The following is a 576,716-nucleotide window of genomic DNA, read 5'->3' on the forward strand; positions in this document are numbered from 1 at the left end:
TCAAAACCAGTGTACTTGCTGCTTCTCTTTGTCCAAGTTGCTCAGATGGCCTCCAGCTCCTCTTTGCAAATTGCAAATGGGTGTCAGTCTTCTCTCAGCTTGCGTTTTATTGGTGGGGAAATAGGTGTGTTCATGTAAGCTCAGAACAAACCCTTTAAGCCTATCTCCTAATGATCCGGGTTTGCACTTGAATGGCTTTTATTAAATTCAAGACATGAATGATCAAAGGTGTGGAAGAATACAAGTGTGGGTTTGCCTGGCGGACTGCTGAGCAGGATTTCTGAATAAAACTTTAGTGACTTAGGAGCCCAAGATCACCTTTGAAGATCTGAGCCCTTGGAAACAACTGTATGGAATGCACTGAAAACAGTGGCACAGCACTGAATGAATTGCCCTGTGTCTTTCTACCCTTCTGCTAATGGTCGTGCTGAGATGTTACGCTATGAGAGGACTGAAACAGGAGGATGGGCTGGTTTGTCCTCTCTCGTAGCCCTGGTCTGGCAGCCCTTGAAGGTATAAAGTGTCACTTGCTGGCTGTGGCATTTCTGAGCTTACTGAGGTGTTGCTACAACCTTAAAATCCCCTTGTTTACCTGCAAGTGTCCTTGGTGTCATCAGTTGCTGTCTAGTGCCCTTATGTGCTCATGAGCCCACAGCGATGGAGTTAAGTTGCTTTCTGCCTCCATCTGTCTTTTCACATGGCTGAGGCTGCGGCTGCATATGCATGGGAGCGTGTGTGAGGCTTAGAAAGCAATCTGAAAGAAAGCCAGTCACTTGGTGTTTGCAAAGCAACAGGAACGTGCCATAAACATGTACCATTCCAAAGTTTGAATAAGATAGAGCAAGACACTAGGTCAAGCAGGAGACATGTGCAGCAGAAGGGGAAGTGAGAAAGAAATCTATAAATATTCAATGAAGGAAGTGGGAAAACACATTCTGATTACAACTCTGGCTCTAATGTATGCAAATGTAATAGTTTCCTCCCCTACTAAGGAATCATGTATTACATACATTACATGATGTACTACTGTGTAGCAACATAGTTTATGACTCCTAGGAGAAGAAAATCATAATTCACAGCCATTAACAAAAATAATAGTGCTTTCACCCAGAGGAGCTTTCCTTGGAAAGCCTGTACAGATTCTATCTAACCTAATTTAAGCAATGTCATGAGTTGGAACAGATCACTATCAAGTCTGTCATGCTTGTCATAACATGGCACTTGAATAGAAGACATCCCTTCCCAGGAGAAATTCCTGTGAAGGAACTGTATTATTTAATGGAGTTTAAGATTCCTTTTCAGTTTCAGGCTTGTTTATTTGAAAATTGTTCCAGTAAAAAGCAACCGTTAGCCAGGTTTCATTTAAAGAGAAATGAGTTTCCATGTATGTGATTATAGGCTGCTATTCCTCAAAGTTATAATTAACCGGGGGCTGCAAAGGGGAAGTTGCTGCAAAGGAGCGGAGCACGTATCACGTGCTTTGCATCTGGCGTATATTTTCTCGGGGACAAGGTTTTCTGGAGCCTGTGAATGGATACCAGCATTTACGCAGAGATGTTCCCCCATGACAGCCGCCTGGCGCTGTCACACCTTCCCTCATCCCTCCTCCATTTTGTGCAAGCAGCTAATTAACTCCCAGCTTTTAGTGCATAACGAGGCAGAAAGCCTAAGAAGGAAATGAGAGACTATGGTCTCAACCCCCAAAAAATACATGGTGTCAAACAGCATCTTAATGAGCATGTTCGTTTAAACCCTTGGATGGTCACAGGCTCAGGCCTGTGACTGCTCGTTTAATTTCCAATTTAAAGCAGCAACAATGACTGTTACGAGATGTAGAAGTTCACATTAGTTACCGTTGCAGGAGCCCGAGTGCTGCTCCCATTGCCAGGCATTTCCATACGCCATTTGTTGATTTATTTCTGGAGCGCCTCGCGCGGTGACAAGGGAGGCAGATTGCGGGCGCTCTGTGCGGCACCGTGCTCGCTTCATTAGGAGCACGTGTGGGCTGTCCTCATTTATTGCGGGTGCTCAGGAACCTCCTGTTTGTGGAAACTTTGGCAGCTTGTCACAGCATGTCAAGATCTGCTCATCTCCCTGGATAGCGGAGTTTATGCATAATGCAATAAATAGAGATGGGGAGAATTGCGTTACTTACATTTAGCTGATTTCAGACTATGTGGAAGAGGAGTTAAACTAATGCCTTTCTGTCAACTTCTCAAAACATTTGATCATCTTTTTGTGTTTACTTTCTTCACTCCCCTCATTTTTATTTGTTTACTTGTACAAGATCTTTTGGTTTTACACCTCTCTGTTAAAAATGAGTCGATACGTTTTTCTTTTCAGATCCTTTAGGAGATGTTAGGGAATACTTGAAAAAGAAATATAATGGGAGCGACAGTGAGAAAGGTGTTTAAGGAAGTGGAAGTGGGGGGCGGGGGGGAAATCTTCCTTTCTTCTCCCTTGTCCCCCTGCCTGTTTGCAAACTTCTGTGACCAGACCACACAGTGGCCTTTGGAAACTTTGGTGTCTAACTCTGAAAACGTGTTCAAAGCAAAGCCCACCCTGTCCTGTGGCAATGTGTAGGGCTGATCAAACCTCACTGAAGTCAATGGGAAGAATTTCAGTAAAGGCAGTGGGCTTTGGCTCAGATGCTAAAAGCATTATCATCACTCTCTGGCTGATCCTCTTGATACCAGTTCTCTCATCAAACCCTCTGACAGAAAAAGAGAGAAAATCCAGTCCCTGCTGGTTAAAACAGCAGCTAAACACAGATTTTTGACATATCTAAACCACTGCTATGGAGAAATCACAGCTTTCCAGTGCAGAGGTACATGAACACAACTGCTCAAAACTCCCCCGATCTTCAAAGCATCCTGTGCACCCTGAGTTTCCCAATATGCAGCTTTTTCATGACCAGGAACGGTGGTAAAAGCTGAAGGGGGTTGCCTTGCATCTTGCCTGGCCCATGGCAGGGTGCCAGGGAGCACCACTGTGGGCACGGGGCTCTCCCTCAGGGACCGTGATGGGAGCATGGGGACACGCCGGGGCTGGGAAGAGGACTCTGGTGGGGGGAGGCTGAAAGATGGGGCAGCAGAGAGAGGTACTGGGGTATCAGCTTGAGTCTTACGATGGGAGAGGGGAAGACTGAGAGCTGGCAAGCCATACCACAGGAGGGACAGGGAAACTGAGTTCATAGCCTGAAAGGAAAAGATATTTAGTGAATATTCAAGACAAAAAACTGCCCTGAATAATCAGAGTTGGTCTTATTTCTACTCCTGGCATCTTGATACTAAAGGAAAATGTAGCAGAGAGAACATGAATCTTGACTCTTGTTCCTATTTTTACTGCAGACTCTCAGTTCACAGATCCAGTCGCTGGTAATGAAGAGCCAACAGTCAGGTGGTAGATGCAAGGGCATAAACCCGAGCTACAAATTTTAAGCAGCTTCTAACTTAAACAAGAAGACAGAGCTAAACAAATCCCTCTTGATTCAATCAAATACCTCCTTCCAGCCAGCAAGAGTAACAGGCTTTGGGTGTTAGATGGCTGGCCTGAGTGGATTAATAACTTGCTTTATATTATCAGCCGAGTTTCATCTAGAAATAAATCCTGTCTGATCTCTGTGAACATGACACAAGACTACTCCAGCAAGTGCGGAGGTTGAGATTTTTGCATTGCAACTGGGCGGTGAGCAGGGCTGTGGAGGCAGGCTGGGAGAGGGGCTGTGGCAGGGGAGCTCTGTGCTGGGTCAGGGTTTTGGGGATAGGGAGAGGGCTGCAAAGGTGCTCTCTGCTCCGGACCTGAGCTGCAGAAGCAAAGCTGCAGAAACCAAGCACATGATATACTCCTGGGACAAATTGCCCTGCGGCCACTGACAGAGACTTAATTGTAGCCCAAACTGAGCTTGGTACATCCAAGGTAAATTTACCATGGAGAGGAGTAAATCACCCACAGTTGTCTCATCATGTGTGCCCAGATCGCCTTATCCTGAATTAATGGACTTCACGTGCTTGCAGACCTGGTTGGTGAAGCCTAGAGGTATGGGGGGTAGTCCTCTGCTCGGCTTGTTTGGTTTTCGGCTCTGGATGGGCAGCAGCATGGTGAGGGGGTGTAGGAAGCTGGGGTGAGACAGGATGGTGGAAAGAAGTGTGGGAGAGAACTTCATCTCAGAAGGAAGCAGTTGCGTCCCGCTCCTCTCTCAGGCTCATGCCACAAGGCTCAATTTCCATGATTCCTCCCATGGGAAATTCTGCATGGTGTTTTAATTAGCAATAGAAAGACATTTAAAGAAGCTTGAGGCTTCTTACTCCTTACCCATGCTTTACTCATGCACTACATGCACCTCACTTAGCCTTTCATTCTTGGTCTACATTTGCAGTTTCTGTTGTGTTTTTTTTCCCCTCCTGCTTTGAAACAAAGAAATGTAGAGCAAAATTGTAAGTGATTTGGTTAAAGAAATGCACTTGGGTTTTCAGCTAATTTTTGTATTAACTTTTCTCTACGTTTGCACACCAGTGGCACCTAGTTCTAGGTGTTAAGCCTCGTGTGATTCCCAGGCAGAGCTCATTTAGAGCCTGCAGCGGCAGCAGGCTGAGTCCATGCTGATGCTGTGGCTCTTCGGGAGATTCTGGAGGGGAAGTTCAGCCGTCACTGAGGATCAGCAGCAGGACTTGATGTGCCGAGCCTGTACTGAACCCGTAAGAAAAGGTTTGCTTCCAGGTACTGGCAGGACCACTGAGGTGAGTGACAGCCCTTAGCCTGCAAAACAGCTTTTTATTTATTTTTTTATCCCCCAAATCAATATGAGACAAAAATATAGAAAAATACCTTCCTTTTTCCTGCATCAAAAAAATACGGATTTTTCCTCACCAAAGCACTTTCCCCTCTCACAGCAGCAAGTTGCTCTCTGATTTGGAAGTGCTTTCGCAGCCACCGGTTAAGTTAAAATGTCAGAGGCTTTTGATCTGATCTGTGTCCTCAGAAGGATACCTGTGTTTACTTTTAACCTGTCTCTTGCCTCATTTCCCTTTGTCTTCTTGGAGCTGCTCTGTCGAACCCTCCAGCGGAAACGGGTTGAAAACTCTGTCTTTTGGTGTCTTATCCGATCTTGCTTGATGGTGTTTTTGACTGTCAGGACTGTTGCTGCTGTTATCTCCGAACCCACCCGCTCAAAGCTATCAGTGATGCTGGAGATGCACTGACCGGGCGTCTCCCCTCGGCCTGTTGCAGTAGGAGCTGAGAAAAGACAGGAGGAGGAACATTGCTCAACATAAAGTGGAAGAGGAGGTGACTATGGTAATGGGAGACTGTGAAAAGGGATCTGGAAAGGGAGAAGATGGACGAGATAAAAATGGGAATGAAAAATAAACGGGTGACCTAGCCTAGCTTCAGTGGCACTGGCAGCGGTGAGGATGTGGGTGGACCTGTGCAGGTCACTATAAGCATCCAACTGGCCTTGGTCAGGGTGTGCTTCTGCACCAAGGAAAAACCAGAATTTTGGGAAAATTAGTGCAATGGTACAAGCAAATAAAGCTCAGTAAGCTTTTCCCATAATTATGATCCTTAGGTTGGCAAAACCTCAAGCTTTCCTTGATGTGTCCAGCAAACCTGATCAGGATTACATAGCAGGATTTACTTTTTTTTCTTTTTTCTTTTTTTCTTTCCAGCTGGAAAAATATCATTTTCTCTCTGTCCAAATAGAACGGGTGATTTTCTTGTCAGTCTTTAAATTGGCCTCCTTGGGAACATGCTCTGAGACGGTGATGTCTACATTACAGAATAAAGACAACTCTCGCCTTGCCAAAAAGCAGAAGAAAAGAAAAATGGTGGTTAATGGAATAAAAACTCAGTTCAAAAGACATTATGACCAAATCCTACAGACAGAGAGCTTTCAGACTGTGTCTTTCCTTAGGGTCTCAGCTATGAGTTCTTCAGGGACTCTCAAGCCAAATTAAACCTCTAGGGAGATTTATACATATTTATCTGTGTGTGTGTGTGTGTATATGTGTGTGTCTATACATATATATATGTGTATATATATATATAAAACACATGAGGCTGTAAAAAATCCATAAGAATATCTCTACTGACTTCAAAGGCATTTAAATCCATGCTAGTAATGCAACTATATATTTGTAGCTGATTTGAGGATTTAGGGAATCTCTCTCTGAACAATTTATGAAGGCTGTTTGAGATTATAGCATTACTCCAGGTAGCTCTATTAAATTACAAACCCTGCTCTGATTGCAGTCCTAGTCTGCCTGTGCTGCAGTCTTTTTATTTCTGTCTTGGACTGAAAGTCCCAGACATAGTGATGCAGGATTAATAATGGATCACACTGCTCCTGGAGCAGGACTTGTTTACTGCCCAGAGGAACCAGGGGGTTGGGAAGTGACGGGTCATTTTGAGGAGAGGGAGTTAAAAGGTCATGTAGTGTGGCTTGTCACTTGCCCAAGGGAGCTGGAAGGTAATCCAGAGTCTTGAGGACCATTTCTAACAGTAGAGAAGTGATGAGTCAGTACCGTGGTGGAGGTGGAAGAGCCAGGAGAGTCAATAGCGATATATTTTTAATGGTTCAACATATGGAAAGTATTTGCATTGCTTCCTGCTAACACATAGGTTTTGAAGCATTCACAGGTAAATTAACACGTGCAATGCTAGTTAGGCAAAAGGTGAGGATGATTTCTGGAAAAAATGTGTTTTCTGTTAGTAATCTGCTTACCGAAAAGGACAAGCAGAAATACTAGCTGTTCTCCTTGTTTGGAAGATCTCTGTGATTTCGATTAAGTCAGATGACAAACGAATCTCCCACAGTCAGAGTTTATTGTTATAAATACACCTGAGATTAAAGTACTGTAAGAAAACAGCCAAATGAACAACAGATGCATTTTCAGTATTTGCAGTTCAATGAATAGAGGTGTAGGAACATTTTATGAATAATAGGAAATGGAGCACTATTTGGGCTCTTATCTTGTATTATTCAGGCCAATGTGACTTTTGTCACTGTTGTCCCTGGGCAGGGGCAGCTACACTCTATTCAAGACATCTAAGACCTGTGCCTTCTGACTGTGCCTTATTGGAAATGAAATGCAGCCTATGAAGCTGAAGCATCCCATATGCATCTGACCCTCATCAAACTAGCTGAAATACATAATAAATTTTCAAGCTGGGGAGAAGGTAATGAAAAAAGATGCATTAACTCATATTTTGAGTCTACTCTAAATTATATTGTACAAGGGATAAAGAATAAAGGAGATTAGTGGAACTACTGTACTTGACAGTACGTGTGGGCAGATCTGTGGATGAAGTGCCTATTCCTGAGACGTGTATATTTAATAATCACTTTTCTGAGTACAGGATGGACATTATTAGTGGGTAGGAAAGTGTATGATGATGCAATGGAAAGAGAGAGAGGATGAATTGTATATAGTGCCTTATAACGCAGTTGAACTCCTTGGCTGTATGACAGTGGTTATAAGAGTAGCAATGAGGCCCTTCCCAGAGAAGAAGAAAGGCTCTGAGTCTCACAGACAGCATCTTTGGAGCAGTTGGTGTCGGGCACTGATGTAACCTTGAGGATCAGAGCCAGGACAGGTAACAGAAGCAAAGACTGACTCTGGCCAAAAAGAAGCTTGAGGGCAAAGGGTGCATTTGTAGTATCAATAGCTCTAACTTCATGGTACAACACTGGTACAATGTTTTGACATTCAAGGAACATTGAAGTGTGATGATGCAGAAACGAGGAATTTGAATGGAATGGTCACAGCTAGTAGGTATCTTTTAAAAAAATGTTTTTGCTCACTTATTTTCGCAAGTTCAATTAAAGCTTAGAGCTATTTATCTGTGTTACAGCATGGTGGAGATAACAGGTAGTTGAACAGTGTTTGAAAACTTGGAGCCAGTTCTGTGCTGACACAAGCCCATGATAGGTAGTGGCATCTCATACAGTCCCATTGCTAGGCTGGGGCAGATAGCTGGTGCTCCAGCAGCAGCACAGAAATGGACCCTCACTGTGTTTGCATAAGACTGAAGTTGCATGCATGTTCCTCATGCAAACCATCATTTTTTCCACTGGTGAACATATTCATAAGAGCTCTCCAATATTAACGGTTTTGCCTGAGCATCTGCAAAATGAGCTCCCCAGGATGAAAACCTTGTAAGTCAACACAGGGAATCACTAGACTCACAGGGCTGCAGAGTACAGTCTGTGTCGTCATTGCTCTGGTACGCTGTTTGGCAGGAAGAAGGTTTCGTTGTCTGTCTTTCTGAGCTTAGTTTTAAACAGATTTTATAAAATAGAGCAGGCTCCTGAGCCTTTTGTAATCTCACCGTATTAGATATTGAAGTACTGCTGAATCCTGTTATGCAATTGCAGGCAAAACAAAACAAACTCCTAAAACCAAAAGAAAAATAAATCCTTTCAGGGATTTCACTTGCTTCTTCTGCTTATAGTGAGCGGTACTGTGAGACAGGGCTGCTTTTCTCCTGGAGAGTCTTGTCCCTGAATGGCTAATGTATGTGCTAATCATAGCCATATAGGCTACACGTTGCACCCAAATCACTAGATTGGGTCTTGTTTTCTGTGGGGGATTTTTCCATTCTACTGAGCTCTTAATTTTTTTTTCTGTTAGCTGATTTATGCCTTTCAACCTGAGCTATATCAAAGCCAGCATTTAGCACTGTATATTTACTTTGGTTTGCATGCAATTTGCAAATGATATACTGTACTTTTATATAGTTAATTTGTTCATTCCAGTGTATAATGCATCCATGAACTTTCTGAATTTTGAGCTGAAAATATGATAAGTGGTTTATATTATGCAGTGAAGGAGTCGTTATAGGAAAACACTTCCATATCATCAATTACGTACTAGCTTAATACCAAATGATATTAATACATGAATCAGTGAAGGAAGTTGTATAATAGGCTTCTCATAAGAACATGAAGCTGATGTTTATTAAAGATGTAAGTTCCATGTTAAGAAGGAATACTTTGTTCTATTCATTTATTTGATAAGCAGCTCAGCTGCCCTGAATGGAACAATTTCATTGTATATTCACAAGGAACTCTCACATGTGTTTCTCATATTTCTCACAGAGTTCAGAAATCTGATAAGCAATATAGATATCATAAAACCCAACTACTGGTTTACGGTCCACAGTATTGCTTCCTTTGGGCAAAGAGAAACTTGGCAGCTTTGGAAATGACTCCTCAGACTGCTGCACACTTGTGTGTAAGCTCGGCTGCCCCAGGGGTGCAGGCTGGTAGAGCTGGGTGGGATTCCGCCCTGGTAGAGCTGGGTGGGATGCTGGGTGGGATCCAGGGTGGTATCCCACCACTCAGCCTGAGCCTCTTGTGCTTCTGCACAGTGTGGTCCAAGTAGCCTCAGCATTATTTTTGCCAGGTTGCTCTTCAGCTTATTTCACCTGGATCCCAAATTGTAAATGTTCCACCTCCCCTCCACCTCCAAAATGTATTTCGGAGCAGGCTGCAGACCCAAAGCTGCTAGGGATAAAATCAGCAGAGGGACTATCTGGAGGCAAAAGTGTCCTTGAAGGTGTGTGACATGTCTGACTTGGGTGTTCAGGGTCAGCTGCAATGTTTTGTGTTGAGATGGATGTATCTATTAGCATAGAATAGAATAGAATAGGAGTAGTTCAGTTGAAAGGCACCTACAATGATCATCTAGTCCAACTGCAGAAAAACCCAATATAAAAAACGAGACCTGGAGAGCAGGGGATGAGCCTTGCCCTGGGAAAACCACCTGACTGATCATGGTGTCTCCCCTGCCAGGTAAGTATTGTAGAATATTGGATAGAAGCATAGGTCAAAACAGTTTTTAAGATTGAAGGAAAATGGGGGCTTAATTCTATATATTTATACTAAGAAGTTAACACCTCTGTTACACCAAAGCACAGGCTTTCCTTTAAAAACACTTGATGGGTAGGCATTAGAGTCTGAGCTTCTCTAAGAATGATCAGTAGTCAAGAGCTAACTCTGCCAGTAGTGCCCGTAGTTCCCATTCATCTCAGTTTTACTAATATTAGGAACCAGAATTAACATGCCTTGAGATGAATGGGAGCCATTGCGTACTGCATTTGTTCTCATTTGATTCAAATCCAGTAGTTTTTTGAGTACTACATTTGATGAGAGAGTGTTTATTATTGTTTTTAACAAATATTTAGATGCTCTGGCACAACCTCCTTGTCCTGGGTCCCTCTCTGCAGCTGACAACCGTCTTTGTTTCCATCATCATTGCAAGGTGCTACAGGCACCTGAATACCAAGAAGAACCATGGATATTTTGGAAGGAAACCCTACGCTGCTGGAGGAGCTAAGAAAATAAATCCTGTAAGGGAACAGCGTGAAATACTGCACAGCCAGCCATAGCAAGAAAGCAAAGCTTTGGAAAACACAACACTGGAAAAATTAGAGGGAGCTTCAGGTAAACAGCATGTTGCAAAGATTTTGTAGCACAGGTTCAATCGAGAAGAGTCATTTACTGAACAGCAGTGGAATAATATAAAGAAAAACTTGTACAATACCTAAAACTGGGTAAGAGAAAAGATTGAAGACTGCATGATGACAGAAAGACAGGAAGAAGTGTGTCTGTGTGTGAGAAAAAGAAGAATGGCAATCAATATTAAGGACTGCACCCAGTTTGTTGAGAAAAGTATTGGGATATACAGGAAAACATAAGCAGGGTGATGGAAGCATGGAAGAGCTGATGAAAGAGCCCATGGAAGTCAGTGGGAATCTCTCATCTCCCGTGCCAGGTGTTTGGTAAGAGGGACCCTTCAGAGAGCTCCCAGGCTAGCAGTCTGGCAGTTTGCTTAATATGGCACAGAAATTAAATGATAATTTCATTAAAAAAAACCCATCCCTGCTCCTCCCAGGAACCTTAGATGTAGTCGCTGTGGGGCAGTTGAAATCGAAGTCACTCTGAAGCTGTTTCGCAGAGGTACAAAACAAGAAAGGTGGTTGCATAATTATGCATTTCCTTCCCCTGCCTTGCCAGCTTCCGGCCTCCAAAATTGAGGGCAACTGCAGGGGTGGAGTGGGCATAACAGCTCAGGAGAATATGTCCTGCTCCTCCACTGACGGCCCAGAGGATATCAGTTGGCAGCTGGGGACACTAGAGTATGTCCAGCACGAGCGCTGAGCTGCCCAACCCCATTTCCCAGCTGTGCTAAAGCTGGAGGCAGGGACTGGTCCCAACAGTGTCACCAGAGCAAAAGTTACCAAAAATACCATCCTCCTCACGCAGTCCTTGAAGCAGGCATGAGGAGTGGCTGAGTTGGTAGGAAATCTCAGTACTTTGTGCAAGTTTATGTCCAATTTCTTGTCCCTAGCATGCCACAGTGTGATGGATAAGCATCCAAACCACAGAAAAACCTGAAACAAGGGAGCACTCCTATCTCTAATGAAGATGCATCGTCACTGGGCTTGGTTCAAAGACCATTAAAGTTTCCAAGTGTTTCCGATGGGAACTAGAACAACCCTTTTCCTGAAGAAATAGAGGCATATATTAAACGTTAATTGGGAACAGTCTCCACAAGGATTTTTCCCTCTGAGGAGAAGGAGCTTTTTGCAGATATAATTGTTTTGGAGGGAGTAATTATTCCATGGATGCTTCCTGAGGTGAATGATGGCTCTTTTTATTTTTTTTTTCCTGAAAGTGGAAGAGCTGTAACAGTCTTATCAAGGACAGGTGGCATTACCTGGCAAGCAGGGGCCAGGCTGCTATTTCAACATATATACACAGCAGTAGGAAGAATTTTTGTATAGTTTGGCTGAATATTTCTCTATTATTCTTTACCCTGCAGCACAACACAGTTTGCAGCAATTGATTGACTTAGCTGGACAGTGAGATAAAAAACTACAAATAAGACCAGTTGGAAGCTGTTCTTCCGCTGTGATTAGATGTAAACCAGCCACAGCTAGAGCCATGTTTTGCCTGGGGTCAGATCAACAGACCAGAGATTCTGGGGTTTTTACATGTTAATTTTAATGAATTTCAGGAGGGCTTGAAATCATCACCCTGAAAAACCCTCAAGTGATGGAGTGTGAGTGTCAGTGTGAGCATCAGTGAGAGCTACAGAATAATCACTTCTTCCTCCCGATTGGGAAGACATTGCAGCGAGATGATATGCAGGAGGGAGAGGCTGACTAAGATAGGAAAGAAAAAGGGACATAAATCTGGGACGGGACAGAAAGAATGAGGCGAAACATAGCAGGGAGGAAGATCGATCCCTTGAAAGAGAGCTATCATCTGCAAATTGCTCAGTGGCCAGGTCCTGCTTGCTGTTTCAAGCAGCATATGTGAAATCCTAAAGGTCCCTCCCCCTCTCTTGCTGGGGAAAGCTGCCATTGAGAGATTGCCTGAATAAGGAATGAGTCAAGGCTGATCATTCGTTAGCATAATCCAGCCCTCCTGGAAGAGTTACTGCCAGATGCAGCAGAGGCGAAAGACACTTGAAACGAGATAGCTTAAAACCATTTTGTAACTAATTTGCAGCAAAGTTTTCTTTCATCATTTCCCTCTTTTTCCGCCCCTGCCTCCCTATTTGTCTTATCAAATCTTGGCAGAGATATTTGCATTGAATAGGGAGCTGCTGTTGAGAAACTGTGGTTTCAGCCCTGTAATAAAACAGTCTTACCACAATGAATTTTAAAGGCTATTTTGGCTGCCTCGAGAAATGTTGATTTATGACTTGAATGTGTCACGGTTTTTGCAATTAGCAGGACACCGTCTAGAAATTTTAGAGCATCTTGAGCAGAAATAGACAATTGACTTTTTTTCAAGTTATTTTCCTAAAACATTTCCTTTCATTCAACCAGCAAGTTAGATACTCTCCATTAATAAAGCAGCTTCTGCATTCAGATTAGGAAAATTTTGCTAGATTTTTCTTCAGACTTGATAGTATTATCAAGTATTGCTCCCTGCAAAAAGTTAAACTCATGGGCAGGTTGGCTGATTTGTTTGTACCATCTGCACTACCCCCTTGGGCAAATCCATAAGCCTCATCCTGAGACCTAGGGAAATTCAGTTGCGTTACTTGCTAATATAGCGATTACAAGAATAGCGGTGTCAAATGTTACGTTACTGTAGATGTGAGTAGCTATCTATATCACATAGCATTATTAGATACAGTGGCAGACAATGAGATTGGCTTGAATGCCACACAATTCATTAAGCAAAATAGTTTTCATCTCAAGACATTCAGACCTGTCACATTTATTTTAATGAAACCCTGAAATTTTTTAATAAAAATGCTTAGCAAAAATAGAATTTCAATAATGAATCTGATAACATATTCAAGCAGATATCAATTAAAATTTTCATTATAAGGGAGAGTTTTTCTTGAATTTTTCACAAGATGTTCAATTTTTAATCAGTTATTACCAGAAAAAAAAAGGTTTTTTTTGAAAATAACTTTGAAAAGTTTAGACAACAGCTGCATATAAAACCTGAATCATGATAAAGCAAACATGCTTATGAGATCTTTATGATCTAAAGGACATCCACAAGGTTACACGTCTTTGTGCTAGCATTCTTCACAGAGTGTAAAGAACATTTTTATCTCTATTTTTATTTTCTTGAAGGGTAAAGAGTTGATGGTTTAGTATAAAAAGCTAATTTAATGTTTTGATGCCTGTTTCATCTTTAGGTACATGTGGTTTCCAGAGAACTATTTCTTGAAAGAGAAAACCCATATCCAAACCCAGGTGATTTCTTTAGGGGATGGAGAACTCCAGGTGAAACAGCTGGTTTTGTGGCAGATCAGCCTCAAGTCTGGAGGACTTGCTAGGTGAGTCATGGGGAAATACAATGTAGGTGTTAGAGACCCCCAATAAAACCGAGATAATTTCCCACAAAACACTGCAGTCTGTGTATGGTGAAAGCCACATGTCCTCTGTGCAACACAGAGAAATATAACCTGGCTAGGCATGCTGGCCTTTGCAGGAGACACGAAACTTCACCTCCCGTGAGGCAGCGAGGATAGCTGTTGCACCAACCTACAGTATTTTGTTCCTGAAAAGAGGTTGAAATTTTATGTTCAAAAATTCAGTTTTTCAAGATGTCTTCCATCCCATTGTGGGATGGGAAAGAGTTTCCCTCTTGCTATTTTCCCAAGGACAATAGGCTTGCTATTTTCCCAAGGACAGAAATTCTGAATTAATATAATTGCATCTTATTGAATGTCATAAAAAGAGAAAATCAAGGTTACAACAACCACTTGATACATTGTGATCACATTTACTGCAAATCCATCAGAATCATCCAGTTTTGAATAAGGCTCTGCTCTTGTTACAGGCAAGTTTTCCTGAATTTGCTATTAAAACCCTTCCATTAATGCTTGGTGCTTGCATTACTAAGAGATACCACTGGACAAGGAGAAAGGCGTAGAGTGAAAGACTAAGCAATGAAGAGGATGTTTGCCTCAGATGTGACATTTGGAAAATGGTGAGCGTGGAGGAAGCAGGTCAGCTGTGCGAGGCTATCATGAGCACTAAGTCATTTGCTTGTGCTCCATCCTAGCGTCAGTTATTGCAGATACGTAAAAAAGAATATGCTTCCTGGCCCCTTAAAGTTATGGAACGGAAATATTGCCCATTTTGGTGTTTGAAATAAACACATTATCCTTTGCTTTCCTATATGGAGTCATGGCTATTTATAATAGGAATCATTCATAGTTATTACAATAACATTTCTCCTTGCCACATCCTGATTGGCTAAGGTACATTTTGGTTTACTGTTAATGCACATTGCCTCAGTGAATAACTTCATAAGGTAGGAATAAATGAAAGCCCAGCGTTAAACTAGTAACCGCATTCAAAAGCATTTGGTTTATCAGACTCCTGCTGTGTCTGTTATGTGCAGATTTTGATGTAGGCAAGTGTAGTAATGTAAAATGTGGAACATGCAAGCCTTAATGATGGCTCTGGCTCAGAATTCACTGTATTTACAGCAGCAAAAAATCCCATTTTAAAAGCAAAATATGACCTCAGGAAATGTAAGGTTTATATTCCTGCCAATTCCTATTGCACTTTCCCAGGGAGGTGTTAAACCCATTATCAGTCATCATGGACAAAATCAGCACTTCCACCTTTCAATGCCGTTTGATTGAACGTACGTAGTGAATGACAGGCTTGAAGTAAAAAATGAGTACTTTGCACTTCTGTCCACATGTACATGGAGCCCATTGGGATGAAAGGCTCAGCCTAAGCCCCACATATTATTAATCATGCAGGATTGCTCCATAAAGCTGATTTTCCTTTGCTTCTTTGAAAGCCTCCTGTAATTGCGGCTTCTACTCTTTTCTTCCTAAGTCTACAGTGCATATAGAGAAAGACAAATTACGAAGTTGAAAAATGATGACTTTCTAAATTTTCCGACAATTTTGTGACAGAAATAAAGCAAGAAAATGTCATAATCATTTCGGTTAAATCAGCTAGATATGGAACGGTGTCTTTCAGCATTTCTTGTATACACAGATTTTATTATTTGGCCATTTTATAATTGCATTGGTTGAAAAACTTGGTACAGGGTGCATCATCTTTCTGTTGTTTTCATAGAAATAGGACATCATACAGCAGGCTATGGTCTACTCACCTCTTCCAGAGAGACTCCATTGCTATGTTTTTTTTCTAAACCCTCTGCTGCCTGAGGCATGTGCATCTTTGAGATGGGTAAATAAGTTTTGGGACTAAAGAAGTCGGACAATAGCTGGCACAACAGTCTGGCAGGGACACAATGCTGTGAAGCTCACGTGTGGGATTTGCAGCAGACTTCAACGAGACTGAGCAATGAGTGTCAATGTTAAAGTGCTTTTTTGACAGAAATCAAAGCCTGGTGGAAGTGTTGGTGGATAACACCACTCCGTCGTTCTTTGAGGTAGGCAAGAAACATCCTGTTACCACCTGACACGTAGATACATCGAAGTGCACTTACACTTGTACTTTAAAGACTCTGTGAGCCAGAGTGGTACAAAGAAGTCCTAGCATCAGAGAATTAAGCCCTGAGGCACAAAGGCCAGATCTGTACTTGAAAAGGCTCCTTTGTGTTGCTGTGCTGGCAAACCCTCCTAGAAGCATACGTCATGCCACACAGAGTAGGAAGAGAGTTTTTATATACGTATATCCAGCTTTGGATGCCAGGACTTGTGTGGATAATACAGAGGGTTCACAAAAGATGTTAGGGTCAATAAGTAACCTTGCTGCACAGGCAAAAATGTCTGCGTGGCTTAGCAGAGGCAATTATGAGCAAAGTGAGCTCCTGCCAGCCTTGGCAGCCGGGCTGAGACCTCGCTGCTGTTTGCGGAGATGCACCAAAGGACCCTCTCAACAGCAACCCGTGGTACATCATCTGCTCTGATGAGGCGCTTGTTCTTATTCCTACACTGCTTTTTATATTCTCCCCAGGGCTGTGAATCTTCTGGGCCCTTTCTTGGATTGAAAAGTTTCCTGTTTCTTTCTCCTCTTTTTTCTTCATGTCTCTATTCCAAATGACTGTGCTTCAATCCTTTCCTACTAGGTAAGATTCAAAGTCGTTCTGCTGACTAAGAACCAGCAATCTTATTGGGCATTTGTCTGCGTAACCACGTGGTCGTGCCTCCTTTTTCTCCTTACGCAGCTGGAGTGCCAGACAGTCCTTCAGAGCCGAAGATGTCTCAAAGGATAGGTTTCTTGAGGAAAAGGAGGTGACTAAGGATATTTCCTTTTGAGTATCTGTGCAAGTTCCTGTCTGCTTTTCAGAAGCACAATTCAGCAGAAACAAAGGAGGAACCAAACTGGTGACAAACAAGTCAGAGTGTAAGGCTGCTCATTTTATGCAGAGCGCAGAACTCGGGTTTGTGCCTGCAGAGTCACCATATTTTAAAAATGGTAATTTCTGAGACCAGTCTAAAAGGCTAATTGTTGCTGTTACTGATCTGCTTTAAAAGCCATGATTAAAACCAAAAAGAACAGTCACAATTCCTGCCAGCTGCGGGAAGCTTTGAGGCTGCCTTGTCCCAATTACAGGGTTTTTTGTAGTGAGCACACTGTATTAGCATAGCTGCAGCTCCCTTCTAACAACAAGTAATCATGAGAAACATTTAATGGCAGGCTTTGGACCATGTCTTTCTTTCTTTTTCTGTGTAGTGTTAGGAGTGAGGGTTTCTGGTGCCCCTAAAACATTTTTTTTCCCGAGTTTAATAACAAGTTTGGAAAAGGAGAGTCAAGGTTCAAGTTTATGTATTCACTATATTTATTTCTTTTTCCAAAAAGAACTAGCTGTCCCAAGGTTTAGGTGGCAGGTTCCATTCATGCATCTCAAGTGGCATCATGCTCTGCTTTTACAGGGAGGGCAGAGGGAGCAGAGAGGATAACTTGCCTCAGAAGTGCTCAGAAAAACCCTCCAGGTCTCCACTCTCCTGAGGCCCCACCCAGAGACTTTAAGAGGGGGGAAACAACTGTGAGCAAATGTGGTTAATAACATCCAGAGTTGACTAAATCACAGCCAAAGGAAGATTGGACTAGACCAGACTGTCTGCTCCCTGTCTGGCATTTGTCTCCAACAGCCAATGACTCAAGAAACTGCCTTCAAAAACCAGCCAACCAATCCCCACAGTAGCCCCAGCTCTCCATTAGAAAGCTGTTCACTAACAACACTGTTGTCATGGGCAAAGGAGTCTTCTAGGAACAACATGTGGCAGTAACACTGTCTAGTTCAGTCATACTCTTCCTGGGATTTGATTCAAAGCCCACTGAGGTCAATCAGAACCTCCCACTGACTTTATAATGGCTTAAGCTCTGTTTAGCTGGAGCTACTAATCCAATTTCCACAGCCAGAGCTACTGTTTGTGAAGTCCCAGTGCTGATACATAAAATCTAGCTTGCTGCCAGCAGTAGCATCATTATGGTTCCTGCTGGTCTCAGCTCTTTCTGAGGCAACTATGTTCATATACCTGCAGCCACAGAAACTTGGACAGAAGTCTTGCAAGGTAAGCTAATTTGGGCCTTGTCCATTATGAATGGAAGACCTCCGAGAACAGCCTGGGATATGGGTAAAATCGACCATAATAATTCAATAAAGTGGCACTCTTCTGCTTGGTGCTGGTCCAATGGCTCAGGGCAGGTTCCTCTGCTTTGAGAGATGGCATCTCTAGGAAGATATATGAAAATAAGTCAGTAGAGACCATTGGACACCTTTTCCAAAACAAGGGCCATTACTAACCAGGTTTGTTATCAGTTTCCTCAGTTCTTTGAACAGAGAGAACCGAAAGGTTTTAGTAGTTGATGGTGTGATACTTAACAGCCTAATGGGGATATTGTACCAACCCATGGGCAGATGCAGCCTTTTCCCCAGAGACCTTACAAGACTACACTTACCTGTGCTGGAGGCCAAGAGTGTATGACATGTTGATGAGTTTCTCAAATTAATTCCTGGTTTAGACATAGTTTGATCTTCTGGTCTGACTGAAAGCACTTGAAATTTCCTCTCCCTTCTTTTGACTACGATTATCCTCAGGAGCCACCCAGCTGGATGCACAACTCTGTGGCTCAATAGCTAGTGTTTTCTCACTTAAAATTCCCTTCCTGCAAGCATTTAAGGTGAGCTTGATCCTTTCAGTGTTTATGGAGAGTGAAAACACATGGGGACTCAGCAGAACTGAAAAGAATTTTAGTAGAGACCCAGGCTACTATTGAAGAATTGTTTGATTCAGCTACGATGTCCAGCTAGATGTGAGATGGAGTACACTAGTGTTTATTTCTTGCTTTCCAGACCAGCTGTGCAGAACCACAGTGATGGGGTTTCCCGTATGTAACACTTAGCATACTTTAGGGATCCTTGGAAATGAAAAGGTCTTTATGACTGGAAATCAGTATCATTCACAAAAAAAGGATATCACTTCCATAGCAAAATGGCCACTGAGCTGTGTGGTGTCCTTTAAGTTACTGTTGAAATTATTTGTGTTTCAAGATTTCCTAAGTTTCTTTTATTTTCCAAGAAACTGGAGATGAAACAGCTGCTATAAATCCTGTAAATCCAAAAGTGCCAGGTGTATAACAGCAAGTAGTTTATCAACTTCTGTTTATCTGGAATTTCTTAAAACTTGTCAGATACAATGATGATCAGCACTGCCTTCCTACCAAACAGGTCAATAGAGGCTTCAGTCTCTGATTCAGATGCCAGATGAGTCGTCCATGAAACATCCATTAGGACACAGAGCTCAGGTGTGAAAAAAGACAACAAACAATTACTGAGACTTTCTGGAGTAAAAGTAATTTAAGCCATGATCACCTGCTTGCTCAGAAATAACTGATAAAATAGGTGATATGATTTCTTGTGATAGCCTGCCTGTTTTGTGTCAGGAAGATGCAGCCTTGCAATGTCTGATTACATGTTTTTAACCCTGTAGCATTGCGCTAACAGAGAACTGTTTTAGAGAGAGTGTTGTGCCATCTGTTTTCAGGGTAGGAGTGAAATGATGACCCCTGAACGGTTCTGGGAAGAAGGCCATGCATGGAACGGAAAGGAAATTTTTCTCTGGAGGAAATCTGCATCTGGTGCTACTGGGCCATGCAGAAGGTAATGGGTGCTCCTCAAGACTAGTTGTACTATGTGCTGCGGACCCAGGAGGTTCAGAGTAGCAGTGGGACACGTAGTCTGAAACCATGTTTGTCTATTGAGTCATCTATTATGTTGTTAAAATATGATAATTAGAATCCATGCATTACCAAGGAAAAAAGACAATAATTAAAGCCCAGACACAAAGGGGAGTTAATTCTCCAAAACCATTTTGTGCAGAGGTGTTTGAGGATCTCAGCAAAGTAACTCTTTCTCCTTCCTTATGAAAACCCCTGCCCTACAATGCATCTTTCAAAGTCTCTGGAAGATAATCTAATTATAGTTAACACTATTATGTTCTTTGGTGCTTTGAATAGAGCTGTGGGTAATATTATGATTACTTCAGAGCAAATAGCTATGTGGTTCAATCTGACATTTCATATTGATAAAAACACAAACATTTTATTAAAAACAATGGATAAGGGAAATGATTCATTTTCTAGGTAATGTAACAAAAGAGGGAAAAACATCATTGTTTTCTCAACAACAGGAGAAATATGCTTTGCCAGCTCTGTTCTATAAACACATTTAATTAAAACATTGTATTCCTCTTCTCATGCACTCTAGGAGAAAGTAGGTGAAACCTAACTTTCTCTTTCCTGAAATCTTCCCATATACCTTCCAAAGTAAATGAGTATCTTAAGAGTAAGACATTCTGATCACTTGAAGGTTTATAACTACACCTGAAAAAGAAAGTTTAAATATGAAAGAATAGTATAAAGTCTGAAAATGTGCATTTAAATCTTCTAGTTCAATCTCAAACAGACAGACCTCTTTTTTTTTTTTTTTTGTTTAATAAAGCCCCAGCTGGAAACCAATGAAGTTGGAAATGTATTGACTTTGTTTCATTTCTGGTATAATTAGTCACGTATTGTTGAATACTGACGTTAGATGGCACAATACCCACCATCAGCCTCTCTACAGAAATGAAAATGCAATTGAAATTTGCTGCTGTCTCTGAAGCTGGTGTTGTTGAATCTGTTTTATTTTCACAGGAATCCTGTTGCTCAATGTTCTTAGACCAGGGAGGTTAAGTAACTTGATGTAAGTGTAACTTGATGTTAAGTGTAACGTTCACATAGGCATGGCTGCACAGACAGTTTTTCTGGTACTTTGAGTCACAAACCAACATCTTTTGGTAGTTATGATATGAGATATGTGTCAGGGAACTGGGCTAAGGATGCTTGAAGGGCTGGCGGTATGGGAGGCTCTTAGCAATCCCCTTTCTTCCCTGTGGGACAGCGTGGAGATGGTATCAAGGTGGAGGGGAAAACCCATCGAGGGCATCCTCTGCAGCCCTTGCTGGTCCACAGCTCTGCGGGAACCACAGCCACAACACAGCAGCCTCATGCATGGTTCATGAACTGCTCATCGTGGATGTGCTCTTCCTGGGCCACCTCTGCTACCGCAGCCCCTTTTTTAATTGCAATCCTGCCCACCCTCCCCGGCCAACCGATTCCACTTGCAGCAGGAGGATCTGCAAAGGGGCTTCTTGGAGGTGTTTGCACAGAGCCCCGGGCTCACGCACTGTGAAATGTGTAACAGAGTAAAACCAGACTTTGCTGAAACTGCGTTTGAGTGGAAGCAAGCATGTCTGCTACTTGACTACATGACTGACACATTATATCTCCCCCTGAGAAAGCAAATATTTTTTCTGTCAAAATGTCTGTAAAACAATCCATTCTCACTCTTTCCTTGGTGTAAAAGCAAAAGCTTCTATGATTTTAATCAGTGCTGGATTTTGTGCTCCCGTTAGTATTAGAAATCCAAGAACATACAACGCTGTACTCTAGAGACAACTGAAGCTATTCTTTTTTAAGGTCACAGCAAATGTAATAATGCCAGCAGCTCATAGCGCTCTTCATTAGGCTGTGTAACTTTCCAACGCATCAATCACTCAGTGGAGGGTGTTTACTTACTTTCTTTAACAGGGTGACTGGTTTTTTTATTAGTAACCTAGTTTAAATTCTCCTTTATGGGACAGACGTGGCTGACCCCGTTGCTGTTGAGAATTTGGTGATGCAGAGCACAGAGGCAGCGGTGGGATTTCACTACCCTGAGGAGGTAAAGCCAGCCAGGTACACAGAGCACCATGCATCTCCCTCCCTTTCACGTGGCACTTTCACCACCCTTGGCACTGGAGTGGATGATAATTGAATAGGTGGAATCTGCACTTGAAAATGATTTCTCCTCTTTTTGTGCAGGTCAGTCCTATACTGAGCCTTAGCTGCACCCCAGGAGCCCCTGAAACTTTGGAAAGAAGCTTTTGGTCTGTTGTAAACCCTGCTACGGTATTGAGGTTAACTAGATACCTGACACTGTAACACTGAAGTAGATAAAGCAGGCTGGATTCTGTTAGTGACCCTAAATTGCTACTCACTTGGTACTTACAAGCAAAAAATCTTTGGAACTGAAAATGCCAGCTGCATCTGCCGTTGGTTCTGAAGGACGTAGCTCAGGCCCCAGGTTTAGCTCCCCATGGCTGTCACGCTCAGTGGACAGAGGCTCAGGCTCTCACCATGGGCTGGGTAAAACTTCTGGGAGGAGTTAGCAGAAAGTCAGTCAAACAGATGAGCAGCAGCCCACTGGCTGTGGGTGAGGATGAGCGTTGGGTATTGTTGCTCCAGGCTCTGTCTCCTTCTGAGTTGTTCTGAGTTTGGTTGCCTTCTCTGGCCCCAAATAGCCATTCCTGTGGGAGCTCTTCTTCCCATCTCCTGGCCTAGAGCAGAGGATGCTCTCGCAGCCGTGCTCCAGCTGGGCCTTCCCAGCACAGACACTCAGCCCACCTTCCAGGTGCCTTTGCATGCAGCAGTTTACATTAGGCACTTTGGTGTTGTTTAATCAGAAATTTGGGCTCGGGGGCTTGTTTTGGGTTTCTTTGCCCTTGTTTTCTTAGTATTAGTAGCTAGCTCCTGGGAGCTCGCTGCAGACAGCCGCACTGACAGCTCTGGGCTTTGGTGTGGTGCTGGTGCTCGCCGAGGCTCCCTGCTCACTCTTTCCTTAATTGAAGGTTAGGGTGAGGATAAGGCTTGGCTCACACCCCTTGTGAGACCTCATGTGCAGAGAGCTATGCATGATAAGAAGGCAAAAAGAGCAGACCCCTGCCTGAGGTTTGACTTTTTTTCCCCAACCCCTCCTTGGGAAGCGAGGAAGATATAAAGGTGCTCTACGAGCAGCGGGAGGGGAGAACTAGCTGCTTCCCAGTGTAGGGATTATATATTAATACATCAGGCTTCAACAGCTTCTGGTTACACAAAAACACATACACACAGAGCAACAGAGGGGCTGGGAAAAACACCGGGTCTCAACACCTCTGTGATCCTCTGGCAGCACACACACACGTCCCCGCTTGCACGTACAGGGCACTCAGAGAAGCAGCCGCGGGGCCAGGGAGAAAGAAGAAAGGAAACCGAAACTCTTAGCTGCATGTCGTGGCAGCAAGAGCCACCATGTCGCTGCAAGCCGAGGAGCATCCCTTCCCGCTGCAAAGCATGGTGTCATATATGTGGAGGACAGGTAGGAGCAATGCAAGTGGAAGCGGCTGGAGAAACGTGGTGGGAAGTGGTCCATGGCAGACCTGCCCTACCAGTTTGTGTGGTTAAGTAGTCAAAGCACTGCGGTTGTGCTGGACAGTCTCCCTGAGAAACAGCACTAAGCCAGGAAGCTTTCTAACCTGCTCTGTAACCATTCACAAGCTGTTCTCATCTGCTATCAAATGTGTGAAGTCTCAGTAGATGTGTTAAACTGAATTAGTGTCCAGTGTGAATGCACTCAGGATACAGGTTGTCTTAATTTGGTTTGGTTTGGTCACATCGGAAGTGAGATAAGTTATTGCAGGCTAATGGATAGCTGGCAATTATATGAATGCTCTCAAGCAGAGGCAAAGAAGATGTCATATGATTTTAACCTTCACTGGCCAGGTTAAGTTTATTTACAGGCTAAGAGCATGCACACAAATGCTTACACTATTGGGCCAATTTTAGTGCTTGCTAAGTGTGCTCACACAGAGATTTTAACGCAGCTTCACTAGCCTATTTCTCCTAACTGTTATTATTTTGGGAGAGTTTCTGGTAGCGCATGTGGCATGTGGCTCTCGCACAGCGGCCACACCACCCCCAGCCTCCTGCTGGCCACAGCCTCTGCGAGCCACAGCCCAGTCTGTACCCTGTGCTCTGGGGATCCACCCCCAGCTTCTCCGCTATCTGAGAGGGAGCACTGAAAGGCAGATGGGACGTGTTTACATACTAATCAGAGGGAAAGAGGAGACCAAAATGACAGTTAATGTTAAAAAGAAGTTAAGTGATGTGCTGGAGGAAATCTCTGGCAAAGGTTGGAAATACTTAGCCCTGTTCCTGGCTTACAAGACCATCTCTTCACTTTCAGAGGTGCCTTGTGATGCTCACACATCTGCCCAGACAAGTTTGTGTGGGAAAGCTCACCCTGCCTGTCTGTCCACTCTTTCATTGCTTGCTACTCCAGATTAGTGCCGCTTCTCAGCTGTGGCACAAAATTGTTGAAATCTTTGAACACCCAAGCATCAGACCTTGGCCACCAATACTCCCAAAGTTTATGGGTGAGTAAACTAGCTGGGGGGCATGTTTATCCTGTGCTGAATGTATCAGAGATGAAGCATATGGGGAGAGAGCAGGAATTTCTTGCAGCAGGTAGCTTGCCTTGCTGTGAAAGCTCTGGATAGACCCTGCTGCCAAGAATGCAGGAGTGACTGACTGAAAGTTTGGTGCTCTTTGGTGGTGCTGGTGTTTTTTTAAGTTGTCATTTCCCTGTTATGGGATTTGTTTTACTCACCCTGGTGTCAGTTCTCCAGTCTTTCAGTTCTACAAATGCTGATGAAGCTGACAGGCTTTCCAGTTTAATGAGGAAAACAGCTGCAATACTGTTTCCTCCTCCCCTTTCAATTTTACTAATACGAAAGGTACTGAAAAATGCAGAGGGAGGGAGCAGAAGCTGGGGCTGAGGCTGCAAGGGGCTGAGAGGCATCGGTGGACTGGAGATACTGGTACAGAAAGGATCAGCTATGGCAGTCTGGCAGGTGCTGGGCTCCTACAAGTGAGCACATTCCTCCAGAAATCAGTGTAGGAAAAAAATGTACATGTTTTATTTCAGCAAAAGTGGGCTCAGAATGTACCGAGTTGTCTGACCCTGGTGGAGAACAAAGTGAAGGAGAGGGGTAAGACAGGTGGATGATGAAATGGTTGTCGTGCTTCAAAGTGCATGGCCTTCCGCTTCTGAATGGCACACGGTCATGCTCGGTGCCAGCAGGCTCTTCACCCTGGCCCGGCTCGCAGGAGAACAGCACGTGCTTCTTGGGGAACGAACTGATGGGAAAGGTTTTTTCAGGAGCATAGGCTGGGTCTCTTCCTGGGACAGCAGAAGATGCTCATTTGTGCAGGCTGATAACAAAAGAAGACCATGTTGTGTAAGATCCACTCTGCAGAGCTCTGCTTAATGCAGTAGCACTTGTGGATATGCGGCCGGGATGGCGGACTGCTCAGGTATCGCATCTATTGTCTTACAAGTGTGGCGGGCATCCATACAGCAGCTGGGCAAGCAAAGAGAAGAGCAATATTCGGAATGCCTTCTGCTGAGTGGATGCAGGGCTATAATACAGCACAAGCACTCCATCTACCTGAAGTGTAGACCCACTGCTGCCAATAGATTAGCCTTAATGCCCTTGGAAGTTTTAATTCAGATAAGCAACAATGTTTCTGGCTGTATATGTGAAGCATCTCTTTGTGGTGGAAATTTTCTTTTTTGGGAGATTATGTCTGTGGATGCCAGAAGGTACTTGGCAATAAGTGCCTTCTGCATTTGGCTCCCTGCACAGTCTCCATAATCCACTCACTGCCTGAAGATGGTCTTTAGCTGCAAAATTCAGATCCCCATCTTAAAATACTTTGCTGTCCTGGCGCTCCCAGTTCCAGAAGTTTAGGTTTATCTGCTCAGTATTTCTCCACCTTGGGAATTTGGTTTGGGACTAGCTGTTAATAAATTAAATAGTTTAGTACTTTTTTTTTTTTTTTTGTAATGCTTTTGCAGCAAAGGCCCATCAGGGAATATGGAGATAATCAGCTTGAAGAAAATCCCGAGAAACCTGTCTGCACCTCTCCAAATAGGTCACCCGCTAGGCAGCATCCCTGAAAATGGTATGGGGTGCCTCTGAGATAGCCTCCAGATTATTTATGGTGTTATAATTCAATTAAGTGGTGGCAGGGGATCAGTGAGGGTGGCTGTGAGATCCTCATGTGCTAGATATTTTTGGAACCTACAGAGGAAGAAATGAGAGTATTTAGGATTGAGTAATTACAAGGGTTAGGATTTAACAGGGAATTTATACTGCAATCTGTGGGTATTAGTCTAGCTGAGTAACTTCATATGGAGGCATAGTAATGGAAGCACTCATCAAACAGGTAGCTAGGACGCTGCCTATAAATAATCAGTAAATGATGTATGGGAAAAGAGAGCAGATATGCTTGGACAATGTTTTATGACCATCCCTAAATTATGGAGATAGATACTCTAAAATCTGAGTCTGCCTTATAGGCAGCAGCCTTTTAGGCCAGTAAAGCACAAAAAGGTTATGGGTTAAAACCAGATGGATTCCTTTCTGCAACAGACTGAGAGCAGGTTTTCCTTGAGTCATTTAAAGGAAATGGGGGAAAAATGTGTAGCTGAGAGAATAACGTGTGCTTTAATGTAAGGGACTGAAATGCTAGCAAAGCACTTTCCTAGGGAAAGAGCATTAACTCTCGGGATCAGAACTGTCCTGCTGGAGGTGCAGATGAAACATGACTGAGCTGAAAAAATGAGCAGTATGTTGCTTTGGTTCAGCCACAACAGCAAAATAGTGAAACACCTGTAATATTAGTCCTCTTACACGCTGGCCAGGTTTAAGACACCTCTTTCAGAGGCATTACTCATCTTTCAAACTTTCATCTCAGTGCAAGCCACCTTAGAGTAAGAATAAACTCCTCGTTTGCTTGAACTGTGAGGTTTCACTAGTCAGGGCTTTCTAACTGGTTTGTGAGACCTCTGCCTGCATTTCCTCATAAGAAATCAAAAAACTACAACTCATTAAAATGTTACTGTCTTATCCTCACCTCTACTGGTTTCAAGTGAATAGAAATCGTTTCCATCTGTTAATCCGCTTGGTGAGGAGAGAGGGATAGCATGGATGGCACTTCTGTGTTTGGCTGCAATGGGATTTCTGTATGTGGCTGCGGAGGACACTATTACTGACCTTATCAAATGCTCTAGAACTGAATCACGACTTGTCAAACTCTCAAGTCATTTGGTCAGTCCCACAAAAAAGTGGTTGTGTGTTTTTAATCTGAATTATGTGCATACAGTTGAGCAGAGCCCTCTTGCTGGTGCTGTCCGGGAAGCCCTGCTATGTGCTCAGCAGCCGAGGGCGTGCTGCTCCTTTGAGAATTCGGTGGTGCGTCCTTTTGCCTTCCCTGCAGAATGTACTAGCAACATCTGTTTCCTATTTGAGTTCAAGAGTATTACTTTGATAAATGGTCAAATGCAATCCTGGAGGTGGAGGTCTTACTGTCCTACCAGGACTCTGCTGTCGTGGTATCTGTTATTATCTGTGTGAGAAATCCCCATTTCTAAGACCTACCAGCCATCAGTAGTGAACAGCAAATCTAATTTATCTCTTGGAAAGCTGTGAGCAGACATGCTTTGGAATGGAAAAGAGTATTTAGTGGTTGAGGTCCTGCACTGAGATGCACTTAATCTGGATTCAGTTCCTGCCTCTATCACAGGTGTCCTGCAGCCGGGCCAGGATTCAGAACCAGGGTGCAACCCCCAAGGATGGGACTGCAGAAGTATTTAGGACACTTCACTCCACTGCAGTGCTCATTTAGGTACCATATAGCTGTAACGCCCACTGTTTTCCATGTCAGGTTGCAGAAAAGGGGATGGGAGACCACCTGCTCACTCTCCTGCTGGGACACTGGGGACTTAAGACAGAAAATCAATGGGGTCAGGAAAAGGGAATAGGCAAGATGGAGCCTGACTCTTCAACCTAGGGAGGAAGGGAACAGGAAGGCTCTTTTCTCAGCTCCTGGGAAATTTATGTTTTTCCTGAAAATACATAGGGAAATTTCAAGACTTCCTCTAAAGGCACTTCAGCTTACAAAGTCAGCATCTTGTGTAGTTATGCTTATTCTCCTGCATTCCTCATTGCACCACAGCTCAGCTTCAGCAGGAAGATGGAGGCCAACAGCAACACCTCAGGAAACCGGCCATATGTTCAACCTGTCGCGGTGGGGCAGCCTCAGGACATGCTTCCTGGGGAGACCTAACCGTGTCAGAGCTACAGCACAAGGCAGGACCATCTCTTGTTCCTCAGACTGGGCAGGTAAGCGCCGGCAGCTCACCTCAGGCCACCGCGCTCCTGAGATGTGCTGAGTCTCGGGCACTTCTGAAATGTGGTGGTGCCAACGGGACGCTCAGGTTGAACATCAGCTTGTGTTGCATCTAGACATGTCTCAGAGTGGGAAGGGCCCCAAAATCTATGACTTGGACTCTGAAAATAACCCTTAATTTTAATGGAAGCAGTCATATCATCCAACAGTCATTCCTGGAAACCACAAACCTGACAGACAATGACAGAACTGAAGGCAATTTATGAAGAGACCTTCTGAGATACTGAGGATCCCTAAAATGGAAAGTTGTGCTGTATTAGTGGTATAATAAAGCAGCTTTATCAGAAGCTATCTATGAACTAGTCGTTCTCTGGACAATCAAATCATCCCACCGTCTACCCACACTGCTTTTGTCAGGCTGGAATACTTCAGTGCACAAGTAAATAAATATAATGAAAAAATAACCCTGACGTGCTCATTTGTCTATCCTGTCACCGGTGATCTATATTTTTGAGGATATCCTGAGATGAATGGCTGCAAGAAGACCCTGATCGTGTTATGAAAAGCACAGGCTGTCCTTTTAAGCAAGATGATAGATTTATCTGAAGGCCAAGTATCCCTCAAGTACTAATTCCTATCTGTTTTTAGGAACAATAAGAGCTGTTTCTGGCTTCTTCATAGTGTCTCTATGATAAAGAAAATATATCCAGAGTTAAGGCTATCCAGCGCCATTATGCATATACAGAGATGTGCATATACACATACCTGCACGTTCCAGTCCCTGGTGCACTGCCCCAGCATAGGCAGCTATATAGGTAGCCAGTAAACAGCTGTAGGTTGCCTACAAACAGCCATAGGTAGCCTGCTGACAGACAAAGGTTGCCTGCAGACCAGCACATTAGATCTGTCCTGCTTTTGAGAGCCTTATCTACTCACCATGTGTTGCAGCAGCTCCAAATCTGCTCTAAACTCGGGCAAAGCAAAATAAGTCTCAAGCCCAGGCAGGCAACACCTATTTTTTTAAAGTCCTGCGCTAAAAAGGCAGTGGGCCCAGATGAGAACTGTGAAGCTGAAAATCTGACTTTGTATTATGAGCAAAAAGGAAAAAACAAATGTATATCTGGAGCCAAATCTCCAAAGGTCTACCAGTGTATCTGAATTTCTCCAGTGGTGATAACTTCTGTATCAACAGAAGAAACTAGAAGAAGAACAGCAATATCCTGGTATAAACCGGGAAATTTTGGTTGCTTAATACTTACTGTGGCAGGGGCATATAGCTCTGCCATGCTTCAAACATTCACCAAGAGAAGTCACTCCTGTTCCTCATTTCCTCCCTCTGACTGTCTCTGGTCACTATTAATCATTAGACAATTACATTCTTTAAGATAAATCACCACAAGTTTCTCTTCTGTAAACAGACAAACAGCTTTTCTTTGTAAAGATTGATCTAGTTGCCGTGCAATTTCCTGTTTAATTAAACAGGATCAGTCTGACAAATGCAGGTTTTTAAGCACTTTGTTTCTAGCTTTATTTCCTTGTCCTAGGAATATACAAAGGATGGACTTATTTTTCATGGCATTGAGAGGGTAGCTAGGTTAATACCAGTCACTTTGCCCTTGGGCATTGATTAATATCTTCTATGTCACCCAATCTCATATAAAGGAACTGCCAGAGTGATTCTGCACCATCCTTTGTAGCCCTCAGCTGGTACAAAATGAGTGTCAGACCTTCCTGAGCCAGAAGATGTGTTTTGTCCAGATATGGGGCATCTTTGCTCTCCTTTCTCCTCAGCTGCGTTGAGCCCTGCTCAAGGGGATGGAAACTTTGTTGATCCACATCACAGATCTGCCTGTTGGGTAGGTAAAAAAGAGGCTCCAGGGCTGCATTTTCTTCAGGGAGGTAAAGGGTCTCCTGAGATGGGGTAGGAGCTGAGAAATCTGTGGGCACAAAGCTAAGGATTATCTTTAGATGAGTTTTGGGCTGGTGGCTTAAAACAAATATGTCCCCAGACACAGCAGCAAATCGAAGTTCTGGGCTGGGAGCCCTCAGCTTGGAGAGAAGATGACTGAGGGGGACATGGCCATGGGTTACCAAATCATGAGAGTGGGAGATGCAGCCAATGTGGAGCTTTTCATCATGTCGTCCAAAATTTGGGCTAGGGGCACGCGGTGAATGAGCAGAAGACTGATTTTTAAAGGAAATTTCTTTGCACAGTGGGTAGTGAGGTGCTGGCACATGCTGCTGTGGGAGCTGTGGAGATGGATGGCACCGGCAGGTCCAGAAAGGGATCAGGCAAATTGACAAGCCACATGTGGATAATGGGGACAGCGGGGGGGAAGAGACTGGGGCAGTCGGATGGACGATGCAGCAGAACTGCTGGGTGTTATCACCTGGGGGAACTGCACGGGGGGTGGAGGAGGAGCAGGAGCACCGGGCAGACAGCCGTGGGAGAGCCTGTGCCGTAATGGCAGTGCTGCTCTCCTGGTGCCCACTGCTGTGCTAAAAAGGAGGTGTGCCCTTCTACATCGATTATTGTCTTATCTCAAAACAGTCATCAAGATGAAGTTATATGGCTTGGGAAAACAGTAGACTGTCACATTTTTATTGGCTTTCAGATAAATGTTTCCTGACACTGGAGCCATCTGCAGATTCAGTCCTGCCACTCGTTTTATTCATGCCTCTCTTTAAAAGATTTCTTGAAAGGAGAAATCCAAAGGATCATTTATCCCCTTTCAACTTCTTACTTTGCATCCACCTGGGAATATCACTGATCACCCAATAAACAATTAGCACTCAACCTTCCCATATACTTAGTACCATTATTACACCAACAAGACAAAGGTGTCATGTTCCTGCTGCTTGTTCCTGAAATGGTAACAAGAGCAGGGATTTTTCTGGAAGACATTTTCTTAAATTTTCCCTTTGGGGTTTTAAAATGATACTACTTAGCTGTTATGATCTGAGATAACCCTACCTTGTGTTGAAAGCTGCTTGTCTTTTGTTATTAGCTTTATTGCAGAGTAAACAGTTTGAAATGCCCTACCGGTTCATATTAATCCCATTTGACATTTGGGCTGTGGTTGTAAGGTATGCCAGAGTAATTCCTGATGTACATGGAATAAAGGGTGGTTTGGGGGTTTGGCAGAAAATGGTGGTAAAACTTCTTGCAGAGGTGTCGGCTGTGCTCTCCCAGATGCCTTTTGCCCTTTGTGATGCAAAGGCAAAAGCCAAAATGTGCATGAATGTTCTGCAAATACATGGTCTCATGTGTGATGGGAAAAACAGCAGTAGGATGGGTATCGGTGCTGACTGGCACATCTATGGCATCACTACCTTCCAGGTGCAGCTCTGGTCTGCAAAACATTATAGTCCCATGAGCTTGTAGTGCCCTCTCCTCGCTTCCTGCAAGGACCTCATGTCTACCAACGTAGGAGTACTCCCTAATCTGTGTCAGACAAATTGTGCCAGAGGAACGCCAGCACATCAGGGAGGCAGATTGTCTTTGGCAGGGAGGTGATGATAACCTCCAGGTATGGTAACATCGTTGCCTGGCACAGTGGGATATGGAGGATGTCTGACCACAGAGTAACACTGACAAAACTGACTCTTATCTTCCCAAGGGTTCAATCTCTCTGCATGAAAGCAAAGGTGAAGAGGTGACGCAGTAGGAGCTATCAGGCTGTGCAGGAATTTAGCAGGCTGTGGAGAGCTGGCCTTCAATGCTACGGCAGCTGGAGCTGAAAGGGAGCGTCACCCGTCTCTTTGAGGCTTTCCTTGCTGCTTACTCTGCTGAAACATCTTCTCCCTCAGGCTAAGTGGTTCATGGCTCTCGGCTCATTGCTGTTACAAGACATTTATGTTTCACAGCAGATGGCCTACTGCACAACTTGTTCTTTTTTTTAACTAAGGTAGATCAGCAGGCAGTGGTTTAGTCTCGGGCAGCTCCGGGTTGAGATTTCAGTATTATCCCATATTTCTTTAAAGCAAATGAAAGAAAAAAAAGGAGTTGGGAGAGAAATATTTTCATACTTACAAGTTTTGTCAGTTTTATAGTATATTTGGCACATATTTTGTGAAGGCCAAAATATGATCTCACAGGCACCTTTAGAAAACCATTGAAATACAAAATAATGAGTGAACACTACAATGCTTTGTGACTGAATGCATGAAAATGCACTGACTTTAAACTAAGCTGCATGGCATTTGACCTTGGCACAAATGATGGCGTTTCTCCACCTCCTTTCTGACCTGTGCCTTTTCAGACGATTTGTAGATTTAATTTACAATGCATTTCCATATACAGAGGAAAAGTGCTACAACTTTATCTGTCCGTGGAGTGCCAGTAGCCTCAGCTTACCAGATGTTCCTTACTCATTTAAACAGTGCATTGAGCTTTGCTTAGGATGATAATTTTGAAGTGCAAAGAGTATAGGGACACATAATGAGGAGTTAGAGGTACTGGCTGTAAGGGTAAAATGTTTCAAGGAAAAGATCTATTGCCATGTGTCCAGCTGCATTACCATAACTGTGGGTATTAATTGTTGTGCAAACACCTACAGGTCACTCTGAGCATAAATTATGTTTTGATTTCTTTTCTTAAGGCCAGAAACCTGATCAATAACCTTCATTTAAAAATAGGACCTCACTGCAGGCAAAGTCTTTATTTTGACTCAAAGCCTTGTGATTAGCAGATTGGTTTTGCTGCAGCAGTGATTGTAACTAGCTCTGTAGCGACAAGAAGGTTTGTCACCCATTGCACCAACCCATACCAGGGCTGGTGGGAGTCACTGCCCCGACCACCGGCATTACCTCTGAGCACAACGCTGCCAGACTTATTGTTGGGGAACAAAATTTTGCTTGCTGCAGATGAGGGAGGGTGTGAAGGACAGTTTTTGCAGACATGCCTTCCTACCCCTAGGAGCAGGAACAACTGACCTGGTTCTCCAGGGACTGACTCCTTTTTGTAACATTCTGGTTTTCACTCTCTTTGTGTCCAGCCCTTGCTCCCTGCAGCAAGCCCAGCCCAGGCCAGGCATCACCCTTGAAGCAGCTAAATGCAGCACTATCTCCAGGAGTTCTGTAAGGGGCTCTGGTGAGTTCTGTGCAGTGGAGCAGGGATTTAGGGAGTTGTACTATCTACAGGTTGAGAAGCAATCACTGATAAGGACTCACTCACCCCCTTTCCTCATCAGAGAGGCTGGAGGTGCCCACAGCCCCTTGCAGTGTGAAGGAGGAGGGAGTTACCTTGCAGAGACCTCACCTTAGAGGGTTTCACCATGAGCTTCCACTCCAAGTCCAAGAAATAAAATGGAGAGTTTTACCTCTAGGACAATAGCTCATGGTGTGACAGGACCCTCCAAGGGACATGGAGAGGTTGAGAGACACCAGCGATGGCTGCTGAAAGGTGACATTAACAAGCTGAATGATGCTTGTGTCACTCCAAGGTGCGTGCCATGCGCTGAGCAGACACCACCATGCTTTACCTTGCTTCAAAACAGACTGTATGGGCACAGCCTAGAGTCGGGCGATGAATGGAAGGAAAGTTTTCAAAGGTAAGAACATTGACAACTCCTGGCCAGCCTTCTTGAAAAAGAACAAGCTCAGTGAAAAAAAAAAGAAATTTCATTTTCACCCAGTTCACAGATGAAAAAATCAGCTTTTTCACCAGCTGAAAGGCAAACCCAGAGTACGTGTTTCCTAAAGAAGTTGAAATCTAAGAATCCACATAGTTACATAAGTATTTTCCCCTTAAGGAGTGTTGGATATCTTTATTGGGATTCAAGTTTCCTAAAGTTTAAAATACATTCGCCTCCCCTCCAACAACTTGCTGAAATAGTAAAAAATTCTCAATCTTATTCAAGGTCGCAGTAAATTATTTTTGCTATGTATTTACAGCAAGGTCAATTTTTTCTCCCTGAATTTTCTTGCATATAATTCATTTGAATGGGGTGGCTTCTATGTCATCTTTAATCATCTAAATGCATCTTATGTCCAAATTATAAATCCTATAAAAGAGTGACCTATAATGAATTCTTAACCACAACTTTATGGCAGAACAAATACACTTCTCTAATATGCAAACTGTTAAATGTTTTCTTATCATACTAAAAGTGTGAATTAAATTATAAAATGATGAAAAACTAGCAGTTTGCAGTAATTCCAAATGTGGCAGATCTTCAGTAGTGCATAAAATTATTCAGTGAACTGTGGAAAACATCAGAGCAATTCTAGCCTTAAAGCTTTTCTTCCAACAACCAAAAAGTGCCAAAAACAAGCAAGCATAGCTAAGCATTTCATCTTGGAAGCAGCTTATTGAATTAATAAGACAAGTCAATTAATGTAATGCTCTGTTGCTTCAGGATAAAACATGAAAAGGAAAAATATGGAGCTGTTTACTGTAGTGAGATCAAGCAACCATGAAGTCTGTAAAGCTAAAGTTGCTCATTTCTCTAAATCCTAAGGAAATGATTAGCATAGCCATTGTATATACTCTTTATATGTAAGTCATCTGTGAGATGTGGATCTTCTCCTGTCCAGACACTGGTTTTAATATCAATTTGCTCCTGTTTTGAGTCCGTTTTGCCTCTGTACTGCATAAACTTGGAACTGAATAGCCGATATCATTCACATTGGTAGATGTTGGGCTATGTTTGGTGGGCTCACCTGTGTCTCAGGGCATCTTAGTGCTAACTGGTGAGGAAAGGTACCACTGAGGTGCACAGGGTACTTTACATGGGTACTGTTTTACACTTAGTTTAGCCTGTGCATTGTAGAGCAGTGAAGAAAATCAAGAGCTGCAGGTAGAAACTGTCTGTATTTCAGCAGAGCAGCCTGTGCTTAAATCATGGCAAAGTTCCAATAAATTGAAAGTTAAGGTTGGTAATCTTTGCTTTCAGGTCCGTTCTTCAGTTTTCATTTGACTTAATGCTAGGCTTGTATGTGCTCAGAAATCCTGATTCCAGGTGTCTGTGAAAAAGTGTCTGAGAAGGATGGATTCAATTAGTGATGAACAACTGGTTCTCCTATGTAACAGACCATATCTTCCCAGAATTCCTCATTATGCAAACTTTGGGTTTGATTCGAGAAAATAATAATAATCCTGATCAAGAACTTTACCTGTTGTGAACTTCCATTCTTCAATTCTTCTACCCAGACCACTGCCTTTGATTGCAGGAGACTAATTAGATCAGTTTAAATAGGGCTGCTGTGGGTTAATGAGGACTACAGAAAGCAACTGGCTGTTGGTAGAGGTAAGTGCCTCAATTATTCAGGCATAAGATGACTTTCATGTCTCACAGCAGTTTGTGGAGACCAACTGTCTCATAGCTATTCCGGTCAAATTCTGTTGGGAGAGTAAGGGCAGCAGTTGAAAGGGAAAGTGGAGACAGCAACACACTGACCAGGCTTACACTCACTTCATGTGGTGTGGTTGGCCTTTGGGGCTCCTTTGCAAGTGGTGAGGCTTCAAATGGTATAGCTACAGGAGGTGCTTCAAGGTGGAGTTACTGTAGTTTCCAGGTAGATGTGTGGGGTATATTAAGGGAGGAGCGCATGGACTAGAAATCAATGACAACTATGTGCTAAACCATTTTTAAAGTTTTTGGCTGTTCTTCCTTATTTTGCCCCCAGATCTTGGACAGCACTGACTATAAGGAATCCTATCATCCTTATTTTCCTTCGCAGCTTTATTCCATGGTGGAGAAAGGGATGTATTGTGATCCCATCATAAGTATTTTTTTGTAGGTTGCTGCTAGATGCACAGTTGAGATGTTATTGCTGAGAAAAGCCACTGTGGCACATTTGAGAGCTTTTCAGGGCTGTCTTTAACTCCAAGGTCTCCTAGATCATATGTAACAAACAGTCCCAAAAGCCACAATACGAGTAATTATTGGGGGAAAAAAGAGACAATTTTAACTCAGCAGCGGGGCTGCAAAGCAAAATTATGAACCAGCAAATACTGTGGGTCAAATTCACTTATGAGGGAAACTGACGTACTTTGGCAGAAAACAGGCGTTGGACCTTACTATTCAGTCCACTGGGGTGAATTCAGTAACTTCAGTCTGGAGAATCTTTCTAGGCAGCAGGTAAATCTATGTGTGTAGGTAACTCTTTCCTATTTTGCTCCTGTCCCTATCTTTCTTCTAACCCTGCTGGGCATTGGTGAAATTTTGCTGTACCCTCTGTTGAGGTCAGTGACTAAAGGATAAAGACTAGCATTAAGTATTAAATCATCTAACATGTATTTTAATTTGTAAAATATGTGAATGCCTGGACTATCAATTCAGAGTTGGCTGTTTCAATTTCTATTGCCCAGGGATGGTGTTGACTGTAACAAGACACTGCTGGAAAGAGCATTGCAAGGTGGAAGTTGCAGGTTATATGGACACAACATCTACAGGGAAAAATGGTAGGATTGGCCCCACCATTTTGAAATCTCCATTCAATTCTGCTCAAATTAGAGAATTAGAAACGGGTTACAGGAGCTAGAGCTGTAAACAAATCAAAGTTGTCTGACATTAAAAAGAAAAAAGATGGGATATATAAAAGGTGTTTCAGTTATGCGGGTAGGTTGGAATACTGTTTATAATCCCATGGTGAAACAAGTGATGAGATTAGCTTTGCTGAGTAAAAGACAAATGGGCTCTTATCATCTGTCTTGTTTTGTATGTCAAGTAAAAGAATAGGCTTTTGTGTAAAGCAGAATATAATTTTCTCTGCCTAGGACAAATGCAGGGTGGAGACGGGCTGAAAAGGAGATAGGCTATAATAATATTTAGAAATCAGGTGCTGAGAGAGTAGAAAAGCTAACAGAGAACATGATACGCTTATAATAATCACATCTCAGCACAGCTGGACAGAAAAGGCCACTTTAAGCTTGTAACACTTTTAGGGCTTTGGGTAGCAGAATTCTGCCCTGCCCTTGCCTTTCTGAGTCTTCCCTTTCTCCTATGGCAGCTCAGTTGAAAGCAGTGCAAGGACATACCAGCTAGGGCTACTGTGATTTTCCACCTTTTTTTCCCATCCTAGTCACTGTTTGTGCTGTCCTGAACCCATCAGTTCTTGGAAGTCAAGGTCAGAACAAAATGAAGCCAAACGAATGAAGCATTCATTGAAGCTGCCTCTTGAAGGTACACATCCAGACTGTGATACTTCTTTGTTGTGCTAGCAGTTGCTACTTAGCTTATATGTCTTTTGAGAGTCTGGTGGCTAAACAGAATGGGGGAAAATAGCCAAGCTGCTTAAGGAAAAGCATCGTAGCCTGATCGTTTCTCTTGAGCAGCTTTGAACATACATGCCACAAAACTCTGCTAAAAGAGCAGGTAATTATAATGAGGTTGATGCCTTCCTCACTAGGAAAGCTTTATTTGGACTGTCTTACTGTGTTGCAAAGTCATAAGTACCATTATCATACATACCCATCAGTCAAATTCAGGCTAGACTTAGATCAGTGAAAGTGGGCGGAGATACAAATCTGCTTACAGTGGATTCAGTGCAGCCCTTTTTGTAGTAGGCAATCGTGCTAAATGCTAAACTTGCCATTGGTAGAATTAAAGAAAAGTTGGAGAGGGTCTGGAGGTAGCACCAACAGGCAGCAATGCCTTTGTGATAGCTCTCCTTCCCTGCTTACGTTCATTACTAAGACTTAAATGGGTCTCAAGGTGACCCATCAGTTACTATTCTAGAAGCAAAGCTAGTGGAAGATTTGACTAAGAACTTGAATTCAAGAGCCAAGTGCATTTTGTCTTTTAGGATTTTTAGCTGATCTTCAGCATTAATTCAGTATTGAGGTTCTTCATGTGCAGAATGCTTTGAATATTGACATTTTGTTTCAAAGGTACTTTAGGGAAGATTTTTTTGAAGCAGAGGAAGGACACAGAAACCATTGTCTTCAGCCTGTAACATTTCCTAACTGTTTCTCTGCTTTACACCAGTGTCTGTGAGATACCAGTAGGGCTTTAGGTACTTGGTGCCAGATTTGTAAAAACTATGGGCTACTTTACATGAGATACCATGTAGGCTCTACGAGTCTAGATAGTAGAGTCTTTCAGAAAGAAAATGTAACTGAAAGAGCACCAGAAAAAAAAAGCCCAGGAAAAAACCTAACATGTCTGTGCTTCGATCCCATATTGTGCATTTAACAGGAACTTGGCCTGTTCTTCACTCTCTATTTCAAGTCCAAGAAAAGTCTGATCAAATCAATAGTGATAAATTTTCCTCTTGCAGAGGTGTAAACTAATGGCAAGCCCTCAATAGTCAGTGTGCCAAGTTCTCGGTTCTGGTCAAGGTATACGAGAATGTAGGAGAAGCAACAAACAGGGCAGGTTCAGTGAAGGTGAGAGCTGACAATTAACTCTGCTGCAAATCATGTACCAGTAGCATCTGCTTTGTACACTGGGGCACACCTGAGAAGGACCCTGCGGCCCTGAGCTGGGGATTGCTGGTGTGGGCAGTGCAAGTACGGGGAGCTGCTGGCACAGCAGCTGCAGCGAGGTTGGGATCTTGCCTTCCAAAGTAGACAGGAAGAAGGAAAAGAAAGAAGATCACATAAATCACTGCTGTTGGGGAGAACAGCTCCCCGAATTGGGTCTTGACAGCACAGCTGCTTTTCTTTAGTCTGTGGGGCAGTAGTGGTGATAAAAGACTAATAGAGATGGATGAAAATAATTAAGTGGTGTGAAAGAGAGGGGATAAGATGAAATGAAAATGAAATGAAATAGGAAATGAAGAGGAATGGCAGGTGGGAGGAAGCAATTGCATATTCCTCTGAGCAATATTTTAGGTTATGGGTAGTTTGCTTCAAATCTAGGTGGGCCTCTAGCCCTCGTTTCTAAATGAATCAAGGACAGCCATCTGACAAAGAAAGCTGATGAGAAATAATGGGGAGCGAGTCAGTAACCTGATGCTCAAACATGTATATTTTTTCTGGTCATACAAAGTTGACCATATTGTCGCATGGTGGGAGAAAAAAAAATAAAATAAAATCCGACAGTGAGCATTGGATGAAAAGATATCATACAGGCCTCTATGTGGGAAAGACCTCTGTACATTTCTTAGCTGCACTCAGGAATTAGAGCTACTTGTCAAGCAACAGCAAAAGGTTTTATCAAAGCTCTACCAAGTGTCCTCACAGATGAATATTTGTCAAAAATAAAGTGATTTTTTTTTCCCCCATGACTTATTTACCCTGTGTAGTATGCTCTCTCCTTGCAGTGGTGCTCCTGTTTTTCAGTTGAGAACAAGTTATTTGTGCTTCTTGTTGGCTGGTTCAGGCACTTTCTGTTGTAAGAGAATGTGTGCTTTCTCTGCTCAAAGTCAACTTTTACATGAAAATCATTCCATCAGATGGGCATCTCTGAGAAATCATGACCTCCAAAAGAAGAACTGTTGGCTACACCAGCTTCTCAGCCCATCAGGGTTAAGCACAGCTGTTTCTGTACCTTTTTCCATCTCTACTCTGATCTGGAAGGCTCAAAGCAACTTCTACTAAGGAGCCATGAAACCAAACTAGGGCAGGACTGTGTCACTGTGTCCCTGTGGGAGCAGAAGATGTTGGAGCAGGTCTAGTGGTGGTCTTCGATGCATCAGTGGTTTGAATATCCCAGCTGAAGGGAGGTGAACAAGCTCTGAGCAGTTGGTGCTTGCAGACGATTGTCCACACTTGACTGCAGGCACCCTAATTCTGTGCTCTGTGACCCGAGCTAAAAACCAGGGTCTGCTGTCAGTGAAATTTCACTGATGTGAACCGCAGATGAACCATCTGCAATGATGACCTAAAATCCAGGAGTCTTCAGTTCTAATGCTGGCTCTGCTGCAGTTTTTTAGCATAACTTTGGGCAGGTCTCAAGTCTTATGAGTCTCAGTTTCCTACCTGCAAAGCAGAGGATTCAGTTTCTTTTCCTCAGAGCGGCATAGTTTTATAAAGTATAAATATTTGTGAAGTTAAGTGTTTTGACTGTGTGAGCATTTCAGAGAAGAAACCATAAATATGTGTCAGGCCTATGATCTGAATTCAAACTGGTGAACTAGAAAAAGTGTTGACAGCCTTAAACCAACTGCCCTGTACACACATCTCCTTCTGTCTACCTGAAAGATTATTTGTGGAATGTGTTTCTATTTTTCTCTGACAAAAAATAGAATACCAAGCAAAGAAGCATGACCCATTTTTTTTGTCAGGCAAGCTCTAAACCCTGCTTACTGGGATGTGACTAAGGTATTGATAAAAGAGAAGCTCATTTTAGGCCACAATATTCATCCTGCCACTGAAGAAGAAACAGACTGCCACCTTCAGATGAAATGGATGTGCTTTCCAAGCCACGGTATGTTTATCTCCTCCGCAGCTTCTCTATGATCTGTAATTATATTTGGACAATACGGTGAAACAGAAAAGTGGCAAATGAGGAGAGTTAGAAACATAACTAATCATTTTATAATAGGAAAATATACAAGCAATACACCACTGAAAGTATCTACAAACTCTGTTAATGGTCAATCAATAGGTCTGATAAGAGCATCATCATAAACCATATCACCTTCAGTAATTTTTCATGTTCCTTTCTCTCTGTAATGCCAGGTTTGGGTGCACGTCATGCTGTTCATAATTGTTGGCTATACGAGTGGACTTTCTCCATGGGTCTTTTTCTTCAAATATAGTATGTTGCATATTCAAAGCAATATCAAGTCATACCACACTGAGCTCTTTATTACCAGAGATTTTTGGACAGAAGCACATAATCTAGATTTTTCTGAATCAATAGGCAGATGGTAGCTACTTTTTTTTTTTTTTCTTTTTTTTTTTCCAACTTGTACATTTTAGATTTACATAACTTGGTTTCACACATCTGAAGAAGAAACACTGACATAAATCTAAGTTTATCTTCGATGCATTTACAAATATTTTTCTTCTTTCCCTGACATGTCTCTGTCTAGACTTCTGCCAGAAAGCGGGAACTTGAACTTTCTCTTCTGTTGATGTAAATACCTTTTAACATTGTGCAGAGAATGGCATGACTCTCACTTTCTCAAGAGGATGTGGGACCCATTCACTCCACCACTGAAACGCATTGGGTTTCCATCGGCCAAGGTAAGCAGCTCTGACATCTTCCCGCTACACACTGTGTTACTGTGCATATCACTGAAATACATGATCATTGTGACTCCAGGCTGGTTGAATTTTTTTTATTATTGTTTTCAATTTGGTTCATTGAAACAATGGTTAGCTGCACCCGGCTCTTAATTTGACTTCACGTTTTATTAGTCATTATTTTTGCAAAGGCCTTAATTCCCCTCTAAAACATTTTAATTAAAACAGCAATTTCTCAGTGCTGCACTTCGTGAGCAGATTTTGCAGCAACTTCAAAGAGACGCAGATGTTTACTGAATTTGGTGTGGTGATATTTGAGGCTGCCTACTGGCAAAGAAAAGTTCATAAACATCTCTAAGAAACTTTGCTGTGGTAATGACAACATTTCCTTCTTATATTTTAGCAAGTCTAATATTTCCCAATCTCAACAGGCATAACTCATAGACACAGGCATAAGCATTGTTATCTACTCACAGTCTGAGCCATGTCAGATACACTGCTATGGGGTAAATACCTCTCAATGGTGATACCTCAGGCTTTGGCAAAGGGTACAAGAGGCCATGGGTTAATTTGCTGTGTGTGGGTCATCTTACAGATATCAGTAGACTGGGAATAAGGAAAACAAAGTTCAATTTCTGCTCGATTTTCCATAGCTCTCCAATGTGATTTTGAGTGGCCATTTAGCTTTGTGTGCCTCAGTTCTTACTGGTAAGGGGATGATAACATATCCTGGCTTTTAATCAACTTATCTCCTGGTGGCAGGGTCTGTCTCCTAGTGCATCAAAGTCTTCCTAGCTCTAGAGGGTCCTGGGGTTTTTAAAGTGCTGTTCTAGTAAAATTAAGAAATGCTACTAGTAAAATTAAGAAATGCTAAGGATTTATTTTGGAGGAGTTTCTCCTTACTTGTGGCAGGTGAGCCTGGAGCTGATCTGATTATCTAATTTTGGGACCACACCTATCTGTGGGTAACTAGGCAGGCAGTGGTCCTCTCTGAATTGAGATGGTGGGACTAGGGACACATGGCCATGGCAGATCATATCTAAAACACAGACTAGGGTCCAGTGTGTTCTGTGGTTTAGGCAGGTGGCTGTGGCCAGAAAATACATGGCCTGTCTAGCTGGGCCACCAGTGTGGCTGGTCTCCATGTGCTAGGACCTACAACTGGCGGTGAGGCTCATGCTCCTATTTAGTCTTTCTGTGCGCAGAAGAAAACCAAGTTTCTTCCCTGGACACTTTTCACTCTCATATCTTTTTGAAGGGGAAATAATGGAAGTTCTTGGAAACAGCATATCCATGTCCACTGTGAGCATCAGGCAAGGACCAGCACGGAAAGCCTGCATGGAGTATGGCGTGACATGTCATGTAGCTGCTTTAATATACGGTGTAATTACAGTGACAAGTTTCTGCCTCTTGAAGCATCAGGGATTGAAGTGGTTGCCCTGAAGGAGAAAGACAGTTAGTAGGAGAATTTTGACCAACTCCAGGTTGGGAAGTGCAGCACTTCCTTTGCATTCGATTAAAAGTGATCAGCATGGCCAAAGGGGTCTTGTGAGAGACAGGTAAGAAGGCTGAAAGGAAATTGGAAATATTAAAGAAATGAAGCTGGACTGGATAGAACAAGTTTTACAATCCCCTATTCCTCTTTGATTTGGTAGCATTAGGCATACTGAAGGGTAGATTGCACAGACTTATGCGTGACACCAAGATACTTTTCCACACGAATAAACCCCCTGAATTTAATTGGACTGCTCACAAAAGTGCCTGGGAATATGAACGAAGCTTGCACATTCCAGCCCTCAGATTTGATCTTTCTTCAGCAACGCGAGGGCCAGGCTGCATGGTGAACGGCAACAGCTTAGCTAGAAATGTGAATTCAAACCGCTCGCAGTGAGTAGATCAATGTCTCTGTGGACGCATCCTTGCTGAACAGCATCTCATCTCAGCTGAATTCACCTTAGCAAGAAACAGATTAAAATTAAACTGAAAGAAACTATTCCTGAAATGAAAGCAGGGCTCAGACACAGTTTGCTTACCACAAACTGTTGTGCGTTTGCTGTGCCATGGAATTGCCCACATGTATGCTTTTAGCTGGTGGCAAATGCTCTCAATGAGAATTAGCCTGGCCTGCAATGAGGGAAGCTTAAATTTAGGTTGTTCTCCCGCGTGTGCTGTGGGATAAGAGCACACAGCCAGGCAGTCCCTTGCATGTGGGTGTGCCTGAGCATTCAAGGTGTCCACAGAGGCATTCGCTTAAGCTGAAATGCTTTTTCACCAATTGCAAATGGGCTCGTAAAAAACCAAACTGTACGTAAAAGCCCTCTTGCATGTTGGTCTGGAAAGAAATAGCTTTGTTGTTGTTTCAAAGAATTAGTGAGCCAACAACACAAAGCTTTGGAGTTGGTTACTGGGTTTTTACTGTAGTCTCTACGAGCTATACAAAGTCTGAAGACATTGTACGTACAGTACATCTTTAATAAGAAGGGAGCTCACAGTCTACCAAACTCTGCCAAATAAACTTTTAATACATACTGTACTTCACTCAGTAGTTGTCCATCTCTTCTTCATGGAATATCTAACAGCTCTAAAAATATTTTCTTGGAAGAGGATAGAATTATCAGTGTTATATATCAATCAAGTATGGTTAATGAAGCAAAGCCAGCATGCTAGTATTGCACAAGGGGAAAAGCCTCCAGAACACAAAGTGGAACAACAAATGCCCTCAAAATTCTGCTGAAGGGAGCAGGAAGCTCTGGATGCCGCATCGGTAGGATTCGTGTAGCTCTTAGGCGTCCTTGTACCACAGCAGGTTTGCTTTGCCTCTTCACTGCCACATTTCTCTCTGAAACAGGTAGGGATCTTCCAGATCATTACAAAAAAGAAAAAAAAATTACAGCAGCTGCAGCAAAGTGTGGTACTATTCAATTTCTTGAAGAGTGAGGCTTTTATTTCAAAATATCTTATATTAATATATATATATTTCTATATATGTACTTTAACTGGTATAAAGTAAATTGTAGATCCAAACTTATACTGTTGTTTGTACTTCGCAATCTTGGAAACTTTACCAAAGGAACCATTTTTCTTCATTTTTATTTTCAGCTGTCAAAAATCAGGGGCATTATTTCCACTGAATACTTTCTTTCACACAGTAAAGCCACTGTTGTTATCTGGTAAACAGTCAAAGTGCAAATAAGAAATCCATTTGGCTTGTAAATGCTGAGATGGTTTTAAACTTTCAAGACTTTGTCCTCATAAATCAGCGGGGCTTTCACTGTCTCCATGCAGACGGTGCTCTGTTAGGTCCTCGGGTGGATCTGCAGTAAGAAAGTGCAAAAGAGTCAGTTATGTAAAATATGTTACGAGAGGAAAGAAAGACCCAGGCTTCGTGGCACCTTGCCCTGCTCGTGATATAGCTGAGTTTAAATTGCAATATTTTGGGGGGCTCTTTTCTCTCAGGGCTGCAGAGATTTATGGATGTGCTAGAGGCAGACCCTGAGCGAGCTCCTGCCTATGCCTTGGGAGCTCCTAGATGTGCATCGACCACCTGGGCTGGTGGTGCAGGAGATGCCAGGACAGCTTTGGGCATGGGGCCGTGCTCACCCCATCCTTCCACCCCCGCTCTTCTCAGAGTGATGCTAGTAGCTTCTGCTAGACAAGGACATGCAGATGGATCCATCTTTCAGGTTCATTTGGACCCCCCACCAACCCACTTACCCAAAGAAGGGCAGGATAGGAGTGAGTGGCTATATAATAGACTGGAAAGCCTGACCGACTTCATCTACTCACCTCGGGTGAGATAACACAGCCTGCAACAGACGGTAAAACCATCGCTCTTTATGACTAACACCACAATTGATCTGAGTGAGCACACTAATGGCTTGAAGAGGAAACACCACCGCCCAGAGGTTTTTTTAGGAAGCTGAAATAAGAACGACTGACCAGAAGCAAAAATAGCTCTCCCGAGGAGAGACTTTGTTTCTTTCCTGCACTGATACACACAGATGAATGGCACAAGGGGTCCGACCCTTTGCTAGACGACTAGGTCAGCAATGAAACTCAAATTGACTTGAGTACAAGCACGCTCGGGCATTAAATCAGGGCTACAAATTATTAGCTAAGCACTAGGTGATATGAAATGCAGCACTAAGTCTTATAGCAGAGATATTTACAATTTTGTGCTCTACTGCTTTGAACTGACCTCTTAATTACAGAGACTGTTATCACAAAAATAGAGGGGTTTCTTTACTGCTCTAAACAAAAACTTAATCTGGAAATCATCTGACATATTAACCTAGTTGGACAGCTTAAAAAAAAGAAAAGAAAACTCTGGGTTCATTGACCATTTTCTTCCTTCCCCCAGTTCCCATTTTCTGCTCTCCTGATTTGCCACTGACAAGTGACCCTGCTGGGTTTTCTCTCTCGGGGATGAATACCTCCCTTTCTCGTTTGTACACTGCCTGAAGAATTTGTGTGGTTGGTGTAGGAGCAGGGAATGACAAGGGACCATGGTGCCAAGCGGCTGTGGGCACCTCAGGTGCTATTTGCTGCAGCATGAGATGAGCAGTGGCTGCTAAGAAATGTGATGCTCAGATCCCTCAGGGCACCATTTATGGTCTGCATTTCTCTGATGGCAAAATGTACGGTAAACCAAGTGTTAGTCTGGAAACTGGTGGGCTGTAAGGGAGGGCGCAGGCTGTGAAGCTGGAGAGATGCTCCAAGCTGAGCTGCTCTGCCAGTCCCCAGGTGCTAAATGCTTTAATTTCCTTCCTCCACAGTATCAGCAGAAAAACAGCTTGTTGAAGTATTTAGAGGGCTAGTACATGAATGCCAGGTGTTATTAGTGTGAATTACATAAAAAGGGCATTTTCCAGTGCAGTGTGCGCATGAGCCTGGGCAGAAAGCCCTGGGGAGGAGCACTGTGCTCCTCAAGGGCCCTGCAAAGCGGTGCACAGAAAATTGTGTGTAGACGCCAACCAGATGTCAAGAGCTCAGATGAGAGGCCACAAAACATGGGATGCATGAAGAGTTTTCACGTTTTTCAGCAGCTCTGGTTCTCATGGACATTTATGTGCCCTTGTGGGCACCATCTCCCAGCATCCAGACTGAGACTGTGCTCTTGCATTTCCCCTGGTGCCAGTTGCTCTGCTGAAATGTAATGATGTGATCTCCAGCCCGGTCCTAGTACAGCTCCAAAAGCCCCACCTTTTTAAGGAAAGCATTGAAACGTATGTTCTTAAAAAAAAAAAGGAGTGAATAGGGATTTAAAAAAGCATTGAAACTGCTCCAAAAATTGAATTACAAAATGATTTCTTTCCAGTGTTTGTCACCTGCTCTGACCATCAATAGAAAACAAATCGATTTACAGAGGCTGTGAGCTTTATATCTTTGGCTTTAACAAGTTAATTAGTGAGCTATGCTAAAGGACTAAACACAGGAATAAATGCATTAAAGGAAGGAATGGAGGATGTGCTGGCAAAGCCTTCACTGGATCTGTTGTCCACCTTCTTCTGATGCTAATCAGTATTAATCATTTCTGAGAACCAACCACGAAGTAATACACTACACTGTAAAATTACATATATTGTGTATATACATGTATTCATATATATACATACATACACACGTGCTTATATGTGATTTACTGTGGGCCTTGAAGAACATACTAATAGGTATTTTAATCCCGCGAGTCATAAATGTGAATGTTTTCCTTGTCAGGACAGCAGCTGCCTAACGTAAATGTATTTAGCGTAAGGAAAAGCCTTCATTAAAACAGTTTACAGTTTACAGTCTATAGCGACTTGCTCTAGCTTTTTGGCTAATCACCACAGATATATCTAGGATGTTGACTGATTTGTCTTGTTTCTTCTGCTTTCTCAACTTCCCTAACTACATAAATTAGACACACATGGCCCAATCTTGCAGCCTGGATTGGGGTCAGTACAGATTATAGTGTAATCTCTTTCTCTGATGCCATTTGAAATGACAAAACAAAGAAAAAAATGCCTGTTTCAGAATCTGATTGCTTCTCTTATTTTATATTTATGTTGCTAGACTTGACACTGCAGTACCGATTCAAGCAAAGTTTCGGGGATTATGAAGTAGAATTTTTGCTTAGAAAATGCAAGAGACAGTTGCTAAGCACATCATGTCATGTTGCCTTTGTCAATTGGGTTCTGTAATGATATTTTAAAGCAACAAAGCAAAATTCTACTGGAAGCAGCACCATAAGGTACTCCCCTCACAAGCTAATTAAAATAACTCCTGTGGGTAAATGAAGAAATATTTTTTCAGTTATGAGCACTCACTCTGTAAGTATTTAATTTAAATTAAATACAATAACGCATACTGAATAGATTGGACCATACATCTGCATATTAATGAAACTGCTAAATTTCTAGCAATCATTTCTAGATGCAGTCTATCACCTAAAACTAGTTTGTATGATGAGGGTTGGGGAAGTTAAGAGCAGGACAATTTCACAGAAAAAAGCAAATGCAATTCCTAAATTATATAATTTGCAGACAGAGTGCAGAAGTACTGAATTATTGTAATTTAGCGAGAGTATAACATACTTCTTCATGTTGCTTATTACTTCTTTAATATAACTTTCTTCCATTTTAATTCCCCAATTCAGTGAGAAAAATGTTGCCTCACCGAAAAGGATATTTAATTGCACTGCAAGGCACATACATTAGGACACAATCTTCCAGTGGTGTTTCAGTGTGGAGAGATCAGTTGTGGGCACAGAGCGTTTGCAGCAACAATGATGCTGCAGGAAGAAATTGAAGCAAAGAATCACAGTTCTCTCCATGCTTTCTCCTTTGCCTGGGGGATGACAAAGAGATAATAATCCTGTTTTCAGGGACCACTTACTCCCTTCTGCAAAGAAAAACTCTGAAATTAGTACCCTCGTAATTTAATGTGGTGGTGAGATTAGCCATGCCGGAAGCACCGTTCAAGAAACTAGGGTTGCAATACAAATCGTTCCTCCTGGGGTAAATCACATGCAGGGAAAGAAAAGAATTCGTATGTCATGGGGATCAGTTGGGGTAAAATCTCCTTCTTCAACAAAAGGCCTAGAAGACATGAAAAATGACTAGAGTTAGGACTGTAGAAAAAGGAAGAAGTCAGGAAATCATGACACTAAGCTTCATATTCCTGTGAATTAGTAGCTGGGTATGAGTGTAGAACTTCTTAATAAACAGGGAAAAATTTCTTAAAAATTTGCTTTTTTTCATTTAGCAGTTTTCAAAAGTTATTTTCCACTTCACTGAAAAACAACATTTATTCATTTAAAAAAATATTTTGAGTTGACAACCATATAATTTTCTTGGAAAAATACTCAATAGTGGTATGAAAATAATTTAATTAAAATTGTTGAATACAGGTATAGGTGGCAGTTTTAAGAAAATGGTTGTGAAATAATTGCCAGTGCAAAAGAAAAGCTAGAATCTGTTTTTGAAAAACACTTTTTTTTTCAAAAGGTAATCTCATAGTGGGAGAAGTTTAGCCAGCTTGTTTACGTTCTCTCTCTTTGCAGCTGTATCTCTGCATTTTCCAAGCAATGCATGGTGAAAGTTGTTACCTGTTGGCCTACGTTACCTGAATCTCCAGCATCTCAAGAGTATGTCACTAACAGGTGCATGGGGCTAGACCTGCCCTGAAGTAAGACCTGAGATGCAGATAGTGAGTTGAGTCTTCAGCACTGTTTCATGCTACAAAGCAGCTGTACAGCTGCTAATACAGATGTGGCCTGGAACAGCCAAGGAATGGATGTAGGATCCAGCAGATCCCTTTGATCTAATATTCTTCCCTTTAGCCACCAGAAAGGGACTCAGTGATGTGCACTAGGTTTTTTTTCTGAGGTGCCAACGTCTGTAAGAAAGTGACCTGGCGATTCAGCAGCTCCAACCTGCTGGTTATTAAGCCTGGACCCAGCTGAGCAGCCTGAATCCATCTGAATTTTCACTAAATTATGGCCAGAAGTGTTGGGTGGCTGGGGAGGTATGCAGTGATCTTTAAGACTTTTACAGCAGACATGATGATGGAAAAGATATGGGTGAGCAATCATTAGTGACTCCCTTTCCTATTAAGACCTCCTGGGTATAGACAGAAAGACAACTTACTCTGGTGGTCTTGATTTTATTGCCAGTCGCACACATCCATCCAGAATTATCAGGCAACGTCTTACATTCCTCTCCTTCTAGGCAGGGCTCCATCTCACACCACCATTTCCCAATCACTATTGAAGCTAAAAGAGAAAAGATAATGTTCACAACTATGTTATAATGAAAAATCTAATTAAATAATGTCTCAAGGGTCTAACTGCATTTAAGAGGCAGAGTGTCCCTTCTAAACCCTTCAATTGAAATTTAGTTGCAAGGATTTCACATTTAATTACTCGTTTTGCATCCTATATTCTCTAAGACAGTACACTGCTTGCCATAGCTTCCTTATACATGAGATCTGGTCTACTCTCATGCTGTGATGGTGGGGAATGCTGTGATGGCAGCAGCAGTGCTTCAGACCAAAGGACCATCCACCCTAACAGCCCGTCTTCACGAGTGGTCAATCTGATCTTTATGGACATATATAAGAACAAGGCAAGTCAAAACAGATTTTCCTCTGAATATTCTCCAGGTCTTCAGGACTTGTGGCTCAGGGTACTCCAGAATAAACAGTGTCTGCTTTGCTTTCAATACCTACAGCTGGCTTTTTCTTCCACAAATCTGTGTGGAATTTTTTGAACCCATGTAGACTTTTAGCCTTCACAGTATCCCATGGCAGGGACCATCACAACTAAAAATAGAAGGTAAGATAATACTGAACAGCAGCAGAAGTTCAGTTTGTTGAAACATGATTATGAATTTTATAGAAACCATATTATCTCTAGCAGTAACTTTTAATTCCCAAATATTTAACGTTGTAAATAATGACAGTGTTTGGATCTTGTAGTTTGAATTTAATTGGCACATATGTTTGCAACCTTGAGTGTACCTTAATGAAGTTTCTTGCCTGGGAATTGGTATCTGTCTATAAACTTAACTGTATCTTAATGACATTTTTTGTCTGGGGACTTTGATAAACTTTAGCTAACCTTGCAAACTGTGACTAGTTGGCGCATGAGTGGCTCTGTCTGTGGTTTGTTTTCCCTGGCAAGAATTAATTTCATGGTTGCCCTCATGAAGCCTAACTGTTAAAGCTTCTCACACACTCACTCAAATAGAGATGCTTAACCCATTCATATCACCCCACATAGCTGCTTCAAACCCATAAAATACCTTTGAAGCAGCAGACTACCCTGTATCACACCATTCAGTTCTAGAAAATGCCCTGTTGTGCATGCATTGATTTAAGGACATTTCAGAGTTTATAATTAAAGTCTTGATTTAATTTTTATCTAGTTGTAATCTGTTTACGCTCACAAAATCCTAAGGAAACACCCAAAGACATATCTGCAGCTGCTGCTAATGTCCATCCCCTTAATTCACAGCTACACAGATGAAGCAACAACTCCCTTTTTCTCTAATCTCTAATATATGACCAACCCACACTGAAGAATAAATGCACCAAACCCACAGATACTCCTAGACTAAAAAGTGTGTATCACTACTCCATTTCATCATGCAAGAGGAAGCTCTGCATGGCACAGAGACCAGGATACTGTGGAAGAGAGAGACTCAGCAAGGGACAAAAGAAGGACTCTGGCATTTTCAGTAACACTTGAACTGCATTCTTGGTTTTGGGTTAGGAGAGGTGGGCACTAGGTGACCACAGCTTCAAATTACGTATCATCAGCATTATCTACAGAGCGTTATACCCATCACACTATCTTACCAGACCTGCTGTTGTCCCACTTAAGCAGCTGACTTTATTGCTCCAATCCTAATTTACCAGGAATGGTTCCCCTTTTGATCTAGCTCTGAAAGGAAAACTACCTTTTCATAAGACCGTTCCAATTTAGCATTTTGTTTTCCGGTGCGGTCCATGAAGAATGAACCACTGCCAAGACAGTCAACCCTCAGCCACTTTGAACTCTTCTGGCAGCCTCATGTAATTACCTCTTCTCCTTAATGCTCCCTGACTTTCTGATCCAGCTTCTGTTGTTGCAGACTAACAAACAACACACACACACACACACACACAGATGCAAGCATGAAGGTGTGTAATACTATAAATGTATATTTACAAAGGGGAGACTTAAGTACATGTGCTTACACCCAAACTGAGCCAAATACCATATTCTTTAGGTAAGAAAGTAACAGAGAGAAATCATTTAGATTGGTTAAATGAACACAAAGGTATGTCATGTGCCCAGAAAGGAAGCTGGTTTTTTATGTAAACTGGTAGTAAACTCCGGGAAATAAAAATGGTTAATATAGAGTGGGAAAGCCTGTAAAGAAGGTCAAGTATACATTCATTAAATTTCATTTTAATTTCCTTTAAAGTGCAATTAAGACTTCCCTTGGAAAGGTGAGATCTTTGTTCCTCAGATAAGCTGGACAAACCAGCCCCTGCCACTTGTTGAGGTGCATGGTTGATCTGAGTGGCACATGGTCAAGATATTTGGTGGGCCATGCTGGAGTGCGTCCAAGTATAGCCCACTTTAGTGCAAAATAAACCAGAATGAGAAGCAATATTTCTGGGCCAGCTAATTAACTCTAATGGGAAGCTACCACAATTCAGGAGTCCAGGTTAGTATCTCTAAAACAGGCCTTCACTTTGTACGTAATTATACCAGCAGAGTTGCTGAATAACTGTCCCAACAGGGATCTGGTTTTCACCTGCTGAGTTTACTTGAAACACAGGGAGAAACACCTTGGGTTTCAAAGCTCCTTTGGTCTGGAAGAAGAGTTGAATAAGTTGGAGCAAGTGAGCTAAGCTTAGAATAGTTTTGAGTAGAATAGAATAGAATAGTTCAGTTGGAAGGGTCCTACAATGATCATCTAGCTCTCTATGTTGTCTTGCCTATTTCTTCTCACAGCTTATACGTCATTTTTATCATGTAATATATCATTTCTCCATATGTACAACACACACACACACAAAAACCCCAAACCCTTTACACCTGTGCTTGCAAGGAAGATTAATGAAGCTATTCACACACCATTTTCAGAAGGGTATCATTAATGCTGCTAACAGTGGAGAAAAGAGATATCTGCCCTTGCTATGCATGAAAAGGCACATGAGGGCTGAATCTGCGCTCTAATAATAGATTGTGCAGTGGGCAAACTGAAAAACCATATCCTGCTAAATAGTGGCCTTCACAGCAATCATCAGAGCAGAGCATCCTCAGAATACGTGAGAAGAATCCTGTGATATGGAATCAAAAGCGATGACTGTAATTATTTACTAGTAGCAGTGCTGTAGCATTAAATAACCATGGAGAAGGAGCCTATGGTGCTAGGTACTAAAACCCACAAAGCTGAACGCCCTGGCCTAGGGAGTTTACAATGTAAAACTGAGATATGAGATGAATACAGACTGAGAGGCAGCATGGAGAAGCAATGATGTTGTTCATAGCAGTTAAAATGCTCTAACTGCTTATTGATGCTGTTAAATACAGCCCAAGTATTTGGATATTGACCTTGAAAAATAATCAAATGCAAAGTCAGTGCTGAACCTTAATGTCAACTGATTCATGTAATAGTGTGCACAATTTAGTGTGTGTGTGTATATATATATACACACACACATATATATATATGTATATATATATATATATAAATTTGTGATCACAGTGAAGTTACAATCACAAGGTAGCCCACCCAAGGGTCCAGCAGTCCCTACCCAGTATAGCTGGGCTGGAGGCAAGGCTCCTTTTATAAAGGGGGAAACTAAGGCCATGTGCAGATGAAAAGCTCCTATTTGTCTCTAATATGTAAGTGGGCAAAATCCTTTGTAAGTCTGAAGCACTACAAAGCTCATTGTGGTCTAGTCCTCAGCACCGTGCTGTGGCAGGGGCGTCCAGAGCCGACTGAAAATTATTTCCTTTGAGTCTTGAGTTTAGAGGTTTTATCTTCTAAGAGCCTTTTAAACTTTAGGACCAGTTGTCCTTCTTGGGCACTGCTGATCCTTTGAGGTCTACTTGATTTTAAAGTTTTGCACCTCCAGCTCTGTTCAAAGAGGCAGGATAAAAACTTTAAAATTAGTCAGTGTGCTGTGTTTGAGATGATTAGGTATACCTGCATGGGGAGGGGGGGAAAAGCTTCCCTGGGGAATGCAATGCAGCTTGTCTATGTTTAGGTTATGTCACTCTGAGATGTGCTGAAGCGATCATGTGAGAGAGCGAATTGTTAAAGCTAAGGTGCTTTCCCTCGGGGCGGTTTGCATTCGAGATCTCCCAGATCCTGAGGAACCTGAGCTTCTCGGTGACCTGAACTGCTAATTCTGGATGAGAATTACAGACTCCCATTAGTCACCAGGCATCACAGTCACAGGCTGTGATGTGCTCACATCATGCTGAATTAGATGCCTGTAACATTTTGGCGTGGTTTTCATCGTGTTCTTCTCACTGTCTGGGGAATACATGAAGCATGGAGATTTTCATGCAAGGCTGATTTGACTGAGACAGATACCCTCAGCCATGGGAAAAGAAAAAGGATATGATATAAAAGAGCCTTGACTACTCCTGCTTTGTTTGTGTTTTGTTTGGTTTTTTGTGTTCCCCAGCTCCTGCTAGTGTAAATAAAGGATTGCTTATATCTGAGTTCTTTTCAAGAAAATGCCTCTTTTATAAGAATATTAAATTCTAAACGTATAAGTAATGGAGCTGCTGAGAAAAGCAACTTTCTTCAGAAAATTCTCGAGATTTTTTTCTAGTCCAGTTCACACTGTTTTTTTTTAATCTTTGTTTGCAAAGCTATAGAAAATTTTTGATCAAAATATTTAACTTTTGATGTATTTAGTCTGCATGGATTAACAGTCAAAAAAGCATTTGGTTGAAATGGCATTTGCTGATCATGTGTACCAAACAGAGAAATAAACTACAGATAAGAGATCCGGGAATCAGACTGAATATAGGGAAAGAGCAAGAGAATAGCTTATATTTGCTAGTGTTTACACAATTCTATTGCATTTTAAAATGCCCATAATGCCCGAAGTTTTAGGTGGCTGCAAGGGAACTTCCAGCTTAGATTGAATTCAGCGGGCTTCAGCCTGCAAAGTTCATAAGAACCTTTGTAGGTTGCATAAGGGTAGTGACTGCTTTTTGACTTGTTCTTGTGCATCATCTGGAGCACAAAGTTTTGATGCATGAAGAGAGCTGGCTGTGGATGTTTTCGCCTTGAATTTCAGTAACAAATTGTTCTATTACGTGACAGTAAAAATGCACTGAACACCTTCAGATATCTACACCTAAACTGAGATCAAATCAACATGGAAATGCTAACCAATCCATCATCTTCCTCTTGTATCAAGCAACATTTGGAAAAAAAATACACAATCCATTTGATTAAAACTTCCTTACTTGTTGAAACTCCTGAATTTGTTATGTTTCATGTTTTTCAGTCTTCAAGTTCTTGCATTAAACTGAAGCTACTTGGTTGTTCAAAGCAGCGACTAAGTGCCCTCTTACAGGTGATTAGCAGGGCATGGGCAGAGGGTGGTCTGGGAGAAAATGTGCACACATGGCCCAGAGACGCGCAGGGACTTGCTCGTGTCATGTTTGCTACTCCGGTGTGTATTAAAAATGCAAAGACTTTTTTTGCAGATGGAATTCTCCTTTAACTTTTCTGCATTTGTATTTAGGAGATTGTTTTAACAACGTGACAAACTATATATGACAATAAGTATAAAGGCATTATATTTAACAATGTAACAATATGACAATACTCACAGAGTAATATATAACTTTAATTCATGTTTATGGAAGACCCTGAAACATGAAACAGAGCAAAGTATCGCCATGCATTTTTCAACAGTTTAGAGGGAACATGCTATGTATTAAAATGTTCCAAGATTGCTTCTGCATTTGCCATTATAAAGCCACAGCAGCTCTCTCTTTTTTGCCTGTGATAAAGTGTACACATTTTGTTTATATAGAAATAGAATACAAAGGAATAGAGATATTAGATTGCACTTCCTCCTGATCATAGGTATCATGTTACTCCGAGGAATAAGAAACAGAGTTCATTTTCAAAACCAGTATGACACTCATTGCAGGATGGGAAATTTTTTACTGTAAGTATAAAGCATTCCATTTTAATCTAGTTTCCACCAGAGAAGATTGATATAAATAAAATTTAAATAGAGAACACATTTCACAGATGCCAGCAGTGAAAAAGACTTTGTCAGCTTAATGAAAAGATATCAATTTTCTCCACTTTATTCAATAAATTGTGAGTCATTTTCTAAATGGATTAGATTAAAGGAAAGTTCAAACTCCCCATGAGAGACTCTTGCACTGGTGGAGACTTCTGGCAATGGCAATAGCACAGAGGTAGGTAAAATGTTTCAGGTTGTTTTGTTTTGTTTTTTTTAAAAAAAAAACTGCTATAAACTAGAATAGGAGAATCTGTAACCCTGTGCTCACCTATTCCTTATAAAACAAAATCTTGGAGAATTGAATGAGACATGTAGTTTCTCTTACTTTATTGGGATGTCATGGGGTGCGGAATGAATTACGGGGGTGGGAACACACTTTCTAGGAAGATGAGAAAAACAGAGTGAAAGAAAGTCATATGAATGGTTATGTATTTCATAAACAGACTGAGATACCATTTACTTCAGGAGTTGTAAAGCAGTAGTCCGATAAGTTAAAGAATACAAATCTGAAACAAAAGATTTTAGGTTGAATAATGCTGTCTAAGAGAAATACAGGATGTTTCCTACAGGGAGTCCATCAAACCATCTGCTTTAATTCAATCTTACTCAATTTTAGAAGTACCAATCTAATGCTCACGCAGTGTAATACTTTGCAGACTTTGATAACAGACCTCTCATAACTCTGGGAAAACTGACATTTCTCCAGTTTAAAATACAAGCACAGTGCAATCACTTTGGCAAGTGATGTCTCATATCTCCTAATTGCCTCAGATCCAGTCTTGCTGAGTTAATTTAATATTTTTCAATTGTAGTAAACATTAAAAAGAGATCATCATATTAAGTTTTTTTCTTTTAGAACTTTCTCATCTTTGCAATATTCTCCAGGTTTTTGAACAATGTTTTATTAATTCACTGGCAGAAACTTTAGAGAGAATTGAAGTTTGTTGTTTTTTTTTTTTCCATCCAGAATTCTTGATTTTTCATTGCAATATATTCAGCAGCCAGAGTAGGATATTTTTAAGAGTGTAATATGTGCCTGAACAACCCTGTGGGATGCACTAAAATATACCCATAAAATATGAAAGGGCAGATTAGACGCAAAGAATCCATGAACAATTTCTGTTTAAGATCTGTGTAAACCAGCACAAACGGTGCTAATTCGACAGCATGAGAAGACTCACAAGTGAAAAACCACTTACGTTGCCATTTTCTAGCAGTTGGCATACTGTTAGGTAAATTGGAAAAAATGACATAAGCATGTTGTATACTTCCCTCCTAACAATATGACTAATAGAGATGGTGTTGGCTAATGGCCTGAGAATCAGAAATTCCCAAGGCTTGTTTAATCCCAGCTCTGCTTCTGACTTCCTCTATTACTATAGGTAAATCACCTTCTTGCTATACCAATTTTCCATTTTGATTTTATTAACTTAAGAGGATGAGTTATTTTTGCCTTGTTTCCTTGTATGTTCCCCTCTGTCTTTACTGACCTGTTAAGCTTCAACACTGTAGTGCAGCATTTTGGGACTGACCTTTTTTCTGCATTTGTACAACTAGAAGAATGGTGTCTTGGACTGAGTCTGGGCTTCCTAGGTACTATGATAATAAATAATAACATTAAAATTATATGAAGTCTGTGTGCTGCCAGAAGGTTTTTAAGCACATGCCTGACTTTCAACTGAATAGAGATGGTCTGTTAAAGAGCAGATTTCATACAAAATAGCTTAGATCTTGAAAAGGAATTTCTAGCCCTCAATGCTGTTCAGCCTGGGAGGGTCCAATGCTGCAGCTTTCTCATTTTTCCATGTCCCTCTCTTTGCACCTTTGGAAACAAATGTTGCTTAGACATATGGCTGAGGGACATCCATAACTGAAGTAGGACCACGATTTCTCATGGGTGGCACCTTCATGGTGAGTGAACGTGCATCTTGACTTCCCTGAGTGCATTAAAAATGACAGTACTCAAGTCCTCTGAGTACTTATAAAGCGTGTACAGCTGTTCAGAGGTAAAAAACTGTTTTCTTAGCTAGGTACACAGATGAAAACATCCAGATTTTTAGGGAGCGCTGTAGGATTTGCATAATTATCTTCTGAGTCAGGTAGATCTCGGAGATATCAGCAGCACTGAGTACAGGCCAATGAAAAGCAATCAAAATTTTTCTTGGGCCCTCTAGTTGAACTTGTGAGATCTTTTCAAAGTCTCAGGTTTTAAGGTAATAAAAAAATTAAGACACCAGAAGCTGTCAGGCTTGGAGGCCAATGGGTTGTAGCACTCCTTCCCAGAGATTTCAGAATGTCCCAGGTCAGTCGAATTGTGCTTAGCAGCTTGCTCTCAGCCCCCATATGGTTCTCATTTGCTAATACTGTACTCAAAAGGCATCATTGGCTTTTTAAATTTTTCCACATTCCACTGAGCTCAGCCATGTCCAATGCTTGACTTTTTTTCTCTGACAGTTATGGATCATAGTTGATATTATAACTGAACCTTCACTGCATTATTTATCTGGAAACTTGATTTCTACAATGAAAGGCAGAGCAAGCCTTGACAAAACAGGTTTTTGCAGATATCTGTGGCAGAGAGAAAGGCCATGAAATGATCAAATAAACCATGTATGATAAACTTGTCTCCCCAAAAGTGCATAGTGTATTCTACGACCTTCCAGAGTGCTGGATTTATATTTATATATATATAAGTGCAGAGCCTTATATTTTTTCTTGGAAATTCTTGAATTCCTGCACAGCAACGTGCATCTAAGGCAAGTGCTGAGCCACCCACCTTTATTTATAATTTTATGTGTGTGAGTTTATTGGTGTTTGACATAACCTCATTGCAAAGACAGTGGGTCATTTGAGAGCAACCTGCTGACACTAATGAGTGCTAATGAGACTAATGAAAACATGAAATGTTCACATGCAGGGAGCTGAAATGAATGCAGGTGACTGAGGATCCCCTCCCAACCTGTATGGGGAAAACTGATCTTTTGTAGGTAAGGGAAACCCATTGCTGCTATTTATTACTGAAGTTTGGAACTGAATCCATCCCTTGCTGCAGAACAAAGCTGAGAACAGGCTGCTAAAATATTTGTGCAGTGTAGCAGTGTTATTTACACCCTATATGAACTGCTTCTAGATAGCCTAGTGAAAGCTTAACCTTATTGTTATATATTTAATGAAATGCCAACGAACTGCAGCATAATTATACATTTTTGGAAAGACAATAGGAAGCTGCTTATAAATATTCACACACATGTTTCAGACCAGGGTTGAGGACTGGTGTGCCATCAAAGAAGAAAAATGTTTCCATGCAATGTTAATTTTTCATTAATAATAATTCATTAATAAAGTAAATGAATGAGTGGAAATGTAGAGAGAGAAGAGCCAGGCTGTGAGATGAGGATAAGGGAGGTACACAGAGGTTTGTGGGTGGCCTTTCAATGCTATGCCTCTGGTGGCTGCAGGGACGCTAAGTCATATATATATATATGATATATGATATATATCATATATATATGATTATGACATATATATGATATATGACATATATATATATATATATGATATATGAGAGATATATATATGATATACACAATGAGCTGCTGTGGTCCTGATGCTGCTGTGGAGATGTTTGCTCACACAACCAGCATTGCTGGGAAATGACTGTGTTGAACTGAAGATATAAGTGCTATGACTTTGTCCCTCATGATGGTGGAAGTGAGCACCCAAGAGGAACAATTATTGGTTTCTAATGCAAAAACAGGCAAAGAGCTGTGTTTAGGGTCTGATCCAACAGTTACAGGAAAAAAATCCTCCTTAGTTTTTGCACGCTTTGGATCAAATCTGGTGTCTGTAAAAGTTGCCGTTTGCTCAAAGGTGAATCCCCTGTGCTGCATGGGGCCAGGCTTAGCGAGGTGGAAGGGAAAAGCTGCAATATGGGCTCCGAAGGGTGAAAGTCTATTATGAAATTTTGACTGAATGAGGTGCCAGAAACATAGCTTAGCAGCAAAGCACTCTATGAAAGAACACTGAGAATGAATAAATTATATAACTGTAATGCATTTATAAGGCATAACAAAGCATGCATAATATATTGGATAGTTATCAGTTATGAAATTAAATTCTGGTGTACTGCTTGGGATATAAATTGTGTAGTATTTGTGTCTTGTTATTTCCAGTCCACAGAGAAGATTCCTGTAAATAAATAAGGAATATTCTTCCCTTGAATCTGCAGAAATTAGTAACACGTAATGTAATTATGTGTTATTAGTCAATGAAAAACACCTTTTTTCAGCCTTCTGTATGTTTTTCCAGGGGAAATTTTTTTTTTTTTTTAATGTAAGCTATTATATTGTCACTGTTTTTGTCTGTGAAAAATACTATGTTCTCTGTGCTTTAAAGACCTACGGCTGAATCTCTAAGCTTAGAAAATGCTGAAATATGTGGCTGGGGTTCCAGGTGTCTCTCTGTAATAGTGAGGACTCTCAGGTGGGTACATGCTGCTGAAGAAAGCATGTGAGGATGGGAGAAGTGGCAAAAGAACTGAAAGCCCAATGATCAGAGATCGGTGTGAGCAGTAAAAGGGTGATGTTTCTCCTAAAATCTGGGTATCAAGGAATTTTTGGAAAAAAGAGACTGCTAAGAGGTGTGAGGTACATGAAGCCATCTGCTATCCTTAAAAAGGATGGAAAGAGGATAATAATCAGAGCTGGAAAATTCCTGAATCAAAACACTCCTTAATTTTGAGCTTGTTATAAGAATCTAATGTCCTAAAAGGGTCTGAATATCACCGCTAGTCTGAGACTCTTGCTGGGTCGAGTGGTAATAGCAGATTCAGCAATACATTGGCATGTGTGATTAAATACAGGTTTCAGCCATCACTTTAGTGACTCAGGTTTGCAATTTTATAGGAGAACCCTTGCTTGAGGTATCATCCTTTTGGACAGGTTGACCCCACCATGGGAGGATGGGGTTGGGTGCAAGCAGCTGTTTGCTGGCATCGTCACGGTGGCAGGATGTGGCTCTGGAGGGACCTTCTTGTTCTCCCCAGTCCCACCCATGCAAGCACCTGCTGGTGTGGTCATATTTACGTCCAAAACACCCACCATCACATGTCTTTGTCCTGTCTAGTAGCAGCAAAGCTGCCTAACCGGTCCATAGCTGGTGATTAAAACACTTTTTTCAAGTAGTTGAAGTTCATCTGTGCTTGACTTAATGTCTCATAATCCATTCTTGGTACAGTCTCTTTCCCCCGAGATGTTCTGCCTCTTGTGTCCTGCACCCTAATAAAATATGTGCAAATCTATTATCCAATGGACACATATGCAGAAGAACAACAGCCTTCATTAGTTGCCTGTTGGCATGTGGCTGGTTGATTTTCAGAGTAAAGTGATGTGGGTCAAAGCCCTGATGAGTGTAACCCATGGATGACCCAGGTTGCTCTGGGAAAGGATGGGAGCAGCCCTTTGCTATTGTCTGTAGCTACCAGCTATTTTCAGACCATATCAACTACAGAAATACGTTTATGGCAGACTGGTTTATAGCTGGTGGAGTGTTATTTAACCCCCCACCAACCAACCAACTCACACTGCAAACTAGGGTCAGGTGCCCTGTGCTCTCATTGTAGGGATGATTCAATTTGAAATGATAAGCTAAGGGAGGTTTTATTGTCCTAATGATGGTACTACGAACTTGCATGTGGTGTGCCACTTTATGCACAGTGTTACCAAAAGGCAGAGCTTGCAAATTTCTTTAGGAGGTAGTTCAGTTAACTTGCAATTATCTCTGCTGTGAAAAGACGATATGGTCCAAATTCTCTTCCATGAATTGGGGATTGCTGAGGTATAAATAATACACCTATAGAGCACTTAAATCTCCACAGTCCAGCTCTCAAAATTTATCTCAGAAGGGCACAGTTTAAAATCTGTGTGGAGGAAGCTGTTTTCAAAGGTTAAGTTAAATGAGCCAACTGCCACTCCACAAGGTAATTACTAATTTATTAAAAGTGTTGTATTCATTCAAATCTCTTTGTTCTGTGATGTAAGACAAGTCTAATTTTGTTTTAGATTAAAGGAACGTTTGGTTTTTGTAAACAAATCCCTAGCTAGTATTACAAATTACATCACGCATAATCTTGACATGATAGATTTGGAGATATTTCAGTGCAACAATGCCAGTGCAATCGGAACAAGAACTGCGAGCCTGAACAAAAATTGATGAATGGAGCACACAATACTTTGTATCTCATATCATAGCTTAATTACTGCTTCAATATGCATGGAATAAGAGAAGTAACTCAATTATAAAAGCTTATCAGCAAGACTTAAAAACAGTGAAATTCATGAGTGGATATTAAACTGACCTTAACTGACAAGCTTTTCTTTGAAATTATGTTTTCCTTCAGTGCTCATAATGCTTATTTACTCTGAAACATTTTACAGAGCTTATTTACAGAAACATTTACAGATTCTGTTAATGGGCACTTGAATTTTCATAGCTGTGTTAGTATTGGCACAGTTCATGTTTTTTTTGCCTCCATTCATTTTAACTCTGAGTTGTATTATTTTAAAAGATGAAAATTCACTACCATTTATAGTGGGTTTTTTCCCTCTTTTTTACCTTGAAAGAGTCCCTAGATTGCACTTCTAGGTAAGTCTTTACTACAAATAATTTATGTGATGACCTTACTCTGTTGTCCTTAGAGTAAATAATCCTGAATTTATACAAGAATCATTATTTCCCATGTAATGCACAAGATATGCTCTTGAAAAAATAACCAGATAGAAGGAACTGTGAGTCTTAGACTCCAGATACTCCAGGAATCTTGTGCACACTCCAGTCAGATGATTCTTAGCTATGAAGCCATAAGCTCCATTCTCATCACTACAAATAGGAGTTTAACATTTTATTTTTCACAAACATCTGTCCTTGTTCTACTTGAGCTCATTAATGCTCATACAAAATGAATGTAAAAGGAGCCTGAGCATGCCCAGTGCAAGTTCTTTTACAAATCTGAGCATGAATTAGCGTAAAATGTTTTGCAGAATACGTTCAGCTCTGCCAGTTGCAAAATGTATGCAAGCAGAAGCCCTCCAAAGATTAATAGCTAAACAAAGATACTGAGAATTGCTACAGTTACTAGCAAACTGAACAGGAAGTTGTTTTAGATAAAATTTTATAGTACTCCTTTTTCATCTTTTTAAAGCGCTTTAAAGCAGCACAAGGTTGAAATAGCTGGATTTTCTTTCTAAATAGTCACCTCCACAAATACTTGAAAGTTAAAAGTAGATCAAATAGGAAAGATAATTGGCTAGTGAATCCCCTAATTCTGGGCGTTACTTTGCAGTCCTCAGGCTAGTAAGATTTCCGATTTTCTGCTTTAGCAGTGATCACTGATGGAAAAGAAGACGGATGAAAAAGAGAAGCAGGTGAGTGGACAAGTGTTGGGAAAACTGTAAAGGCTGGATACATGGAGCTAATCTGAACTGTCATTCCGCACAGAGGTGAGTCCATCTTTACGAGTGCTTCGATTTTATCAACCATCACGAGTTCACAGTCTGAGGCTTTACAGCAGGAGCACCTCCTGGTCTATCTTGCACAACCACAAACTGACTTTACCAAGTTCTCAAGAATCCACGTGTCCACCTCCAGAAGCTCCTTAAACACAGGACAGTTAAGAAAAAAGCACATGGTGAAGGGGATCATCATTGGACATCTCTTTCTATTTAATCAGTTTAATTATCCATTGCCCAAATTCTGCAGAAGCACTTCTGTCCTTATTGGCACCTACCGTTTATAATGTGCAGTGTCCTTGACAGCCAGACATGACCATGTGCACAGAGACTGGGACTCAAAAGATGGGAATGTCTACAAAGAGAGTCTTCACCTTACCAACCAACGTTGCAAAACTAAGAAATCCGAAGTTGAAGCTTCCTCCTATCTGGAAAAGAATTTCCAGAAAAGTTTATCCAGGGAAGTTTTTGCTATCCTGCTGCTGCCATTTTTTTATTTAATTTTATTTTTTGCCTGTCCTCACGTATAAGAAATCCCCTTGCACTATTCAGGTTGATCTGCCATACAGTTGAAGGATTGATATTCTTTCCAGTACCACTTACAGTATCTGACTTCTCATTCAATCAATCGATCTGTGTGAGTGATTTCTTGTTTCACTTGCTCCAGGCTTCTCGTCAGTATCTCTCTCTCCCCTTCTGCTCATTAATTCATTCTCCATACCTGTGATCTCAAAGTCAAGGCTGGAAACTGATGGCCTCTCCCATAAGACATTGAGCATGGGTAATTAGATGGTCACATACTTGATTGTGTGTCACATTTAGTACAAACACTTTAAGACAGAAATGTTGTTATTTCACTTTAAACTTTAGGTGCTGATTTTTTTTTTTTTTGCTGCTACCTAGGTATAATGCTCTTACCCTGGACCTTGTGATGACAGGCAGCAGAAATGGCTTTGTTACAGAAGGCAGTCTTCAGAGTTTTCTAATTTAACTGTCAGTGAAGGTAGAATATGATAATTTATTATGAGCACCTTTTGCATGGGCTTCCTCAAATGTTTATAAACTCATTTAAATAATTAATACAGGACTTTTAATAAACTGTTTATATTCACAAAAAGAATGTAATTTGCAGGAAGGACTGTTCAGGTGCTAGATAGACCACAGATAGATAGATAGATAGACACACATGAATTAAAAATAATGGCTTGTATCTAAAGTTTATATGACCTTTTTACAAGTTGTCTAAGGTTGCTTTCTTGGGGTAAAAAAGTGTTTCTATTGGGCTGGTTAAGCTATGCACTGCACGGACTATTTTAGGAAGGAAAAAAGAACGACCTTCTGTTAGCTTGGGGCTTGTCAAGACCAAGGTTTATCCAAAGAAACAAAATACATTATCTTAATTAAGTATGTCAACATAAGCCTCCTTTTTTCTTTCCTTCCCCCCCCTTTTTTTTTTTTTGGGCAATTGTGGCTGCATACTATTCTCAGGAAAGCGAAAACAGTTTTTCATTCATTGGGACAATTTACATTTATCACTGCAGCAGGTCATTATTTAATCAAGCATAAGCTATCTAAACGAGCCTGCGACCATCCTAATATGGTTAATAACAATAAAATGTATTAACAAAAGCAATTACTTCACAGGAATCCCACCAGCTAGGGCTTTCCCAGGCTGCCTGGGCAGCAGCGATTTCCTCCCTCTGCCTGTGAAGCCAAGTTGAGCACATGGCTCTCGTAGGACACTTGCAAGGATGTCAGATTCAGGCTACTGCGGGTGAAAGGGGAGCAGCGCTCTCTGTCTCAGTGTTCTCCCATGTATCCCTTTCTATCAGGTTGTGGGGTATTGAGCTTGTGCTGAGGCGAAGAGCCTGCCTCCCCGAGCTGAGCACGTACCCTGGCATAGCAGGGCTGTACAGGCTGCAGGGCAAAGCGTCTCTGCTAGTGCTGGGCAGGCTCTCGCTCTTGTCCTCAGAAACCAGCCTGGACCTGATACTTGACTTCTGCCCTACATCCATATAGCACTGAAAAAACTATTGTTTCCTGCCCTTCTCTAGTTAATAAGCAATTGCTATTGCTGGTTCAAGGCAAGTCTGTCAATATGTGTGTGGGAAAGGTTACCTTTTGCCCCGGTATCATTTATCCTCTTCAAGGTTAACTTCAACCTTTCCATGAACCACCTAAGTGCAAGCAGGTGCACACAGCTCGTTCTGAAGCAGAAGCTGTTGCAGGTCCATGAGCTCCTGCATGAGTACTGGGTCTCCCTTATTCTGAGTGCCGTCCCTTTGAGACGCCAACTAATTTCACTGCTCCGGGCACTGTGAACTCAAAGTCATATCACGGAGCCAAACTTTTCACACAGAAATAGCAGGTGGAGAGGAGGCTTTTTTTTTTTCTCTTTTTTTTCTTACCTCATCTATATAAACACAAAAACTCCCCTCCACCACATTTAGAAAGGCAATCACAGATATTTCACATATCAAACAGATCCACGCTTATCTTGTAACTTCTGGTGTCTTAAAACTCAGGGGTACTATGTTCTGCAAACAGCTCCTCTTTGCTGTGCCAGTGTGAACCACTAGCAATCTCCAGCTCCAGCCCTGGAGAGAGCTTTAGCAACTAAACCAAGGTGGATAGCAGGGAAGGAGAGGAAAGTATGCAAATTTCACCAGGCACACTATAATTACTAATTCATAGCAGAACAGATCACAGTATTTCACGCTTATCCCATATAATTCAGTCACAGCAGTATTCATTTTACTATTAATTTTAATAGAATAATTACCTTTATAAAGAAGAAAGAAACTACCGTTAGAGGGTCAGATCCTCAGGTGGGGAAGATATGGTGATTTAAGCTAGTTTGATGAATTTTGTAATCTTCCTTTTCCTTCCTTTGAAAAGGAAGTCAGTAATTGACTAGTTGCCAGACTTACAGAGATAATCTATGCTAAATGAAGCAAAATAAGAAGAAATGGTAAAGCAAAGAAATGCAAACACTTAAAAGTAAAATTTACATATCTGCATTTGAATGTTTATGTACATGTGTGCCTGGCAGACACGTGCGCACACATACACACAAGTGTCTAAACAGCCAGTTCCCAGTTCATTCCCAATGCTGTCTGGCAGGAGAAACAGTTCCCATAGTGACACACATTGCTGAATTTATAATGTTATGTGTCCAGAATCAGCTCTGCAAAATGGCAAGGAGTTTGGGATTCCAGTAACATCCTTTTTGAGTATTAGCAGAGAGAAGGGTTTAGATTATGAGCTGTAAAAATGACCTACAAAATAAGGAACAGACAGCTATATTATTATCTCAAGAGCCCAGAGAGATATGCAAACCACTTAAAAATTTTGCTCTTGGTCACCAGAAACTTTTCATACAGATACTTTATAACCTGCAGCTGTCATAGTTCATATATTCTGAGAATAAGTTTAGACCTTACCCCCTGCCATTTGCTGCCCTCACATCCATTCTGCCTTTTTTCCTGTTTTCCCTGACATTTTCCTTTCCTCGTACTTTCCTTCATTTTCCTGTCCAGGCTCAGAGGAGCAGCTCCAGCAGATCTGCCTTTTGCACAAGCTGGTGTGGCAGAGGCAAGATAACAGGAGGCAGAGCTGCTGGGCAGCTTCTGCATCTGCCTCTTGTCTTTAACCAGCTTCAGCTGCTGTAATTTAGATACTTCAAGGAGCTGCATTATATTAAAATGAATTGCTTTGAGAATTACTACTGAGATTAATTGAATTTATGGCCCCATCCAGGAGTATATGCCCTCTTGTTGTGATTAAGATAATCCATTGCTTAAAACAGAAGCTAAAATACATGTCAATTTTGTCAGTCAGCAGTGCTGTCATTGAAGTTTTTTACCTCCATAAAAAATAAAAGGATTTCAAGATAATTGTTACCTTTCTCTCTGCTAAGGTTTCATATTCAACTATTTTATTTCAGGGTTCTGTTTAAATTGAAACTACTACAGCATTATATGCAAAGAGAAATCAATCTCAGAGGGGGAAAAAAGAAGAACCAAATATAGATTAAAAAGCTGCCTCTCCAAAGATTTTGAAATATGAGAAGCCTGGCTCTGCATGTAAGATTAATGACAGCTACCTGTGTGATGAATAGTTCAGCTCAAATCAGGGGAAAGTTTTACCCTAAGTATCTGCTGTTCCGAATGTTGAAACCCTAATATCAGCCAGCCATACAGCAGGGGCACACGGCTTCCTTATTCTCCCGGACTGCACAATGAAGTGAACAACAAAGAGAAATAATACATATGCTTATAATCAACCCACATCACTTTATAACAAAAAGGTAATTTCTCTCCCTGGATATCTTTTTTTCATTATTTTTATACGTAGTAATATATCGGCTTTGTTCGCTTCTTATTAAGAAATGTAGATATGGCACTGGTGACAGAGACTTGTCTCACATAGAGGCTTATGAATAGAGCTATTCTCGTACTTTAAATTGTAAGTATTTTTTTGAAGAATGGACAAAATGAATATTCAGTCACTGTGCATTCAGGGGCTCAATTCGTGGCCAGGGAGCATTCAAGACTTCAATTCTCTGTTGGGAGCTCATGGGGAGCCCTTCCCGCTCTGCCTCGCAAGGAGCACCAGTCCTGGCCAGGGAAATGCAGAATGTCTTCTGCAAAGAAGTGTCTTTAGTGGCTGATGTGCTTCAAGATTTTGTATTTTAATATGAATGAATTATTCAAACTGTGTCAGCATTTGTTCATTAAAAAGCAGGTAGAAATAGGCAAACTAGGACAGCTTTTCACCTGCAAAAGCTTTTGTAGTAACGAGGAGGCTCATGCTGCAGCGAAGTCGGTGCATCATCGTGCCGTAGAAGTTTCTTGTGTCTTTTTAACACCGCCACTGCAAGGATCTCAAAGCAGTTTCCAAGCTTTTCCTTAACGCAATAAAGCTCTGCCAAGGTGGAATGGAAAGTATTGGATCCCTGGATCACTATGGATTGTACAAGCTGCCTCAAAGGACGTGGGCAGAAATGGTAAAAATACCCACTCTCCTTCAGTGGAAATACTGGGTTATATTTGTGTCCTCTTTGCTGGAGAGAGAGGTTAGTGGCAAGTTCCCTTCCACTTTAGGTGGGCAGTGGAATAAAGAGGCACTCATGAATTCTTTAGGAATGGACATAACATTTTATATAGCTATAAAAATAAGTTTTTTGTAATACTAAAAAAACCTGAACCAAGAGAGAGCTCTCAATGTACACATGTAAATTTATTATTACTCTTTGGAAGGAAACTCTTCAAAAGCTAACGAGTTATGTAAACTTACTTTTTTAAGTCATTGTATTTGCTATTACTTTCAAATGGAATGAGTCTGAGAACATGAATTGTACTCTTGTTAATGCTTTTTGGTTTAGATTGTAATTTTTAATTTAGAAAACCACTGAGGACAAGTAATTTAGGTGCCCAAATGTGGAATTTAGATGACTCACTGGAAACCCTCAGTCTTTGAAAGTGAAGTCCTGCTGAAAGAGATGGGCAATAGGGACACACCTTTGCAACATCATCTCCCCCTGCAGAGATGCCTGGTTATATCACAGTGAAGCTAAATCCCGGCAGCATTTCGGTGAGACCTTGCTAAACTCTGATGAAACGAAGGGGAGTCAGATCAGCTCCACAAAGACAATATAACTACCTATTTACTATCTCTAAGGATATTAACCTGTGACCAATCTCTCAGCATAGCACACTGCATTACATTTTTGTTCTGCAAAGGTAGAGTAACAAGTGGGACCATCAGAAACGGCCACAGACGCATCTCCTGTCATTTTTAAGAATACTTAAAGAATACTTTAAGAATACTAGATTTGTAATAAGTCAGCCATACTGTATGCAAAAGAGGGTCTAAATGTACTGGAATAAGATTGAAGACTTGACATGTAAATTGCAAGGCTGAAATTTTGATGCATTTTTACATGCCTGCTGTTATGGCTATGTGGACAGATGAAGGACAGGAATGAGGAATTGAAGTATTCACCTTCTGATGATGGCTTGCAAAGGCAAAAAGAGAAATTGTTATTTATAGGGATGTTGAGCATATCTTTATAAAATGTGCTTGCTTATCATTCAAGACAAAGATCTGGAAATCTCCTGATTTTGCTGAAAATGTTGGAAGGTGTGTGCACATAGGTGGAGGGGTTTCACATTCATATTGTATTTCCAGTGATGCAGTATAAAGAACTTTCCACTTGCAGCATGTTATACAGTTTTCCTGCAGCCATAATCTGTTAGTTCTGCTGGCCATGAAATTAATGGCAAAGTTTTCCTCAGAAGCTGAAGCTTCCCTTCAGCTTCCCTCCAGCTGAAGCAGGCCATCTTCGATCTGCCAGTAACAATGTTTTGAGAAACTCCACCAAGCTGCCACTGAAACTCTTCAGACTGAATGACAAGACAGAGCTGAAAAACAAGTTATCTATAGAGTCAACATATTCAATTTGAAAAGTTATGCGAAGAATAGATTATCTTTACCTGAAACTCCAGAACTGTCTTGCAAAGCCCCCAAAGAGCTGGGTTTTTGGGGGTGCGTGTGTGAGTGTGGTCTTTCTTTTGTTTCTTTCGGATTTTTGGTGGGGGGTTGCTGTTGTTGTCGTGTGGTGATTTTTTTGGGTCACAACTAGGGTTACGGTCTGGTATAATTTCTTATATACTAGCATACACAAAATAAACCTGCTTTCCAGTATGTCTTGTCTGACCATTTCTCTGGAAAGCGAGTTGTAAGCAGTAGATAACTTTCTAGGGATAGAAATGGTGCAAATACACTTCTGGATTTAGGGATCACAAGAAAAACCTCACAGCTCCATTCCTGATCCTTCTACAAACACAGCAGAGAATAGACAGAACAGCAACAATTGCAGTCCCCCGCCTAACAACAATATGAATCATATATTACTGTAGATGGACTTCTGCCAAGGCTCTAAGCAATGAAACATAAAGTACTTTAAGAAAAACAAAACCTCACTGCCCCGATTCAGCTAGAAGGTGATGACTGCAAATATGCTTTACAATGTGCATGACAAATAAGGGTAGAATTGAACATTAAATCCACCAGCTTTTCATAACGCAGGACTTCTTCCTAACCAGAAATGCAAGCTGTTATCTCACTAATTTTGATTCTGTCTCCTTCTATCTTCTTCGTTTTAGTGGTGACTAGATCTGATTGAGAATTAGCTTGCTCCATTTAATCCTAATTCATGTGTGTCTCTGAGACTTCCTACCTTGTCTGCCTTTCCTGGTGTGTATAACTATAATGCAATAATCTATAGCTTTTATGATGACAGTAAGCCAGAGAAGGAGCTTCAACTGTGCCAAACTGTACTTGTCATCAACCTTAACGTAAATGTTGTCTTATTATCCACATCTCATTCCAAAACAGTTGGAGATCGTTGCAAATGTCTGTCTCATGCAGAAGTTTGGACTGGACCTAGGCTGCTGCATGGCATAGGTAGCTACTTCCCTTTCAAGAGTCTCAGAAGAAGGCCAGGGGAGTTTCAAGGGAGGATCAGGCACAGCATCAAAATACCATCTCAGCTGCCTCTCTTTGCTGCTCTTCCAGGGAACCGTGTCAGATGTTTAAAGCGTCTCCTCCAGAGGCTTCTTACAAGGCAACTCAAGGGTGAAACTTTACCCCAATTGCTCGCTTAGTGAGGTGTGTATTTGTACCTCTCTTCGTCAGCAGGGCTGAATCGTTCCTGGAGAGCTTTTCATGGCAGGGGGTAGCAGTGAAAGACTACCATGTGAGCTTTCATTTGTACCAGTCGATCACGAAAGAAGAAACGCAGATATGTGTTAGTCTAGAAACACTACACAAGGGATTATAATAGACAGATTAATCTGGCGCCTTGGAGACAGCATAATTCATTTGGATGAAAAGGGGATTCTCCTCAGTGACACAGAGAAAAATCTCCTTTTATCCTCTTCTTGGCAGAAGCGTGAAGCACAAGGAGAAGCTCTTTCCCATGGGAAATGGGGAATGCTATTACAATTGCTGACGCCACCCTGGCCAGAGATACTCAATTAGCCCTACGTCCAATTCCCTTCTTGGCCACAGGCTTCTGTGGGCGCCTAGGCTTTGTGATTCAGTTCCCTACATATACCATAGGCACAACACCAGCTCTTGTCTGTCTGCTCATAATATGAGGACCAGTGATGCTGTGGGCACTGGTGGAATGACCAAAACAGGAGAATCTGAGCCTCTCCTGGGAGCTGGGACTGAAAATTTTGCACAATTTGTGCTAGTCTATAACACAGACCAACAAGTCTTCCCTCTGTAAAGGTTATGTCCAGGCCAATGATGGTCACAGGATGTCACTGTATGTGGTACAGCTTCAGCACTGTTAAACTCTGCCCTCCAGCCTTTGCTTGGAAAATATATTATTGTAAGCACAGTTAATTCCTTGTAACTGTCAAGAGCTTTATTTTTTCTTCTCCCCTGTGCTGAATTCCCTGTTAACCAAAATAATGTGACAAGGAATAATTGTCTGTCGTGGTTTAGCCCCAGCCAGCAACTAAGCACCACGCAGCCGCTCGCTCACTCCCCCCTGGTGGGATGGGGGAGAGAATCGGAAGAGCAAAAGTAAGAAAACTCGAGGGTTGAGATAAAGACAGTTTAATAGGGAAAGCAAAAGCCGCGCACGCAAGCAAAGCAAAGCAAGGAATTCATTCACTACTTCCCATGGGCAGGCAGGTGTTCAGCCATCTCCAGGAAAGCAGGGCTCCATCACGCGTAATGGTTACTTGGGAAGACAAACGCCATCACTCCAAATGTCCCCCCTTCCTTCTTCTTCCCCAGCTTTATATACTGAGCATGATGTCATGTGGTATGGAATAGCCCTTTGGTCAGTTTGGATCAACTATCCTGGCTGTGTCCCCTCCCAGCTTCTTCTGCACCTGGCAGAGCATGGGAAGCTGAAAAGTCCTTGGCTAGTGCAGCAACAACTAAAACATCTCTGTATTATCAACACTGTTTTCAGCACAAATCCAAAACATAGCCCCATACCAGCCACTATAAAGAAAATTAACTCAATCTCAGCTGAAACCAGGACATTGTCAAAGAGGTAATTCATACTCAGCTCTTTTGATGATTTGGCAGTTTTTTAATTTTCATAGACAGCAAACAATGTTTTTTCAAATATACTGGACTTGAATAGAATCAAATGTGCTTACAGTAAAATACCTGTTATCCATGTTTCATAATGGAGAGAATTGTGAACAGATGTAGGTCAAGATTTCAGAGCAAGGTTTGCTGGATGTGTTGTCTCTATTTTGAGGTGGGTAACTTGCCACTGCCTCAAGATATTTCGTTTTCAGACTGAGTATAGGTCAGCTCTTAGAAAATGAGGCTTCTATGAAGGTCTGTCCATTTGCTGCATCATTATGCACTACTTCATAAAATCTCAAGTAGACTCTTCTCTACTCTAACTGCTATTTCTGCTGTAAAGATGTGCAAAAGGGGCTATACTCATTTCTCATCAAGAACCTGAATCAACACTCCTGGAAAACTCCCATTAGCTTGAATGTGAATTGCCTTATGCCAATATAAAGTTATAAATATGGAATAGCACCACTGGCACAGAACTGACACTATTGTAAAATATGAGGTATGATTACCTTGGCCTGTTTTATTCTGCGTGCTGTTTCAGTAATACAGCTTCCAAGGCCCACCAAAGTTTGCAATAATCCCCTAATTTGCATCAGATGTCTATCCTCCATTCAATGGCTTTTTAATGTCCCTGTGATTCTACAGGGCAGTGATACTGGGCATACAGCTTTGGCAGGAGGCCACCTGAAACATGGTGTTTCCTTTGCAGCATTTTATTAGCAAAAGACTAGGTAATGGAAAGAGTGTTCAAAGAGGTGTAAAAATAATAATAGCTCTGAGATATTGATTTGTAAGGAACTGGTTTTAGATTACAGCAGGATAAGCAACACTTAAATTGAACAGCAAGTAAAAAAAAAAGTATCTAAAATATTACTATAGAGGGAAATGTGAGACACAAGGAGTAACAAACTGAACAGTAGGCTGGAGAACAGAACAAGGTGTATCATCAGCGCAGGGAGTCCTAGAAGAGAGTACAACACATCAGCTTGACACTAGGCCTTGGTGAAGGCGATTGATTACGTTAGTGTTTTGCAGACAGGGAAAATAAGAGATATGAGCAACTTGCCCAAACAAGCTAGTAGAAGAACCAAGAAGAAAAGTCAAGACTACAGCTATGATCTTCATTTCCACTGGCTGTAACATTGCATTTCCTTGGAAAAGACACTAAAAGATCTGGCCTGAGAATATCCCCTGAAGACACTCTGTGTGCACATGGCTAGAGACAGGAATACAGGCTGGAGAGATCCTGGAGGGAAACAGCGTTGCTGCAACACCAGTGTAAATGCAAAGACCAAAGGTGCAGCTAAACCAAAACAGATTGCGTCACTAAATCACATTTCTTTCTGGAAGGGATGAAGATTAATCAAGGCAGAACTAAAAGTGAGTCTTTGATAAAATGCTTAAGTGGCCACACTTGAACTGCAAATTGTTTGCATCAACTAGAGGATGAAACAGTAGTTTTCCATTATACTGCAGGAAACAGTGGCTTGCTAAATAACTCTTAACTTTCCTCTGGCACCTATTGATTATATCCAATAGAAATTAAGATTAGGAGGCAATTAAGTTCAAAATTTAATGGTGTTCTGCTCCTGTTAATTTACTGCCTGACCTGATCAATACGTTACACTGGATAACAATCTATTCCAGCAATGCTTGGTTTCTCCATTTTCCCTTCCACTAAAATTATAATAATGACAAACAACTAAATTTTAAGCAAAAAATAAAAATTAAAAAAATATATAAAATAATTAAAAATTGGATTATTCACTGCAGTGGTGAAAACAGCTTAAAACTAAATTGAATTTTACAACACAGAGCTTGGACTTTGTTAAAATATTAGATAAGCTACAACCTCAGCCTTGCAGAACCCTCTGGAAATTGAAATCTCAAGCAAGTTTTAAACATCTCACATACACAGCAGTGTGAAAAAAACCACCCTTAATCTAGAGGGCAAAATTGAAGTGTGAAACTAAAGATCAATGGTAGCGAAAGAAACAATATTGTGCTGTATTTGTTCTTTTTTGTACATAATAGTTAAGGTCTTCAGGTGAATAAACACAGTATAGACTTTATGTATAACAAGCTCTATCAAAACCTAGAAGAAGTTCTGAGTTGATTTGTGTTAGGGTGGAGGGTTTTTTGGACCTCTCTCAAACCTTGTAGGCACTTTTTCAAAAAACTAAGCCAATTTCCTAAAGAAAACAGGGATGGGTGGCATTTGTCACCTCCTTTTGTTCTCAAAGGTGGCACAGGAGGAGGTGCATAGAGGTAGGGCGAGGGGCAGGTAAGCCTCCATCTCCCATCGACCTGCCTCGCAGTGGCTGCCAGTTCCCACAGTGCCACACAACATTGGGTGGCCTTGGGGACCACCGGGATGCTCCTTCAGTTCTGTCCTGCAGACATAATCCTTGAAGTGGACAATCCAGGTTGAAATAGCGACCAGCAGTCCAGCATGTGCCAAACAACAGAGCATTTATCCAGAGAGGTATCTCCTTCCAGGAGCAGAATCGTCAAGTGACTCTCTCCCCGTGTGTGTCTATGTGCACACATGCACGCCTATGTAACTGGCTGAATTTCATCACTTTTTTGCCAAAATTCAACATGACAGCATAAAGTCAAAACAAAATGTGATGAGGTTTTCTGAAAATATCCTCTTCACTGATCAGCTGTATCCCTACCAGCATTCACTCTGTAGCCAGCACACCATTAATCAGTATGAAACATTTTCATTTATTTTGACACCAAAAAGAAATTGGAAGGAAGAGTATTTTTGGATGGCAATGGAAAGCAGGCTGTAGGAATATCTCTCCTTTTACTTTAGGGTTTCCCCAGACTGAGTGGAGAACAGGACCCTGTGGGTCTGCCCCCTCTCTGCCCCCCATGCTATATTTTTATCTCGTCCTTCACAGATACAGTAACAGTGATCCAAACAGTGTACGGTTTTAATCTATTTAGTTACTGCACACTTTTTCAGGTTTCTAAGAAAGAAAAAAATTCCAAATGTTTGAGGTTATTTACTGTGTCCAGTATTACCTAACACAGCAAGTCTGCTCCCACTCTGCAATGTAACCTCTCTTCACTCCTATGCTGCCCTCAGCCCAATTTTTCTTTTTTTCACTACACAAAGCCTGTGCTCTTGCCCTCGCTGGATGCCTACCTTGTTTTGCAGCACAAACTAGTAGACTGTGGTTCCTTGTTAGACTGCAGAGTGCCAAGTATAGCCCCCTTGGTCTCTGCAAAGCTCCTGGCAAAAAACTCTCAACATCTATGGTGTTGTTTTCTTAGTGAAAAAACAAACAAAACCAATACTATATTAATTCCAGGCACCTGTCATTTTTAGCTGAAAAATGTGGCGGGAAGCAGCAGCATCTACATTCTTTGACATATCGTAGTATGCCATCACATGAGTGAATATAAGGGTAGACATAACCAAAATATGTTGTACAAGCAGGACACTACACTAACATAGCTGATTTATATTCTACAGAAAGCTACATTTAGCAAGATGTAATATTTCAGAAAAAGCTAGCAGAACAAGCACACGATCCATATCCTGAGCACAGGGATACTGCAGTAAGCCTGCCCATAATTCTGCTCAAAACCTGTGGACTCAGCAGGGCCAGGAAGGGCTCTGGCTGGTCCTTTTGCTGCTTCTGAGATCTGCCAGCAGCGCTAATGTTCCTGGCCACACGTTTCCTCCAGGTCCATGACTACTGGACAGTCATATTTAAGAAGGGAAAATAAAAATTAAGAACACCAGAATAAAAATGCAGCAAAATTCAGCAAAATGCAATTAGTACTTCCCGAAATGGCATAGGTATCCACCAACAAAATAGAGCTGGCACTCACACTGGTGGCAAAGATGCCGTGTAACAGGTCATTAACATCTAGGTGGTCCTTACAGGATTTCTACTAATGATGAACTATTGAAATCAAAAGAGCGCATATATCCCCTTTCATTTTTAGTAGTGCTCAGTAATAGAGATCAGTATGTTATATTTACTTCTTATCTCATACTATGTAAAGCAGAGCCTAGCAAATGCTTCACAGTTAGCAAGTTATTTGATTTAGGAATGTATTTTGTGTCCATGACCAATCTGCTCACTGAGTGTGTTGATTACACTTTGGTTATTTTAGAACTATTTAGTGAAAAAATTTAAAAAGGGGACAGTTTGCTCTCCAGCTACTGTGGTAACATTTCAGGCATGCAATACTGAGAGTTTATTAGCTGGGTTGAAATCCTTCAGTCTAAACCACAGCCCATTTATTCCTGTAACACTACTTCCTCACAGGTCATCATTTGTATGGATTAGACCTGAGACCTGGAGGTTGTTTAAAAACATGAATTTCTATTGCTATTTCTATTGGTTTAATAGTAATCCAATAATAAATGATTCTAGTCCCCTTTTTCTTTTCAAATGCCAGACTATTTTTCTTTACAAATAGACAGGAAAAGGAAAAAAACCCTAATTAAAGAAGGTTAAATCAGCAGGGCAGAAGTTCCTTACAGGGTTTAATATATAAAAGCATTCACAAGCAGGTTTTTTCTATACCAAATAACAGTTAGGCTGTAATATTTTTGGCATTTCTGCCCCAGAATTCCATATTGCATCATATTCAGAGTGAGGGTAGCCTTTTCACACCACCTCTACTAACCTTTATGGGACTGGCTTCATCACCTTTGAAGACCAGGGGGGAAAAAAACCCCCAAAACAAATCGTATTCAGTTCAGGCTGCTCCTGGTACAAGTGGCAGAGCAAGCTCAGGATTTGCCTTCTGAGTCCCCAGGGTCTGCCCAGCCAAAACAGCCTGAAGGTGCAAATTGCCCACAGCTGCTCCCCATCAGCAGCCTCTAAGGACATGGTCCCATCAAACCCGAGCTGGAGGCTCTCGTGCAGGACTCATGCCTAATCAGAGCTACTGATTTTGGAAACTAGTGCACAGCAGTGGGAGGCTGCCAACACTAACTTCCTAAAGGTTAATAATTACAACTACATTTTGGCTGATATTTTCAAAGCTGCCTAGAGGGAACGGATGCCCAGTCCCCATTAATTTTAATAGGAACTGGGCAGGCACAGTCCTTATGAGGATCTGACTATTTCAGCCTATTACTGTGGGTGACATAAGGTTTGATGTTGCAGGAGGCTGATTACCTGCTGGGAACACTGAAGCTAATGCAGCTCCTATATTTTGGCTTGAAAATTGAATATACAAAATGCATGAAGAGTGTGGTTATGCTTACCATAAATAATGAGTTTAAAATGAAAGTGGTTCACATGGAAAGGGTCTAGCCCAAAGCTTGTTACAAATGAGTGTTCCTGATTATTTCAGAAATATACTGATTCAACACAGTGCACACTTGCGGGAGTTTTCACTAAAGGCCTTTGCATAAGGGTTGCTACATTTGGAGCGTAAGCTTCTAACCTAGTTTGCCAATTTATTCCTTTTATTAGGAAATTGTATCAGCTTTCAAAAGGTTTTCAGTGCCAGTAAACAGTAACACACAGATCTGGGTGGTATGTAATTACATTTGAATTTTAGGAATTTCAAAACCTCCCCCATTCATTTTATTTACCAAACCTGAGTACACACAATACATTTAGACCATGTCCACTGTAATCACAGGTCATTTCTGTTCATAGTTTCCATCCTGCTGCATTTTAATGAGCAAACTCAGCTGGGAAATCTTTAAACTCGAACTGATACGTTTTGCTAGAATCCCCACTTGTGGGCACCAGGGGTCATTTGAAGAATACAAGCCAGATAGCAAGGCTATAATTTACTTAATTTGTGTTTGCAAATGCTGCTTTTTTTACAATGACCACAGAGAACTTACAAGCACTGTTTCAGAGGAGTAGTAGAAATGGATTCTGCAATACTCCCTCATTATTGCTCATCCAGAGAAGTCCAGCACAGCAATCTCCAACAAATAGAATAGATTAAAAAAAATCTAAGTCAATAGTTACAATGGAGAATTAATTGGTTCCACTGCTAAAACTGATTTTTCAGCATGTTATTGCAAATAAATAGATAAAAAAAAGATATCAATGTTGGTCAACCAAACAATAAAACATTACTGTATCAAATAAAGTCAAACTGTAACTAAAGACTTCAAAATGGGATGAAACTTTTCCATATATCTGCTTGTCAATTTTTCCCTCCTTCTTTTATTAATAAATTCACAACATTAGCAAAACATTTTTGTTTTCAAAAATTGCATTTCAAAACCCATCACACCCCCTCCCCCCACCCCGAACTTTACCCTTTAGGCGGTATGAAATGCAGCTGCCTGAAAACTAATGTGATTTGTTTGTTATAAGATTTTTTTTTTTGCCAGATTGAATCAATTCTTGCTGTATTAAAGACAAAGCATGTATGGTGTTGTTGATGTCTCTAACACATGAATTAATTCTTATGAGTCTGCTCTACAGCTCTTTTTCTTGACTTATGTCAGTCTGCAGTATCTCCATTGTTCACCAGTATGCTGCAGTGTTATTTTATCAAAGAACACTAATTTTTTTGCCTTTTGTGGGTATGGCAAAAGACACTGGAAGTCTGCAAAACTAGCTGGCATCCCTACTGGGAAGCTGTTGCCAACCTCTAAGAGTTAGCACTGTTCTTCTAATTTCCAACTTACATTTAATGGCGGGGAGTTTATATCTATTAAATCCTCCACTGTTTTCTTAGCCTTTCTCTATTCCTGGTGCTCACACACTGATCTGACACCAGATTCATACTCCTTCATCCTTTGCTTTGCTGCCGTACAACTTATTTGCTTCAATAGAGGCTGCCTGTTCTCCTGAGCAGCCACGGCCTTTCTCCACGTCTGGGCCCCCAAGTTAATTCACCTCCTTTTTTGAAGCTGAGTGTCCAGAACTGCACATCCATCCCAGGAAAGGACCCATCACTGTGCTACAGAGAAGCATTATGCTTTTCCAGCTCTGCCACAAATTCCTTGCCTGATTCCCTGTCTGGCATTCAGATGAACCAAATTCATTGCAATACACAGACAAACGAGAAATTAATAGCACCAGTGCAATAATGAGGCTGGGCCTTTGCTACTGAGCTGAATCCCAGAGGAAACACAACCTATCAAAAACTGTACAGATTTTCTCCTTTACTGCTTTGTTCCTGTGCTCCATGGTTCAAAGCAGTGGTCACCCTCCTTTCCCCCACCCTGCTCAGAGCAACAGGTAGGTATCTGCACCCCTGGGTAACCATCTCACTGATGTGATACAAGTGCTCATTACACTAATGGGCCTTGGTTTTTTATTTAACAGGGACTACAGGTGCTCTTGTTTTAAAATGTATTCATCCAGTTAGCTATTTTCAAGAGGAGGAAAAGAAATTTCCAAAGGAAATAGAGTTCATTTGGTATTTGCATAACTATATTACATATGACTGCATTTTATGGTATTTCTTGGAGGGGTCTGAAGAAAAAGTAGAGGGCATTTTGTAATAATAAATCCAGTACAGAGATATGTTTTCTACTCTCATTTAAATTAATGGGAGATTTGCCATTGTCCTCAGTTAGGACAGTGTCATTTACTTTTCAATTTTGTTCCTGAGTGATGGTTTGCGCTGATGTTTCACCTTGCTGGTTGTGAGTTCTGGGCACATTAGGAAGATAAAAAAAAAAATGTACTGTCCATGCACATGCATCTTGAAAACTCTGTTGTATGCTTGCTGCCTAGGAATTGTAATCAAAAGGAAATTATTACACAAGACCACATATTAAAAGCAATCCATCTGCCTGGAATAGGTCTATGTACTAATGACACAGGGCAGAATGCTTAAATTGTAGAGCACAGCTCCTTTCCACACCGCTGTCTTTTACATGATAGTTTCAAAAGGGAGAGGCAGCACTTTTTGAATATTATTGAATTTTGCTACACTACATCAGCACTTGTGCTTACTTAACTGTGAGTAGTTATTGTAGTAAACTGAATGGTCTATGGAAACACTTAACTCCCAAAGAGGAATAATGCTTTCTTTGAGATACTGGATTAGTAAACTGCTTTCTGATGCCTACGTATAGAGAGACCTGTTCCATAATCTGTACATGCTGAATGGTACACTTCCTCGGCACAAAGTCTAAGATTTGAAATAAATCCCTCGCTTGCGATGTACTTACTTGATTCCTAAACGTAAGGCAATTCTGCCATGTTAATGCATGAAAATCACCCAAACCAGCCTACAGGCTGACAAACTGCTGAGGGGTTTGGGTCCTACAGGTAGCTGGCTGTATTCTGAGAAGAGGAACTGGAAATGTGTCTGTGATCAATTTTATGGATAATCAATTCTCTGAAATCAATTAAACACTTGTTGACTTGTCTGCCTCTAGTTGCAGTTGCCAGATTAATTCATGTAGTTCAACACAATAGACAATCCCAGTGCTAAAGGAGTGACTCTTATTTGAATTCACTGCATCAATAAAAGGATTAACGATGTGTATTCTTCTTACAAGATTTGGTTGTTGTCTCTTTAAAATTTCAATGTGTAATAACTTCAGGTTCTTGCCTCTTCATTTAAAGAGAGGACACTATGTAGCAGCATTTTGCATTTTTACTTAATCATCCACTTCTTTTGTGTTCAAATCCTAATCCTACAAACCACATTCAAGCCTTGTGAACTAGCTCCATGTTTATAGATAGAAGGTAGCTTTGAAAGAAAAGAAAAAAAGACTTAATGTTTTGCAATACTTTGATCACGTATTTTGTATATTATATTAGAGACACCTGTAGACAAGCAGCATTTCACAGCCCTGGTGCACTGAAAATACAGTATCCAATGCAGAAAAGATGTATGACATGAGTTTATGCAGAATTAGCCATTTAGTAATATGGTCTTTCCTGGCAGAGATAGATTATCATCTGAATTACTGCAAAGATTTGGTGTAAGGGGATAAAGCACAGATGCTAACCCGACCTTAATGTTTCTCTAAGCTCCTCTTGGCCACCGATTAGCTGAACACTGGTCCCATATATTCCCTAAAGACCGCGAGCAAGGATTAATAGCCAGTTGCCATTCTGTTCATTTTCCTAAACTCAACAAACCATGTCCTCATTTGGCACAAACTAGCAGGTCTCTCTGGATTTCAAGAGCCAGTTTACACCAGCTGAAAACCTGTCTCTGGGTGTCGAACCGCTTTCTGAATGCATGTTGAATGTTGTACTTGGACTGCACACGTGTGCTTTGTCACACAAGGCACGGATAAACCCAGTGTTTGTTTAAAGGCATGGTGTAAAGGTTTAAACCTTTTACTCCTGAGACACCACACATCCTGTATCAGCTGGCAATGTCACTCCACACAGATTTAGTAAATGGTAGCAACGCTCTTTCTCTCTCTGCCTTGCTGCTGCCACACAGGGCAGCTACAAACTGGACTCCATATCTTGTGGTAGCTGTGACGGATACGAATACATCAAGGGCCGTACACACAAGCCCCTCCTAGATATCCAGATCTTACTCTTCTGAGACACTTCTGTGTTGCACCCCAAGCAAAGCTTTTTGGCTCTGACACACCGCTGCTCACCCCAGCCTTGTGATCTCTTCTTGGACAGGCTTTTTCCATCTAGATACTGATATTTGGAAATCTCTCCCACTGCATTGCTGGATGCCCGCTTGTTGTGAGAGGAGCCTCCCTTAGCATCGTTGAAGCTTTTTTCCCCCTACATCTGCCAACTACAGATTTGCAGATAGGTCGCAGGGGGCTGCTGCCCCTCTTCTGGGCTAATCCAGGCTCACCGAGGCACATCTGCATATGCAAAACCTGCGAAAAATTCTGCTCTTGGTTGTTCTCCATGCTTGGCCAGGCAGCATGCCTGATCATTATGCTACCTGAACTCATGGGTCTCACCTGCATGGTCCTGCCTGTGGCTTCACCCCTGTGAGGGAATTTTCTCTAATTTAGGCTCTCTTTTCCCACCCAGCTTGTGCTTCTTTTTCCCGGCGGTGCCTGGTGCACCGGCATGGCCGGCTGTCCTCTGTGCCTGCACTCCCTGCCTCCAAACCCCCTTACCAGGCTCTTTCCAGTGCTGTGATTAACACTTAATGCTACCTATAAGAGGAGAAAATTCCTACTGTTTTTCCATTTAGCCTCTAGCGGGCTTATTGCAAGTATTTTAGAGAAAGGTTACTTTCCTCTGTATGGAGGTGAAGTAATTATATGTTTCTGTGTGTCTTCACACTGCTACACGGCTGTGCCGTTCTCTAATTTCACCATAAGGCTGCTGCTTGTGCACCTTGGTTGGCTGCGAGGGCTCTGCTCCCTCTGTGTCAGCACTGAAACCTGTCAGCTGGAGCCTGGAAAAATGACCACCCCTCACGCAGATGGAGATAGTGTCATGACTTATGGCTTTTTTCCCCTCTTAAGTAGAAAAAGAAAATGTTTTTTTCTGTGGAAATTGTAATTTAAGTGAGCTCTTTGCACTTCATCAGGGGTGGATTAGTCAGCTGTTCTACGGGCTTGATATTAAAAAGGGTGGTTGCTTTGCTATGCAGGAAACCGCAATGTCAACTGGAAAAGAAAGAAATATAAGACATAGGTAGGGAGATAAATTATAGCTGAGATGAAGACGTACTCACATAAACCCACAGTCAGACGATCTCATTAGCTGTACCATCTTCACACCAGAAAGACATCATCATCTGTCTCCGTCTCCCTAATGCCTGGTGGATGTTTGCATGCAGCACAAACAACGCAGACCTCGCTGAGAGATGGGGAAGCGCCTAACTTGGCAGTCCTCGCTGACTTTGGCTCAGGCTGGCTACAAATTTGACCCTAGAATATCCTCCCCCTGTTGTACCTTAATCACTGGAAACACATACGTATGCATCTGAACAGCATTTTGATGTACTGCCTATAGCAGGATTACTCTACAGCATGTGCACCGATATATATATACACACACACACACAGGTATATGTATATGTTTGTACATGTACTTGTTCAGGGAGAAGCAGGGCCTCTCTGCTCTCCCCAGGTTGCTCATTGATGATCTGGGTTCAGGAGCTGGTACTGTGCTCTGACACAAAAGCTCACCCACCATCAGCAGGGTCAGACACATACCTCCCCTCTGCTCCGTTCAGCCTCTGCCTTGCAGATGAGAAGGCAAACAGGTAATGAGAGCTGCTGTGCCTTGGTAAATGAACTAATTACTCTGTGTCGTCACTGCCAGTTGTGCTTTTGCTCCCCCTGAAGTCAGCACCTTTCAGGATCTGGCTGCAATTTCAGGGTGGCTGCAAGGGCGTTTCAAGAAGATGTGTTTCTGGACAAAAGCAAAGTCTTAAAATACTTCAGTACGCAGTTGGGCTTCTCTCTCTTTCTCTCTCTCCTTTTTTAATAGTGCACATGATACGCTGTGAATTTTCTTTGAGCTTACTAAATGGGTGTTAGTGGGGAACAGATACAGTTTTTTCCTCCTTACAAATGAAGCAATCTGAATTCACCAAATCAAAAAAATACGAGTCTCCTGCTCAGTTCCAGTGGTGCTGCAGAAGGACAGGGCTATAGATTTTCCCAGGAGTGTGGAATAATTCACCAAGCTTGCTCGTTATTCATACAGACAGGGCATTAATAATATGGGACCCTGAGATCTCTTCTTATCTAGGCCGAAGCACAGCTAGAGGGATGAGAAGCTGACTCCTTGGATTTCAAAAAACATTTTTCCCCCTTTCTTCAAGAAATAAGAATTGATTGAAAGTATTTTCAGAGAGTGGGTAAAAAAAAAGGCTTTCTGGTGATACCACCTAAAGTACACATTAGATAAATAGAAAACTATTGGCTTTGTGAATGTGAACCGTTTTCAGTTGATGCAAATGCTGATAGATACAGGATTATAACTAACAAAGCATTTACTAAGGACCTGCCCCCAAGTCAATAGGAGTCTTTCATTTGACTCTACAGGGCTCGAATCCTGGGCTCACTCTGGGGAGAGCCAGGAAGTTTCTGTATTTCCCGTGCCCGTCTCTTAGCTGGTGCGAGCTGGGGGAGCACGGGTGCTGTGGCAGGATGCACGGGCTGCGCGCCAGCTCAGGGACCCACGAGGGGATATGCTACACCTCTGTACCGCAGGAACACAGCGCTCTTGAATTATGAATGCTCACTCTACAGTAGGCATCTTATCCATAATTTAAAAAATAAAATAAATTAGCTCATACCAACAGCGTGGCTGTACTTACTATCTGCCCAAGGAGTGACATAGAAGGTATGACCTTTTCGTTGCAGGTCCTGGGTGAGAGAAAGGGGGGCAAACACCAGCAAAGGGAACAAGTGCTGATGAATGCTGTCCTCTCTCTGCTCCCACTATTGCACATGGCAAAATAAGGACCTGCAGTACCAGACATCTACTAGCGTGACTGGAGAGTTGTGCGGTGCTGGCCCAGAGAGGCGTTAAAAGTCACAGTGCTCTCCATGGTTATTAAGACTTGTGTTTAGTTTGTTAATGCTGTCCTGACGAAGTCTGATGTAAATTCACAGGGCCGCATGGTGGCTAGTGATGGATAATCCTTAAACTAATAGAAATCTGAAGTATGTACATGCACATTAATATTTCATATATTATGGAATGATTTGAAACTTGATGTGATCCAAAGCCAGCCTGGGAGAAAGGGAAATACTGGATTAATTTTATTTTATTGTTCTGTATCAGTGAGTGATTTCCTTTTCCCCTGATGCATGACCGGTATAAAATAGGACAACAGCAGGCCATGGAGAGTTAAAACACTAGTCCTGCTGCCTCAGAGCTAATGCTTCAAATCCTGTGTTGCAGACAACATGGAATTGGATCATCTCAGATCTCTGCAGAGACCTTTCTTACAGGAATAATTTAAAGGGAGAGCTACTGCACAGCATTTTAGTAGCACCTTCCTTTTTCCTCATTGGTTTTGACCAGTGTTAAAATCACCTCATTTCCTAAAAGCACTGGCAACATGCACAACCTGCATGAAATTCCCTTTGTGACTGATTTCAAAAGCCAGTGCAGGTGCTTTTCTGTTATTCCATACTCTGTGGTCCAAAAAATTTCACAGATAATTGTGCAAGAAATATTGAGGTTGCCTCTGAAAGAGTTTAAAAAAGGGGAAGAAGATTGAAGAGAAGGGAACAAAAAATTCAAGCATTAAAAAAAATGTATGTCTGAGAGCATCATTAACCGTAACACAGTAAACTTCAGTATAGATGAACAAATTATGTATTATTCAAAGTCCTCGAAGAACACATGGACATAACCACCTACTGAGTGTACAGAATGGTTCAATACCACTGTAAATGATATGGTACAAAGCACATTATTCACAGTATAAAAGTGACAGTACTGAAATTATAAATCTCTTGTATTCCTATTACTTTTTTATAGCAATTATATGAAGTATTAGAGCTGAGATAATGTTACCAGAGCTTTTCTGTTAATATTTACCCAGTAACCCCATAGGCTCACTTGGCCTCTGTTCCCACCTCTTTCATTGGCTATTTGTGACCAGTCCTGTTTACTGATATCCTGGGAGGAACATGAGCAGCCGCAGCAAAATACAGTAGAAAGCAAAAGTGTGTATCCTTACAGGGAATGGGAAACTTCCAAATAGGAGAATTTTCACATGCTTTCAACTAGAGTGTAGAAAAGATGGTGACTCCCATGTCCAATCAAACTTTTATGTTGTGTATACTGAGTACTAAAATGAACTGCTTAAAAAACCCCAAAAGAACAAACAAACAAACAAACTAAAAGTGGCCACAAGACTGTTTTGCTAATGGAAGCAGCCAAAGAAAACTGCAAGTCATGTGTAGATGAGCCACAAAGAACAACAACAAGAAAAGACACAAGTGTATTAATTAATTCACTGCTGCCACTTGCTCATTGTTGCTCTCTAGCTCACACAGCCAACTTTATTCATGCCACAGAAGAAAATTCAGAAAGGTGACATCAATTTTGCATGAAGATTAGGTCAATGAAGAATGAGAGGTGGATTTTACAGTCCTGACCCCAGTATGACAGTGTTGGTTTAACCTTTACATCTGATACTGTCACAACAAAGTTATTTTGATGTTATGAAACCTCACATGATGCCAAGATCTGGTAGAACCACCAAATCTGGAGCAGTCTGCAGCCATTTATTTGAAGAAAGTGACTTGGGTTGTAAGAAAGCAAAAGCAAAATAAAAATGGCTTTTGTGGAGGCATTATGAATGCAAATCCCTTAATAATATTTAAATATTTTGAGAGTATGCTGAGTATGTCTAGAAAAGGTTCAAACAGAAATTTTAAAGGTATTTTAAAGTCACATTTTTTCATCAGGGTTTCACTCTGCTCAGTGTGTTCCATACTGAGAAGGAAGATGGGGCAGGAAAAGAAAGCTCTGATGAAGTAATGAACAAGATTAAGAATACCTCCACATTATACATGAACAACAGAAGAAATATTGGTCTCACTTAATGTGAAAGATGTACTGGGAATGGTGATAAATTCTTAATCTATTTTAAAAAAAGAGAAATATATGAGTTTTTTTTCTTTTTCATTTTAGTGAAATAACAGAATAGTGTTATTAATAGTGTAGAATAACAGAAAATTAACTTAAGAAAAAACAAATAACATTTTTGAGCCACTGACTGATCTTTATTCACAGATTTTCTAAAGGATTTGGGCTTGACACCTGAAAGGACAATCATCATGTTCCCATGGACCCTACCAGGAAGATGCATGAGGACTTGCTATAAAGAAGCAGAGGACATTACTGGGAACATCTCTCTTTGATAACCACAGTACCAAAAGAAGAAATTAGTTAACAAAGATGAAGGAATAAAACCTCAGCCCACAGGAGAAATTGTACTAGCCATACAACAGCTAGCAAGGGGACAGATCCCAGCTGTTTTTGCTGACACCTGAGTGCCCTCATAAGCCCACAGAGCCTATTGCAGGAGGAGGAAAATTCATCTGCTTCTGAAATGAGGAAGATGAGGTGTTTGTAAGCATAGTAGAGAGGGAAGGTGCAAATTCAAAAGCATGGCTAAGAAACCCTTGCAGGAATAACCTGCGTGTCACACAAAAAATGCCTGCAGTAACAGGAAAATGAGAGGGAGCGGGTCCATCAAAGTGTGAAGCTGGAGGGGTCTGCATGCTAGTCTGAGCTGCAAGCTCAAACCCCGTGCTGGCCCTGGCTGTCTCTGAAGTGTGTGGGCAGGATGGTAGATCAGGAGCTTGCTCTGGTACCTTCAGACATCTGATGCACACACTGTGTCCAACAGCGTTGCTACAGAGTAGGTTAGAAACACTCTAAGCTGCACAGGTCCCCTGTGCTCTGGAGGCAGAGGCTGGGGACTCCCTGGATGTGCTCAACACTTTCCCCCCAAAAAAAGAACCCTCTCAAGTTTCTGTAACACAAATGAAGAAATCTATTTGGGACTTGCTCTGGAGGAGGTATTTGGGCAAATGGAGAAAATAATAACAGCCATGACAGAGAGCTGAACAGACTGATGCCCATGGTATGTGCTACGGCCAAGTGACACACAAGATAAATTGTAGGGAGGGAAGAGAGCATTCAAAACCATCCTTCAAAACAAAAAAAAGACCTTGAAGTAGTGAAGGAAATCATGAAAGTAAATGTGCAACAGAACAGGCAAAGGAACAGAAACTGGCATCCCTGTTTCATGACAAGATTTGGCTTTTATTTTGCTCTAACTGTTGCTACTACATAATTCATTGGTGATTGAGGCAAGTTTTAGGACAGTGTCTACTGAATGAGCAGCAAGGAATAATTTATAACTTCTGAGGCTGCCACAGCCTGGCCTCACTATACTTTTTTAAGATGAGGGCCCAAAGAAAAAGTTTGCTGGACTTGGCAGGAAGTGATGCTTGGGAATACACGGCAACTTCCCGCCCTTCATAGTACAACTAACACATACCCTGCCTGAATTCAGCTCATTCAGGAGGAGGACTGCATACATGAGTCCTATGTACTATGAGGGTGTGCTACCCATGATGAGATCACATAACAAGAGGACAAAAGGTCCATTTCTCACCCCTGATACTCATTCAAAAGGTTAAGCTGACTCCTGTGTATAATTGTATTCTCTCTTAAACAGAAAAGAAAGCTAGCTCTCCACACAGTCCTACCCACGCAGCCCATTTGTGTCCCAGAGCAATGGCTGGTAGGAGTGGAAGGCAGTGCAATCTCTCCTCTGTAACATGAACTCAACTGTCAAAGCATCAGCCTTGATAAGGTATTTTCCAATGAAATTGGACTGAGAAATACCAAAAGCTTGATTCTGATCCCATTAAGTCACATTTTGGCCAATGATATAAACAGGGCAAGACTGAGGTTCAGCTTGTTTTATACACACTACTAAATAGCCATCAGGTGGAGATGGCTCAAGGCAATAATCAACCACAGATGGGAGTCAAACTGGTAACATGGGATCTCCCAGTCTTTGTCATCTCAAAGGTGATCAGTCTGTTTGGGCGTGAGTACACTGCTGTACCTGAACATCCATGGATTTTTAATTAATGCAAGCTTTCTTAGTGACAGGTTATGGCTTGAAATCGTATACAGTGTAAAACCTGGTGTGAGATTAAACGGTCTTAATCCTTTCAATATCAAAGGTAAAGAAGGTAAAAAGTTGCAGATAACCTTTTGAAATGTCGTCATGTACAAAAGAAACAACAAATCCCAAATATTTGTGTGAGTTAAAGTACTGACGTCAATGGGACTCCCATGGGAAGTTTTGGGAGTTTGCCTTAGCAAGGACAGAACCACTAGATAGGTCAAAGTTTTGACTTAAAACAGGTCAGTATGTCAAAAGTCACAAAGCAAAGTCTGAGATAAAACAAAGGCCAAAGAAAATGCCCCTTCTATTAATTTTTATGAGCAGCATATTGGGCTTTTGAACCATTCGCCAGCCATCTACAAAAGAAGCTATGGGCTGACTACAACTACTAAACTTGAAAGGGGAAGACATTCCTTTGTAGTTCACATTTGCTGGCTTTGAAATCACTGTGAGTCTTACCAGTGACTTCAATGGGAATAGCTTTGCACTTTTATATTACCCATTGTTTTATCCTTACTCCTTTCAAAAGTCCAGACAATAGCATTTCTTTTTATTGTAATCCTGACAGAGCAATTAGGCTCCAGTCCACACCTGCACCCGACTTTTTTTCTTAACACAGCATTCTTTGAGCTCCTCTTCTCTGAACAGTATTATGAGATCTGAATTAATGGTGTCTCTCTGCTCTACCCAGTGCCTCTGTTTTTCATGACCTGCTGAAGAACATGAAATTCTTCAAGGCTTGTACAGCTGATCTTTGGTTAAGACCAGCTGTAGGTTTCACCTACGTTTTTGTGAGTGTGCTTAACAGAAAAAGAAAAGCTTCTTTTTATCAGGGTAATTAAGCAATAAAAGAATGACAGAATGTGGATTAAAGCATAATCATTCACAGGTGCATTCATAGTGTGTTTTTAGTCATGAGTTCAGAAGCTGAATCACACTCCCAGTGTAACAAGCTATGAATTACTGCCTCATAATTTAAAAATTTGAAAATGTTTTTGAAATAATAAAACATTTTCTTTCTATCTTTAATATATAAACTGGATACGTACACACCACAAATACTCACTGACAAAACATGAGGTTCTCATCCCTCCAAGGCACCCCCAATCTCTCATCTTTTCAGTGTTGAATGTGCAAGCCTCAGAGCTTTGTCTACACAGTCCACTATGCCCACCAATACTGCTGTCTAACTTTGGGCTACAGCTGGAACAGTGCCCGCTCCCTTGCTAGTGCCTTTGCAGCATGTGATTGAGGAATGGTACACAGAAGAAACCATTTTTCCCAGTGTTTGCTTGTACAGCTCCCCGCTCTCACTCACTTGGGGGGAAGTTGAATGCCAAACGACAGACCCAAAGAGGAAACTTTGGGTGCTTCCAAAACCTGCAGCTATGCTGCCACCCGCAGACATCCAGCCATGGGAAGGATGAGGAGAGCCCCGGGGGGCAGTGCTCACCTCAACTCTAGCCAAAACGACCCCTGGCTCTTTGAAGCGCCTTGGGGCTATGGGGTGGTATAAACAATGGCACCAGATGTTTACCATAAAGAGTAGCAGGAACTTTTATGAGATATTCTGTTCCACAAAGCTGCTGCACAGAGGGATTCTGCAACACGGAGTGGCTTGTTTGGGAAGGGTAACTAATGGGATTAGTACCACTTACTCCCTGTCTTCTTATGCGATTTATATTTTGCTAAGCACTTCCAAGCCGCTGCTCTCTACCCGATTGCTGCATGGTTTCACCTTGCAGTGGTGGCAGGGGAGCCCCAGAGAGGAATATACCCTATGGAGCTAGACCTGATATGAAACCCAGACACAAATAACACGGTGTTTTTCCTTCAGCAAAAAAATCCCCATGACAAGAAACAGGACCAGTGATTTCAAAAGACAAAGATTTTTTCCTAGCTTTCTGTAATGTTTGTTACAGGGCAAGACCACAGGATTCATTTATTTATCTTTTTTTGCCACTGACTTTTCAAATGGCTAATTAAATCAAAATGAATGGCTGTTGTCCTTTGAAATATTTATGAATCAAAACTAGTGTGGCACCACGGGGGCCCTGTGAAGTGACGCAAGGGATCATTTTGTCCAGTTATTTATTAAGGGCTTGATCCTGCCACAGAATCTGTTATACTTATCTAAGTGCCTATACTGAATGCTATACTCTCATTTTTGTGAGTAAATCTTAACGCAACCCATGTGCACAGAACCATGCACTAAAGTAGCAGGCAAGGTGGTGTAAATGTATGCTTATGCTTATAGATTTTTCTGTTTTGTTAAATAGAGAACACAACAAAGTTCTATGCATAATCTATAGACTTAAAGCTATTTACTGGATGGTACACAAACAGAGACATATAGACAGGAGGAGCTACTTGCCATCAACACAGGAAGGTCTGTTTCTTGTAGTCCCAGCCACTTTCCCAGGTAGACAGGAGCATTTTACTGTTTGTGATCTTTCCTCAATTCGATTCTTATTACAGCATCTGTGTGCTGCTATAACTTCACATGTTCCTCCTTCTGGCAAAAAAGAAAAAAGAAAAAAAGAAAAAAAGAAAAAGAGAATATTGACACTCTGATTAGGAAGAGCAGCAGTGGCTAATCAAAGCACCCAGGCGTGCTCCTGTCTGTGCCTCTGCACGGCTTCTATACAGGTGGGATTACAACCATTTCTCCCATTATGTGTGCTCCTGAATAAACCAGGTGCTGATATACTTCAGTTTTAATAGGAAATGCAGATAAACGTCCCTCTACAGTAGATATAGCTTGCCTGTCTTATATTAGAAGCTTCTCTGACATCATCAGCATTTTTGGCCTAAAAATGACTGTGTCAAGGTCTGGGCCTGAAGGTAACATACTACGTAGGTAACATACTATGGTAAATATGCAACAACTGTTGGCTGATTTTATGCTTGTAATATTGGAGGCCTCTTCCCCTAAATATTCTCTCGTACAAGGACAGGGGCTAAGGGAATCCATCTAGAAAAAAGCTTTTCTCCAAATATTTGATTCTATACCAGTACTCAGCCCTTAGGGAATGACAATCAACCTCTGCAAATTACAGGATGGTCCAACCACACTTCCCTTTGCTACCCCATTCACTAAATTGCCAGTTTTAAGGGCAGGAAACATTCCCATTGTGTGCAAGATCACCAGGCTTAATTTGTCTTCTCCCTAATTGTTCTTTATGAACATTTGCAATAGTTTGATTAGGTGGAGAACACAAAGGAGTGACAGACAGATAGACGGTAGCTTAAGGTTTATGAATACTTGGTGTTTGTGGCATATGCTACGCACAGAAATGAAGTGTCAAGAGTATTATTCCCATTCACCTTAGCAGTGCAGTGCAATGAGATGAGACACCACAGTGGGCTAATGCACTGCCCAAGTAATTTCTTGATTCCTCACTTCAGATTGTTTTTAGCTCATAATCACCAAGTATTTAATAGTGCCAGTCTGTTCCCCACAGGTATTTGGCTACTTCATGAAATTGCAGCATAAATTTGGCAGGATTTGTTTAAACTTAGCACAAAACATCGTGCAGAGCCTACTAAAGAGCAGGACGTGTAAGAAGGTTTGCTAGAAAAGCATTATTACTTTATGCCACTATGAAATGCTAACTGTACATTGCTTTTACTATGACATAAAAAGCATTATTCCTATCTTTGGCTTTCACTCTTCTTTTTGAAACAACTTCAGGAGCTTTTGAACACTATGGTAACCCTGCAGCCAGGTAGAAGAATAAGCAGTGTGGAGATGCTAATCCACATCTGGCTGTGAACAAGGGGGTTTTGGAAGAGGTCTGGGAGTCCAGTGGCATCTCCCTGTGCAGGAGCGAGTCCTGTTACCTGGTGATTCTACAAATGTGGTATTTCTGTAGTGAAGTGCTGGGGTGGATGGGCAGGGAGGAGTCTCCCTTGACTATATGCTGTTAAGGTCATATGGTGGTGTGCCATAAGGTGTACCTGCAGTATTAAGTGGTACAACAACTACCAATGAACAGGGACTCCACAAAGTGTGGAAAAGTTTTATAATATGAAATTTTCAAACCACTGACCTTCTACGGTCAGTCAGTGGATGAAAGCCTGTGAACATCCATTAAGGTAAATGAGCTCAGGTTGCCTGGTCATGGAGTTAAGCATTGATGAGTTCGCAAGCATGAGACAAGACTAACTCTGCAGTAAATATTTAACTCATCTGGAGAGAAATGATGCTTCATGTATTAGGTATTAGGTGCATTTGGCCTGCTGACACAAGCTTTTTGAAAGCCAATAGGTGCCACAGAAGAGAGATCCCAACAATTCAGAAAGCCATCATCTGACAAACGGTCTTTTAAGTGTCTCTTAGGAGTAAGAGGAATTGTGACAATCAACTCAGCTCCAAATGCTTGTATTTTTCTATGAAGTAATTCTTCAGATAAACTCCCTGTTCCCCCATCCAAATCATATTGAAAGCAATGAAAAGATTCTCATTGGTTTAATTCATCTTATGGTCATGCCCTAAGAGAAGAGAGATTTGTGATTTTATTGATTGCAACCTCAACAATAAAGATAATGTACACAGTAATAAGCATTTCTAATTTTAGACTACATAGACTGTGTGGTAAATATCTGTGAATAAGCTAAATGTTTAATTTTCTCTATTAATTTGCTGTATGAGTACTAATAACCACATGAGCTAGTCTTGCTTATTTGGTTATCTATTCAAAATAATAGGCTGTGGTGGATGAGCTTTATAACACCTTTAATTGTTATGTGGAAGCTCAAGTTGCTACAGCAATAAAGAATTTAACTCAAAGTGTATAGTTGTTTAGGAGTGGCAAAACATAATGAAACTATAAAAGCAATGAAAAAACACTTTTTTTACCACCAGACAGTTAAGTACATTAATTGGAACTTTTATCTGCATGGACTATAACTGTAATGCAAATAATAATAATAACAGTAATAAAAAGACCCTTCCCAGTGCTTTAGAAGAAAAAATCCATCTCACATGGAGAAAGTTATGCATGTTACACAGCTGGTTTTCCTGGAAAACTTGTCATGTGGAATCAGATTTTTCCATTAAAGAATGTTTACCTATGAATGACTGCTGGAGAGCATTGCATGCAATGTGTTTTGCTGGTATATATTTTAGCAACCATGCACATACATGTTAGACTTTTTAAAAGCCATATACGAAATGGGAATAGACAGAAGTACCCAGACAAATACAAATGGACACAGTGAGACTAGGAAAACACCTCATTGAAAAAGCACACTCTTGATTACGTTAGCCACAGAAATATATATACCACAAATGTACAGGGGGGGAGGTTCAACTTAAATCTCTATTTCAGCTGTACAAATGAGGAAACAAGTTAGAGCGGGGAGAGGAACATGAATCAGCCTCCAGTTTCCACTGAAAAAAATGTAACATGTTCAGATGTATATGTGAAGTACCTTTTTATGCTGTGATTTTTATTTTTTATTTCCAACTTTTCTTTTTTTTTGGGGGGGGGAGGGAGAGCGCCAAGAAATGCTGTAATACCAATATCTGAGGACTTCTGCTCCTGAGCCAATGATTTTTTTCTCAGTGGTTCTTGTAGATTATGGGAAGACCTGGCGAGATGTTACAGGGCTGGGAGTCCTGAGAAAATGTGAATTATTGACCTGATAGGCTGTGAGTGCAGCAAAAGTTTAAATCCTTGTCACAAAGAACAGCAATGTCTTTTTTTAGAAGTTTATGGTCTATTGACCTAAGGTAGCTTCTGGCTTTGTTTCCACAATAACAGCCTCATACAACTCTTTCAAGTCAATAGGGGATTTGCCATTGATCTTAAAAGGAGAGGAAAGGGCCCTAAAAACCTCTAAGTAAGTGTCTTCTGAATGTTTTTTTGACAGCTACATTTCATGAAGTGGCTGTGTTATCCCCCTAGCAAGAAAAATAGCTTATGTTTTTTTAATTCCCTCCTGCTCCAAGAAAATCAGAAAAAGATTAGAAATGGAATAGGAACTTGCAAATCAGGAATAACTTTGCTCTTTCTTCAAGAAGCTTTGGAGGTAAATGAAAATGTCCTAACATGACTTACATCCTCTTCACACCAAACATTAGCAGGACTTGATAGTAAGGACAGCTGACCCTTTCTGAGCTCTCAGTTCACAGGCTGCCCTCAACTTTGCATGAAAGAAATGTGATGCCTACCAGAGCAAGGGAGACAGAATTGGCTGCTGGGAAGGATTCTGGGCTGTTGAAGATGGCAACTATCTGTGGCATTACAACTCTGCTCATATTTCCTAGCCTTTCAGAAGTCTTTGTTCTGCGTAGGCTTAAAATATGAAACTGTAGAAACTATACATCATTCTTACTGTAAAACAGGGACAACTGTTTGTTACTCCTGCAAATGGTTTAATTCTAATTGGAGGACACTAAACTCCTGAAATCATGTTCATTTCTGTCTCTGTTCTAAAACCACCTTGAGTTTACACACCACAGAGCGAAATATTTTATCATAAGTATGAGCCTACTGTGGGTGGCTGTGATTTAAAATATCTAATCATCTATAGGGTCTGAGCGCATGCCTGGCAGAAGCCAAAAAGCCATCTTCTAGTCATCTCTGCTTTTTATATCTCTAGCTGAGAGGTAATAATAAAAGCATATTTTGCACTTCAAAATTATAACTCGCCTCTGTATTCTAGCCAAGCCTGAACTTATCAGTAAACAAACATAAAAAAGGCAAACAGCAGTACTGATTTGTGTTATACATCGTGGAAGTCATTAACTATGACTCAGGTAGCAAAACTTATACGTTCTCTTTTTGACAGTGATGACAATTTAATAGTATTTGACTCTGCTGAGTTACATGGAGCATCCTGCAGCAATGAGAGAGGTTGTTTATCAAAATGATAAACATGTTTTCATTTCCTCCTTGGCTGCATGTATGTGATCAGAAGTCTAAGGCCATCAAGAATTCACTTATTCTGGCCACCAGGCAGACATTAAGCTATTCAGGACCATCTGTGCTTGAAATGAGTTCCATTTAATGGACCTTCCTAGGGCAGGTCAGTCATAATGAATGCATGTGTGCATGAATGCATGAGCAAAGCACCGCTTAGGTGAGACTTCTCGGGTTGTTTGGCAGAGGCACAGACGGTTGATAGATAAGATATGCCTTTCTTTTGGGGGTCATACGCCCAGTGATTTTAGAATTCAGATCCTCTGTTACATTTGCTTCTATCTCATCCTCAATGCACCACGCAACCTAATCCAGTTGAAGGTTGTTGTAAGAACTTGTTCATGTTACTTGCAAAAAAATAGCGATACCCAAACAACTTATAGACTTTGCTGGTCAAATTCTGCCCTCTGTTACACCATAAGCAATCCACCATGGGAATACGAGCAAAGGAAATCACATGGATCAATTTTATCAACATTTCCAGAGAGTTCATTAGGACTATTACTGGTTTTGATAGCTCTATCTATTTCTACACCTTCAGCTAGACAGTCTATGTTCCAGTGTTATCATCCTGTTTGGGATCATATACCCATATGTTCTGATAAATGCTTAAGTATATGCAGATGTTGCTAGACCTAGGAGACCAGAGAAAATTTTAAACAGAATTAAATTCTTTAGACTTCAAGCAAATGTTTAACAACATGACAGTAAAAATTCTTCAGATACTTGAAGACTTTCTGAAAAAGTGCTTACAGAAACTAATGGGTAAAAATATTTTCAACCTTGCCACCTCATGTCTTTATACAAACATCCTAGAGAAAGAAAAGGCAACCCTGTGATAGCCATTTTTACATTTGCTAAAAAGAATTCAGATTTGGGGACTGCAGTTTGAAGACTTTGCAGTTTGAATAAGCTTTGGAAACTTCCCAGGTGTAATTAATACATTCATAAGCTTTAATCAAAATGTTTATGCCAGCTAATGTGCCAGAACTACAAACTACACTGCGCTCAGGGGAAAATACTATACTTTACTTTACTTTAAGAAATAATAAGCCACTACTATGTTACTTACAAAATAACATTTTTGCTTCTGACGGGAATATGTAACAGATGGAAAAACAAAGTCCCATGCTACTCCACGAGCCACTTCGTAAGTGAACAAATAAAAGACTCCTCATAGCCACAATGCAATTACACTCCAATTTTTGTTTTACATATAATCCACTGACACTCTGTATCTTCTCCAGAAGGAAAAGGATCAAGCTTACAGGATACATTTCTGCATGCAGAGGATTGACATTTATGCGCAAGGAGAGTGACAATGGCTGCAGAGCAATCAGACAGGGCTTAGGGTTTTACTCATTTTTATAAGGTCAAGGCTAACTGCACCTCAGCTGCCAGAGTGCCATCAGTTCCAATGAAGTTACAAAACAGTTGAATTTGGCCCATGAACTTTAAGTAGCACGAAGATACCATAAAAAAATGGACCCAAGTATAAAAAGTTAGCATTAAGCCATACTTAATTCTTTCCCATTACGATAACTCATACAAATAGATTCATGGGCTACTCATTATATATGGAGTTACAGTAACCGTGGGGATTTGTAACACAGCGCACATGCTCCGCAAGCCTCCTGGTTATATACTGGATTTTTTTTGCCCAGTGGATCAGAATAGACTGCAGTGGTCTCTTCCCTAAATTTATATTTACATTTTCATTAATATTTAGTATTTTCATTGTTCATTATGTGGGATATATATTATTTTCAGTTTGGGATGGCTCTATGCAACTGCAGCAACATAAGTGATTCCCACTGTGGGTCATTAAGTTTTAGGTTGAGATATCTCAAATGTTGTTGCTATGAAAGGGTTCTGGAGACACAGGATACCTCCTCTAAAGAAAATGCTATTTGTTTACAAAAGACCAGAACAAGTAGTTCCATGAGGAGTGTGGCTGGTGAAATGTGGTTTCCCATGGATTTGCCCCTTGTGGTTAATTTCAAACTCCTATTGAGCTTCTTGCAGTGTCCAGGTCACTTAAAAGAGTACTCACTGAGGTCACAGCTCAGCCAGGAGCCCATGGGCCTCTTTCCTGGTGGGTGGTGCAATGTTCCCATTCAGTTCAGGCCCCGATTTCTGTATCACTCATACAATGACCCTATTGCTAGTAAGACCAGAAATGTATTGTCTTGGTTCGTGTTGACCCATTGCGCACGTGGTCAGAGTCTGGAGGAGAACTGCTGGACAAAGCAGGTCAGCTACAGATGGAAATTAATTTCATACTAAGCCAAAGTTTTGATAGATTCTGGAGTCAGAATTCAAAAGCTAAGAGGGGCAATGTGCATTCAGCACAGACATCTCTGGTTATTTACGGTGCTATAAGCTAATTTTCTAAGAGTAGTTTCAACAGAAAAGGCCATTTCCATGAAATCAAACTTTTCCACAAAAAAAACATAACAAAAGAATTTCTAGAGGAAAATAATATCTTTAAAATATTTTGTTCAGCAGAATGTTAATATTTCATCTGAATACTAACTCTTTTTTTCATTTGTATTTTATTTCCCATTCAGTATAATAGGGGAAGCAGGGATATACAAAGCTCTAATTAGCACATGGATTTATAGTCTTTTACAATTTTCTACTAATGCTCTCTGCCATCAACCACAGGAGGCTTTTTATCTGAGAGATTTACAGATTCTTATACTTACACCCAGAATAGACTCTGATCCTCAAGAACTGGTTTATTCCCAGAAATTAAAAATAAGTATTTTTTGTAAAGGAGAAACGGTACGGATTCTACTCTTGAATTCACAAAGAAAACCCAGAGCACACCAGTATGTGAGATGTGGGTGGATCTAGGGCAGGCTTATGGATTTCCATATCAAACCAATATACACACTAGAGAATAGGTCTTTCTACTAAAGAGCCTTGCAAATTGATCTCCTGAGAAATTTGCACAGGACCTTATTCTTATGCATATTTTTTTTTTTTTAAATCTCTTAAAGATGAATCAAAGGAAAAATGATATCCAGAAAAACAAGACAGTCTTCTAGCAGCTACTGCCTCTGGCACATTGCATCTCAAATGGCAATGCAATAACCAGCATCAACTGAAGAATTCAAGAGGACAACAGGGCAAGAGTGGCTGGAGAGGAATGCTGATGAGGAATTTTCTTCTAGCTGTTATTGAAGCAGAGTTATGGATAGTTTTAATTATGATTTTGCATGCACGTGTACAGCATACATATACACAAAAATGACAGAGTTTATGAGAAAATCCCACCTATTGTGTGTGCATGCTGTCCCTGATAGACAGCAGAGTGAAAGCAATCAGGCAGAGCCGCCTGCAGACGACCATACACATACCCCATACGTTTGATTGCTTTTTTGTCACAGGGAGTATTGAAAGTGAATCGTAATTGGTACTGTTAGCATTCTTGTATTGGTGAACTACAAAAAGCAGATACGTAACTCACGAGGCAGCCAAGAATCCAATGTTCTCTTAGTGGGAATCTTCAGTCTTTTAATGAGATTTTTTTACTTCAAAGGGAAATTCAACTTCAGCAACTTTGAGAAATGGAGGCTAGAAATTAGAAGTTTTGGTGGGATTTACAGCTCTGGAATGCCATTAAGAGATGTATGTGAAGAGGCAGGACTGAAAATTCAGAAAGAGAAGAATGTTATTTTTGAGAAATAACAAGTTCCATATCAAAAAGTAATAGGCATTATGACTCTCAATTTCATTGACTTTCAGTGAGATGTGACACTCCTAAATGTCTATATCACTTGTAAATGGGATTTCTTGGTCTAAATGATGTAGGCCTAGTAAGGCTGAGCATGAAATCTGGAAGTATCTTTAAAAAAATCTTGCCCTTAGTCACTTGGGTGGTTTGGAAAATTTAATATTTGATTTGTCAGAGAGGATAAAAAAAGCCTGTTTGGGCAAAACAGATGTAATATGCCTGCATTGAAGCAGTGCTCCTCCTATAACTTAAACTGCAGGCAGAGGTATAAAACTAGAGATTAAAAAGACTTACTATGCTATTCTGATCCTTGCTTTGCAGCTGCACAATTCTTCCCCAGAACAAATTTTCTAGGTAACAAAGCTGTGGAGAAATGAACATTTCTGCTGCTGAACAGAAATTAACATTTCCAATATTGGCATCTCCAGTTCCTTGCCAGAGCACAGTGAAAATCCAAAGTGGAATTAGGCCTGAAAATATCCTAACAAGAACATTTGGGTGAACCACAGAATACTGTTCTTGGGCCCTCAAAATGTTGTTCGTCTAACTGCTGCCAGCAAAAGACATCCAAAGAATGGATGTTAAGTTAAATGAGTCTTAGAAAAGGCACACAATGAAAGAAAGATAGTATAACTGTCTTTTCAAATGGAATAATTAGGCTGATAAGAAATATGTGATTTAGGCACAGCTGCTGATGAGAAATGAATATAGAAGTGTGCATGACATGTAGTTACTAAGAAAGGATTTAGAAATTATTCTATGTCAACCATCCGAACACTGTTTGGTCCTGCCAGAGTCTCACTCTTGCCCAACAGGCTTTCCCCAAGCACCTTGATGCTTCCCGATCTCTAAAACTGCCTAATCCTTTTATTAAATGCTTTTATCTTTAGCCTACTCTCCAAATCGAGTAACTATACCACTTTTCCCATCAACCTCAAGAGAGACCCAAAATTGCTTATTACACTGATAACATATCCTTTATTGTTTCATATGATACACGAAAATCTCACACTTTTAGGATTTCTATTAAATATTCATAAATAAATCTACTGATTACGAAGAAGATCAGCAATAACCAACTTTAAAATCCAGGCTTCAGTCAAGACGAAATGATGGAAAAGCAGAATGATGTTGTTCTATACAGTTTGTCTTTTGATACGATTGCAGCAGATAAATTCATCCCCAGATAATTTTATCCACTAAGGTGATTAGCCTATGGAGAGTCTATGATGTGTTTACTGAGCAGAGTAACATAGTTTATGGTAATGCTCTTGTCATGCCTTATAAATGTGTGAGGTGGTTTTTATGAAGTAGTTAGATAAGGGGTGGTGAAAGTAATGTGATCCATAAAGAATGTACAGTGATGAAGAGCTAGGATTGCAGAGATACTATAGACAGGCTGATATAGAGAATTATACTCAGTGCAGAAGCCACATTAATCTTCCAAAGAATGGCAATAAATAAAATAACAAGGAGGAACGGGACTAAAAGAATTTGGCCAATGTATAAAACTGAGATGTTAGGGTGGAATCAAAGTGAAGAGGTTTTGAATGGGATCTCTTACAGATGAGTTGTCTTGCTATAGTGGCAGTAACATTTTTGTCAATGGGGTTGACCACGTGTTACAAAATCCACAAAAAGGAAAACAAAGGACCATAAGTTACAGCATATGTAATGAAAATGTCACTGTACAGGTGCTGTGTGCCACGAGCAGCAGTAGTAAATTCTATACTCTGCTGCAGCTAAGCAACGTCAAGCAATCATTTCTCAGTCATTTTTCAGTGGACAAGTGTGCACATTATCCCACCTCATATATTCCTAGTCATTCACACCATGACCACCAGCAGCTGGTCCTACATTTGAGTAGAAAATGATACCTTTGCCAGGAACTGACTGTACAATGGTACAGAAGGACAGAGGATGGAACCGAAGGAACAGAAGCTATCAGTTGTTTTTGCATGGAAATTGTTTTACGCTGCATACATTATCCATAGCAGAAGAATCTGGTAGTCTCCAGTCTAAGGAATTTATAGCACACTCATTACTGAACTTTATTTAGTTTCAGGCATAGTCAAACACTTCAGTAAATGTTACAGACTGGATACGTGAACAGCAATATTTTAATTTTCAGACTATTATACTGTGGTTATAAATTAACAAGTTAAAAAAATTCTCTCTCAAAATAACCTATTTCATCCAGACCTAAGCATGATTAAGCTGTTTTACTACTGGTCAGGACCAAACTATGTCTGAGAAAGAGGGAGGGAAGCAGAGGATGACATGGGATTCAGACCCTACTGTTCTCAAAATTTAACTCTTCATTGTGGCCACTTCTATGGGGAGCCTTAGTGGAAGGGTGGTTGCCTCCTCCTCACCAAAATTTTAAGGGAGAGGACAATGGCAATATTTTATTTAATGATAACTTTTGGTTCTTCTTATTTTCTTCTTTTTGTTTTGGTTCGGTGATGGTTTGATGGTTTCATCTCAAACAAATCAAGTCTGGCTGATTTTCTCTTTTTCCAAACTACTTTAAACATTGCCAAGACCTCCTTTCCCCTACATTTTTCCACAGTCAGTATCCTGAGCTGCCTTTTTTGCATGAGTCTCCATGTTTTGATGTCTCTCTCCTCCCTGTTTCTGTTGATGAGCAATATTTTATTTCCTGTCACCTTGATTTGCTCTGTCTTTCCGCTCCAGCTCTCAGCATACAATTCTCACCATGATTTATTCTGGTTCCCCTCTCTCTCTCTCTTTTTACCTTTTTTGTAACTGCATTGAACGTTTCTCTCTTTGACAATTTCTTTCTCGTCTCTCTTGAAGCTCCTGGTGAACAACACAATGCAGTACTACCTCCTAATAATTGATCATCTGGCTCCTGTTCAGATTTGTACTGCTTCTTTGAATACATGTGCAATTCAGTTCACTCTGTTCCCTTATAATATGAATAAAAAGGGCTGCATACTTGAGTGGAAATACATGAAGTCTAGTGAGCAAATAATTTCCAACTTTGAAGCAACGTGTGATACATTACAGCATTGGCTTGAAAGTCATATTAATTTATTTTTTATTAGTTAAACAGTAGCAGTGTGCTGGGAGCTCTGTAGTTAGCAGAATCAAAGAGGCCAGGCAGAAAATGCATTTATTTTTCTCTCTCCTGTTTACGCTTGGTAAGGATCAGTATTCATCTAAATACTATCTCTGAGAATTTGGAACAGGCTTTTTTTAATTAAAGTTGCTTTTTAAACAATTTTTTTAAATTGACACTTCATTGACAAACATCAATAAATTTCAATTCAAGCTAAAATCCCTATGTCTCAGGGGGGATTATAATTCATGTAACTCAACTACTTTCAGCTAATTATTTCCAGTTTCTTTCCCATATAGTACTACAGCCAATAAACGTTATGACATACTCATATCCTCATCAAAAAGGGGAAAGTATCCTGAAAGCTGAAGTTCAGACAGAGAAGGAAATTGGAAATTACTTGAACTATGTACTTATGATCACGAAGCAGCCATTTTACATTGAAAAAAAATAATTCAACTTTCAGTCTGAAATAAACTAAACAATATATTTCAAGGCAATAATGCAAAAAAACAAACAACGAACAAACAAACAAACAAACAAAAAGCACGTGTCCTTATGCATGTACTGTGACTTCCTAAGGAAAAGCAGCTAGTCTGATGCACTGCAGATGCTGTGCCAATTGCTGCACTGCATGCAAATAGTTCTCCTTCCGTCGATTATTCTTAGACTTGTCCTGATGCACATCCAGCTTTGTCCGCTTTTGAGCTAGTTGGAAAAACGTCATTTAATTGAACCCCAAATATTTTGGTTCAGATAGCTCAGGTTTAACTGCCATCCCATGGGGTTCATGTGCATCCAGGGTGTGCAGGTCCAGGTGAGCCCCACCGGAGAAAGTACCCTAATGCTCTGAACCCTCAGTTCAGCTACCTGAATTTCCAATCTTGAAAATTTTGGATCATTTTGGATAAAATCTGGGCTCTCATTACAAATAAAAAAATGAGAAATGCCTGCAAACTAGAAATAGGGCATCTCTGCCAACTCTTTCTAACAGAGTGTTGGAAATTAGCAGAAGAGGTCATCTTGCCCGGTCCTTTCCCAGTATCAAAATGTTTCCCTCTGCACACTCATGAGCATCTTGCTCAATTTATTTTCACATTATTTAAGCAATTGGGCTTCTGCTGGTGCAACAGGGGATCCTTTGAAGATACCATTCTAGCATTTAATGTGATCTACCATTGGGCTGAACGGCAAAAAAATGTTCCGTGTTTTCTTTTGCTCAGTTTTCCTCATTAACCTTAATTGTAATGCTATGACCAACTGAACACAACTATTCCCTACTCTATGTTTACAGATGTCAGATACATTTTAGACGGTCATCACATCCCCCATCATCATTATCACCATTTAGCCAAGCTGTGCATTTGCTGCTTCTCTTCATCTTTCTTCATAAGCCTGCCTCCATCACCTTAATTATGTCTATAGCTCTTCTCTGCATCATTGACATCACTGGTACTGATGTTTTTAAGATTCCACTATATAACAATAACATTATTATTAACAGTGATAAAAATTCTGTGCTCTTAAGTTGATGAGTATTATTATCTCAATTTGAGAGAGGAAATCTGCCCTATTTTCCCAACCCAGCATTTATCTCTGGTCTGCTCTTCAGTACTGTTAACTAAAACATAGACAACAAACATGAGTTAATCAAGTTTAAAAAATATTTGAGCATCAGTGTATAAACTACTAGATACACAGGTATTTATCTATTAACGCTTAGGCATGTAGGCACTATGGAGATAGGCAAGGAATGAAAAACAAGGGATAGACAGAAACAGAGACAGATGCTATGTAATAGAAAATCTAGCCAACAGTCTGAGAGTGGAAGAGGAATACCATATCTAATTGAAATGGCGCTCTGTGCTTTCCAGCAGTGTTCTCAACAAGGAAAGAGGCTATTACCTCCTGCTCTTTGAGAAAAATGCCATCACTTTCCTATTTTTTTCATCCCCACTGTAGCAGCTAGCAATTTTCCAGCATTAATACTTGAATACTTCTTTTCCCCAGATATATTAGTTCACATTTTTCTAGTTCCACTCACATTATTTCCTGGGCCTTCAAATTTTTCTGATCCTTTTTATTATGAGTCTTGGACTTCAGTGACATCTGTCATAACACATATTTTAATATCACTGGTAAATGGGCAGAGGCCCTGTTTCCTATGAGCCACAACCTGGATAGAGCTGTCCCCTAATATTTATTTTGAAACTTGAAAGATGAAAGTAATTTTTTGCTTGGCAGAAAACTAAACTAGCACTTGCAATACCTCTATGGCCCAAAATGGAGTAAGGGGAACAGAGTTTTAAGCCCAGCTTACTAAGATATCCAGCACTGCAAAGAAGTGGGTTTCCCTCTTTTTCCAAAGGGAGTCTTCTCCTTACTGCTATCAAATGGCACACTAACAAAGAGGGAATTTAAGCCTGCAGCCAGGGAAACTACTGACTTTCCACTGAACAAACAAAAATGTAATATCAGAAATACCTTTAAGGCAGGCTTGGTTGACAAACAGGTGTTCTCTCTGTAAGACAGTTTTCTTATTGATCTGTGCTAACATCTTGCAGAAGTGAGCAATCTCATTGCCATGTCAAAGGCTAACCATCTGTGAACAAGTAATGCAGCCAGAAAATCCATGTTGCTACAATAATAGCTTTAGGACGTGGGTCTTATTTCAATCACCTCAAAAAGAAATCCACAGAAAACATCTAAAAAATTCTTTTTCTGATAAATCAGTTCATCTAGAAAAATACTTTTGCTTACACAAATTTCATCTAAATAAATTATAATAATTTACACACTCTATCAGGCAGGTAAGTTACTGAAATAATTGGAAAGTACATTTATTTCATTTCCTCCTTTGATACTGCAATCAGCTTCTCACAGTCTCATGCATCATAGCCCTTCTCTTATTTAGAAAGCATAATTCTCTCTGTGGGACAAATCACCTCTTCAGTATCTGAATATATATGTTAATACTTTCAGGATCAGATACTTATTTTCACATCAGTAAACAATATTCAGCCATACTGAAGCCAGAATTTTAGACTTAAAGACCATTCTGAGGGATTGATATGCAAGCACAGGATCATACTGAGAGGCAGACTAGTGAATTAATGGTGCTGGAACAGAAATCTAATGGCAGGACTTTCTCAGACCAGGAGATGGTCTTGTGAGAAATTTTCTAGCTCAGTGAGATAGCACTAGGTCCTAAATAATTGTCATGTCAGAAGATGCTGAGGCTGCTGGGCACAAGTTTTGAGTGAGGGATTTAATAATCCGACTGCTCCCTTAAAAACATGAACCAGGATCTTCCTTATATCAAGGTAATGAATTATTATTATTGTTATTATTATTAATTATTATCTGCCTGAAGTTACTGGACATTGTCCAGTCTATATCCAGTGTTATGTGTATAGTTTTATCATTGAAAAATCTAAGGTTCTGGCTAGATCTGGAAGGCTTAAACTTCGTCCTCCTGGTCACTGGTTATGCTTGGGGAACAGCCTCACAGAGTACCACCAGTATGGCATCCACAAACAACTGCGGTTCCCATCCTCCTGATGATGACCTGCAAGGAGCAAAGAAGAGCTCATGGTCTCTTCCACCCAGGCAAGACTGGTGAGAGCACTTGAGCGCAGATGTTTCACTGGCACAGTTGAATACTAAGGTGTTTGGCATAACTAGCAACTAATGAAGTGCAAATTTCTGTACCTTTCCATTTACATCTAAGATAATGTTGTCAGTGCAAGAGTGCATGGAGCTGAAAGCACATGGGCTTGTAACATGTGAGCTCCTGGTCCTGAGCTGCAGCAGAGACAGAGTCAGGGAGGGAATCCTTAACCCAAGACTTTTCAGCTCAGTGCACAGCACAAGAGAAAGCTGGGCTGGGAAGAGGCACTATGGGACACAGCTGCTCCAAATTTCCCATTCTCCTTCCCTGCTTTGTTCATTCGTGTTTTCATTGCAGCAATCAAAAGCCTATCATCCCTAGCCAATGTAGGCAAGCTATCTGTGAGGTCTATTCAATTTGTACATAAATATTCCACTGCTTGCTGCTTTCCAAACAGATCAAATCTCCTGGGCATTTGTGGTCTCCTCCCCACTATCACTATTTTGTTGGCTTGTTTCAGCTGAAAATTTGCATGATCTTGAATCATTGATTCCAATTCTTTTTAAACTAGGTTGGATAAAGAAAGTATTGTAAAGACTCACAATAGAAAAAACTACTGCAGAGAGCTACAACAGAAAATAGAAAATACAGCACTGTCAGTAATTCAGCAAACTCGTGGTTCTCTTCTTGAGCTCTTTCAACCCAAAACCTCAAAAACAACCAATTGGCACTTCTTGATGTATATTTGCATACTTGTTTACTTTTCAAAGTAATTAGCTTTTAAAGTATTACCAGGGAGCTGAACAAATGTACCGTATAGTTCCAAAAACAATACAAGAGAAACTGTTTGCATTTGAATGAATTTACTTTGCTGGTACCATGCATGTATCAGCCGAGTGAACACTTAATGTTGAACATTAATTATACAAACAAAAGAAATGGCACAAAGCTGTTGTCTCTGTTAGTTTTCTTCCAAGATTAATCCTTGTTTATGTTAGAGGTTTTGTGTCTTAAATAAATTACTAACTGTGCCTGCTTCAAAAGGGATGATATTTAAGATGATTGAAAATATGCACTGATCAATGTCCTAGACAAATAAGCTCTTAGCTGTTGATGCTCATTCACTGACCCTCACTCAGTAAGAAATTCTTTTTATCATGCTGTGAATTTCATCAGACAGTCATCAGCATGATGGACTGAAGATAGCTCTGCTCCCTTCTGGCCAGTTATCTAACATATGGGCTTTCCAGTCAACTGCTCTTGGTTTTATGCCTTTGTTTCTGATCCTCAAGAGAGAGAGAGAGACAGTAAGCACTTGGGCATCAGAACAAAGCAAAAAAGAAAACTGTAAAACTGCACTGAAACTTCTTGAAGAAATACAGGTTTAGCTAAAGTGAATGTTTAAGCTAAACTCCCCAGATACTTTTGGCTGCTGATTTAAAAAAAAAAAAGGAAGGAGAGGGAAAAGTCACTTTGGCAAAAGATGGTGGCATCATCTTTGCAAAGATGCAAGATTGCAAATGTCAGTGGCAAGTAATTAAATCAAATCTCCTGTTTTGGCCAAATTCCCTTGGGTAGGAATGAAACAGTGTCCTAAGAACTTCAATCCCTTCACAAAGTAGCAGATGCCATCTCATCAAGATTGTTTTCTGAGAAGTATCATTCACTGCTCTTTGTATCAGTCCCATAAGATAGCAAGGTGTAGTTACTGGCTGCCACCCTGCAGATTTTTGAAAGCCCTCCATAGAATTAGGCTTCAATAACCTTGTCATCAAGCCATGATGTCCATCATAGCCTCACTCATTGCTTCCTGATAGCAGGTGGCTTTGGTGTGTGTGCGCAACAGGAAACACAAACTTCGAAGAGCTTAATCAGTTTTTAAAATTCATTGCCAGATGATTTAGGAACATTCACAGTCATGAAAGAGTCAATCTCTCTATCCAGTTTCCCACCATAAAGCCAAACCAGATACCACTCACACTCTTCTGTATGCTATAAGAACTGAAAGGAAGAAAACCAAAATACAAGTAGCCTATTTCCACTAGGCAAAGAAGATAACAGTGTTAAAGTTCCTCATGGAACATTATGAAATGTTCCCTCATGAAAAATGCTCAAATACTATGATGGTGAATGCCAATATAAGCCATTAGAAAAGGGACAGGATTCTGACTTGGATAATTGCATTGCACTTATATTCATGCTGCAGATGAATATACTCTTCTCTTCGCTCCTGGAACTGCATGCATGTTGGCTGTGTGTCATCATGACCCACCCCAGAGAAGATTGCACTGTAGCATGATTCTCAATAGCGTTATGTATTTCTTACTCCTTTGCATGAGGTAGAACACCTTTTATGAAGCTTACCTGGCAAACGGACCTAACACATCCTGGTGTGATTTCTCTTAAATTAATACAGTTACATAAAGAAAATGCTTTCTTTCTTATTTGTGGAGATCTGAGATTTTTAGTATGGAAGACACTACTAGAGAAGTGTAAAAATGAGGGCTTACAATTAATTCAAAATTCACAAAGAAAAAATATAAGCTGGAAGAAACTACATATATATCTTCAAGGGAAGGTTCATAATTCTGCTTTTAAAAAACTTTTGAACATACTTTTAGTCTCTCAGAAACAGTAAATGACAGTTACAAGGGCAGCTGCTACATATGACAGTCCTCTGAACAGCTGATCTGACATATAACAGCAATTCTGCAGCTCTCAGCCTGCATACAATGTTAGCAATTAATTCCTATGAACAAGACAGTTCTCCACTGACCCTGCTAGCCAAAAGAATAACTAAATCAAGTTATTCCACAGTAGCTGCTGATTTTGGGTGTCTCATGGAGATGTGCTAAGAGACCTGAGTGCTACAAAAGGTTAAAGATAAATATCCTGAAAAACAGGCACCTTTCAGAAACTTCAATTTTGGCCCCAAAACAAAGTCCTCAAAAATCACTTGCTATTCTGGAAGGTGTTTGCCTTAGAACTAACTTTATTCTTAATGAAGCCAATAAACATGTGTTAACAAAATTCAGTAAAACAGCAATATAAGGTGAATAGAAGAGGACAAAAAAAGTCAACTGGAACTCATTGATGCAACCCCCAAAGCCCCATATGAGGAGATTAGGTTTGCCAAACAGTAAAAAGTAAATATTAAACTGGCGGTGACTAATATCAGTTAAGAACAAAATTTGAATGTTTCTAACCAAATAGGAGTGACTTTCTGGAAAAGACTATTATTAGGAGTGCTGAACAAGAGGTGTGGTTTGAAATTATGTGTAAACAGGGTACTGATAATTGTCAGGGAAATACGAATTTTCACTGTGTCTTCCAGTACCAAATCCAGGAGTTATGACAAATATGCAGTTGAAGGTTCAAACAAATAAGGGAGACTTTCTCACACAAGGCACATGAACTGAGAGTTTTCAATGAGCTCACAAAATGGTTAGACAAGCAAATGGGAGAAAACTCTTTTAAGTGTTACTAAACACAATCCCTGAATCACAGACTACTGAAAACTGGGAAGGTCTAGGGGGAAATTCTCCCCATTTGTTTGTTACTCCTGTACTCTGCCTTAGCATGTGCCGCAACTGCTACTGGAGACAAAATACTGGATTTCTGGCCTGACCCAGTATGGTGGTTTTAAATTCCCAGAGATGGTCCCTATGTCCCAGAGGTCATTCTTCTAGTTATCTGAAAATAGCAACCAACTGCAAAGTATCACAAAGTTATTTAGGACATATATTCCTAAAATAAGTCATATATTGGGAATTTCATATTCCTTTGCAGGTCTTGCATTTCCATTTTTTCTGTTCTTATCCAGAGCAGATCTCCTTCATGCTTCCATCTCCTGTATTCTCTTTGTACTCAAACAACATCAGTTTTGACGTGCTCTCTCAAAAGAAGACTTGTGCTATGAAATGCCATCAGAAGTACACACTCAAAGTTTTGTTTATTTCATTCATCATCTGACAGCCTGTCCTGCAGACCCTTGTCCAGAGTCACTGCTACAGGACAGAACAAGGAAGGAAATGTCAAAGTTGTCATGCATATTCCCGAATTCTTTGACTTCTGCTGCTAACCACACCTTCTCCAAAACTTCTTTGTGGTTATGCTTCAAGCTAAGGATGAATCTCCCATGCATCTGAGAAATCCTCAGAGCATCCCAGGTTCACTGCTAAACGGCCCTTAAACATGTACAAACCGGGAACATAAATACTGCCAAACTAGATCAGAACAATCATCCATCATCTGTTCTGCCCTCATTCTGACAGAAGAGACACAAAGGGTTTCAAAGGAACATTAAAGAAGCCCGTAAATGGGACAATTACTATATAGCCTGCTTATACACTTATATCCTGGGGCATAAGAGCTCCTATTCCTTCGGAAACATTTTTAATCCTACGCAAAGTCATGATGTTCAAATGATCCAGCAAAATATCCATATTATTTTATGTCCCTGGTACTACTGGTACGCTGTGCATTTCACATATGTTACACACTGTATTAATTAATATTCCAAACCTGGTTTCCTATATTAGTTTCATAAATTTCTTGAGTGTCTGCACCCATTTATTAAGAGCTGCAAATAATAACTGCTATTCTGCAGTTCCATTTCATGCCTCTTCATGAGTTTTTCTCTACTGTATGTGGTCACTGACATGTCAATTTTTGCTTATATAAAGCTATTTCCTTGTCTCTCAAGCCTGTTATGTGGCTCCTCTTTTAGTTTTCACTGGTGCTTTGGATTTGATGATAGAAGTGGGGATGCCAATCCATCAGTAGACACATCTTAAATTCTCATAATGACGCTCAAGAATTCAGTATTTGATCCAATATTTCCCACCCCATTTTTATCCTAGTTTGCTGGAGCAAGCATTTCAGTAGTCACTAGGAGCAAGCATTTCAGTAGTCACTAGTTTGGGTACACCTATTTCACTTTGATGCTATTTTTTCCAATAACCAATGCTTTCATAATAAATCATCCTTTGCTGTTTCACCAGATAGGTGATTTTTCCCTCACCACTACAAAAGCAGTAGGTGGCCCCAGGTGACTCACCCCTGGGACTACTCTAGCTCTGCTTTCTAATAATTCTTGTCCTCTTTCTCTATTTTATTCCTATCCTCTTAGGCTTGAACTCCTGTTACACTATTCTGCAGTCTCTGCTAGCCCCTACAAAAAATTCACCACATATTCCCCTGGGTGCTCTTGTCTCTCTGCAGTTTACATCTTGACAACATCACCTTCCCTGGTTCTTCACTTACATGATCCTTCACAGATCCATTATTCATTTTCAGAGCACAATGTTGCTAACCACATCACACGTTGGATCATGTTAACGATAGTGCAGAGTGAGCAGATGTTCTGCTCAGGAGATGAATCAGGTCTTTGAATCAAGTAGTTAGGATTTAATTAGAGCCCAGGACTGTGAGGGACATCCACAAGGACTACCTTTAGCCCATAGATGATCATTTAAGTGGCACTTTAAATGCCCATCTCCCTCCATTGAATATAAAAGCAGAGTAATGCCCCAAGGCTAAAATTAGCCTTTGTGATTTTCCTTCTGTGAACACATTTTTTGTTTTATTTTTCCTGCTTTTATCAACACTGAAAATCACCTGCCCCTATACTATCCATTCATCTAGTTTTCTTAGTCCCTGTGAAACTTTGTCATGTTCTCCATCACTCAAGACTGTCAACTGTATCAGTCTAAGTCAAGTCTTTCCATGTTCTTCATAAAAAATTTTTTTACGCCATACTTTTCCAAACTTGCCAGATCATTGCTCAAACCTTTAGTAAATCTAATTTATAGTAAATACATCTCTTAGCACTAATTAATTAACATTAAAAATAAGAGCTAACTGTAACAAATATTTCTGTGTACCTCTGGAAATACTTGAAAGTAGTGTTAGCACATTAAGGGCATTACTGAAGATAATTCCATCATTTGCACATACATTCCCCCGTGTACACACACTGTTACATGAGCATTATTTAATTTTACTTTGTCTTGGCTACCCAAAGATAAGGAGGTCTTAATTTTAAGACTGGTCTGTAGGCAGTGTGAAAGAATTTCATATCACAGCAGGGACCACATACGACACACACTTTTTAGCAGTGGTTGTGCATGTCAGCCTGTAAAAACTCTGGATGTGCATACACGGGGTGGGCAATTGTGCACATCAGCATCCATCAAGGTCTGCAACCGTGAGTGCTGAGCATGCCTGACTACAGTCTGTGTGCAGATATAAAGAGTTTTCCATGTGATACTCACAAGGCCCATTTTGGAAAATCAGTGTTCATTAGGGATGAACAGTACATTTTTCTATATTTTTTCAGAGCATTAAAATATGTTCTGTAATGTATTTTTAGCTCAGTTCATTAAATACACACACAAACGTGCTCACATAATTCCACTAGGCTACTCTTGCAGTTTTGTTAAGCAATATTAAACACTGTGTACTGCATATTTTGTGTTTTACTATTACTGCCACGAGCGTCACAAACTTAATTGCCAGAGTGACAATATTTCAGACAGAGTTGTGAATTAAGGCCGTTGTTGGAAGGGTATGTATTATATCCGAAGTGGTGGAGGGCAGATATTTGATATCAGGGGGTTGTGTGGAAGTGTTAGAATTTTATTCATGGAAAGCCAATTCTGCTGAATACCATCTATGCCTACAAGGTATCGTATGTCACTAAGGAATATGTCAAGGTCTTTCTACCACACTGCTCGATTCTTGGTGCCAATCATCAAAGAGCAATTGGAGAAAAGGCAAAAGGCTATCACCCTTGTATATGGTTTTTAAAACATACTTTAGACTGTGGATAAGAGATGTTGATTCCCTTTCCCAAATACGGTAACAGGTTAATGCCCTTATGCTTTTCACAAACTAGCTCCTGTCCACTTTGATTTTTCCTTTGATTGCAGCAGGTCACACGCACATCAGTTTAACTGAACAGCAACACCAATAAATATCTGTAGCACTCAACTCAGCTTCAACTTCTCAGTCTCAAGGTAGGTGTTGCATAGTTCATTCCTATACCTACTATTATCAAAATAATTATTGGGTGTCTAAACATAATTCACAGGTAAAACAGAAGGGAAAAGCTGTCTCTTTGATAATATGGTAGAATCAATAGCAATAATTAACTAATCAGATAGTAATAACATACAGAAGAAGTGGAATGGAGAAAAAAAAATAGACATTTCTGTCTCTGGCTCAGCTCTCACTCACTTTGAATTTCTCCAGCTATTCCGAGCATATGTAGCAAAATCCACTAAAGTACCTTTCTAAGATGCTTCTCAGGAATTAATGCAGCTGAAAAGAAACCTAACTCATCAAGACAGCTCATAGTGGTAAAGTTGACAGGAGATTTGGTCCCTGTATGCCACACAAAATCTCAATCCTGGTCCCACTGAAGAAATTGGCAAATGTGGACAGGACTTCACTCTATCTGCTTAATTATTTAAACTGAAAACTGCCTTATTTATGGAATGTGGACTGCAGGAAATTCATCTGCCTTCGTTTTATCTGTGCAGCCTTTTTCCAGCCTCTGGTGAAGGATTCCAACCTCTAAATGCAAGAAGGTAAGTGGAATTTGAAAGTTCATTTTGTGGAATTGTTCCTTTCTCCCCTGTTCTGGGCTGTAAATGATTCAATTACTAGGATATAATCAAAAAGTCTCTGAAGTTTATCCACCAGACTCCCAGGAATCCAGATCTTTCCTAAGTTAATTTTGTCATACAGAAGGATCTTTCCATATGGGTTAACCTCCAAGATTGGATAGGTTTATTTTTTTCATTTTCCAGCAAAATAGTTCAAGGAAGAGAAAGGAAGGATGAAATAAAATGTTTAAAGGAACATGCCACACCAGATCAATGTGTCTGGCTGTTGAAGCTGAAGGGATCCAGCCAAAAATCCTACTCTAATAAAGGCAGTGTTGCATCCCTTCACTACTCTAAAGCAACCCTCCAAAATGAAGTGAATCAGTGCTTCCTGAAAACTTCAGTAAACCCACAGTATTCTTATGACCTTTGCAGAAGCTTCCCTTTTAACATCAAGTGTTAACTGCAATATAAAATATCAGTTGAATTATGCCCTGATAGTTTTTGCTTGAGTAAAATAGACAATGAGGCTTTACTCTTCGTTACATTAATATTTAATCTGGAGTAAATTTGGTGCCTTCTCTAACTATAAGGAAGGGTAAAATGAATAAATCAATGCTATATTGCCCTTAAGGTATGCCTCCTCCCACAACGTGTGGATTCCTTTTATGTGATGGATTTCTACTCTCCATCAGTAAAATGTTACACAGGAACAACAGAAACAGCACCATGGTTGATTTACGAACCCCTAACAATTTGCTTTCAGAAGTATGAAGTGTTGTCCAAACCTATGGAAATGGTTACAGAAGTAGATACATTATTGTTTTCATTGAAGTATGATAAAACTTTTCTCTCCCTCTTTTATTATATTGACAACATACTAATGTGTAGTACAGTAGTTTCTTCTTCAGCATAAACCAGTAAGATTTCCACATAAATCAGTCTTTTAAACATCTTTGTGTCTTAGTATGATGCCAAACTGTGAATTTAAATGGTTGTATATGTCATATTTATTTGTACAGAATGTATTTCAAGTGACTAACTAGAACAATATTAGTAATACAAATATAGCAAATTCTCAAGCTGCTGAGTAAGCCATTGTATCACAGGGCAAATTTACCAAGTGACTAACAAAGCAAATTTTGCCCTGTTTCTTCCATCTGCAGACCCTTTTGTCTCTCAATACTTATTAGGTGACAATGCAAGTTGGCACCTTGTTATTGAAGGAAGTTTTGAATTACCCATGACAATAATACCTCTGAGATCCAATAACTAATGAGTTGTGTCACTTACAGCTGGAACAAAGTAAAAATCAGGAGTTAACCAGGCAGCAATCAGCTCAGTCCCTGATGAGGTACACGTTCTCAGAAAAGGCATTTTAGGTGTTCAGGTGGCCGCTTAATATACTTTGATGTTTGCTTTCCAGTCCTCCAGCTTTACTATGGAACAGCTTAAACATTACAGATAATTATGTACAAAACATGGTCAAAAAGTGTCCTAATTGTGTCCATACAGCATCCAAACTCCTTCACAACTTCCTTCAACAGCCCTTACGAAACTGCTTGAAAGTATGGGTGAAAATAATGAACACTATTCTTATGTAGTAACATTTGCTTTTTCGACTCTGATGAAAATATTGCAGAAAAGTGAAATACATCCAAACAGAAGATGGTTTTCCTAAGAAAATTCATAGGCATCAGGTATAAAATGTTGAAACCACTTGGTCCTGCATGATGTATTTACATATTTAGACAAAATCATACAACCATAATTCCCAAAGCTTTTTGAGTAACACATCATGAACAACCAGGAAACTTTCTCATTAGACCCCTAACATCTAAATTTCATTAGAAATAATGTTCTAGAAAAATAATCTAGTTTTGACATTGTAGAATCATACTCATCCCTACATGAAGAGCTCTATCACATCTCTAATGGCTACAAGCAGTGATCGCTGCTAGGGAAGAGTGCGTATTTTAGCAGTGCGTATCCCACACTAACCCAGCACTAGCTGCTTTATGAACAACTGTACTACCTCTTCCTAGTGATCTACCGTGGCCATCATAGTGCCAAGTAACTCCCTACTATATGCTTAAATTTATTGTATTTTCTTAAAGGAGTGGTTGTTTGGCTGGCTGGACACAGTTTTCTACCTAGATGAGTTAACAAAGTAACAGTGCACCGATTTCTTTGAGCAAGGTTATTGCCACAGCAAGAATGACTGGCAGTTACTTGGCAGCTTGTTTTCTTTTTGAAAGAAAATAGAGTTTCAGAAAGAACTTGATTCTTGGATTCCTGCACTTAGCATGTACGGCTGAGACTTTCCCTTTTTTACTACGGGAGTTGGGCAGTAATGCAAAATGTTAAAAAAGTGAATGTTTTTTCAGTTGGTTTCACTACTTTCCAGCTCAAGCAAATGGCTATTAAAGCTCATTTAGAACATTTCCAAAAATAGTCTTCATTATAATAAAGTAATAATTATACCTTACTAAGAGAAACAAGAACCTTGATAATGGCTTCTATAGGGCTCGCCCCATTTATTATTTTAAGTCCAGATAAAGAGCCCTGTCTCATTAAAGGTGACTAATGCCCTGCATCACCCGAAAGGTTTCCTACAAACTTCAAATCTCCCTGCAGGACCTCCTCCTGCCTGGGCTGGGATCCTCTTTAGCTCTTAGTGTTTCCTAGCATGGGCGAGCTGCTTCTCTAGCCCCATAAACTCCCCTATGAGTAGCTTCTGAAAAGGTCCAGCGGGGCAAGAAATGTTGCCTTTTCCCCCAAATATAAAGATGTTTAATGGCAACATGCACACAATTAATACAATCCCATCCCCAGGAACTTCATGAGATTATTCTGTAATTTCACTAATTAGATAGTTTAGATTCATCAATATAATTTGCATGTTGTCAGTCACTGTAGACCCTATTCACCAAATAAAACCAGAATGAGCCCTTTTTTTTGTGGGGTTTTCTTTGCAGATGGAGCACAATGTTTAGTCATCATTCTTCCCATCACAGGTGGCAATCCCATTTTCTTAGTGACTATGCCTCTTATTATTTATCTGCTGCTTTCTCACTGTTCCTTTAATTCTTTTTTAATCTTTGCACTGTCCTACAATTGTTCCTGAATACTGATGTCTCCTAGAGTCTTTGTGCCTTGAAAAGCCAGATAATGCAGCAAGTAGCTGCTATAAATGCAAAATAAAATACTTAACCATAACCATTTGAGAAATACCAGCTCTGCTAAAGCCGAGGAAACCCGTTTCAAGTCACCAAATAGCAATTATTATTACAACTTTCATGCAACAGTGGGCTGCATTATGTTTGTTCAAAAGACCAAGCAATAGAAGATAATAAAAGGGTAATCAATTAATGCTAAATGATATTATTTATTTTCACCTATAAAATCAGAGACTGAGTGTAACTTCACTCTTACAATCTTTGAAAAAAGCAAATAAGGGAGAATGAGAGAAATATTATGTATTGACTTTGAAGCAGGGCATATTCTGTACTTAAGTGGAGATTATAATGCCATTTAAGGATGTATTTGCATATACTCAGAGTGAATATCTCTAAAATCTGTGTACATGTGTATAAACACATACTCATCTTTAAACATAGATACGCATAAAGGTTCAGCTAGCTTAGAATTTAAAATTCAATTGTATTTTCCTCAGGAGTCCCTGACTATCTTGAAAGATATGTGCAGTTAGCAGATAGCTTGAGGTACATTCGAACAACTGCTCTGCCTTTACCTACTGTTATCAGAAAACAAGAGGAAACTGAATGATGTCTTCTACTCTTCATCTAAAAACACCACAGGCACTAGTAACTGTTTTAAACCATCTTTGCTTGAATAAATTTCTTAAAGTCATCTGGCATATTCTGACATTTACTAGCTGTTTGCAAGTTAGGTAAAAAGTTGAATATACAGATCATTTTCTACAATAAAATATCACATTTTGTTGATAATCCTTGTTCACCCAATAAATACGAATTTCACATACATCCAGATAGTAGAAATGATGATCTATTATGTTAATTAACTTTATCAGAGTTAATAACTCATTGGGTTATTATTCTCTTCTCTACTGTTTGAAAATACCAAAATCAGAATCCTGAAATGGATCCATAACTAATGTGGATGATCACAGCTATTATTCCTTGCTATGTCTACTTGATATAGCTTTGATGATTTAAAATCTGGTCCACAAAGCTAACATTGCCATGAACTAGATGCAGCATCTCTTGCAAAATGATTCCCTTTTCTAACACAATTTGGTGTTTCTTCTTTATTAGTGTCTTTTAGGTCTTTGTTTTAGCATGTCAATATATATAAAACTTATGCAGTTTATTTGGTTCTCATGTATTATCTACATGACATTATCAACATTGTCAAGCATCTGCTGCCTGGCAGTAGCATTCTGTGCATTAGACCATGCAAAGCTTTTGACTGCAAGGGGATCTTTGAGCTCAGGTGTAAACATTTGTATTGTAACCATTCAAACCACTGTGAACTGAATCCCTCTTTCTGCGTCATAACAGAGAAGGGAGCATATTTTTTCTTTGTGCAACTGTTTAGCATCTAGCCTGAATTCTTCACATTTTCCTGGTTTGGACTGCTATGGAAAATTCAGACTAAGCATACGTTAATGCTCTCATTCTTTCGCACAGGTTGCGATTTCCCTTTTCTCGGTCTGTTGTGCAGTCCTGAGACATGTTTCCTTATTCTTGGTCTTCAATTCCCTTGTTTCTTTGTTTGATCAAAGCCCAGCTGTGTAATCTACAAATTAGTTGTGACAATTATAGGCAACAAAGAATGTTTTTCAAAGATATTTTTGATGCAGAAAGCAACAAGTTTTAGTGATGCAAAGACTTTGTCTACTTCAATGTTTCAGTCTAATCTTTGATCTGGCTGCTCCATGTATATACCATTATACAATTATCACCCACGTGTCCCTGAATTCTCATGTATTTATTCTAGACCTCACTCTTTCACTCATGCAAACACTTATTTGCACAAGTTCTTTCTGTAGATGCAGTAAGTGCTTTGTGCAACTGCGGTAAGCAATCTTCCCTACCATCTCATTTCATGTTTAGAAATGATCGATAGTAGAGAAATTGTATCCATCTCCTGCTGCATGTCTGTGGCTAATGCGCAGACACACACACCTCATAGCCTTACAGACCTCATTATATATAATTACAAAGCATATTCCCTTGTATTACAATAAATATAGAAAGCAATCCATATTCATGTTGTTATGATATCAGGCAGTATGGATAAAATCCTGCAGCCTCACTGAGGTGGTAAAGTCAATTGGATTTCTACACAGAACCGAAAAAAAGACATCAGGATTTTGTCTGATATCATTAAGAGGACCTTTCTGTATTACAAGTAAGGTGCACTATATCACCCACTGTTTTCTATTACAGAATATTTTACAGTTTGTCATATTACACTGCACGCTGTTTAGAAGTTCTTATTTAGCAGTTCTTACCACTTTCAGATGGAAGCAATTGGACTCAGATCACATGAAAATCTTTGAGGTGTTATTAAGGAGATAAAGAATTTGAGGGGTTATTGGAAAAAATGAATTTGATGTCTTTGCTTACCACACAGTCAAATGCTTACTTTCATTCCTGTTTCCAGAGGCAGAGCTCCAAAAATGTATGAACTACTTAGGAGTAAGCTATTACTTATCACAGTGTTTGCATATATTAGAACAGTAAAAATCAGAGTAGTGCCAAAGAAAGTCCTTGCACAGCCACGTGGAGAGATACACAGATGCATATACATAGAGGCATATTACAACTTAAACTCTTCAGTTAGCTGGAAAATTCATCCTTCAGTCCTAAACCGCCCCTGAAATTTGGATACATCAGATTTCAGATGAATATTTTATATTACATCTTAACGGCTCTTCACTACAAGAAGTAAAATAATTGTTATTAAATTCTCAGCAGATTACAAGGCATCTCCAGAACACAGTGCAAAGGAGAGATTGGGCCTTTGTGGTGCACAACTTACTGAGCACTGGGGAAGTGGATTTTGCTTTTTGAAGGATATTTGCCTCCAGCATAATACCAATAATGGAAATAATATCAGATCATATAAAGCTGAAGCTTTTATTCTCTACAGAACTAAGGAATGATGAGAGAAGTAGTCTGGGAATTTTACCCTTTAGATTAAATATTTGAATCATGAATGTCTGAGACAATCAGTTTCAGTTCTGAAATTACCTTGCTATCTCAAGCATAGGAAGAATAAAAGACACTTTCTGTATTACAATTAAGACATGGAAAATCTTATTTTCAACAAGATTTTATGCGTAACACAAGAGAAGAAATTTTTTTAAACAGTGCTTAGCCTTGACGTTAGCTTTTCCAGCACTAGCTAAACTTTAGCCTGTGTGTTCAAGGAACTATCTGCCCCTCGTCACTGCAGCCAGTTCAATAGAGAACCACACCGTTACGTTGGAAAGCCATTCGGCAGACCTGCTCCTGCCTGCGCTGGATCGCTGTTCACAGCACACCGCCAGCCTTCGCGATGCGGTTTCAGTTCATCAGCACAAATATTGCTCCTTTAAACTGACACCACACCTGCTCACTGTGGCAACCACCCCTATTTCCAGGATGAACCACCGCAGCAGACACGTAGCAGGGGGGCAGTTACAACCTTTGGGGTACATTACAGAGACGACACTCCCACCAAATATACACATAGCGCTATAGTGTAATATGGTACAATAATATGCTTGAGAAATGTATGTTACCTATTTATTTATGGACAAAATAGCTTACAAGCTTTCAAGCTTTTCAGGTACCTGAACCTGTACTGAAATTTTCCTGAGGTATTAGACTCATTGAAAATGAAAGTTTTATCAGCAGTTTCTACAGACATAGGTTCAGGGCCTAAATTTTCTCTTGTATTTTTTTTCTAAGGTTCTCCATGCACAACTGATAAATTTTGCAATGTAGCTGATAATTTGAAAAAATGCAATGTATCTATCATCCCTTCTGCATCAGAACTAAATAAAGCTCCTTTGCATTCTTTTCTGTAGCATGGTACTGGCCACAGGATGGTCACATTTGAGTTTCTGCTCTGTTTGGTTACAGAAAAAGCTCCTCACCTAACACCATTCAAACCCCAGCCTGGTACCTAATGAATTGCAGCTGTCGCCCTACCAGGGATGGGCTGGGAAGGACCCCACCTCGGGTCCAAAGGTTTCCTCACCCTCTTGGAAAGCATCAGGTTGGCCACCAGCATCCTGGGCAGCTCTTGGAGCCAGCAGGCACACAGGATGTCCGGCCATCAGTGGCAGCTGGGGAACCATGGTGGGGCTTTCAGAAGTGTTTAGCAGCTCTCAAGTCACAGGATTAGCAATAAGCAGAGCACCCTTGATAAGGAACACTTTTTTTTTTACCATATTGGGAGCTCAATATAATTAGAGAGTAATTTCTTTCTCTGCATTTTACTGCAGTGTTTCAGGCTAGAGGACAGACGAGCTGCAGATGTCCTAAACAGTTTACCAAAGGTTTGTTCCCAGAAAATTATACAAATAGGCACAGACCACATACATTTTTTCTTCATCCCAGCAGTGTTACTTCTGTAAGTTAGAATTTTCTCCACCTTGTAAATTTGATCTATAAAGCTTTTATGAAGTTTCTGGAGAGTTTCCATTGTCTAAAACAAATGGATTATAGATGTAGAGATGATCACGACAGAGGGATTACAAATGTTTGCAGAACTAATACTATTTATTCTCAGGGACATTTTACCAAGTAGAGGAAGTAGTGTGAGACTAGTGTGTGTGTGCACACGTGTATTCAGAGGAGTACATCATTTGTATTTTCTTCACTATAAAGAACACATTAGATGCTAGTTCTAAAGAAGTGACATAACCTCTATGTATGTAAAGAACTTTTTTATAGAAAGATTGGCATTTTGAGTAAAAATGGAAAAGGACAGAAGGGATTTGCCAGATTGAGAAGGGAGAACTCAGTTCATTTCTCCAGTTCATTGACTTATGCCCCAGTAAATACACTTATTCAATAGAGTTTACAAGGCCCAGCACTGAAACAGCTGGATGAAATCCTGTGACCTATAATACACAAGAGAATGGAATACTTAATTCTAGTGACACTTTCTGACCTTAAAAATCTTTGAGTCAATGGAATAACTCTGTAAAAAAAGAAGTTTCACACATCTTTGAAATGCTGAGTTGATGAACCTTGAAAGGATTAATTCCATATATTCCCTTTTTTATCTTATTTCCTTTTTCCCATTGTTCAGATGTTAAAGATGTTCATATACATAAGGAGATAGTCTAGAATTTGATGTAATTATATCTCTGCCTAATTCACTGGGGTTAATACAATGAAAAACTTCAAAATATCATAAATTATGCTCATTAAAATGATAAAGCAGAGGCCATTTATTATGAAAAAGGGAAAAGTGTATGACATTTTTGGCATTAATTGGGAAAAAGTTCTTTTCCGTAGTTACACCTGAGTTATATGTATTAAATGTTGGTTTTGGCACATATTGGTGCCGAAGGGAGAGAGTTTCACAGCTCCGCTCCAAGTACAAGGGACTGAGTTTCTCTTGGACTAAAATAGGCCAAAAAAGACACTCCAGTGGCTTTCAGAGCTACAAGGGGATGACACGGGCTTGTGAGGTGGAAGGCACACTATACATGGAGTTACCCAAGCTGCTTTCTGCAGGTTCACCAGTGAAAATCCATGACTATGAAGAAACTACAGAAAAATGAACAAGAACATTATTCGTATAAATTATTCTTCTTCAAAGGAACCATTTGTCTCACACGAGAGGCATGGGTGGGCTCGATGATGAAAGAGAAAAGGTTGCAAAAACAGGAAGAACAGAGAATTACAGTCAAAGCAGCAACAAAATATGTATCGCTTGGGGACAACTGGGCTATTTTATGCGGAGGCTGGAGCTTTCTCCACAGGCTGTGCAAGGGGAAAGAAATTCCACTCATACAATTAAGCAAATCCAAGAAAGAGAACCTTAAATCTAATGGAACCTGAACAAAGACTAATATGGCTTGACAGAAAACTTCTAAGTGATTAGAGGACTAACCAAGTGCTCTTTAGAGGCATAATGATCTTTGGTAGGAAGGCCAAAGACCTTCAGGCAGCACTTCTTTTCTACTGCTAGTCGATTGGAACTATGTAAACAGAGTAAAATGTAAACTTGATTTATATATAGACCTCAAGTCCTGAATAAATAAATAAACTGGACCAACCATAGTACGGCTAGTGGAAATAAAATAAGCTTTCTGGCTCTAAGTTGACTTTTTTTTTTTTTTAAGAGAAAGCAAGCTGCAGGAAACAATGGTTAAATTATTTTCCAGAACTGGGGTACAGTATAAGTTGGATTTTGTGTAATTATTTGTGTACCAAGGGAGTAGCTGCAAAATTTTATCCAGATCTGTACTGTTAGGTGCTACCAGGACTTCTAAGAGATCTCTGATTTGGAGTTCTGCCTTTTTGCTAATAACAGCTAATTACCAAGAACTATACTGTGTTTACTGCCAGCAAGCAATGCATACATACAGGTTCAAAAATTTCATATGAGGAGTAACATAGTTTCTAGAACAGGACAAGTACTGGTGGAGTGCAGGGGAAATATCCCCCCAGAATATTTCAGCTTTTTCCTTATTCCTTCTGAGTTTGCTTTCTATATACATTTATTACTTATGGATTTACTTGCACAACTTTGAGCTGAAAGCTCTTGGTACCTTACAGAACTATCCCCTATTATCCTGTGTTTGCCTGATTCTTTTAGTGGTGCTGTATGACAGAGGCAACTGTTAACACAAAGTCTGCTTTTCTGGACCACCTTCCTCCTATTTACTCCCATGAATGTGCTACTGTAGAGGCAGTTAAAAGAAAAGGGAGACAGGAGTAGCAGTGCTTTTGCTTTTCTTAACATTTAATTATATTTCTAAATTGGATGAAAAGCAGGGAAATGGTTAATGATTTTTTTTTCCCCCCAAATATTTTCCTTCCAGTTTTAGGACCAGATCTTCTCAAAAGGCATGCCACAGGCAAAAAAAAAAAAGGTTGAATGCTTTGCCTAAGTACAAACTGTGCAGATAACTTACAGAGGACTGCAAATTAATCAAAATTGGAGATTTGTAAGGTTGTTGAAAGGTTTGGGTATCTGAATTAGCCTCACTGGGGGCAATTCTTGCTTATGCAGGACTAAACATCAATTAGTTCCATGACAGTGGGAAGTGCTGCATTTAGCAGGCAAATGGAGTAGAGTATATATGCATAATATATGAAGACAGTGGAAATTCCACATTTCATTTTGCATGTGAACAGTTTAACTGAAATCTTCAGTACAAAAGCAAAAAAAAAAAAAAAAAAAAAAAATCATGAGCAATGCCTGTTAGATCTGATCTCCCACCTACCAGATGAAGGGAGATACTGTGGGGAAATGCTATGTAAAATAGCCCCGTAACAGGTCCTTGACAAGCCCATGAAAGCCATCAGCTCTCCACGCATAGGACCTCCACAGCTGTGCTGAAGAGATCCACTTCTCTGTGAAAAGCTATCAAGTTTTGGAAGCAAAGATCAAACAGCCCAAAGACAAGCTTCATAAAATCATGTCAACCATGTTAGCAGCCCTTGATTTATTTAAATGGGGAAAGCTCTGTAAAATTAAGGTATACTGTATGTTAACACATGACGACACTCGGATCTGATATATGTGTGATAGCTGTTTGAATAGCTATCTTTTTGTCTGGATAGGGATAATTGTAGCTTAATGTTGAGCCAATTATTCACAAAGACACCAGGGGACTCACATTAACAACTAGTTAGCTTCCAAGTTTTTAAGTGAAAGCAAAAGATGCATTTCAACTGTTTGTCTACAAATATTCAGCAATTATACAGATATGAAGACATTCAATAACACTCAGTAGTCATGGCAACCTGCTTTCCCTTTATTTGAAATTGAAATTTAAAGAGCTATTTGACTGGTTTAAAGTATGCTATTTTTTATTCTTTATTGATTTAGGAACAAGATTTTAAACTTTTGTCCTATGTTGTGAACATGTCATTATGAATATTATATCCCAGCTGTACTGTTGCCTACTTTTCTATTTTTAATTCTTTTTCTATTTATACAAGTCATTTACATTTTTGCTCACTGTCTCAGTTTTACTTCAGATCTAATGGAAATGTACTAATGAACTTGGCCCTTCCACCTGTCAACCCTTAGCTTTCCCTCCACGTACCCACATGTTCTTTCTCTCCTTTTTCTTCATCCACGTACAATGAATTGCATTAAACTTTTAGATGTAAAGAACATAGCAAGTGACAGCTCTGTGCTGTTCATTTGAAATTATGTTCTTGTTTTCAGCTATAACAAAATGCAGCTAATTTCAAGCTGCTTTATATTGTTTTTTATTTCAAAGTCACAGACACAATGTGGACACAGCTTCTCAGTGCAGATAATGCCTCCTTGCATCAGGGGATGTCAGCCTCCAAGGCAGCAGTAAATAGGTACCACATCAGCCAGACCAGGAAGGTGGTAAGGTACCAGCTACCATGATCTTACATGCTAGCTCACTATAGAAACTGTTTTAACCATACAGGTTGACACACCAAACTCTGGTAAAAATCTGCACTAACCCACAATGCAGGTGCTTGATTTTAAACTTTCATGTACGCATTTTATACCCTAACATTTCCTCCACATACTTGGGAATAGGAACCCAACCTTTGGGGACAGAGGGATATGCACACACGAATCTGACAGCAGTCTTTAATGATATAACAACTGGGTCTTGCAAAAAACACAGCATACTTTAAGTTTGGCTGGAACAAACAGTGGTTCAGAATTATTCTGAACCCTGAGAATCCTTGGTCAATATAATATTGGTATTTCCAGGCTTGAAACCACTCATCTCGGATAAACCTGGTCATACCTATTTTGCTTTCTTTTTATAAAGCAAACAACTGCCTAGATAAAATCTGAGGGTTTTCTTCTGTCTTGCTCTGAAGGATCGGTGGAGGGCCGCAGCTGCTGAAGAGGGGCTGCTGTGGACTAATGAAGGAGGTGGCACGGAGAACACACATTCCCAGACTCTGCCTATTGTGCTTTCCTTACTTACCAGGTTTGGGGCTGGGAATGATTTTTTTTCTCTGTGTCAGATCTGCAGGGCTTGCAGGATGGTTGTGCCTTTCTCTTTAGGAGAAGTGAGGTTTTCTTGCTGGGGTCATCCAGGTACCTCCCACTTCAGAAGGTGCCTGGACTCCTACCTCTCTCCTGTCCTCTGCCCACCATGCACCGTTAGTGTCCTGAATGCTTTGCAGTCTCAGTGCGGGATACTTGGACAAAACTAAAAGCACGGCCTTTAAGAGCAAAGTGGAGGAAATAGTCATATTTTGTACCTTATATTCCCTGAAACTACCAAGCTACAAAGGTGGATATAGGCCAATAGTGACTTTTCTGCATACAAGAAGAATTGAAACAACTGTGAAGAAGTAGTTGCATAAACTTGCAAGGCAATAAGCCAGATAGCTTTGCTAAGATCATTTCCAGGCAATGTTCCATTCCCAGTGGAGGTTTCTATTGATCAGTAGTTATTTTTGCTTGCAATAAGCCATAGACCTGAAAACCCCCCACCTCTCTTTAACAGAGCATCATCATAAAGTGCATCAAAACTAGAGAGGACCTTTTGATTACAGTGCACATCCACTTGTTATTTTATTTCCCCTGTCTGCCTTCTGTTTGTTTTTTACTATTTTCTTTTTCCATTGCTTAGAATCAATAACAGCTCTGCCACAGTTCCAACACTTGATTTTTGGTATTTATAGCAGTTAGAAGATGCAGGAGTTGCCGCAGGTTAGAGAGCATCAGTCCCGCACCATCCTGCTGAAGTCAGTGGTACTCTGTGCAGAATGGGACCTCTGCCCGTGGATACGACTGTGGATGAGGGTTTAGACAACTGGGTTTTCAGCTGACTTTGTGCTGCAATAACACTTTGAATGACTGTCTTCTGACATGCTTGGAGCAGCCTGGGAGTCTGCATACTGTTAGCAAAGGCAAAGGCAGAGTTTATTTTGTAGGAAACGCCACACCTAACTAATGTTTGTATCTACAGGCCCTTTTTTGCTGTTGTGTTCTGTTACAAGAATGATATTGTCTATGTGAAACAAATATGTATTTGGCTTTAACCACCGCTAAATGTAGATCTTTATGAATGCAGGTTACTATAGTTACACTGGCATTGTGGGTAATTCTTTCATTATAACTGCTGCATGTTTGTATATAAACAGCTGAGCTGCATTTTTTTTACTTTAATCTAAGAAGCCACAGGAAATGCTTTGATTTAAAATTTGCTGATCAAGCCTGCAACATTAAAAATGTGAGATCGGGGTGAAATCAGCATAATTCACTGCATTATTATTTTAAAACTTAAGGAAAAATGTGCTTCAGAAAGCTGAAAAAAGGTTAGAATGATATACATGAGTGGGTCCACAATCCATTATGATTAAACATGTGCTTAACCATTTCACAGATTCAGATTTTAATGCCAAGTGATAGGCTGCTGTTAAGCAGACCATGAATATAAAGGCTTGCTGTATGCTAGTGCTTCTGTGATATATCCAAATCTATTAAAAAGGAAGTCTTCCTGCTCAAATCCCACTGTTCAGGGTTTTTTTTTTTTATTTGGTTTTGTTTTGGTTTTTAAATGGTGTGACCAATCACCTCAATAAAATGTTTCCTATTTTAATACGCTTAAAAAAGAGTCAATAGCAAATTAGTATTTTAATATTAATTTCAAAGAGAAATGGAAGACCCCACATAATTCTTCAACTACATCTTTTGGTAAAAGTCTCTGATTCACTATGAAAATTTACTACCAGAAGTCACCATGATTTCTTAATGAAGTAATCCAAGGATTTGATAAGAAGAAAAGCCCAAGACAACATCTTGCATTTCTTGCAAATGTCTTAGGAGCATCTCTGCTTTATCTGACCTGCAGCCATAACCACAAAGTAGGGGTTGAACAGCTTTGAGCTTCCAGGAAACATTGCACAGAAGATGAGTGAGACAACTTGAAAAAGAAGAAGATGAAGAGCAGCGTTGTCTCCAGCTGGTGTCTTGTGCAACAAGACACACAGGGGAAGAGCGAGGAGGCTGAGAGGAAACCACAGCCTGGAAAGAGGATGGCTCCAAGATCAGCTGGAGGAAAAGGGTGGGATTACTGAGCACCTTCAGGTGCTTCTCTCTCAAGGACTCCCAACAAATTAGAATGAAACAACAACAGAAATACCAGAGTCATTTGCTACGGCCACTTCTCCCTGTGCATTTTCAGCCAACAGAGAGAGAAAGGAAATAAAGTTTCTCATGAAGGCAGACCAAGACCAGTCTATCACCCGCACATCCATCTCAAAATAACATGACCCTGATTACATAGTCTTCCCCTTCAAAAATCAGCATGAAGTGCAGTAGACAGCATGAAAGTTGAAAACAGCTTTCTCTTGGGAACAAGCTGAATGTTTCAGGAACCAGACATAACTGCTTAAGACCAGTCCAGCCCACTTGCACATGTGGTTTACAAAACCCTAGTATTAAAAGCAAGGTAGCATAATTAGGGTTGTAATATCTCTTGTAGCATTGACTATAAATGAACATATTGACTCCAAACCAAAGTGAAGTTCACTAAACAGGGGGACACGTCTCATTGTTCTTAAGCTCTTCCTTTTGGGTTAATTAAGAATTAAAGCACTGCAGTTTTGTACCTGAGATTCCAGCACCTCAGTAATTGATATTAAGGAATAGAGTTAAATGGATAATAATTGCAATCTGAAGGTCCATCCCCATGCAATTCAGAACAGCTCCTACCTACCTGCTCTAGGATTGCAGCAAAAGGAGCAGCTCTGCTAGTGTCAAGATCCAGAAATAGTTTAAGATACTTTTTGAACTGCAATAATCAATAGAAGAGGAGAAACCATGCTCTTTATGATCGATGCTCACTTTCTCTGAATACATATGAACTAGTTTACACTCTCAAGTCTTCTTCAGGATTTCTGTCTAAGTCAACCTGCCAACCACTCAGGACCTGAACAGAAACCCATGTTGCTTCTAATGAGCCACCGAACTCATTGACAGCAAATATGCAAAGACTTAAAAGGGCATATTCAAAACAAAGGACACGGGATAAAGAGTAGAGAAGAATTTTAGAGGGTTTCACCCCTATCTTCCAGCAATAGCTGTTCCTACTCATTTTGTTCCTTGCATCTTTCACATTGTAATTCACATCTCAAAATCTCCTTTATTTTTCGTTTAATTTAGCTCTTTTACTCTCAGTTCTGTCTTTGGCATTTAATGCCTCTGACTTTATTCATGCCAGGTAGGATTGCTTATTTAAAATAACACATTTTTAATACATGCATTAGTGCTGTTTTAGGAACAGAATATTCTCTACTTGGTCAGATTAGTGTATCTCTCATTTAATTACAACTCGAAAGGTTAGAAAGTTTTATCATGCACACATATTCTCTGGGAATTATCTGACTCTAAAATATAATTAATCATCCTCTGTCATGCTTTTATTATACCCACTGCTCTCTGGAGTCATTCCTTTATTTCTTCTTCATTCATATTCCTCTGACCTTCCTCTTCACTCTGTTACCACAGACCTCAGGTGAATTTTAGCCGACTGCTCAGAAATGAGTGGATATTGTTAAACCCATTTGTCAACCACATTATCAACTCACAAACATGAGATCTCTGCATATGTTTAGCATTTTCCATATGTAGCAGTCCAAGTATTAACATGGATGGCATCTGTCAATGTTGACTAAAATTAAATTTTGGAACTACTGTAAATAATAAAGCAGTCATATAAAGATTATTTCTCTGGAGCATAAGCTACCAGTAAACATGATTTGCATATTGTGCTTACAGCTGTTTCAACATGAACTGTTTGCTGTGTTTCATTAAAATGATTTGATTTGTCAGATTCCAGGATAGTTGCAAGTCTACGCGAGCCTGGATGAATGTGGTGACAATTCAAGTTTTCAGAACTATTCACATGTGTACTGGATTAGTGAGCTAAATTGAATAACAAAGCTTAAAAAGAGATCATTAATCACATGTTTCTGACGAGAGAAATGAAAGAGGGAGTACCTCTGAGAGACGTTCCTAAGAAACAAAGAGTACAAATAGCAAAGCAATGTCCCCTGTGAAAAGAAATCCTCTTTTATAGACCTACATCTCACTTCCATTCAACACATTGCAATCTTTTCTATTGACTTAGTGGAAGTTAAACTGGGACTTCGGCATGAAACTTAAATGATATTTCCATATAATACTCTTGATGTAGATAAACTTTCATACATCTAGGAAATGTTTTACTCTAAGTTATAGTAAATCCACACAAATAATTTTTTTTTCTCATGAACATTTTCTCTATCTATTTACTTCTCCCATAACATCACAACAGTCTAGATTTTCTCTCCTGTCTTTTCCTCCCTATACATGTAATCACGGCAGAGCAGCAAAGAGCAGGCAGAAATTTGATTTCAGCCATGGACCTGTCTCTTCCCAAGCAGAAAAATGGTAAGATGGTGCAAAGACTGAATTAAAAGGAATCCCGTGCAGTGAAGGCATCTGAATGCACAGATAAGACTCACCGAAGAGCCACAGCACCTGTCTGTATGATTAGGGTTGTATTTTAGAGTTCAGCTATGCCAGAGAAGGGCAAACAGAGAGAGCATCATTGACATCGCTTAGCGTTTTGGAGCTAATTCATCTTTATGCCAGACCCTCTGGGAGTGAGCCTGAGCCTGGTGGGGCTGGCTGTGACCTTGATGCTGGACCCCAGGTGACTTCAGCTTCCCTGCATCACATCCCCCAGTACACTCAGTCCCAGGTTGTATGGGAAATTTAAAAGGCAAATATTGTGAGTAACTAGGACAACAGCAGCTGCCCTCTTTTTGGTTATCTAGCCTTCCTTTCCACCACCTTGCTACCCCTTCTTGCTTTCAGCCATCATATGAAGAGGACCTTAAGAGGGGTCCTAGATGTGCACTGTTGTTTTCTTCATTTGCAGAGCGTGCAAGTTACAGAGAGCAGAACAGAGGACAGGCACTGCCTGCCTTCTCACTCTATTGCAGACAAAGCAATAGATGCGACACCCACTTGAACAGCTGCGTCTTGAGCAAAAACATTCCATTTTTGTCTTCTCTGCCTCTGCATCTCATTGCTCTTCACAGTCCTGAAGTATTTTTCAACATTATTGAAGAAGATGAGGATACCAGAGTGAGAGATAAGGATACCATAGTGTGGCACTAAACTTTTATAGCATTTGGACATCATTGAAAGTGTCAGTGCAGCTTTTAGAGGTGTATTTTCCAGCCAGGAGCCAACTTACCTAGAAAAGAAATGGATGTGATTGCAGGAGTTCTGCAGTAATCCTGGTTAACCAGTGCTAACCTGTGAACTTTGGTGGTTAGCAAATGCACGTCCCTTGACTCCTAAGTCTGCAGTCCAAAGGCAATGAAGATGTTTCCACTGCTCACAGAATATTACAGGAATTTAAATCCTACATTTGCCATAATAATCAAAGCTTTAACAAAAATACACGTGGAATAACTGTTCATTGAGTGCATGTCCAAGGAAAGTGCTCTGCAAAGTATTTTGCAGCAACAGAGTCTGTCTCAGAAAGAACATACAAGCAAAAGATTTCAGCAGAAGAAATTCTCTTGCTAGTCACAGACAGATAGGTTTGCTTCCAGGAAAGCCTGTCCACTCTTGAAAAGTCTGCTAAGGAAATGTAATGCTTCAAGAGTGATGGAACAAGGAGAAGGAGAGAGAAAAAATAGCTGCTTCTGTTTCCCAGCCAATTCCAACATTGAGAAGGAAATTGGTTTAGGTCAAAATATATATGCTTTTTCAACAACAACAAGACCTCCGCATATAGCATAGGCACAATCTGAAATGCTTCATTTAACCTGAAATAAAGTATTTTATTATGTTTTTGGTTTATTTAACTCCTGAACAAAAGATTGTTTCCTTTTTTAGTATGTAGATCTTTTTTTAAAACTAAAAATGCTGATTCGAAGCAAAAAGCTAAGAAGTTAGATCATTAAAGCGCTGAAATGAAACATTTTGGCATTTCCCATGAAATGGTTTTGAATTCTCTCTTGTTCCTATATTTTTCATGGGGAGCTATTTATAGGATTTGACCCAAATTCTTTTCTCCCCAGCTAGCTCCTATTTTTCAACTAATTTATTAGTTGTCCAGTAAAGTAGTGCCCAGATCTATAGGTAGCATCAGTTTAGTTATCTAAAGAAAGCAGTAAAAAAAAAAAAAAAGGACTCAACACCTCAGACAGGGATAGCAATGGGAAGAGAAGCCTTTCCTTACTGTAATTCTATTTTTCAAAAGATTTCCTAAGAAAGGACCTTCTCAATAGACCAACTGTGTTCAAAATGCAGCTTCTCATATTTGACGACATATTCCTTACTCCATATCAGCCTGCAGGGACAGTTTTTATGCCTCATGCATACGCTGAAGCCCAACTCTTTGTTATGAAATCACATTAGCACTCCTGCTCTGCCATCCTCTAGGCCCTGATGATGGGGTTTGGAGCTGTGCACCCTCCTTTGCAATGCACACAACAATTCCCATGAATTTCCGTGCATTTAAACAACAACTTGTTCACTGGGTGAAGACTTGGGTGGAAACGACCGTATTTCTATGGCCAACGAAACAGGGTTTTGGGGTATGACAACCACCAAGTTTTCTCCTAGCAAATATGTTAATTGAACCAGATATTCCAGGTGCAATCTGGATTTTGCTCAGGAGCTATGTTACAAGCTGCAGAGTAGCTACCAAGGTATGCTTGCTCAGGTTTTTTACTGTTTTCTATCCCTACCATTTTTCCATACTTGTGTTATGGTTTTCAATTTGAAGCAATGTATTGGAGCCAAATTCTTGCCCAGATGCTGACACCAAATAGCACTCTAGAAGTCGCCACAAAGACTACTTGTCGGTAATTGCTAAACTGGCAGAAACAGGTTCTTTTATTTTAGTGAGCAGAAAGGTTTTGATATAGTTCAAATTATAGAACCACATTTTCTTCTAGAAGGAGAAAGACAGACCTTATTGAAGTCAAAATCAAAACTCCCATTTACTTAAAAGGGCCAGAAAGTTAAAAATCTAAAACTTTTGTAGCTTAAAAAGGAGAATCATAAGAGAGACAGCTATCCCGTTCATTTACTGGATCTGTCGGAAGAGTCTGGTCTGAGTAGCTGTTTTTAACCTCCAATTTTTTTGAGAAGATTGAAGAAAAGAAATGACCTGCAAAGAGGAAAAGCAAACGGATTATTTTTTTAATTCTGCAGGGAAAAAAGAAATAGTGATCTTAGTTTTAGGTGCAAGTTATGAAAAATCATTGTAATTTGTACTAACTCAGTCCTTACTCTTTCATTAGCAAAGACTGCTGTCTGCACCAGATGATTACTAATGATGGCTTTGTGATGGCTGCAGCACACCCAAACCCACCAAACGTCACACTGAGACTGTTTTTAGAATCACACGACGCAGCTATTATCTTGTACCACAACTGCAGATCTGACTAAATAATGCAAGCTGCCTCCAGAACAAAGAGGTTTTGAAAGCATTTGTTTATATATTGAAGTCAATGTTATCCAAAATAACAAAAATTACAAAAAAGAGAGAAGGATGAGCACTTGCAAATTCATTAACAGATATTTACACTGTCAGTCAAGTCGATTGCAGTGAGTAGGGAGAATAAAGAACTGTATATTACCCTACTGCAGGACAATATGCATAGGACCTTGATAGAGCATTAAATGCTGCAGACGGACAGCAACAAATATTACGTATCTAAAACTCCATCACAAGTCAGCCTGCTAACAGCACATGAGCAGGCTTGCAATGCATCACACACACTCTTATCTGCTAAATTGCTTTGCGGTAACCTTACCTCATGTCCTTGACCATACTTTTTTAAAAGTATTTGTCTCTTGCTTTCCAAAGAACTGACAGTCCTTCTTTGGGGCTTCTGAATATCAGAAGGATGGGGATTTTTAAAGTTTATTAACTATTCTTGCTTTTTTTCTTTGTAGATGCAGTCCATGCCTCCTTCTTACTACTGATACACAACTAAAGAGCTAAACCAACTTTGGAATATGGTATTCATTTATCACATGAACAGCTACAGCTTTAATTAGCCAACGGGTAGTTGGCAAATGAAAGAATTACCTATGGCAGTGCATGAAATGGGACAGTTTCAAAGGATGCTGTAAGAAAGTATCCTTTGAAAAAGAAAAAAACAGTTTTTCAAAAAGGAAGGATTTAAAAAACATTAGAAAACCTCAGTGCAAAGCAGTCTTTTGTATGTAGGTATTTTACAATAGCTATAGGACAGATGTTCATTTTTTTTAATACACACTGAATGTTCCTGCATGAAATAAATAGGACATCCCAGTGGGTTAACTAGGGCACCTAAGACTGCATCATCCCACCTCCTGGGTTTGATTCCTCCTGTACACCACTTCATGGTGGATGCTATTCACTGCCCCCTTGAATGCTCTTGTTTCAACTGGAAGGAAAATGGGCAGGTAACTACGGCCCCACCACACGCCAGAGTCAGCTTACTGAGCCCAGTCTGGAGCAGGTGGGGGAAAACACACCTCTCCTACCGTTGTGGAGTCCCCTACAGTCCCAGCTGGTGCTGGTGGTGAGCAACCCATGTTGGAGTCCCAGCTGCTCAGCAAATGGGGAAAAGGGCTCACACCGGCCAACTCAAGCTGGGGGAAATATGCTTTCCTAAATCTTCCTTAAGGAACATCTTTAAGACAGGCTTGGAAATCCCTGGAGAAAATCCACTATCCAAACGCATAATATGACTATGGTCAGTCTTTCTCAGTCCTTTCTCTCCTTTCTATTGCAAGTCTCTCTCCTAGTCTCTCTACAGTTTTCTGGGATGGAAGTAATCGACTGTGGTATTTGTCTCCACTTAGGCATTTTTTCCCCTTTCTCTTTGCATCTTCTACCCCCTCCTGCCTTTTCTATTTATACAGCAAACTTTTTGCAGCAGAGACTTTCTCCTGTACTGTCTGTACTGTGTCTCAAACCACAGTGTCCCATCAATGCTCGGTCTGCTGGCCCAACAATAATAGACTTGATAATTATTATTGGTCCATGCTATTAAAGTTACATCAGTGACATGAATGTGCAAAAACACCAAGCTACTGGGAAGAATATATGTAAATATCTTAGCAGATGTCATGTATGTGCGAGATGAGGTAAGGAGTTAAACAAGCACAAATCTGTTCACAAAATGATGAAAATGCTCAGAAAGGATGGAATTAGTTGGCACAGCACAAAATGGAGGTATCATGGTGCTAGATACTTACTTCACCTATCCCTGTTTTACATCAGGGGTCATACTCCATTACCTTTTGCTCCAAGCTCCAAGTCAAATTTGATTAGGGACTAATCTGATTCCACATAATGAGAATACTATTTAGGACGCATGCTTTAAATGTGGCTTTTAGTCCACAGTTTGTTAGGTTAATGAATGTAACAATTGAGATGATTTGTACGTTCCATGGATGATTTGGCATGGAAGGCATTTGTAAAATGTGCAAAACTGGCTAAAAATGGCATTTCAAGCAAAACAAGCAAATAATTATGGCTGATGCTACAACTTGCGTTTGTCCTTCACCGATACATAGGTAGTTAATATTTTTCAAGTGTTTTTAAAAGTACAGTTAGAAAGCATGAAATGAGGAAAAATTTCTTAGACACATAAAATGCAAGAAGAATATTTTAATTTTCTGAGCAGATCTAGTAAAGGACTTTGGTGCTACAACTCCTACACTTACACAGTGCCTCCAAACGAGTATGAAACATCCCATGCTTGGAGCGCAGAGCATCTGGAATCAACACTCTTGTCTAGCTAGCCATCAGCAGATGTGGGTCAGATGCGGGATTTACCTGCCCTTCAAATGCCCTACTCCCAGCTCACTTCTGTGGGAAGGTTTCAAGCAGGACCCTCTATGAACACATGTATCCACAGCCTTTCTTTCAAAACATGGGCTCTGGTCAGTCTTTTAGCTTTTAAAATGTAGTTAATGGTGCTGGAGCTTTGTTTTTATTGCACAGAGGTTTTGTAGCTAAAGTATTCGACCAGCAAAGCAGAGGCACGGGTGTCCTCATCACCCACCTCTGCAGAGCACCCTGGTCATTAAATGATAGGCAGAGCAATCCCATGCTGCTGGGTAGTGGAGATAACAAGAAAGCTGAGAACTACCTCTGGAAAGGTGGAAGCCCTGGATTCCAGAAGTACTGGCACATTTTATCCAGTCACTTGAGGCGTGCTGTTAAATCAAAGCATTTAGGTATCCCCAAGAAGTGGGTAGCTGGATGAGCTTTCAGAGTTGCAATTTCAGACACAGGAACCTGAATTTTGCCCCAGCCTTACAGTGATGCTCAAATCCTGTATTGGATTTGTCTTGCTCATTCCTACTCCAGGACCTGAGAGCCAATTGCTTGTCAGAAGCACTGAAACAGAGTGGTGGGAGGGCAAAGAAACTCTAATAGCACTACAAATCAATAACGACTTTTCTTATTTTACAAGTTTGTTGCAGCACAAAGCTCTGCAATCAGATGCTGCACATATCATTGTTCTTTTTTAAAATTTGGAGGCATGGAGACTCTATTTGTGAACAGAGCACTGGGAAATTTTGTGCCAAGCCAGCTAGTCTAGGGGAAGAAAAGTTGTATTTCCCAGGGCACCACCAGGCTCTTATTGAAAGCAACAGCAACAAGGCCATCTGAACAATGTCTTTACAAAAAAAAGGAAAAAAAAAAATCATCTACCATGGTTACACTGCATCTCAGGGCTCACTCTGCTGTGTTTCCTTAGAGCTCTGCTGCAAAGATCATCTTGCTGCCAGCATGTCACAAATTCCTGTGCTCCCCATGGTAGCTTTAGGGAACGTGAAGTTCACTTTCCCTCTCCTCACCGAGTTGAAACCAAAACCTACAGGGAGAAGTGGTGGTGCCTCCAGACAGAAAGAATGACAAGTTCAAAAAAACCTGGAGGAGTAACCTCTTGGTGAAGAGATGCCAGCTGATGCCTGGAAGGAGCTGCAAAAGGTGATGAGACACTCCTTCTCTCCGGTTCTCACTCTTAAACATTCATGACATGGCATATACCACCTGTGGCAACCTGCCTTCATTGAAACCCATTTGCCCTTACAGTAGTTAAAATATCATTTACAATTACACAAGATGTCAGGTCAGCCCTCTGTGATTTTTTGTGCTGCCGTGAGTGCAAGTTGGCCCTACTCTGCAAGGTGAAGAGGAGCTGACCCCCTGGCCACCCCTCCTGGGTGCACCATGGACTTGTTGGGGCCATGTAGAAATACAGATATATGACTTCAAAGCACTTTCAGTTCTGTCACACAAAACCCACAAAAGCTCAAAATTATACTGTTCTGAACCATTGTTGTGTCATCCTATTTAAGTCAGAAGTATTATCTCTCAATTTGCTCTCCTGCTGAACAATATTTCTCTGTTAAGTGCACAGGGTATATCACAGGATTCGCCTTAGGGCAGAGACTGTAGTGACTACATTTCCTAGCTAATGAGTATCTGAGAAAAGGTTGTACAAGGAAGAGAAAAAGAAGTAGCAGCGATACTTTTAGTTAAATATCAGTCATTTGATCAATCTTATTCCAGCTTGATGTGAACATAAAAACGTTAAGGTCCACGCTGTAACTTACTGACCTATGAGTAGCAGACATGATCTGGGGTGGATCATCCCTCCCCCACTGACAATCCAGGATCTGTGACTTCTGAACAACCAGCTTAAGCACCTGACACCCTGATAGACATTTTATAAAAAGTACATTTATTATGGGGCACATCCTAACTGACACAAATTTACTCAGGTGATTTTTGCCAGCTGAGGATCTTGCCTTGGAACGATGACAGCAGGCCAGGCTGGAGGAACATAATGAGAAATAAACAGTTGGTGTAAGTTCTGCTGTTGTCTTGAAGTGCCTCAATTGAGTTTAATGGTGATTGTTTACAGCACAGAGTGCAATACCAGTCATAAAGTGGGAGAGCAAGCAAGCAGATGACAGGGAGAGAAAGGGATATGCATTTCCCTTTCCTAGAGTATGTTACAGAAATTACAGCATTAATTCTCCAAACTTCTTTCCTTTGAGATATCTCCTTATATAGATCTGATGATACTAGGATGCTATGTAGTCCAGCATTTATAGAAATAAGCTGGCAGGACTATACTAATATTAGCATTTAGGAGAATTTATCTGGCTGAGTTAGCTTTGGACACATGTGCATTCTGTTGAAAAAGCACACGAGGGGATCTTCAACAAGAAATAATCATTGCAATGAGCACAGCACTGAATGCAAGCCCTGTTGATTGCTGGATGCTGACCAATGCATTAGAGATCCCAACAACTATGTGCTTTGTGTGGGTATTTAAACATATCTATTGCTTATATCTTCTTCACGGTTTGCTTAACACTGACCTTCCGATTTCAGCTCCTCATAATAACCAGAAGTAATTTGCCAAAGGTAACAATGGTAACAAGTAACAACTGTACTTAGGCTTAGCTCCCATATTGCCACAATAATACAACTGTATTAGGATCTGATGGCAGGGAAGATTTCAAGTCCCAGCACAGTGAGATAAATGTTACTAAATGTTAGACTACTGTGAAAGATTCAACAAAACATAATTACCATGATTATAGGCTATAAAAAGTAACATTACAAAAGAGCTCGCTTAATACAAAGGAGTAGAGAAACAAAAAATAGATTTCTGTCTAGAGGTCCCTTTTACGTGATTACAGCACATTTCAGCAGTTGATACAAAAAGCCAGGCTGTTGTATCCAGAAAAGCAGAGAGAATTGGCATTTTCATTAAACCAGTGGTATCTCCCCAATTCCTGCCCTCCATCTGGTTCTACTGGTTTTCTTTGGGTGAGAGTTATTTTGATGGGCCATGACCAACTTGTCACCTCACAAAGGCATTAAGATTACATATGTTTCACATGAGGACTTTCACATGACCCACAGTGGCATATAGAAGGAAAGGGACTTTGAAAGGGTCCAAAGCAAACACAGAAGTAGTGGAAAAAACACATGAATATGAAATGTCCCAAAACCCAGCCTCATTAGTGGTCTCCCACCTCCTCTGGCTGCAGTCTAAGGAAAGACTTCAATCATGACACGATCACAAAGTGCTGAAGAACACAAAGCCAGAAGTTGCTCAGAAACCCACAGCATATTCATTAATAGCCCTGGGAGAGATGTGCATTTCCCCAGCAGCTTTTCAGGCAGATGCATGTATTGATCTCTGCAAGCTGCCTCCTTCAGAGAGACTGCACAGCAGTTCTGGTTTCATCTTCTGCATGTCGTCTTTTCTGGAAATAACTACACTCCTAAGAGCAGGACATCCTGGTTTTACCCTCTTCCACCTTCAGACCCCTCCAGAATTCACTTTTTGTGTCTATGCTGAGAATTGAGTTACAGCAGCTTCCATATCACCTTCCCACTCTTCTTTCCAAACTGGCAAGCCACGAGAACCTCTTTTTTTCCTAAATTATAGCCACCAACAGGAAAAGCAGAGAGATGGCAATGGTTGTTGGGCAGGGGGCCAGTTTTGGTGGGGTTTGGAGTAGCTGAGCTCAGCAGTGCCGTCACCCACTCCTTGGCGTGGGAAGCAAACTGCTAACGAGCCAGTATAATCTTGCTGGGGTTATAGACTAGAAATGGGGTGTCGTACTGCAGGCAGGACTTTGTTCCCTCTGCTGTTTTTCAGGTGATAGGCCTGCCCGCATCGTGGCTCTGCAACCTTTGTTTTAGGCCTAATTATTTATTATTTTGCAACTCAGCCACAAGCACTGGGACATGTCACAGTGGGAATCTTTTACTTGTACAGAAGCATTTGAATAGAACTTTTACTTGAACAGAAGCATTGAAGCTTTGCTTAGGATCACTTTACATGATTTGCCGATCACTTAACATGACTAATGATCAAATCAGAGTAAAAGTTTCCTGGTGAAAGTGATAAAAATCAATGAAAGAAGCCTTTACAGTCATTCCAATTATTTTCCAAATTCAGTTCATAGGTGACAAATTAATGCTTAAGCATATTGGGGGAGTATGTGCCCTTTATTTAAACAGCAATATAGATATCAATTAAAGGACAAATTAGTTATACCTTTTGACTTAAGTGCAAAGAAGAGAATTGCTACAGTATTAAAGAATTTTTAAGTAGTGGGTAGTCTGGTAATTAGGGAGCTGTCAGAGCTTGTTATGTTATCTTGCAGCAGTTGGTGTTCAAAATACTTCTTGCCACTCATGATCTGAGTGGGATGTTGTTAATAATGCAGCTACAGTCTACAAGAGTTCAAAGGGTAGAATTTAATTACGATACTGTAAATTCTTAATTTTCAATTACTATGACACTAGGGAAGTGCCCTTGAGAAAGGGCAGATAAAAGACATCTTGGCATTTACAAATGTATGAATAAATAGGAAGGCAAAGAGAAATAATATTTGCAGGATTGTTACATTTGCAAGTTCTGCAGTTGCTTTTTTAATTTATTTTTGCTGTACTAGATTGCAAAACAGTTTTCCCACGTCAACAGTTACAATGCATCATTTGCAGATATTATCTCACTCCGGGTAGCAGTTTCAAGGCCATCAAAAATAATACTTTGATCTGTAGTGTGTTGTAGGCCCACGCACAGCTGATGGTCACCAGAGTTATGTACAGAAAATAACTACCTATTCTAGGAAAAACCCTTATTTGGAATCAAGTGCCCAGCTACCTTGCTAAGTCTCCTCTATTGCTGAATTCACAAGACCACCTAGGCCAGTGATGTGCAAATATTTGTGCGTAGCCTTTCTCTGCCCTCCTGTTTCATCACTGGTCACCACTGACCTCGCCACCAAACTCCGCAGTATAGAAATGATCTGGCTTCACCACCAGCCAAATCCCACCTGGAGGCTGTGGACCACACTGGAAATGATGGATTAAAGTATCCCGCTTCCTTGCTGAAGCTCCATTACTAACTGCAGTTGACTGAATATACCGAACCCCAGCACATGAGAAGACTTCTGTATGAAAGAGCATATATTCATTAGATGGGGTACAAGGGATTATCCTGAAGTTAGCATTAATAAGGAAAGCAGAAAAGTAGAGGAAGAAAGATTGCCTAGGTAAAATAATTAAGTTAAAAAGAGCAAGTAACTTTTGCCCGGTGGGCAGTACTTCAGTCCTGTTTAGGAGGGAGAGCACTGAACATTGGCCCCATGCAGCCTCTCTCCCATCATCCTCGTGCTACCCTTAACGGCACAGCCTGTTATATATCACCTACAAGTACACCAAAGGCGTTTTGTCAGCCTGGTTTTCTCTCTGCCATTTTCAGAAGTGCCAACAGAAATATTCACTCCAGGGCAGCGCAGCTCAATACAGAAACTTACATATAAAACACTCTCTTGTGCCTGCGGTGAGGTGAGAAGCAACGCTGCTTGCCCTCATCCGCATGCAGAGCCGCCTGCGGCGAAGGGCTTGCTCACCACCTTTGCCTGGAGCGGGAAGGTTTTCAGCTTCTCTTGTCCTAGGAGTTATCAGAGACAGTTCTGAGACAATCCTTAGCAGAAGGATAACAAGCAAATCCCCCACATAAAAGGGAAACAGGAAACACTCCATGACCCTGGGACATTTCTTTTATCATTGAGAAGCACCAGTGACTTGCATTTTAGACTTACAGTCACGTTACTGTGGCTTAACAAGTTACACCAGGCTAGCAGTTACACTAACCATCTAGCTGCATGCTCTTTGCCTGCAGCGAGTGCAAGCTAATGCAGCTTCTTACACCTTCATGAAACAGTTTTTAGGAGAAGTTGTGTTACCTTGTGTTCACCACAAAGACTGTAGACAGTTACAGGGGTTCAGCTGGCCAGCTGTGTTGTTACTACAGCTTACTAAGTTATGGGGGAGCCTTCAGCAGATGCATCAGCCACTGGATTTCTTTTTCAGTGGGAAAACCACGCATCGCCCGCAGAACCTGACCTTCCAGATCTGCTGCAGGTCTGCACTCCCGATATTCGTGCAGTTCTGAATACCAGAGCTACTAGTTTCACAGCTCCCAGTAAAACTGAGCAAGAACAAACTTACAGAAAACTCCGTGTTCCTCTCTGAAACTGCAGGTGATTTTATTTTATGATGGTCTTTATGCCAAGTTTCACAAACAACCACTATCTGGGGGACTGCAGCAGAAATCATATTTGTAGGTGTTTCCTACCAAACCTACAAAATAAAAGTGAATGCTCCAAGGCCAAATATCTAAAGAAATCTTTTATTCAAGCTGAATAAATAGCTATAATTGAATCCCATTAAATAGACTGTCATTGGTGGGGGAAGGGATAAATAGCCGTAATCGAAAGTTTACGTAGCATGAGACTCTGCAGCGGGAAACTGTGCTATTAAAGTATTTTTTCTGGTGTATTTTTAAAACATTTATAATTTATATAAAAACAGCAGGCGGTACCTTTAAAGTTATTTAGCATGAAAGTCCAATAAAAAGCTCCTTAGGTTTTAACAGCATGATACAATAGCTCTCACAGTATGTATAGTTTGCCAACTCTTATATTCAGTAGTGTAGGGAACAAAAGCACAATACTTAGTGCTCTCTGTCAAATCAAGAAAAAGTCATTTCACCACTTACAGTGATTTACATGCATGGCAAGTCAGTCCAAAATGCAGGTGCCTTATCCAAGAAGGGAGAGGAAGCACAAAAGGTCAGAAGCGCCATCACAAGCACTAAATACAAAGCGGTTTCATTAGGTTTTCACAGATACGAGATGCTGAAGGAAATCCCCACTGAAGCATGTCCTTCAAATAACACATATGTAGCACTATCCTAATGGAGATCATGTCAGCTTGTTAATAAGGCAATCAGCATGTGAGACACCAACATGAAGTAGGAAAACAACCTGTTTTGAAGCTGTAAGTGCACAGAAGTAATTTATTTGGGGTCTTTATTTTCCAATTCTGAGCTCTGACTAGTCCCTTGCTTTGTTTTTTTGCAGAATAAAAAATAAAACTAAGACAAAACCTCTAGCCTCAGGTCCCACTGTACAATCTCTCACTACAAGTCAGTGGGAGTCTATAGATACGGCCGAGGGCAGATTTCGTCTCTGTGCCTGTGATTAGCAATTTGAGGAGGTAAGAGCAGCAAAGAAAAGAAAAATAGATACAAAACTTATTTTATGTAGGACAGCTGCTTTTTCATACTCTGGGCCACTCAGTACCATGACTCTAACTTTGACATGGACCAGCTTTGAAAAGGCATGCAGCAAAAAGAAATCACGATTACATTGGCATCCATGGTGCAGGCAAATCTACTTTTCATTATTTGTTCTATTATCAGTCAAGACTCGTGGCAACAGGACCAACAAAATCTAAGCCATTTTCCCCCTACTACAGCTTCTAACAGCTGCATGTGGTGCAAGTCCTGCATCTCCCAGCACTCAGGGAGGGGACGTACTGTAACTTTTTGCAAGGACAAACCTGCAGACCAGTTGAAAACAGGGGGAAGAATGGCATCATACCAATGGGAAGGGTATGTAGGCTGTACGAACCAAGGCCCCGGCAGTGCCATGCATGCACAAACCTGTTTCACAACCAGTCTGTCAGGCAGTGACATCACAACACTATTTTCATTGGTTTGATTTGTCCAGTGCACAGAAACCAATTATACTGGATAAGGTGGGAGGGGGGTATTTTTTTTCTAAACTCTGATAGTGAGTCTAGAAAAAATTGACTCCCATGAACATAATTTAAAAGTGTTTCAAGGTGGTCTTTCAATAACCTGAAGTGTCAATAGGTCATTTAGTAGACCTCCACACTAATCCACCGATAAGCATCATGCATAGGCTGAGGAGAAACCTAACAGTTGTCAAAAAACTGAGGCACTACCATTAATTAATTCAGCTCAGTTAATGGTCAGGGCTTGAGAAAGGGCATAACGGTAGCTTCATCTTGATAGGGAATTAACCACCACTATTTATACTCATCGTCAAAGAAAAAATAAACCCCAAAGAATAAACTTTTAAGCAGCAAGAACACAACTCTGCTCTGTGATCCTGGGGGAAACAAAGGTTGACTAATCGCATCTGCTCCCAGATGTCCGTTGGCCCACAATACAATGAAGCAACTTCAGTCATCTTCAAACATCAAACTCCTGCCTCGGTGCCTGTATCACAGGCTGAGGAATGCCATAAAACCATCTGTTTGCAAGGCCCTACCACTAGGCAGATCCATTGAGACTGAAACTGCTCAAAGCAAATTTAACTGGTCCATGGTCTGTGTCTCAGGATCTCCATGGTCTATCTCAGGATCTTCCTGCTGAAGGACAGCAATCTGGAGAGGAGGGTTCACAGCTCACCCATGTGAATAATCCTCCAAGTGCAAGTAAGCAAAGCACAGAGTGTAAAAGTAATCTGGTGTCAGACAAAAGGTAGTTTGCCAGGACTGCATTTCTGATGCTTGTGCACTTGTGCTGACTCAAACAATATGAAAAAGGCAAGTAATAACTTTATAAGTGAATGTGTTCAAAGAACAAATAGGTTTTTCTAATTTTCAATCCCAATATTGCACCCCTACTTCACTTTAGAGGTAATACCAGAGGAGCTAAGTGCATTATACTGTAAATACACCAAAATGGAAATGTTTCTCTGTAATGGACTAGCTCATCACCTAGGCCAACTTCTCCATTGATCTACATTCCACGTAGCCTCAGGAATACTATAAGGGCTGTAAATCAGTGAAGAATAGCATCCTTTGAGTCTAAATCTCCGCAGCCATTCAGAAGTCATGTTAACATGTTGCTACGGCTGTAATGTACATGAAGCAACTGTCAGTCGGAGCTGTTACAATCAATGGTATTGAAAGAGAGAGCTGCGGTTAGCTACCATATCAATCATGTTAGAGAGTGATAAACAATTACAACTATCAGCCCAGTATCATTGTACAGGACACTAAACAAAAGATTCCCACATCTTTAAGGTTGCATTTTTTATAGTTGATTATATCTTTGTTCAAATTATCAAGTTTTATAAAATCTGTTTTTCAATTCTCCCTAAATGAAAAAAGCACCAGGATCTGGAGGACAAACATCCTTTAAACCAAGAAGGTGAAGCTGCCCTCAGAGAAGTAGCTATAAAAAAATGCCTTGCCAAGTTACAAATTTTCTTCTTCTCAGTAACTGTCATCATCTTTGAGCTGGACACCGAGCTGGTTTTTTTCTTTAACCAATAGCACCGAAGGCTTGGCATTCCTGCGAGCTCACGCCTGGGGCAAGAAACACAGCTTCAGGGACTCAGGAAACTACAGCCTGAGTTAATTTGACAAAGCCAGGACTGGAGATGAAATCAACTCACTTCCATGAATGTGCTCGATATGCAGCACTGCCAGAATAAAGCACACGTTTAAAGTTTTTCTAAGTGGAACAAATACAATTTCAAGTACCTATAGGAAACAGAGCCATTAAAAACATGTGCTTCATTTTCTCACAGACACACTTTCCACTTTAATTTACACCCTTGAACATTTAGGAATTTCCACTTCTTACCAAAAGGCACATGAAATCCACTTCAGTATAGAGATGGAAAAATCAATGTTGATTTGTGCCATTGTAGGCTATACTGATATATATGAAGAGAAGAAGAGAAGAGAGTTTTGTCCTGCTGTTTCCTTTAAGCTGCATGCTATTCCTGCATTTCACATTATAAATGATAGCTCTGCAAATTTGGCTTGCCCAGTCCTGATATAATAGTCCACCGGTATCTTAACTGGTTAACAGGACTGTTGTACAGGACCTGCTCTTTCTGACTCCCTGTGCTGACGTTCAGCTGTGTACGCTGGATGTACCTTCCAGACACTCCAGTTGTGAGATACATTTTCCATTACATCTTTTAAGCCAGAACAATTGGACAAAAATAGCTTTCTCCAGTTGATGTAAATCAGCCAAATCATCTTCTCTCTCGCCTTTTTTTTTTCTTTAATGTAAAATTATCAGCTACGGAAGCAAACCAAGCAAGGAGACTGGTAGAAGCACTCAAGGTGATAAATGTAGAAATAAAAATGGGTGCCACTGCCCCTGAAAACAGTTCTCTCACTATCAGCAGCCATTTATGGGTGTGCTCAAATCCTGTCCCTGGTTTAGTTTCATTCGCAAGGCTATGCTGTAAAACTAAATTCACAGGATCTCTTCCCTTTTTGAGCCGAGCACAGGTCAGCTGGGACCCTGACCGTTTTAACACTTTGCTTCATGAATAAAGTCAACTACCAGCACACCAGGAATTTGCCTTCTGACCAAATCTCCCACCAGACCAAGAGCAAAATAAAGAAATCTCTGACCTGCAATGGCTGACTGTTACTTTAGTGATCTTTGTAGGGTCTCCTGTGCAAAAGCATTTTCATAAGAAGTTTTAAAGCAGATACTTCTCCATCAGTAATTCCTCACATATGATTTGTTGGAGCTACTGCTGCCAGGGTAGGGCTGTGGGGGGAAGATTGGGGCTTTTCAAAATGTAAGATCCCTTTCTGCCGTAGTAATAATGGCACTGCTGACTGAATAAAGAAATAGGAATTAGGCCACTTAGACTCCCACATTCAAAACTAGCCATGTAGCGTGCATATTTGCCCATCAGGGGGTAAGCACTGTGTGGGAGCCTTGCGCACAAATCTTATTAAATAACCTGTGGGATGCGTGCCAAAAGCCCATGTACCTCTTTAAATAAACTAGCATGAACATTTATTTACCATTTTCATTTTCTGTGTCAATCAGCTTGGGGGGAGGAAAAAAAAAACCAAACAAACAAACAACAAAAAGGTAAATTCTTGGTCTTCACAATGCCTCAGTAGAGGAACTCTGAACTACTAGATTGTTGTCTCCAGCATCTTTCTATGCAGTTTTTGATAAGATTTGCTAGCCAATCTATTTACACAGTGTTAAGGGTCTATCCGCATATGAATCAAATGCGAAGGTTGACAAAAAAAGAAAAAAAGTCCAAAATCCCTCTACACTGCAGCGTAGAAACCAACAAACAGAAGAAGGCACTAACCCAAACAAAAACAACTCCCGAAACATTTTGGAAGGCAGACTGATTTTCATAAACTCATTAAAACAATTCCCAATTAGGCATAAAATAGAAGATTCAAGATTCATATTATAAAGAGACAAAGAGAGTCTCGATCCTAACGGCTGATTGATGTTGTGATTTGCAGAGCTTTAAAAATAAACTCCACACCACCCTCCCTCCCTCGCCCCCATTTTAAAATATTGCTTTCCAAAGCAATCAAGAATACCTCCTGGAAGAGCCAAATCAAACTATATCTTGTCCTTGAGGATATTAGCTGAGAAATGATTTTTTGCAAGCTACACTGTAAGGCATACATTGATGTGATGACAGCTTTTGAAGCTTTAGATAGAGACGAACTTTGGCCTTTTTTTCATAACGCCAGCATGCCTGTCTCTGTGAAAGCCCTCAGAGTCACAATTTTTTTGCCAAACACAGAGAAATAAATCTATGAATAATTCTTTGCCATTTCATTTCACTATTCCCATTTCTCATGCAAGTTTATGGGCCTGCTTCTGAATTTTTCCTGCCATGCTATAAGCTAGCACACGATTTTAAAGAAAGAGATAAAAGTAATTAGGCTTATTGGGTTTTTCAAGTTGCTGGATTTTTCATTTTTTAAAGAGAAATTAAAATCTTCTATTTCTTTTCTTATGTTTTCTTATCTTAGGACAATTGCCAGCATTTTCCTCATGCTTCAGTGTGGGCACATGGACCGATTCAAAACTGCATGCAGAAATGAAAAAACTGAGAATGTATTGTCTAATAAAAATCTTATTTTAACTTACAAGATAGCAAGGGGTGAGATACTTAGGAAAAGAAAATAGAAATCATTTAAGGGTTGAACAGAGAAACCTCATGTCCTCTAGCCACTTGTAAGAACAAAGTCTGCTGTGAGCAATGACGCTTGCTGCTTCCATAGAGTTTATGTCCTGGAAGTGAGAACTTCTCCATAGCTCCCTTATGGCTCCCAGCAGCTTCCATTAGCTGGGGTTTTAGTATCTAATGAAATCTAACAAGATCTTAAAAATAATAATTTGCTACTGGGAAATCAATTTGATGCCAGAAAGAAAGACAAGATAAAATAACTCATAAATACGTAGATAATTCCCAAGGAATAGAAAACTTCAGTGCCCAGCCCTTCCATCAGAGCCTGCTGAAGTCAACTAGAAGACTTCACTTTGGCTGAGGTCTATAACTTAGCATGTGGTGAAGGCTCAAAGACAATGGTGAAGGTGGCTAAAAAACCTGCTTTTTCTCCAATTCTCCATCACCTCTGGAGTCAGGTACCAAAATCAAAGAGATCTATGCTAAGAAACTAAAAATGCAGCTCACAGGAAGGTGTTTCCTCAATCTTGCACCTCTCAGGCAGATTCCACAGGACCTTACTGGTGAAATCCAGAAGAATATATCTGGAATCCATATGGCATTGAGCAGTTTAAGTAAAAGAATATCTATGGCACAATTTCTCTTAAATACATCTCACATCTGTCACATGTGCACTGCAATCAATACTTTTATGACTGTAGCTGCAAGTTGCTGAAGAAACACAGTAGCTATCTTTAAAACTGATATCAGCTAGATATAATGGGATATCGGAATTAACGTTAGCTCAGTCAAGCATGACAGCTTGGCATAATGACTAAGTGTCAGCTACTTTGAAAGTTTACATCTCTTTTAATTACCACAATTACCCAACTGACTGGTTTTCTGCTCATATGCCTCCTGGAGGCTACGAACGAGCAACAAACTGTAAGACATACATACGTCAGCAAAGTTTTCCACTGAATTGTAAGGATCAGATTTTGATCCTTACCAAACTGCTGTGCCCTGCTAAGCAGCACATTGCAGAAAACCTTACCACTGCTTGGGATGGGGAGAGAGATCCTATTTTTGTTCTCGTATATAACGGATTTTCTAGGCAGCGGTAGCTGTGGAAACTTGGTAGATCAAGGAATTTTCTTACTGCAAGGCCTCTTCTGTATCCCACCAAGTTCAGGGTGGTTGAAAGCCTGCTTGTTTTATTTCTAATTAAGGCTTCCCTCTTTTGTCTACAGGCTAATAGAGCTCTTCAAACCAAATCCTGTGGGTTACATACTACGCACAAGAACTATCTTTTACCCTGTGTGCACGGGCAGGCTGGAAATACAAACCTAACTTTTAATGAGTTCTGTTTTCAGCTAAAACACCTTTCACTTTGTCACCTCAAAACTACCAAAAGCAGAAATTCTATGGGAGGGAGTACTGGGTAAGCATGCACCTGCACAAAACCCATTTAATTGGTCAATCCTATACCAGACCTGTATAAGACAAATGGGGACCACTGGGACTCACTGAGTGCTGTTTCCAGGGAGGACTATGGGAAACCTCTGACTGGTGAGCACTGAATTAGACCTTTTCTGAGAGATAACAATTTGCAGTAGGATTCAGTCAGGGAGGGACATCTCTTCACCACCTCTCCTGCTCATAAATGTACTTTTGCTTTCCTAGCCTTCACCCCCCACTTCTGTGGATTGTGTCCCAAGTGTACTCCCCCTTAATACATTTTTGAAGGAAGTATTGCAAGAGCTAGGAGAAGATGTTTTCATAATGAGAGTAATTATCATTGCATTTTAATGTGCTGCAATACAGAGCCATGGTTCAGTAGCTTTACTTTAGATCAAGTGTTAAAACAGAGAGCTTTAGATCTATCATGAAATACATCTGTAACTAACCTTTGGTGCTGCATGCCAGGATTTTCTCATACTAAACACTAATGAGGTGTGCTCTGGCCTGCTTGCCACAAGTGGATGAGGCTCTTCTAATGAGTCTATAGCTACAAAAAAAAGGAAATAACTATCAAGTCACTTTGGTCTCTTTTTATGTACAGTGCCATCTAATGACTCTAATTGTGACAGAACATTGCCTTCTAGAGATTGATATCACTACATTAAAAAAAATCAAATCAGAGTGCAGCAAAGGACAGGAGAGCTCAGAGAAAAAAAATAAGATTAGCCATAGATATGGCCAACTATCAGAACCATAATAGTGTTATAATTCTCATTACTTTCAATATATCTGACATAGTATCCACGGACAGAAAGTAGCAGTAAAATACCACATGCAGGTTCATTATTTTCCTTGGCATACACCACTTGTATAGTTTTGTGAGAAGGGAAGGCAACAGGAAGAGGATGTTTAGGGGATGGTGAAGGAGCGCTCACTCTTTTTTTTTTCAGTGAGAAAAATCCTCATTTTGGACATGCACAAGAAGCCTCTCACAGGAGAGGCTTCACAGAGAAGTCACTGGTAGCAACCTTCAGGTATTACTGGCATCTGTTCTAAAGCCTCTGAGCTTAGCCAAGCCCTGAAAATCCTTCTCCAGCCTGTCAAGGCCCAGAAAAGGCAGCTGAGCCTTGTTAGCAAATTGGCCAGGCAGAATAGGTAAACTTCATAGGTAAATCCCAAAAAGCCAATTGAGAGGACTTACAAGGAGAGTCTGGCTGGTCAGTAATAGAAAAGAGATTGGCAGCCTTGGCTTGGGAGGTAGGAGCCAAGGTAGGAGGGATAATTACCAAGGTTGTGCAAGTACACGATGGTCTTTGGGTCTCAGTTAAGAGCAGACAGGCAAGCAAGACATGACACAGCAGGAGGCTCAGGATGGTAATGCTGTTAATCGGAGACTGCAAATAAACCCAAGCCTGAGCAGAGCTCTCCTCTGCATCACCCGGGTCCTGTGTGAAGCGTGTTGCTCCTGCTGTGCTGGCTTGACCCCTCCAACAATCCTGCTATTAGACAGTGGAAACATTAGACATGTCACTTGCCTCCTGCCCAGGTCTGTGCTTTTGCTGAGAAGCAGCTTTTGTGCATAAATAAATAAGTGTGGGGAATCTGGGATAGAAGTCTCCACGAGTGAGATGAAACTTTAAAGCTAAGCCTGTGAAAAATCCAAACTGGAAGCAGTTTAACTACTGGCATCAGAGTTGGTGGGGGCAGCTAACGGAGCAAGGGAGAAAAAAGAGCACAATGCATAAATTGTGAGGCCTGGGGTCAGTAGGAGGAGAATGGATAAGAAATCTCCTTTATTCCCACTCTCACCTATTGTGATTTCCTCTGCAGAAAGTAAGAGCTTTCCAAGTGAAGAAACCATCAATGCAAGCCGAATTTTATGTTGGCTACAAAACGACTCTCGTATTAACCCTTCCTCCAAGAATCACCGTCAGGTTCTTCCTGCACAATGCAACATCTCTCCCAAACCAGAAAGCTTCTTCCTTTATGAAAATTGCACTGTTGTTCAGTGGCATTTTCCGAGGCACAAGCCTGGCAGCTTCCATCATTTCCCGCAGGAGCCCCAATCTCACCCCAATCAATCACTTTCCTAAGAAAACCTTCCTATTTCTCCATGTCTCAAGGCAGCTAGAGCTGACTGCAGTGAAGAAGGCATGGGTACAACAAACCTGTAAAGAAAGGGGCTATACAACTCAGAAATGTTAAGTATTATTAAGGTATTAGAGAGCTAACACTGTAGCTGTTCTTGCTGTTAAACGCTTTAGTAATACACTAATCTCACCATCCACATAATTCCTAGTATCTCCCCAGAGAAACTGAGATTACTGCATTGGCCGTATAAAGGAAAGTGTTGCTTTTTCATTGTGATTCTACCCACAACTTCTAGCACTGCCTTATTAAAATAACTTGCCCCTGACTTTCACAGTATTCTGAAGGTGACAACATTTTTAGACATGACATCCTTCTCCAACAGAGAGTGCAGTTACAGGAGCCTTCTAATGGCTTTTGCAAAGCAATAACTCTGCAACTTAAAAAAACCCAACAACAACAAATATTAAAAAGCTGCTTTTATTAAGATCCTCTTTTTCATTAATGTTTGTATTTTAGACCTCAATATCATCTTGTGGATATTTATGGTAGAGAACTGGGTACTATGGCACTGAAAGCATCTTCTCCTGGTGATTTATTTTACTGTAAAAACCCTTCATTTACTTCATTGAAGAATGAAAAAAAAAAAAAAGAGAAAAAGAACATTTTGATGTATGCTTTTTTTCCAAGCGCAGGTGTAAGGTGTTTCTGGCAAGGATAATCTGTCAGTATTTAGAAACAGAATAAACTCCATCAGAAACCTAGATGTTTCTGCTTCAATGTGTTGGGGAATTCTACCAAGAGACACTTGGGAGCCCTATGCAAAAGAAGACTTCTGGAGATCAGAAAGAGATGTTTGTTTGGAAGTTTCACTGCCAGCAAAGCTGCTCTTTGTGAAAACTGTGCAGGGACACTCTCCAGCAGACCCACCACCGCTGACAAAGTTCCCCAGTGGCCTCTCTGCACCTTCCTCAAGCGTTCCTGCTATGATTTTATTTTGTTAAACTAGATCAAAGTTTTGAATCTCCTCACAAGTCATAGAAACATAAACACATTCACAACAAAAGCACTCACCAGCTATCTCGGAAATGGTAGTTATCAAGCTCAAGGAGTTATTTTTCCTTACATCCATAAAACTTTCTTCTTAAGTAGCCTGGGAGTATAATTTACAAAAAAAATCTGATTCGATTCCCTTTAACTTCAGGTTTGTCCTTGACTCTTCCAGCAAGAAGGTTTTCTTTTAGTAATTTTACAATTTCAAATCACCAGCACTGCTTTCAGAGCTGCTCAAGTACAAACCCTCTTTTGGCAAGAATCCTTCGCAGGTGAGTTTAAATGTCTTAAATGTCAGCAAACGAGCCACAAAAGGGCATCCTACCAGCCACTTGATTTAACTCAAGCAAGGACAACATATTCTCTCTTTTTTTTTTTTTTTTTAAAAGTTATATGGTATTTGCAGATATCAACTGTGTTTAGAACTGCTCCGTGGATAATTTTTTTATGAGCATTTGTTCAGTAAATTCATCTTCCCCCAATCCCAAGATTAGTATCTGTCTCCCCAACACTGCAGCTCAAATATTTTTTTTGGCAAAAATAGTTACAGCTGAACTTATGCTTTTGACAGAAATATACCAAGAATATCAACACATCAAAGATCTCCATTTGAATTCAGTGAAGCTAACACTTTTTTCTCTGCTTTTTATGAAAGAATTCCTTTAGAGACATATCCTAAGGAAACTTTTGCAGTATTGTGACTAGATTTTCATACCAGTTGTAATTACTTCATTGTAAGCATGGAAGTCTGGGGAGAGCGGTATTCACTCATCTCACATAAAGGCTGTTGGGGACTAACAGACATTGCCAAGAGAAGACAGATACAATGGGGAAGTAGGATTATACTAAACGAGCCACAATTTCTTCCCACTCATCCCAACCACTAACAGAGCACATCCAGACAGGATATGGCCCCGGCTGGGGAAACACTCAGCTGTCACAATGTGTATAATGGGTAGAAATCTCAATTTTCTCAGTTCCCAGCTAGCTGAGAGTCTCCGAGGGTGCAGAACAACTGGGGGCTACTTGGAGCTGCCCCTTCAGACACTCTAATTGAAATAAAGGCTGGAGTAGATGGGGTTTGTGAGTCTGAGACCCACAATCGGCTCCCTGGTACCCCTCCTGTGCACTGAGAAAATCTTGAATCTGGGCCAATATACACTGCACTTAGAAGGGTGCTTGAAGTAGCTTAATTAGGGAGATGCACTACAAAAGCTGCTCTCATACAAAATAATCATTTACTAGCATAAAGTATAGAAACAATTCAATTGGTTTCTACATTTCCATGTCCAATGCACTCTGTAGAGCTAAGGAGCACCCTTATAGCTTTTTAAGAAAGAATAACAGCAATGGAAATTATTAAAAAAGAGCCTGAGACACCAAAAATCCAGCAATTAAAAGCATCTAATACCATATTCATGCTTTCATGTATCAGATGCTCCCAAACTGTTCTTGCCACATGCCTGCATTCATTACAATGTGTAAAACTGTGGGTGATAGTCATGGTCTTAAGTGAAATTATCCCACATCAGAAATCAGTCTCTGCACTTCTACTTCAATCTTGTCACACTGCTTGGCTCCAAAGTTGGCCACTTCCCTTAATATAATCCTTACCTTTAATGCTTCCCTCCTTTCCCCTTCCCTCCACTTAAACAAGTGCTTTGTACTGCAGACTGTTGTGGCAAAGGATTTTAGGAAGGGGAAAACCTCACTGCAGTAATCTCTCCTCATATCCAAGAGCCAATTTAGAAACTCAAGGTGTCAAAAATCTCCCAAGCAGCATTTTCTTCCCACATGTTCTAAATGTTCCCTCCCCAAAGGTGACCCTTCTGAGATGCCACATCCCTGGCATGAGCACACCACTACCAAACCCAGCTGCTCAGGATTGACACTTTAATTAGCGGGAGGTGATGGAAGAGTGCAGAGCGGTGAAGGCAGTGAGCAGGGCTGATTGCACAGGGGGGTACAACACCAAAGTCTGTGTTCAGGAGTGACCCAGGACCTTTCTCATTTTGACTGATGCAAACAGAAAGCACCAGGATTCCCCTCAGATGCTCTGGGAATGCCAACTGGCAGAAAGTAGAGCCCATTTAAGCTCATTACTGAAAGAGTAGGACAAGTAAATGAGTCACGGCAATGGAAATTTCAGCAAACGATGGTTGTCCTTTCACCACATTAAAACCTGGTATTTCTTCTGGGAAAAATCAAAACAATTTCACTTCCTCTAATATTAATAAAAATCATGACAAACACCAGCACAGGCTTATAGAAATGTGACTAAGTTTTAGATATATGTCTTTTTTTGAAAGCTATTCAAACATGCTAAATAACCTTTAATCAATGGAGTGTTTTGCACTTGATTTTTTTTTTTTTTTTTTGTGAATTGTTTAAAGATGAGAGGCTTTTAAAGCAGCTTTTAGGTTCATTCCGGTCCTATGATACCTCTTGAAAGTTCAGAGAAATGGCTATGCATTCGAGTGCTGTATTATTGAGAAATGTACGTCAGCTGGAAAATCAAAATGTTATCATATAGACATACAGACATTACCTGGAAATGAAGATCAAGTAAAAATTTTCAACAAGTACAATAAATATTAGGGGAGGATATTATTGTAAATGAACTGGCGAGTTAAATAACATTGTCACAGTGGAGAAAAAGCTAGTTATTACTATTCCAAGGAAGAATAGGTGGAATTTCAAGGCAGGGGGTGGGCTGAGATCTGTCCCATTGAATTCAATTGCAGACTTCAAGAGGAGCAAACTCAAACCAACAAAACGATTGCTTTGAAAAGCAGTGGGTTACCTGCCTTGAGAGTTAAAAGATCAGAAGCTCCAAGAGATCACTCTTCTGTAGAAATCCTTGAAAGTACAACTGCAGGATTGTGCTTTCCCCTGCACACATAAGGAATCAGCACCACTAAAAACAAGAGACAGTTTCTGTGCCAAAATTAAGTCAAGCGAGATTTACCAATGTGCAAATGTCTGCTCCAGGAGGAAAGATAGGCTGTGCAGTTTTAGAGACCACTTCAAAATTATGACCCTTTGTAGAGAATACATAGTTTAAGCACTTTGCTCAGGCGCCCAAATGACTCATGAGCTTCCTCCCCTCATGGTGAAAAGAAATTGGGACCTCCTGAAGCTGGTTCTGCTCATCAGAGATCAGCTCAACTCAGGCTCCTAACTCAGGGCATTCAAACTGCGTACCTAAGGTTTGCATTGAAGTTTCTCATCCATAGAGTATTTCACTGCACTAAGAAGGTGTGCTGACCTCTATTAAGAAAACAGGAGTTTTCATCAAGGGCAGGTAGTGCCCAAGCAAGTATTTTGATACACTTGAGCTGCAGAAAAAGAATGAGCTAAGAACCTAATAGGCATCATATAATTATACAGGTCAGAACAAGAGACTCTGTTGTCTATCAGGTTGACTAATTGTTCCTCTGTATATGACAAATTTCTACTCAGATGAAAAAGTAAAGTTTTTCAATAGAACTGTAGTAAGCCATTAAACCGTGTAGTATGTGAAGGTTTGCAATGTACCTAACACACAATATGAAGGGTATTTCAGATCTCACTTCATGTCACATCAAGTCATTATATTTTTTTTTATTGATGCATTACATTCCTGGGGTTGGGATGGCAGAATTTGTGGGGAGTTTCACTCTATGTATACAGCAGACCATAAACATTTCATAAATGATTGCAATCAAATCCAAATAAATATATTCAATAGACCAATCTTCTCAAGATTGATTCTGAAGAAGCTCTATAAAATGATACGTGCTTGTACATATAAAATAAAGTAAAAAAAGGACTTTTTTCCTTCATGTTTTAAATTACTGAATTCTCCAGACTGGTTCCTTTGATTTTAATCTAAGAGGCTGAATTTGCAGATTGCCTAAAGACAAATGAATATTCGTCATCTCTCCCACTAACATTTTTCTAATATATTGCTTCTCCTCTTGGCAAAGCTGCTAAGATTTGCGTATAGTTTTTATCTCCTGTTGTAAAACCAAATTTGTTTTGAATGACAAATAATTCATTACAGAATTCATTTTTTACCTTTCCATGCCCGAGCCATCTTTTCAATGGTTTCAGGGCATTGTTCTAGCCAAAGTATCAAATCCACTCTTCTATTTATTCCACCATGCAGTTTTGTGTTTTGCTCTGGCAAGCTTCCAGCTGAATTAATTTGACATTCACTGATCAATCAAACTGTCTCATTACTACCTTCTGCCCGCCTTGTCATCATGGTCCACTGTTGACAAGAGTAAGAAATGAACATCCGCAAGGTCACCTTCAGAAAATCTTTTATTTAATTGTAGTAGACCTACTGCTAAGCCCCGGGGTTATCTGCAATTTTCCTGTATGTCTCTCCCTTTCTTTTTACATGCATAGTGAATTATTTTACGTAGGCTCATGCAGTTCACAGATGGAGTGACTCCAGCAGAGTTATTTAAGCAGTGGCCTTAGTAATTACACTGAGTGTTCGTATAAGGAGGATTGTTTTATTTCAAAAACCACATGAATGACAGGCCAAGTGAATAATTCAGAGAAAAGTATTCAGAAAGACCTACTGAGGAAAACTGACAAAACCCTCAGTGTGGTATTATTTATATTCATTACGCAAGTGTTCACAAGAAAGCCATTTTCCTTGTTATATAGTAAATTATTCTAATTAATTACTATTTATGAGTGCCAATTGATATGGTGAAACTTGCCAAAAAGACAGTAGCATTCCTCACCAGAACTGGTATTCTGTCAGAGGATTTCCAATTTCTGTTTACATTAGTCTGAAGTAAATTGACACCTGTAGCACTTGTTATGAAATTCTTACAACATTAAAACCTATGTGTCCTATGCAGAAGTTAGAGCATTTAGAAGGAGTTATCTGTTCTTTTGAATCTTTCTGAGTTGGTTTAAATTTTCCATAGGAAGGACATAAGTCCTTTTTAGACATTCTACGATATTTCATCATGGAGACATTCTGGTTCACATTTTACGTGAATGATTAGTGTATTAGTACACATTACTGGAAAGGGAACTGAAGTCCTTTATATTCTTCTGAGACAACTATAGCACAGCTTTGGTTATCTTTGGTTACACATATTCATGGATTAGGAACATCCGAACATTTATTGCCACCTAGGATCACGTATGGCCCTTATACACCATCAGGCTTCCAAGGCAGCACAATTAAACCAGAATATGGATCTGATATTTCAGACTGGTTTTGTCTGAAAAATATATCATATTCCTCAGGCTTACTGTAAGATTTGGGCTGCTGTGGTGGAAAAGCAAGTATGAACTGATAGATAGGACCCGTTTATTTCAATACATTGCCTCTTATGTTGAATAGTTTATCTTATTTTTCTCCCGTTTCTTGGAATTTTTTAATGAGAAACATCTAACAAATAATTCAAGCAGTAATTTCTATGTTGCATAGAATGTCTTTTCCATTAATAAAACTTTTGTCTGTGCTAGGTATACATGTTGATTGGAGCTCTGCATGTGTACACATAGCAGCGAACGCTCCTCGATGTTGCAGATGTGCAGATTATTAATCAATAATGACATGATCACAGCGCAACATGGAAACTCCATCACTGCCACAAACTTGGTAAAGATACTTTTGCAAGAGAGAAACTGTACAAGCAATGGGGTGGATGTTTCAACAAGTCAAAGTCATAAGATACCTTGGGACCAATTTACTAGGTACTTAGAAACTAAAGGGTATCATTATCTTTAAGAGGAAAGCTCACTTTGCAATAAAACACAAGCCATCAAACTGGAGATGGGAGAGTTAAAGGAGTTATTAAAAGGATGGGAAGTAGTTTGGCAGCAAGCCTGTTGGTGTACTTCCTGAATGCAAAGGGGAATTAAGGTATTGCCACCCCAGTCCCAGAGATGAAGGTGCTGACTTACAAAGAATTTGTAGAAACATACGGTTAGGTCTACACAAGGTGTATCTGAAGCAGAATTAATAATCTGCAAAACTATGAGACCAACAAAGACAAAGCTGAAATAACAGGAAAAATAAGGTAGATACAAGGTAATTTTGTTAAGATTTATAACACTGATAACCACTATTAATTAAGTCCTGAATAAATGCATTGGGGTAGACATCTCTTGTTGCATGCAGGTGGGAAAAAATATTTTTTCATTGACTTTCAGTCCGATGCATGTTGCAACACATATTGCAACTGTGCTCCTGGATCTAAAAAAGGGCTAAAAAAAGGTATTCTGAGTAAAAAATATATTTTATCTAACTTGAAATGAGCAATTTTATATGTTTAATTGTCCACCTGATCATGCAATCAAATGCAACCTGTCCTCCCTGCCCTATGTTTGCAAATTTATAACAATTTCATAGGAGCTGGCCCAAAATAAGCTGCTGAACTCATCATACTGCAGTGGGTCCATAGGATAAATCTATCAAAGACAACATTAATGTCACAGCCTAAGCAAGGGCCACCCGTTAAGTCCTTTCCACCACACTCACTCCTACACCATACCATAGTCCACCACTGTCTAACTACAGTGTGCCACCGCCAGACAACAGGGCCAATTCTGGGAAACAGAACTAACATAGTGAGGAAGAAAAACAAACCTCTGGACCCCATTTTTAATAATATTTAATGCCATTTTTAATCACAATTTACGGTTCATCCAAATTTGGAGGCTTGCAGCTTTTCTGCACACAGATTCCTCTTGGACAACTGACCAGGTTGTTGCCAGAACAGAAGAAGCTTGTGAGGACATCAGTCCCACAGGACATGGAAATAAACTTATGAATCACTTGCTAAAAATGAAAGAAAAAGGGTCATAGAATACTTAAAATAGGCTTTACATGAAAGAAAAGATGGCTTGAGCATCTTAGCGAAGTGTTGCATTATTTTCATGATACCATTCTGAAAACCATAGAATCAGAATGGTTTGGGTTGGAAGGGAGCTTAAAGATCATCTAGTTCCAACCCCCCCTGCCATGGGCAGGGACACCTTCCACTAGACCAGGTTGCTCAAAGCCCCATCCAACCTGGTCTTTAACACTTCCAGGGATGGGGCATCCACCACTACTCTGGGCAACCTGTTCCAGTGCCTCACCACCCTCATCGTGAAGAAGTTCTTCCTTATATCTAATCTAAATCTACCCTCTTTCAGTTTAAAGCCATTACCCCTTGTCCTATCACTACATGCATTTGTAAAAAGTCCCTCTCCAGCTTTCCTGTAGGCCCCCCCTTCAGGTACTGGGAGGCTGCTATAAGGTCTCCCCGGAGCCTTCTCTTCTCCAGGCTGAACAACCCCAGCTCTCTCAGACTGTTTTCGTAGGAGATGTGCTCCAGCCCTCTGATCACTTTCGTGGTCCTCCTCTGGACTCTCTCCAACAGGTCCATGTCGTTATGTTGGGGGGCCCACAGCTGAATGCAGTAGTCCAGATATGCTGCAGCTTTAAGTAGTGACTCTCATTTCATTTTTAAACTGCTATTAGTTTAGATGGGCTTGGTTTTCATATCATAATTTTGAGCATGGGATAGACATTTATGTAGGCATGACAGAGAAGGGAGAGACAGATATTACTTCAAAATATGATCCAGACCTTGCTCTGACTCAACGTACAACTCTGTAGAAAACTGCCAAAGACTTCTAACTTTGATACTCTGGAAAGACATCCTATCTCCAAATAAGAAGTCATGGTGTTTATGTAGCTCGTGAGAAATTACTGATTTGTTCCAGGGAATCTTTAATCAATGGTGCAAAGTGCTGTTAACAAAGTGCACCACCGTGCACTTCCATGCGACATTACAATTTGGAGCCCCACCTTCCACATTTTATGTTGTGTATTCTCAGAGCTGCAGCCACTCCAGTTAGGTGTTGCTGAGAGGTCTGCCAAAGGCATTTCAAAGGCCTGTTTGCCCTCAGCGAGGAAAAGTCTCTCCAGCCCTGGATTATAGGTCACAAGCCTGTGGCTCTCAGCCCTGCACCCTGAGCACTAAGCTCAAACTCATTAATTCAAGCGGAATTGCAAGAGTACAATCATGTTTCCACTGGGTGCCAAGAGAGGTATTTGTTGACATCAAGAGAATGCTTGAATTTTGTTTCCTACAGTTAAAGCAATAATAAATTGAGAATCCTTTTATTTTCCTTCTTATTTACAGTACAGAGTTGCAAGACAGATGGTAAGAACCCATATAGCATAAAGAAAAGGGTAGCTTTAATTGGCTTTTCTGTTAAAAGGACTTCTGTTTGATAAAGGCTTGTATTTTCCCCTGCTAAAGGAAATTAGGTCTTTGATGGAGGTTTAGGATTGTGACTGAAGAAAGTATGTATTTCATCCTTGGGATGGATGGTTTATTTACTGCTGGTTGTGTAGCATTAGTTTATCAATTACCTCTCAAAATGTGATTTACCTATTGTCGTGGTTTAACCTGGCAGGCAGCTATACACCACACCGCCGTTTGCTCACTCCCCCTGCAGTGGGATGGGGAATAGAATTGGAAAAAAGGTAAAACTTGTTGGTTGAGATAAAAACAATTTAATAGGACAGAAAAGGAAGGGAAAATAATAATAATAATGATAAAAGAATATACAAAACAAGTGATGCACAATGCAATTGCTCACCACCCACTGACCGATGCCCAGCCAGTCCCCAGGCAGCGGCCCCGCCCTCGCGGCCAACCTCCCCAGTTTTTGTTCAGCATGACGCCATATGGTATGGAATAGCCCTTTGGTCAGCTGGGGTCAGCTGTCCTGGCTGTGCCCCCCCCCAGCTTCTTGTGCACCTCCAGCCTCCTCACTGGCAGGGCAGTATGAGAAGCTGAAAAGTCCTTGACTTAGTGTAAGCACTGCTCAGCAACAACTAAAACATCAGGGTGTTATCAACATTATCCTCATACTAAATCCAAAACACAGTACTATACCAGTTTCTATGAAGAAAATGAACTCTATCCCAGCTGAAACCAGGACACCTATCTGGAGAAAAAAGCATTGTTTTTATTGTCTCTAATGATTAGTTTTCCCAGTTCTTGTTATTCCCAGCTGCAATAAAATAGTTGTAGTGATAGAAGTTTCAATGTGTTCTGCAAAAGTTTTACTGCCGTCAGCGTAGAGTGAGCACACATCTTCTCTCCATCCTTCATTTTGTGTGATATTTCTTTTAGATTGCACTTGTATTCATAATGATAAGAGAAGAAATGTTGGGGGGTTTATTTTTTCCAACAGATTAATCTATGCATCTTTAAAAATATATATATTTATATTAAGAAGGAAACAAGTAAGAAACTGCCAAGACCACTGAATTTGTCTTTCTGAAACTGAAGACAATCTTTCATCCAAGGCCCAGGTAGGAAAAATCTACAAAGCACCCATGAGACATACAATAGTTTGCAAAACAGATCCCAAACTGTTTCTATCACTGAAATCTTTAAGGATTCAGAAATCTCACAACAGCAACTGATCTTGCACAAATCTCACATATTACCTGAAATCTTTCCATCATGTGATTCTAGGAGGATCAAATCTGATCCTGATTCACCATATTTCCTTCCATTCGCTCACCAAAGCCCTAAACTCAACATGCTACAGTTTTAACATCAACTCAATGTCCACACTTATTGAAGGACACATTTTCTCACCTACCTATATTAAATGAAAATGTATTTTAGGGAATTTTCTCCATTCCCCTTGACTGGTGACAACCTCATCCCCAAGAAGGCAAAGGCTGACTCTCAACCTTTCCGTTGTGTTGACAGCAGGTTGCATTTTTATTTTGTTTGCCTGAGGAGCTTCAGGGAAACAGCTGGGATGTGACTCTTCTGAATGAGCTCAAGAATATTAGGATTTGACACACTGACGCCACAAGAGCAACCGCTTATTGTAAAGGGAAGAGTGAGCAAGATCTTGTTCTTATCAGTGCTTGTGACAAAGCCAAATGGAGCCAAATTTTGCACTGAATGGTTTCAGGATGGAAGGAGTAAGGTTTTGCCTTTCCCTAGTTCACCTGTTCTATCTTTTTTTTGGTATTGTGGGAAATAACATCTTGACATAAAGTCAAGTGTCACTAAGATTTCTGAAAGTGTGACCATTTCAGTAACTTTTGAAGTGTAGTGCTTTCTATCTGGAAATGATTTCTTACCGTCTTCCCTATTTTCTCCTTCTTTTGCTGCATAGCATTCAAGTGTTGGTAAATTAAGTCCTTGATACGGCAAAGGTTGTAAGCATGTGATTATCATTAAAATGGCCTGTCAGCAGTCTCAAAGTGGATTTCATCATGGGACTATTGAGGTGCTTAATGTTCAGCATGAATTAAGTGCTCTGCCAGTTAGAAGGTCTGTTTGCCATGTTGTGCCTATATTACCGCTGTAAGTTAAATTACCACAGTCTATAAAACACCTTGTAGTCCATTTCTTCTGGATGAAAGGAGCTATGTAGAATAAATTGCAGTTTCTGAAACACAAACACCCACCTGAAATGATTATGGAAAAAAAATACAGGAAAATGGTTGTAGATATATTTCTGTTCCACTTCGGTATCACAAAATTCAATGTATTCTCTTTGTACCAGATAATTCCATCTTCCTAATTTTCAAGTTTCACAATCACCAATTACAAGCAAAATGTCAAAATAACAGGAAGGCACAGCATCAGGGGTATCATTTGTCTATCAATAAGCTATATCTATTCATAACTAAATCTAAAATACAGTTCAGATATTTTATGTCAGAAATCAAGGTAAGAAATCTTTCAAATAAGCATATTCCTACTCGACAAGAAACCTGCTTCAGACTAATTTTAGAACGTTAGCTGTACATTAGAATAAAGATACGGAGCAAATAAGTGTATGCTAATATGGTCTTCAATACTACATTTCAAGGGGCATAAAAGCACGTCAACTTGTCCATCTTTTTTGGCTGGCCTACAAGGTAATAGCATTAGCAAGTGGCATAAAATCATTTTGTTTTGAGCAGTAACCTGACCCCTTGTTTTCAATGGGTCAACCTGACCCCTTGAGAACTCAAAGGGACAGTGGGAAAAGATGGGACCCTAGAGACAGAGAGATCACACATTTTTTCTATCAATCAAATACTCTTTGTGCTCAGGTGGACTGAACTCAAGAATGTGGCTCGAATTAGAATTGCTGTCATAAATTTGTCTTCAGTGTTTGATATACCAACTACACTTTCATGCAAGAGTTAAGAATTTTTCACTGATGTGGTGAACGTGATACCTTGTTCTTTGGATCATCCAAAATCCCTTAGAACTAAGCAGAAAAATTTCACTCTGACCTTGCAGGGTGGTTACTGATGTGATCTAAGGTATTCTGAGGTGGCACTGACTACCACATACATCCCATAATGTATTGTAACCTTGCTAAGAAATAAATGCAGGTGGAGTCATACATGTATATTAAGAACCCAGGCAGTCCGGACTAACATGCCAGTTAGTAACACCGATAGAGTTCTTTGAAGAAGTAAAGGCTAAGGCACTTAGTGGCTATGTTTACTCTATTTGGCATCTGAAAATATTTTAAGATTAGTGTTTGATTGATGCCATACTGTAATCAATTAAACTGACATCATCAGGTTTACGAGAAAATTCAGAGATAGTTTTACTTGGCAATTTAGGAAAAATTATGTTGAAATGATTTGTTCTCTATAATTCAGGACAACAAAGAGAATTGGCTGGAAATACAGTTTTCTTCAAATATACTTAAAAGGAAGCGCCCAAATAATTGCAAAAGCCATCTGTGACACAAAGCTTGCAGGGATACTGACAGGACCCACAGTGCTGAGCTTTCCACCGGACAGCAGCTGAACTTAACAGGATGATGAACAGGCCAAAGGGACTCTTCCCTTGGTGTCAGTGGTCCTTCCCTTGGGTGGTCCCCGGGCAGGCACCCAAACATGTACCCCCATGCCTGGGACGACAACTCGCATCTCAAAGCTCAATCCACAATTAGATAGTCCAAATGCAAAATCAACACTTAAAATGTGGCTTCAGATGGGGTGAGAAATTGAGGGTTATGGGCAAGGGGAAGAAGATATTTATGGCTGATATTTGAAAATAGATGGAGAGTTATTGCAGTAGAGATACGTACACCGGTTCTTCCAGATGGCTGAGGCTGCAAAGAGGAGGAAATTCAAACACCAGCAGCTGTGGTTTTGTATGGGAATTGAGATGCAGTTTCTGGTAAAATAAAGGGATGAGTCCATGACAGCGGTATGCAAACCTTAATCTGCTGGAAAGTTTCATAGACGACTACTTGATATTCAGTCTTTTGGGATGTAATGTCTGATCCATTTCCCTGAGCATTAAACTGAATAGAGATAAAATGAGATATTTGTGCAGTGACGTGCCTGATGATGGGTAGGTGGGAATTTGTCATTAATTTCTCCTTTTGATTACCTATAATCAAGAAAGTATATATATATATGTAATATGTAGATAGATACATAAAAATCTCTGCGCCTGGTCCGTGGGAGCATTGCAAACTTGTAAATATCATTTAGTGATATTTAACAAACCAGCCAGAGTTTGACAAAAATAAACAGCACCAGTGTGAAAGAAAGCAAGCATTTTCATTAAACATCTTCTGAAATCAGTTATATTTAACTTCCTTAAAATGGCAAAAACTCCAGTACCTTGGCATACAAACTGTGGTGTTTTGCTTGGCACACTGTATAGGTTGCAAAGAAAACTTTCGTTCTTCATTTTAGAATTAGAAATGATTTAGTATGAACTGATTTTTTAAAATATGTGTAACATATACATGCAAATATATATTTGTGAATATATAAATATATATTTAAAAGCTTCAAAATACACATATACACATTTCAAATGTGCACATATATTGATAAACTCCACTTTCAAGCCTGTTCCCTAGCTACTACAGAAAATAAATCCTGCAGCATTTTCAAAGCTGGGCCTTTCATCACAGGCTTTTTCCCTTGGAGTCTTGTAAAAAGTCAGAAAAGAAATTTCAAAGCAGTGGGACTAGGTTTCAGTCTTCAGCTGGGAAAAAGCAGCATAGCTCTGTATTCACTACAACATGTAAAGTCACAAACAGTTTGGTCAATGTATTTAAAGCCTTAAAAAACCAGCTTCACCACACACCAATTCACACAAGCTGAAATTCAAAGCTCACTGAAGTTGAAGACTACATGGTTATTGACCTGAACAGGGCTTTGGTATGACTCAGTATAATTTTTACTGCCTTAGTGCTGCTGATTTAGCTAGTGGCAAAGAACCTATATAACACATATGCTGTAGTATTAATTCTGAACATCCTGATAACGTTAACTGAATCATACAAGTATATTATAAATGCTGAGTCAAGGCAAGCCTCCTCAGCAAACTTCCTGAGAATATGAAGTAAAACAGAGACAAAAGCTATAACCACCTTAATGAAGACTAAGTCAGACAGTAAGAAGGTGCCCAAACTAAGTGCGTGCCCAAACTAAGAAGTGCCCAAACTAAGAAGCCAGCCTCTGTTGGCATGCATTTCGCAAGCGTCCCGCTCAGATACACACGGCAATAACCAGCCACATGAAGAAATTGCTTCTCTATTCCCTGTGCTATACCCACTATCAGTCTAGAGATTTAGGAAATTAGATTAAATTCCTTAGTTAGAAAACTCCCATTCCGTGCAGAAACTGGGCTGGAAGGCAGGTTAAACTTTCCTTAAGCTGTTTTTTCTCTAGAAGTGGTACATTATTGTCATTATGCTAATGAAGTCCACCTAGGCTGTGTGAATGGTCTCCTACTTTTTTCATAAAACACATATAACAAAAAAGTAAATTTCATCAGTGATTGATTGACAGCTGTCAAGTAACACACAGGGCAATTCAACTACCAGGAATTGCTGCTGTTTATCTGGGCACCATAAAAACCTATTGCAAAAGCTGATGTTTGTGAAAGACTCTTCTGAAGCAGGAGCTTAGCAAACAATTATTTTTGTCATTTCTGTTGCTTTCCCCTAATTTCCACATACAAGTTAAAGTTAGCAAGGCAGTGCTGTTCTGATCTGAAATTTATGTAAAGAAAATCTAATACCAGTGTAGAGTATTGGCTGATTTTCTTGAGCCAAACCTTCATGCTAAGCAATCATTACCAGAGTTTTACGCACAAATGCTAACTATGCTATGCAATATTCTCATGACTCTTTCTTGAAATATTTAATAAGTTTGGAAACAGCTCTATAAATATCTGGCAAGAATCAGCATTTCACTAGCAAATCACTTCACAGTAGTGAATAATTTGCCATAAATAAAGCATCACATTTTTCCTCTTTGTGAATTATCCACAAGCAGAATATCATTTAAGCAAGTATATTTGTTGTGCACAGTTATTTAACATATAATTTCTGTAAATAATTAGCGTTCTTTAGTTTATTCGTAAGTGATCAGCTACAAGTTTACAATATCAGAAGTTGACGTGGTTAGCATGGTTAGCACAGGCTCAGCAGGGGCTAGATAATCTTCATGTCAGGGTTATGTTAATTCTACTTGTTCTCTTTTGCAAATTCAGTATTTTTCTTTACCCAGAATCCTAACATAGTCCAACACACTTTGCCATTTCCAGAAATGCTCTGTCTCTTTCCGGGGACTAGAAAGGGTTACAGCATTTGGTCACAGTCCTCATCTGTGATCTTGGGCAAGTCAATCAGGAAATCACTTGCATATTTAGGTTCCTAAATACATTTAAAGACTTGAGCCTTAGGGCAAATCTATATTATAGATAATATCCAATGCATTGATCCCCGAGCTGAGGCCAACCAGCAGAATTAACTCTGCTCACAGTGCCTGCTGACATGGCCATGCTGCTCCTGGGACTGATCCAGCTCACCATGCTGGACCGGGGAACACAGAAAGCTCCCCTGCTCCCTGATGGTCCCCAAAAGGCAGAGAGGGGACAGGGTTTCCTCCTGCACAAGGCAGCTAGGAGGCTGGAGCATAGCAGTGGAGTGCTCAGACTCCAGTCTAATGGAAATCAAAGCATCACAAATTCCACTACTTTCTATTATTTATTAAATCGTTCTATTAAGTTGTTATAGTTTCTGTTATTAATTTAATTGACTATAAGAGATGCACATGTATAAATCTGTGAAGCAGATTTTTTTTAAAAAAAGCAATATTTCAATACAAAAGAGACTGTTTATGTAAAAAACCCCTTAATTATCACTTTAAAACATTCCTCTAAATTTTTTCTTAAATGGATCAGGATCTCAGCTAACCAAAACAAATACAACACTACCATGGTCAGTGCAGGAATGCTGATTTACTCCAGTTTGGCTTCTTCCTAATGATTTGGAGCTTTCGAACATGACACTCCCACACTCTCTACTTGTCAAAAGCTCTGGTCCAGAAGACATTTTGAGGACAGAAAACAGAGAGAGGACTCCCAGCTGTACTGGGGATCTGCCGAAACCAGTAGTAGCGTTGTGCAGCTGGGAAGACCACGCTTAAAAGATTTAGCATTTGTTAGTTGCATTTCAGACTTTCTAAGAAATGAATAGTCTAAAGTTATTTTAAGCAGAGGTGTTCTAATGATGCCACATAAAGTTGGTACCATAGTCTCAGACATAAAATTTTAAATGAACTAGAAGAAAAACATGTCATTACTTATTTTTTCACCCTCAAAATAACAAGATTGGTTGTTACTTCAGCTTTTCACAAGACCTGTCTTTTCTGCTATATCATAAGAGAGCAGCTAACTAAAAGATCATTTTTGCATTTCCTACTTAACAAAAGCTTCCACTGCAATTTAGCCATAGGAAGTCATCCAAACTCCCTCAGTTCTCTGTTCTTGAGAAAGATGCCAAGGTCATTAGGGTGCCAAAAGACACATTTACAAAATGCCTACAGAGGTTGTGCTCCTAGGGAATTGGATGCCTGGCTTAATTACTGGTCTTGAAAATTGCTATCTCTATCTTAAGATGCTTTTATAACCTTGAAAATTTGGCCTTAAAGTATTCCTGAAAATGAGATTTAGAGACATAATATACTGCTGGCATTTTATCTAGGATCTCAATACCAAAGAATGGGCACCTATTATTGAATAATTAAGGAAAAAACATGAATTATTCAGGAGAGCTATGTTTCCCTTCCCAAAGGAAGTTGTTATATCCCAAATCTGAGCCTGCAGACAAACAAGCTTGTGTCCTGCTGGGTTACAGCCACCCCAAGCTGTATGAGAGCAATCGCTGCAACTGCTCCACTTCCCTCTTGGCATCCATCGACATGTTTGCAGAGGCTGCTGCTCCCAGGAGGGCAGCTCAGGGACTTGTAAGCAAGAGAAGGGGCTTCTGTCCAGTTAAACCCCCACTCCTGAAGTGCCCACTGGATGAACCTTTTTCTCCTCACTGTCCAGAGAGCCTAGACGGACTTAAATCCTTTACCCAGGGTTAGGTCCGCCCTGTAACAACCCAGCCTCTGATGGACAGTCTACCACCAAACCCTGCATGAGATAGTATCTAACATCAGTTCCAGCTGCAGCAGTTCTGCCTTGATGTGTGTTTAGTTTCTAAAAAATCAATTCAGCTGATCGGCAGATAAGCTTGAGCACGGACATTAGCCTCCCTGAGGTGACAGGACCCACACAAACTCCTGCATGACAGGCGCTGTAGGACAGTCCAAAATCATGCCCCGCTGCTGCTCACATCGCCCTCACCTGAGCCACGCCAGGTCTTGTTTTAACAGCAATAGCAAGCACCTTCCCCACTCCCTTCCTCTGGCAAAGGCAAACAAGAAGGTCCTAGAGCAAGCCTCAAAATAGAAGCTCTTTTCTCTCCTCACCTACAGGCTTGATGACTTGTGCTGATATCTAATTAATTAATTAAGGTTAGTTGAGGTCGGGGCCTAGAATATGAGCAATTAAACTGTTTGCTCCCCTGCTAAAACAAACCACGTGCATGAGGCGAGCTGCCAAGTTCGGTATTTGTGAAATTTCACTCAGGAAAGAAGTTGCCATGTGCCTACCCCTTGCGGGTGTGCTGCTGAAAGCTGGCTCCGGCTGCAGGGCTGCACCGTGGGTCAGAGACGGCACGGAAGAGGAAGAAAGAAGTCTTGCTAACTTTTGTTTTAAGGATGACTTTTCCTGTCCTTATCGTGAACTTGAATATCTGGTATTTTAATTTTAAAGCCCAGCTCTTGAAATCGAGTGATTAGATACAATATCTTGCCTTTGACAAGAGAGCCTTTGTGGGTTCAAAGATGAGCTTGAAAATGAAAGCTGATTAAAGCCTGAAGGGTCAAAGCCAAGGATGGAAATAAAAGTTACCTGACACAGACTTCTTTTTAAAGATCACACGCATTTAATCCAGCTGCATGGTTCTTGACTTACATAATTTAGCGGTGCAGAAGCAGAACATGTAGTTCATGGAGGGACAAAGGTGACCTGGGCTGGGCAAGGCGGGGGGAGCAGGGACTCGGCATGAGGGACTCGGTGATGGCAGTGCTTGCTGAGGCAAGCTGCCCCTCCCAGCCCCCCAGACATTAATCACTACCTGGCCAGTTATAAATATATAAAGAGAAGATCACTTCTGCTGTAAATAGCATAGGGCTACCAACTGTGAGGATTGTACTCATCACTTTAAAAATTAATAGCATTTTATTGTGAGCATTTTTTTGCAAAACCTCTTCATACTCTTCAGGCAAATGAAGATGAGCTGGAGAACATCCTAACTACTGCCATAAACAGAAGATGAGCATGTAGCTTACAGACATCATATGGTCACAGCTTGACAAAACCGTCGGCACTTGGATCTGAATGGATCGTGCTTATTATTGCCTGGATTTTCTGTCATTCCCAGGAATCTCTGTATTTTGCACTTGTTGTTAATTCATCCAAACTCCTTGTGAAGTGATCTGGAAAGTTTTTAGAATTCAAAAAGGAAAATATCTCAGAAAGGTCTGCCTATCCCCACCTCTCAAAGTACTGGAGAATTGCTAAGGGCAATCCTGTAAGTGGCTAGAAAGGTTGCACTCACAGGATTTCATTCCTATTACTGCATTTTAGACATTCTAAGATATAATAGATTAGAGCTCATTTAAATAATTATAGTTGATATGAAATTAAAATAGCCTTGACAGTACATCCCCAGACACACAATTTTAAATAAACTTTTTCAAATAAAAACCCAGAGCTATTGGCTCTAAAAGATTTATGTGACCCACTAACCTCTGCAGTGTCATGCATTTTAACCAATTAACTCAATGTCAGTCAGCCTGCTGGATGGCTAGCTTATTTACCAATAAATGCTCTTTATTGAACAGAAAAAACACACCCAAACCCAAACAAACAGCAGAAAAAAAACCTGCAGGATTTTTCTAAATAAAGCAATTATTTAGGAATTGGTTTTGACCAGTTTACAACAAGAATATGCAGAGCCTCAGTGAACGTGGAGCACAGAGATCCACCATGGGGGCCTACCTCCTGGGCAAAACTAAGACTTGGAAAAACACTTGCAGAAACTGAGAGTTGCTGCCTCCTATTTTAAGGACCTGCCCCAGCTCTGACCTGGAACCACCCTGCTACGACAGCAGTCCCATCTTCCTTACTCCAGACCAACAGTCTGCGTTGCGGGGAACGGAGGCAGAAAGAGCCTACTGAAGACACGAGGCTCTTCTTCGTACCCTGTGAGGGCAGTGTTAGAGGGAGAAGGAAGGAAGTGTGTTTTTTTTTTCTTGCTTCATTTAACAAATAATGAAAGGAATCTGGTCATTAGGATGCATTTTTGAAGCAAAATCTGCTTTCACATGGATTTCAGCTCTTGTATCCCTGAAGACCATATCTAAGGTTAACACACTTTCTCCTGCAATGCAATATTTCCTCAGGCCCATTTCCTTCTTAATTTGACTCCCATTCCCCAGCTATTGATATACTAGGTATAACGTGGAGACATAACAAGGTCATGGACAGGTCTCTACATAAATACTGTTGGCAAACTGCCTCCATTGCTCGCTCAGAGAGTTCACGATGGATATGCGGTAAGCTGCGACTGTAAAAATCCTGATCATCCTTCCTCTAGGCGGGGTGATGATAACAACTTGATGATAACAAGTCAAGACAAAGAAGCCTGTTTAGAAAAGCCATTAAATAAAGTCATATATACAGTTGCATTTTGTGTTCAAGCCCACCCAAATTTTTACCCCTTGAGTACTGCATGATCTGTATGTCCAGAGATAAATGTAGGGGAGAGCTTGAATGCTTTTTACCCTATGTGCCTCTTAGGTCTAGCATAGCAGGAACTAATGTCCCTAATTCCTTCTTTACTTGTCCTCTATACACAAGAAGAGAGGCCTTAATGCAGGAAAACACTTGAGAGGCTGTTTGATTTACTTAGGTACATGCCTGTAATCCTGAGTGAATTGCTGAGCAGAGCTAGACTTAAGAATATATTTAAGTATGGGACCAGAATGCGTAAGAATGCAGCTGTAGCAAAACGTGGTGAAAACATGGTTAAATCTATATGGCAGATACATGTTAGCAAAACAGTAAACCAGGATGGTGAAGCTGTCATCTATACAGATGGTTTTCCTCAGCCAGGAATTTGCTTTATTCTGACACATAAAAAATTAAAACACCTTGCTAAAGAATCCTCTGGTTTACAAGACAAGCTATTCTGGAGAAGAATATAAATGTGTTGGCTGCTTCATTGGCAGTCTGTGCTTCAGATTTTTTTTTTTTTTAAGATATAATGTCTGAAGCCATATTTCCCTAGTGATAAAAATCCCGTTAGTAATCCTGACAAAATCCTAAAGGGCTAAAAAGCAATGAAGAGGATTTCTAATGGTAAGTTCTAAATCCTTTTAGAGAATATCTTGGTTTAAAATAATTCAGGGGAAAAAAAAAAAGAATCTGAGGAATGAGGTAGTTCTTAAAAATCCTTTGGCAAGATCAAGGACACTTAGGAGGGCTGTCACTTCCTAAGGCAAGGAGGTGACACTGAGCAGCAGCTTTTGCTGGTCACTAGGCCAGTGAGACACCCGATACCTGAGGCCAGGATAAGAGAAGGAGAAATCATTTGTTCAGTGCTGTCTGTAATCCCATCTTCCAGAAAACATATTGAGTTCTCCCCATTAGGTCAATAAGAAGATAAGTCAAGATCATGAGAAAAAGTGATGTGTGCAGCTGCAGTAAATGGGGTCTTCAGAGCAAACAGCGATGTTGAAATGGAAGCAAATAGCAGAGTGCAGTGCATTTGGCTGATCTCTCCTGTTACACGGGCAAGGCTTCCTTAAACCAATTTTTCTTGTACCACGGATGACTTCCATTTACTGCCCTACACAATGTTCAAGACCTGATTTTCAGGCTTTTTTTTCAGAGGGATATTTGTGCCACATGAATATCTGATTTATAATTTTAATGATTGTTTTAGAAAACTTGTAATTTTGATCCATAATTTGGAGGTGAATGAATGCACATCTTCACACCCAACTGTAGCATTCATATAGTGGAACTCACACTTGGGGAATACGATAGTTTCCGCTGAAAAACAGAAGGCACGTATGTTAAAAAAACCCCTGAAATAAAACTGAAATAACTTCAGTAAGCCTCAGTCACTGCAAATACATAGTTCATTCTACAAACTAAACGGACCAACAGCATGTCTAATATTATTCCTCTGCTAGATTTATAATGGACCTGAATTTGGTGTGGAAACTACTCATTGAATGAAATGGGGGTGGGGAGAAATTAATTGAGGTCTTTGCACCTTGTGTCACCAAAGGCAGAACAAGAGCCATGATTAATAATTCATTACATTCAATTATTAATTTATCAAAGAGGCTACATTCTTTAGTCATCTGGGTTTTAACAGGGATGAAATCAATTGGATTCCACAGGAATCGATAAACCCACTACATTTAAATAAATAATTATACACCTTCTGGAGATTTTTAAGGCTGTTTATAGCCTTCTAGAACAGAATTGCAACACTTGTTAAATTCTGCAGGTTGCAAAGAAATGATTACCATTATTTATCATCGGCAACGGTACTGCTTTTTACACGGTGAGTAATTAGGAAAGAGAGCCCACTGCTGAAACATGTACATGACAAGAGGCTGGGAGAGGCGGGGAAGTCTCTCAGGGACAGGCTTAGAAAAACGATCTTGATAAATTGAAGAAACGGACTGAAATCGAGAAAATTAAATTCACTGAAGACAAGTGCAAAGTACTATGGTGTGGAAGGCAAATCAGATGTGTCAACGCAGACTGGGACACAGCCAGCTTTGGAGGTACAGTGCAATGCAAACTGAAAATGAGGGGAGACCGGGGCAGGTTTTGTGGACATCTGCATGAGGGCAGGACCTGCGCAGATGTTGCTGACCAGCGTGGGCAGAGCAGCACCGGCTGCTCTGCGGAGTGAGGTCTGAAGGATGCTCCCCTGGGCAGCCTGCACGGCAGGGCAGCCCCTGCCCTCCTTCTCATGCTGCCTTCTGCTCTCATTTAAATGTAGAAGTTTTCCTTGTGTGCTGATAGCCCAAGCCCCAATTGGATTTAGCCTGAAATATTTTATTCAGCAGATTTGATTTTAACCTCTCAGCGAGAAGTTTTGGGATAGCTCCAACCTCTGTGTGTGAATAACTTAATCCCTGAAAAATATTTACCTAACCCTAAATCTAATCTTAACCTGAAACACTCACTGTGCAAGCTGTAGAGCCCTTTCAAGGTGGAAAGCCACAGGCAAGAGGTGTTACAGGCAGCAGTACAAAGCTATACCAGTTGCATGGGAAAGCAGTGAGTAAGAGGAGACCTCTGAGTAACCTTGCTATGGGATTCAGCCTGGGAGAAATTAAATCAAATGTGCAAGGGGCTACTGCAGGACTTCCATGGGCCACCTGGCCAGCATCTAAACAGCATGGTCACGCTCTACTCTGCAGCATCACAGATGGAGAAAGATATGTAAAGAACAGACTTTCATCTAAAAGTAAAGTTCCATTTATCCTCTTTATAGCTGCAGCAACTCCTTAACAGGACATTCCTCATACAGCAATATATGGCACAATGTTTTTTTTTAGAAATGGTTCTCAGTCACACTTTTGCTAATTCAAAATGAGAATGTAATGGTATGGGAAATTCATACTGTTTCTCTGCTGTGTCACATAAAACTTGTTCCATATTCATGTAATAGCTTATTGCTAATACAATAAAATAATATGGACACTGAAGAGCCATTTGTTTCAGAAGTGCTGAGAACATTAAACCTTACAATAACTATACTGACTACTAAAACATACAGCAACACTTATAAAAATCTTGTATGGGGCATTGCAATCAGTTGCTGAATAGGTTGCATATTAAAAAAAAATGTCTGGCAAAATAGAAGTGCTTTATGATGAAGTGGAAAGGCTTCCTAGCTGCTTATGAAGAACATGAACTGCAGAAAACTAATTAATCAAGTAAGTCACCTACTTAAAAAGTGATTCAGGAATCATGTATCTCAGAAGACATCTTAAGCAGGTAAAATCATTTATGTGTGTCAGCCTTTTCCACCTCATCAGGGGAAGCTGGTCCTGCCACAAGCCCTACCCAGGAGCAGTCCCTCTGCCCAGAAGAAAATGATGATTTCAAAGGACTGTGAAGAACAGCTCATGAGGCATCTCTGTCACTTTACTTGGCTTTGGATTAGGCCAGGCTTTGGATCTTGACCATGTATGATCCAGACACAGCCTTTCTCTTAACTTTTAGTTTACTATTATCTACAGATAAAGTTAAGGAGTCACTAATACATGAGGATAACTTCAGAGTCATTGATTTGAACACATAGCAGAGAGGAAAAATTGGCAAAACTGGAATCAATTTGATTCTGGACATCAAAACCTGGTTAATGCAGAATTGACAACAGTCTCCATGTGTCTGAAAGAGCTATCAAGCTGAGGCTACAAGGCTATTGAGATCATACTTATAACACAGTGGGAACAGATACATATTTATAACAGACACATATTTATAACCCAGACAGACCTAGTACACTCATGCAACTATTGCATGTAATAAAAAAAAAAGGGATTGTTCCAACCTGTACTTGAAATCTGACCTTAAATGATACAGCTTATTAGTCAGCCAGAATTTTACTAGAGTATCTGTCTGTAAAGCATAGCTTCCTGTAGCATATGAAAATACTACACAGACAACAAGAAAATCACAGGAGTTTGTATTGGAAGATGTGGGAGACTTGTGGTTGCTAGTTAATAAAGACTCAGGGGAAAATCATTCATAAATACACAGCTTATTTCAAAGCATCACAAAATGAAGAGTCTGAGACATTTTAGCAAACCTCCAAACTATGTTTTAAACTCTCAAGTTATGAAACAAATTGTTCCACATTGAGTCACTACTGAGAGGAAAGTACCTTTAATGCTAGCAGAAAGAGAAGCGTATTGCAGAAATTCCTCACATCTGCAAAGTACCTTACTTAAATGATAATTATCTCCTATAAAGTGCTTTTACTCTTAGTCACTATTTGCTTTTTCTGTTCTGAGTCATATTAAGCTTAGTGTCTCAGCTGCAGAGAATGTCATTATACCATTTGTTAAAGCATCTTTAATAGGCCAATTTCAGCATCCATCTACTGTATCTTACTAAATGGTTTTTATTTGCTAAATGATAGAGTTTAGATGAAACACACTTCAACAAGAAATGTGGTTGTACTACTACAGATGTCACACTAGCAGCCAGAAGATTTTCTCTGAGATCACTGTGCCTACCAGAGAAGTGACGGTCTGCAATCGTGTGAGCTCAATTTTGAATCCTTACACAGATAAAACTTCCACTAAATTGCTTGGAACTAGAACTGAAATTTGCCATTAAAACCCAGTTTGGTGGTTTATTCAGAAGAAATAAAAGTATTTCTTTGATGTTTTAATTTGTAAACTCTAATCTACACACATAGATTAAAAGGTCAAATAAATACTTCAAGGACTTTATTGGCTATTCAGTTTCAGCCATGGTGTTTGCAGTAATACTTTGTATGGGAATGAGACATTCAAATAAAACAAATTTACCTTGAATTGTAAATAAAACAAAGAGTACAGCAAGTCTTGCTCACGCTGTTACCTGCTCTAATTCTCAATAGGTCTCTCCATTTACTTTTCTGTAATCAAGCCATCTATATTTCCAAAATTACATACTTTAAGTGTCCTTGTAGAAAAAATAGTCAAGTCCAGCTCATACTAAAACATTTTTAGTTATGTATATCGGTAGCTAAGCAGTGCAATAGCATAGGTAAAAGCCCAAGCTTCAGCCTTGGTTTTTTAACAGTATTTCTTGAAACTTGTGTCCTGGTTTAGCCTGGACTAGACACGTCTGCTACAGGCAGGCTCCAACGCTACATGAACCAATCTTTATTTTACACTTTGTTGCTTTTGTAGTGTTTTTGGTTCCTACATCTATCTTCCTTTCCCTTCCTAAATACCTGATACTTTCACACAACTAAATCCAGGAATTCAAGGCCCTTTCAGTCTCCATTAGGTGAAGGACAGAGAAATATCACTTCAGCTGACACCACTCAAGTGATGATATCAGTTACATTAATGCCTAGAAAGGGTATCTATCTCCACTGAGAGCTACCAACAAGCAAACATGCCTTGAATTCAACAGTAAATTTCAGGCACTAACTATAGATAATTTGGCCAACCTGGCTACTTACAATTTAGTTCCCTAATTTGTCAGTATCCATCCCCTTCTATCCAAATAAACATCTCTCTCTCCACCTGCAGGAGTCTTTGCACAGGGTCAAAGCAGGAAAGATACTGGTGCATGAGCTGCTGACTGCTCTTTCCTTGCTTCTTTGAATTTGTGTGACCTTTAGACATCCCAGGCAGAGTCCTATGACCTGATCATCTCTACACATCACAGAAGTTTCCAACAATCAATATGTAAATACAGAGTAGAGTTTGGGGTAAAAAAAATCCATAGATTTTTCCTGAAAATTGGAGAAAAACCTACAAAGCAATCTACATTTGCATGCCCTACCACATTCTTGAATGCCGTGTTTGCTCAAGGTGAAAAACCTCAACAGCAGAAGACACCATTTGCAGACGAAGTCAAGAAAGACATACTGCTGCCTCTGCTTCTTGTGGCTAGCACCTGAGAAGATCTGATAAGCAGAAGTTGAGATTAAACACCCACAGTGTCCCTTGCTCAGCTCGAACCTTTCCATCCCTCTGAGGGGGAAGCGAGATATCCCCAAAGGTATCTTTAAAGAAGACTGAGGTGCAATCGATGAAAGAAGCAGCTGGAGGGGCAGAGACACAATGAAACCCTGTAGCAGAGGAGAAGTCCATTAGCTCTGTGGCCGTTAACGGAGATGGAAATTCTGTAGGTTTGCAGCTAATGCGAAAGGAAAGGTGGCTGCTCTCTGATAATCACCTGCCCTGGATTTATCACTGGAAAGCCAGCTCAGGTGAATGCCGTGCAAGGTTACAGCACCTTGAATTTTATGCAAGTCTGTACAACCGTCTTTCAGGGTGAGGTCAGCAGCAGCTAACGATGGCAGTCCTGGAGAGAAACAGCCAAAGCAGCAGGTGATCTGGAAAGCAGATACCTGCAATTAACTTCCCAGTGGACTTTGGGTTTGTGATGGTTGGTTTTTTTTTCCTCGTTAATTAATTCCCTCAGGTAGTTAAAAGGAATATGAGCTGTGTGCCCTGTTTTAAGAAGTCAGGAAAAGTTTCTTTCCCGCCCCCCCCCCCCCCAAGGTTTCAGTGCATCACAGCATGTTTCATAGTTGTTGGCCAAGGACTGACAGTTGCTTTTATGAAGCACACTGATTTACTGACTTCTGATGGTGAACTAAATTATTAGCCCTAGCTATATCTTTGTACTGTTTTCTTCTGTATGCATTTTCTCTTTAATTAAAGTTGTTGGAGGTCATTGTGCATTGTTGAAATCTCTGCAGGGAAAACAATCTTCCTCTGTTTTGGTGCAGTTTGGGTCTATGACTCCTTTCTTATTCTCAGTGAATTAATGTTTTCTTAAAGGACAGAACTATGAAATGGGAGTTAAGTTGCAAATGAGTGCAGTTTTTGTCAGGTATCTTTGCAAATATAACGTACCCTCTTTATCGTTCAACCCAGCCAAGCACTTAAGCACATGCTTATCTTTAATAGCTCCATCGAAATCAATGCAACAACTCACATGACAGCAAGATACCAATCAGGGGTTTACTCCAATGGATACTTTATGCCTTATGATTAAAAATAATTCCTACTTGGGAGCTGGGAAAGCATTTGTTCAAGCCTGCTGTTTACTGGTTTCTTCCATGAATGTCCTCTTGATTAGAACAGCATAAGCACCACAATCTCCATATGAAATATTTGGAAGATACATATTTTCTATGTATCCAAGCAGTGCTTTTCTTTTAAATTGGATGTGAATGCCAAGGCAACTTTATGCTCCTTTTATACTCAAATGCTCTGCTGCCACATGTCTATAATGTTCTCTGGCAGGTCTCACAAGTGCCAGCAGTATAAAGTACACCTGCTGTGGCTGTCTCGGTGTTTTCTTTTCAGTTTTTGTTGTGGTTGGAACACATTTTTCTGATTATTGCCTAGCATCCTTCAATGAATTCCATCCTACTGAACTGATCTGCTGGATTTTTAACTGCATCCAGCTCTTTTGCTAACAGCGTAATCTCAGCAACAGTTATTGTTCTCTTTACTTAGCTCCTGACTCCATCTCTTTATCACATGCTCTCCATCCATTGTTAACGCCTGTTTTTCAGGTAATAAACTGCAAAAAAATAATGCAGCTGGATTTTTGGCTTAGATACAAAGGAAAAGGCCTCTAATCAGAATCAAACAAAGACTATGCTCAAGACTGCCTGTTTTCCACAACAATCTCTGCTGGCTCCATTATCATGAGCAGGAGGGCAGAGAGACCTGGGGCTCTGCCCTTCCCTGGCACACTTGGGAACAAACCCACCAGGTTTAACTGAAGCACCAGGTAAGCTCAGACTGTGCCGGTCCTTCAGCAGAGGTCCTCAGGGCTGAACTGCATGATAGATGAGTCTGAAGTGACTAATTTTAACTACATGTTTTTATAATTCCAGCTAGTTTTCCATAATATTGTTATGACAAATTTGTCACTGGATTTCCCAGAGAAGTTTAAGCCATCTCCAGGCTGCAAAACTGAAGAATAGCTCATATTTAGAAAATTACAATAAGAAAATCCACATATAAGGACTGACTCCATAATAAGACTTTTTCATGTGTCCTGGTTTCAGCTGGGATAGAGTTAATTTTCTCCCTAGTTGCTAGTATAGTGCTGTGTTTTGGATTTAGCTTGAGAATAATGTGATAACACACTGATGTTTTAGTTGTTGCTGAGCAGTGCTTACACCAGTCAAGGACTTTTCAGCTTCCCATGCTCTGCCAGGCGCACAAGAAGCTGGGAGGGGGCACAGCCAGGACAGCTGACCCCAGCTGGCCCAAGGGCTATTCCATACCATATGGCGTCATGCTCAGTATAGAAATGGGGGGAGTTGGCTGGGGGGCAGCGATCGCCGCTCGGGAACAGGCTGGGCACCGGTCATTGGGTGGTGAGCAATTGCATTGCGCATCACTTGTTTTGTACATTCTTTTATCATTATTATTTTTATTATTTTCTCTTCCTCTGCTGTCCTATTAAACTGCCTTTATCTCAACTCACAGGTTTTACTCCGCCCCCCCCCCGATTATCTCCCCCATCCCACCAGGGGTGGGGGGGAGGGTGAGCGAGTGGCTGTGTGGTGTTTAGTTGCTGTCTGGAGTTAAACCATGACATGTTATGTTGCTGCTCCAGAGTGAGATAATCTGCCAAAACTCCTCCAATAATCAAAAAAGAGGTTTGCCGTCTGTGAGAGAAGATGCAAATCCTGATTCTATTCTTTGGCAGTGCTGAGAGCAAGAGCCCAGCTTGCATTTGGTGTGAATTCAGTTAGTCTTTTATGACATTGTAATATGCAACTCAAAAGAACTCATCAACTTGATCTAATCTAAGCTTCTCTACAGAAAACTCAAATAAGCTTGAATTCTTGGATTAGTCAATGTTTGCAGCCACTTGAATTACATTTCATATATACATAAAGTGAGCATATGAATCTCAGCAGTTAAGTACTCTGCTGTCAATTTCCATTTTTTTCCTTAAGAAAAGAGTAAAACATATTTAAACTCATCACTCTGAGAAGTAGTATCTGGCTGTGATCAGATACAATCAACTGAAAGAAAAGAAATAGCCATATTTGCATCCATAATCTTTTTTATCTTGACACTGAAGGCTAATTGTCATATCGGTAAATGCAGAGTGAAATATAGTATATGTGCCTGAAGGTACCATATTTGCAAAATTGCTTAACAGCAGCTACTACTTGCTGTTTTGACAAAGATATACTCTTGCTGTCTGATAGCACATTTCTGTAGGAGATAATTTTGAGTAGTCCCTGTCAAATAAAGTTAGATTTAATGCAGCCACAATGCTAGTAATAAAGAGAAAGCATTGACATTTTCTTCTTTATAATTAGATGTTGCCACTGATATCCAGAGTGAAGACACTGTTGTCCTGAATTGTGATTGTTGCTGGAATACTCATTGCGTTTCCTGAAATCTGTATTGTCCCTGCGGGTACAGAGCACACACACACGAGTGTTGTACTTCTGATTGAACTGTCATAAATCTATCAGAATGTGATAGAACTCCACCAGATGAACCCTACCTGAGCATACAGCAAATATATCCCTCACTGCCACTGGTTATTTGTATTATATTTCACATTTTAGGGACAATAGTAATGTGTTATGCTCTAGGAAAGTGTTTTTCAACAGCTTAAAAATTAATAGGGGCTGAGATTTGCTTTCATACACCACACATGCCTGGGGGTTTTTTGTTGATTTTTTTTCTTCTTCTTCATGTAATCATTTATCTGAACCAAGTTATCAGCTGATGCAATGAAAAATAGACACGTCATTACAAGAGTGTTGTGACAGCCTAATCAGGACCAGGGTCCCGCTGTGTTATGGGCTGTAAGAACATAGCAGAAGGAAGGCTTGCTACCCTGCAATGCTCACTGCTGGATTTAATTCAGAGCAGACCCTGGAAAGACGAAAAGTAGACACAGTTTACATTTAGTGATAGCAGAAATCTTCATTGCCCACCATCCCTAAACATCTGACCCATATCAAACACTCCAAATACTGAAGAGATCTGCCCTCACTGTAGCCCAAGCCTCCAGGAGATATGGGCACTATGGACTACTTGGTCATTGCTGTGTCCAGAGAGTCTCCCCAGTGGTCATTTAGCCCCAGGGGCTCTTCTTATAAAATGAAAATAAGAAATAAAGATAGATACACGAGTCTCTTCTTGAGTGAAACTGCTGGAGCCTTTCCTGAGGCAGATACGTCCTACAGGTCGGTTGCTTGAACCAATTTGTAGTGTTACATTCAGCTTACACGTATCCTGTGTAAATACAGCGAACGAGACAGATGGAAACAAAGGCAGACAGAAACAGAGAATATAAAATGCAGCTATAAATATTATAAATCCTGCAGCAACCAGGCAGCCTCATTTTATCCCAAAAGCTAGAGAGATGGAACTGATTAGTTCTCGCTGTGGAAAGGATATTGATGTTTAATACACTTTTGAGGCTGTTGAACTCAGTTATTGGATTCAAAGCAGGATATCTGACGGTACAGACAGCAGCATATAACTAGGTTTCCTTTCCTAACAACTGAAAGTCCACAAGAAAATTACCAGTTTCAGCTTAGAAATGAAGGTGCTCTTTTGCTGACTGAAAATCATTTATTTATGAAACAATTTGAAATTAGCTGCCATTTGCAATGCCAGGAAAAATCAGCACATTTTTAAAGCAAAATTAAAGTTATCTCTCTCTGCAGTGATGTTTAGAGTGGCCTTACTATTTGTCATCCTTTAGGTTGAATTTGTTTTGTTTTTGCAAATGATGACACATACTGGTAAGCAAGATTTAGCCAGAACAGATAATGTTAGGAGTAAAGATGGTTGGGTTTTCCCCTGAAAAAAATATCTTTGAAGGTGAAAAGAAAAAAATAATGAAAAATGAATGACCCAAGAAATGAAAAATTGAAAAGTGAATAGTTTACACACAGAAAATTGCCGTTCTGGGGTGAAGTCCATAAAGACTTTTGGGAAAAAGAGATGTTTATTTTTCAAAGTTGAAGTACTCATTTAATATTTTCAAAATGAAACTTTTTTAATTTTTTTTTGTTTCAAATTAAAATCTAGTTTAGTCGTTCTAAAATATGCCAGAATATTAAAAAAAAAAATAAAGCAGCTTAAAATTGTTAGAAATATAAAGCATTGTTTTTATTCAAACAAAATGTGTTAGGTAACCTAAATTCACACTTAATTTTTTTTACTAAGAAAAATATTTTGCTCCAGAATGACTAAACTAAATTAAAAAAACCCCAACCAAAACCCAAACAAAATACCACACCCAAAACAAAGGAGTTCAGCTAGCAAACAGACCTATCAATTATTTACACAGCTCTGTGAAGAGCTGTTTGCAAGCTCTCTAGTACAACTTTTATTCATAGAATATCGTTTCTAGCAACCAGACATTGTACCTGGCTCACATTTTAAATAAGAAGATAAAGTGATTATATAAACAACAACCGCTAAAGAACAGGCAAAATGTATTTGATGCAGAACATGAAACTTTGGGAAAGAGAAAGACACAGACACACACCCACCCACCCAGTAGTTACCATGTACCTAAAATATGTTACTGTTTCAGTATATTTTGATCCTGTAATGCCCTGCTAACTTCACTAGTATCTTACATGCATTTGTTGCTAAAAGCTAGTGTATAAGCAGACTTTTTGACATATGAAACAGTAGTACAATCATTTTCTGCTTATGGCCTCCAATCCTCCAAAGGGAAACTGAAAATAATATAGCCTAATTACAGCTCTGAATAAAACAGTTTTATTACCAAATGAACTACTTTAATTATTTGTTTGCTCTCAAATGATATGTGGAAATTAATACATGGCAAATTAACACCATAAAATTTGGGAGGGAAGGAGTTTTTTTCAGTTTGACTTGCCCTACCTGCAGCAAAGGAATACAATTTCTCTTATAGCATCACAGGCAACGAAGAACAATAGATTATAGTAACGATAGAAGTTATATAGCACTGGGCTTGCCTTACAGCATAATTCAATCAATCAGAAGTCTTCATACTCACAAATGTGTTTAAAATACTTCTCAAAACTGAAATTTGACAGGATTAGTATGCACCAAGCTTTATACCTCTCTGGAGACAATGCAGAGAACCATAACAAGTCATGAAGTGCTACAGTGCATGATAATGCATGGCTTCTAGTTCATTACATCCTTACATTATGACATTGCTCTTTAGTACTGGGGCATAATTAGGCACTTGAGGTGCTATATTACCACATAATGAAGTCCAATTAAGATTCATTGACCTCTGACCTCCTTCACATATTTGATGGACAGTGAACGTCTCGGGGAAAAAGTTAAAAGGTGAACTTGAATGAGCTCAGTTCAATGGATGACATTTTGAGGAATTAAAGATACCTTAGATGATAATTTACATCTGATGCATCAAGGCATGTTGACATATTGATTGATAAATGGAAACATTATATGCAACAGTCATGCTGGCTGAACATTTAGAGTGATTTATGCTGAAACATTTGCTTTTTATATGTGTACCATTATTTTATGTTAACGATAAAATGCTGTAAATGTTACCTTAGTAATAAAATATGCACTAGATATGTGCTTTATTGGCTTTATCTGTGTATGAATAAGTACCACCACATCCATGCAAAAATGATATGGAAATAATATACCTAGACTGGGCACAGTGACAACCTGTAACTATCTTAAGGTAAAATTAATGTTGAAATCCAAGTATGGAAGTCTGTACAAACCAAGATTCATGTAGGGAGGTACATCTTACCACTATGCTTATGGAGAAATGTGTCAAAAAAAAAAACCAACATGTCAGGGTTATTAGGAAAGCAGGAGAGAGGACTATGCAGAAGGGACAACACTCAACTGATATATGCCAATGCTTAGATATAGTTTAGACTTTTGATGTTCCTTTGAGATTAATAAAACTATTGCTCTATATTATATGCACCTACACATGCAGAATTACTCCACTGCAATATGAGACACAGTGGCACAGCAATTACAGAAATGTTAGATAACTCCTAAGTATAATGATGCATTTACAGAAAACTCCAGAGCAGAGGTAATTTTCCTTTGTGATTATACACTTTTTTCTCGATAAGTTACATACTTTTTTCTTTTTTTTTTCCCCCTAGCGATGAACATTTTATTGCCTCCTGGTGATCAATCCATTTTCAGACATGGCTGGTCTTCCTTCAGAAAAGACCACTCTGAAAAAGAGGCCAGCATGGGGTCCCCCACACTGTGGAGCTGCAAGCCATATGCTCCAAGCAAGCTTTCCTGGAAGACCAAGTATCTTGCTCTGCAACCGTTACCCTACGCATGTCTTGCATATGCACAGATGCACCTGAGAAATGTCACTACTAATGTGTACGTACAACAAAGATGCTCTGTGCATGTGCAGTAGATCTAGTACTTTCATACGCGGATGACTTTCCAGACATGCAAAGTAAATCCAAATATTCCATGAAGTCCAGGACTTGCTTTATGGGTTAGCAATAAATATACAATGCATACACCATATTGTCAACATTTTTGTCATGTCAACATTTATGACAATGACATTGTCATTGTCAACATTTAAAGGGTTAGTTTGACTTACTGCATACCTGCCGTGACACGTGCCCATAAGACACACAGGAATTCTGGATATAAAGACTACTAAGTAGCTGTAAAAACATTTCATATACATATCAAAATTTACTTAGAAAAATTTATAGGACTGAAAAGGAAAACAAGTAGAGAAAACTTCAGACATGTGGTACCTTGAAGTTTGACTTATAATGTATATATGAGATGGGGCAGATAGATAGTAGCATTTGGAAATTCATGATATCAGCAGTTCCGAGTTAGCAGCAAGGTGCTGCGACTTCTTGCAAGAACTCTTGCATTGAGTGACTTTACCTCACACAGATTAGCTGGCTTAGCCATAGTCCAATGCTAATAACTTTTTCTGAACTAAGTAAGGAATCAGGATTCATGGAATAAAGAAAAGCAGCGCAGGAGTGGAATTGTTGTACAATTACTGCAGCATATTAGGCTCTTAATATACTGAGTGCAAAGCTTCAGCTCTAATACAGGCTGTCAATAGAGAGTATATTATCACAGCATCAAACATCTGGGAAGATACTGTGTTGTCCTGAAATTCAGCTGACTTTCTCTGGGATAATAAAGCCCTGACACTGTAGGGAACCCCTATTTTGTTGACAAAAATAATCACATTTGAGGGGACAGAAGAGGCACAGATCCTCATCCAGTGCAAAGCAGAGCAGCGCTTTCATGTCAGTGGGTTTCCTAAGGCTCCGGCCACCCCCTCAATGCAACCTTCACCATTACTTCCCTGTGCAAATTACAGTTACAGAAGGCAGCGGAAACAGCATGTACCTTTTATAATCAAAGATCTCAATAGTTACAGAACATTGTGTAAAAGCCATTTCTTCAGTTCAACAAGGACTAAGTGGCAACAAGGGAGAGGATGAAGCAGGGACAACGGCAATTAAAAGCAAAAGGGATTAAAAATATTCCCAAATGCCTCAAAAGTAGCAGGAAGAGAATACCACTTAATTCTTAGCTAGTATTAGCCTCTACATGGAAACTGAGTCTAGACATATAAATGGTAGTATCCAGTATTTCTTTGTTATTTGCAGCATACAGTGGTGATGTAAATTCGTGGAGGGAGGGGAATCACACACCACTTAGCAGATAACAATTACCCCGCATACACATAGGCACATGCATATTTATCTCAGACACACACAAACAACCCTGCTGGCACATATAATGTACTCCACAAACCCAATTTGTTTTCATTTCATTATTTTTGAATACATAGGGAGAGTTCTGGGAATGCATGGTGTTGCTATGCCGAATTCTACAGAAATACAAGTTCTTTTGGTAGTAACAGGAGCCTTTATACCATGTTCATTCTAATTTTCTACTATAACACTGCCAAACACCATTTAGCTTTGATCAGAAAGTTGAAGCTTTTGTAGGCAAGGCCCCAGAATCACTTCTTTTTTTTCTTTACTCCTGTGAGCAGCCGCATAAATCCCAGATGTTCTCTATTCTGCATGAAGTAAATATTGAAATTGTGCTAGGAGATATTCAAATAGAGCTGACAGAGATGTGAGCCTGAGATCCAAACTACTAAACTTGAAACAGTTCTATCAGCAATTGCCCACTCTGACAGTGCTGCATATCCGCTGTCTGCAATCAGTATAGAGTGCTATATATCTTCCTAATCACCTTTCTTTCCAGTGACAAATATGAGCAAGTTAAAGCTAAGGTCAAATGAAAGTACTAAATACCTTCAATACATCAGGAAAGTTACCCTCACTCAAAATATGAAGCTCAATATCTGGCAAGCTTGACTGATGCAAAGCATTTTGGGTAGGAGGTCTGTCAAAATAGCAGCATGCAAATAACCAGATGCAAAATGCCTTGAGGTTTGTTGAAAGCTGGAGAAGACGCTTCACTCCACTGAAGCATCATCTGTGAGTGCAGCTATCAACACATCAGACTCAGCCATGGTGCAAGAGGCATTTGTTGCCATTACCATATATAATTGGCCTTTTAAAAGGAAACAGAGGTGCAGATCCATGGGCACATGTAAAAGCTTTTACACAAGTACCGTTGGCTAGTGCACCCTTGATGGAGGCCAGCCCAGAGGAACCCTTCTTCCAGCTAAGCCCAGCAGAGTGGAACTCTCACGGCTGGGCCACCGCAGGCTTGGCCTCTGCAAAGATGGCATGAAGGGCAACATCCTACCTTGGGGCAGCTGCCAGGACTCTTATACTTTCCGGACTGAGACACCTGCAGATGTTCCCCACCTTCATCTGCTCATCCACACCCCTGCCTCACTTGGGTGCCAAGGGATGTCCCTAATTCCTGAAGAAAGCTGTGAAAGGCAGTTGTAAGACACACCTCAGTCTTTTGGTCGTGGTTCACAATGGAGCACAAGGGAATTAAACACTCACATGCTGATGACCTGAAGTTACGTGACTAACTCTTTTCTTTCTTTTGGAAAGAACAAGGTTCTGGAAACTTTCCTCAGCAAAATAAGAAGAAGAAAGAAAGAAAAAAACCCACCACCTAAAAAGCCCCCAGCTTAATTCCCTGTCTGAGCATCTCAACCAGATGACAGCATCACTTTAACTTGGAGCGAACGGGCTGGATATAGAAAATACAACTTTTGCCACGTACAGCAAGCACGAACAGGCACAGAGGTATCTGAATGAAAGTTCAAACCTGAACTTTGTGCTAGGCCGTGTGAGTAGTCAGTAATTATTTATAGCTACAGGCTAGTGCCTTCTGAGCATAGGAGAAGCACTAAGCAAGCTACCTTTCACCATGAAAGAGGCTCTGGGAATATTTCAGGAAGTTATGGGAAGAATATCTGTTGAGGGGTCAGGCCTCAGGGCAGGAGGATGCCCAGTACAGTATGAATGATATTATTTTATTCTGCAACCCCAGAATGTTCTATTTCGTCTGTCACAGGCTGTCAGTCTGTTCTTTAAGTACAGCCTGTATCTAAGTGCATTTGTATTATTATACAAAGGAGAAATGGCTTTTCCTTCCCCCACATGAACCCCCTAAACTTACTGAATCCACAACATGCATTCGAAATTTTCACAAATACAAGGAAACTTTATCCAAAAGCAAGGGAAGAACAGCCCAAAACCCAGCAAAGTATTACAAACACTGGAAGCACATTCTTGTTCCGAGCAGCTCCCGAGAGCACCTGGGTTGGGGTCTTTCCCATGTACTCTACCACTCCTGTCCCCATCCTTCTCTTGCTCTGTTGCCCCTTCAAGGGGTTTTCAAAGCAGTTGCAGATTTTTAGCTCCCCATGACAGGCGGACTAAGCTCTTGTTCCTGCAAACCCCCATGTCAGTCTGAACTGGCACCTTGACTGATATATTTGTGGCTCCAGTTTATATCAGTAGCACTCTTTTCCATAGAACTTCCTCCAAAGATGTTAGTCAAGAACAGGAGTTATTCCCCTTCTAATCCTATTCCCCTCACCTGAGAATAAAATAAGGGATTTAGTCTTAAAATTTCCAAATTGTTCATTTGCTAAATCACCAAACACAAATCTTCCCATGGGAGTGTGTGTGCAGCGTAGGGTCAACTAATAGAAACTCCACCTGCTCCGAGTGCCACCTTGTTCAACACATGGGTATTCACTGGGATATTCTTGACTGCACAGAAAATTGGTTTGCTTCCCCACTACATGAAGCTCAGTGTATGAATGTGGTACCTGTGTCTGAGGGCTGTGCCGCTGGTGCGGTGCTGGGCTGCTCCAGCCTTCCAGCAGGTCGCTTGCCACGGTCCAAGCGGCCATGCAGCCCTGGCACATCCCATGCATGGCCACCTCATGGAATTGCCCCTCTCCCACACGTGCATCCACAAAGATGCAACTCTATGGAGGAGATCAGATCAAAATTGTTTAAGCCAAGAGTTATATTTCCATTATATTTCCAGCTTAGACCTGTTTCTAAATGCTTTCTAGAAAAGTGCTGGTAACATATTTGTCTGGTTTTCTGCCACTGAGAATCAGGCAGTTGTAACACACTGCTGGGACTGCCAGGAAAGCTGGGCTCCAATCCTCAATGTTACACCGCGACATACCGTGGGCACTTGCCACAGCACTCGGCATGCTGAAAGACACATCTGAATGAACAAATGCAAGGGGTTAGAAAGCAGCTCTGCCCCTGGGCTGCTCGGGGACCTGGTTTCCCAGTCTCACGTGCATTGCTCTGTCTGACTGTAAGTAGGACTCTCCCCACGTCTCTGCTGGGCAGCCCCATCAGCACGCTGCAGTGCAGACAGCGAGGAGGAAGCCACGTTCCCACACGCAGGCACAGGCTTTGTCAATGAATTATCCCTTTCCCCAGATGCAAAGAAGGCCAAAAGTACCCTGTTGTGTTACAGGGTAATATAAATGTTGTTTTTGGACTTTGGTGCTTCAGTGCTCGTTTTCCAATTACATAAGGCTCAATTGTTCATATGAGAATTCCTTGTTGACTAATTGGCAAAAACATATACACAGCTAAGTAGTACAGTGTCCTACTTTGATGAAATGTGCTACCATTCCATCCTAATTAGAAATACTCATTTGCTCTTTTAATTGCATACCTTTGCATATTTACAGCAATTAATACATTGTAAAAGTGGAACATACTAAGTCGGTCTAATATTTGCATTTCTGCTGGTTAAGTCCGTTAAGGCATCACTTCCACATTAGGCTTTAATTATGTGAGGAATGCAAAACACCTGATGCCACACTGGAACCCAGAATAATTTTCTTTGGACTCCTCTATCTGGTCACTGACCAAAGCAGTGTTTTCCCCATAAAAATTGGCTAAAGTTCTACTTCCCAAGGAATTAATGCTATAATTGCATGCATTTTTCTAACTGGGTATTATGCCCTTGAAATACTGATACAATCTTAATTACAGAAGTATGAACAATACCATTATCATGAACTGCTTTCTATTTTATGCCAATTATGCAAGTAATAAACCACATTCAGTAAAAATAACACCTGTTAGCAGTGCTCAAGTCTCTTCTATATTTTTAGCAAGTTTGGGAGCTGCTTATTTTTGCTGCCTGAAAATATCCTGCTACAATAAATATTCTAACAGTAAAACGGATAAATGGTTTATTTCTGAAACTTGCATATTAAACAGGCTGAATTCTCAGTTGATTCTGATCTGAACTGCTTTTTTGGTTTCATTGAGACTATACCAGTTTACATCATCTGGGATCTGGCTCACCTTATAATGTTATAGGAACTGGTCATGTTTGGTCTGGAAATTCAGGAGGGTTCTTTCTCCCTTAAGAATTTATTAGCCACCAAATGGAGGTAATTCATAGATTTTAAAGTGTTCAGTGTACACACACACGTATATGTAGATGTAAAACATACACTCTATTTTAAACTGTGATTTGTGTAGCGAACTAGATAGGAGAAGGGTGGTTTCACATTCAACAAGCTCAACACAAAAAATAATTATTTTATAAATATATATACCTTCATACACACTGCTTTCCAAAATCTTACTAAATCCACTCATGACACTCTCATGAGATGGCAACATCAAGATTACTCACAGTCCTCATTTCAGAAAACAAAAAGGCAGCTGACATCCCTGCCTGAAACATCTGGCTTTACACCTTACTCTGGATTAGGGTTTTATCTGGTGGCACTTTACGTGGCTGCACCAGTGCCAGTAGAGCTCACCTGCCTGAGCTGAGTTGAAAGCCTTTTCCTTGCTACAGTCTTTATTCTTTCTGGATTCAGAAAGACCAGAGCTGCATGGCAAGAGTGAGCTGAGGCGCACAGGCAGGGCTGTGCTGGCTGGACATGGCTGAGGGATGATGGCTCCGTCCCCTGGCAGCGTGCAGAGTCAACCTTTCCAACATTTCATAACACACGTGTTGCTGGCTGTTAGGTCAGTGACTTCAGAGGTTGCATTTAAGTCCATTTTCTATTTATTTAACAGTAGAAAGCCAAGTCCGAGTTTCCTATGTCTTAAACCAAAATCACTGTCATTCTCTAAAAGCTATTTCTTTCCCACTTCTCTATGTTTCACAGAGCCATAAACATTTTAGCCATAGTAACATCTTTAGTACTTTGGTAGAGAGCAGGATTTGATTAGCAAACTCTTCAGCTTTTGTATTTTGCAGATAACATTCAAAGTATCAGGCCTAGAGGAGGCAGAAGCGAATCTTGCAGCATTCCTTCCACCCGGAGAGTGTCAACCCCAACTCTGTCTTTTCAGATGCCTTTATGGCACCATATTTAAGTATGCAGTTTTATTTGCATGCATACATTCATTCAAAACTAAGCCTGACATTTGTAAAAAAACATACAGCTGGTGAACGAAAGAGCTGTCTTATTCTTCATAAGTAGAAATTCCAGATTTTAATGTCACAAGATAAAAAAAAAAAACCTGTTGGTTTTGTGTTTTGTTTTTTGGTTTTTTACTGTAGGGAGAATTTTTGAAAGGGGATTTACAACAACTAAACAAGCAAATTGTGTTTGCACTGCAACTTTGTTCCTTACCAATTTCAGATGTTTTCAGAGAGAAAAGGGAGGAGAAGGCTACATGAAGATAAAAGGGAAATTTACCCCAATGGCGAGCTTTCAAAAGCTGAGAGTACAAAGAAAACTTGATCAAAAATTTGTTACCAGAAACTGGAATGACTGCGTGTGTCTGGGGCGGGGGAGAAATGCAATACTCACAAGTGAAGAAATTTCAAGTACAATAGAAAATGGTGCTGGATGTCCACTGGGAGGTGAAATGACTTCCTCTGAGCTCCTGGGAAATTACTGTATGGATATCTGAATGATGGGTCATATCTTCTGTTGAAACCACACAGACATTTACTGAGTTGCATTCAGATATGGTAGGGTTTAGTTTGTAAATAAACATCAGCAAATTAAATGACAGACTTGCTGCTAGAGACCTGATCTTAAACCAGAGACAAACTCCACCAACATGACTATGCAGGTATCTGCATTTTTTTGATGTGAAATAGTTTGGAAGTGTAAGGCCCATTCAAAAGCAAAATGTAATTTAAAATTATGCCCTACAGGGAAGAATGTATTAAGCATTTGATTCTCTTGCTGTCTCATAAATTAGTAAATGTTTTTTAAAAATTAGTATTTTTATTCTCCAGTAGTGACACAAAATGGATTTATGCTGTCAGATCCCAGCATTTTTTAGTGAGCTCATTAAGATCAGAAGTGCATAGCCAGAAGGGCAGGGCCAGGAATGGTCTTAGAGGATACTGAGGGACAGCCTGGCACAAGCTTGACTGTTTTATGTGGTTCACAAGAAACCAAGTAAGTCGGTTCCTGAGAGTCTGCACTCCCAGCCATACACATGCAGTAGGCAAATGGATCCTTAGATAATCTATACCTGCACAGAATTGGAGAGGTGATGTGCGTGATACAGAAGGAAAGCATGCAGGATAGGGTAAGTTTGTTCATTTAAATAAATTTTCCCCCTTCCCCAGGAAAATGTTTAATTTTCCTCTGAAAGTTCTCTGATCTTCTGCAAAGCTCCCAGAGGTGACATCAAACAGACCTTGTGAGCATTTTTGTAGGCAGATGCTCTCTGCAGAGCACGTCAAAGTGCCTGGAAAGAAAGATAGCAGAAGTGTGCAAATGGTGGTGGTACATCTCCTGCAGATGGGATATCTCTCCTTTCATGGGAGATGTAAGAACTCAATCACAATGAAGATAGTTAAGAAAACATAGTTAGAAAATTCCCCTCTTTAGGGTTATGCAGTAACAATGCATAACAATACAGTTATGGACACAATTTTGCAAATTTGGTGGAAATAGCTCTTTCATAATGTGTGATTTCCTACTGATAAAGCATTCCTAACATAACTGGAAAATCCTCTTACACATCGAACAACAAGGCTATGACTGACTGCACAGAAATGAGTTATAATGGGATTTGGCACCTCTGAGCTGGGAGGACACAGGGAGGCCAGCAATTGTTTGCGTTTCTGGAGGGGTTATCCAACTTCAGAAGTGTTCAGCAGCATGTTGCAATCAACAGCGGGAAAGTACAGCTATCTCCACTCTGAAGAAGTTTAATCTATGGCTACAATCCAAAAAGACCAAGTGTCCTCTGAATTCAAAGGCAGCCAATCTTCATAGACTTGAGAAGAGATTATCTAGAGATTATGTTGGTAATTAACTGAGGAAATGGAAAGTTGGTCTAAACCCTGTGGATCTGTCTCAAAGTGACATTGCTCTTTTCTTTCCATAAAGGATGTGCATTGGAGGCTGTGGATACACTCTGAAGAGGAGCACGGTGCAACGTGGGTAAAGCAGCCAGGGGAGTTTAAATACAGGTGTCTTTCTTAGCAAACTATCTTTGCATTGTACTGCACAAATGGGTGGTTGACAATAGATAATTTCTTTTGTGAAATTAAAATTAAAACTAGCAATTACCCACCAATACCTAACAATCATCATATAAATGTTAACACGTGTTACTGTCATTAGTAGCATTTATTCTAACTAGTCTTTATTATACCACCAGTTTGCTGCAATTACTCCCAATTAGACAGAGACTGTGAGCACCAGCTTTTATACCCAATACAGCCCCTGTCACATCGCAGATTTGCTGAAGGACCCCTCTGCTGCAACCCTGTTAAATAGATAAGACTTCATTTTATATTACTCCAGAGACGTCCTCCAGACAAACACTTCATTCTTACAACATTATATTTTTTCCTCTTATTTGCATGGCAGTGCTTCACAGTTCCCCTAAATCTTCAATTACTTAGTAACTATTTTTCTTTCTCATCTGATAGCAGCATGGAGTGTAATAAAAGAGCGCTGCATAGTTACAGACATGCAGCAGCCCTGCTATTTAGCATTTAGATGGTGCAACTGAAAGAGGGCCGATGTCCCAGATAGGTGTAGGGGAGGTGGACATGAGCAGTGACAGTTGGCTGGACAGAATGCCCCCCCTCATTTCTTTCACTGTGGTCCTTGCCAAAAACATTATGCCATTTCAGGCAGACAGAGGAAACGTGCCTGCTTTCCACAGGTCTGCTCTAATCACTGCATCCCACTCTACGGACATTTCTTAGGCTTCAAGTCATCACTGTTTTGCAGAGTGAAGAACAGCTTGAGACAGCTACAACAGGGCAACAGAACCCCATGCACCAGGCAAATCTCCCATTGCAGACTGAGTGTGTAAAATAGACGTGAACATTGACATCCTACAATTCATCTTCACATAAACCCAAACGATTACCAAATCCCCAGTTCCCCCACTACAAGCTTAGCCTCTTAACCCAGGATATTCATGGATGTCTGGGAAGTTTTGGAGTCAGTGCTCCATTTTAAATGATCCGTTCACTCTTTCTCACATGAATTATTGTTATTTGCATTAGCGAATGCACTCTATGCCAAATTTTCCACAAGCCTCTTCAAATTAGCCATCTGCAGCCGTGTGAAGCTTTACATGCACACAAAGTATACCAAAGGATACCCAAAGTACTATCAAATCACATAGGTACTTGTCCATCTCTTAACATATTGCATACACGCATTGGCCATTTCAGGTAGAAGCAGTGTGATTATGAACACTGGACTAACATCTGAGCAACCCACATGCACGATCATGCATTCCTGGACATCGTTCTCCATTCGTCAGACACAAGGAGGTGACAGCCACATAACAAGAGAAAGCTCCTAACTTGAAGCATCCTTCTTTAACAAAAGGGTGGTGTTTTTTCCATTATTTGCTCCTTAACAACAAAACATTTAAGGTCTTTACTGCCTACTGCAGAGCATTAATTTTTAATGGGAGAAGCTACACACTGCTTGATTTCTTCAGCTCATGAAGCAGCCAACCAATCGTGCATCACCTATAACTCCAGAACAGCAGTTTCAGTAAGGAGCCTTTACAGCTCAGAGCATCCTCGAGGGCTAAAGATGTCAAGCAGTTTAAATGCCAATGAAATCGAGAAGACACCAGGCTCAGATGTGTTAGGTAAAAAGGACAGGAAAATGGAGACCTCTACTGAGAACAAAAAACTTGGCTCTGCATTGAGAAATAAGGACCCATTTAAGACAACTGTAAAGCACTCACCTGGTGAAATGGAGAGAGGAATAAGCAGCACCAACGACAAAGTATATAGCAAATTTTATGATGAAAAATGAGTGGAAAAATGTGCTGGAGGGCACATGAGAGAGTCCATCTCTCCCTCTGCCCTAAGGCAGAATTAACTGTACCTGAGATGTTACTGACACATGCCTAGCCTAGCCTGTCCAGTTTGAGGTCTGATGATGGAGACCCCACAATAACCCTAAGCAATTTGTTCCAAGACTTAACAATTAGAAAGTTTTTTCCAGTAATTCTCCAGAGCACTCAAACTCAGTGCAACTGTGCCGATTGCCCATGTTAGAAAACTCCCAGACATTCATGTAATACAGGACTTCCCACCCCTCAAAGCTAAAGCTCACTTGCTAAAATTGTTAGTTCATAGTGCTTTCAGGACTGCCTGTGCTTGGGCATCCTCCCTATCTATAAAGGCCCTTCCTTCTATGGGGCATGGGCCCTTCTAAGAAAGAGCATGGGGCTCCAGCCCCTGGACGAAGTACAGTGCAGAGGTATCTGCATCTCAGCAGCTCTCTCTGAAACTAGACAACAACCCTCAAAATGTACAAGATCACATTAAAGAGATCAAGATTTCAGTGGATAATCCAAGCTATATTGCTGCAAAGGATATTTTTTTTTTTAGCAGTAATTTTTAGCAGTTTTTTCAACTTTCCAATGTGCTGTGCCGTAGGATTGAAAGTTAATATCCATTTAAGCCGTTGCCAGAATAGGGATATTTCTGCTTTTGTATCTTTAAAAATATCTGCTGGAATGAAACCATGGATGCCAAGTTTCAAGGTTGAGTGAATTTTTATAGCAAAATTATAAATCCCTGAAAATGGAGGATAAAATGGAGAGTGTTTAATAAGCCTTAACCGAAACACTGCTATCACATGCCCCTTTAATAATTTTCATAGAAATGTATCTTCCCTAAGATTATCCTATCTGTGACTACAGCATTCAGCACTGGCATCGTCCTGCTGGTGGTCAGTATTTAAAGGCAGAGTATTTGAAATACACTGGAGAGTGCATAAGACCTAGCAATAGCACAGTGGCTCTCCTGCAGGCAGAAATATGATAAAACACAAGCAGGGCTAGCAAATTTTCCCCTAGCCCACTTCCACGCCACTGTGGTTGCTGCGAATTTAGCACTGCCTTGGGGGACAAATCTTTTTCTGTCATTAACTGGCTGTTGGATGCTCTAGACAAGCATGCATGGACTGGGCTCCCGCAGCCTCGGTGCTCCGGCACAGTCGCGAGGAGCACTGCTGATGGTGCCCCTGCCCAGTGAGCATCTCTCTGGTCCTACCACAGAAACCTCAGGGTCTAAGCAAGTTGATGTTACAGTGAGAGAAGAGGGTACTAACACTGGTATTAAACAGGTAAGCTTTGAGTAGCACCCTGGGAGGAGAAGGGGAGTTTATCCTTGTCATGTGCAGTTTAATCTCTTTTAAATGACACTCTTGCCTAGAGGAAGTGGTTAATGCCAACTGGGATGTGCCAATCCGAAATCATGAAAGATCTGTTTTGTAATTTCACATGCTGACTTCAGAAGTATTTCTGGTTGGCTTCAGTCCACTTTCTCCCCAGAATTTACAGTGATGTAAGTTCATTTTGTGACAACACCATCATGCTGGTGCACTCGTGTGCATTCCTGCACTTCAAAGGTAAGCAGCAACAAAATGTGTCTTGATGATCAGAAGTAATGAAAAAGAACAGCAGAGTGGGTACAAATATAGGCTGTAGCCCAAGTCAGCCCTTTGGGGAAGCCATAATTTGGTAGCTAAACAATGTCAGCAATACATTTGCTCCTAAACTGGCACGTGGCTCTTTGCTGCTACTCCACCTACAGTTATTTCAAATGCTGTTCATTCTTCAAGATGCCTAGGAATACCATCAGATGCTACTCAACAACTATTGAACAGAGGTATTAGTCTGCTACCCCTATAATGTACTAAAAAACCTTCCCTGCAGAGGGATCTTTCTTTCCTTTTTTTTTTTTTTTTTGGCACTTCAGCTCATTTTTTCTACGCTAGGTCAAACTATACTTTGTTCCACTGTTTTGGTTTAGCTGAGCATGTGTAAGTACACCCTTTCATAACATTTACTCACACCAGTTTTTCTGCATTCCCTCTTTGCTCAAGCCATCTTCAGATCAGTCTTTCCCAATTCTACAGAGAGGATATGCTTATTTGAGAAAAAATCTCTACATTTTTTGGTCTGTCCCCATATTTAGCTTTGGGCCATGAGCAAATGAAAGTGTATACTGACAGCAGTGTAACATGCAAGATAGAACAACTTCAGCCAAGACTCCTTAATGGAAATGGCAACTGCTATTGATTTCCTAAACACAGAGGTTGTGCCCTTCACCTCTATGACAAATCAGTTAGTAAAGACTTGGGACTCAAGGGAAACCCCTCGGTATGTAAACATGAACTTGTGGTTTACTATTAACACAATATACTCTACAACTTCTTCTACAGTGAAGTCTGGGAAAATACAGGACGAGTCTGCAGGTGGCAAAGAGAGATATTCACAGTAAAAAATAAATCACTAATATAAATGGCATTGAATTCAACAGGCAAAAGAAAGAGCAGGCACATAAGAATACCAACAAACTGTGGCTGGCCTTTGAATTACCATTAAATTTATAATCAAAATGAAAAAAAATCCCCAAACAGATTACTACTTAGTTGTACGATAAGATATACAGTGATAAAGAAAAACAACTGTTATTTATCTTCTGATAACAGTAAATTGCACTTAATGCAATTAAAATTAGTGTAAGAACTCAGTTTGACAAGGACAAATGTCTTTATCATTAATGGCTGTCATGATAGAATAGACAAATAATATTTTTCCAAACAATAACATGAGGTTAAAAACCTCCTCACTATTTGGTAATACATTTTATGTTTTGAATATGAGGAATATCCCATTTAGTAGCAGAGCAACTTGCCCCTGAAGCATAGTTCCTTCATAACCAATGTTTTTACAGGCATTACCAAGGATGGAACACAGACATCACAGGAGATGTTTGCGGCCCCTCTTCTCTCACTACTAACAGTAAAAGCAACATAAATAAAACCACTCACTGGCCTGGTTGTACCAGCAGAAAGCTCAGACAGACAGCTTAGATGAATAACACTGAGAATAGAATAACTTATTTCGTCCTTGAAACAAAAGCAACTTCCTTACACCCCTTAAGTTAATAACGCTTTATTTTGTCCCCAGCTGTTAAGTTTATAGAAATTAAAAGTCATGACTATTTGTCTTTTGCCAGCATGAATTTAAAAGTGCCTTTAAAAAATCTCATTATCATTGTGGTTTTTTTTTCAAGCAGATTCAATACAAAACAGATTACATCCTGCCTGCACTAGTAAAGTGCACATAAATTTTTCACAAACCAATTTATCTTAAAAATTTGTCTTTCCTCATTTTGATTCTGGACACAGTGCACAGCAGAAAGGCACTTCAAGTATTTTTTAGATAACACAATTCTAGAGATGGTGATGCATTAGTGTTTCTGGGGTCTTTCTGTTTTATAACATTATTTCCAGACCATCAGAAGGCACCTTTTATGAAGTGGAATGATCTCATATGAAACAATTATATTACCATGAAATTGTAGTCTAATGTTCAACCTGAATTTTGAGATTAGAACTACAGGATTCATTCACAGGTAACAGAAGAAGAGGGTAAAAATAATTTCCTTGGTTAAGGAAAGTTGGAAACATCTGACAAATCATCTACAAGGGGGTTGCACGGATCCCTTGCACAATCATTTGGGATATCAGAAGTCCTGCAACAACACAGCTGTGGGACCACCACCAGTTCCCCACGCCGACACCACCGATAGCCAACAGTACCATTACTCCATCAATGATCAGATCATTTCAGAGGTGCAAGCCATAACTTTTGAGACAGGAGAAGATGAGGGTGACCATAATTCTCACCAAGAGTCTTTAAAAGTGATGGGAAGAGACACTAGATTTCTAGCTCTGTGGGCAACTGTTTCTCTGGAGAACAGGCCTTCCTCTGCAGAGACATTACTCAACAATGCTTGGGGACGGTCAGGAGATACTGGTTGAACAAACACTTCCAGTGAAAAACTACATTATACTTGGAGCTGGCAGAGATATTTATAGTCAGTTTTGTTTGAATGGCTGTAATAGCTGAGGTACTACCTTTATTCTACTAGACGGCTCCTAAAAAATCAAGGCAAGGACACTTGTGGAGCACAAAAACTTCCACTGCCACTTTTTGTGCAGCATTTCTCTCTCTCTGGCATTGATGACAGCCTTTTCACAAGTACCACAGCTGCTTTACAGAGAAAACAAGACGTGAGTATCTGTCATGACATGAGTGCACAAAAGAATGAAAGGTATCTTATACGAGTCTGAGTCACTTACTGTTAAGACATATCAAAATCATGAATCTCTCCTATTCTTTCATTTGCTTTCATTCCTGCCTAAGGAAGGGTTTTGAGTACACTTTCATTTTAGCTAAAAAAGTGTTCACTAGTAATATATTTACAAGAAATAGTACTGTTGTCCCCTTCAAGCGAGACAGGCGCTGACAGTCTAGGAACAGTTAGTGAATAACTGTGCCCAGTAAAGGAGAAAGAAGACATTTCTTGGATATTTGGGTGGATTCTAAATGTGTCATCTTATTCCTGCATGTTTGCTAGTCTTGGAGCAGAAGTGCTCAGAAACAAGAGTATGTCATTATCTTTTTCAAGAATCTCAGAAATAGATTGGGTCAAGAAACAACCCTAATCAGAAGGCAATGTGCAGAGGAAACAGTTCTTCACCCACAGCAGGCTCCTGCTGCAGTACTACAACCATGGCATTTCTGCTCATGCTTGAACATTCACTCCTATACTAGGAAAAAGAATTTGGAAACCTGGGGTTAACAGAATAACCCACGACACATTCAGAACAAAGCTGTTGACCAGAATTTTCTGTTTTGGCCAGGGTGCTTAGTTGGCCAGAAAGTAGAGATTCCTTTTACTTTAAAAAATAAAAAAATTTAAAAATCACCCTAAACTATAAAGAAACATAATTCCCTGTGCTCCCCAGCAAGAGTTTCCAGAAAAAGATAAAAACTCCATCTAAGCATGGCTGAAATTGCTGCCCTGGGGAAAACTTCTTGCACATTCCCTTCCCTCCAGCAGACAGGCAGTGACAGTAATATTATGGTTCTTCAGGAGAGCCTTCACAGGGATACACCAGAGAAAACTTCCAATTTTCTTTTCCACATTAATTTGCATTAAGCTGACATTGTTCATGATGGGCATTTTCAGATTTGGGAAGAAAGATATTTTCCTTTGGAAAGTCATTTGCCAGAAAATTCCTACTACCTAAACTATTTCAGATTTCTCCTTTATCTTTAGGATAAAGTTGCCTTTTGAAATGCAGGAGTGAGAAGACACTTATGACATCGCTGCAGATGCATAGTCTTTACTATGATTACATTCCTATGCATTATAATACATACTTCAGAAAACAAACAATTGGAAAGAGTGGATGTAAAATTTCAACTTCAGGATGTTAAACCTTTCTTTATCACTGAAGGGCTGATGGGACACTGGTTAGAAGGAATCAAAAGGCAACCAATTCCTTATACCTTCTTCTCAAACTGGATGCAATTAGCAATGTTTTGGCGAGCATCGATTCTTCTTCATTGCTGCACGCTAGACCAGGAGCGCGCATCCCACGATGAGCCCCGGGAGGCCACCTGACTCAGAGATGCATCTCTGAATCACAATCACCTACTCCCCGTGGGAGGGAAAGGGTAGCAATTTACCGCTGGCCTATAACAGGACTAAATTATTACCTCCCCGCACACAGGTGCTGGCTCAGCTATTTTGACCCAGTGAGTGGGAGGGCTGAGCCAAGGTGTTACCCAGGCCTTGGAGCTACCCACCATCTTTAAGCAAGTTGCAGAATGAAGGATGGTTTATATACTCTCTTCCTACCTTCTCTAGACAGATGAAGCCACAAACCAATTAAACTACAAACTATCCCAAGCTTATTTTCAAATTACATCTGTGTTTAATACACAGCCATTGTGTGCTTCATACTGCGAGTTCTGTTCTGAGAGCCTTTCAGAAATCATCAACAGATAGCAGGAAGCTGAAAGTTAGCAAAAGGTGTGTCTTGAGGCATCCTGAAATTGCCAATATTGTTAAAAAAGAGAAAATTATTCTATTTTTGTACCCCTTGGCCTTCTACTGATGCCAAAAATAATCATAGTTCTGTCCTTATTCAAGACAAACCAAGTTTAGGGTAACTATCCTTGATACGTATTGCAGGAAACCAAACACTGAATTACCCGTATTGTATATCGAGCAATTCTATGGCCTGGATAAGCCTACATCACTGAAGTGTTTGAGTGCAGTTCAGCAATAAAAGACCTGAGATATAAGAGTAAACGTTCAATGCAGCAAGAACCAATTATACACACAAGCATTAAGGTTATAAACTAAAGTTCATTAGTTCAGTGTGCTCAGGAACCAACAGCAAAAAGCAAATGACAATGCTATGTGGCAATGGCAATCATGAGCATAAACAGAAGTGTTTTAAATGGTAGCAAACTCCAGAAATAGGTACCTTTTTCTGAGACAAGGAAACTCAATTTCCACTTGGCACAAAAGAATCAATTACGTACAGCACTTACTGGTCAACTGAGAGTTGGATGCACCTCTCCTCCCTTCTAACACTTCAGACTGTATACAAATCAATGGTCAAAGTAAACACAATCATACAAGTTTGTGAGTTTGTCATAAAGCCATTAATTTCTGAAGTTTGTTGCTGTGCGTGGAACTTTCTCATAAAAAGAGAGATAGGTGCTGTCATAACTAGTATCCATTGCTTGACAGAGGGGAAAGGAGAGGAAAATCAATAGGTTTGCACTCAAATCTAATTGAGCCACTCCCCAACACTGCATGACTTGCAGCAAGACAAGGAACCATTTAATGACTGATATACTTTACCTCTTATCTAGGTACCTATGTGGCTTGGAAGAACATCTCATTTGGAGTCAACTTCAACTGATGTGTATAGGCAGAGATAAGGGCTAAATCTTGTTCCCTCACACAGTGAAGTGGATAAGATGTTAGTAGTGTGAAGAACTCCACAGGCCAGTGAAAGCCAAGCTTTGGAGGAGATTTCATCTGAGTCTAAGAAAGAAAATGACCCTAACTGGAACTGGCTTAAGTGCAAGGCCTGGTAGATGAATGAACTTGTGGGATTTGGGCACCTCATTATCCTTACAAATTCTGGTATTACGCAGAACAAGGACTTTAAAAGGATGCAACTGACAACATTAATTTAATTGAACTATGCTTCATCTATTCTATACTTCATTGGAAAGAACAGCTTGAATAAAGTGATTTGAAGATGTAGCCCACTGTTAACGTTTTTCTGCATTTTAGTTGTTCTTTAATACCTCATTTCAATACAGTCAGCAGAACAGGATCATAAAACAGCCAAGTTGCCATATTAGCTCAGATTTCTGAACAGTATCCCACTAGTGAATAATACCATTCCTAATTTGATGTACAATAAACTCCCATCCACCTTTCCTCATTTCCCAGTCCTCTCCCCAACAATGGCAGTTCCTTTTTCTTTGTTCTCTACTTTCTCCTTCAGTTGTCTGCAATGTTCTTAATGAGCATAACAAAGAAACAGAAGAAACATGCAATTAACTTTTTCATCTGTTTTTAGACTCTAGCATAAGAACACAAGTACTTTGATTGTTCCCATGCAAATGTTCCTACTGTTGGACACTCCAACACTTGCACAGATGTCAGGACAGACTTAATCGGATTATTCATTCCAGCAACGCCTATGTTTTTTGGAAGTTACTTACAACATTAATCCTTAATTCTTTCTTATTGAAGGCATCTGTCCTGATATCTGCCTCTTCCATCTGAGGAACCTGTGTCCCCTTATGCAAGTCTTGCTATCCAGATTCCAATTCATCTTCTTGCTTGACATTTTCCTAGCTGGAAACTGTATCTGTAAAGCACCTCCAGAAATGGAGGTGTGATGCTTGGTAGTACTTAATATCCTAGATAGGCTGAAGAATATTTAGCTTGCTCTTACAATAACCATCACTGTGCAGTTAAATGGTGCCAAGCCACAAAGTACATCATCTGAGCAATGGGATTAGCCCATTTTGTGACAAATATTGCAACTGCAAAAGCATCTATCACAGAATCTCATGATAAGGCCAGAAAACATTTCTTAGCGTAATGTCATCATATTCACTCAGATCACAGAAACTTCTGAAATACTGAATTAACACCCCTCCCCCCCAACCTGCAACAAAAATTTTACACATCCTTGAAAATGCCAAGATGTATGGAAAGGATCCACTCTATTTTTGTCCCAGGACCTACATTATAGGGCAGAGGACCAACTTTATGCAAGGCAGAAAGTGTATTCTGATAGCTGAAAGTGTATTCTGGGAAAACTTCCCTGACAAAAAAATATTTCACTGGAAATGAAATATACAACAAGTTAATGTTGTTTCCGGGAAAGATCCTCAACCAACCATCAGGTTCTTCAAGGAAAAGAGGCTTTTTCTCAAGAAATACAATACCTTTGATTCAGGGATGGGAACTACATCATTTGTAACTTATGGTAAGCAACTCTACATCTTTCTCAGACTCAATAATTTTATTCTGTTTAGCTACTATGCTATCTAACTTTCGTGGTGTGGCTTCTTTCATATGTGTAACAGTGTGATTGACTGGGGACAACCCTTTGAGGTAGCGTAGAGGGAAAAAGGAAAACTGAAACTCTGTTGAAGGAGAAAGTAACGATGGGAAGAAGGTACCTGACTGTTGTACTTCATCAGAGACAAGAGGTAGCTAATACAGAGAGCAGGAACAGGCAGAGACCAACACTGAGAGGAGATCAGAGTGTGTCTCCTGTGCTGATAGAAAGGTTTGAGTTTCCCCTAAGCAGCTTGCAGATAATGGGCTCATCACTCTTCTCCGTGCGCTCCCATACAGACAGCAGCCATGGAGCAATGTTCCCAGGGACACAGAGAGTAAGTGAAGCCCTCTGTGTCACCTTCTTTTCCATCTTTATCCTGCACAGCAAAGTTATGATGATTACCTACGGAGCCAGAGTTTACTCCAGACCTGCTGAAGCCATAGGCTTCTGCCATAACACCATTTTTTTCCCCATAATAATAGGCAAAATGAGACATGCTGAAAGAAGGGGAAAAAAGAAATCCGGGGTATGACCTGTATGATCTGATTCTCAGTGCTCTACCTGTACATTCTGCAAAATGCACTGAACCAAGGACTGGTTATATGGCTAATAAAACTACTTGTTTTTCATTTTAATCCAAATGATAGGAGTATCTAGAAGCAGAAGAGGAGGATCAGGCTGTGCATATTAAACATATATTTGTGCAAAATACAATGTCTATTTTAAAAGTGCGTTCCCAAATCTGAAGATAACTTCTCCAAGACATTGAACTGGAAGATGAAAGGTAAAGCTACTGTACTTGGGCAGAGCTGAACAACATCCATCACCACTCAAGCATGGAAATACACAGTAAGGGCTTCAGCAGCTTACATCCATGGAATTAGTTATCTAATGATGCATCTTTGCCACAATAACTGTTGCAAAAATCAATCCTACAGCTTTCCTCCAGTCTTGGGCTTTACATGGAAAAGCAATTATTTAAATTAATTATTTAGCAAGTACTTTCAGGATGTTAAAACAGCTAGCTATGCTATCTGTTTATTTCACAATCATTTAATTTTTTTTAATATCAGCATCTCAGAGACACAGATATGTGACTAAAAACAAACAGTTGTAAGAAATGTCAATATAAATAGTAGACAATGAAATACAGCTTTTCAGTTCATTAATATCTGTATCTTAGGTGACTGCAGGTGCACCTTAATGAATTACATGACTAGTAAAACACAATTAAATGCAGCTGCATATGTTTACAAAAGTGCAGAACCAAATTACAGGTATCAGTAGCACCCATAATTCATCCATAATTGACAATTTTCATATTACTGGAATAAGGAATCAAGTCATGCAGATGATTACTGCATTTGCCTTTGAGCACTAGAGACCTAGGTTCATTTCCTATGCAGCACCACAAATGAAACAAATTACATGCTTTCAGGTTAAGACAGACCTGAAAGCAAAAGCACCCCTGAATGACAGCCAAAAAACCAATCATTCAGGTTCTATTTAACTGTCAATAAAAGTTCATGAATGGCTGATAGTTGACATAACTTAAACATATTGTTAATAAAGTATTCTTTACAGAAGAATCATCAAGTCTCTGCTGCAGAACTGGGTTCTGACCCAAGTTATCCAGTGGGTGGATTTTCTGGCTTCAAGGAAATGACAAGGACATAACAGAGAGCAGAATTTGTGCCAAAGATTTTGGTTTTCTTCTGTCTCCCCTTTTTCATGCAGCATAGTGATGACCTCTTTTTTGGCAGGACCTTTTCTATTACAGTAACTCCTGTCTACATTTAATTTTAATTTGACACACAGACCTCATTAGGACCTCACACAGCATGCATAATTCAGACCTTGACTGGAGAAGCTCCTGAGAAGCCTGCTCTACCTGCCCTGCTGTGAGCAGGAGTTTAGATTAGATGATGCCCAGACGCATCATCTAGACTGGATGATGCCTTCCAATTGGCAAGAGCCCATGGTTCGACTCCCTGTTTCTCTAATTGTTTGTAACACCTCCTATAGCAATATATTACTGGGGCTATATGTTGTCCAGTCAACAGCACGCTGGATACAGGAATCAGGGACAGCTAGATTCCAGTATTGATCACTTTAGCTGTATGAAGAGTTACTGGGGAGAAAATATCTCTGTGTGCATGCTGGCAGTTGAGTATTCAGTATGGAACGGTGTTCAGTTTTGGAGACAAACTCAGACAAACCTCCTGCAACCCCCCACAGCCTGTACCCCACCATGCTGCCCAACTCTAATGGCCAGAGAACCAGACAAACACAGACATCAGGAAACCTCTGCTAAGGCAGGATTTTGGATGACAGCATCAAGAAAGTGCTCAGGAGGTCAAGGTCTTCATAGAAAGACTCCCCAAAAACATGGACCAGGAAGCCTGACTTGACTTTGTCACATGGTTGTGTGTTTCTAGAGCTCCAAGGTATTGCAAAGACACCACAAAGCTCCCTCACTTCACATGGGGGGCAGCAGGGCAGAGAGCTAGCAAGCAACAAGTTAATTATATTGAACACTGCAACCCCCCCACCCCCAATAAACAAGAAAACCTGTTAAATTAATAAATCTGCTGTGTCTCAGGTTAGCTTAATCCCACCATGCATATACATATGACAAACCCTCCTAACAAATGTCTGATAAAGAAAAAAGGCTAGTTAAAGGGACACCACTGATCCTGAAGTAAAACCAATCACAGTTTCTTCTCTGTTTTAATACACATCCATTGTAGGCAATACTTTTGATATGTAAAAAAATAATTAGATGCAGCAGTCTTTGTTGCTGGTTTAATTTTGCTTTAAAATGGATGATAGCCAGTTCGCTTTTTTAAAAGCAAAAGATACTTTCTGGAAATCAAAAAGGGAAAAGAATTAATTTCAAATATTTCTTGATGGGGCACTGGCTGATCTTAACTTTTTATTATACTAAGCAGTTTTATTCAAATGCTCCAAAGTATTTCAGCACCAAGTCCCAACAAATTTTGGCGAGAAGCAGGTGCCTGAAATAGACTAGAGGTTGGTGACAGGATCTGAGGCTTCCAGGTCTGTCTTCTTCCAGTGTTATTCAGAGGCGGTTTTCAGGGTGTTGAGTCAAGGGCAAGGTTATTTCCTACTCCACGCAGTGATGACTGCATTCCCCGAAACAGTAACAGAGGAGTGCTTTAGGTAGGGATTGTGGTGCACCGGTAGAGCCCATGGAGGAGCAGTGTGATGCCTGCGTAACTTCACACACAGACCCTTCTCCTTAGGTGTAGTGTTGGGCCATGCTCAATAGTAAACCTGCTGCCTGCCTACATGCCTGGGCCAGCTCTGCAGGGGTCTAGCTGAGCATGACCCATGCTTTGCGTGCCCTCTGTGTTACCATCCCTAAAAGACAGGCTCAGCAACCTCTTCTTATGCCCTCTACCCTTCAGTAATGTCTTGGGACTTTTTGAAGAAGGAAGAAGAAAACTTGAGTGGAGATTTTGCTCAGAGGCAGTATAGCAACCACAGATGTCATACATGCAGTAACCACTGCAATCAATACAGCTATTCTGAGTGCATTACTCTAAGTCTTCATAAAGCTAGGGTCCAAATGCTCAGAGGGATGAAAGAAGGGAGGAAGGATAAAGGAAAGAATAAAAAGGAGACAAATTAAGAAAAGAGGCAGTAACACCTGAGATGCCAATAAGCTACCACATGTAAGCTATGTCTTCCAACTAGGGACTTAACTGACCACCGATTTATCCTTCAGGAAATACTCGACTTCACAAAAAAGAGCTGTTCTTTTTATGACTCTTTCAGTATTTATCTTACCAACTGGAAAATTTTAGCTGGCTGCACGGTGTGCAGGAACAGTACCCAGAAAACCACTACTATGATTTCCCTCTGCAAAATTATTGTGAGTGAGATGTAGCAAGCTTAAATTTCCAAAGACAAAGACAAAAAACAATTTCCTGAGATCATCTGTTTGAAAGTCTCTGCTGGATTTAAAGTATAAGTTATCAGTAGGATTTTATTTTAAAAGAACGGAAGGACAATTTTGCAAATTTATACTGACAAGTAGGTGTTTGTTATCGCTTAGATTTTTGTAAAATGCCATAGTTTTATTTTTGGTTGTTTTATGGGTTCTATTGCTGAAAGAAGTTATGGCCACTTCTCTACATAACCAAATGGATGATCTCTTCTGTTTTGTAGGTGGGGAACTTGAGATGATGAAATGTCAACTCCCATAAAGGTGCTCAACTCCTTTAGCTCTGTTGTTACTTGTTAGAATTTGAGATGAGGAATGAATGGAAAACACTAGGAGCTGAGGAACCTGTAATTCTCAGCACAAGATACTCGGAGAGCTTTCATACTGTTAAATCCTATTGTGCTCATTTGGTATCTGAGTATGCCCCACTGATTCTGAATGTAGAACAAGGATATCACAATGTTCTTAGCAGCAAAAATTGTTTCTCAGCCTAAAACAACATTTCTTTTGTGTTTATGGAGATATGAAAAGAATATTTTTCCAGTCTAATACATCTCCAAATACCTTTGACTGGACAGTCACAGATGTGAAGACTGAAAGTTTCCATTCTTGGCTCAGCAAAGCTTTCTGCAATGTTTTTTTGCCAAAACACCTATTTGTACCACATCTCACTGCACAGAAAAGCTGTGTGATACTACATGCCATCAACATCCCTTTCTTGCATGCTCATGGCTGAAAAACCGTCCCTGGTGTGGCCAGCCTTCCCTGTGTGGTATAATGGTTTCAGCCCTGGCAGTGCTCAAATGGTGTTCATGGTCACTTCCTAACAACAATGTTCATCAAAACTTGTCATCCTCTGGGAAATCCCGGAACACTAGTCAAGAACATTTTGAAGATTAGTAGAAGGAAAAAATTACAACTGTGCAGGAAGAAGCCCACTATGACCCAAAATGTCACCATCCACCATCTTTAAGACAATGTAACCTTGAGGAGGCATTGTCCTTTCTGCACATTCCTCCAGAGGAGATATGGGCCACATGAGAGCCTGGCACGTACCACCTACACAGACTTCCTCTGAAGTTAGATTTAGTGTCCCCCTTGACCTCCGCAGATTGGTTAGGTTTGCTAATGACTGACAGTGAGCAAGAAGAGTCCAGATCTATCCTCTGTGGGGACACAGAGGAAGAGCTTTGTGTGGACATTGCCCCAGAAGATCCACGCCAGCATTTCAAGATTCAGTGAAGACATGATTGAAAGATATTGTGAGCCTCTATCCACACAATCCTCCCACTCCTCTGCCCCCCGAAGAAAGACAGAATCGTAATACATCCCAGCCTTAGCAGGAGCTACTTATATCCTGTAGTAGGAGGCTTTACCAGCTTCGCTTAGTTTCTAAGTGATATAACACAAATCTGTCACCACAGATGGTCTAGCTGATAGCATCTGTGGCTGAAGTGCCAAGAAAGGAAGCCATACTTCTTACCAGTGTGTATAAAAAGAAAACTCTCCTGCAGTAATATTTCACCACTGACAGCATAGCATCTTGGTTAAAAAAAGAAACACTCATGTATCCTAATATTCTGCCTTCCTAAATAATAAAATCAATCTCTATGTTAGCAGCCTGTCTAGTCAATATTTCCCCTATAAAGCTAACTTATATTCCAATTCTATGTCCAGGATAATGTTTAATGGGAGGATAATCAACACATTACGGAGTCCTGATTTTCTATATGTTACAAAGATTCCTCTGTCTTCATTAACTAAAAAGGAGGCAGCTTGCAAGACTATTTTTCAACTCTGACTTCACAGCATACACTATTCCTTTTGCTATTATTTTGTAAAGGTTTAACTTGCACGCACAGATACATGTGGAATTCACCTCATGGATTTCTCCTCCATATCTATAATCACAGCCATGTAATTTAGCCCACATCCATGACTACATTGCCTGCCTGCTAATATATTTCTCTGAGATTTATTTCAATGTACCAACATAATGGTATACCTTCCTCAGCATGCTCAAATGGACATTTTTAGGAAGGAAGGAAGTCCCTAAAGTTATCAAAACATTGTTTTTTCATTTTCACTAAATGTGGAATGCCTTTTCACCAATTAATTTTATCCAAGCCACAGGAGTGCCTGGGCATTGCCCTTGGTCAGTAAAAGCTTTTCTGGAAGTACAAATGTCTCTGTAAAAGTCCATTATCTCACATCCCTTCAAAGATATAAGCAAAGGCTCTTTCCCTCAGAAAAGAGTGCACAAGCGTAAATTCAGCGTGACCTGAAACTCCAGCCCAGGAAGTAAAATTTCTTTACTAGATATTACATATACATTTATATCTCAAAAGCGTGAGTCTGCAAGATAAATGTTATGACTCCTTTCACATTCTAATAGACACTTGAAAATCAGGATCAGTTTTAACTGTTTAATAAATTACAGAATTTCACTTATGTGCTACCTAAATCTGGGCATAGGATACAAATATAACAAAACATATGTAGACAGCAGACTTTGCAGTTACATTGTGATGGAGATTAAACAAACATACCTTGAGAAACACATTAAGCTGTAATCTACTCATATACCTTCCATAGCCAGAAATGTAATTTGACAGGAGCATGTGTTAGGTTTACCACATTTAACAGGCATTTTTAAGTTTAGAGGATATTAACACATTCAAAGCACTGTTTTCACTTTTTTTTTTTAAAGACTCAAAATTGTAAGCTCAACTCCTGATAAATTAGTTTTTCCCATCTAGTCTGATGCCCTGGTGTCATTAATTTGTAATAAGAGCTGCGATGCTCTGATCTGAGGAGAGACCTAATACCTGGTTAGCTAGATGTTAATTGTGACAGCAAGATGACATGGTATGGTACAAAAAAGGTTTTAGCCACCTTGTTTATGATATCTCTTGCTAGCTGAACAACTGACAGAGATGCACTTGCCGTATCTTAAAAAATACCACATTTCAAGTAGCTGTGTGTTTCAAATATGAACAGCTTTAAGAGGAAAGAAAGGAAAACTAACCTACAGAAACCTATAGAACAGGTGGTGTATTTTATTATCTGAGAGCAAGATAGATATGACAACCTTTCCTCCTTTGGGCTCCAACCGTGGAAATTATGCCCTGTTCTTCTCCCTTGTGCCCTGGCTCTTCATTTGACACACAGTCATTTCTTCATCATTTGGATAGCCACATCCTGGGGTCAGCTGAAATCAGGAAGTATAATTCCCGTAATACAGTGAGGCACAAGGTCTAGTTCGGGTGGAAAAGGTTTTGACTAGAAGGATTTATGTCAGTAAAGTTGCCGGAAGGTCTCTAAGGATATTCTTTCATAAGCAATAATGACACAAAATGACTAAGAATGCTAAAGTTGCAAAGTCCTTAGAAAGCAGGATCCAGTGTGCTGTGAGGTCTAATCCTACAACATCAATCCTGTGCATGAGTTGTACATAGCTCCGTGCCCCCTGCTCCTCAGGACCCTGCCCAAACCAGTATGTAGTTCAGCCAGTGATGCAAACTGTGCAACATTTATTCTTCAACATTCAGTGTGCAGTTCCTCTGCTTCACTCTTTGCTCAAAATCCAAATCCAGCAATAAATGAAATAATAAACTTGCTGAATTCCCCACCAAAGAATACTTCATTCACTATCCTACTTACACAAGCAAAGAGATGGGTGTCCTGAGGAAAATACAAGCACTGAGGGAGCCCTGCCTCAGGGAGAGAAGCAAGCTCAGAATACTCATGGAGAAGATGTCACTTTGTCTAAAATCTGCATGGGATGGACAAATGGGATAAATGGATGTCATAAGACCTAGCTGTAATAAAAAACAGCATCATCAATCATTTTATTGCTGCTGCAAAAAGGTTTTTCTCTTTGGCATGCAGGGAAACTGATCCTGGCTGAAATGCATTGCCTGTGGAAATTCTGCACTCTCAGCAGCGGCGTTGCATGGACGGCAGTGAGGATCCCACCTGCTCTCTCAGCTTTCTCTGGTGGTCCACAGGACACCAGTAAGCATTTCATTTTCACCAGTAAGGACCACATTAAGCCACAAAATGTAGAGGTTAGGTTTGTTGTTTTGTTTTAGTTTTGGTTTTTCTTTTTTTTTTTTTTTTAATTATTATCAAATGTTTAGTAATAAGGCTAACACTGGGGAGAATCCTCTGTAATTTTCGGTTTGTTGGCCAAAAGACTGGTACAACCAGTGATGAATGGTACCAAATCACACCCGTTTTTATCCATTAAGTGTGTATACGAATTCACTAATCGGAGAGTACTTGGAGAATTTGCTACTTCTCAATTAAATAGAATGGTCCAAATTTCTGTGATAAATATAAACTATTGTTTATTTTTTCTTCTAATTGTAGAGTGATATGTATCATTTTCAGCAGGAAGCCAGGGCTATTTGTTTTTCAAAGATAGGTCTTTGGAATAATTGCTCTGGTGTTAGACTAAGTGACAAAACAGGTAGTGCAGAACCGAGGGTAACAAAAAATTTTGTCTCTCAGCTTTTTAGAGTCAAATTATTCTCCCAACTGACTGACAGTATACCATTTAATCACTATTACAGCCAAGACATATTAAAAAAAAATCCTAGATTTTTCACGGCTAGATATGTTTATTTCATTTTCTAATTGCTGGCTTAATTTTTTAATGCCAACAAAAGACAATCTAATTGGTGTTGTAACAGTTCAAGACAAATATATATAATGAGAACTTAATAGATGCATCCTGTTTAAGATTCAGTTAGAGTTTCTTCCATCTGATGGCACCGTATCAAACATGACAGCTGCTCTTCAGTGCCTGACGTCCAGCCCACCTGAGGTACCGCTGCTACATCTAGTGAGTTTGTGTGTTCTTTTGGTGATAGTCAGAACTGGCAGACAGTTAAAATCTCCACTGTAATGTTAATTATTAAGCTGTTTCCCAAGATGTCAGAGCTAAGATGGCATTTGCAAAATGGCTGTCAACATTTTGACTGAAAAATACTAGTTTAGCTATATTAACCACTCTCTCTACTTCAATTGTCAGGAAACAGGAAAAGGCAATGCTTTATAGTGTACCAGAAAACTTATGGGTGCTGCCTGATGAGCCCTCTTTTTGATGCTGAGAGTTGCAAAGAAAAGAAGAAAACTGAGCAGCACCTGCTGACATGCATGAGTGTTGTGGCTCAGGGTACAGTGATAAATCAGGTTAAATGAGAAAGCTGGTTTATTATGTTCTCAACCTCCAGCAAACTCTTCCCACCTTCTGCCACGGTTTGTTGCCATCTTAGTTCTGCAGATAAAACTCTTTATTGGGTCATAATATAGACTAGATCCCTAAAAGCGATGTGCATCACAGGGAGGACGAGAGCAGCATATAGCAGAGGGGTGAGCAGCTACAGAAGAAAAAACTCAGGGTCAGTGTCAGTCATCCTGGATTTGCTAAAAAACAGCTAAAAATCATCAGTATTTGATGATCTTCACAAGAAAGAGCAATGATTTTAAAATTAGACATAACCTGCAAAAACTTTCAGAGGCAACCTTAAAAATGACAAAATAGCTCTCACATGGGATGTAGTCCTGCTGAAACCAATCAGATAACATCTTTTGTTTGCCACATTACATGGGTTTTCAGGTGAAAGAAATGTAACATGGCCTTATATATCAGTTTTAAAAAGCCATGTTGAAAACCTGCCAGCAAAACTGTCAGTCAGCAGTGTTTCAAAAATTGTGTCACCGGAACAGGTAAACTTATCTGCGAGAGTTTCCATGTTCATGTGTTCAGCAGAAAGGGGAGGACCCCCTTTTACCCTATTAGCCTTTAAAATGTGGCACAGCATAAGGAATTGAACACAAATACCATGTCCAGCATACAACAATAACCCCACATTTGGAAAAGAATCAAGGAAAAAGACCTTTCAAAAGGATGTATTATTTCAGAAGATAGTGACCTTCAACAATAGAAAACTATAAAGAGAAGACAATTTCTTATGAAACCCTTATTCTTGGAGTTTTGTTAGAAAGCACAGTTGCCACACTAAAATGAAAATACAAAATTAAGTCTAAAATAATTGGATGTTTTTCCTGACTATTGTATTGCTGACAACAGATGTGCTTTCTGGTCTCTGGCAAAAAATTACTCCTTTTTTTAGGAGTAGAACTGCATGTGGAGGCATCACCAATGATCCGTGAGATGAGTCCAATATGAAAGAGAATATCCAGCCACAGAATATTTTGCTCGCTTTACTTTTTAGTAAGAGGGTGCAAAACAAAACAAGCAGCTAACAGACCCTGACCTTCAGCTGAGCCATCTGACAAGAATGCAATTGTGAGGACAGGAGAAGTAGGACAATTAATTGCCAGATTGAAAGCAGACTGTGGCTGAAAAAAAGAGGGAAGAAGAAAGTTTGTGTTAAGGAACTGTCGGGGTGGACGTGGGATGATTGATCAAGTCAGCGTCATAATGTCTCAGAGGCTCAGGAAGGGGACGTGGAAAGACAAGGTAGTGCATTTATTTTTAACTGTATATGCTTTTTTCCTTTTTCCCCTCCTAGGATAGAGAAAAGGTGGGGATGTGAGTGGAAGAAAGGATGTCTTTGGCCAAATCCTGTATGCTTCTGCTTGTGTCTGATTCTTTCCTGTCTCTTTCTAGGGTGAAAAAATATTAAAACATACATCCTAATAATCCTTTTTTAAAAATAGGTGAAGATACAAGACTTATTTGAAGCAGTTGCCATGGAGAAGCTGTTCAACTGAAGAATAATTACTAGGGCAAAATCACATACAATATGGGGATTGATCCTTCAGCTTTTACCCATACAAAACTCCCACTGAAGTCAACTTGTTATCACACATTTTTAGCAAGCCGGGAAAAGAAAAAGAACTCATATTTCACTCCTACTAAAAGAAAAAAAAATTATTTGCGTAACACAGCAGAGAGGATAGGCTTTTTCAGCAAAAGTCTTTTTTCTAAAGAAGACTCTGCAAGCCACCTTGTAGCACAGGTGGGATGTTTTCACTCTTAGGATCAAAGAAGCTAATTAATGAGCAGTAATTTTTAAGTGCATAGTATGCTCTTTCCCATACTATCAGAAATATTGCAGAATGTGTACTTAAAACAAAACGAGGCCCTCTTTATTTAATGAAAAATAATAATTGCAAATCCAAAGAGAAACATTTTTAGGCAGGTTCCAGCTGGCTATTGATGCTGACTTGCGGAAAGAAGCAACATTTCTTTGTCCTGAACACACATAACTCCAAAATTAGAGTTTTGTCTCTTCAAATAATAGTGGTTACACAAAGACTCCTAATATTTTTAACTGCACCTTGCACAGAAACTCCAGCAAATTAATTCCCCCCTCACCTGCATTGCCTCCTCTACTCTTTAACTTACCCAGCCTCAAAGCAAAGCTCTGAGTCTGGGAGTATTCTCCTCCCAGCCCTGAAGGCAATGCTCACTGAGCATGCTGCTTTTACATTTCTCAAAAGACTCCCATGCCTCAGTTGTTCAATAATACATTATAATATCATCTTGCGGAAAGCACATGTCGCTCCATCCCTTTTCAGAATCTGTGGTACCAAAAGACACACATCCCTGCTAGATAGCTCCTTTCTATTATTCTGCAGAATAGTGGGATAACAGCTACCACACAGCTGGCTGAAGCATAGCCCATGGACAAAATAATCCCACTGGGCCGTGCAACACAGCTTTCCCAATTTTACCCTGGTGCTGGGACATAAATCTGCGTGGCTGTGGGTATGGCAGATGACGGGATGCCCCATTGTGGACAGCTTGCTGGGATGTGGCACAGCCTGAGCTCCAGCACTCTGGTAAGGGTGAACATACCTGCCAAAGTTGCTCCCTTTTACCCAAAGCATGTCACAGTGGAAGCACAATAAACAAGAAGAAAGTAACGCTCATCCTGGAAAACATGGGGTATTTATGCTGGTAGAATTAGAGCTGTATAATTACACCAGTGAATTTCCCCATGTGGAAAAGCCCTTAAGCCCCTTGACTCCAGTTGCTGCCAAATATCCACAAACTCTCAATGGCCTGTTCCCAAAGCAGCAATTACCATTTATGAAATGTCTCTGGAAAACAAGGACAATACTTAGACAGATGATCATCTTAAAACCATTCAAATGGATCTTTCTGCTGTGTTTTCTTATATTAAACAAACTATGCAAGGACTGGATTGTGGTGTACACCCTATGATCATAACACACCCGATGGGCCTATTTCTCTTCTCCAATATCCATTTCAGAAGAACAATAAAGTCATTACAAATTGGGATCAGGCTTAAATGACCCGTGGTCCTCATCCTGCAATCTAAACCTAAAAGGAGTGTGGGGTATATGGGTTCCCAGAAGTGGTATGAAATCCAACATTACCAACTATAGGGCTGTTAGGAAGTCAGGCCTGACCCAGCAGCCACGTCACCCAGGACTCTCAGCGTCTTTCCTGTGTGGTATATGGCAGATGCTTTCCCACAGTCTTAAGCAATTTAATGTTACGGGTATTGTACTGAGGGAAACCTTAAATAAACAAACAAACCCCACAACCCAGTAATAAGAACAAGATTATTTTTTCTTGAATTACCCCAATTAAAGCACCAGTTATTACCTCGTACAGCAGTAAAGAGAGAGGACAATTAGAAAATTTAATTAATTAAGCTGAAGGCAATGATACTTATTTTAAAACTCTCAGTGCCGTTAGATTAGTAGGCCAGCTCAGTGAAGCAGTAAATACTTAGTACTGAAGGACGCATCAAGCCCATTCATCGGACTCTGCAGGTGGATGGCTGGCTGGGGTAATCCATCCCTCTGGAAACGAGCAGATGTCCTATAGGTGTCTTCTATATTCTCCTCACAACCAGAGTTATAGACAAAATAACAGTTGCCCTCTGCGTCAAACTGAGTGATGTGAGAAATAACCGTCATTGGCTTGAGCTAGGCAAGGCAAAGCTGAGAGTGGGGGTACAAATGTATATTTTATCATTACAAATGAAGACATTGCATTCCATCAACAGCAATAAAAATCAGGTAAATCAGACTGATTTATATGACTGTAGAGTGTTAAAGGCCTGGCTGCTGTCAGAGATGAGCCCTCAGCAGTAGCCAGAAACTCAGTAAGACACTATTAGAGCTGCAGTGGGCCGCTGAGGTTAAAGAAAATCAGCAGTAGGATGGTATCTAAGCTGAAAACGAATAGATAATAAGAGATTTAAAAAAATGAACTACAGTCCTAGTGAGCTACGCTTAAAATAAAGGAAATCAAACCACAGTGAGGAGGAACTAACAGCATTATTGACTACTATTTTTATAAAATGTTGTAATGATTACACAGATACCAAGGAAGCCATCCCAGCTCGAGCACCCAAATCAAGGTGGAAAAGACGGGGCAGGAGAGGTGCTGAGGAGGGAGACTTGGTTAACATCCATGAGGCAGCTGCTCTGCTGATTCCACGCTTTTGCTAAGAGAAGGAAATCGTGAGGAAACCAACCAGAAAACCCATCACGATATTTACAAATTTTGTCCACTAAGAGGGGGAAGGTCCAGATGGTGCAAACTCCATTTAGAGATAGAAGAGAAAAAGTGTGGCGCAACCAAGGCAGATGGCTGAGTTGGAAGGGAAATGCCTCTATCAGCTGAAAACAAAACGGTGGAAGAAGCAGCAGATAACGGAGGGGCTGTGAACTGAAGCACATCCCTTGGAGCCTGTCCACATGCTCCCACATCTGGTTACCCAAGAACCACCAGGGATCAGCTAGCAAAACACCTTGAGTGGCTTTTTCAGCATTAAAAAAAGGTTATTTTCTGTGCTGCTTCCACCATGGTAGAGTGTAAGAGCAGTTTCAATGTAAACTGAAATAAGCTGCTATGAACAGAAATGGCTGCGCATCCATTTCATCTAGTTTGGGTAAAGTGATGTAAACTCCTTTGTCAGCCACTGCCCTGGAAAGAAACCAGAGTGCCAGGAAAAGGAGGAGAGGAGGAGGGTGAGGAAAGGAGAATGGTTATCACTGGGAGAGCAACCATCAGGGGGAAGAGCGAGCCAGAGTAGGTGAAACACAAGGGTTTGCCTTTAAGAGGACGGTAAGGGATGGGAACACAGGAAAGGAAAGGGACAAGGTGATAAGTGAGAGAGAAACAGCAGCCAGATATCTAGAAGAGAAAGAGAAAAAATTTTTAATGAGTAAGAGAAATAAAAGAGGCAAAGGATGGATGAGAAGAAAGGCAAAAAGGGAAGGACCAAGCCTGGAGCAGCACTCAGTGTCCTACTGGGGAGTGACTTTGGAGGTATCACCAGAGGAAAGATGGCGATTAGATTCACATGGCATTTTTGCATGGCAGGTGTTCAGCAATGGCAGGGATGGGCTTAAAAGGTGCAGAGGATAGGTGAAGCTCTCACAGGGGTTCTATACAGATCGGGGGTAAAAAAGCCCGATGCAGGAAATAGGCAGGGAGCAGCAGCCTACGACTAACTTTTTTGAACTGGCAGTAGTAAATACTCTTGTTGGCATAACTGAGAGTGCCAGAGACATGACATTACAATGCTAGCAAGATGGCATTTAGGAAAGCACTTTTCTATTTATAACATAGCTTTTCAATGAACAAACACAATGAAAATAAAATGCGTACATGCATTTTGTGTAGTGGAATAAGATTATTGAGAAATACGCATGGAAGTGAACTGGTAAGTTACACACAATTGAAGATTTCCTGATTTTCGTTCTCCCATGATTTTCTGCTGACAAGTCTGTAAAACCAATAGACAAACAAACTTGAAATACTGCCAACAAATTCCCAGAAGCCCAAACAGCACATTTCTCAGAGCTGATATCTAGCTAATAGAGACAGAGAGAAAAGCAATTAAATAAAAAAATAAAAGTAAACTCATTCCTCAAATGACTAATTTCTCACTTAAAAGGAGTATCTTTCCTCTGCCTCCACTGCCCTTGAATAGCTCCTTCACACCAACATCACTTCAGGTCACTAAAGAATAACAGGCCCTAGTTCTTTTCAAGATCAGTTCTTGCCCGTTATCCCACGTGGAGAGCTTGGTGTCACCTTTTGCTGTACAAAGCTGACTCCTCCTCCAGCCTGAGCTTTTGATTTATTCCCCCTCCCGAGGGACTATTCTTGACATCTTTTATCAAGGATTTCTTCTGTCAAAGAGCACTTGATGCTCCTGCATATCAGCTATTCCATTAGAGCACAGAGCCATCTCAGGTTAATTTGCAGAAGGCCACCTGGTTTTTTGGGAAACCCAAGGTACCCAAGGCTTGGCAGAGGGCTAGCTTCCCACTTCAGCATTATCTGTGCTGAAAACATTACTGCTGTACTTGCTGTGTCTAATGCACACGGCAGCATTTGGTTTTGTGCTTATGCCTCCCCAAGGAACTTTAATGCTCAGAGATAATTAACCTATGGACCTTTTGACATTATTTGCAGCAGAAATATGTTTTATATGTCCACATAGGCCCTCCAAGCATAATAGTTGAGAGATGGCCCATTCTTGTAGCTGATGGACATATGAAAATAACTTTCCATGACTGCTTCCACATAATAGCCCTTTTCGCTTGCAGTGAAGAGCTGAGTCTCCCACATTAGCGTTTAAGGTCTTTGTTTCAGACCCTATTTGGAAACATGGGTCAAAGTCCCACTGTTATCGGATAAAGGAAAGTTACATTGCTCCAGCACACAGTGGTCATTTTCTTTGGAAATCTGGAAATAGAGGGAGCTGGGTACCAAGAATCCTATATGAATGCCTGTTCCTGCAAGGATAAAAAAAATCATGGGAACAGACACTTAAGTATTCCCATTTAGATGAGACATTTCCATCATTACTAGAGAAGTCTTACATTCTGATTATAGGGCAGAGAGGGGAAAAGGTTGTAAAATGCTGATTTTACTGTTCTGCCAGATAACACAATAGTAAAAATAACAATTCAGATGTCAACCTTTGCTCTTTCTCTTTTTATTTCAGGACAATGAATTATTAAGAACTGGCACAAGCAATTTAGTGAATTAAGAGAATTAGGATCCTAATGACTGCAACTGAACTACTTAACAGCCCCTAAAAATCAATGAAAGCATGGGAACAAACTGAAAGAGAAACTGAATTATGTGCTTCAAAACTCTTCTCCCCTCTTTCCTTCTAAATTGGGTTTAAAAGCTTGCTTTGTTAATTACTTGTATACCCATGCTTTTGAAAATCAAATTGGACCATGCCCTTGGCTTTCTGCCAAGCATGGAATTTTGGGTGTTAGGGTTTTTTTAATAGCCAATATAACAAATTGTGCAACAGTTTTGGGGGGTTTAGTTGTTGTTTTGGGGTGGGTTTTTTTAGCTTTTCGGCACTGAATAACTGTCCGTCAGTTATCTTCCTGTTTAGGTATCGGAATGGCATAATGGGGGCTACTTGCAGGGGGGTGCAGGAATGGGGACTACAACCAAGGACATGTAGCACTGCACAGGCATGTATCAATCTCCCTATTTTTTAGATTGCATTAGGATCTGCCAATTGCAGCAGACAGTGCCTTTTTTCAAAGGGTTTATCAAATAGTTAAACATTAATATTGTCAATATATATTTCACCAAGACAATTACAATTATCCGTTTTTCTGAAACTCCCTTCTCCACCCCACCCCCACAGTATTTAAATACTTTACGCAAGGAGTTGTGAAGTTAGAGACTTAATCCTGAATAGTCTTTCAAAACACAGTATTATAGCCCACAGCACTGTGAATAGAATTAAGCATATATATAAAGTCAATTTAATACTTGGTCTCCATGTCAATCTAGTGCTGCAAAAATGCATGAATATGAGTATCATGGGTAACAGGAGATTTTTTTATATATCCTTTTTTGCTTAAAAAAGAATATCTTGGAACTCACATGTATGTAAATTTATTTCAGTAATATTTTGTCCTCAATTTATCAAGATTTTATTGAATCAAGTTGCACTGGATATTAAGGAGAATTCTTGAGTTTTCACTAGATACAGCAAGGTCCAGCTTCAGCTACGGGATCCATGAAAAAAGTGCCCAAGGCCACTTGGAGCTATGTGCAAACCCATCCTGTTAATGTGACAGATTGAGCTAACGGAAGATACAAATCCACATTACATTCTTCTAGTTCAGAAAAATAAAACCAGATTAATTACTTAATAAATAAGTAATGATTACATGAAATGCAAATGAAACTAGAGAAAGGCTTCCCAGAGCCCCATTAGCCTGCAGGTCTCTGATTTCTGTCCTGTGGAATTTTGAGGAGTGGGACCAGAGTGACAACCATCTCCTGGACCCCAAATCCCTAAGGAGACAAGGTTTGCAGTGCCAGGCACAAGAATGCAGCATGCTGCATGTAGACACATTTTAAATGTCTCTAAAGAACAAATGTGTGAGAAAACCCACGGACTGATGCGACTAGAGGACTGTAAGAAAGTGGTCTCAGAGGTGGATTCTGGTCCTCATCTCACATAGTAGTGCTTTTGAAATAATTTGGGACTTACTCAAGGCAGAGATGTGATAATACTCATTTTTTTTCAGGAAGGAGAGGGGGATGGTAAGAAGGTTCCATAACTTCCCAAAGGACCAAACACGATTCGAAGACAGGAGTTTCTAGCACTTGCTTCCCTGGGTTTTGATGCCAAAAGGCAAGCAGTTGTTTGGCTTTTGTGTGCCTACGCATGCCTCCCAAAATTAAAGAGAAAGCAGCATAAAACTTTCAGCCTGAGAAAGTGGACTCCCTGGCATCTTAAGGAGAAAACGCTTCCTGCATTTTCAAAAGAAAAAGAAAAGAAGATGAAACAAACTTTCAGAGATCTAAAGGCTACCATATAGTAGTGAAGTATCAGGAAGGCTGAAGTCGTATGTTCCAAAGACCGAAGCAGTAAGTGCTGCTTAAATCATACAACCAGACTCTTGCAGCTATCAAAAGATGCTTATTAAATTAAATAAACAAAAGCTGATTAATAAGACACTTGGTGTTAAATAGTTAGCTTCCTGCTTGTTCTGCAACGTTCATTCTACAACAATAAATGAAAAATCATCATGCCTAAGCATGTCTAAATCTGGGCTATAAGGATTCTTAATATATTCCTGCAGTGAGACAGACTGAACAAAGAATTACTGACATGAAAGAATGATACAGCATATACTAATGGAAAATTTGTCGCAATTAACATGAGGTCTATTCAACTCTCAGTGAGGAAATAATGAAATTTGTTAGAAGTTTTCCTTTGTGGCCAAGACAAAATGGGATTCAAGGGTCCTACTGTCTAAAGGAGAGTTTCATGGTGGTTATAAGACTGAAGAAACCCAAGGCTACAAGTGTCTACACACACAAAGGTTGCTCCCTGTCCCCCTCAATGGTGCAGATGAAGACTCTCGTCTCAGCCTGGTCCTACCTAGTCAGGTCTGCACCTGGTGTAAATGTCCTGGACAGAAAGATCTGGTCAGAGAAATACCATCCAGGACAGAAAGCTGCAACAATCCCTTTAGCTTCCACTGTAACTAAATCAGGTTAGTTTTCTGTTTTCTATACCAATATCCCCAGAACAGTTCAAAGTCCTTCTTGGACAGCCTGAATCCCAATCAACCACCCACATTAGGGTGTGAAGCCATGGCATCCAGTGCCCACCAAACCAATTAGACTAGAAGTGAAATATCTGTATCACATGGTACCATAACTAGTTTCTCCAAGTAACCAAGATAAGCAATAGAGTGTTTCTCTGACATGGCCATGATGCTTTGGAGAGCCCACCCATAGGCACTAGCATGCACAGCTCTGCTCTCTCCTGACACAACTGAGCTTCATTCTCCCTGCAGCGCACGCCAGCGCATGGTGTGCGTAGTTTGAAACCCAGGTTTCTTCATTGTGTGGAAAAAAGATGCTGCAAGGAAGATTAGGCTTACGTTTGTGGGATGCTGAGCTTTCCCAGGTTGAAACAGGAATTACAGACCCTTCCAGATCTCCTTTTCAAGAACATTTGCTTGAGACAAACTCAGAGAAATCTGCATATTGCATAAACCAACCAAACAAAAACACCCAGCCACACTGCGGCTCACACATCCCTTCCCAAGGAGCAGGTGAGAAGAAAAATACATACCAGATATTAACCATGTTGCATAATACACACTGAAATGTGTTCATGTGCAGTTGTGAATGTGTGGCTACAATCCTGAGATCAGGTCTTTGCTTGTTGCACAGTCAAATGAAGTTTCCAAGACCTTTCGCTCAAAAATTTGTTTTAGGACCTGTCCTCACAGGAAGACTACTGAGAAGCAAATTATAAATGTAGTCTGCCCTAGCTACTCTAAAACAACTCTGTGAGGACATCCAGGGCACAGAAAGCATAGGGCAGAATATTTAACTCGCTTATATTGTAAAAACAAAGACAGAAAATCAACTGGTATGAGGGTTCCCAGAGAGAACAGCAGCAACGGGTAGAAAGAGCACTGAGATTTTGCAAAGCAAAACACTTCTGTTAATGTTAAATAATGAGGTTGTGGTAGACAAATAACTAAGTTATTAGAATGAAAGGTTATTTAAATAGCCAGGTAGTTGTTTGTTGATGATTTCTGAATAAAGGAAAAAGTACAAGGCAGAGGCCAAGTGGTTTTTTTTTCCTTTCAAAAGCAGTGCTCTGCAATTCAAATTTATCCTTGTAATGACCAAAGAAAAAGGGGAGGTTCTAAATGTTGGTTTTGTATAAGCCATTCTTCAGCTGGTTAATAAGAGGGGAAAGAAAACCAACAGCACAATGTGATTTCTAAGAAAGAGTAACAATTACCCATGAGTTATCTGACAAACTTTATATGTTGATTACACCTAGTGGGTGGAAAGATTGCTTTGCCTGCACTCTGACACAGTACAGGATGGAAGGTGGCATCTCCTAAAAGCTTGCACCTTGGCACTAAAGAAAAGCTAACCCAAAACATTATATAGTTAAAACCACTAAGTAGAGGAGCTACACAGGAATAAGTCACAAACACAAGATCCTGTTTTCCCCAGTGGGATGGTGCCGAGACCTCCTCACTGTACTAACGGGGGAGGTAATGAGCATATGCAGAGGTGAAATGTGCATCACAGCCTATATGTTAAAAATTTGGGTCTGATGAAAGGGGAGAAGAATTGAGGGCCAGTCAGTTATCCATTCTTCATATGCAGCGAACAGAGGAAACTCGAGGGACGTCTGGTCTTAGGATAAATATGGCAAAATACTTCTGTCCTGAGATGGAAGCTGTCTGTATAAAATACCAATAGCAGCACAAACAGGACTGAGCCCTGTGTGAGATGCGACATGTAGCCTATATACTCTATACGCTATGCTTCAGCTGTGAATCCAGCAGTCAGGAAATATGTCTACTTGATTATGACTGCATGCCCTGGAGTATGTTATTGCTCATATAAAATTGCTTTTTCATTTTTTCCCATAAATATAACACCAAAAGAGGTATCCTTCCATCATTAAAAGTAGTTCACATCCAATTAAAAATTTGTCCTCCAAGGGAGTTTCAAATCAGGGCTTGGACTTGATTTGATATCCCAGGCACTATATCAAGAGGCTGAAGAACAACTCGTTCTCATTCTGCGTGAGTCACATCCTCTCAGCATCCATGCATTCAGGCATTCCTCTAAAGAGGAAAAAACCCTATGCTAATTTCCAGGCATATGATTCTCCTCAGGGTTTTTTTGCTCTGTTTAAGATTAAGCTTTTAGAGTTATAATGGATATTGCATCATCAGGCTAGCTTTAATATGTAAAAGAAAGGGTAATTATATGCTGTTTGGTAGTGGTAGCAAAAATACAAAAATCAAAGCTGTTTTCTTTATCTTATTTTTCTTTGAATCCTCATGGCTCAGGGAAAGCACAGAGTTGACAGCCTTGGGCTATGAAGAAATGCAGGGTGAAATTGGCCCCCATGCAGACTACAGGCAATAGGCTTGTGCACAACTTTGTCAGGATTGATACACTACTGCAAGTTTAATTTTCGTCTCCTAGAAGCAGACAGGGGATGCAGAGACAACACAGCCCAGCTTTCCCTGACAGGGAGACCAGTTCAGCCCATCCAGCACTGCTTTCCTTGGAAGTGCCTGTAAAATGCAGAGCAGTGGTGGCTGACGGAACAGTTTGCAAATGCCACTTGCCCTGGGGCAGGGTGTGAAGCAGAGGGCTGTGCCCTGGCCACCACTCTCCAGTGTCTGGGAAGCAAATATGGACAACACAAGGCCTGGGGTCTGCTCAGCAAGAAGGCATCTCGTGCATCTTCAGAGCCTGGTTCTGGTTGAGCCACCATGAAGGTCTGAACTGGAAGAGCTCTTGCAACCAAGAGGCTTTGTCACACAGTCTGGAAAGGCAAAGGATTTGATTTTTAAGGGTTTGTGCCAACTGATTAAAAGCTAATGCCCATTATTTTTCATATTTTCCTGTGTTCCAAAGAAATTTCAAGACTCTGCCAGCGTCCTGGGGGTTTTATTTAGAGTGCTAAGGAATCAAACTGGGCAGACCGTAGGAGTTCAGCATTGTGGGGAAAACTCCTCTCATCTCAATGCCAGTGTTTTCTAAACCAGAGCCAAAGGCAGAGCACTTAGCTGTGCATCCACCAAGTATCACAGTTTCCCGGAATTGCAATTTTTATCCTCTAGTTAATCACTAACAAAATAGATTCAGACGTCTCTATTTCTGATGTAGTGGTTGTAACAATGTAAATCATCCTGGCTGGACTTTGGGATTGCATCTCCATCCAGCACTGTGTCCAGCCATACAGACTTCACCTCTTCAAAGTATTCTCTGTACTTCCTAAATATCCATATAAATGTACCATACAGTTTCTATAGTACACAAACTGGGATCTACTTTTAAGAAATAGCTAGATGAAGAAAATAACATGGATCCATCACACACCAAAATATATGCATATACTTAGTAGCTTCAGCATTTTTTCCTATCTTTGATATGATGGATAAAGGAATAGATGTAGGAAGAACAAAGTGAACAATCCAAAAAGTAAATCTTTCTTAGATAAGGACCACAAACACATTGGTTTGGCAGAGGTCTCTCTAAATTTAGTTTGGGTTTGTTTTGTGTATTGATTTTGTAATTCCCCTACAATTCCTTATCCTAAGGTAGACAGCAAAAGTTACTTTTTAAGAGAGATTTACATGAATTAACAGAGTTGCTGGGGAAACAGAGGTATCATGCAGCTCGACAGCAAGCACTTGCGAGCAAAGACAGGCTAACATAGATCAGCAGCTTTCGCTGTGCCATAAAATAAAGAGCACAGACAAACTTCCTCAGAGCTGAACTAAACTACCCCCACAAAAAAAATGACTCCAACCTCCCAGGGGAACAAAACATAACGGCACCAAACATCTTAAGTGCCTATTCGTGTAAAAGGATGACATAGCAGCGCTGTGTAAATCCTGCTCACTTGCTTGCTTCTCATTTACCAGGTGATTTACTGTAGCAAATTGCAGTGTGACTACCTGATCTCTCTGCAACGATGGGTGTTTAATACCCCTATGCCAGGACAGGGTCAGCTTTATCACTCACGTCGGGCACCCAGGCTAATTCAGGTACATCCCACATCCTCCCTGAGGCACTCATTTGCCTCCTTCCACCATGCGAATGCTTTCTGCAGGGCAAACTAATTATTCTGCTGTGTATCTGCCTCTCCCTAGCCCTCTAAAACACCCAGAAATGCAAAGAGAGGACAAATAAACTCATTTCAAAGCTCTGACAAATGAAAGTTACTTTTGTTTTGGGCTTCCACATCACTAGTCAGTGATTCCCAGGTATGAACAGTCTCAGAAACCTCCCAAATTCAAACCCCACAAACTCAACTTCTGACCTGAAAGGCATCCCGAGTGCTTGACTTCCCTCATAGCACCAGTATTAAATTGATTGCCCTTCCTAAAATCCCTGTAATCCTGCCTGCTCCAGGCATGCTTATTTGGAGTCATTAGACTGCAAGAAGCATTCCTGGCCCATTCCTGATGGATGTACAGGAAAGGGCATGTCTGACTTCAGGCTGCACAAACTTATTTTGTGACCATCTTCAGCAGAGGTGATCCAGAATACATCCCAGGAATAGAACTGCTGAAGAAAGTGTCACTTTTCCACAGAAATTTTTCCAAAAACTACTCCTTTTATTAACACAAAACTTCCAGAAGCTTGTAACCCCAAATGCCTGCTGCTAAAGTTTTTTAAACTAAATATTCTGAAATGCTACAAGCATCAGATTTTACTGCTTTTTAGATAACAGATTATTTAAGAAGCTGTTTTGTTAATGTATATACACCTAGTGAGAAGGCATTTGTGTGGTTTTGGCTCTGTGTAGGCAGAAAAGGTAGACCTTAACTTATGCTGCCAGTTACTAGGAAAAAGAATTTAGCTAAACTCATTATTTGACTAACTAGAAGCAAATTAGCAGGAGGTTAAGATGCCAGCTTTTGATATTGTCTTCTAGCAAGAAAAGAACTCAGAAAAGGCAGGTTTCCCAACCAAAAACTTCAAACATTGATTTCAGAAGTCGACACATTTCTAAACAGCACTGTCAGGAGGAGGTTTTTTAATGTAAGTGCACATAATTTGTATTGTTCTCAGAAAACCAAGTGATTAATTGCACAGGAGTGAAATTCATTCAGCTTTAACGTGCCTGGCTCTTACGGAGAGCCCTGTTCTCACAAGGTGCCTTTCCGCTCCCGGGGCAGAGCACAGCTTTCACCCCAGCAGCACAGTAACACAGGTCAGCAACAAAAATGCATAACCAGGAGCAGGGGGGGCAGCGCTGACATTTATGCTATGCCTTCCCCACTCAGATAGACTAAAGCCAGCAAATGCACAGCTACCAGGATTGCATCTTTCCTGGGGCCTGCGATGTACCTTCAGCGACATGGGTAGCGTTTCTTTGCACTGATATTTTAGTCTGTCCCTAAGGAGAGATACTCCTGGGAAAGGGAGTGCATGTGGCTTATGCGTGCTCTCTTTGCTTTGCGTATCAGGGAGGAAAGAGTGAAAAAACAGGTCTTGACTGGGGAGCAGAGCAGTGGCAAGGCTGAGAAGGGATCTAGAAGCTGTCCTACAGTCCCTTTAGAAAGGCTCTATTTTCAAAAAAAGCTTAATTTCACCTGTCATGCACAAAGCATCTTCATTTTGGAAAGAATCCTCCCCCCATCCCAGGTCTCTGCCTGCCCTCGCTACAGGCTCCGTGCCTCCATGAAGGTACTTGCCCTCAATGGCTCTTTGAAGCAAGACTGGCACTGAGGGCTACAAACGCCACGGTGAGGGAATGGAAAAGACCAGCTAGAGGTGAGCACACAGAGAGGGAACTTCTTCATGAAAAGACAACAGAAGCATCATTTATGAAAGATGACTGGTTATCCAGCAATAATGAAATGGGTTAATTCTACAACCATTCTCTCTATTTGGAGTGGAGTTAGGACACAAATACTATGCTCATTTTCAACTAAAAAGTTCTGCAAGAAAGGAAAAAAAAAAAAGCAGTCCTTTGCACAACAGGAAATTTTCACTCCCATTGCATAACCTATGAAGTGAATTGGGATTTATCAGGCACCAGAGAGAAAACCACTGCAATGCAGCGCATCACTGGCTGAGGAGCAGTGCCCATGCCAGTGCAGCCTCCATGCTTGTCATCTCTGTGGTGCAGAAAACCACCAACAGCCACCAAGATGAACCACCAAATTTACTCTCCAATTCCTGATGTGTTGGTTAAGTCAAATCTGATTGCTATGCAGCCAAAGGCTTTTTAACCAGTGATTTCTACTTGGCCACCCTCTTTGTAGAAATACATTGCATGGCCTGGCTAGTAAGCTCTTAACCCCCCCCCCCCAAAACAAAAACAAAAAACCCCTCCAAAACTACACCCACCCCAAAACAATAGCTATCAGATTTTTCTGGGAGGTGACTTGCACTGCCAAGCATGAATGCATTTGAAGTTTAATTTCAAGCTGAAGCAGAAATCAAGAGACAGCCCTAACTATTTTGCTTTTCAGTACACAGCACTAATTTTATTTACATTGTTCCCAGGTATTTCCCTCCACCCCCTCTCAGACAAAAAAGAAAAAAAAAAAATTCTTCTGAATTATATTCTGAAGGGACAGATGGTCTCACCCCTGAGTTACAACAGGGGAAATATTTGAAGGTGTTCATGCTATGGCTTTCCTTTTCAGGAGACAGGGTTTTTCTTTTTGTTTCTCCTTTTCAGTATTAGTACCGGCCTTCCTTGAAGCTCTGCTTCTTTCTTTGACTAGCTAGTAGGGATATTCCAGGTGTAATACTTTACAGCAATTTAATTTAATTTCAGTTCTTACGTCCCTGCCTCTAGGGTGCTGTGTCTTCTTTTCACTTGTCTATATGTTGGTTTGATTTATTTTGCTTTTCTTTCTGCTATGATTTTTTTAGCCCTTTCTCAGCCACATCCTATCTCCCTTTACCAGTCTTGCCATACCCTATGCCCACCTAAGGGCATACCTGTCTGGGCAGTGTAGATGGACCTGAGCTCTCCCACTGTGGTCCAGCTCTCACCTGGAAGCCATATGGCCAGAGGTAATAGCAGCTACTATAGGAATTATTAAACCAAAGGCAATTGAGTCTTAAACACTGAACTGGCGTGTATCTTTGCAGATAGACATATGGACAGGATATAGGCAGAGTTTCTTGTTCCCACAGTATGAGAGCACCTCAAAACATTTCAGGCTTTTACCTTTACAGCATCTCACAACAGTAAGAGATGGAGGAAGTCCCACTGACAAAGGAGAAACTCAAGAGGAGATACACTGAGTGATCCCATGCCCCTGTTGTTGAGAAATCTGGGGGGAGGACTAAAACAGTCGAAACAGATGAGACCTGTATATCTGCAACTTACTCATCACTAGGCCGGACATGATCTCTGCACTGGCCAGAATACATGACAGGAAATAGCCAAAATCTTGAATCTGACCAGTGCTCAGCAAAATATGCGCGAATGGAATCTATCCAACCGAAGTAAAGTTTACATAGTAGTACGATAAATGCACGCTTACTAGCACATTTTAATTTTTGCCACTAGTCATGTTAATTCATCACTTATTTTTCTTGCCACCAAACATTTTCAACGTGCAGAATAACCCAATATCTTGAAATGAATGTAGAGTGAAACAAATCCTACAAGAGCAATATACTTTATATTCAACACACTAGTGCCAATTACAGTGAGTTCATCTGATGTTTGTTCAAAAATTTCCAAAGTGTTTAGTTTTGACAAGAGACATTTCAAAGAGAAGTTGTGTTTTATTAAGCTGTATCCTTTAAGCACAGGAATCACTGCAACTTAAAAGAAACATCATTTTCACTACAAGCACTGGACTGTATATTGCATTTAACTCTGAATCCAAAGAGAGAAGAAACTATGTAAGGACACATCACTTACTAGCTTTCAAGTAACTTTTTCCACCTTGCATTATTTCTGTTTTAACATGACTGGAGAAACGCTGCTGTTACCTAAATCCACATCCTACACTCTGACACAACCTGTGAATTAATGCCTTCAGTTTACCTTCAATTAGCACATACCTTCATTAACCCAACAATCTTCAAAGGTCTTCTGAACGGCAGCTCTCTTCTATTGCAATGATACTTGTCCAGATTCCTATACAAGTTTGTACGATGGATTGGTATTCTCAGCTGGGGCTTTTGGTCCCAATTATTTAAGAATAGCAATACACGCCACATGTATATACAGTGCTCACAATTAAAAATTTAGTATTACCTCCAACAGTTAGAGTTATTTGAGATACCATTTGTTTGTGCATATGCCTGAATTAGCAAATAACTGTGGTGAGAATGCAGCATCTGTAAACAAATTCTGAAATGTTAATGGTGACCACTGTATCTGTGCAATATTATGTTGTGGTATAAATATTTAATTGGCACTTGTTGGGGAAGTCTCCACTGCAGACAGTAAACTCCCAAGGAACTTACAAAGGTCATCCTAAAGAAAGGTCTGCAAACTCCTTAGAGTACCTTAATCCATACTACTACAAGCAATATACTTGAACATGAAAAAAATTTTAGAGTGTTTAAAGTTAACTGTGGTAATTTTCTCTTTTGCTTCAACTAAATACCTGGCCTAATTTACTACCAGGGTATATTGACACCCATCCGAAAGACTCCAGAAAATGATTTTGCACTAAATTTTCCATACACCAGTGGTTTATTTTAGGATGGGTAACATACGACTCTTTGGGGCCTGATGTAATGACTTCTCATTCTGGGAAAGAGGGAGCCCGTTTCCATCTGCTAATCCAGCAGGGCCACTGGAGGCTGCACCTCAGCCCTCCAATAGATCCAAGAGTGAATCCAGAAGCAACCGGTCTCACACCTCTGGTCAGACCGATTCCACCTGCTGTTCCACACTGACAGAGATGCCAGAGAGCTTTTCCAGGGTAGCTTGATTTAAATACAGCAACTCAGGTAAAAGAGGCTGAGACTTTCCAGCATTATTCCACAACAAAGAAGTTTGTGAACAGACTGTAGAGAAGGTAACCAAAGATGTGCATTGTAATACCAGGCACTAGCTGGTTTTGCAAATTAGGCAGGAGTATTACTTTGTATACACAACTAATACCCATAGAAATATCTCTGCATCAGATAAAGAGGTAGGTCTACCTATTAAATTTACATATACATAGATTTTGGTTTATATCCATACCCAGGTATCATATTATGAATGTTACTATAATTGAAGCAAAGATTAGAATCACCAAGTAATATAAATGAAAATAAATCTTTAAGCAAACGCTTAGGAGAGCTCTAGAAATCTTCACGGCTTCATTCTGACTAATGACTTTGAAGTCAGACAACTGTGGTTCTGTATCTAACAGGCACGAAGGGGGTAGTTGCTAGATTTCTGGCACGTGAAAGTACAAAGGCACTAAACAAACACAATTTGAAAGCATATAAAAACTTTCATGAGATTTTTAAATCCCAATAGTAGACATTAAAAGCTGATGTTATGAACCATTTATCATTATTAAAGGTCTCTTCATCCCTGAATGAGCAAGTGGCACTGACAGCTGTACATATCTATCAAACGACAACAAGCCTGTCGATCTTGCAAGGCTCCAAAGAAAAAAAACACCTCAGGATTGGCAGGAAATAATTCACAGTATTAAAAAACAAACCAACTAAAAAACCCCAAAGAAACAAAAACCAAACAAACATAAAAAAGAACAACCCTTCCAAAGAGAAAACATAACTCAGAAATTTAACTCAAAACGCTACCACAAAACCAGATTATTTTAGGCAGGGCTTGGAAAGGCTTAGGAAAGAGCCACAACTCAAGGGCCAGCTTTGCAACAGTAAAACATTTACTAATAGGGAGGCACATTCAGGGAGATTTTTGGTAGCATCTTTCTGCATCTTTAGGTGCCTACATATATGTCTGTAGCTGTGGCCCTGTTTCCAATTTGCACCGAAGATCAAGACCTTAAGCAGGTGGTGTAGGACAGCTGCAGGGCTGAGATTATCATCTCAGTGTCATGATTTTTAGCCCCTCTCCATGGGTCTCTACCCCTAAAATTAACCCTAATATACTTATGTCACCTTTAGAGCCAGTCCTGTAAAGCACTGAATATAACATGTGAGATGCTCAGCATTTTCAGCTCCCAGGGGAAAATGAAGGTAATCACCCCTTCATAAAAAATATCTTGCACCTTGCAGAGTGTGGTACTTCATCAGTTAACTGATAACCCCATTGTGAGAGACTCAGCTAAAAGCCGGCAAGATGGTCCTTTCGACCTGCTCTTCCCTGTGGAGTAGATCTAAGAATATATAATACGCCAGCCAAGATGCGTTTTTACTGTTCTCACAAAACATGTTGCCAAGCATTCATCTCTCTCCTGATACAACAAATCCAGACAAAAGCACAATCCCTCTGGAAATGGAGAGAATTGGGAATTTCCTTCAGCCCCAAACTAAAGGATTGGCCTCTTTGAACAAAATGGGGTTGTTTTCAGGGGTTCGTTTTGCGTCTTGTGATTCAGACTTCATGTAATTCCGATTCAAACCTTGTAGCACGACAGGTATCCAATAGTAACTAAGCAGCGCCATTTGCACAACACATAAATATTTCATACGGTACTTAAAGCCACAAGTGCCAAACTGGAAAATGTGTGCAAGCATCGCAGAATCCCACCTCTAAGAGAGTAAATGGAGCCTTGGGATTTAGGGGGTATCTCATCAAGGAGACCATTCTCATTCTGCAGGCTGCAAGTAAAATTCATGACAACCCTCCAAGTGTTCAATCATATTAAGTTTTAACCTCTGTGTTTCTGAGAGTGTAAAGCTGTTGTTTCCATGCCATTTAAGAAGCTCTAAAAGGCAGCAGAGGTGTCTGCTCTACCAACATGCCTCCATTGCACACTCTTCTCATTTTGGGGGTGATAGAGTTTCTGGATTAACTGCTCCTTTTTTTTTTTTTTTAACTGACCTGGGAGATGGAAATAATATAGGAATATCAGTCACACACTTGAAGATTTCTGGGGACCTGAAGTGAAAGCTGCCACTGTCACCATCAGCTCTCCAAAGAGCAACCTAATAGCATCACTTTGGTCATTCTTACAGCTCCAAAGGACAAAATTAAGGTCAATGGTTCAAAAAAACCTAATGGGAAACGTGGCAATCAGGCTGAAAGATCAATAAAAATTGAGTTGAAAAGACTGGCTTGGATACAAAGCAAATGTTGGTGAATATCATCCATTATTTGTTTATGAATAGGTTTAATGCATTATGCATGCATTTGCCATGATAGTATTACACCCTAAAAAGCTGCATACCTTGCAGAAAGCTTAGACATAGGATACGAAGAGGAACTGAAAGCTAAGCAGAAGATTAATCTTTTATATTGGATAATCTGAGATTAAGTGGCTCTGGAAACAAGATAAGCACATTGCAAACTAATCTCAAAAGTATTTGTCCATATCATTGAAATTTCATTCAGTTCTTCAAAAGCAGCAACTGGGCTTCTGGTGATGACCAGAGCTGAGTCTGTGTGGTCGTTAGCAAGGGAGTAAATGAGAAGAGTTGGAAAACTGGGGTAGGATTTTTTTTCCCTCCACATTATCATGACAATGGTACTGTCCCAGGACTGAGAAAACAGGCAAAGCACCCTCTCTCTCAGCTCAAATTCATATGCCCATCTCCCTTCCCAGCATATGTGGAAAAGGCAGGAAAATAAGGAAAGACTGAGGACTTTTTTTAGATGACATATTAGCATAGGAATTGCCCTGTGGGTCAGTGCTCCCTCTCCCACAGCAGCAATAAGGTGCTGTTTGGGGGAGCACGTGAGCCTCCACCACTTGGTGCCATCCCATCCCCTCATCCTACCCAGCACCTCCAGCCCTGCACTGGGGACATTTAAGGGGTCAAGCGTCCTTTTAAAATCAGTTTTCTGCTCGTTCACTGGGTGCCCATCACTCTAATTTTTAAGGACATGGTGAACAGTGCCACATTGGCTGTTTCTCCTACCCTTGTGATTTGGTAAGGCATGTCCATGCCCCCCTCAATCTTCTTCCCTCCAAACTGAGGGGCCCCAGCACGGACCGTCAATTTGGTGCTGTGTCTGGAGGCACACTACTTATGAAAATAGATTTGTCATCTTCAACCGATTATTGTCAATCTCAAAAATATGCACATTAATAATTCATCTAATCTATTTAGGTTGACATCTACCACCCACTTCTCTAGTATATAAAGACTTGATTGTGTCTTGGATTTCGGATCATCATGAAAGGGCTTTAGGAAAGAATAGCTCTTCCTTCCCTCTCTCCCACAATAGAGGCTGATTGAGAAAGAGCTAGCAAGAATAAAAAATGTGTTTATCACCAATCTTCTGGAGTTTCTGGGAAAGAGCTGGGTGTCATGAAGGGCCTTTTTCCCCTTATGATATATTGTTTGTTTGTGGGGCCCCGGATCCATGTGCTCGTCTTTGTAAAAAATTGAAATTTTTCTACAAATTCTGTTGACTTCAGTACAAACTTCAACAAAGATATTGTGGAGTCTAATGTGTTCTAATTAGGTTATTTTTTAAAATTAAACTTAGGGATATTTTTCAAAGGTGAGTATTAAAATAATTTGATATATTTTACAATGTACATGGTTCTTATTCTCACATTTTCCAACATGATAGTAGTAACATCCTACACTACCTTACTATTGACATGCCTTAACGTATGATTCTTGTACAAGTGTCAAACTTACCCTTCATTGCATCTCAAAGTAGACACTTTCTCTAGATAAAGGGTACTGTGATTTCATCAATGCAAGGCAATAATGATTTTCAAAACAACATGAAAAAAGATACAACATGAAAGGTGAGTTGAAATATTGAACCACTACTCACTCATAGAAATATATTGCAAAATTAATAAATAGAACACAAAAAAATGTGAAAACAAAAGCAATTTCAAATCAAAAATGAAAATCCCACACTTTAACCAGCCCAAGTCCTGACATCCTGCTGGAAGAGAGTGGCTGCAGATGTTCACACACCATCCATGGAGGGGAAGAGGCAAGACCCAGCTGGGACACTGTGCGAGCCTGAGCCACAGCACCTCCCAGCCCAGGGCATCCTACTCGGCTGCTCCTTCCCAGGACGTGTCTTAAAGCACAATGAAGTTCTCAGTGCTAAAACACCGACCAGTGTAAGCCTTGCCTCCTCTCGGCTGCTCACAACAGTCAGCGCAACCGATCGTAGCTACCCAAGATAAAATAAAAGGCAAACTAAGAATGCAGCATATTCCAAAGGTACTGGCAGTTCTGAAAAGACTCCTGCAGCAGTAAAGGAAATTTTGCCCATTGCTTCTTCTGCTATAATAATGTACCACTTGCAAGCATTGCTGAGAGGATTGCAGGAGGTCATCAGACTGGAACTTGTTACAAATGCTGCAAATGGAACAACACCAAACACGTTGTAACAGTGAAAAAAAAGTGAGCAAGAACGTTTCACTTGGTGATGAGGTAAAACCAGCCATTTATCTAGTGCTTGCAATGCGACCTGCACTTTGCTTGCAGGAACGAAAGGGATCCTGAACTGGAAGATAAAACTGAATGCTCATTTTGGCTCTCTCCCCTCTCGCTAGGTACTGTGGAAAACAGAGGAAAACTGCAAGGAGGGAGAATAAATTTTAAAAGATGTTACCTGCTCTGTAGGAAATGTAATATCAATAATTATTGAGCTACTGATAAACAGAAGTCACCCCAATGATGAAAAATTAGATGAAGCTTTGCATGTTGCACACATTTTGTCAAATGAGAGTACTCAGTCTGACGATACTAAGGGAATAAAGAGAGAGCCAGGATAAATGCGCTTCCTGCCCGTGTGCCTCGGATCCGCGCTGCTGCTAAGGGGTAGAAGGCAGAAGCACTCCATATGCTCTGGAGAAGACACAGACGATGTCTGCTCCTTCCCTCCCGGCAAGGAGCAGGGAAACAGTGATAAAGTCATCTAGCAGGCCCTGGCAGGGCACTCAGCAACAAAATGCATCCAGGAAATAGCACTGGGGCTGATTGTACATTCATAGGGTTCAGGCCCTGTCTGGGACAATTTAATTCCACACCTCCTAGTCTAATCAGGATTTGCGGCTTAATATAATTTTCAAATCTTTTGCTGGCCTATAAACATCACATTGTTTAAAAACATTAAAATATGATTACTGCCAGAGAACAAATGTCTTTTCTTGAGGATTATGCAATACTAAAATGCCAAAAAAATCCCAAGCACCCCCCCCCCCAAAAAAAAAAACCAACAAACCCACCCTTTAGCAAAAGGACACTCAGAAAAGGAAATTAGTCCAGTCCTGCCAGAAGCAGGACATGAACTGGACTCCCCTGTTACCATAAGGACGACCTTCTGATTAGAAGGTTACCTAATGCATTTAGTATATTCCCTGAGATATTAAGGCATACTTAAAATTCCTGTTTGGAGCCCATAATACTACAGCATTGTTCTTTCTTCCACACAGCCCTGAATTGCATTGTAAATTATGGTCATCCCTTCTTTCTGCTACCAAAATTAATTATCTGATAAATAGAGTTAATACACATGGCTGCTCTGCAACAATCTGTTTGATGGAATTTGTGTTTGGGGCACCGCAGACAGCCTTGCCAAGACACAGATGCTATAAACATTTTGATTATACGACTGGATGACTCACTGTGAAGCAATCCCTTTGCGTTCATTACAAGCTGAAGGGCTCCCCGACGCTCATGCTGGGTCTATGGACGGACAGCCTCACATCTCCAAACCAAGAAGCAAACTGACAGTTCAGCTCTAAATGTAAATACCAGCTCCAATGGCCAAAACATTGCCTTCCAACATCAATATAGCTAAACATGTCAGAAAGAAATGTACGTGTGCATCAGTGTACAGCCACTTTCGCTTGGTAGTGTCCTGGCATGCAGGCAGTTGCTTCCATGAGCTCCAGATGCTTTGGATGGGAGAAGACAGAAAGAAGAGTTAGCCTAACATCAAACTGAAAAAGGGATGTTTTTTTCCCCACTAAATTAGTATGTGAGGAAAAAGCAACATCAATCAACGAGTGGCAGTAGCCCAAAATAAAGTGTCTGAACTATCATGAGTTTCTTCAGCATCTCAAATTATGCCAACTAATTAATGCCGAAAACAGCCTTTAGTGTACTCTTCCCGTTTCAAAAGGGAAACGAGAAGCAAAAAGGTAAAATGAGTAACAGAGTTCAATGCTAGAGACAGACCAAATTCAAGTAGTAAGGCCTCTATTCTCAGCAAGAAAAGACTACCCCATGATGAATTCACTGCTAACTCAACACAGACGACACTTTTTTCTCTCCCTCAGTTTAACCTTTGCTGTGACTGCGACGGTCTGTGTAAACAGAGATATCCAGAACAAAGCACGAGTTTGAGTGGAGAAAACAAAACAACCTTGCAATTGCCAGTTCATGCAGCCAGACCCAAAATGATAAAACCACAGCTTGTTCCTTCACCACAGCCAGAGAACTGAGCTGTGCCTTGTCTCACAAAAATATCCCAACCCAAATTTTTACCCATTTAAATGCCTTCTCCCACTCTACTCTCCCTGAGCAATCACCCCCACCCATTACAATCTGAAGTCACTCTTTGGGAAGCTGAAAATGCAAATGCAGCCCCAAAGTGGCAAACTCAAGCTGAAGAATAAGTAAAAATGCCATCCAAGCACTAACCGCACTGCACGCTCTGAAGTCCAGGCACATAACAGCATCGCCTGACGACGACTGACACTTGACAGCCGGACAGATCCCTTATCTGCGAGGAGGAAATGAACAGTGCCCTCAATAACTTGAGGTGTCTCTTTCAGTAGATGACAGTGACAATTTAGCAGTTTGTTATGGCAAATCTAGCAGCATTTAATTGCATTTAGACAGCCAAATTGGAAGAGCAGTTCCTTCCTTACTGCACTGACCAGCGTTTCTTAAACAGCACAGTTAGTAACTCACTGTTTATTTGCAAATGGGTTTTGCCTCAAAAAACTGGAAAGAAGTAAAGCCTTTTCTGAAGCAGTTAGGGCTGTGGTTTTATCTGCAGATCTAATGGAGCTAGGATATAACAAAATACAGAGACAAGAGATTGCTGTTCATTATGTAAAAGAAATAAAATCGTGTCAAGATGCTCGATCCCCAAATTCTGGAATAAAAAAGCTGAGCAACCTATATGAATCAGAGATTGATTCAAAATAAGCATATAAGCCAAGAGTTATTTATTCATGATTCATTTCAGTCAGTAGGCCAAGTTACAGTCACTCTTCAGAAGTTCAAATTAAAGAAGCTGAAGGATACAAGTTGACAGAGGTCTACATTTGGAGGATGTAGGACCACTGGAGACATGAAATCGCTCTTACTGCAAAACAGTCAGGAGCCTGACTGACAGTTCTGTCATCCCCAGATCCATGGGTGATGTGTGATATCTCCTGCATCTCAAACTTTTGACCTTTTGTCATAGATCAAAGACATTCAAGATGTTTTGTTATGGGTTCAAAGACAACTACTTTATAAAAATGAGCCACTGGCTTTCAGTGTCACTCCATTGCATGAATCAGGTTGCTTCAATTACACAATGCAACACAAGCCTGGATAAATGTGGATTTATCCAAAATGCAGCATCCGAATAGGAACTGCTGGGGAACAGTTAGGGGCCTTTGGAACATTATGGGCCTTTGGAACATCAGCAACATCGACAGGCTCCTGTGTCCAAGGGCAGCCTGGAGCTCAGGATGGCCCATCCCAGCTGTATCCTGCCGCAGGTGCCACTCCTTCTTGGGAAACACTAAACCATCATTTAAGTCTGCAAATCATGACGGTTCAGAGGCTGTTACAAATTCAAGATCCCAAGATGACCTTGGGATTTCAAAGAAACAGAAATTCAGCAGGATTCTCCTGCAGAAACAGTAGCAAATCTGTAGTTTTAGAGTAGACTCAAAGATTCTCTAAACTCAAGAGTCAGTTTCTTTATTAGTTGAAGAACAGATACAACATGGTACTATATATTGAATTAAAAACAAGTGCTGTACTAGAAACCTTCTACTGTTGCCTATGAAGGGGGGGGGGAATTATGCACATCAGGCTTTTGGGAGCACTGAAAGGCCACCTACAGTTGAAGTGATTGACATGAAATTTTGTGTTATTACTTTTCTCCTCCAGCTGTATGGTAGAGGGCAAATGCCATGACGCCACCTGCATAATGCAGACACAGGTAGCATGTCACAATGAATAAAAAGCCTTAAAGGAAGCCTTTTTTCAGGGTCAAATGTGTTTGAGTATCTAATGTAGAACAGAATAATGTAAACAGGCATGAACTGCTAGATTTCTGAAGGGCTTTTCATTCAATTCTCTTAGCATTGTGGGCATCAATGCCAGAACATTAAAAAAAACCCCAGAACAAAGGAAAAATAGTTAAACAAGAAAGACAGCTTCAAAGGGATGATGTGCTTCAGATTCAGTTATAAAATACATCACTGTTGGCAGATCAATATTACGAATTTCTATCTGCACTCCCATCTGTGGACAAAGGAAACTCTTCTAACAGTTACCCTTACACAAAATTCAAAGATACGACTCTGGTAACACTCAGATCATTACAATATTAAAGCAATAATGGTTCATTACACAACGGGTTACACCCAGTACTCACTAAGGCCTCCCCCAAGAAGGCAATGGGAGAATGACTGCACAAGGATTCTCAGCATTTCAGTACTTATTTGGTAGTCAAGATGATATGCTACGTAATGCCACCATTCAGATACAAACCGAGTCATTCCCCTTTGTCCAAAACCCCCCATATTCTTGCACTGTGTTTTTCATTTGGTGGGGGAGAAAACAGACTCCCCAGCCTGAACAGTCACGATTCCTCATGATCATAGTTCTGCAAAATTCACTCTTACTTTGAAGAAGTTTGGGCATTTTGAACTTTTAAGACAGATATTCAAAACTGGTAACATATAGACCCAAATATATTTACCGCTCTGGGTTGAATTAAAAATGTTATGGGTAATTTATAATTAGATAAGCATTCAAGTTATTATAGCCATAAAGCTCAAACCTTAGACATTGACCTTATACATTGGAGAAGAGCTGTCTGACAATCTATGAAGCAGATTTTTCAGATTCATGTTTCTGCATTGCGCCTGTGTCTTGAGACTAGTGCCAAGCAGCCATGTGCAACAAAATCGAGTTCTGAGCTCTTTCCAAGAAAAGCACACACAACTAGAGTACAAAAGCAAATACAAAATGTCGGAGTTCAACTGGTGCTCCAGAAATACCAGGCCTTTGTCCCTGAACAACGTATCTGCTGCATCCCCCTTCTTTTTGGAAGCTCATAGGGAAATACCATATGTCAAGCAGGATTTATTACAGACTCTATATATATGATTAAGTTCCTTCTCAGCTTCAGGCGAGGCAAAATTAATTTGACTTTAAAACAAAGCAAATGTTAGTCTAATATGTGCATGTTTTCTGCTCTATCCTTAGAGAACAGATCTTGTATCTTGCAAGCAGTTGAGATTCCTTCTGAAACCAATAAGCATTTTGACTGATTAATCACTAAGGATTTATTGCTTAGTGAACAAATGATGATATATTATCTAAAAGAAATGGAGCAAGTGGTATCTGTAGAGATGTGCCTGATGACCAAACAATGAAGATGAGACTTACATTCCTGCCAAAGGATTCCTATTGCTTTAAGTGGTATTATTTGCATAGGAATACAAGCAGAAGAAAATAATCTGTTTTCATTTGTTTATTTTTAAATTTTGTTTTTTTAAGGGTAATCAAACTTACTGTTTCAGCCCAAGGAGACACATCTGTATTCAAATTTTGGGTAAGCAGTGCTCAGAAATAAAAATGCTTGAAAAAACACGGCAAGGATGGCTAGTACTTAATCACTTTGAACTCAAGGAACTAGCTCACTGGATTTTTGTGCTGCATTGATCATGTAACCCTAATTACAACCTTGATTTAAAACTTCAGTTTCTTGGTTATATGAGTTAGCAGTTAATTATTATTTAAGTCTTAATTATCCTTAGCCTATACACATTTACTGAAATCTTCAGGCTCTTTTCCTTTTCCTGCGGATGTACAGAAAGTATTTTTTCTGAAGAGTAAGCTCTCTGTTTTAGCCATACTTTGCCACTCCTTTAAGATGAGAAGCTCTAAGTGGGTGCTCAGACCTCCATATCCTGCAAAGAGGGGACCCATCTCCCCAGGAAAGGCGAGGATAAGGAGCTGGGTCCCGCTGAGGGTGCTGGAACACTGGCCCCACTGCGGCAGCAATAAGCGCAAGGACGTTTTGCAGCATTAAAAAGGGGAAAACATGAAACGCAGAGCGAATGCAACAACAGCAGCTAAGGACCCAAGATGGTATCTCTGCGTGCCACTATGCTGTGCTCTGTGCTGATATTGGCCTGCTTGGAGCCAACCTGCAGATACGCTCATAATGCTGCATTACACAGAGTGCATATTACCCTTTGGTACTATCACATTACAAATAAACAAGAACAGAAGAACAGCACATGGGTTTTGCACTTGTTTCTTGTTTCAGCCTGTTCGAAGCTGACTGTTTGAAGTCCAGTGGGGTATTACAGAAGAATCCCCCAAACCCTAATTAGCCCAGCTGATCATGTCAGGACGTGTACTCATTTATTTTTAAGTAGACCTGAGAAAAATTTGAAACACCTGCAGTCATCTTTATTATGGTAATTTTTCTAATAACAAATAATTTTAATGACAAAAATTATATAATAGTCTTAACTGTAACAGAACATTTTTCAGGTATAAAACTATAAGGGAATGAAATGTTCTCTACAGCATTAATGGGCTTGCTTGGACAAGTTATGTTTCAATGAAATATTAATTCTTGATCATTTGTCATGTGTTAATTAGCAGAATAAGCTGTAGGAAGTCTAGATTACCATGCAAATGTTAATTAGGTCATAATTTATGTTAAGCATTTCTAAGTATAGGAGCACCAGAATCTCATTTAGCAGCAGCTGAACTTTAGAAAAAATTTGCATTTGCAACAGCTATTTTTCTATTTAAATTTGATAGTTACTATATTTTAATAAATACCAAACAATCTGTATTTAATTGTCCGAAGTCTCTTCTCCCCTTTCTACTGACTCACACCTCAGCTAAAGGTTTGTCTCTGGCCAGGTACGAGGAGAAGTTGGGAGCAGATGGTGAGGTCGCTTTCCAATGCAACAACTCACAGGTGCCATAGGAGGCCTGGGGAAGAGCTGACGGCTTTAATTTATATCGGAGCCAAAATACACAGCCCTGCAAAGGCAGGGATGCTGGCTCATTGGCATGGTGTTGGAGCTCACCCCACATACAGTCAACAGCAGCAGCAACACTCCTAGAGTCACCTCTTGTTTTTAAAAGAAGTGACTCACTATGGTACTTTCCGGGTGAGAGGGAGAAGGTAGCTGAGAAACAGGTGAATCCTTTTCAGCGTTTGTCCCACTGCTCCCCTCAGGAATGGGGACATGAGAAAAAAAATTGCAGGACGCTGGTTTCCAAATCTGTGAGGCAAGAGCATCCTCCAACCTCAAGCTCCTCCTCAGAGGGCTTCACATTTTTTGCTGTTTACAGGCACAGTTCCTGGCAGTGTTTTTTTGTCAACTGATGAAGAAGCAGGACCTGCATCTAGCCCAAGGCACACGTGGCAATACAGGCATCATTCAGGCCTGTTGCTTACTGGCCCGTTACCTGAAAATACCCATATACTGCAGCCAGTTTGAGGCAGCGGAGAAGCTGGCTCTGCTTTGGTATTTTATGTGGAACAACTACTGAAATAAACAGCTGCAGTGACACACTGTAGTGGGATGAAGATAAATTTATTTTGCTATTTCCACACTCCCACAACTTTTACACCTCCCCACACAAATCTGCCCAAGCTGCTTCCACTTTGTTGGTATTATCAAAAGAAGAAAAATAGCATTGGGGCTCTGGAGGGAATACCGGCACTAACTCCCCCTGCTTCACTTTGAAGGCCAACATTAATTGTTATTTTCATTTGTTGAACTGCATTTCCATTGATTTTTTTTCAGTTGTTTTTGTTTTTTAAAAAGAGGTGGAAAAAAAAAATCATTAAATTATACAAGAGTTAGCAGAACAGATGCAATTCCACTTCAAGTCATAATGGTCAGCTGTACCTTCTCTGAAATGTTTGTAAAGTAAACAATGTCAGGTTGGAAAAAAAAATGATAGTTCAGCTATAATGTCAGACAATTTGGGACCTAGAAAAATAACAGCTTAGAAAAAAATTAGTAGAGAAGGAATATAGTTAAATCATACTAAAAAAAGAGTAAAACTTAAGATCCCTACCCTAAAAAAGGCAAAGTAGGAAAAACAGGAGAGAGAGAGACACACCAGCAAAAGGACCAAAGGGAATCAAGGGCACTAAACAGATTTAAACACTTAATTTCCAGCAGGAACAAATAAAGGGGAGGGACACAGGAAAGCATAAAAAATAGCAGATAATATGGAAAGACCAAGCAGTTATTTACCATTCTTCATAATGCAAAACTGGTGAAAAGCATTAAAAGACTTCACATACCAAATTGATTTAGATGGGTAATTTTTAAAGTGGTATAATTACTATGTGGCACACTTACTAGTATTTTACTCCAGTAAATCTATGTACTTTTATGCACAGTAATTACTTAGTTCTAGGTCACTACACAAGCTTGAGCTATGCTACCAAGAGGTGTAGGAAAGCTAGAGGGGAAAGCAGGACCCCATATTCCAGTGCTGCAAAGGAAATAATGTGTTATGTGGCCTCTGAATCCAACACCAGGTCACTGACCCATAGCACTGGCTGGCAGCAAGGTCTGAAACCGAGAACCTGCCTGCTCTACACCAGACCTAAGTCACTTTGTCTGTTTAGTAAGCAGTCCTCCGTGAGTAAGGGATGCTTTGTGAGCATGCTCTATGTATAAACTAGTAGCTGAGCTACTGAAGTAGTGAGCACCCATGGACATTTAAAAGTGTTAGCTTCTCCTTTTCGGAGAGTTGTGTTTAATAAGTATTACTGATGGCATTATGTGTACTATTGACTGGAGCAATTTAAACCCCTCAGCTCTGAGGGAATTCCCTGTTCCACATTTATTTCCTTAAAAACAGAACACAGTTATTAATAACTATTATTTCAGTGGAGATGAGCACAGTATCTTGCCCTCTGTTTGGAATATCATGTTTAAATCACTGTGTATAATATGACAGCGTTGATCTCAACTCCTCAAGCCAAAATAGCTTTCTTTCACACTGCCTATACATTTTTCAAGGCAGAGATGCAATCGATACAAGCAAAGGAGTCTGAGGAACCCAAGAGGAACAAGAATAGTTTTTGTAGAATTGATGTCACCATGCATCCATTAGCCCCACTCAGTAATTAGGAAATTAAAAGTGTCTGATTGCTCCCCTCTACTGAAGGTCACCCTTGAGGCCCTAATGTTGGGTTTAGATGCTAATTAAGTGTTTGCTGACTGCTGCCACAGCACGGGCTACAAACACCAGCAGAAATCCTGTTTTAAGTCTCTGACTTATTATAAACAAATGCATGCACTTCTCTATAGGGGATATTTTCAAGAGTACCTAAGCCTCAGGTTTATCACCACAGTTTGTAAGGCAATAGCCTGGCTATACACATATACTTCACTTTAATAACATCTTCCTTCTTTCAGAGCAGCACAGTTTGGTTCAGATTAATAAACCAGGGGCACTCCATATTATGCATGCTCACATGCATAAGTGATTCAATCAATATTAAATTTTAGCTACAGCTTTTAATAATTTTTGTTGATAACTTAGTTTATTAACAAAATCTGAGAAACACATAGCACGAACACACGTGTGTAATTAAGATAACCTTTGATAAACGTTAAAATATTGACTTTTGGTCTTGTAAGCACCTAAACTGATGTAATAGCTTAAAACTAGTCTACACTGAACACCCAAGCGCAGCAGGTAGATTTGCAATCAACACATGCGTGATGCTGGAGCGACACAGAAACGAGCCCAGCTAGGGAAGCAGAGTACCAAATGAACACAGCAATCAGGTTGAGCTAATATGTCCTGATGCAGCTATGTTGGCTCTGGAGCTAGTACAGGCTCTGACTAGGACATCTCTCTTTTCCTTTGCATTGTGTGGATATGCCTAGAATATTCTTTTTATGAGAGGGGGATATTCAGAGGACTAAGACCCATTGAAATGAAATCCTTACACAACTGGATCTTTTAAACTAGATGTCTGAAATCTCATGGCTGAAAATCACAGTAAGTACAAACCTGCATGTGGGTACCTAAACCAGTATGTCTGTTCCAGGAGGTGCCTTTGTAGATCAGACATAGTCACCTGAGTTTAAGAATAATTTATCTGTTATCCTAAGTACAGATCTTTGAAGACAAATTATCTAAAGAAAGTCTTTCTTTCTGCAGTTATACAGAATTTTTTATAGAATATCAGACCAATTGCTACATCTGATCCAGTATCCCAACAGCAGCTAACACTAAAGTGGCTTGGTACTTGGTACATAAAGTACTTTGTGAATGAACAACATGAAAACCTGCACAATGTGAGATACACATGAAAGCATGTGCAACATAATAAACAGGAAATAAATCTGCTGGGAATAGACCAAAAAGGCTATTAAAAAAATCAAAACAAGTAGTTTACAATTCATGTAATAGCGACAGGGATAGGAGGACAGAGGGAAGACGAGGTGCAGGCTAAGGACAGTCTTTGCCTCATCATTTCAGATAGACACTAGCACAGTGTAACAAAACTTATGAAGAACAGACAAATGAAGGTGGAAATAATCAGGGCATGAGGCAAAGAACCTTAACAAGACTTCTGGCTGAACTTATAAACTTGAACAATTGCTTCTTAGATTGCTCATGCAGCATGATTCAGAGGTGGCCAGGATGACACAAGCTGAGGAGCTGAAGATGACACTCGTATTACAGGCAGGATGGAATTATTCACAGTGGACAATACTGAAAACTGAGATTTGACACCATGATGAGTCCTGTTTTAGCCATGATAAGAGAAGAATTTTGTTCTAGCTATATTGCGTCAGACTTGAAAGCCAGATGTCATGGACATCAGGGAGACAGGCACAGATTTTAGTCCAGGCATGACTAGGATTTGCACTAGACACATGAAGTTAAGAGGTGAATAGCAAGCTTATACTGTTAAAATGGGGGTTATAAGCTAAAAAACAGTACCTGAATGTATCTACAGTTGTTTTTATTAATCATCTCTTTAATCTGTTTTTGAATCCCAGCACATTGTTGATTTGTGATTAGAATAATACACTGCAAAATGGTTCTGTAGCTTTGACCTCCTCTTATCTAAGATTGCAGCATCCTTCTTCCCTTTTGACTACCCAAACACTTCTTTGTCACCTGCAGACCTAGTTACGTACCGCTCACTCTTGTGGACCTGAACAAGAGTTGTCGTGACAAATTTTCTACCTCAGTGGAAGAGATTAATTTTGCACTGGTTAAGATCAAGTGTCTTGATTAACCATTTACTCCTCTCTCTGATGGATCACTTAGCTTATCTGAAAGCCCTCACATGACTCATCCATGAATCGCATTTGGTAAGAGGGTCTAGAAGTGCTTTTATATATAACCCTAGAACAGAGTTATCTACTGCCCCACGTCTTTTGGGCAACGCTTGTAAAATGCCATTGAATCAGTGTGGTCTAACTTGGTGCCTACATTCTGCTGATGGAGTAACACTATGATGAAAACTCAACTGAGCGCCAACTGCCTGTTTTGGAAAGATTTCCTCCTTCTCTACGAGAGTAGCAACTTCTTCCATCACCTTTTTCTTGCCAGTTTTGGAGTCTGAGTTCCAATGTTTGCACCACCTCATCATTCAATGAGCTTTCGGAAACACTGCCACCCTCATGGTTTAGCTTGTTCTCCCGCACACTTCCCTGCAGCCGATCTCAGCTGATTGAATCTGCCTTGTTCTGTGCGGCCACGCCACGAGAGCCTGGGCTGATCTGACATCACTGCCAGATGCAAAGAGCACCGCTAGCATATCCATCCCGATGTCTGGTGTGTGTTGTATTTTCATACTGAAGGTAAAAGCTCTGAGCCCTACAACTTAAATAAACAGAAAAAACTCCAAGAAACACTAATAATTCTATGCTAAAAAAAAAAAGACAGAAAAAAATTATGCAAAGGATGGTCAAACCCACTCATGTTAGTGTCAAAATCTCAAGAAATTTAAAGGTGACAATATTTCACTTCAGAAATTTCAAGTAAACTGATTTACCCAAGTAATTGGATTTTTTTAATTTGAATTTTCCATAAGTGTTTTCAGGTACACATTTTTCCTCAAATGGAAGTCTCACAAGAACAAACATAGTCACAAGCAAGTCTGAATTGATTTAAAAAGATGTAGTTTCATTAGCAGGTGATTTACTACAGCAGAATGCCTGTTAGATCCAGCAGTAAAAGCAAATTAATTGAACCAAAAATACTTTAGGAAGAAGCAATCTGAGTTATCAGGTGTTAGTAATAAAAAAAGATTAATATAGTGATATTCATGACCTCTATCCATAAATAACCATCAAGAAAACTTTTCTCTCTTCAGGAAATTAACAATTCATGGGAGTCTCGGAAACTGTAATTAGTATTAATTTAGCTGATTGTACACTTAGATAAGATGTACATAAAATGCTTTCAGACTTTAGGGGAAACAGACAGCTACATACACCAATTACCAAATTTTTAAAAGACCTGGAGATAAGAAATTAATTAGAGGAACCCAGGCAATAAAGGGATTCCAGCTAAAGAAGTTGGTGGCTCTGCAGACAGGAGGCAAGCATCATTTGAAAGAGGATGTGGGATGGCAGGAGAGGAGCAGACACTCTCCTCTGCAGCACTCCGCTTGCCAGCTCCACGAGCAGCAGGGATCAGCTCAGCTTAATTGAATTAAGCACAGCGACTATAGCTAATTAGGACTTCTTTTTGAGGAAATCTTTTTGTAATCTGATGGCACATATTCTGTACAGCGGAAACCTTTTGAGGAGGAGAGCCACTTGGCAGTAATTTTGATGGGAAAGAGTTGCTCAGGAGCAAGGCAGTTTTTGGTCAAAGGCACAGACAGACGAGAGCAGCCTTGTCAGGGCACTTTCCTGGACCATGAGTAGCAAACTAGAACTCTTAACCCTCATAATTCAGGCCAGGACATAATTGTGCATTTCCCATACTCAACTTCACTGCACCACCACCACCCCGCCTAGAGGCCCTTCAACAATAGATGGATCTTTATTTTGTTCCATTCTCCATCAAAACCTCTGAAAGACTTGTTTCATCTTGCTTTGAAGTAGGTATTTTAATGAACTGTTTACCAGCCAAGTCTAATTGTGAAGCGTAACTATTGCAACTTGAAAAATCACTCAGAACTGCTATATAGATGGGAAATGACTGCAAGCCAACAGTTGCAAGGGTGAGCAAATGAAAAAGTTCTTTTAAAAAGGGCTCCTGATGTCAGTGAATATGTAATTCATCTTTCTTTATAATGCGTATCCTTGTTCATGATGAAATTGCTTAGCATTTACCAGTCAAAACCAGTTTTGCTTTCTATTCAAATGGCCAAAGAGCTGTCTGGGCTGCAATTATGAACCAGTGTCATAATGACACAAAAATGTAATGCTACAGTTGTAACAAAAGCAAATCTAAGGGATTGTAGGGTTTTAATATTTCAATAAGGTTAAAGCAGGAGTGTTAAATTATTAAAGTTCTGGAATAAGATATAAGCACTAGAGCAATATTGCATCCATACTCATGTATCTTTTCATGTGTAGAGGTGATATCTATGTGATAAATTGCAGGAGTGTGAGGTAAATTAATTTACTATGCACTTTGATCACAATACCCTCTCTCCTGGCCTACTAATCCATTTCCCAGCAGACTTGCTCTAGCATCCCAAGTCACGGAACACTTTCATTGCTGCCATTAAGAACAATGTTTCATAGTCTACCTCTTTTTCTCCTCATAGGCGTGGAGGTTTCCTTCCTTGAAAAAATAATAAATATAAATTAAGTTACAGAAAAGCATACTGATGAAACCTTTATATCCTCCACTCCTCCATGTTATATAACTATATAAGAGACTTAAAAAGAGAAAACATCTTCAAACACTGACGGCTGGGTGAGATGCTGTGATGTCTGCGTGTTTCTGGTGGCAGGGGAAAAATGAATAAAGAGCAGATGTATAGCTCTCCAACTACGATGATTTAATATTGCCAATAAAGAAATAATACAAATCTATATATAATTTCTGGAAAAGCACTAATAGTTAAACCTAATCTACAAATGTGCTCACAGTTTGACATTTTAAGGCTATAGACTATTATGCGATAAAAATGCTAATTAATATATCTATCACTGCCAGAAGAAGTGTGATGAAACCAAAACGTTTGGCAAGCTTATTGTAAAGAAAACCTGTTACTACCTCGAATCCCCACTCACTGCTAACTACCAGATCTTTATGCCTCATCTCAAAAGGCAGCTGCAGTGCAGGGCAGCCATGGGAGCTGCCGGAGCGGGGAGGCACTGGTCCCTCCCCAGGGAGGTCACAAGCATCCCCTCGCTGCTGGGCTCCCAGCGTAACACACCGGTGCTGCCAGGCCGGAGGCTCCCGGAGGGGAGGATATTTACCCCTCTGCCCGCCAGGCTGGCGGGCGGCTGTAAATCCAAATTATGATCTATCACAAAGCTGAACAAACTGTAAACTCTTGGGTGTTATTTACCAGAAGATCACCAAGTGGATTGATTTTATGGATTTGAAGCTTCCGAATCTTACCACACATATACAGACGGGCATAGTGCCTGAAACCCCCATGAAAGAAGTCCGTGTGAATGTGGGGAATGTACAGCGGGAAGTGAGCTGGCTTACAGTAAAGGTATGGATGGATATACATACAAGCACTACCTTCCACCAATTTACCATGGCTTTGTTTACAGCATGAGTTCCACTTCCCTGAATATTAAATATTGACAGAAACCATCATGGCAAACTTAATGATGCTTCGGGCATTTTCTGCACTTGAGTTGATATATATACTTTAGAACTTGTTACAGGAATCATAATTCAAAATGTAGTAAGAAAAATTTTTCTAGAGAAGAAGAAAGGCAAGATAATTGATATTGTTTCCAGGTTTCATACATTTATCCTTTATGATTTTAAGCACTTCATTTAGAAAACACAATCCTTGTAAGCACTGAGGTCTGCCTAACTGTGGCTATCAGAGCATAGAAGGTAAAAGTTAAAAAAAATATTTAAAAATATTAGAAGGGGGTATCATCTTTTTGGGGGGTGGAGGTAGGCAGATAAAACAAATAATGAAAAAGCAGGGAATTCGTTAAGTATTTCCAATCCATGGAGTGATATTTCTGAAGGTTTTCACTGACAGGAAGAAAAACACGCAAATCACAAGTGCATATAAACTAAAGAGAATGACAGAAGCCCTGTGTCTGCGATGGCAGCTTTTCTTCCCCCAGGTCAGCTGGGGCTTTGCCTCGCGGTGGCAGGAGACGTGTCCAACGGCCGCTCTACCAGGACCACAGCTCGCCAGCACCACTTCAAGCCTGACAGTGCTGCGCCCTGAGGAGAGGCAAAGCTAGACTGGCCTGGGGGTGCATGGACAAGAAACATGGAAAATTAGTGTGTGCTGAGCTTCCTGCATCACAGCGACATTGCTGCTGCTGCTGCTGCCCTGGCCAGGGCAGCTATCGACACATCTTGCTTCTGCCGCTGCAAACAGATGTCTTTACTGCTGTTAGGGGAGCTGTGGAAATTCTCTCTGTGGGGAAGAAAAAAAAAGCCTGAAGAAGCCAGCAACATTAATTTCCCCTGGGCTATGCAACACAGGGATTTTTTGCTGCCCCTTACAATGCTATTCCTGCTGCTACTTTGGCCCGTGACAAGCCATGGTCCTGGGGGAAGCGTCTCATTCCAGACTGGCACTTGCACAATGAGAAAAGATGCTCTCAGCAATAGCAAAACTCAAAACATTTCAGTCTTCATCAAGACCCAGCAGAAATACAGCCAAACCCCAAACCCTTGGGATTCCCCTTGAATAACTGACTGCAAGACCTGGTCAGCTGATGGGAAACATTTAGCACTTAGATATCCATGAGAGTGACTGAGACCTTGCTGCTTTGAACCATCCCCACTATGGACTATTTTGAGAAGATAAGAAATACGGGAAGAGCAAAGGACAATGTTCTGTGAAGAAAGTGAGTGCAGAATCCAGCTCTGTGCACTAAAAATGGTCTCTGCATAGCGGTATAGAGGCTTGTATGCAAATATGCCTGCACCACTGAGAACAAAAAGGTTGGACATGTCTGGCCATATGCGTATCCACACATTCTCATTTTGGGAGATGACACATTGCCACCTTCCTCCATCCTCCTCAAGGAGTAATGAAAGGAAATATATATAGGAAATATATTATATATATAGGAAATATATTATATACATATATATAGTAATGAAAGGAAAATAATAGCAGCCATAAGTAAGGAGGCTTTGCAGCAGAACAAAATTAAGCCTCCTTTTCTTGTAGCGTCTTTCCAAAACTTCCCATTACAGAAGAAGGAGATGCTTCAGGCAAAAGAGGGTGTCCAAAACTGGGTGAATTATTTACTGAGAAATAGTTATATTACAGATGTCAAAATATTCAGAGCGCCAGAGCAAGATGGAAAATCTTCATCCTTTTCCTGTTACAAGAGGTGGATTTTTGATCTTTTGACATTTAGATGACATGGTAAAAGCAATGAGAAAAAGAGATGGGCAGACAGTGATATAATCCAGCATAAAAACTTGTGGGTTTGTGTTAAAAATAAATAAAAAATTAGCACCTTTGCTTCATGGCTTAGTGTCCTGAAAGTGTTAAGCAGCTTTTTTATGGGATGGCACCATTATCTTCTGCAGATACAATTCACAGGATGTTTCTCAAAACTACATCACAAATAAAGTATTTGTTAATTCAAAGGATCTGGTAGCTGCCTCCATAATTTATGGGTACCATCCTATGTAAGTCATTGAAAAAAAAAATGACAGATCTCAGGGGCTGGTTGTTTTTTAATCTCAGTTTGCCATGATTCAAAAAGAAAGATGTGCAAATACAAGGAAAGTCATCCATAATGGTAAGAAAAGATTCTTAGACATTCTTAGTTGTTTTCTAAGAAACATAAATAATCAGCTCTTTGTCAGCTATGAAATGAATCTACATTTTCTATTCCACATGAAGGGCCGTCAAAGCCCATCCCAAGTGTTTTATACCCCATTCTATTTCTACTGGCAGAAAGCTGGGGCTCTGCAAGATTCGACAGCTACAGATCGTCCACTGAGCTGGGTAACAACTTGAAAAGATATCAAGCAGAACTAGGCTGGTACTTTTATAAAAATCACAAGGCTTTGGAAAGAGGTTTGTGCTTTGTGCCACTGAAACACAATCCTTGGTCTTTACGCTGTGCTGCTGCCAGACCATGCCATCAGCTCCCTGTGTGCTGAATGAGTGGCTCGCTGGTTGAATCAGACCTTCCCCCCAGGAAAGGGAAAATTCAGACAAACCCAACAGCCCAGTGAAAGACTGAGATTCAAGTCCTTCAACTGAATCAGCTTCCAGGGAAATGCCCAAACTACCACACTACTGACCATATTGTTGATAAGATCTCAACCTCTCTTTCATTCTGTTTTACCAAAATTTGGATCCTGCTAAAACTGGTATGTTCCTACCAGAAGATTTTTTTTTTTTTTTGACAAGTCTATAAATTTCACTAAAGGTCTCCTCTGGCACATAATCCCTAACTCATTTACTGTAAGTACTCTTACTTCAAATCCAATATGGCCACTTACAAATCCCACCACAATCCCCTCCCACCCTCCTAAGAACTTGTCATGAAAAAGGCACAAGCAGATACAGTTTAAATAACTGGATTCAATGATTGATATTAGAGTGCACAGACAGAGCTTCACTGCTGATAGACGATCACATTTTCTCCAGAAGAGAACAGTGGTGCTTTGCAAAGCAGAGCTGAGTTTACATAAAAATGACAAAAGCAGATGCTATCACTTCAATAAAGAAACATATTTCTAATACTAAACCTCAGTTAAAAAAACCCCAAAAAACAGAAGCATCTCTCAAAATAAAGTGATATTCCAGTCTGTGTTTCTTCAAGGACAGAAAAATAACTGCTACAGATGTATATTCAAGGAGAAGTATTGGTCTCTGACATGGATAACTGTCACCTTGACGAGTGAAATTGGCTCATTAAATTAGCACAGATATTGAGATGACTGAGAAGTCAGCAAAACACCTCAATAGCACCACAGACAAACATCAGTTTGTCAAAGCTTTGCTTTCCCTCCCTGTGGACTCCTGCTCCTTTCCGAATGGATGAACGGAGGCCATGAGTAGTGCTCGGCTGGGGTGCAGCCTCGGCCTCCTCCAAAATGCAAGCAAAGAGAGAGAGAGAGGCCATAGTTCAAGCCTCATGTTCATATACAGCAGGAGAACGGCAGAAAATCTACGCCTACTGCACCACAATGAGAGTTAGCAGGCAGTAGTTCCGCTTTCTTCTTCTGAAAGAAAGAAAAGCAAAACCGTCCAAAGTATGCCCTTCCCAGAGGTTAAACTTTGCAACAACTTTTTTTTAAAACACCCTTCCTTTGTTTGTTAAAACCTCCTTTTTACATGCATTTAATTCTCAATGCCTAGCGTCTGCCACCACCATCCGAGAGCCCCCACCAGCTCAGAGCAGAGCTGTGTGCTCAGTTTTAGTGGCAGTGAGTTTAGCACTGCCTCTTCCATCTCTTCACTCTTTGGCAGGGGTAGGACCTGTCTCAAAGCCCATTCAACCTTACATAAAACACTACATTAGCCATGGAGACTGTGAGCAATGGACTGGCTTTTTTTCCCCCCCTCATAGCAAGTGAGAGAGAAAAATCCTGATGTCCCATCTCTGCTCTCCTGATTACCTAATTATTCATTCAAAATGGAAAACTCAAGCAGTATGGGAAGTTACTCTCCCTACCAGCAGTATCTTAATACCAGAGCTCTACTTTTGGGAGAAAGATGAAGGGTCAACCCCTACAGCAGAACATAGCTTCTGATTAGAGATACTCTGATTTAAATCTATTTAAGGAAAGAAGCAGTATCTTCTCTAGATTTTTTTTTATTAATCTGGCCTTTTCCTTGTTTTTCTTTCAGTGTTTAGAAATATGACAAATTGTTTCAGGTTTTGTCTTCTTTTTTCTTTTCCAGTTAGTAAGAAAAATTATCAAATTGTTCTAAACTAATTTCAAAATGTAAATACTGCACCAAACCAATGCTTGGTATCTTGCTTTGGCTGTCAAATAAAAAAAAAAAATCAATTATTTACACTGCTCTAGTCACACAACAGAAGAAACACTGCTTTGCAAAATGTAGTGTTACCCTGTATTCCTTCAGCCTACAAAAATAAACAAACAATTGTCACAATAAAAAAGAAAGTTTGCTACAATTCCTCAAGCACATAAAAGTTTATAACCACAAGAAGTTAAAATGAGCAATTTTTACATTAATTCAGCAATACAGATGGAATTGAATCCTAGTTTGAGTCTCAAAGCCTAACAAGAGCCTCTAGATACCCTCTGCAAGCCAGGCAGTGGACATCAGCTGAAGCTCAGTCGCCTTTTCATTGCATGAGAGGAAAAGGATCCTGTGGAAGAGGATCCCTTGCCAGGATGCCCCAGTACAACCAGGTGGCCCCAATATGAACTGGGACACAGGATTCCTGCTGTGCCTCTCTGACAGCATGAAGTCCTACCAGGAAACATAACAATACTGGTAAATAGCTGTATAACCTCTGAGCTTCTGTGTTGCCAAAACAGAGGCAAATAATGGAGAAGACCTTTCACCAGCTTGGAGGTTTTCTAGGTAACAGCAAGTGAGAAGCTAAACTTCTGCAGTTGGCTTGAAACTCAATGGCAGCAGCCAAAACAGGGCCACTAGCAGGGAAGGACATGCAGGACCCTAATAGCATCCTAGCCCTACCAGGTACCCTCCACCTTCGGCTGGGCCAAACAAGATATCATTCATAGGTGATTTTCCATCTAGGAGCTCCCAGAGCACAGTCCTCTTGTGGGACTGGTATTCTAGGTCTTTCCCCAGAACAATCCGTGTCTTTAGAACCAATCAAGATATTAAGTTTTTTCAAATTGTAGCAAATTGAATAGTTTGATTTTTTTATTAAAAAATATATTTAAAAATTTAATTTTTATAATTAATAATATTTTATATATATTTGTATTTTTATATTTTATATATTTAATTTATATAAAATAATATAAAAATAAATATTTTTTAAAAACTATTTTAAAAAAATGACAAGATTTATCTTGCCACAAGTTTTTATGCTGCTGTAGCTGGCCTGCAAGTGTATTGAGATAACAGCGTGCAGTTAACAAGATTTGCAAATCAGACACATTACAGAAAATACACTCTTTGAGTTATGCAGAATCAGTGTTACGCTGCCAGTGAAAGATTGGAAGCACTGCACAAACTCTGGTGGGAAGCGTAGCCTTCAAGTGAGAAACACACTTAAAGCGGAAGCCTTTTTGTCCAAAGACAAGCCCAACCTTCTCATCTCTTAAAGGAAGCAATTAAGTAAAAAGTGGGAAGTTCCACATTTGAAGCAAATGCCGCACTGCCTGTCTGCGTGCACTGAGCCTGTGGTTCCATTGAGAGCATGGACACAGGGGAAAAATTCACTACAATGGTACAACTTGTTTGTCAATTGAGTAACAGTAAGTGAACGTGAAGGCTCTTTACTCCTCACAGCTGGGGCAGTCTGATAGATTATAGCTTAAACACCATGAAAGTTTAAGCCAGCGTGAAGTTGGTTTACAGTAAAGCACTTGATTTCACGAAAAGAGGGAGCTAAGAGCCTCCATGATCCATCACCCGGCTCACAGCAACGCTTGTACTTGCGCACCAAGCCGTGCCAAGGACAGAGCACTAGGGACGGGATGCCTGCTCTGGGTACCAGCTGGGAGGACAGTGTCTGGCAGCCACCAGCCTCACTTAAAGAGGCTACGTGAGGAACAGAATAATGAAACCTCACTTATTTGCATCTCAGCTGCCCTAAATATGCTCATGATGGAGATCTCTCAGATTATCTATTCCACTGCTGGATGCTGTGTACAGACTGCACAGGGGGATCGACTGTCCCTTGGTTGGGCATAAAGGGAAAGAAAAGAACGAAACAGAAAGGCAGGCGTTGGTTGGGTGTCCTGTAAAACTATGCTGTCTTTATATCAAATATTGAGTTCTGAGATTGGTATGTGCTATCAGAATGTGGAATAATCCATCCTGACAAAGGCATATTTGAATTTTATTCATATCTTTGCTTGGTTCCTGTGTGAAATCTGGACTTTAAAGCACTTCTTTAAAAGCAGACAGGACACAGCTTACAGTAGGACCTCTGAAATTTTAGGTACTAATTCATACAATGCACATGTATTATACTGAGGAAATTATTTTGCTACAGTTACATTTAAAAGCAGGTTTGCCTTTAAAACCCTGTATGGATTTCCCCTAACAGACTTTGATTCCTAGATTCTGTCAGGACTAAGGGATAATCTCTTCTCACCTGTTAAAGAGCACAGCCCCTCAGATGGAGGGAGCAGCATACTAAAGACATACAATCCTCATCAGAAGGACTTCAGTATAGATGTGATACTGCTTTGTAGTTTGTTTCCATCTCTAAACACTATAGATTACACCTTTTCCTTTGATAGACTAGAAAACAAACAAACAAGAACATAAGCAGATAATTCAGTTTACATAAGAACAGGGTTTAGGGGGGACTTGCATAGCCTGAACCTCAGAGGAGTATGACTGGTACGAAAGAACCACTCCATACCACACTGCTCGTAGAAGGTACAAAACACTGTGCAGCAACAGGCAGCTCAAAGCCAATTCAAATACAATCTAAAAAGTCAAAGAACTGTTTTACTAGGGGAAACCACCAAATGATTCACACTGAAAGCAGAAATGCCTTTCCCTTTAATTTGCACCTATTTTTATCACCAGCATTTGTTCATTTTCAGAACTGGTCCTGCTCAGTCAGGAGTTTGCTTTCCAGAGCCTGCATCACCCGGTCTCACCAACATGTTTATGTCTGTGGCAACATCATGACCTCAACCAGGTGTCTTGACTACACCACAGCATCAAAACAGGGAGAAACTTTGGGGGTATAAAGGTTGAACGTCTGGTTCCAGTACAAATACACAAAATCAAAGCATAAGGGCAGAGGGGGGAAACAAAAAAAAGCCCCTAGAAATCACTATGATAGTATATTGCCTTGCATACAGTCTGCTGCAGAAACAGGCACAAAGTACCTGTAAAAATTTTCCCATTGGAAAATTTTGATCAACAGAAATAATTTTTCCTATGGGTGAAAAAGGTTATAATTTATATTTTCGCCAGTTTTTGTTAGAAAACACTTAAAGTATGGCATCAATATCAGAAAGTGGAAAATGTATTTTAGCATTTCAAATCTTTTGATCAAATAGCTCCATTTTGATTCTTTCCAAATAGCAATGTTTGAAACTATTGATTTCATAAAAATGTGGGTGGTGTTCTAATTGGGATGAAATCAAGTGGCATTTTTTTGCTCAAACACTACATCAAGGCGCATTGACTTTAACAGGAGGAGGTTCAGACAGCCTTTTCTAAAAGTGAGAGCCATAAGGGCTTACATAAAGAAAGATTTAAAAGAAAATAAGGGAAATAGATTTAAAGGAAGGGAGACAGATTTAGAAATAGAAGGGGGGGGGGGGGGGAAATGGAGTGAAAACCTAGAGAAGACAGCAGGTAATCTGGCTACATTGTGGTCCTTTCACTAAACTACAGCCTCTGTGTCTGGCACTCTCCTAAGGGTGGTTTGGGAGGGATGGAAATACAATGTGCAAATGTGCACAGGATGCTCGTCGTCCACAGCCTGCTCCCAGTCAGGGCATCTCAAAATTCCCTTCCCACAGCTGTGTCTCAGGTCTTCCTCACACCATCCTTCAAGTGGGGAACTCAGCAGAGCCCACACTTATCTTTTAGGACTCTTTTGAGTCCAACCAGGCTCATAAAGAAACTGGAGTAACAATCACAAGCATAAGATAAATATCTAATAACTGCTGTCAACTCATTCAATTCAGTGCATTATCAACAGTAGGAGATCAGCATTAAACAATTACCAATTCTGTCCTCAGGGGAAAAGGGAAATGGAAAACATTTTGAACCAAGACACTGAGGAAGATATATTCCACCTCAACATGATTCACTTAAGTATCCTGCCCAGCAGCCCTTCTGACTCCCAGTGTGCTGTGACAAACTAGGGTATGCACACTGGAGTATCACTAATGGTCTTCTCTAGTCTTGCCTACCTGAGTCCCATCCCTCTCCTCCACTGTGGGTGCAGATGGGTTTTAATAGGCAGAGGGAAGGTCATGCCATTGAGTAGCTCTGGGAAAGCCGGGAGCTCCCATGGACACTTCTCCACTTAGCGGGGGTGTTGTGGTTTAACTCCAGCCAGCAACTCAGCACCACACAGCTGCTTGTTCCTTCCCCCCACCCAGTGGGATGGGGGAGAAAATTGGAATAGTAAAAGTGAGAACACTTATGGGTTGAGATAAGAGCAGTTTAATAATTAAAATAAAATAATAATAAATTGTAATGAAAATGAAAATAACAAAAAGGGAGAGAAATAAAATTCAGGAAAAACAACCTGCTCACCACCTGCTGACCAATGCCCAGCCTGTCCCCGAGCAGCGATCGCTGCCCCCCGGCCAACTCCCCCCGTTTCTATACTGAGCATGACGCCATATGGTATGGAATAGCCCTTGGGCCAGCTGGGGTCAGCTGTCCTGGCTGTGCCCCCTCCCAGCTTCTTGTGCGCCTGGCAGAGCGTGGGAAGCTGAAAAGTCCTTGACTGGTGTAAGCACTGCTCAGCAACAACTAAAACATCAGTGTGTTACCACATTATTCTCAAGCTAAATTCAAAACACAGCACTGTACCAGCTGCTAGGGAGAAAATTAACTCTATCCCAGCTGAAACCAGGACAAGAGGTCATTGTGCATCACCCTAATGTCTTAAGATTTCAGTAAGAGAAAAAATGGCAAGGGAGGGGACAGAAGAGTGTTGCCTTGCTCTTAGGCATTGAATAATCTCCTTTAGGGACTGCTATCACTGGTGTTTTGGCCTCGTTAATTTTCTCTTCCAAAGTTAGCATTCAGACACTCACTGGCTTTTGCCTATTGCTGTCATCAAGGCATTTGCATGCACTAATCCATGACAAATGGTTTCATTTGATGCACATCCGATTTCCTTGCCTGCCAACTAGAAAGATAATAGAAATACCAAGAGAAACTAAATTAGAACTAAAGGAGTCATCTATTTGTTGGAGAAACTCAAAACAAGGTTAAGATAAACACCACCCAGGCAGCTGATTAATGGAGAAAGCACTGAGGTTTGAGCCATGGAAAGACAGTTTCTAATTACCTGGGGGGAGGGGGGAAGCTGCATTTTAAAGCCTCACAGAAATATGGTATTACTACAGAAATAATTATACTACAGATGTGGGAGCTGGCTTAGACACAATCATTCTCTGTCAGATCCTGCCCTGGAACACTGAAATCAATTACAAACTCAAAAACCTCTGTTATCCTCAACTCATCTCTTGAGTTTTTGTTTTAATGCACAATAGTGACTTCTGGCTGACTGACCACCTAAATTTGAAAGCATCCCATGCAAGTAACCAAGGAAAGGAACTTCATGAGTTAATGATATTCACAGCAAACAGTGTTAGTGTAGCCCGGATAGCTTACGGATTTAAGCAAGGTTTTTTGATAAGGGAAATACCTTTTATTAAAACAGCAGACAAGGCTGATTTTGGGGAAAAAGGCAACTTCTGGAAACACTAGACCTCCTTTAAGTTCAGTGGTGGTGCTGCAAATTAAAAGAAGAGCTAGTACCAGCTAGGACGACACACAAGACCTCCCTCATGCTTGCATTGATATTGGATTTGAAGTCTGTGAGGTCTTGATTTCTTTTGGGAAAGAGGCAGCCGCTGGCATATCTGAATATACACTTCCAGGCAGGATTTATTCATTTATCAGGATGATGACTTGTTTTAGGTAGCTGCTGGGATAACAGAAACCTTATGCATGTAATTTTTTTTTCCCCCCCAAATGAGGAATATCAAGGCTGAAACAAGGAACGCACAAAGATCTCGAACTACTTTTTTTTTTTTAATTAGTTTAAACTTAGTAAACTGATTCCTCAAAAAAAAAAATTAAGTCCTCAAAATTCTGCACTGAGTTCTCATTCTACATTAAAACATGAAATAGGCTGGTGTTCAAAAGCATCTGAACTGTAAAATTATCTGATTTTGAAACGTGTGATAGAAAATATAGAAATTACTATATCTTAGAAATACAATATAAATATATATTGTATTAATATAATTATTGTAGAAAATATTTATCTAGTCATATTTTAGTGTATTTTACCATACCTTCCTTATCCAAAGCACCTTTACCCAAATCTGAAATGAAGCTAAGTTTTTCTCTGAAATGCATTTTTGAAAATGCATTGTTCTGAACACTACCTTATTGTTAGTTTCAATGTTACTTGATCTCATTTCTGCTTGGTTTTAGGATTTAAATTCAGAATGATTCAGAATGTGAACGTTTACTTCTTAATAGGTCTGTATAGGCAAATATATATAATACAGATACTTTTCCATCCTTGAATCTATTCAAAGCCACAACTGTGTTATTGATGATTCCTGGGCAGCATGCAGTGACAAAGGTAGAATCAGACTCGTTTAAGTTTGAAAAGACCTTTAAGATCCTCAAGTCCAACCATTAACCTAGCACTGCCAAATCCACCACTAAACCATGTCCCAAAGCACCACACCTACACGTCTTTTAAATACCTCCAGGGATGGGGACTCAAGCACTTCCCTGGGCAGCCTCTTCCCGTGCTTGACAACCCTTTCAGTGAAGACATTTTTCCTAATATCCCATCTAAACCTCCCCTGGCACAACTTGAGGCCATTTCCTCTTGTCCTATCACTGGTTACTTGGGAGAAGAGACCGACACCCACCTCTCTACACCCTCCTTTCAGGTAGTTGTAGAGAGCGATGAGGTCTCCCCTCAGCCTCCTTTTCTCCAGGCTACACAACCCCAGTTCCCTCAGCCGCTCCCCATCAGCCTTGTGCTCCAGACCCTTCACCAGCTCCGTTGCCCTTCTCTGGACATGCTCCAGCACCTCAATGTCTCTCTTCTGGTGAGGGGCCCAAAGCTGAACACAGTATTCGAGGTGCGGCCTCACCAGTGCCAAGTACAGGGGCACGATCACTTCCCTAGTCCTGCTGGCCACACTATTCCTGATACGAGCCAGGATGCCATTGGCTTTCTTGGCCACCTGGGCACACTATAGGCACCTGGGCACACTTCAGCAGCTATTGACCAACACTCCCAGGTCCTTTTCCACCGGGCAGCTTTCCAGCCACTCTTCCCCAAGCCTGTAGCGTTGCATGGGGTTGTTGTGACCCAAGTGCAGGACCCGACACTTGGCCTTGTTGAACCTCATACACTTGGCCTCGGCCCATCGATCCAGCCTGTCCAGGTCCCTCTGCAGAGCCTTCCTACCCTCAAGCAGATCAACATTCCCGCACAACTTGGTGTCCTCTGCAAACTTACTGAGGGTGCACTCGATCCCCTCGTCCAGAACATTGGTAAAGATATTAAACAGGACTGGCCCTAACACAGAGCCCTGGGGAACACCACTTGTGACTGGCTGCCAACTGGATTTAACTCCATTCACCACCACTCTTTGGGCCCGGCCATCCAGCCAGTTTTTTACCCAGCAAAGCGTATACCCGTCCAAGCCATGAGCAGCCAGTTTCTCCAGGAGAATGCTGTGGGAAACCATGTCAAAGGCTTTACTAAAGTCTAGGTAGACAACATCCACAGCCTTTGCCTCATCCACTAAGTGGGTCACCTTGTCACAGAAGGAGATCAGGTTGGTCAAGCAGGACCTGCCTTTCCTGAACCCACACTGACTGGGCCTGATCACCTGGTTGTCCTGTACGTGCCGTGTGATGGCACTCAAGATAATCTGCTCCATAACCTTCCCTGGCACCGAGGTCAGGCTGAAAGGCCTTCATTTATTCATGTTCTTTTAAAAAATAAGCATATAAATCAATGAAACATTTTCCAAATAAACTATCCTTGCTTGCTCCCAACCACTTAATTAAACACAATTAACTAGTTTGTTTTGGCAACCAATTAATGTCTTGATCAAATATAAATAGACTCTGCAAGAAAAGATTATAATTAATAAATCCTTAACAATACAGTAAAATTACACCAAAGCTTTGCTTGCCAGAAATATTTAACAGCATTTTTGAAGAGCATTAATGAGGACAATAAAAAAGATAATAAAGTTTTATCAGAGTGTGTGCAGTTAAGATCCTGAGGCTCTTGCCTGCACTCAGGCTGATCTATAGAGCCTGTTGGCTGCTGACATTATTTACAACATAGGAAATTACAGTACCAAGTTCTCTACTTTCCAATAAACTGACATGTACGTTATAGGAGTTTTCCTATCAAGTTTTCTGTCAATATAACTTTTACTTGCACATAAGTTAACTACAGAAGTGATTTTTGCTCATTGTTTTTAGTAGATTCATAATGAAGTCTCTTGATTCAGATTTGTCATCTACAGAAAACAAAACTAATCCAATAGGAACTTTGGATCATGCACGAGGATGGATTAAATGCATATTTTGATCTGAACCAGCAGCTCTCCTAATAATCAAGAGACAAGGATCACCATTTAAGCTGCTTTTTAACTGCCTATTCATTTAGTGAGAAGGTGCATGATATACAAATAAAACTTCACAGCTCATAGAAGAAATATTTATGCACAATTTTAGAAAGCACCCAGCACATGTGACTGTCAGTAGGAGCTGCTAGCGTAGAGCAGACTACTCCCAGATTACTTGTAGCTCAAAGACAAGGCCCCACAATGAGAGCACCCTGGTAGAAGGAAATTCGGCCATCTCAGATAACAGATTGTCCAGGTGTTCCACTTCACTTAGTGATTCTCAAGGAATCACTTTCACATCATCCAAAAACTAGTAAGGTCCTCCATTCCTGCCACAAATTCAGTTCCCAAGCAAAGCTGTTCTCTCACCAAAGTGAAATAAGGATTACAATGGAATACTACGACATAATTATTGATTATCATATGATAGCAACAGTGATCCTGCACCTGCTGTCACTGAAGTGACCTCTCCAGAAGGGCAGGACTGGTTTCTTCACCCACTGCGAAGTAAAAGGGGAAAACTGTTGTTCTGAAAGGAATACAGAAGGCAAGAGAGATGTCAGATAAAATCTTCTAAATAAGGCACAGAAATATGAGTCACAGATACATACATGGGGCTTTGTAACCTGATTCAGCTTAATTTACACCCCCAATTCCCCATTGTGCATCATTGACTGAGTCTCATAAATTTAGAGTCCAACTGTGCTGCAGTCCTCGTGGTCCCTGCCTAGAGCACAATGAAAAGAAATCTCCAGCACCGCTCCCATGCAAAAAAATAAGTTTAGCTAGAGAGAACTGCTCTGTACAGAGCATCTGGAAACAGCAAAAATGCTGAATCCCATCAGGCAAATAAATCTTGCTCACAGCAAAGGTTGATTTCACAGGAGATTGGAAAAGAAAACATTCAAAAGGAAATACAAAGATTATACGCAGGATAGGATAAAACAATATGAAACTTAATGGGAGAAAATACATCTATCTTATGAGGAAATGCACTTGGATATTGCCTTTTAAAATATAAATGAGCCTTGGACTAAAGTAGGCTAATCATTAAAGGCAGGTTTCTGATGTTATCAGCAGAAATACTTCAGCGCAGAGCAACATAGTTTGCCTTTGGGGTTTATATTTGTAGGTGCCAAATTTTCCTTGGGACTTAACCACCATCGTATGAATTCTCACAGTCTTTAGTACCATGACAGCAAGCTACAAATAGTGCAGTGCACCAAAAGGTCCCTTCGTGACTCACCAAGGCCCCAAGGCTGCACTTGGAGATGGAGGCTCAGTGCACAGCTGTGGGAAGATGCCTGCCGGAGCCGTTGCAGCAAGACACGCTTTGTGGTCCCTGTTTCCCCTGCCACGCAAAGAGGGACGTGCTTTGCTCCTGCCTGTGTGGCTGCCCACAGAGGGGCCTGAAGGGCAGCTGAAGTGGCATGGGCTGGGGACAGGAGCACGGCTGGGAGAAAGGACAGAGCAGGGGGGACCAAACCAGAGCACAGCCACTGCCACTACAATGCACACATGCAAGAGGCGTGTCCTTTCTCTTGAAATACCACTGTTAGCACCTTGCCATTGCTCTTTTGCACAAGGTGTGTGGCGGGGGTGATTGCAGGGAACACAGCCATGCTTCCAGTAGCTCCTGTAGAGTTGTGCCGGGCACAGTGGTCTGCCCAGTGCCCTGCTGCGCACCTTGGCCATGCTGTTGTTCACAGTCCATCGAGCTGCAACACCTGCTCCCCCTCAGGTTGCTTCATCTCCCTGGATCAGAAGTAACAAGGCGTCATGTTCAGCAGCGTGACTGGTGACAGTTTTCCTCCACCTGCAACCAAGCTGTGAGCCTCACAGCTATGCGCCCTTCTCTGGTGAAGAAGGTGTCCTCTTGTCTTTGACCTTCCATTGAGTACTGGTTGCTCCTTGGCAATGCCTACCTACACTTTCCCCTTTACCTGAGAGACAGGAACCCAGTAAAGTAACAGCTTACAGACCCCAGAGAAAAAAAAACATAACTAACTCTCTGGCTGCAAACACACTATATAGCCATGTTGTTTCTCATTTGGAGGTTCAATTTTTCAAAAAAAAAAAAATCACAGGGTGCAATACTTCTGATAAAGTCTGCTGCTGTAAACAAGTGCATCACACAAGCACAGTAGGCAATTCATCACTATCATGCTGCTAGTAATCCCACCTCATGCTTAATTGTTGATTTCATTACATTGGTTCTCTGCCTACACAAAATACATACAAATACATTTGTCTGCATACATCCAAATATATTTTGTATTTGACCAGGAACAGAGTAAGTACTTCCAACCTGGATTTCTTTACTTGAAAGTGGATAGTTTCACAATTTCAAGAACAGGCTGTGAAGACCAGAGGTATATAACAGAAAGGTATCATGAGAGAGATGATTTCCAGTGAGTGACTGGAATAGCTCATTGTGAGCAGGTTTTTCTGATCATGAACAAACTGGGATATAAATGGTGCCTCCTGTGCATTTAGTGGTGTAAATGAGATCTGAATCAGGCCTTAGAGCTTATAAATTTGTTCATTTTAATTAACACAGCAAGAAACACCAGTTGTCAGCTTTCACATCCATGACGTGATCTACTGGATACCGGCTAAGTTGTTGCATGGCAATTTGGACATTGTGTACTGAAGGCAACAGTTTGCATTCACACAGTATGATTAATGGAATACAATTCTTGCTAATCACAGAAACTGTATATATTTAATACATTCACTACCTAGTCCTACGCTTGCTTCTATCAATATCAAGAGCAAAAAATCCTGGTGAATTCACCTTCCAAATCTCAGTTGCTCTGCAAAGTAGAGACACGTATTTTATTTACACTTACCTGAGGAATTAGATTCAGACCAACATTCTTCCCAGTCTGTTTTGAACTGAATAGCCACATATATGGGGCAGATGAAAACAGCAGACCTTTTGAAATGTGAAAATATGCGGTTTCCCCCAAGGCTATAAAAATCAGTGGGAAGACCAAGATCAGAACTAAGAAATTTTTTGCTCACAGCCACAGACTCAAGTTTCTGCAAAATGCTGTCTATGGAGAAACATGCTCAGAGCATCCTTAGGCTGATATTGCTTGTTAGTTTGTACGGAATTGCTTTCAGACTGATTTTCCTCCTCGTAATATGAGGTATAGAGAATCACTTCTTGAGATGATTTTTAATGGGCACATCATTAACTACTGTCACAATAAAAGGTACTTTATGTTTAGTAGACATACAATTCCAGCCTAGATTCAGTCCATGATTTCTTTCTCTGAACAGGCCTATTTTTAATTAACATATTTGCAAATGTCGGCATTGCTACAGTAGGTACATGTTTCTGCTTGTGTCTGCCTCACACCTTTACACTGTATGCAAGACTAACCTAGCATCCTCAGTGTGTACTTAACTATTTTGCATGAACTTACAGGTGAATCCAATATGCTCTCCTGTATTTTTAAGCAACACGTGGTCAGTGTTGTCCGCTGCAATTCAGTATTAGCTGATGGTCCTCACCAGGAGCAAAACATCCCTCATTTATGGAACAAAGACAGAAAATTTATCAAGAATTGCATGATTGAGGGGGGAGTGGGTATTTTTTAATCTTTTAAACTTGAACCCTTTGCTTTGTTAATATCTTGCTGTCTTGCCAAATGCCAGCGTCTACTTCCTACCTTTGGGTGGGGTCAGTCCTGTCAATCAGATGATCAACGGACTATCACAGGCACGCAGCTAACTCTGCAAATCACAACCTGTCCACTCTAATCCTCAGGCCAATTCAATATCTCTACCACCGTGTGTATCTCGGAGCCTAAAACAGCCAAGGTGAAATTCTTCTCATTACGGCTGTTTCTTATTTCACACAGAAATGACATGCTTGAAAAAAAATGGGGATTGGTTTCCACATAAAGTTATTTCCTGTGAATGTTTTCACATGTCCTTTGCCTAACATAACTTGCATGAAAATGAAATACAGTCATAAAAAACCTGCAGAAAGCCTTGTGTATTACCCAAGGGGAATTATACTGCAACACTGTTCAGCTAGCTTACTCCAAAGGTCTCCTCGGATCCCAGCAAAAAAATCCTGAAAACCTACCCTGCCCACCTCACCTATCAGAGTCAAAAGGAACAGCCACCAATACTTAAGGGTACTTAACAGTGGCATTCAAACTTTTCATTGTGTTAATGAGACAAGAAAGAATTCACGAACAGGTACAAGTAATACAACATCATCCATCTTACATTCAAGCAATATTTACTATACCCTTACTATCTGTGCCCACCTGCCAACATTTCACAGAAAATAAAGCTACAGTCAGTTACAAATACTGTCACATAAAGCAGTTTACCACATTTGTTTTCAGGTTCGTACATTCCGCTAAGTTGTCTAACTGAGTAACAACGTAATGAATTATAAAACTGAAAAATTATACTACACTGAAAGGAAACTTTACACTTTTGTGATTGCACAGTGTGTAGAAATCTATTTCAACCCATTCAGACACTTGCTTAAGAAAGTTTCAGAAAAAAGAACAAGCTCAGAAATCTCTGATGATAAACTAATCTTTTCATATATTGCCCTTGATTTCCAGGGTTTCAAAACTGGATTAACCGCAGTAGTACCGATGGGTATATTCACTGTGCTAATCTACTGAGTTCAGTTCAAGTTTATTATGCTAAATACACTCCATGAGGATTTTATCTTTTACCTGCACCTTCCTGTGCTCAGTGAGACTCTTCTATTCTTCAAGTACAAGAAGCATAAGACAGGGTGGAACCTGCCTTTTTGTACCAAAGTAGCCCCACGATGGAGCCGAACAGCTCAAATTCTCTTATTTTAGAGCATCTCATTATCTATGGGAGATCACAAACTGAAAAAAAGGTATGCTGAGCATGCTATTGATTACAGCTATATTTGCCATGATTCAATAAGTTGAAATTTCATATACCAAATATTAAATTACTGAAATTATGCACTGGCTCATCTGCATCCATTTTTTATTCACTTTTATTTGGCTGAACATTTTAATCTTACTTACACAGTGACTAACTAAAAGTAAATGACGCATTCCTAATATTATAAATATGAAAAATAGGGTGTACCCAGGGACTGCAGTTGAATACATTAAAATCAGTCAGTTTGCTAGTTAACATATTTCCATCCCTTTTATGTACAACCTTTCACATTCAGTTGGCAGACTGCAAATTCATGGCCTTATAAAAAACACTGTCTTGATTTTCTGTTGTGACAGCAGAAATTGTCCAAAATCTCTAACAGTTTCCCTAAAGGACGCTCACTAGCTCATGCTTCCCAGGTGCAGCACAATCTGAATCCGAGGTGAACATCATGTCAAATTCCACTCATCTGTCAATGTAGTGGATTATTTCTTGAGAGACTGAAATTGGCTGCCTGGGATCAGAACACCATCAATCTTATTCATGTAGGGTGCGGAGAAGCTGCCTGAGAAAGGCTCGCAGGAGGGAAAGCTTGGCTGTTTCTAAGTAGGTGATGAGGCAGCTGTAAAACCTTCACTCTGTCTGTATCACATCTCTGAGTGAAAGATTTTGTCATTTTTCACATTTCCCCAACATCTTGGTATGCATTCAGTGTCTTGCTGTTCTTGCTTCATAAAAAAGGTGATTTTTCAAGCTTAGGCAAATGTTGCAGAGCTCTGAATCTGTCCAGCTCTCATTTTTTCTCATAATGTCACTTGTTTCAACTGATTTTACAAAAATGAGATTACATTTTCCTTTTACCTTTCTGTTTAGCTGCGCTGTTTTTCCCTATTTCCTTCACTGGGGGACAGACTCAAATAACCAGCAGCATTGCTTACAATTGCATTGTAATAAATATTTTGTTCATTTCTCTGCGAGTCCCAAATAAGAACCTCACCTCTCAAACTTCAAATGCTCTCAAACTTCCAGTGCCAGCTAGTAAACATAATACCATTAGTTAATCTGATGCTCTAACACAGCTACCAAGAGCTGGTCTATCAAAGATTCAGGTCTATTCCTTCATACTATGCATATTTTATTACAAGAAAGCAAGAAAATGCCAATACCTATGACTTTTGGACAAGGCAAGTAGCTGGGAAAACTTTGAGTCATTAAGGTTGCTAAAGACCTGTGGTTCAAGACTGTTTATCTTTGAAGGTATGCCATTAGATTAAAAAACATTAAAGTATTAGTTGCCACATTATTAAATGATTCATCACCGAGTTAACATTTTCCATCTTTCATTTCTAAAGCTCTTAAAACCTCTCCCACCTTTCTTTGGATCCAAATTTGTGAAGCAACATTCTTGGACGATCTAATTTTAACCAGATGATAATACTGTGCTAGAATATGCCAACTTCTCGATTTTTAACCTGGCACATATTCTTCAAAGCACAATTAACAGTTGAAAAAGTTACATGATCCATTTCTATTAATAAAAACACAATAAAACTACTAATGTGCAGTCTCTGTGGGTCACAACAGTCAAAGTAAGCTGCATTCTCCACTGCTAACCCATGGGATTTATTCTGACTTTACAGGCATTTAACTCCATTGAAAGACAGTCCTGAATTCTCCTCTGGGCTACACTTTTGCAAGCCCATCAATTTTCAGAGGTAAACTCAAGCACCTTATCATAACAGTTTCCCTCACTTATGCTAAGGCAAACAGCCAACCTCCAGTAAGCACCAGTGACTAGGAGTGAAATTCAGTGCCAGTATTTTAAGTAACAAACCCATGTCCAGTTTGGGTCAGATACTGCAAAGTTATCCAAACTTGTGCTGTTGCAATGTCTTTCAGAGTTAAACACCCACTCCAGAACATCACAAAATGAGGAGAAGGGGAGATAGAAATAAGGACAGAGAAAGAGACAGAGAAACTAAATGGTTATCCAAAATGGGATTCCTGTGTTGGGAAGTTGTTAGAAGACTACGTTGAAGGATGAATATTCTAACATCAGATTGGCAAAGCACAACACATTAGACCGACCCCAAAAAGATGCTGTGCAGTATAAAGGCAAGCAACTCATAAAAGTTAAATGATAAAATGGATTTTATGATTATTCAATCATTTATCAAGACAGACATGAGCACGGGCAGAAAGCCTGCAATCTTATGGCATCCCACAGCTGATCTCAGTCCTACCTGGTCTGTGCAGGTGATGCTGCTGGAAAGTGTGATGGAGGGACCCCTGACAGAGCAGCATTGCACAGGCACTTATCCACAAATACAGGACCCAGGACATTGCAGAGACCACTGCCATTCTCTAAACAAAATATTAGACAGACGTTATTATCCATTGCCTTACAGTACACAGAATAGTCAGCTTCCATTAGAACAGTATTTTTTATTTTTTTTTACACTCCTTTTGCTAAATGTTTTTTGTCTCTGGGTTGTTATTCCCCCCTGCAGGATGCAATTGTCATACCACAAAGGTCACGTCCAAAAAGGACAGTTGAGGTAACAAGATGTCAACACAGGAGTCTGGATAACTTTAATAATTCAGTGGTAAAAATGAAACTGTAATGATCTGAGGACTAAAAAAACCAAAACCAATGTAAATAGAAGGCTGGAAAATATTCCCACACTGGTCCATAGCTGAATTTACAAGGCAGTTAAAAAAAAAAAAAATCACGCGGCCAGCTAAAAAACCCACAATGTCCAGACAGTATCAAAACTACTTTAAACACATTACAGATAGGCATACAACATCATCAGATATCTGAGATGCATTTCAAAAATACTCCAGCCCCAAGACTGGAAGGCTAGTGCTGACCCAGAAGGTAACAGTTTATTGTTTTTGACTTTTGTGAGCGTTAATTTTTAATCACTATGCTGTCTGATAAACAAAGTAATTGTTTCTCAGAATTATGTTCTAATCCCCAGATGAAATCAGCTTCCTTTTGTTTGACCTGAGCATGTAAAGGGACTGGAGTATGGCCAGACTGAATTTCATCTGTACGCTATAGAAGATTTGATCTTTTCACAAAGCAGATTGTGTCAAAATTTTAAAGAGATTCCTGTTGCGAAGGGAAAGAGCCATTTCTTTGTCTCTCAGTGCTGGCATACTTGGCCATCCAATATAGACAACTGTGATTTTTCGTACTTGTATTCATTATTGTACTAACTGGCTAAATTTCCCTCTGACTTTTTAACTTCAACAGCTCTTTCTCAATGCCTGCAAGGATCAGGAGGTTTGCAAGGCTCAGCTACGCTACACATCGTCCAGCTCCCTTAACAACACCTTCTGCTGCATTTCATATTGCCAAATTAATCAAACTTCAGGCACTCTCCTTATTCAGCCAATGACGTGATGCCGTTTTCTATCTAATAATCCAATCAGCTGAACATCATTTTCACAGAGCAAGAAAGACTTTGAAAGATTAAATCTCTCACATAGAAAAATCATGTCGTTAAAGAAAAATTAAAAAATAAAAAGTCTGTATGTGATATATCAGGGGGATTACTGCAGTAGGAAAATTAACAATATTAAAATAGTGAAATACAGTGGTAATAAAATATATGCATATAAAATATTTTTTGCCCCTGATTTTAAAGAAGCTTCTTTGGGAAGCTTTTAAAGTCTAATTGGCTGAAAAGAACCACATAAACTGACAAGTATAATTAATAGAAAATGCCAAAACATTATTTTGATCAGCATGAGGCTCTTCCTTTCTCTGTACTGAGTGTCTGATGCACTGCTTAGCATATAATTAATTTCATTTCCAACTGTTTACTTTGCAGTATACAGTGTACTTTTTCTCCTCTCTTTTTAGACCTGTTTATCTTGCAAAACAGATTCAATCCCCTCAGATCAGGGAGCTCCCAGTAGGCTTCCCATGTCTTCAGGAATTAATGCCTTCTTGTCATATTTGGTGCTCCCATGCTTTTTATACAAGTTAAGAGGCAAAGGTGACTCTCACATAGGGATATTTCAGGTATTCGGGTTATTTAAAACTGAACTTTAAAAATCCTAGCCAAACAGTGAAGCAAAGCCGAACTTCTACAGCCTGCTAAACACTCCTGTGTCTTTCCTCGGGCATCATATTCTTAACCACATGGACAGCAGACTGAGTTAACCCACTCAGGCTTTATTATTAGCTCTCTGCTTTTTTTTTCTTTTTTAATAAAACCTTTCTCAGACTACACTATTTCAAACTACCTTTGCTCAAAACCCAGCATTTCTTACAAACATTTCTTCATGCACTTGTTTGTCAGCAAACTGCTGTCACATACACACTTTTACACACAGATCACCTTATCATTAGTAAGAAACAAAGCAGGGAGTATTCCTCCACTTATTATCTGATGAGTTCCAGATCTGCTTTCTGAATCTTAAATCCTAAAGAAGCTCCTTACCTGAGTAATCCAACCAAGAGCAGAGCACTCTATTAGTGTTCATTGGAAAGATCTAACACTTTTTTAAATCCATCTGTATCACAATAAGGGATTTTTAATAGCTTCCCAATAATCTTCTTTATCAGGATTAAAAGAAAAAAAAAAATCTCTTTCGTTACAAATCCTGTTCCCAGAGTAAAGAAGACATCTGAGCTCTCAGACTCTGCCGTCAGAAAAGTGGCCAAGGTTTGAGGGGTGGAAACCTTCTCATTTTCACCTTTAAATCATCTCCTAGCATCACCTTCTGCTTGATGAGACCTTTGAAGTGATCTTGAGATAATTTGCAGCTTCCAGGATACTTAAGGATGAGGAGCAGTTTATGTTTAACGACAGAGCAGCCTCACACCAGCGCAGGCAGTGCAGAGTAAGGCAGCTGTACGTACACTGCTATACGATGCTGTAAGTACCGTAGCCTATTTCAATACATCCCTGCTCGGCAAAGTATCACATGCCTTAAAGCGACACAGCCCTCGGTTGCAAGCCCCAGCCAGGCACTCCGCTAGTCGCCGGGGCTTAGCAACTGGAGCTGCATTTAAATACCAGCACTCAGACTTTGCACAGAGCAGAAAAGCAGCTGGTTTCTTCTGCGAGGAGCAGGTATGAATGGGCCGAGGAGGGTGGAAGAGCGCTGGTGGAAAGGCAAAGCCGTTGGAGAGGCGAAGGACTAAATACCCAATGAGCAATCTGGAAAATGCGTTAATTCTGCCGGCAGAGGCTTTATTCCCCGGGCGTTGTTCTTGCACTTATTCGCAAGAGGCAAGTGAGACTTAAGGGAGTCTCTTCCATTTCACAGGAGAGGGGCACAGGGAGGGGTGGTGCAGGGAAAGTGTAACAAAAACCACGGGAGAGCCAGGGGAGGGCAGGAGACACTCCTACACGCTCCCATGGGCTTTCCAACACCTTGCCACAACTCTGAGTGAAATCTTTCCTTCCAACTCCATTTCCGACGCATCTCAGCAGACAATGGGGAAAGAGCTCTGATTTATTCCTCCTAAATGCTCAGATACATCAGATTATTTATTACAGTTATTTATTTATTGTCCACATCTTAAGTGGCCATTTACAGGAATGGAGTGGTTTTCTTTCCCTCTTGTACCATATGTAATTATTTTTTAAAGAGCCATTGTATAGACTTAATACATACCATTCACTTAGCATTACAGCTCTCATGTCTGCCTATAAAAGAAAGAAGGCTTAGAGACAGAACAGAAACTTCCATTTTAAGAGCCCAGGGTGCATGCTATAACACAATGTGGGATTTATTTTTTTTTTCCCTTGATAGCCTGTGGTAGAAGAGTGTACTATCTATCTTCACTGCTTACCATCTCCAGACACCAAACAATAGTAAATAATAACAGTAATAAGTACCCTTACTCTCAAGCACCTCCTTCTCAGCACCCAAGGACATATATCTCAGTGGAGACTCTCATTGAGAGGTGCAACAAGCTTACTTGACAGACCATACACTCCTTTGGAGCCACTGTATTTTATTGGGTAATACATATTAAGAGATTGGCCCTGCAGACCAACAGGAGACCACTGGTCTCTGCCACAGTGCTCAGAGCAGCCTTTATTACAGCATTGAAACAATAAAGCAGTCGAGGGGGTGTGACGAAGTGACACAGGAGAGCACGGGCCAGTTGACCCTCCCTGCTCCATGGGCCACCACTGCAGCATAGCTCCCATCAGGTCCCTGAGCAGTGCTGGGGAGGAGAGGGTAGCTCAGGACAAGTCTTGTGGTGACCAGAGATGCTTTCAAGAGGTCAACATTTTTTTTTCAGGTGCTTTGTATGAAAACACATGGCACAAGCACAGTTGGGGATATAATGTTCTGTTTAATAAAGGTTTTCTTGTTTTCCCCAATAATTACCTTAGGCACTGGAAGAAGGCCAAGAATTGGGGCAGTTGCTGCTACTTTCTGGCCTCAGAAGGGTCTAGAAGTGTCCAAGAAAGCTGATGAGAGGCAACCAAGGCACACCAAGTACCATTAAGTACTGACGAGCAAGGAACCAGGACCTGGGATCAGGTGCAGCCCATAGCAGAAGGTGGTGGGTGGCAGGCTGCTGTGGTTTGCTGCCAAAGCCACAGGGATGCTCAAGACCTTCCCTCTTTCCATGGGAACATGGGGAGCTTTCTGCAGCACCTGAGAGGGGCAGGTGACTGGACTTTATTTTAAAATAACACCTGTTTAACAAGAAATGTTCCCTCTAGGGCTCATGAGGAAACTACAAGGGAAAGGGTATGGAGTGGGGAGGTATGAAGCAAGAGGAGGGAGAGGGGCCTCAAGAAGCAAATAACATCTAGGAAACTGAAAGGCCTTGTGGACAGCAAGAGAAATCAGACAAATTGTGACCACACACCTTGGCAGAGTAGGCAGATACAGATTTATGCAAGATACAGATTTATGTAAGGTACAGCAGAACTGTCACTCTGCCAAGCTCTGCTAACTCCCAGCTCCATGAGGCTAATGCCACCGTAACCCCTGACAGATGCTGCTATTGCTCAGGACAAGCTCTGCAGAAACATGGGACATGTTGCTTCTGCGGGGTAGGGGGGAGATCAGAGGGACAGAAGAGAATATTAAACAGACTGCACTTGCAGTCTCTTCCCTTCCCTGGCTCCCAGCATCAGACAGGAACAGAGGAGTCCTTGGCAAATCTTGCAGAAGCATCCTCACACCTGCTTTGATGTCTGCTGCCAATTTTAACTTCCAGTGGACCAACAAGACATGAAATAGCTCCTCTTACCCTGCTTTGAGCTAGGCACAGTGTCATCTTCATCTGATGCTTTGGTTAGCCTCCTCACTTCAGGAGTCACTGGCTTTGACAGGAAGGGGATGATGCTTTACATGTGCCCATGGGCCCGTGTGTTGAATGTGTGGCTACTAAAACTGACACACTGGAAGGAAAATAGGAAGGAAAAATAAGACACTACTGAACAGTCTCACATTTCAAAGTCCTTTGTCATCAAAAGGGAAGGCTGAAAGAGTAGTTTGTCTCTAGAAAGACGGTAGATGGGGCAAAAGGTTGTCAACCATCCTGTGCAATGACAGCTCTCTCCAGCACTGCAGCAGGATGGATCCAGGCCCTGCAGAGGGGCAGAAAGCCTTTCGGTTACATGGTCTATGCCTGGCTGCTGGGACGTGAAGCGTCAAAAGGAAGTCATTCTACCTCCACTCTGATACCTGATGGCAAACGGGCCAGAGACCAGGACCTGAGCTATCCTAGTCAGAGAGCATGGAAAACTGCCTATCCACAGCTCTGATTAAAAGACTCCATGGGGTTGCTGGTAGGGTTGCCAAAAGCAGACCATTACACTGGCATGATATTTCCAAGGTGAAGGTAGGTTGCAAGGGGTCAGCAGGCATCAAACTGCCTTTGAGACAGGCTGCCTCGCACACGAGGACTGTATTGACAAGGAGAATAGCCTTTTCCTCCTGGTTCCACCATTCATCTAGAGATGCCAAGTGAATGACAAAAATAGGCAAATAAAAATAAATGCTCTTCACTGCCTGAACCTCTATTTATCACAATTTTCTGTGCACACAGAAAAGGAAAGCATATGCAACTCAGGCAGACTCATGCAGACAGCAGATTGGTACTTGCACCCAAATAAGGGCCTCTGGCCTCTACTTTCTGCATGCTGCCTCCTCTGCCTCTCTCTCCACCTCCCCCACACATTCATCTTCCCCATGAAGAGATTTAACACGACAGATCCTAGGCATGTATTTTAAAGGGTCTGAAGAAGGCTCGCCACCTTTGAAATGCAAATCTCATTAGTTCTAGTGCTCCTCGGACAATGAAGCTTTGCTTTTCACAGATTGTGTTCTCCATCCCTCCCAGCTGCTTCCACCCACCATACAAAGCTCCTTCCTATAAACCCAAACTCAGTCTTGGTTGCTGCCTGGGCAACAGGCAGTGCACATTGCAGCTCCTCAGTACCTACGTATTCCTACCCCAGGTGATCCAAGTGCAGTCTCACAGCAAGTTTTACCTTACCTCCACTGAAAGCCGAATTACTGACTATCTTGTCTTATGACCACAACATTTATGGAAGCTTTTTTTTAAAATTTGACAGAGCAGAAGTTTTGCTTGGCCCCCTAGCCTCCCCATGCAGCTTGTCTTCACTGAAAACCAGCCCACATGGAAAACCAGCAGCTGTGTGCATGAAGATTGATTTGCCTACATGTAATAGCCTGAACAGCAACCACAAAGCCCAGAGTAAAACCAGTCAAGCAGCAACTCTCATCCAGGTTCCAACCCTCCTTGTGTATTTCTGGCTCTTGGTTTCTTTCCCCAGTGGAACAGGGAGCACAAACAATAAAGCAGGACTCTTTTGGGACAGGGAGAGCACAAAATCTGATCTTCCTAGAAGTCAGCTGTGGACACAGCTTTGCCCAGACAAATGCTGCCATGTTCAATATATACGAGTGTAGCAATGTTCAACATTTTACATGCATGTCCCCTGTGTTCAGCCAGATGCTCACAGTGGTGCTCTGCTTCCTTTCTAGCACTTTCGATGTATTCCCAGGAAAGCCTTCCCTGCCCTCAGACTTCCGTTTCTCAGTCCCTACCACTTTTCCTCCTCTCTTGAAGGAGGTCTGGTCCAACCTCAGTGACTAGGCTGCACTTATTTCCTTTCCTTCCTGCATCTTCTGCAACAGTGTTAAACCCTTTAGTCTGTATTGTCAGGCTGTCTTCTCCTTTAGCTTTTCCAATGGCAAAAAAAGATGCACTGATTTTCCTAGAGGTAACCATAATGACCATGCAAAGCTCAGCCAGAAAGCTACACAATTTTTCATGAAGGAAAAACAAAGATTTGGCAATTTGTCTGGCTGCAGCCACAGTCTCTGCTGGCTAAACACAAAGACTATACACATGAAAAGCCTGAAGAAGCAGAGCTGAACAACAAAAACATGTGCAGCCCATTTCCCATGGGAGTCCAGGGGCTGGTTCAGACAGTTATTGTCCTACCTCAAGTACAGGGGGCCAGGAAATTTGCTCTGTTCCCAGCATGGGTGCAGCTACGTAGGTATAGGGGATTGGCCAAGGACACAGCAACACCAGGGAACAGCACAACACACTCAATGGAGAAGTTCTGCTTGGCACCCAGAAACCTGGTGGCTCCTTCCTGCCCTCTTATCTCATGCCACATTGCTGCAGCACCTCTCTCCTCGCTGCCTCGGCCACACCAACCTTGCTTGGCAGAAGCAGCAGTTCTGTCAGCCATCCCTCCCCATCCCCAAATGTACAGGGAAGATCCAACCAGCAAGATGTCATAGACAAAGCCATTAGAAAAACAAAACAAAACACAAGAGCACCATAAGTAGCTTGTACTGGAAAACAATGAGGAATTAAATAACAAGTCTGAATATTGACAAAAGCAGGGAGAAGTGAGAGCAGACCACAAAAGGAAAGGTTTTCACAGTTATTTTTCCCAGCCTGCCTTAAAGGTGCTGCTATGCCTTGTTAAAGGGATGTCTAGTCTTCACAATTACTGTGTTTGGGAGGCAAAGATTCTGCTTCTTACAGTTTTTCCATGCCTAAGAGAGGAGAGAAAGAAAAAAAAGAACACATCTATATTTGTCAAGGAAGTTTATATCAAAAAGTTTGTGTCCTAGTTATTTTTAAAGTATGTAGGACAACGTACAAAAAACCTCAGTCCTTATCTATAACTTGCCATTAGCCAACAAGATCAGTACTTGCTAAGGATTAACAAGATGAATTATCTGTGCAGTATATTATCATCATGCAACAAAATTTCAATAGCACTCAATATATTCAAAATATAACCATAAAAACATGACTGTGATCGGGATATCATGGCAGCTAAACACAAGCTTCATATAATGGAGAGGAGTTGTTTATTTAGTTTCAGTTCAGAGATACCAAAAAGCAAAGAAATCTAAGTTAAAACAGCCCTAGAGTGATGCCGGTCACGGTGTTCTTGTCAAGTAGTGATACTGTTATCCTTTATCAGCTATACATTAGCTGGAGAGATCATCCAGATCTGAAAATCCAGAATCTCTTCTTCTCATTGATTCTCAACTTCAGCATAGCACAAACTCAAGAGCCTTCAGCCCAGATGTTCTTACAGTAGCCTAGTTGAACCCATTACATGAAATACTATTGAAATATTCCTAGTTTCACAACGAACTATTATTATTGTCAGTCTGCAGTTGCCTTTCCAGACCAGCTAAACACACATTACATGCGAGACCCATCTACAGCAGACAAATCATGGGCCAGAGTGCATGAACTGAAAATTAGTATATCTATAGTAAGAGATGACATTTAGTATTTGATTTATCAGTTTCAGTATGTCAAATATCAGTTTCCAAGCACAGGTTTAGTATTTACTTTTGCTGCTGAAAAGTCAATTTTTACATTAAGGTACAAGTGTTTTCAATACTCACAACATAAATAAAATAAATCCAACAGAAGCGAAGGAACTGAGACACTCTGGAAGGCAAATTCACTATGGTGAGTTCAGACATGGTCACTAGGCTGTCTTCACTCCCTCTAGGCTTGCTATGTTCTTACTTTTCAGTTAAACTTAACAAACAATAGGTCACCATTATCTCCAGGTAATGACAAAAAGGAGGCTTTAACAGCAGCTAAGATGAGACTCTTCTGTCAAAGTTCACATATTTCAGACATCAGCATAGAAATGGGGCTATCTAGGAAACAAATTTCTCCCTATAGCATTGCAGCAAGTCACCTCCAGCTCAATACCCCATCTCCTTCCCAGCTGTGCTGTGGCAGACTGTCCCCTAGCCCAGCCACTCAGCCTCCCACCTTCTCCTGGCAGAGGAAAACTAGTAGGAAAAGCAGCCAGGAGCCATAGCAGAAAGGTTCCCACACAGACCAAAGCTCAAAAATACATCAACCCTCTCCTGGCCACCCCAACCCCTCACATCAGTGTGAGGAGAAAGAGCTTCCCCAGCACACCATGAAAGCCCAAAGCACAAACACAACCAGGAACCCACACCACCAGCCCCAAAAGTCTAACTCCCAAGCACCAACCTTAAAAAAACAGGTCTGAGTTCACAGGTAGGTTCAGCTCTTGTTTCTGTCTCTCTCTAACTCAAAAACTTCTTTCTATAAATTTTTGGCAGCTTCCCCCACTCCTAGAACAGACACCACCATAACCCCACCCCACTCTTCTCACCTCCTTCCACAGACTACAGGAATGGGAACTTTTATAAGCTCAAACCACCTGAGCCTTTAAAGGGTCCACAACCTGGCACAGGGATGAGCTGGTTTGAAGGCTCAAAAAACTTTCAGGCACAAAATATTTTTTTGGTTAGAGTAAATCCCAGTGATAAGGCACAGGCTGATTTAGGAAACGTGCCAGGATGGTTGTGCTGTGTGCTAGGGAACACTGTACGGAGCTCTGCTATGAGCTTAATGCCTCTCCTGGCTGTGAAATGTCTCCAGGCACCCAGGTATGCCTGGGTGCTCCAGTACACATCAAATGCACATCCTGGCACAACCCAGCATCTGTGTTCAGAAACATCTTATTTTGGAAAGAAAGCTTTGGCTAGCACCTCTGCAAAAGGAAAATGCAAGGAGCCAATTCAGCTCTGCAGTGTTGCACTTCTGGTCTTCATAACTCCAGGTGCTACCCTGAAAATAGCACTTTAAAGCCTACTAATTCTGCATCAGCCCCAGCTGCAGAGGAAATCTCAGGTCTTATATTACACTAGGGTATTGACCAAATAGGTTATTTGCAAACCTGTGTATTTGCTTCCACTTTATCACAAAGAAAGCCAGTGGTGGAAAAACATTAGCAAATTGAGAGGTTTCTTTGCTATTTGCCTCCTGCAGTGTGAATTCTTAGAATGGATTCTCTATGTGTTCTTAGATTATATTTCAGTTTATTACTTCTAAAATGCCCTGGATTCTGCAGGGGCACAGTGCGGCTTCCACACACCTATTTTAGCATGCTTGGAGATCCTCAGATTAGAGGTGCTACATAAGGGAATTTTGATTATGGATGAAATACACTAGTGTGCAATACTATAGCCTAGAGTTTGTAGGAAAATCCTTGAAAAGATAAAGCAGGTAGACAGGGACAATTTCTAACTTCAGTTATGTTCATGAAAAAAATACCCAACCAACCAAAAAAATTAGAAAGCAGCACAAAAGACTCCCTTAAAGAGGTGGAAATGAGGGATTGGGGAAAGTTCTCCCACTGGAACAAAAAAAAGTGAGAATCAGCATGAATATGTGATATACAGCAGCCAGTACTTCCCTGATGTCATCACTTTAACAAACACAATACCTTAAGATGTAATTCCTTGTCACAGCTATGGGCTTTGTCCTTATTTAAGAAAAGCACTCCAAACACTCTCTTCCACACCTCATCTACTTGTCTGCAGGGCTGGGCAGAGAGATGCTGCCAGAGACCCGTGTGCTGTACAACTGCTGGAAATGGTTAGTTTCTGAGTAAGGAATTAGTGCATGAAATGAGCATGGAAAAAAAAAATCATATACTGTTCTGCCTTTGCTTCAAAACAGGTTGGTTGATTGACAGCAGACCCTATATAATAATTCCTTCCAGGCAGATGGCAAGATCACGATTTGCTCTTCAGTTGCAATTTGCTGCTGCCTCTCACAAGCAACCTAGCTATATGATCTACCAATAAGAAGGGTCTGGGCTGTTTTATATGTGTTTTACAACACTCACATCAAAACATATGGATTAATATTGTGACTAGTTCTCATATCCCATTTTGTAAAAATTTGCCTTGAATTTGCCTCCAACATCTCATAGCCGATCGTATGTAGATAATAGCTTCAGAAATCCACACAAAAGCAATTTTTAAATTCCTACACCACCCCTGACAGACAATACTCTTTTGAACGTTTGCGTAGGTGTTGAAAATCTTGCCATACATCTCAAGCTCTCTCAGCACATATTGTTTTTAGGCTGCCATCTGCTAATGCACAGTTCCACCCTAAGAGAGATGTAGGAGTGCTCCAGTCTCCAGTCTGTTCTGTTTTCAGATTTACTCTTTTATTTCTTCCAATTCCCAACACTCAGATTCTGTCATTCTTAACCCTGACTGTAGTTACAAAGTTCAAGAGACCCATTCGCACCACTGCTAATTTTCAGTGATAAAGAACATCTATTGAATGCGTATCCAGGCATTTGCTTTAATGAACCTAAGCAATGCTTCGCGCAGTGGTGTCCCTGGAAGCAGATTCATTTGTCTCCATGTCATCTGGTATGCACGTAGAGAGGTGCTGGGCTGATCAGGAAGTTTTGAAGCACTCATTTCCAGTGCATGTATTCTAAAAGCATGTGTATTAAGTTGGTGGCAAGGGAAGAAGACAACTCCCAAAGAAATAATGTGGGTAACATCTTGAACAAAGCAAGCCATGCACATCACAGTGCAAAATGTCGGGATCTAATTATCATAGTAAATAAGGAATGATGAACATTATACTTGACTGATTTTGTTCTTCACTGAAATTGTCAGCAGTACTCTTTCTCTTCCTGCTGATTTTGCTTCACTACCAAGCACATTAGCAAAGTTTATAAGATGATACTTAATTCTGGTTTTTTGTTAGAAAACAAATTTATAAGGGATAATTTAGGTTAAGATTGCTATGCGGGATCCATCACTAAAATATATTGGAAGCTACAAATTTAACTCTAGGAAACTGAGGAGTACGTTATCACATGCCAGCTGAAATTTATCTGCTTTGATCCTTTTTTTATATTCCTCTTCTCCCACACATCCCTTTTACTACCCCACCTTCTTCTCAGGTTTTCAAAGATTTTTTTGTCATCTGCTTCTGAATAAAATACTAGATTCTTTTGGCATTGTAGGCTCTGTACATCAAATTGTTGTTCATGTCACACTCGGACTTCCGTGCACCAAGCAGAGAAGTCAGAATAAGTGAGCATACACAATGGCATAGAAATCCTTCCCATATTGCTTGCAAAGCATGAAAGTGAATAAAAGAGGACCAAGAAAAGAAAATAGAGATTGGAAAATGAAAATATAAAGGGGTGTATGTTTAAAGGAGGCACAACTAGTAGTTTTGCTTTTTTCCCAGCTTGTACAGCAATCCTCTCTCTCATTCCCTAAATTGTACAAAAATGGTTTGGTAGACTTAAGTTATATGTTTTCCTTTATTTCAGTAATCAAGGTAAGCCAGAACAATCTTTTCCACAGAAAAAAAGATTTCTTTTTACATTTAAGCATCAATAGTAGTTTTTGTTTCTTCTATCTATGCTTCAGCAAAAGATTGCAACTGCCTTTTTACAAGCTTTTAGTTGCTAGAGATATAAACTCTCTGTCTAAAGTATGACAGATGAGTTCTCATGCAAGGAAATATGATACCTTTCAGACAGCCTGAAAGCAACTAATAGATTTTCAGGAAAATGCTGAAAATTGGCTTAATGTTGCATAAATAAAGATATTTATGCAACCTGGAATGAAATTCTACCACAAGCAGAAGGCTAGGCCCTACTTATGATATCAAAGCCTTCTTTTGACAGTTTGCATGGGTCTCTAATAGACATGGGGTCATTTGCTGGCCTTCTGAATCTCACCTGATATAGTCTTCATAGCTAAATTTTAAATATGAATCATTTTCCAGGCAGCATAATATTCAATTGGCTCCTCCTTCCATTTCCCCACAGGGGGCTGAAAAATGTTAAACTGTTCTCTTCACAATTAAATTCATGAAACACTTGAATTCTATGGCAGACAGACACGAAGGAACAGGAAAATCATTTAATCTCATAATGTTTTAGAGCCCGGGGGGGCGTGAGCGACTGGCTGTGTGGTGCTTAGCTGCCAGCTGGGGTTGGACCACGACAACAGTGTGTGCTGTGATAGAGGAAGGATTTATTGCTGCTGCTGAACAGAGAATCTGCTGATTTATTTTTAATTCCAGTAGATTTTTAAGGGTAATTTATTTATTACAGAATTTTGGTGGAATTATTATTTAGGAAGTTTGAACACACCAGACCCATTTGTGTGGAACTACATTTTAAACAAAAAGATACAGAACCAAATCAATCTGTATTGAACTAACACTCATCTGTAATAGTGAATCATTATTGCACTCACTCTCCTGCCAGAGCATAAAAGGGGGTTTGAGCTCTCTCGCATATCACAGCTTCTGGAGTCCAAGTAATGTTTAATAGGCTACCACTGGAGGTGCTGCTGAAGCAAGCTTAAGCTTAGGCAGAGAAGTGTCTAAGTCACTTTTATATTCTTGCAAATATTTTACCCAAGATTAGTTTCATTAATTTTGCTGAGAAAAACATCACTAAACTCTGCACCCAAATGCTGTTTTAACCATTCATTTATATACGACTCAGAATGGCAAAGGTTACCATTTTGCGTCAGTACATCTCTGTTGGTATATCAAATTCATAGAAGCATTAGTAAAAATATGACTTTATGTCATGCCACTTACTTTTACAGTAAGCACTTAGCTTTACTGGAGTGCACTCCGCTGCTTCAGCTGTACTCAGCAGCCTTGGGAACTGTTCGGAAAACTAAAGGAGGGTAAATTCAGCTTCATGGCAGAGGTCGAGCCACACATCTTCAACACCAGTTAGCAGTGGATGTGTGCATGTAGGGACACAGGCACACATCCTATCTTTTTGTCCTGTCCAACCTGCTGACTCCTATTGCAATCTGTGGGTGAGTACTTTGGGCGGAAGCCACCTCCTTTACATCTACATGTATGAGATCTAGCACCAGTAGGCTGAGCTGTGACTAGAGCCTGTGGCCATGCCACAGCACAGCTAAAGAAAATCATAAGGAGTCATAATCTGATCATCACCATATTTGACAACTCATCACCTATGTCTCCACTAAAAGGTGCCTGCATACTATGCAAGTAATTAAAAATCTTTTTTGTTTTCTTCTTACCCTCCATGCTTATTTAGTAGAGCCAAGAGTATCAGGAGACTTGTTTAAAAAAATGCATAATTTCTGCATTTCTCTTCAAAGATGCCACAGAAATCACTCCAGAATATCTGCCAAGCTGGCATTCCCCTGAGACTGCTTCAGCTCTTTGCCTTGGCTAACTTGAAGCAAGAACTTGAACCATGTCTCAGATAACTGCTGTAGAGAATCAATTTTCAATTTCCTGCTGAACTTCAGATATATATTTAAATACGCAGTACTTCTGGCATCTGGAAAGAAACCAACAATAAAATCAAATGGTCAAACTACTCACCTGATAAGAGAAAAATCTGCAATGAATCAAGTAAACAGGAGACTCAGACATGGGCCTGAAGGGTAAATTTTCTCAGCACCAGTGTAAAATCAGTGCCACAATCTTACTGTCTTTTTGACACAAAATACCTACTAAAATAGTTACTTAATGGCAATTTTGTTCAAAGCAGAATATTTCTGTAGAATTCATAGTTCATTTTAAGAAGTTTAATTTTTTAGTAGAAGGGAAAAAATAGATTAAGTTCATAATGAGGTTGAAATCAGAGAAAGTGTTGATAGTGAATAAATTAGAAACAAGGTTCAGTCAAAGAAGGAGAACCTCTGCTCTTACGAGAGAGACACTGGAGAAATGCTGATCTTCCTGAAGACAATGAGAGTTTTGTCATTGTTCATGGCCAGACTTTATCCTAATAACAGACTCTACACCTCACTGTATGTTGTTATTAGGATACAAGTCTCTCAGCTCAGCAGTCTGCAGGTTTGCCTGGTTGCCTTTATTTTTCTCAATCTGCAATGTCCTTAATAATAAACAAATAAGTAAATACAACAGCCCCTGAAGAAAATTCATACTTAAAACAAGACCATTGGAAAGATTCATGTGAAAAGAGTTATAGCAGTTTTGGCTGAGGTGTTATTTGAACAAAATTTTAACAAATAGACCGGTGTTTCCCAAGAACATTAAAATGTTATCAAGTGAGAAACAATGCTTCCTGGCTCAGCCTCTAGACACACCAGCAAATGCATCTTACTGCATTCAGAAGACAAAATGTTAATTATGCTTATGGAAAATCATGATTGTGAGGATGTATTAAAGTGAAACAGACAAGCTACAAAGGATGATAGCAAAAAAATCACGGCACCTATAATTGTCCTGCAGTTCTGCAAGGTGCTGCTGCTTTAAGGGAATCAGAACAATAAAATGCCTCCCTCCCCTTTACCAACTGTTGTAAGGCTGTTTCTGGGAGTAGCTGATGGGAAGAATGAACAAATAATTTTCTCTACAATGCTCTGAATGTAGGAACTTGTAAAACACTTATTTGAAGTCAGAGTGATTGCAAACTGAAGAGGGAAAGCCATGCAAACAGTATTAAACCTGCATTTCTGGGAGGTTTTATTCCCAGCTAACCTGCTCCTGCAGTTTGTCCAGACAGCTGACATGCCGGGAGCCTTCTCCAATTTGCAACGAGCCATCAGCGTCTTGCAAACAGAAAACAAACAGAAATGACAACAAGGTATCAAATATAAGCTCATCTTGATGCCACTGTTCAGGAGGGAAGCAGCAAACAAAATAATAGGCAGACTGGTGACAACTTCAGAATTTTTTTGGTTTTCAGAGGTGTGAGAGTAGAATTGGAAAAATTAATTGGGTTCCAATTTTATCCTCACTCTGTGAAAATGCATGAGCAACTATGGGCAAAAATGCCAAGAGTAGTAATAGTAATTGTAATAATAAATATGACAGGAACTGCCTGAAAAATATTAATTTGCAAAGTTAGAGCTTTTCAAAACTCCTACCCGAGGGACCTTTGGCGGCTCTTTCTTGCAGAATAAAAGAACATCCTTTTTAGTAGGATTTAGACACATCCTCCTGTGTGGTACCCCTGCAAGGCAGCATAGCAAGGCTCCATACTTCTGTGGATCTGAGGGAAAGGATCAGCTGCATCCAAGGAAAAACACTGCCTGTGCCATAATGCCTTCCCCTGCATCTCTCTGCACCCTGTCCATTGCTTTCCCTGGGTTTTCAGGTCAGATGGTGCCAGTGCAAATGCAAGGAAAGGAGTGGTTCTCCATAGCCAAAAGTGAGATAACAGGAAGGAGGCCCACCGGTGCTTCAGCTTGGCTTAGCTTAGCCCTCATTACATCATCCCTAAATTTTTAAATACATTCTGCATTTTTTGCACAGAAGAGGTTTGGAAAGCTGTACTCTAATTTCACTCTCATGGAAATCAATTGTAAAGTTCCCATTGCTTTAGAAGAGCTAGATCTATATCAGTGCTCTGCAAAATCTCACCCTGCTGTTGCAATGCCTTCACCTGCCTTGAAAACAGTTACATCGTACACATAAGTTGAAAATGTCCCTCTTCAGTAAGGGGTCACAGCATTGACATAGGAGAAGATTCTTTGACAGCCACCAAATGAACATCAGTGTGGGCAGGCTCAGCCATCTCTTCATTTAGAGAAGTATGTAGTCTGTGCAGAGTAGCATGAGCTATTGAGGGGGCTTTCTGCACTACATCCACCTTAGTCTGTAAATGGGTGGCAAAATGCGGCCCCAGCAGAGAAGATCTTTTTGTGCATTAGTTCCACAGATATCAGTGGCACATGGGGGATTGATGTAGTTAAGAAAAGAAATCTAATTCAAAGTCATTTGGCTCTAAGGATAATTTAACCATCCTGGTATTGCTGAGTGATTATGTATATTTGAAAGAGAGAAAAGCAAATACCCAAAGGCCTCTTGTTTACAGTGTTGCAATTTCAAGGAGTTGCTATATGGCAGAATGGGGTGCTGATAACACAGGAGATAATCCAGTATGATAGCGCTATCAGCACCTGAGGAGTAATAACTGATCTCCTTCATATTTACCAAATATACCAAGCACTCCGTATTGTGTTTACCTAATGATTAAAAGGAGCAGTAAATGGAATGACTTTCTTTTAATCAGTATGTCAGCTTGAGCAGCATAATGAAATTAGTCAGGGGTGAATATAGGCTTCTGAGCCGAAAGGGGCATTTCACTGCAACTTACTTCTAAAATCCATAGCATTGCTGTTTCCATGGCAGGCCATTGTGTGATGCTGGGTTCCTTATTCAAATACAGTATATCCAAAATTAAAATAAATGCCCTGTTTCTGTATTTTATTGTATCTGCTCTCCTAGCTTGCAAGTTCACCAAAGTGTCAGCCAAGGATTCTTTTTCTTTAAGACATATTTATTAATCATTTGTTCATGTCTACCTACTTACACATGGATGATATCTGACAGTTTATCCCAGTTATCATCAATAACTGTTAATGACCCTGTTGTTACAATCAGGCTGCATCAACTCATTGCCTCACTTGCATTCATCTAATTTTTCATTTACTTATGAAATTCTGAGTGCTTCTCTTACAGGTAAGCTTGCTTACTTAAAAGGGCAGGGATCTGTCCATTTGATTGCTTTTAGAAATGTGGTAGATTACACTATTTAGTTATTGACTAAATAAATAACATCCACTCTTATTGAGATCTGGAATATATAATGCGTTTCCTTAATCCTCAAATGTAAGTTATTGTCACTCCCATGGAAGCTACAGCATACGAAAGTTTTAGATGCAAATAAATCCAAATTGAAAGAAGTCATGTTTTCTCAATGCTGAGAAGGTTTAACGAATTCTTGTAGACACTAATGAGTATTACTAGGCTTATGTAGGGTCATGGAAAATTAGACTGGCTTTTTAAGCCATTATTACAGATTTTCTCATTGTTACATGCTAAACTCTCTACTATTAATATAGCTTACTTTTGCTTTTGGCAATTGGACAACGTTTGAGGTTCAATGGCATGGCTCTCTTTTCATATTTTTTTTGTTTCTTTGGTAACCATGTATTTTTCCCACCTTTAAGGGTTTGGCAGGATTTAATTTCTAACTTTAACTTACTGGCTTCTTCCAGAAGCTTGCTTTGTATCTATTCTGCAAATAAAATTGCCATACAACACAGAGTGCTTATTTACCTCATTTTCCAGTCAGTACTTGATGGAATGGTGTATGTCACCGCTGCTGCAAAAACACCAATAATAAGAAAAATATCAGTTTCTTAAAGAGACAATGCTGAGTTCTGGCCTGAATAAGTACCACTGGAGTCAGCAGTTATCAGAGTATAAATAGGAGCTCCATTTGGAAGTCTGTGTGTAGAGTTAGCATGTACAATACATGTCTTTCATTCATAAAATATATTACCCTGTGTTTCAACACAGTATAATGAATCTGCCAGTATCCACAACTTGCTCAAAGGTGAGGAGCTGAGCTATGGAGGACACGTTTCACCCAGTGCAGCTTCTTGACATTAGAGGGCTCCATAATCCACGGAGTACAGCAAAAGCGAGTCTCATTTTGAGGTCAATAGAGATGACACTGGAAAGAGAATTATAGACTCCTCTTGGAGCTGTGGTTTGATGGTACTATAAATTCAGCTTCTGAAGCCCTAGTATTAAGTCAAAAGCATCACAGCTGAAAACATAAAGAGCTGGTCTGGTATAAAATCATTCTACTAGTTCATAATGGTTTAGAAAGTTTGAATGGGGCTTGATTTTACCAAGAGTAGATCACATATCATGGATCCCTTTGTCCTGTATTATGATGGATCTGATGTTATACTGGTATCACCTATCTTCCCAGGACTCAGAAAAACCTGGCATACCGTGTCTATCAGGGGATCCTGTTAATGAGACACAAATGCAGGGAGTGTCCATGCCTGATACAGATTAAATCTGCATCTAAAGTGGTGGTCTTGGTAGTATTAGGTTTACGGTTGGACTCGATGATCTTAAAGGTCTTTTCCAACCTATACGATTTTGTGATTCTGTGTGATTCTGTAAACTTGGCTAAAACAATTGCAGAGACACAGCTGCATGCCACGCTTGTTGTCCATCACTATCAGAGCTCTAGAAGGAGCTGTCAGCACAGCAGCATGACACAAGGCAATGGAGCAGGAGCATGTGGTCAGAAAGCCTGAGAATAGTGCATGTTCAGAAGGGAAATTCAGAAAAGCTTCTGAGACAGCAAAGAAAAAAACTGAGATCAGGGTAATGGACTTGCAAGCCACTACTTGGTCACCCTCTGGATATGGATAAGGTAGAGTGTGTTTCTCAGTATCCCATCTTACACCCATAAAGATTCTCGAGCTCATGCTAGAACCTGGGTCAAATATTTCTGGGTTATCTTTTGTCATAACTGACAAACTAGCATGCCTTTTCTGTCTCCTATTGCTATCAGCATGGGTTACATATGAGAAGTAATGTGGACCTGCCAAGGTCCATGCTTAGTGGCTATAGCACATACCTCTAGACTGAGATTGCACAGATACACCTAGAATAGCAGAGTACCACTCACATGACATACAGTATGGTAGGGTACAACAGGTAGCAGTTACTTGTCCTTATCTTGCAGAAATCATCACAGGTTCATTCCATTGTCTTGTCCTATCATGCTGAGGAAGAAATTTCTGTGACCATCACAGAACGCGACAGAGCAGAGTTCGATGGGCCTTCAAGAAGCCTCTATCTTCGCATAGAGCTGAGCATAGCTATAAAGAATCATTTGCAGAAAATTTGCATCATGAATGTGAGAGCTTTTCCTTGACATAGATAATGTAGTAAGGTAATCATTGTGGAACAAGAACAAATATTTGAATGCCATTATCTCATCTTTATGGCTCAATCTATTAACAAAAAATACTTTTAAAATATTTTAAATGTCCAAACTTCAGAAAGAGCTTTTACATACAATGTCATAGCCTTTAGAAAGTGCAACTTGTCTTTGTTGCACTTCAAAGAGCCTAATCCTAAAGATACCTTCCTGAGGAATAAATATGCTCATGAGTTGAACTAACCCCATTCTATGGAAGATAAAAGAGCTTTTCCAGGTAGTGCTTGTACAATTCCAAGCCTGTAAAAGTGAACTAGCTCTTTATTGAGGAAGCCATTTATAGAGGTGCTTCATTCAAGCCATGTGCCCATATGCACACTCTGCCCATCAGCCCTTCCTTCCTGTACCACCTATATTCTGAATAAGTGGCTACTGCAGGGGCAAACAGGTTGATTGACTTCTCAGAGGCTACAAATAAATCAATATGTTGGAGAGAATTAAAACTCTCCCTTTTTCCTGTGCTCAGACATGGTTTTCTATAATTAATAACTGATATATTGGTGTAGCTTTCCTGGCAAGTATTGAAAGAGGGCTGGATTATTTTGGTAGGGAGGGCCGGATTGTTACAAACACTATGATTTCCTAAAAGAAAAGTACTGTTCAGAGCATGACCACCAGTAAAGCATGGAAAATCTCAGTATCTTTTTCAGAGTTATAGAGCCGGACACTCCAACTTCAGCACTTGCAAACTGTGTATACCCAAGATAGCAGGAAAATTCCCACCGTGAAAGGCAGCTTCTGCTTTTGAAGCAAATGTGTGAAATTTACACCAGCTGAAGATCTGGTACTTGTTGTTGAATTTATTGAGCTTGAACCAAATCCCACTGTAACCAATGGGGAAAAAGAGAAAGGAAAACAAAGAAGAAAACCCTTCACTTCAGTGCCTTACAGACCAGACTTGCTGTGTGTGGACCCCTTTGGGCCATGTGACATGGATATCAGGCAGCTTTCAAACCATGACCATCTGATTAATACATGGATACTGACTCACTCTTGCTTTTATTGAAAAATCCCGTAAGTAATATGTGGCATATATTTGGTCACAGAACTGCTATGAAAGCTTACAGATTTATATATCTGAAACAAAGTACTCTCTGAAAAATTTGGGGGTAAGAGGGAGTAAATTGTCTCCTTCACATCTGTGTCTACAGTGTATTGAGCCTGGTACCCTGATCACAGATCAATAATATTCTGTCAGGATGATTCCTCATCATGCTTCATTTTGAGATAAATTCATGTAACATGGAGAGGCAGCTGCAGGAAGAGATCAAATAAAAACTCAGTATTTCCTTATGGCAGTTGAAATTTTTGCTGAATTTCAAATTTTGTGTCTGCATTTGACGGGTCACTGATTTAAATAAATTAAAGACATAAATCACATAAAAACTGTAAGTGAGGGACTATTTTTCACTTTATGTTTATAAAGTATATTTATTTCACAGTGGCTTATGGCTTCAGCTGTTGTTATACTAAGATAGTTTCTTCCTTGGGATTTCTCTCTGCGTGGTTCCCAGAATCATAAGCTGCCCATTTCAATACGTTAGGGGATCCTTGCTAGCTAGGATCTAGCTGACTTTCCTGCCCAAATTCCACCATACAGCGATATGCCCTGAAACACCTCCACCTGACAAGAAATGCCGTTTCTCTGATGACCCAGACATCCCAGAGGCTGCAGACTCCCATTGATCTGATTTTGGCAGCCAGTCTTATCATGGGCTTTACCAGAGCACAGCTGGGACCGAAACCAAAGTGGTGCAGCAGTTAGGGATGCTACAGTACTATGTCAAACACTGGGAAAAATCTGGGATGAATGCAATCATCGATAAGGTTTATAGGGCCCATCTGTGGCTGGAAAAGTGAGTCTACCCTATGCTCTCCAAGAAGCCAGTGAGATACCTGAGGTTCCAGGAGCTAGCGATGCGTGCTGACTGTTTGTACAGCTCTGAGCTTGCAGTAGCTTTCCAGATCTGCTGCACAGCCGTAGCCCATTTGCACTGGCCCTAACAGCCAACTGAGGAGTGCCAGACTGGGTGAAAAAGGCACAGAATTAAATATTCTAAAAATGCAGATGTGACTAACATCCTCTAGCTTGCCGTGCAGCCCAGTGAAGAAAGCAAACTGTCAATGACACATCTGCTCACACTTCTCCATTTATTAAATTTGAAACAAAATTTTGACAGCAATAAAACAGAAGGAGCAGTTGTGTGTTTGTATTAAAACATCATTTGGATAAGCAATAACCAGTGATTGGTGTAAAGGAACATCTGTGATATTATCCTGCTATTTTTGTCTGAGTCATGTCACTCTGAGAAAGGCAAAGAAAGAGGAAAAAAAAGAAATGAAACTATCACATGTGATGGTTCAAATTTAGCTTTGTTAAAGACACACTCCTTTTCATTTTCCAGTGCAATTCCCATAGAGTTAAGATAAAGACATCTGTCTTTTCTATGGAATCAAATAAACATTCTGGTATTTTGATTTGACTATGAATCATGCTCCTAAAACATTTTTGGCGATTAATTTTTAATCCCAAATTGATAAATTCCTGCTCACACAACAATGTTAACATTAAGATCCAAGCCTCTGTGAGCCCTTAATCTGAATCTCCCTTGTTAGTACTAATGGGGTTTATTTTGTCTATGAGAAAAATAATTAACTATAGCAGAAAACAAGGCTGAGATGAATAGGACAATAGGAAAGATATGATTTTTTAAAGCTAAAGCATGTTAGCCTTTTGTTAGGTAATAACAAAGCCACTTTGGTTATTAGTATCCACTATAGAAAGACTGAGGAAATTTATTCTAGCCACAGAAAAAGCACTTCCACTGTTGTATAAAAACAAACATTTTCTTTGTGTGTACTGGGGAGAGGGGGGGGAGGAGGAACTTAAAAGCATTTGTAGGAGTTTCAGCTCATCATAGTTTATGTCAGGCAAGAAAGTGATAAAAGATGTTGATTTTCTTAATAATTTATATAGGAGCAATATTCATAGCCTGCTCCAGCACGTGGTAAATTGAAGGTTCACAGTAATGAACAACTCATTAGAAACATTAAGCATTAGAATTGTTTAAATGCACAGAAAACTGTTCACAACTACATGCAAATCATTAAACCCCTTTGAAGGAATATGTGTACATTTATATACATAGCTCTTCCTCCCAGAAAGAACATCCATTTCCCTTACATCTCTCGCTCCATTATTCCTGTTATGAAAGGGTATTCACAACCGGCAGCAATGGTCCCCGAGGACCAGTGGGAAGCTGACCAGTGTGTGATCCAAAATGTATTCATTCTTGACCACCACAGTTCGCTGTCTAGATGTTACTTCACGTGTTTCTTTTAAAAAAACAATGCTTTATGATTAATCTGAGAAAGCATCTATTTACCACCCCTAATTGAGGTTAATAAGGAGGGAATATTGGGCCTACACTTTTGATCTTAGTCCAGTAGTTTTAAAAAAAAACAACCTTTTTTTTTAATGAAAACTTAACTGATATCAATATTCCTCAGTAGGAATTTGTATGGTGAATTAAAGAAAAAAGTTTTTAGATACAGACCAAATCTTCCTTTTAAGCATAGTTAATCTCTGTGTCCCAATGGCAGTTTATGAATGATGCTTCTGTAACACATTATAAACTTTTTGTCAAATGTTTTGGCCAGAGCTTTTTCACTGCTTTCCCTGGGGATTTTTGAGATATTAAATCACTATCATGGGGGCTGGAAAGTAGGGCCAGTATCTACTTCAGTCCCCAACTTCCACTGGAAAATTGGTCAGACCACTTACTTTATTTTACGTCTCCAGCAAAATTTCTTGGCTGACAGTGATTTATAAAGATAACGTTTCCCACATGATAAAATTCTGAAAAAAACAGATATTGAAGTGATGTCAAAGCTACCTAAAGTGTAAGATGAAACAATTAATTTAAGGCCTAATGCTGTAATGCTCACATTGATCAAATTTCTACTACTGCTTACATTAAAGAGCTCCTTGATTTTGTGCATAGGTGATTATTATTAAAAGACTGTCTTTAAAAAACCTTGTCTGTACACATTAGATCAATAACCTGTCCAAGAAGCAAGGAGCTGTGGAAATGAGTTATAGAGGGAACTGTGAAGATAAATTATATGGAATAATTGAATAAAAAAGCATTGTGTGTGATTGACAGGGAGAAGACATTTTTGAGAATATCTAGTCAACATTTCAATGCATTTTTTTCATTCTTAAAAGATGCTGAAAAATTCAAATTAGGCCTTTCCGTTACTGTGGTTTTGGTACCTTTCTTAATTAAATCTAGTCTCAAGGGAAGGACTTGTTTATGATTCTATACTGTATGCAGGACTGCTCAGAGAAGACCAGAAAAAACATCAGCAAAGATGTAAGAAAGACACTGGCACATTGCACTCTCCTGGTGCAAAAGAAGCAGAAGAGAATTGCCAAGAACTTAGAAATTGTAGCAGGTGACACAGGCTAGAGAAGACAAGTGGGTCAAGAGATGGAGAGAGAAGGCTGGAGCCAAATTCTATGAACAGCCCACCATCCAGCAGCTCCCAGCATGGGGAGCCAGACCTGACTCTGACACCTTAATAATCCAACATGACATGTCTTTAAGTTATTGATTTGATGGAAAATGGAACAAATATACATTTTAAAAGTCAAATTACCCTGTGAATTAGAAATTCCAACCTTCTACAATACATGCCTTTTAGAAGACACTTCAGAATGTTAAAGAAGTGTTTCTAGAAGGGTAGGTTGGTACGGCCATAATTGTATTATTTGGCTACTTAATGGCCTAGAACTCAGGACACACTGCATGTCTCAGTTTACTTTCCTGAGATGGCAATTGATAATACAAATTAACATGGTATATGCTTTTTATTCATTTATGGGAAGCCAAAAGTGATGAAATCACGCGATCTGAGTTCCATAGGCACAACAGTCATATTTATTTAGTGTGCTTTATTTACAATGGATTTTAAAAGCTGTAATGCACATGAGTGCCATCATATTAGGATACAAGAAATTGTTCAGATTGTTTCCTGTTTCCAACTTCTGTACTGGGGAATAAAATGCTGTGTTAAAGATGTGTAGTGTGAATAATGTGTGTGGTCATTCATATTTCCAATTATTTTTATCATACAAATGAATTTATTATAGAGCAATAGAAAATGCAATAATTTGACATATTCTGTATTTAAATATGCATGCTTTGTATCTAGCATATATTTATGGACAATATGATTGTACAAGTGTATCTAGTAAGTTAGAGGGGTTTATTAATCTTGGAATGACTGTGTAGTAAAAGCATTATTTCTTTAGCTTCTCTGTTGTTCAATAGAAATGACAAGTAGATCAGACATTTGGAGATGAATGAAGCAGCACCAAGAACAGTTCCCTTGGAAAAAACTCAATAAACATCTACAGTTGTAAATCTAACCACTTTTCTTGGCAAAGCAACATTGAAGAACTGTTACAGAATTACAAAATGTTGTAAAGTGGCCTTTTTTAGGATTGAACAAGAATTTTACGCTGTTCTGTTAAAGAAAGATGGCTGATCACAAATCAGTTTCTCCTTTGCATTTTCCAACTTAATTCATAGAAATTACACACTTGGAACACTGGCTACTTCTGCCACTAAACATTAATTGTATTGTAAATCACATGACATCTTAGCCAGAGCCTGATAAACCCAGTAAGGACTGGCTGCACTAGTGTAAGATCCTGCATTTAACAATGCAGTTAGTTGGGATTACTCATAGGAAATAAAGCTGAGTAGAAAAGTATTGTAAGCTTGTATTAGGGGGTGTATTATTTCCAGAAGATAAGGTGCACTATACGTGCTCCTAATATAGTCTTCCATCAATGCCCAGTCTGCTCAAACAGTGAATGGAAGTGACTGATCTACAATTTGCATTCTCTTTTCAGTCCATCAACAGAACATTATTAAAACCATTGAGCCAAAACCCATTAGAACAGCACTCACGTATGAAACAATGCACAGGTCTGCTTGTTCCCATTTTTATGCACTACTATAGGACTATAAATATTCATCGTAATGTAAGTGAAAATTATTGAAGTGAGAAAAAAGAGAAACAGGGAAGCCATTTGCTTCAATTCATAAACAGCATCTGTTGGGAAGTTATTCATAGATTGCTTCAGGGCCTGCTGAGCAGTAAGCCCATGGAAAAGGATGCCATTGCAAGCAAATTGGCCAAAACTGCAATGGAGATGCTATTAAACATGATTCACTGACAGCCAGGGAGAATGATCAGGCACTGGGTTGTTTTATGTCTTCTTTTATCACTGGGGCACAGAAGTAGCCTCCAGCCAAAGTCTCACACAGTTCAAATTAGAAGAGCAACCTTCTAAGTATATGAAGGCCTAACTAGTGGCAAGAGAAAGTTGCATGAAGTGATATTATAGTGAATACAGTTGTTTATTTGTCCCTACCTCAGGCACATTTAAAATCCCCTTGCGAGTCAGGGTGGCTATAACCTTTGCTACTGTATATTTTTGGTCAAAAGGTGTTTAAATATCTTCTTGTATAAAGGTGAAAATGCAGCCTAATGGATAAGTCAAAAGTAATTAATAACTTAATAAGCATCCTATAGCTTCTCATTAAATTTCAAAATACGTTATGGCTGAAAAGTGACATGATGCCAAAGAAAAGTGTATCTATGCAAATCCACAGAAGAGAGTAAGTACAAACATTTTCAAGTACAGTTTATTATTAAGAATGAAATACTCAGCTGCCAAATTTTGTTTGCTGATTTACAGAGCAGAGCTATGGTAAGGCAAAACTGTTCAGCACTTCTGAATTCAATGCAAATGGTGCTGAGTTTTCAGCTAATGATCTGGCCCAAATTTTTTTACCACCTGTGGGATTTCTCACATCATAAGGAATTTGAAAAATGCACTTGCAATCAATATGTGGACAAATAATTTTCCCAGCCACATTCGTCCTCTTGTTGCAAATTATTTATACTTTTAATTAACTTCAGCAATTCACTGACTCTAAGTAACTGAAAATGCAGTCCCCTTCGTAACCAGGATGCTACATAGGCCCACAGTTCACAAGGTGCAGTGTTTTCTTATGTATTTGCTCTGTTTTCCTGTGTTGTAACTGAGACAAACAGCAAGAGATATGGAGCTATTCTAATGATCTTTATATTGCTTGTCTGTACCTGTTGCTTTTGACTATTTTTAAATATCCCCATAAGTTGTTTTCTCTTTTCACAAAAATCTGTGGAAAGAGGTGTTCTTCAGCTGCCTGAACTGCATGAGGTGGGAGACTTTCAGGTTACTAGTAGGCTTTAAATCAAGCCCATAAAAATGTGTGAATTTGCAACCAACAATGGTATTTTCTCCTAACCAAACATTAATCATTTGTCATTTGGTATTTACTTTTTGTTGTTGAAGTACAAACTTGCCTGTGACTCAAGTGAGTGAAGGCATTTTGCACATAACAAATACTATTTTGTTTGCATGCATTTTTTGAGGGATATTTGTGACTAGCAAATGCATTTCCACAAATTAGGGCTGTTTCATGCTAGGGGAAAAAAAGATAATTTATTCACCAAGTACCCTAGAATGTGATAACTAGTGGGCATCAGTTACATCTATTCATTAGACTGCTGCTCAGGAAAGTTAAGTTAGCTTTAAATTATTCATTTAAAGGTTGACACACTCTGCAGGAACAGTAGGAGATGTGGTGGGTGTGATACATTTAAGAGGTAACAACTGCTGAAGCACAGACAAACCTCCACTCAACCTTTAAATGGAAGAAAAAACATTTTAAGACATTTAATCCAAATTTTCTTTATATTATCTTTTGCCATAAAATACCCCTTTGGTATTCATTTGCATGAACTGTTTGTTAGACCAATTGAGATTTTACCAATAAGAAATGTTACTGAGAAAATATTTGTTGTCAATAAATTACATATCTGAACACTCACAAGATGTGACACACAGCTTCAGCACTGTCCTATTCAAGATGAACTATACCACATGATTAAGGACACATAATTAAACAACGTATTCTGAAAGTTACAGATCAGGCATAACTGTTCAAATGTGTGTGATATTATCAAGTCCTAGTAAGGCTAAATGAGAAAATCAATGTTTGACAAGCAAACCCAGATCTTAACTTCATAGATTAATTATTCGTTGCATATAACTTGCTTGCCCTTTCATCTCTCTACACCCGAATTGTGTAATCCTGTTAAATCCTTGGACACCCTGATTTTAAACACGTGAGGATGTGATCTGGCAGCTCCATCTGGAATCTAAGTGTGGGTTTTCTAGCTCAGGGGCATCCTGGCCTGGGAGCCAGTTTGGGATTCACAGGTAGGTTGCCAGAACAGCCGTCAGCCCGGTTCTGCCACGCTGAGTAAATCCTGTTACTGTCCCTTCTCTGTCAAGTCAAGTAATAAAATTAAGGGCTCAACTTCTTGCAGATTTAGGTTCCATATTCTCCAAGGAACTGCATTTTGGGGTGTATTTATGCCTGCCCTCTTACATTTCTAGCACAAAACAGCAGAAGGTATTTGAACAAAACACTTGTACAGATCTCTCTATTCATAACTTCGCTACTCCCCAAGTGAAGCTTCAGGGACAGTTCAACCAGAATTGGCATGAATTTAGACAAATTAAATTCATTTTAAGCATGATAAAAAAAACCCCATTCTTGTTTATGGAGGAAGATAATTAATTTTTCAAAAATGCTACTGCATATATTAGAGCTGTTAGGAACAGCTCTAATTTGTGCTGAGACCATTTATGGAGATTTCTATTCCTTTATTTATTGCTTTATTAAATAAGGGAGATGCCATAGCAACCCCTGTCATAGACTTCCATTCATGTATCGATTCTGCATTATTCAGTCCATGTAGGTTTTATCGTGGCCATTGTCTCACCTTATCCTGTAGACTCTCCAAATCAAACCCATTCATTGTAATCCTCCTGCATTTCAGGGTTCCAAATAACTTGGGACAGAAGAACAACTACCCTCAGGAGCTGGTCTGGGTCTAAGAAGACTTTACCTATGAAGATTTTCCCCAAATCTTTTCCTCTCAACTCACATTTTGTATTATCTCCACCTAAAATACCAACCAGCCCAAAGCCCAGTCATTCATCTGAATGAACCAAATTTATAGTGAGAGGGAAAACAAACCAATATGCCAGTCAACTTGGAAACAGTCTTGCTTTGGCACATTTCCAGCAAAACGCTATAGGAGGCTAGTCTTCTAAGCACAAATTATTTTATAAAAACTATGTTTCTCAGTATAATTGCAACTTTTACCATTATAAACAATTTCAGCCATTCATCAAATTGGGTTTAGTCCCTTATGTGATACAGTTCATACCCTAAAATGATAAAACCTGGATCATCTCAGCTTTCTTGTTAAGGCCACAAGTGACTAGTGGTATGACAATAATTTTCCTCCTGAATATCAAAAAGAACCTATATAATAGTCCATCAAACCACTTAAGCACACGATGCCATAGCATCATGCATGGGTCCATAACTAGGTGTGAGCCTAAACCACAGGAGTGGTTCAGTACCTATGTACTTGTGGAGCATGGCCTGGAAGTGTCCCACCTAATCTAGATATCTAACCAGCACATAAATTACATATGTAGCTGTTCTTAGCCTATTGTGCAACTTTCTGCTCCTTCCTGTAAGGAAGCTGGAGTTCAGTTATACATCCAAGTTTATTTCTACAAGCCCTGCCTCTGCTCTGGGGAGATGGGAGCTTGCTCCTCCTGAATGCCAAGTCATTCCAGATGCCCCATGACCACGTTAGCCCGGCTCCAAGCCTGCCTTAGGAAAAGCAAAGTAAATTAGCTCAGACTTGGACACATATTAGTGTAATTCCAGGACGGTGAGTCAGAGAAGATACCTCCCACAGTCAGGAATATGAGCACAGCAAACGCTCAGGTAGACAGACCCTTGAAAGGCACACAACTGTTCAGCACTGAGAAACTCTGGAAGACGGCTGGGAAATCTTCCTTTGAGTTACTTACCTCCCCTAGGAACTAACACTTTTTTTGCCTGTTAAGGCTTTGATGCAAAAGAGAAGAGCTGTTCACCCACAATGTGAGAGAAAGTTGGATAACCATTTTTAATGGCATATGGCATGTCCATCTGTTAAGGATATGGCACATCACACATCTGTTTTCTGGCACTGGCCTGGGAGCAAAGCTGCTCCGAGCTGCTATCAACACTATCAACTCCTTTCCAAATAACAAGCAACGGCTTTCCCAGGAAGGGAGCATTGAGCAGTAAGTTCAAATCAGCATCCTGAGCCACACCAGTATGAATCATACAAGTGCTTGTGCCTTGTGGACACAAATTTGATGGAGTGTCAGCAAACAGCAACGAGAGCAGATTTTTCCCATAAAGACGTCTGCTCCCTATGCATGTAGGAAATAGAAGGAAAGAGAATGAAAGAAAAAGAGAACAACTCTGTTGGAAAAGCTTTGTTCACATCAAACTTTCTTGACAAGCCTGACCCAAATTCTTCTCATCAAACAAGTTGTAAGTAAAAGCAGTGGCGACATTGTCCATACCATTTTGTTCTGGTCATGCTCTGAATCTTAACAGATCTGAATCTTAGAATCCCAGACCTGGGTCTGCACTGTGAGGTGCCTCAGCAGGCAGCTGTATCCATAGTTTTACTGAAGACTCAAAAAACCTAAAGGTTCCTTTCCTTAATATTCATTATCCTTCCAGGAGGGAGACTTGAAAGGCACAGGACCAGGCAGTGATTAATTCTTAGGAAAAACCCACTGAGGCAACACCCAAATTTAACTAATCTCATTAGTTTTCTCCTTTGGGGGCAACTCTTTCTTATGTGTGATGTCAGCTGAGGAAAACGATGGAACCAGAAGTCTTCCCACCAGAAATTATTTAACAGGTTTAGAGGCTCTTTAGGATAATAATTTTACTCATCTAATTACATTTCTAGTCCAAACAATTACGTAAATAGGAACAAATGTGAGAGTTTCATGTAGGCTGTTTGAAATACTGTTCACTCACCAAAAAATGTAATCAATATCTCTGGGGTAGTTCAGAGAATGAACATATAATCATAAAATACAGGAACAGAGTGTGAGCAGGGACAGAAAAAAATCAGAACAAATGACATGGCTTCAGCATGTAACCCAGGAAACAAAAATATTTCATTCAGCTGGCATTTTTCAAAGTGATATATGTCAATACTGTTGTTCCCTTGTAGGTTAACTAAATCTATCAAAAATGGATACAGACCAAGACTTGGTAAAACAGTCTCTTTTTTACAGCATTCTTTCTTGAGAAAGTTCAATTTCTATTATAGGAGGCCAGCAGTTAAAGAGAGTCACATATCTCTAGCCTGCTATTCTCTGCCTGCGTTTGATTTTTATGAATTTGTGCCATAGTATAATCAGAGCTTTCAGCACTGAAAACATGCAGTCCCTTTTGTTAACACTTTAAAATTTGAAAACTCAGCAGCAGGAGGTTAAATCAAAAATTGCTTGGCCTTATTCTCTCATTTGGTGGAGGAAAAAAATAATAATAAAAAGAAGCTTTTTGTTAGTTAGAGAAAGCAAGCTCTTTAGGCACCACAAACAGAACCAGTAGAAGGGATTTTTAAACAATGGGCTGACAATTGCTGATCCTGAAAGGTGAAAAATGGCATGAGTCTGAACAAAAAGTATTCAACTGCTTCTTCACTTCTGCTTGCAAAGAGAATACAGAGCATCATACAGCTTTCTAGCACTGTTACTATACATAAACATGAAACGGATCATATGCCTTTCTGTTACTCTTATTATGCATAGTTAAAGCTGGACATACAGCACAAGTTAGTGACTGTACAGAAGATACGAGTGGAGGGTTGCCCAAGGCATATGGATGACTGTGTTTCCACTCCTGCATGTGAAAATTTCTGTGTTTGCAGAAAGATTATTCATGCAGTCTAAAAGACTGTATGAAAGACTATTCATACAGTCCATCCATGTGATAGGTGAGGATGACTACATTGTACATTAATAGTGTTTATATTCTGCAACTCTATGACTCCTCATGATCTCAGTGAGAAAAGGGTATTTTGAATATTAAAGAATAGTCACAATACAATGTACTCAAGAGAACACTGTACACGTCTCAACAAATTCTGTCTTTCACTTAGCTACAACTCAAGGATACTCAACTTTTTCATGGAGGGATAAACTACCTCACAGACTGCCTGGACTCCTTTCCTATTTGACGTTGTGCTAATTCACCGTCATCCCTTTGTCCTCTAAGAACATTAAGTGCAATCTGTAGCTCCAGTGAGCTTTTTGTATAACTAAAGTAACTTTTAAAAAAAAACCAAACAAACAGTACAGGAAAGAGATGTGAAGGACAGAGCAGTACTAGCTTTTACAGCTGAGAGCAGTTGCAGCTGCCCAGCTCTGTGGCACCCCCAAACTCTCTGTTGGCTCCAACACCCAGCAAGTGACTGGGTAAGACTCCAGGCAAAAAGCCACCGCTAAGCTTTGTGCTGTCATGCTAACAAATCCAAGGCTTGTTAGTTTAATGCTGCCTTTGGTGTGTCTCCGCTCCATAACATTCACAGCAGCAACTGCAGCGTAGACTTACTCAGGGAGAGGCCAACAGATGTGGTGAGTTGTGCTCACAGCTAGAAGTGCAAAGTGTTTGATCAGCTGCATGTAGATAATTAGTTCTATAATTTAAAAAGTTTCTGTTATTCCTTAACATCCATGCTAAGCTGCAACTAGAGAAATGCTTCTCTAAACACCAACCGTCAGAGGAAATTTCCATTCATGAGAAGTTTAATTCAAGGAATAACTGAAAACGAAAGAAATTTATAAGAATGCTCAGAAGACTCACAGGCCAACCATACATTATTTCTGTAAACTTTAATTTAAAAAAAACAGTAGGTTGATTCCCAAATGTTGTTCAAATGATCCGGTAAGAAGTAAAGTGACAAACATTAAGCTAGGTGCTCTTCCAAAGCAAGTATCTACATCTTTTTGTTGGAAAATTATTTAGACCACAACAACTCTGAACTTTGACAGTAGTGAGCATGTGTATGCAATATAGCTTGATCAAATCGCACTGCCTAATTTTTGTATACCACAGTGTATTTTAAGGATTAATACTAACCAGCTCTGTTCACTGGTCAGCCGCTAGTGGACTACAGCTATTTTCTATTTGTCTAGGCACAACCAAACATTAATATCCAGAGGATGACTTGCTCACAGTTCCCTTACACCAGCTCAGCGAGAATTTTCTGTACGGGAAAAAAGGGTATCCACTACAAGTCAAAATGTGGTTCCAGTTGGAAAAGAGGATATAAGACCACCACCTTTTTCTGTGCCCTATGTCCTTTTCATACACTGGTTGCCTTACCCTGCTGACTATTTTGACAGAAATTATTTTGATTGTTCTCAGCTCCTGAGAACCAGATCAGAGGTAAGAGTGGAATGGAAGTTACCTCCTTTGAACCATCATCACCTAAACTGTTTAACAAGTTTTAGTCTTGTGCAGACACTTTAAAGAAACTGAAGTTACTGAGGTGTTAATTTGGGCCTAATTTGGCATAGAGCCTTCATCTTTATTGTCAATGCATGTGATAGAAAGTTTGCACCTTGACTTCCAAAGTACAGGCTGGAATTTGGAGAAGGGAACATAATATATTTCTAATTATAAACTTATTAGGTTTTATAGTGACAAACACAAAACTTTATAAATATCATATTTATGGCATTCACTAGAGCAGAATGGCAATGTTAAAAGCTTACATTTCTGAAAATATATTTTTCTAAGCTTTGCATAGGTTTGCCGTACAAAAGCTTGAAAATGTTTGAATGAGACTTCTGGTATTTCTCTACATCCTATTGACTAGAGCATTACTGTCTTTTTTTTTTCTCCAGAGCTTTTAATTCAAAGTATGCATCTATTTTTGGAAAAAGTTATATATACTTTATATATATAGTATATATATATATACACACACTATATATATACACTATATATATATATATACTATATATATATTTCTATATATAGAAACAACTGATTAAAGCACTGCCCAGTGTAGTGTATCTGACATTTAATCAACATTTACTCATTGTACTGGATCTCAATACCGACAGGAAGAGAAAGACTTTTGCTATTTTCAATTCATGCATATCTATGCATAGCTTTAAAAAAGAGGCACTACTGACTTTCTTCTGAATTGCACCATTTCATGTCCAGCATAAAGCATGGTGATATGAATCTTCTACTTTTGTGCATTTATGTGGAAGAGTTAACTGAAAAAAAAGTCAGATTGTCAGCCCATTTATGCAAATGAGAATATTGTTATTCAAGACAACAGCAACCAAGTGTTATATAGCAGAGTTCAGACTACAGATGAGCAATGGCAAGGAAGGAGTCCTGGGTTATATGCTTACACTCCTTCTCTCTCTCTAGTTTTATGAATGTACCTGGTCATTGCCGAAAGTATGACAAATCTCAGTCATGTAAGATGATGTCCAAGAAGGTTTGCTCAAATATAAAGGGCCAGATTCGATCAATCATCATTGCTACTGTTCTTTTATTCATTATTCTTACTTTAGTTAAAAGGATCCTAAGGCCAAAGGAACTATAACACCTCTTTGATGTCACTGAAACTCCTTATTACAGGAAAGTCAGTAGGTTTTTGTCCAATTTAAGGTATGACTGGACTATGGACACCAGTGGGACAGTAGCAGTATCCTTCAGTTTTGGAGAGAGTGGTGGCTGCAGATATGTAAAGACTTTGAGTTTCTTGTAAAAATTATTTTGCAAATCAAGAGGAGAAAAAAATTATGAGATGATTTACTCTCCATCAGGGAAATAATGCTCTGTGGAGCATGTGATTGCTTTAGGCTGCCAAGTAACCCACAGATACACTTAAGAAGCAGGGGGATTAAGCGTGCTGTTTGTTTTGCATTTCTTGATAGATTACCTATGATAAGGACCTTGAGATTTAGATTTTGAATGCTTACTTTAAAAGTTTCCTTTGTATATACAGTGGCCTATGTGTATAGAGCAAAAAATACATTCAACCTCTATACTCTTGTTTAATAATGTAGAATGTTCCTGTTAGTTCTGTATCAGTTTCTTGTAATTAAGACATTAGATGTCTTTGTTACAGAAATATAAGAAGTGAACTTCTGCCTTCAAACTACCCTGATACAGTGCAGCTTTTTGCTGTAAGGGAGATGCACTGAAGTGGCTGCTATGTCAGCGACGCTCCTTCATCATGCTATGCTGTGCCCACTACAGAGAAGTATCACCACAGAGATTTCTTTCCTATTCTTCCATACGGTACTATTACAGTCTATGAGGGGAGGGAGGGTCTGAAATAACCCAAGGAAAATTACTTCCAGAGCAAATCCACATTTTTTTTTCTGAATACTTAGGCAGAAAAATTAGAAATAGCAAATGCTTTTCTTACCACCATTCTTGAACTGCACTCTGGCAACTTTTTATCTACGACACTTGGCAATAGGACTAGTCTTCAGCAACTGGTATGGAGTTAAATTCTCTTCTTTGCATCTGTACAATACATACAAAAGTTTAATAAACATGTGAGATGACAGAGTTTTTAAGGCCTTAACCTGGCTGCCAACTAATAGTCGTTCTCTTAGCTAATGGTCATGAGTGCTTAGAAAGACTATTGTTTTTAAAACATTAATGACATCCCAAGGCTACTGCAGCAGCCACCCTATATATTAATATAAATGTTTCAAGGAACCTAAGCACAGTCAAGCCCTCTTAGAACCAAACAGATTGACTCCATTTGAACTTAAACATATGCTTAGAGCTATGCATACATTTAAGTGTTCTGCTGAATGGCATTTTTCTTCAAAGAACAGCCCTCTTAGCTTCAATAAGACTATTTATATGATCATGTTCTTCTAGTCTTAAAGTATAAATTTACAATCCATTAATCGCAAGCCCAAACCTATGAAATACCATTATAATGACATTATTTAATAAAGTTCACCTTTACTCAGCTCTAAGCCTGATAATATATCTGTAAGGAATCTCAAGAACATAGGATTGCAATACTTAAAGGGCACAGAATATGGAATTTTAGAATCTGCATCCATACATTGGATTTTACCTCCTTTTATTTGCCAGGGTATTTAAAGGAGGTCTTGATGCCGTTTCAAATATGGTTTTGCATCCAAACAAAGATACTTGGGAGCAACACATCACTGTTTGCTGCTACTAAAACAACAGAAGAAAACAGTCTAGAAATGCAGAAGCACTTTTCAGCCTTTTTATAAAACACATAAGGCAAGTTGTGTATCAAAGCTCTCTCTGCATTATGCTTAAAAATCAATTTTATTAATATTAAATAGGCCGTACAACACCTTTTGATTAAGCAAAGGCTTTCAGTTTTCCTGTGAGTGATAGCATCTGTTTATTCTCAGTCTATGAAGAAAGATCCTTTGAAAGGGCATTACCCTTGTCCCAAGGGTGGCCATCTTGGGAAGGGGAACATTGTTCCTGATCAAGGGAGCAACTAAGCCTGACCAGAAAGAGGTTTCAGGGAATACAGCATGTGGTGAGCAGGAAGGAGCTGTGCACAGCAGGGCACCAGGAGCCTGCAGCACGCACAGAGACCAAGATCCCTGGGAGCAGCCAGCCAGGCCTCGGGAGTTACAGCAGGGGCTTATGAGGGACCAGAAGGGAAGAGGCAGCATCTGCTGCAGCTCAGAAAGTCACTTAGCTGGTTTGCCTGGATGCAAAGACTCACCAAAGATATGGTAGAAGTGGGAGGGAGTAGTTTTTATTAATATTTTGTCTGGTGTAGGCACCTTCAGATTTATTTATGTACCAAGCTAACACATCTCCTGAAATGAAACAGCAAAAAAATATGTACGTCAAGTTTCAGCTCAGAGCTTGTATGATGTATATTGTACTAAAGCCTAAGGGATACATACTGGAGTGGGGGAGAGAGAGGAAGGTATACAGAGACTCTCATCCCTGGGGATCCTGTGCATCCGCTGGAGAAGGGGGGGGTTCCCCTGCAGCATAACTCAGAGCAGATCTGAAATGCGACATACGTTCACCATGTTGTTTTTCCTGTTACATAAAAAATGAAGGAAACTACAAGGTGAAGCCGATAAGAAATCCACTCTTCATCTTGGACTTTGGGCTGAAAAAAATATATTTCATCCTTTCCACTTATTTTCCTTGATTAGAAAAGGGAAAATATTGTTCTTCCATTTCAGTGAAAGAATTCCTCATTTCCTATTTTGTGACCCAGCCTTCAGTGGCTATTGCTAATAGCAGTGAGATTTGGACAGACAGCTGGAAGAGTTGGAGGGTACCAGCTGACTCATGAAAACTAAAGAGAGAGCAAGAGGGAGAGGAGACAGATGGGTGTGGGATGGCGGCATAACCTCTTTAAGCAGCACAGATGCTCCAGAAGAGAATGTGTGTCTGCAGCCTTACACCCAGTTGTGGGGAGTCAGATGAGGCATGAACCAATAATATTTGTAGCAGGAGTGGAAGCAATAATCATGGATATAGGCATCTGAGTCTCTTAAATTCTTTCAGCAGTCCTTTGTTAAATTCTGCTCTTACTGCCATGTGGTGACTTTGCAGTGTAATTCTGGATTTACAGTGAGGTAACAGACCCAAAATCATCTGTATGTTGAGAAGACATTGTCTGTGAGCGATATGAGATTTTCAAAGGGATTTGGGCACTTAATTTGTTTGAAAACGTAGGTACTGGCACTCTAGGAAGTTCTGCCATTGATTTCCAGGGTGCTAAGATTTCCTCTACAGCTTCACAAGTACGGTTGTAACACAGAATCGCTCTTACACGTCTGGGAAAACCAAACTGGTTTCTTGGTCTATATCTAAATAACAGCAACACCTGTTAAACTCATTGTTAAGCATGTTAACTGTTAAGGTGTTAATCCTTTTAGAATAATATATGATTTAATCTTGAATTTAACCTCTAGTGAGATTAAAAGCAATAAAGACATGATGGTTAAATAGCTAGAACTCTGGCAGATTTTCATATATCTTTCTCCTATGAAAAGCAATATTGCTACTCATCCTCTCAAGTTTTAGTAAGTTAAAAGGTAGAATGGAGCAAAGAGAGGAAGTTGTTAGGTCAAAATCTTACATAAAGTAGCTAAACACAGAAAAGAAGAGAAAAAGCAGTCTCTCAAGGAAAGTCGGAACAAGGAACAAAAGCCTAATAATTTACAAGCCTGCTTCTAAAACCAGACACTGCAAAGTGTTTTCATTGCACTTCAGGCAACATTCACTACTTTTCATTGAAAAATGAGGAAAAGAAAAGAATAGTTTGTTATTGCATCTATCGGCAGTGCTTGCAATATTCGTCTATGATGTGACCTGGCACTGGGAGAGAGAGAAATGAATTAAAGTACTGGTGGAAAAGGAGGGGTATGAAACTCTGAGTGGGTATTGCACTTTGCTAGAAGCGGTGAGCTGTTCATATTGCATTTTGGTTTTGTAGATTGAAATAATTGGCAGGGTGCTCAGAGCAGGTGGATAGTTATTTCTAGTCTAGTCTATTCTGGTCTATATCAAAACTAATAAATAAAGTAGGAAATGCACTCAGCCTTTAGGTCCTTAGATTGGCTTTGGTTTTATTACTTATGTACTACCTGCAGCCTTAACTATTTGCTTTGTTTTGGTGTGTAATGAATTGCTATTTTAATTTATGGCTGTAAGCATGACAGAAATCATTACATCATGCCTTATAAGAAGAAACCTTTTTTAATTTCACCCTGCTTCAGTGACTATATTCAGGCTATTGTGTGGCATAATCATCTCTTATTACCACACATTGCACTTCAGTACGGGCAAAGCAGAAGTGCCCTTTAAATGGAAATAAAGTTCTTCCCCAACTGTTTTCAACATCTGAGGCAAGCCTGCTTTTTGTCTGATTTTCTTCCTCAAGACCTGCCCCTCTTGCTATGAGTATCGCTCAGCTGAACAGCTCTATCATTAGACTTTACAGAAAGGCATGCAAGAGCATCTGGGCAGGACTTAGCACCGCGTGCCTCTGAGACAAGGAGTGAAAAATGTCACCGGCTGGATCCCAGACTGCTGACAAAGCAGGCGGCGGCTGGGAGAGGCAAACAGAAGCAATTCAGTAAATGATACGCAGTCCCTGAAGTGATGTATTCTGAAGTTAGAAAGAAAGGAAAAAGCAATCAGGAAATGCATTTGCCATGGTTGCTAACACTATTCCAACTCATCATGAAAAAGGGAAAAACTTTCATTTAATATATAGCAGTGAAAAGTGTCATCCCCGTTTGGCTGTCAGAAAAAGTCTATTAATAATACTTTCTACTAAATAGCTTATCTAAATTGCTCTAGCTGCCTTTTAAAGCTGATATTATTGGCTCCATCAAAAGGACTGCCGAACTGAGGTCCAGAGATGCAGCCTTTCTAAGACTGCAGTTCCTGGTTCCTGAACAATCAACTTCACATCAAAGGTGATTCTACTGTGTCAGTGCTGCAAGATGAATTCTGGCTTTGGGAGTGGGTTTGGGCAAAATAATACATGGGATCGTTATGCCTTCTGGCACAGGTAAATTGAAGACGTCTGTATTCATCTCAGGAAGATATGGATTTGAAACCTGAAGGGGACTGGACTTGAGCTCACTGGTGCTCCTTCCAGCTAGACCATGGGAGTGAACAAATGCCCAGACCTCCCTTAGGTCTGTCCCTCTCTAGAGAGCTCCACACATGGACACAAAAAATATTCCATCAGGAGGCAAAAAAGGAGTCCTTTTCATTAGATTCTTCCTATATAAAACACACCTGCCCTTCAAAGGCACAGAATTCCTTGGGCAGAAGAAAGAGTGACCAGGGAAGGTGACATTTCCATTAGATGGAGAAATAGCACATTATGATGCGCTTGTCTAGTCTACAGGTCCTGAATTTTCTCTCTTTAAATGGCCATATAAATCTAGTGCCAAAAGCAGGCAGTTTGTCAATGAATGAATAACCACCAGAGCAGTGCACCATGTCACCATCCTTTGGCAGCTATTACACCTGAGAAGTATTTTTCAGAAGAAACTGGCAAATATACGTAAGCTGAAGCTTTCAAAAGAAACTAAGGGAAGCTTCACCCCTTCATTTCTAAATTAACAAACTAATGTTCCAACACAGCTTTTTAAAAGGTTAAAGATTTACCATTAAAAATTTCTCTACATTGTAACTCTGTGTTAAATCATGCATGCCAGAAAGTTGCTCTGAATTCGTAGTATACATTGTTGCTTCTTGCTCACCAAGAACCGCTGAAAGTATGGTATGTACAAGCTCAGCCAAAACAGCACAATATTGTAGTCTCCTGACATAATCCAAAAATCATTGCTATGTGACTACTCTGAAGTAAGTTTTCTTGCCATTTAAAATGCTAAAACCTAAAAAAGAAAAAAAAGAAATACTTTGAGCTTTCATTTTATACACTTCACACCTTCACAGACCACATGAGAGAAGACATTTCCCATCACAGAAGGTCATGATCTCCTCTGGAAAACAAAGCAAAACAAAACAAAACAAAACAAAAAGTCCAGAAATAATTTTTATTTCTAAATAAGCTTGAATCACAAACATATCTTTCAGGCCACAGCTCTGCTTTACTCGAGCTGGAATTCCAGGTAACCTAGCAGAAAAAAAGAAAACTAACTTTTTTTTTTAAGCTTGACCTTCTGGGTCATAAGTTTAAATTATACTTCAGAGATTTAGCACTAAAATCATTATTGAAGGCTGAAAGATTTGGCAAAAGCCGAACATGAAACACATGCATCTGGAAGATTTACAGAGTTAAGAAGTTTTTAACCCACTCAATGTCAGGTATCTAATTTCGGTGTCATTAACGAACTAGAAGCCCTTAACTTTTTTTCAGAGGAAGACCTTCCGATAGAGGAAGATCGGGCTTCCAAATCTGGGGGCTCCAAGTAGTGTTTTGCTGAGATGCCCAAGGCAGCCGCAGGAGGGTGGTGTGAACGACCCTTTTGCTACATAGCACAGAAGCAGCATTTTGTAATGGAACTGGAGGAAATCTTGGCACAAACTGGCTTGTACCCATTGTCCTGAGGTTTTAAAGAATTCTGACACCAGCAGGTTGGTTCTCAGCAGCACAGACATCAGTGCCACGCTTCCCAGGGTTAATGGCACAAGGTGTACTTGCAAGTACTTCTAGGAGCCACAGTTTTACCTGTGCTCATCCCAGTGGCAATCTGCATGGTCTGTCATACATCGCAGGCTCAGGGTAAATGCAGCAAATTTGTAAGATAGCCACCAGTTTCAGTCCTGATGGAGACAAACATGCAGACCCTTCCCACCTATATATACAAACATGACCTCGCACTGTGTTGGTAAAGATAATATACAATAGGGCAGTTGATGCTAGGGAGGCTGGGCATTGAATACAGTACTCTTTAAAGACTTGGCACTTTAGCAAAATGACAGATATTTGAAAACAATATCAGCTTAATTTCCCTTTCTGCCCCATGCAGAAAAGCTGTAAAGTGTTAGACTTTTTCCTGTAATTTGCTTAATTGCTTAATTTGATTGATGCAGATGACTTAACAAACAGTAAGGCAATGAAAAACAGGCCATTATCTTTATTTGTTAGCATATTTTTATTTTGTGTAAATATTTGGTTTTGATTTTCTTCAGATTCTTACACTAGAGAACATTTTTCAAAAGCAAACAATTTTTACTAACAAAAGACTTGTCATCAGAAATTTCACTCCCCAAAGGTAAAGAGGAACTGACTTAACCAGCTAAATATTACAGGAATCTAAGTGAAATCATAAGCAAGAGACGGACTGCGAAATGAGCAGTGCGTTGGAGAGTTCTACTCCTCCTGGTCCCAACAGCTGAGAAGCCACCGCTCTCATTTTGGTTTGACACTTTTTCCAGCATGTTAAATAGCAAATTAATACTTTATTTGTTAAGCTGATCCTCAGTGGCTAAATTTTACTGAACTACAAGATTCACTTTGTAAAGCAGTTGTTCTTTTGGTAATTGTGCTGTGCTTCATTTAGGAAAAATATAGAGCACAGTGAATTATGCCTATGGTTATATCAGGCATTTGGCTTTCAGATTTTGATAGTGCCATTAAAAAAATCTGGAAATATTTTTACTCAGAAAGAAGATCTTGATAAGCGTTATGCTAGAAGAGTTGGAAGCAGTGTGGGGAAAAGGACATTCATACGAATTGGCTTAATTATTGATTGAAGAAAAATGCTTTTGTCCTAGGAATATCAGTATTGTAGGATGATGGTTCTAAAGTAAATACATGTTCTTTCCTGTTCACTGTGGCATTGCTTTAATTTCACAACTCAGTAGCCCAGGCATCACCTGAGTTCCTAAAGAATTGAATAATTGATCCATAATTAATGGATGCACAGAGCAGGAAAACAGTAGCAGGATACTAGTTAATACAACAGTCAACTATGGGGAATGAGGTTGTGTACCTGTCCAACTTTGTGAAATTGTTTTATTAACTTTTGTTAGATCTACACGGCCACATGCTGAAAGAAACTTCTAAGAGCAAAAGTCATTTGAGAAAACGTTGTGTACATATGCCAAATTACTTTCTATGAAGAACAACCTAAGAAGTTCGGTAAATGCACACGGAGTTGTGTACATGATGATTCAAATTCACTCCATGGCCACAGTAATCATAAGCTTTTCTTTGTATAGATGGAATGAACTGAACAGGTGACACTTTCACATTGAATCACCCACAAGATATCTCAAAGTTTATAAGAAAAAGAAAATGTCAGAATAGAGGCTTCCGCCAAAGTTTATATAAAAAAGAAAATGTCAGCACAGAGGCTTCCGCCCTGCCCTCATCTTTTCCCCAAAGTTTGATTTACACTGTCAAAACAGCAGAGCCCTTGTTACCAGGCCTCTGGGCATGTTGTAGTATTACAAGTAACATTCCTTGCTTCCTGGGCTTGTGGAGGAGAGGACCTCCTCACTTCCAACCAGACCACTGTGGCAGGCAAGATCCATTCAAAGGCTTCCCATATTCTGGATTTTCCCTGTCACCATCCTCATGCCAGCATTATGCACCCACATGCATATGTGCTCCATGAATATGGGCATGTACTCTGCAATTAGCTCAAGTTTAAAAGACGCAGGTTACCATAACACCCAGCTCTCAGATATGAACAGATGGCATTTATAAATGCACAGAAACTAGAAGGTAATCCTCTAAAGTAAGTTTATTTCTGTAAGCCTTTCAGAGTCACATGAAAATGATAGAGAGTATTAATCCATTGATCTGCTGAACAAGAGAAACAGAGCAATATGGCTTGTCCAAGTATCTTTGGCTCTTAATGTGACTTTTAGCAAATGAAAACATGCATACAAACTTATATAGTTAGGTTATCAGTTAAGTCTACAGTACTTGTTTTGCAACACTGGGTACTGACCTGATGGCTATCATTCAGCCTCAAGCTGGTCTCATCTCTTATTTCTTTGAACATGATTGAAATGTTCCCAAGAAGAGGAACCTCAGAGAGCTGCATGGGAATCTCCCATCCTGCAAGGCACCAAACATCTCCTGCACGATTGCTACGTACTTTGGAAATCAGCCAGCAATGTGCAATTGGAGAACACAAATTAATTAAGTTAAGAGGCATGCACTTTAGAGAACAGACTAAAACCAAGGGTCCTGTCCAGCTTTAAGCACTGTGAATCTCTGAAAGCCTCAAGCTGATAGCAGTTTGCAGAATTGGATTCTAAAATAAAGACTCAATTTCCCACATACAGCAGATGGAACTAAATGACAGAACGTGGATAAATATAGAGGACTAAAAAATATAATATCTATTTGAAGCAAATAAATCACCATGCTCATAACCACCCAAGGAAAGGTACCTACCCACCAGAAGGGTCTGAGCAGCATTAGCAAGCTCCTCCTGAGTTCATGCCATGTCCCCTTAGAAAAACACAGGCAAGTTATTAGGCACTTGCCAAGCAGCTGCATAAGGAATACTCCTAAGACACCTGGTCTGTGGTCATGAGTGTTAGGATGATATACATGAAAATCAGAGAACTTCAGACAGGCAGCTTTTCTGTTCATTGACTGCTGATAAAGTTAGATCACATGTATGTGTAACATGAGTGCTATTTTGAAATGAGGTGGTGAGCATGTCAGCTAGAATACTTTAGGACTAATGTTAGTGCACTTGCCCGGGATTTATAGTGATGGGGTTCCTAACTGATCTGATGATTCAGTGAAGAAAAGTACCCCCACAACAGGGAAAGGCACTTTGTCTTTTCCTAGTCTAAAAAGTCTACATCAAATTTAATCTCCAGGCTTCTTGAAAACTGGTGGGTTAAGGTTGGATTTTTTTGCTTCATGCTTTTTGTTGATGCTAAAATTCAACTGTAGATAGAATCTAAATGCAGTCTAACTTCAGAATGGATCTCCCTTATTTAAAAGAATGTGCCAGCACTTGTCCATTCAACTGAAGCATAAAGATGCAAAGTAATTAACATAAACACAAATATCATCTACGTTATGCAGATGGATTCCTGTCAGGTGGGTGCACACTGTTTCAGTGTGGATAGCCAGATGCTCTAGTCATTCTTTTAAAGGACCTAGAACACTTATAATGATTAATCACATTTCTAAAGCAGTAATGTATGCTACCATCTGTTTAATTAAATCTCATACTTCCAGACATACGCCAGTCAGCTCACAGGGGTCAAACATTAATTCCCCCCTTTTTACATCAGGTAACAACTGGCTTACACCATTATACTTTTTATTCAGTCCTTCTGGTTTTAGGTACCAACCACTAATAGAGATATGACTGACAGCATGACAGGATACAATACTATTTTAAAATATAGAGATCTGGCCTCAGATCTTGTCTTCTCTATAACTACTCTACAGTTTTTAAGCACCCATTATTTTTTACCTGAGACAGCTGTAGGTATCCTACTCTAAAGTGAACTAAAAGAACAAACTCAACAGGTTATGAAAAAACTAAACTGCTCTAGAAACGTTTGCTCGCTTCTTCACATGCTTGAGTTCACATGCCCAGAGGCTTCTGTTTCATTCAGTGTAAAAAAGGATTTTGACAGGGTTGCATGTATCATCTGATCCTGTCCATTGCATGAGATTTGTCACTATGAGTTTGGGGTTGTCTTATATATGCCTAAAGCTGTTTTCACCCATTTCCTTGTATTGATTAAGCTCTTGGTTAAAAATGCTCAAAAAAAGTAGCCTTAGGGATTTTGAAGATTATCATCTCGTACTTTCATTTTGTAGAGATACTAAAGTATTTGGATTTGAAGTATTACATTTAATGTAAACTATTGAAGCATCCTTTCTATTTCAGATTGAACTTTAAATACCACAACTCATACAGATTTGCACTTCATTAGCATTGCTACTGTGGGTTGTTTTCTTTGTTTGTTTTATAGACGAGTTGCTGAACTGACAAAATCTTCCATGTTGCAGCATCTCAGGAGCATTCCTGCCCTCCAAACTGTACAAGCTGTTTGAATTCCACCTGCTGCCTTTCACTGGGAATGTGCTAACCCTATCGTCCAGCTAGAAAGAATGATCATTGCAGTTGTACTGATTCTTCTCCAAAGTGAGACAGATTGTTCTAAAACATAACTATTTCTCCAAATAATGTCTGATCCTAGAGAACATGTCAGGTTTCTTACACAGAGTAGCTGTTGAATCTTCTATATACACAAAAAGAGGAACAATTTCAATACCGTGTACTTGCTATCAAGATACACCCATTTCTTACCCAGACAGCACTCTCACAAATTGGCCTAGTTGCCTGAAGGAAAATTATTGTGTTTACTTGCATTTATGAACTTGATGGCTGGTTTATGTTAAAGTGAAATTAAGCAGATTTATTACCTAGCTATGCTTGAGTCAAATCTTCATACTATTCAGTGCTTGGCAATTTTGTTAAACCTTTCTTGAATTTAAACCTTAAATTCAAACTGTTTATTGAAGGAGAATGACCACATATGATAACTTCTAGTGAGGTGCTTACTGGCAAATATTCTGCTTATCTTATTAGATGTAGGAGCCCATTTCTTTTCTTGTGTCTTTTCAATTTCTATTTGGTCATGTCAGTATTTAGGAGAACAGGCTTTCCTATAGTGGGTCTGATCCTTCTATCCAACAATGGCCAGATTCAGAAGACAAGGTAAGGAACACTTCTGGAGAAGAGTCTTGGAATAATCTGAACACTAACCTTTTCACTGGCTGTCATCATTAGGTACTCAGTACAGGCATTGCTTATAACTTCTACAACATTAATCTTGAGAAATATTCCTTCTGCACACAGAAGTGAACTATTATGTAAATCACCTCAAAAGTATTTCTAAAAGTCACACTAAGTGAGATGTTCAGCCATCTAAAAATACCTGCAAGGCTGAACAGTTCCTCAGTCAGACCTTCACACCCTGTTCTGATGTCTACAATTACTTCTGAACTTGCAGTAGCTGCCACTAGCTCCGTGCTGGCAGGAGAATGTATTTAACATAACAGTGTGCACGTTGAAACTCTATCTGGGGCAGAATAGGAAAGATCCTAATAAGGCTTTGAAGCCAGAGGTCCTTGAGAACCTCCTGAGATTCACAGAGATGACAGCACTCTTTTTTGATGCAAGTATCGCCATTACCACAGTTTCATTCTTTTCTGTCATTTGAAATTTAACATTGTGATAAACTCTGGAGCCTTGGCAAGGGAATGCATTCAGCTAATCCTCACTGTCAGAGGAGAGGATTCTTCATGGCAGAAGAAATCTCATATGTGCTTTGGACACTGAATGAGTAGAAGAGTTTAGAAATTATCAGATTATATAGATTAATGGATTTGAATGCCAGAAGAGAATCCTGTCAAAATATAGTTGGATTTGGTCCCCCCTGCAGGTTCCAATTTGATTTGATTGTTTCCAAAGGGGACATCCAGTCCTGTTGGATATTTTTACAGAAACAAGCAGCTTGCATATAGATCTTGTAATCATTGCTTCCTGTGCAATCTGTTTGGCAAATATCCCTTTACATAAAGGGACCTCCTTAAATAATTCCAATTATAACTATTTTAATAATAGAAACAGTTATTGCAGAAAAAAAAAGTCTATGATTAATTTTTCAAAGGGGTCAGCATCCACCCAGAAGTCACCAGATAAAACAAGTGTGCACAATTAATTGTTTAGTCACAAAACTTGGACTTGAAAACTGCATGTGCCAAGGCGTAAGAACTTACACCCCATATAATCCTGTTTCTGATAGACTGTCTCAGGCAAGGATAAAATAGAAGCACCACTCTTACTGAAGCATCAAAGGTTGGTGATTACTACAGCTGAAATGCAGGACGAGACTGAACACAACTTGATCTGCTAAGGCAATGTCTATTCTGAATTGAAGCGTTTTATTAAGCAGGCCCAAAATAAGCAGGTAATTTTTAGAGCTGACTTCAGACACGTTGCAAACTGACGTCAGAAAAAAACCTGCTTTCAAGTTCTCTGGAGCCAAGATTTCACCCCAAGTATCCAGTCAGTCTTGAGCTTCTCACATGTGACTCTTATAGTTGGGCATTCTGACTATAAACAATAACCAGTACAGACATATATTAAATGAAACCAGATAGATTTATCATAATATGAAATTTTGGAACATTACAGGGCTTTAATCTCTCTGACACATCTGAGCTGGCACCTTATTCTGTTTCTTCTTGAACAGATGGTGACATTACAGTCACCACAAACACTGAAGAAAAATCGCAAGATAAAATAAATACTTTTACACACAAAATTTAGGGTTTGTGTGATGAAAAACATTGTTGATGCAGTCTAACACTCCGTTTTGAAGCCTGTCCATATTTGAAACCTAAATCCCAGGCAGAGTACACAGCTTCAAAGCCTAATAATCCAAGTACCAATGAGTTATTGGAAGCAGGTGAAAGTAAAAATCCCTAAAAAGTTACACTAACAGAATTAAGTTTTCATCATTTCCTTTCCTAACATTTAGTGATTTTTAGAGTCCTCCTAGAAGGAGCGATTAAAATAGCAGCTGGATGAGACTAGAGCCAGATCATCTTATTGTCCTGAAGTTTCTGCCAGAAAAGGCACTGAAGCAAGAAAATCTCTCCACAATCTCATGTAGATCCACAGAGATAAAATCCTTTAGAAGGAAACTGATCATAACCCATGATCTGAAATGATCCCTTATGGATTATAAATTTGGAAGTTTGTCTACATGGATGCTTAAGCCCCTGAACTGTCAGTGTAAACCATGGAGCTGTGCCCCACATGACAGGATGGGTTGTGTTCTGCCTGACCAAGAGGCAGCTTTTCACCTGCTCCCAACTTTTCACCTATCACACAGATGGTAGATGTCACCGTTGTGGGGATAACTGGATGGCTTGTGAGGAACTATCAGACTCAGTAGTTTTCTGTTTGGTCTATTAGATAACCTGAGATTGGTTCACTTAATGCACTGACTTGGAAATGGAATAATTTTAGGAGTCTTTCATAAGATGTTCTGGTGTCCCCACAAATAGAATGAAAACACATGTCAACCAGGATCAGGCAGAGAGCCGGAAGGTCTAGGTCCACTTGCAATCCAATTTTAATCCCACAGATGACTGTTGAAGCCTCTACTGACTGTTTTGGACTTGTACACATACAAACCTGCAACTGCCTAGGTTGCTCCATCCAGTGAGAAAAACCTCAGATTGGCAGTTACAGCTTAGCTGAGCTCTGAAGCTGAACAGATATTTGCTCTTGGGTTTACCAACAGCTAGCCCAATTGGATTTAGCTGTCAGAGTTGATATTACTGTCCCCAGCTACGCCTTGGCTGGGCAGGTGGACTTGGTTAGATGTTACAGCTAGAATACAGTCAGTCATGGGCTCACAGCCAAACATTTTTACAGCTATTAGTTTTGAATGCTCTATGGTACAGGTCAAAGGAAAGGATTTAATATATAAAACCTACTATTATACAAAATAGCAATCCTGCTCTGTACCCCATCAAGGCTGAAACTCATGTAGGTAAGATAATTGCAGTAACTTTCAGATCAAGAACATTCAAAACAATAGTGATCATCGTAATGGGAAATACATAATAGGGAAATATTAGGGAATGTAAGTAAACGAAATAAAATGCCTCTGGGCTGAAAAGCAGTAAGAGAAAAGCTGAGGTAAACCATTACAGCATCAGATTAAAATACACAGTTAATCAGGTGATGGCCAGAAAAAAGAAAAAAAAAAGTGCTGTGTAAGAAAAAGCCCCATTTATTACTGTTCAACAGCTAAAGCAGTGCTTTCATCCCCCAATAACAGCTTAAAACAATTGCTAGCAGAGTTCTCTGCAGCTGGAAGGATTATCTGACTCTTACACAATTCCTGTTACTCAGGTTCATTTCTGAGAGATGTGGTTCATAAACTTAAAGTGATTGGTAGTATTTTTGGGATTGCTTTAATGTAAAATTCACTGCTAACATGATTACATTCTGATCATCTGCTAAAGGAAAGTCTGAGTTACCCAACAAAAGTACAGTGTGCTTACGGTTCAAGGCTCAAGGGAGGTTGTAGTAGCTATTGCACCTGGAGGGAATTAGATGCATTTACCAGCTTTGGAAAGTTTCCAAGCTTTATCACTGAAGGCTGTTGGAAACACTCCTAAGAGCATCTGGAACTTATAACAATATTTTCCAAAGGTTTGTTGTAGTTCATGATCCTTGGGCAATTTCCAAAGAACCTGGGCAATTTTACAGTTATTAGAAAGCAATGCAAAAGCCAGTGGCTGAAATTCATTTCCCTTAAATTGCAGGATTAAAAATCTCAAGAAAGAGTCAAAGGATTATGAACTTGGCATACAACAAAACTGAGAGGTCCACCTTGTGAACTGCTATGGCTGTGTTTCACACAAACCTGGTTGGATTAGAACAAAGTGGGCATCATCAATATTATAGTGATTCAAGTCATACTCACCTGCCTCCTTAACTGTCCTTCCACTGTGACTTTCTGTGGAGTGTTTCACATTCTACTTGCAACAAATAATAGGAGAACATCCTAATTAATAACACATTTTAAGAACTTGTGTGCAATATCTTGAAATCAATAGAACTGAAGTTGCTCAGCAGCCCTCAGGACACACTATGAAGCAATTATCACAAACTGTGGGACCTATTTCAGTTCCACTTGGCCAGACAGCAATCATTCCTATTTCATGTTATAAAAATATACTATTTAACAGTGATCTTCAAGTCAGGGATCATTTAGATGGAGAGGGGGCAGGACAAATTGGTGTAAATAACATGGTAGCTCACCTGACAGAAAAACTAGCCAGTAACCTCCACTTAACACTTTTTCAAAGGAGAAGAGGTTCAAGAGTAAAATGAAAAAACCTGAATATCAGATAGACTTTCATATTACCAAATACCCTGGATGACTAGTGGTAGAAAATGAGATGGAGGACAGCACTATACCTAGAGTCAGTTTTTCAAATACTCACATGCTTTGAGACTATACCCCTGAATTCTTAAAATCTGACATAATCTAGTAGTATAGTCTGACATATCTTAGTATCTACACAATACCCATTCATTGCTAAGCTGCAGAGTATTGATGCAAAGTGATGCTCTAAATAATTATCCTCTTGGCTGCATTTGTAGGTAAGAGTCGTCCAAGGTTAATCAGATGGGTAGATGCAAACATTTACCTACAAAGCACCCAGAAATTTATGTAGATATAAAATTAAACTGCCAAGAAATGCACCTAAGCTAGATACATGCTTTCTCCCTTAAATCTATGGCTCTGATACCTCCCTATGCGGGCAAGACTGAGAATTTCTCTTATCCCATCTGAAGCATGTCTACATGTGATAAAAATCCTCCTCCAGATTAACATCTTAGATACTTCATTCATACTGCCCCTTCCTTTCTTAAAAAAGCATGCTTAGAACTGAAAGAAACACTGCCCTCTTCCTACAATTAGGAAAGCAGGCTCTCTAATCCTTTGTAAGCTGCAGCGACTGCATTATACCATCTATTACTTACCTAGGAGAATGGACTAAACAAGGAGATAAGGTCTTTGAAGCATGATTAATTTACAGAGGCCTTCCCACTACAATATAAACTGTTATCCAGAAAGATAAGCACAAAACTTGATTTATTTTTGATACAAGAATGACTGCAGCAGTAGGAACAGTGGTTTTTTGAGCTACTATATCTGTATCAGTCTTCCCAAGTAGAAAGGTCATAACACTGTACTTCTTCAAACCATTCTGCAGTAATAGGGCACTTTTTTGCAGTACCAGATGATTTTGACCATGTAAGTTCCTTCGTGCAGAGAGATGGGGAAGTGACACATTTGCATTTCAGTTGCCTGGACTCTGTTCAAATTCAGCTCACATGATGTCCTCCCTTTCTGTATTCAGTCCTAACACCCCAACCTGTCACAGTCTTGTCTTCCATTTTTCTTCACTGTCCCTGTGAGCTACAGTTGACAACTTGCTTATTCAAGCTTTAAGTAATATAGAAAAGCAATGAATTCACTAGAAATTGTATCCTTTTTTGCTGTACAATGTCTGGCTCAAATATCTGGTTGGTAGATCTGCAAAAAATCTGCTTAACAATTCCCCTCCCTGCTCTCCAGTTCCAGACAGATTTTAGAAATGTTGTACCAAAGCATCCAATTTCTACTCTGTCTTACCTGCCACTCTACAGAAAACACTGAAGATGTTGCTGCTGTAGAACTTCACTTTACTTTTCAGAGGCATCTTTCTGTTAGATCTCTGATAGCTGTCAGAATGTATTGCTTTCTTGTCTGACATTTGCATGGGTCTTCCATCAAATATTGCTTTCCACAGCAACCCAGCTGTCCAGATAAGTGAAATTCTCCTTTTTTCAGCTCTTTTCCTGCAAACATTACTCTTCCATCTTTCTATATTCCTCCCACCTTCATCAGCTTTGATTTGGAACTACATACACACAGACTGTATATACAAATATAAAGACACTATAGAAACAACTGAAGAAATCTAGGTGCCTCTCAAAGCTTAATCACTCAGAGTTAGACTAGGAAATGTAATGCCTACTTTATCATTGCTGTTTTATGCAACATTGTTAATGTCACCACTGGATGTGCCTCTTCTAGAAGATGGAAATGCTGAGTTTCTTGCATGCAAGATTGTCCCAGAAATGCCATCACTTAAGTTTCACAAGTAATACAAGACTGCAGCAAACTGGTGAACATGCAAAAACATTCTGTAGTTTTCTTTTTAAAGATGAGTGACTCTTTAACACTCACAACTTTAACGGAAGACAGCGCATCTGGCTCTACTCTCTACCAAATGAATTGAATGCTCTCCGTAAGGCTGGATAATAAATACAGTGATATGTTATCAGTATAAATTGATGAACTGTAAGTGATAGCCTTCATTCCTATTTATTTAGAAAACTTTGCCTTGTAGTTATAAACATCCGGTAATAAATTAAGGATTAAGGGATACCCATTCTGGCCTTCTTAGAGCTTTAACTGTTGTGATAACTGTTTAGGGTATCAGTTCTTATGTAAATTTTCACAAGAATGAAGAATTTAAGAATTCAGATATTTGTCCAGATCCAGAAAGTCTCCACTTGCCTGGATGAAATAAGATTGCTATGTCCAAACTTTATAAGCCATTCTCAAGGGCAGATAACCAGACTAACTAAACAGAAACAGCAAAACATTCAGCCAAGTATCAGAAAAAGTATTTCCCATTGATCACAAAAGGACAATACTTACAAATCTTACATACAGAATAGACCTGCTTTCCTTTTTAGTTTTGATATTAAATTCTATTAAATTTGTTGATGAAACCTGTTGATGAGTCCCTGAACTTTCCTTCCCCTCAGTACACTGTAGCTGATGGTGACATGGAATCCAAACTATGAAAGACCTTAGGAATGTCAGCTGAGTCAGGAAAGATCAGACAGAGGGGTACCAGGCTCCTTCCATTGGTTCACTGAAGAGGAAACACCTACTTTGCAGACAGAGGTGTGAAACAAGATAGGCTTGCTGCCTTTTAGACACTTCCTGACTGCTTCTCTCTCCTACTCAGGTGATAATGAAAAATAACTTCAACAGAAATTTTAAGCTTCTCTATGTTACAGTGACCACCGCGACTTTCCCTCTGTTGTTGGTTATATTTTGTGTGAAATTTCGGCTTCTTGTTTGTATTTTTCATAACATCTAGGAATCCAAAGAATTCACTGAGCGCTAAGCATAAAATGAAAGTTCACATTTATATCTTTCCTCTAGTGGCGTTGACAATATGATTTCTGTGATGCTAGGGGCTTTCATATATAGTTTTATGCTTTTTCTTTTCAGGCAGTCAACTCCCCATTTCTGGTTTCTCTCCCCGTTCCTAACCATTATGTGGATGCCTTTGCAGCTTACATGTGCACTCCTGCTAGCTAACTGCTCCTCTAGCCTTTTGACAGCTAAATACTTAGTTCTGCTCCTGCAGACTTCACATTCATATGTACGACAAGCTTCCAAAATCCTTGGGGTTCAGAGTGTCCACAGGTTAATAACCAAGGATAGGCCCTTTAAATGGAGAGAAGAATGTAGAAAGTTGGTAACACCAAATGAATTATTCTAGAGTAGTTCATTAGTATTTACAAAGATATACCACAACAAAATATGCCATTGTAGCCTTGTAAGTACCACAAAGTATTGTGTGTGCTCAAAGCAACGTCATACATGCTATTGGAGTCAGCTGGAAAAGCATTAGACCTTAGTAATTGGATAGAAACTACCTACAGTCTAGTTCAGCTCCTAAGCTAGGATACTCTTTCCAAGACTTTAGTTAAAGTTGAAATGTTTTTGCATTTGACTTTGCATCTGAGCCTGGAATATTTTATTACTGCTGAATCATTCCAATGCATTTTTGTGAAATGCCTCAGGATAGTCTTTGAACGGCGAATAAGAAGTTAATTCCTATGCATTCAGTGGCAGAAAAAAACCATACTGGCATGGAACAAGTTGATCTTATTTGTCATGTCCTAGTGAAATGATAACCCTCAAACACATACATACACTTCACATTCCTCACTTAAATATGTATGCATTATTAGAGCTAAAGGAGGAGAGCCACCTAAACAAAATACATTTTTGAAGATGTTATGTTCGTAGGCTATTGGTTACTAATTCCACGTAGAATATTTGGAGGAGGCTGGAGATGAGAAGGTAAGAGCAGTACAAAGAGCTAGATACCATCAGAGGAGGGAGAGAAGGAAGGAGGTCACAGAAATGCTATAAGCAGTTTTCAAATTAGGAAAAAAAAAAAAAAAGGAAATAGGAAATTCTAAGCCAGGCTTAGAACAAAGCTAAGTGCTACTTCATGCAACAGGCATGTGGTCCGTGAAACCTTTTGTCAAAGGGTATTGTGGATGCTAGTGTAGGGTGGTTTGAGGGAAGACTGGAAAGTTAATGGACTCAAAATCCATTGAGGTTTACTTAGTACTTACACTGAGAAGAGAGATTCTCCTTAGAGTGGAGAATCATATATGCGCCCCTTCTTCCACTCCTCCCCAGGTATCAGTTTTTGACAACTGTCAGAGACAACATATTGGCCTAGATGGACCTTTAGTTTGACTCACAACTCATTCTTATGGCAAGAGGTAGGGGATGCAGCCCTGAAGCAAAGTGGTAAACATATGCCAAGAAATAGCTGGGCAGGAAACTGTCACTATTCTGCTTTCCTTCTGTTTAAAGAAGGTATAGGTAGATAAGATAGAGTGACTGCATATATATGGTAGATGTGTGTATGCAATGGGTGTCAGCAATCCACACACCTACCTTACTCAACAGAACATACAGTGGAGACTGAGACAGCTGCTCCTGAAAGAAGTGATACTTTAGAAGCTGCAAAGTGTTTCCACTAACAAATGGCAAACTGTCTCAGTGAAACACATCTGTGGCTTGCTCCTGGTGAAATTTCACTGTGCTCACATGGAAAAGTTGTCTTTGCTTGCTCGCAATAGTAGCAGCATTTTCTTGTAGAATAAATTAATGGATTCTTTACAAATATCTCTAGCTTTGCATGCAAATACTAACAAAAGCAAAAGAGGGTCATTTTGCTTAGTTCAAATCCAGTAAGAGAGGGAGTGATGTTTGAAGCCAGCAAGAAAGAAACTGAGGACTGAAAAAACAAAAGGAGAATTTTTGCAAACAGCAAAAAAGAAACCCAGTTTGAAAATATCCATAGAGCACAGAGCATAAGAAACTAAATATGGGCTATAAATATATAATAATATAAATACATAAATACAAGCATATTTGATTTTGAGATTTTCAGATACCAACCTTGAACTCCATCTCCTCAGTCTATTGCAGTTTGTTTGTTTTGCATAATAAAATTATTTTGGCTTGTCCCTTAAAACATACTGCAATTTCTTTCCTCAAAAAAGCCCACATTTCAGTGCAATGACATTAGCTCTGTGAAGACACATGGCTTATTTCAGCTGAGAAGTGTTCTGATCTACAGGAACTAATTAGAGCATTTTCTCAAGCTCATTCCTTTCTTCTCATTACTGGTGACCAAAGACAACTGCTGAGACATGATTATTGCAGAACTGTCTGCTAGTGTATGCATTATCTTTTCAGAAATAAATCGGCAAATACTACCAAAGTAAGGGGTAGGGAATGCTTAGAAAAACAGCCACTAGCAGAAAACAACACCCACAAGAGTCACCCTAAGGCCACACAAACTGATCTCTGCCAGAAACAGGTTCAGAAAGAAATGTTGTTGGGGAAAGGGAATGTTAGAAGAAATTAAGTCTGTGGAGGGTGATGTGAGTGTTTATTCATGAAGGCATCCATAAAATGATCAGAGGGACGGAACACCTCTCCTATGAAGAAAGGCTGAGAGAGTTGGGGTTGTTCAGCCTGGAGAAGAGAAGGCTCTGGGGAGACCTTTTTGCAGCCTTTCAGTACTTACAGCAGGCTTATAAGAAAGATGGGGACAGACTTTTTAATAGGACCTGTAGCAATAGGACAAGAGGTAATGTTTTTAAACTAAAAGAGGGTAGATTCAGACTAGATGTAAGGAAGACATTTTTTACATTGAGGGTAGCGAAACACTGGAACATGTTGCCCAGAGAGGTTGCAGATGCCCCATTCCTGGAAACGTTCGAGGTCAGGTTGGACAGGGCTCTGAGCAGCCCGATCTAGTTGAAGATGTCCCTGTTCATTGCAGAGGGGTTGGACTAGATGACCTTTAAAGGTTGCTTCCAACCCAAACCATTCTATGATTCTATGATTTCTTGGTGTGGTCTGCAGGTTGTTGCAACTGTTGGGTATTTCAACCAGTGATTTGAGGCATGTCATATCTTCTGGAAGGCTGAACAACTTCATACAGAGAGCTCTTGAGTTCAATAAAGTAGTGATATTTACAAATTAGTTTATTTGTTTAGAGCCATTCCTTAGCACCATACTCTATGAGTGATATATTTGACCTCAAAGTGACAGCTTGCTTCATCTGCAAGTCCTTAATTGCTGTGCAAAGAACCAGCAATAATTACATAAGAAGTGAGGAAAAGGAAGGCATAAGCTCTTCACCCAGTTTAAATGTGGCCATCCATACTAATGGTATAGCTTTTCCGCATTTGTGGTGCTTTTCTACATTTCTGCATGGTATGCCTTTTTTTATTGTCTGGCTGCATGAACTTCCAAAAACCTGAATTAAGTTGTCATAGCATCATACTCTTACTGGACTGAATGTCCCATGGTGTCAGCTGATATGTCTGCACATTATAAAGACAGAATAAGATTAATGTGAAGGAAGTGCAGAGAGCTATTCACAATATTGGCACCATCATGCCCCTAAGAAGTGTAAAGGTTGCTCTAGCTGTTCAAACAGTCTTGCCTGGCTATATGTTTCAAAGAGTGGGTTGCTTTGCTGAAGAGTGTTAATAAGACATGCCAGATCTTAACAGAATCAGTCAATATGACAAATTCTGTAGTCTGAAAAAAATGGTCAGGGCAGAATTTAGCTTCAAAGAGCAACCCCACCACCAGGAACAGGCTCGAGTAATTATAAAATCCATCATGCTGCACAAGCACACTCAACAAAGAGTATTTTAACTTCCCCAGTCCTCCAAAATCCCATTTGTTTTTACTTCCAGAGTGCAGTGGGGCTTAAAAAGCATAATGTCCTGGTTTTGGCTGGGATAGAGTTAATTTTCTCCCTAGTAGCTGGTGTAGTGCTGTCTTTTGGATTTAGTGTGAGACTAATGCTGATAACACACTGATGTTTTAGTTGTTGCTAAGTAGTGCTTACACCAGTCAAGGACTTTTCAGCTTCCCATGCTCTGCCAGGCGCACAAGAAGCTGGGAGGGGGCACAGCCAGGACAGCTGACCCCAGCTGGCCCAAGGGCTATTCCATACCATATGGCGTCATGCTCAGTATAGAAACGGGGGGAGTTGGCCGGGGGAGCAGCGATTGCTGCTCGGGGACGGGCTGGGCATCGGTCAGTGGGTGGTAAGCAACTGCATTGTGCATCACTTGTTTTGTACATTCTTTTATTATTATTATTATTATTATTATTATTATTATTATTATTACTATATCTTCCTCTGCTGTCCTCTTAAACTGTCTTTACCTCAACTTGTGGGGTTTACTTTTTTTTTCTGATTCTCTCCCCTATCCCACCAAGGTGGTGGGGGGGGGGAGGGTGAAGGAGTGGCTGTGTGGTGCTTAGTTGCTGACTGGGTTTAAACCACAACACATAAGTTTTCAAAAGTGACAGATTTAAATCCAAACCAAAATAACAACAACAGGAAAAAAGGAAAACATCACACCGGGTTTATGAGGGAGAAAATCAGATGGAGAAAATCAGATGGCATTTTTACATGCAAATGATGAATATCAGTGGGAAAGAATTCAATATGATAAATGTGCTCTGTTTCGTCTCTGCTATTAAGTGAGCTCCTGTGATGCATTTGCCTATCCTAGCCTTACATTTCCATAGGAAATTGCACAAGCTTTCCCATGCAAATTTGCAGCAGCTGTATAGGGGGGACAGAGCACAAGGTCATGGCTGGTTGACTCATCAACTGAAAGTAACTGATGGATCTTTTTCCTACTAAGGAAGTCAGCTGAAAAGAAGAAAGACTATTCTAGGGGGTTTTGTGAGTTTTTTGGGTTTTTTTTTTTCACTTCTAACATTTTGTTACTGCTACCAGTATTTTTTATTTTTTAGGATGAACAGAGTCTGTCATAGCCACAGACTGAGTTCATGGACAACTCAGCAGTAGTTTCCCGTGGTGCCACCAGCCAAGACTACACTGAAAAGTTTAGCTTGGTCTCACTGTGTCTTTCAGGCCTGAAAAAAAGTTTACATACTTCAAAAATCCCCCCCAAAAGAGTTTCATTTATATCATCAGTAGCTATGCCAGCAGGGAAAACTACTTTCAGCAGTATATACTATCCCTTCATCAGGGGTTTCCACAACAGTACTATAGCACAGAGACCTTCATAGTTGCACCTTGTGACCTGTCCTTGTTTAAATTATCTTATTTAACAGATTGAAGAAAGAGGGAAAACCAAATAATTTTCTAACTTTCACAGGCAAGTGATTACTTTCTGATTTTTAACCCTTGGAAGCTAACATCCAAAGTCATCATCTTGCAGTCCCCAAACACACAGAATTTTCACTACAGCCAATGAAGATTTTGCCAGGAAAGATTGTAATAGTAAACCAACCAAACACACTGAATCTTACTTTCAGAAGGAAAGACAAAATGGAAATGAAATGAGTTAATCATAGATATTCTTCCTGAAAGGACATTAAAACTTTAAGACAGTGCCAGAAACAAAGGGCTAGATTTCTGATGGAGAAATGTTACAATTGTGTGTCTGTGTGCCTTAATTTGAAGACAAGGAAACCTCTTCCCACCACTGTAGTAGGCTCCTTGATTAGGAAAAAAAAGGAAGAAACAAATAATGACAGCCAATTTCCAGCGCTTTTAGGCTATTTCATATCAAACAGTGTGATGAATGTAGCAATATCACTTTTGGCTATAGCACAAAAAATATTATTCTCTATAGATGCTGCAGCATAAAACAAAAATGCTTTTATTACCAGTAGCGATGATGTGACATGCCTGATAAATGCGACTTTAAGACTCCTTTGGGTCCCAGCATCCCTTCACACTTATTATCAAGTTACTAATAGATTCTGTAGGTTTGACTGGCCATCATTTAGGAGTGTCATTTACTCTAAAATGACAGAAAAGTAAAATGTTCTAAAACGTTCAATTTTTCTCTTTTCCCTGACTGAGTGACTAATGACTAAGAATAATAACTTTTATTCATGTTGTCTAGGTGATGAAATAGCCATTGTAGAATGATGAATATCAAGTAAAGATGTTTTCATTTAACATAGGCAGTGGAAAAAACCCCATGAACCTTTAAGTCTTAAAAATATGAAAGAGCAGGCAGCTATTTAAGTATTCACATCTCTTGTATGACAACTGAGTCTGTTTCCCTTTGTTATTAGTTTTTCTTTGGATGCATAGAAGCATTGATAACACCAGAGTCAGACATCTTACAGATTAAATTTTTATTTGCAAGTTGATACTGTCCAAAAGCCCCCACTGAGATTAACAGCCCTTTATTCTAGGTACTGTGTAGACATACCATAAAGGTTAATTCCTGCAGCAGAGTGTAGAAATTACATAAACCAGACAGGCAGAAGATCAGAGCAGAGAGAGATGCACAGAAAGAGAAAATAGTTGTACAGCAGATTCATGGCAGACCTCACAATGTATTATATTTAGATTAGAGATGATACTTAGGTTGCAAACACCTCAGAAGGGTCCCTGCCTTTGCACATCATAACCATAATTCTCAGCAGAAGACAATCTTCACCCACAGATGGTTTCTACAGTACACTACAGTACCAACAGAAATAAGAATATAAACCACATCTTTCTGCAAATTTAATTAATTGGAGCTGAGTGCCTAATTCTCTTAAACCACATAAAAAAACAGAATAAATTCTTGTCTGTATGAGAGGATTTGATCTCACCATGACAAAGAGACAATACGTAATTCTGTATTAACTAACTCAATGTAAATGCTCACCTAACCCTCTGCTCAGCATGCTCAGTCTTGTAGTTCAGTGTGGTCAGCAATGGGGGCCACCGGGAGTTGATCTCTACTGGAAAGAATAAAACATTCAATAGTAATCTTTCCTTTCAAGGGAATAGATTTTGTCTTTCTCTTTATCTGGGAAAAAACAAAAACTTAATTTCAACCCAATTGTGTGTTTGATCAAGTACAGTTTTTTTAAGATATTTTTCAAAAATTTATCTTTATCTAAATTAGCTTGGCCTGTTCAGTCCAGTGAGTTTACTTGTGAATCAAAGGCACAAAGCAACATGTGATTAATATTGTGTCTGTATAAACATGGTAGCAAGTAAGCATGTTATAATGTTACTTTTACACCAAAGTATACCCCATGGCTTTAGCAGGATTACTTTCGATTTGACATGGCAGCAGTTCCAATAACTTCAGTGGAGATACTACTGATTTGCACGAATTATGTCCTGATTCAGTTTAGTTGACTTCAGTATTGATTTTCACCTGGATGAGTCCAGCCATTCCAGATCTTTAGCTTTCCAGTTCTGCAGGGAGGTTGAAATGTCACTGGACAGCCCAGTTCTGCCATACAGGGATTAAGCGAGCTAGATCTGAGCAAGTGTCTTTAGTTCCTCTCCTTGAGATGGAGAAATTCCATCATAAAAAGGGCCTGAAGGACAAAGGGCTTTATGGTGTAGGGGATGAACAGCCACCACCCCGATTGACTCTAGAGCAAACTAGAGACTGTGGGAGATGAAAGCATCCACTGCCACAGCCTCAGTAAAGGCACCAACTCTGCAACTTCTTCAATTATAGTGCCACAGCCTCTGATCCACTCTGAGAGGACTCCTGTTGCTACTGTGCTTCTTATTCATTAGACAGACTTTGAAACGCCAGCTTCTGGTCACTCAGTGGTCATTTTTGATCATAACAAGTTCCTTGGCAAAGAGGAGAAGAAAGTGAACTATATGATCAGAAAGATCACAAAATGCTGCTCTGGCTGTATTGTAGGCTGTGTAATGTAAACTCTATCAAATAAACACTCCCAGATATTTTCCTACTCTCTGATTACTGCACTAGAAATGCTCAATAACGTTCAACAAATGTACGAAAACAGCATATGTCAATCCAGCATTTCCTTCAAACTGTTCTATTTTGGGTTCCTGTTTTGTTCAATTAACACCGCTATAACTGACTCACTCTTGTTACATCTGATCTGCTTGGGAAGAACAGAAGGAGTTTTCGTTAGCACTGAAAATCGATAGTTAAGCAACTTTATAGCAGTGACACACACAGGTGAAAGTCAGAAAGATCTGAAGTCTGATCCTCTCTTCCTTCTCAAAATGGTGGCAAAAGGTATGTCCCTAGGATTGGTATTAAGACTACGCGAAGTCTGTGACTCTATTCCTCCAGCCAGAAAAGAACACAGGCAAAAAGTACCTTTGTACCAGATGTCATTAGTGATCACTGTTGTATGTTAACACTGCTAAGAGTGATACAGAAATGTTTTTTTCTTTTTTTTTCATAAGTTTCTTGTATGCACTTCTTCCATGTGCTCTCTTTTTCCTTTGTGTATTAACTGGAATTTAACTATTTAACAGAAGAGGACAGCAGAACATACACATGCTTAGCCAAAAAAATCAGACTAAAGCCCAGCATGGTAAGCTTAGGGAGAAAGGGCTTAATGTAGCTGGGAGAGGTGGTCCCACACAGGCAAACATCTATAGAATTTACCCCTTTCAAAACTCCAAATCTCTTCATGCCAAACAAGCCACTAGTGACTACAATTAGTGTTACTCTACAGTGATGCTGATCATGCTAAGTACTACCCAGCACAGCTGTGGGCCCTGTGTAGAAGACTGTCTGATCTAATTTCACACACAGCACTCTGAAATAAAAAAAGTAGTAGGAAGGACAGAGAAGCGCTTCCAGCACTCCCATGGTTATCGAGCAAAGCTTGCTGTTTGAGCACTGGCAGTTAAAAAGCTGATGGTGGTGACTGGTTAGCATGCTGAAGCAAAATGTGAGAGGGTCAGGGCCCGGCATGTGCGTGTTTGCCAGCTGTGTGGGCAGCGGAGAAGACAGAAGTGTTGCCAGTAGGCTGCTCCAGAGGGACTGTGGAAGTCCCTTGTATGCAAGAGGTTGGGTGGTCCTGAACCGCCACTGCTCAGCTGGAGCTGCGGCTTGTGAGCCAGCTGGGAGAGAACGTGTGCAGGCTGAGAGATGAAGAATAAATGGTAGGAAACAGCTTAGGGTTGGAAAGATGAGTGTTGTGAGCCAACCAGCCAGAGCAGGTAGCTAAAGCCACATGGGGGACAAGATTCAAAGGTCATGCACTGGCATAACTATTTTCCTACTGGAAACTAAAGAAAAGCTAAAGGTCCAGGAGTCTAACAACTTCACTGAGAACAGGCCTCAATGGTACACTTATTTAAAAATGTATTTAGGCATCTAATTATGGTTTCTATCTTAAACAAAAATACTTATGAGCTTGGCTGAATCAGAATCCAACAAAGTGGCAGAAATGCAACCGGACTTCAAATACGGTTCAGATAAACTCTGAGAATCAACAAACAGCACATTCATCCCAGACTCCCTGGTGAACTGTGCGTTAGAAATCATTTGTAAAATTAGTTTTTTAGTCCTAAAGACAAATTCATTTTACACAAGCCTAGAAGACTCTGTTGCTATTAAATCATCATCAAAAACATCAACGAAAGGTCATTTTGTCAGTGCTCTCATTTTATATTGCTAGACCCAAATTTCCCTGTGCCTGCCTGGATCTCTCTGCCTGAGGCACTCTCTTCCCTTGTTGCTCAGGTGAAGGCAGCTGCTATGTGGATATACTTTACAACATGTTTTGAAATTATTCTCTAAATAAATATTGGGTTCCGTAGGCTGCAATAGGCAAGTATGAATAACGAATGTGTCTGTGGTTTAAATACAGTAAGTAGACCACACATCCCTAACGTAGAGTAAGAAACATTTCTGGATAGAGGCAGGAAGGTAATACATTATGTTTTAAATAAAAGCTAACACTAATGAGCATTTCTAAGATGGATTTGTATTAAAATTACCCTGAAAAGATTTTAGAAACAAGTGTATTAAAACGTTCATTTGAAATTGTTATGAATTTTTGTCTGAGGAGCAAGTTGTCTTAAAGGTTCTATTTTCTAACACAGAACTGTTTTCACTTTATGAAATATTTTGCATTATATTTTAATTAAAGTTATAATTACAGAACTAAATATAATTAGCTTCTTTCTTCAAAAGAAATTGGAAGTGAACTTACTTTATTAAATTTTCAATTTGTTTCCTGCAGTGTTACATAGTTTATTCTAATTAATTGAATGAGATCTCATAAATATTTTATCAACATAGGGATGTGATTAACAGCTCGAGTTTTGTGTGGTTTTCTTTTTTCTTTCCAGCTTTCTTCTTCTTCTCTGCATTACCATTCTCCCAGTTTTCATGTGCACTCTCCTGCCTTCAGTGACAACTTAAATACAGGAGCCCTGCGAGAGCCCCCCTCTTACACAGCAAAATGTTGTATTTTATCAGTCTTGCCCATAGGAAGCCATTTTTAACTTCTCTTTACGAATGTTTGTTATCTAAGGGAGCCCTCATATAACACAGACTATGGAAGTGACACTCCTTTCTTGTGTGATTTATGACTTCCACAATGAATAGCTTCCTGCAGAATCTTCTCTGCTTTCAGGGTGTGTTTGTGTGTGCAGCATATTTGTTTATTCTCAGAGCAGATAAAGCAGAAAGGAGTAAAAAAGGACTGTAACCTCCCATTAGCACACCCTAGAGATTACAAAATGGAGCAGAAGGTACATGTCGCACAGCTCCCTAGTCCCCATTGGGTTGCAAAGGGCTCAATTTTTACATGGCATGAGTGAGATTTAAACTCGTGGGTGCTGAATGGAGCCATCATGGTTTGAGCCCCTGGTTTGACCTGTTCAGCCTCCCATTTGCCATGTGGACATTCAGCACAGCAGAAACATCAGCACAGTGCCCTCACGCCCCTCTTACAAGATCAAGAGCTAGCATTAGGGGGAAAACACACCAGAGGCTTCACAGAGCCACCAGGAAAGAGGCAATCCCCACTTGAAAGCATGTCAAAGCAAACAGAAAGGGAAGGAGGACATGGAGGTGAAGTGACCTGCCTGTAGTTACACACTGTATCAGGACAAACATGAGAATTTGCTCTCCTAATCCCCAGTCCAATGTTGCCTCCCTCCCCACCACTACTGAAATGGGATGATTACAATTTATGTTAGAAATTCTGCTCTGCAGCCACAGTGCCGAGTAGATACACTTATCAGTATGGATAGCTAAGCAAATAAACAGCATGTTGATCATATCAAACAGGACAAAATCTAAGTACAACTGTATGTAAGCTGAATAGTCAGAAAGTAAGAAGATAATAATTATGGCTCTGTATCAGATTGAATCTCTCTCAGTCCCTAGTTTAGAGGGGAACAGACTGGTGTCACAGCAAGTAACACTGTGTTCTTTTAATATATTCCAGATTAATTTAATTAAGCACTGCTTTAATAATATCAAAGGAAAGCTTCAGTCTTCACCATGAACTTTACCATCCAACAATATCAAAAGTATGGGATAAATTGAACAAAAATTAAATCCGTATATATTTTATCTATCCATTTATCTCAGGCAGTCATTGTGTCACTTGCCCATCTTGTATTGTTGACAGCAACAGGCTGAGTATCTTTTAATATCTAAAGAACAAATTGTTTTCTTGCAAGCATACTTCAAAAGTCCCAGTGATGCTAGCTGGAAGCCTACACATTTCTCCCTGGGAAAAAATTTCCCCTAATTGTTTTTCCTGTTCATACATTCCTTTACTACTTATTCTTTAATTTAGGGCAAATTGTGGAAGTAGAAAAGTGAATCAGATTTGTTTCTCATTCTGTATGTTGTACAAAACTGGGTAGTCTCCATCTGCATGCACAGTAACGCTTCTTTTGAATTGTGAAATACATCAGTTGAAATCACGTTGACAAGAACCTTGCACTGATGATTCAGTGATCCTGTTGCACTGTTAATGTTGTTTTCCGAAGTCTAAAACTATTTTCCAATCAATCCAAATTTTGATTGATAGATGACGTTAACCCTGATGTTTACAGGCACTTCTTGTAGAGGCTGGAGCTGTGATTGTTTATGCAAGACCTGGATTTGACCTAAGAGTTGCTCTATATTTATGTCTTGTAATGACTCCAAAGCAGCTTTATTGTGCTTGGGTCTTTACCCTCTCTTAATTTACTTTACTTGTCTGAAATCAAGTAGACTGTTACTTGCACAGCTGCAAAGGCAATAATAACAGTAAATGCAATTTTTATGTGGAGAAGGTCCACATTTCTCAGTTCCTAATACACCAAAAAAGATGAAAAGGCCAGAAAACTTGTTCTGCTGTTAAAACGACAAGATTATGGATATTTTCTAAAATTATTACAAGAGAGGCCTGGGATTCACATGTAATATTTAAAGCACATCCAACATACTTTAGGCACTGCATTATTAATGTCAAATGAAGTATATTTTCCAAGTATTTATTTACAGCTCTCCAGTGTTAAGGCTCAGAGTGGGGATTCCTTCCCTTGGCTGTATATCCCACTGTGGCAAACATCTTTCTCCTTCTCAGGCTAATGCAACCTCCCATCTTCCTAATTCAGACTTTCTGACCTTTCATTCTCTGGGTTCTCTGCTGGTCAGAGCTACATTTCATATGGTTAGTTGAGCGGGAACTTTGTGTAATATCAGCATTAGCAAAATCAGCTGGGCCAGCTCCCAAACCCTTAAAATTCCCTCACAACCATGCTTCAACAAACTATGGCATCATGGTACTATCACTTTATCTAGTAAAGGATATTTTATCTCCTCTTGTTTTAGTTTGTTTTCACAGCCACAGTCTCGTCTTTTACCTTGTAACATAACTTCAGATACTTTTCCTGTTACCAGATTCTTTACTGCCTACTGCAGATTTTTTCTCAACATATGGGGAAAACAGTCTTCACACTTTTCTTTCCTTTCCACATCCTTGACATAACGGGTGGTTTAAACAGTTTGCATATGTATACACAATGGAAAGGGGAATCTGTGCTGACAGAGAGATGGATGCTTTAAGCATTTTGTTGAAACAAATTTTAGAGAAGGTTCTACATTTTTTTTAAAAGTTTGGAGCTGATTTGAAACCCAGTATTAACTTATTTGTAAAGTTAACTCACAACCACTGGCAACACCGCGACCATTCTGTTCTCGCATTTCATCCACTGATGAGGGAAAAAACAACTGAGATCCCTGTGCTAGGCACAGGACAGGTAGGTGCACAGATCCCTCCATGGCAGAGGCTCCCAGCTTTGTGGGCTCAGACGATCCCTCTACACACTCACGGCAGAGGGACACAGAAGCTCTATGGACTTACAAAGCCATACTGAAAGAGAAATACTGGTGCACACATTCAGGGAGCTGACACAGGGCACACTACATCGACTCTGCTGCGTCCTAAAAAGATGTTGAATTCTGAGATGGAGAATAACTCATGCCATATTTCTTGCTACCCATTTGTCCAGAATAGTTTCTATTTCATATTTCCTTTTAGTTCGCAGCAAATTTCTTGATGATAGAAACACTATGAGCTGGGTTATGCCAAATTGGCATATTCTAATAACCAAGAGTGCTTGGAACAACTGCAAGGGCTTTGAAGAAAGATGTACTAAAACCAGCTCTCAATGTTTTCAGATTGTGACCACTTCTGTAAGGGAGGACAAGTGAATAGATATTTTGATGCTGGAACTTAGATCAATATCATTTTTTACTCTAGCTGTAACAAAACCACAGTCTGGATTATTCAGTCTCTGTGGTTTTGTCACAGCATTCACGTGGCATATGTACCACAGTATCCTGATCAGCAGGTATCATCTGTCTTGAGTTTTGTTCTATTTAATTTGATAAAAGTGGAGCTCATGCAAAGACATCTAATTGGGGAGCTGAATACACAACCTACCACCCACCATGTGTCATCACTGGAAATAACTCCACAAAGAAACCACATTTGGAGCTGAAAACCCAAGACAGCTTTAACTCCTAACAGTATTCTCTGTTTCATTATCTCTCAGTGACTTGGGATGCTTTTTATGACATATACACACACCACACACCCCCTGTGCAGAATAAATTGGACCTAAAGGCATTCTGAGTAAGGGAACTTTGAAATCCCATAGCTGCAATAGTGACTTTGAGAGTGGGACAGCTTGGCAGGAAGACCTGGCCAGAGCACAGATACTCTCCCTCTGTATCACTTGGTGCTATGACACCAAGATGATTATTGGACCAAAAATTTAATAAAAAGCTGCCAAATGGCCTGATAATACACAGGGCACAAACACTGTTTAATGCACGCAGCAATTCCCTTGCTAGGACTTCACTTCATGGGACAAAAGAGAGACATGACACTGGGACAGGGACAGATAAATAAAGACAAAAAGGACTTGGTGGTTACAGTGTCACCTCTCTTTATGAGAATGACAGAGGAAGGTTGTCAGGAAAACTCACTGCCCCAAGCCAACTTCCTTTGAAACTGTTGGGGAAAGCATTGGCCACCCTTGTCCTCTCTCCTTGGCAATGATAGACACTCCTCTCAGAATTCTACAGGGCACTGCATGAGTAGGCAGGTTTCACTATAAGGAAATACCAGGTCTTTACAGTAGTCCTGAGAGGAGCAAATGAAAAAGTAAGTCCATATCTGGCTTTTCCAAAAAGCCTCTGAACGAGAGCATATCTACGCACACCCGCATCACCTTCAGTGTGATGCTCATCACACTCATTCAGGGCATAGAAGTTCAGACAGGCAGATGAGCAGGGGCATTTATCCTACCACGGTCAGTGTGTCAACACACCTGTGGCTTTAAACTAGCCGCCAGAACCAGCCACTGCTCTGTGCACCCATCCCAACTTCAAGAGCATCATTCACCCAGGCACCCCTGAAGTCCTACTTACTTCGTAGCTGTAATTCAGGTCAGATTGAGTTCATTCTCTTTTGCCCATATCAATTCATCTCAACAGTTCTGTCTCCACACAAAATATTAAAGAAACTCTCAATGTGATATTTCCCTTTGCTTGTGTTTTTAAATGGGATCAGTTTGGGTGTTTCAGATAGATGCTCCATTTTATTGTCACCTGGAGAATACCACAGCATTTCTCCCCCTCCTGATTTACATACAACAATGTGGGATAAGCGGAAACATGAAGTTTTTATTTTAGAGCCACTGTCACTAAAATGTCTTTAGAAGTTTCCAGAAGAATAAGATGCCAGCTATTTCTTTAGGCCTTATCATTTCACAATTACAGAGCTACAAGCGATGGTTGAAGCCACTGCAAAAGGATATCCTTTTCTCTGCAGAGATTTGTTTCACTGAGGACCAGCCCCCATGGCCTTCCACACCTTGAATCATCATTGATATATTGCTGAAGATCTGGACCCAAAAAATAACTAGAATCACTCAAAAAAGGACATTCAATCTTTAGTGAATTATGTCCTTGACTCTTTATTGGCCACTCAAATCCTTGTAACTTTGTGATTATACACTGCTTAGATGTTGTATCGATTTTAATAAAGAACTTCCTGAAAATTTAAAAGTTCTACATCTTTTTTCACTATTACCATTGAAATCCTTGAATGACCTGCTATCACAAGAGGCTACTTTAGCAGGATTTTCCATTCTTCACATTACTTAGATACTTGCTCCTGTTATTTTGTCTCTCAGTAGTTTCCATAACTCTTATCTTGCTCATTTAATGCAATTAGAATTCAACATGAGTCTCATAAATCAAGACAATAAAATCACATCTCACTGTAACTTTTAAGCTGTCGCAAAAGCTCAAATTCTTTCCCAAATTCTTTCTTTTTCTCCAATTAACTATGATATATTTAGTGCTTATTTTCAAACATTAAAAGCTTCAGTTCAAAAGTGCACTAAGCAAATAAGTAATGTGCAAGGCTTTTTAGCATCACTCAAAGGAAATCCTAAGAACTTGTGACACACTATTTTTCAGTAGGAAGAAAAACAGACAATTGTGGATAATTTAAATCAAACTACTTTGTAGATTTTTGAACACCACAATTCTAATTTTGTAGTCATAATTTTCACTTTATAATGTACTTTCCAGAAGCCAAAATGAAAATTTTAAGAGTTTTGAATACATGTGGGTGTGAAAATGTTATCAAGGGAAACATGACTTTTTTACTGATTTCTAGATGATATACTCACATTTCAAAGAGCTGGATTTTTCCATCACCTTGCTTTCACCAAGCAGCTGAAAGCATGAAATAAAAAGAAATGGGACAGTGTAGCTCTGTGATCAAGTAAATGATGTGGAAATATGCAAGTTCATAAAAGAACATGATTAATTTGCAGTTAGTTGGAGTTAGGCACAGAGGAAAGCAGACGTTCATCACGCTGACCATTGTGAAAATCCAGTGTGACCAATGGCCTTTAATGCTGTGCGGGAAAGTGTTTGCAGTAGCTTCTAATGCCTTTTCTTTTGGATATGTTCAGAAACTTTCTGATGTAACATTTTTTTATTGGCAAATGTCAGTTATGCAATCTGAAACAGTTCACAAGAAGGGGTTAGTTTCAATATATTTCCCTCCACACATTTCTGACTCACACAAAATACCAAAATTAGCAAACATCTTGTTTGCCAAGAAGTTTCATTTCCTGGTCTAATAGACTGTCAGTATTTTCAAAATGATTGAAATGAGGATCTTAAGTGATGCAGCATGAGATGCTCAGTCACTTTGGATTTTTCCATTTCCAATTTCATCCTACTTCAGAATTATTATTTCTAAAATTTTACAAACCGCTGCAGACTAGGAAACCCATTTCCCAACCAGGTGCAGTATCAGGTACTCCTGCTTCCAGCCAGGTGTTCCCGCAGACAGAGATGTGTCTGCTCCTGCAACACACTTTCATTTGGAACTGATTACAAATTGCTTGATCTTTTTTTCTCCCACATTGGAACATTAGCACTGGACATTCAGGTTCTTCTGGGCACTTTTTACCCACATAGGTATAGCTCAGGGCTCAGGCATCAGGGAACAGAGTTAGATGAGAAACATTATATTCTGCCCAGGGTTTAATGGATATGACTATGATGGACTCGGATATAACTTTGATAGGAAAAAGGGAAGGGATGAACAGCAAGTAACTGTACAAACTTTAGGTGAAGTTTATAACCACTTTAACATCCCTGATAAGTCTGTGCCTGTGCTATACTTGATAATCTGCATCTCTCTTGGCAGTGTTAGCTCTGACCTCCTAGAAACAGTCTTATATGTATTGTGTACATGTGAGCCAAAGACATTTTACAACAGCACAAAGTGAATAGCCCATGGTAGCAGTACTTCTGCTGGGAGGACTAGAAATGGAACAAGAGATACCACATATCTATGAACACCCTGAAGGGACCTCTCACAATGGTATCATTTTATAATCCCTTAAGCTGCTCTCTCTGAAAAGGGGATAACTTCTAGGAAACCCCAGGAGACTCTGATGACCATTAGCAACTCTATAGAAGGGGAAGAAGTTCAGCTAGCAGCTTTTAACCAAAACTAAACAACAGGTATTGTAAGTGACCTGGAATTCCAGCTCGGCTTTAGGAGGACAAAGCCACAGAACCACGCCTGTCTTTTCTTCTGCCCACCTACGACCTTTCCTGGGACTTTGCAATCAAAAGAAGCAGAAATGTACTTTCCCCTACTAGGAGTAAGATCGGAAAAGGTTGCACTTTACAGAACGTATTTTCTGTTCAGTTTGTTCCTTACACGGAGGCTGGAGTCCTCTGTGGTGAGGACTGAGAGTGGCATCTCACTAGATATGCTCACCAGAACAGATGTTGGGTTTGGGCTGGGGGAGGGAGCAGGGAGTTGGAGGCTCCTGCTAACAGATGTTAGAGCAACCCCAAGCCTGCTCTAACCTATGCCCAGGAAATAGTACCCATGCTCTGAGCCCCATACTGACTTTAGGGGAGGCTGAACATGGCAGTAAAGCAGCACGTGGCTTAGGAGTTTGCACAGGGGAAATTGGAGGAGACAGCTTGGCTGAGTCCAAATGGAGCACGCTAGTAGCGTTATTCAAATATTAATAACAGCTGCTGGAAATTTGGAAGAGCCAGACAAGTTGAAAAATGCCCTGTGCATCTGCCCTTTTGTAACCATGTGGCCAACACATACTCTGTCTATGCCAGGAGTAGTATTCCCTCTCTGCAAGGCATTACAGTTGGCACGACTGCCTACCTGGATCACTGCCGGTACCTGGCAAGCATGCTGCAGAGAGCAGTTGTTCTCCAGTCCCTAACCTCACCACATTCACTGAAACCCCTCCAACACTGCCAGCGCACGGCCTGGGGGAAGAGGGGAAGTGGTTTATTATTCCCTCTTCTCTGGACTGAATAACACAAGGATCTGAGGAGTTCTTACCATTTTGATAGCACTTATGGCTATAGATGGAAATATACAAGCGTAAGTAAAACATTTCTGAGAATTTAGCCCCTCATTGGCTATGGCATTTGTCTCCTGCAGCTGGTTGCAATGATAAAGTTAGCTAAGTAGGGTTAGTAGTTAGCTTAGTAGTTAGCTAAGTAGTTAGCTGATAGCTCTTTGGATGGATTAGCCCACGGCTGCCCCACCAAAGGCATGTGTTCCTTTCAGTTCAGTCAATACGTTCAAACCACTGTTAAACTAGCTGTCCCAGGGAGCAAAAATGTGGTAGTCACAAAAGCATGCATCTTACCTCATGCTAGGCACCTCAGCAGATATGTTGCTGGGCTTGTTAAATGAACCCTATTGTTAGGGGCTGCAATAGTCTTGACACTCAGGCTAGGTGGCTTAAAGCTACCTTAGATATGTTTATAAGCTCTGTATTCATGGCAATGTAGACATACTCTGAGATTACATGCTGATTACTGCCAGAAGGAGGCAGAGAAGCATACCATAGCAATAGAAACATACTATCAGTCTAGTGTGTTATGTCTATCTACCATCCATTATCATTGTATTAACCTACTTTATTGCGGTCATGTCAACAGTTCTGAAGGAAATTCTCAGTTTCAGCTCCACCCTAACTGACATCCTGCAGTCACAGTGGAGACCTCCATTGCCCGAGCAAGTCTGTAAGTAAGTGAAGCATATCAGACAGACAAAAAGAGGACAGGGGGAACTGTTGGACATTGGCAACTGGCAGTGAAGGACAGAAAGTGCCAAAGATGCGGGAATGAATGTAGATCTCCTGAATCTTAGCCATAAAATCATTCTTCCTGTCTACTCCTCATCTGTGAACACTGCATGTTGGGTTAATGACCCTACATATTAGACTACAGCAGCAGACTCAGAACTGAAAGCTCCTGGATGATCTTCTTTCATTTATATTTCTTTTCTTGGTGCATAATTATAAGTGCATCCATATGCATTCATCACATGCAGCAAAACTTCTGTTGAATGACTAGGTTTTTTTCAAAGAGAAAGCAGTACAGCAAGGAACTTTTCCACTTAAAGGTATTCTGCTCCAATGAATCGTGGCTGTCATTTCAAAGCTATTTATCGTGTTAACAATATTTTTCCAGAAGACTGTTTCATTTAGTGATTTGGAATATAAGGACAATTGTGGGGAATAAATAACCATGCAAGCCATAAGACTGAAAATCCACAAAGATTTTAGAACATATGAGAAGAAATGTATTTTAAAAGATCCCGGACATGCAAAATAAAAGATTCAGATTAAATTCTCATAGCTGTAGGGCTTTTGCTTGCTATTCATGAGAGCTATGGAATTTGCTTCTACTTGACATCAGAAATGCAGATTCAGTGAATTCATTTAAGACAAAATTGAAATCTTATCTTTTTAGGCTGGCTTTTCCAGCCTTAAATGCAGCTCAGTTTTAAAGCTCCTAGATATTATTTTATGTAAAGCTATTTGAGATCCTTTGTATTTCCTGCACTATATACATTTAGTTTTATTGTATTTAGTTCTTGTGCATTATAAAATACAAAGGAAAATAGTTGAAAGATGACAAACTGGATGATGGGAAAAGCAAAGTAGTCATTTGCTAATGCAAAAGGATAAATACAACAGAAATGGAAGAAGACCTCTAAACCATGTTCTTAAATATGAAGAAATATTTAGTGAATGAATGAATATGTCATAGGGATTTCTACATCATATTTCTTTAGCTGCCATGCATAGCTGTGTGAGTATGGGGACCAATTACAAATTGTACTGCTCCATCATATCCCAATTTCTACCTGCCCACACCACAGCGCTTCCCAATGTTCCTCTTTCTTCTTCCTTAAATGTGAAAACTCCATCTATTCTCTCTTCATACCACCTGCTTATGGACTACTGCCTAAGTAGCCTGCCAACCAAGCAGAACAAATGGGCCGGCTCCAAAGTCCTACTAAGGTAGGGAATACATGTCTGTCCCCTTAGCCAGCAAGTCAGGAGGACAGAAGAGCAAATGCCTTTGCTCCTTGCCAAAAGGCTAAAGAATTGCTGAACCCTAACGGATAGCTTCATCATACTGAACCAAAACCAACTTATTGTCAACAGAGGCAAATTTCAACCTACCAACCTTTTCTGAAGTTTCAGTAACTCCTTCATAAACCCATAGGCAACCAGTCCCCTTTTGCTTTTTTTAAAGGTGAATTTTGTTGAATCACAAACTGCTGCTTTAAATGTTATGGTCGACTACTGACTTCCCTAATATCTAGTACTGCACAAACACATGACCCTGACAAGATTCATTATATCATCTCTTGGGAAAACTCTGGGAGTGAATAAGGCCAAAAAAGGGAGAAATCTGTTTCTAATTTGACTCAGGCGATCACATACTTTAAATATCAAAGGTGCTTTCAGTGAAATCTGTTATAAGCGCTCAGATATTCTTGCTTACTCCAAGCGTCAAGGGCTTGTGTCATTCCTTCTTACAATTACCCTCTCGCCCATTCAGAAGATACAGCTAAGTATTTCTGCATTCCTAACTGACAAAAGGTTTAGTTCAATTTCTGCCTTTAGTTCACTAACGAGAGTGGCTGCTGCTGCCCAAAGTCTATGGTCTCTCATTTGTTGTTTATCCCTCACTCCAGTCCCATGTACACTATCATGCTGTAGTGCAAATCCAGCTACAGAGCTCAGTTCAGAGTGCCTCTTTGGTGTGTTTGTTAGGAGCATGAAGCAAACAGCAAACTAAAAGACTGATGCACCTACCTGCCTGCGTAACAAGGATTTGTGTTGTCAAACTCATCAAATGTTCTAACTGGTTGAATGAGCAGAACTCATTTTCTAAGGAAAAACGGGATTTCAACTAAATATTTTTCAGCTTTCTGGGATAAATTTTCCTTACTAAAAATAGTTTTGCCCCAATCTGACAGATGCAGGCTGGAACAAGAGTGTCATTTGTCCCACCTTCACCATTCTTCTCCATGGGCAAAAGGACTGAGGAGAGCATGTTTCCCAGGAGGTGTACATGCATCACTGACTGCTGTGGTGCAGACAGAAGGACCAGGTTCAGCCTCCTGCTACCCATTATGTTTCCAGGATCAGCTATCTATATCACGTCTTTACCATCAATGAGTAGGCAGACATGCACCATGCAGCGTAGCCAAAACAACCTGCTGGAGGCCCATTTGCCTGCATTGCCCATTTCCCCTCCTCCTAATTTCAGGGAAAACTGCTGCAGAAGAGAAAAAAATCAGATGAGCTATTTTCATGATGTATTTAATTATGCCCTGTAATTAAAGATTCTTGAACTATAAATGGCACCTACACTCCTGTGCAAGGTACAGGGTGGTCTAGGTGCACACTCTCATGTCAGCTATATATATAGGTAGCATGTCATGTGACATCGGATGGATCATTGTCCTTTCACTAAAATAAGAAGTGATAATAGCTTCTGACAAGTTATTTACATTACACTCCATGTTTTCTCTTTTGTAAAAACATTTCGTAGATGCTTGCATTTGCAACAGTCCATCAGTTCCTATCAGTTCCCTTTAAGGGTGCAGGAGTACTCAACAGGCTGCTCTGCCACTAAGAAATAATAGCGCTGGGAGTTTTAAATTGTAAAAAAGGCGTGTTTTCTACACGAAGACTTTCAACTTGCAGAAATAAAATCTGAAAATGGTAGTGGCACTAGTAATAATCAAAAAGCTAAAGCCTTTGCTAGGATAAATAGACATTGTTCTAGTTACTTTATTTTAATCAGCCTACTCTACCAAGGAATTTGGCTTATAATTTGTATTTTAAGAACCCAACATCTTCTGATATTTATAATTGATTTTGGTACGGAATCATCAAAGGAATGCAGAACAAAAATTGAACAACTTCCTTAAAAAACATTAGCAGAGCTAAATTATATCATGAATTTAAAAAAAGCATAGCACACAGGCAGCAGAAAATGAAAGGCAGATGGGTACAGTAAGAAGAGCGATCAAGGTGCAAAAATATCAATTCAAATATTCTAAACATGATTTAAATATTCATCAACTTGTTCTTTTGTATTTTACAGTTCATTCACCTGTGACTTAAGGGTCACATGATAGCAGGCATGGATTGAGTTAGGAAACCCATCTTTTCCAGCTTTAGACTCAGCTTTGCATGAGAATAGGTAAATAGTATTTCGTCTTTCCCTGGGTTTCCCAAGCTATGCAATAGAAATAATGATAATTATCTTCCTTTTTAAGATGCTTTGAGATCTGTGATGAAAAAGTGCTCTGTCAGAGCTTAGATAAGGTGATGTTGCAAGCAACTTTCTCCTTATTTGACTCCATTTTTCTTTTTACAGGCACAGTGTCAATCTATGTTAGGTGCCCTTTTGAAACTCAAGTTTCTTTTAAATGACCCCAGGTTTCTTTAAGGTCTGTGTCCTTTCATTCAGTCTCTCCGTGAGTACCCCTTGCACAGGTAACCACTGGGCATATTCCTGTGCAGTCATGCTATCCCTCGCTGCTATTGAACTGATCAGACTCTGTGATGGCCTTCTTCACACACTTGCTTGAGGGCAAGCCTTACATTTTGATCTGTGATAATGACCTGAGCCATGCCATCAGACAGGGAAATGTTATTTGGTTTGTGATTCAGATTTAGTTTTGGATTAGCTGAAAAACAGACTCTGCCAGGGCTGGAACCAGACTGGTTTTTGAGAGCAACGCGTTTCTGACAACATACTCTTTTTAAGCCAGGTAAACATCCTTCAGATTTGCTGGAGTCTGTGTACAGCCTTCCCGCATTTGCATGGGTCTGAAACATAGTAAAACTCATTCCCATTGGCATGCTCCAGTCTAGACCACCTTCTGTTCTTGGCACACATAATAACTATTTTCACTGCATCCTTGTCAGCTTGTTCTTTCAGGAAATGCATTATATTTTCCATTAAATCCTTTTTGCATAGAGTAATTCTTACATCAAGTAGTCTGCCAGGCTTTCCTTATCCTTGACTGACCTTTGCTAGGTTAGTCTGGCTAATGCCTTGCCTATCAGTTCCGTTACTCAGTGTCTTGTGCTATTCTTATTGAGGGCAGTGGTTTCCAGGAAGTACAGATATAGCACTACAAGCAGCCACTTCACTCATCTAATATCATGATGAGATCTATGCAGTGTCAAAATCTTCCGGTTTGATCTTAATAAGAAGCCGCTTGCATATTTCTGTCCAGGTGCAACATTTCAGTTTTTAAGTCAGATTCCCAGCCCCCCCCGTGGATGGGAACAGCAGAATCCAGTGCCTGGGCACAGGTCTGTGGCACAGTGGGGACCTGCACACCTCGCTATGCCAAATGCCTTCATTCACAGAGGGCTGTGAAGGCTCTGTGGCACTGTTCAGTACAAGAGAAGTCATCTGAATCCAGCCCTTAGGAAGTGCATGCCAAATTTAAAAGCTCTTTTGTTTTGATGAATTAATTGGAATCCCGATTGCTCCAGATGAAGACCACACAGACTTTTTCTTTCTGCCAAGAAGCAGCAGTAAGTTCATAGCACTGTAGGATCTAAAAGATCTTTCTGTCTTAGCGCCTTGAGTCGCATAGCCTTGTGAATTTTATCCGGGTATTCATGTACTGACCCATTACTATAACTATGATGAAGGGTTAATGTCTCAGGCTAGCAATAGGCACTTTGAGGGTGCGTGTATTGTTTTGAAATAAAAACAATTCAAAGACATCTAAAAGAATGTAAATTATAACACTGCCGAGAATCTGAAAAGCAAAGTGATGATTCCTTGTCTTTGATCTGCCTTGTTGTGTATTGTTATATTTCTGAACTGACAGAAGACATGTTCATTTCAAGGCACCAAAATGTCTGAACTATTTAGGAATTGTCGCCTTGAATCAGTTCTGGCTTCATATACTGCATCTTCACAGGCATTATTTCTTCCAAATCAATTCCATCTCTAAACTAATTGTTTAAAAGCCATTACTTCATTCCCATGTTAAGGGAATATCTGTGGCACTCCCAATTAAAACAAAAATATTTACAGTAGGGTACACAATTTACACAACAGTATTGACAACAGTAAAAGTTTTCAAATGCAGATCTTTCGCCTTTGCACATACACAAAGCAGCTTTTTAGAGGCTGAAGGGCCTATGTTAGAAAAACATACAGTACCTACTTCAACAAGAGAATCAGACATCATTTATAATTCATGTAAGTATATTGAAGTTTTCCACTGCCATCCAAGAAAGATGGTTTCAAATCTATGGAGTGCAATAACCCAATATTCTGTGTAGCAACTTCTGTATATCTCACATAGATTTCACTCAGGAGATCATTTCTGTACTGAGGTCTTCACATCTACAGTGTGATACATTCAAAACCATCACTTTCTCTGCATATCTATCAGTGTTAATTTGTCAGTTTGTACCCCATGTTATTTTCATAAATGCTTTAGGGACATGGATTTGTTGAACAGATAGAAGATAGAGTTAAATGCAATCTGAGAGTAATCAGAAGCAAGAGGAATAGTTATCTCAATATTACAACTATCTTTTTTCATATCCAATATGAAAACCAAAGAGAAATGAATGATTGATAGCTCTGGTAAGTTCCTCCTGCATTGATGGGCTCATGCAAAACTGCTGCATATAATTCAGCTATTTCCTACAACCACACAATTTAAGAGAAGTTCATTACAGCTCAACCACAAACAGTTCAGTTCTATTCAAAGATGGACTTAGATTGTATTTCCAGTGTGAGAAATTTGCACTATGACTGCCTGCAATGCATCTAACCTATCCAAGACATCTTTGGATCACAAGAGCAATTCCATTTTCAGCTCTTTCTCTTAATTCTCCAAAGCATGTAGCCTCTTAAATAATCCTCTGAAATTTTAGAACCTATATTAAATGATTGTGTCTAATGTATAAAATCCAGTTTTACACTTTGGTAAAAATTCCCAGAGAACTTTATTTCTAATAAAAATTTCCTCTATCTCTGCAGCTGGCAATAGTATTTAGCACAGCAGAAAAGGCTAGATACTGTACAACGCATCACAAATGACTTTATTGGCTGTCATATACTTAAAATGGCTTTGTTCTGCACTTGATTAATTTGTGAAGCAGTTTATTTCAGGTATTGAAGCTGCTTGTTCTGCGTGATTATTAAAACTAAACAGAAGCAAGTATCCATTATTACCTAAAAATAATGAATGCAGAAGAGGCAGACGCTTGGGACCCAAGGAGGTGACATTAATGTTCAACATCTCAAAAACAGCGGCATATCAAATTATTGATGCAAAGCATTTGACGACTGTCTTTAAGAGGCAGGGACATAGGCTGTCTAGACATGATCAGATATCAAAGTCTACGAGTTTTGCAATCTGATCATTTTGTTTCCCTTTTACTAAGGTAAAGAGGCGCCTGTCAGTATTTGACAGGCTGCAGACACAATGATTATAACAACAATAAGAATAACTGCTCTCTGAAGTACTATTATCCTCTGAATAACTTTGTTGGAGGAACTCTGTTGCAGTTTGTTTATTTGTTTGTTTGGTGGTTTGGTTGGTTTTTATCTCTGATGGAGGGTAATGTCTGTATATTCTGTGACTCTTTGTTACAGTTCCCATTAGACAGGGATTTAGATACAGATCCCAAATTGATCTCGAACCACAGTGGAGAGACTAAGTGGCAACATCTGTAGAAGCTGAATTGGAATATATTCCAGATCAGGCAAGTTGTTCTTTTTTGAATTGGACTTAGTGGGTAAAATCGGTCTTAACCCTTCACATGCACTAGAAAATTTCTGCAAGCTTCTCATCTCATGATTGTTTAACAGGCTGCAGGCACAATGATTATAACAATAATTGCTCTTTCTAGCAGCAGCCTGTGATAATAGACTTCCAAGTGGTACACCATATATTTAACATATGCCAACAGCAATTTTAGGAATTGCTGTGTGCTTGTTTTATAATTCTAATTCAATATATCTGTCAATGTTGCTTTTTTTCCCCAGACTTCATGATTGTACTTTTGTCAACAGAAAATGGCAATATTTTCCTCTAAGGGAAAATTCAAGGTCAAATGAAAGTTGAGATAGATAGAAAGCACGTGGTAGCAGCAATTATGACTAGGGCATTTGGTTTAGTCTTTTCTTTGTACCAGATTGTGTGGGCAGCCCCTGCTAAAGTATATGTAAGAACAAATTCCCAACTCAGTATTAGTGCTTGATTTGATTTAGACAATGATGCTGATGTCATTTGGGTGAATACCTATGAGAAAAATAGGATAAGACAGATACCTAATGGGAGATTAATTGATTCAATGTGAAACGTCACAATTGTAGTCTAAAGAATTAGAACGTATTCCGATTCCTGAAACTGAAGCTGTCAAAACTGTACTTTATAATTTTATTTTATATTGTCATGTCCAAGGTTTCAAATGTCTCTTAAGTAATAACATCATATGATGCTGTTATGACATTTAAGCCTCTGGGTTAGAATACCAAGTCTGCATCAAGTCATGCTGTCTCATACCCTGATGTTAAGTCACATGCAGAGATTTTCAAAGGCTTTAAAACCAGACTGTGCCCAACTGCTATTTATCATCACTAGCAACTGGATTTCTAACTCGCACCTCTGTGAAGGCTGATCATCATACTAGTGAATCAATTTCCATATTGCAAAAATAATACTGTTGCCTGTTATCAAGAGGACTTTAGACAACTGGTCAGTAACCATTTTTCACAGCAGCCAGCGCAAACTTCTAGCAGAAAATCAGAAAACTAATAGGAATAGGCTTGTCATAGCTCACCCATAAAAAGTGTTTCCCATTTCTTGGCTTCAGAAGCCTTGGGGGGGTTAACAAGAGAGTTTGTGCTTTGCTTTGCAAAATCAGTACCCTGTTGTGTTGTACATTAGATGCACACACAGTAGGAAAATGTTCTTGTCCTTACAAAGTTAACTACATAGATAGATCAGAAAACATCTTATTGTCCCATTTCAGAGCAAGGAAATCAAGGCCATTGTCTGAAAACTGCAGCAGAAGCAGGAAGTAAATCCACTTCTCCTAAATGTGCACAAATCATCTTTCTTTTGCATGAAGTCAGTGAAGGAAAGACAGGGAAAAGCTGTGAAGATGGCAATTATTTAGGCAACTGGGGTAGCATTGAGGATAAGGAGTGGGTGCCCTGGAAGTAATCTTAGCATTCAGGCCAAAGGCTGGCTGCTCCAAGGGCTGCATCCCCTAAACCCTACAGATGGTTCCTTGGATCAGAGCTGAAGCCTGTTGCTTAGTCTGAAATACAATGTGGTCAGCACTCCTGCGCTGCTGGTGAACTGAATTCTTAAACATCCATGGTGGTAATTTCTCCTATACAGAGAATCCATACAGACATTTAGGTGCTTTAAGGTACAATGGGCTGTGTCTGATCCAGAACAGCAGTGAATCCCTGACTCGTCCACAGTTACTGCATCATGGCCTGGTTCACACAGAAGCACAGATGCCAAATGTGCTCCAGTCCCTGCTGGGACTTAAGAGTTTGAAGCAACAAACCACATGAGTGATGGGAAGGTTCAGGGAACCAAACTAAATCTAGTCCCAAGTAATGCCCCAGCCACACAGCGTGCAGATGGAGGAGCCACACCAACTGCCTCAATCCACTGCTCCACTCCCACTGTGCCAAATAACCCCTCTAATCTACATGACTATAGACACCCACAAGGTCTGTAAAAATGCGTAAACCAGTGCGGGATGAAAGAAAAACTTTTGTGAATCTTGGTGTGTTTGTACATTTTATTAAGCTTTTGTCTGCACATCCAAACTCCCAAATGCTTTCAAATTCTGCCCCTCAAAATACAGCGCTGTTTGACCAGCCTTTAGGTAGCTGGGATTCCTACTTAACCAAAGGTCAGCCACGTCAGTGCCCGATCTACTTCTCCCCTTCTTACTCCACAGCCTGAATTCACTAAGGATTTCTGATATCTCCTGAACTCTTGATCTGTATTATGAATAATGACAGATAAGCAGATAGTATTACCAAGCTGCCCTAAATCCATCTCCAGAATCTGGTGAACTTTTGCTTATGTCAGTAGAAACACTTAATGGAAAAAGAGCCTTTTGTCCCTGTGGAAGTCTTCATCTATTAACCCCTTTTTACTAAAAAATGCATGTCTAACCTTAAATGGGAGGGTTTATCATACAAGGTTTACAACACAAACGAGTCATTATTTAAAAAGTTAGTTAATAGCGTTGCACACAACTGACCAGAAATGTCAATTACTAGGGAGAAGGGGCACAGGATAATTTATGAAATCGCAACCTTTGCTCAGGGGCACTTATGTTTGAGTCTTTCTGACAACATCTACAACACTCTAATTGAACTGCCTGGGCATAGAGGAATTGCTTCTCGCTACTGCAAAATAGCTAGCAGAATTACAAAAATGGCGTATCAGAAAAATGTAGTGTATTTTCAAGCTTTTGAAATGTCACACTCCTGGGCACCAATTTATCTGAGTTACATTGCAACATTACAAATAGCCAGCAAGTCTTACAGGGCCATTTTTCACAATAAAAATACTTTCCTAACTGCTATTTTAGTTCAGTAATGATCGTACAGATCTGTTTATTACGCATTTATATTTTTCCCTAAATAATACCTTACTGTTGGCAACGTACTGAAACAGAGGAAAGTGTGTAATATTAATGGGGCCAACCACTTGCTTCAGCGTAAAAATATTTTTGACTTCAGGGGAAAAAAGAGAGAGAAAAAAGAAAAAACTCATAAGAAATCCATAAAGAAAACAAAGAAATCCTTCAGCTATTTTTCTAATTTAATATTGCTTCCACTTCTATCTGTTGTCTTCAGGATAATGGCCATTATGATCATAGTGAAAAGATTACATTGATTGCAGAGTGCCAGGGAAGCTATATTAAAGGTCAATAAGGAAAAGTGGTATATCTCTCTGCTGGAGCTATGATTCAGCCTCTTGAGACCACTTCTTAAGATATTTCCATTGTTTTTTGTTGTATGTAGAAGCACAGATAAACTGCCACTTTTAGAAAAGCACAGCCAAAAACACAGGGAATCCAGCTTCTAAATGCTTTAATGCACCTGTGTTGTACAAATTATACAGCATCCAAGAAACTATCAGGCATGGAAGTCCCAGTTCTTGGAGACTTCCTTCATTAGCCCTAAGATAGCTCTTCTCCCTGTCCTGCACCTGGCTAACTTAGCTGGCTGTAAGGGCTGAACTTGGGATTCCTAGGTCAAATGCATATGCTGTACTGCTACAGCAAAAATATGATGCTATATATCTGATTAATCCTCAGCTCTCTGTGGCTTATGCATCTCTTGGAGGAATGCAGCAGCATGTCTCACCAAATGCACACATCTGAATTTGACCACTGAATATATGTTCCCTGTGGCACCAGAGATCACAGCAGTGAGTTAATTCCAGCCAAGAATGATACTGAAACATCTACACCTATGCATCTAGAGTACCATTTACTCCTGCATTTGTCCTGGAGTTATTGAGTAACAATCATTAATAGTAAATTAACATGCAATTGGCAACAGCTAACTAATTGTCTTAACAAACTGTCTGCACGCCCCTCTTATCACTGAGAACACTGCAACCTTGGAAGGTCAGGACTTGCTTTCAGTGGAACCTCTACTGTTCCAACTTCATCCTTCAATATATGTGCACACCTCACACAGGTACTTTCCTGATGCCAGGACTTATAGCTGGAGTTAACTGATTCTAATACACTGGAAACGGCATATCTATCTACAAATGGGTTTAAAGTTATATTTACCTTGGTACTCACTGAAACAAGAAGATAATTCCTATTCCTTGCTTAGAGTATTTCAAACCAAATCAAGGAATGGGATAAATTTAGTCTACTATTTTCCTCAGACACGCAATGGATCCTGCTTTCATCCCAGCTCAGCTCAGCATAACCATCTACCTGAGATGCTTGTGGTATAAGTACAGTAATCCTATGTATCTTCTACAGTCCCTAGAAAAAATTCTGTATCTCCACATGGTGGCTTAGTCTAGTTCTGATGTGAATCATATCTGACGAAGTTAGCATCTCTTCATCATCTACAGAAGGAACCTAAAGGGAACCAACAAGTTAAACTCCACTTAAAATTAGAGGGTATGAATACCCACCCACTATGTCTACAAGCCCAATTACTCTTACAAAGGGAGGTTTGGGAAATCTCTCCATTATGGTTCTAAGTGCCAGTAACTTTCTAACAGAAGGAGTTGTTAAAGGAACAGCTCTGCCACTTGAAAAAATGGTTGCTTTTCAAAGAATTAATTGCCACCAGCTTGCTTGGCAGTGAGAGCAACGGAAAATAGCTGGTGTGTTTCATATAACAGCAAATGGAAATGTTTTAGGACTCCTTAGCCTCCCCCTCTGATGTCATGCAGAGGTGAGCAGAGACTAAAGATAAGTATTTTTTACACTGTAATAAAAAAAGTTTAAGTACTAATAACTATTGTTCATTCTGTTGGCAGGATTTTAGTATAGCACCCTTTGTCTTCGATTTTTAGAAGCATGATACTACAACCTGGAGAAAACAACATTTATACTTTATATTGACATAAAGCAATTCCATGCATATATTCTAAGCATATGCCTTAGCGCAGACTACTCCGCTGGGTGCGCGTGTCTATAAACTGGACTCTTTAAAATAAACTCTGGGAAGCTTCCAAATTAATTAGCAAATAAAACACATGGAAAGCAGTTCAGCCCACAGTTTCGTACATGAATAACATTCTTATAATAGTTTAATTCCATTTGTGCTTTTAAACTATACCTTAGGAATGGTTTGAGGAATTACAGTTGTTGCTGCAGGGAAACAGTGGGCTCAAGAGGAATCTTGGGATGAACAAAAGCAGGCTAGAAACCACAGAAACAGAATATTGGCTATTTTGAAGGGAAATATGCATGTGACTTCTACCACATACAGAGGGGCTACCGGAAGTTATTAGTTTTCTAACATATCTTCCTAAACTAACTTCTCTGTATTTGTGACTTCCCCTTCCTGTCTTGCAAAGGGGGAGTATCTCTGTGTAGCACAAGGGAAGCAGCTAAAATCAGGATTAGGTGAGGAATGTGCAGAGAAGCACTGACCTGCAGGATGGTCTCATGGCTTTGAGCTTCAGAGCAGAAAGTTTAGATTATTCAGAGGGATGCTGAGGTTGGTGTTCAGCAGACACCAGCCTATTCACACTTGGGAAGCTGACACTTGGGACAGTCAACAGGTCTTGTTTTCGGTGTCTGCTCATCTCTAGGGGCAAAGGCTCTTCCCTGAGTGCCAGTACCATGACTTTGCTTAAGTGATCATCTGACCCACAGGAAAAGCTGTCTGAACAACTATGTGCTACTGAAGAAGCCCAAAAGGAATTGCTTACAGTTTCTTGTCCTATTGCCTACTAGCATTGAGGGTTAGTATATACCTATGAACACCAGCATGCTAATCCTACCAGGAGAACTGATGCTTAACACCCAGTGATTTTTACCTCTTCAATCACAGAAGACAGGTAAAAACTTCCTATCCTAAACCAAAACTGCAGCCTACAAAAGTAGATTCCTAAAGAAGGATATGCAGCATAATGGCACCTTGAAAAAATATTTCTTTGTGATAAATGGACCAAGTTTAAACAGTCCAATTGCCTGTGCCAGTTAAATCAGTGCCAACCAAACATCTAGCCTATCTTCTATAAAGCATTCTTCCAAGTAAGAATGTTACAGAATATTAGAGGCTTCCTTTGGTTCTTTTTTCTTTTCAACACAAATTTGAACTTCTGCATTTTCATGCAACTCACAAAATCTAGAGGATAAGCTAAGAAAATAAGTTGTGATAGAGACTGCATACTTTACCTATTATTTGATGGGAAAGACATTGTTATTTGCTTTATTAAACAGTGCATAATTAAAAGTCAATATGCAAGAATGTAATCAAATCTGTGTAACTAGTCAATTTTTTGTCAATGACAATGTCTAATTTATAGGAAATCAGTAATAAAATGTTTGTTTTCAACATTATCTGCAAAATGATTTGTATATTATGAAAATAAATCCATATGGCTTTGGGTCAGCAGATAAACATCCATAGGCAAAGTTCACGGGAAGGTGATCCAGCTTAGGCGCTGAACTGAGAACTGCTATTCAGGGAAGACAAATTATAGTTTACTTCTTCAGGTCTCTAGCACATTGTGCAGGAATGAGTTTAGCTCCTTTGAGAATATCTGTCATATCCAAGCAGGGAAGAATACCTTAATAGGCTGTGCCCATTTCATAATGCATACAAGATAGATGTCTCCAGAGGAGGGAGAGGAGGAGTCTTACGTTTAAAAGTTTCTGAGCACAAGCTTGTTAAGAAAGTTGGCAATCAATTATAGAAACTAATCCACTCAATGAATTACTAGTGTTTGTTAGTAAAGCACCACTGGTGTGAAATAATTTCATTAACTATAATAATATACATGCTACACCATGCCCTAGTCTTCGTTTGCTTTAGCAAGTAGAGCAGCCAGTTTTTTAAAGTCTGACATGAGTCAATGAGTGGCAACTACCCAAATCAAAGGAAACAAAACCAGTAATCCTAAGGATTTTACTTCCAAAGGAATTTAAAAGGAAATGGTACCTATTAGTCATAGTGCTTGACAAGAGCATGTACGAGAATAACAAAGGGAATCTACAGATTGAAATGCAATACTTCCAAACAGTTCTTTGAAATGCCTGAAAACATTTCCAAAAGGATTTATTTATACCAAGGGAAGCAGTCTTTTTCCCATTGTTGCTCAAGGTTCCAGGCATGGTACGAGCTCACAGAGACAGGGCATGAAGCTAGACCCAACCAGCTCCTGTGTGGATTGGAAACAAGCTAAAAAGCCAAGCCTGATTTAGAGAGCTCAGGCTGAGATCCTGATCTGAACCTTCCCACTGCCTGGGTTAGTCTGAAATCAGACTCTTTGCTCTGGACCTCTCCTGAGCTTGTCTTGGCTGAATGAAATTATTTTTTTCTGTTCTTTTGAGCAGAAATGAGAGGGTGATTTGACATGCAAACAGCACAGCTCTGCAGCAGCAAGCACATGAAAGATAAGAGACATACTGCTGTAAAGTAAGCACCAGAATTTGTTTGCATTTTGAGCAAGGACATAGCTACTGAGTGTGCAGTGTTACAGCACTGGGCTAATGGACTAGATCTCCTAGGAAGGGGCTACAGAAATGGGAGAAACCATAGGGACTGAGTAAGCAGATGGACCCCCTTTGATTCTGTGATTCCTTCCACGTTCCTATTTACTAGGCTGCGGGACTGATATGCTGATACTACAGCAGTGTTAACCTGCCATAACAATACTTAGAGCCTGAAGCACTTTCCAGACCTGCCCTAGTTGTCCCTAAGTGACACAATGAAACGCAAGTGTGTTAGTGCATTCAGAACAGGCAGTGTTTAAATTCTGTATCACAGACATCCTAAACCTACTCTAGAAAAACAGTTTCCCTCTGTGACCATAGGTGGGCAGAATCCATTTCGGAGACATGTTGAATCCACACATACCTGAGCTTTGAAAACCTGCTGCTTGGGGCTGCGGCATGGGGGTGGGGGTGGGGAGACAGTCAAAAGAGATGCCTGATTGACTACGTGTAGAGCAGTGGCAAAGCATCGGCCTCAACATCTGCCCTCCCTTTTCAGTCTTCTGTATACCCTACAGAAGTTTACACTGAGCTGCAGTAAATTGCTCAGATCCTCCCCCTTCCCACCTCCCCCCCTACACACACACACTGGCTGCAGTTACACCATCCCTTGCAAAGACTTTGAAAATCTTCCAGTCATAATAAGAAAGGAAGCAAATTATTACTTCCCCAGCACATGAGCAGAGGAAGCACACTGGTTTGCTCTGTGGGTGGTGCCTATCTGTGCTCTCATCAAAGTTACAGTAGAAATTTCACCCTGCTGAAGTCATCAGGAGTTTGGCACTGGATTTCATCCTCTGCAAATGACTGTGGTACACCCTTTGAAAGCACCGGCTAATATCTCAGCATCCCCAAATTAGGAGAACCAGGAATTTCTAGTTTGGAGGAGATTATCTCACAGATGGACTAAGAGGTTTTAGTAAAACCCCCCAGTTACTTCAGCTTAGCAAAGTAGGCTCCACATGTGGAGCCCCCCTCCACATACACAGTGACCACCTGTAGCCTATTGCCCACCAAGTGTCTTCACAAGACTTGCAAAAGCTCAGAGACAAAATGCTCACCACCTCTGCATCAGTAGGGAGTCCCTTGCTGCATTTGGCCCGTCCCCTGCTCACACAGCACATCTGCCCAGTTGCATGCTGACTTTGGGCACACGTCCCAGGAAAGGCTACACAACCTCGCACCAGCCTCTGTCTGCAAGGCCTCTCCGCTGCACTGCGGAGTGTGCAGCCCCACAATGTGTGCGATAGCCCTGAGAGAAGGTGTATCTTAACATCATGATCTATAGAGATTGTTACTATTTTCCCATTGTATACAGCTGTCCATACAGCAACATATGGAGAAAAATTCTTCCAAAGCTGAATTTCTGTCTTAAAGGTCCCCAGTCCTGTAAGATGACCATTTTCTTATCCCATGTGTTTTGGAGATACCAGACATTTTAAAACACTGGGAAACATGGTGAATTTTTATGGAACATTCTTCTTATCTGCAAGCACTCAACTACTTAAATGAAAATATATTTTTCAAATGTGTGCAGCAGTGATTTGGCATCTTTATGTTAAAATTAACTAATTTTATGGTGTTACCTTCTGGCAGCTGCTCATGACAATTTAGAGTTTGCAGTTACAGCCCATTATAAAAGGGAAGGGCTGCAAGAGGGTGTTAACAGCCTATTTAGGATATAAAGCATCATGCAGTACACAGATTTAAATTCAGGTGCAGTATAAGGTCAGCCTTGAATTGTATGTATAACATGTTTGTCAGGCACCCCGTGTGTAAAACTGACAGCTCTAACCTAGTTGCCACAGGCTGTTTTATACAGTTGGGAATATTATGTCTCTTTGACTTCGGTGATGTACATTTGAAAAGAAAATTTTTTCATTTTGAGGAAGCTTGGAAAGCCAGAGCCTATTGCAGTAATGAAATAAAACATAAACTTTCTAGTTAAAAAGGCTATTTGGAATTAATTAACATCAGCTCATGCCACAATTACATGCAATACATACACGTTAATAATAATAAAAGAATAATGAAGCTCACATAATCCAGTTTTCTTTTTGTATAAATTTGACACGTAAAGTCTGGCTTTTCTCCGCTACATTGGAAATGTGAGCTGAATGCTTTGAGCACTCCAGATTCCGATAAGCGCTTGGTGCATGGCTCCGAGAGCAGTGCACAAGCGCAAGCAGTGCTCACAGCTCTGTGCCTCCTGCAGTACTTGAACCTTGTGTTTTCTGCATGATCCTGAAGTGCACACTGCACCAGGATAAGGGGGCTAAGTTCCCACTGCTAATTTTAAGACACAAGTTGTTTGCCCCCCCCCATCTTGTGGAGCTGCGAAGCTGTGGCCCTACCTATTCCCAGCTGATTTGGTAATAAGTAGGTTTTGTTGTCCCTGTTTTACGTTTAGTCAGCTCTAACATGGACAGAACAATCCAGTCATTGACTGAAACATGAGCAGTCCATGGCAGAGGCAATGCTCTAGTGCAAATCATTTGAATTTAAACACCAGACCACTTCTCACCTACAGCAATCCTGCTTTTCAGAAATAAAAGGATAATAGAAAGAGAAAGGGTAGCTTAGAAGGAGCATGTTGATGAAGAAATTGAGGCACACAGTAGTACTGTAGCTTGCCAAAGTCATATAATGGATCTGGGACAAACTGTTTCCCAATCTACCACCTCAGCAGAAAGCCCACCCTCTTATACCACATGCAACCACCAGACCAAAATGGAGGAGGGAACATTTTACAACAGTTGCAGAAATGACAAAGGTATAGGCTCTGAAAAGATGAGGACTGACCAGGATTAGGATACTATCTCTTCATTATGCCCTACGGCTTTCTTCCAGAGAACAACAGTGCTGTTTCCAATCATTTGTCCCTCACTTTCTCAGAAGAAATGGATGATCATTTACCAGGCCATTGCACACTGATACAAAAAGTCCAGCCCTTCGCAGAGCGGTTTGAAGATACCAAAGTTTTTTATGAGCGCTCTTGGCAGTTAGATTCTCAGCTGGTGTAAAACAACACTCAGTAATGTCAAATGGAAATATGCCAATTTACATCACCCGTAGATTTTGTAGCTTTATTTCTTATATAAGTGTTCTCAATATCTTTCAGTCACCTCCCTAAAAGGTACAATTCAGATCGAATATTTATCATCCTTCTATATTTCTTATCTTCACTTTAAATTGGAAAATAAAATAACAAACTGTCTGCAGAGTAATCAATTGCTATAAGTAAACATTACTTTAGCATACAATGCAGTACTTATCTCTGTTCTCTTTAATTAAATCTGTGGTGTACACTGTCATTTGTCTATGCAGAATAAGCATTCTTCTCACCAATCAGAAACTTAACTCCGCTAATTAACTCTTTGGTTTTAGAACAAATTAGGAAAGAGGTTAAATTAGCCTGATTTTCCTCAGGCAGTTTTCTCATTTCCCACGTTAGTGCAGACCAGTCATTTTTGTCCCTCAGCACCTCTGATGTGCAGAATCTGTGCTACTGCTCTGAACTAGCAAACTTCAGCACCCAGTTGTAATGATGGAAAAATACTTATACTATGTAAGAAAAGCCACTTTTACAGGCCTTACTTATGTTCTAATGATAATGAATATTCCAAACCTAATGTTTAACTGAATATATGAATTTTTAAGTTGGGAGAATCACATGCAGGCACTATGTACCACTAGTGAAGGGCAAAAATATGAAGAAGTTACTCACGAAATAGATGTGAGACAGATGATTTCAAACATTTAGATGAATGAATATTTGGATCTGAATTGCTAATGTGTACAGATATATAAAACAAATATTGGTGTTAAAGTTATAGGTCATTTGTTCAGCTGGTCCAAATCATTGAAAGGTCCTTCTACATCAGAGATAATGGTCAGGCTTATGTCAGCAAAGTGTCTTGTCCTACAGTCTGAAGAGAAAGGCAGTATTCTGTCTTGGGAATGTCTCCGGGAAAAATGTAGCCAAAGGCAAGTTTTGCTACCGTTGAGAAAGCACCTGGAAAGGAATTTTAACTGAAGGCTCCAGGTATTAAACCCTGGTATTGCTTAGAAGTGAGATGCCCACACAGCAGTACATAATAACTCTCTTCAGTGAACTCTTTCTGCTACAGTTCCGAGAAGCAGCCCAAATACTGCAACATTGTGCTCAGCTACCCAGCCCAGAAGCTGCACTGAAATCACTGTAAATGAATGATGCCTCTAGCTATTATTCATATAGGTTTATGACCCCACTCCGCCAGATATGTGCAGACCTTGGCTCAATATTATACTTGAAGCACAGTTTGTTTCTGAGCTCATGCTTCCAAATGATGTGCTAGACCCTGAATAATCCAAAATCGGACTATTAAAAGCAGTAACAACACAGTACTAGTTGTAAAACATTGCCTGAATTTTTGTCAATGCACTTTGCAGATATAATGTTTTCCTCTTGTGTAACACTTATAACAGTTCAGTCACTCTACAGAGTTAGTGTATATTCTTGGTACAGAGACATGGAAAACATTGTGTTGTTTCAGAGTTCTGTGGTAGGGCCCATGGGCACTGATCTAATTTCACTGCATCGCAACAAGGCATCTGTAATATTACAGCACAACCTACAACTGAGCTGGAGTTAGCGCAGCCACCACACTACTGGTACAACCCTGTCATTTCAATTCTTTACGCTTTTTTCACCAGCAAAGTCTCATCTCCCCAGTCTAATAGTGTCAGCTAATAACCACTAACAGTCTCAACAATGGAAAATCTATGGAAAGTGAAAGGAACAAACTGGAATGATGAAACAGAAGTTCACATTCCTGATCCAACCCTAAGTTGAGGGAGTGGGACAAGAAGGGTATAAAAGGGTCTTTTGATTTGTAATCTAAAAGAAAATCAGGAAGCAATACTGTTCAATCTTCATAGTGACATTGCTTAAAAATTATATCAGTGTGACCCAAAGTTTTAGGATGATAAAACCAAAATGAACCAAAGAGTGAAAATCTCTTTGGTTCAAAAGGTCACAGCTCAAGTGAATTGACATTTGGATGTGCATTTTTTGGTTTCCATGAAAATAGTATTTTCCATAGACAACAGCAATTTCCAATAAATAAATAAATAATAGCAAACCATCAGAAATACAGGTTTTGACAGGAAATTTTCAATTTACTTAAACATAAATGGATTATGGTGTGCTTAAGAATTAGCTCAAATGGGTTTGCTGGGATATTACAAAAACAAACAGCAAAGCCACACAGCACACCAGGAGTCTCTGCACATCTATTTTCCATATCAAATCCTAGTGGTACTTGTGCAAACCCAACATCTATTCCTGGAGTAGTGCCCGTCAGAAAAAAGATACCATAACTGATCAGCACAATGGACAATATAGTGGAACCTCCTTCGAAAGGTTTCATGTACTGAAGATGTCTTTCATTAAGCATCTCTCTGACCTGCCTTCTCCTTTTCTCCCCTTACTAAGAAATTTTAAAGGAGAAAGAAGAAGATCAACCCTGTGGAAACCACACAGATGAAGGAGCTTGCAGAAGGCTGTGCCACCTGTGCATACCAAATTGCATTTCCAGCAATCTGTTTGGCCAGTAATGGAATGAAGCAGGGAATACAACCCTATACTATCTTTTCTTCAAGGACCTCAATGTGCTATAGGAGGATAAATTAATTAAACCTCATAACACCTGGAAGAGGCAGGTAAAAGATCTGGGAGTACTTTACCTGTCCTAGAGCAGGAGCCACTGCAGCTGTTTAACAGTAGATTGCAACAGTATACATCTGTGAAGGGAAGAGAAGGAAAAGAATTAATATGCCCAACAAAATATTGAAGGGAATTTAATTCAGACTCATCCTTTATTCTTACAAAAATGGCCCCCAAACCTCTATTATTCACAGGTACTCAGGACCTCTATTTTATCTCCCATCAGCTCCTCCAGAAGGCAATGCTGAATGCACTACTGAGGCATAGCTTCTGCACCAGCTCACAGACAGGAACTGCTGATTCTAAAATCAATTAGGCCTTCACTTGGAAGCGTGTACTGTACCTGATTATTTTTACAGTTATCTTACTCTATAAGTTGCAAAACAGATTCTCATCTCAGCTACAGCACCTCTTTTTCAGTGCAAGAACACTAGCTTTGCACCATGGAAATGGTGATTAGCATTTGCCTGTTCAGACTATCACTCGATTATTTTCCAAATAACCCTTACATAGATTTACTTCAGTAGCTAAGATTTTACAATAATCCGGAAAAAATGTAAACAAAATTAGGCTTCTTTTCTTTATGAAGATTTAGACTATCCTCACACTATTCATTCTTTGCTATATAACGTGAAAAACTATATGATCTCTTTCATAAAAAACATATTTAATTGTAAACTGTATTGCATACATAAAAACATGTTCTCCAGTTGCCAAAATTATTCTCCAATGATGCTAAATAATATTCCTTGTCATTTTTACTTAGTATATTAAATTAATAAATTCGTTTATGAAATATTACATAATGGAGAAGGAAATATGTTTATTTTTCTAATAACTTCCATGTTTTTTAATCAGTTCAATGTGAATTCAATGCAGCAAATCTTCTCTTGGTACTGCTTCTCTTATTGAAATCAATTCTTTGAAAGGGAAGGCAATAAAAAAAAAAAGATAATGTAAATGTCCGAGTTGTTACAATCAATGGAAATAATTCCATAGTCCACTTCCATTTCTGGGAAACAAACTGACGGGGGGCTCTGCCTTCACACCTGTGCAAAGGTAAAAGTTCTCTCCCAAACAAAGCACTCAGAAGTGACACATCTTTGGTACTGATATGTGCAATTCAGAGTCTGGCCAGCTATCAAATCCATGTCTTCTGCTTTTACCATAATGAACCACACAACTTTCCTCTGGGTTTGAATACTGGTACACAGTGGCTGCCTAAAGCACTTCTGGTGATTTCTCTGTCCCTCATGGTAGTCTCATAAGTAAATGCAAAATTCTTACCTAAGTACATAATCAAAACACTATGAATTCTAGGACTTCTGTTTGTGATTTAATAAGAAACTATATAAAAGTGTCATACAATATACAGAAGTAAACAGCTTTCACAGTTTCCTCTTGTTGGAAAAAACGGTCAATTGTTGGTAATTTGGTCTGATGGTGATGCACTACAATTTTCAATGACCAAATAGCAACGCATCCACTCAGCTAACTACAGGACTCAATGTAATGACTGTTGAATCATGAGTGATGACAGAAGGTGTGCTGCCAAACTTCGTGCCTGTCCAGTTACATCCCCTTTATTTTTATAGAATGATTTACACATAGCCACAACTATTGTTATAAAGGTAATCCCACAGCAAAGAAATTAAAATGGAAATTCTCTGTGGGGTGGTATCAAACACTGTGATTGATGCTTTAAACATGCAACGGTAACAAATTTTCTGCGACAATATGACTGTTTAGATAGCCATAGGACTAATTCTGGGGGCTTTTGACATTGTCCATGTAGATAGCCAGTTTCATACTCTATGACTTAATTCAAGACCTAAGAATGGTAGAGAGAAATTTTATTCAATCTATGGGCCAAATACTATTTTACACAATTTCACGTTCAGGATCTTGCCCTTTTGGTTCAGGATTTTGTCATTTTGGAAATATCCTGTTTGATGGTTTATTTTTAAATGTCCTCAAAAGGAAAATAATGGCATGCGTAGGAATTTAAAAAGCAAGGGTTATCTAAAGAAAGTGGTTTACCTCATGATAAACTATTCTGTCAACACATTAGCTCAACTTCATAATTCTTCATTCCTGTGAAGAATATAATATTCTAGATCTCCCTCAGACAGGATTTTTTTATTTTTTATTTTCTGAGCAGAGCAGAGTTAGCATTTCCTTTTCTATGGAAGAAATCTGCCTTCTCATCTCTTCTCTGTGCCTGGGTCTCAAACAGCATTTGGTAGTTTACATCGTCAGTTTGCCCTATGCCATTTCCACCAGGGAAAGGACATTAGCTCTTCCTTGCACTAAAGAAAATCTGTCTGTTCTTTACAATAATTAAGAAAAACAGAAGTATCAAATGGACTAGATGTATCACGACATTCATGGTTCACATATGGTTCACATATGGTTCACATCAGAGGAGTAATGTGAGTAGGATCTGCATGGCTCTGGAGCTATAGGATACTAAGTGTAAGCCAGTGTGCTCTTGCCTGCTTATTTTGCTAATTGAGGATGGGGCATAGCAGAATAGTATTGATTCTCCTTTGACTCTTGCTTCCTCCCCTATTGTTTCAGCCTGTTCCCAATCATCCAGAAAATGTAGCTCCAGCAGCAGAAACCTCACAGATGTCAGATCCAAAGCAAGAGATAACAGAATTAGCTGCATCAACTTTACACAGATGAAGATTCCGTCTAGCACAAGGTATATTCTCCAGGTGTCAATCTGGGCAGTTAAGTTCATTTTGTACTGACTGCACTTAATGGACTGTAAAATCTATTTCACTATAAGCAATTCTTATTCAAACCTAGAAGGCAAAAATTATTTCTTCTCCCTTTTTGAAGCAAACACCAAAACTTCCACGAGTTTCCTTGCAAACTGGCCACACTCTTTTCTTTCCCAGTGTGATGTCACCTTCTCCACTTGAGAGAATGATATATAAACAATTTCTGAAAAATAGTATAAAAGTATTATAAACAAACCCACTCCTGCTTCCTCTCCAGTATACCATTACAGTCAGGAAAGGGCATTTATCAACTTTCTTCTCCTTCCTTCATGGAGCCCTGAATTTGTTCTCTTCTTGTTGTCTTCAAATCCATTAGCAAGCCAAGAGTCAGCCATGCCAATATGTTCATCTGTGATTTGCTACTTGAAAGCATCTGAAGCCCAGAATAAAAGCCCTGGATCAAAGATGCTTGGCTGAAGTAATATGGCTGGGGAACAAGACATCTTCCTTGGGAAAGATTTCCCATCATAATGGGAAAGACAAAATGAACAAGAACTTGATCCCTAGCAGTAGTCACTATCATGAAAGAGTGAAAACCACCATGAAGATAGGAAGAAACTTCCATGCACTGAATGCACTGGCCCAGAAACATTCAGCTGCTGCAATGCTTAGCTGCTGTTTTCAATACTCTTTGGCAGGCAGGCTACAGTAAGCATTGCAAAACAGTCGTCGGTTGGGGGCGAGGATACAAAAAAAACCCATGCAGAAACACAAGTACCTGTGCTATATTGGGTTCATGTGATTAGCCCTGATACTTGCCTGAAATGCTGAAATGTCACCTTTAATAAAGGTAGTATCCATGAAAGAGTTTGTCTTCAGAATCCCTCCTTACTGATTAGCATTCCACTTTTTTTATGAGTTGCAGGCATTTTTGACATTTGTACCCTCTGAAAGTTACAGCTGCACTCACAGTCTTCACTTGAAGACATCCTCACCAGTGAGAGTTTCTCTGAGAAATAGCAACCTCTCCCCTCATCCGGAAGTGTGATTTTTGAATGGAGTGCAGTTAGATGATTTCAGCTGAATGGGTGTCTTTTAGAGGTGGACTCTTACATCTTTTACACTGAGTTCTTAATTTCTTTTTGTGATAGCAAAAGCCTGAGTCTATTTATTCAATTACCATGTGTTTGAGCCTATGGGCTTTGCATGCTTCTGCCTAGCTAAAATAACTCGCTCCACTGCTGAAATCTAATTGAGAGAGTTCTGTGCAGTCCCATTATGAATTGTTCTGTGTCATGTTAGGAAGGCTAGAGGTTGTGAAACTAGTTATATCAGCAAAGCTGGCATGCGATTTCATTAGCTTACACTGTAATTGCCTTACATATGATGGTCCTGATACTACCCCTCCTGCTCAGAGAAAATTTCTGCTGTCTTTGTTTCAGAGCTGTCAGTTCCACTTTGGGAGCTTATGGCTCTGTGATCCTGCAGTTCATACTACAATGAGTATCTGGCTGCCAAAAATATCCCAAGCAGTCAGGGTGGGACAAGGAACATGGAGATGCCATATGTATGTCTTATAGGAAAACACTTCTACTAGTCTAGCCATCTCTAGAATTAACCCAGTCCATTTTAGACCACTCTTAATCATTACAGTCCTTTCATTTCTTTAGAAGGGCTTCCACGAAGGGAAGCTAGGTATTCAATGCAGGCATGGTTAGAATGAGGAGAGGCCAGTTTGCCCAGGAGAAACAATGCCATTACAATACCTATCTGCACTGTGCAACAGTGCTCCAGGTAAAGCAAGACTAGTAGGTCTCCGTAACAGTACATAGTGCCAGATAACAATGACAGTTCTGAAAGCAGAACACATGGGTCAGTGCTGGTACACGAGTAGTGACAAGGTACACGTGTTTCCAATGCCATCTTCTTCTAGAAACCTTGACCAGTGTAGAGTTTTCCAGTAGGATTTTGGGAAGTGATAAGGCCATTATTAGCGTCTCTTTCCCCTGGCTTTTTTTTTTTTTGAGTATTGATATCAATCACTGTAGTACCCAAATAGTTGATCAACAAGTTTTGTCTCTCCTCCAGTGGGAAAGCAGAGTGGAAATGGGATCCTCTGTCTCTGCCATTCACAGGAAGAAGGATGCCATATACCAGTTATTAAGCTTCACATAGATTTATAGCATGTGTTTGCCATGCAAAATGAAGACATTATCCACAAAGATTCTATGATTTATTACCTGGAGAGGTGATGCATCACTGAAGAAAAGGAAACTGTGAAGGAATAATAAAAGAGAGAGATAAGCACAGGCAGCAGCAAGGTGGCAAAGGTTTTCTTCCTTTGCCTAGGAGAATTATGCTTCTTAATCCATGCACCTCTTTTAGCTCAAGGAAAGGAGTTGGAATTCACAAGGATTTCTGCAGGCAACCTCAAATTTCAGCTGGAAGGCACATTTTTCTATCAGTTTCTTATCACTGCTCTCCAGTTCAGTGTAATATTTGCAACTGCCTTTTCCTCCTTTTAAATTCCCTGAGCCTCTGCAGCAACTATATAATGAAAAACAATATATCCACCATTTCTGGAAAAGTTGTGAACTTTAGTCTGCCATTTTTTTCTGCCGTTAAGGAGATCACAGCGTTCCTTCTTCTGGAGCTTCGGAAGATGTGCACTTGGGCTCTTCATGTGCCATTGACTGAGCTGAAGCAGGCAGAGCTCCTGGGGATCTAGACCATAACACCACTACTAAGAATCACAGTGACAATCACTATCAAACACCTCCTAGTAAATCAAATTCAATTCTCTCAGACTCCTGGGATAAGAATAGTACAATTGTCCAAAATACATCACATCCTGTATGAGCTCTCCAGCTCCTTTTAAGTCTTTTCTTTGAAAGTATACATGAAAGTATAAAGTTACTGGCACCTTTAGTAGAATGTCACTCAGTTTCCTCTGTCTGCTATTGAATGCTTATGAACTACTTTGATGTAGTAAAAATACAATGGTTTCAGTAAAAAAAATTGTAAATCATGAATGGTTTTTAGAGAAAACCTATAAAACAGTTTGTCATAAACCTGCTACCTATACAGGGTGCTTACAATTCACACTTTACAAAAAGGTTAAATGGCTAAAGCATTAGAATAGTTTAATACAATATTTGCTATTGTTTCTATTGTAGGAGTAGAAGATACCAATATAGCTAGGGTACATTCTACTTGATGCTATGTACTGTTGGAATACTACTTTAATTTATATAAAGTTTCCAGCTATCCTTGGATTATTGAGCTTTTTTAAATGCTTTACTATGCAGTTTTATGATAGCAAATTCTTCTGGAACACATAGTATAATTGAGCTGGTCAAGCAACCATGATTTCCTATAGAAACACATTCTAATGGGGTATAAATTATTGAGTGATCTTGATGAAGAAGGTGTAATTACATACACAATGCAATATTTCCAATGAAATCTCAGACTAGGCTTCAGAAAATGAATTTTCAAGGCATTTGACCATGAAGTCCAGAATGTGGAAGAATGAACCTGAAAAAAAACCAAAACAGAGCTCCACAGCAAAAATAAAACCCAGCATTCATATTTGTACAGATGGAACATCACTAAAGAAATAAATGCATGTGCTCAGGTCAGGTGGAAAGCAGCTGAAAATAAACAGGCTGGGCTACATCTGAGAAGAACAGCCACCCAACTCAGTCACAACAGGAAGGCTGACAAAAGTACTTCTTTATGACAATAAGATACATCTTTGCTACAGAGTCCCTTGCAAGGCAAATGGATCAGAAACATTCCCCCTACACTGTGTGGACAAGGGAGTGAGAAATGATGCTGAGCAATCTCTTAAACAATTCTGTGATGGAGCTGTAAGTTGCACCATAAGATGAAAGGAAACTGAAGCAGGGCCTGTGACAAACCTAAATAACTGGCAGCATTTGTTAGATAAATGGAAGCAAGTGACAATAGAAAACAAGCCAGGCTGTCTGGACAAAGACTTTGTAGCTCTGAACTTTCAGGTGACAGGAAAAAACACCAATATTTTTAAAGGCTTTTTTCCCAGAACCATTGATATGTCACTAGGGAATGTCAGCAAATAAAGAGATAATAAAATTTTTATTGTAAAAAGATACATTATGCAGAAGAGGGTTGCTATGAATATTCAGTCATTGTTTTAATTAACTTTTCTGAGGCATTTGCAATTGACCCTTTCTACACTGTTTTAGTGCACAAAATGCATTTTGAGCACAGAACTGTGGGAAACAGGTTTTACAAAGAATAATATTATGAGTTCCAGAAAGACTGTTGGTCTGAGACAACTTCATACGACTTTGCTTGAGTAGTGACACTGGGGTAACATGTATAAGATGTAGAGTATTCCTCACAAATTCATTGAATCTAAAAATTCCGAAAAGCTATCCTTGAATAACAACTATGAGGAAGGAAATGGTGGCAGTTCACAGGAGCAGAAAATACCAATTAAATACTGTGTTAATTTAGTACTCACCAAAAGTTATCTACTTAGTTCCAATCAAATCACATACATGCTCTATATTAGTTGTAAGCTATATTTAACTAAAAGGGTGCAACAAAGGTGGAAAGGGTGTATTTTGCTTCATATTTTTGTGGACTTCACAAGTACCATCTATGTCTATTTACTCTAGCTAGGGTAGATCTAGCCTTTTGCTTCTGACATGAAACTCTATACCTTTCCCTCCTCCAGGGAAAAAAATCTGTGAAATCCAAATCTTGATCCTAGATCATAAAATCAGACCCACTGGGACAAGTACGAGCAATGCCCTATCAACTTATGTCAATGGCTGGAAAAGAAGTTGAGTGTTCTCTGGGTAAGGACCTCATGCTTGATTACAGAAAGATTTCTTGCTGTATAGCAAGGCATTGATGGCATTACTATCAACTACACTAAAATCACAATCTAGCAGAATATTGATCTGCAGCATTTGAAAGCACTCTTAAGAAAGTTGGCCATCTAAATATCAAGCAGTAATAAACTACAAAATATGTTCATTGCTTCTTAGTCCACCTTTTTATCGAATTTTTTCCACATCCCAGAAAATTTTTACTGAGCTTATATAGTTTATTGTGGGAGTAATAGAACAAGTGAATAAAATAAAAGTACTCTGTCTTCTGTGTCATTGAAATACAGTCAGATTTGCTCGAAGAAAGAGTGTTGTACCAGTCTCCATCTCCAGTGTTAACATTCAGGACTTCCTCCCAGGTTTGCTTATCTGATAAAAAGCCTCTCCATCTGGAGTCTCATATTAATGCATAAATCCCAGCAATGTGTCTACAAAATTTCACACTATTCAAATAAAAAACATTAAACAGAACATGAAGGAAGGATAAAATCCTTTTGGGATAAAAAATTATTTCTATTTTTCCTTTGGAAAGAGTAACAACTGACCACAATCTCAAGGGAAATTGTAATTTCTCCAAGGAACGAACAAAATAACTAAAAACTTTAAAGATTAATGACATTTGAATAAAAAGTTTTTAACAAATTAAATATTCACAACTCTGCTATTTATTTAGGCCTCAATATTGTAACAATGTTAGACTGCAGCACAGAGATAAACAAGCAATGAACTGGAGACCTCTGGACCTAAATATATCAGCTATTTCTGCTTGAGTTTAATGACCAACCCTGGAGCTAAAAGTGGTAACAGCATATCATATGTGGATTGGGACCTGAGAGGATAAGGAAAAGGTACTGACTGCTGGCCAATAAACACTTAATCATGTCTATCCATCTCTCTTAGGGTTTTATACTGCCGTCCATCACTGTAGCATCTGAGTGCCTTCATGTAAAATCAATAGCAATAGTGAAATCCCTGGAGGATGTCACAGAAACTCTAGCACGTCTCCTCTTTTGGGTCAAACTCTGTGTTTGCATAGCCATATAGTCATGCTGTTTGATTTTCATCAGACTATTCATGAGTACTGTGTTAAGGAAACTTCCCATAATGATACAAACATTAAATTATTCCTCCAAATATTGTTGCTAACAAGAAGGACCAGGTTCAGATAGTATGATTTTTTCTTAAAACTTGCAAAAACTAGCTCAAAATATAACCCATAAACTCATAAAAACCTAAACCATTTTCTCTGAGTTCACCAAGAAGTATTAATTCTTTCTGAAGAGCTTTGTCTGATTCTGAAACTAGCAAATGAAGATGAAATGGATTTCAGCACTGATTTGCACCAACTGCTTAGCAATGTTTCTACAAAATATTGATATTTAAAGTATTTCTGTTGCACCTAATGAAGAAAGACACCCATAGCATCTTTGGATACACTCTATAACTCGGTTTGAACATTTGATGAACAAATGATTTTGCAGTTTACCCATTAGCTGCACCCTTTTCATAATTTACTGTCAAAAAAGGGAACAGACAAATCTACAAATACTCTCAAGAAGGGCTGCCTCATTTCACAGAGGAAGCAATTTACTGTCTCCCCCATTTATACCTTTTGTCAGTGCTAATCCTGTATCATTGTACCTAAATGATGCTACCATCATCTTCTGTCATGCTGATGTCTCCACTCCATTTTTCACCACACTCAACACATCAGATCAGTTAGGAATAGATGTACTTACATATTCATATAGACTCAGCTTCATTTACTACCCCATACAAGGCTGAGGTTCAGTTATGATAACTCCTAAACAGATTATATTTAAACACAGTTCTGATTTTCTTCACCATACAACAAGTATAATGTTATTTCATTTCTCTGATTCTCCAGATGTTAATGATTCCTTAGCAAATCAGTAAAAATGCCACTCAGGAAGAGAGTGGGCAAATAAATATGCCAAAAAGTTTGTACATACATATCCCTCTTTTCTCAGCTCACTGAGAGATGGCAGCAAAGAGCTCCCTTCCTAAGTTTCAGAGCTGCCAGTTTCATACAAGTATTTTGTGAACACATGAGCTAGATATCTTTTCAAATGGATGACTGAAAGCTTCATTGTCAACTGCGAGTTTTCTTCAAGAGATAGGGTTTGTCTCTTGCTATTGCCACAAGATTAATATGAGCATTGATATATCAAAAAAACCTCCATGAGCTGCCTAGCCTATGTGGCCTGGCATGCTGAGGGCAGGTCAATGTCAGTGGTAATGGTACCCAAAGGAGAATTGTGGTAGCATCATATGGAGCTGCCTTTGACATCCTGACCTGTAAAACAAGGTATAATGTACGGGTGGGGTGGCCAATGAATCACCCCAGGCCTTAGAAGAACAGCCACAAACCCAACCTTACTCTGAATATTCTCTAGACATACACTGGGTATTTATATAGGGGAACTCCAATTTCAGAGATAAAAACCAAAAAGGCTTGAGACAAGAAATGGGCTGGAGTATAAAGAATCCAAGCTTCCTACTGCCCACTTTCAAAACATATGCCAGCCCAGAAGGTTGAACAAAATTAATTTCTCCAGTTCCACCCGATTGTACAATTAAGAATTGAAGTAACAGTTGCTTGAGTACAGAAGTATTTTCTTAATATGTTCCTTTTTTTTTCTTTTTTTTTTTTTATATAGACTATTTGATTGTTGTGTTGTTGCCACTGAATGTCCAGACTAAAAATAAACTGGACTTAGTTGCCAATTACATCAGGAAGAAAAAGGTAATGGAATGTCAGTGTATTGCCATGAAGCTTAGATTTTCATTAACAATAAAGTAAAAGTGTAATATCTATGTCACTAAGGCAGTAGAAAGCTCATAGCTGAAAGAACCAAGAATTTCTACTGTGAATAGCTACAGTTATATAAGTTATTTCAAGAACAATCTAATAAAGCTTAATTGGTGGAATAATATTAGAAGATTGAACAGAAACTACTTTAAACTCACTGTCCCCAAGCAAAAAGTCCATGTTCTTAAAGCTTAGAACAAAAGTTCCCAGATAAGGCTCTGGAGCTATCAGGCTATTGCATCAAACCTGTCCAACAGCCAAGACCTCCCTCTTTCATAGATCCTCCTCAGCTCCTACCAGAGAGCTAGTCCTTCTGTTATCCTCTCTGTTATCCTATTGAAGTCATAGGATACTGGGCAAAAAAAAAGAAGGGTTGAGGTTGCTCCCACTGCAGTGTCTGCAAAGACAGATGGGATTTACATGCAGGCTGAGTTTAGATAGCCTACAAAGACTGTTAAGTATGGACGCAAAATATCTTATCTGAGCATCTGTCATTCCTGGGCCTGGTCAGTTAAGTTACCCAGCAGATATGAACAATATTCTTGCATTGCTGTGCTGAAGCAGAGAGAAGCTTTTTCTTAGCATTAATTTCATTCATTAAAATAAATCCTGCTAGTAAGTTATTGGGTGGGAATTGAGTTCTTAAACCACACAGACTTAGTTTTGCTAGTTTTATGGTATGTACAATTGTATGGGTATCGCTTCTCTACTCAAATATTTTATAGGTTTGTATTACAGATATTTTCTGGATGCTTGCAAGGGAAATTGGCATGTTACATTTTAATTTCCTAGGCATACAGGAATGCTGGATATGGATGGAGGAATCTTTACTGGGTTTGTCTCTTAAAATTGCCACTAACATACAGCAGTATTTTCTCACTCTTCTCTTCTCTCCCTTTGGGGAAAATGGTACCTCAAAGGCTCCTCCTTTTATGCAATGGTTTCTAGGCCTCCTGTCCCTCAACTCCACACTCCCAAAATAGAGAGCTATGCCTGCCCCTGTTTTTGTCTCTGCTAACCACCAAATTTATTCCTAAAAAGTTTTTAGCAAATTTTTCTTTACAGTATGTTTCAAAACTGCAGAAGGAATGACAGAAAACAGTAAAAACATTACAGCATATGCCCTTCTCCCCCATCCCCCACCTATAATCTCTCTAATTAGAAAGCAATTGTATTGCTTTTTGTTTTTCTCAGGCTTTCCAGAATAATTCAACTTTCAGCAAAGAACATATCTGGAAATAGATTTATGTTCTAAACATAGAAATAAAAATGTTCTAATGAAAGTTAAGTTGCACTCTTACCTGCAGCATTCCCTACTGTGAAGGTTACTGTTTAAAAAGTCTGTTTATAATGTACCATCTGCTTGGCTTCTTTACACTCGCTTTATTCTTTATTGTGTGCTGCAATTAATGAGGCTTTCTGTATTATTAGCATAATAGCTAATGTTTTTCTTTATAAATGAGAAACAATAGCTCCCTGATGAAAATTTCAGCTTACTTCAACAAATGAGGGGAAATGCCTTAAGACTGGGCCATTGTTTAGGTGTCATTGTGGTATCTGAGCAGAAGTCTTAGCAATACTGCAGACCACTTGCCTTGAGACACCATGAGCATTAAGTTATAGATGAGCTGGATGAAGTTAGGATGGCAACCTTGTCTGTAAAGGAGAGTTGTCTTATGTGACTACTGTACCCTTTAGCAGACAACAAAAGGAATGAGACAAAATACGTTAACACCAAATCTCTCTGCGAGCTCTTGCTTCATCTTTGTTTGGTGGCTTCGAAATACATCACAAAGATAAGGACATGCTGCTAATGCCTTTTTGACTCGGAGGACAGTTTCTGCATGTTCTTGCTGCCTTCCTTTTTTTTTTTTTCGTTGCAGATCATCTTATCTTCCTGGGGAACGACCTAATACTTTATATACACAAAATCAGCATTGTTCGCAAAAAGAGCAGAAATTGCATAACAAAGATGCACTCTGGTTTGGTTTCACATAGACAAGGGAGCAAAAGTGTCACACAACATGAAACAATCCCTGGCTTCCAGTTCACCAATAAGCATGATGTCCTAAAAGGAAGGACTCTCCTCTTCGTGGACTTTGACTTTGTCTCTTTTCTTCAACTTTCGACTACAATAAACACCCTTCATTCTGCAGACCACAGCTGTACATATGAGGCTTTTTGACTTGCCATTTAGGCTTAGCTAAAGCCTAAGAGATTATCAACTGAAGCTAAAATGACCTCTGATAGTTGCCTTTCAAAAACTTAACAGCCTACCTTCAAAAACACATTTCTCCATCTGCCCATCAAGGAAAATGATTTCTGATGGTCTGTACTCAGTGTTCATCGAGGACTGATTTTCTCATTTGGGTGGAGCTTTACGGAGCTGATTCTCACTCTCTCAGCCTTTCGGGTTATTAAGACAGACCTGTTCAGTCTGACAGCACAGATGCAACAGGGCAGGACTGAGCTACATTAACAATTCTATGCAATTTGATCTGTGTTATACGCAATTAATCTGTACATGCTTGCTAGTGATCTCTGGAATATTAGGTGTAGTGAAACTTCCTCACAATTTTTAATAAGCAGGAAGAAACTGGAGGAATTAAGAAGGAAAATATTGCAGAATTCCTAATGTCACGAAAACCAGTAGAAGAAAGACCTTATATAATATTTTAGCATATATTTTAATCTAAATCTTCTGTCAGTAAAGGTCTCCATTATATACATATGTACCTACACACACACATATATATACACATACCTTCTGTGCTTTATATGGTGCTAGAAATCTTTGACTTATTACTCCCACTGGCCTGAAAAGAATGAGAGAATTCTTCAGGATATACTGGTGACGAGTTTGTATAAGGTGCAGTGCCACTGCTTAAGTCTGTGCTTCTGATGTCAGACAGTGTGAACCTAACTGCTCCTCACATTGAGAGGCAAGGGTTAAAATAAAGACTCATTGCTGCTCTCCAGGAACTCTGGACAAGAAACAAATCCCTTCTCAAGCCTGTTCATTGTCTGTTTATTGACTGGAGCTCATATTTATATGCTGTATCACAAGATCATACTTAGCATTAAAGCTAAGTAATTAATTCATAACAATTATTGCCTAACAAATTCTTCTCTTCTTCACAGAACACTGATGTATTTCGCAAATTCCTCATTTATTTGTTGTTCTGAAGTAATTAATTAATTGTAATAATTTTCAGTTTTATAGGGCGGTAATAGTTGTGTTTTCAGTTGAAACGTGGCAGGCAGTTGCACGTGTCATACAAGTCATACAGTATTGTTTTTCTTTCCTGGCTGGCAATATTATATTCAATTATTGAAGGAAATACTCATAAACTCTTACATACATATAAATTCCATTAGAATTAGGGGGAGTATTCATTGGCAATATTAAAATTCTTCCAGTTATAAATAACACTTCATGACTTGGGTATTCCTACTATGCACTTGCATTAATATCTGCAGGTTGACTAGTGAGTTCAGTATTTTGTATAGAACTGAACCATGGGCCATTGACAGTGTAATAACTATGTTCCCAGAAACCAGCAGACATAAGAAAGTTTACTCTGGGCATTTATCTCTTCAAACTCTGTTATTTGTCAGGAATCCTGCTCTGAATTCCATCAAGTAAGCCACATGTAGCCCTGAGTAACAAACTGATTCATTTCAGTATATAGCTCAACACTCATTAAAAATACATTAAAAGTCTAAAGAAGCTAAATCTAAAGTGAATAAAAGAGTGATTTGCTCAGAATACTACACTTTAGATGCACATTACCTTAATTTTAAACATAACATCATCACAGCCTTTAAATGAGCTGTCCATGTAGATTTTCTATTGTTTCCCTGAATTTTTATTACAGTACGCAATTTGAGCCTAAATGACTCTCAAAACAAATCACATACCTCCTATGGCAGTTGTTTTTAATGAATTGGTCTTCACTGGTTTTCTACTTAAGACAAAATTCAACATTTTCTGAAGCACAGACTGATAGTACAAAAATACCCATTGGGGTAGAATTTTGATTGTAGACTTGCTTGTGTGCACTAAAACATTCCCAACTTTCCTAGAGAAACAAAACCATCAAAACACATTTATTAAGGACAAACAATATACATAGCAGAAGCTATACCCGATAGTGTTAAATTTAACAGCTAAGCTTGCAAATACTACTTTACTAAATCAGATGGATACTAGAACTATCAGTTGCTTGGAGAAATTTTATTCCAATTTCCCTTTTGACGCAGAATGCAAAAGAGGAATTTTTAAGGCTCTGCTACAGCCAAACTGATGGCTAAAGCATTCCCATTTTGATCTGTTTAACAAATGCATATTAATTAAAATATGGTAATTCCTACATATTTTTGTAGAAGCTATTAGAAAGACAGGCCATGGGGAAGTTCTTTTTGATTCCTTGTAGCTCTACTAGTAGAAAAAAAGCTTTGTATTATTATTTCCTGAAGCATGAAAAACCTGTAATGTATATGTGTACACAGACATAAGATTTGAAAGCATGATTATTTGCGTATGTCCATATCCACGGGTTTATAAAATTAGTTGAATGTATATTTTTTATTACAGATTGTAAAAACCTTCATAAGCAAAACATTTGGAGTTATTCTGGTTAGAGGCTAAAAAACATTTTACCAAAATGAAGTTGTTCCTTAGTATGTAAATTATATGGCTTCTTTTACTGAATAAAATGCATCTGTGTAGAAAGCAACCATGAGTCTGTACCCTCCCTACTAATCTGTTCATATAGATACTGTCTCATGAGGATACAGCCTTTGCTTTTTGCCAGGCTTCCCATTTTCTCTTTGAATTTCCATAGAATTTGCAAACATCATTCAAACACCAAACACTAATGCAGTTCATTTACACTCCTACTCTTTTTTGTGTATGGGAGGTGATGCTTGCAAATGTAGCAGGAATTCTGGCAACTATTTCAGCTATATGGTCAGGAAAATATTTACAGTCCACCACCAGCATGGTCAATTCTTATTCAATTATGTTTTATGTTCTCATCAGGCTCCTAAAGGCTTCCTGCATGCAATTTGAAGGGATGTCCAGAAATATTCACAGCCTGTTTCTTCTACTCCAGAAACTTAAATTTTCACTACACTTTCTTTTTTGAACAATTGATACATTAGCTGGTAGTTGATAGGTTAGCTAGCAAAAGAGACACCTGCAAGCACCCCTTACCAGTACTATGTGTAGGAAGATTGCTATTCACTGGTAGTGTCTATTCCAAAGGAAAGAGATTAAAAAATAAATCACTGCAACCTTATCTGTGTGGTTTCATTTGTAGATATTCTCCTTCTCCTCACAGCTCGTCTCAGAGCTGAGCCCAGAAAACATACCAAAACCAGAAAAAAATTTACAAAATTTGGCCTTTCTATATGGACGCACTTTGGGAGAATTCATGTTTGACATTTACATTCTCTCACTGCAAGCCCTTCAAGCCTTGATGATGACACTGTCCACTAATGAATTATATGAGGTCAGTGCAGGAAAAAGTAAAAATGAAATGACTTAATGTCAAAAATACAAGGAGTAAGAAATACTGAAACACTGTCTGAAGAAATGGAAGGAGGTGTATACTGGAAGGGAATAAGCAGTAGAGAGAGGCAGTGAGATGATAAATTGTTGAATGGCAAATCGATGCAGGGCACCCAGTAACCCAGAATAGTCTGTACTGGGTCTGATACCAGGACATATAATGCCCCCTGTATAGTATAGTATAGTATAGTATAGTATAGTATAGTGCGTAGTACATACCAGATCCCTGCATGGCATGAGGTATAAGCCCAAGAGTTACGTTTTATAAACAAGCGCTACTCCAAGATCTCATTAAGGCATTGAGATCTTTTCAAATCACCAGTGATGCAATTTGCCTACAGTTGTGACTGCAGACAGCATAGTTCCATTAGGCATAAATAATCTTGTCACCAGCTAAGGCAAAAAATCTTCCTTTATGTTATGTACTTGTAAATGTCCAAATATGCAGTCTAGACAACAGAACAGTGAGTGTATGCACCAAATACCATAGTAACTGTTGTTACCCTGTTTTATGTTTAGGCAGTTCAGTTTTCTCTGGTGGTGCATTCAGGTTTTGCTGTAAGATTTTTTACACAGTGCTGCACTTCTTTGTTAGGCTGTTAAGAAAGGTTATAGTTTTCATGAACTTCCGTGATCACTGAACTACTTTCTGGTGTCCAACCAATTGTAATGAAAGTGAAACCTGCATCCATGCCAGTAAAATCCAAAAGATTTTACTGAAATAGGAAAACACAGCAAGCAGTCTACAAAATCCACTGAAATAGTACCCCATGACCCCAAACTAGGTAGCATAGAAAGCTACTTTTAAATCAATACTTAATTCGGCAGAAAAATCAATTTCCCTCCCTCTGCAATCCATAAAATTCATCAGGAAAAAATTACCCCTCACATATTAGCAGCCCTTTCACCCTACAGGTTTAGAAATTAATTACAACAGACAATTTCCAGCCCTATAACAGGTTGGGATGACATGCTATAAGGTATTTTGCAACCTGTGAATTAAAACATGGATTTGATGTGATGTGAACACCTACAGCTCTCCTAATTTCCCTAGCCTCCCTTTGGTAAAGGCAAACACTGATTTTTTAGATACAGCTGTCTACAGTCTCAAACAGTATCCAGATTTCATTCCTGGAAAATGCTCACCTTTTTGCAGATACTGTGCAGGACACAAACAATCCTACGTAACAGAGCTTGTTCTGTCAGCATCCAAATAATTTCTCTTAAGGCAGTGACATCTTGCCTTTATTCTTCCACATGCGTATTCCAGCCCTGCTGTGAAATAGTTAAAGAGCTTTACTGCATGGCACACACAGAGTTCACAGATTCCTATCAGTAAGCTCGTGCCCCTGGGTATGGATGTTCCACATTTGACTATCTGGGCAATCTCTTCATCTTTGAACTTTCCTTTACACTCCAGATAGCTTGCTGTTAAATAAGTTTTAAAATAAAATGGCTTGCTGTTAAATATGTTTTTAAATACAATGTACAGAACAGTATTGATCTAGCCAAGATTCTGCTTCATATTTCATAAATCTTAGTGTGTTTCTTTTTAGAATGTTTGCCTGCATAATAGACTGAATTGCTTAGCACACACATGACGGAGCCTGCCTTTTCATTACATCACTGTTTTGCTGCTGTTCTAACCTCCATTCCTTTCCCCCAAGTAACTCTTTACCTTTTTTTTTTCAGACTGTTAGACATTTCTTCCCTGAATTTAGATTGTCTATACTTTTTAAAGGCTTCAAAGTCTTTGTGGGGATATAGTCGCATCTTATCAAAGAGGTCCAGCCTCTGAGAGGTTTTCTTCCACTGTATCCCACAGCTCAGATCTTTACGCTTTTTGTATTCACAGTCCTGTATTGTCTCTGACAGAAGTTCAATAAAATTGTCTTTCTACCCACAATACCAGGGTTCTCAACGTTGCTGGAACTGAGTGTTACAGACCTACAGCCTACCTCTGCTGAGAAAACTGAACTCCCCTGTCTGCCTTATTATACAGTAGGCCACTGGCAAAAGGTAGCAGTACATCTCTTATAAATTGATGCATCACTTCTACTGTTTCCAGCCAATTAATTATGTCATAATTCCTGAATGTTTCCTTTTTACACAGGGCCAAATGGTTAGATATCAAAAAGGTGGAGCATTACTATTACTCCCTTTGGTATTGCCTCTCTTGCTATAAATCTTCATAAAGTGGGTTGCTTCACTACTTTTTCTCTTTATTCCTACATGTTTTTATTTAAAGTCCTCCCTATTTTAGGCACTTCTTTTCAGTTTTTAGCTTTAACTACATGTCAAGTTATCACACAGTGTTAAAATGCAGCACCCTGGCTTCCCACAGCATCAAACAGAAGATGCAAACACTGCTTTAAGGCTTCGCTTTATTCTTTTGCTCCTAGTCACACACAAGTTCCACTACGTATAGCAGAGGTGCATACGATTTGAAAATGAAAAAGGGAGACTGATATTCACACACATAGATTGATGATGCAGCAATAGATAGAGCTCATATATGTGCTGAAGACAGTGCAATGAGAAAATTTGATCCTACCTAGCCAAAAACCACCCTATCCTGCTTGCTTCCAGGATCCCTCCCATTATATTAATTTTTCAATGAATGGAAATTTTGCAGCTGTATGCAATGACTGAACTCAGTGACCTAGGAGGTCATTTACAATTCTAATATGCTATTTTTCATTCTTTATTTTTATCCTTCTTTTGTTTTCTAGACTTGAACATTGTTAATTTAATGTTAATCTTTCATTACCCTTCCTCCACTCATTGCTATATTTACCACTTCCCATAATTTTTTCTTTTTGGTTTTACATGTGGAGACAAGCAGACATGACCAGAGAAAAGGAATGAGGAACAGTGAAGGACTGCGACAGCATCACAGACTGAGAGGGACTTGTGCATCAGGACTCATACTCTGTAGTGTCACCATAAGACCCAGTCTATGATCTTGTTTCCTGTTCTTCAGTCACCTACAGTGGGACTATTTTAGTGAGTTTGCTGCAGTTTTACTACCTTCATGCATTATTTTTGGGGATGCTGTGTGCGGTGTATCTTTCACATACAGATGAAGTTATTCTCTAGGAAATTTATGTGGATACGAAGCTCAAGTTCTATAGTTGACACAAGAATAATTACAAAGTAATATGCACATGATGAAATGTTTTTCAGTCCACTGTTTACACTTTTTTTGAAAAAGAGGCTACGACCCACCAAAACCAGACTGGAGCAACCATACTATCAGTGAGCAAAAGTGAAAGTGTGAGGGCTCACCTGACTCACAGGTAGTCTACTGAAGTTGTAAGACTAATCTTGTGAATAAGAAAAGATGTATTTGGCCCAATTCTATTTCAGTTTAAGTTAGAAGAGTATCCTACCCATGAAAACATAAATGCTCCCTGCTTCATTGCTGTAATAGTGGTTTTATTCCTGACATGTATTAGCATGAGCTCAGATATGTTACTTAGGAAAAATTATTAAGAAAAAAACCTCCATTCAGCTCTGCTAGCTACAATGAGTTGTATGTCAAGCGGTTTTATGGTTACACGAAAAGTTAATGATAAACAACCTTTCTGAATGGCTGGATACACCATCCATGTGCTGGGTATGACATCCATCTTTAGTGAATAATGGTTTGGGAGGTAATCTGTGTGGATGAGACAATGAATATACTATTTCATTGTTAACAAGTACTGCTGCAATGAAGAGGAAATGCAAAAACACTTAAAATTGTGCTTTACCTGTGATAAGGTAAATTTTTTGGTTTTAAATGTTTTCACTTGAATGCTATCAACTATTTAGGCTTAAGGATAAGTTCTTAAGAGTTATGCCTTATGTGATGTTTTTTTAAACTTAACTGCAAAAACATGACTGGTTGTATTGCATTAAGTAGACCACTGCTAAAAAGCTTAGCTACAATCTAGCATTTTATGCATCCTGGGGAAGATATGAGAAAGGCAGCACCCTCAAATGCTGCATACCCATGATAGATACAGGGAGGAATGTTTGGAAGCCTAGAAGGAATGTCCTTTGAAATCAGCCTCTCTCCCTCTACCCTTTTTTATTTTGCCATTCACTCCCTTCCCTCCTTATTTGTAAGGATAGCCTGTTGGGACTACTCCTTAGCTGTTCCCAAATTCCTGCAGCCCAAGTGAGTTTCCTAACAATAATTCATATTGTGTACCTCTTCTCTCACACACCCACACACATATCCTTCTACCCCATACTCCAAGAAAGCTAGCTGTTGCTTGCTCCGCTAATTGCTTCAGAGACCAGTTCGATCTAAATTTTCTTTGGTTTACACATACATAGAAGGAAATTGAATGTGAAGACAATGAATCTCTACACCTTTTCTCCTCAGACTTTAAAGATCAGGTATCTTCTACCCTAGAGATACAAAAAAATCATGTCTTGGTGACTAACCCAGACTGTGTATTTGCACTGTTTTTCCATTTACTAAATCTAAACAACAGAACACATAGTAAAAAAGGTTCTCTGATATTTATATTATGCAGTGAAAGTACTCCTCATAGCATTAAATGACAGTGTTGCATGCAAACCACACACATTATCTGAAAGCTTATATACCTATTATATATATAAACCTAATGCAGAGAGCCATAATAGTTTGTACGAATAGGAAACACTGTGCTTACTGAACCAAAGTCATGAAACTAAAAATGAAATTATATTTCCTCCATCATAATACCAAAGTCAGTATATAATATTCTGAAAGAACAAGCACACAGTAATACCTAGGTTAATTCTGGGTACCATACATTATTGCTCAATGCTATCAAAAAGCTGCATCTTCAGATTCTTTATTGAAACATATTACATTACTTAAATTGTCATGACAAAGAAAAAACTGTTCAATTTCAGATTTTTCTAGTACCTCGGTTTTTATGAAATTGCAGATTGTTTTCTAATAGAAGTATAATTTATTTGCTGATTAAATTCCAGCAAATTTTCCAACAGTACTGATTTTTTTAAAAACATGTTTAGGAGTGTAAGTTCTAAGCACTGACAGGAGCATTTCCTTATTTCCCACTCACATCCTGGACTAGAAGATGGAGATTTGACTGTTTTGTTTATCCAACTATTTCATCATAAACCACTGAACAAGTAAGTTCAGCATAACTAATGCCTGCATATAATGCTAAACTCTGCATGCTTCATTATAGGTGAATTTAATACAAACTGTTGTAAAATTGCAAAGGTATCTCACCTACTGCTCAATTTTCTCAATTATTTTTTCAAACCATCATTGTTAATTGGTAATTTGTGTGAACTACTTAAAGTCAACTCTCCATTACTTATAGGTGGATTATCCAGACTCTGCATTAACCAGAAACAGATACAGAAATGCTCAGTGGGCTGACATAGAGACTGTATCTGCAAAGACCAGGCCACTTGACTCTTGAGCTTGCTTCAGATTGTAGACTATCTACACTGTGGCCACACCAGCCCCTAAGTCATTCCTGATGGATGGAATGAGGTATTTTCACAAATCTGGTTTCAGCTACTCACTTTCATGAAACCACAGCTCAGACTGGGAACTCATGTGTTAGATTTTATATCCATGTGACAAGTCATGAGCTATCAGGGCTCTGCTCTTAAGCACTGTCCCCCAGGTGGGCCTTGAATTCTGCATCTGTTTTGGCCTTAACGAACAGGTTTTACCTGTGGATGAAGAACTAACCAGAGGCATTTTGTGGAGTCCAGGTTAAAGTGCCTATGAAGAGTCAGCTGGATCCCAGCAGGGCTTATTAGGACTTATTAGCTTGGGTTAATTTACTATTTCCTATTAAAAAAAAAAAGTGCTTTTAGTCATGGAGGGGAAAAAAAAAAAGTCAGAAGGCAAAGCAGTCAGGGCAGTACCTCCAGCAGGCAACGACCTGCAGTTTACGGCTGTCACCTCACACTATCCAGCCCCTCCGCACATCGTCGCCCCCATCGTTCCCAGCCACTGCTCTCCCCACGCCCTTCCCCACAAAGCCCCCTCCCGCTGTAACCACCCGCACCGGCCCCGCACACAGCCGTGCTCGGCACGTTACCCCCAAACGCGAACTTCCCTCACACCGGCCCCAGTCAGGCACCCTTCCCCAAGATGTCCTCCCCGCGTCCCCTCACAGCCTAACCCGACACCCGCCGCCCTGCAGCGGGGGCCGCCCCGGGCGCCACGCCCGTCCCCTCTCCTCCCCTCCGGAGGGGTGGGCGCTGCGGGGGCGCGCCGAGCTTCCGCCCGGGGAGCGGGGCAGGGCGGAGACAGCGGCCGCCGCGAGGGCACGCGGCGCGGCTAAGATGGCGGCTCCCCTGGCTGGGCAGGCGGGGGCTGTGCTGCGGGACCTGGCCCTGAGATCCGCCCGCCTGCGGGGCAGCTTCCCGGTGAGTGAGCCCGGCCCTGGCCCCGGCCGCCGCATCCCGCCGGCTCTGCTCGTGGCCCAGGCGCTGAGGGAGGGCGGCGGGCCGCGCACCTGGCGCTCTGGGGAGCCTCTCCTCAGAAGCCGCCCTGCTCCCCGTCCCCTCAGCCGCCGCTTCCCGCCCCCTGAAGCCGCCTTTCCCTCGCGGCCGGCGGGGCGCCCCCCTCGCAGCCTCCCTCTGTACGCGCCCCTTGCTCGCAGCTGGAGGGAGGTCTTTTGTTTTCCGCCTTGGCGGACCTCGGGCTGCTGCTCATTTTTCGTCGCCTGGAGGATGCGTTAAGCCTGAAGCCGGGCTGTGCTCTTAGCGGTAGAAACAAACAGACCAAGCGGCCCTCGCTCCGCCGTGCCTGGCGCTTTGCGGGGTCGAGGCAAAGGTCTGGCAGCGGCGATGCGGCCCCGGGCAGCCGCTCCGCCGCGTCAGGGCTGAGCCGACCAAAGGGTGACCTGAAGCACCAGCTGTGAAAGCCTCCCTGCCCCTAAAACTGAAAGTGCTTTTAATTATTTTAATAGCAGAAATAAGTGGCACCTTGCACGAAGTAATACCATTTACATCAACACGTTTTGGGTGGCAGCATCCTGTTGGCTTTGGCTTTGTGCTGGTGGCCGAGGTCAGGCTGGAGTGAGGACGCCCAGTTCGCTCACCTGGAAGGGCCGGTCGTTGCTCTGACTTCCCGGTGGTCTTGAATCTCAGAAATGTGATGGGAAAGAGTAAATGGGCCTCCCTGAAGGGCTCGTGTTCAGGAGCTCTTCTGAGGTGTAGCGGGAGTTCTTTATTCACCTCGACAACAGAAATGCTAAAGGTAAAATGGGACATGTACATTTTTGACAGCTCTGGTGCCTTTGGCAACCAGCCTCTTTATTTTGTATTTTTATCAGATCAGCAGCTGAATGGGAATCTACTTTGGTCCACGCTTCTGAGCATAAGTATTTTCCCAGAAGCAAAAGCCTCGGGAGCAAACAAAGCTTGTTTCTGGCTGGTTCTGCTCTGCAGGTGCTGCTGCTGGGGGTGCTCGTGGCTGCCGGTGTACGGCTGCGTGGGACGGCTGTCAGATAAAACATGGTGTTGGTGCTGAACATAACTTGCACTGTACATCTACTTTTGTGTGGTTTATCTTTTAACCTGAAGGAAGTTAGCTAGCTCGGTTTTAAATCTGAAATCTTTTGTGCTCTACTTTTTTAATGGTGGGTATAGTATTTTGCAGTTTTGTTCAATTGATTAATTGATGTAGTGTATGTCCGTTTCATATATACATATATATACACACAGACAGGGAGAGAGTGTATATGTGTGTGTGCATATATACATACACATAAATGTATATGTACATATATTTATCTGTGTACATACATATTTAAATCTATGTATGTTGATGAGCAGTCCTGTCAGTCCCAACAGTGTTTGGTGCGTATGCGTTATATGGTTGAAGATGTGTTCTTGCCATCATGACTTACATGACTTTGATCCTACAATAAGGAACTTGACGGTAACCTCCCTGTTTTTGTGTGTGTCCCTACTGTTTCTGTAGGGCTCTGATATGGAGGGCTTTTGTAGAGCTTGAGTATGGAGCGCTGTCTGGACAGAGTAATCTCAGAGTGAGGCGTAAAAGGTGCTTTGGTTGAGCTCGGTTTCAGGCCCTGTCTTTATCTGGTGCTGCAGTGGGGATTTGAAGTAGAGGTGGAAATTAGGAGTTCACACTCTATTCTGTCATCTCTCAAAGCATGGAGTGATCCTGTAAGTTACTCTGCTGAAATTACACCATATCAGCTGAGATTCTCAAGAGTATTCTCGGGATATTAAGGTGGCCAACTTCTTAAAAAAACTTTTTTTTAAACTCTTTTTTGTGTGTTACTTATGAAATGGAGATATTGAATTTGTATTTATAAATCACATTTTATTATTCTGGTTTTGAACTCTGACAGATATTGAGAGCATCTCCCAAGATCTGTGCTTTCCAAGTAGACTATTTTCAAGAACCACATCAATACTGTATAACAACAAATACTGTATAACAATAAATCAAGTTCCTAATTTCAAAGTAAAACACTTTCCTGTAGAAAGGTCTTAATTTTTGCAATATTACTTACAGAATTCCCATCTAAATAATCTCCTAACCTTTCACTGTCTCAGACTTTAGTTTTGTAGTTGACATCAGACAGAGTCTGGATTTCTGTGCTACAAAGTAGGATAAAGCATCTGAGAGTAAGGGAGTCCTTCCATTGAAGGAGTTTTTCTCATTTGAATCATTCACTACTTAGCTCAGACCAGAAGTTATGCTGTTACTTTTATTTATTTATTTACCATAAACCAGCAAAACCTGTCCTCTTCTCAAAGCCTATCACATTGTTGTTTTCACAGATAAGGGTCTTCCATATCGTAAGGATGTAATCAAGAAATATCAATCTTAAACTTTGTTGTTTTGGTAGCCCTGTGTGAGTAGATTTAAAATCTTTCCTCATAATCTTCATGACTTACCGTTGGAGTGGCGTTTGTATGCTTTGTATCTGTTGCAAAACTTCTTATTATTTCAAAACTGTTGATATTGTTCATAGCTGTGTTGAAACAAGCTTTTTGAGAAGTTTGGTGGTATACTGTCATTATAATCTACACACAAACATTTTTCTGTGTAACTTCATTTTAAGAGTGGAATAGATGGTACTTGATCCTATCACATGAAAATATTTTATTGTCCTTCTGCTTTCCCTTTGGCTCTTTACCTTTTTATAACCGTTAAACATTTTTTACTCTTTTTACTTTTTATATTCTTGATAGATTCAGTTCTTTGTGCTTTTGGAGTTTAAATCTGACCAAGTGTTTCAAGAAGATAAAAGATAGATTTCAGTTGTCTGCAGTGCGTGTGGACAAGCGTATTTAGACCTGCTCTTACTGGAGCAATATTTGTAAAGAGCTGTGACAAATGCTCCAGGGACCACTCTGCAGCAGAATTCAATCTTGTTGGCTAGCAACAAATAGGCTCCATTGAAGGCTGTTTATTTGAATGGGAGTTGGATTGGGCCCTTTGGGAGAATGCTGTGTTTTCAAAATAGCTTCAGATGCAGTGGATTTCAGCGATGAATATAAATAAGAAACAATTAAATCAGAATCATAAAAAAAAAAAAATGCTTAAGGTAACTCTTCAGTTTTCTAATACATTGAGCAGGTTGGCTGGTGTATTATGCAACCCTATCCTAGCCTTCAAAACAGTCTTCAGACCTGCTGTAACATTTCCAAATTTCATGCATGTTGAAAATATTAAAAAAAACAATGGGGTGGGGAGAAAGATGGAATTAAGCAATATTTCTGTTATAAAATCTTCTGAATGCTATACATGTTAAAAATAGAGAAGTATATGAGGTTGCTCACTGCAGATGCCTTCAATTCCTGGACTTGAATATCTATGAAGCCTCATTAATGCTGAACAGAGAAAGTTCTGTCTTTGTTAAGAAATCATCAGCTGTGAGTTTAATGATCTTCCATGCAACAGAAAACATTACTGAAAATAACTTTCAATTCATTACTTCAGAAGCTACTTCAATGCCAAATTCTTATTGGCTTTGTGTTAAGTTCTTGAAAGTTTCTTGAAGGTTCGGACTGTTTCCCTATTTAGCTTTTCCTGGTTGAGAGTTTTGCTATAATTTTTAAGGTTTTACATTTAGAGGCAGGAAATACATGAGCCTACAGACTTTCACAAACAGTTTTTTCTATAAAACCTAAACCAAAAGACTAGAAAGCCCTCTTCAAACTCTAGACAAAACTGAAATGCCAAAGTGGAGCAGATGTTTGGCCCACTCCTCCCTGGCAGTTCCATTAAACATGTGGTTATTGAATCCTTTTTCGAGGTGAAAGAAGGAAATGAAAACATAAATATAACCTTAGACTGTGATTGATTTTTTTTATTTTTTAAATTTTTTTCAGTTAGTTTTATACTGGTGGAATTTCTGCCTTGGGAACAATCTGGCTCTGGCACAGATATTCATAGCTTTGTCTTGAAGTAGAAAAGCTGCACTTTGCTGCATTTATTTACCTTTCTTTGTACCTGATGTAGGTATAATCAGAGGATAGGGCTAATTAGATAAGAAGAGACAGCCTTCATGAATATGACATTAGGTTGAAAATTAGCTGGGAAAAGTTTTTGCTATTAAAGCAAGTGTTTTTTCATTGATCTGCCTCCTGAGGCACTAGATAAAGTGTCAATAAACAAACTCCGTGTTTTCTTTACAGGTATCTGAGTAATTGTTTGTTTCCTCCTGTTTTTCTCTGGAATATTGTCAGTGCATGTGGCTTTTTTTTTTTTTTAATTTTCATTTGGTCTCTGGCTGATGACTGCCAACAAGGATGCTATGAAGAATGTGTGAAGATGTTGAGATTCTTTTGGGAATACAGGAAAGTGAGATGAGGGTTTAGAAACACTTGGGGTTTGGTTGTTTCTTAGAAGTAGATCATTTCCCCACTGTATTTTCCCCTCTCTTGTTTGGAAGGTTCGTTTTCAGCAAAAATTGGAAATGTATTAGTTTAGTGCTTAGAGATATGATTCTCTCCCTCCCTGTTTTGGGGACTCACTCACAGGTACGGTTCCAGGATTACTTAACCCCAACTGATATTTTTTTGTTGTTGTTGCTGTTGACCACACCTGTAGTGAGTAATTCAGGTCATTATTGCCTCGGCCAGTCCAATCTTTCTGTGCATGTTTGAGACTATAATCTGCATCTTTGAGCATATACCCTAAGGATTTTCTCCAGAAAATCTTCTTTAATACTCTGCTGAGAAAGCCAATTTCTAGCCATCTGTGAATCAGTTAGCTGTATACTCATCTCTTCCCCGCTCCATAGGATTTTAATAAAACATGGGACAGAGAAATCACGTTATCTGTGCAACTGATTATGACAGTAACTTTGGAACTGGTAATTAAACATTGATCCATAATTAATAGCTGGCTATTGATCTTATTTTAACTAGATGACACAGGAGGAGTAGGCATGAAACTAAGAGAAGTTAAGACGGACTATTGTGAAAAATTCCTTAATAGTGGAGGTATGCTGTGCTGTTGAATAGATGCTGTTGAAGTCTCTGTAGCGTGAATGATAGTTAAAACAGGTTCTAAACTGTAAGCTGAAGCCCTCCTTTAATATGGTAATGGAAATAAGAAAACAAGAACCCAAGATGGGTGAGTGTTTTGTGGTGGTGGGGTTTTTTTTGTTTGTGATATTATGCTGATGGTGATGATCTTCTATAATTAGTGGCTAAATGTTGACTGAAGGAATTGAAAAATAGCAAGTATTTACACTTATTTGCTGGAACACTTTTTAAACTCTTTTTCAGTTCAGTGGCTGAGATTAAAATAGTCTAAAGTAATGCCATAAATTTTGCAAATAGAGGACCCAATATTTAGAACTTGCTTTAAACATGATGTGAAAGAGCAGCTGGAATGCATGGAGCTCCATCTATGGAAGGTTGATGACGCAGCTGAGAGCCTATAGGTCAGGATTAGCAGGCAGACCAACATAATTGACAATGTTATTGTACATGTCTGCTACAGACAGCTTTATCAGCAAGAATCAGATGAAGCTTCAGACAACTGGAGGAAGCCTCATGTTAGCAGACCTGGGCCCTCATGGGGGACTTCATTCACTCCAGTATCTGCTGGAGTTACAGTGCAGCAGGGCACAAGTAATCAAGTAATCCAGGAGGTTTCTGGAGAGCATTGGTAACTTCCTAATGCAGATGACTGAGGAGCCGACACTGGGAGACACTACTGTATCTCACATGTACAAACAAGGAAGAACCGGTTGGGGGTGTGAAGATCAGGGCAACCTGGATTTATGAAGGGGAAATCCTTGGCCAACCTGATAGCCTTCTCTGGTGAGATGAGTGGCTTTGTAGTTGATGGAAGAGTAGTAGATGATGTTTATTTTGCTGGATACAGCATGGGCTGTAATAAGGTACTAGGAGCGAGGCTGGGAATATTCCAAATTTCCTTAATCAGTGAAGTAATGCCATCATCCATTGGGCTTGGAAGTTCTGTTCCATTGGATTAAAACCCTTTTTCTTCCTCTCCTTCCATATAGTCAGGCCATATGCTTTAATTACTTTATCAGTGCCATTCAGAACCATGCATATGCTGACTGAAGTTTTTTTAAAGCTACATTTACTTTACTTGTGATCGATGTTATGACTATTATATGTTTGGGTTTTAGCAGCTGCATAGATCTTTTTATGTCAGGCATCAACCAAGGGCAGAAAAACCCTGGTGCATAACCTGCCTATTTGGGATTTTTTCCATGTCGTCTCAGTTATTACTTCTCTGTGTAGTTCTAATGGAGAGGTTATTTTGGTCAGTCTGTTTTCAAAATCTTCCAGCTGGCCGATAGTCTATCCAAGGTGACAAAAACATGGCAGACAGATGTCAATCTGTCAGATGGGGAAGTGACGAGTTTCGAGTTCTCTGCTGTCTTGCGGCCTGTTGCAGATTATGGTTTGTAATGTCCAGTCATTTTTCAGTATTTTCTTCCACAGGTGCAGAGATGTCTCGTTCCACACCACATTGGTAGCATCTGTTAAGAGTGAAATAAAATTAGATTTTATGATTTAAAAGCAAAATATGTAGTTTTAAGTCCCTGACCTCAGTAATACCTCTTATTCCTTTGAAGGTCTAGTAACACAGATATTCTGAAAAACCATCCATCATAGCCAGTTGTCTAGGATTTTTTTTTGGAACATTCCTATAGCAGTGGGAGATTTGAGGTGGAGATAGGATGTCTTGCTTGGTGTTTGTCACAGAGGAGCCCCCAGTTGGGAGGAGCACTTGGGAGTTTCTGACCCTGCAGAGTTGGCACTTCCCTCCTCGTCCCCCTTCTGCGGGAGGTTGGCCGGGGGTTTCTGTCTGGTTACAGGTTGGATTTCTGCCAGTGACTGAATGCTTTGTTCATTGCTTTGTCTCTTATGAGCAGCCATTTTGGGTCTGCATTGGCTTTGCTAGTGACCTCAGTCGCTTAGTGCCTGATTAATGTTTTCAGCTGGCAGGTAGGCAGTGTTTTTAAAGAGCTACTCAACAAACATCCTTCTGATGAAGGATTGCTCTTCCCTACTACCTTTGCTCGCTGATTAACTTTTACTGTATACCCAGCTTCCACATGTCTGCAAGTCTCAATCATTCCAAATGGCCGAGCACAGGCAGTGGGCGCACCTATGTTTCCAGGAAGCAAGAAATCAGAGATGGGTTTGTTTTAGGGATGACTTGAAATAGACTTTCGTTTGCCTGGAAAGTTTGATCAGTGGTGTTAGAAATGTAGAAATCTGCTTTAAGGTCTGCTTTGATGATGAGGAGATGATGCTGCTCAAGGTGTCCTAGGCTTGCTTTGAGACTTGAGAATGGCAACAGGATGAATTTCCAGTGTGAATAATGGAGAAATATTAATAAAGAAATGACCTGCAAAGGAAGGAAAAATATTAATAACTTTTGGCTTCCTATTAAAAGCATACTTTCATTGATTATTCTGTGGCAGTTTCTGGTTTCTCCCCAACTCTGCCCAAGCAGCCAGAAGGCTGTCTTCCTCTTGTACGTTTGTTCCTTTGAGTTTGCTTCATGTCAGTCTAAGTCAAATGGTTTAATTAAAAACAAGATTTATTAACAATAAAAGGTGTGAAACATTCCAATTTAAACAAAAATTGTGTACCAGTCATTTTTCTGGTGCTTCCAGGATAGAAACTGTTACAGTCCATTTTGCACTAGTTTGGTAAACCAGCTATGACTTAGCCATGCAGTAGAACTGTTTCTGTAGATACTTTTTTATATTTCTTTATTCTACTGCTGTGGGCATTTGCATCTTTATTGCTTGGGAGTGCTATGCTGCTTAGTGCTCAAAGTCATAATCTTGTGTGATGACATAATTAGGTAGCATGGAAATTATCATGATTTGACTTCAAGTATTAAAGAGCTGGAACAAAAAACTGTGATTATGTTTCATATTTGCTTCTCTGTGATGGGAAATGTATCTCAAACTGTCTAAATCGGCATTTTATTGGTGTTTTTCTTAAAATATCAGTGACTCCTAACACTTGAAAAAGTATTCTTCCAGGATATGGTAGGTGTGAAACGCTTCTTTGATAGATATGATTACTTGAGACAGGGATTCAGAAACATTTCTGATCAACCCATTGACCATGCTTTGAGTTTCCTAACAATTCAGGAAGCTTAATTACGATGAAGTATACAAAAAATTGGTAGTGGGGATACTCTGAAAAGCATACTCTTTATATGCCATGGTTGGTGGTAAAATAGTTTTAGAATTGTTTTTTCCTGGTTATATTTAATATTTAAAGTGTTTCTTCATAGTTGCATAAAAGTATAATTTTAATCTTGTAAAAAAATTAGGAAGTTAAACACTTTATAAGATGAGAACAAAAATATTAAATTTCCCCTCAAGATATTTAAAATAAAAGAATATTTCTGATTTATGTGGAGAAGATAGCTCATTTCACTTTTTGAATGTGATGCATTATCACCAACAATCTTCTTTCATTTGCAAAGGCAGGGAATGTATTACAGTATTTTCTGCAACTGATTATGCAGTTGTGTATGGTAGTGAGTTTATTTTCATCAGATACTTCAAAGCCCATACTTTTTAGGTCAGGAAAGTATGCTTTTCCTAAAGCTTTGAAGTTTTAAATAAGCAAAATGAACATAATTTGACTAAAATTAATTACTAATGCAAAGCAGAGCTACTGATGGCTAGCACATTGACAAAGGCAGAAATTGAATCTGTGAATTCATATTCTTGTTTCCTTTACCCAAGCAAAGGCTCTGAAAATTGATTCCATAAGTATAAAGCTTCTGTAGGCACGTTTGCTTCTTGGGCACATGTGGATGTTCAATAAGTATTTTTAATGCTGTTTTATTCTGCTGAAGTTTGGTTAAAGAATGCAAGAAAAAAAATGTTTTGCAAATGTTTTCTGAAGTAAGTGGGGAGGGCATGTTCCCTACCTAGTGCAAAATCGTTTGCCCCTTTGAGTGGACTAGCAGCTTTGTTTGGGCAGGCTGCTTTGTTTTGTTGACATCCTGTTTGTTATGTGACCTTAGGCAAGTTGTTCAAAATAGAAAGTTTTCACATAATCTCATAGAGTAAGGAGCCTGCCATGTTTCAGCTGGGTTTTCAGAAGTTGCTAATGATTCACTGCTCAGGTGAACGTTAGTGGGATTGGAGTATATTCAGCACTGCTCAGTCAGCCTTTAGACGCTAAGCAGAATGCATCAGAGAACTCTGTGTCAAAAGTGTGCTGTCACTTAATTTGCAGCAATTTCTGTTTTGGTGTTTGCATGGAAATAGAGGCCTTGATACTCCCCTGGGTGGAGGTGCAGGATGTAGGTTGTCAGGGATTTGGCTGTGTCCTGCTTAATTTGGAGGTCAATCTGTAGCAGCCTGACTGAAACAACTGCTGAATAATAGGCTGGCAAGGTATGGGAAATGGAGTAGTGAGGTCAGGGTCTTACTGTTCAAGAGGATGTTCTTTCCACTGTCTCCTCTCTTACTTTTGAGGACTACAGTCCTCACAAAACCGTATCTGCAGACACCCAGAAAGATCATCCAGGTGGTAGCTGCTAGGATCTGCCTTGTAGTGCACAAGGATGTGGGCTCAGATTCTGGTTTTCTGAGATAAGGAGAATAAGGATGACAGAAGGAGCTCGAGTCTGACCCTGTGCATGTTCCTGGTAGTTTACAATGGAGCTTAGTGGGTGGGAGAGTGTATTTACAGAATAGCTGTCAAAATCCCTGTGTGTAAGCAAGCTGTAAATAAGTCTATAAAGTATAATCATGACTGGAGACTTTAAATCTGCAATGAGTGAAGGACTTGCTTCAGGTTCATTCTTGTCTCTGCTTCCTTGCATGAGAAGTAAACAGAAGGATAAATCAGAAAGCTGAGTTTATAAATGTGTTTTAAAGGCACATTGGAACAGAATTGTATAGTTTCTTTTTTTTTCCCTTGAGCTAATGACCCAAATGAGTTCTGCAGTGTAGGAACGTCACACCACGCTGCATCATTTCCGGGGTAGTGCAGAGGTTAAGCTTGGGATCAATAAGTTTGCAATCAGACTGATTATAAGAGGACAAGGAGGAGTACAAGATAAAACCAAAAGAATATAGTAGGACAGAAGGGTATAGAGGGAGACACTTGGGAACCCTTGGAGTAAAAAGGTTTCTTGCAGTAGACCACTAGCAGGATCATTCAGGAGAACTATGAAGGGAAGCATTATGATTTTGTTAAAATAACAGTTTGGGATTTTCAGCCCCACTTCCACCCTGACTACATTTACTTAGAGACTGACAAAGCTTTAAATAATCCTTACCATTTTATCTGCAATACTGTGAAATATCCAAGATATAACTGAGATGCTTCTAAAACTTTGTGTTTTTCATGTGTATATTGCTATGACTTAGGTAAAATGGAAAAGTTTCTGAATAGATACTGTTCCAATTTTAAATCCAATCTATATGGCTTTGTAAATCTAAGTTTCAGAATTGTGAATAATATGTAAATGAGTTTGGTGCTGTCTTCTGGAGTCCTCTTCTGCTTCTGTGGCATTTGTTAAAGTGCAGCAAAATTATACTGTTTCGTATTGGAGCCACTGTAGAAAGATTCAGAAGGTGGGTTTTAATAAAAGAGAGAGATAAAGCAAAGAAAGCCTCGACAGCATCCAGCCACTTCAGAAATGATGGATGCACTCCTGACATTCCTCTTTCCCAGCCGCGGGATTCCACAATAGAGAGAAGAAAGAAAATGCTGAAGCAAAAATGAAGAAGGGTGTTGAAGTAACATTATATGTTTCCGAACAGAATATTGATTAATATGTCATTACAGTTAAATACATTTTTTTAGTGGCAGTGGATGTTGGTTTAGAGGTGGAAGAGGTAAATTGTCATGAGTATTTTACATATTTATTAATGAATTAATTTTGAGATAGTGGGTAGTGAATGAAATGTTCAATCCCCCTAGTCATGATGGCATTGAAGTTTTAATCTTAAAAAGCTCAAATAGAGCCACATATTTTTAGATTCAATTACCTTGCAAAGTTGACAGTTCAGATAGTGAGTGAGTTTTGGGAAGTTTCGCCCACTTCAGTGGGGAAATCGGGGGAGAGTGAGGGAGTTTGATTCATGACTTGACTTTGGGGTCAAATCCAGTAGGCTTATTTCTTTAGTTAAACCATTTACTCTCCCAGGTTAATTTTAACATTCACGGTTAACCTATTCAGGTTGAGGCCGAAACTGTTCTTTTTCTAAGAAAGGTTTCTGCAGCACCTTGCTACTTTGAACTGTCCAGTAATACACATAAATGTCAGACCTTCTTACTCTGACTAAAAGCGCACCCTGCTGCAGTCTCTTGTGTCTGACTTTGTATTTTCTCCTTAAAAAGCAGAAGCATGGCTTATATGGCCATATAATCTAGAGAGTATTTTATAGGTGTTTATTTTATGTCAATTGCTGTTCATTTCTATGATATTATTGAAATAAAACTCTGTTGGCAAGGCCTGAAATTTGAAGGAGAAAGTAATATTGTTTCTCATTTAAATTGCGTATGAATAAATGATTACAAATTGACAGATACTGCTTGTAGTGATTCTTTTCTTGAGTGAAAAACCAATTTCTATTTCCTTCTTAATTTAGGAACTTAAAATTCTTAAGAGATAGAAAGAGAAACTAGATGCAGCCCCAACACAAGCGAAGAGAAATCGAGTTGAAAGTTTAATACCTGCTTTTGTTTTCGAGGCCATGTTGCACTGCACTAAATCTGCAAATGGGCAGTCTTTTACTACACTATTCTTGTGGATAGGTTAGAATGTATTAGTAACAACAACAACAAAAAAGGTACAATTGGTGGTTGTGTGGAAAATGCAATGTACCACATGCTTCAGTGTCCCTAATCTCAGTCCTTCAACCTGTGTCCTGGTGAGCTCAGTGGAGCTGGGGTATCATCTCAGACAGAGTTTCTCAAACAGTCTTTGCCTGCTAGAGCAGACGTATGTTAACACATGCCCAATTCAGCATGTGCCTCTGCAAGGGTTTATGAAGTGCTGATGCTTGTATGCCAGATGGACATGTTATCTCACCTGTGTTCAGGAGGGTCAGAATCCCAGGGTGTAAGTTCCCATGCACATAGATGTGAAGTTTTCTGCTGCAGCAGTAGGTTTTTAGGTCTGTACAGTTCTGAAAACTTGTGCCTTTTTCAGAGAGCTTATCCTGAGGATTCACTCACTACCAGGCTTTTATTATTCCTTTAAATAGTGTACAATATGTTCTGGTTTAATTTGTTTTGAAACAATTCAGCCATACTTTATAATGCCTTATGGAACTCATCAATACTGCCTGTATATCTGTCTAATAAGAATTTAGTATATTAGCATAATCATTAAACAAATTCTCATTCTGTTAGTAATTGGTGACTGCCTGTTTCTCAACAGACAAGTGATGTCAACTGGCATTTATTAGTTTTTAGTATGCTTTGTTATCTACAGGTAGGTAATCTGTAGTTTATATCCTTGCTTTATTATGTTGCATTAGAATAATCACTGCTGCCTGGCAATGGAAGAAAAGTAGTTTCTCTTAACTAAAAAGGATGAGATGACTAAATATACCTTCTTTAGCTTCCTTTTCCAAAATTGACATGTTACTAGTTCAAGAAAGCTCTTCCCTTTATTTCTTTGATGTTTGTCACTATCTTGATGTTTCCTGCTGTGATACACTGTGATTCCTGCCTTCCTATCTCTGTTTTGCAGTGTCTCGTATTAAAAGAATCTTCCAACATGACAAGAGAAATTGTCTTTTCCTTGAACTATGTGAAAGTCTTCAGGGGAAGATTTAACTAAGTTCTTGTTTTGATTGCATGAACTAGAATTAAAATGGTGATACAAACACCTAATATAGTAATAAAAAAATAAAAATCCTTTGACTGTTTTAAACTGTAGACTTCTGAACTATATTTCTTCTGGAGTGTTACTCTTCTCTAAATGAATTGCAGTGAATTTGAGTAATTGCTTCTGAAGGAAATGTGTAGTTGAGTTGTTAGCATGTAATTTCATGTTGTCTTCCCCAGGCTTGGTTTGCAACAGGTAGTGCAGTCTAGTGTTCCTGCTATGCTGGGGTAAGGGCAGGCTGTTGTCAGAAGGGGTGGTCTTGCCCTCACTGCTGCTTTGCTGGTGTCTCTTGCACTGGATCTTGTCTTCACCTGGTCCTCTGGTGCGTTGGGCCACGGAGCTAAGTGGGCAGCAAAAGAAGCATTCTGCTGGGTTAGCTCCACTTCAGGCTCAGGGCACACGAGGGAGGGCATAGGAGTGAGCAGCTGGGGAGCCGTGGTGGCAGCTTGCCTCCGGGTCATCTGAGCAGAAATGGGAAACCACAGCCCTGTAGTGATGACTTCTTCCAGTACCTTGGCTTCTTGGTTTCAAGTAATACAAAGCTCTTGCCTGTTAGAGGGGCTATATAGCTGTGTGAAGGTACATCAGCAATATATGGGAGAGTGGTGGTGAAGCCTAAACTGGTGCCAGCTTTGGTTGGAAAACTGCATAAAGCAGACAGGTGTAACACAGCGCTAGTTTTCCTGGATTGCAGAAGCACACAGGGAGCAATTGGACGATTGCTTGAGTGTGCTGCTATTTAAATGTCACTAAACTGCCTATGGATTGAGCTGATACACTTCTCCTTCAGTCTAAGCATGACTTAAGGGTGGATTAGTGTTTTCAGAGGCTACAGAATGCTGTTTTGAATAAGCTCATTTGAGTAATTGAAAAACAATATTAAGGCAATGCTGGGCAAAGATTTTTCCAAAATAGGATTTAACTTTGGGCTTTGCTATCAAGATTTGCTCGCTCAACATAACAGCTAGCTTTTCAGTAATGTGGACTTCTGAGCAGAAATGGTTGCCTGTTTCACTCTTTTGAAACTTTTAAAGTTTGCATACTTAAACAAAACTTGTGCTTTCCATGCTCTTGGCCATCCTCTCAACTGTTTGTCTGAGTCTAATTTTTGTAAACAATTTAACAGTAGAAATCCTAATAACAACATTAACTGTGTGCTCCTTTTATAACCAAGCCCCCAATTTTTCTATTTTTTTTTTTTGCACCTATGAAGAGAATCATTTAGTTATTTAACATTGACTCTCTGAAACAAGATGTCTTATAGCTGTTAGGAATAGTAATAATTATCCACCAGAACAGGCTGTCTAGCTTTAGTAAACAGTGATCTAGAGAGATATTTCATGGGTGGGGGTATTTTTCATTTTATTTGAAGTTGAGAGTTACATAAACCTTAACAATTGCAGCGACAGAACTCACTCATTCTGAAAAGTGAGTATACAGTTCAGTACTATAAAACAGTAAATTGCCCCTACAGTTTATTGATCAAAATGTCGTAGCCCTTAAAGAACTGGGAAGTGTGATATATATATATTTTTTTTTTTCCTCTGAGACATACTGCATTTTACTGTTCAAGATATTTGGTGTGGTGTATTTTAAGTAATAAATTTGGAAATAAAAGGCTTATAACTGTTAACTAGAGTTTGTGTGTTGGCTTTGTTTTAATTCAGTTAAAATGAATTACCATTTGTAGGAATAAATTATGGAACCTATTAAAGACCCTATTAAAGGGTCTTCAGCTGTACCTGTGGAAGATTTTAAAATCAAATGCTGATGCTTAAGGTCAAGATTGCTTACAGTGTTTTAATACAAACTATAACAAAATTCTTAACTGCTGTGAACAAAAGTATGGAAACTGTTTTTGTCAGGAAAACCTTCAAGACTTCTTCCTAAACTAGCTCACAGAATCAGTTTTATCCTTTATAAATATATAACAGAAGTCTAGATTGAGACTTTGATCAAAATGCTCAGTGTTGGATGAAGCTGATGGTCTCTGCTGATACCAGAGGGACCTCACTGCCATATTGTATCCAATCTAAAGTGAACAGTTTGGGATGTTGATGGAAGATGGTTTCCTCTGTGGCTTTTAAATAGGATGGTCTGGATGCTAACTCCTGCTTTGGAAGATTAAAACTATTGATTTGTGGTAGCCAGCAGGACGTTACTTGGGAAGGACATTTGCTGTCCTGTTTTTCATAATATACCCATAGGTATGTGGCATTCATCATCTTTGGAGAGAAGGGGATGTGTGGTTTGACTTAACGTGGCAGACCTTATAGCTGATCACTCTTACCATGAGTCTTTCCATTTTCTTTTGTGCTTGAAATACTTGCTTTCATACAGAACAAAGTGTAGTAATCTCTATATGTTTGCTTTTTACGACCTACATTTGTGATAAACTTTTTCTGTTTAGTGCCGTGCCTTTTTTCTAAACTTTTGTTTCTTGTCAGACTAACTCTACGGATACTTATTCTTTATTTCAGTTTGCTGGCAGTACTGACATAAGTGTTTTTGTTTGTTTTCAGTGGCTTATGTGGTATATGTCAAGTATATGACCTAATAAAATGTACCTGTACCTGAGGTGGCTTATATGAAGGTACACCATTTAGTTGTATTTCTGATGGTTCCTTTTTGATAGGTACTTCTCCTACAACTTTGTCAATTACAGTACCTGTATGTCAATAAATATAATAAAGGTTTATTTCTTATATTGATTAATGGTATGCTGTTTCATTACTGCCATCTTTGTGTATCTGTTTTCCTTCATATGTGCTTGGAATTGTATTAAAGATCAGAGCGCACAAATGGAATAAACTGGAATGCTGTAGAATGTGCTGGGTAAGCAAATAGATTTTTTTGGTTAAATGCTTTTATTTTAGATAAGATAAACACACTTCCTTTTTATTTTGGGTACGGGATGCATCTAAAAGACTTCCCCATAGACACCACAGTTTTTCTCCCTAAATGACTTATTTCCAGTATAACCATTACAATATAGTCCCTATTTATAAAACTTGATACTATACATGTTTGACATACAATCTGCATTCATGCTGAGATAATTTGTGTTGGTAGAGCTGTTTTACACTGCCACAGGATCTATTAGCATAGTTCCAGCTACATTACTTCAGTGGTGCAGCAGAGGGGGAAGAAAGTAGTATGCATTTATTTGACCAGCTTTACTGTCAGGTGCTTTTAAGAGATCCATCTTTGTTCGATGATGTTAATACTGGCTTCCATTCATACTATGAATGAAAAGGGAATGTTGGATGTCACTAAAGTGTGTCTTCCTTTTAACAGTCACGCAATAAAATGCATTAAGCTAGGTTAATGTAAACAGTAGAGCTGCTCAAATTATATAGCTGTGTCAAGGGATGTTCAATTATCCTAGAAATTTGCTTAGTGGTGGTGTTGGTTTTGTTTTCTTTAATAGTGCTGATTATCACTCGATTCTCTTCCCCTAGCTAGAATTATTTGGCATTTTCCAAAAGTACAGATTTGACCTGAAGAGGCTTGGTAAGAGAGAATAAGTATTTAAGGTTAGGGGTTTGTTTTAGGGAAATTGTCTAAACTTTATCACTGAACTTGATATGGCGAAATAGTTGTAGATGCTTAGCCAAGGTAGTTCCATGTGGTATTAGGCATGAAACGGCACAAAATTTTTTGAAATTCATTTTCTTAAGACCAAAAGGTCTTGGTTGTAATAGAGGTCATAATTTGACTCTTTGGTTGTTTGTCAGGCTTGACCTTTCAGTTCTTCTTTTTGACAGTTTCTTCATATACTTGTTAGGGAAGAGTGTTAAGCGATTAATTCATGTTTAATGAAAATATGTGGTGCTTAACAGTTAGAATTCTACAGGTAGGTAGTGGTGTCTGCCTGAAAACGCTGTTCTCCAGCCCTTGTTGCTATTTTCAAAAATTATTTTACTTTTATTTTGCTTTTTGGAAGAATGCTATCTTGTAGTAGTAGCTTATCATTGAGCTGAAGGATAAGTGCAAAATTACAGTGGTTGGTAATACTGTGGGCTAAAAATGTTCCCGTCACAAGCTTCATTTGTTCTACTGACGCAGCTACTTGTAAGGCTCTGCTATGAGCTGATTTGGCTTCAGAAGGTCACTGTTTGGGTTTTTTTTATATGCATGCATGTCATTGTGGTGTTTTCTGCTTGTCTGTTTATTAAAGCTTGTCTGCTTATCTTGTCTGCTTATCTTACCTGCTCCAGTGCTATTTGGTACCTGCTGCATACATGCTATAAGGCAGTATTTATGTGAAATTGTCAGTCTTGGAGTCAACCTTAGTGGTTTTACCAGGGAGGCCAAAGAGTGAAAAAACATTATACTGAGCTAATACTGAGCATATAGGTTCAGATAAGAAATAATCAGTAGTCTAGTTTGATGAAGCTTGCATTACTGATGCTGCTCTCTTTTTGTGGTTATATGGAACATTTATTTCTGAGCAGAGTTTTGCCGAGGTAGTTAACATGCAATTTGCAAATTCCTTGGCGAATACTTTGAGAGTTTCACCTGTTTTTGTGTGTGTGTCTTCTTTTTTCAAAAGCAAGCACTCAAAAGATACCTCCTGGGTCATCTGAAAGATGTTGCACATCAACGTAGTTAATGCTGCATATATATAAAAGGACAAAGAAGTCTCTTTGTTTGCAATGTTTTCTAAATCTTTTTTTATGTATATTGAAGTTGATGCCTGCTATAAAATGTACTTGTAGTTCCAATCCTGTTAAACTACATTGTTCATATTTAGCCCATATTATTCAAATAATGCAAATTATTTTTTGTTGCCATGGGACAGCTCAAGAATTGGCAAATTGAGTAGTGGAAGAATCTAATGCAACTACTCTCCAAATACATTATTTGTGCAGAGCATTTAGCATTTTATACAAAAACCAAATGAACAAAAAAAAGGTGGGAAATAAGAGATTATGCAGGTTATGTGAACAATCAATTTTTTTCTCTAGCAGTAGTCAATAAGCCATTGATACAGTTATGCAACACCTGGCCTTGTTAAGATGGTCAAGAAGAGATGTTTGATTTCTTGATGTGTATGCCACTCATTTTAATGATACTGTACATATGTAATTGGACCAAACATGGTATCTAGGTATATAAAGAAGTAACTTTGAACAGAAGGCTTGTTGAGAATAAAATGCACGATTACTAGTAACAGTACTTTTCTGAAATCCTCGCCTGTCTGTAGACCTTTGGTCCATATTAGTGGTAACAAAAATCTTGGAGACTGGGGAAGGGAAAGGACATTAGATGTGAACCCCAACCATACGAATTCTTTGTGCTTTTGGAAAATGCCAAATATTTCTAGCCAGCAGGAGAGAATCCAGTGTGAAACTTGTACTTGATTAAATAATTCTGCCATCACCTCACTTCATGTTACTGTTCAGATGAGTTTCATTTAGTTGAGTTTTGGTATTTTTGATGCTGTTGTCAGGCCCTGAGGAAATGTTATCAGTTGTAAGAGAGTCCTATTTAAGTATATTAATCTCTTTGATAAGCACTTATGTTAGAAATTTAATCTTAAGAAATATCTTATTAGGAAGAATTTAATTCCTCTTTAAAACTTTATTGTTTTAAATAATAAACTATATAAAAACATGGATGTGTGCTATTAGTGATGTTTTTCTTAGTTTTATGAACTGATATATTCTTAAAGCTTATTTGTGATTTAAAATAAGTTAAAAGGGTTGGTTTTTTCTTTATCTGGCGTATCTAAGTCTCAAATAAGAGCTACTCTCCATCTACAACGTATATATCAATACACAACCCAGAAGGGGCTCGTATGAAAGCTATTTTTTTTCTTGTAGTAATGTAAGGTCTGTTGGAAGTCTTCAGGAGAGCCATGGATGATATTTATTTTAGCCTTTTAATAAAAGCTTGCTTTCAAAAGACTAAATCCTTTAGTTTGAATTTCTCTTCATTCCATGAAGACTTACTGTCTGGATTTTCATTTAAGCTCACAGGAGTGATTTTAAGTTTTTCTTTGTTATAGAAACTGTAGCTAACATGCTAAGAAGTAAAATGCCACTAAAAAGGATTTAGAAATATGTATTTAAGCCTACAATCCTTCTTTCGGCTGTTCAGAGCTTGACAGAAGAAGTTAATATCCAAGGTTAAGGTGTATTTACAGTAAAGAGAATGTGTAAGTTTAGTAATATGTTTTAAAACTTTTTTTGTGGCTAGCAAAAACGTCTTAAGGATAAGAGGAAAATACCACCAGTGGAAAATTTTCTAGTTCTTGTCTGTCATCTTATGAAGATGAAACATAAGATGTCACATAGGGAGTCAGGTTTTACTAAAGTCCGCATACTATTTCCAGTCTCTTCTTCACCGGCTGGCATGACGCAGTGTACTCCTTGTACTCAAGTGCAATCTTGCAGTAAAGGAACAGATGAAACACAGATACATCTTAAACTGTTGGAACATACTGTGTTTCAACTGTAGACAAAGCTGCATGGAAAGACTTGAGAGATGTACGGTGTTTTCCAGTATGGTTTTCTGGCTGGTATGTGGGGAGAGGAGATAAAAAGTATTCAAGCAGGGAATAAGCTGGGAACAGAAGGTGGTGAGAATCAATAATGAACAGAAATTCTTAAAACGTAGCCTCTGCTTTCCTGTGCTTTATTTTCCCTTTTACTTGCTTCCCCCGTCAGATTGAAATTATTTTTCTGATGGTAATTTACAACCTAATTCCTCAGTCTGTCTTTCACGAGAGACAGGACTGCATTTGTGAATCTAGTAGTGCTGTTTAATGCTGCTGAGAGCAATTAAATTGTTGACAAGAGTAGAGCTGCAGAATGGGAAAATAAATAATACAAAGGCATGTGACACTGGAGTTGTATTCTGTGCCATGTTAAAGTGTCCCCCTAATAAATCTCAGGGGGAAGGGATGGATTATGGCTGCCTATAGAAGACTAGGTATGGGAAATAGCTTTCTTTCAAAACTTTGTAGAGTCTTGTCTAGGCTGTCTTAAGGCTGTACCTTTGTGCAGTAGCACTGCTACGGTCAATCTCAGGTGTATATTTATCTGTAGGATGTGTGGAAATTTATGATGCCCAAGAAATTTATGCTATTTGAAGCCCATCTCAAATTCTTGTGAATGCTTGGTATAAATGTATTTGAGAGGGTTGGGAACTTCATCTGGCAAGAATTTTTCAAGATTCTTGTACTAATTGATTCTTTTTATTGCTGTCCCTTTTAAATCATTCAGATATTTATTTATTGCAACCAGAACATCTTTGAGTTGGGAACTAGTTCAGGGAATCATCTGTTTACTCACGTTTCTGACATCTCATGGTCACTTTTTTTGTACCTTAAGCCTAAAATGCATATGTTTGCAACTGTTTTGATTTTGCAACATGATCTTGAAAGAGTAGTCATCTTCACAGATTCAAAGCTTTTGCTTTATTTCATCTCTTGTAACTGCTTTATTTTGCCTGCTCTTCTCAAGACATATGGTGTGTATATTGCAAGTGCTTTAAAGCATGTTTTTCATGTTCCTTGCTCTTCAGAGCTTCTAATACAGGCTTTGTCACAGTTGGTTTCTTAAATATATTGTACTCCTGTATACAGTGGTAGGCTGTACTAATTCATCTTATTGAGTAGTTCATTCACAACCAGGAGTTTGTCTTTTGTGGAAGTCTTGATTAAAAGTCTTCAGGTGGCACTCAGTAAGATGGTCTCTCTTAGTATCATATAATATAGGAGAGGAAAAAAAATGTACGTGTTTACTAACCTTAAATTTGTGGGCTTTGCTTTTCTGTGCCAACAGTTCTTGGACAGATCTTCGTTTCGTCACACTTAGGACCGCTTTGACAGTTCTTTCAAATGAATTATTCTGTTATTTCCTATCTATGTTCCTCAGACCTCTCTGGTTCATAATTTATGAAGGAAATATTATGATATCTTAATATTAATTCCTTAATTTTTATAAGAGAACAGACCTATGTCCATATGCTTATGCATACAGGGCATATATACATATGTAATATGATTTTTTTTTAACATCTCAGCAATGATTTGGAGTATCCCTGTGGAACGTTTTGAGTTATATTTTCAAGTTGTAAAACTGATATATACCTTTTGTAACATGCCAAGAGGGTGGTTGGGAACAGAGTTTATTGCAGGATCCCATTAGAGCTGTTAGGCTTGCTTTATACATTAACTAGGCTGGAGCTGAGTTAACACTGGAGTGAGGCACACCAGATGGGTGGCACTGGAGAATACCTTTCTTCATAAAATAAACAGAACTTTGGCTGCTTCTCTTGCTGTTGTCTCTGCTCCATATCTGTCACATGTTGTGAGTTATCACTGGTGGCCTTTATTAGGTGGTAGCCCTTTGCAGTCCGTATTGTGTAAGAGAGTCCTTAAAAGATCTTATTGCTTAAACCTTGATGGTTTGAACTAACAGGGGAAATGTCAGCTGACACACTGTGCTGCATTGAAAATTCCGTAACTACTGAATTCCTACCCAAACAGAAAATTTGAAAACAAGTTTTGTTGAAAGAGATTTTTGTCAAGCAACAGCAACAAAAGTCTGCCTCAGAATAAGATGGTTTCAATGTTTTCCTTTTTTATTTGATTTAGATCAGCTTAGTAACAGATACATGTGAAACTGATTTATTGTTCTAAGTGATGAATAAAAACTGTTTTGAAAACTTGTTCTTCATTTATAAACCCAGTGACCAAAATTTTATCAGCTGTATTACTGAGCTGTAGAAATATTGATATAAACCAGTTAGTTGTAAATAAACAGACTTAAGCATAAGAGAAAAATAAGTTATAAGTAAACATACTTATGTATGGGAGAAATCCTTAGTAAAACTTTTAACTCAGCTTTTTATTTAATACACCAACTTCACCATTGGTTTTTTTGTATTTACTTAATTCTATCCAAGATCAGCTTGACACTAGGAGCCAAGATCTTTTGGCTCCTAGTAAATACAAGATTACATAATATAAAAATAAAGAACTGTATCTATAAGGTTTATAAATATATAACAGATGAGCAAAAAGTGCTGTCAAACATAGCATAGACTTATTCTTTGTTTCAAATCAACTTCCAGCTAAGGAGAATTAACCTTTCCTCTGGAAAGTACAGATACAGAATTTGAGTGTAATTGATTGTTTAAATTAAGGTTTCTTCCTTTCAGATTTAAATTAGAATTCATGATTATTTTTTTTTATTTTGATATAAATCAATCCACTTTAACTAAAGGTGTGAGCTTATTTTTCTGAACCCTGGAAGTCAGATTGGTAGATTCCTTGTTGCTCACGAGAAATGGATTGAGAAATGTCTTTGTAGATGTTCTCCTGCTGTAGCTCTGGGCGTTGAGGAGGGAGTGCACACATCAGACACAACTTTTAACTAGAGCAGAACAGCTGAAAGCCAGTTAGTAGGATGGAGATGTGTATTGGTTTTTCCTCCTTCCTCCCCTCCCTCCCTCTGCAAATGTGGTTGGCTTCTGATCACTGCTGGGATGTTCGTTCTTTTGCTGCTGCTTACAGCTGAAAGAGGGGGCTTTTGGAAATGTATTTTAGTCTTATGGTAGGGGTCAAATAACATGTTAGTAGACTCCTGGCTGCCTGTGCAGATTCAGGTGATGCTTCTCTTCGGGGTGTATGTGTGGATTATATGCATGTATCAATAATGATGTATTCTGAAGTCATCATAATAATAATAGTAATATTGTTATTATGAGGTAGTCTTTAGAGAAACAATGAAAAAGAGAAGGTTAATGATTTTCAGGGTTAAAAGTGGTATCTTCTCCAGTCACGTTAAAAGTACTGCTGTAGCTTGATAGAAACTATGGGCTTGTGGCATCAGCTTTTGGTTGAAATTATCTGGTCTTTTTTTATATGAGGCTAGAATTTACCTTCAGGGTCCCTCTTGGCTCTTAGTGTTAATCCCTTTGTGGAAATGATCATGAAGTAATAGCTGTTAGAGCCTAACAGAGATCTTATCATAGGAAAGCAAATTAAATGTCAACAATTATGAAAATGACTTTAAATTTTGACCCTACATTTGAAGGCATTGCATAAATGTAATAACATATTGTCTCTGAATAACATGGTGGAATATAAAACATACTGAGGTGCCTGTATGATGCCTAGAATTAGAGATAGCCATAGAGCATACTGACAATATGTCGTTTTATTCTTCTAAAAATCTGTTAACCAGGTTGTGGTTAAAATAATTTAAAATGTGTCATTGAGCTATTTGTAACTGTTTAAGTTCTGTGGGAGTCACTTTTACAGAAAACGTGGTTATATACTGTAAAAGATGGGTTTTGTATTTTCTTTATGCATCAATCTTTTGTGCTATGTTTCTAAGTAGGAACAGACAGGTTTGCTTTTGATACAACACAACATTTAAAATTCTAGTATTGTGAAAAGGGTATGTATTATTGAAAGACTTTAGCATGGAGTTTTTCTGCTTTCAGTATAAAGTTGCATTAGGGTAATATTTTTTATGATGCTGTTAGAGATCAAAGTATTAGTATCATAAACAAACCTCTTTGTCTAACGTATCTTAATATATAGTGCTAGCTTGCATACTGTGCTCCTTACTTCAGAAGAAAACAAGAATTGATTGTGGGCTGTCTGCCAGTAGAACAACAGTTCGTCTCTCCATGTGGGAAGAGCATCTTTTGCTGGCACAAAATGGTATTATACTGTTGCCAGGAGTCAGTGCCACCTTTGCCATTATACCATTGCCAGGAGTCAGTGACAGCTCCTTGATTATTGCTTTTGTCTGTAACAATTTATCCTGGGTGGAGAATGTGTCTTTTCTGAAAATCATTCACTAATGATCCTATGACTTTTATAGTGTCTATACTCAATGTTTACTGCCAAGACAAGCTAATGTGATGTCTTTATGTGTGTGTAAGGTTGCCATATCATTGTATCCGTTATATATATACATGTATATATGCACACGCAAGCATCTAAACTGTCATGTTGAGAATGGAAGGTAAATTCTTCTCCCGCTGCTTTTGTCCTTGCATGGCTGACATGGTTGTGCTAGCATCCTCAACAAAATATGTTTAGAAGTGCAACCAACTAAACATAGATAACAGACCACTGAAAATACATATATTAGTATATAATTTCCAACAAGATGATGCTAATTCCATTTCAGTTGTTTTTCTTCTCAGATGTGCTGCAATAAATGCATAGAATCAGTAGAAATAATTTTATAGGGAAGAATTATATAAAAAAAAATAGTGTAAATAAGGATATTTAATATGTAACAATGAATTTGGTTTAAGGTAATGGTCTGTTAGTATTTCTGTAGCACAGGATAACATAAAAACATAAATAGACTTTAAAGTTCAAGCCAAGCTTGCCAATCTGCATTGATATTAAATGCAAGACATTTTGTCTAGACAAGATCACCCAGTGAGCCTTGTGTAGCTTTTAAAAAATATCTGTAGCTTTCAGAGTACTTTGAATGCTCAAATGTTAAGAAAAGGCACTTAGGTAAATCAATACGTATTTTACCTTTTCTCTGAAACAGTGTTGTTTAACTGCTGGTTTGAGATAACCACAAGGCTGAAGAGCTCAGTTGGCTGTCTCATGAACTGTTCTTAATGAGCATTATGTTATTTTTCTCCTCTCATTTTTCTAGGCTGTTCAATTAACCCCTAGACGATGGCTGAACCTGCAGGAATACCAAAGCAAAAAACTAATGGCAGACCATGGGGTTACAGTTCAGAGATTCTTTGTAGCTGATTCTGCAAATGATGCCCTGGAGGCTGCTCAGAGACTAAGTAAGTTGACTGATAATGGGAGGAATCTGCTTCACAAGATAGCAGTCAGGAAAATAAATTGCTTTCTAATAAGTTGTATACAATCTTCAAATTGATGCTTATTGAAAAGGTTTGATATAGTATCCAGACAATAAATAGATGCTTAGTTTCAAATGTGAACAACAGTTTATAACAGCAATATTTCTTTAGAACTTTATTTCTAAAATGTTTTGTATGCAGCATGTAATATTAAGTCTTTAACATTATTTATGTAATTTTGAATAATTCAGAATAACATCATGAATGGCTGCTGGGGAAAATTATTTGTTGTATACTTGATATAACTTAAGGAACTGAAGTAAATGAACTTGTTCATAAAAAGATGTTTTCAAATAAAAATTTGCTCTATTGAAAAGCAAAGGAAGAAAAAGGTTGTGGACTCTCCATTTTAAAATATGTTCAGAACCCAGGTGGACACAGTCCTCTTTGCCTGACCCTGCTTTGAGCTGGTAGGTTGGACTAGATGATCTCCAGAGGTCCTTGCAACCTCAACTGTTCTGTGATTCTATGAAGAAATAAAATATGTATGAGAGAATTATATACATGTATATTTGTTCACATGTATGTTTGTCCATATGGAGAAAAAAGGTGAGTTGTTACCTACCGTCACAAAAGGACTTGACAGTGGCTGGGAGAGAACACCATGCTTCTGGAACTTCATTTTGGTTCTCTGACAACATCCTCATTTTAGTGTGGTGAACATAAGATAATCATGTGGGTCAGAAATGAATTTATGTAATACCTTTTCTCTCAAAAGGAAATACGTTCAAGTACATTTGTCACCCAATTCTAACTCTGAAAGAAGTTTTCTACTTTTTAAAGTTAATAGTAGTTTGCATAGTTTTCCTCTTTTCATTTAGCTTTTGTTAATATATCATACATCAAAATGCCAGAGAACAGACATTATTGTAGTCTAATTGTGTAGTAACAGGAAATTTTTTTTGTTTTATGTTTTACATAATGCACAAGACAGTTAAACGCATTTTAGTTTTGCACACTGGAAAGTAAATTAACACAACTTATATCAAATATCTCATCGGACCTCAAGTAGCTGAATAGGGTTAGCATAATGGCTTGCTATATCTCTAACTTTATTAAGGTGATACATTTTTCAGTAATCAAAACCTTTTTCTGACAACCAGTATACTTGGAAATATATTTGAAACAAAAACATTAAATGCAACTGTTATGGTCATTTGGCAGTGCAAAATAAAAAATGCTGACACAAAGCAAAGCTCATAAAATTGGAGGGTTTCCTCATGTCTAGATGTCTGAGAAAAATAAAGAAATGCTAACTGAAGCTGTGGCAGGTTTTTCACTAATCTTACAGCACTTAAACTCTCCTCTTCATGATTGAACTCACAAATGGATTGGTCTATCCAATAACTATTACTATTCTTGATCTCTGTAACTATTTGCAGAAATAAATTACTCCATTAAAGGCAGTGAACCTCTTCTGTTTTATGATGCCAGATTTATTTTAAATAACCTCTGTAGCTTGCTTGCTTTGCAAATCACAGAAATATTGGTCTATAAAAAAACCTGTGTTGAAATTTAAATAATCAAAAGTAAAATCTAAAACCAAAAATTATTTGCTGATCAACCTTTATCAGGTAAATAGTATGTATTTTAAGTGCATTGGCTTATTAACACTTCAAAAACTGTAGGTCAGTGGTACCTTTCTTCATTTTATGTAATTGCATTCAACCATGCTGCATTACTGGGCATTAAAGAATTGTGGCTTATAGTGTGGAAGCTGTTTCATGTTGAAATGATTGACACTCCATTGATCCACTAAATAATTAACAACATCCTCGTAATCACTCTGATAGTGTGCTGTCATTGTACTTCTAACATGCACTTTGAAAACTAAGCATCAAGAACACAAGTTTTGCTACTGTGGTCGTTGTTGTTCCAAGATTTCATCAGATTTATCTTCTTTATGATCCTTCAGACTAGTAGTATCTCTGTCACTCAGGTTTATCTGCACAATTTGATATGGGCTGCCATCTTCTGAATATGCAGCCACACAAAGTGAAAAGTTACGGGCGAAACAAAAAACTTCAGCCTACAGGAGGCACAAAATATCGCAAAATAAAATAACCAATGGAGACAGCTTTGGAATCTTCTTGCTAGACAGGCATTCTGCAGTAAAAGATGGTGAAAGGAGAGGCTAATCACCCCTGCCAAGTCCTGCTCAAAAAACTGGTGTTTTAGATACTGCATGCAACATTGCAGCTGTCCTTAACTTTAGCTTCTGCAAACAAGAAAGGATACTTGCCAACGTATTTTTAAGATAAAAACAGAATAAAGCTGTCAAAACTTGAAAGTCAAAGGTTTAGTATTTTTCTTGTGAAAGGAGGTTCTTTCTATAGACCTGTCATCATGAATACAGGATAAACAATTATTTTCCTTTATAATCTTACAGCATTACATCACTCACATGGGTCTGTGTGTGTGACAAAGGGTTACACATAAAGGGATAGAAATTTCTGACATGGAAGTCTTTACAAAGTGTGGTATTCAGAAATTAATTTCACAACTTCACTGAATACTACAGGCTTGACAGAGCTGTCTGTACTGCTGCAGTGCCTGGGGTCACTGATTTTGCTATTGTTGGATTTCCTGTTGATGCAATGGAAAGAGATGGGATCAGATCATTTTTGCTGCTGTCTTCACTTGTCAGGAAAGTGTTAATGCATGTGTTCTTGAGAAGGTTTGCCTTTATCCAGTATCAGCAGTTTTGTTATGGTGTGCTCATTTCCTCTGTTACTCTATTTTTATTAATATATACACTGAATATTAATTTTTTCAGAAAGATTTTCAAAACTTACCAGCAGCACAAAAGGCAGTCTACAAGGAATTTTTAATGGAATTAAAGGATTGGGTTTTTTTCTTCTAAGATAAGAATGGCAGATGTGAAGAAAATTAAAATGACATCACTAGTATTGACTTCAAAAGAAGTTGTACACAATAAGGAAATACAGAATTAGGCCCCAGGGAATTCATTGCCTTTTACATGCTAAGCAATTTTCAGGTGTAACTCTTGTAGAGAACGTGGTATGTACAGAATAGCAAGAAATGCAGTCACAAACTGTTTTATGTTTCATGTTAAAATTCCTAGCTTTTCAAGAGAGGAAAGGAAAAGACGTTGTGCTGTTTAGCTACAACAGTATGGCATTGCTTGATCTGCCATCTGAAGGAACACAACCTGTAAACAAGTTCTTACAGTTCTAGTGCAGCTATTTAACAGAACAAAGTGAAATATTTGGGAGCCGAGTTTTTGTCTGAAATGTAAGATCATCTGGCTGTTCCTGCATTAACTCACAAGTCTTCTGATGTGATTCTCACTTAACGCAGTAGTACATTAAGGGCTTGTTTAGCTGGAGAAGGCATTTCCTTTCTTGCTATTTCTTTTCTTCATACTGTAGTACTGATATAAGGAAAAAAATCCTTACATATGCATACATATAGCTAGACTACTAGGGTGTGTGCATTTTCATTGCTTGTATTGGGCAGATGCACTGTGCATCATTTCAGGGTCCATCATTTTCTTTAGCCTTCCCCACCAGAGGCCCTTAAGTCTGCTTCAGCTCGTGCACTGTTCTTTATGTTCTGCCTGATGGAAACGTTATTAAGGGAACCATCATTTTAAACAAGTAGGTGGACAAAGCTGAGTGGGATTATAATTATGCTGGAGGGTGTTACTATGTTCTGTCAATTGGCTCTTTGAATCGGTAGAGAACTTAGAGGTGGTTGAAAATGCTGACAATCCTAAATGGATGCTGGAAGCTTGGCATGCGTTTCTTTTTCTGATTTTTTAACAAAAGCAGTAAGAGTGCTGCCCATTGCCACTTAGAGTGTTTCATTACATTTAAGAATCACTCAGGCGCAGTGTTCACACTCTATCACAGAGAAATGCAATTGAATTGAGTGCAAGGCTTTTATTCACTCTTCTTTAAAAAAATGTATAACAAAATATAGTCTCTGCATATCCTATTTCTATTGCCTTATGCATGAGGGAACTCATAAAATTCAGCTTTGGACTAAAGGCATGCTTTTTATATCAGGCTGGAGAGGTAAACATGAATTTTATAAAGAACAGAAGAGGTTTATTGAAGCCTCTTTCCATGAGGTCATTTACCTGTCACCTGTTATTCACCATTTTTTAGAATATTGAAAGAGTTTTCAGTCATGTGATCACCAGTCTACTTCCTATCTCAGCCTGCTGGGTTTTTTCCCTTAGCTACGCTTAATTTAGATGGAAGGCTGCATTTTTAGATGCTGTTTTAGATTCCTTATCTGAAAGTTCATCTCTTCAATAGAAGTTGGGAAAACCACTTGAAAGCAACATATGTTTAGAAGGGATCAAACATTGATTTTTAGCTTGATAATGTCCTTTTTTGTATAGATTATGAAGAAATTGTTGGTGATAATGCTGTCTCCATTTAATCTAAGCTTTTATGTTAGGAAAAATGAAAAAGATCCTTGAACCTGATGTTTCTGAGGATATTAGAAATGTGAATTTAGGTTCTCTTTTGTTATACCAGGAATAGCTTTTCTATGAGTATCCTGTACAGACCAGCTCTGTTGTTAAAGTTATCTTTAAGTCACTTAATTTACTCCTCAGTCTTTGAGTTTGTTGGCTACTTAGCTGATCTTTTTTTAGTGTCATGATGTGCTTTGCTTACATGATTTAATTCCTTTTTTCTTCTCTCCGTCAGGATAGCTAGGAGAGGAATTGCCTCCTTCAGCATTTCTGTGATTTCCATGTTTCTTTCCATTGTATGGTTTGCTGTGTAGTAATAATTTTTCACCTGTGCATAATGAGTTATTTCTCAAAAAACCCTATGTACTTAGTGGTTATAACTAGTTATTTTTTAGAGCCTCTTGGATTATGCTTTTCTGCATATGTTGAAAAATCACATGTTGCTGAAATAGTGTTCCATGGAGCTGTACGCGCAGAACTTGCTCGCTGTTAAGGAACAGCTCTCCCATAAGTCCTCTTACTTTCTCTGACAGCTTTTATTAAAGTTCTTTATACTTAAATTATGGCTTTCTGAAACTATCCTTACAGGCAAAATAATGCCATAAGTTATTGACTAATATGATTCTATTCTCAAATGGGTAAGTATTTAGAAAACAACCTTTTAAATTTAACAGAAAGCTCGTGGTGGATGAGCTGCCTTTGGACCACGTTCAGCAGTACTGAGCGTGAGTGTTTCTCTATTCCTTTTAGCAGGTTTTCAGTTAATGTTTTTTTGCCTTGTCTGAGTGGTGAAATCTAAGACTAGAGGGAATCTGCATTTTCCTGCAACTTCTCAGTAATAGGAAATACTTGTTAATACTGTTACTCCTAGTCTTCATAGGCACCTCTTGAACGCATCCATTTCAAAGCTCCACAAAATTTGCCATCATTTATGGTTTTAATCTCTTTCTGTCCCTTGTCCAGTTTCCTATTCTTTCTTAGAGCCCTTTCCTCATTGTTTCCACTCATTGTATCCATTCTCTTGTTTCTTCCTAATGCCATCTTCCACCTTATGAGTTGTGATTGAGAAAAGCCTCTTCCTTTTTTCATGCTAAACAGTCAGTTGTATCTTAACCTTCTTAAAACAAATATTTAGCAGTTGTGTACTGCTAAAAGCCACTGTATGTCTGTGTGCGTATTTTTTTTTTTTTTGCTTGAAGTGCTTTGCTTAGACCACCATTTACTTGACATAGTGGTCATAGAAATTAATGTGTCTGTGTATGATCAGAAAACAAATAATGATTGCTAACAGTTCGAATAACATTTTTTCTGTATTTTTCCACTTTGAAATGGTTTGATTTTTGGAAAAATTTTCCAAATTTAATTGTTATGCCAACAATTTTAAAAACCTCACTCATGTCTGAAAATTATGAAAATAATAAACTAGAATAAAAGTTATGAAGGCAATGCCTTGTATGCTACTGTTGTTTAAATTCTTTTTTTGTGGGAGGCTTAATAATCAATATGTCAGTGATCCTATTTATTTACCCCATCTACTAGCTGAAAAAAGTCATAGAAAATCAGAGGAGTTAGGAAAGGTGTTAAAGGGTTGTATTCACTGAAACCTGCTTTACTAAGGATTTTGTTAAAGTCATGGCGAATTTGCTGTGATACAGCTATAGTGTAAAGCTGGAGTATAGTACATACTTGATAGTAGCTCTTTTTATGGATGTTCTTCATTTGCTCTCAAATTGCTTTTAGGTGCTCTAACTTAATCCGTCTTGGAAGCTAAACCACACAAAGGCACAATTAAGTTGGAATTAGGGTTTCCATTTGAGGATTTCATACAGAACGGCTGTTTGCACTGCTGTGTAGCAGGACCTTTTTCCCCTTGACATGAGCCCTAAAATACTACTGCTTTCTCCTCTTTAGGTATGTGTTTTGGTTGGTTTTGAATCTTGTAATTCCTGCTTGTTCTCCCTCTGCCTTGCTCCCCTTCTTCCTCTGGGTTTCGTGCTAAGAAACTTTATTTCACAGAGGCTGCTGAGAAGTGGCAAAATTTTAAGCACAGCAGTATTTAAGCAGTGCATTATCCTTGGTAAACCCTGCAAGGGGTCTCTTGCGTAGCTTTACTGCATGCCTCATTCCTCCTCTTCAGCTTAGCAACGTTTTTTCACATAAGCCCTTGGCGCCCATGTGAAAAATAGGCAGCTGTCTAACAGCACATGCATTTGTTGGTAATGGCCACATGTGTTGCATCCTGCATGCCAGAAAAACAGGCAGAAAAACTTCCAGCTTGCCTGACTGTGATTTTGAGGGTTTTTTTTTTTTTTTTGAAAAAAAAAATTAATAAAAGATTTTGTTGAAGCTTACCACTGCATATTGTGGTGTTTCAAGTTGAGCCTTTCTGTTTCAAGTTAAATTACAAATTGTTGCTTTTTTAATATTTTAGATGTGGAAGTTCTTTGAAGGACCCTCCATCTCATGAGGAATCACAGAAATAATTAATTTCAAATGCATTGTTATGAAAAACAAATCTGTTTTGTTTTTCTTATCTGGTCCCTTTGTTTGAAAATTACATGCCGAGTGTGAGTCAGTGAATGCAAGCTTCAGACTGCTTACAATAGTTGGGTATTTTATAACCATTCTTCGTCACCAAATGTCTTCATATTCAATAGATTTATAGTAATATGAGTAATGGCTAGGGGGCTAACAAATCAAAATCTCATTTCAGATGTTTGACACTAATGTTGTGCTGACTTATTGTTCTCTGTGTTGGATTTCTGATCAAATTACCAAAATAGCTACTTGGAAGTAACAACACAAAGTAAAAAATACGCTAGAAATGGGGTGCTGAATTTTATATTTAATGTGTGCCATAGAAAGCAGTCATTTACAAATTTCAGTTGTGTTAAATATATTAGTGGATTTTTGTTTATAAAAGAAGGAGGTGACAGAAGCCATAGCTCTAGAATCAGGAATTTTAACAGGTGGTAAAAAATGCAACATTTCACAAGGAAGGTGCGAGATGACTGCTGGTATTTATTCCAGACTTGTCACACCATATTTTATTGTTCTTCAAGGTAGTTTTGCAGCTGCAAAACAATAACCAGATGCGTAATTGAGAAGCAGCTGCATGAAATTTTCATTTTTTTATGCATAAAATCAGAACCATTAGACACGCTTTATGTGTAAGGTATGAAACACTAAACAACATTGTTTTCTCTGCAGTACTAGCAGCTGTGTAAAGGAGAGAAATCACACCTTCTACACTCTGTAGATGCCCATCTGCTTCTAAATATTTGGGGGCTGATTACTGAAACTGAAATTTTTTTCTTTTCTGTTTTTTTGTTTTTCCTTATTTGCTACTCTGGCTTGCATTGGAATGTGTGTGATAAAGCATTTGCTTTGGTTTTAATTTGTAAAACCCTGTTGTAAAAATCCACTAAATAGTCTTTTTTTTTTTTTTTTTAAATCACCTGTATTTATAGCTGCTCTTTTTATCTGAATGCCACAGTGTATCCCCTTCTGGGAATGTCCATTCCTGATGGAACATAAATGACTTGTGCTGGTTTTTTAGGATTCTGCCATCACTGACTGCATGTGTTTCAAGGCAGAACTGAATCCAAATTTTTCATTTGATATAAACTACAGCACTGTTGAAAGAAATACCAGCTTGTCTGAATAATCATTTAGTTGGCACTTGTATTTTAACAAACTATACGGGACAAAGTATGAAATAATGGTTATTGTCCAGAAGCCATGTATCACTTTCACTTAAGAATTCTTCTCGTACTTCATGTGGAGCCTGATATATTTATTTATTTAAAAGAAATCTATATGTTGATAGTTACTATAGCTTAGCACATTTTTGGTAGCAAATACTGCAAATATTATGGGTTTAACTTGTGATGGAAAAGATCAGATTCTTTTCTGGCAATCTGTATTTTTTCCTCCCTGGGCCTCATGACTACGGCTGTATTGGTGGTGTGATCTTTGGGTTGACTGTGATCAGAAGAATCATGCTTCTTTTCTTTACATGTTATAAACTCTCAGCAGGACACGTTTTAGGTATTAATTTTGGAATAGTGTTTATTAGTTAGAAACTTGAAATGAGATGACAAAGCTTCTGAGATTGATGGGTCTGCACTGTGTAGTGCTGCATCTTCTATGTGATCAGTCTGTCAGTATGTAATCCCTTGTATAGGGGTGTCAAGAGATGTAATTGACACTTATGTCTGTAAAATGTGGGGTGTGTAGTTTTTATTTTAAACTTTTTAATGGGAGTACTAGTAGCAAAATCATGTTGAATTGAATTAATAAAAAAAATCTAAGAGTAGAGCGATCACAGTCTAGAGTCAAGGATAGTTTATAATTAGCCCCTTTTTGTAGGGTCTGTTAGGTCCTACTAGTACAACTCTTTCGTATGGTCAGTAGTTTGGTAGTAATTTCTTTGAAGAAATATATAATCTGTTCCCTCTTCCATACTGTGGACATTTTTTATGCTTGAACCTGATTTTATTTGAGGCTGCAGTTTCATCTGCAAAGGGGGAAAATATGACATTAGCTCTGGGTACTGCCTCATCATTCCTGGGTGTATGGAGAGACCTTTCGTTTTGTAGTCAGACCCCAGATGATTGGCACGTTAAAAAACAGGAGGAACTGTGCTAGATTTAGAGAGAGGAAAAGTGAAAAACTTTACAAACAGTGAAGTTTTGAGTAGTGAGACATTCATTCAAATTAATAGTTAACCTTATGCTGAAAAAACAGCTCTTACTCAGATGCTTTTCTTCAACTGAATTCTGAATTATTGCTCCATCTTTTACCATTTTTTTTTGTTGAGTGTTTAAGACAACAGTTCTGGTTATTGTCCTACTTTGATACTGTTGTAATTTCCCTGATCTGCACTAGTGTCCTCCAGGTGACGCAGAGTACAGCAGGAAGGTACTATTGTTAGATAACCACTTTCTGTGTGTAATTCAATTGAGGAAGTTGCATTTTTTTAAATCTCTCAATTGTTTCTGTTAAGTTTGTTATACCTTTTGTCTTTATGGAATAGGTGGTGGTTTAGGATGGACTGTGATTGATGTGTAAGGATATTGGCTTGTACATTTGCTATAAAAGCACATGGTTTTGAACCAAGCCAGAAATCTTCTCTCACAGCTGGCCTTTCAACTTGTACAAAGCTCAGAGAACACACAGCATACAGCCTCCATACCGTGATTCCCTTCCCCTCTTTTCCTCCCTCAGCCTCCTCCAGACTATGAAGTAATCTTAACTGGTATTTTGCAAAGGTTAGTATGACTTGCAAAAGCTTGTTTTATCTTTAAAGATGGGAGCAGTTTACAAGCTGATATTCTGAATACATCAGCAGTTGAGAAGTGTGATCGTAAGAGGCTGTGATGATCTTTTTTTTTTTCCTAGATAATCTCTACCTAAAATGGTAGAGCACTTTTTGAAGCTGAGGATGTTCTGACATTTCGTTAATCTGCTACTTCATATTTGAGAAAGTGCTGTGAATTTGAAATATGTTTATCTACATTTCTTCAAATATTTGCAGTTTAAGAAAAGTAAAATATTTCAACACACTTATGAATATGAAATGTGTCTTTGTAACCCTGCTGGATTCAATTGGGAGATATTGTCTGACTTCCTGCATCACAGTATGTTTTAAATGAGGCTTTAACCCTTGAGAATGTAATCACAAAAAACATTTAGTGAGAATCATGTTCAGGTTAGTTCCAGAAGTTAGCTATGCTCTTATTATAAGTGGTTTTTGTTTTGTTAAGAAAAATCTGAAGTTGACAGTTTTACCTATATGTAGTATTCTCTACCCTGTCCTACAGTTAAAGTCAGCTGTTGTTTCTTGCGTCATTGTGAAGGAGAACATTTTTCTTGCACCTCCCCTGGGCTTAGTTGGACTGCTCACCTGAGTAAGATAAATAGGGCCAAACTTCAGGCTATAAATCTTAAATATATGTATTGTTCTAAATGCTTAAGAACAGCCCCAGGATTTTTGCAGAAAGAGGAAAGAAAGGCAGCCATGAAAAGTTTACTGTATGAATAGTTAACAATATAAAGTCACTGTGAAGATTCACCATTACTGCACTGTGCTTCCCTCTACTCCCTGCCAAGTCTTATCCCTCTATTCCTCCAGTTATTCATCTCTGTATTTAGTAGTAGCTTTCTGAATCTTATTGTAAGTAGTGTGCTCCACTGAAGGCTATTGTCATAACAATCCTGATACTGGTGTCTGCATTGTCCAACACCCCCTCTTGTTCTTGTTACCACAGATAAATCTTTTACACAGGTTTTTGTTTTAGCTCATTAAATGTTCGGTGTGGTTGATTTTCTTATTGGCCTTTCCACATCTTCAGTATAATACAGCTTTTGTTTTGGATGTGTTGGGATAAAAAGTGGAACAAGAGAGACTTGAGGCTGATTACTGCAAATTTAACTATCTCAGAAAAAACTATTCTTATAAAATTTCCCCCCCTGTAAATACAGGCTTATGTCTCATGCCACAAAGTAATCTGCCATTTAAATATGGTGATTAACGTGTGCTATAAATAACTTGCTTATTTTTATCTTTTGAGTGACATTCCTATTTGAAGTGCATATGCAGATAGTATTTACTTACTTATTTCTTTGATCCATAAGGAGCTAAGTTAGATGCTTGAAGATGCTTTCGTACTGATGTCGTGGTTTAACCCCAGCTGGCAACTAAGCCCCCCACAGCCACTTGCTCACTCCCCCGCGGTGGGATGGGGGAGAGAATCAGAAGAGTAAAAGTGAGAAAACTCGTGGGCTGAGATAAAGACAGTTTAATAAGTAAAGCAAAAGCTGCGCACACAAGCAAAGCAAAACAAGGAATTCATTCACTCCTGCCCATGGGAAGCAGGCAGGTGTTCAGCCATCTCCAGGAAAGCAGGGCTCCATCATGCATAACGGTTCCTTGGGAAGACAAACGCCATCGCTCCAAACGTCCCCCCTTCCTTCTTCTTCCCCAGCTTTATATGCTGAGTATGATGCCACATGGTATGGAATAGCCCTTTGGTCAGTTTGGATCAACTATCCTGGCTGTGTCCCTTCCCAGCTTCTTCTGCACCTGGCAGAGCATGGGAAGCTGAAAAGTCCTTGACTAGTGCAGCAACAACTAAAACATCAGTGTGTTATCAACACTGTTTTCAGCACAAATCCAAAACATAGCCCCATGCTAGCTACTATAAAGAAAATTAACTCTATCCCAGCCAAAACCAGCACAACTGAAAAGTTATTTTACAATTTTGAGATGAAAAATTTCATGTATTTTCATATTTCATGTTGTCGGTTTCCAAAATGAGACTCCTTTGTCTTTTGAGTTTATTCAGCTTTGTGTCTGTTTTCACAATTTTAATGTTCTGGGTTCTGATTTATGGCTATTTTTTACATTGAGTTTTTGACATTTAGTATCCTGTGAATAGTGATATGTATGCACTTCCATAGACTGTAGTAAGCATTCATTCAGAAAACTCTAGGCTGATGAAGAAACGAAATAAACCAGTCAAATACTAGAAAGAGATTTTTAAGGGTTAAGGTTCAGAGGTAATTTAACAGGAATTGCATATCACTGAAGCTGTCTATATGATGTGATACTTGTCAGTTGTGGGGAAAGGAATGCAATTATTGTAGTTAACAGCAGGTAGGGCAACGTTAATTATATGTTCTCTTGTCTCTCTGTGAATTGTTTTAGCTATGTAGATCCCTCTTCTTTTGCATCTTATTAGGTAAATTATAACACAAGAGACTTTCTGGGAGTTAACTGTGACCGTTATTTACACAGATGTAATTTATACTGCCTCAAATATAAGTTCTGAACTTGACCTCAAAGTGAGAAGGTTAGAGTAGAAGAGATGGCAGAAGCATGAGCAAAACATCATGCAAGAATTTTGCCTTTTAAAGAAAAATTGCCCTATTCTATACCTGACACTTCAATAAAATCTGGAACTATTTCCTGCAGAGTAGAGAAGTAATAATCTACTGTAGCATTCTTTTCAGCAGTTACCTCTTCTAATTTGTAAACCAGGCAGACACGATTAAGTGACTCTGCACAGGAACTGGGAAGTGGGTTTTCGATGTGGCAAAGCAACTTACTGACCTTAAGTTAATAAAATATTAACCAGTTCTTAACAGTTGTTGGAATGTCAGAGCAAGCATTTGTTTTTGAGGATTCATAGGAGGGGCCATTGGGATCGTGCTTAGGTCACATATTTGTCATTGAAATAGCAGACTAGCTGAACCTACAAACTCTCAGCTGGACCATGGTTATAAAGCTGGTGTAGAGATATGATCATCTGCTGCTGACAAGTTCAACACAGATTTGATTCACAGTCCTGCTCATCTGAAGCTGAGAAGTTGCTGAACAGCACTGTGCATAAAGAATGTGAACATTTGAGATGTACTTGCTCACCTGTTATGTCAGTCCCTTTATAGGTTCAGCCACGGGTTCAAAACACTTAAATCAGCTGCACGTTCTCTTTTCTTTGCAAACACAGTTGCTGCTTATACCAGTTTTACATTTTTGCCCAGAAAAATTCCCTTTATATGTAAGTAATTGAGAAAGCTGCAAATTCCACAGTTTGATATGACTGCTCACTCATTGTGATGTTCAGGCTGTGCAATTTCATTAAAATATGTAGAATTCAAATTCCAAGCATAATACCTACCTGCGAAGTCCCCACAGAGCTCATCTTGCAGTAAGCCTAAATGAAACAGCTTTGCTGATTTCAACATCATATTGAGATGCATCTTTCCCTGTAAATGCTGACTGCCAAACCAAAAGCTAATGCCTCTCTATTGCTTTTTCACTCATTTTGCTAGGCTAATTTAATGTTACGAAACCCGAAAAACATGAATTCTAACTGTAATGTATATAGTTATATCTTTGTTGCTAAGGTAGTGATTGGAGCTTGAGATATAAATGCTAAGCTCTTAAAACTGGTGAGTTGGATGTTTGTATTCCCTCAAAAGACTAGGAAAGGTCTACACAGGACAGGGTATTGTATGAGGAAGGCAAGTAGGCTTCAAAATTATCAGTTCAGCACTAATAATTGAGACTTGTGCCATGTGTCTAATGTATGTATGTAGTGCTTTCTATATCTTTTAACCAACTAAAAAATTGTCTTACTGGATACCAGAATTTGGTTGTCTTATATATCCTCCCTCTTCTTTGCAAGTTCTAAAAAGGTAATCGCATATCTTAAGGAAAATCACAGTTTGTATTCCTTGGATTTAAACTTATCAGTGGTTGCCCTCACTACAGACTGTTTGGTCATAATTATACAGAATTTGGTATGCTATCTAGCAAACTGTTTTGAATAAAATACTACGTGACAAATCAAATGCTGAAATGATTCAAATGAAATGCTTGGGCAAAGCTGTGTAAGCCTTTCCAAGTTCACAGGAAAAAGAGAGATTAGAAAGACTGGAGCAGTCAAGGTAAGCACTGGAAAGCCTGCAATAGGCAGGAGGTTCTTGTGCTTCTAAGCGGGCATTTGTGAGGGTGTGTGTCCTTAGCTTTCCTGTGAGGTTCAAGAGCAGCTCAGCAGTTAGTAAGCTCAGCTTTCTTCAAGGACTTAAGAATTTCTGCAGATAACACAGGAAATTTGGAGTCCACAAGTACCAATAATACCTATAGTTGTTAGGGTACTTTTTTTTCTGCCAATATCAACACTTTATTCTGAAATGCAAGTTGCAACCACAATCAAAGAAATTAATTATTAAATTCAATAATTTTGGTCACACAGTGGGTTAAAATGTGTATTTAATAATAATTAGCCTATTAGAGCACACAGTATTTCTCATTCAATGATTAACTATTGTATTCAAATATGATGATAGATGGCTTTATCACCTGATGAAAGATGTCTAAGAGGCTCACTGACTGCATGGTGAGTATGGGGAAACTTCAAAACTTTTGAGTTACAAAGTTTATCTTTGATAGTTATTTGAAAGCATGAAATTAAATATAATTTATTTTGTTCTAGGAGTCATGGCTTTCTCTGACTCAAGATTGCTCTTAAAAGGTACTATATCTTTAGATAGTCTTCAGTGAGATGGGCAAATCTCATATTATCTGAAATTGGCACAGCTGTTCTGTTGGTTTTGCTTACATTTTATTAGTACTGTATAACAGTAAGTAAAATCAGGGACTTTACTGTCCAGTGCTTCTCACTGTGACCGCGTAGCCCTGTAATATGGTATTGTTATTGCTAACAACAGGCCATAAGCTTTGTACAGTTTGCAGAGCCTCAGGATTGAGGCTTGTCAGACTTTCTCTGTCACTTTTCTTGACCTGCTTGTGACTTTGATTTACTTGGTTTAGCTGTAACAGCATTTTTTCTAATTGACCAGGTATCTGTGGCTAATTTGGTTTACCTTTGTTTATCTTTGTATGATGCCACTGTGGTTTTACAACTAATGTCATGATGCAATATAGAGAAATACAGACCTGGTATAATAAGACACATTGAGAAGTGGAGACATAGGGTGTGGTGTAGCAGAGTACAGGTATGGGGTGATGAGAGACAGAGCACAGGCTTGATGCTGGAGATCCCACAGCAATGAATAACTCACCAATGGTCAGTTAAAGAAATGCAAACCACGAGCAGAATAAAACAATTCTAGCGTTAACAAGGAGAACAAAGAACTGGTATCTAATATCCATAAAAGGCACTGTATATAGTAAATTCAGATGACCATGGACCAGTGAAAAAAAGAGCAAATTTTAAAAGGGTGTGGATGCTAGAATGAGGAAGAAGACACCATCAAAATGAAAATCATATTCCTCCCAACAAAGGGCTCCAGATGGTGATGACTTGCTCTAACAGCCTTAGACGAGAATAAAACTGTCAACTTAGGACCCAGAAGAGCACGGGAAGGATGGGTGTAACACCAGGAAAAGGAGCAGAAATTAGGAAATAGTTGTCTGACAATTTTAACTTTATTATTATTGAAACTTTTTCACGTACAGGTATTCTTTCATGTTCTATAATAAGTAAATCTGTAATAAAAATTATTTTTTCATGAGATTAAGATTATGGTTGTTTTTACAATATATTCTTGGCTTTATATGTATCTAAATATGTAAGCTGTGCTTTCTCTTTGCCCATAAACAAGGGTCTGAGTGTAACATTGCTAGTAGCATAAGTTTACACAAACACCTAACAAGTATGACTGCTGCTTCCCTGAAGCTCAGTTTCTGTAACTCTAGGAGGTTTGTGAGCTGTGTGTGCTCCTCTGCAGGAGGCCAATATTTGGGATTTTTGAACACATCCCCCCTTTTTTGTTATGAAACCACAGTCAGTACACTGAGAGTGTTCCCCACTTGAAAATACTTTTTTACAAGAACAAAAAGACAGTTTCTTTTGTATGTAAAGAAAGAAATAGGCTTATGTGCAGGAGTGAAGGATCTTAAATAAAACATTGTCCTTTTTCTACTTTAGTTCAGCTGGGAAAATCAATTTTTGGTTCTTCAACTGCAAAGAAAGATCAAAAGGAAAAACTGACAATCTAAACAAAGGGCAAGGTGATATGGGCTGCTTGCACCCCTGTTCCCTGGTGTGCTTCATACAGGCACCTTTCCCAAGCAGAATATATTTACAGAAGAATCAAGGGTATTTACTTTTTTTTCCTCTGAATCCACAATGTTGGGAGTAAAAGTGACTGAAACATAAAAGTCAAAATACTAATTTATATTAATTTTGTAGAGTTCTTTGATGCTAATAGAGGCAACAGTTCTCAGATATGTCAGGTTCCTCATTGCAGAGTACTTATGTTTTAAAGAATTGTCATTGATTTTACTTCTCTAGAACTGGCCAAAGCTGTCAGGTTTTTTTAAGCACATTATGTAATGCGAGGGAAGAATTATTCAGTCCCATGTACAGTTACAGTACTTTTATTCTTGCTTAAATGCATTGCAGGATACATATTTGAATCTTCATATAAAAACTAATTTAAGTCACTGTGGAAGGAAACTTTATGGAGATTGGCTTTTCTGCTTTGTATTGAATCATATTTTTACCTTTAATAAATAAAACATGATTTATGGGCTCTGTTGTGGTTTAAACCCATTTGGCAAGCACCACACAGCTGCTTGCACACCCTCTCCACGCCCCACAGTGGGATGGGGGAGAGAATCGGGGAAAAAAAAAAGTAAAACCCATGGGTTGAGATAAAGACAGTTTAATAGGACAGCAGAGAAAGAGAAAATAATAATTATAAAAGAATGTACAAAACAAGTGATGCACAATGCAACCGCTCACCACCCACTGACCGATGCCCAGCCTGTCCCTGAGCAGCAATCGCTGCCCCCCGGCCAACTCCCCCCGTTTCTATACTGAGCATGACCCCATATGGTATGGAATAGCCCTTGGGCCAGCTGGGGTCAGCTGTCCTGGCTGTGCCCCCTCCCAGCTTCTTGTGCGCCTGGCAGAGCATGGGAAGCTGAAAAGTCCTTGACTGGTGTAAGCACTACTTAGCAACAACTAAAACATCAGTGTGTTATCACATTATTCTCATACTAAATCCAAAACACAGCACTGTACCAGCTGCTAGGAAGAAAATTAACTCTATCCCAGCTGAAACCAGGACAGGCTCATATTTACAAGAGGAGGAGATTAAAGTGTCAGCAGGAAAAACAGAAGGGAGGAGTGTGAAAACTTTCTTTAAAACACACAAACAAAAAACCACCCCAAACTGAAAAACAACTTGGAAGACCTTTTACGAAGTATATTCATTTTCTTCTGCATAAATGTAAAAAGTTGAAAATAATTACAAAAGTGTTTGGCTTCAATATATTTCCGCTTTTTGGAGAGAATTATTGTGTAGGCATTGCTTTTGTAACCATACTAAATGTTAATTCAATGGATACCGTAAGAAATAAACAGGCTGCTTCTGACTGGAGGTGCATCTTGGCAGGAAGATATTTTTGCATGTATATTTTGTATCAGAATGTTTGGGTCTTCACCCATGCAGGCAGAATGTGTTTACATTTGGGACTGTACTTTGGTCTGTCTTGGTGTGGTAGAAATGCAAATGACTATCTACAGAATGCTCATTTCAAATACAGATGGTCTGAAGTTTCAACAACAGCAATTGTAGCTGGCAGCTCTGGGATATATTTGGCGAGTCTATTGTTTTCAGGGAGGGGTACTCTGCACTATAGCACTTGAAAAACAGAACCTTTAGAAAATGCTTCCAAATGATTGTCACAAATGACTAGTGATTTATAAAGTTTAGGCCTCTGATTTTTGATCAAGACTTCCTCAAGCACTGACAAGCTCCAAGACCACCTCCTTCAAGTCAAGTGTGTCCAATGAAAGCTTTGAAAGCAAGTCCACTGATTTTAGAGCTTAAATTTGGGTGCCTGTGTAATAGCTTTGCAAGGCTGATGTCAATATTACATAAGCAATAAAAATCTGGCTGTGTTTGACCTACATAGATTTTTGAGCCACTTCAGACTACTTGTAGCTTGTTTATTGTGGAGTTAAATCTTAATTTCTGATTACAAATAATGTGCTGAATTAGGTGAGTGATAAGAAGCCACGTAGAAAAATGATAGTAGTAGTGCAATGTGCCTGATTTTCTAACTGTGCTCATTTGCAAGTGTTTTCTTTCTTTGTTCGTTTAATTGATTGTGTAACGGGGTAGTTCCTGGGAGATGTGGACAGAAAACTGCCAACTCTACCCGCTCAGTCTGCAATGTCACAGAAGTGGCATTGTGGTACTTTATCACTTCACTTCTTGGACAGGAGAGCAGAAATTAGCTGTAGCTCTCTACTGAAAGTAATCCACTCTTAATTTTCTTTTTTTTTTTTTCTCTGTTTCTTCTTTTGTTAGGTTAGGACAGTTGAGAGCTTTATGAAAAGTTTATTGCATGGAGCACACAGGAGTAATATGGGTGGCCAAGGTCAGAGCCTCAGATGTCTTGTTCTCTCTATCAACACCTTTTCTGCGCTGCTGGCTGAAGCTTTTCTCTAGAGCTGCACTGTACAGAGCTATGAAACAACCCACTCCTAGGGGAAATTACTTTGTTTCGCAAGATGGTTCAGGTTCATCAGTGATATTCTTCTCTTGCTGCCAGGTCCCTTGTCCCTCTGCAGTTTTCCTAGGTTACCAGTGCGTTGACAGTGCTTTGCCCTGGGGATGGTGGACCTTTATGCTTTGTTCCGTCTTCTGGTTTGGCCTTTTGGGATACCATATAGGCTGTCTTGAAGGGTGGAGCATTTCATTTGACACAGGACATTGTTCTGAGACATCCTAGGGTTTTGTTTAAATCTGTTTGCCTTCTAATAATGTTCCCTATGCTGAAAAACCAGGAAACTGATGATATTTCAACTTTGCTGCAGGCTGCAAGTGGGTAGAACCTAACCTCAATTTAGGTGCCGCTGCTAAAAATTCCTTTAGCAAATGCAGACTTGGTTCTGCAAAAGTCAGCTGAGGTAGCATCAGAAAAGCAGTTTGGAGTTAGTCAATTGAAAGAAAAGACATGATTGTAGATGTTCAGTTTCAGATCAGTGGTAATAAGTAAAAGAAAATTATTGTGTATGTTATCTGATTTCATTTCTCATGTATCCAATATGTTTGGCTTTAAAACTCTAGAGGCTGTGCATCCGATTTACTTTGAAGAAAAATCTATTGATATCAGAACAGCTACGTTTGTGACGAATTTGAAAAACAGTCTTCCCTTGTGAAACAATAAGAATTTGTATATACAAAGAAGAAAAAAATAGATTGTGTTAAAAAAGAAAGTGCCAAAAAAGAAAATAAGGAATGGTTTAGGTTCATGTGGGTTTGTTTAGGACACATGCTAGAGATAATGTTTCTTGGGGGAAAAAATGCGAAAACGATGAGTATGGTTGATAATTACTTTTATATCTTTAATTTAAATTAAATCAATGTTGCTCTTAGAAATGTCACTTTGGGATAAATGACTCTACACCAAGACACACAATTTTAGTAGCAGTGTTTTGTCAGTAATTTAGCAGGTAGAATGCTGTTTTTCAGTATTTGTTGAGAGTTAAAACATTGTTGAGGTTTATAATGTCACTAATATACAAAGGGTAACCTTTATCCTCCTTTTAGTTAACAATTGGGTTTCTTAAGGTATAACCATTTTTTATTTTTACTGTGGAATTGGTAAAAGTCAACCACTGGGATTGTATTACTCTTTTATGCTTGGGACTGTATGAACAACCAAAAATAGTGTGACTGATTCTGGCTTTGCACTGTAAGCAGACAACACGGGATGTGAATTCTTTTCCCTCTATCCCCAGCCCAATGACTCATTACAGTATAACTCTTATGAGAAGAGGAAAGTGTGAAGGTGTGTATCCAGGGTGAATCAGATCATAAATTCAAGTCTTAAAATTACCTTGTAGGATGCACACTGTCCCATGGTTTTATTGCATAGGTAAAACTTGAAATATGAAACGCAGTTGTTTCTTTGTATAGCCTTAATCAGCTAATTAGTTACAGGCCTCTTAAGAAAAGATCTTCAGGAAATACTTACATCTATCCCCTGTTAATTGATGAAAATGTGCACTTATGGGGGGTTACTTAGGAAATGGTTGTCTGCTTTCAGACTTCATCTATTTTCTCTAGCAAAATATAGTATTTTAGTTTAAATACTCAGAGAACTTTTAAAAGCAATTCTGAAAGGCAAATTGAAAAATGGTTACGACTGTCTTTGAGGTAGTGTATCCTGCTAAATGGTTGTAGCTCTTTTCATGAGGAGGCGTCTGTGGAGAGCTGTTTTGCACCCAGGTTGCTGCCAAATATTTTCTACTATTGTGTGTTATATCCTAACTTAGATTGAATCATGTAGACCATGCTGCAGGTTCTTGAAAATCTAAAGCAAATGCCAGCATGAAATGCCCAGTGGAATACCAAGGAAAGAAAATGCAAGTAGGGGACTGCATGAGTTGACTCGCCCCCTAATGCAGATGTATGCTTCGATTCTACCAACTGCTATACATATACATATATATATCTCTCTCCAGGAAGAAAGATCCCAGTGCCAGGGCTCACTTTCTTGTGTCTCCAACAATGTACCTACAAGATTGGTGATTTAAACCAGATTGACTTTAATCCAGAATTTCAGGTATTCATAGTAACAGGAAGATCCACACATCGCTCAATAACAGGGAAGCTTTTTACAAAAGGAACACTTCATTTCTTACACTGTGACATACTGTCTAGACGTCTATATGGATTTGACATTGCCCTTTTATGACTGATAAGTAAGATATAGGAGTAACTATGTCTGTCTGGCTTGCTGCAGGTTGGTGAGATATGTTAGACCTACTTACTTGTAATATGTTGTGGAAGTGCAGATTTTGGGAAAAGATTGTTACACTGGGAAACAATGTTGTTGAACATTCTGTTCTCTTTTAATAGCTAAATTTATAAGAGGTGTGTATATATATGTGTGTGTACATATATATATATATATATTATTTTGTAATATGTATCTTAATAGTTAGACCTGTGAAGTCCTTGGGTATGTATCCTTCTTGCTAAGCCTTTAGGTTATATTAGCACTAACTGAGGTTACAGGCCTGACACTATTTGAATATTTCTGTATTTATTTATGCAAACAGCAGTCAAATTGAGCTCTTTTTTAATAAAAAAACCACAAGAGAGAGCAATTTTCTGCCCTCTTTTGTCCCTTCACTCACCGGAATTTTTCTATTCTGTAATTTAAGGCATGCATATTCCATTTTAAGTTTTTAGATATCTTTATGCTGGTAGACCTGCATGTATGTGTGTGTATATAGAAGTAGTACATAGATATTAGGGGGAAAAAATATTTCTATGAATATGAATTTGAAAGGATGTTAGATTTTCTTCTCTTTGGCTTATCTTCAGTAAAGCCTCAAAATGTCTTCCCACAAAAGATGAATTTGACAAAATCGCACTCTTGAGATTTGACAGAGACCATAGTATACAGTATTTTTGAATGCAAGAATTCTGCAGATTTAACGATAGGTGTATTTTGAAAGGCATACAGTTCCCATGACTTTAAAATAGTCCACTGGTGCCTAAGTTTATAATATATTTTCTTCCTAATGCTTTTTGTTTAGCAAAACCTCTTGTTAATATTATGCCCAGGAGATGTGCAGATGATAAGAATCATTTATATTATGAGTGAATGTGTTGACATCCTACTGTACTAGAGGTAAATATTGCTTTCCAGGTACCCAAGGCCAGTGCATGCTCTGCACAACTGCATTCTTATGCCAGACAATGAAATCCTTCTGCCCATCAATTTGACTTACAGCAGTGGGCAGTAGTAAAAGCAGTTATCCAAGGTGCTTCTAAGGAAACTTCTCCCCTTATGTATGTTTTATTCCAAAAAAAGTCCGATGAGGCAGGTAGCCTTGTTATTTCCATTTTACAGGAAGAGACTTTAAGAGTTTATCTAACTTCAAGTGCTCAGGCAGGACTCCCAGATCTAATTGCTCTACAATCAGCACATGCACAAGGCATAATAAAGGGCAGGAAGGAAGAAGGTGGCTGTTAGGGGATCATTTAGACCAGCAGCTTAAGTTTCATTTACTTGGAGTAGAATAGTTTCTCAATTGCAGTTGCTTGCCTGTGTTGGAGAGTGTGAATTCTTACTCACTGAAAAATGACAAGTTCCTATAGTAAGTTGACAGGCTCCCAGATTCCAGTCCAGTCTCTGACACATGGACGTGATTTCTCTGACTGGCGGAGCTCTGCAGGTACTTATGGCTGGGTAGGAACACAACTGTTAACAAATCCATGCAGTAGGTAAAGGTGAAGAGTATCAGAATCATGACACAAATTGTGCTACACAGATCTTCGTACAAGCTGTCGTTATGAAGTTCCAGTTTCAGAAGAAAGATCTTAATTATGATCTTTGAGGCATACGTTGTGATTAATTGTAACGTTCAGGGGCTAGCATGAACCAGAAATGTGTGAATGGGGAAAAGGCTGAGGAAGTGTTTGGAGCTTTGTGAACATCTGCAGACATTCCAAAGCTTAATTTCCTTCATGTCATTGCAACCATATGTATTTTTATGGGTTTTTTTTAGTGCCTAAAGATTAGAAAATAACTTTTAATTGTTATTTATGAAGCATCATATGGCGCTCTGTAATTTTGGCTTCTCATGGAATGAGGAAAATGAAATTAATTGGAAATCACACTCAGGAAACTATTATTAAGTTAATAGAGCTAACAGCTTGTCCAGTGTCCTCATACAGAGCATGTTGTAGCTGCATATAATAACAAGCAACTCTTTATAAATCCACAAAGAAAACTAAGGGGCAGAGAGGCCAAGACAAGAAGAGAAGCTGCATACATTGGTACAGTGCATGGTCACGAATGGTTCAGCTAACAATCTACTGGTTAAAATCAAGGCTACAACATGTATTTTGACAACTGCTTTACAGTGTGATATAAATCATTAATATTTTCTTCTAGGTTTGTGAATTAAAGGCTCATCTCAGGGGATAAAAGGCTTTTGTCCCATTTTTTACTTTCATCTTCCTTCATAATGCTAAGCAAGTAAAAACTTGTTTCGTCCACCCAACTAAATTGTTGCAAGCTTGTGTCTCTTGTGGCTTATGTTCAATGACTAGTACATTTAACTAGTACAATAACAATTTAAACCTCCAGGTTTTTTCTCTTAACCTCTCCTAATTCGCAGTGAGTCTTCAGAGCTGAATCTGTAAAGTTTGCATTATCTTGCTTCCACCAAACAGTCAAAATTGAAGACTTTTAATACAGTGGTGTTACAAAGAAGAAATCACCAAGATGAAAAACTGTAAAAATTACCAAGCTATGAAAAGCACAGTGGGACTTCTTTTTTTTTTTTCTTTTCTTATCTGGAACATTCCCTAAATTGCCTTTCTCCAGTGTTTTTGAAAAGTGTCTGCAGATGGTGTGATATTAAGAAAAATATCACAGAAAAAAAAGAAATCTAGAAAAAATACCTAAAGGAAGTTATTTTTCTTACAAGGCTAATTAATATTGGCAGGGATGCATTGTTAGGGATGGATTCTGAATGGGTTTATTTGACTGTCTTGGCGTACCGTGTGCGTGTGAAAGTATTGTATAGGTTGGTTAACTTTATGAAGCTGTAAAAAGAACGTCATTCAGGTAATAAAGATTTGACACTTGATCTTCTAAACAAAATTTTTTTGCTTTGAATCTAAATTTACCAGTGTATCATTGATCAGTGAGATGTCCTTTTTATGGAATAATTAAGTCTGAAATTGAATTAATTATTAACAGATTCTTGTAATGGGTCTCCTCTTAACCTTTTTCCAATATTAGATTATTTTGGCAATTGCTTCTATTTCACATATGTGATGAGTAAACAAAAATAAGAGGAGGATGATAGTACATCCTCTCCCTTGTTAGTTGTGTTTAGTGTATTACTGGTATCATCTGACATTAAGTTATAAACAGTTGTGCTTACCACAGATGAAACTTCATCTGCCTACAGTAGTTAATATTTACCAGTTGCCACAGGGCTAAGATATTTCTTTTTGTACTCCTTAATGGAGTAGGGTTTTTTATGAAATGAAAAGCTAGATACCATGAAAACTAACATCAGATTTTAAGCAAACTCTACAGGAAAATATATCCAGGAATAAATATGCTTATTATTCTGGTTGCAGTGTTTCTATGTTTTAAATAGATATTTCTCCATTTATTTTTGTATTCCGTTGTCTCTTGTCATCTTTAAACCTTTATGTGGTGAGCTTTCTCGGTCTGTTTCAAACTTGGATAACTCTGTTTTCTAGATCTGGAGCTCTGGAAATGAATGAGCTTTTGCCCAGAAGTCTCCAATTAGTTAACCTCCACTTGACAGCAATGAAACATCAGAACCAATTCAGATAGTTTTCTTCTTCTTGTTTTTTCTTTTCACTCTGGGTGAAATTCATTGCTACTCCAGATGGCCAGAGCCATACCTGTTCATCACTTAAGTCCCATTAATATCTGCAAAAGAACTTAAATGTCACACAGCCTTGTGCAAGCACTCTGCCCAGCATCTCTGTTACTAGATTTTACTTCTCCATCTGGATTTTACACCTGCTAGCAGATATCTGTTAGAAGCCATGCTGGAAAAAGATTATTTCTTTAAAATGAGATAGTGTTTATTTTCATTGTGGGGTCTGACATTCTTTTCTTCTTCAACTAGAAAATACCTCAGTAAATGAGACTACATTTGAGTGGTAAATACTGTGGTCTTAAAAGTGTCCTCTTTTAAGTATGTAACCCCTATCCCTAAGTAGTGCTTTTTAATGTGCAGAAGGTAACGTGGTGGTGTTTTGTTGGTGGCTATTGTTTTTGGGGTTTTTTTTGGGGGGGAGCGGGGGGGGTGGGAAGGGAGTTGGGGGTTTTGGGGTTTTGTTTGGTGAGGAGCACGGGTAGAAAATCAGTGTCATTTTTTACTCTTGCTTCAAAATCAAGGCCTGGAATCAAGGGCATATGTAGAATAGCAGCTCCAAAATACTGCTTTCCAACTTTCTGTCTTTAGCACTACTGAGGCAGACATAAATTCTTGTATGTGATCATTTTTCCATCCAGATGTTTCCCAGATAATGACCAGTCTGGCATGATTATCTTCAGAGGCTCAGTAATTTATTTCAGCAATGCAGTGAAAACTTTGTACTTAATTCCACCACATAAGCTGGATAATGAATCGGACTACTGGAGGACTTTTTGATACTACTGGGCTTGGTTCAGATCAAAATACTGCCAGATTTGCTATTTTGCATGTTTCTAGTTTTTGTGTGGATTGATTTATTTATGGTCTGGACAGCAAATGTGTGGTATCTAATGCAGCCCTACACAATGAAACAAAAACTAAGGGATATAAGGCTAAGAGGTGGGGCAGAATTGTTTAATGGTAACTGTCTCTGGGAGAGGGGAATGTTAATTTTGCTAAAAATGTAAATTTTCAGCTAAGAGCTGTTCAGTATTTTCATTGCTTTGGGTAAAAATGCAAACTGTAGAAGAGCTTTAGGTTTGGAGCTTCATTAAGAAATTCTTCATGAAACATGCCAAAGCTGCACTCGGGGAAATATTTATGCATGCACTCAAATGCCAAGCTGGCATTAGTGTATGCTTAAAATTAAGCAGATAACTACCTGTTTGATGAAAGCATCAGTATTGTGTCACTGTAAATTATTGTAAAGAGGAGAAATGACCACTGCTGATGTGATGTCGAGTACCATGGAAGCAGGGAGGTCCCCTGAGGCTGGGCGGTGCATGCACATGTTAAGCTGTCAGGTCAGTTTGTTCTGGTATTTACAAGGCAGTAAGAGATGATGAAACCCTTTGAAGGGACTTAGTCCTGCCTTAGTATTGGCAAACTTGCAGAAATTGGATCTAAAGCTGCTTCACCTTCAGATGCCTCCCTTTTAGCATGTGGCCTGTTTCTTGTGCTTTTGAAGACTGTTGATTGTGTGCCCAGCCACCACTGTGTGATGTGCTCCAAATTTATTTTACAGGAATCACAGGATGGTTTGGGTTGGAAGGGACCTTTCAAGGCCACCTAGTCCAACGCCCTGCAGTCAGCAGGGACATCTTCAGCTAGACCAGGCTGCTCAGAGCCCCGTCCAGCCTGGCCTTGAATGTTTTCAGGGTTTGCCTCAAAGTTCCTAAATTTTAACTATGTGCAAGCAGTGATGTACTAGAAACTTCCTGTGTCTTAGAGGGTTCATGTTTAACTTCTAATCCTGAGTGCATGAGGATATAATAATTTGGCATTAATTAAAGCTTTTATTAAAATACAATGGTAAAGTTTAGCAGCTCAAGAGCTACTAGAGAGCCAGGTAATCAGTATCTGCAGTGTTACAGTATCTTACAGTGTATTACAGTATATTACAGTATCATCTACCATCCTTTTCTAATACATCCTTTCAGTAGAAACATGCTGTCAGTCCAGTTTACCCCTGTTATAAACACCATTCAGCAAAACGCAAAGACCTGAGGCACCGACGGACTCGCTCTAAGAGGGAAGATCAGTCGCTCCCCACAAGCAGAGTCTGTTTCAAGGCGCCATGGGCCACAGTTTCGGGGCGCACGCTCGGGGCTTCCCGTGATGCCCGGTGCTGCCTGCGCTGCTCCTTCTCCCCCGCGCTCTCGCGGCGGCACCTCAGGCCTCTGTTTTAGTGCTTATTTTTTAAGGATCTTGCTGGGCATAGCAGGCCTGTATGTAAAGACTGGGCTCAGCAAAGGACTAATTATCAAGTCTGTACTTGAATGGGGTTCACCTGCCACATATATTACATTATGAATTTGTTAACACTTCTCAAGTAATGGTGGTAACGTTACAGTTGTCTTTACTCTTTGCATATTTACTTGCTTTTTTATTATGTGAATTCCCTGGTTTCTTGCTTAAGTTTCTTATTTTGTGCTACATGTTTGAAAATAATCTTCTACTACAACAACTCTTTTATGCTTAAAAGTGAATTATGAGAAAACTAATGTAAGTTCCACAGTTTTTATATTTTCTACACTACATACAATTTTTTCAGAATCATCTCTGCAGTTCAATAATGGATAAAAGAATTAGAGAAGACTGCTTGTCTTTTGTGCCTTACACATAATCACAAAGAATGAAATTTTGAAAGCGTTCCAGGAAAACAGGTGTGTGTATTGTTGCAGCTAGGGGCAAGAACAGTGTTTGTTCTTAATGACTGCTTGACTTCAACACTACAGATTGCATAAAACCTGTTCTCTGAATTGCATTAAAACAAATGGTGTTATGGTATTCAATCAAGAATACCATAGTTCACAGTTGAACTGCCTAAATCTGCTAACTTTAAAATATGTTTTATTTAAAAAAAAGTTTGCAGGATATTTCGGCAAGGAAAACTTGAAATCCCTGTAAGCTTTAAAAGGTAAAGATGCGAAGAAAACTGACGGTATATTCATTTCGCTATAAGTTTTTTTGTAGTAGTTTAGGGAAAAGGGAAGGGTGGAGAGAAATGACTTGCTAAAAATCAGGTAAAATGTCAAATTTTTAAATGACAGTGGTTTTAGAAAGCAAGTCTTGTGATGTATCTATGTATTTTATATTTATAAGGAAAACAGGTACCTTCCAAGTCTACTAAACCACATGATTTTGCATGCCCAGATTTCTCAGTGCATAATAGATTATCCTGAGAAGCTTCCATGGTGGTGTCAGGTAAAAGAGATCACCGCTAATACACAAGGAAAAGAATTCTTTGCTTGCTTTTGCAGTCTCTTAAAGTGAAATCATCAGAAGAAGAGAAAAATAATATTGACTTGGGCATATTATAAGAAATATTATGAAGTCTAAAAGTTGCAAGAATGAAACTGGTGGGTATAATGACCGAAGAACACTGTATCAGTTCACATGAGTTTTTTCAATTTGTTCAGTATTTACTATGCAACATGGTTCAGGATGCCAGGTTGACATTGCAGGTTACAGAAAGTGGCCTTCTCTGTTTTACCCATAGAGTGGATATTGCCTGAGAGCTGGCAGAAGAAGCTTTTGCTCACTTGTCAGTAGTCTTCAGTGCTCTTCCACCAAATGAAGAACTTATTCCCCTCCTGATTGAGTTTTCAAACCATGTCTCCTCTTGAGTTTGTAAGAAGAAGTAACAAATAGTAGTTTTTCTAAACCCTGTGTCTATTACAGAGGAAATCTATGTAAAAAATAATGAGAACTTAGGTTGAAAAGAGAAACCGTTAAAGGCTGGAAAATATCAGAAATAAGGTATCCTATGAAGTTTTAAACAAGCACATACAATGAACAGTTTTAATGTGAGAACTATTTTTTTGGATCCCTGCCTTAATGTGCATATTTTTCCATGCATTATAGTGGTGCTGCTGGATCTAGTGAGGCTCTGTTTGCTGTATGAGTAATTTATCAGGTTTAACTTAAATGCAGGACATGTGAATACTTGGTTACTTTTTCTCTGAGAAGGTTTAAGAGTGCAATATTAAGAGTGAGCTTTAGCTTAGCTGATTTTATCTAGCTTTAAAATTTTTATCACTGATAAAGTGTGTAATAATGGTTATGAAAGCCATTAATAACAGTAGTGACAGAATCAAGAGACTGACTAATTTATCATTATAGATTTTAATGAGGCTTATAATCTAGCAATAAATATACAATATATTCAAAAGTATGGAGTTATAAAAAGGGTGATTTATTTAACTTTAGTTCTAAACTAGTCTGAAAACCAAAGGTTGTAGAAGCTAGGCGTGTACGAACATAATTCTTTTTGGTGTTACAGAGCAGAAGAATGAAAATAACAGAGGAAGGGAGTTTAAATTAAAATTAAAGGGGGGAAAAATCAATTATTTGACTTCATTGTAAAGACCTTTAAGCACACCAATAGTTTTGTAGATGTGGGAGGTATCTTCTTGTGAACAGCTTCTTTTTCCCATCTCAATCTGCTTACTTGGCAGAGTGTGGGAACTGTCTTGGGCGCTGCAAGCCCAGAGTACTCAGAAGATGGGGAGCAGTGGAAGTGGTAGCAATACTTGCTCCTTGGGAAAAGCTGTCTCAGATTTCAGAGCAAGTTTGTGTAAAGAGACCCAAATGTGAAAAGTTATTACAGCAACTTTAAGATTCAGTGTTCAATTTGGGAATTAGGCTTTATTACCATTTTTTATTATTGTATTATGTTTATTATGATCTTCCTTATAGCTTTTATTCTTCTCCCTTCTTTCTTGTGCTGAAGTAAGTATACCAGAGTGTCTCTGGACAGGAGTATTGTTAAGAAGTAATAAGCACCTGACAGGATCTTGCCTGAGCAGTATAACAGGATGGCTGAAATTTGGAAAATTAATTATAGCCAGTCTTTCCCAACGGGAAGCTAGAAACTCAGGTGGTAGTGGTAGCATTAAAACAAGAAAGAAGCAAGTAACAACAATAGAACAGGACAGATGAGACCCCAAAAAGTAGGTTTCCTTACGGTTGGATCAGCTAGGGGTAGGTAAAAAAAAAACCAAACCAACGCAAACTTGACCCTTCACGGCTTGTAAGGGGAACCCCTTGTTTTGGAATACAAGCTCTGAGCTGCAGATATGCAGTTTGGGAAAGGCTATCTAGAACCCTTACAGGACACTTGGGCATTTGCGGGTTTGTATCAACACTGATGAGGAAACTGGAATAGGAATGGCATGTAGGTGTTCTGGGTTTTGTTGATGTCCTTATAGTTCTTGTGCTGTCCAAAATGAAGTATAGAAAAGGTCTGTAATATCTGCCTTGTTTTCCTCAACTTCCATATTATGAAAGGTAAATTATAAAGCAGAGTGGGGGAAAAGCCTTGCTTTGCAAAGGGAAGCTCAGAGGAGTCTTACCAGGTAAATACATCATGAGATTGGCCTCTGCCTCTTTGTAGAGGGGGAGAGTTTGGAGCTGGTTGCAGATTCATGTACCTCATCTAGGTCTTTCAGGACTTTGGGAAGGGGGATGTGCTTGAAGAGTTCTGCTCATCAAGCACAGCTTAATGACTCTAGGCAAAGAAGAGTGACTGCTAAAGTTCTTGAAATTAATTAATATCTGCCTAACCATACTGGGCTGGGGTCCTCCTGTGCGTACTGAAGGACGGAGGAGTGTCGTTAATGCCTGCTGCCTTTGTAGAAACGGCTCTCCTGTTTATAAAAGTGGTGTTTATGCTCACGTTTGGGTCAGGAGGCAGTGCTTCTGTAAGATGTTGATTTGGCATGTCCTCAATTTGTCTTCATTGCACTGCTCCCATGACACTGAGTTGCTTCCATCTATTTTGCAATATGTACTAAGCTCATTACAAGAGAGATCAGTGCATTTTCCAGTGATGCTTTGCTGTTGCTGCTGTACTGACGGTGCTGCCGGGGTTTGGAGTCAGCCCTTCTCCTGTGATCAGTTGCCTAACACTGGGGTAAAAATACACTAATGTAATACTGAATCAGGTTCTGCATTTTTAAAAGAGGTGCAGACACTAATTAATTTTCACAGAGCCCCTGCAGATAGAGAAGCCGAAATGCTGAAAGTCGCATGGTGAGACAGAAATGTGATTAGGATTTCATGCGAGACCTCCTGCCTTTAAGTCCCATGCTCTAATTCTGTAGTGTAGGATGCCTTGCCAAAGTAGTCCTGAGTACTCTCTGATAGAAAATCTTTTGTTCATAAACAGGCAAGAGTGAGGCCTATTACCATGCAGTCTTACATTGTCTTTTCTTTACAGTAGTTTATTTTTGATAAGCTACAGCACATTTTAATATAATTGTTAACATGCCTAATTTTCAATCACATAGTCGTATCAATAATAATGGGAAGTTGTTCACAGGTAATAAATTAGCATACCAAATAACTAGCAGAGCTGTGGTTCTCAGTATATTGTTTCATGATCAAGAATTCAGTAGTTAAATATACACAGCAGTGGGCTGAGAACAAGCTGTTCATTTTTGCTGCAAGCAGTACCAGTGGACCAGAGTAATCATAGTTCCCAAAAGCAGGACTGATTTTATTGATTTTAAATAGGCTTTCATTATAGAATTGAGCCTATTACAATTGCACAGAGTATCACTGCCATTTGTATTTGCAGCGCTGACTGAAGGGAAGGAGATGTATTGTTGAATGCAATGTAGAAGATGCTTGTCCCTCGGAGTGTTATATTCTGTTCTGCTGAAACACCTGAATTTATTTAAAAGAGAAGTACTTCAGGCTTTTTTCCTATGTGATTAGATTTAATTTTTTTAGAAATGTATTTAGACCCAACTACAATTGTGAAATTTTAAACTCTGAGGACTTTTCTGAGGAGTAAAGGTCTTATTTATTGGCATCTGACTTAGGGACTTTTTTTAAAGGACTCTTTGGAAATGTTCATGTCTCTTTTTCTGTAGATTAATGTAAAAAAGACAAATATAAGATCCAGTGAATAAACTGTTAAGTCTGAGATATTAATGTATTCAAGTTATAATTAGTTAAGAACACATGCTGTTACCAGAAATGCATCATTAATCTGTATGGAGCAGTTTGCGACTATTCTCTGCTAAATTAGTGACACTTAAAAGCAGTCTTTTTTGGAATTGTTTTGAATGATAAAGAAAATTTTAAATCTGTGACAAAAAATCTATGCACTCTTAAGCAGTCTGTTTTGTGGTTTGGGTTTGTTTTTTGGGTTTTTGGTTTTTTTTGTTTTAATTTATACAAAGGCTTGTCAGTCAGTGGACATAAACAGAAGTTCATTAAAGCCTTAATTACCAAATGCAGTGCTGTTGAAAATGTACTATACTTCATGGTGGTGTAAAGACATGTTGCTTGTGCTAGGTTCTCTTCAAATCCAGTATTTATAACTACACAGCCCTGCTTAAACATTTTTGCACTGTTACTACAGCAGTTTGGAAGGGTGCTAATGGAAATTAATTACAGCTTTTTGTTTTTAATGGGTTTAATACTGACTTTGCATACTGCTTTTTAGATTATTTATTTTTATTAGAGCCTACAAGTGAAGGTAAATTACTGTGTATATCCCAGCTAAAACCACATTTTTCTTTTGGGGTAGTCTTTCATAACATAATTTGGGAGTTCAGGCAGGAGATAGCATAAAAACTTTGTGAGAGCATTTCTAGAAATTGGCTCTTTAAATAAAATGGTGATGTTAAGTAATGAATCAGCTTAGTAAGTACTGACTGATCAAGCCTAGTTACTGTAAAATAAGATCTGGCTGGTTTACTTCATTTTACAGAGCTTGGGCAAATAACTATTGAATTAAATTGCTTCCTGTTGGTTTCCCCCAGGGCAAGAAGAACCTGCTGTACTGTGCTCTGCTGAGCTGCTATATTGATTAGTTCTTCAGGTCTAATCTTTACATGGCTATGCTTACTTTCTGGCATGTTTGTTTATGTTTTTGACAGTTGTTTTTCTGAAGTTATTGTATTGCCTTGATAGTCCTCTAGTGGATTATAAAAAGGTACACATTAATTCCTTTCTCTTACTTCATTTGTTGTAGCCAAATGAAGATTATCAGCCCTCGTGTAGCGTGCTGGTTAGGAGTGAGGGTAATGATCACCCACGTAATTGATACCACGTATCACTGACAATCAAAACTCACATTGTCGGGATGGTTGGCACCTAAAATGGATCTAATTAAATGCTTGTAGCATCTAGTATCAGTACTATATTAGATTCTTTATCACAGCAGCTATTGTGATTTTAGAGTTTGCTGCTGCAGGTTGGAAAGTGATTTATAGTTTTAATTCATCTTAATAATTTGTGTGCTTAGGAAACACTTGATATAAAACTTTTTGTTGCATTTAAATTTCCTTGTTATCTGCCTTGGAATGGCATGAATAATAGGGAGCCCAGAACATGAATATATTGGAATGCATGAAGTATTTTCAAGGAGAGTGCTTTTAAGGTTCAGAATGATGTATGTCAAATGTTACTGAATGAATAAACACGCGGAGGGATTTTGCCTTGAGAAGCCTGGAAATCAGGCATCTCTTAGTACAGTACCGCCAATAGGTATATTGAAAATGTGTTTCTATCTTAATACAGGAAATAGAATATTTATTTCATAATATTTATTCTAGCCTAAGATCCAATTTTTTTTCTAGTTGCTGAAATTTATTATACTCGAACTTTGAAATGACGCTATGTCAGAGCTGGTCTGCACCAAAAATTGCCACACCTCCAAACTTATATTTAATCATCTGTAAAATATTTTTATGTAATGCAAGCCTAGAAAGCCTGTGTTTCTTTGAATGAAAGTATCAGTATTCTCTGTGCCACTTAAACAGTAAATCTGTCCATTTAATGACAAATTGTCATGTTTTCTTGCATACTTGCATAGAATGTTGTGATTCAAGGTGTGACCTAATCCAAACATCACTGAAATCAGAGATTTCCACAGACATCAGAGGGAATTGACTCAATCACAAAAGGATAACAATGTTAGCCTTTTCTAGGCACCACTTAACGATACATTAATATTAGGATCGCAGACTTTGCGAAATACCTGGCAGTATTATGATAAATGTGCGAAGTGACAGTATTCAGTATTAATAAACATCGTACAGGCACCTGGCAGGTCTTTATGGTTCAAGAAGCTGCTATGGTCCATGGAGCTGCAGAGATCATGAGTGACGTTCTTGTTTAGTTGTTTTTTTTCTTTTCCCCTTTCCCCCCGATTTACTCTGTAAGTGTGTCAGGATTGGTTCTGTTTGGAACCTAGGTCTTGGTGCAATTACTTTTGACACTTTGTCTTGCTGCACTTTCTTATTACTAAGATACTGTTGCACTCACATTGCCAAAGATTCAAGTGATGCCTCACAAACAGATGAACCTGTTTTCACAGCTACTGCCCTTGCTCTACGCTTACCTGCCCTTTGGAGATGGGGATTTCTTCTTCTAGGACCACATCCATAGCTTTGCTTACATGCATTCAGAGCAAGGAATGGAATTTATTTTCCTTGAGGAGCATTTATTTGTTGTGCATTCAAGACAAAATATGATCTGATTAATGTTTTAAAAACCATGCCAGAGTGTAAGCTGTCAAACTGTATGCTGGTTATATGGTTTGTGGTGCAGGCCACGTAGCATTAATAGCATGGTTTTGATCTAAATAATGACATATTTATCCAGCTAATAAGTAGTGTATATTTAGCCTTTAACTTCCTTGAACAATTCTTTTTTGCAAGGTGTTGTGGTTTGGCCCCAGTCGGCAACTAAGCACCACACAGCTGCTTGCTCTTCCCCCCTGGTGGGATGGGGAAGAGAATAGGAAGAGCAAAAGTGAGAAAACTCATGGGTTGAGATAAGTACAGTTTAATATTTGAAATAAAATAAAATAATAATAATAAATTGTAATGAAAAAGAAGACAACACCCGGGGGGGGGGGAACAAAACCCAAGGAAAAAAAAAGTGATGCAACTGCTCATCGCCCACTGACTGATGCCCAGCCTGTCCCGAAGCAGCGATCACTGCTCCCTGGACAACTCCCCCGTTTCTATACTGAGCATGACGCCATATGGTATGGAATAGCCCTTGGGCCAGTTGGGGTCAGCTGTCCTGGCTGTGCCCCCTCCCAGCTTCTTGTGCGCCTGGCAGAGCATGGGAAGCTGAAAAGTCCTTGACTGGTGTAAGCACTGCTCAGCAACAACTAAAACATCAGTGTGTTATCACATTATTTTCATACTAAATCCAAAACACAGCACTGTACCAGCTGCTAGGAAGAAAATTAACTCTATCCCAGCCAAAACCAGGATACAAGGTTGCTTTATAAAAATGCTGAATTGATTCTTGTTTTATTGCTCACTAGTTATGAACAACTTCTCATTGTTTTTAAAGAGTCTAACCTGGAAATGCTTTTTAAACTTACACTAACAAGCTTGATAAATGACACACAATAGAATAGCAATGTGTTTTTCTTTTACAGAGGCAAAGGAAATTGTTCTGAAGGCACAGATTCTGGCTGGAGGGAGAGGAAAAGGTATTTTCAATAGTGGATTGAAAGGAGGAGTTCATCTAACTAAAGAGTAAGTCTTTAAAATTGAAAAAGCATAAATAAATTGCTTCTGTTGTAATATTTAAGCTGTTGGCAATAGCTATGTGACTGTTACTTTTAATATCTTTCAATAAACTAACCTTTTTCCTTTGTTTGTAGCCCTAAGATTGTTGAACAGCTTGCTAAACAGATGATTGGGTACAATCTGTCAACAAAGCAAACTCCAAAGGATGGTGTGACAGTTAAAAAGGTAAGATTTTTGCCTCTTGAAAGTTGAGAACTGTATGCAGCTGCAATTTTGCATTAATATGCTGGGGTGTATGACATAGATTTATTTTTTTCATTCCTTCTCCAATGCCTGATTGATTACATCTAGTTGATGAAAGAAAAAAAACATGTTACATTTTCTTTCTTTGTGTGTATGTATTTTGTCTATCAATTTCAGAATACCCACTGGTGGAAAAATAAATTCATTTCTGCTACCTGTGTTAAAGGGGATCCTTTGTCATAGGTTCATCCTTCATCGAATACATACTAAATGCTAGCGTAGCTGTATATAGCATTAACTGTACATGCTTATTGACGTTCGACTTAGAGAAGTAATATATACACGATTACCTGTAGTAATAATATTCACCCTCAGCTTTGGGCAACTGTTATTAAAGATAGGGACAGATGACTGCATGAGAATTATCTCAATTTTTTTTTTTTAAAGTGTCTAAAAATAGATTCTTCCTAACTTGTTGCAGATACAGAGTAAAATGTGGTCATGGTAGTGGTTCAGCTAATACGTGGTAATTCATTTACCTATGATGGTGCATACTGCAAGGTGCCAAGATTTACTTCAGCATAAATGTATTTCTCTGTATTGGCCTAAATAAGAGAAGCATAGATAGCCCTTCAGCAAGATTCTCCTTTACCTTACTAAAATTCTGTAAGTCAGCAAATCCTAGCAATTGCCTATCTACTATATATATTTTTATCTCTTGCTTTGTTTTACTGAGCAAGGATCTTCATACAGGTATGTAGTCAAGAGCCACACTGTATTTGATGCCAGGAGATAATTTGGCATGAGCTGAAAAGAACTGCAGTTCACTTTTAATAAATTGTGAACAGCTTGGTATATTAGCATAGAAGGGGAACACCTGTCTGGAAAGATACTGTCTAATGAGGGCTGGAGTAAGGTGCTCAGGCGGTTCTTCTCTTGGGGAGCAAGGAGAGCAGATTACCATCACTCCTCATAGTTGTTGTTAAAAAGAAATACTAGATATTAAAAAGCAGGAGCAGTATTACCATTAAGGCGTCTGTCAGAGATTGTGATAATACTAAGGATATAAAAAAGGATATACATTTCCCATATTAAGGCACTCTGCTTTGAAAAATTTGTATTGTAAAAGCAGCTTTCTTTTATAAATTCTTTGGTTTTATTCCTTTGCCCTAGTTGACCTACTTTGAATACATCAAAACAGGAAATTTCACTCTTTTGTCTGAGTGCAAGTCTGTTCATTCATTTACATATTCAGTTCTGAAAAAGAAACTTCTAATTTTCTTTGAAATTGATAGAAATGAAAGGAAGGTATGGGTGTTGGGTATTTTGAAATGGATTATTCAAAGGATTTATATTAAGATGACTTTTGTACCATGTATAGAATAGCTATAGAAGATTTAACTTGTAAGTGCTTTACTCCCCATCCACATGTTGCTTTATGAATAAACAATGGTCAAGAGTAAGCAGCTAGGGCATATGTGAAGTTTAAGGTGAAGTTTGCACTACTGAACTTAAGATATTTATTTTGGTGGTACAGGAGAGTATATAGCCTTGATAGACTGTGTATTTTTCCTTTACTATAGAGTTACATGGAAACTTTTCAGGATACAGCTTGCAAGTATTTTAATACTGATGCATGATAAACTGGTGTAGTGCTTTTCACTGGAAGAAGCTGATCGTCTGTTGTCATAGACTTCCATTCTGATTATAGAGTTGGCTTTTAAAAGCCCTAGACCAATTCATATCTTCATCACATACATATGTAACAAGGTAGTAGTATGTTTTATGACATTTTTGGTGTTGAGATCTTTATTCTTGGTAAGTTATGGTAAGAGCATACACCCTATTTTAAATTAATTAATTATGTAACAGTTTGGCCAATGGTATGCTAATGTTTTCCCCATTGCTTGTTAAACAGTGAAGGAAGCATGTTTAAAATGTTGCACCTAGGTCATCCGAAGACTATCTCACAGAAAAATTAATGTATTTTAGAAGCATTTATCTTTTCCAAAGTTAGCTCACTCTAGGATCCTCAAAGTACTTAAAGGAGTTGAGGCATTTAGGTGTGTAGTGTCGAGACTACAATGTCAAACACTGAAATTTTAATCAAGGAGCAAACTACAGTAATATGATTAAAAGTATGAGTTTAGCTATGTCTAAAATGTCATTTAATGCAGTGGGTAGTTAATGTACAGAAAATGCCAGACAGCCTCTTTGAGCTTGCTAACAGCAGTGGGGAAGTAGAGAATTAATAGCAGGCATTTTTGTTCTGTTTCAAGGCATATGCTCTCTCTGTGTGTGTATGTAAGAATAGGTGTGTGTACATGTACTTAAAGAAAATTGCAGTTCATGAAGAGAAGAAAAGGCATGTTTTAGGTTTTGTGGGTTTTAAACTTTTTGGTGTTCTGGAAAGTTTGAGTGAACTCCTGTTTTAAAAAAATTAGGTAATAAATGTCTTTCAGAAGGAAAACAGTTAAGTCGCTGGAAGCAAACAATGAGCTAGTGTCAAGTCAGGGACTGGAAGTCACGTACCTTTTACATGTACTTGTAAGGAAGGAATAAAATACAGAAATTTTCTACAATTAGAATAATTGTGGAGCAGAAAATGGAGTTTTCAGCTTTCTCAGCTTGTGCACCTACTACAGAATTTAAAGCATGTTTGTGCTTCTTTAGATTGATGTTTCTTAAATAAATAGCACTCTCCTCGGTTCCCTCGTAACTTGGAAGCTATTTTGTGAGTTTACATAAAATCCTCTTATGGCATCTTGGAATTTGGAGAGCCTGGTTATCTGAGAAGACAGTCTTCTCTTATGACAACCTGAGAATTTGCTACCTGTGTTTTCTCTCCAAGCAATAACAGAATTAACATTTTGAATATTTGATTCATTATAAAAGAGCTGTTATAGTTACCTTCATGAAATCAGATGTGTGACTTAAGCTTTTAGGTAATGTTTTGTTTTTAAGAAAGAAAACTTGAAGTTATCAGGAAATTTTAAAGAAAACTGATTTTTCCCCAGGTCGTTTTAAATATAAACGTGATGTGGTTAAACAGATAATGATGCTTCACATTCTTTATCATAAGCAAAACAGACAAAATATGAGAAAAGCCAACAGTCTGTAGATTCAATTTCACTACTCTTAACTGTTCATTAATGTGCTTGCATTAGTTTTGTCATGTGAATGATAGGTAGACTTTAACAAATAATATTTAAAGACTTTGAACACCGATTTCCCTGGCTTTGCTCTGCATCAAACAGGGAGGATCGTGAAGGAAAGTAACTAGTTTTTTTGGGGGGAAATGAGAGATGTTGCATAGTCTAACAATTTTTACTCTACAGTAAGCTTGCCTGCCTACAAAGTAGATAGACTCTCAATAGTTTTGTGAATTAAGACAGAGAAGTATTTGACAATGTTGACATAATTAGCAATAGTGAGGACAATCACTTGGGTTGGAAGTAGCAGTTGAAAAGATACCTGATTTAATAATGTAAGTTCCACCTGCTGTGCTTGCAAATGTATTCCTCAAGACTTGTTGAGTGGATTCCCATCCTAAGTCTGGCCCTGATCCTGAGCACTCTGGAAACCGTCAGACAAGATCCAGTAGGACCATCTGGTTTTATTTGACCTATGTCTAAAGTAATTGACTCACATTTTTCAGATATGCTGATGCAGGGTATGTAAGAAGGTGAAAACATGCATGCAGGTAAAAAGACTAATAGTGGCAAATCAAGGATGCTTTCCATAACTTTGCTTGTTAATTTGACAAATCTTGGCAGGTAGCTGACGAGTTATGTTTCTGAAGTTGGCTTTTAGCATCCCTTTATAGTAGCCTAAAATAGGCAGATGTTTTTAAGTAGTATGGTGGTTTTCTACATTCTTAGTTGTCTCCTTCACCCTAGTTTTCTTTACTTTGCATTTGAACAGTTGCTTATTTGAACTATTCCTTTACATCACCCTATGTTCTATGAATAAAGCAAGATAAAAGTAGAAGGAAACAAAATTACAATAAAGACAATTTCTTCCAAGTCAAAAAACACATAAAGAAATAGCATCTCTCCTTCCATTCTGAGCACAGAGGGCTTTTTTTAATTCCTTGTCTCTTACTTTTTTTTCTGTCCTGTTAAGATGTACAGCCTGGCAGAAGGTAAGTACATTCTTTCTTATGTACTCCAGAGTAGAATGTCAAAAAAGCGACTTGGGTGAAAGTATAGTGCATCTTTCTTGTTTATAGTCCTTGAACTATGAAAACCCCAGGAATACTTATTTGATGGAACACATCTTGCTGGGTAGGCAGTGTTTTAAGACTGCAGGTGTATACATGCCTCTCAGATCTAAGGAGTCTGAACTGCTGACTGATAGAATGAAGTTCACCTTATGTTTCATTCAGAGTGAAGATCTTCATTTACAATTATTGTTCAAAACTGTCACTTTATAAACAGACCACGTTAGAAAGACATTGCCACTTAATCCTTTTTAATTATATTAATCTTAGGGAAGTGATTTTCCTGATTTCTGCTACTTCCATTGAAAGATAGGAAATAGTAGGTCTGCTAAGGAAGAATGTAGTTGATTGTCAGAAGGAGAAGCTATAGTGCTAATTAAATTGCGGACGTTGCTGCTCAACTTCCAGGTTGAAAAGCAAAACCGTAGTGCAGAGCAGAACTGCAGTCTTTGCACCTGAGATTATGGCACCTGTTATGATCATAAGGAACAATTAGTAATGATCATATGCAGGCTTTTTTAGGATGAAGACTATGTGGGGGAATTTAGTATTCTTGCATCAAAACATAGTTTTGTGAGTCCTTTGCCAAGTGTAAAACTACTTAATCTCTGAAATTGCTTTAATAGCTATTGTTAAACTATTGCAGAAATTGACAGTTCAGATGAAGAGGAAGATATAGTTATTGTAATACTGGAATGGAAAGGACTTTGGCTTTGGCATATTTTTGGGAGGAGAGAAAAAATTGTAACAAAGAATTTATATGGGCCATTTTGCTCCCAATTTTAATGTTAGTTCTTGTAGATTCCAATCATGTAGGATTTGAATCGTCTTTTTCATTGTGTGCTGAGGTATCTGTCAGATATTGGTACAAAAGGGCTCTCTAGTTTATAGTAATAAATAGAAATGGGTAGCTCTTTGGAAAAATAAATTTTTATGTTTCTAGAATGTGCCAGTATCTGAAGGTTACACATCTGCTTGTCTCTCTAAACTGAAAGTAAAAAGCTGGATGGCAGAATTATCTGTAAACCCATTTCTGCAGGAAATACTTAGGCAGGGCAGGAATTCAGTGCTGAGATTGTAAGTGTAGGATGGCCTTCTGTCAGAATGAGGGAGAGAACTTAAGCCTGAGGCTTTACTGGTAAGGAACGGCGCTACTGATGCGATGCATCAGAAAGCCAACGTACCCTCTCTTACATCTATGTGATTTGCAAGAGTGTAGTCCCTTGTGACTCAAGGTTTTCTGGGGGCAGCATGTTAAACTGCTTGTTGGGAATAAAAAAGTAATACGGAGGTCCCCTATTTGGACACAGCAGCAGCTCCGATTCTCTTTTTGGAAGAAAACCCAACAATTAGATTAGGTGTTCCTGGTTTACACTGCTTGTTACATACCCCAGTGAGAACAGCAGCATCAGGGGGGTCTCTTGTTTAGGGAGAGAGGATTTCTTGGGAAAAAAATCCACTGGGCTGGAATACCTTGTAAAAGTGATGAAACAATCGTTTCTTTTCAGGTTAGCAAGTATCAAACTGCTGCATTTTAAGGCAACGCAGAAAACATGAGCCAGAATGTTCTCTGCTTGATCACAGCAGAAGGAAATAGTGTCCCTCATTGGTTCTGTTAATTTTTAATTGCTTTTTACGTTGCAAAAGGTTTTACAACATTTGCTACTCTTGACACCTCAGGGAATCAAAGCTATGTTCAGATTAAGTGTCACCAGCTAGATGGACCAGTCAGAACTGTTGCTATTTTTTTCTTCCCTGTATTCATTTTTAGGTAATGGTTGCAGAAGCACTGAATATTTCCAGGGAAACATACTTCGCAATTTTGATGGACAGAGCCTGCAACGGACCCGTTATGGTTGGCAGTCCACAGGGTGGTGTTGACATAGAAGAAGTTGCAGTTACTAGCCCAGAACTTATCTTTAAGGTATTAAAATATTTTACACTAAAAATTTTCCTTGTCAGTTATCCAAAAGAATATATTTTTTTGCCCCTTTCTCCTTCCATTTTTCCTTCTTCCGTGTATGGAAAGAATTCAGTAAGAACCGTAAAAGTTGTGTTTCACCAAATAGAGGATCAGACCTGTCATCGAGTAGATGAATGAAGCATGTTTAATATCTGATTTTGTTAGTGGTTGTGTCTCCAGTTCAATTTAGAAAAAGAGCTTAAGTCTGTCTGTTACATGTTATGTTAAACTTAATATCTGAAATGTTTAATGAGTGAGTTTCATTTTAAGGAAGGTACACAGTTTTTTCACAAGTGGGTCAGTGCCCATATGGTTATTGTTTCTGTGGTTATTTTTTTCTAATTGACAGAGTTGTTAATTATTTCTTTGTACCTGGATGACTCTTGCATCTGAAATACAAATGTTGTAATTGCTTTCTTAATGATCACTACATTTAAGTATTTTTTTAATGTTACTGTGGCATGATAATGACTAGACAAGCTATTTATCTGGGAAAATAATTGATACATTCAGGTATAATTATTCAAAAAATTGTAAAAATATTTAATATGCATTTAAAAATTATATAAACTTCAGTGTTACTGGGCAGTGACACCATTGCCTTGAAAATATTCCAGAAGATGTCATAAAAATTAACAGACTAAATATTCGTCAACGCCATCTGTACAGTAATTAAAAGTGAAAACTGGTGTCACATTGTCTTGTCAGCATGCCACCCTGAAGAATTATATATTTTTTGGAAGGACTGTTTCATAGTTGGTATGGTAATTATAACATACCCTATAGGCAGCTGCTATAGCCTCAGTCTCAGAGTACTTTGGCAAACAGCCATGCTTTAATTACTAATTTGCAAATGTATACTAAGTGTTTTCCTTTTGAAGTTATAAATCTCCATTCAGATTGAATATTTAGTTATATTTATGCATGTTATTGTTACAGGAGGAAATAGATATTTTTGAAGGTATAAAGGATCGTCAGGCATTGCAGATGGCAAAAAATTTGGGATTCAAAGGACCTTTGCAACAGCAGGTAACTTGACTCTACTCCCTCAGTTTTTATGGAAGACATTTTAGCCCAGCTATACAATAAATGCTTTCCAAATAGACATGAAAGGCTAAGTGTCCATTAGATCAGGACCGTTTTGACATTTTAAATATGAAATTGCACCTATATTAATTATCATCAGGCTTGCAATTTGAATAAGGCCCTTATTGTTCCAGAGTGAAAGTCCCTGGTCTTTGGAGCAATTGATGACAACATGCTGTTACACCACGTGGGATTCTTTTGATTTCACTGGAATTCCATTAGAGCTCAGTGAATTACATGGGTAGAGCTTTTTTTGAAAGTTTGGCCCTTAATATGGGGAGAAGTAAAAGTGTATCTCTCTGTGCAATTGAAGCCTTTTATTTTCCGAACTTGAACTCAAAACCAAAAGTCTGCCAGCTTGTTGTCTTTTCAGTATCTTTTTTTTACATATATTGGAATTCCATTTTGTACACAAATACGCAAGATATTTTGCATTTATGATTAATTTTGCAGAGAAGAAGAAGCTTGTTTTAAGCTAATTTTGCCTGTTTTTTTTCCATAGTATGAAACTGTAATTTTTTTATAACTCCTTTATTTTTAATTCAGCAGTTTTAATTATTTTCTGTCCCAACCGTGCAATTAACAAATGCATAATCATTAAGTTGATTAACACACATTTGAAGATTTAGCTGTATATCTAATGAGCAGGAATGATTATGTAGAACCTTTCAACCTTTGAAGAGTTCTGGTACTTAATAATTAACAGCAATACATTGACTTTTCAACAATATATTTAAATAACGCTGCAGTGAATGGATTTCTTTCCTTGTGCCATCAACTCAAAGGAACTTACTGAAGCATAGGGACATAATTTTTATTCAGACAAATCCTAGTATTTACTTGTACATTCGCTATTTCTAGGTTGGGATTTTATGCTTTGCCTCAAAGAGGCTTAGTGCTTGTAGACCTTCAGAAAGAGAAATGTTGACATTAAGCTGCCTGATTCAGAGAGGTGCTGAAAGATGGAACAGCCCTTAATAAAAGTTAAGCGATTCAGGTGGTCCTTTAAAACTACAGCAGTGTACTAGGGCAACGACAGTGTTTCAGGTTGCCCAGAATCAGTGTGGGGTTGCACAGTGGGACTTCCTCCCTAGCGTCACTGTTGGTAGCCGTACCCATGTGGTATTAGAATAGTTTGTCAACCAGAGTGTCCATGCCAAGGAAACTGCTGCCTTGGTGGGTGCAGATTTATAACTGATAATTTTTTTAAAGTCAAAACCACTGAGAATGCTTCAGCTGATGACTTTTGAGCAGGGAAGACTTCATAAGCAATTTGTGTGCTGCTTCCAAACTGTAACTCTTTAAAGAGTCTTAGATATGTTGGTCCCAAAACTGGACACAGCATTCCAGGTGCAGCCTTGTCAGCATTGAGTAGAGGGAGGCAGGAACATCCCTCACCATGTTCTTCCTGATGTAGTGCTGTACTGGGGTTGAGTCTTTCCAGTTGTAAGGTTTTCTTTCTTATGAATGGCACTGTGGGAGAAAGCTGACTTCTGGTTTTTTATTCTCATTCACTTGGCTTATTAGGAGAGGTCCCAAATATTTTTGGTTTGTGTACTTCAGTTAACTGATCAGTAATGAAAGAACAAATTTGAATGGTTCTTTATTAGTGCACTTCCTAATCTCCAAACTTATTTCAGCTAAGGTTGTCAGTGTGTAATGAACCGAAGGGATTTTTTTTATGCATGTTCATGTTGCTGCTGTTTAAGTTGTTCTATTAATGGAAGAATATTATAAGAACAAAAAACTTGGAAGTTAGTAGTCAGTCGCAATAATTTCTGCCACAGAACCAGTCACAGAGATAGATGGTGAGGAACAACAAGGAACAAGCAAGAGTATCTTGTAAAGAGTAAATAAGCATGCTTCAGACATAATTTCTTCAAGAAAACATTTCAGACTGATGCAGGAAGGAGAAATGTATGTTTTTCTAAAGTCACTAATGTGCACATACTGCTTTATGGTTTCTGAATTTAGACTGATTAACGTGAATGCAACTTAGATCTCAGCATACTGGAGAGTATGTCATTATGAACTGTTAGGCACTTTTCAAATTAAACTTGTCATAGTAATTGTGCTGTTTATTTTGTAGAAAATCTCCAGTTCATGTAGCTTTTAAATGCACATTTACTAAATGTTATGCAATATCATAATGCTACATTATATCTATTTTAGATACTATATAAATATGATTAAGAAAACAGAAATAAAAGCAGTAATTATCTAGAGCTAGTGTGCAATTTAATACATTAAAAATAATCAATAATGGTTTACCTTTGCCTTGAAAACATTAACTTCTTATTTTTCGGTGTGGTAATTGTAAATCGTTTGATCAAATTTAGGCAGCAGATCAAATTAAGAAGCTGTATAATCTTTTCTTGAAAATTGATGCCACTCAGGTTGAAGTGAATCCCTTTGGTGAAACTCCAGAAGGGCAAGGTAAGAAATTGAAGGAAACAAATGAATGCATTATAATTCTTTATTTATGCAAACTATAAATTAAATTGCATAGAAGGCTGTAGCAGCAGCTTTGAATTAATTTCATTTTGTAATGTAATTTAAGCAACATTCATAAATATTCTCATGGCAGATTTTACATTTCAATACCTTTTGTTATTTCATCCAAATAGTGGAAATGTCGGTTTCTACGTGTTATGCTTCGTGAGAAACAACAACATTTTCTGCTCTTCTGCTCTTTGTACAAAGTTGTTTTTTTCTTGGTTTTGTTTTGTCTTGGATATTTTTTTGTTAATGTTTCTAGAATTCATGAGATTGTGGGGAAAAAAACTTGTATTTTACATTCGTAAACATATAGGTAAGTTAAAATTATAAGTGCATGACTCTGCAACCTACTAGAGCACAGGAGAAATTCCAGCTGGAACGGGCACTTAGCTACATCCTTTGGGAAGAAAAAGGGTAATTGATCTGCTTGCACCATGAATACAGGGCTAAGAAGGTATAGGGTAAATAAAAGGAGCTGGGTGAGCTTTTGTGTCATTCTAGTAGTTGGTTTGCCAGCTGAAACCTTTCTTCCATTTGTAATTTTTGTCCCATTAATGTGGACAGAAGAGGGACTAAAGATGCCTGTGGTATATTGAAATAGAGTAGGGCTGATCCAAGTGGATCATAGTTACCACCTCGCTGTTTCATTTGGTGGCAGACTATTTTTACCCTTGCCTTCATTCCTAATGCCAATATTTTATGGTATTCGTGCCCCCTCCCTTTTTATTTCTTCTCCTTAATTTAAATAGATAAAGGTGAGAAGTTGTGGAGCTCGGGGGAAGCTAGCTGAGACTTCAGTGTCAAAGGCTGCAGTTCACAAGCACTAGTGACTTTCTAGTAGATGCCCTACCTACAGTATCATTTTGTGATTTGAGAGAAGTCTTTGACATTGGGAAGTGCTGGTGGGTGTTTCTTGACAAACATTGATAAAGAAGACTCGAGAAAGACAATTCCAGTTTTTAACCGACTTTATAAGATAGGCCTATAGATTAAAGTGGAAATTAGAAAATGGAAAGAGAAAGCTTCTACCCATTTTAACAGACAATAGGAATGTGGCTGCTTAATTACAGTTCTGGAAAGTTTTGGTAAAAGATCACTGCTGTGTCAGTTAAGACCATGAGCTCCTCATAGGATTCAGTACCTATTGAAAGAATTAGCATTTTAAAAATATTTTTTATATGCCCACAGCTATTTTGTAAAGTAAACAGCTTTTCACTAAAAATCTGTATTTTTGGCTCAGTTGGTCAGGAATTCAAAAGCTGAATTGTGGCTAGAAACTATGCAGTCTCTTCCAATTGTCCAACCTTGTTTTCCCCTTTTTATTAACAAACCAAATGCAAAAGAATTGGCAGACAATTGTCCACAGCTTAAAAGGAAAATTCTGCTCGTAATATACTCTAAAAAAGCTCTAAAAGAAGTAAAACAAATCCTGCGCCGCCCCATTTTATTAACACATCTTATAAAGTGCTGCTCTTTGTTATAAAATGGGCTCTGGGACACTAAAATGCCCTATTGTAAAGTGAAATTTTAAAAACAAACACAAAAAGGAATATCTTGTCTATTAAATTATATGACAATAATTCAGAGACAATAATGATCAAATATGTGGTCAATTTTTTTTACATAATGAGCTGATTTCAGGTTAAACTAAGTTAGAAGAATGTATTTATGACCTAAATGTATGCATTCTGCTTTTTGAACCTTTCTTCCTGACCTTTTCCGAATTCCTTCTTGGTTGGGTTTTTTTTGGTGTTCTTGCCACCAGAATCCTTTAGCACTCTGGATAGAGTTTACCTCATGAGAATGATTTCCACCAAATGCTTGAACTCTTTTTATTTGAGTATCTTTCGCAGCACTGTGCGCTCAGATTTCCAGCTCATTTGACGTACCATAATAACGCGCACATTGAATCAATAGTTTCTGCATTGTAAACCTCACTCAGCTTACTAAATGTAAGTCAAATTCTTAGCAACTAACTCTAGCCACATTGGTTCTTATGCAATTTGTGAAATGTGTACTGGGGGAGAGAGACAAAAAGCCCTGCTGTTGACCAGTGTAGTTCTACTGTAGGCTGTATTTTAAATGGAAATGGACAAATTGCCTTCAGAACTCAATAGACTGTTGTTTTTCCCTGCCATTTAAATAGATGCATTGGCTTCATTAAAACCAGTTGGGAATGAGATGAGAAGGACATTTTCATTTTGTGTTGCACAGTGAAGTTAAAGCAGAGCAATGAAATAGGGCCTTGTAAAATGAATGGTCTGGATTTTTCAAGGTCTAGCAGTGTGCAACACATGACAGTTTTGACCTTTTGAGGATGAATGGGACCTTTAAAATAGGTGCAACAGAAACTGCTGGAACTTTCCTGTGGATTATGATGTTCACTTCAAAACAAATTCATTGGTATGTTTGTCTGCTATGACTGATGTGCTCACCGGGTTTATTTTGTGGGTTCAAGACCACTGATACTGTAAAAACAAAATTTCCTTCCTCAAAACTTGTTGAAATAATTTTTTTAGTAGAATAATTGACCAAGATACCTTAACACTACAGGGCAGTATGAAGATACTCAGTAGTCCTTATGCTCAGACAGATGTCAGAAATTGGGACATCTATGACAGTTGCCTTCTATCAGGCAGAGAAATGAGCTTGAGGTGAGCTGTTTGTGCCAGGACTAGGCTGTTCTGGTATTCACACTTGCTGGTTCAAAACTAGCTCAGGTGACTAGTATAGAAGCACTTTACTATTCTGTTATTTTGGCAGAGCAAAGGACAAAATCCCCATTTCAGTACCTACATCATCTCAGCCATGTAATCCTGCAAGGAAGACCCTTAATTATGTCTTGGGTATTAGTGAGTGGACACTGTAGACATGTATAGACACTGAGACACTGAGAAGGAAGTGAGAAGGGCAGAGGCAGCGCTAACAGAATAGGGGTATCACTGAGGTGCTGAGGACGTATTTGGTTGGGTACCAACACAGAGGGGAAGCTGGTAGACAAGTAGGGGCAAGTGAAGGAGAGGGCAGTTGGGAACGAGACGAAACAAAACTGGTGGTCCTAAAAGGTCCTAAAGAACCATGGTGGTACTAACTTTGCATCCTTGCTGGAGTACTATGAGGTGGCACTGTGGAAAAAATGAACTGATTTGAATAAGTTGCCAACTTAGGTTTTCTGGAATGGCTGTGCATATTTAGTGATTAAGCCACAGGGCTTAATTTGAGGGATGGTAGGAGTTTTTATGCTGTTTTCTCCGAGGTTTTTCCCCATGTGTTTCACATCCAGGAAGCTGAGGAGCAGAAACAGAGTGGGTTTCAAGCTGTGAAAGCCATGTTACTAGCAGACATACATAGAAGTCTTCCTGTGCTTATTTCTTTTTTGCTAGCAGTTTCTCCATCTGAAATGTCTTAAAGAAGAATAAAGATAGAACAAATGGAAGAACATTTGAGTAGTTAATGCAGTTGTTTCTAATGATAAAATATAAGTCTCTGTATGAAGACCATTATTCCTGTCAAAGTAACAGTTAAGATGGATTTATTTCTTGCTGTGTTTTGTGTTTTTCACTTGTGTGAATTTCCATAAGAAAATACATTGTCATATGTATTTCCTTTTGTTTAATTTTGTAGCAGATTCTTTGGGTCAGAAGCCTGTAACTGCCAATTTCTTTGTGGCTTTTTGTTTTGTTTGCTCTCAGTGTAAGCTGTTGAATTGGCAGATGACAAAAATCCTACACTGCTAGCAAAAACAACAGAAATACTCCATGAATATAAGTGTTGGAGCTTTCTTTGATATTTGTTTAGGAGAAAATTTCATTTGTATAATCTATCATGCATGTAACAATGTGCTTTTGGTGGTGAAAATGGTTTGATAAATATTAATAGGTGTTTTCCCTGCTACTTTGTACAGCATGGCCTTTGTTAAAGATGAATGTTCTATAGAAATGAGATTCTATTAATGTGACATTGAGGATGTTCGTGTCTAAAGTAAACAGAGCTCTGAAACTGCAGTTTTACTCTAGCTTTGAGTTGTTATAGCTTATTAAAGGAACTGAAAGCTTGAAGAAAAAAAATGGTACAGGTCTTAGTTCATCCTTAAAAAAAATTAAAGCAGCTCTAGTACAGTAGAAGCATATTATAAACTTCAGACATTTCTCCTTTTGGCAGATTCCCACATGATGATTGACCAGGTAAGGTCTAGACTCTTCCAAGAGAGATTTATTATATGTAAACACTCATTAATAGTTTTCTGAAACTGCAGTCACTGAAACTAAATTTGATCATGTTTTAATTTAATCTGGTATTGGTTACAAATCAAATGTATTTAGAAAAAACACAAAAACCCCAGCAACATCAGAAATCCAAAGCAAGAAAACCCAATGCAAATCAAGACATACAATTAAGACTCTTCTATTTGTGTAAATGTTTTGTTTGCTGTTTGCTTAGATATTTTCTCCTAAGTTAAGCAATTGTATATTAAAAAAAAAAGAGAGAGAGAGGTATTTGTTCACCAAAAAAGATTGCGTGATTATTTATTTTAATTGATGGGTATCTATGTCAAAGACTAAAAATTGTCTTTTTAATTGTAATTGGCCTCTAGTTGCAGAAGGCATGTACAGTGCTCATGAGCAGGTGCATACTTACCATGTATGTGTTTCAAGGTCAATATGAGTCAAAACACAGCACAAAGAAAAACTATTCAATTTTTCTGGGTGCAGCATTCAAAGGCCCTTAAATCTGACTGGTTTGCACTGAGAAATCAGTTAGAATTCAGTCAGTAATTATAATCTATATATATTACAAATCAAATTACTTAAATAGTAAAATGATAAGCATATAGTCTTACATTTACTTAGAACATTTTAATCTAATGAGGTGTTTGCCTATGCAAACCCATAGAAATAATAAATCAGTAAATAGGCAAATAACAGTTCACTCTACATGCATTTCTTATACTGTTTGTTTTTATGTGACTGTTATGTCTACTAGCTAGCCTTTGATACAGTCAGGTTTAGCTACCTTTTAATTTGTTTTTACAACCATAGCAGATGTTGACATTGATGAGAAGTTTTGTATTTACTTTTTTAATTTTCTTTATTTAATAGTCATCTTTTGATCATTTTTAACATACATTGGCTTAAAGTTCTTTTAATTTAGGTCTTTAGGGTAATAATGTGTGTATAGTTAATAACATTATAAATTAAAAATATGGCTAAGGAAAGCATTTTGTATTGCTCAACTGTAAATAAGTGCATGTTACCAAACATTGCTTTGGATTGCTAACCTGTTACCTGTTATATCTGTCAGACTTTCAAAATACTGCAAGTAGACTCTCTTATGAAATTACTGCAGACCATCTGTTCACATTATAAAAACTGCCTTCATAACTTATGGGAATTTTCTTTAAAGCAAACCTAGAAGATCATCCCTTGACAAAAGCACACGACTGTGTAGTGTGGAGATGCTTGCTGTACCTTTTCTCATTATAAGATTTGAGGAAAACTTACCCATCTCTACTGGACTCAATGCTAGAACTTAGCTGATCATATGTTGGAAGCAGCATTAGTCCCTAAGCAACCCTCTCCCCCTCCCTGCTGTAGTAGTTGGTGTAATATTTCAGAAGATCTGACTAACTGTAATCTCTAAATGCCTATATGTTGTTTTATATTTTTTCTTTAGTTGTTTGTTTTGATGCCAAGATAAACTTTGATGACAATGCAGAATTTAGGCAAAAAGAAATATTTGCTATGGATGACAAGTCTGAAAATGAGCCTATAGAGAACGAAGCTGCCAAATATGACTTAAAATATATAGGACTGGATGGAAATATTGCTTGCTTTGGTAAGAACAAATAAATCCAAAAGGCATTTGAAGACAAATTCCTACTTGTTCAGTGTATAGACTTTGTTTACATTCTGACATTCAATCCACCCTTGACAGTATTGCACTCTATTTTGCTGAGGTTGTCTGTCCTTCCACAAGTTCTTGCAGGAATGAAACTGAAATTGTGTGAAACTGTGATGAAGGCCACAGCAGCAGACAGGTAGGGCATGTGTGATGTCAGAGAGAAGACAGGCAGAGGGAGAAGCCTGTGGGGTTTCTACGTTCTGAATTTTTAAGCTGATGCAATTGGTCTTTCCAGTAATTAAAACAAAACAAGAAAAGTCATCAAAATTTGATCATTAATTTTCAAAAATGAGACTGTGTTACTCAGAAGGCACTGCAAAATTCTGTGTGTAAAAACATGATATTCCCATTTACAAATGAATATTGAACTCCATTTCCCTTTAAGGAAAGCTGCTAAAGAAGCTGCTTGGTTGTTCAAACAAAAATACCAGTTTCTTATTTTCCTAAAGTTTCTGTAAAACAGAAATTACTCTTGTGTTTAGAAGAGATAAGTAAAAAAGTCAGCTATGCTCTAAATACTTTTCATTTTGTACAAATTCTTTTAGCCAGTACAACATTTTATTATGAAACTAATTGAATTAGTCATTTTATCTCAGCTTGGTGCAATGACTGGTTTCAGAAAATGTCCAGTATTTGCATTGCTTTGATGTGTACTCTAACCACAAATCTAGAAGATACTGATAATGTGTTGCAGTTCATTCAGTAAGTGACAGTGAGATTTTAATCTCAATTTAAAAAAAACAAAACCAAAAAAACCCCGAACAATAATTTGCAACACTACAGTATTTTTTTTTTAGTATTAGGTATTGCTGTTGAATTACAGGTGACACAGAAGTCTTACTTTGTCCGGCAGGAGGCAACTTACTGGGGACAAATAATTCACATCTACTTTTCCTAGTTTAGAGGATGTTCGTGCCCATGGGAATGCTTCTAGACTAGTACAAACACAAAATAAAAGGCAGTTTCAGGAGAATCTGATATCTGTCCCCAAAATATCTGTTTTACAGTAATACAAAGCATCATCTATTGCTATGAGAATGATGGGAGGGGAGCTGAAGGAGTCAATTTGTCCTCCATGTCTCGTGACGCGATCACTATTCACAGAAGTTTTTGTGTCTCTTTTTTTTTTTTTTCCTTTTTAAATCAGAAGTTTTTGCATTTCCACAATTACCATTCTAGTGCTCATACATGCTTATGGGAAGGTGCACATCTAAGTCCTAAAATTGATACAGTCGTAAAGAAATCTAAATGTTGATGTGTATGCACTAGATTTTGAATTGTGTGTTGCATTGAGTATCCTTGAATAGGTACTGACCTATTTAGAAATAAATATTTATGTAATGTTTTGAGCCATGTTATGTGGTTGTGCTGATATGTTTTAAGCCTTTTCACAAATCTTATATACTTTTATGTGAAATATAAGCACTTGGTATTTACAATTACAGTCAATGGAGCTGGACTTGCAATGGCAACATGTGATATAATATCCTTAAATGGTGGAAAGCCAGCCAACTTCTTGGATCTCGGTGGAGGTGTGAAAGAAGCACAAGTATATCAAGCATTCAAGCTGCTGACTGCTGATCCAAAGGTAAAAAAGTTGGATTTGGGACCAGAAACTTCCCCATGCAGCAATATAGCTGTGTTACAGGACTATGAATAGTATGCTGAAAAATACAGATAATGGTGTGAACATCAAGGATGAGTTACTAAAGGGGCGATCCAAGAGAAAAATGATTTCACTGTGAACTGCTGGACTGACTTTTCAGTTCCTGATCCACACTCGGGTTTGATCGGTCTTGAGTGGGTGCTTTCTCAAGGCAGTACAGCACAGAAATGCAGACGTGGTAATACTGGGCATTGCAGTGCTGAACTTTGAACATCTGGCTCCTAAAGTGGAATTTGTGGGGAGCTTTAGATACTTAAAATATTATTCCTGACAGTGTATTGCCACAGTAGAGTGAGAAGGAAAATGTGAATTAAGCAGATAGCTAATACTGAAGGCTGATTTGTACTCTTTTAAGCTCGAATTTTCTAAAATATCTGATTCTTCACTGCAGGATAGTAGTCTGTGTTTAATTAACATTCAGAGGCTGGAATCATAGCCTGGTATGTTCTAACACTTCCTTTTGCAGATGGAGGTGCAGTTGCTCTTTTCTTTTTGAACAACAAGAGAAGACATTAGTCTGTGTGTATCGAGCAGAAGTTATTTCTAGAGATGCATGTTAGCATGCTGAGGTCATTGGTCTGCTTTGCAGACAGAAGCAGAATATCTACTGAGAGAATATTGATCAGGCGTAGGCATTGGAGCAGTGCCAGCTGACCATCCCTGCCAACGCAGAGTTATGCTTTTGTGTGTAGCCAGTACTTAAGTTGCTGTAGATTTTTTTTATTAATGAAAATCTGTCGAAGGGCTTTGATCATCTTTTCCATCTCCTGCACCTAAGCATCTCTGCTGAAGTCCCAATTTCAACATTTTGCTTCTTTTTGTGGATCTGGCTTTATCTCCTTTGTCTCTTTTTTCTGTGCTTCCATCTGTTTTCCTCATGTTCATTGTGTCTGTGATATTCGCTGCTCTAAATACCACCTTCCTGTGAAAATTGCATCACTGTAATTGTATACCCTGAGCAGCAGTAAGTGGCAAAATGTTGTGACTTTTCAAATAGAGGAGGATATTGTTTGCAGCAAAATTTCAAGGCAAAATCAGGAAGAAAATTTACAGGACAAAATAAGCACAGGTCAACTTCATATTGTAAGCTCTTGGCATTTGTAACTCTCCTTGCATGTTTTTAAGGCACATAGTACCTTGACGGCTCAACTGTACTAAAAAGAGTCATCTGCAATATTTAAAACATTCTTCCTGGGTCTTTTTGCACTCCCATAGACCCGGGTCATGCTGACCTTTTGGTTGTAGAGGTCTAGATTTATGTTCTTCCCAAGACCCACAGGAAGAGAACTGGTTGTCTCCTTCTACTTAGTGATCTTACAAGCTTCAAGTCATTAACAGGCCTAAAAGAACACAGACCTGGAGAAGCAGAGAAGCAAGATATCTTGCTTTGGGCAAAAGGGAGGCAGGATGGGACTTGTGATTCATGCTAGAAAACTGATAGTTTCCTTCATTGTCTGATGCTAGTAGACGCTATTATGCTTGTCTTCATTTGTGTGAGTTTTTGTGTTAGCTATTCTCAGAACATTACATGAAGATTTGTTTGTGTGTGTTTGAGTTGTTCTGCAGTACGTGCTTCGTATGATCAAGGTTTGGCTGAGATGTAATTTAGTTCTGAAACTTGTATTAGTGCTGGAGAAGCAGGTGCAGTAAAGTCTTAGATACAGAACTTAGCTGATGATTATCACTATGCTAAATAGGTTCTTCTGTCTGCTACAGCACAAACAGCAGGTATTAATTTTGGTGATGAAACTTACTGAGTTTAAGCCATTTTAAAACAAAAAGGCATTTTAGTAGCTCTCAGATATATAACAACTGCATGCCCAACATTTGACTTGTGCTGTATCCTTCTTCTATTGTCTGTTCTGCTTATATGTTAGTGCTTAACACTAGCTGCTTACACCAGGACTAGTGAAGCTATGGTAATTGAGACAGTGGAGCAAAGTAAAAGGTAGCATGGAAAGGACCTGAAACAGTCATTTATGCTTGTGCCTATGCACAGCTGTAGCTCTGCCATTCCTGGCTTTAACTGGCCAAAGATGCAAAATGCTTTAGCCTAAATGCAACACAATTCATTCCTCATTCATTTGTTGCCTCCTCTCTTCCTTTTGAATGCCTTTTCTGATCTTTTCTCCATTCACAGGAAGAATCACAGAACAGCTCCATTGCATTTCCCTTTTGTTCTCTTTATTGCACTCCAGGAAAAAGATGGAGGATGACTGCTTAGAGTCCCACTAGACTGCTGTGTGGTATGGTGCAGGGGAAAGAGGGTGCTTCTGAAAGCTATCTGCCCTGGGGAATGTAGTCCACAGCAGATTTGGATGCATATACGCAAGTGACAGCATTGTTGGCCACAGACATTGTGGGTTTTATCAAGATTTAATGCTGTCACCCATTTTTCAGTTATTAACATTAGTTCTTCTAGCTTCAAGTTTTCTAGGTAGCTATCTTCAAGTTTTCTAGCTATTAAAAATGTAAACATTTCATGTTTTATTTAATTCTGTTCAGAAAAGATAAATAATAAAGATAAATAAAATACATTACTGTTATTTCCTCTCCTCATACACCATGTCCATTAGCTTACTAATATACAGTAAGATAATTGAATGAATCCTCTCTTTTCTTAACTAATAGGCTTTCAATCCCAAGAGTCATTGTGGCTAATGCAGCATTCACAGTTTGTATCTGGTCAGTCATTTCCCTGTAACCTTTAACCTGATTCCCACCTTGTTTGAGAAGATAAAAATTTGCTTTTGGGAACTTGAGGGGCAATTAATTGTTGTAAATGTCTCCAAACAACATTAAGCTTCTGAGGAATGACTAAGCAAACAAACAAAAAAGTCTGCAGGGCTGTAATATGGAGAAGCACTGTTGTTTAGTTGCGCTGAAATATGGCACTGGCAGTGTTAAGGACATTGCAAGAGAAGAAATCTTCCAGAAGGAAATGTTCAACTGCACTTTGAAATAGAGCTCTTTCTCTCTCTTTAGTTGTTTTTAAAATGTCTATTTTGTATTAAAGCAAAAAAATACAGGTATGCCATGATTTGATTTAGTGAAGCTGGGGATATTGTTTTTGAGAAAAATGAAGATCTTGGTTGGTTTGCTGCTGGTTTAATCTGGCTGTTGTCAGTGTCTATAATTCTTTTAAAAAAAAAAAAAAAAAAAAGGTTTTTTTGTTGCAAAAGGTTACCCACTGACTTTCTGGGTGGAAATGCTGTCTCTGGAGTCAGTGACCCTCTTATACTCTGCTGGTCTTGTTTGCAGTCTGCCATATCCAATACTTCCTAGGTCAGACAGGTCATTGCAATGGTTCTGAATTCCTTTCTTTTTACTATCTAAATTGCAGACTCTTTTCTTCTTCTTCTTCTTTTCCTCCTTCCTGCCTGTCTTGTTTCTATGAGTTTGTGCCATGAGTCTGTGTGGTGGGTTGACCTTGGCTGGACGCCAGCTGCCCACCAAAGCCACTCTATCACTCCACCTCCTCAACTGGACAGGGAAGAAAAAATACAATGAAAGGCTCATGGGTCGAGATAAGGACAGGGAGAGATCACTCATCAATTACCATCACAGGCGAAACAGACTTGACTTTGGGAAATTAGTTTAATTATTACCAATCAAGTCAGAGTAGAGTAATGAGAAATAAAAACTAAATCTTAAAACACCTCCCCCTACCCCTCCCTTCTTCCTGGGCTTAACTTCACTCCTGAATTCTCCAACTCCTGCCCCGCAGCAGCTCAGGGGGACAGGGAATGGGGGTTGTGATCAGTTCATCACACCTTGTCTCTGACGCTCCTTCCTCCTCAGGGGGAGGACTCCTCACACTCTTCCCCTGCTCCAGCATGGGGTCCCTCCCATGGAGACAGTCCTCCACGAACTTCTCCAGCGTGAGTCCTTCACACAGGCTACCAGTTCTTCATGAACTGCTCCAGCGTGCGTCCCTTCCACGGGGTGCAGTCCTTCAGGAACAGCCCACTCCAGCGTGGGTCCCCCGCCGGGTCACAAGCCCTGCCAGCAAACCTGCTCCAGCCTGGGCTCCTCTCTCCACGGGGCCACAGGTCCTGCCAGGAGCCTGCTCCAGCGTGGGCTTCCCACGGGGTCACAGCCTCCTTTGGGCATCCACCTGCTCTGGTGGGGGGTCTTCCACAGGCTGCAGTGGATATCTGCTCCACCGTGGACCTCTGTGGGCTGCAGGGGACAGCCTGCCTCACCGTGGTCTTCACCACAGGCTGCAGGGGAATCCCTGCTCTGGCACCTGGAGCACCTCCTCCCCCTGCTTCTTTACTGACCTTGGTGCCTGCAGAGTTGTTCCTCTCACATATTCTCATGTGTCTATTCACCTGCAGTTGTGCAGGGTTTTTTCCCCCTTTTTAAATATGTTATTACAGAGGTGCTGCCACCATCACTGATGGGCTCGGCCTTGGCCAGCGGCAGGGTCCGTCTTGGAGCCAGCTGGCACTGGCTCTGTCAGACATAGGGGAAGCTTCTAGCAGCTTCTCACAGAAGCCACCCCTGTAGCCCTCCCCGCTACCAAAACCTTGCCACGCAAACTCAATACAGTCTGCTTTGGCAGAAGATAAACTGTCTTCCCTCTTTTCAGGCAGTAACAGGAAAGGGGAAGATGGCTTGATTCTGGGTGTTCAAGCAGCTTCATTGCTCTTCTTTGTCCCACAGTCAAGTAGAAGAGGTTGTTTCCTTTGGTATTTCAGAGGTTCTGAGTGATGCCTGGCTCTCCCCTGCATGTATGAAGTGCTGTTTCAGCCATCTTCACTGAAGTCCTCATTCTTGAGTACTCTCACATCCTTACCAAGCTCAACAGGTGCTTGTTTTTATTCATGCTGAAGACCTGGACTGTTATATTTACCATATGATGACTGTTTGTAGGATTCAACAAGGTTTAGGAAAGGCTAAAGCTGAAAAAGACAGTCTTGTCAATAAATCTGCTGTCTGGGGCCCTGAAGCTTGGTTGCCATCTCTGCCCTCTGCTTTGGCCTGGAGTCTTCCCACATACCTGACACTCCTAATTCCTGCAGGTTTTTCTCTCAGCTTTTTTATACACATTGCACAGTTAACATCAAGTTCCAGATGTCAGGCTGGCTGAATCATGTTTTTGAAGACCCTAGTGAGTATGAGAGCCCATCATGACTAGGCTTTTGGTGAGATGTATTTAGTGACTATAATTAGGCAAAGGCCAGAAGCATGTTACAACCTGAAGCAAGTCACATCCTCTACCTTTTTCTCCCATGCTGTCTTGATAGAATAAAAGTAGTATTGTATAGGTTACTGGTATAGGAGAGTTGCCCATTAATGCTGACATAAATGTTATGTGTACTTGAGATGTGACCCAGACATTGGACTACATAGTCTTTCTTCAGGCTTTTTGGCTATGCACCATCCTTTTCCCTTGTTGTTCTGTGTCCCTACCAGGAGCTAAAATACAGAAATATGAGTAAAGCAAACTAAGCTGTAAGCAGGTTTGTTTTACCATTGACTGGCTCTAGTCCTGAACTTAACAGTTGACTTCTAATAGAAAGTAACACTGAAATATGGGCAGTTAAAGGCCAAAATTGTTTGTTGTTCTTGTTTTCCTTTTTCCCCTAAAGCTCCTTTGACAGCCTTTTTTGAAGTCTGTCATTGATGATAGGACTAAAGACTTATCAAATCAATTGATGTTAACAAGTGTTTGCTTGTCATAAAAGCAAAGTACTATTGACAGATGGGCAAACATCTCTCTGGAAAAAATATTCCATATTGACACCTGTTAACTCATATCCAGGGGATAATTAATATCAAACACACAGGAAACTTAATTTGGGTTTTTTTCCTTCAGCTATTCTTCAACTATTCAAATTATTGTTTTATTAATATGGAATAGGCATTCTTATTCCTGTCACTTTGCTTTGCCTGTTTGCTCATGTCAGATGCATCTCTCTGTCCACCTCAGTGATGGGAAAAGTAATGGCACTGATGTGTCTCACCATTAAGTTGAGTGTGAAGCAGAGGTCTTGGGGCTTTTATTTTCCAGGCATCTGAGAGAGTGAACAGAATTCTGAAAAAGGGTATCATTAAATCATAATTTTGCAATTCACTTATTTTCCAGCTGTGCTTGGTGTGAAAGTAATACAGTTTATCCATCCTTATTATATAAGACATTTTTATCACCAGTTTATCCTTTTGGCTTGAGGGACTTTTAGTATTAGTTTTCTTAACATTGCAGTCCATTATGTGGCAACAGAAGGGATAACATTATACTAAGAGGAAAGATTTGGGATATTCTTTTCTCAGATTTCAGAAATAAAAATAGGGTTGCCTTGTATAATTTATTTGGTCTTTATTTTGGGTGAATTAATTCAGAATTGGGTGAGCTAGTTCAGTTAAGACAATTCAGAAAGTCTGCAAACATTCAGGCAGTTTGGAGTGTAGTAACTATATCGTGTGTTCCTGGGCTGTTTGCTCTCTCTCTGCAACTTCTTCACGATGAGGGTGGTGAGGCACTGGAACAGGTTGCCCAGAGAAGTCGTGGATGCCCCATCCCTGGAAGTGTTCAAGGCCAGGTTGGATGGGGCTTTGAGCAACCTGGTCTAGCAGAAGGTGTCCCTGCCCATGGCAGGGGGGGTTGGAACTAGATGATCTTTAAGGTCCCTTCCAACCCCAAAAAAACAAAACCAAAAACAAAAAAAAAAACCAAAAAAAACCAACCCCAAAAACTTTAAACAAGGACCTGCTCCCAGTTTTAGGAGGAAAAGGCTCTTTTGAGTATGGTTTCTAACTAGGCTTGTCTATATAGCTGAGAGTTTTGTCCTGGAAGTTGTTCAAAAATCTGTCTTATTCAGTGAGTCTGTGCCTAGTGTTGACTGTTGGGTTACAAGCCTGAGCCAAAAAGGGGTTTTGGCAGATATGCTTCTTAGGAGTTGCCAGGTACCTATTCTGTTCCCAACCAATTATTCCCTGCATCCTGCCCACTGAGGCATCGTTTCAAACAGTCTGGGAGAAAAGAGCGTGGAAGAAGAAGAGGAGAATGTTGTCACATGGCATTCCTGATCCAGGATTGGGCACTGAGACATTATAATCACATCAAATAAAAATAAAAATAATGTCCTCAGCCAAGTTGTGAGTGCAGTCAGTTTGTACAGCTGTTTAATGTGATCTGCAGAATGTCTGTTGCAGTATTAGTCATGCCAATCAGTCAAGACTATCAAGTCTGTCTTGACTAAGAGGAAGAGTTGCAGCTTGAACATCAAAGGCAACATCCAGAAACAAAGGACCAACGTGTTTAATTTTCTTCTAGGGCTGCCTTTGCCCATTGATGAGAATAGTTATTATTGCTATTGGTCCTGGAAGTTTTGTGTAGAGTGAGAGGAGGAGGGTGCTTTGGAGAGTGGGAAGGGGACTATTAAGCTTTAAAAGTCATAAATAAAAAATAGTGTGTAGAGGTTTTAAAAATATAAAAATTAAAATGGCTACACTTGCTGTGATAGTGAGCCTTATCCTAGTTAGAGCATAGGCTGGTTGTGAGTAGTTTGTCACTCATTTTCTGCATTTGACTGCCTGTCGGTAGTGGATTTCTCAGTGTTACCATAATGCGAAACCATAAATCAGTAGGATCAGATAACCTTCTCTATCACACATGCAGCCTACGTCTGTGTGTGTACAATGTTGAAGAAAAAAATGAAATGTAAATAACGTTCAGTTATGGACATATAATAGAGTGTTAGCACTGGATTTGTTTGAATTGTCAGATTGCACGTCATTTCAGATAATGCAGAGGAACCCTATTCTTACATAGTCATTAGAAATCTTTTTGATTTCTCATTCAAATATCATGCACCCTTTACACACTTCATTACCCAGCTCTTTACCCAGCATGAGAAGTCTTTATGCCTTCTGTGTTTTTCTGATTCACACAAGAGGGTGAAGCATCATATGCTGTTTTGAGTACTCTAAAAGCTGTAGCTGAAGAGTTATTGTAGTGAAAAATATCTGTGTGTTATAGTATACTGTTCCACAAGTGCTAACTGCTAGTCCAGTGTTCACACCTCTGCATAGCCCTTTATACCTCCAGCTGGGTATCTGAAAATGGTGGCACTTGAATTTAGTGGATGCTTTTGAAAGTTCAGGCTTTGACCACTCTGTTTTTCCCCGCTTTGTGTGAACTGTGGGTTATAATACTCATCAACCATAGATGACTGCTCTCAACACTGATCAAAAATTATATAGTTCATTAAAGGAATTAAGGGCTATGGAAATGATAAAAGTTGTCACTGATCCTTTACTGCTTATTACAGAGCCCTGTCCTACTGGCAGTTTTGTACTCAGCATTGTTTTTGTAGAAGTGAAATATTAAATTTTGAAAAAGAAAGTCATAATCAATAAACCTGTTGGGTTTGTGTTGCAATTTTGACATTAACGTAAGATGATGTCTAATCAATCATTAAGTATACCACATAGTTTTTGGAAGCTGGATCTTATTATGTCATCTTAATATTATCTCCTAATAGCATGTAGAGAGCTCCTTTTGCCTTTGGGGTTTGTAAATATGTAGGGAGAGACCATCCTTTTCTCTTATTTAAAATATACAAAAGACTCAAGAGTTGAAAGGGCAACCAGACACGAAAAGGTGAAGGAAACCTTCACTTAACCTGAGTAATCTTCCCAGTGTTGCAGGTCAATGTCTGCCTTGGTAAGGCAAGAAGTAGTAAGTTTTAAATGCAGGAAAGAAATGTAGGTTAGCTGTTCTGAAAATTGTCCAGCAGAAAAGGTAGTTGAGTCCTACAGCAGTTTATTTTAGGAACTTACAGGCTACCCAGCACTGCAATTTTTTAAGAACTAGATAAACAAAAATTTATCCGGGGTGTTTCAGGAAGAGTTGATCCTGCCTTGGGGCCAGTGAATGGCCTGGAGTTTTCTTTTCCTCTTTCAGACAACAGCCCTAAACCTGAAGCTGTGATTAGTAATTTTATATGGGCAATAATGCCTTGGCTTTTGAAGTTTGTCAAAGTTTAAGATTATTATCATAGGATGACAGTTGTAGAGGTAGAAAAGACTTATTAGAGCACAGAAACATCTTGTAAAGCTGGGAAAAGTTGACAAAGGCATATTGTATTTTCTGCCTCAGAAATTTGTACAAATACTTTGCCTTTAACCAAGGGTATTGGAGCAGCTCATAGTTCTTTTATAGATACTGTAGGATTTGAGTTTATAGGAGTAATTTAGGAGTTTCCCCACATTTTTATGAGCGCTGCATTGGTGAGAAAATATAGACTAATAGACCTTTAACAAGGATTTCTTCTAATGTGTCTTTGCAGTTTTGCAGGAATTAATGTGAACTGACTAGTCATCTTTTAGAGCACTTAAAGTATTGAAAAGGCATTCTTTCATTTCATTGAAGCATTTTTAGAGAGTGATAGCATATTGCCAATATTTATGAAAATGTGAGGACAATTATGCATTTAAAATGCATAATTGAATTGTCTTGATTTATAATCGAGTAATGTATTTTTCAAGAGCATGTGTAGTATTGAGTCCTAAGTAATTGATATGTAAATATACTTTAACATGAATCTGCCATTATTTATAGGCACTGACAAGTTGAATGCCTTTTGGCATTTTAAAGTTGGCTATAATGAATCTTAAAAACTGGATATGAAAATAAACTTACTAAGCAAGAAGAAAACTTGCAGAGATTTTGTAATTGCCTCCTTTGTGGCAGAATAAGGAAAAATCACAAATGTTTCCTTAGAAGGTAAATGCTGAAAAATTTGTGGGAGAGCCACAATAAAAATTGTGCTGTTTGGATGGGATTTGAAATGTTTGTGTGCCAATTACCCTCTCTGTAGTGGTATCCCTTCTAAAATAGGGACAGAAGAGCAGACATTTCCATTTTCTTGGAAGACGGTCTGCCTCACCTTCTTGAGATAGCTTCTGTGTGGTCAAGGCTTGTTGCAATTTCCTGCTTGTTTGGAGGTACATTTGATTAATGATCAAAGTGATAAGGGGTTTTTTTAATTGGCTTGTTTGTTCATTAGTGCTTGGGACTGGAGAATCTGGACTTTTCTGGGCTATCCACTGATGAGCCAGCATGGCTGAGCCTGCTGTGGGAAGTGTTTAAGAGAAGTACATGGTAATGGTTATGGGATAGTACATGTCTCTTGTCATGTCATAACATGGTATCACCATTTCACTCCAAACCAGGGCCTAAAATGAAGGGCAACGGATACAGGCAGTAAATTTCTGTCTTGAAAACCTTGCCAGCGTTGCCTCTAACTGCCAAATGCCTGATGTCATATCCAGCATGTGCAATATAATGTGCAGTTATGTTTGTGTGTCTTAGTATTGCCTAGTAAAAGGAAATGCCATGCATAATACATCAGAAAAGTGTTTAATCCTTTACTGTACTTTACAAATCGATTAAATTTGGAAAATTTATATGACTCATTTCACAATTAGTGAGGATAAAAAGGGGGGATATTTTAGGAATCTCAATTTGGTAACTCAGCTTGGTGAGATGAGTAATTTACTATGAATCTATTTATAGATCCTCTATCTAGCATACTTGCAGGAGAATGAAAGACCAATAATTTGATAATATAGGTAGGAAATAGTATATTAAAAGAAAAGTTGTAGGTGTCCTTACTTAAACTCTTCTGTAGAGAAAATCGCATTTTAATACTCATTATTTTTAAGTGGTTTGAGATGTTATGGCTGTCTAGGAAAGTGTTTGTTCTTTCCATCAAAATGAAGAAATTTAATCACCTTACCTCCATCTGTTCCTGATAGAAACAGGCCTAGATGATGAACTGTGTATTTCAAGCAGGCGCTTTTAGCCATTTGTGCTGGGTAAGACACACTCTTCTTCTGACAGTGAAATGAATATCAACTGTTTTTACTTATAATTTCAGAAGCACCCTTGATGAATGGAGCACAGGTAGATAGAGCATAGGTTAGTTGAAGAATAAGACTCAGTTTCGGGAAAAAAACATGGTGAAACATGACAAAATTAATAAGTATTTTCCCATCATAAAGTTATTTTATAAAGATAGAAGAATAAAGGACCTGATCTTGCTAAGATTTTTAGTGTAAAAAGATGTCTATACTTTAAAAAAAAAAAAAAAGCATGGGGGATGTGAAGCATTTTTTTTAAATGAGCTTTTTGTCTCTAAGCTGAAAAAGTGACCTAATACTGCAGTGTCAGGTTCAGTGATGTGGTTATTGGGGAAGAGGGGAGAATTGCATGAATAAATACAGATGTTGCACTCGTCTCTGCTGTGACACTTGTGCTGTGGTTTGCATCCTAATATAGGAAATAGATTATGATAGGTGACCTTGTTCTAACCTATTATTATTAATCTCATATGCCATCTGAAATGGCTGGCATGGTGATGTGATCAAGAATAATGTGCAGGTCTGGCAAATATGTAGCTTTTAAATTCATTGGCATCTTTTTAAGAAAAAGATCTGTTAGAACATCCACCCATTTCTATGGAAATGGGATTTTGAGGTGCAGTATATCTTGTGATATTTTCTGTATTCCACGGCATATGCCTTTCCACCCCCCCACCCCCCCCCAGCCCTTTTTTTTTTTTTAGTGTTGAGGTGGGGAATGTCTTTTTCTGTAGTATGTAAACTTTGTTTTTGGAGCAAGTTACATTCTGTCTTCCCAGTCAGAAGAATGTATTTAATTTATATTTGAATAAGAAAAATATTCCTTGGCCTGTGTTCATCCATTTGCATAGCTGAGCACAGAATGATGAAAAAGCTTTGGAAAAGACAAAAATTATTTGAAATATGGCTTAATGAAAGAGGGAAAAGCTATTTCGTTCCCTTGAATCTCTGTTTTGTTTCAGGTAGGACTGAATTATTTCACAACTTCATTATTCATGCTCTAATTCAACAAGATATTCAAACCTGTTTCAAGTTTTAATATTTTATTATCTATTATTCTGAGTGGATGGGTAAAGCTGAAATAAATGAGCCTATTCACTTTTAAAGCTTGTCGTGTGCTTAAGTACTTGGTAAATCAAGTCCACATCTACCACAAATGAGTAGTTCTTACTCTTGTTGCTAGAGGTTTAGTTTCATCATCTGATAGAAAAACTATTTTTTTATAGGAAGTTGAAAATTAGTCCCATTTCTCAAAATATGTTGTCTGTCTTGTACCCTTCAATATTTTGCCGTACTAGGCAGTCTTTAAATTCAGGTGTTTTCTTTAGAGTAGTGCAAAAGTGGAGAGCTTATCTCTTTTAGTGCTCATACTTTTGATAGCAATCTGCAGAAAACATGAGTTATTCCATCTCCCAGTGTGCAGTTCTTTTACGTATGTAGTCTGGGTGCATGGAGGAATAGGAGGAATATTCCAGACAGGCATCTAACCACGGTTCCTTCAGTTGCATAGAAGTTCAACTGATTTCGTTGGCTCCAATATTCGTGTTACCAACTCTGAGTGGGGAATAGTGGTGCGTAGAGTCTGTGTAAAGCAGTATGAGGGTGTAAAGGATGTGGTCCACAGAAATAGCCGCATCAATCAAAAGCTGGGCAAAACGTGGGGACTCTCTCAGCGAATGTATTGGATTTTGTGGTTATCTTCATAGAGTTGATGATCCTTATGGGTCCCTTCCAACTTGAGATGTTCTATGATTCTAACTATGCTTGAGAAAAAACACATTTTTAGGTGCTGTTTATATTACGTACAGTAAACACATCTTGTTCACTTGATCTTTCAGTGACTTCGGCTTGATGTATAGCTCTGAGCTTAATGAACTTTCTGAATTTTCTTTAGGGTTCTAGCCTAAGGGGAGGGAAGTAGTTTCCCTGTGGATTTTTTTTTTGTTTGTTTGGTTTTTAAACTTTTCTCTTTGTTTTGCACTCCCAAACACCATAGTAGATTCTGTCTAACTCTGGTGAACAGAAAACAGGAAATTTTTGCTCCCTTGTGTTTCCCTTCCTTTTGTAACAACTAGGAGGATGTAACTTCTCTATCCTCTTTGTTCAACAGAATCCAGCCTTCGTTTGCTATGTGGGTACCTTCTAAAGCACTGGATGGGAAACTGATCCTAAATACCTGTATTTAAGAAATGCATTCCCTCCCCATTATTAAAATTACAATATGGATTCCTTTCTAAAATGTGGACAGAAAGTCTAGTGAAAGCTGAAATGAGTAATTCAACCTTCTACGAACAAGGATTGATTCATTCCTACAAATCTATAAGCAAAATTAGATACTCTTTTTTTGATTGGGTAAAGTGTACTTACAAATCAGCTGGAAAAGGTTATGTACCTCATTCTGGTGCTGGTACTTCTCATTGGATTACAGAGGAGTTACCTCTGGTGCTGAACGCCGAGGGAAGGGATTGCGTATGGGAGAAGGCAGCAGATAACATGGGGGCTAAAAGCTACAAACTGGGCTACTGCTGTCTTGTGGTATAGGTTACAAAGCTTGGATCCTGTATAGGCTCTGCTTGTCAAGAGAAAAGTGGGTCCCAATTCCCAAGCATTTTCCCATATCTCTATTGTAAACCAGAATAGAAATCATAAGCTGTTTTTGTGCAGTGGTACTACTTAAATGATAACAGAAACTGTCGCTTTAACTGAAGGGTTTTAATTGAAAATCTGATTTTTTTTAAATAGAAACTGTTGATTTTTCTTTGGGTTGGTGGAAGACCGCACATTTCTTCAAGGGAAGAGGACTGACTTAATGAAAAAAGATGAAAACTTAGTTTTTAATTAATTTTTTTTTAATGGGAAAGTGTTCAACTATTTTGAGCCGAATGGCTTTGAAAATTCCAGCTAAAAGAAAATAAGTGCCTGTGTGTGGAAAGAGACGTGGATACTGTCTGACCAAATAGATTTTACTGAAATTCCCCGAATTCAGAGGTTTTTAGCAGAAAAAACCAAACATTTTTAAGATTTTTTCAAGCAATTAGAAGAGTTGATCAAGAATAAGGTAGCCTTACTTGTTGCAAATTGTTATATAATTTGTTATGTTTGGCGGAGTGGAGCAGGTACTGTGTTATTTCAGATATTCCAAATGAAAAAAATTCACTGCTTATACAACACCATTTTCACCTTGAATGTTCTGCTGTGGCTTAAAAATATATTTTTCTATTCTTTTTCACTTATATACACATTTTACTCATCAGTTGGCTAGGGGGAAAGGAAAACTAGATTTTTTTTCGTAATTTTATGCATGTAGTTTGCTACAGTGAAGTGTAAATGGCAGTGTGTATGTATGAGTATCTGCATATGTATATATGATTGCTGTTCTTACGCAATTTGTGTCCACATTTGCACAACCTTTTTTATATGCAGTGTTGGGCGTTGCTGTAGTTTAGAAACCATGTCTAATTATTTAAGGGTAAGCCTGAGCAACTAAAAGAGCTGCAGAGCACCAGATGTGCATTCCCTGTGAGCGTCGGGGAGAAGGAGCGCTCTGTTGCTGCTAGCAAGCTGCTCAATGCAGAGGAGCAGCCAGCTGGAGTTGTCATGGCAGAGCACTGCCTTCCTCCGACCGAGAACCTCTGAAGTGCCTCAGTGTAAGCAGCACAGCAATCCTGCCAGCACAGTGCCATGAAATTGCAGTTATGAGTGGATGACATTTGGGCTGACCATGTAAGCCAGTATTCACTTTACCAAAAAAGGGAATGAAATATCTGTTGTGCCAGCTCGGCCAGATTGAGCTGTATTTACAGACAGGCTCCAGCTGAGAAGGTCGTTAAGTGAAAGTTAACATAAAGCTCCGTCCTTTGACAGAGTAATGCCAACTTTGTGATTAAAGCAGAAGCCTTCCTGTAAACTCAGGTTGGCTCTTGTGCATGGTAGATTTGGAATTAATAGTGATAACAGGGGAAAAGAGTAAAAGCATCTCATTAAGAAAATAGATTACATACATGCTTATGTGGTGTAGACAAGATTAAAACTTGAAAATGCTGAGGATCTCTTTTTTCTTAACTAAATCATTATTAAATCCACCTCCTAGAATACTGTTATAGGCCTGTAACTGGCAAAAAAAGAAGAATCAATTATTGGGTAGAAATGAATGAATGTCCAGAGTCAATATTTTATAGTAGGTGGTGAAAGTTGAATGCTTGATGCCCAGCAAATCATTTGATTTAAAGGTTTGGGACTGCAATGCTTGACTTCTCATTGAAGAAATATAAAAGAGCAAATTACTATTTGCTGGAAAGTCACAGAAACCTTATCAGAATTGTTTAGTTCCTGCTGCTCCCTGGAGGTTTTCCTCTTCAACCATTGATTGAGTATGTGCTCTCTGAATTGTGAAGGATTTGCCTTTAATCAAAACTTCCATGGGGCCCTATGCAGTTGGTTTGGGTTTTTGTGTGTATTACTTAGAAAGAATCTCAAATACGTTTTTGTTTTCACTTAGTCATACAAACTATGGAAGTAATGGAACCGAAAAGATAAAATAAAAGCAATTTAAGCAAAGATGGTGCCTACATTTCAGCAGCATTCGCTTAACTCCCTTAATAATGCTAAAAGTCTGTTGCACTTTCAGTAAGAAAAGCAGATGGGTTCAGCCTTCCCCCCTGCCAGTGGAACAGATTTCCCCTTTCTGACCATTGCAGTTTTAGGCTTTTTATCAAAGAACTTCCTTCCTCCACTTGTAGTATCAGCAGTCAGCTCTGTCATTCCCTTTTGTCAATGAATCAGGTCTGTGGCAGTTTCAGTGTATCAAAGATAGTACTCCATGGTTGCACCCTCCTTCCCTCCATTTGCACCCGCACTCATCCAACACCACAGTGCACAAGCTCAAGGAGCTACACTGGCAGAAGACTAAACCTGTACAAACAGAAATAGATTGGCTGCCTGAACTGACTTGTTACTAGGTCAGATGAGTAGTTCCTGGAGGACAGTGCTGGTTTAGATAGATAAGCTTCAGTCCTTCAGCCCTACCATTGGTCCCTTGTTCATGCCAGACTCTTGTGTTCTTTCTTGCACTGCACAATGCTTCCATCTTCAAATATTCCTGTTGAGTTAGTGAAACTACTTTCTGGTCATACGTTGTTCAGCATAATCTTCTCCAAAAGGAATCTGATCCATTAAGGAAAATTAATCATTTGATATCGTTGGGGTGATGATTTATATATAGAAATCATCTAGTGTTAAGCTTCCCAGCAAAGAAACCCAAAATTATGCAGCCATTGCTGGCCTATGACTAGATTTGAGCTCTGATTAGAACAGGCTTCCTTTCTTAATTTCATAAATCACAGGTAGTCTGTGTACGGGGAGTTTTGACTCAGATCCAAGAAAAAAAATGAATTTTGTGTGTGTGAATATATTTACATATTTAATGTCCTCAGAAAAACAGAATTAAGCATTAAATCTAGAGAGAGATTTTCTGCAGTTCACTCTGATTAGTGATCAAATGTGCTGTACTCTTTCACCCTTCATTTGACACCTGACTTCATATGTCATTTATTTGCTAGTCTTGCTGAGTTCAGTCTGTGTGTTTTGCGATAGAGTACTCTGTACTGCTCAGGATCAAGAGCTAGTCACCAAACCTGCGTTATTCGTAGTTTACCTTTTAAAACCAAAGGAGCAACTTTGACTCAAATTTGATCGCAGTAGAAACTAGTATTAGTGGCATGCTTGTATTAGTGCTGCTGTTCTGTACGGTGAGAGGTCTTCTCTTTGTATTAAGTTGAACAATACCGATATGAGATTGTCCCAAGAAGAGCAACTCCACTATTGAATTCCCAGGTGCAGCATCTTGGCATATAAATCAAACCTTGTCTAATTGTAGTGCCAACTTATTGGTCAAAATCTTAGCCCTGCTGTTGAATTTAATTACACAGTAGATAAAGAGCATGAAGTACTTCATGTTATTTAGGAAATCATGGTTATGACTACTAAATAGCTTGTATTATTCCCTGAACTTGGTACAGGGCTAATTGTTTATCACTCACAAAGTCCCTCATTTTCTCACTTCTTGCAGTCCATGGTGCTGTAAGACCCCAAGAGAAGTCACAATACCACTCTCAACAGAGGAAGATGATATTCACCAGAAATAAGGGGAACTGGGAATAGAGCTAAAAGTGCTGTGAAGGTGTTTTGTTTTGGTTTTTTTCTCCTCTCTTAAGAGCAGGAAGACTTCCTAGTGAAAATGATTGCATTATCTCAGTCCCTTCTCTGTTTTTGATGTACTTCTATCAGCTGATTTGCTCCAAAATAAAATGCCTGAAATTAATTACTATAATATAAAAGAAAATACTGTTTTGGTCTGTTCTTCTTTCCCCAGCTGCGTTATATGTATTAATGCAATTTTTTGGTTGCTTTGGAGAACTGTATTTGCAGAAAGTGGGGAGTTGTTTTGGAAGTCAAATATTCCCCTCCCTTTGAACACTGAGGAGGAGGGGTTGAGTGGTTGGTTGGGTTTTTTTTAAAAGCATTTGTCAGGGCAGAACAGCTCTAGAGGCTTTAAGTAAAGCACTGATTGCCCTGTCAGTCAAGGTGCTGAGGAACTAGGAACTTTACAGATTGATGCTTGACAGAATAATTAGAAAACTGTCACTTGAAGTAACCACTCTGGTGTTCCCTAAAGAAATGTGCCTGTGCCAAATGTATGCTGTCCAAAGCTAGAGGTTAAATGTTCAGTAAGACAAAACATAGCATGTCACCAGAGAAAATTACTTCCAACATGCGGTGGAAGTGATGCTCCTCAAGCCCCTAAACAGTGACTACACAGTTTATTGAGCTTACCTGCTTTGATCTTGCTCTTGTATTCAAGAGCTTTCCAGCCCTGAACTAGGGATTTTAACTTAGTAATGCACTGAGGCATTATCTAACGTTTTAGATAACAGAGGGTCTAGAAGGGTTTGAGGCAAAAGCACTTGAAGCTGTAACAATGTTTTCCAATTCCGGAAAGGTTTTACAGCAATTCTCCAAGTGTTTTTGAGTACCTTTCACTAAAGTAAATGGTATCACATGCTTTTTTCTTAATCCTTAGCCCATAAGGAAACCTGGATGTATTTTTCTGGTTTGGGTTGGTTTGGAGCTTGCTCTGAGGTGCACAGGACAGGGGCCGTGACATTTGTGTGCTTTGGTTTTCATTTGGTTTTCATAATGTTAGTGCTACGTTGTCGGCATGGGGGCTGGCTTATCAAATAAATGAGATTTGTGCTGAGAAAGGTTGCTCTTAGTTTGCCGGAGTCAGTTCTGGAATCTCAAGCTGGAAAGATCCAAGGAAGGTCTCTCCAGGGAGGAGTTTTTATTTTAGAAAGCTCTGTTTGTTCCTGGCAGTGGAGCTGCAGGTCCCAGCTCTGCTCCTATGGAGTTAGAAAAACCTGATGTTAAAGCAGTTTCTGCAGCTCAATCTGCATACCCGTTGCTTCATAGTAGTGGGCCAGGAGCTGAAAAGTGATAGAGTACAATGTTTATTTTCAACTTAATAGTTCAACATGAAGATGTCAAGTACAGTTTCTATATGGGACAGTTCTTCGGAATGAACATAATAGGTTTATCTTATGCCAACCAGACTTGCATAGTAATTGTGTTGAGGTTTGTCTGATTTGCAGCTTGGAGTTTATTTTAAGGTATAATGGGCTTTTTCAGAGTTAGTGTTTTACCTAAACTGCTTATGGATTCTCTAATTAGTAAATACAAAGGATAATGTGAGATTTGAATTGGAGGCATGTGTTTTCCTATTGATTTGGACTGTTATAGGAACATGTGCTGTATTTTGTCACTCTGATGCTTAAGATCACTTCATACATGAGAGTGGTTTCCTGATCGCTTGTTATCTGTAGGGCTGAATCTTGAAGTGTGCAATTCTCTTGACAGAGGAAAAACTGCTTGAATAAGTTAGAATGAATGAGTAATGGACACTCAGGTTGCGTTTCTCAATGCTCGCTCTGGAGCTGCTGAGACTGTATTTGGATCTGTCAATGAGAAGTGGAAGTGTCTTTTCTTTGAGCATTATAGATACTGAAGGTCAGTGCTTCTATGGATTTAACTGAGAATAATTTTCAAATTTATTTTTTCAGAATTATAGATGAAATTTCAAAACTGTCGTAGGAAGAGAAAAAATTTATTTCCATGAGCAATCAAGGTCTGATTCTCCTCTCAGTGAAATATTTCTATTAGTCGTAAATCTCCTGGTACTGGAGTGTTAGTGCTGTTTGCATTAATCTAACTAAAATCACATCAGGTCCTTATTACCTGCTCAGTTCTTTCTTGTACAGAGTGAAGTAAACTGTTTTTTTTTTTTCCGGGTAGTGCATGTATGCAGTTATGTACATGCACATATACAGAGTCTTAAGCAGTGTTCACATAACTGTGTGCACTTTGAAGCTGAATGTTGCTTGCTAGTGTTGTGACAGTTTGGGAATGTGGGGTTTGTTTTCATAAACTGTAGATTCCTCTTTGTTTTCATTTTCCAAATAGTATTTGTGACTGTAATTTTATAGTGCTTTTACAGCTTCAGTTTTCCAGAAAGAAACAGAGTGTGGCAGGGACAATGAAGTAGGGCCACCAAGAAGTTGCTGAAACTGCCTCGCTGCCTTGGTGGAAGGCTGGGGCTCCAGCCACCTTGCTAGCACAACAGGGTTCCTATGGTCACAACAGCTCTGTAGCAGCACTACTTGGAAAATCTTAGCAAGAGGACAAGAGGAAGTGTCTCATACTTTTCAAGAACAACTGGAGTAATTTCATTCAGATCAGAAAAGCCAGCAGGAATAGATGAGACAGGGATGATCTGGTTCCTGAGACTTGGTATCAAAGGCAGATAACTTGTTGAATGCAGGACTCCTCTCTTGCGTAAGGTGGGATGCTAAGTCAGAGTCCTTCCTTTGGGAGTGTGTCTGAGAGGTCCAAATTCTACTGGAGTTGGAAATTTTTGAGATACTGTTCTTTCTCAGCAACTGACTGCCTGCAGAGTGAAGGGAAAAGGTTTCTCCATTCAGTAGAGTGAAGCACTGACTGTCCACTGGCCAAAGGTAGTTGGTGCAGCCACAGATAAAACAGACATTTCAGTATGGTTTGGTTTTTTTTGTTTTGTTTTGTTTTGTTTTTTACCCAAACCACTCTTCGGATTTCAAAATAGTATGTAAACGAACTTTTCACTGACACAACTTTTCATGTGCTGCATCAGTGACAGAATTGTTTCTATACAAACCAATTTCCTCAAAAGACCAACATCAAAAAGCAAAACCAAATAAATGGTATGAAATAAAATGTGATGGTGCAGATACTATATCTTTATGATTATTGTCACTCATGGGGGGAAATCCACGTAGGACATTCATATCTCTGGCACCCATGAGAGATGTTGTCACTCCAAGCTCACAGCAGTGAAATCTTTAGAGATTCCAACACCATCTCCTATTAATTTTTATTCTCTTTTTTTCTGTCATGCATACCAGTTTTCCATGCATGTTCCATACACATTTTTATCATAACCATTTCAAGTAAACTTCCCTTATCTTGCTGCTGTTCTCCATTCCAGAGTTTTTAAGCTCTATCATACCTTTCATATCCTTAGGTACAGTAAAAATGTTCACTTTCTTTTTTGGTTAATTTTTTTTTAAAGGAGGTGGTGAATTTTGATTGCATTTGGTAAATATGCGAATAGGGAAAACTTTTATTTCCTACCCTTTGAAAACATTCCCATGCAGATTTTGATAAATTGGACCTGGCATAAATGCCTTCATTTTCTCCCTCCGTAAAACTTCTGTGTCTGAATAAATCAAAGAGAACATCAAAAATAGTGGAGGCAGGGGGTGAAAGGGTTATAGGGAAGTCTTAAAAAATTATACTCCCTGGGAAGAGGGACATGCTGAGCATTTTGAAGTGTATAAAAGATGTAAACAAGAGGGAGGGAGTATAGTTATTTAATCCTAGTAAAACTGGAACTAAACATTTTTAAAAAAACAAAGAGCAGTGAATATCATTAAAAAAATTCCTAACAGCAAGAGCTACAGTGTAAGACTTTGATCCTGAAATTAGCTTGGTATGTGCCCTTCGTAATGCAGGCGAGGAGTCTGCTGAGTAGGTTCTTCACTTAGCCACTCTGCATTTCTGTTCACAAAATCCAGCCAAAAGATGCTTAATATCTAAAATAAAATGGAAGCCATATCTCTGGAAAACTTTAAAAGGAAGTAGGCTGAAAAAGGAAAGATATTTCATGGCCTGTCAAGAGAGTAACTGGAATTCCTCGTAGGGTTTTTTTTGGTTTTTAATTAGTGATCCTGTTGCATGCACAGAAGATGGCAGGTGGTAAGTGCTGGTTTTAGAGGCTGTGGCACAATTCCAGATTTGCATCTGGTAACAGGATCTGGCTTCAAATGTGTTCTCTCAGTAAGTCCAAACTTTTACAGGAATTACTTCTACAGTTCCTCCCTCTTCCTCTGCGTCATCATCCTTTCCCGTATGGGTACCTGTATTCCTAACACCTTTTCATTTCTCCTTTACCGATTCACCTTTCAGCCCCTGCCCTCTGGTTTGCACTTTCAAATACGGAGCTTTATCCACCTCCCTGGTAGGAAGTGGTGACTGAGTACCTCTCCACAGTTCAACACCTCACTTGTGGAGGAATCAAGTATTAACTGTGAAAGAGTAGTAAGGAATGGGCATGGTGTCATTTAATGCCAAGATGTATCTGGGTGGCGTTCCAGGTTTGGGTTGTGGGTCTTATGTTGTGTTATTTTCAGAGCTGTTAAAAATCCCCCAGCTCTGCTTGAAGTTGAGAACCAAATTTATTCAATAATTGGGAGAAAAAGTCAGTGTCAAAGACCAAAGGGTCCCAAGATCAGGGTCCCAAAGTGGCTTCTAGAAGGAGACAGAGCTTGTCAGTCACTGGAGCAGAACCATTGCATAGACTTGCCCATGCTGTTTTCCTTTGACTCATTTTTGATATTACCCTTTTTAGAGTTAATATTTTGCAGTTAATCTCTTTGTTTGTAGCTTTTATTGCAGAAAGGAAGAGATAAATTTCTGTCAATGCTTATTAATTTTCTGTTGTTTTTTCCGGTCAACACACACCACATTTCTACCTTATATTAAAAGCAAGCATTTTCAGTGCTGGAGTAAATTTTCTAATTGAATACATCCAGTTGGCATTCTAATAGCTTGTCAGTTTGCGCATATTTGACAGCTAGCCCTGTTGCCTTCACAACTAATGCTAGTTGAGTGCCAATATAAATGAGTATGATAATAGTCTGATATTATGTCTAGTCTTTTTCTAAATGTAATGTCAACATTTTTCTGAATCTGTTGTGGTGTTTTCCTCAAAGAAAATGAGAAATAATGAAATCTTGCTTTGTGTGTCATATCTGCGGACACTGAATCCTACAAAGAATTTTTCTTTTTCTTTTGAACGTCAGAAAATTCAAGTTGTGAACATTTTGTAAAACAGGTCTTATTAGCCAGAGTATGACAATAGGAAAAGAATGTAAAACTTGATGTCCATTTAAAAGAATGAGAGAAAGGGAAAGAAAAGGGCAAAAAAAGGCTGCCCTTTAAATGATTGATGGGCTGCCTAGATCAAGTATAGTCTAAATTAGACACATTTGGATAATTGACCCTCTGAATGGATATAGATTAAATTTGATTGATGATGTCACTATTTGAATAAAGACTTTATTTTTTGCCATTTTTTCTGGTTTATTCTGTTGGCATCCAGAGACAATTAAGTAAGTACTTTACCATGTATCATGTCTTCCCAAAAGACTAATAAATAGTTTGGAGGAAAGGTAATTTTTACATGCTGTACCACTTTGGTATACAAAAATACCTCCATGTGAACATTGAGTTTAACGGGCCTTGGAAGAGATTTGCTGCAATTGTTTATGTTGCAGTACTGAATAGAAGCCTGGGCTGAAATCAAGGTCTCTTAGTCAGCATCCTACATTAGAGCTCTTCTTTTCCTTAAGCAGTTTGATCTAAACAGGTAAATCGTGAAAAGAAAAGGTCTCTGGAGGCAACAAGACTTTCCCAAGGTTACCCAACAATCAGTGGCAGACCCTGTATTAGAAACCAGATTGTGTGGCCTTGAGTTGTGTAATGCCACATCCTCTAGTATGGTCTCCTGCTGCAGATGTCACTGGTGTTGAGTTGGGGGGGAAGTGCGTGTGCATGTGTATGTATTTATATAAGTGTCAAAGATCAATGCCATATTCAGCAGAAGTGTGGAGTACTAGTAGTTCCTCCATGTTGTTGTTTTTCCTGCAGCAGAAAGAAAGTAATAAAAACTGTTCTCGTTAAGATTTTTTTCCTGCTGACATGCTGGCTGAAGAAGGTTTGATATCAGCATTTTGTTAGGAAATTTACTGAATTGACAAGAAAGGAGATGTTATTTATTAGTGTCCAAAACAAATAAATGAAAATAAACACAAATTAATGCTATTGTTTTGTAAAGCTGAGGAGAATCCCTATAAAAGGAAGTCACTTTCATTTCATCTCATCTGTCTGCTTTGTTGAAATAGTGGCCTATGAAGAGAAGAAGGTTACTTTTTGAGATTTAATGCTCTGAAAGTTTACAGGCTTGATGCTTAAGCAGTAATAAGTGAAGCATTAAGGCATTTCTTGGGGATTAATGACTGGCTGGGAGGAGTTGATGGCTCGAAGAATAGCTGAGGACCATTAACCTCTACTGGTCATTAATCTTCGAAGGCTGCCTTGAATACTGAGGTCATTATTGCTATTAGAAAATAAATATTTGAGGAGGGGGAGAGAGGAAGGATCATACAGGCTTCTAAAATACATGGTTTGAATGGTTTAGTAGTTACCCTTTCTATCATATGTCATGCTAGGTGAACAGTCACTAATATTATTAATCTACAGGATTAATAATAGTTTTAAATTTCCACTGTTCAGTTTGTTTTTATTTTATTCACTAATTCAGGCTGTAAAGTCCGTTAACATCAGGATAAATACAATTTTAGAAATGTGAATGGAAGTTGTGTACAGCTGGCGGTTAGAGAACAGGCCATGTAACCGTGCTTCTAGCTTTGTTTTCATGTGTAAATGAGATATCGTGGCTGCCATTAAACATCCTTCGTTCTGCAGCCCCATTCCCTGTTTAGGCACGTGGTAGGTACATGCTTGTGTCTCATTTCCCTGTCAAGGGGCATACCTTTCCTTGTCTTCTGTGTTCAGCAGTGGTGTTCTCTACAGCTCTTTGCAGAATAGCATGGTGTAGTGTTTTATTTCCTGCTAGTGAGACTTGCTTTGTGTATGAAAAGGTCTAGAGGTGGCCTTCTGTGTCTCAAATACAAGTGAAAATCAAGCTGGGAATGCTGCTGCTGTTTGCAGTTTCTGGCCTTCAGCTGCAAGGCAGAGAACACTGTCACCTGGAATAGCGGATGTGCAGTGTTAACTGGAAACAGGTGTTTCTAGCAACCTCCAAAATGCACTGCTTTGATATGCTGTTTGTACAGCGTTTACCACTTGAGGAATGTTTTGCATCTTTACCACGCTTTGTGCTATTAAAGGGGTAATGTCAGATGAAAATCAGCTTGTCTTTATCTTTATTAGGGTTACAATGCCTAGAGTTATGAAACTGAGCAAGTTCATGAACAAAACATTTAGGTGTTTTTCTTCACCGTTTTGTTCCATTCAGCATAGCTTTCTGTATAATCTTAGTTTATTTTCTAGGTTGAACTCCCCTACTCTCATCTCATGTCCTGCTATCACAATGAGCTGTCAAGGGAGCAGCTGATGAATATACTGATGATCAATCATCTGGCTTTTGTGTCTACAGGTTGCTGCTGCTTTTAGTGTTCATTAGGATAATGCTGTGTCCCTCTCTTACTCTCAGTACCTTAAGTTACTCTTGACTTCTTAACTACTACATTTTGCAAAGATGATCACTGAAAATGTGTGTTCCTTTATAGTAGGTGCCACCTATAGGACAATGTCTCCAGCTCTCTAGGACTACTGAAGGCCAGCAGAAGAGTCTGAAGGGATGTCTTTTGCTATTAGGCATAATTATGCTGCTGAAAAGTGGGTTCACCTTTGCTCACATCCAGCCCTCAATTTAAGTCAATGAAAGATTCTCTATGGGTTCTGGGAAGCTCCAGATGAGGTTTTGGAATGTTATGTAGAAGCTACATGGCTCATTTTCTCCTTGTCTCAGCCCAGGAAGCACCTGCTATGTGCTCCAGTCAATAGGTATTCACCTACTAGGAATGTTCAGGGAAAGTAAGGCAGGATGCTCAAGGCATGTAGGAAAAAGGATCACTGAGGTATACCCTTTAGGGTGTTGCCTCTATGTTCTGCAGAAGGTTGTACTTATGTAACTTCGTGTCTGCATTTCTAGAGCATACAGACACAAATACTTGGGAATCTATTTATTTTTAACTTTACATTATTCATAATGCTCACTTTAGAAGCTTGAAATTAAAGTTTCTTCAGTGATTTTTGCCCTTTTTCTATTTGGCAAACACTGATTTCTTCCCCACTCTCTGTGTTTCTAATGAACCCTGAAATTACTGTAGCCTCTTCCGTTTCCTCCTTGATGCACTGTCAGCATCCGTATTGCAGAAGAAGGTGCCCTAGTTGTTTCTCTTTCTATGACTTTGAATGTATATCCAGGGAAACACTAGCTTTGATTTACTTTACTTGCTTGAGAATCTCTTTCAGTTATTGTTTTTGTTATTAAGGTACCTATTCTTTTTGCATCATGTCAAGTATCTGCCAGTTCAGTCTTTTTGAACTCATTTTCCTTGTATACCTGCAGTACTTTAATGAGACAAACTTGTCTCAAAAACTGTGGGTCAACTGTTCATCTGGTACAGCCTTACCAAAATGAATGCAGGTGAGCAGGCTTGCATCTGCTGATTCTACACCCATAACTAGTTATGCGGGGATCTGTAGGTTATACAAAACCAAATCTGGATGTGCTCCTTGAGTCAGATTTGAAGATTAGGAGAGACCTTTAAGATCATCTAGTCTGACTTCCTGCAAACTCTTGACTAAAAATTCCTGCCTTGAGGTCAAAGTCCTGTGATTGAATTAGCATGTATCTTTTTTAGAAGAAATTCTCAATCTTCATGTACATACTTCATTAGCTTAGGCAGTTACTATGTATATATATACGTAAGCTTTTCCATAGATGATTTATTTTCATGATTGAGATTCCTTTTTATCCATTTGAATTTTCAGAGTTTGTGCTTCCTATTGTAGTATGTTGTTATCTTCTAAAGTATTAGATATCTTCTGTCAAAAGTTATTCTGTGATCTTCCATTCAGTAGTGCAATAGATTGAGTTTCTTAAGTCAAGTGAATTTTTGAGATTCTGAGTAACTCTTATGGTTGCTTTCTCCGACTCCATTTTCTTGCCAAAAATCTGAGAATGTGAGAACTAAACTCAACTCTAAGAGCAGGAATGACTGAGACAGCCATTGCTTTGTAGCCCTCATATCTTGCACAGGAAGGAGTATCTGAAAACCAGAAACTCAGTGTAGATAGCATCAGCAAAATTAAGTTAAAGACTTCCTTAACAGCTGTGCATAATACCAAATTTGAAAGTGTGACAAAGATGCTGAAAGTCCTCTTTCTGGTTCAGTTTGTGAAATCTGCCTCTTCCTACTAAAACATTTTAAATGGAAGACTTTACCACAAGTGAAAGATGAATTAATCAATTTAAGCCTAAGGCAAGAGAAGGTATATGTCAAGTTACAAGTTTTTGGTGAAAAGCTGTCTGCTGCTGTGGTTGATGTGTGCAAGTTGCATAGCAAGCTATGCAATGAAATTGAAAACTTAGGAATAAATACGTGTCTGGTGTTGAAAAGTGAATGAAACAGACTTGTACTGTCACTGAGTGCTCCCAGAAAAGACTTTTTCATGTAGAAATGAAAAATTAATGAGAAACAGGCAACAACTTCAGCATCGTGTTATACTGAAGGAAACTGCTACCTGTAGGTTTTTCATAATTGGAAAACCAAAAGAGCTATCCAGAAATCAATAAAATGGTTCTTGTTTCTTTGAGGGTTTGTATGTGAGTCTTAACATTTGCAGTTGTGTGCAGTGTTCAACTGTGTCCATGATTATTTTTTGACATATGGATGGACCAGCACGCTTTTAGAAGAATGCTTACAAATGCATACCATACAAGTGAAGGCCTGAAAATAACCAGTAAGTGTTTAGACTGAGAATCCAAACATCCTGGTGGCATCCATATTCAGCAATATATAATCTGAACTGTTGCAGAATTCTGTGTTTTAAAAGAGTTTGTTCTGCCTGTGCTACAACCAATGGTTGTAGCTAAATGTAGATCCTGACCAAAGCAGTTGTCTGATTTTGTGAGTTGACGATAAGTAGGTTCTTAGTTGTTTGGCTGTAAAATGTTTGAAAAAATTTCGGTGCCTTCTTCATGTGAACCGTTATTAACTGGGAGCATTCACAGCTCTGCCATTAGATGGGTTTGTGGAATTCATTTGTCAAATAACAAATGTGGGACATAAAGGAGGGCTGCAATTCCACAGTGTTGGGTATGGTAGAAGAGTTCGGACAGATAGAAGTAGGACTTGCAAGGACTTCCTGGGTTTTGATTTCAAAGCCTGAAGAGTAAAAAATTATTTCAGAAGTAGCTTTGTAACTCATGCATGAATGTTATACCAAAGGGAAAGCAGCAAGCTCTCAGTGTGGAACTACTTCAGCATTTTCTGCCAGTTCCAGTGTTTTCTACAAGTCATCATCACAGCTGCAGCCATAAGAGGAAATCAGTGATATTGGATTTGCTGAGGTCCTGGTAATCAAAACCTAGCAGGTAATAATAGAGGCAGGCTATGATGGTGATTAACTGGACCACAGTTGTTTTGCAGGAAGGGAAATTTTATGGGAACTTGAAATCCAGGCCAGAAAATAACTGAGATGATGACATTGAATGAGTGCTCATTGTAAATAAGTGCAAAAAACAATGGCCAGTTTGAGGCATAACTGTTTAGACTAAGATTCCAAACACGCTGGTGACAGTGATATGTCACATCCTTGGTCTTGCCTTGGCAATTTGCATTAAAGGATGATGTTGAATAAGCCTCCTTTGAAACACCAATACAGTAAGCTTTCTGTACCCCAAGTAGCCTGTCCTTCAAGGAAAAGAATACAGAATCAATAAACACAGGACAGGAGCAAAAGCGTTACCAATTTGGATCAGAATTGTCATCTCTGCTAGTTATTATATCTCTGACAGTAACCTTTAACAGATGGCTCCTTAAAAGAGAAGGATTAAAGAAACCCTATAAGAGGCAATTACAAACCAAAAATAAAAAACCTTATGCAGATTTCCTGAAATATTTTTTTTTAATTTACTAAAACTTTGTACTGACTTTTCAACGATAAAATCCATATCCTTGGAGTGGTTAAATATATTTGTAAAGGTCGATCTGAGAATATAATTTCAATAGCAATGACTTATTTTAAATTGGTTTATATATTCTCTGTACTTCTGATAGTGGTGACTATAAAAGAATGTTCTCTTTATGTGAACAAGTAAATATATTCATTGCATAAGGATTAATGAAATACAACTGTAGCTGTGTTGATTGCTCTGTGAAGTACCACACCTGTTTACATTTTAATCCATTGCAAAACAGTTCTGCATGAGATTTTTCCTAATCTCTGCTTCACTGAATATTTGAAAACATATATAAAAATGAAGAATTTTGCACATGTATTTAGGTGCTTTGTTATCCAAACTTGATTATTTGGACTTTGAGCAGGTGTTGGTTTTTTGACAGGATGACTAAAACACTACCATGTACAATAATCTTACTGCTTTACTTGAGCAGAGGAACACATGCACAGATGAGAGAGTGCAGGAACTGGTAAATTGGATCATTTCAATATTGCTGTATTATTGTTCCTTCTGATTTTCATCGAGACTAGCCAGTTAATTTGCTTTCTTTGGACCACTGGCTGTATGACTCCTCACCTTTCTAGAGAACTTGTACGTATTTTAAATGAAACCTTGAGACATTCACTGCTAGATATCTGCCAAAATGAACACTGACCCTTTCATTCTGCTTTTTGCTTTCTGAATCCGATCTGTCTTGTTCTTAATCCATGATAATGCTTTTTCTTCCACATCAAGTTACTACTGTGATAATCTCTTGAAAAGAACCTTTACAAATGCTTGTGTATTTTAATTACAATGCATGAGTAGCCATAACTTGCTGACACAGTTCATTCTTTCTTTAATTCTGAATTCCAAAGCCTCTTGATATATTGTTAAACTAATATTTGGGGTTTGTCATCCGGCTAGTTGAAAAATCAAGAAATGGTGACTGTAAAAGTATTTGAGTATTTATGAGAGGAATTTACTAACTGTTTCAACAAGGATCTATCACACTCTTTCAGTGCTTCTCATTTCTGATCTGCATCAATTTTGTCTGCAGCAATGTGTTGCCTGGAGTTGCGATTGGTAATCACCGTATTTCTGAGATAGCTTTGATCATATGCTCATAGAGGATTTTGTGAACAGTCTAATTCCATGTGATCAGAATAATCCCAAATGAAAGGAGTGATACAGTAATCACTGTACCATTTACCTTGGCTTTAATGTGTTGAATTTTTTTTAAAGTATATATTCTTGTTTATGCAGTTTCAATAGTATTTCACTCTTGGTTTTGGAACAAAGAAGAGAGTTTGTAACTTTCAAAAGGAGAGTATTTTTCTTCATTGAGATGAACGGCAAGTTTCACGCTGTTTCAGGCATTTATGGTGAGAAGGAATTGCAGGCAGTGGAACAGATTTACCTGCTACACCACTTAGACACTCACAAGTCTATGGGGCCTGATGAGCTCCACCTGAGAGTACTGAAGGAACTGGCAGATGTGCTCACCAAGCCCCTTTCCATCATTTACCAGCAGTCCTGGCTAACTGGGGAGGTCCCAGTTGACTGGAGATTAGCAAATGTGACACCCATGTACAAGAAGGGCTGGAAGGAGGACCCGGGAAACTACAGGCCTGTCAGCCTGACCTCGGTACCAGGAAAGCTGATGGAGCAGATCATCCTGAGTGCCATCACACGGCATGTAGAGGATAACCAAGGGATCAAGCCCAGCCAGCATGGGTTCAGGAAAGGCAGGTCCTGCTTCACCAACCTGATCTCCTTCTACGACAAGGTGACCTGCCTAGGGGATGAGGGGAAGGCTGTGGATGTTGTCTACCTAGACTTCAGTAAAGCCTTTGACATGGTTTCCCACAGCATTCTCCTGGAGAAACTGGCTGCTCATGGCTTGGACGGGTGTACTCTTTGCTGGGTAAAAAACTGGCTGGATGGCCGGGCCCAAAGAGTGGTGGTGAATGGAGTTAAATCCAGTTGGCGACCGGTCACAAGTGGTGTTCCCCAGGGCTCTGTGTTGGGGCCAGTCCTGTTTAATGTCTTTATCAATGATCTGGACGAAGGGATCAAGTGCACCCTCAGTAAGTTTGCAGAGGACACCAAGTTGTGCGGGAGTGTTGATGTGCTTGAGGGTAGGAAGGCTCTGCAGAGGGATCTGGACAGGCTGGATCAATGGGCCGAGGCCAAGTGTATGAGGTTCAACAAGGCCAAGTGTCGGGTCCTGCACTTGGGCCACAGCAACCCTGTACAACGCTACAGGCTTGGGGAAGAGTGGCTGGAAAGCTGCCCGGTGGAAAAGGACCTGGGGGTGTTGCTTGACAAGCAGCTGAATATGAGCCAGCAGTGTGCCCAGGTGGCCAAGAAAGCCAATGGCATCCTGGCTTGTATCAGGAATAGTGTGGCCAGCAGGACTAGGGAAGTGATCGTGCCCCTGTACTTGGCACTGGTGAGGCTGCACCTCGAATACTGGTTCTGGCCAAATACTGGCCAAAACTGTGTTCCGTTTTGGGCCCCTCACCAGAAGAGAGACATTGAGGTGCTGGAGCGTGTCCAGAGAAGGGCAACGAAGCTGGGGAAGGGTCTGGAGCACAAGGCTGATGAGGAGCAGCTGAGGGACCTGGGGTTGTTTAGTCTGGAGAAAAGGAGGCTGAGGGAGACCTTATCGCTCTCTACAACTATGTGAAAGGAGGCTGTAGAGAGGTGGGTGTCGGTCTCTTCTCCCAAGTAACAAGTGATAGGACAAGAGGAAATGGCCTCAAGTTGCACCAGGGGAGGTTTAGACTGGATATTAGGAAATTTTACTTCACTGAAAGGGTTGTCAAGCATTGAAACAGGCTGCCCAGTGAAGTGGTTGAGTTGCCATCCCTGGAGGTATTTAAAAGATGTGTAGATGTGGTGCTTCGGGACATGGTATAGTGGTGGTCTTGGTAGTGTTAGGTTTACAGTTAGACTCGATGATCTTAAAGGTCTTTTCCAACCTATACGATTCTGTGATTTAAAAACAAACAAATTTTTTTTGGTGCTACTTAATGAAAGTCCTTAGAGATTTAGATATGCTTGTAATTTGGATCAAAATTGGAACTGTTTAGAAGTTTGTAGGGCAAAGAGATTTTCTTGATACTTTACTTTGATACTTCTTGAATTTTTCATCCAGGTTGTGTTTAATTTTGACGAGAATCAGCATTCCAGCAAACACCAGGGAATAGCCTGTTGGTTTTTCTGTTAGGTACGATATAGGACTTTTTGGGTCTCTTGAAGCAAAGTTTTGAAACATTGCCCAGTCATTTGTGAAAAGAATTAAATTCAGAGGCTCAAATCAAGGGACTAATTCAAAAGAGTTTGCCAGTCTGTGACTAGCAAAGGATTATAAATGAGTATATCTGTCAGCTGCAGACACTGAAGACAAACGACAAAGTGAAATTTTGATAATGAGTGTATTTTATCTGTTGTTATTCAAGAATCACTCAGTTGACTTCATGGATTATAAAGTTCACTTGTTTCCCCTCCTTTCCCATTCCTCTTTCTGTCACACCACCGAAAACTAGTTTGCAGTACTATACGTGAGTTACAGGTATCTAAACCAAGTCATTAATTTTTAAGTACCTGTATTACACTTCTGGAGCAATCTTGTACTAAGTCTGTAAGCAATTTGGTGTTTTGTTAGTTCAAGGGTTAACTATAATGAAAAAGAGCATTTAGAAAGAAGTGGCATTATGCTATTCTAGTCTAGGTCTTCGCACGTCTTTTGTGTTCTTAATTGTTTGTGTTGTAGTTTTTTGTTTGTTTATTTTACTAGCAGAAGTTTTTGTCTGTCAAAGATGTCACTTGTGCAATATGCCTGTATATTACTTTTATTCTCTTTGAATGTAATGAGCTTGTAAAGATCTTGTAAATTTACTTTTCCCATTTAAGTGGAGGAAAAAAGCATACAAATGCTGCCATTATATTCAAAACTGTCATCAAGCAGCAGATTACATTTCTGGTCTATTTTGGATTAATATAACAGTCCTACAAAGAATTTAATCTTTTAACCTAAGCAACATCGTTTGCTCTGTCTTTGTATTGACTCCTAATTGTTGCATTTCAGAAGACAAAAATAAGGTTTTACAGGAAGCATAATCATACGGTCTTTCAGATCTAAACACCTGTTGACATGGAAAGCAAACTATTCTTGCAAATTATTTAAACCTGTGAAATTAAATAAACTCTAATGAATATTTTTTATATCTGAAACTCAGCCCTTATGTTTTCAAAATAAGACAGGATTTCAAGCAGTTAATTCCAATGACAACTTTCCCCAGCTTAAGAGTTACCTTAGTTTTACAGAATTAGTCTTAACCCATGGCCTTTAACATTTTACCCACTCATGCAGGCATTTTTCAATTAATAAGAGGGCTGGCATCTTAGCAATGAATATAGATAGGGAAGCCTGCAATTAATAGATAACCTGAAACAATAGTTTTAATAGCCCATGATTGAGCTTATTTAATATATAAGGAGATTTTCTCACTTAAAACAAAGAATAAGTGAATGTGTGTGAGATTACCAGCATGCATCAGGGGTATGCCATTGTCTGGACTGAAAAGAGCTGCGCATCTGTAGATAGTTGATAATTCAGATAATTATTCATTTATGTGTAACTGACTGTTTCATAATAAGTGAGGGGTACATGTTTGGGTTTTTATTTTGTCTGAATTAGATAGGAAAATGATTAATTACAGAGCTGTATTTCGTGTCAAGTTGTGAATAAATATGTTTAGCATTCGTATGGTTGTTTACAAACAGGAAACCCACACCGCTTGCCAACAGTTTGATTAAAAAAAAAAAATCATTCAATTCATCACTAATTCTCTGTAGAATTAGATTTTTACATTTGTGTAGTTTGGCATATTGTAATTAAATTCTTTTAAAACATTTTAATTAGGCAGAAATAAACCAAAGTCCTTTCATTTGCTCTTTGTAAACACTCTGAGGTGTCACCGAGGTGAGAGCTGTTGAGAGTGCTGCAGGGTATCTTGGCTTTTGAAAAGTACTCAGCTTGGGTTTTTCAGTGTGTGTCCACACTTAATTGATATATGGCCTTATCAAATCAAATAATAAATTCAAGAAACAGTTCTTCAATTAAAGTTCTTCAACTATGTGTTGGTGCCCTAAAGACCAAATGTGGTAGATTACTTTGGACTGACATCTCACAGAAATGTGAGTATTTGTGATGTTTTCCACCCAAAAAAGAAGGGCCTTCTGCAACAGGGACCTGTTGCAAAGGTGTTCAGTTTGTCCATTGTCTTTTTTGCAAGCAGCAGCGAGAACCAGAGTTCCCGTCCCTTTCAAAGGACCTGGATAAGGTCTTCTGAGCATACCTCCATGTGTCATCTGCTTGCTTCCCAGAGCTATAATTTGTGTCTATTTATGGCCAGCACTGGTGAGAATATAGCCACGCGTCGCTGTGGTGGGTGGCTGCAAGTGCCTGCATTCGTTTAAAGTGCTCTCCTGTGGAGGTGAATTCTAGCACTAAAATGGCAACTACAGTGAGTTAAAAGGCAATAGCTTGAAGCGCATATGGATTTGCTTTCAGGACCAGTATATATTAGTTCACAGTGACACCACTGTCATTTTGCATCTGCTGGATTAGGTTAATTGCTGTTACAGTACAGCGTCATTACTGTTGTTGTGACTGGTAGTATTTCTCCTTTTGTATTGGCTCTTGATGGACCAGGAGTTCATTATGCCAGGCAGTATATCAAGGCAGCATAAAAACCAAGTCTCTAATTCAAAGAGCTGACGGTCCTAGGATATGACTTTGCATTACATCTAAGTCATATTAGGTGAAAAGGCAAGGTCTTGCTCCTCTCTCCTTCCGTTCACGCTTTAATTGAATTAAAGCCATTATAGGAACCTGTGCCCTGAGGTTCCAGAAGGGTCCAAGATGGAAAATGGAGATGGAGAGCTACAGTCACAGTGGTTTCAGGTTGCCAAGAGTCTTACCTTTGTTACCATGTCTTACCATGAGGTTTTTTGGAGGTTGTAGATGTCATCACTAAAAGGTGTCAGTGGAGTGGCACGGGGGAATCTTAATGGAAAGCTTCTTTCAGACATGAGAAAGTGCATTAAGATGACTGTTTAAGTTTAGCTGGTGGCTGCCGTCAACTGGCAGGACAGAATCTAGGCAGCAACCTACCCTGTTGATGCTTGAAAAGAGAGGGTGGGAATGAGATTATGGTGGGCCATTAAGGGCCTTGAAAGTGGATGCAAGGCTTCCCTGATTAATGAGCACTACCATGGCAGACTGTGGCTCAGCGTGAAACACCCACTTGGAAACGTTTTTATGTAATCTCTCTTTCAAATTCTCTTTAGCTACTACTGTGCTTAAGTACTTAAAAAGTAATTAACAAAAACTACATGCAATACATGCATTAAACTCTTTCTGCCTGCATTAATTTCCTTGCTTATAACAATTTGTATTGTTTTCTTTTGAAATATAGACTTTGAATTCACTTTTATGCTTACAGCTTAGCCCAGATCATGATTGATTCTCAGTACTGTGTGTATCTGAGAACAAGTTGTGTTTCTCAGGTGATGAAATAAGAAAAATTTCCCATTGTCAGAATCTTTCCGTGTGTCATCCAGCAGTGAAAAAAAAAAAGTTGCCACAAGAAGATATAAACCTGTAATTTCACTTTTATGCTACCAAATTGTAGAATAAGTAATCTGCTTTGGATGTACTTTCTTATCTGGTTTTGAGATCAAAAGATATGAGACAGTGCTGGACTTACTGTTTGCTTAGCATTAAATATTACGATTGAGTTTTCCACTATAGTAAGGTTCTGAAATAGTTTTTGTTTGGGAGTTGGCTTCCTACACCAAGGAACTACTGTTAAGTTGCCAATATAATACAGTATTGATCACTGCAGAAAATCTGAATTTAGAAAAAGTCTGCTACTGAAGCCAAGTGACAACTTTCAGCTGTGTGATAGATGGTTGGTTTTCTAAGTGAATATTTGCTGGCTATTTGTTTTCATCATGCTTAGTTTCAAGTGTTATGACTGCATACTTTTGAGGCTCATTCTGACATTTTTTGTGATTTAATGTGGGAGTTTTAAATCCTCATAAGATTTTCTAATTCTCACTGAAGTTAACAGGTATCTGGATTTTTTAAGTAGGCTTGGAAAACTCAAAAAATTGCTCTCCTAGATATATTTTCCTTGACCATACTGCAAAATCTCTTGTGAAGCAAGGGAATATGGTTAACAGAGACACCTACAATTCCATGTGTTGCTCTGTACAGAACTGGGTTGAGATATAAGAAGCAGGCTGTGATTTACATGCGTCTCCTGTTAGTTTTAATGTGTATGACTCCCCATGGCTGCCTTGAGCATCTCAACCTTGATTAATCTAAAGTTAAGTTCCTTTATGCTGGCTTATCTGTGATTGTTTTATGCTCACTCCATCTGTTTCTTAATGTAGCTCTATAAGTTTTTTCACAGTTCAGATTTGCTGATTATATCACTTCAGGGTTGTGGTTAAAACATTCAGCTCTGTTTTTATTACAAGATGCTTTGATAAATTTGTGAAAAGTGGCTGATAGATCATTATCGAATAATTATTTCTCTGAAGGTGATTCCCTTTTTTAATGCAGAAAATAGGTGAAAAAAAGTTGACTGAAAATGAAGGTGATAGGTTAAATTATTAGGAGGAGTAAAGTGACATCACTGATTTGTCCTTGTCAAAGAGTCAGGCCAATTTTTTTTCCCCCTTGATATAAGGAAAAATTGTTAAGTTGCATTTTATGATTTTGCAAGTAGCAAGACAATCCAAAAAGTATGTAGAACCACTTTGTCAACTCCTGAGTCATCCCATTTTGCAATAATACAGTTCTTAGCTTAGCATCCTATTTGTGGGAATGTTATTACTGGTCATTAATTTTTAAACTGTCACTTTTTTTTTAGTTTAAATTACTTTATATAAACCTTGCAGAAGATAAAGATCATTATCCATCTTTCAGCAGTCCTGTTCTGAGCTGAACGTCTGCAATATATAATGCCAGAGTGGCCAGTTTTCAGAAGAGACATTTCTGGAACAAAATTTCTCACTAACGTTTAGGTGGTAGCAAGTCCTGATGGTCGCCTACTGCTGGTGCAGACTGGAAAAGAGTCTGAGCTGATGGGTAGTAATCTGCCCCACCTCTCCTTCTGCTGGTGGGGAAATGCTGCAGGCTGAATTTCGCAAAGTGAGAGGAAAGTGTCCTAATTCTACTTAGTGCTGTCTTCCATCTGGGGCCTGGTACGTCCCAGGCAGCTCTTCTCCCTCTGCTTGAGCACTGGTGCTTAATGGGTAGGCTTAATGAAGCAAGAGGAAGAGGGGCATACATAAGCTAGTCTTAAACTTGTTCCCCCTGTGGACAAAGTCATAGGTATGAATTTCAGTTCTCATCTTCTGATTGGTCTCCTATCCTTGAAAGAATAGGAAGGAGCAAGGAATTAATTGTATTAAAATGAAAAGAGAATTAATCAAAATCACCCATTCCGATCACTTGTCCAGTGCCACATACCTGAACGATATTAAGTGGTAACTGCTGAGATTAGGCAGTATTGTAATAATTGAAACTGATAAAGGAACGTCGGACTCAAGCATTAACTGTTTTGTGATTTAATTTGGATGTGGGGGGGTGCATAGGTGTAATAAAGAAATCATGGATATACGTTTTGTTTTAATGGAAGAATGTAACTGCATTGAGTAAGATTTGGATCTGTCTGGATCTGATCTTTTTTCCCCAGTAGTAGCCAAAAGCAGGTTCCTAGAGAAGAACACAAGAAGAGGCTAAGTGTGTGAGTGTACTTTCCTGATATATTCCCCCTGCTTTCTAGTGATCTTTGATATCCTTGTATTTACAAGTCTTTGGTGGCTTTCCTTCCATGAATTTGTTACTGTATATTCTCAACTCATGTAAGCTTTTGACATAAACAATATCCTGTGGCAATGAATTTCACACAATAACTATATGCTGTATTTAAAAATAACAGTAAAAGGACCCCTTCTGTATTTTCACCATCTCTGGCATTACAAGAACTAAGGACTAAGCCATAAAATTACCTGGAGGCAGGTACAAAATGGCTGCATCCTGTTCCTTTTTCTCTTGCTACTTGCAGTTTTTGCTGTATATCTTCCTTCAGCTTTCCTTTTCTAAGATGGAAAGTCCTAGTTTATTTAGTCTTTCTGTATACAAAGCTGTTCAGTATCTTTGTCATTCTCCTTTGTACCTTTCTCAGTTTTACTATTTCCATTTTGATTTACTTACATGTTAATAGTTAGCTGATTTTTATGTGGTAGTAATTCGGAACCTAATGAGCACAGTAATTCAGGTTTTTGATGACTACAATGTTACCATAAAAGAACAGGTTTTAATTATTTGGAGATTTCAGACGTGTATATGCAGTTCAGTATCCATGACAATGCATTTTTTTACTTTAATTAAGCTTCTTGAAGTACAGAATTCCTTTTTAAAAGTTTCCATTGTCTCAGTAAGAAAAACAGTATGACCTAGATAGGGGCTTCTGTAGCATTTCATTCTCTTCTGCATGGGGAATACATGTCAGAGGTGTTTCTCAGGTGACAAAATAGGAAGATCCCAAGTCTCTCTAGAGCAGAAGAATAACTGTTCTTCATCTCTTTTCTCCCTTGTGATGGGTACAATCACTTAGTATTTTGATACTCTAGATAAATACATTATTTATATTTCTGAGGCTATTTCTAAAGAGGGAATAAAGATAAGTTTTGATGACTGTTGGTTTCAGAAAATAAATCCCTTGCCATGATGGCTTGAAAAGTGGTAGTTGGGCCTGTCCCTTACCCAAAACAAAGTGTAGAGCTGAACACGTAATGATGAGAAAAAGAAATGACAGATGACTGTGGTGCTGTTAAGTCTTATGGTGTCAATCTTTCAACATGTGGAGTCTCTCTTAAAATACCAGCTCCTGGATTCCTGTGCCTTCTTTAAACAGGAGATGAAATCTTCATGTAAAGTGAAGTCTGTTGTAAAGATTAAGAATTACTTTCTTCTTGTTCTCCTGAGCAGAAATGCAAAGGCACAGTGATTGACTTGCCTTTCTTTTTTTTTTGTCTTCCTGGGAATTAGCAATATTCATCAGACTCTTTGGTTGCTAACTTTGTATACATGGCCATTCCTTTAGGACCTCATTTTTCTTTCTGTGGAAACTGGTTCTGATGTTTCATTTGTGAATCATTTTCAAGGTTATGTTACTATTTTTGACCCCTGGTTTTGTTTTGGGGCTTTTTTTGTTCATAGTGTAAGAAAAGTGTAAGCATCAAGCATGTTCACAAAAAGACATTTTAATTTTGTACTTGAGATTTTTATGGACACAATTCTTAGTGTCCAGACTGGGAGATCTAAAAATTGCCAGACTGGAACAGACCTGACAAAACTTGTTTTGCATTAGTCATTGCTTTGAAAGCAGCCATTGCCAAATACTTTAGAGAAAGGTGTAGTAATGTTGCCATGAACAAATATCATTTTAGTAGCTTTCAGGACAGATTAGTTTTTACTGTTTCCAGAGAGTGGATGACAGATGTTTGAGAGCACAAGCATGAGATTTTGATACCTAGTAGACCTGTGGGTATTCTCATCAGCCATAGATGTGCGTTCTTTCAGAGAGTGGCTGTGTTCACACAAATCTTGCTGTCTCCCCGGATCACTCCTGTTAGATAGGCTGCTTGGATAGGATCCCATGTGCCTTTTGAAGGCAGCATAGGTATCAGATATGGCGGGACTACAAAAACAAATACAAAAATGAATATTTTAAAATAGTTTTAAAGTGACATGTTGAAATGTTGTGCTTTGTTTGGAAATTTCACTGGTGGTCCTCAAACGTTATTCACATCAAGATTTCAGATCTTAGTGTGGTTTTTGTTGTTTGGGTTGGGTTTTTTTCTTTCTTTCTTTGTTCCCTGAATCATGAAGTAACTCTGTTTATGGTAAGGCACATTCTGGCTGGACTTATATCAAAGTCAAATCAATGGCCAACAGGTAGAGAGAAGGCACACCGTAAGATGTTTCCAAATTTATGATACATACATTTTTAACTGGCTGTTGAAATAAACATGAAGACTTGAACTAGTCATCAAATCAGCAGTTCTATTTAGTCAAGCCCTTCTGTGGATATTTGTGATTGTATCATTTAGTAGTATCGGGTTTGGTAATTTGCCAAGTGTCTGTAATACACTGCAATGCACTGACCAGTATAACCTACTATTTGAACAATTCATCTGACAGCAACCCATGCTGTGGATTAGGTACTGCACCAGTTCCATTTTTATCGTATGTCCATGTTCTCCAGGTACTCCCTCTTTTGAGGAATATTGCATTTGTTGAGTTCAAATGATTTAAAATCGTTTGGCCTTTTGCCTTTTAACACATCATAAAGTATGATGAAACTGTACACAGATGCACCCCAGGGCATAGCATGTTGCTGAAATAACAGGAACACATGCTACCTGTTGTATCACATTGCTTAAATGATGATCACGTTGCTACGTTATTTTTCAGAAAGCTGATTATTGTTTAGCAAAAATCTAATTTGAACTTCAGACACTAAGAATGTTAAGAAACTGTACTATGTGCCTTTGAGAAATTAATCTGAAGTGCAGAGGCAAAATTCAGCAAATATTGGATCAATTTTAATAGACTTTGCTGTTGTGGAAGAGCTACCTGCAGTCATGCTACTGTATAAATTATCTTGGATGAGTGGATTTGGAGGGTATCTATAACTTACCATGCTAATGTGGTACAGTCAAATAACATGATTTCCCTAGGTAATTAATGACCAGTGCTTACTGCCTATGTCTACAAGAGTGGTGGCATGGGTGCATCTTGTTTTCACTAGAATAAAATCCTCCAAATCAGACCTAAACATGCAACTACCTCTGGTTCTGGGTGCACAAAGAGGAAATTAAAATAAATTTGCCAGTCCTCGTTTCATCTCATACCATTAATTTAATGAGCTCTGATCCCTTAATATTTTTCTTATATCAGTGCTACAGAGGAGTAAGGCAAAATCCCAGGACAGAGATGCTCCTGGTGGTCCATTCTGGGAGCTGTCTTTGGTATCGCAGGGCACCAGAGCTCTCCCTGCTACCAACCCTGCTTACCTGCATGTTTTTCTTACCCCATCAAAAAGCCACAATCTGGATCTGGTCAATTAGCGGACGATTGTTGCTGAATCATTTTCAAAGCAGCAAAAGCCAATAAAATTGTATCCTGTTCTAGATCCTGAATTCGCTATAAGCAGGAAAGACTGAAGACTGTAGTCTGACTGTTTTAGCACATCAGAAACTGAAGCCACAAAGTTTTGATTTTGCAAAAATATGGTACCTGGGACTCTTAGCATGGCACCAAAGAAGTTGCATTGCTGAAAGGACTTCCCCCAATGCTGGTACGCAGGCCAGATGCTGCCATCTCACCAGCCATTCAAGAAAAGGGCTTAACATACAACTGGATCTAGCAGAAACAGGGCGTTCGCTCTTGGTGAGACTTGCATTCCTCAGGAACCTCTTAAATACAGGCCAAAAATAGCTTGGAGAAAATCCTTAATCTACTTTTCCTACCTGTCAGCCAGTCCCCCCAAACAGAAAATCTTAATTTTGTTTTGGGGATTCATCAGAGTTCCTCCTGCTGTGGCATAAGGGTGCATTACCAGTGAATTGTAAACCTTGACCTATTTTAAAATAGTAAAAAACATTCAAAATTGCTTTGTATCAGTATTTCTTCACCTGACTGCATGCTTTATTGCTTTGCTTTTTGTTGATTCAACCTCCTTACATGTATCACCTTCAGACTTTCAAAATTCCATCCCAAAGAGGCAAAATGATATTTTGCATCATTTTTATAAAGTAAAATGAGATAGCTTGGTTTTAAGTAGAAAAAATAACCCTGCTCGTCTCTCCAAGGGGATTTTTATATTCCTTTTCCACATTGAATTGCACTGTCCTCTAGTGGATATTTTAAGCAATTGTTTTTGTGTTTGTAAATCTTTCATACTGCTCTGATACGGTAGGTTTAATCTTTATTTTCAAATGAACCATAAATGTAGTCTTATACAAAAAGCTAGAGGATTAGAGTAATATTTCAAAACTGGATAAGAAAAAGTTACATTTGACCTGCGGTCCAAGTTATAATAATATAGAGACATTTTAAAATGTTTGTATCTGACTTATCTGTCGGAGCAGAAAGATATAGAGTGAAGATGCAAGTGTATGGCATCTGTGTTTTATTGAATTTTATTACATTGTATTGAGAGTTGGAGATAATCTGCTTCTTTCACATTGAAACAAATTTTGTGAACTGTGAATGAATGAATAATAAAGACCAATGGAACAATGGGAAGGATTAAATGCACCTTATTAGATTCAAAATGAAGAACTATGCATCCCATTTTACCCAGTTGTTTGGTTTTTTTCTTAGTATTGCTACCTACATCTTAAAAGGCATAGGGAATAGATCTTTGTCTGGGACACAAGGACCATTTTGATTGTAATCCAGGTAAACTCAACCATCTCCAAAAGGTTTGGAAAATGTCCTCACTTCTCTGCCTCGGTGTCTGTCTTTCCAAAACAAATAACAAGGAGACTCACTTTCTTCTTGCCATGCTGAAGATTTCCTTCTTAATAAAAGCAACATGTATCTGCTAAAAAGTTGAATGACATTATGTTCCTTCCTTACCTGTAACTAATTAAATACATGTTCCTGGGATTCTCTACTCCTGGCAAATTTGTGTTCATGAAAGTGTATCTTGCCTTGCACATCTCTAAACTGCAGCAGTTCCTGATGCTTTGCTGTTGGTAAAGGTTCCCACAATCTTCCAGCTCTGTGAGAAAGAAGCTTTTACCTATCACTGTTATGAAGGCCAATGGATCTTTGCAAGGCCAAACTGCAACCTGGATATCTGATTTTAGAAGTGGTGAATACCCTTCTTTTTAACTGGGATTCCCTGGGAGTTGAGGTGCTAAGCATCTCTGAAGATCAGATTGGGAATATAAGTCTTAAATGACAGTGCTTGTCAGGCCTGTGTATGTTTGCAGTACTGAACATCTGATCCAGCTGTAGGTTTACAGCCCCTTTACTTTCCCTCCATGATCTGGGAATACATCTGCATCTTCAGTGCTTGTGTTCCAATATCCTGCAATGTCAGCTTCCCCACATTCTTTGATATGTTTGAGCGATTTGAGATATCGTCCTTCCACTGGTGTTTATTGTGTTGAAGGAAGGAGAGAAGAAACAAATGCGTAGCATTATGCTGCTGGCTTGCTTTTCTTGTTTATTTTCTGGCAATTCAATGGTTCAGTTTGGTAAAAGAATGTGGTTTTGCAGACAGAAAATTAAACCCCACTGACCAGAAGGATTGGGAGACATGATACATGTTTTATTTAAAAATGCAGTATTTACAAAATGCTAGAAGCCTCCACACAGGAACATGTTTGCCAGCTGTACCATGCAAACCCATTGTCTTCCATGTAGATGTGACCTGTGGCGTCCTGGAGAAGAAAACTTGACAATATAGTCTGCTTCATACTGTCTGGGTACACTTTTAGCTGATGAAAGAGTTAGGAGTGGTCAATAAATGAATTCAGTTAGCTTGAAATGTAAAGGTGGGGTTTTTTTTCAGATTTCAATCAAAGCAAACTAAGCAAGTTCTTTGTAGTGTAGCTTTTAATTTGCTGCAGATGTAGTTTTACTGACAGTTGCTGAATAGCTTGTTTTCAACTAAAATAAATGGATTGAGCTTCAGAGCAACAATTTACAGCAAGGTCAGAGATTACATTGGTGATTTTATAATAATACTTATAGTTCACTGTGTGAGTGTTCATGCATTGTGTGCATATAAGGGAAAAGATGCATACAAAGTCACAAGGCATGCATCTGACACTGCTAATAGTTGGAAAACTGTCGCAAGTCTTTCCTGCTGTCATCAGATGAGATAATGGGGTTTTTTTGAAAGAGCTTCTCATAAAAAATACACTAGCAGGAACTTTGATTAAAGGGATCTGAATGTTGGAATAATTATGGTTTTGAGCTATGTCAGCCATCCTGAAATATTTTGTTAAAACATGTATTTTAAAACACATATTTAAAAAAACACACTTATGTTCTAGTATACATTTTCAGTAGTATTCAGAAGAGCTCTGTGCTGTTGCAGTCATGGTCTTGGTGATTTGGGGTTTGATTTTTATTGGACAGTTCTCTAGTTGTATTTCTGGCCTCATGTTTTTGTACATAAGTAATACTCATTCTGATCCTGAAAGACAATAGCTAAAGAAGTGGTTTCACAGCTGGCTTCCGCATTCCCACCTTATCCCGGGTCCTAACAGCACGTTGGGGGTTCTTCCTCACTTCAGGGCCAGTGCTCATGTGTCTGCCGGCTCAGTTGGATCCAGGAGCTGCTTTGGCATCCGCGTGGCTCAGATGCTGATACAAGCACAGGAGAACGGTGTTTATGTGCAGGGGGAGGGAGGGGGAAAGCAAGACAGCTTCTTTGGTGGCTGCCCATACTTAGATCATCTTCAAATGATTATGAAACCTCAGCCTAAGTTAATTGCATTCACGTTTGGATGTCTGTTTTATGTGAGATTCAGAGCTTTACCTTGTATGAAGTATCTGCCATTGTTCAGTACCACAGCGCACTGCTATCCTAAGCCTATTGTAATTGTTCTGTGGTAATAACAAAGGTGGAAAATGTAAGAGAAATAACAACTCACACGCATCAACTTTTTGTCCTCTCTGATTTTGTGTACAGAACTTGTAGTGTCAGTGTGGACTCTGAGGGATATTCAGCAGACTGGAATGCAGCGGCTGCAGACAGCGAGACATCCTGTGTATAGATTTATAAATGGGCTGTAGGAAAGGTGGAATGCTTTATAGGTGCTGCCTGTATTAATCCTTAAGTGTATGATGATCAGATGTCAGTGTGCATTTTGTTAAGGCTAAGAACATTTTAGAGAAAAAAAAAAAAAGAAGATATTGTAAATGCGCACACACTATATCTATTTTTTAGAGTGCAGGCAGGTATGCTAAAGCTGCTTCTGCTGTACGTAAAATACCCTTAGTTGCGTGGAACCTGGCAGCCTTGTGGATTATGTCGGTGATCCAATACAATTCTAACAGTAATCTCCTAGCACCATTACTTCAGTTAGTATACGATTACACTTATTTGGGGTGGGGTTTTTTGGTGCCAAACATTCAAAGCAGAATTGCAGGCTTTGTCAAGGCTCACTTTAACAAAAAGTCACTGTAAATGAAAACTGTTAGTTTTATTAATAAAGCAACATAGATTTTATATAGCTATACATAAATGTATCTAATGGCTTACATAAAGAGAGAAAAGGCTATCTGTGTGTCTGCATATATATGCATATAGTATTTAGGAGCTGTGGGATTAATGAGTATTCCAGTATTTGCAAAGATTCAATACCGTATCTAGCATGAAGACAGTGATAATGCAGCACTCGCTTAGTTGCTATCACTTTTGCTTCCTAGCATTGGTGCTTAGACCTAGCAGACTGCGGGCTGTTACCACTATTGATGGTGATGTCTTCATGCTGTTGTGGGTTCCCTCACTTCTCCAGAGGAGTCCATAATCAGCTACGAGTACATTTGATAGTGATTCCACATCTGTCAGTTGTTTTGGTGGATGGAAAGAACCTAACCTATGGATGTACTGCTATCTTTAGTTTCCTTAATAATGTTGCTGAAATACAAAATAGTTTTATAAGGCATGCTCTTGGGTAAAAGTGGTTATTAGAATAATAATGCTGTTAAGTAACCTGTCTTATATGTAGACAGTTTGCCCTCTCCTTAATATGTCTAATAGTCCATATGCATTAGATAGTGACCGTGTTAATATGTGAAGAATCTGGTATACAATGGGAGGTTTATTTTTCTTATAGACTTAAATAATACAGATATTGTGCGTTCTCTGTGCACATGAAATACTGAAACCCTTTTCATCCATCTACTGGGTCTGAATGTTAAAGTTCTTTCAGCTGGAAATGCAAGACCTAGTCAGGCTACAGAAGCATATATAAACAATGTTCACAAATTTCAGTGGAGTTAAAGTGAATCTCAGCATCATTTGGACTCATCTTTCGTCTTATTTGCAAGATTACAATAAAACCCAAGATTGAATTCTCTACCTGATTCAGTTTCTTATTGATTGAATCCTTTTAGACTCCTCTCTAATTTAACAGTGTATTTTTATTAAAGCCAAGCATACAAACATCAATTATCCAAGCTGCATCTAATTTCCTTCAACTTTTTTTTTTCCTTTTGCTGCCAATGGATTAGAAGACCTGATTAGAATTCAGCTTGAAAGCTGAAAAGCAGATCCTTAAATGAGTATGTCTGCACTAGGAATTAAAATATCTGTACTGGGCATAAAATCCTCCTCCTTATCTCTAATAATGTAAACACACTTGGTTAAGTTGATCTGTCACATGCCTGGTGCAATGTCCCTGAATTAGGAGCATGTATTAGAAAGGGCGGAACAGTGTCTGTGGCTTGTCCTGCTGGTAGAATCCTTCACTAGTATATTTTAACATCAAAGTGCTTTGCATAGATATGTCTCTACCGTAAGGGTTAATATGGTAAGAGTTTGAAGAGCTCGATTTTTTCATGTGTTTTTACCTCCTAATGCCAAGAATGTTTGCATGTGCACAAACAGTAGGAGCAAGGCAGAGAAGGGGCCTTCTAAGGTTTCACTGTTGGTAGATTTTACAAAGTTAAGGATTTTAGAACAACACAAAGGTGAAACAAATAATTGCAATGGCATCGCCAACTTAATATCCAGAAAACCCTAGACTGGTAAACGCATGCATTTAACATGACATTAAAGTGTTGGCTGATGTCTAAACTGTAAGAAGGAGTTACAAAATCAATTAAATTGTATGTTTTGATTTAACCGGATTATTAATTTCCTTCTGATACCTAATGTGCTCTGTGTGTGACGAGGAAGCCATGTCATGAGCCATATGCAGGCTGTTACTGTGCAGGCTCTATGACCTGGAGCAGTTGGTGTCATGTGTACCAAATCATCGTACCTAATTTCAGAGGGAGAAATTTGGATATCAGGATTTTTAAGGGAGTTTATTATTAATTATTGTTCTACTTATAAAGCATTAGAGATGTTTTGTGCTTTGAAAATGCACACGAGAATTCTGTTTGTAGTATCAGGATGCCCAGAAGAGTGAGCAAATCTTAATTGAATGACTCCAATGCAAATAGTAAGAGGTGTAAAGTAGCAGGGGCAGGCAGCATCCTAGCATATCAGCACTGAAAAACTAGATGAAAGAGTTGGTGTCTAATAAGCTTGAGAGGAGAAAATGGTGCTGTGTCCCGTATGGTCAGATGGGAGCTGTTCTGGCCACTTTTGGGCAGCATCATGAGAAGTCTTGGAGCTGGAAGCAGCAGCAGGTGATGAGAGAGATGTCAACAAGGTGGTCCCATTGCTATCTTCTTTTTATGACTGTTCTGCTAGCATTGAAGTTCTATAGTGCAATGTAAATGCAGCATATGTTTACAGTAAAGGTTGCTTTTGCAGTTTAGGGTATTACTGAAGGATATTGGTGAGCTGATTTCATGTGGGAAGCAAAGTATTTGTTGAGATTTTTTTCTTTTTATTGCTGCGTTGTGGATGGCAGTATTACTAACAGTGGTGAGCTTTCAATCTGTGTGGGTGACTGCACGTCACAGGAGTTAATTGTCACATTTTGTCTGCAGAGAAATATTAAACCTGATTGTACAGAGCTATAAACATGCGTGACTGCAGGGAATTTTCTTGATGCTGGTATGAGTCTCGCTACCTGGAGGTGGGCAAAGTGAATCTGTTCATCTTGTGCAATGAGTTAAGCATAATTGTGGTTGACATCATGCACAAGTGAAATCCAGTGATATTTCATTCCTTCAAAACTAATCCCCTCTTTATCTTGTCTTCTTTTGAGTCAACATGATTCTGGCAAAGCTTGTTTGTGACACCCAGTGAAGCTTATTGTAGAGTACCCCGAATGTTGTGGATTAGCCCCACTATGGAATGAGAAACAGCATAGCGGCATCCGTATGGTGTCCCCCTTGACTTAATAAGCTGTGGTGGGAAGCCTGATATATAAACTTGGGTTCAATATTATACTACCTTACCAAGTACGAAATAAACCTTGTATGTATTCGTCTTGTATGTTGTGAAAGGTAATTTAACTGTGAATTGGGTGCAGGAATTTCAGTTTCCAGAAACTGATGAATAGCAGTTTTTTGAGGTTATCAATCTGTTGTAATGAATGTTCTTCATTACATGCCTCTCCTTGTTAATTAGAAGGGATTTTTACTCCTCTTTATCAAGTCAGGGCAAGTATATTACCTTTTCCTCTGTACTGCTTATGATAAAGTGCGTATCCGGATTGTTTTGTGAAGTGTCCACATGAATATTTCATTGCATGTGCATCCACACATTCATACACTGTGTTTTCTGAGCTCCAACCTCTGATGATTATTCAATACATTAAAAAAATCCAAAATATAGATTGTTTAATCTCTTTTTATTTATACTTACCAGTAGAAATTCCCCTTTTCTGTGTAATAATGCGTTTATGACATTAATTACCATGCCAGTTTAGACCAAGGCAATTAATCACTGCTACAGACTACAGAAACAATAGACTCAGAATCAAGGTCTCTTGAGTACAGAGTTGAAGCTTGTGCCTTCCATAAATGAGAACCTGCCTGACAGAGGTGAATTTGTACCCTGGTTTTGATCTTTTACCTGTGTTTATTTAAAAAACAAAGCCAAAACAAAACGCAAACAAAACCCCCACATATTTCCTACTCTGTTTCTTTCCTACAGGTTGAAGCAATACTTGTAAACATTTTTGGTGGGATCGTGAACTGTGCCATTATAGCCAATGGTATTACCAAAGCTTGCCGAGAGCTTGAGCTGAAAGTACCTCTGGTGGTCAGACTGGAAGGTGAGTGCTAATGGTTTCAGACAAAAATCGTCCTCAGGTGCACAGTAATCCACTTCAGCTTTCTTCGATCTTTAAGCTCTGAACAGATTAGTCTCACACAATAAGAATATGTCCAGTTCTTCATCCATAGCATTACCTGAAGTCAATAAACTCTTTCCTTACATATTTCTGTATTCCTGGTCCCTGGTCATACTTGAAGCAATGAAATTTTGCAATGAAAGCATTATGGTTTTGCTTGTAACATTTGCATTGCAAATAGAAATTATTTTATGCAAGTTTCTGTTTACTGGAAGGTATTTCTTTTTCAAATTATTTTTACTGAATGCAATTCCATTATTGCTAAACCTGTAGCAACATACAGTTTTCTTAAATTTACTCCAATGTCATAATTAAAAGAAAGATGTTAGAAACAGTATTTGTGAGAGTAACATGTTCTTCTGCCCAAATATCCAATCCAGCTAAAATCCATTAAAAACCAGAAGATTTGGTAATGGTAAGGAATATTTTTTTAGTACATCCAGCATTGTTAAACTGGAAACAAAAAAGTAATAGAGAGGTAAGGAAGAGCGCTCTTTGGCAGTTATTGGCTTTAATATAATGGCAGTGGATATAGAGTTCTGCCTCTAATTTCTGAGAAGTACCCTGAAGGAGGAAGGGAGATTCTTCTTCTGCCATTGAACGAAAAAGTGCTTTGACTGAAATCGGCACATAACTCTGATAAGCTTAAAACATTTATTTTTCGCTATGTAGGTTTGGAAAATAGAGGTTTTTCTGGTTTGGGTTTTTTTTCTTTTTTTAAGGCCTGTTCCTGAAAGACATCAATCTTCATGTCTGGGTGTGTGTAAAGAGCATAAAATGTCCTATCACTCAGCATTGGTGGTGAAAGGAGGAAATTCATCCTTTTATTTACCTGAGATACAAGACAATAAGGTGTTTTCTAACACTATGATAGAGGGGGGAGGAAAAAAGTTCTGAATACACAGACTTTTTCCTTTTCAAAAAATAAAGTCACCAGGACTCATGAAGATGCAGATTACCCATCAAGCCCTTTGGTTAGGGGGGGTACTTGTTTTGCCTTTCATGAGAAAGCAAGGTTTTCCCATCCCTCATTCTCACGCTACATTACGCATGATACGTAGTTCACGTCAGGGGAGACCACAGCCTGTGACATGCAATTTTGTCCTGTAAAAGTTCTGCTGTGCGTTTCACTGCAGGGTTCGAACAGTTTCCAGAGTGCATTCTTGGTTTAACATGGGTAGACTTTTGCTGTGGTAAGTGCAGGAAAATTTAAATACTCTAAAATGGATTTTAGAAACAAATTGTGAAAATTTTCTTTGGATGATGCAGCACCACTAAACGCCTTAAGAGAGTGAGTAGATAGTTTAATACAGATGAAGGAGAGACTGATGGATGTTGGTTAGAAGCAGGAAAGTTTCATAATATAAAATCTCATTGTTTATCAGCTCTAGGCAATGTTGTTTAGCTTTTTGTCATAGCAAAAAACTTTTCCTGTCTGTCATAGCTGGGAAAAAGTTTATCTGTCAGATCTGCAAGACTTCTCATCTATTGTAGCTGTTATTTTTTAAGTGAAGATATTGGAAAAGATGTTAGTTTTCCTTATGTACAAGATAGTTGCAAGTTGTTTCTATTGCAATATTTGAAACTGGTGTAAGAGAAACAAGAAAATCAACTTGCTCATTTTAAATTGCAGTCTGCTAGGTCTGCCACTGGGTTTTCTTGACCTTTCTCCAGTACTTTCAATACTTCCATGATTGTACACAAGTTAAGGGTGCTTTTTTTTTTCTAAACGTGACTTCTGGAAGATTGCAAGAGGCAAAGCAGTCCCTGGGCTGAACGAGGAGAGTCCCGGTGCTACTGCACTGTGGAGTTTGTCTGGAAGAGAAGGTGTGGAGCAGGAGTGCTTCTGCTTGGGGGTTGCACAAAGCCCTGCAGAGGTGACTGCATGGTGCCTGTTCCTCTTGTGCCTGCGACCTTTATGAGAGTCGTGTGCTGCTTCATCCACAGAGGCTGAAGGTGAATCTTCAGAATGTCTAACACAGATTTTAATGCAAACATCTTTTCTTGGTCATCTTCCCATGATTGGTTACTCTTTACTAGGTTTGTAATAATGCTTCTCCTAGACTAGTTGCTGACTCCAGAGATGGCGATACCATGTTTTCTCTAGGAAACTGTCCCAATATGATACAGCAAACTCTCCCTTTTGCATAATATTAATCTTAAAAGTTTTTTAATTCCTCCTTTTATTCCTAGTGTTACCCATCAATTCATCCTAAACAAAGAGCTATGATGTTTCCAGCCTTCAGATGTTGTACTTAGAAATCTTTAGCTTGTAACTCCTGCTTTCTCTGCCTCCTTAATCACCCAGCTAAGATAGATATATATATATATATATATATATATATATATATATATATGGTTCTTTTAATCTTTCCTCAGAAATCAATCCCTCTGGATCCTTAATCATCTTCGTTGTTCTTCTTTGAACTCATACCGGGTTATCCAAACATATAAGGATTTTGAATTAATAATGAGTACTGTGGAAGTAATAAGGCTACCCAAGACTTTTTAAAACGTCACCAGTAACATTTTACACTTCAAAAGGAGAAAAAAGGACAAGCACTTTTTTTGATTTCCATTTTGAACATTTTTCCAACAGAAGGTTCATGATTTTTTCCCATAAATCTAACAGATTTGTGACCTGTACTTTAAAGACTCTTTGCCCGCATGCACTGTATTACAAATGTCTTGATGACTAGAGTTTTAATCAGTCAAATCTGTCTTGATTTAGCAGGATTCTGTGGACAAATCTTTGTTCTCAGTTGTATAATAATTACGAGCTGTTTTACCAGTGGATAAAGAAAGGATTACTCTCCTCTTTGAAAATGGTAACTTTATAATTACATGTATTTACTTGCCTTATCAGTAAAGAACTCACCAGCTGAGAAGTGGGATTATTGTTGTTTAAAAAGCTTATGGACAAATGGAGAAACCACATATTCCAAATTTTATCTTTTACAGATGTAGAAAACTAACTTCTGCTGGTTTTATGCAGCATTTTTTCCCCTTTAAAATGTAATGTACTTCAATTAAGTTTTGTGAAAACTAACTAGCAGTGCTGAATGGAAGCCAAACCTTGTTTCTCATTTATGTAGCTCAGAGTTAGATGAAAAGAGGAAAGAATAAAAAAGAATTGTGAATTAGAAATCCTCTTCCTATGCTAGAAATTTTACATTCTCTGTCTTTCAACAAATTAATTCTCTGCTTCTGTGGTCATAGGACAAGAAGAATTGGGAGGAATTAGAACTACTTAATATGTTGAATGTAGCTAGAAGCAAGTTGGCTTTTATTCAAATGTCTGAATCCAAAATTTCCTATTATATTTTCAGCCATGTGATTTGTGATCGTCTGTGTTCTTCAGAGTCTAATGATTTTTTTTAATATGTTCAGAAATGTTTTACACATAAGTGAAATTTTGCTCCAATTTGTATATCTTGCTCAAAAATATGGTTTAGTATGTATGCCTGTGATTTTTAGTATCCCAAATTGCCTATCAAGAGAGAAGAATGGGGTATTGCAAAGTCACATTTAGAACTTTATTCATATCAACCTCTTCAGACATCTTGGGTTTAAACATTCAGCACAAATTTAAATGTGTTTGAGTCTTTCCCAGTTTGGATGTAAACATGAGGCAGGGGAAAAGGTTAAAGTATTCTTTGGGAAGAGTTTAAGATAGAAAAGGGCAAATGGGGTGGACAGAACAGAAAGGGCTTAATTGTCTCTTATGAGACAATTTTTAAAGTGAAAGTTGTTTTATTCTTGACTGCAGAGCCAACAGCTACAAGATGTGTGAGCCCCTAAAACTTCATAGGTTCCCTAGCTAAAGATTATTACTTAAAGCTTATCGCTAGCCAAACCTCAAATTAAACCTTGTCCCTTATTCTCCAGTACCTCTGTCTTCGAGACCTGAGAGGCTGTGAGTTTCCAGCTTATGGGCTAGCAGAAATGACATAACCTGGATCCATGCCAGGGGGTGAAATTTGGCTCTTAATATACTCATCGGTGTAGCATATCAAAGCTGAACCATTACTGTTGGTAATGTAACATGGTCACAATGTGTTCACATCAATAATATTCTCAGACGTACTGCATATTGTGAAATATTTTGTCATAGCAGAATGTTTTGGGTAGATCAGATTATTTTTTATGTTAGTCTTCTATTTCTTAGGAGGTAGCAAATGTATATAACTGTGTCTTCTCCCCTTATATCTTATTTACCTGAAAAGCTAGAAATGGCATTGCAGAGTCTTGCATGTTCTCCAGCCGTCAGCATTAAACAGTGGCAATTTAGCCTGTTCCTAATGGTTTGATGACAGTGCAAATGAATAAATGAACATTATCAAAATCCTGTTGACATATGGTTGGGGATGTTTTATTTGTTTGTTTTCGTTCAACTTGTGCAGTCCTCTTGACTCGTTTGTAACAATGTGTGCTGGTATAATCTTACAATTTATAGAAGCATGCTTAGATAGAATATTTATTACTAGGATTTTTAGGTAGTGAGTTGAATAGATTCGCTTTGCTAGTGAAAGCAGAGATTTCAAGGCAATAGAAGTGTAAATGTGAGCGATGGTATGTACACAGACAGAGAGGTTGTTTCCGAACCCAAGTTACAGAAGGAAGATATTTAGATTAAAAAGCCTGAAAGTATCTGCTGATAAAATTACATCTTTCCTGTTTTTCCATGGAGTGTCATTGACAGTAATATGTGTCAGAGGGAGAAAACTTCTTTTTCTCATCAGAAAGCTATTCCCTTAATAGAGTAGAGTTTAAAAACAAACAAACAAACAAAAAAACCCAAACAAAAAAACCCCGCAACAACCGCAAAAGCCCTAGAGCCTTCAGTCCTGTGAATTTTCACCATTTCTCAGTCGGCTACAGTGTAGGTGAAGGGCAGGTTACTTTGATAGCCTGTGTGTGGGGTTCTGTTTACAGTTCTCTGACACCATCCAGTGGCAGGAGGTTAATGTTAGAATAGTGGGATTATTTATTTGTTTATTTTAACGTCTACTGCAATAAGATGATACCTTTTGTAGATTCGTACATGTTTCCAGTGTTTTCTGAACGTTTAATTTTAAAACTCTTACCTCTGCTTTCAGCAGGATCTTATTATAATTTCTGTATTCTCCGTATATCTAAAATAACACAATGGGAAAAAAAGTGATCATTAAAAGAAGAAAATTACAGCAAAATAAATGCTTGCTGAAAAATATATTTAGTTGTATGGCCTGTCTATAAAACAGTATTTTATTTAATAAATACAAAGTGTATCCTTACTCTTTTGACTGCAGTGAGATTTTTTTTCAGCTTTCATATTTTCATTTGTCTGCATAAACTCCCCCCTCCCTTCTTAGTGGACTGTGTTTTGTATTGATTTTGTAATGCATGTTAGGCAAGTGGTGTGTAGAGCAATCAATGCAGTGCAGAATAGATCCAATGTATTGTTCCCACTCTGACCTGTTAGTAAATTTATATTGGCCACTTAGTGAAGAGCAAAAGTTAGTTTTAAATACGTGGTTATCACAAACAGCATAATCTTTCTGTCTGTGGGAAAATTTCCAGGAAAATTTTTCCCTCTTTCCTTTTTTTTCTCCTTGCAACACTTTGTCTTGTAGAATCCTATCTGAGAGATCAGTACAACCTTGACTGTTTTAAATGTTTATCACACTTGTATCTAAATATAGATAAAACTGTCAAGACTTGATGGGAATTGCTATACAAATGTGAGGAACTTAACAGAGAAGAGAACCTTCGTAATGCCTTCTGACTTCCCTGTACAGTTCCGTACTAGCAATTACGTTATATAGGATGATTGAAAAAAAATCAAGTATTATGCTCTTTTTTGCCCATAATATTCTTTTTTCTGTAGGAGAAGTCCTGTACAGTTCTGGATGTTACTATGTAACCAAATCCCCCTTCTGTCAGAGATTTCAGATGTCTTTGACCTTCCTACACAAGTCCCACAGTGTGTCCTTTGTGTATCGATGGGAAGCATGACCTCTTCTGCCAGTGCTTTTAAACAGCTAGCAGATGGGGTCCCACATTCCTCTTCCAGTCACCTGCCTCTCCTCTCACAAAGTGCTGGGGCCTGCTGCGACAGAGATGTCTGGGGTCTCTTTCAGTGCTGGGAGTGGGAATCCTGATGTGAGCACGCTGATGAAACAGACTTCTGAATTTCTCTACTTCTGCTGTACAATTTCAGACATTTTATAAAGTCTGCCAAAAACCCCAAATCACCCTTTAAAATGAGCATGCTGGAAGTTGCATAGTAAAGAGTATGCTCCTTGCTTGGTTAATTATTAAGGGTATAATTAGTGTGTAGCTCCAAATATAATTAAAATTCATTTTGCTAGGTCTAGGAATTACAAAGTAATTAAGCATTTTGACATGGCAAATGAACAAGGAACTTGATGTGGAGGAGGGGGCTAGAAATGATCCTAAAGAGGATCAGCTCAGGGTCTTGTGCTTGTGACTAGCGGTGTGATCCCAAAGCATGGATTCTGCTTCCTCAGTAGGATATCTGACTCCAGGTTCTTCTGTGGTGCAGAACATATCAGTGATCAAAGCTTTGGAGAACTCACATTTTCTGTTTGTCTTTGTTTTCCATCAAGAAAGAGCTAGAGTAAATGGGAAGGTGATGCACTTGTTTTTATACAAGTGAACAGTGTGAAAAACATGCTTTCCTGAAATATCTTTTTTTGATTTATGGTTTTTTCCTTTACTGTGCATGTAATCTGTTGACTAAATTTGAGCTCTTTATGTACAAAATGGAGCACTTGTACTGTATGGCTGTACAGTCTCCTTCCACATGGGATAATATACTGCAGCAGCAGAGGAGGGAACGATGTCATGCTGAATGCTTCAGAACTCTCTGTGTTCCCCTTTTTTAGCAGAAGTGCAAAAAAGTGTATTCAATAGCAACTCAAAACCAGTTAGATTTTCAGTATTACCAAAATCTTTACCTTCCAATAGCCCATTTTGCAGCTTTCAGTTCACATGGGTGAATTTTAGCTATAGTTGATTCACTGACTGCTGATTAGCTGTAGCTGATTGTTGCTAATAAATGTGTTAAATCTTTGGAGTGTCTTAAAGGCCTGATACGTGATCCATTATCCACGGCTCTTGCTAGATGTCCCGACTGATTCTGGGGGATTTTGGATTGACCCTCTAATCTTCACAAAGCCCCTCTTGTGGATGCAAGTGCTATCACCAGCTTGCATTGTCTGTCAAAATTGTCATTGAAATTAAGAGTTCCTTCTTCTCAGCTCAGTCCAAACCACTCACTGAATCTGTTGTTAAACTGAAATGATGTGTAGTTTGAAGCATTAACTGCTTTTTTTTATAGAGATTTAATAGAAGATGCTCATTTATTCATTAATATTAATTACTAATTATAGTCGATGTTCTTTTTTAGGAACAAATGTTCATGAAGCCCAGCGTATTCTGAATGAAAGTGGACTCCCCATCACGTCTGCAAATGACCTTGAGGATGCAGCAAAGAAGGCGGTAGCTAGTGTGGCAAAAAAATAACAACTTGAAGATGTTCTCATGGAAAGTGTGTGTGTTTCACAAGATGTCATTCCTGTTGTTATTTCAGAGAGGATTAGTGGAGTTTTTCTAAGCAGTCATCAGTGTTGGTGGACTTAATTGGTGATACTTGGCAAACTCAGGCCATAGGCTTGCAAGTTAGGCTTCAGAAGTTTTGCAGCTGTGTTCTCAAAAAGTTTGTACGTTTTCCTCTAATTTTGGTAATTTTGTTGTTCAGAATTGTAATAACTAATTCTTCACTTCATAAAGCTCTTTTTCTGCTTTCCTTCCAAACTTGTCACTGATAAACTCATGATAAGATACAATAATTAATAATTGACTTCTATCAACAGGATTGTTCTTTAATCAAACACATGTAGTCCACCTATTTCACAATATTTTCATTCATTTTTTATATTGTAAAGAGTCAGCAAACTAATAATGGGTTTATATTTTTATGGACTTTTACAATAATGTAAAAAATTGTGCTTACAATATCTATTTTTATTCAAACGAATAATGTTTATTTTCTTTTTTAGAAATCACACATTTTGCCTTAAGGTGATTTTCTTTTGTAGATGCCAAAGTATACCTCACAATAGGAAATGGGATTGAATAGTTGGTAGTGAAAGGACCTTCCATTCTTATACTGTGCCTATAAACCAGCGAAATGTGATTCATTTTATTTTCTAGTTTTTGGAAATGAGGTGCAGTATTTCTAGGTGTAACAGTGCTATACAGAGAGAGCTCTAGGAGGATGTGTCTGCCAGTAAGAAAATGGCTGCTAACTTTTTAAAATAACCTCTTTCTAAGTATGTCACTGCTGTGAGGTTTTAAAATAAGGTGAGAACCTGAAGCAGTTTTCTGTCAGGAGCATGGAGTATTCTTCAATTGATTTATCTTCCCAAAACCATTTCTGATTTATTGGGAATAAAACACAAATGAACTTTTCCATTTTTAAAATATTTGATTTCTCAGGCATCAGTAAAAATATGTACAAGAAAAAAAATGTAAGTTTCAGTACTCAGATATTGACCGAGATTTATTTTGATTATATATTCTTTTGTAACAGTCAAAATTCAAGCTATTAGTTACACAAATCATTCATTCAGGGAACAGAAGACAATACCAAATGGCTTGTGTAACTAAAGAACTCGGTACAAATCTCACTCAGCCCAGGAATTACGTGCTGAAAATCATCAATAAATTTGAACAGTGAAGAAATGAGTGGATATTATGATCTGGTGTTGTAGATGTGCAGAGAGGTAAAAATTTTTCTAATAAATTCTTAATTGTGATTTTTGAGCGGCTCTAATCAATACTGTGTTCTACTTAGAAAAATGTAAATATATTTTTCTTGACATTTCCATTAAAACTGTTATATTCAAAATAAATTATCTGCACTAATCTCTGGCTCTTGACACAAATAGTATAGATAGGTTGCTATCATCAATTACTGTAGGTTTTTTCTTCTCCATTCCTTTCTCTACATATTGCTCAAGGAAAAAATGTGTGACCATTAGAATAGCAATAAATATGCCACTAGGTATGTACTTATTGACTGAATGAAGGAGAAGGGTATTGTCGTTAGCAGTCCTCGTGAAGGTGCATAGGAGCACACTGCTTTGAAGGAAGAAATGTTTACCTCACCACAATAAATAAAAAAGTCACGCTATTTTATATATTTTAATACTGGAAATAGAAGCATTCTGTGGAAGAACTGTTTCTGCAATGTTGTTGCACACTGTAACTTCTGGTCTCAAAACCATTCACTGTGCGTGTACATGATTATTATTCTGCAAAGATTAACACTATGTACACTGTTTCGTCAAATAAATGTAAAAATGAACCCATTTAGTGACTTTGTCCTTTCTATAAAATATAAAATTGTTTAATTTATCTATTGTATTCTGTGTTCTTCCATTCAGCATTTTGTAACAGGTGGGTGAAATCAAATGCATAGGAATTCAGTTTCAATCGGGTATTTTTATCTAAAAAAGTAAATCTTTTTATCTAAAAAACCCAATCTTTTTATGTCTATTTATATATCTTTTCTTATATGTAGGCTAATGACAGTACATACAAGTTTTATTCTTCTTAAGCCATATACAGAATAGAACAGTATAATTTTTAATTTTCAGATGTCATATGGAAAATTTCATAAGCTCTGGGTCTGTATTTTTGAACGTTTGGCATTTCACTTGCACCAAGGCAGTGTTCGCTCTCTGTAACCAGAGCCTCTCTTGCTGTGGCGTTGTGGACTGGTTTGTTTTTATTTGCATGGGACGTTTCTCTGTGTATGGAAATGTGTAAAGTTAGTTTCGGTCTCCCTTGGAAAGGCGTTATAGTTACTTTTCCTGTGCTTTTAGCTGTTATAAATTGCAAGTAAACGCAATGCCTGGAGGGGGATGCTTTGTCTCTGCTCAAGCATGCAGAGTCACAGCCTGGCAAGAGTGCGGTTTGCTGTCCTCAGCAGCTGTCCACGCACTGCTGCCCCGCACCGCAGCGGGGCTGGGCGCAAGCTCCGCTCCAGCCAGCCTGTTACAGCTTAAACCCAAAAGGCACAAACATGAGAACTGCCCCTCCTGCAGAAAGCGAACAGCAGCGTAAGCAGCAGCTAAGTTCCAGTTAATCCCCTTTGTGAAAGTTAAGTGGGATTTAGTTAGCCTTTAAATCTTGAAATTTCAGCCTGCGTTAATAAAGCTTTGTAGGATTGGGCACTTAGAAGGGAAAACAGGATGAAACTGTTAATGCTGACATTTTGTTACATCTTTAACAAGATACCTTTACATCCTCACAGTGAAAGTATAACAGCTGGGAATTCTGGAGTAATGTCCTTAACGTGCATTTACTATCCTATTTGTCAGGCCTGTTCTTCCCTACATCCGGAAAAGCAGCTGGTATCGTGCAAAGTTGCTGTGATTGGAACAGCCTGTCAGTGCAAATCGGTCACCAGATGAGATCCCGAGCAGGGCCGTCCCTTCGCAGCAGAGTCTGCCTGCCTGGTCAAGAGCAGTGCTGTGCAGCTTGCCTTGTCCTCCAAGGTGAGCCTTGCCTGGTGGCCTTGGGGATTTTCAGACCTGGCCACCTACAATAACCGCTGGCTATTATGTGTCAGGTTGGCCCGGGTGGTTCTCCTGCTGAGAGCTGAGCACAGTACTAGCTGAGTGTACTAAGAGTGGCCGAAAACACAGGTCTGAGCGGCCTCGCTGGGGCAGAAGAGCCGGGAAGTCTGTGTGCACAAGGCTAGGTGCTGGCAAAACCACATCCTATAATAAAAGCTGTCAACTTAGTTACAGAAATCCAAAAAGATCCTAGGCTTAGTGCTTCATTACATGACATGTAAAATGCTAGTACTAGATGCTGCTGTAAGCCTCTGCACCGACTGCAAGATTTCATGCCCTCTTTTTGCTGCCTTTCAGAAAATTGGAGTTTCCTTTGAAGTCAAGGTCAGCTCTAGCAAGGGGCAAGTGGGGGAAAGCAGGTCATTGCACGTTTTGATTTATCATCTCAGATTCTTTCCCCTTCCTCTCCTAAACTTCCTGGGTTTTTCCCTACTTTTCCACCTACATAGTTCACTCCCTGTGCTTCCTCACTACTTACGGTGTTGTCCTCAAAACTGGCAGAGTCCACACCACTGGGTTTTGGTAGGTTTGCATGGTTGGGCTGGCTGGTCGGGAGCTGGATGGGTTGTGTGAGCGTCCAGCCACCTCCCTGGGAACTGGGTGTGCTCTGGTCAGCCCACCTGCCAGCGCCAGCCTAACACTGTGCTACCAGCAGGCATCAGCGACCGGGTGCAGCTGGTGTACGCCAGCCTAAAAGCCATCCTGGAGTCCTCTCAATGCCTCTTCCCTACCTGTCCATTGCTCTCCTGGGAGGCTAAGACCTCAGCCTCCTGCGTTCTCCACTCACTAATATACAACAGGAGTAAACGCAGGAGCAGAAATGGGCTGAGGAGCAGTTTGACTTACCTGTTCAGGAGTGCTGGGCTCTGAAATGGGGCTGTGTTTCAGAAAAGTTGTAGACAGATATGTTCGTAAGAGGTAAGAGGAGCGAAAAGCATGGGGAAGCTTGATACGCATGTAAAGGGCTGCTTCAAAGAGAGAAGAAATACTCTTCTTCAAGGAGAAATAGTCTTCCTCAAGTCCAGTGTGGACAGGACAAGCAGTGAGGAGTTTTGACTGTGGTAAGGGACATTTAGGTCAGACTTGCAGCCATGAGGTAAGCCAAGGAACGGGCTGTGAAATCATCAATGGGTGTTTTATAGAGTTAGATGAGCATCTGTCAGGGGTGGCTTAAGAAGAGTTGATTTTTGCCTGAGGGCAGAGGGATGGATGAGGTGACCTTCCAGCCTGATCTGATAGGATTTAATGCTTGTTGGTAAGGTTTTGTTTTCTTATTTTCTTCCTAACTTGTTAGGTAGAGGGAGGAAAAAGAAGGACAGATCTGGTGGATTCTTGAAAGAAACAGTTTTTAATTTAGTCACCAAGAATGATCTGCAGCTGCCAGGGAAATGAAAAGCAGATTATGCAAACTCAAGACTTTCCCTAACAATAGGAGCAGTGTTACTGCAATGCATAAAAGGCTGAGCAGAGAATTAGGGGTATCTATCAACTTTAATATGTTTAATTTAAAAAGGAACAGGTTGCACCAACAGTTTTTTTTCTACTTAATGAGGCCCATTCATAAATAGAATAACAGGATTTGCCTGTCACCCAGAGGAAATCATGGTATGTGTATTTGTACTTTGGTGCAAAACTTGTGTTGATCGCAGTGATTTAAAACTTTTTCCAGCCCAGCTGCAGTCAGTTTGATGTCAGGATCCTTTCATCCAGAGACAGATGCACCCTTGGTAGAATCCTGAAAAAATCTGTGTGTTTGTTCAGCCTCACAAAGTACCAGCTAAAGATTAAAAATAAAAGTATACATGGATTATTGCATGTTATTCCTCAGAGATAACTACTATGAGATAAGATTTGGCTTATCGAAGACTAGTAGCCCCCTCCTGCAGACTGCAGAAGGATCTTTAGTGCAAATGTGAATTTGGCCTTTTGCATTTCCCTATTCTGCCCGTGTTTGTGGGTGCTGAGTGGTGCAGGGCCAGTAATAGTAGAACATTGCATCGCATATGATGCTCTCCATTTCTTGGGGCCATTCCTTTTCTATACGACTTAGAGCATTGAAGAAGGAAAGGGTTTTCTGTGTATCTTGGATCACAGTGCCAGGGTGGAGACAGGACTCACCTCTGTTCTGGTGTGCGAATAAATGCAGGCTGCTTCTGATGACCTACCCTTTCCACGTGCTGTTTATGTAAGTACAAAGTGGCCTTGATGGGCAGGCAGAGGGCAAAGAACTGGGAGGGAACCCACAGGAGTGGATGGGGATGGCAGGTGGATCCTCACTGGGCCTCAGGGAAGGCTCTGCTCCACATGTCTTCTGTATCTCACACTGCTTCCAAGGACGAAGCTCCACATTGGAGCTGTGATGGTTTCCCATATCTGCCTTCCTTGTGTCCTTGGAGTACTCCCACATCATCAAGAAGGAGAAAGCAAGAGCAATCCATGAGGACAGTATTCCCTTCTCCCATCATCTTGGCACAGGAGATGCATCATTCTGGACCTCCTTGTGTCTGCATAGATGGGGAAATAGCCTGGACCTCGATTCCAAATTAAATCACATAATTTGTAATGAAATCTAACAGGGATAGCCAACCCTGGAGAGAAGGAAGCAACTGATAGAAAGAGGTTACTCTACGAATTAAGTACTGTTGGGATGTGCAGCATGATGGGATTTGGAAACTGGGTCCTTTGTATTTACCAGAGCAACTCTTCTGAACATGTGCATGCATGCAAGCAGGCCATCGTCAAAGAGGTGACAGTGACAAAGTATCGGTAAGTGAATCTGGGAAAGGAGGGCTCGGAGAGATCAAGTGTAAGAGTTTTTGCATTTCTCTAGATACAGAGATGGGAAAATGAGAAATTTGATCTTTCCATTATAATCGACATAAAGAATTACAGGGCAGCAAAAGGCCAAGCAGCTAAACAAAGCTGTTCCCTTTAAGTTTATTTCAAATGTCTCTCTGCTTCGGCACTGTGTCCTTCAAGACTTTCCCTCTGTAATTGCATGTGGCAGCCTCTTTACAGCTAGATGCCGATTGCTGGTCTCCAGCCACTCCAAAACAGAAATAAAAAATAACAGGCAAGAAAGGGCATTGCAGCAAGTACTTAGGAGAGACGTTCCTCCTTTGTTTCACAGACGGGTCAGTAGAGGGGTTTAGAAAATGCCATTTTGTTCACGAGCACTGCTCTGTTTGGCTCCATGACTGAACACTGGCCAATAGTCCACAGCTCAGTCCCCATAACAACTCTCCCTTTTGCTTCCGTTAAAAGACTTTACGCTGCAAGGCAGCACAGTTCAGGAAATAAATGGTATTTGGTGCCTTGCCTTACCTGTGCTGCTTGCTTAGCGGAACTGACCTTTTGCCCCAGCTACATGGGACCAGAGGCTTCATTCAAAAGATATTGGCAGCAGCGTGGTGTTAATCTCCTACAGCTGTAATATCCTGGTCTGTGGGGGAGCCAGGCTTGTGAAAACAGACAACCTGCAGCTTTGGAGGGATTCATGCTGCGTTTCAATAGGAGAGCAGCAGCACTGCCGTTGAACATCAAAGGGCTCATCCTCCCTCCGCCACCAAGCAATGGGTGAGATGGCATTTGCATAGCAAACGCAGACCAGCATGGGTCCTGCCCTTTTGCACCTCTGTGCCATGTACAGACCAGCTCAAACTTTACTAAGGAGGTGTAAATCCTTTCTTTGTCATCAGCAGATATTGGGCCTAAAATCCTCTGCTCCTGCATAGGTGGTTAGGTGGTTAGGTGACTCACCTCTGAAAGGGTGCCAGGGAAGCCGGTCGGTGTTGGCAGCTCTGCACAGGGAGTTCCTGGAGATGTTTGGGCAAGCTGAGTTGTGAACTTGCCCTCTCTTTTTCCTCACACTGAGGTTGGCTGGGTGCTTTTCTCTCTGCCCCTTTTGGTTTTCCATTTTCTGAGGCAAACATGAAAAGAGGAGCTTTTTAGGAATTCTGGCTGCAGCATTCCTAAGAGCATTTCTGACCAACGTCAGTAGAAATTGCTAAGGCTGGCCCAAAGAAACCAGTATTAATAGGAAGTCAGACAAATTCCCAATATTCTTCTTGGACCCTCTTAACCTGTCCATTCACTGAAGTTCAGCTTCATTGATTGGCACTACTCAGCCTAAACCCCGAGTTCCTGAGGTATTGGAAAGCATTAAGCCAGCGGCTTTTTCTACTGTTTTCCCAAGTGCTTTTCCCATATTGTACAGCAGGAGGAACAACACTTCAGACGTGAAGATGTTAATCCCCTTTGAGTTGTGCTCTGAACAAGCATGTGCAAAACACAGGGAAAATGAAGCAATACATTATTTTGCATTTAATTTTCCATAACTATTGTCTTGTAGCCCTGGTGAAATGTTTGACATAACACACCTCCACAGCTTGTCCGCTGAACATCTGGTAATCAGTCCTTAAGTTCACTTCAGAGAATACTCAGAGCAGAAAGTAAGTTTTCTCAGACATGCAGAATATAATTTGCAAGAGAATGAATCTTTTTCCATTATCACCGTGAAGGGTGCAGGATACTGCTGCTCTCATGCCAATGTCCAGAATGCTGAGTGCTTCCTCATCAAGACAAAACTTTTGAGGACAATGGCAGACTAGTGTCAGTGTCAGTTCTCCATGTGTACAACTCAGCCTTAGAGCTTCAATCCTATTGATTTCCTTAACATTATCCATCTATTGATTTTTCCACTGTCCTCTGGATTATACCTGTTGTAGAAATTGCTGCTCACAGGCCTAAAGAATTCTTGCTGTCATGCTGGTCCACTGAAGGCAGCCTGTTCTTGCATGACAGCTCCTTTGGCTTTCCTAGTTGGGAAATTCCCATCTCCATCCTCATGAGGCTGCCCTTTGAAAACGGCTTCCTTTCAAAAGACGTGGAGGGGTCTGCCAGAGCTGTGCCTCCTTCTAACGATTGATTTCCGGGTTTCATCATTAAGCTTGAGCTTTTTCACATCACAGCTCGAGTTCTTCCCCAGTCGTTTCCAGATCTTGCAAAGATCTGAAAATGCAGCAACAGCAGCAGAAGCAAAGCCCATGTTTGCAGCCTGTACAGCAGGACTTTTATGTACGGTCCCTTTTGTTCTGCTGTGTGTTGCTGCTGTAACAGAACCACCCACACATTGTGTTCGAGCCTCTTCTAAGATGGGTATTAAAAGCGGGTAATTCAGAAAATGCCTGTGTCACTCCCAGCCTTCAGGACCAGCTATGTCATATCTCTACAGACCGACCCAGGCCCCCCATCCCTAACTCGCTATATGTGGTTCACAATGAAACGTTAATTTGGCAACTCAAGAGTAGGTGCTACTTTAATGGCTTGCAATAACTCCCTTTCCTCTCCCAGCATAGCAGTGCTGTGTCTGCTCTAACACTAGGGAGAGATGGCTGAGACCTACCATGTCTGTAAATCCCTCCTATTTCAGTGAAGCTGAGCTGCCTCTAAACTGGAAATGTGCTCGCCAGGTCTTTCTGCCTGATATTTTTACAGGATGGGTGATGGAGACTGTGGAAAGATGCCTTGTGAATGTGTCCTCTGGTAGCATGTCTCAAATCCAGTCACTGTAGAATATCTCTGCTGTAGAAAACCAATGTTAAAATTGATGTGTGTTATTGAACGAACATAACAGGCCTTTCAGCAGGGGAGGCCGGACAGCGGAGTTTACTCTGAACATGCTGTTAATACACCAAAGACATTCTGGGTAAATATTAGCTAAGTCCTGACATGTTTGCAGCACTCCATCAGGGGCAGCAATGGAGTTGTTAATGGGACTGCTTGAAGGATTTTGTGACCTACACAGACAGGTGAAACACAATTTGGTGTATTTGCTGATTGGAAATGTTTGTCTGAAAGCTTTTACCAGAAATTTTGATTCTTGGTAAAATGAAAATTTTGAAGTGTGAAAATTTGGCCAACATTTAGATGTGTTCACAACTGAACTGTCAGAACTGATTTTTGGAGCCAAAGGATTCCTGGAAGATTCCTGCTTTTCCTTGTAGTATAGATAAATGCAATATTGTGATGAAAACTTTAATGGGTAGGATTTTTCCACCACACTTTCCCTCTTCAATTTTCAATCAATTCTCTGTCTTTCCCCAGAAGGAACAAAAGATACCAGACTGGTAAAAATAAAACAACTTTTGGATAAAATTCTACTTATTATTTAGGCACAGTAAATACATCCATAACAGTGTAATGGTTCATTTCTCAGGGCTCAGCTACGAGTGGGCGTGCGGGGTGAAGGCTGCCCTCCCAGCCGGATCAGCACTGGCGTTTCTGTTCCACCGGCCGTGGGGGGACTCTGCGGTGGGAGCAGCTGCTGCGGCCCCTCGGCTCCCATCCCTTCACTGCCTCTCCAGCCTGGCTGGATGCCAGCAATTAGAAACTAATTGAGAAGCTTTAAAAATGCATCTCTTCCCCATTCCTTCTGCTCTGTTTATTCCTCTAACAATCCCCAACAGAATTCTTCACAAGGGATTTTTGCACTGCTTTACTGTTTGGTCGTGTTTGGAGTTAAAGCAGGTATCTCAGCAGAGCGGGGCTGTTTGGGAACCCAGGAGGGACTCACTTTTCTTGCTGTCTTCTTTGCTGCTCTGTCCTCCTGGACAGTCCCTGTTTTTGCAGAAACTGGGATATCACCTGGTTGCACAAGCATGTCCAGGTCCCGGAGCTGGTGCACTTACTGAAACCAGTGTGGTGCCTGCAGTGATTTTGGTGTTGTGGAGATCAGGACATGGATATGCGAGACCAGGTAATACTGGCAGGTATTTCTGAGCTTTTCCCTTATCTCAGTTTAAAAATAAAATCTGTCACTATTGATAGCCTGAGAATTTCCCAGAAATTAGAAGAAAGCAGCTTGATGTCCTCCTCACTGGTTTCTGGCCATTTCTGGATGCATGATAAATGTATTGCTGCATTCTTTGCCTGGCAGCGAGGAGCCCTGATCAGTGACCAAGGGCCTATTGTACCCGGAATTATCCAGACAAGCAACACTGAAGTCAGGCAGTACCTTGGAAAGCCAGCGATCATCTTCTGGTTTGTAAGTCGTGCCCTGACGTGTAAGCCATTCCTTCTCCCCTTTAATCCCCCCAGTGAGAGATGTTTATTTCCCACCTACAGCAGGGAGTGAAGACAGTTATCCATCCCCTTCCTATAGCTTCTCCCCTGGCTCTGCACCTCCTTCCTGCTCACTCTGTCTCCTGGCATCCTCCTGCTGTTTGTTTTCTGGTCACCAAGTAATCCAGAATACCAGTGGAGGGTCAGGAGGGTGTTAGACCTTTGGTTTCATCATTAGGTTATGCTGACTCCATGGAGTGTGGATCAGACCCCATGTTATCGCTGTCACAAGTCCTCTCAATTTAGTGAGAGTTTTGCCCAAGGAAAGACTTTGAGCACAAGCACTTTAAATACCTGCTAAGTAGAAAACAAGAAGCTGCTTTGCCACTTAGACCAAGCTGCTCACCAGGGGAAGGTGCTGGGAGCATGTCTTGAATGCACAGAACAAGCATGGCCACCCTCATCCTTCCTCCTCCCACCTAGGGTGGCTGCACAGAAGTGCCTGGGGTTATGACAGAGCAGCTTTATGTCACTTTGCTTTTTCCCCCATTTGTTCCAATTCCCCAGCCCATTTACCAGAGGAGGACCTGCTTCCACGGGTTTAGTGCTCACCTCTGATAAAGCTCATCAAGAGATTTATGAAAGTAACGTATTAAGATCATGGTCTGTCAAATGTCAATAAGCAGAATAAAGAGCCCAGCACTGCAGTTATAGAGATCCAGCAATTAAAGCATTTGATGAAAGTATTTTATTGGAGTATATATTACCATTTGGTCCAATTATTCTGCCATTAAACATTAAGAATAATTGAACCAAATGGTGCCCAATAGAAGGAATACATCTGCTCTGATGAATTCCTGCCAAAAGGCACTGGGAATCTTAGTACAAGCATTTTGTCAACCAAGATAACAGTATTTTTCTCTCCAGCTGATAAAGCAGGGCTTTTGAAACTTATTTATGACGTATAAATTGGCTAATTTGTTACCAATATCAAACAGCCCATAAGAATCAGGCAGTGTAATAGCTAACAAAATACTGACAGCTTCATCACTTGCTGACTGCATGGAGTACAATATATGCTCAATTAATAGAGAGTGCAATTATCACAGAAACTGTGAGCAGGAACTAATTATACAGAAGCCAATCAAAAACAGCCCAAAGCAAGGCGGGATGTATTTCAAGAAACTTGAGAGTGATTTTTTATTTATTTATTTATTTTTCTTTTTTTTTCTTATCTCCATGATCGCCTTACCTCTGTGAGAGGGAAGAAGACGTGGCATCAACAGGAAGAACAAGTCAGCCATGAGCCTGGCCATAATGCTATGGGCAAGCTCTAGCATGGGTTCCAATTTCCAAGTGAAACAGAAAATCACAGTGTTTTTCTGTTTAAACACATTGCAATTATGGTGTAACTGGGGATAACCAAAACACAGCTACAGCAATCCTTTCCCTAAGGTATAAGAGACTTGCAGACAGTGACAGATGGGAACGCTTTTGAAGGAACTTTAAGGAGAAAATAACATCTTGGTAGGTGTTTTGAAAAAATTGGTGCACTTGAGGAAGAATCTTTTAAACCCCTAGGAAGGGCAGCTTTTAATTTTGGGATAAATACTGCACTGGCTTGTTAAATTCCTGATGGTCTCTTAAATACTCAGTAGTTGCTAAAGTAGGAGGTCATTCTTCTTTTTCCACTTGAGTTGAAGAAAAAAAATATATCTCTATATGAAAAATATTGATTTAAGCTATTTTCCTTGGCCTTGCTTTCCTCTCATACTGGGTAACGTTGGTCAGTCTTGGAAATAAGTCTAAAAATACAGAAATCTGGAGAAAAAAAAGAAAAAAGAAAAATCCCACTAGAGGCAAATCATGTGAAGGGCCAAGAAATTTCCAGTGTTTCAGATACTGAGAATATTTTGAATGATCCTGGTTATCTTCAGTAAATAAATATTCTTTTCTTGACCCTGGAATTGCTTACATTTCTATTAATGGGGGTTTTAATTAGAAATGCTAATGTCTTTTACACACCACCACACTTAGGGGACACAAAAATAAATATAATACAAAGCAAAAAAAACCAAACCAAACCCAACCCTAAAGCACCTCAAATCCATAATCTGGCAGTCACAGATAAACTTCTGATCAGAAGAGTCCTACCTAGAATTAGGAAGCAAAGTCTTTTACAGGTGACTGGAAAATGGTTTTGTTTTTTTTTTCTATGAGAACAATAATTTGTAGTTGAAGTTGGTTTTTTTGCACTTGAAGACAAAAGGCCATTTGGAATGGATGTTTTTCACTGAAAGTTAGGAAATAACAGTTTATACTGAAAATAAAGGAATGTTGTTCTGTTTTTGATTAATTCACATGACAAAACCTGAGCTTTCCTGTGGCAGAGTCAACATCTATTTTTTTCCTGGATGTTTTCTGGTTTTGATAAGAAAACTTTGGATGCAGGAATTATACCCTACCTGTGATGTTACATTTTGGAAGCTGCTCTGTGTACTTTACTGGAAAAGAAGCTGTTGGTCTCCAAGGGATGTCAGAGGGAGGGGGAGTCCAAACTTTTCTTTCTTTTTTTTTTTTTTTAAATTTTAGGCCAGAGTTATTCCCTGAGATTCTGGGCTTGCTGTAAAACCTTTTAGTCCACAGCCTGCATTTTTGCATCCATGTATTCTCTCCTTGGTGAAAAACAAGGTTGTTTACCAGTGGAAATGATCAATGGCTCCTCCAGGCCTCGGTTCAGCAAAGACATCCCGCTGCAGGAAACCACTTAAGCATGTGCTTTGCTATAAGCAAAGATGAAAGACAGAAGTTTGTGTTCCCTGACAAACGATGGATGAATGCTGATGGTTTTGTTAGTTCGTTTTGTCCTCTGAGGGGTTTATTAGACTTTCACCTACTTCCAGCTGTATTGCAACCAAGACCTGCAAAGGAGTTTATTGTTTGTATCCCCTTAGAATAGAGTGCCTTGTCCCCCTGTGTCTGGTTCTAAGTGCTGTCACCCAACACTGCTGCTTTAGGATTAAGCCCTGGGGCTATTTGTGCTGGAGAACCACTTCTGGTAAGCTACACCCATGACTTGCTGACTTGACGTGGTGGGGAGTCCCCTTCACAAGACACGGTCCTCCATTGTGCGGTACTCTGCATATTGTGGCATCCCTCAAAGCACATCCACAGGGCTCAGTGATTCTCCCAGTGAGCTGAAAAATCTGGTACAGGTCCTGAGATGACTGGGATTTGGAAGATAAAATTAGTGCTGCCCTGTGGCTGAGAATTAGCAATTGTCAGCACTTGAATGGCTTAGGCTCCATGCTTGCTCCAAAGAGAGAGGAGTGCCAGCTGGCATGGAACCAGAGCTCACGGGCTCGCCCCACTGCAATGGCAATGAAGGAGCTCAGCACCTTGCAGAACTGAGCTCTGCTGTATTAGTTAGCATCAGCAGCAGGAGATATCAAGCTCTGCGGATGGGCAGTGTTGCTTAGTAAGAAAGGCGCTGAAATGCTGTGCAGGAGGCCTGTCTTTTGTTCCTGACTTCCAGCGGGTTTCCTGGGGGACCAGGAGAAAGAAATTTTTTATTTCTTTGTACCTCAGTTTGCTATCTGGCAAAGGACACTGGTTTCTTTTGTAAAACCTAGGGCTGAAGAGTGATATTCCTATTTACTGCTGTATGAAATTCACCATTGTTAGCTTATTCAATGTCATTTGTCCATGATTTAAAAAATACTCTGAGTGGTTGCATTTATTTTCTTCAAACCTTTGGAGTTGTGAAGCCTTTTCAGTTTCTCTGACAGCTATTTAAATGCTTCTTTTTTTTTGGTTTCTGGTATAAAATTCCAACACAGAGAAATGCTGGCATGCTAGGTTAAATAGTTATTTGATGCTCAATATCTTTGCACTTGCAAGTTCTCCAAGAGCAACCAATAACACTCCTGTAAACTCCAAAATGAGTTTTTCTCGGTCCATTTATGACTAATCACATTAATCTTCTTCTCTGGGTCTGATACTGATAATACAGCATACCTTCGTGAGAAGCAGATTATCAGAGCAGCAGGGAATGTCATGTATACTAATGCTCCGAAGATTTAGCTCCCTGTGCTACCTCTGCCAACAGAAATTCCAGGGTTGCTACACTTTGCATGGACTGTGAGACTTGCAGTGTTGAGAGGACTGGGAAACCATAGTTAAAGCTTCAGCAAAATGAAAAAGAGTGTTTCACAAACATTTCTTATTTTGCCTGGCTCCTGGACACAGCTGCCCACACTGCATTGAGCATACAGAACTCCCCGGGGCTGGCTGAAAGCTCCTCTGCAGACAAACCCAAAGGAGATGTGAGACCATGGCTGGGTTGCTTGGGCATAGGAAGGGGAGAAGTGCAGAGAGGAGAGCTGTGGGCAGGGAGGAGAAGGCAACGGGTGTCATGGGGGGATGCTATAGCTGTTCTTTTATAAGTGCAGCTCAGAGCTGGTTTCCACAGAGTTGTTCACAGCTCAGAGTTTGCAGAGCAAGGACTCTATTTCCTGATTTGAAAACAGTATCTCGCTGGCACGTTTATTGGGTGCTTACCCTGCCAGCTGGGAAGAGCCAGGCAGGGCATTTTCCTGCCCAAACCCCCATTCATTTATCTACCTGCACGTGAGTGCTGCCATCGCAGTCAATGAGCCTCGCTATAAACAGGTGTTAATGTTTTACTGGGTCAGAGCTAATGTAAATCTGTAAGTGCTTTCAATCAAAAAGGGAATATAATCATTTAGTCCAGACGCTCATTAGTACCGCCACCATTTGTCAAGAACATCTTGCAGTTCTCTCCGTTTCGTGATATACTCCGTGCATATTTGATATTCATGTTTTCACATATGTGTCATTTGTTCTGTGGACAAACCTCTCCCAAGGTTCAGGGCCTTGGCTGTGGGTAGCTAATTCTTTGGGTTGTCTTCTCCTATCGGGACATGAAGATGTATGCTTCATCTATTCAAGTACTAATCAAGGCCTGAATGACTCCCAGTATCACTCCTGTTCATTTTGAGTTGGGAATATATCAACCGCAGAGCAAAACGGTGTTTCTCAGCGATGTGTCATAATGATTGGTTATATGGGTGTCACAATTCTGCAAGAAATACAGTAAGTTCAGTTCTATTGTCAGGAGTGCTGCCTCACAGGGAGTCATTTGTAACTAAAACTGTTGTTCATTTGCAGGATCTGTAAGAAGAATGAAGCCTTGACTGGAAATATGCTGAAAAGCTGCCATAATAAATTTGACATAATATGCATGACGTGGATGGATAGATCATTGTTCGCTAGGCCTGGCAAATAAAACTGGTGTTGTGGAGCCAGAATTACAGGGAGAGAGAAACATTGTTCTACAAGGCATACTTCAGATAGGAACCAAATTTGAAACAGCTATATATTCTAGTTCTGCTTAAACTGGATAATAAAAAAGGCTTGCTCGGAAATCTTATTGTGCCTTGGAACACACATTGATCTTTTGTTCTTGTAAACTTCTAAGGAAGTTTCTTACTCATAAATACAAGCACCTACATATTTTTTATTCCTTTTTAATGTTATTAAAAGATATTTAAGAAGCAGGCGTGACATACCCAAGAAAGCAAGCAGAGACACAGATGTGTAGTGTTGTACCAGGGAGAGTTTTAGGACTAGCAGTTTAAATTTCGCTTGGGACATCTTGCTCCTGTTCTTGGTGCTCTCGCAGATTCCCTGTATGTCTTTGGCAAACTGCTCATTCTCTTTGGCCTGTGTTTTCAAAAGTGATTTCCAGGCCTGATGTTTGGATTTCCAGCTGGGTAGCTGCTGTAGGACCTATACGAAGTATATAAACAGTATGCAACAGTTCCACTTCGGAGTTTTGTACCCTACCATTTATCTGTCTGTATCTTTCAAATCAGGATTATGTCTTATTATGTGTACATACAATTCCTAGCGCAAAGGGAATTCAAACCATTAGATGATATATAGTATTTAGAAGTATATAAGCTCTCAGTAAAATACTGTGGCAATGGGTAAAAGGCATGAATTTGAATAGATGGGAATTGCAGCTTGCAAAAAGAGGCTAGAAAGAGGCGGATAGAATTTAGAATTTTATGGTGGAAAATGGCAATTTTCTGTTCTAGAGATTTTAGCAAGATATCCCTGGGAATGCAATACCACTTCTTGCATGTACAGGGCTTGATTCTGAAGTGTGTTGTGGTATGTTACACTCCGCTTTAAAATGCCGCTATGGGGCCATCGCAGCCATGTCCTGCCTCCATCCGTGACTTCTAGCTATGAGATTTAGGGGGGCGGTTTTCAAAAGGTTTAAAGTTAACTGAAGACATCTTTAAACTGTCTGTGTCTTCACTGGGAACAACTGCACCTTACATGGGTGTGAGGGCTTTCAGCAGACAGCTCTATCTGAACAGGGGCAGCTGGAGGACAGAAAGTATTCTTCCCAAAGGAAGGGCAATTTTTTGCCCCAACAGTAGGAGATGCAAAATCTAAGCAAGCATGGAAGTTGGTCTCATTAAACAGCAAAGCAATTTGCTGAGAACCAACTGCATCTGATGACGTTTGGGGAGAGGTAAGTCACTCTTGGACATTTGAAAGAAGGAATACACCTACAAAAAGGATCAGTGAGCAAAGGCAGGCACAAACCTCTTCTCTCTCCCCTCCTGGTGTTTGATGCACATGTTGATAAGGGGCTCTGGGGCCATGCAGCGCTGCCCAGCCCAGGAGGAACATCATTAATATTCCCGACTTATGGCTCTGTGCTGCTTTGACACCGAGGAAAATTAATCAGTAAAAGAGAAGCTTGGTTTTCCTGTTTATTTCTACATTTGGGAGCATGGTGTGAAAAGCTGTTTTTTTTACCTTGGAGCGAAATTTCATGGAAATGTCCAGACAACAAGATTTTGTGCGATTTCCTCTGTATATTACAGCTATTCATTTACCTGAGTCTGGGTGGGCAGCTCGTACTGTCCCGGGGGGACCTGCCAGCCGTCCCTCACCCTCATCGTGAGGAGTGATCTCTTTTCTCCTGCCATGGGTTTCTCTGTTAAGATTGCCACAGAAGAAGGGCCTGTGGGGCGTGCTGGGCACTGGCATCTCCTATCAGGCATGGGGCTAAGCCTGTCCCAGGCACAGGTACCCCAGGAGGGACTGTGCAGGGGAGGCAACCGAGGACTTAGAAGGAGAAATTCAGGAGCATGTGACTGGGATGGTGAAACAGCAAATGCCACATTTGTTGGGGGACATGCACATCCCTCAGGTTTCTCTCCCTGCTGCAGAGCCCTCTGCATGGTGGTGGGGAGCTCATGTCTACCTCGGGCTCCCTGAAGGTCTCTCCTCATGGCAGGGTGCTGGGCCAAGATGGCGGCCAGCCCTATGGTTGCACCAGTGACAACAGGGACTGGCATGGCTGCCAAGGCCCTGCTCACTGACCGGGAGGCTGGAGGCATGCAGGTAGGAGAGAGCTGCGTGCCCTTCCTTCCCATCTAGAGACATGGCACAGCCTGTCATGGCACAGTCATGGTTTCAGTAGCCATGTGGGTTGTTGGCTATGCCTTGAGCTGCTCTGGCACTGCCCAGGGCCATTTGGTAGGGTAAGCGGTGCCGACACAGGGCAGGCAGGAAGGGTGTCTTCCCCTGACCATTACACCCACAGCAAAATAACACTGTGAAATTGGGTAGACCCAGCTTCCTCTTCCGTGCCGTGCCCCAGTGTGTTTCTTCAGGGTTGTGCCGGTCCCTGGGGAGAAGCGGTGACCGCCATGACACAGGAGGGTGCTAGGGAATGGAGCCCTTCGTGTCGATGTCAGTGTTTGTCTCTGCGTGACTCCCAGGGGGAAGAGCGAGCCTCCAGCTCAGCGTGCAGGCACTGAGTGTTTTTGTATTATTAATGTCCTGCCTCACCCCTAATTTAATTATAATCAGTTAATGGCCCAGTCCAGGACTTGCTTAATTGCAGTAAATCATAGCTTTGAAAGGGGATGCAGAAATGAGCCGAGCTCTCTGGGGAGTGAAGGACGGGGCAAAGCTGTGCAGGATTGCACCCCTGACAGCCTCATCTCCTGCTTTTTGAGGAAAAAGGAGCACTGTTGGCCCTCAGCACCTGTTTCTCTGTGCCCAGGTGCCCAGACACGTGCCCAGGAGAAGGAGGAGGCTGATGGGAGAGGGGGCTTTACACCTTTAGAAGGTTTCATGCTGCAGGACTGTTCCTGCTTACAAACCAAATTTTTTGGTCTTACCAAGGGGACTACAAAGCATCACAGACAGTAACTGTTTGGGAAGTCTGAGGACAGCTACCCTTGTGCTCGTATAAAGGCTACCATCTAACGTGCCTGTGCAGCAGACGTAGGGTCATCGATGTTTTCTCAGCAGCATTGACTGCCTCTTATGTACCCATAGAAAATGAGGAGAGATAAATGTTTTTACACTCTCACCAATAAGTTGTCTGTGTGGGGATGAAGGTCACCTTGCAACAACTCAGAGCAATTATCTGAAGGAGGTTAGATCTCTGTCCTCTGTCTTTATATTATTCTCATAAGCTGCATTTTTGGCATCACTTAGAAGCCAGGAACATATCAAACCCGCATATGTCAAATGCTATTGACATCAAATACCTTTCATCGAGCCCCAAGCCTCTTGGCGTCTTTTGAGCTCTGCACCCAGGAAAGTGGCTTGTCAGAGATGATTTTTCCAACTGAGGAAGCAAGTAGCATAATGAGACAGTGTAGCTTCAGTATACACCTTCCAACTAGTTTCCCAACTGCTCAGAAACCAAACATGAGCCTGCATAGTAATTAGCCCATAAAGAAAGCTGTAGATGCAATGAATGTATGAACTGTATTAGCAAACTCTTTATGGCCCCTCATTACCATTCTCCAAGTGCATTTCTGTCTGCATTCCCCATTTTTACCAGCCAAGATCATCTAGAAAAACAAAATCAAAATCCGACTGTGTCAAGCAGCACGAGCACAGTTGCTGCAGGAAATACACCACGCAGATGTGCCAGGTGTTGTACAGGTGTGCTCAGCACTCAGGAAAGCTCTTGAGCTGCCTACAGATCTGTTGCTTCTGGACTTCACAGCAATCAGTGTTTCGTTCCACCCAGGATGTCACCCTCCACAAGCTGCCACATGCACACTGCAAAGTCTGGTCAAAGGGAAATGCCCATCAGTTTCAGTACAATCTGGATTTGGTCCTAAATAACTTTGGATTTTTTTAATTCCTCTCTAGAGCAATAGAGGGTGAGCACTGACTTGGGAAGCTGCTGCCACCAAATGCCTCTGTCAGCAAAGGACCTTGGAACGAGGTCCCTTTTCTCATGCCAGCTCTTAGTTCCCCAGGTGATGGGAACTGCTCAGCTGAGCTGATTTTTCAGGTGTTATCTGAGCAGGTGCGATACTGTTATAAAATCTAAACTCACACAGAGAGACAGTCTGAAGAGCTGGATGTGTGCTGTGAGACACCATGGGTTAACTGAAATAAGTCAAACTTCTTGCTCTGGACAGCCATAGGTCCTGCAACACCTGAACATCATATCTCACAGGTCTTTTCTTTTTGTCCTTTTTTTCTGAATTCACATACTTTAGCTATTCTACACTTTAGTTTTATTCCTTCTCTTCACAGGTGGTCAAACTAAAATGTCAGAGGAAGAGTCTTCACCTTTTTTTCATGCTCATTTTTGAGGTTCCTTTACTTTGTGGTTTTTTTCTTATTTAAGCCATGATGCAATTCTGCAAGAAGGAAAAAATGCTTTTCAGGACTTATCTAACCTTCTTCATCTCATCTATGTGATGTTGTGTTCCACAAATACAGAGTTTTTAATAAGCTTTTCTTTTCCAGGCTAAAAAATACCTGTGTTCACAAAAGCTATTGACAATGGTGGAAGATAAAGTTGGGAAAAGGAAGGAAAATTGACATATTCTTCTGGAAATATTTTCACAGTCATTCCTGAAGGCATTAGTTTATTTGAGCATCCAGAAGAACTTTGCTTGGAAGAGTCTTTCTGTAAGTGACAAATATCAGCAAAAGTTTTTACTAGAGTAATGGCATGGAAAGGAGTATGAAAACAACCGGACAAGTAATCCAATTCACCAGCTACTTGTGTGCAACTTGTGTAGAGCTGGCATAGATATTTTGAAGTGACCTAACCTTTTGCTTGAGGATGGACTGGGTGAAGCCTAGGTGGTGAAAGGTTTCGCTGTGAACACTCCTGTTCTTATATTTGGAAGTAGGACAGGTTGCAGTTAAAATGTTACCTGCCTGAAGGTTTTGCAGATTAGTTTATAAGAGCTTTCTCTGGCGGAGGTGGGTTTGTGTGTTGTGCTGACTGGGGTGATCTGCTGGACACCCTCGTGATGTCCTTGAGGAATATGTTGGGTGTGGAAGGCCTGGGAGGAAGTGTGCTTTGGGGCAGTGTATGAATAAGGGGTGTCCAAGTGTTGCTTGAGGGGATGACGCAGGGTGTAAGTGCTCAGCTGTCCCTCCCTTGGCTTTAGTGCCTCTGACAGCACTGTGGAGGGGGAAGGGCTCTGGCTCAAGGCTGGGGGCTAAGAGGGGAAAGCCTGGGTCTCTGTGATCAGCACAGACCAGGCAGTGTCACCAGCTCTGCCCGCAGAAGGGATGGGCTAGGGAGGGCAGTACCTGTCCCATGCATGCTGTTCAGCTCTCTACATCCTTTCACTCAGAAGGCCCATCCCATGGCTCTTACCCCTCCGGGGTGCACCTTCCTCATCTCTCCTCCTCCCTTGCTTGTACCTGAGCTGAGAAACCAACCTGGCTGCACTGCCCCCAGCCACAAAAGCCCTGTTGAACCTTTACCCAAGGCCAATTGTTTTTATCACATCCCCAGGCCTTCTTAAATGCTACAGCTACAACATTGTCCCCATGTTTCCCTTGTTTAATAGCAGGGTGGAGTTTCTTTCAAGTCCACGTCTTTGCTTTGCTATTTGATATAGACTGGAGAGGATTCATGCCCCAAGGTTTTAAAAAGATGCCTCAGTTCTGAGAAGAGAGACAACATCAGGTTCCAATCTAGAGACAGATGAATTTTTGCTAGCAGAAAAGTGTGCACATCAGCAAATCCACCTGCTTCCAAACCCTGCAGAGAAACAGCGTGATGGCTGTGGGATGAAAGGAAGGAACTTGGGAGACTCTTTTAGCTTCATCTAATGAGCTGTGTACCAGCTCTTCCTACCAAAAGTTATGACAAGCAGTAATCAAGAATAGCGCAGTTTTATACAATGTTGAATTCCAAGTGCACTCCAAAAATAGAAGAACATTCACAGATGAGGAAGCACAGGAGTAAGAGACATCTATCCCTGTCTCCTACCCCTCCTTCCATGACTGTAGCACCTGCCACTTCACAGCGCCTCTGTGAGTTATTACTGATATTACCCATTGGCTACTATTCCTATATTTGCAAGCAGGACTGTGCAGCATGGAGAGTGTAAGCAGCATGCCTTATGTTTCACAGGAGATCATGGCAGATCAAAGACTGGAAGCTGGGTTTCCTAAAAAACAGATTTAGCAATTAGCAGAGAAATTTGTGGATAGATTGTCTTTCAAACTGCCCAAGCCTTAGGCCAAGTCCAAAATGGCTCTGGCCTGCTCCAACCTCCGCAATTGCTGACAGAAACACCCTTTTCATCAGCTAGAACAGAAATCCTCACTTCCCCTCTGCTGCTGTGACCTGTTCATTCATCAAGCTACTAGAAGACACTTTGCCCTTGCCTTTCCCCTGCCATCAAAGGTTCTTTCTTCTCTGCCCTCCTCAAAGCCTAAAACCATAAAGAAATTATATATTCTCCCTAATTAATGTGGTGATTTTTACAGAAATAATTTATGGCTCCATGTCCTTTACTGCTGTGAGACTTGTGTGCTCGTTACGTTACTCCTTCCCTGTCTGAAGGAGTTTGACTGCTGGTTCCACTGGTGGCCAGGACTCCCCTTAGCAGAAACGTGCTATTAACTCCCAGTGGGGGGATGCTGAGGACATGCTGAATGAATGTCTAGTGCTGTGGGGTTTTGGGTGTCTCCTGGAGCTCGTATGCAGTGCTGGGTGAAGAGGAACAGGTAAGCGAAAAACAGCCCTACTGAGTGCCCGGCATCACTCAGCACCCTAAACACCAACAGCAGTGACTAGGGTGCCTCCCAAGTCCCTGGCAATTATTTAAAAGATTGCTTCTGTATAAAAATAACTTGAAAGATCTGACTTCAAGCTAAGAGTTACTAATAACATGTAGAAAGAGCAATAGTTTAATGGTCTGACACATTAGAAATAATTGTTGTAGCTACTTCATGCTGTTAACAATGATTCATCGAGATGTAAGGCGGTGGAAATGCCTTTTCAGATGTGCTCAGAGTACCTTTTCCCTGGGGATGTGAGGTTTGTACCCTGACCTGATACAAAATCTTCACCTGCAGTTGCCATACATTTCCTGTATCAGCTGTTAAATGAGCAATGCTATTTAAAAAGTAGTTGTGTTCAACCCTCCTTTAAGGACTTGTTGGATCAGTTATTGTTAAAATTGTAGAACAATAGTTCTCTGTAATAGACTTCTGCTGGGAGAGTAAGTTGCCCTACTTAATGTATTCATAGAAAGCTACAGTTGTAGGTTTCTCTTTTATACAGGTCAAGCAGGAGGAATTGCTACTGAATCAATGTATCTAACTCCTTCAACACCCAAATTTACAAAGAATACATTCCTGCTAAGATTTCTATCTGCTTTTTTTGATTGTGTCTCATCAAAGCAAATTCACATAAGGTGAGCCTTTAAAAGGAGTGATTTTCTGCTCCTCTTGACTACACGAGACATTCAAAAATTAATGAAAAAAGCGACACCCGTCTGGCTTCCAGGGCATCACATTTATTTCTGCATAAATTCTCCCAGGTCAACTCAAAAACAGTTCAGGGTCAAAATCTCATCTAGTCACCTAGATTAAAAACTAATTTCTCTAAAGTATAGCCTATATTGAAGCCTTTTCATGCAAATAAATAGCCAAGGGCCTCATTCTCTCCTTCTCTATTAGTTGTGCATGTCATGAATTTGAACAGAACATTTGGTCCTGTACTCTAATTACATGCATTATAAAGAAAAATCTATTCCTTGCATACATATTATTAGGAGCAGTTTGGAAGCGCCATTCCATCAGGGCAGCCGTCATGGTGGCTCATCCTGATATTGACAGTTTAATCTTTTTGTTTCATATGAGATTAAAAGTCATATGATGGCCATTCCTCTGTGGAGCAGACGGCGAAGCCAATTGGAGTCAATCCGTGTCTAAGTGCCATTTCTGCTCTGAAAATGGACTTGCAGTTTACAAAATATATTAGGTAATTATCAGTGGTTATGGAAGAATGATAAAAAAAATACTGGGTTGATGACAGAGTAAATAGGGCTACTGTTAAAAAAAAAATACTCGTTTTCCTCACAGCTGTGCTGCAGTGCATGTACATGAGAACTTAGTTGCTGTCTAATGTATTCATATGCGTGATCATTAGCAGTTTCAAGTCCCTTTGCTTTATCTCACTGGAGAAGGAGAGAGCAACTGATACGCCAGGTGGCCACATACACCTATTGCAATTAAAGTTGTCTTTTATCAAAGGAGAGTATAACCTCCTTGAAAAGATGCTGAGAGTTTTAATAAACATAGCAAAATATTAGACCTCTACCCCTATTTATTTTTGTTTAAAACATCCTGAATTAACTTGCAGAGGCAATATCCGATTTAAGCTCTGTCTTTCAAAATGCAGACCAGGAATAAGCAGTGGTTCAGCTGTATCCATTTTAGGCTGCTCAGTGAGACATGATACAAGGGTATGCTTTTTTCGGAGGACTGGATAATGTTCTCTAAAGATAGTCCCCTCCAAACCATCACACAGGGGGCACCCTAGATCACCTGTCGCCTGCACAAATGTTGACTAGAATAAAAAATTCCCAGTGAATCCTCCACCTCACTGAGGCCAGGACTGTATCTAGCATCCTAAGAAGTCAGCACTTGAAATTCAGTGTGGGTCTCAGGTGAGTATAGCTCTAGCATGAATGTGAATAACTCTGTGCCTACAGCATGTATTATGGGAGTGCTGCCAATGTGCGTGCATATATATCTATCTGTCTAGATGACTGCTGATTCAACTTATTTCTAGCCTGGGATAGCACAAGACCTTGGGTGCTGTATTTTGCTTTACATCACTCAATTTAGTCTTTTTATCTAGTATGTTTCAGACATGACAAATACTCCGCAACTTCCAGTGATGTTCTTAAAAGTTTAGAAAGATCAATGACTATCCATCAAGAAATTTGGAACTTGCAAGTGCTTTCCCTTCGATGGAGCATCTTGAAGAGCTTAAGCTAGTATGCAGTAACTACCTTGTTATTGTGAGAGTGCTGTATTTCAGGTCACAGCTAAAAAAAAGCAATAATTGGTAAAATGTCTTGTCTCTGGTTGCAATTCCTCTTAGAGTGGATAAAACACAATTATTTTTATCTTAAATCCCTTTTGGTGGAGTGCCAGAGAGGTACAAAAAGGGAATTCAGAACTCTTGAGGATTTTCACTGCGCAAGTTCATAGGCTTTTTTGTTGTGCAATGTCAAAGTATGCATGATGCAAGCAAGCTAATGGCCCTGTGCTTCAGTGCTTGCTTTCTCTTTGAAGCCATGTTTAGCACGGACCTGGCACAATGGCTTAACAGTAGCCAGGGAGAAGGTTTTATTGCACACTGAATGTCTTCCTGCTGGAAGAAATATTCTGGCTGCAGTTACCCAGCATTAACCTTTCACTTGGCTAAATCAGCCAGAATTGCCTGTGTGCTGTCAATGTTTGCACATAGGAGTAGTAATTATGAAAGCAGGATCATTCCTACTCTCCAGCAGAGTGCAGCCCTTGAGTAAATGAATTGTGATTGGGAAGTAATTGGATGGTGGAGATGTTTCTAAGGAGAGCACCTTATTGACATTATTTTCAAACTAACAGGACACATCCTTGCAGTGCAAATATTGCTTTCTTTTGCAGATGTGAAAGAGTTATTACTTACCACTCTGTAAGAGGACAGACCTGCCATCGAGATAATAGCAACTTAGTGTTTTATTGTGAATCTTTCCACACAGTTTCTGTGATGTTTATCATAGCAATTGCATAGACAACCCATTCTTCATTTCCAGTCTAACTAGATTACAAGTGACAGCAATATAAAGCATGATATTTAATTGCCTCAATGAACATTGACTTCCTTGAGCACATATTATATACTCCCTGGCTGATGCTCTCCAGAGGTCTGTGTCATTCTGATGATCTGCATTTTGAGGTTCCCAGGTTGAGTCACTTGAAAGGGTCCTGACCTTCTGAAAATGCCTATAGTGAAAGACTTGGTAAATGGCTTTAAAATGAAGCCTTTTGCAGGTTCTCTGCTAAGGTCATGTCACAAGCTGAGAAGTTTTTGGATGCTGTTGTCGATTCACATCTCCCGGGCTATCTGTAATCAGTGTAACCTTGACAGATACTAGCAAAAGGAAAGAGGGAGCATCCTTCAAACAGATGAACTGTATTACTTTTGTGAGAGTTCTTCTCCCGCTCATTGGTGCACATCCATGTCCATGCATGTGATGACACCTCAGGGTAGCCTCCAAATATGTAATAAGGGTAAAACAAAACCAAATCAAAACAAGAAAAATGTTCTTTGTGCTGTGGTAATAAGAAGCCTTGGCTTATCAGTGCCAGGTAAGTTGGTACTAGAAAAGCCTTCTTCTCACAAAGATAGGGTGAACGTCAGACTTGATTGCTTAGGGAAGATGGGACTCTCTGTTGTTGGAGGTTTTCAAGAGCAAATTAGCCAAGCATCTGCCACTGAGTCTGTGACAGGATGATAGGTTCCCTTCCCAGAGCCACTGATTTGGGCTGTATGGAAGACCACACTGTTTAAGGCTCCTTCAAGGATTCCCTTTTCTGACAGCAATTCCAAGTAGCCAAAAGCATGCATAAGTGGTAAGAAATACATTTAGAAATTGGCTTATACCCTTTTTAACCTGAAGGCCTGGGGATGCCTCTGAGAATAATAATGTATCTGCCTGACATATCCGCAATCAGTGCGGTCACTTGTGCTGGGTAGCCATTCTGGGTCTCTGGCTGATTATTACCACTCCTAATGACCATGCTCCTGCTTCCACAATATGCACACTCATTTCCAAACTCTGTGGTAATAATGTACTCTTCTCCCCGCCCCCCCTTTCTTTTTCTTCTTTTTTTTTTTAATATAGGAAAGATCAATGATGAAGGAGATGGAGGACTTCTTCCTCTGTCTGGGTTTGGATTTAAAGTATTACTCTCTTTTTCTTGCTCTATCTCCCAAGCTATCCAATCATATCTTAAGATTCATGGAATGGTTGCCAAATGCCAACTCCCTTTTACAAATGCCCCTATAAGTCAATAAATCAAACATATCTCTTATTCATCCCAGACCCTTTAAGTCCTTCTGCTAGGAGAAATTCTATGTATTCAGGAGCCTAAAGCGTAATAAAGCTTTCAACTATTTTTTTATGAATTAGAAATTACTGGAGCTATAACTTTTAAGAGAACACTGAAGTTTAAACTGATGTCCTAAATTATTTAAAATCATATTAAGTGTAGTACCAGTAATTATTTTGACATTAAAAATGACACTTTTAAAGAATGTTTTGATGATGTCTTATGTTCAGGCTGCACATGGCATATACATAACACTGTGCAGTTATAAAACTGTTAATGGGATCATTTAATAAATTCCAGTGTGTGTGTTTCTCTATATATCTATATCAGATATAGATACACATAAATGTTTTTTAATTGGAAAATATTCTTATACCAGCTTGTCTACTAAGACCTCATTAACTCTAGATACATGGTAGCCCATTTTGGAATGTGGATATACAAGCTGATTTTATTTCAAGAGCAGAGAGTTCTGTAAAAGTCCTGTAAGATTTATCTGCCCTGGATACTGAGTTAGTTTTTGATTGGTTTCTAGAATTCCTGAATTAAAGATGCTTTAAATTGATAAACCCAGTTTGCACAAACACTTGGAGATTGCGATCCTATTATACACAGAAGTAAAGCACAAATAATTTTAAACTGGCTATTTTTGTTTTATTGTTTACAGATTTCTACATGGAAGGCATTTGCCATTCTCTGCTGCATATGTGCTTGTTTCAGAGAGAACAATTTATTTCTGAGAAAATTGCTATAACCCTTTTGGTTATGTTACTAGTAAGAAATCCAATCTGAGAACAGGTTAAGTGCCCAGCACTCATCATTCTAGTTATACAGTTTATCAGTGGATTGAAATAATACTGGATGATGTTAGTATTGCACAACATCTTCTTTGTCATTAAAATGAAGCATCAAAGATCTCGTGTGTTGCATACAATGTTCTGTTCTTAATGATGTCTTGCAGTTTTCTGACTTATTTTGCTATCTTGTAGTTCAATTGGCTGGCTACTGTATTCTCTTCTTGGCCTGAAACATAAAAGGTTAGAAAGCAGGTGGCAATTGCAAGCAGTCTGTAGGAAGATAAATGCAGAACTTTCTCATTTGGATGTAGATCCATTGATTTGTTGGATTCCTTTGGTTTAATCAAGGTTGGACATAACTGCTGAGGATGTGTTGCTACAATGCAAACCAAATTCCCACTACAGAGATTAGTATGTAAATAGACGTAGGCAGAGTGTGTCTGTGACAAATGTTGTCGTGGGGAGGAGAAACCGAAGGAATTTCACTGTGCCTGAATTCCATGAGCCTTTAAGCAATTTTCTGACCCTAATGTTGTTTTCTTCTCCTCTTTTCACTTGAGAGAACTTAATGTTTCTGCAAGAAGAAATAATCCTGGAGAGATGGATGGGTCCAACCTTCTACTGTGTTTGTCACCATCAGGTTCTGCAGAGCAAAGGCAATGCGCAGCTGCTGCTCAGGGATGTTTCCCAGATGTAAAAGCTAGGTGGCTAAACCTGTATTTGATACACTGTGGCAGGGTTTCATCCGCAGCATTTCCCTTGTGCTTAGAGTGGGGCTGCCTTAGTCTGTTTGTGGAATTAACCATCTTTTGCCAGCTGTGTGCTTCATGACTCGCTTGACTCAGATGTAATGTGTATGTCAGAGAGCATGGTGCAAGGTAATGCCTGGTAGAGAGATACTGGTGGATTCATTCTTCATTTAAATCAATCAGGGTGATAAAAGATCCACATTTTTTGTGACTCTCATTGGTGTGAAACTTCACATCATTAACACATTAATATTGGAGGTAAGCCATGCACTATGGACCAGAGATGCAGTCAGGTTATTTTGCACAGCAAAGCAACCTTAACCCAGGTTAACCAACTGTCTGAGCTGGGTTTGAGCATCCTTAGGACAGTACAGAGTAGCAGTGTTTGCTGGCAGACTCTGATTCTGTGTATTTAGAGCCTCGATTTCAGAAAGTCTCAATCCTAGCAGTTCCCAGAAATTCTGAATCTGGGAAACCTCTCCCATTTTTCTTCAAGATACCAGTAACTTCAAGCAGAGCAATGTTCTTACATTGAAAAATGCTGCTCATGGAAGGAACCTGCACTATATATTATTTTCTTATTGAGGAGAAAGGCCTGTATCTTGGTGCTGGCTAAAGCTGCTTTAAATGGACAGCAAAGGTTTCTCTTGTCATGGAGGGACATTTAGTTGGTGCAAAACCACGTTTGCAGGCTTGCTGTGTGCTGTAAGGGATACTTTGGGGAAATTCTGGAGGAGAGATATGGCATCTTTGCTTTCCCTGACCAGTGTAATAGATCTCAGTGTAATAAAAGTTGCCCACAGAGATGGGTCCCACTGCTGATCTCAGTGGTTCTTGTCCAGTGGCTAAGGTACAAACTGGCAATGAAGAATTTTGTCGTTATTGTAATAGTTCTGCTCACCATGGCTCATTTCCTTCAAGTTTTATAAAGGCTTTGCTCTAGACAGACACTCAGCCCTGGCTGTAGCTAGAATGGTTGTTGTCATTTGGCATTTATTTCTCAACATCTTAGTCTGGTTGAGGACTCAAAACACTGAAATGACTTGCTCTTTCAATGTATGAAGCATCGACAGACTCGGTCATGAAATCATGGCACACACCATAAATCGTCTCTGCATGCCATTGTCGGTACAGTCTGTTCTGCAGGTTATGTCTGTAAAGATGCATCTTGGGAATGTGTTACTACCATCATCAGAACTAGTTCATATTTGGGTCTTTTTTGGGTAGGCTTTTTTTGGTAGTTTTTATAGTTTTTATAACCCTCTGCCAAGGCCGGTGTTCCATTGTGGTGGAGCCACATACAAAGACTTATTGCCTGCAGTCTCCTATTTAAAAGGCCAAACACACAGGAGAGCAGAGCACAGGTACAAATCTTAATCAAATACAAGCAGCAGGGCAATCGCAGAGCTGTAAGAAAATCCCTCTCTTCTAGTCCACTGTTACCCATTGAGTGACACTTCATGAGTGATCATTTCATGAGTGTACTGCCAAACCTAGCCTTCATTTCTCTGTTTTTTTCCCCCCAAACAGCATGTGGAAAGCTCTTTTGATATATCAACCTGTCCTGGTTTTGGCTGGGATAGAGTTAATTTTCTCCCTAGTAGCTGGTACAGTGCTGTCTTTTGGATTTGGTATGAGAATAATGTGATAACACACTGATGTTTTAGTTGTTGCTGAGCAGTGCTTATACTAAATCAAAAACTTCTCAGCTTCCCACGCTCTGCCAGGCGCACAAGAAGCTGGGAGGGGGCACAGCCAGGACAGCTGACCCCAACTGGCCCAAGGGCTATTCCATACCATATGGCGTCATGCTCAGTATAGAAACTGGGGGAGTTGGCTGGGGGGTGGCGATCGCTGCTCGGGGACGGGCTGGGCATCTGTCAGCGGGTGGTGAGCGGTTGCATAATTTGGTTTTTTTCTTGGGTTTTGTTCCTCTCTCTCTCCCTCCGCCCCCCCCTCCCCCCGTTCATTGTTTTCCTTTTCATTACAATTTATTATTATTTTTATTTTATTTTATTTCAGTTATTAAACTGTCTTTATCTCAACCCATGTGTTTTCTCACTTTTGCTCTTCCAATTCTCTCCCCCATCCCACTGGAGGGGAGGGTGAGCAAGCGGCTGTGTGGGGCTTGGTTGCCAACTGAGGCTAAACCATGATACAACCAAAAGAAAACTTCCTCTTACTTATCTCACTTCTCTGTCAACCTCAGTGAAAAATCACATCACACTGTTATTCCTTTTGTTTATATCCACTTTTCGTTTGCAGAAGAACTAATTTTCCATCCTTAATGGAATTAATATTTCTGTCTGTGTTTTGGAGCAAGAGCCCTGACAAAACTAATTTCTTCAGGTAGGCTATGAGTATAAACTTAATGCACTATGTGCACTGTAGGATGTAGCAATAGGTTTGATTCCTAGCATTTTGCAACATTAGTGTCCAATTCGATCTCTTTCTTCTGAAGAAAGGAAAGTAATGGATACACAGTTAAAACGAAAAGCGCAATGAAATCCAGTTCAGAGACTACAACTGTTACTGCAGTTCTGATACCAGGTCCTTGGGACAGACATCTCGATTCTTCATGTTGATCTCTCCGAAAGCTTGCAGGTCTCGGTATTGAAGCTGGAGGTTTGGAGGCTCCAGTGCAAAGACTGTAAAGAGAAGGGGAAGTTTATAAGAAAAAGGGAACTGTATGACCTGAAACTGTGGGGATTAAGAAAAATGGCAGCATATTTGCTTCACTGGACAGGACGCTAGAAATGAAAAGACTAAAAATTCTTACTTCTTGTTTTTCTGTTTGTTTGTTTTACTGGAGGGAACTTAGTTAAGCCAGTGGTAATTGTTCTAAGTAATAGCCAGCAGCCCTAGTCTTACTGCTGTCTCCTTTGCACTGCATCATTGTCTTTGCTCTGGGGCCTCTCAGAGGAAACAGATTTTGCTGGCCACTTGGTCATTTTGATGTGTTACACCACAGCTGGGATCTGTTTCAGGTCATGGAAGTGAGAAGGAAATTTTTAAAGGTGGTGTGTGAGCAAAATTTTTTTGCCTTTAAATATGCATGTAATTTCTACAGGGCTTTGAAACTTTTACTGTAGCTTACAAATGTTATAAGTCTAAAACGCCAGCTTGATTGTAATTATAATGCCCCTTTCTCGTGTAAGCTGCAGAGGAAAATAATTCGATTTAATAAAATCACTCACTGTTTAAACAAATGGGGGGAGTAATTAAATGTAATGGATGCTGTGGTTTCTGTACAAGTATATGCAGTTTCTAATGAAATCTACAACTCCATCACGAAGAAATGACAGATTAAAAAGAAAAAGGAAAGAACAATAGTCATTACTTTTGTGATCTTCAACAAGAATGTGCTCCGCTCCATCTGCTAGTTCTGCAGCTGTGGTTAACTAATAAACAGTATTCCCAGTCCTGTACTAACTGCATTTGATGTGGCTGGTACACAAACAAAGATGTCTTGGCAGAATAAGGTGCTATATGAGTTGTAAAAGAAGAACATCCTTGTCAATTTTAGATCCGATGGAAGCAAAGGGGAAAGCTTTGCCTTTGCCATATGGAAAAACAAACAAGCCAAAAGCATTTTACCCACAACGTTCTGAAACTGTAAAACAGATAGTGTAGAGTAATAATAAGAATGTGCTGGAGGCTATGGAGGACTAACGCCTGCTTTAAAAGCACTCACAAGCTGTGGTTTTCTTTTTCCCCTCTCTTTCCAGTGGCTCTATCAGGTACAACCAGAGGAAAGACCCTCCTGAAATGCTTGAGCAAATTTCTCAACTTACTCCAAAACCTAAATCTTGTATCTCTCATTGCTCTGGATAGAAGGCAGCTTGCACAGGAGACTTCTGTGATCTGAATGAAACAGGGCTGCCTTTGGCCTCTTCCCTGCTAGCTCCATGCTGACAGCCTCAATGGAGCTCCCAACATTGTGAAGCTTGTGTCCAAGGGTCTTGCTGAAAGGCAGCCTAGACACGTGTGAAGCAAGACACACTGAAAGCAAGACTTCAAGAGTAGTGTCTCTGCCATGGTGCTTGTCACAACACCAAGATTTCTAAGCAAGTGATTGTTTTTTGGAGTTTTTCCCTCCCACAGGCTTTAATGGGACTTGCAAGTAACAGATACTACTGGAAATCAGAATCTCTTTCCTGTTTCCTCAGCTGTGGATTCTGTAGTTTAACTTTAATTCACGAAGTTTAAAACAATTTGGCCTGGATGTCTTGGTTCAGGGATACACCAGACCTGCAGGTGGAATGCTTCTCTATCCTGTTGTGCATGAATTGAAATGGTCAACTTCACAAGTTAATTACTCTAGTGTTGTCACAGTGTTGTGCCTGAAGCATCACTGATATCTTCTCTTCTAGTCACTGGCAAATATCATTATACCAAAGTAGCTATGAATCATGCTGGCAGCCTCAGTATCGGTTCAAAACTGGCACAAGGCTTTGATATGATGCTCTTCCAAATGAAAGGGAAAATGCTTCTCATAGAAAACTGCTCTGGATGAAATATTGCAGTCTTGGCAATAGGAGTACAAGGAGATGTAATTCTGTTGTCCCTTGCATTTGTTCTGCAACCATACAAAAACAGAGAGAGACAATATACATAAAACCTTGTCCAAATGGAGATTTTAGTATTTCTTTTTGGGAAGAATTATCATTACCATAATTAGAAACCAAAATATTTACACTGACATAGCTACATAATGAGTCTTCAATAAGTGTTTCTTAGTACCTGATATGAGGGTAGTAAAGGGTCTACTGCTTTTACTGCTCTAGGTGTGTGTAGAAGAGGTCTAAATGAAAACAGGGGGCAGTGACCGAGCCAGGTCAGGGAGGACAAGTTTGCAGGCAGGTTCCTGTACTTGCTGCCATTGTTGCCAGTGGCAATAGCAACTTGAGGGTATTTGTGCCTCTTCCTAGCCCTGCTCCAGTTCTCCAGGGCAGGACTGCCTCAAACATGCTGCTGCTTTCCCTCCTGAATGCTTCGTTAATCCCCTAGACTTCAGCTGCTTACACCTGATTTTCTTTGCCTTTATGAATAGTTCCATTCGGCTCAGTGAGCCAAGACACGATTAGGACCCAGCCCTCAGCTTTGGGCTCTCTCTGGGTGCAGTGTGGAGAGTTCCCCACCGAGCAGCACCCTGCCTGAGGCTGGGAGCTGGCATATACATCATAAGGGATGACAGGGCCTTAACAAACACAGATGACATTTAAATTCTGAAATTAGGAGGCAGCTGGGGAGAGCTGTGTCTATAGAAAATACAGGCAAGCTGAGACATATATATCTATATCTATATCTATATATCTCTGCAGCACATGCCCACCCGTACAGCCATGTCAGGCCTCAGTCAGTTTCTAAATAGTGAGTGAACCTTGGGAGGGCCAAGGTCCTTGGTGGTGTAAGTCCAGCAAATTTACATCAGCTGAGCACACAGCCCAGGGCCTTTCCAGGGACACAAAATGGAAAGGCAGAGAAAAGGACATCGGCCTTTCTTCCCTTATGAGTTTCTCTTATTTGATCTCTCAAATGTAAAATTACAGCTCTTCCAACACACTAAAACCTACCATACAGATGAGGCCACATTTTCGGTCCACATGTATCTGCGTAGCTCCTCGGCAGCCATTGCCTATGCCACACCACTTTACCCCGCAGAGGATCCAGCCTTGTGTTTGTAAACAACACAATGATATAGCTAATCTAGAGGAATGCACAAATGAACCGTATTCTGTATAGCCAGTAGCTTGTTAATAACTTTCTAAAATTGTTCTTCAGCATTAATTGAAATCATAAATCCCAATCACATTCAAAGCATAACTACTGTATGCCATTGGCTCACTTCAGTTCTTAATCATAGTCTTCTGGGGAATTTTCTTGCTGCTTCTTCCTTCCCTCAGGAGCAGCCATATTTATTATTGCAGTTCAAATACCTGGAGATATTTCAGTTGAAAAGCCATATAACATCTCTCTAAGCATGTCAATACGTGTTCAGCTTAATATGAATGTCTGTGCCATTCCCACTGGAGAAAAGTAAAAAATGTCAAGGAAATATATTTAACTTGTTTCTGCACAGATGCCTGCAGATATCTTGTATCTAAAGAATATTTAAATTCTGTTTTGTTAAGACAGGATACTTACATTATACAGTGGAGCAGCCAGGAGGTTATAGTCTCCACTAGACAATTTGCCAGACAAGAAAGATGGCTTAGTTGCAATGTTGACAGCTTTATTCTTGTGGCTTTGGCAGAAAAATAGGCAAAAAGATTGCAGAGGCGGCAGGATAGAATACAACATGAAAGTTCAGGAAAATATTAACTGGTTGTAAAATGAGTGGGTGGATCCACTAAAGGAGATGGCATTTCAGTTATATAACAACACTTATTGCAACATTTTTATGGCCAAATTATGCTCTTTTTCTGTGCTGTATTTTTGCATCTGCTGCCCAGCTCCAATGGTGAGGGACGAAATGTTTATTTGGCAGGAGAAAAGGGCAGTAGCCATTCATCATTTTCAGGTGAAACATCCCATTGGTCTCAGTGAAGATTCCCCTGAGAATTTTATTCCATTTCTAATATATTATACACTGATTTTACAGATCTGCTTTTATTTTCTAAACCAGCCACTTGCATAATTCCCCCACAAACATCCCTGATCTGAATGTGGGTTTAGAATGCAGGGTACAGCACACTGAATGCAGGGTACAGCAGGGGAGTGGGCATGCCAATGTGGTCTTCATAGGGAAAAAACTCCATGTTTACTATTACCATCTTTCTGCATGAGGAAGACCAGGCAACCTGATGCATCTCCACAGTCATGTCCTTGGGCCATCCAGAGCAATGTGCTGCTTAGCATGAGAGCCGATTCCTCCGCAGTAGGCTCGTTAGCCAGAGCAAATTCAAAGGTGCTTCCAGGGGTGTGTAGTGACAGTCACACTGAAGGTCGTTTGGACTGTCATTGTACATATAACTTTAAAAGAGCTTTTCTTAGCAATCACTACATACCCCTTGTGCATGTCATGAGGAACCTCACTGGCAGTACAGTCTCTATTCTAAAGAGCATTAGGCATGAATAAGGGGAAAGAAAATAAATGTCATTACACCCACTTCAGAAATGGGAAGTAAGGCAGTGAGGCACATTTTCTTCTTCTTTTCCTTTTCACAAGTGTGGAGGCTTTCAGTGGAGGACCCTTGGAGCAGTTGTAAAACTTTTTGGGGAAAATTGATTTGTCTGTGCTTCAGGTGAGGCCTCAAGAGGTATGTTGTATATGCTGAATAAACAGAAGAGGAGTTTGGAGTCCTCCATAGCCCGGTCCATTGCACCACGCAATATCCAGAAGAATAATCTCTGCAGCCTTGGAACTAGTCTAAGTTGTTACCTCAAGTCCAGGGTTTCTAGAGCCGCCAGTTCAAATCCCCTGTGCCTCCTTTGGTCCCCTTGAACTTAATCTTTAGCTTCCCAGTGCTACATCGTATGTCCATTCTGATTCTCTCAAGATCTGCCTTGCTTTCCTGGGCTAAGTTAAAAAGGAAAGACTTTCAAAACAATAAAAAATATTTACATGATTTGGAGGGGGATAATGAAAAACCCTACCCAGTAAGATCGGTCAGAGTTTTGTAACTTAATGTTAAGGATTCCTTTAAAACTGGGGCATAGGGGTAAGGGTGGCAAACCTGAAGACCTTAGAAAAGAGCAGGGAATTGAATCACTTAGTTACTCACATGCCTATACCCAAAAGGTGACAGCCTTCTCAAAGATGCTGTGTTTTTCTGTCTCACAGATTCAAAGGTTATATGGGAATTTACTATAGTGGAAAGGAAAGGCGTAAGAAAAAAAATAACAGAAGAGCAAAGGTTCAGTGACCAACACAGGGAAAAACAAGATAACAACCACCATGGGAAAAAGTGAACAAAATATAAACTAAAAGACCAAGGACAATATATAGTAAAAAGAGCTGAAGACTGGTGAAGAAAGTAACTCAAATACCAGGTAGAAAATTGGCAACAGGGTGAGAGAAGATACCAAAACCAGTTCCTGCAATAGAGAGAAGGGTCTGTCTGCTTTGATGACTTCCCTATAGCCTGATTCCCAGGAAGGTGGGAGCCTGGTGAGGAGTCAGCTGATAGGGAGAACTGGCTAGACAAGGGGTTTGGTTTTCCGTGGGGAAAACATGGTGCTTTTTCTCGAAAACCAAAACATCTTTACATTTCAAACAGACAATCAAAACATTTCCAGGTTACTTTCAGTGGCAGAATTTTGGCGAGTTAGGGATTAAATTTTATTAAGAAAAGACATGTGAAAATGTTGTCCCAAAAGTACCAACACAGATCCTCTGGACGCTGAGCTACTGACAGAGTAAACAGTGAGAAGGGAGCACAGCCGTCAAGGAGCGAGTGCACCAAAGGCCCCTTCCCTGGTGCCAATCTCTCTGATATCATTCTAGTCAAGCACCTGAACCAGACATTTCTTGATTACCACTAGCTTTTTATAGCCCAGATCAAACTTATTTACTGAGCTCTTCTCTATGTTTTCTACAATATTGTTTACTGGTTCAGACATATTTTCATTGCATGAACATTTTATTTCACATTTTTACAGGTACGCTGTGTGCAGTTTGGCTTAGAGAAACTTGTTTTTTCAATAGAACATCTATAGAACATTATTACTAGACATTTAATGGAACATTTTTACGGTGATGGAGTTTTGTCAGAAAAGCAGCAATTGATTGTGTCTGTGCGTAAAACTGATGTGTGTGAATACTTCTGCCCTGACACAAAATAAAAAGAGCATCTGAAGTTCTGTAAGAGGTAAACTAACCTCAACACTAGATAGTTGAACAGATACATTGCTTAAATTCCTCCATAAAAACCTCAGAAAACTTTCAGGGAATGTTAGACTTTTTTTCCCCTCATTCATCTTCATGAGTGTTTGCTGTGCAGTTGGTGTAATTTTTTTAGTACTGCAGAAGACCAATTCTCATAAGACAATTTTTTCCCCAGATATTCTGTAGGTTTCCAAAACAAAAGGAAAAAAAAGGATTCTAGAACTGCAAGGTCTCCAAGTGTGACTGGGCTACCTTTCATTCAGAGGTTATTGTGTAAGAATAGTGATTTCATTTTTTTACCTCTGTGCCTTACAAAGACTTGTTCCTTTACTTGTACGTGGGACAGGTGTACATTACACCTCAAATAGCTACAGTAATAGGACATGAAGATCAAATGAGATGATAAAGTTTGCTTGTGGAAGTAATTTACCTACCTATGCTTTAATATAAAGGAGGTTAACTGGATCTTTCATGACTTTACAGCTATTCTGAAATTGTAAATTCTGAAGGGTTTGGAGATGCTGAGATGCTCAGGAAACAGAGTAAATCAAACTGAAAATATCTAGAAACCTCCATGGAGGTCAGAAGCTTAGGCCTAGCTCCCCATTCATGAAATAATTTGGTATTTAATTTCCGTATTGTAAAACTATGTGAAGTAAGTAGATGAATTACACTGTAGTCCTTGCTAAGTATTTCTATACATACAACGATACAGTACCTCAGTGGAAACTACGTCTTCATGGCTTGTTCTATAGGATATTCGATTTCTTTCATGTGACACTGCAGTGCTTTTAAAGCCTAGGCTTGGTTTCAGAAAACCTTCAATTCAACCTCTTGCAGAGAAGCCTGTGTTTTACATGCATCCCACCCACTAGAAGCGCTGTGCTCAAAATGTCTCTGCGTTTATCTATCTCTCTCCTGCTTTTATCCGCCCTTCCATCATGTTGCCAGCCGTTCCTGACACGGGTGAAACTGGGGTTATCATGAAAAGAGAATACTGTGTAAAGATTGTTGTGAGCAAAGTGGAAAGCAATGCAGGAGAGCAAAAAAAGGGATAAAAATATTTTCTGTGCAATTCTTTCAAGGATTGTTCACTTGGAATCCCAGGGCACTGTTGCAATGTTTGTTGCATTTTTATAGACAAAAGGGATGTTTGCTCTGTGAACGCTACAGCAATGGGACGATGAAGAGCTTTGGTTACTGGGCTGTTTGTGATATCAGCTCACGACTCAGGGGAGACATTTTTGCTCCAATGACCTCTAAGATGCCTTTATTTTATTGATTGGCTAATAGGGAAAATTGATTTTTAACTAACTCACCAGTGTTGAGACCTGAACACAGTTGTCACTTCCAGTAAGTGTACTTTTACTCAATCATATAAGTTGTCTCAGTCATCAATTCATTCTGGATGTTGCAAAAGGTAAGGATGTGCCAAAAGTTTTGGCAAGGAGCCCAGACGCAGAAGACATAGTCCACGACAATCTGTAGATAAAATGTGTTTAATATTATATTATGCTTATCATACGTGCTCTGGTCTTGGCAGAAAACAGCTGACTATGCCTAAGGGGTAATGGGCTGAAAATAAGAAAAGGCAAATTCAGGGAATATCAGGGAAAGATATCAGGGAATATCAGAGGAAGAATATCAGGGAGAGACTTCTGAAGTGAGGTGTCTCACTTGTAGGTCAGCCTTTCTTGCCCTGAGACCTTTAAATCTAAAGTAAAGAAGTAGCTTTAGATTTAAGATGTAATGTATAGGAATATTGGCCTGAACTGGTCCAGTAAGAAATGGGATCTCCCAAGTGACCTTTTCCAATTCTAGTATCTGTGACCTGAACTGCAAGATTTCACAGGTAGAACTGGCGCATCGTACTTCATAAGTGTCCTCCTGCAAGATCCGAGTTCAAGGGTTCCAAGTCTGATGCCCTCGCTTGTTCTCAGCTCACCTGTATCCTTGCAAAGTGCCAGCCAAGCTGAAGACCAGGGTGGGGGTCTAATCTGGAGGTGACTGAGCTAGAAGAGGCTGGGTTTTGTTATTATTTCGTTATCTGCAAACAACAAAAAAGGAAATCTAAAAGAAATGTCATTTTGGGTTATTCTGAAATACTCAGTTTGCCCAAAGCAGCGTATTTTTATTTTCAGGCTGTTTAATCAAAACCAATTACATTAAATTTTACAAGAAATAAATGTCCTATCAAAACAGAAAATGAAGGAGCACCATTTAGAAATGGCAAAATGAAACATGAGAAGAGCAGAGGGAAATGCATTCCATTTTTAAGGAGAAAAACGCTGGAACTAAAGATTTCAAGATTTTCAGAAACACCTTTTTTTATGAAATTGAAAATATTTCTCTGTGTCAAACCAAACTGGTGAGTAGCTCTGTGGCCGTCCTTCCAAACTCTTGTTTTCGGAGTGAATTTAATATTTGTAATTCTTCTTTATCTGATTCTGGGTTCAGTGTGTAAACATTAATGTTTATTAACTAATGTAATCACATGAATAGCTTCACCTACTTGATTGAAGTTGCTTATGATCATGGCAGGTTTTGCTGGGAAGGCTGTTACCAGTCTGGTAAGCTAAGTCCATGAATCTGGAGAATTCATGCACACAGCAGCTGTGCAAACAAGCCATTTGGCATCATAAATATCCTAGTTTGCAGGATCCCATCTCATATATGGGGATTGCAATTTTGCAGTCTATAGGTGACCTGTAATATACAATCCTATCACCAGATGCAGGTATGGAAATATAGGCTAAATTCTGCAAGCAGTTCCCTGAAATGAACAGTAAAATACGTGTGGATGCACCAGAGCCAGGAACTAAAAAAGCAACTACTGATTTGGGACATGAAAGTTTAACTTATTGATGTGGCACCCCCCAAAATGCATGCTCATAAAAAACCCTCGGACATCCATCTTGGTTCAGATATTTTTGTTCCGATCACAGACATTTCCTGACAAATTTCTTCGGACAGATTTTTTTCCTCAGTACATCTGAGCTGCGTTTCCTCGCATGACAAACAAGACTGCGAACTGATAAAAGTCAATCTGATGCAGCGCAACCCGCTGCCACAGATGAAAAACAGCAGATGAAAACATCTGAATTTGATGAAAATCCTTCAGCAGGATAACTAGGTGTGGTGCAAACATGCTGCTGGGAAAGATGGAGTGTTCGAGTCTCGGTTCACAGTGGCAAAACTAGAGGGTTACAAAGATCATGGTCTAGAGAAAGGGTCACGACACCTTTTCATTTATATATTGGCACATGCTGAAATTTTCATTCTTATGGGTTTTTTCCTCTTTCTTGGTGTGTCAGCTACACAGAATTCAAATTTAAACATCTTTTTGAGCTCACAGCTAGGCTACTGTTATTCAAGAGGTGGAAAGTAAAGAAAGTAGCAAAGCTCTGAAGTACTTTCCCGGCTTTGGACCACATCTTAGCTTATAATTTATGAACATGGAGACTTGCAAATGAGGTAAAATCACATTGCAAATGTCTACAGGCGGAATGTGGTTCTATATTTACTAATAGCTATTCTAAAATGTACATGCCGGTCTCCATCATGTAAAGTATGTAGCTAAGTGTAGCTGGCAGCATGGCAAATTTTAAAGGATACTTTTAATTGAATGCTACAGATTTTGATTACATATCATAAGTTTTACTGTTGTTATGTACTCCACAGTATTCTCTGGGGGGTGAGTGGGACTGAAAATGTGTTACAAGAACATTAAAAAGTAATATCTTAAAATTGTGTCACACAAAGGAAAACTCCAACACATTTGTTGATTATTTTGAGGAAATGTTACCTCTGAAATTGGACATAAATGCACCTGCAACCTGCATGCATTGACTGCTCCCTCACTCTGCAGTAATCTCACTAATTTCTGTGGGACTATTTGAGAATGACAATACTGATCCCTGGGTAAGGAAAAGAGTCTGCTTTTTACTGTTAAATACAAATCTTGACCTCATCACTCCTAGACCATGCTGTAGATAGATGCTAGTTTACTAGAAAAGCAGAAGCAAACATCCAGCCCAAGGAGGTACTCAACAACTTCTTTGCCTCAGTCTTCACTGGCAACCTCTCTTCCCACACCTCTCAAGTGGATGGACCGCAAGACGGGGACTTGGGGGAGCAATGTCCCTCCCATTTTAAGAGAAGATCAGGTTTGTGACCACCTTAGGAACCTGAACATACATAAGTCTATGGAACCAGACGAGATGCATCCCAGAGTCCTGAGGGAATTGGCTGATGTAGTTGCCAAGCCACTCTCCATGATATTTGAAAAGTCATGGCAGTCAGGTGAAGTCCCTGGTGACTGGAAAAAGGGAAACATTGCACCCATTTTTAAAAAAGGTAGAAAGAAGGACCTTGGGAACTACTGACCTGTCAGCCTCACCTCTGTGCCTGGGAAGATCATGGAATAGATCCTCCTAGAAGCTATGCTAAGGCACATGGAGGACAGGGAGGTGATCTGAGACAGCCAGCGCGGCTTCACCAAGGGCAAGTCCTGCCTGATCAACCTAATGGCCTTCTATGATGGAGTGACTACATCAGCGGACAAGGGAAGAGCTACGGATGTCATCTATCTGGACTTCTGTAAGGCCTTTGACATGGTCCCCCACAACATCCTTCTCTCTAAATTGGAGATACGGATCTGATGGGTGAACTGTTCAGTGGAGGAGGAATTGGTTGGATGGTCACATCCAGAGGGTAGTGGTCAATCATTCAATGTCCAGATGGAGATTGGTGACAAGTGGTGTCCCTCAGGGGTCCATACTGGGACCAGTACCGTTTAATATCTTCATCAGTGACATAGACAGTGGGATCAAATGCACCCTCAGCAAGTTTGCAGACAACACCAAGTTGAGCGGTGTGGTTGACACACCTGAGGGGTGGGATGCCATCCAGAGGGACCTGAACAAACTCGAGAAGTGGGTCTGTGTGAAATTCATGAGGTTCAACAAGGCCAAGTGCAAGGTCCTGCATCTGGGTTGGGGCAACCCCTGGTATCAATACAGGCTGGAGGATGAAGGGATTAAGAGCAGCCCTGTGGAGAAGGATGTGGGGGTACTGGTGGATGAAAAGCTGGACAGAAGCTGACAATGTGTGCTCACAGCCCTGAAGGCCAACTGTATCCTGGGCTGCATCAAAAGAAGTATGGCCAGCAGGTTGAGGGAGGTGATCCTGCCCCTGTACTCTGCTCTGGTGAGACCTCACCTGGAGTACTGCATCCAGCTCTGGAGCCCTCAGCACAGGAAAGACATGGACCTGTTGGAGCGGGTCCAGAGGAGGGCCACAAAAATGATCGGAGGGATGGAACACCTCTCCTGTGAAGAAAGGCTGAGAGAGTTGGGGTTGTTCAGCCTGGAGAAGAGAAGGCTCCAGGAAGACCTTATTGCAGCCTTTCAGTACTTACAGCGGGCTTATAAGAAAGATGGGGACAAACTTTTTAGCAGGGCCTGTTGCCATAAGACCTTATTTTAAACTAAAAGAGGGTAGATTTAGACTCGATATAAAGAAGAAATTTTTTACAATGAGGGTGGTAAAACACCAGAACGTGTTGCCCAGAGAGGTGGTAGATACCCCATCCCTGGAAACATTCAAGGTGAGGTTGGAAGGGGCTTTGAGCAACCTGATCTAGTGGAAGATGTCCCTGCTCATTGCAGGGGGGGTTGGACTGTGGGACCTTGAAAGGTCCCTTCCAATCCAAACTATTCTATGATTCTATGTTCCTTTTAATCTCTTATCTGCATTTCTCACTTGCATTTCACTGGTGTTTATGGGCATTTAGGGTCTTTATGTCCGTGCTGAAGTGTTTCCCTCTGTCAGAAGCAATCAGACATGTTATAGACTGTGGGCAACTTAGCTTAGGCTAGAGAAGCTCATTTCTCAAGCCTCCAAAAGGCATCAAAAGCTTGTTTTTTAAAAAACATGCTGTTTACATGCTGGTTTAGTTTGTTCTCAATAATTTATTACCTACTAATGTCTTTTTTTCAGTCTTGCTTATTCTCAGTGGAGGCAGTTGGATTTTATCTGAAGGCATGGTTATTGTGAGGATGCGGAGTAAAGAACCCTTAATAGTTTATCCATTAAGGCCTAGAGTTTCACAGACTTGGGGTTTCACAGAATATTTTCTTCTCTTCAGTGAGGAATATATCTATTAAACCTATTTAAATAGGCAAATGTGGAAATAACAGGTTTTTTGAAACATTTATAAGTGTTAGACAAATACACCTGATTTCTGATGTTTACTACATTTCTATGTTGAGTTTGAATTTGCAACTTCATTTAGAGGTGCTAAATGCTAGGACTGTCTGAGGCACTGCCTGTGCTGTTTCTGTTGGAGGATCACCACTGTTTATTATATCATGTTACACAAAAACAGTTTAAAATTGCATTTTACAAAAGCCCATTGAACAATTTTAAGCAGGATCACTGATTAACTGGATGGTCTGCTCTTCTGAGCTCTTGTTAGTACTGACTTGAAGTTTATACAGTTTTACTCACTGAATTAATATGCAAAAGTCAAACAGATTTACAGCTCATTCACCTAATCATGTTTATATTACACTAGCCTACAGAAGTCCCAACCCAGACTACATTCCTAGTGAGAGCCCTGCCTTTCTCCGTGGGCCAGCCCTGGCCATAGCGTATCAGAGATACATTATTAGAATCATTTATGTTATTCTGATCTCACCCATTTGATAAATTACATATTGCAATGTCTAATGTGCAGCACAGCTGAGTTAACAGCAGATGCTGTCCTCATATTCATATGTGTGTGTGTACACATGTATATATAATTTTTTTTCTATGTTCTATTTATACTTTCAGGTTTTCTCATATTTTGCTTGTTCCTTTTGTTAATTATATGGCTGTTGCATTACACTGAACTTTTGTTTTGGCATCTTGTACAAAAACATATTTTCTTACTGTGCAGTTGTTTGTCCAAATGTTAAAACTCCTAAATCTTATTTTTTGTGTCCAGTGTTCTGAATTCAGATGCACAGTAAAATACATCTCTGTTGGAGAAACCCTTTAGCCATGATTTTCAGTTTCCACCTTTCTATTATTCGTATGTTTTCATTGACACTCAGAGACACGGCTGGAATAGCTGACATATACTAAACAGTAGCGCTCCTGAAGTCTTTATCTTTGTTGTCTCCTTCTACCTTCAGCAGTTTGATCGAGCCAGTTTATGCATTCTGAAGCCAGAAATCCCTCATGGAAACATTTCAATTCAGCTCATTCATAATATGTATTGATAAAACCTCTCTTTCCCTCTCTCAGGATTCAAAAAGCCTCTGCCATTACCCCGGCAGCATCTGCATTAGTTCCCCTCTCCACCCACATCTGGTGAGAGTGATGAGCATCATGCATAATGCAAAAGTCGGAGCCGTGCTTGGGACGTGGCTTTTGAGGCGGTGTTTGTACAGAGATCTCACAGGTGCCCATGCTGGCCTGAAGAGAGCAGCCCTGGGAATCCATTAGGCAGCTGTTTGGGTTATCGCTTTAGAAACATTTTAGGAAGTTTTAATAACCTGAAATTAGACCTGTGTTGCTGCTCGCTGCATTTTGGTTCCCCAAGAAACTCAGCCTCAGTGGAAAATCCAAATAAGCCCAAGTTGCAGGAATCTCCTTTCCCTGGAGGAGAGACTCCTGTATATCTCTGGAGAGCTTTGTGGGCTCAGTTTTACTGGTGCTACATCAGCAGTCCACCCCCTCTGTGCTTCAGCTGTTCCAGGCTGGTATTCAAGTACTTCCTCCAGCAGATTAATTACACAGGAAATATCAAAGAGATTCCTCTAAATCCAGAGTATGTGGTTTAACCTAAAGTGAATACGTAATATGCCTGCTGTGTTACTTTCTGTAGACATGCGTGCTTCCTACTCAGAAGGATTTTAATCAGTATACTTGGTATTTATCAAGTCAGTGCAAAGTTTTGATTTGGCAAAGTATATTTAGACCTTCAAGTCCAAGTTCTTTGTTGAGATAAACAGAAGATGTATTAACATCAAAGCAGCTTACACCAGAAGGACTTCATTGGACTTCTGTCTGGAGGATAGAGGGTGTCAGGAAAGGTTTCAGTCTGATTTAATGAAAGGTCATATCTGCTGTTTTCTGAAAAACAGAGATGTGAACCCAATGGACAGAAAATTAGCTCCACTGGTAGCATTAAAAGACCTTTGTGTCTGGAGACTCTTGTGAAGACCCTTGAAATCTGAATAAAAATGCAGTCCACCAAAGACTGGAGCTGCAAATTGAAACATCTGCTAGAACTGAAGAACTGTTCCCAGAACTGCATCTGCAAAACCCTCTTCCCTCTGTTCTCTCCTTTATTTCTAAGCAGCCATACAAGTACCTCAAAAGTAAGTCTCCCACAATTCCATCCAAAGAGAAGGTGTTTCTATTTGAAGGCTGGCACGTTTTAGCTATCTAAAAACAATGGGAGTGAACTCACAGACCCCCATTCTAACTTCTTTCTCTACCACGCTCCTGCAAAGTATGGCCTCTGTTCAAAGCACTATTGATTTTGGTTTGATTCAACACAGACTTAAGGGGAAGCCAGAACAGATCAGACAATACCATCAGGACTGTAATAGCTTCATAATTAAGTAAATCCCAGCTGTGTGCCAGTTTTGGCTAAATCTGCGTATCTCCTTGCTGAGTTGTTATTATGGAGTGTGTCTGGAGCTCACAAGAACACAGTCCTCATGCCAAATGCTTTCTGCCTCACATAGCACTTTCTGTAATACTTTTTTCTTGCAGCATATGAATGCAGCTTCCCATTAGTGAAACAGCTGTATTGGTGGTGAAGGGAATGATTTCTCTGACACCATCTCTACACTGCTGAAGTTCCAGTGATATAACTAGAATTCCTCCTGATTTACCATGCTGCACATAAGAACAAAACCTGGAGGAACTAGGGTTTTGTTTCTGGCATGCAAAAGCCACATTCTTAAAATAATAAAAATGATTCTTGCCAAACAACCTCTAGATGGCTCTTGAGGCTTGCTTTGTCAATTAGCAGGCACCTGAAATAAGTCTGCATCAGGCCATATCAGGAAGATTTTCCTATTACTCTATTACTTCTTCATATGAGAGATGAAACCTTGGAGTCTTTTGCATGCAGTGGGAAGGCTTCCCTTGGTTTTGTAAAAAGCACTGAGAACCCTTCAGCTGAAGAAAGGAAAAAATGTTTGTCTTCTTTCTACCCAGAAAGTCCTGATTGTGGATTCCACCTATGCATATTTTGCTGTAGTTACTACATAGTTATTCACTCAGGTGTGGAAATTAACACTCCTGATTGTAGCTTTTCAGGAAAAATCACAGCCGCGCATTCCCCTAAATAAGCAGAACTGCTTGCAAGCATCTGATTTACCCAGTGAAATCGCAAGGCTTGGTGCCTTCAGAAATTCTGCTTACAGAAGTACCTCCCTTTTTGATATTGCAAAGGGCATCTGGGGTTTATTCCTGATTCACAAAGAAGTGGGGAATTAGGGGGAGGAGGGAAGGAAGAAAAGCATATTCATAGATTTAAGGTGAATCATATCATATTAATCCACTCTTCATCTTAAACAGATCCTGTGAATTACCTGCTGCTCAAACTATTACTGAGCAGATCATATTGGAGATTATTCTTGTAATCCAAAAGGACACAAAGGAAACTGGCAAGTAAGGGGGTAAAATCTGTTAGGAACTTAAATCTGTCAGACAAAGAAATATCTATACCAATAAGTGCAATGCATTGCCCTGTTCCCAATTAAGAGTTCACACGCCTCCTATAGTGTTCCCTCCAGCACAGTAGCTAGATCTTTCAATGACTACACCAGGCATTATATGAGCTAGATACTTAACTTCACTACTAACTGCTTGAAATGATTTTTTTTTTTTCTGGATGAAAATTTCATCATTACAGAGAAAATAGTCCTTCCTTCCTTAAACAGATAAATGGTCTAAATATAAAAAAAAATATTTTTTTACAGATTTGTAACATTTAATTGGAAAACATAGTAATGCTTCCAAGATAAAGAAAAGTTTAAAGATGTTGCCTGCAAACAAAATATGTGTACTTCTTCCCTTATATAGTAGGAAATTATACACTGTTTAATAACACACTGAGATCCTCCACAATTAAAAAACAATGAGCTGATTTAACATTAATCAAGTACCATGCAGCAAAGACTAATTCAATGCTTTCTTTGTTGCAAAGGTTAATATCTTTGTGGGCTGTACATTAAGAAAGCCTGTAAAATATTTATGCAGTTAAATGCAATACAGAACTGCCCATCAGCAACAGTTACAGTAACTTCTTATACTTTTTTCAAAAAAAGACATCTTTATACTTCAAACATTCCACCTCAATCAGAGGAACAGATCTTTGGCTGTAACTCAGCATCTCTCCACAGTGATGGAGACGTGCCTCTGTACAGCAGTGAGGGATACTCTTCTCCCTGTGAATACACTCACACGCTGTGTTTGGCACAAATTCCAAGTATAGGACTCTTCCTTCTGGAGAAGTTTTGATGAGAGGACTATTCTTGAACAAAGAAGGGTGCAGAACTTGACCATCTGTCTATGCCTGGACTTTAGGTCTCAGCCACCAAACAGTCTGTGCTTTTTGTTATTTATGGCTGAATCTGCTGAATGTAAGGAAGCATCACAAAAGATACTGATAGAAGAAATCAAACTCATGATCTGAATGTATCTTTTGAGATGAGCCTGTTCTGGATTATCTCCATCAGGGAATACTACCCAAACTGAACTGGGAGCAGCTACCAGTACTTAAAACTGATATTCACATTGGCAACAGTATGAACTTTTTCTTAAATACCTGCCTTGGTCCCATGAGTTTAATACAAAGTAATCAACTGTAGTATCTGTTTTGGCTTTATAAAAAAATTGTTGTCTCTTGCTAAGACATTAGTAGGTGTTTCATTCTTAAGACAGCATACAGATTTAGCCAGCAGACACTCATTGAGAGCAGAATCTCATTTTTCAGACACTGAAAGAACTGTATGCATGGGACCAATTTAGAAAAATCCATTCCAATGTCACTTTCTTTTATAGACTATATAAATAGGTACAAAAAAAAAAATCTTGTAACCACAGAGTAATAACACGACCTGCAGATTACAAGGTAATTAAACTTGAAGCTACCAAGTACAGTGCTCCAGGAATAATTTACCTTGTGGTGTGGGGAGCTGAGATATTCTGATGTTTCTTGCTAATGCAAAATGAATAAGCATTGGGACCTCCAACCTGCCAGAACTAAGGAATTAACGGGTTCCCTACCTGTATCTTTCACTTCTTAACACTCGTGATGACAATCTAATTTGGAAAGCAGCAATAACCATGTGGTAACTGTCTTTAAAAGGCACTTACCGTGTAATTTTATGGTCAGCGTTTGAAAAGATAGTTGTAAGTGGCTGAGAGCATTGATTTGAAACACACTACCTTCATTAGCTGACCGTCACCTAGATAGAGACCTGAGCATATTTTGCTGACACATTGGTACAGTTGGTTCCTGGCTTGAGCCACGTGTAAAGGAAATGTGAAGAGCTGTTTGATAACGGATTTAGACAAGCTTTAGCATGTGCTGCTAATTTCTAGATGAGTAATCCAATCTCCTCCTTGCCCTAGGAAAAATGTACTAGAAGTGATCTTTTTGGAACATGAAGAGGTGCTCCCTGAAAAGGAGAAGCTTCAGCAACATAGATACATAACTCCATTTGGTAAAATATACTTCTTGTTTTTCACTTCTGACTTGCATCTGGTCAGGGGCAGGATTGAGAGATGAGTCCAGTTAAATTTAAATGAAGATGAAGGTGATTACACTGATTTGCTGTGATGTACTGCTAGCTCAAATAGATTTCATTGATTAACTGACAATTTAAATAAACATCAGTGCAGGCAGATGTCATTTAAATAGGAAGTGTTTTTTTAAACTTAAAAATATAGAGTCTTTTTTTTTTTTGGTTGTAAATTGCTGATACAATGTGTTTAGTCAGGCTACAGTACTTGGTGTTGAAGTCATTGCTTTATGTCCACAACATGCCAGCACAAACGTAGCAATGTTGTCTTTTACACCTTGATTCGAGAACAGCCAGTGGACATGTTTTTAACTCTCACCAAACTCAATGAGACTTAAGTTTTAAGTGCTCTGCTGGCTGCAGGTGTTTTCTGTAACTGGGGCAATGGATATTTTTAGCTTTTTCATTGTTTATGTCTTTGTCAATGTGTCTCTGAGAACTGATGATAGCATTCAGTCCAGTGCTTCCCTCTATGCAATTCTAAGGATACATTGAAGGTAGTGCTTACAAACTCCTCCCCAAAGATGTAGTGGGGCCTCTGTACATTACAATTATTAATCTTCCACAGCTGGATGATTTCTGCTTTTTCAGCCCTGCCCTTGCTTTGAACTGTCACTCAGCTGTGCTGGTGGAGGCTGAGTGCCTTTCCATAAACCTTGCTGCTGTAAATGTCAGGAATGTATAAAACCAGACGGCAGTCTGCAGTCACTCTACAACTCTTACATTAAAACTCAAGATAGTTTTGACACAGGTGTATCAGAAGGTCCTAACCTGAATGAGACTACTCAGTAAAATCAGGCAGTCTGTCTTTTGAAACCTATTACTAGACTCTGTTTAAGCATTAGTTCTTCCACTCCTATCAACTCAAGTTCAATGGTAGCTGGACACAAGCATGCGCAAGTTCCTCTTTTCATGAATGACAATATAGAGAATTCAGCAAGATAAAGCTGAGCTTTATTTAACGGTCTGTAAAATACACTGAAGCTCTGAAAAACCTCAAAATACTCAGTGAATTGTTGCAATGATAGGTGTCTTCTAGTTTCCTTAAATCAAGAACAAAGTGAACACTGCTGCAAGAAAAAAACCACAGTATTTCAAGAGGCACTAAGATGTTCCTCTGTGCCCAATGACATAAATTTGACACTTACTTCAATAAATCATACATTTTGATAGTGTTGTTCGAAATTTAAAAGACTCTTTTGTAGTGCTGCTAGAAAAATCCAGCTGGCCAGTTGCCTCTCTTCAATGTGCTGAAGACCCCCAGCTGCTAATGGCAAGGTGGGAGAAAGGGAAGATAGAGCAATGTGAAACCCAGCATTGCATCCCACTGTTCCCTGCTGATTTCTGTTTGAGGCCAGGTATTGAAAGAAAAAAACACTTTCCTGAAATGTGAAATCTTTTGGTTTACATCTGATTTACAGCTTATGGCCAGAGATGAGCACTGGAGCAAGGCTCCTCATTAGAAGAGTCCCACAGATGAGCCTGGGAAGCTGGTACCAGAACAGAGATTGATCCCAGCAGGGAGACAGATTCTGTGTTACCCAGAGCTATTCGCTTCATTTCATTAGACTTGTGGGTAAGTGAAACTGAATTTGGTTCACTGAACAAGGAAAGACAATCATATGGCAAGAGAAGAAATACTAATTTCCTCCCCAATAATACCAGATCTCAACATCATGTCAGGAACATAATGGTAAGGTTCAGCAAGGACAATGGAGGACTGCAATGGGCCACAGCAGGAGACAAAGGTAAGAGGTAGGCTCTCTTGGGTAGGGTGAACTGGACAATTTCTGCTGCAGGTCTGCTCCGTGGGCTGAAATTTCCACCTCTACTTTCTTTTCCTACCACCATCCTCAAATACAGCTGGCAGGCACTGGCAGCATGCCAGAGGACTGGTTCTTCTCTCATTGAGGTCAACAGAAAATGCATCCTCAACACAAACAAGGGCAGGTCCAGCCTTCTGAATGTAGGCTGCTCCCTGCAGCTGGCATTGCAAACAGCTCCCTGCAGAGCTAATCCCCTCTCGGAGCTGTGCGTGCCACACAAAGGCAATGCTACCATACGCATCTCCCTTCCCCCTCATTTTTTTTTGAAATATGACAATGAATGCACACGAAGTTTCAATTACAAAAGATTATGGGCTTCAATTTAGTGTGTGCTGTAAAGTTGTATTAAACGATCAAATGCTAATGAGGAGAAAGGCTCTTCTAGAGAAATAAGGAATTAGCATAAATTAATAGAGTTCCATATGTGCAAGTTTTACAGGGTAACAAAGTATCTCATCACAAAAGTATAAATATTTAATTTAATTCTTGCTGGGGCCAGTACACAGCATTACAGTCAGCGCAGAAATATGAATTAAAGCGTGGGAGGGAGCGAAGCGCTACCCAATTCAGGTTCACAGAGAGGTCACTGTGATGGCTCTGCTGTTCTTTTTCTCTGTTTTCCAGCTCACACAGTTTGAAGCCAGGTTCAAATGGCAAAGCAATATATGCATGGCCTCATCTGCAGTCTGGGGAGTCTTCCTGTTGGCTTCACTCAGTGCGTTACCAGGTTCCTTAGCTCTGCCCAAGAGTATATTTGCTTGTTAGCACAGGATCTTCCTGCACTTATGGCAGAGAGAAAAGGCTTCAGAGGCATTTTGGTGGTGCTTTTACAGCGCTTTCCCTAACCGTGTGGAAAAGAGCTGCTGCAGGTATAAATTGAGTTGAATTTGTAATTTACATTCAGCCTTACAGTGTATTTCACATTAATGTTGTGAACAAGTTGCTATAATTAAGATTAATTTTACTGAGGTGAAAAACAAGCTCAGTCCTATATGTTACTTTCCTGAACAGCTGTGGCACTGATTAACGTGGTCTGCTCCAAACAGTGCTCTGCACACATAGGGAAGAGTCTTTGTGCCACTGAATAAACATATGGGACTCTTGGGCTGGCTTTTTCTTGTACGACCCAGTTTGTGAGACTTGAGAGAAAAACGTGTACCAATACTACTGTACTTCTCATGTTCTAGTGTTGCATTGCTAGAAGTAGCTGTCTTCAAGGGTGCACGTGTGTTCACATATGCATGGTGTGTGTTTAGTGTATTTACTTTCTCTCCTGCAATTGTGTAAACATGTAGGCATGTGAAGGAGTAAGTTCATTTTTACCTCTAAATAAGTATAGCTGTTGGATGTACATTGCTGTGTTCTATAACTAGAAGAAACTACAATTCTAATCTGAAATGTGAGTACCTGCATGCTTGATACTTGAGATCTATAACTGTGTCTTTGAGAGGATTTTCATTTGATTATTGTCTTACATTTTGCAGCAGAAGTATGAAGCAAACCGTTTAAATCCATGACTACAGAGAAATATGTCACCTTCTAAGTCCTGTTGGTCATTATATATAGTCATTTTGTTAATAGACTTTTTACCAGTTTCCTGTATGCTGGGCTTCAGCAAATAAGGCTTTTTACTAACTGTTCCATTTTCAATTCACCTTCTTCATTAATGTGATAAACAGCTGCTTGAAAACAAGGGAAAATCCTGTAATAACACAAGAAGAGAACAATGCCTAAAAAGTCCATTAGAGAGGAGCTGACACATCAGCATGTTTCTTCTAGTTGAACAAACACCCAGAAGACTGCAGCCATAGTCATATCTTTCCCATTGGTCCCTGTTCCATCTCATTCTTTGGCAGAAAATGGGAAAAACAGCTTCACTAGGTACCACATGTTGAATTATCATTCTCTTGGCTGAAACTTGCAAAAGGTATTTATTTGTGGAAAAGCAAGTTCTATGTGAAGGCACTGGATTTGGTTTGCGGAGCCTTGGGATCATTTATTTAGCTCCAGTACTGACTTCTCCTTTTTACCCTGGCCAGTTCCTTTCATGACCCGTGTCTCTGCCCACCATCAATAAAGCTTTTCTTTCCCTTTCCTCCCCTGTTCATCTTGTCTATTTAGACTGTCATGTCCCTGAGATAGGGACTACTTCTCACTCTGGATTTTCTCTGCATATAGCTCAGTGGAGCCCAGAATTTTCCATTAAAATAGAAATAAGACTGATAGCCAATGGTTTCTATAATAGTTTTGAAAGGAGTACACACCATGATACTCCAAGGCAGGAATCTCATCAGGGTGAAGGGAAGCTGGAGACTGATCCAGCAGGAAGAAAAGGCAATTGCTTGCAGACCACAGAGCTGCTGTTGTATAACTTGCAGATATAGATCTAAAAAGCATGCTCAAACCTCTCTGCTCTGGTGTATATTACATCAAGGATAGTTGGTTTTCAGTGGTCTTAGAGAGCAGAACTGATATTTCTGGTAGTAACACAATGAACACAACTTTTGTCTGATGATATTTTGATTGATCTGAATTGCTCTACTTGGCTTCGAAAGAGGGACTGGTTTTGACTTAGCAGAAGAGGAACCAGGTCTGATATTAATGCAATTAGACCATGTGTGCCTGGTGACTATCCAGTGTTTTTCAGCTTTGGTTTTGGCTTTTTCAAACTAACCCTTGACCAGGAATGTCAGTGCTGTGTCAGTGATACCACAGTATTCTCATCATGGCCTGAATACACATAGATCTAGGAGAGCACATCTCCCTTTTGCCGTTTAAGATGAACCTCGCTGCCAACAGACTGTGCATGCTTTGCATCTTTGCTTTGTATCAGCTGAAACTATTTCAGATTAGTCACTTTTGAGAATCATTATGTCAAGAGGTCTGTGTTGATCGCAGAGCCTCTGTGGGCATAGAAAATGTCAGTCCTGCTCAGAGCAGGCTCCTGACACTTGGTGACTTTCTGCCAGGTTACATGTTTGACAGCTGTTCTGGGGTGCGTGTTCCCAGCCACTGGCCTGACAACCATCATGAAGCCAATTACAGTCACAGGCAATTAATGTTCCCCTCCTCAGGTTCTCATGGAAATGATAGCATAATGCAGAGGATCAGCGTGAAATCTGTGACCTTTGGAAATATAAGCTTGAGACAGGAGCTGGGCTTGTGTCTACATCAACTGTGTCCAATTAAGCTCTTAAGGCATGGCAAGGGAGATGGAAAATTACATGTTTCATAAAAGCAATGTGAACAGTTTTTTCCTCTCACTTCCAAATACAATAGCTTCTAGTTGACCTGAAAATACCAGCTCTTCCCCCGCGCTCTCCCTGCATCAGTTACTCAAATCTCATGGTTAGTATCCTCTAGCAACAGCTGTGATTTTATACAGATTTTCTGTATTGCTATTGTACACAGGTCTGAATCCATCACGTTTCTTCTGTTCTGAGCTGTGTGCAGGCAAGCCTACAGGGCCAGATCCTCTAGTACTGTAAACCAATGTAATGCTACTGAAATGAAAAGAGGTATGTTTATCTGCATCCTTTGAGCTCCTTCCCCAAAAGATTTCAGTCTAACAAGGGAAGAGAAAATCCTTTCCAGGGTGACGTGGCCAATTAACGTGTATACAACTATCCCAGGGCTGGTTTTGGGTGCTATGCAGAGAGACTGCAAACAAGCAATGAGGAATTTCTGTTCAATTACTGGGTGACATAACTCTGATTTTTCTTTTTTCCTCCTTCCTGGCTGCACCAAAGTCAAGGATGTTGTTCTAGTTCGAGCTGAAGTACAGGCATCTCTTTCTGCAGTGGTCACAGTAGATCACGGTTTTCCTCTTTCACCACTGTATATGTATGTGAGTGGCCTATTTCTGGCATTTATCACCTGCCAGTGGAAAGGAGCAGTATCTATGTGCAGAGGTACTGTTTACCACGTAGAAAGGCAACAAAGAGAGGTTTGAGCAAATAGTTTGGAATTTAGGGAATTCATAGCAAGGAAATTGTGTGACAGCAACACCTAGAGTTCAGATGTTTCATCTGCTTTACTCCAGATTCAGAGAATTTGTTCATCTGCTTTTAGAAGAGCAGGAAGTTGCCATGAAGCATACTGGGGTTTTAGGCCAGAACATTTTCAGGATAATTGGTCTAAAATCATGTTGTTTGGGTAAAGCAGCCTGGAGCCTAGCCTGACTAGCTGTTAGGTTTTTTCCACCACATCTCACAATAAAATATGCAAACTGAGAAAACAGAAATTTTGACGTATTTTTTAAATTTCATGGCTGTCAGTTCAGCTCCATAATTCTTAAGAATCATGGTTTTAATTTGTTGGGGGTTTTTTTGTTTGTTTAGTATTTGCCGTTGGAAATATTGGTCTGATTGAGTCTGTTCCTAAATTAACCTCTGGATTATCAGGATATGAAGTCCCAGGATGAGATCTGCAAAGCAGATAGTTCTGAATAATTATCCTTTGCATTACTGTCTTCTCAGTCATGACAGTTTGGTATGCTCTAAAGGAGGACTCCAACATAATAAGTATCTAGTCCTCATTTGAAAGAACTCCATTCCCCCAAACAATGACATTTGAAAATACTGATTGTATTCTTTAATATCCACCACATAAACTGAGAATAAATATATACATTGGAAAACAGGATGAAAAGCATCAGATACTAACACCACCAGCTGTTATTTCTTTCACAGGTGTGTGTGTGCATGTCTGAGAGAAAGAAAGTGGCTGGGAAACAAATAGAAAGAAAATGAGTGTCAAAATAGTGAGTGAGTGTCATCTTATCTTTTTTATTCTTTTTTTTTTTAACGTGAATGTGTATTTCTAGGGGAAAGTTCTCAGGTTACATTGCCTGCCCGTCCCAAAAGCTTTTGCTGTGGAGTGTAATGCATTGCCTGCCTCGTGCAGTAGGTTTGTAGTACTTCAGGCCTCTGCATGAGTTAATTAGGACCATCCTGTTTAAGCCAAGTGCAAAGCTGGTTGGCTGCTTCTAGTGCAGCCTCATGCTGACATATTTTTCTGCTTTAATAATGAAAGTAATTCCATGAGAAGGACCCAAACTATAAGAAAGGGCTGTACAAATGCCATGCATACAGAGACTAACTGCATAGTGATTGATTCATGCCATAAAAGAGACTATGCAAAGGTTTGTATGCACACCAGAAAGGAAAACATCCAGCACACTGCACAAAGGAAAGGAGAAATCAACACTGCACATTTCCACAAATTCAGGGTGCAGTAAAACAATTACACTGAAAACCAAGCTCATCCTAATTTGGCAAGACAATTTTGTATTGATGTTAACCAAGAGGGAAGGGGAGTGTGTAGGGAGGGGGAGTCTGTTTTTGTGTGCCCATAATGTTTTGGTCAGTGAGGTTGCAGAGATTTGGAGCATGGCTATTCCCACTGGTATGACACTGGTGGCTGCTTGGTGTCCTTGGGCCACAGATGTTTGGTCCTGGTGTTGATGTCCAATATGTCCAGCTATTGAGGCAGATGGTGAGCAGCAAAATATTTCTGAACTTTTGGAAATACAGCACCCTGGAGCCCAAGAAGGGAGATAGCTGAAACTGGAAAATAATGTAATAGAATATTTTGTTTTCCACAACAGACTTTAAGGCTGGGAAGACTGCCATTTCTGAAAGGGCAGGTTGGCTGACTTCCCCATATTCTGCACAGCTTTACAACAACCCTCCATTTGCACCCCTTTCCTCTTTTAGACTGAAACAGAGGTTTGTACTTCATTTTATGCACATAAACACACACACTCACAAGACAACAGCAAGTGATACTGAATTTGTAGACTCATTTAAAAAAAAAAAAAAAAAGCCAGACTTTAGTTCAGTCTTTCTTCAGCACAGGACAGAAATAACTTTTTGCCTTGTGCGTGACATACTGAAATGTCTGGCCTCTTTGAAGATGTGTCCATTCACCCAAAGGTCTATCTGTCCTCCCTCCAACAGCAGAGGAGAAGAAAGACAAAGGGAGAACAGTAAGAACCTTGATTCATCAGAAGACTTGAAAATTTGATAAAGTTCATGCAACTACATGGAAATCAACAGGACGATCCACTTACAGATAGGAGCCTTGTTATCTGTGGGTTACTAGTAGACTTAATATTAAACTTGTGCCTGAAAATTTTTTTCAGGGCAAAAATAATGGCATTTCAATACATTTATTTTGTAAGTAACAGCTTTTTGGAAGGATTAAGCTTTTTCTTTGAGTTGGGGGCGGGGGGGACGATGGGACGACGGCTGCACTTTTTCCCTCTCCTAAAGGATGTAATTATAATGCTACTAGGAGAAACTGAATTGCTTGCAGGCTTTTTCCATAAAAACAACTTTTCCATTTTCAGTGTCATAAATTCACTTTGAGGCAAATTCTTTCTTGAAAGAAGAGGCCAGGTCTTTGTCTTCTGAGGAGTGAATAATGGAGAACGAATCATTGTTCATATAATTTCTACTTGTTTTGGATTCATGAAATTCTGTAGTCAGGCAGGATGGAAAGGGAGCTCCAAGCAAAACAATTATGATAAACAGACTCAATGGGCTTGATACACTTGGCAGGGGCATTTGCTGAGCTCGATCCAGGGATACCGCTAAGGGGAGGTTGAGGATAAGTGGCACCAATGAACTAACACTAAGTTCATGTGGAAAATATATTTACTAGTTCTGCTTCCAAGACAAATCGTGGATAAAGCATTCTAGATAATTTCTATGGTTTGTATTTTCTGAGTTCACTTTGGGCATAGTTTTAATACTGCATTTTGGGTGGTTTCTCCAGGACAGTTTAATTCATCCCAATGTAGCAAAATTATGCAGTACAGTGAATGGTAACTAAATGCTTTTTGCAACAAAAAGAGTTTAGAATGAGGAAATGAGGAAAATATGTAATTTTATTGGAGTAGTTCTAGGTGCACAAAGACTATGAAACACTCTGCTCTGAACAGATGTTTAAATATTTTCTGTCCAGAGTATCAATTTGTTAATATTCTCAGCAGAATACCCTGACTTCTGTGAGACTGAGAACCATTGTTTGAGGGTGTAGTGTAGGTCACACAACTGTTTTCGGACAGCAGTTTGTGAAGCCATAGACTACAGCAAAAGGAAGCATGGTCAATTTGCAGATCCGTTTGTGGACCAAATGGCTGAGTGAACTGAGTATTAGTGCAGTAATCAGAGATTGATGTCAAGCATATTTTTACTATCAGTATGGCCACCACGGCTGTAGTAACATCTTATACATATTACTGAATTTCTCTTCCCAAGAACACAGTGCAGTATGGAAATAGCAGAATCTCTTCTTAATTAAAATGATGAAGTAAGGATGGCCTAAGTATCTCACTCCATGCAGGATCATGCTTGAGATACCCAGGTATCTCCAGGAGAGATACAAGGTTACTTTCAGGGAATGATGCTATGGGTCCAAGAGGCTAGCATGGGTCTCATAGACTATTCAGCTACTTTAAGACCATGCTAATGGTAATTGGCCTTGCCTCTCAGGAGGGCTACTAGCATTGAGCACGTTCGGTGACCCATTTTTGGCATTAGGCTGGGAATCTGTTTCAATGGGTTTTTACTAAAGCCAAGCACTGAGGGCTTTTTCATCTGGGACTGCAGTGATGTTTCTTAAGTTTTACAGACCTCTTTTTTTTTTTTTAAATCTACTATAGTAAAT

At 39.6% G+C, this 576,716-nt stretch overlaps 2 protein-coding genes across 3 annotated transcripts; one reads left to right on the forward strand and one right to left on the reverse strand.

The window, feature by feature from the left end:
• Positions 1-44,385: 44,385 nt before the first annotated feature.
• On the reverse strand, positions 44,386-270,371 carry TAFA1 (TAFA chemokine like family member 1). The gene is made up of 4 exons (XM_072876090.1): positions 270,254-270,371; positions 90,899-91,039; positions 49,216-49,340; positions 44,386-44,403 (listed from the first exon to the last, which is right to left on the reverse strand). The coding sequence occupies exons 1-4, from the start codon at positions 270,369-270,371 to the stop codon at positions 44,386-44,388; spliced, it is 402 nt and encodes a 133-aa protein (XP_072732191.1).
• A 114,622-nt stretch (positions 270,372-384,993) lies between these two features.
• On the forward strand, positions 384,994-520,235 carry SUCLG2 (succinate-CoA ligase GDP-forming subunit beta). Of its 2 annotated transcripts, XM_072876271.1 has the most exons (11): positions 384,994-385,139; positions 409,731-409,872; positions 444,800-444,899; positions 445,028-445,118; positions 451,130-451,282; positions 452,261-452,350; positions 454,747-454,843; positions 460,580-460,741; positions 462,253-462,395; positions 510,657-510,777; positions 518,270-520,235. In XM_072876271.1, the coding sequence occupies exons 1-11, from the start codon at positions 385,056-385,058 to the stop codon at positions 518,383-518,385; spliced, it is 1,299 nt and encodes a 432-aa protein (XP_072732372.1). In that variant the 5' UTR covers positions 384,994-385,055; the 3' UTR covers positions 518,386-520,235. The 2 variants fall into 2 exon arrangements, with proteins under 2 accessions (XP_072732372.1, XP_072732373.1); XM_072876272.1 differs by lacking the exon at positions 510,657-510,777.
• The last annotated feature ends 56,481 nt before the right edge of the window (positions 520,236-576,716 follow it).

This window comes from Ciconia boyciana, chromosome 11 (genome assembly GCF_034638445.1).
Source record: "Ciconia boyciana chromosome 11, ASM3463844v1, whole genome shotgun sequence".
NCBI classification, from domain to species: domain Eukaryota; kingdom Metazoa; phylum Chordata; class Aves; order Ciconiiformes; family Ciconiidae; genus Ciconia; species Ciconia boyciana.

Excerpts from the sequence above, each read along its gene's own strand:
- TAFA1 (XM_072876090.1), bottom strand. The coding sequence starts at position 270,371 with ATGGCAGTGGTCTCTGCAATGTCCTGGGTCCTGTATTTGTGGATAAGT. Across the intron at positions 91,040-270,253 it reads GCATCACCTGCACAGACCAG|AAGGAGGAACATGTGAAGTT; the intron begins GTAGGACTGAGA and ends CTTTTTTGCCAG. Across the intron at positions 49,341-90,898 it reads CAGACCTTCCTGTGTTGATG|CTTCAATAGTGATTGGGAAA; the intron begins GCAAGTAGCTCC and ends TTTCTCTTTTAG.
- SUCLG2 (XM_072876271.1), top strand. The coding sequence starts at position 385,056 with ATGGCGGCTCCCCTGGCTGGGCAGGCGGGGGCTGTGCTGCGGGACCTG. Across the intron at positions 409,873-444,799 it reads GGAGGCTGCTCAGAGACTAA|AGGCAAAGGAAATTGTTCTG; the intron begins GTAAGTTGACTG and ends TTTCTTTTACAG. Across the intron at positions 462,396-510,656 it reads TGCTGACTGCTGATCCAAAG|GTTGAAGCAATACTTGTAAA; the intron begins GTAAAAAAGTTG and ends TCTTTCCTACAG.